This window comes from Homo sapiens, chromosome 1 (assembly GCF_000001405.40).
Source record: "Homo sapiens chromosome 1, GRCh38.p14 Primary Assembly".
Classification (NCBI taxonomy): domain Eukaryota; kingdom Metazoa; phylum Chordata; class Mammalia; order Primates; family Hominidae; genus Homo; species Homo sapiens.
Genome location: NC_000001.11, coordinates 191,677,679 through 192,254,394, shown reverse-complemented (window position 1 = coordinate 192,254,394; position 576,716 = coordinate 191,677,679). Strand labels below are relative to the sequence as shown.

Below are 576,716 nucleotides of genomic sequence, written 5' to 3'. Positions count from 1 at the left end.
ACGGGTTGATGGGTGCAATAAACTACCATGGCACGTGTATATCTATGTAACAAACCTGCATGTTCTGTACATGTATCCCAGAACTTAAAGTATAATTTAAAAAAATCTATAGACTGAATGTGGTGGCTCATGCCTGTAATCCCAGCTGTCGGGGAGGCTAAGGTAGGTGAATCACTGTGCCCAGGAGTTCAAGACCAGCCTGGCAACATGTTAAAACCAAATCTCTACAAAAATACAAAAATTAGCCTGGCATGGTGGCACGTGCCTGTGGTCCCAGCTACTCAGGAGGCTGAAGTGGGGGGACTGCTTGAGCCCATGAGGCAGAGGTTGCCGTTAGTCAAGGTTGTGCCACTGCACTGTGTGCACTCACTCTGTTGCACAGCTTGGGCAACAGAGTGAGACTTTGTCTCAAGGGGAAAAAAAAAAAAACAACTAAAGAGGAATGGGAAAACAAAAATACTTGAGACATATGGAAAGCAAAAAGTAAAAGAACTAAATATGTAGTTGCTCTTTTTCAGCTTTTAACATATACAGTAATTATGTAAAGTAATAACTATAACAATGTATTATTAGATTTGTAACATTATAAATGCAATATGTACAACAATAATGGCACAAAAAGAGGGATGAGAGAATAGAGCTACATAAAAATATTGTTTCTATATCTCACTGGAATTAAGTTAGTATAAATCTGAAGTAAAATCAGATAACATACATATTGTAAATTCTAAAGCAACCACTAAAAAGGCAACTCAAAACTATCAAGTGAATAAATAATTAGAAAACTTAAAATGTTTGACTAGAAAATATTCCCTTAATGCAAAAGAAACAAGTAAAGAGGGATGGGGAACAAAAATACATGAGACATATGGAAAACAAAAAGTAAAATGGCAGGCATAAGTCCAACTATATCATTAATGATATTAGATGTGAATAGAATAAACAATCATAAGGCAGAAGATATTAGACTGGATTTAGAAAACATTATTCATATATGCTATCTACAAGAGATGCCCTAAAGATTCAAAGATACGAATAGATTCAAAGCAAAAGGACAGAAAGCAATACATTTTGCAAACAGCAGCCCTAAGAAAGATGGAGTGGCTACAGTAATATCAGGAAAAAAAAAAAAAAAAGAAACACAACTAGACTTTAAAACAAAAAAAAAGTTACTAAAGATAAAGAGGAGTAGAAGTGCCAATTCATGAGTAAGCTATAACAGTTATAAGCATATATGCACCTAAAAACAAAGCTGCAAAATATGGACAGCAACAAGTGCAAAAAAATAGACAATTTAATAATAATAGTGGAAATTTAATGCTATACTTTCAATAATGGACAGAACAACTAGGCAGAAAATCCACCAGGAAATAGAAGACTTGAGCAACACTACACACGTACTAGATCTAACGGACATTTCTAGAACACTCCGCCCATGATGGTGAAATACACATTCTTCTCAAGTGTACATGAAAAATTCCCCACCATATGTTAGGCCATAAACAAGTTTCAATAATTAAAAGTACTAAAATCATACAAAGTATGTTCTCTCATTATAATGTAGTAAAACTGGAGAATATTAACAGAAAGAAATTTAAGAAAACTCTAATATATGGAAACTATATAACACACTATTAAATAACCAATGGGTCAAAGAAGATATCAAAAGAGGAATTAGAAAATATTTTGAGCTGAGTGAAAATGAAAACACTATGAATTAAAATTAATAAAATGCAGGCAAGGTAGTGCTTAGAGAAAAATGTATAGCTGTAAATAACTACATCAAAAAGGAAAACAGGGTGTGGGGCCAAGATGGCCAACTAGAAACAGTGGCATTCGGAGGCTCCCATCAAAAAGAACCATAATTAGCATGTGAATCCTTCACTGGCAACCAAGGTATCTGGGTTCTCTCATCAGAACTGACTAGGCGGCTGGAGTGATCCACAGAGAGGAAGGAAGAACAGAGTGGTGTTGCGGCCCACCTGAGAGCCACATGGGGCAGGGGAACCCCCACCCCTCCAGCCAAAGGAGGTGGTGAGTGAGTGTGCTACCCAGCTGAGGAAACCATGCTTTTTCCATGGATCTGTGCAACTCATGGATTGGAAGATCCCACTCATGAACCCACACCACTGGTGCCTAGGATCTCAACCCCAGAGCTGCAAAGATTCTCAACAGCCTCTTAGATGAAAGCTGCTTAAGTCTGCCTAGCTCCTGGGTGAGGGGCAACCAGCACCACAGCTGCTGCTGCCTGCTGTGGAAGCCCTTTGAGCCCCTTGTGTGAGGGCAGCAGCCAGCACTGGGACTCACAACTGCCTAACAGGCTAAGCTCCCTGGGTAGGGGAAGGGCGGCATCCATCTCTATAGCTCCAGTCTGTGCTTTTCCCCTGCTGCAGCCAGGGAGGCTGGACAGCTTGGTCCCAAGAGGTGTCCCCCACAGCCCAACACACCAGCTGTGACAGACTGCAGCCAGAGTGCCTCTCCAGAACTGACCCTGACCCATTATTCCTCACTGGGTGGGGCTTCCCAGCAGGAACTCCAACAACTTCAGCTAGGGTCTCAGGGACAGAACCTGGATTTCCCTGAGCCTGAGCCCACAGGGGGAGGGGTGGCCACAGTATCTGTGGACAGGCGGACTTAGCCTTTCCTCCTGGTAGTTCTGAGAAACCTGGGCAGCCCAGGCAAGTAGCTTTTCCCCCAGCAAACCACACCCCCTCCACCAAGGGACAATCAAAGTGCTTCATGAAACTGGTCCTGTTCCCTGTGCCACCCAACTGGGTGAGATCCTCCAACTGGGGTTGTCAGACACCCTGTACAAGAGCAATCCTACTGGCATCAGGTTGGTGCCCCTCGAGGTCAGAGATCCCAGAAGAAGGAGCAGGCATGCATCTTTGCTGTTCTCCAGTCTCTTTGAGTGAAATCTCCAGGCGAGGGAGCAAACCAGATGAATAGGGCCTGAAGTGAACCCCTAGCAAACTGTAGCAGCCCTACGGAAGAGGGACTTGACCAATGAAGAAAAACAAACAAACAGAAAGCAACAACAACAATAAAATAGTCCCCACAAAAACCACATCCACGGTTCAGCAGCCTCAAAGATCAAAACTAGACAAACTCATGAAGATGAGAAAGAATCAACAACAACAACAACAATGCTGAAAACCCAAAAGGCCAGAGTGCCCCTTCTCCTCCTAATGATCACAACACCTCTCCAGCAAGGGTGCAGAACTGGACAGAGGATGAGATGGACGAATTGACAGAAGTAGGCTTCAGAAAATGGGTAATAAAAAACACCACTGAGCTAAAGGACCATGTTCTAACCCAATGCAAAGAAGCTAAGAACCTTGATAAAAGGTTAAAGGAGCTGCTAACTAGAATAATCAGTTTAGAGAGGAACATAAATGACCTAAAGGAGCTGAAAAACACAGCACGAGAACTTTGTGAAGCATACACAATTATCAATAGCCAAATCGACCAAGCAAAAGAAAGGATATCAGAGTTTGAAGACCACCTTGCTGAAATAAGGCATGCAGATAAGATTAGAGAAAAAAGAATGAAAAGGAATGAACAAAGCCTCCAAGAAATATGGGACTTTGTAAAAAAAAACAAAAACAAATCTATAATTCACTGGAGTACCTGAAGGAGACAGGGAGAACAGAAACAAGCTGGAAAACACACTTCAGGACATTAACCAGGAGAACTTCCCCAACCTAGCAAGGCAGGCCAACATGCACATTTAGGAAATACAGAGAACACCAATAAGATACTCCATGAGAAGCTCAACCCCAAGACACATAATCGTCAGATTCTCCAAGGTTGAAATGAAGGAAAAAATATTAGGGGCAGCCAGAGAGAAAGGTCAGGTCACCTACAAAGGGAAGCTGATCAGACTCACAGTGGACCTCTCAACAGAAACTCCACAAGCCAGAAGATATTGAGGGCCAATATTCAACATTCTTTTTTTTTTTCCAGCAAAAAGAGGAGCTTTATTTTCAGGCTCATATAACTGGGGAGAAGGTCTTCTCCAGCAACTGCCCTACCCGTAGACCCCTCAGTCTTCCATTTATGGGGTTTTGGCTAAGACTTGATAAATGGTGCTATACAGGTCACTTAGAGTATAGGCATGGAACAATACATATTTGCATTGTTTTGTTTTTTAAAGGCATTCAGATTACTTGCAGACAATAGCCACCTAGCATGTGAGGACAATTATCCTGAAATCACACTGCACCAATTAACAACACAGGTCCCAGAAAAGGGCTTGAAACAGTTGGTCAGTTCTGGAACTATTGAATCCCTTAAATATCTCTCTAGAATTCTTATCTGCATGGTATTAATTTGTTTAGCAGAGCTTTCTTCACAGGCAGATAAAAAGATTTTACACATAATGTCTGAATGACTCTGGGTTCTTAGTGGGATCTGATTCAGTAAGATATTCATTGGTGTACATGTTCTTTCAGGTATTTTTCATGTAGGTTCTTTACAAACTTGCAGAATTCATTCCACGGAAGGCAGGTTCTGCATTAGGCTTAATTCTAAGAAATTTGAACTTCCTGTGTTTATAAGTAAACACTGGGAATTTGAGATGACAGGGCTCTTTGCCAGTCTCCTGATGAATGACTTTGAGAAGGTGAAAGGATCCAAATATAAGATAAGGCCAGGAGAACTGGATTGTGTTTTCAAGTTGCCTACACTTTGTCCATTTGTGACATTTAACTGTAAAGTTTATTCACAGTTAAGTAAGTAATCAACAGCTCACAGTAACTTGTTGGTCCTGGATTTGAAATGTTCAATTAAGAAAATAAAGTCTTGTCAGATTTTAATGTCTCCTCTTTCATTCTTAATGCAGTTTCAAAAGAACAGAATTTTTTCTTTGAGCTATAAACTTTATTTATTTGTATTTTTTTCAGAAACTTTAAGAGCAAATCCTTTATTTGCCATTTTATTTCATTTTTTATTATATTTTAAGTTCTAGGGTACATGTGCACAACTTGCAGCTTTGTTACATATGTATACATGTGCCATGTTGGTGTGCTGCACCCATTAACTCGTCATTTACATTAGGTATATCTCCTAGTGCTATCTCTCCCCCCTCCCCCCACCCCACGACAGGCCCCGGTGTGTGATGCTCCCCACCCTGTGTCCAAGTGTTCTCATTGTTCAATTCCTACCTATGAGTGAGAGCATGTGGTGTTTGGTTTTCTGTCCTTGCGATAGTTTGCTGAGAATGATCATTTCCAGCTTCATCCATGTCCCTACAAAGGACATGAACTCATCCTTTTCTATGGCTGCATAGTATTCCGTGGTGTATGTGTGCCACATTTTCTTAATCCAGTCCATCATTGAGGGACATTTGGGTTGGCTCCAAGTCTTTGCTATTGTGAATAGTGCTGCAATAAACATATGTGTGAATGTGTCTTTATAGCAGCATGATTTATACTCCTTTCAACATTCTTAAAGAAAAGCATTGTGAACCCAGAATTTCATATCCAGCCAAACTAAGCTTCATAAGCAAAGGAGAAATAAAATCCTTTTCATACAAGCAAATGCTGAGGGATTTTGTTACTACCAGGCCTGCCCTGCAAGAGCCTCTGAAAGAAGTACTAAATATGGAAAGGAAAACCTGGTACAGCCACTGCAAAAGCACACCAAAATATAAAGACCAATGACACCATGAAGAAACTGCATCCACTAGTGTGCAAAATAACCAGATAGCATCATGATGACAGGAAAAAATTCACAAATAACAATACTAATCTTAAATGTAAATGGGCTAAATGCTTCAATTAAAAGACACAGACTGGCAAATTGGATAAAGGGTCAAGACCCTTTGGTGTGCTATATTCAGGAGACCCATCTCATGAGCAAAGACACACATAGGCTCAAAATAAAGGGATGGAGGAAAATTTACCAAGAAAATGGAAAGCAAAAAAAAAAAAGCAGGCGTTTCAATCCTAGTCTCTGACAAAACAGACTTTAAACCAACAAAGATCAAAAAAGGCAAAGAAGGTATTAAATAATGGTAAAGAAAACAAGAAGAGCTAACTATCCTAAATATATATGCACCCAATACAGGAGCACCCAGATTCATAAAACAAGTTCTTAGAGACCTACAAAGAGACTTAGACTCTCACACAATAATAATGGGAGATTTTAACACCCCACTGTCAACATTTGACAGATCAATGAGACAGAAAATCAACAAGGATTTTCAGGACTAGAACTCAGCTCTGGAGTGGACCTAATAGACATACACAGAACTCTCCACCACAAATCAACAGAATATACATTCTTCTCAGTGCCATATGATGCTTATTCTAAAATCAATCATATGATTGGAAGTAAAACACTCCTCAGAAAATGCAAAAGAACTGAAATTGTAATAAACAGTCTATCAGGCCCCAGTGCAATCTAATTGGAACTCAGGATTAAGAAACTCACTCAACCACTTTAAAAACAAGTGATGCATCTCTGAATCTCAAGTTTTCTGTTGGAACATAGCCATCCAAAAAAATGTTTATGGCTTCTCTTACACTAAAAGGCATAGTGACAACTCCATAGGCGCTTGGTACACCATATAAACAGCAGATGAAGTCGGAGAGATAGTCTAATACACTTAGATCATGTTCCACCACAATGATATATCTATCTGGATTTATTAGAGATCGTATAGTAATAGCAGGCTTTAAACGCTGCTTGACATCTAGGTAACCAGAAGCCTCATCAAACATGAAAATATCAGCTTTCTGTATGCAAATGACAGCACAAGCAAATCTCTGCAACTCTCCTCCTGAAAGATCTTCAACATTTCGTTCTTTCAGGTGGATTAAATCAAGCTGCTGACATACAACTGCCTGTGTCTTTGTTTCATCTTTTCGGTCCAAAATAGATCCCACTGTCCCCTTGCAAATGAAGAGAAGTTAAAAAGATGTGTATGTATAAATATCCAGGAATGAAGAAAAAAATGGGAGAGTTTGAGCTAGCAATTGTAGCTAGAGAGTTTACAGATTCTGAAATTATGGTGATGCTGGGGGAAAATGGAACAGGTAAAACGACATTTATCAGAATGCTTGCTGGAAGACTTAAACCTGAGGAAGGAGGAGAAGTACCAGTTCTAAATGTCAGTTATAAGCCACAGAAAATTAGTCGCAAATCAACTGGAAGTGTTCGCCAGTTACTACATGAAAAGATAAGAGATGCTTATACTCACCCACAATTTGTGACCGATGTAATGAAGCCTCTGCAAATTGAAAACATCACTGATCAAGAGGTGCAGACATTATCTGGTGGTGAACTACAGTGAGTAGCTTTAGCCCTTTGTTTGGGCAAACCTGCTGATGTCTATTTAATTGATGAACCATCTGCATGTTTGGATTCTGAGCAAAGACTGATGGCAGCTCGAGTTGTCAAACGTTTCATACTCCAAGAAAAAAGACAGCCTTTGTTGTGGAACATGACTTCATCATGGCCACCTATCTAGCGGATCGCGTCATCGTTTTTGATGGTGTTCCATCTAAGAACACAGTTGCAAACAGTCCTCAAACCCTTTTGGCTGGCATGAATAAATTTTTATCTCAGCTTGAAATTACATTCAGAAGAGATCCAAACAACTATAGGCCACGAATAAACAAACTTAATTCAATTAAGGATGTAGAACAAAAGAAGAGTGGAAACCACTTTTTCTTGGATGATTAGACTGACTCTGAGAATATTGATAAGCCATATATTAAGAGGAGTATTTACTAGAATTTTGTGTCATATAAAACTTGAATCAGGATTTTATGCCCCACATACTCTGGAACTTGAAGTATAATTTACTTAATATAACATAAAAGCCAGTTGGGTTCTAAATTGTAGTTGAAACACAGAAAATGCCACTTTTCTGTTCCTGAAGAGGCCCTTTTGTGCATAATATTCTAAAATGAAGACATTTCAAGCCATACAAATTACCTCCAAGTTTTCATGATGTATGGGAAGATTTTCAGTAGGTGTATTATATTCACGGTACCAAATGCTGACCAGTGTTGCTCCATTTTTTAAATCTTGAAAAGGGTTTCTGTACTTACCTGGTTTGCCAAGTATGCCAGTGTGATGAAACTGCCCTTATTTTAAAAGCCAGTCAAAGATTCCACTGATTGACATTTGATAAATAAACATCAGGATTATGTTTAAAAAAAAAAAAAAGAAACTCACTCAAAACCACACAATTACATGTAAATTGAACAACCTGCTCCTGAATGACTCCTGGGTAAATAATGAAATTAAGGCAGAAATCAAGAAGTTCTTTGAAAACAATGAGAACAAGGAGAAAACATACTGGAATCTCTGGGACACAGCTAAAGCAGTGTTAAGAGGGACATTTATAGCACTACATTCCCACATCAGAAAGGTAGAAATAATTCAAATCAGCACGCTAACATCACAATTAAGAGAGCTAGAGATGCAAGAGCAAACTAATCCAAAAGCTATCGGAAGACAAGGAACCACTAAGATCAGAGTACAATGGAAGGAGATAGAGACATGAAAAACCCTCCAAAAAGTCATTGAATCCGGGAGCTGTTTTTTAGAAAAAATTAACAAAATAGATAGACTGCTAGCTAGACTAATAAAGAAGAAAAGAGAGAAAAATCAAATAGACACAATAACAAATGATAAAGGGAATATCACCTCTGACCCCACAGAAAGGCAAACTACTATCAGAAAATACTACAAATGTCTCTACACAAATAAGCTAGAAAATCTAGAAGAAATTGATAAATTCCTGCACACATACACCCTCCCAAGACTAAACAAAAGAAGTTGAATCCCTGAATACACCAATAACAAGTTCTGAAATTGAGGCAGTAATTAATAGCCTACCAACCAAAAAACGTCCAGGAGCAGATGGATTAACAGCTGAATTCTACCAGAGGTACAAAGAGGAGCTGGTACCATTCCTTCTGAAACTATTCCAAACAATTGAAAAGAGGCACTCCTCCCTAACTCATTTTATGAAGCCAGCATCATTCTGATACCAAAGCCTGGTAGAGAAACAACAAAAAAAGAAACCTTCAGGCCAATATCCCTGATGAACATCGACACAAAAATCCTCAATAAAATAATGGCAAACCAAGTCCAGCAGCACATCAAAAAACTTATCCACCATGATCAAATCGACTTCATCCCTGGGATGCAAGGCTGGTTCTACATATGCAAATCAGTAAATGTAATCCATCACATTAAACAGAACCAAAGACAAAAACCACATGATTATCTCAACAGATGCAGAAAAGGCCTTTGACAAAATTCAACATAACTTCATGTTAAAAACTCTCAATAAACTAGGTGTTGATGGAACATATCTCAAAATAATAAGATTTATGACAAACCCATAGTCAATATTATATTGAATGGGCAAAAGCTGGAAGCATTCCTTTTGAAAACCAGAACAAGACAAAGATGCCCTCTCTCACCACTCATTTTCAAATTGTATTGGAAGTTCTGGCCAGGACAATTATTGTTTTACCTAAAATATTGTTACTTTGAAAAAAAACCCACTTTAATTATTGAGAGTGGTTGTGTTAATCAGGGTCAATTGAGTTATGGGATAAGAAAACTATTGGCAATCTACTGCTATATAACTAATCACCCCAGAATTTAGTGATGTAAAACAACAATCTGTTATTTTCCTCATGAGATGCATTTTAGGTAAGAGTCACAGAGGATATTTTGTCTCTAATTCATGGGATATCATTTACAGTGGATTGAGAGTGAAAAAGTCTTTCAGGATGATTTACTTGCATGGCAGACAAATTGTTGCTGGCTTTTATTTGGGAGACTGGGTCTTAAGTTTATTTTCTTCTGTCATTTATACATTATGCTTTGTCTTCTGCTCACCATAGTTACTTAATTCAAAGAAAAAGTGTAAATTATCACAAGAGGAGAAAGCAGAAGTCCATAGCATTTTAAAAATTTAACCTCAAGAGTTACACATCATAACTTTTGTCATACTGCATTATTAAAGCAGTCACAAAATCCTATGTCTTCCTACATTCAAGGGGGGAGGATGTAAATACTACCCCTGAATAGAAGTATTGATGCCATATTGTAAGCAGAGTGTGTGGGATGGGAGATATTATTGAGGACTTTTTATTTTTTGGGGAATGCAAGAAGAATTTTCGTTTTTAATCTTTCATAATTGACCTTTAGGCACAACAATCCACATTGTTCTTACCTAAGAAATTCATGTATCTTTTCTTCTAATAACCAAGTTATATCTCATTAGGTCATCAGTTCAAAGCCTAGACTCTCTTTACAAAACTCAGGTCCATGTTTAGATTAGCATTATCAGGTATAGTTCTGTAGATACAGCTTGTTGAATATTATTATTCTCCATTTGAAGCACTGTGAACAAATGATACCAAGTTATCCTCCTACATTCCTAACATATAACGTAGACAGGCACAGGACAACCACAATAGACACTCCCACTGATAAAAGGGAAAGATGAGAAGCACATAGCAGTGACTAGTTCATAAGAGTTCTGAAATCTAGGTTGGCTTTATATTGCTACTGTGAGAATTACTTCCTATGGCTATTATCTCTAACTCTTGAGATCTTGAATTCACTACTGAGTCATTCTTTCTTTTCAATAAAAAGGGCTTCTTTTGTAACTGAGTATTCTTTTTAAACTGATATTTACTTGTAAATGTCTGGGGGTTAAAAACATTTTTTAATTTTTTTCTCTATTTCCTTTTTTTCAAGCTGGCAACAATTTTACCATTACAATTCTCTTAATAGTTTAGTATGTTTTCCATGAATCTTATTAGATTTAACCCATTAAATGAAAGCCACATCCAATATTTTTTATATTAAATATTTAATACTTAGTACATATTAAATATTATTTATTTAATATATTAAATAATATTTAATATGTACTAAGTATTAAATATTTAATATAACTTTTACATTATCTTTAACTTAGGCTCCCTGTGAGATTCTCTGAAGCCTTATTGTTTAACAGAGATAAATTTTAAGGAATATTTTTAAGGTCTTTAGGAGCCCTTTAACTATCAGGAGGGTAACATGAAGCACCAAAGATCTTTAAAACAGATATTAAAACATCTCGCCCTATAAATTTGGTCTTTTGCCAGAATTCATTTCCTAATTTTAGAATTGTTTGCTATCTGCAAAGGCTAAAAATAAGGAAGAATTTCAGTTTTTAACCCACCAAGCCTCAGTTCCACTATATTTCACAACTTATTGTTTAGCTCATCTCTTTTCTTTTACATTTTATCCTAGGCAGTGGGAATACAGTTGGCACTTTCAATGTTCTTCCTGGAAATTTATTTTCCCAATACCAAAATCTGTGCCTACTACCTATTACCTATTACTGTTTAACAAAGCACCCAAACTGAGTGGCTTAAACAATAACAAACTTTTTTTTCCCTTCTCATGATTCTTCAATTTGGGAGGGCTTAATGTAGATGGCTCTTTACGTATAATTTTTATGTGAAGTCAGCTAGGGTGACTCAATAGAGATTGTAGGACATACTTTAAAAAAGCTGGCTCACTGACCTGGCTACAAGTTAGCACTGGCTCTCAACTGGGAGCTTACATAGGGCTTTAGGCAAAGACCTTAGTTCCTCTCCATGTAGCCTTCTGCATAATATGCTTGGGCTTCATCACAGTGCAGGGCAGTTCTGGGTGACCGTGAACTGACCAAGTTCTGCCCCTTTTTTGCTTGTAGTTTTCAAGAATAGCTGTAAAATGTGATGGGAATGCAACATTCTGAGATAAGGAGGTACTGGCTATAACAACTTGAGCATTATTCCAGTGCCCCCTAGAAATAGGACATCCTTCAGTGTTTTAGCCTATTGTGTCATGTGACACCTGAGGTAGAAAATCCGGGGCAGGCTGCTTTCCAGGGTCCCTCAGCTGCAATGCAAGGGGGACATGTGCAGATATGGCCTCCCCAGGCAGCTTTCCTGAGCCTTGAAGGAATGGCTCACAATCAGTCCTAGGCTTGTGTTGTCCCTTGCTGCCTATGTGTAAAAATAATAAACCTGCTTCAGGTAACTTGTGTGTGTGGGTGTTCTGTCTCACTGAACTTAGACAAGTTGCTAACCAGTCCACAGTGAATCTGCATCATGGACTGCATAGTGTGTGCTTGAAGAGTGAGCATTCCAAAAAAGCAAGGTGGAAATATAAGGCAACCTAAAGATATGCCTCAGAAATCATATAGCATCAACACAATCACAGTCTATTGCTTGGGGCTGTCATAAATGCTTTCCCAGATTCAATAGCCTAGGAAGAGTAATAGATCCCAGAACTTTGGGAGGAGTGTCATTGTCAAAGTCATATTGGAAGAAGATCATGTAGTATGAGAAATATTTTTATGGTTATCTTTAGAAAATACAATCTGCCACAGGAAATAAGAGAAATTAAAACTTCAATAGTAGAGGAAAGAACTCAGAAGTGAAGCTCTGAAAGTGGGAATTAGATGGTCACAGTTGTCATTGACCAGTCAATCTGAGAAGCCAAGTATGTGTCTTCACGGATTTAGGACGACCTGTGGGAAGCTAATGTTGTTACACTACTGAACATTTGATGGTGGGCTTTCCTATGTTCTTGGTCAATAGGCTAGCAGTCCAGGATAAGAGCTGTCTGAAGAACAGAGGAGAGTGAGGACAAGCTGGAACATGCAGGCAGCCCTGAGTCTGTTTGTCACTCTATCTAACCATGATGACCTTCAGACAGTAATATCATCTGCTTTTCTTCCATCTCAAAAGACTTCCACAGTTTACTCTTATAAATTCTGAGAAATATAGTTTTATCTTAACAAATGTGCCACTGTACAGTGAACCACACTGACAATTCACTGGGCAGAATATAATACAAGTGAAGCTGTCAATTCCAAATAAGGCTCTGAGAAAATTTTCTTCTCATACTGCCCTAGCTAAGCAGGGTTGGGTAGGTCTGAGGATATTGAGACAGAAGAATTATTAATTGTTGATATAAATAATGTTCTGTGAGTTTTATTCAGAGATGACAGCTATAAAAAATAACCCAATACATATTTAAAAGGTAACAGATAAATACTCTTTTTAAGCCTGTATTATTTGACGTAAACATGTAGAGCACCTCTCTTTTCTTAATGTTGTTAAATGCGCTTACGTAACATTTCACATTTTTTAGATTTGAGCTTAGCTTTGGAATCCCTAAGAACATTGATGAACTCCATTAGAAAGAGATCACAAGTTAATGTTTGTGTGTAAAGATTCTCAGGTTATTATTTAGTTTAAAGATGTGTTAAATTTTTTATAAATGGATTTTTAATGCTTATTAATGAAACGTAATATTTAAAGTCATTTTTTGGCAATACAAACTAAGTTATCTAATTTATTGGGGTTACTTCTTTTGATTTTTGTTTCAATATTGAGATGTAAAATCTCAGAGTTTGAAAAAATTTAACTTAATGCATTTTGCTTGATTATTGCACAAATAAAAATTTTTGATTGTTCAGTATATCAACAAGTATTTTTGGCCCCTTATTTTGTGACCAGTATGCATCAAAGTATGCAGAGATAAAAGGCATGGAATTTGTCTTGAAATAACTAACATTATTTTCAAGGAGAAAAATTAGACACAAGTGAGAAAGAGAATCAGACAGTGACTAACAGGTTATTATTAAATGCTAATGTATATAGTACAGACATTAGTGCAATAACAATTTTAAGAATATATTTGTGTATTAATTTAGAAGGCTTTCTGCAAGAGAGATAGGTCTGGGGTTTGAAGATCAGATAAGATTTGGAGAGGTGAAAAGGTTGGAGAAATACATTCCTTGAATGATAAAAGTAATCAATGGTTTGGACAACTAAATGGTGAATATAGTCTTTTTCTTTTAAGATTCTGAAATCTATGTAGCAGTGTGCCAGTAAGGTTATGAAAGCCACCCCCATGCTTTTGAGAGGGTAACCAAAATTGTTCACGACTTCTTATAAGTCCTGAGAAACTAATACGGGAGGAGATGGCAATGCATAACACTGATAATTTTTAAACAAATTTATGGGACTTATTTCCTGTTAAAATTCTTTTTGTAAGCCTATATACACAAACCCCAATTATAATCTGTGAGTAGATAATTGAAGCTTTTGACTTCTTTTATTGAAGATAAGTTTGCTAGTTTTCAATAACATCACAATAGTCTCAGCACTGCATAATTATACTAAGCCTTAGCATTTAAAGCACTTTATGTAATATAATTTTACTACAGAACAAATTAATGTTTAAAAGTATTTTCCAACAAGTATATTAAATATATTAGGATGCAGTACTATGTAGAAAGAGCAGGGGTAATGTGACCATCAAGACTCATTTTTTGTTTAATGTTCTGGTTCTCTTCAAATTACATCTACTCACAATTTGAATTACCTTGGTTGTTTTCCTGAGCTACTTGAACTAGTAAGCCATTAAACAAATTTTCTTTTATTCAAGGAGAAGCACTTATTTCTAATATCTGTGCTGAGGTTTCCAGTTTTTAATATATTCTTCTTGGGGGTTGTCTTAAACAATACATTAAGCTAATAATCATATTAATGATTTGTTCTCCCTTCTGCTTTTCAGACATGTGGCAGGCAAGTTAATCTTCAGTGGAATATGCAAATAGGATTTCTGAATTTGGCATGCAAATGAATTTGAGAGGTAAATGTAAAAGTTAACTTTACTAAGAAAATCAGTGCCTGCAAAAGCTTTCATATTTTGGGATTTGTGTGTTGAATCCATATCAGTTGCATTTAAGAAACACTATTCAATTCAGACTTTCATTTATTTATTTATTTTTAGTGCTTAAATATCTGTCTTGAATCTGGGTCTCTAAAAAGACACAGTATTTTCAAAGAGCCTTCAAAATACTTCCAATAGTGATGAAATAAATTTACGAGTTTTACCTTTTTGCTGCCGGATTGTGAGAGAAGTGAGGAGAATTTTATGAAAAAAAAATCCTAGATTAGCATTCTTTCTTTATTAGCTAACTTTCAAGGAAAATTGCCCTTTTTAGGACCTTAGTCATAACCATTTGAATTATTAATGAAACCTCTTGTCAAATCAAAATAGACATTTAAAAAATATTTATTAATGGATTTGCTCCCATAGCAACTACAAAGAAAGAAAGCATTCTCTTTAATACTAATTATAATAGTTTTTGAAGTTTAAAACTGTCAGACAATTTTAAAGGTTAGTTTTACCGATAATAAGTTCTTAAACAGTAATTATTCATTCTACCAATGTAATGCAATTACCCACAAAACAAATAAATTTTTCTTTGACTTCTCAGAGATAAAAATGGGGATGGCATAAACCTTTGATGACATTATGCTAAATGTAGCCTGTAAAATCAATTTTATTGACTGCATACCTGGTGTTACAGAGTTGGATTTTCTGAAAAGCAAATTCTGAAATGGAGATTGATATTTAGGGATTTTATTAAGAAGAATTTTTGGGATGGAGGCTTGTGGAAGGGAGAATAAGAAGTGGAAATAGGCAGATGTTCATTCCGTGACTTTTTCCCAATAAAGACCTTCATGACCCTTCACAAGGACCACAGAACTGAGATTCAGATGTGTATTAAGTTGGGTTGAGGGGTCCAGGCCTTCTCTACTCTCATACTGATCAATCATTAAGTGTAGAATGCCTGTGGACGGAGGTGTGACCTTAGAGAGGCAATTTTTTCATTTAGGGCAATCCTCAAGGAGTTCTGACAGTGAGAACTGTGTTTTGGCAGGACTTCCAGCAGATGGGGGAATATTCACTTCATTCTGCAGGACCTGCAAGGTATATTAACTTCTCCACCACAATTTTCCTTCTTACAGCTTCTGGGAGCATCTCTTCCAAGATTCTGGTAAGCCTTTCTTCCTGGGCGAAACTTAGCAGAGGAAGGTAAGTAGGACAAACCATGACCCCCACTATTGTGGCTGGATTTGATGCTTATTCTTTCCACCTTCTACAACCATTTTGATCCCCCTCACTCAACATAATCCCTGCTAGTCACAATGATTTATTGGTGTCACAACACAGACTTTCATCTTTGAGGGATCTGAGTCCTTGGTCTCAAGGTTCCTCTCACTTGGGATTGTTCTTGTCCATTTACCATCTCATTTGGGAAAGGGAGTGATGCATAGAGGTAGAGAAGAACATTTCATAGGTGCCAAAGTATTCCTTCCTACTATTCTTGTGTATCACAGCTCTACCACCTCCTGGTCAGGGTCAAATATACATGTTAAGTTGATGACTCCCTTTCTTCCTGCTGAACGCTTGGCATAAGGAACCCCAAATGCCCAGGTGTAGCCATGAGATATAGTTCAGTGGGATTCTGATTGTGTCTCCTGGGAAAAAGAGTTTACCCCTTTTTGAACTATGGCCTTTAAACTGATGGAGTCTGTATTTGTGGGCACAGGGAACACAAATTTCCTAAATAGGTCACTGGAATTGATGACTGCTCAAACTGATTTTTCTCTTTCCCAGTTACTATAGGGTTTATGGAATTTCTCTCTCAACAAACAACATTTCTGTGTTCTCTGTTACTCAATCTGGATACACTCCTTTTAAATCTCCCTCCTTTCTTTTTCCTCTTTCTAACTTATTCTCTTCACCAGGGAAACATTTTAAATTATAATTTGCCTTCTACTTGCTACAGGCCAGTAATTCCGGCCATTTTGTGTTTCTACAAAACATCACATATGTCACTATTTTTGGTGCTTTTACTTATTGGAGTATTCTACTGTTCAGGTCACCACATGATTATTTATTCCTTCTCTAATCTAATCTTATGCCCGGAAACGTCACCTCATTGAGACTTCTTTGGACATCACATACTAAAAGAACATTCAACATCTAGTCATTATTTGTTATATATTCTTCATTTTCCTCTTAAAAGTGGTTAATGTATTTGCTTGTTTATTATAATGCCCTTTTTATTGTTGTTTTTATATTGAGGCAGTGATCCTCCTACCTCAATTTTTGACTTTTTGTAGAGGTCTCACCATGTTACCTAGGCTTGTCTCAAACTCCTGGACTCAAGCCATCCTCCTGCCTTGGCCTCCCAAAGTGCTACCATTAGAGGCATGAGCCACTACACCCATCTAATTTTCCTTTTTCTAGACTGCAAAGTCCATGAGGGAAATAAACTTTTCTGACTTGCTCATGATGGTATCTACATGATCTGGATAATTGCCTGCCACTTAGTAGGTGCCCATTCAATTTTTGTTAAAGAAATAAAAACATGACAGTCTGAGATGAAAAATTTTCTCTTTCCCAGTTATTTTAACCTAGCATAGGAATAAAAGAGAAGGAAAAACGAATAAAATGAATTTATAATATTGGGAATATTGGTAAAATTAACTGAATAAAATCAACTATCTCAATGACTAGTTAAAGATATGAAGATGGCTACATTTTAATAGACAACCTGGAAATGAACCTAAAGTCTAACACTGAGTATGTGCCTTGGTCAATAATTAGAAACATGAAGGTCAATTTTCATTTGGCAGCTTAGAGGAGCCTTGTATAGATGGCGGTGACAAATTATTACAGTGATGGAAAGAGAAAGAACAAAATGGCCCTCTAAGCCAATTTCCTCTGGTATTTTTGTCCTTGAGAAGTGATTTTAATTGATTATGGTTGTCCTGTATTACCTGTTCAGCAATTTTCCAAGTCATTTCTCCCCTAAAGTTTGTGGTACAGACACACTAATATAGTGTCTCCAACACCCAAGCCATTTGATCAAGGCATCCTATTTGCATGTAGGAGAGAAATAAGGACTATTTAATGGTAGCTGCTGCAATAATTATAGTTATTATTGTTTTTGGCTACAATCTGGTCTCTAAATGATGCATTTCTTAATTTGAGAGTTTTCTCTCCTTATTTATGAGACTGAAGTGTAGAAATCATGATTATGCTCAATGAACTTATGTCACTGGATGCATTTGCTATTTGCAGGTATAGAGAAGACCTAAGAAAGACCAAGGAGAATTTGTGTCACTAAAATTTGAAGCTTTGATTCCGAAATTTTATTCAGCCTGAGTTGGTCATTTGACTTTTACTGCTATCAACTTGGGAGTTAAGGTGGTTATGGTATGGGGGTGGGTTTTAGGGCAATATGTATGATGAAGACTGAAAATCAAGTTTGCAGAAAGAAAACAAAACAAAATGAAAATTAAATAAATTATCAGGGAAGGCGAGATGAGGGACTAAGATGTGAATAAGAGAGAAAAGACCAATGTGATTTCTAATGGTTTTGCAGTTTTTGGTTCCAGTCCTCTGGGAAGCCTAGCGGTATTTTCTGATGATAGTTTTCATAAAATATTCATCTATGTTATTTAAAAAGACTACTTTCTTTGGCCTCACAAGTATAACTACATGATTAATGTAATAGTGATGATATTAATCTTATAATAATATGCTCTTTATCTTTATAAACATGATTCCCAAATAAACTTTCTACCATTTCAGTCTTAAAGAAGAGGAACAGTGCTGTTTATTAAAAGGATCAGACAAGGAGTAAATGTGGAATGATCACTCTTCCCAGACCTAATTGACTGCAGGAGGAACAGTCTGAAATTGGGGAAAACATCACACTACACCTATACCTTAACTTCTCTCTGCAAACCTAAGCCCCAGAAATAGGATATACATTACCCTATATTGAAATAAAAGCAAAAATGAAGGTATCTTTGCCCTACTCACATTTGAGACTCTCAGAGGAGACTACCTTGAAGAATGATCCTGCTATAACCATGGGTGACCACATAAGAAAAAACAAAAACAGAAACAGAGGTGTCAAGTGTTTAGATAGAGAGATAGCCTAGAATCTCTTATATATTCCAAATGGTGTGAAATGTATTGAAGTCATTGGTTTGGGAGTTTGAGAGAGAAGTGAGCCTACTTTTATCAATGCAAAATAATTCTTAAATTGAGGATTGCAGGGAGACAACCTGGGCAATAACTAAATTGGATTCCTGCCCAGACCTTAGGAGAATCCACAGAGAGGCCTTAAGGGAAAGGGCTGAGCTCACTAGAGTTTGCTGCTCCCAAGAGATTGCTCATCTTGTGGTCCCTTGACAGCAGGAGGCACTGAACAGGCAGATATGAAATATCATCTCTGCAGGAGCTAGCAAGGATCCAGAGAGCAGATTTACTGCTGGAGTAGATTTGGGGCCCTCAATCCCTCACAACCATGATGCTAGAGGAAATTCTGCAGTCTATGAATGCACCCAAAAGAAACTAAACAAACAAACAAACAAAAAATTAGTTAAACTTAAATGAACTAGATATCATCAGGTGGCAGGGTTTTTAATTTTTTTTAACGTTTTATTTTTACTACCTAACACAGTGGGAGCTTTGAGGAAGATCAAATACATTACAGAAACTGAAGGTGTCCTCTTTGTATAACTGCAGAGTAATAGTGAGTAAAGTCATTTATTAATAGGTTTTTTTTTTGTTGTGATAACAAAGGATTCTAAGATATCCATCACCTAATAGCAAAATGGCTTATTTTTTACTTATTCAACCATGTCTACCAGGGGTCAGCAGAGGTATTTCCTTTACATAGTCACCCAGGTACACTGAGGCACCCAGCATCACAAACACTGCTGCCTTCCTGCCAGAGGGAAGAGGTTCTCATACTGACAATTAAATGCTCCTGCTCAAAAGTGACATGTATAGCTCACTACTCATTTTTCAATACTAGTTACACCATTCCATCTAATCACAAAAGGGCCGGGAGGTACAACCCACTCATGTGCTCAGAAGGAAGGGAAATCAGACATATATCAGGGACAGCACTAATGACTACCTTTCAATGAGTACTAGCGATATCAGTGAGAAGGTAAATTATCATGTTGCTACTTTCCATTTAAGACACGGATAGAAATAAGTCATAGGTGGCTGTGCTTTATCAGGGCACATTTATACAAAGGTAAGCCCTAGAGCTGAGTGGAAGGTACTGAGCTCAATTATTCTGCTTAATGAAGTAAGGGAAATACGAAGGTGAGAAAGTCTTGAGTGAGAGAAGCTGGGCCTCATGCTTGTGTGACTAAGTGACTTTTATGTGTAGAGGCATCTAATATTTATAACTGTTAGTGTTGCTGTGAAGTTAACCCCTAATGTAGCCCCAAACTTCTATAAAGTCTACCACATCATAAAATGCCTTTTATGAATGCCTGGCTTGTTTGTTTGTCTGTTTTGAGAAAATTAAAGGGGTGAAGTTAAACATCTGTGTGAGCCCTGAGGAGGGTGTGGGTGAGGGGGAGAGAGAGGAGGAGAGAAACTGTGAGTTACACTGAGAATTAAATAGATGCAAGGACATGGAGTCTGTTTAAACTTTAAAAATTCTCATATATTGGTGAGGATGTTGGATTGCCCACAGATTATGGGATACAGTACTCAGAAAAATTTTATTTAAAATTCAAAGGTTTGAGTAACTTTAGCTGGGATCTTAGTAGCAGTCCAATATATTATCTCCTTGTTTATGCCAGCCCCAAATACATGCCTGTTACTTGAAATCGAAGTAAATGTGAATAAGACAGTTTACAGCATATTTAGTAACCAAGGAAAACGGCATAGATTTTCTACATTCATAACACAAAAAGCATGACAATTATGTGAAAAAAATTAAAGTGTATTTTGCACACTTAGGTTTTCTCAGACTAATTTTGCTGCATAACCAAGGCACTGATATTTGTTATCTATGGTTTATGTGTACTTTGGATGAGAGGAAAATGGATCATTTTAGCTTCAAATGCTTTTTTTTTTTTTTATTTTGCACAGTCCTTTAAATTCACAATACTCTGTATTGTTACAAAAAAGCTACTATCAGCCTAGAGAATTATGTTCTTTAAGAAGAGAATGATATTCTCCAGCTAAATTACTTCACACATGGAGGATCTTAATCCTTCTATTTTTCAACAGTATTGCATGAAGTTTAAAGGCGGTCTTATATTTTAAAGAACATCAAGATATATTATTTAATTTTCCAGATTACTCACAATAACAAACAAACTGAAAATTACTTTAAAAGAGAATAATAAATAAATGTGGCCGTTAGAGAGATGTTTCATGAGAAATGTAATTCCTTTAGCCAGGCTTTCAGCATGTGGAAAGGCCAGATGCTTGCACAAATGAAACAGTGAGACAGCCAGCCCTTAAGGTACTCCCTCTGCCAACATCTTCACCTCAACCCTCCTGACAAGCGTATAAATCTAGGCATGGCCGCTGTGTATCACAGGCTCCTGCCTGCATGCTGTTCACCTGTTTTCTTAAGTTGTGTAGTCTATACCTTTCCTGAAAGCGCAGCATGGAGGGAGATAGCTCCTGCACCTTATGCAGCTCAGGGCACTCAGGCTACGCACTGGAGAAAGTGAAGCTTGTAATGTCTAAATAAGTATTCTAAGTGGGCAATTTCAGTAAATTGAATGGCAGTCAATGGACCTTTCTGCTACTTTCTTCCTTTCATCCATTACCATTACTTCTATGTGGGAGGTTTTAGCTCGGAGCAGATGTTACAGTAGAGCTCGTGAATAACAGAAATTTTGAACTGTTTTCCTCCTACAGCCCCGAACATTCCAGGGACCACATTCTCTGCAAGAATTTGACAAGGAAACTACATTTTGCTGTGTGCAACTTTAGTAATGAGATTCAAACTTTTAAAACATTTCTAAAGTAGCACACATATGTGGCTTTATAAAAAAATGATTTAGTGTTAGATCAAATGCTACAGTCAATCTTTTTATAAGCAGAGATGTTTAAGTCCAATGATATTTTCTTGTGAATGTGTAGGTCATATAATCATGCTAAAATTTGTAAATATGAATAAAAATATGTAAAATTACAAACATTATAAAGCTAATTATCTGTTTTTATTCTGAGCTCAATATATCTCTCTCATATATTTAAGACATGAATATTCTTAATTTTTCTAATTATTTATCAAATACCTTATATCACCAAGTTATTTCACTGCGATTATTTTATGAGCTATGTACTATCAGTTCTGAGAGAGATTCATAGGTAAATACACAAATTCCTAAAAATCAAAAGAGACCAATTTATTATATTGTTAGTAACTTTTTTCTTAAATGGGCTATAACAAGTTTCATAAACCTTTAAGAAAGATCCCTTATCCCTTTGGCCAGACACGATGGCTCACACCTGTAATCTCAACATTGGGACTCTGAGGCAGGCAAATCACTTGAGCCCAGGAGTTTGAGACCAGCCTGGGCAACATGGCGAAACCCTGTCTTTACAAAAAATTTTCAAAAAATAGCCGGCGTGGTGGCACATGCCTCAGGCTATAGCCCCAGCTACTTGGGAGACTGAGGCAGAAGGATCACCTGAGTTCAGGAGTTTGAGCTGCAGTGAGCCAAGACTGCACCACTGCACTCCAGCTGGGGTGACAAAATGGGATTCTGTATTAAAAAAAAAAAAAAAGATAACTTTATATCTTAGTTTGCAGTTGTTTTGTGTATCTATAATTTACCCTTCCTTGCAACATTTAAGACAAATGCTGTAGTTTGCTGTAGTTTAGCAATCTCAAATTCAATTAGACATTAAAATATAAAATATCAGGCTGGATGCGGTGGCTTATGCCTGTAATCCCAGCACTTTGGGAGGCTGAGGCAGGCAGATCACGAGGTCAAGAGAATGAGACCATCCTGGCAAACATGGTGAAACTCCATCTCTACTAAAAATACAAAAATTAGCTGGGCATGGTGGCGCACACGTGTAGTCCCAGCTACTCGGGAGGCTGAGGCAGGAGAATCGCTTGAACCCAGGAGGCGGAGGTTGCAGAGAGCCGAGATCATGCCACTGTACTTTAGCCTGGTGAGAGAGTGAGACTCCGTCTCAAAAAAAAAAAAAAAAAAAAAAAAAAAAATCAGCACACCTACATAATGGAACCAGACTTTTATGAGCTTCCGTGTGTGCCTCAGAACAATTTGAAAGTTTTAGTATTAATATTATACATATAAATCTATTTATAAATATAGACATAATTGAATTAAATCCAATGTGATTTGGCTTTAGCCACAGTGATGAAATAGAGAAAATATTTTATCTCTTTTACTAAAGTTTCCTCCCAATTTAATATTTTATACATGCATATATACACGTATGCATACATGTAAGCATTCTTTTTTTTTTGATTCACTGCTACTTATAATTCAATAGTTGTTTAGTTTTGCGCTGACATCTGTTATGTCATTTTTCCTGAGGATATACAAAAGAAAATAAAAAGAATGACTTTTTCTAACTTGTTTTGGTTGTGATTAAAAAATAAATAAACTGCCTTTCTTCCCTTTGCCAGGTGGCAATTAGAGGTTCTTTTCAGTTTTTGCTTACCTACTATTTCTAGTTAAGGAGATATCTGAGTTTTAAGAAAAGTGTTGGCGTTATCTCCTTTATCAACTGCAATAGACACAGCTTGAAGAAAGCAACATTTGATGGACTTGAAGAAAGGGCTTGAGAATAAAGCAGAGAAGGTCCCAAGTACCCTAGAAAAGAGGCTGTTTACATAATCCTAACTTGGAAACACTCTTTACTGGAACCAAGAGAAAAGACAGATGGGAGTTTGGTAAAACAATTTGTTTCTTTAAAAATTACCTAAGTTTAGATCTAGAATGAGACTCTTAAGGAAAACTGCTTTTCTTCCTTTGAGAAATTTAGGGTTTGCAGGTAATAGCATGTTTTGTGTCACCAATGATATTATCTGACCTAATTTTTCCAGGTCATATTAATATAGAAGCAAGTTGTATCTCAATTAAACATCATCTCTTCTGAGAAGCAAATAGTGAAACAAGTTAAGATGAAGTAGTTGAAAGTTTGAAGTGAAAAAGAATCATATCAATGTGGGAGATTAATAATTCCTATGGGTAGTGTCTTTTTCTTTCACAATCTATTGAGTCATACTTTTAGAATCCCACACTATTAAGGAGCAACGGCATTTAACATTGCTTTAGATTTTCATGAACATTTTAATCATCTTTAATTTTTTTTTTCACAGATTACTTTTAGGATTGCTTAAAAATCATGCTCAGGAAAGCAAAATAACATTTTATAGTTATTTGTCAAATGTGGATGGTTCTGGAACTCTGAAGCACCTCTACTAAAAAAAAAAAAAAGAAAGAAAGTATGTCCTACACATTAAAAATGATACCTTCTTATTCAATTAATGTTATTCCTTGCCTATTTGGAACCAGAAACTATTACTGTCTGATATGCAAACCATGATTGTTTGCTACATTTAAGGCAGTAAGGTTGGAAGGATTTGAGAAACGTCTTGTCTAGTATTAACTTTTCTGCTACTTAGTTAAGAATTGTCATTAAATGCCTCCAAAGGCAGGTTTCCTCCTTTGCAAAACAAGGAGGTGGGACAGAGTATCTCTAGGGCACTTCATTTAAGACATAATTCTTGCAAGAATTGTGTCATTTGTAGACACATTGTTTTTTATTAGTAGTGAAAATGTTTGCTTCTTTATAAAATTTAATATTCAGCAATAATTCTATACTTCTCTTCTGAGGTTGCCTAATCCCTCTCCAATATGAAACATACAGTGATATTAATAACTTGATACATTTATGGAGATGTATATTAGCCAAAACATTAACTCTGGACAGTAGCTTAAAACAAAGTCCAGATAACTTTTTTTTATAATTTCTTATTTTGCAAGTAACATAAAAGATAACTTTCTTTCTATAAAGTTTGCTTACTTGGTGCAAACTATTGGGTTTTAATAAAAATATAATAGCACTTTAAATGATTGGAAGACCACAAGTATAATGATTCTGTTATGTTTTTACTACAAGTAATTTAATCTGATTTCCGAAATTGTTATAAAATATAAATTAAATCAAAGACTAGATACAAAGAAAGGTACAGTTTTCAATATTTCTTTCATTTTCTTCCCTTTGCCTTATTACTATAGCATTTGCATCCTAATAAAGTTACTAATCTAAACCCCTTTTCTACTCCCACCTCCAGCCACCCAATATCTGCCATCAAAGGAAAGTACTTAGAGCTAAACAACAACAATAATTTTAAAAGAAACCAACTAACTTAAAAATGTAGTAGTTTTTTTTTAACATCATGGTTGTAGAAAAGGGAATCACAAGAATGAGAATCGGTGCAAAGAAAAAGACAGGTAAAATAAAATAGTTAAGTAAATTCCAAATAAAATTGGACCAAACAACTTGAAAATATCACATATTTAAATCATTTTCTTGACTTTTCTAAGCTCTTCATTTCTATCATTTTTATTTCCTCTCTATTTTAATTAACAGTACGTTTTTGACATTTGTTTTACTGCAAATTATTTTGAAATTAATTTTCAAATGTCAAAAGCATGACAACTGGAGAAGTTTTAGGCTTTTATAAAGCATGTATATAGGTAGAAAATAGCAATTTATTGGGTCTTGTGTTTCCACAAAATGTGGAAAGACTTAGTTTTTCACGCATTATTTCAGTTCACGTGCACATGTACAAGCATTTAACTTATTCCTGGTGCCTAGTAAACCATGGTACATATAAGTTAACATTTCAGAGCTTTTAAAATTTATAAACAAATTATTTTCTGCTTAAACAGAAGGAGCCAGTTTTTCACTGTTTAATTTTGTAGGTTGAATTTTCCTCTCTTAAAAGCTCTTCCAAGAACATGTTGGTGAATGTAATATTGGTCAGACTGTGCAGGCTGTTTGCCCTTTTATCTCATAACAATCCTTGCAATGCCAAGTGCTGTCTAGGATCAGTTTCTCAGCATGAATAATGTGAGCCATTTTAATTGTCTTCCATTTACAACTTAAATTCTCTGCTTGATTTGCTGATCTAATTATATCATGTCTATATTCATTATGGGTTGGAAGAGTTTTAGTATGTTTCCTATTGTGAGGATCAGAGGAAGATTCACGTATTCCTTTAATACACACTTCTGGGCAAGACCTGGCTTTGAGAAGAGGGCATATACTCAGTATCCATATGAAGTGATGTAACTGGCTTTGTTATATGTATGTATACATTCATATTACTACATGCATTTAACTTGTACTTTATGTATTTTGAGATACTCTCTGACTTATATAGGGTTTTGTCAAAAGCAAATCTTGAAACAAAGGTTTTAACACAGGTAATTCACTTAGAAAATAATCTTAAGAAGTATCTCTCCGGGGGCCGGGTGCGGTGGCTCACGCCTGTAATCCCAACACTTTGGGAGGCTGAGGCGGGCGGATCACGAGGTCAGGAGAACTAGACCATCCTGGCTAACACGGTGAAAACCCGTCTCTACTAAAAATACAAAAAAATTAGCTGGGCGTGGTGGTGCATGCCTGTAGTCCCAGCTACTTGGGAGGTTGAGGCAGGAGAATGCCGTGAACCCGGGAGGCGGAGCTTGCAGTGAGCCTAGATCGCGCCACTGCACTCCAACCTGGGCGACAGAACGAGACTCCGTCTCAAAAAAAAAAAAAAAAAAGAAAAAAAAAAGCATCTCCCCACAAAAAAAGAGGGAAAATGAAAAGAGGCTCAGGAGAGAAAAGCCAATAAAATGTGCATTAATTAATGATGTGTCACTGTTACCAACTGTAGCTCAATCTCTTTGGGGGAATTTCTGAGAAACTGTAACATGCCTCAGAATTACCTTACCAGGCAATGGGAGCTTAGGACATGCACAGACTTCCATCCGTGGTAGATTGTTCTGGGCACATCTTCTCCATCCCTGCCACTCTAGGCTGTATCACATTACTGTGAAACAAGCTCTTGTCGGTCCGAGAATGAGTGTTTCTGTGTCAGAAACCACAACTTCAGGTAAACTCGGGTATATCAAGGGAAGTGATATGAGGCATCTAAAGAACTGCTGCTGTCCAACACTCATACCTCCTAAATTTGCTCATGCCTCACAATGAACATACTTGTTGCTGGTACTCCATGCAGATGGCTAGCTACAATCTATATATTTTTTTAAAAATCTTAAACTATAAGGCTGGTAGAGACAGCTAATCATGTTGCTGCCACTAATCTAAAATATATAATTGGTATTCTTCGTATTAACCCTTTATCACCTATTCTAGATTACCTTCATCCGCAGGAGCATGTTTTCTGACCTAGATTGCTTGCCTTGTGGACTCAAACCTTTATCCCTTAGGGCTATGAATCTCAGTCACCTTGCTTTTATCTGGCTATGGTGGCTATAATTGCATTTTAACTATTGTTACTGGGCAATGCTCCAGTGTATCCCTTAAGTTCCAAGACATATCTCTCTTTGCTGTTATTATAAAGCATCAACCCGACCTATTATGACAGTAGTTCACTACTTTATCTGATGGCCTACTGGCATGAGGTGCCCAAAATGATTTAGTATCAGTTATATCATTAGGTTTAATGGAACCCTTGCTGTGTCTTTTGGTCGACGCATCCCCTGATTCCCCATTGTATGACACTGCCTTTACAGTCCAATATTTCACTTACCTTTAGAGCCTAATGTTGCGTGGAAGACAAATAAAAGTTCTCTAAGTAGATTGCTGAGAGTGAAGATAGCAGCCATTTCTATTTCTATCCTGTGGTTCTTGGTTTCACATGTTTTAGCTACTGGATGCAAAACAGCATCTAATTGTTATTGACTCAGTGTTAATACCTTATCCTGGAGGAGATTTTTCCAACCTGGCAAGATATCTCTTCCAAGTTTTCATCTTAGGTGAGTGAATCTTTGAATATTTATTCCAAAATTCAGGGTGTGAATTTTTGGGCAATATGCTATATGACAGGATTGGTGAATCCCATGAGTGCATGTTTATTGTTATAGCTCCTTTGCTATACAATTACTTCATTAGTTAAGGGCAGTATCATTTAGTATGGGACATTAGTAAATCTGTCAGAAATTAGATAGTAGTGCTGAGGCAAGGAAGAAAAACATTATTTCAGAGTGAAAAACTGTTGCACCAACAATGAATCACTGATTTGTTCATGATAGAAGAGATTTGATGTATACAACATAGCACCAAGTGGTTCTCCGCTGCTGAAAAGTTCAGACATTCAGTAATGTTTGGAACAATAAAAGCCTTGGTACAAGGGAGTCTATACCTTTTGTGGCCATATAACTTTTGTCCCTGCCACCATGATACTCCACTTTTTAGTTAATTGAGCCAGCAATAGAATGACCAAAGACAGAGGCTGGATGACATCTACTGGACAAGTCTTTTTTATCTAACTAGTTGTTCGGCATCTTCTCTGTAGCTGATGTTTTCTTGTAGGCTTTGATGCGATATACAAAATGCTTCATACTTCAGGTCCACTCACACTCAGGTCCCATTCACATTACTCTCCATCATAACTCCTTTACTATACTTTTCAATCTTGTCCATTCTAGTCTGTTAACAAACTAACTAGGCCATTCACCATTGCCCAACAATCTGTATATTCATCTCAACTACTTTTTCCTGTGTAAAAGGAAATGACTAAGCATATTGCTTAAATTCTTACTACTGGGAAGATTTCTGTTTTCTGTGTCTTTAGGACCACCCCCTATGGAGCCGTGTGTAAAAATATTCATTTCTGGCTTCCATTCAAATACCAGGATAATTCATCTGTAAACTAGGCTCAGGATTTTTTTTTCTTTATTTTCAGTTGAACAGGGAACGTCGACAAGACCATTGGTAGGGTCTGAGGGAGGGACAACTGTGTAATAGAGACAGGTAATTTGTCCATGTAAGCTACCTCTTCAAGTAACAAGTAAATTATTAGTGACTTCTGGATCTCCTTTGGTTTGATCTCAAGTATACCATTTTCATCATATGCATATCCTATCTTACGTTGTGGTGGTAGTGACAATATCTAGCTTATATTGGCAGTTCTAGTTTTAGTGCAGCTTGATGTCTGTAGCCAGGCACTCAGTCTCTACTAGGCACAAGGAGCACACCAGGATCTCCTTTTCATATGATAAGTAGTTTTCTCCTTGAGGTTTGCACTCCAACCTCTATTGAGACATATTAGAAACACCATATAACATTCCTATCTACCATGGAAATCTCTAGTTTCGGTGAGATAGTATACAAAAAGTAAAAATGATTAAATTTTTTTATAGAGAGCAGGAAAGGGAAAATAGCTCTGGGAAAGATAATGATTTGCTTCATCATTTAGAGATATATGAACATCTTTACTAATAGAAATTGAAAAGCCATATTTTCTAGATCAGGGTTTGTCACACTATGGCCAATAGGACAAACCTGACTCATCATCTATTTTTTCAGATAAAGGTTTATTGGTATACAGCCACTTGCATTCATTTACATATTGCCTATGGCTAATTTTGTGCTACAATGACAGAGTTGACACAGACCATATGGCTTGCAAAGCCTGAAATATTTACTAAGTGGCCCTTTACAGAAAAAGATTGTTGATTGCAGCTCTTGATCTAGAGCTGCATGACAAGTGCCAGAGCAGTGTGGATCTGCACCATCATTTATAGCACATCAGCTGCAACTTTTCTACTCTTCATTTAAGTTAATAATAATGTATTATCACACCATGATTCATCTGTCTTTTTCAGCAACCATATTGATATGATGAATGGGGATATTGTGGGAATCACTCATTACTCCTACCACTTTTAAGACTTTGAGGGTTGAACTAACATTTTTAATTCCACTGATGATGCATTATTGTCTCTGATTTACTAGTGGCTGGAGCTTTAGGAACTTTGACTTGACTCTTGTCCACTAACCAGAGTGGTTTTGTTAGCTGATAAGTATATCCATCTTAATTGTGTGCTCTGAATACAGGGAAGCAAACACAGCATGGGTCCACAGACTCATATGAACCCTCACCCAGTGGACAGCAGCCAGAGAACTATTTCTCAGTGGCCTCCTCAACAGAAGAACTATGCTGATATTTGCTTCAGCTCTGTCCAATACCTCTCAAAATACTAAATAATTCCCTTTTCCCATTGTTCTGTTACTCTGGTAGATAGCCAAGGTTGGGATACATTCACTATATACACTTGTAAATTTAAAATTAATGCTCTCTGCCTTAGATTTCCATAAAGTGAAGACTATTATCTCTTACAGGGGTTCACAATGGTATCTCCATTCTAATTAAGTTGGTCTTTCTAAATTTTTGTCATAGCCCTTAGTCAGACAAATATTTCCCCCACTGGCAATATTTTTTTACATTTATTTTTCTAAATCTCACATATTCGCTAAAATCCAAATAAAGAACTGTTTGTTTGTTTATTTATTTATTTTTGTTTTTGTTGTTGTTTTGGAAGCCTTTGCTTTGGAAATGCTCCCTCTGACATCAACTAGGTGACTGCCTTGAGTTGTTCTTCAACTCTTGAATTATTTAAGTCTTCATACCTCAGTTAAACAATGCAACAAGCAAGCAGGTAAACCTTAGTATGAGCTAGTAGTTTCATATATATCTATATTTAATCTTCACAAAATCACCATGAGATATGTGTAATTATTTTTGTCGTTATTATAAGGGAATAAACATTCTCTCATAGATTAAATTAATTTCCCAATGTCACACAACTGATTAAATGTTACAGAATATATGTAATTCCCAGAATTCTGAATCTAATTATAGTGTGCTCTTTTTGTATTATATGTACCATTTTTTCCCAATAGATTTTGAGTTACTAAAAAATGGGCTTGTATCTAGTATATTTTTGATTCCCCGCAATTTTGTGAGAACCTTGCACACAATAGAAACGCAATATATATTTACTGGTTGATAAATTAAACATACAAATCTTCTTCCTTGAATATCCACATTTCTGACCAACTCTTAACTAAATTCTATGCATTTTCCAGAAGAATCATTTAACCTATGTAATGAGACCACAAGCATATACTACATTTTAAGTCTCTGTTCTCTGTTGGGAACTTGATCGTGTAACACCTTATTACCTGTTTCATATTTCATATGTCAAACATGTTATGACTTTGATAGTCAACCATTATTTCCAGTTTCTCATTCAAGATAGTTAATATCTGAGAACAATCAAAGGCATTGCTATGAGATAAGAAATACATATATTTTATACACACACTACATCTATATGTGTATACAGATGTGTGTGTGTGTGTGTGTGTGTATACACACACAAACATGGATATCCGACTGAGCAGGGGAGTGTGTGTGTGTGTGTATATATATATACACACATATATATATACACATATATACACATATATACACATATATACACATATATACACACATATACATATATATACACATATATATATATACACACATATATACATATATACACATATATATACACATATATACACACATATATACACATATATATACACATATATACACATATATATACACATATATATACATATATACACATATATATACATATATACACATATATACACATATATACACACACATATATATGCAGGGGTATATGTATGCAGGATATATATATATGCAGGGTGTATATATATGTGTATATACACACACTATATATATATATACACACACATATATATACATATATGCAGGGGAATGTGTGTGTATGTATATGTGTGTGTGTGTGTATATATATATATATCTCCTGCTCAGTCAACTATCCATGTATAACTTCTGACTCCCCTAAAACTTTACTATTAAAAGCCTCTTTTGATCAGAAACCTTACCAATAATGTAAACAATTAACCTATATTTATATACTGTACTCTTATAATAAAATAATCTAGAGAAAAGAAAATGTTATTAAGAAAATCATAAAGTAGAGAAAACGTTTTTACTATTTATTAAGTGAAAGTGGATCATCACAAAGGTCTTTACCTCCATCATCTTCACCTTAAGTAAGCTAAGGAGGATGGTGAAGAAGAGAGCTTGGTCTTTCCATCTCAAGAGTGGCAGAGTTGAAAGAGGTGGAAAAGGTCGAAGGTGAGGTAGGAGAGGCAGGTACATTTGGTTTAACTTTATGAAAATACATAGTAATCTTGGTCTGACTGTTTTGCTTTTTTGTTTCTCTAAAAATGTTTCTAAACAATACCAGTTCTCCCACCATTTGCTTTAGTTTCAGTAACTTTATCATAGATAGGTCCATGTCATAAAAGAAGGCAAAAGCAGTCTTGAGTACTTAGAGTCCTTCCGCCAGATATTCGAATGTCAATTTGTTTTCTGAGCATTCATCTTCATCAAGTCATCTTCTATTAATTCCTCTGTTGTGGTGTCTATTAGCTCTTGAATTTCTCCAAGATCTATAACTTGAAACCCTTCAGCCCTCACCCTTTTTGCCATATGCATAATCTCTTTCATGGCTGCCTTGACTGGCTCTGTTGTGAATCCTGTGAAGTCAAGCAGAACATTTGAACACAGGTTTTCTCCAGCAAGAATTAATTTTTTTCAGGCTTGATGGCCTTCACAACTGCCTCTATAAAAGTGATGGCATCTTCAATGGTGTAATCTTTCCAGACTTTCATTATCTTCTCTTTATCAAGGTTCTCTTCTATAGCATTGACAATTATTTCCATAGACTACCACATATAATTATATTTAAAGGTTCCAGTGACCCAGTCATTTGGAGGCTGAATTAATCACATTGTATTTTGGGCAGGTAGATCAATGTGGTAGCTTTCATATAGAACTCATTGGGTTTTGGGTGACCATGGGAAGTTTTTGATATCAAAATAAATTTAAAAGGCAGTCCTTTATTGGCAAGGTACTTCCTGACTTCAGGGATAAAGCATCAATAGAACCAGTCTAGAAAAAGAGCTCTCATTGTCCACACCGTCTTGTTGTAAAACCAAAATATTAGCAGTTGATATTTGTCTTTTCCCTTCAAGGATTGGGGGTTAGAGGCTTTATAGACCGTTCTGATCATAAATCTGACTGCCTTTTCACAAAACAGTAGAGTTAGCCTCTATCCCTTCCTGACTTAAATCTTTGTGCTAACTTCTCTTTCTTACCAATGAATGTCTTTGTGGCATTTTTCCCCCAAAATAGGGCGCGTTTGTCTGCATTATAAACCTGTGTAGGCAGATATTATTTCTTCTTAATGGTTTTCTTTTTTTTTCTTTTTTAATGGCATCTGAGAATTCATCTGCTGCTCCTTCGTCAGCAGAAGCTGCTTCTGTCATCTTGACATTTTTAATGCCAAATCTCTTTCTAATATTATCAAACCATCCCTTGCTGGCATTAAATTCTCCAGATTTAGATTCTTCACCTTCTCTTTGCTTTGTGTCTTATAATGACTTTGCTTTATCTTGAATCATATTATAGTCTATAGGTATGCCTGTCATAGCAATTCTGCACCCACATAAAAGCTGCATTTTTAATACAAGATAAAAAGATATTTTATAAAAAGTGAAAGGTTAACACCCAAGCTGGCATAGCTGCAGCGACAGCTTCAAACATTTTCTTTTCTTTTATTACAATGGTCTTAAGCTGGATGCATTTATCTTGAAACGGCAGGCGACTGCAGCTACCGATCTCAATCTACGTCACATGTCAAGCAATTCAATTTTTTCTTGTAATGTCATGACTTTTGTCTGCTTCTTGGGAGCATGTCCAGCATCACTAGTGAGACTGCATATGGGTCCTATGGTGTTATTCAAGGTTGATGGCATAGCAATAAACATGATGAAAACTAAGAATCACAAGAGATTACCTTTTACTGCTATATGCAATTTACCGGAGAGACAAGCTGTTCATGCAGAGCTAATTAGCATCACATGGCATTTTAAGTGGATACTTGCAACACTTGAGATCACTACAAGAGCAACAGGAAGTAACTATAAAATTATTACAGTAGTACAGTATGTACTAAAGTTAATTTTATGCAATTATGGTTTAAACTGCACCTTTCTTTTTACATTTCTCTTCACTGTGAATGGTGCCATGTACAGTCTGTGTTTGTGTAAGTTTTGATAAATTTTTAACTTTTTTTTTTTAAGAAAGAGTTTTGCTCTTGTCACCCAGGCTGGAGTGCAATGGCACAGTCTTGGCTCACTGCAACCTCCGCCTCCAGGGTTCAAGTGATTCTCCTGCCTCAGCCTCCTGAGTAGCTGGGATTACAGGCACCCACCACCATGCCTAGCTAATTTTTGTATTTTTGTAATTTTAGTAGAGACAGGGTTTCATCATGTTGGCTAAGCTGGTCTTGAACTCCTAACCTCAGGTGATTCGCTTGCTTCGGCCTCTGAAAGTGCTGGGACTACAGGCCTGAGCCACCTTGACTGGCTAATTTTAACTTTTAATAATAGATTGTGTATATTTTATTATAGTAAATGATATACTGGTGTTTACATATATTTCATATATTCATGACATACCTAAGTTAAGCAAAAATTATCCCTGAGATTTAACAAATTGTTGCAAATCTCCAAAATTTTTCCCAGTATATTTATTTTTAAAAGTCTGCATACAATAGGGTCCATGCAGTTCAAACGCAGGTTGTTCAAGATTCATCTGTGTGTGTGTGTATGTTTATGACGTGACAAGGGTGTGTATATACATACATATAGATATGCAAAATGTCAGAAGGTACAACTTAGTTTTAGTTTTGAAATTTGTGAGGCTAATGTTATTTGGAAAAAATTGCTTAAATTAGTAATTCCACATGAGTCTACAGTATGTGGTCAAGTTTTTTTTTCAAGGTTTTTCATTGGGGTAAACTCTCCAGAGCGAAAGGATGCAATTCCAGTCAAGACCTAATCATCTTCTGAAATGGCTTCTTAATTAATTTCCTATAAACTGGACTACTCTAATCCTGTGGTGTTTTCCAAGTATATATTCTAAAGCAAGATGTGACCTACAAATGACTAATCTGATCTATCTCAGGAGTAAATCCTAGAAAGTTTCTCTGGACAATGATTCATATCAGATATTTGCATTTATAATTTTTGATTTAATTAATATACTTTAATAAAAATAGCTTTAGGTTTACAGAAAAATTAAGCAGCTAATACAGATAATTCCCATTTACTTTAATTTGTTCCTAATCTTAGAGAAAAACCTCTCATCTTTTCACCACTGAATATGATGTTAACTGTAGATTTGTTACGTATATTATTTATTATGATGAGGGACAGTCCTTCTATGCCTAATTTGTTGAGATTTTTTCTATCATGAAAAGATGTTGAATTTTGTCAAATACTTTTTCTATAGCTATTGAGATGATCACAATCTTTTGTCCTTCATTCTATTAATGTGGTTTATCACATCTAGTAATTTGCATATATGGAGCCATACTTGCATCCCAGGAATAAATCCCACTTGATTTTTTTAAAGGTGTTGTTGAAATCAGTTTGCTAATATTTTTTGAAGATTCTTTCATCTAAGTTCATCAGAGATATCTGTTTTTTTGTTTGTTTGTTTGTTTCTTTGTTTTTTTACTTTTAAAGTCCTTACTTGGCTTTGATATGAGGACAATCCTGGCCTTATAAAATGCAGTTTTGAGGTTTTTGAAAGAATTTGAGAAAGATTAACATTAATTCTCCTTAAATCTCCTTTAATGCTTGGTACAATTCACCAGAAAAGCAATCTGGTTTTGAGCTGTCTTTGTCGATAGGTTTTTCACTACTAATTCAATTCCCATACTTGTTTTTGATTTGTTCATATTTTCTATTTCTTTATAATTCAGTCTTAGTAGGTTGTATGTTTCTAGAAATCTATCCACTTATTCTAGGTTATACAATTTTTTGATGTACAGTTTTTTTTTTGTAATAGACTCCTATAATTTTTGCATTTCTATAGTATGCATTATAATCTCTCATTTTTCATTTCTAATTTTTATATGAGTCCTCTCTCTTTTTTTGTTGGTCTAGCTAAAGGTGTGCCAATTTTGTTTATCTTGTAAAAAAAAACAACTACTTTGCTGATCATTTCTATTGTCTTTCTAGACTCTACTTCATTTATTTTTGTTCTAATCTTTATTATTTATTTTCTTTGACTAATTTTGGGTTTAGTTTGTCCATTGTTTTCTAATTTCTATAGGTGTAAACTTATGTTGTAGACATTTATCATAAGATTCCCACCAAAACTGCTTTTGCCTCATCCCATAAATTTTGGTATGTTAGATTTGTATCTTCCTTTTTCTCCAGATACTTTTTAATTTCTCTTTTTATTTCTTCTTTTGCCCATTGGTTACTCAGGACTGTGTTGTTTAATTTCCACATATAGGTGATTTTCCAAAATTCCTCCTGTTACTGATTACTAGTTTCATACTATTGTAGTCAGAAAATATTATTTGAATTTTAAATTTGTTAAGCCTTTTTTTGTGACCCAACATATGATCGTTCCTGGAGAATGTTCAGTGTGAACTTGAGAAGAATATATTGTTCACTGCTGTTGGATGGAAAATTTCACATCTGTCTATTAGACCCATTTGTTAAATAGTGTTATTCAGTAAAGTTGCAGGGTACAAAATCAACATACAAAAATAAGTTGCATTTCTAGACACTAAATCCAACTATCCCAAATATAAATTAAGAAGACAATCCCATTTACAATTGCATTAAAAATAATACAACACTTAAGAATAAATTCAACCAAAGAGATGAAAGATCTATAAACTGAAAACTATAAGACATTCAAAAAAAATTTTTTAGAGACACAGGAAAATGGAAAGATATTTTATGTACATGCATTAGAAGAATGTTAAAATGTCTGTATACCCAAAGCGATCCACAGATTCATTGCAATGCTTACCAAAATTCCTATGCCATTCTTTAACAGAAGTAAAAGAAACCCTAAAATTATATGAAACCACACAAGACCCCAAAGAGCCACAGCAATCTTGAGAAAAGTTTAAAAGCTTAAGGCATCCTTTTTCCAATTTTTAACTATGTTACAAAACTATCATAATTAAAGTGGTATGATACTGGCATAAAAATGAATACATAGGGCAATGATACAGAATTAAGAGCCCGGAAATAAACCCATGTATATGTATAGTCAACTGATTTTTGACAAAAATACCTAGAAGATACAATGGAAAAATCAGTTTCTTCAATAAATGGTGCTGTAAATAGTGGATATTCACATGGAAGTGAATGGAGTTAGACCTTTTTTACACTACATATAAAAACTAACTCAAAATGAATTAAAGATGTAAACATGACCTAGAATTGTAAAACTTTTATAAGAAAGCAGGGAAAAACTTCCTTGACATTGGTTTTGGCAATGATTTTTTAGGTATGACACCAAAAACACAGGCAAAAAGACAAAAATAAATAAATAAGCAGCACTATATTAAACTAAAAACTTTCTGCACAGCAAAAGAAACAATCAAAATGAAAAGATAGCCTATAGAATGGGAGAACATATTTGTAAACTATATATCTGATAGGGAATTAACATCCATAATATACAAGAAATTCATATAACTCAATAGCAAAAAACAAGTAATCCAACCAAAAACTGGTTAAATGAGATATTCCTATGGTTTGAATGATGGTGTTCCCTTCGAAATTTATATTGGAATTTAATCCTCAATACAGCAGTATTAAAAGGTGCGGCCTTTGAGAGATACTTAAGTCATGAGGGCTTTGCCTTTGTGTTTGAGATTAGAACCTATACATAATGTCTTGAAGTTGAAGGATGCACTATCTATCTTGCTCTCCCATTCCTTCAACCTTGTGAGGACACAATGTTTCTCTTCCCCAGAAGATGCAGCAGCAAGACACCATCTTGGAAGCAGAAAGCAGCTCTCACCAGACACTAAACCTGCTGATACAATGATATGGGGCTTCAACGCTTCCAGAAACCTGAGAAATAAATGTATGTTGTTTATAATTCACCCAGTCTGTGGTATTGTGTTATAGTGGAACCAACAGACTAAGGAAGACAGGAGTAGCTCTTTCCTCAAAAACATAAAAATAGCCAACAGGTATATGGAAAGGTGCTCAACATCACTGATTATCAGGGAAATGCAAGTCAAAATTACAATGAGGTATTACATCACATTTGTTAGAATGGCTATTATCAAAAAGATGAAAGGTCACAAGTGTTGATGAGGGTGTGAAGAAGTAAAAGTTGTTAAACCACTATTGGTGGAAATATTACTTGGTACAGCCATCATGGAAAACAGTATGCAGGTTCCTCAAAAAATTAAAAATAAATCTACCATATGATCCTGCAATCCCACTTCTGTTTATACATTCAAAGAGAATGAAATCAGTATTCCTAAGAGAGATCTGAATCCTTACGTTCATTGCAGTATTAACAATATTCTATATATAGAAATAACCTGTTTCTTTTCATGGATGCATGTATAAAAATGCAGTACATATATACAATGGAAGCTTATTCAGCAATAATAAATAAATAAATCTTGCCATTTGCAACACCATAGGTGAACCTGTAAGATGTTATCCTAAGTGAAATAAGCCAGACGTAGAAAGACAAGTACTGCATGGTCTAATTTATAAGTGAAATCAATGAAAATCGATCTCAGAGAAGCAGAGAGTAGAGCTGGAGCTGGCAATGGCCAGGTCTGAGGCAGTAGGGTAAATGGGGAGATGTTGGTCAAAGGGTACAAACTTTCAGTTATAAGACGAACAAATGCTGGGGATCTAATGTAAAGCATGATGACTATAGTTAATGATACTGTATTGTTTACTGGAGATTTATTAAGAGTGTAGATTTTGTGTCCTCCTCCCCAACCCCAGCAATATAAACATAGATGGTGACTATGTGTGGTGATGAATGTGTTCATTAATTTGATTGTGGTAATCATTTCACAATGTATATGTATATCAAATTATGTTATACATCATATATAGGTATTTTTGTTTGTCAATTATACCTCGATAAAGCTATAACAAAATGAACTATGTTTAGCTTTAAAATAAATTGTTACACTGGTCTCCAAAGTTGGTGTACCATTTTGCATTCCCATCAGTAAGGAATGAGATTTCTTGTTGTTCTACATCCTTACTGTCCTTTGGTATTAGTGTTTTTGGATTTTAGCTATTCCAATAGACATTTAGTGGTATCTAATCATTTTATTTTGCAATTCCTAGTGACAAATGAGGTTGAGCATCTTTTTATATGCTTATTTGACATCTGCATATCTTCTTTGGTGAAGTGTCTGTTCTGGTCTTTAGCCCAATTTTTAATAATGTTGTTTGTTTTCTTGTTATTGAATTTTTTTTTTTTTTTTTTTTTTTTTTTTTTTTTTTTTTTTTTTGAGACAGAGTCTCGCTCTGTCTCCCAGACTGGAGTGCAGTGGCACGATCTGGGCTCACTGCAAGCTCCGCCTCCTGGGTTCACGCCATTCTCCTGCCTCAGCCGCCTGAGTAGCTGGGACTACAGATGCCTGCCACCACGCCCGGCTAATTTTTGTATTTTTAGTAGAGACAGGGTTTCACCGTGTTAGCCAGGATGGTCTCGATCTCCTGACCTCGTGATCCAACTGCCTCGGCCTCCCAAAGTGCTGGGATTACAGGCATGAGCCACCGCGCCTGGCCTTGTTATTGAATTTTTAGGGTTCTGTGTATATTCTGTATATAAGTTTTTTAATAGATATGTGTGTGCAAATATTTTCCCCAAGACTGACTGGTCTTTTCAGTCCCTTACCAGTGTCTTTCACAGAGCAGAAGATTTTCATTTTAAGAATGCCTGACTTACCATGTTTTACTTTCATAGGTTATGATTTTAGTGTTGTATCTAAAAACTTATAGCCAAACCTATGGTCACTTACATTTTCTTTGTTGTTTTCTAAGAGTTTCATAGTTTTGCATTTTACTTACATTTAGGTCTGCGTTCAATTATGAATTTTTTTTATGAAAACTGTAGGTTAGTTTCTACATTAACTTTTTTGCACATGGATGTCCAATTGTTTCATCATCATTTGTTGAAATGAGTATTATTTCTCAATTGGATTGGATTTACACCTTTGTCAGTTGGCTATATATATGTGGTTATAATTCTAGGCTCTCTCTTTTGTTCCACTGATTTGTCTATTCTTTCACTCATAGCAGATTGTCTTAATTACTGCATTTTTAAAATAAGACTTCAAGTTCGGTAGTTTAAGTCTTTCAACTTCGTTCTTCTTCTTCAATATTGTGTTGGCCATTCTAAGTCTTTTTCTTTTCCAAATGAACTTATAATCAGTTTTCACAAAATAACTTTTTGGAATTTTACTTGGGATTGAATTGAATATACAAACCAAGTTGGGAAGAACTGGCCCTTAATATTGTCTTTTATCTACAAACATGAAATACATCTCCATTTATTTAAATATTCTTAGATTTCTTTTATCAGGGTTTTCTAGTTTTTACTCACAGAGATCTTTTACATATTTTGTTAAATTTATACCTACATATTTATTTTTTGGTGCAATTATAAATGACGTCGTGTTCTTAGTTTCAAATTTCTATTGCTCATTTCTTCTTCTTTTTTATTTTCATTTTTATTTTATTTTATTTTTTTTGAGATGGAGTCTTGCTCTGTCACCCAGGCTGGAGTGCAGTGGCGCGATCTCGGCTCACTGCAAGCTCTGCCTCCTGGGTTCACGCCATTCTCCTGCCTCAGCCTCCCGAGTAGCTGGGACTACAGGCGCCCGCCACCATGCCCAGCTAATTTTTTTGTATTTTTAGTAGAGACGGGGTTTCACCGTGTTAGCCAGGATGGTCTCGATCTCCTCACCTTGTGATCCGCCCGCCTCGGCCACCCAAAGTGCTAGGATTATAGGCGTGAGCCACCACGCCCAGCCCTCATTTCTTCTAGCCTGCAACTTTGCTATAATAGCTTGTTACTTCTAGGAGTTCTTTAGTTGATTTTCTGAGATTTTCTACATAGACAATCATGTTACTGCAAACACGGCAGCTTTATTTCTTCCTCTCTAATCTTTATATCTTTTATTTTCTTCTCTTCTTTTATTTCATTCCTTAGGACTTTTAGTATGATATTGCATAGTAGTAGTGAGAGGGTATATCTTTGCCTTTTTCTCAAACTTAGGGGCAAAGAACCTTGTTTCTAATCATTAAGTATGATATATACCATACATTTTTTGCCGACATTCTTTATCAAGCTGAGGGAGTTCCACGGTATTTCTAGTTTGCTGAGAGTTTTTAACACGAATGTTGGATTTTGTCAAGTGCTTTTCCTGAAACTGTGAATACGATTATATCATTTTTCTTCTCTAGCCTGTTGATTGTTAACTACATTAATTGATTTTATAATGTTGAGTCCACCTTGTATACCAAAGAGAAACCCCATTTGGTCATGCTTATTGTATAACTACATGCAATACTGGATTCAAATATTTTGTTGTGGATTTTTGCATCTGTATTTATGAAAGATATTGGTCTATAGTTTCCTTTCTTGTAGTGTCTTTGTCAGTTTTTGCATTTGGGTAATGAGACCTCATAGAACAAGTTAGGAAGTGTTCCTTCTGCTTCTATTTTCTGGAACACATTGTAGAGGATTTGTGTCATTTGTTCATAAAATGTTTGGTAGAATTCACCGATAAAAATATCTAGGCCTGGTTCTTTGTATTTTGAAAAGTTATTAATTGTTGATTGAATTGCATAAATAGATATTCACCTATTTATATTACATATTTATCCTTGTGTGAATCTGTGTACATTGTATCTTCTCAGGCATTGGTCTGCTTCAGCTAGGTTATCAAATTTATGGGCATAAAATAGTTCATGATATTCTTTCATTGCTGTTTTAACATCCTAGAGATATATAGTAATTTCCTATTTAATTTCTGCTCTTAGAAATTTGAATTTTCTCTCCATACACCCTTGGTTAGCCTTGTTAGATTGCTTCCAGCAATTAACTGATTATTTTTTTTAATTTTCATTTTTTAATTTATTTTACTTTTTTTTAATTTTAGTGCTGCAATGAATATAAGTGTGCATTTGTCTTTATGGCAGAATGATTTATATTCCTTTGTGTATATAACCAAAAATGGGATTGCTAGATCAAATAGTATTTCCGTTCTAAGTTATTTGAGAAATTGCCAAGCAGCTTTCCACAATGGCTAAACTAATTCATAGTCGCATCAGCAATGTATACGTACTCTTTTCTCTGCAACCTCACCAGTATTCTGACATGTGTGAGATTATATCTTATTGTGGTTTTGATTTGCATTTATCTAATGATCAGTGATGTTTAACATTTTTCCATATGCTTGTTGACCTCATGTATGTCTTATTTTGGGAAGTGTCTGTTCATGTTCTTTGCCTACATTTTAATGGGGTTGTTTGTTGCTTGTTATATTCCTACTAATATTAGCTCTAGATGTGAGATTCTACTACTGGTTAGCTGTGATTCTCTGTGTCTATCTATCTTTCTCTGTAGTTTTTAGAGTAGCGGCTTGCCTGTAAACATCAATTATTTTCTTTCAATAGTTTTTGGGGTATAGGTGTTTTTTATTATATAGATAGGTTCTTTAGTGGTGATTTCTGAGATTTTAGTACACCTGTCACTCAAGCAGTGCCCATTGTACCCAATATGTAATCTTTTATCCCTCACTCCCATCCCAGGCTTTCACCCGGAGTCTCCAGTCTCTTATATCATTCTTATGCCTTTGCATCCTCATAGCTTAGCTCCTACTTACAAGTGAGAACATGTATTTGATTTTTTATTCTTTAGTTACTTCACTTAGAATAATGGCCTCCAGCTCCATCCAATTTTTTATTGTTGAGTTACTTCCCTTAGAATAATGGCCTCCAGCTCCATCCAAGTTGCATCCAAAAGACATCATTTTGTTCCTTTTTTATGCCTGTGTAGTATTCTATGGTATATGTATATCACATTTTCTTTATCCATTAATTGGTTGGTGGGCACTTAGTTTGGTTGCTTCCATTTCTTTGCAATTGTGAGTTGTGCTGCTATAAGCATGCACGTGCATCTGCCTCTTTCATATAATGACATCTTTTCCTTTTACATATCCAGTAGTGGGATTGCTGGATCAAATAGTAGTTCTACCTTTAGTTCTTCAAGGATTCGAGGTGGTAATTTACATTCCCACCAGCAGTGTAAATTGTTCCCTTTTTACCACCTCCACAACAACATCTATTGTTTTTTTGACTTTTTATAATAACCATTCTTGGAGGAATAAGGTAGTATCTCATTGTGGTTTTAATTGCATTTCCCTGATGATTAGTAACGTTCAGAATTTTTTCATGTGTGGATCTTTTGAGAAATGTCTATTCATGTTCTTTGCCCACTTTTTGATGGTATTGTTTCTTTCTTGCTGATTTATTTGAGTTCCGTGTAGATTCTGGATACAACAAACAAACTATGTTGGTTGCATAGTTTGAAAATATTTTCTCCCACACTGTGGGTTGTCTGTTTACTCTGCTGATTACTACTTTTGCTGTGCAGAAGCTTTTTAGTTTAATTAAGTCAGATTTATTTATTTTTGTTTTTGTTGCATTTGCTCTGTAGGTCTCAGTCATGAAATCTTTACCTAAGTCAATGTCCAGAAGAGTTTTTCCAATGCTGTCTTCTATAAATTTATGACTTCGGGTCTTAGATTTAAGTCTTTGATCTACCTTGCATGTACTTTTTGTATAAGGTGAGATAAATTAATCCAGTTTCATTTTTCTTCATGTGGCTTGCCAGTTTTTCCAGCACTGTTTATTGAATAGGGTGTCCTTTCACCAATTTATGTTTTGGAATGCTTTGATGAAGTTCAGTTGTCTGTTAAGTATTCGGCTTTAATTATGGATTCTCTATTCTGTTCCACTGGTCCACATGCTTATTTTTATACCAGTATCATGCTGTGTTGGTAACCATAGCCTTTCAGTACAATTTGAAGTTGGGTAATGCGATGCCTTCAGCTTTGTTCTTTTTGCTTAGTCTTGCTTTGGTTATTCTGGCTCTTTTTTGGTTCCATACGAATTTTAGAATTGTTTTTTCTAGTTCTGTGAAGAATGATGATGGTATTTTGTTGGGAATTGTATTGAGTCTGTAGATTGCTTTTGGCAGTGTGGTCATTTTCAAAATACTGATTTTTCCCATCCATTAGCATTGGGTGTGTTTCCATTTGTTTGTGTCATTTACGATTCTTTCAGCAGTGTTTTGTAGTTTTCCTTGGAGAGATCTTTCACCTCCTTGGATAAGTATATTTCTAAGTATTTAATTTTATTTTTTTGCAGCTGTTGTAAATGGGATTGAGTTCTTCATTTGATTCTCAGCTTAGTCATTGTTGATGTGGAACAGAACTACTGATTTGTGTATATGGATTTTATATCCTGAGACTTTACTGAATTTGTTTATCGGATCTAGGAGCTTTTTGGATGAGTCTTTAGCGTTTTCTAGGTATACAATCAGCAGAATTCTGCCAAGCCTTCAAAGAAGACTTGCTACTATTCCTGCTGAAACTATTCTAAAGCATAGAGAAAGAAGGAATCCCATGTAAATCATTGTATGAAGCCAGTATCACCCTAAAACCAAAATCAGGAAAAAAAAATAGCGAAAAGAAAAGAAAAGAAAAAGAAAACTAGCCTGTAATCCTAGCCCTTTGGGAGGCCGAGGCAGGCCGATCACATGAGGTCAAGAGTTTGAGACCAGCCTGACCAACATGGAGAAACCCCGTCTCTACTAAAAGTACAAAATTAGCCGGACATGGTGGTGCATGCCTGTAATCCCAGCTACACAGGGGAGCTGAGGCAGAAGAATCACTTGAATCCGGGAAGCGGAGGTTTCAGTGAGCCGAGATCACGCCATTGCACTCCACCCGGGGCAACAAGAGTGAAACTCCATCTCAAAACAAACAAACAACAACAAAAACAAACAAACAAAAACCCTACATACCAATATCGCTGATGAGCAGAGATGCAAAAATGCTCAACAAAATCGTAGCTAACTGAACCCAACAGCACATCAAAAAGATAATTCATCATGATCAGGTGGGTCTCACCCTAGAGATGAAGGGACGATTTAGTATATGCAAGTTAATAAATGTGATACCTAACATAAAAAGAATTAAAAACAAAAATTACAGGATAATATCAATCGATGCAGAAAAATCATTTGATAAAATCCAGCATCCCTTTATGATAAAACCTTTCAACACAATAGGCATAGAAGGGACTTACCTCAAAGTAATAAAAGCCATGTATAACAAACCCCCAGCCAACATAATACTGAATGTCAAAAAGTTGAAAGCCTTTCCCCAAGAACTGGAACAAGACAAGGATACTCACTTATATCAATTCTATTCAACATAGTACTGGAAGTCTTAGCCAGAGCAATCAGACAAGAGAAAAAAAATAAAGGGCATCCAAATTGGAAATGAAGAGGTCAAACTGTTTCTGTTTGCTGAACATCAATTTTTCTGATGGATCTAAAAAGGATTGTTGATCTTCAGTTCATTTAGATTTTTCTTGTTGTGGGTATGGAAGAGAATAATTTCCAAGATCTTTATATATCTGCCAAGAAACCAGAAATAAGATTTATACATTTTAGCCAAGTTACTGGATATTCACTGCTTTCTCATTCCTCTGCTATATGTCAAGTGACCAACAATGAAATGATACATGGAGAAAGAAGTGCTGAGAACTAAAAGAGAGGGAAGAAAAATAGGTAAAGTATTTTTAAGTTGACCTTTTCATTATTCTTCAATTGTTAAATTCTATTTTCAGGATGGTAAGCTTATAATATGACATATAAAATATTTATTCAATTTGCCAAATATACCCCAAAACTTAGAGATCACACTTCAAGAACTTTATTTAAACGTTATTTATCAGAATAGAACCATGGATATTACCCAGTGCATTGAATAAAGATATTTCACACTTTTAATATCATAATATCATATGCTTTATCTAATCACACAATAACCTTACAGTTTATTGTGTATTTTTAATATTTTTGATATTTTCTTCTAGTAACAATAACAACATGCAGATGATAAATATAATTTTTGTCTTGAGCATAAGAAAAAAATGTGTAAGTTTTCATTTTCCATTTTCTTGCTGCAATATAAAATGTCAAAACAATTGAAATTAAATAATATCCTCCTTGGCTGTAGTATTTCTCTCTCCTACATCATATTCAGGAATGACAGTCTGCTTCTGATAAATTTCCCTTTGCATCTATATATATGATCACTGCTTGTTTTTAAATTGAAAGTGGAGAGTAAAATCAGACAGAAAACTGACATATAACCTTCCACCAGGGAGAAGCTAATAGCTATATTTAAGATTTTTTTTTTCTGAAAAAAATTACACTACAAGTGATGATTTATATAACCACAAATTAGATTAGAAACAAATATTCCATAATAAAAAGAAATGTATTAAAATGTCTAAATCAAAGAAAATAAATTTATTTAGCCCAGGTTGTTTGGGGAGTTTTGTGTACCAATTGTAAAGATCCTACAAGCAGTTAAGCCTTTTTCATAACATGTGTTTTATGCCATAACACTGCTGTTCACATTTTCAAAACACACCCTGACTTTATTCTTATGTGTTAAGTCCTGCTCATTGTATTTGGAGCACTTGACACTGTGAACATTTTTCTTCTTTTAGCTTTACTTCCTTGAGGACCAGGCACATACTCCAGTATTTCTATAGATCATAATCCATTCACCTCTTTATGACACTTAAGTTTTTTGTCACATATATCCTACCAAATGGGAAGGCCAGTAATGTTATGTAATTGCAATTTTATTTTAAAGTCTATTTCTACAATGTAAAAACATCTAATTACTTATTTTTTTATTTGAGTTTTCATTTATCACATTTTTACTTGGATGGAATTTAGAGCTCTATAAATGAAATTAACAAAATGTTCTCAAAAGAATAATTATTTTAACATGTGAAAAGGAGCATATGCTGTTGTATACTTCTAACTATAAATTCCTCCAGCTAAAAAGAAATAATTGAGGATGAAATATAAGTAATAATTAAACTTACATAATAGAGTGATTAGTGTGCGTAGCTCTTATGATGAGGTCAGAACTTTAAAGAAAATGTAAGTAGTTTCTCAACAACTGGGAAAAAAATAGTATGTACAATTTTAAACGTATTTATGAGCTGGGCGCAGTGGCCCACACCTGTAATCCCAGCACTTTGGGAGGCTGAGGCGGGCTGATCACAAGGTCAGGAGATCAAGACCATGTTGGCCAACACGGCGAAACCCCGTCTCCACTGAAAATACAAACAATTAGGCGGGCGTGGTGGCGGGCGGCTAAGGCAGGAAAATGGCGTGAACCCGGGAGGCGGAGCTTGCAGTGAGCAGAGATAGTGCAACTGCACTCCAGCCTGGGTAACAGAGCGAGACTCCATCTCAAAATAAAATAAAATAAAATAAAATAAAATAAAATAAAATAGCATAAAAATAAAAATAAATAAAATAAAATAAAAAATATTTGTGAATATCCCCACCAGAGGATATCAGAATCTAGAGATTTTACCTGGCCACTTAAAGTTTCATGGATTTCAGGGGATTACGACACATAATTGTTATGAACTCCAAGTTTGTGTTTCTCTAAAATTCATATGGTGAAACCCTACCTTCTAATGGGATAAGTATTAGGAGGTGGGACCTTTGAGAGGTAATTAAGTTTAGGTGAGATCATGAGAGTACAGCCCCCAGGATGGAATGAGTATCCTTATGAGAAGGGAAGGAGACTTGAGCTTGCTCTCATGACCATATAAAATATTACAAGAGAGCAGCTGCCTAGAAAAAGTCTTGAAAAAGTTTTATATAACTCTAGTATTCAACCAATGAGTATATTGATGTCTGCATTATAATATCCAGGGACTATTCAAGACAAATTTTTAAATATTATACAAGCATCTTGTAGAAAATTTCCATGTTCGTCTTTCAAGGGAGTAGTTGTAACTACCATGGTAAAGACAGATTCAAAAAGCAAATATTGTGGAATCTAAAATAAAAAAGGCAGTCGACAATGATCTACATCTGTCCAATAATAACTTGTGTCTTTACTTTTCTATTGTTGTTTCAAAGCCTTATCTCCATAATGACTATCTAAAACCTAAAAGTAGTAACCCCTCTTTGGGAGGCTGCGGCGGGCTGATCATGAGGTCAGGAGATCCAGACCATCCTGGTTAACACGGTGAAATCCCGTCTCCACTAAAAATACAAAAACAAATTAGCCGAGCGTGGTGGCGGGCGCCTGCAGTGCCAGCTGCTCGAGAGCCTGAGGCAGGAGAATGACGTGAACCCGGGAGGTGGAGCTTGCCGTGAGCGGAGATCGTGCCACTGCACTCCAGCCTGGGCGACAGAGCGAGACACCGTCTCAAAAAAAAAAAAGTAGTAACCCGTTTTCATCAAGTTTTCTTAGTAATCCTCTGTTCTGCAGTTCTTCATCCTTGTTATTCTCTTGGTAGGTTTAATTTACAGTGGTTTTCCATTTTTACCTTGGGTTTGGAACATTGAAACTTTTGTGGCAGAAACAGAATTGCATCTGAATGCCCCTCGTAAGCAGAAAGAACAGAGAATGATACAAAATAGCCATTGGTGAAAGAAGTCGGAAACAAAACATCTACCTCCTAAATCTACCTCCTAAATTGTGAAGGTAGATATGGTTCCAACCTTTGTTATATATGCGACCCAGTACATTGAGAATGCTTAGTGAATTTTAGTAGTGGCAACAACGTCATAAGTGCACAGTGCCTATGTTTTATTTCTTCCTGGTTAATTCATTCTTATATTTTTATGGCTAAAATAACTTGCTCTTAGATTAAATCTTTCTCCTTTGAAAGAGTATTAAATCTTTATTTTTTTCAGCAGTTTGTGCCTATTAGCATATTTGAAATGAAAGAGAACTGTGTGTTGTTTCCTCTGACATTGTAAAAAGTAGTTAGATTATTTGCTACGAAATAAGAAATTACTCTTACGAATTTACTCTGTTCGTGGTTATTATTTTTCCCTTCGGCAGAACTTAACTCTTTTAATGGGCTTCCAGTACCTTTGGCAACCATAGAAAAATTCTATGGAAGAATGAGTCAATGTTTGTACAAGTAAAACTTTAGAAACTGAGGGACAGTTATATATGAATTTTTGGAAATTGAAATTCTAGGAAAAATCCTCGTCTTAAATTATCCTCATTATTTATAGGGTGCTGCAGTTCTCCTGTGGTGTGAAAGCATATAGATTTTTATTAGCTCTCTAAACTGAGAGTGAGATGCCATCTGTACAGGGGCATTGACAGAATATTATTGATTCCGTCTGTAATAAAGCCAAGTCAGGGCAACTATTGTGTGCTGAGCCACCTTGAACTTCCACTGCTGCCAATTGTTTTCCTAGAGAATTGGGATATAAAGTTGATCCTTATTAAGATTTCAAATTAGCGTAGGCTTTTTTCTTTTCATTTGTTAAAATAAACTGCCTCTGTGTCTTCCACACTTCTTGACCTGACCATCTTTTGCCCTTCTTTTTCTACTAAACATATGAAATCCTTTTAAGAGGAACCATTTTCACAATTATGAAAGAGAACGAAGTCCCTTTACGTTCATAAAAACATATACTATTCCTTGGGATAGAGTAGTGAAACTGAACCCAGGTCCTGCGCAACCCATGCCTACCACAACTGTGAGATGTTGGTGGAAGCTGTCTGAATTTTTCCTGAGCAGCTGATGTTGCAGAAGTGTCCAGTTGCTTCTAGGATTTTAAGTATAAACTTAGCTTCAGGAGTACAAGCACTGAAAAATTGATGTTAGCAGCGTGTCTTCCTCAGATGTGTCATCAGTCTTAACATTTTGGTCTTCCTAGTGTCATCTGTGGATTAACAACTTGGCTTCTAGGTAGACATGGCTTTAAAAATATAGGTGTCTTCATGCACACATTTTCCTCTGTGCTTATTTCACTCTCTAACCCTTCAGCATAATTCAAAGTATATTATGCTAGCTTATGAAAGATTTTGTGGATTTGGATGGGAGTAAATATAAAGCTTAGTGTTATTTACCTTCTCACTTTGTTACTTTTTTTTGACTGCCATGCAGAGGTGTGGGTGACATTTAAAGTACAGTTAACTGATTTGGAAGAATCTTTTTTAATATAATTCTAGAGGCTTTTAAAAGTATGAGTGGGCTTTGTATAGCAGGTGGTGAATGACAGCTGTTTGGGCAGAATACAAATGAGAATATGAGACACCTCCACATTATAAAAGTTTCAGAAACAAAATATGTTGAGTCTGATATACGACAATGCATGTAAAATTATATTTGCTTTTTTCCTTTCTTTTTTAAGTTCTGGTTATTTTTTCTTTAGTTTTAATTGTATGTAAAAATAAAAATGGTTTAAATAAAATTAACCATTTGAATTGCAAACTCTATAAGATTTTTCACCAATAATATAACTGTAGCTTTAACTATCTCAAATTTTGTACATCTCATTTGTTGATTTTGTAAGAAAATAAGTGGAAAGCATTGTAATTAGAAAACCTGAATTTAACGTTTGGATCTGACTTCTGATCTCATTTCAATTACTATCATTTTATGGGAGTTAACAGAGGTGAATATTTAAAACTGTTTTTAGTATAAAGTCTTAAAATCAATTTCTTCTTTTCAACTGATATTTATTCATTCATTGATTTTTTTCCAATTTCTGAATATATATGAGACCCCTTGTATCCAACATATGGTCTCATATAAATCACGTTAAAGTTTTCAGTGAGCCTTCCATCCTTGGAGAGTGATAGTATGTGATATGTTTGACTCTGTGTCCCCACCCAAATCTCGTTTCAAATTGTAATTCCCAAGTTCAGGGAGGAAACTGGTGGGAGGTGATTGGATCATGGGGGCAGATTTCCCCCTTTGCTCTACTCATGATAATGAGTGAGTTCTCATGATATCTGGTTGTTTTAAAATGTGTAGCATGTCCCCCACATGTAAAGACATGCTCGCTTCCTCTTTGCCTTCTGCCATGATTGTACATTTCCTGAGGCCTCCCTGAGCCATGCTTCCTACAGAGCCTATGGAACCATGAGCCAATTAAACCTCTTAAAAAAAAATTACCAAGTCTCAGGTAGTTCTGTGTAGCAATTGGAGAACAGATTCATACGGTATGTAAGGTAAATAACTATAAATATGTGTAGAGGATGATTGCATCACAATGTGGTCAATGTGTTTTTAGAATTTGGAGCATTTCTAATTGCCTATAGTTGAAATGTGGAATTGGGAAGATACCTGTACTGTATTTTGAGGAATGGCTAATATTTCTACAAAAGAAGAGTTGGGAATCTTCAAAGAATGGTTTAAGCAAAAATTTGGACAATGGAAAGTATTGAGTATGTGCAGAGCAGTAAAAGATGCTTAACTCAGCAACAGGGATTGTTTAACAAAAAAGCGGTTGATATGGTTTGGCTGCATCCCCATCAGAATCTCAACTTGAACTATAGTTCCCATAATCCTTATGTGTCAAGGGAGGGGCCCGGAGGGAGGTAATTGAATCATGGGAGCAGTTAGCCCCCCATGCTGTTCTCATGATAGTGAGTGAGCTCTCACAAGATCTGATGGTTGTTTTTTTGTTTGTTTTTGTTTGTTTTTTTTTGAGATGGAGTCTCACTCACTCAGTCACCCAAGCTGAAATGCAGTGACAAAATCTCTGCTCACTGCAACCTCCACCCCCACATTCAAGAGATTCACCTTCCTCAGACTCCCAAGTAGCTGGGACTACAGGTGCCTGCCACCATGCCCAGCTAATTTTTGTATTTTATTAGACATGTTGTTTCACCATGTTGGCCAGACTGATCCTGAACCCCTGACCTCAAGTATTCCACCCACCTTGGCCTCCCAAAGTGCTGAGATGACAGGCATGAGCCACCATGCCTGGCCAAGATCTGATGGTTTTATAAGGGGCTTTTCCCCCTTTGATCAGCACTTTTCTCTCCTGCTGCTTTGGGAAGAAGGATGTGTTTGCTTCTCCTTCTGCCATGATTGTAAGTTTCCTGAGACCATCCCAGCCATGTGTAACTGTGTGTCAATTAAAACTCTTTCCTTTATAAGTTACCCAGTCTCATGTATTTCTTCATAGCTGCAAGAGAATGTACTAACACAGTAAATAGGTACGGCAGAGTGGGACACTACTGTAAAGATACTGAAAATGTGGAAGTGACTTTGTAACTGGGTAACAAGCAGAGGCTGGACTAGTTTGGAGGGCTCAGAAGACAGGAAAATGTGGGAATGTTTGGAACAATCTAGAGACTTGGAGGGCTCAGAAGACAAGAAGATGTGGGTAAGTTTGAAACCCCCTAGAGACTTGCTGAATGGCTTTGACCAAAATGCTGATAGTGATATGGACAATGAAGTTCAGGCTGAGGTGGTCTCAGATGGAGATGAGGAACTTGTTGGGAACTGAAGTAAAAGTGACATTTGCTATGCAAAGAGACTGGTGGCATTTTGCCCCATCCTAGAGATCTGTGGAACTTTGAACTTGAGAGAGATGATTTAGGATACCTGGTGGAAGAAATGTCTAAGCAACAAATCATTCAAGAGGAAGCAGAGCATAAAAGTTTGGAAAATTTTAGCCTGATGGATGTGATAGAAAGGAAAACCCCATTTTCTCGGGAGAAATTCAAGCCAGCTGCAGAAATTTGCATAAATAATGAGGAGCCAAGAAAATATATCCAGGGCATGTCAGAGACTTTCATGGGAGCACCTCCCATCACAAGCCCAGAGGCCTAGGAGGGAAAAATGGTTTCCTGGGCTGGGCCCAGGACACCCCTCTTCTATGCAGCCTCAGGACATGGTACTCTGCCTACCAGCTGCTTCAGGTCCAGCTGTGGCTAAAAGGGGCCAATGTACAGCTCAGTCCCTTGCTTCAGAGGATGCAAGCCCCAAGCCTTGGTGGCTTGCACATAGTGTTGAGGCTGCGGGTTCATAGGAGTCAAGAATTGAGGTTTAGAAACCTCTGTCTGGATTTCCGAAGATGTATGAAAACGCTTGGATGTCCAGGCAGAAGTTTGCTGCATGGGCGGAGCCCGCATGGAGAAACTCTGCTAAGGCAGTGTAGAAGGGAAGTGCCCTAGCAGAGCCCCCACACAAAGTCCCCACTGGACCACTGCCTAGAGGAGCTGTGAGAAGAATGCCACCATCCTTCAGACCACAGAATTGTAGATCCACCAACAGCTTGCACTGTGTGTCTGGAACCACCACAGACATTCAATGCCAGACTTTGAAAACAACCAGGAGGGGGGCTATACTCTGCAAAACCACAGAGGCAGAGCTGCCCAAGGCTGTGGGAGCCCACATTTTGCATCAGTGTGACCTGGATGTGAGACATGTAGTCAAAGGAGATCGTTTTGGAACTTTAAGTTTTACTGACTGTTCTGTTGGATTTCAGACTAGCATGGGCCGCCCCTTTGTTTTGGCCAATTTCTTCAATTTGGAACAGACCTATTTACCCAATGCCTGTACCCCCATTGTATCTAGGAAGTAACTAACTTGATTTTGATTTTACAGGCTCAGAGGTGGAAGAGACTTGCCTTGTCTCAGGTGAGACTTTGGACTTAGACTTTCGGGTTAATGCTGGAATGAGCTAAGACTTTGGGGGACTGTTGGAAAGGCATGATTGTGTTTTGAAATGTGAAGACATGAGATTTGGGAGGGGCCAGGGGCAGAATGATATGGTTTGGCTATGTCCCCACCCAAATCTCATCTTGAATTGTAGTTCCCATAATCCATACATGTCATGTGAGGGACCTATTGAGAGGTAATTGAATCATGAATGTGGTTACCCCCTTGCTGTTCTAGTGATAGTGAGCAAGTTCTCCTGAGATCTGATGGCTGCATAAGGGGCTTTACCCTCGTTTTTCAGCACTTTTTTCTCCTCCTGCCTTGTGAAGAAGTTTGTGTTCACTTCCCCTTCTGCCATGATTGGAAGTTTCCTGAGGCCTCCCAGCCATGTGAAACTGTGAGTCAATTAAAACTTTTTCCTTTATAAATTTTCCAGTCTTTGGTATTTCTTCATAGTAGCGTGAGAATGGATTAATACAATAGGACTGATATAAAGGCTAGGAGAATAGGGGAGTTCAACCAGTACATGGCAAAGACAAAAAACAAGAGATGAGAGGTAGTTAAGACAATTAAAAATGATTATGATAAAATTAAAAAGCTTTCTTTTACTAAGTACTTTGAGTCTTCAACAAGGCAGATATCAAATATATATTAATTGGAGAAATGTGTTCTTATTTAATTGCCCAAACAATTACGTGTGGTAGAAATAATTTTCATTTTATAGGGAAAACCGATGAGTGAAAAACAATTAGCAACTTGAGCAAATCCTAAATTTAAAACAACAGTTAAGTTTTCAAACTGAGATTTAAAGTCATTTCATTAGACTCTAGTTTTTATGCTTATAACCAACATACAATCCTGTGTGTTCCAGGAAGGGAATTCAAATACGGGCACTCATTGGCTCTAAGATGTACTCGTCATTAAATAACTAGAGTCCAAAGCAGAGAAACGATTTGAGAGAAGTGATGTTCCAAATTCCATGTCAGATCTACCACAAGAGTGGCTTGCTGCAGAGTTGATAATTCACTGATCTGAGGTTGCCATTCCACCTATTAGTCATAGCTAAACTCTGGGGTAGGAACAATAAGCTAGATAGGCAATTGTAACAGCCACCATTATTACAAAAAAAATTCACACTATGTTCATTAAATGTGTTAATTTATATAGCAATAAAAGCTTGAGTCATTATTCCCTAGTGGATTCTTCTTACCTGGTCTGTTCAATCTACTCTTAACTGATTTGTTAGAATCCACCTAGTCTAGGTATAAACCTATTATTTCATCCTGACTCATGACTTTCAAAGCAAAACAAAAAGATAAACTGAGATAAATAGAAACCATGTTTTGAATTAAAAAACCCATGTTTTAAATAAATACTGTCTATTTAAAGTTAAATACACATAAAAACATATGTATATACCATATATAATTATTGTGCAAATGAGATATTATTTGCAAACGTATGTATAAAATCTCAATATGTACATCTCAAGCCACCACCCTCCCCATCTGAGTGTGGGTCATTTTAACTCAGTTACCAATAGCTCAATACAACATATTCATAATTCTCTTGATATTATTCAATTATATTAATGTTAAATAGAAGCATGTGTATTTTGTTTTAAATAGGCTACTCAATGAAATATATGATTGGGGAAATCTTCTTAGTTCTAAACATTGAGCACAAATGAGCTGCTAAAATTCAAACCACATAACCTGATTCTGATTCCCCACCTTCACCAATAAAACAACAACAACAGCAACAACAACAGCAAGAACAACAACAACAACAGTATTTCAGCAAATGCTTTTATTTCTATGTAAATATATTCTGTGTACTCACTCAGGTGACAGACATTTACTTTTTGTCAGTATGAGTTTTAGGCACTATGGTAAGCTTTTTATATATATTATATCATTTAATTGTCATCTATTTTAAAATTATAAATTTGAAGTCTTAGTATCCTCTGAAGCAACCTGTGGCCATATAACACAGTTTTGGCCAGCGTGGTCAAGCAGAAGTCCTTTGGGAGGAGTCTGTACAGAAAAGAGGGTGGTGCCACCTTTTGCACTTTTTCATCAACTCTCCTCTCTGTTGGGAAAGCAGACATCATGCCTATAGTTGATGAAACGTATTTCAATCATGAGAACAAAAGGCACACAGGAAAAAAATAAAGCAAAAACATTAAAGACATCCAGGCCACCGATGTCATATGATGCTACCAAAGCAACCTTGGTCTGCTTATTATTTGAGAAAAGTGATGCTGTAAATTTTTTTTTGAACTTTTCTGCTGTACTTTTATTTCATTTCATTTAAAAAAATAACAGCTTTATTTAGATATAATTCACATATCATACAATGCACCTATCTAAAATGTACAATTTTAAATCGTGATGTTTAGTAAATTCACAAAGTCATGCAATCATTATTATAACCAATTTTAGAAAGTTGTTATTATCCCAACACCACACACCCACCCTTGTACCCATTAGAAGTCACCCCCACCCCCACCCCTAGGCAGCCACTAAAGAACTTGCTGTCTCTATAAATGTGCCTATTCTGGACATTTTGTATAAATGGAATTATATAATATGTGGTCTTCTGTGACTGGCTTCTTTCACTTTGTATAACATTTTCAAGTTTCATCTATATTGTAGAATAAATTAGTATTTCATTTTTAATCATGGGATAATATTCTATTTTATGGATATGCCACCTTTTGTTTGTCCATTTATAAGTTGATGAGCATTTGGGTTGTTTTCACTTGTTGACTATTATGAATGATGTCATTGTGAACATTCATGTACAAGTCTGTGTAGGCATATATTTTCATTTTTCTTAAGTATATCCCTAGGAATTGAGTTGCTGTGTCATATGGTAACTCTGTATTTAACATTTTGATGCTGTAAATTTTTAAAGTCACTATTAATTTTTGGTTAATAAAATTACCACAGACAGGAAGTTAAGGGCTAGGATAAAACATGGGTATTAGTGACTACAAAGCCAGTATTTTTTTCTTATTTTGCCAAAACTGTCTGGGTTCATATCCTTACGGAACACATGGATTTCATGGAAAGGTGAATAAACAGCTAAAGTAATAGTAGCTTGGATATCACTACAATATTAATTATAACTTCATTAGCACTTTATTTAATGTAATTCTTCTTGACAGTGTCCTGGATTTTGGAGAGCTAACCTTGACAGAATTAATTTGCCCTTCCACCACCTTTTGATCTCTCTGTACTCATCCTCCTAGAATGTGTCTCCTAGAATGTGGGAGAAAATGTTTTTCACAAAGCAGGAAAATGTTAAAAAGAAAAACTAGAGAAAACATTGGCCATTACATGAAAGATATTTTCTTTCTAAATTAATGTTTGTTTATATTTGTTCTCAGAGGTCATAAAATTATTTAAAGTGTTAATAATTTTAATATGTATTAAATAGTTGTTCAGAAGTTTAAGTATTTAGTGTCACACAAACTGCTTATAAAACAGTTTTTACTCTGCATCAATCTGCAAATCACAGTGGCAGTAGATGTTTCTGGAAATGTCAAATGCTTTCTGGTTTAAAATCACTCCAGAACACCAACAGTAGCTCCTCATTGACATTTTACTATTCCGCTGCAAGCTAAAGACAGATGGCTCTTTATATGTTTTATATGAAAAACAATGTTCTTTTTAAAATCAAGTCATAGTAAGGTTTCACTAAACTTTTTGAAAAGGTATGTGACTTCTTGTTTGCATGTTTTCCATTCTGAATTGCCACATAACTCAAGAGTTTTGTTTCTTTCAGTCTTGAAGTATGGCAGAGTGCAATTAGAAATAAGAATTTCAATATAAACATCTTATCTTTTGGAGGCCTATTGGAATTAGTGGTAAAGCAATAATAATAATTAGGTTAAACAATACTACAGTCTGTCACCTGTCAGGGGAATTCTAAATTTTAATATTAAAGTTTGTATTTTAATGTACTGTACATACTACTTGAAAGCATAAAACTATAATTAACTCTAAGTGTGACATCTGTTGAAATTAAGGTTAAAATGATGCTTACAAAATGTCATTGTTATCCATTTTTAAGCACAAATCATTGCCTAGCATGTTTCAAAAGATGGAGGAAGCTATTTGATCTAAATAACTAAAAGTATTTAGATAAAGTATTTAGATACTTTAGGTAAAGTAACTAAAAGTTGTCAGTTTTTAAATAAATAGGACACCATGGCAGTATATTCGGAGAGGAGTGATTTTGTAAGTATGATCATTAAAGTGGCTTTGTTAATAGCAATCCTCTTTTGCATTTGCAAAGTATGCTTCCTTAGAGAGGCTTAGGGTGCTTTTTTAATATCTTTGTACTGCTTCACAGTAACTGTGAAAAATGAAACAAATCTCTCTAAAAATGTCATTGCAAAAAGAATTTTCTCTATGGGAATAAATGACCTAACATTGAATAAATAACCAAAAAAATCTATTGCTACCTTTATCTATCTCAAAGTGTGTAGTCAGATCAATGGTCCCATTGAACTTTGCATTAGTCTGAAATTATTTGATATATTTGATCAATTTGGGGTGTAACATTTTAAAAAGGAGTTGTCGATTATGTTTAATTTATCAGTTTGTGTATTCTCAGTACTTCTTATACGTGCATGATATATGAGTTGTTTAATACCTGAATTAAAATCAGATGATGACTATATACATGCAGTAAGAGATGCAGAGGTTTTGAGGTTTAAAAAATGTATTAGTTTTCTCTCTATTGTTGTGTAACAAATTAATGCAAACTGAGAGGTGGGCCAGAATTCTGGGCACGGCTCAATTTGGTTCTCTGCTCAGGGTCTCATCAGGTTGAAATCAAGTTATTGGCCAGGGCTGTGTAACTATGGGAGTCAATATCCCATCACAGTTTGCTGTGTAATATGACCTAAGCAAGCATGTGACTACCCAAATATGCACATGTTAAGCCTACACTCAAAGATATATGGTTGTAAGTCCTATAAACCAAGGAATGACAATCCTGAGAAACTTGGAGGCAATCTTGGAATTCTGCCTACCATAAGAAGGACACACACACACACACACACACACACACACACGCACTAAGGCAGCATCAAGGGAAAACCTCATTTGAATTTTTTTTTCTGTTTCTTCACTGTTATCTCTTATTAGGAATAGAGATGAGGAAGAGGATTAAAAAATCTCTGCTAGTTGTAGTTCAGCTGTCTGAAAATTGACTCGTTTGATGAAATAACATCTAACATGGATTGAATGCTTATTATGTGCCAGACACTTAAATTTTAGCTACATTAGCTCATTTAATCCTACAAAAACTGTGTAGGAAATGTAACATTATTGTAACCTTTTTCATAGTTGAAAGATGTGAGGCACAAAAAGATTAAGTTGTTTAATCAGGTTCAGAATGCTGGTGAGTGGCAACGATAGGATAATATGCCAAATATTTGTTATATGCTCAATAAATGTAGTTATTAATTTGATTATTATTTAGGATCATTAGAAAAGGAAATAGTATAGAATAACCTAAAGAACACATACATTTTGCTAACTAGCACTGTTGGTCTTTTATATTAGAACTAGTGGAGGATTGTAGTCATCCTCATTCCAGAGAAGTACAAAATCAAGTTTGAAGAACTTCTAGTTCAAAATCACTTCTGTTTAGCAGTACCCATTACTTCTGTTTAGAAGTTCCAGCACTGCCCACTTTCTCAGTGTATTGACTAAGGAAATGCAGGGAAAAAAAGACAAAATCTTATAATGATAAAAAAAAAATTAAAACAGAATGGCCAACCACCACCAGGTAGAATCTTCATTATATTTAAGAAAGAAGAATGATGATGAAAAGCATTCAGCCCAGGTTTGATTCAGTGGCATAACCTGACTTTACCTCATGGAAAAAAGCTAACAAAAATAATGCGAGATGTGTTGTTTCTCTCAAAGCTTGATTTTGGTTTTTCCAAAATAAATAGCCACAGTACTGTTTATTTTCCTTGACTTCTACCCTGCTGTCCTCTGCCCTCAAATACTGACTGTATGGACATATTATGTTCATCTAAGCAGAGATAACAAACCCCAACAAACAGCTAGGATTTGGAATCTGAATCAGGGTTGCTCTAGGGGGTGAAGAGGGCTGTAGAAGGAGAAAAGAAGCTGCAGCAGGCAGAGGTGTAAGAAATTTAATGCCCAAGACCCAATGCTACAGGAAGAAACCTGAGAGCAGAATATAACTTGCAGTGTGGTTTTTCATACATTGCAGCAATTCAGATCAGCAGAGAAACATGCTCGTGTCCCTGAATTATTATAGGACTCATCAGAAAATTTTAAGACACTCTTTTACATGCTCAATATGGTTTCAGAAAATCTGACTTTCTTTGTCAAGAAATGCAGAGAATTGCTACTTATTTTGATTTCAGGAGAGTAGGCTAGGTATCAGTTGAGACTGTAATTCTATGACAATTTTACTAAAATAATTTTATTTTAAGATAAGCAATGGATCAGCAGATGTCTGCCACACTATTATGAATAAGAATGAAATTTTAATCTTGTTCAAATAGGTAAGCATGGGACATAGTCAATAGAGAAATGTGTATTGGTTGCCAGAGTTAAAAAATATTACTTATACAATTGATGAGATGCAAAGAGATAGCAAAATTATAAAGTCGACTTGGAATTACTGGATTAGTAGAACTATTGGAACTGTGTTTGAAGTTGAAAACTTGCATTGATACATTTTCTGAAGCCAATTAACATATTAATGAGGTAATACAAAGGATTGCTAATTCTTAGAGTTTGTTATTATTCTACAGAACTGTCTCTTCATGTCTCTCAGAATGAGAGCATATTAGTTGACATCATCAAAGAAAAAGTTTGTTGTAATTGTTGAGTCATTCCTTATAATAATTGCTTTTATAGCCTTGAGGTTGGCTTTAAAAGCTTGAATTATGAATATTTCATATTATATTATTGTCATATTCCATGTGCATAGCTCATGCAAATTAATTTTCTTATAGCTTCACACTGACCTTTACTTCATTGAAGGAAATTAAATTGTAAAATGAATCTGCTTGGGAAAAATATTTTTCAGGAAATATCCCTTTCTCTATTTTTGTTGAGGTTTGAGAGAAGCCTTTAACATTCCAAGTTATCGATCTTATTATATAATGTAATGAAATAAAAATCTAGATATTTAATAAAATTATTTTTTAAAGATTAAAATGAAATACTAATGTTTAAAAAGTTGGAATAGAGCAGAAATGAAATGTAGCTGTTACAATTAGCTCTTAATATTTTCAGGATATGAGGGTAATTTCCACGTCATATACTGGCTTATTTGACATTTTTCTAGGCTGTTTAAAATTGATAAAATACACATTACGACATAGATATTCCATAAATATCTAAAAATCTTTAATTTGTATGTCCAATAATATATTTACTATGAAGAAATTAAAATATACCTTAAACACCTAGAAACAAAGCAGACATATTTTTTACATGTAGTTATACACAATAAGCTGTTTTTTGTTTTATCTGAGGATGGCTTTGAAGAACTTTTTACATCTTTGATGATTTCAGAGAGAAAGTAGACTGAGGATTGTGTATTTTCTGTTCATAAAATCTCAACTACCTACTAAAATTCACAAATGTAACCTTACAATGGCTGGTGACACTGATGTCTTGTATACAAAAGAAGGGGAAAAACTTTGAGCTTCCCGTGCATCATTTATTTTAAATTCACTTAGCACTTTATTTTCAAAACTCTAAAATCATATTACATGGACATTACCTCCTTTATCTAAACATTATGATTCAATTTTCATATTAAAGTGTTTTCAATGTAACATTATGCATGAAATCAAAAATAGAACTTTGGTGTTTATTCTTACACCAAAGAATAGTTTTTTTTTAATAAGCCAGATTTAAAGAGAATATATTTATAAAGAGAGAGTCTATGGATTTTAGAATAATCTCAATAAACAATTAGTTTAGGAAGATGAAGCCTGAGAGATAAAATAACCAAATCCGTAAAATCACGAGTATGAACACAGACTTGTTGGCTGAATCCAAAGTAAAACAAAGACCTAATTAGTTCTTTAAGAAATTTCAGTTTTAAAAGAAGTAAAATAATAATAATGTCTGAGGTAGTAAAACTGTTAAGCTTGTTAACTTGAGGAGCTGTCAAATACAAAATATAAACATCTAATAATGGTTTAATAAAGTCTATGATGTCAGTTACAGAAAATGTATTAAAACACGTACAAAATTCTTTCTTATTTGAACACATTTTCATAGGGATTATGACTTACATTCAAATACTGTGCCAATTCTCTGGTTCTCCCAAAACCTCCCATCCCTACCCCACCCCCACTGTAGTATTTCTGTTAAAGTTTAAATTTCCTTCTCTCTAATTTGTTGTTTTGCTATATTTTTATAATTCTTTTTTTATGTAGCACAATTTGAATTTTTAAAAAGAATGTTTATAAACACCTGTAAAAGTGTCATCATAATTTTAAATTTGATATCAACCTTTTTTTGTTGTTGTTGATGTCAAGTCTGGTCTAAATCATTACTTACCTTTTGAAGGAACTTGATCAAACAAACCGTTCTGTATCTTTGCCAAAGAGTCAGCCATATAATGTGGAAGGGAAAAATTAACCTCTGTGCTCAAACTTACTATATAATTTAAATGTTCACCTTTTATACTATTGATTTTAACCAGTGTTAGTAATTCTAGTATTTATTTTATAGATGAATTAGAATCTTGGAAACAAGCAAATACTAGATACTTTTCAATATTTCAGTATATGTAGCATATATAAAACATTAAAGAGAAGCAATGAGGCATTTTATAAAACAAAAAAATAGATTAGCAGTGCCCATTGTTATAAAATTATTTAACCTAATATCTAAAAATGAAGGTGGCTTATAGTTATAAATGAACATAACAGACATATGAATACATATCTTTGGCTTTTAAAGCCAAAGACAGAAATAACTTGGTATTTAATAATTGAGTATTTATTCAATTAAATATGCAATTTTAACATAAAATGTATTATTAAGTATCTAAGTTCTTATAAAACTCTGAAAGTCTGAAATTATATGCACAGGACATATGTGTACATATATGACTAAAATTTTAATATGGTTATGTGCCATGCATTATATCTTACATTCAAATACTATCCTAATAAATATAATTAATTTACTTCATTTCTTTCATGAAATAAAATTCTCTAAATGTTCACTCTCCCAAAGATTAGCATTCAGTTAAATGCTAGTGTTCTTAGTGTTTTATAAATAAAGTTTAAAAAAGTTAATTTTAATATAGCTTGCATTTCTTTCAACAATTACGTATGTGTATGTTTACGAACACATACAAGCATAACATTAGCAAAAGTAAATTTCAAGGAAATAATGTAGTTTCATGTTGAGTTTTGATTAATATTTAATTTCCATTAAAGTAAATGAGATAACTCTTGTGGCAGGATAATGAACATATCTAACATTTTGTTTTATTAGAAGAGAATCTTGATACTTTGTAGGTACTAATAAATTAATGGTTGATGAGAGGAATACATAAATGATATTGGTTGATATCTGAGTGACATTTTTACTCAAATTCTTTCTTTATTAATGTTGTAAATTAGTCTAGAAATGACTTCCTTATTCTGTTCTACAAAGTGTGAAGGTTTGTTGGGACATGAACTCTAATTTCCTTCCAGCACTAGTGTTTAAAGATGAAATAAAATTTTTAAAATCTGCAGAGTGTCTTATTCAGCTCCCAGTAATGAAGTAGATTTCCCATAACAGAACAGTGTCATGCTTTTAATAGACAATTCAAATATTGCAAACCTTTTATTATTCAAAATATATCACAATGTGCATTATTTGTAACGAAATACTGCGTTTTAGAATGATTACTACATCAATATTGTCTGTCTGTTTTTGGACTCTATTTTTTCTCATTCTTTATCTTCATATTTTTTATAATCCAATTTTTTAATATACTCTGTCTAGGATTTACCTCAAATATATAATCATTTTTCCATTTTGAGATTTGAATATATTTTATTCTTTACTTCAATCTAGTTCTAGTTCATGTTAATACCATACAGTACATTTTAAAAATTAAGATAAGTATTTTTTCACACATTAATACTATCTTTAAAACTTGATTTTTGTAATTAATATAATTCTATGAAAATTGATATTCATATCCATAATCCATTGTTTCAATGAAAAAAATTTGTAGATTTTTAAAATATTAGAAGAATATAAATGTTAAAATGTTTATTTCTAGAATGGAAAATTAGACTTCTTTTTTATTCAACTTATGCTCCTTACATTTTTTTATTTGTCTTTAAGTGATATGTACAATTAATCATGTTAACTCTTCAATATGTACACTGTATAACCCTTTATAAAAACCATGGTATGATTTTAGAGTAGAGATGGTGGTTCAGAATATTATATTTTCACTTTTCTGTAATCTTTTTTCCAGAATATATACATTGTTTTTATTACCAATATATATGTCCTTGAAATTAAAGGATTTCCCCCATGTAACCTTTTTTGTTATGTTAAAGATCATTTAGACATGTGTCAATCATTTGTTGAAAAATTAGCTTTGAAATATTATAATATGCTATAATAATTACTTAACTCTGTCTCTAGAGATGTGTTTGCTGACTCAGCCATTCAAGAAAATGGGACTTTCTATCTAAAATACTCTTAAGTTTCTAAAGGCCTCAGAGACTCTATGAAAAATGAGAAAAATGAACGTGAAATGCTGTTTTTCCTCAGAAAGATAATGGCAGTTGCTGGAGTGAACTCCATCAATAATTTGCAATATTCAGTGATCTAAATAATGCTTATTTTTACGGGATTTTAGAAGTACTACAACTACTATTTTATTGATTTCTCCAATTACTATTATCAGTTATTTATAATCCCAGTTTTCTCATAAAAGTCTTCTGAATGATTTAAGTGTTGTCTTATTTCATCACTCCAAACACTTCCCTAAAGACTTTCTTCAATGAGGAAGAAATACTGATATTCCACAGCAGAGAAAATACACTCTTACCCAATTGACTGAGAAATGATTATGATAATTATATATTCCCTTTCAAAAATCAAACTCTGAGTGTGTGTGCACGCGCGCACACACTCCTGCGTGTGTAACACGCTGAAAACTTTTTATTTACAAATTTTTGTCAAAGTATCTGCCTGGAGAAAAGATAAAACAGACAAAAAACAACAGAAGAAAATATATGGTGAGGTGATTACTAAAGAAAAAATATGTAATGGGGCCAAACTGCAAGATTAGTGTTCCCTTCATGATCATGCAAACTTTTTAGATAATGTGTTTATTATATTTTTCAATAGAAGTGTTTAAGAATAATACAAATAAATAGGATTTCATGGGTTGAATCATGATTTTCCAGTGAACTTATTTAGTTCTCTCAGTTATCATACGTGTATGATCTTTTGGTTGATACTCATTTATCAGTATCTCTTAACATTCTTTCACAATTCTATCAAAAATTTACTTCCAAAGCCTCTATGTTAAATAATTTTCTATTAATGTAACTTGAATACATTTCTGGGAGCTTGCATTCTAATGTGAGTGATGCTCATTTATGAGATCAATTCCGGTTTCTAGAGATTGAGATTTTAAAGCAGATTTCAGTATGAATATAGCAATTTAATACCTAATCCTATATTATAAAATATACTCAGACATATTGTGAAGGCACAGCAACATGACTCTGCTGTTTAGCTACGTTGCATGAAATTGTCTTGCCATTTTTTAGACACAAGGAAGTCAAGATATATTATATATCAATGTTTCACATGTCATAGTGAAATGACTGATTTTTGTGTTTGCCTACATAGGAACACCGTTCATTTAAATACTACAGTGATAGCCTTTACATTATTTTATTTGTCTTTGTATCACTACTGTTCCATATAGTGACTGGGACAGAGGTGAAGCATGGCAAACATTTGTTGAACTACAGGAGTCTATGATTAAATAACGATAAATGAAGTATAAGATATTCCAAACTATGGATTATTAAATACATTTATTCCTGCTATCATTGATACTGATTTGATCTCACTTGGATTCATGTTTCAATATTTCAGTTTCTTTACATGTAACAACAGTTCCATGTTGAAAAAATGATTGTTGGGTTTTACATGTTGATGGCAATCTTTCCAAATGTTTTTTATTCACTTTCTTGCTCTAGTAAATTGCATCCAATAAAAAGAATTTTGACACTTTTTAGTGGATCAACATTTAACAATGATTCAGTCTTCATTTTTCCCACAATTTTATGTTTTTTACAGATAGATAACACAATAAAAAATAATAAGACTGTAGACAAACTATTTAAAATTTAATACTGTTGTTTTAGCAAATGTCTGACGTTTAAAATAGTTGCTTTGCTTATTACTTCTAAAAGGTTCATTTCTACTCTATAAAATTTAGTAGGTAAGATTCCAGGTAAATGTATATGTTTACTATTAAATAATTATGTCTAAAAACACAGCTGAATCTGATTTTTAAAAAAATTTTCCAAATGTAATATTTTACTACCTGTGCTGCTAAATTTGTATTGTTTCCCAAGTGATTTAATTTTGTAAATGTTTCTTAAAACTTGTGTTTTTTCATCTTCAAAGGACCCTTCTATAATTGGTTGATTTATAGAGCAAAACCAATAAAATGACCAAAAAATTCAAACCCATAATAAAATGTATTTATATATACATATACTTTCAGTTCCTCTTTTGTTTTATAAAAGATGCACAAAGATATGCAAGTTAGTGAATCTTTTGTATTGTCCTTAAATAAATGAGGAAATTAGTTACTTAACTCCTAGCTTCAAAAGATAAATGGTAATCTGCACGATTGGTCGTAGAAGGATTTGTTATTTGGGATACATACGAAGAAAAGTTTAAAACATGGCTTTCAGCTGCGTATTGCAGAATGCAAGCTTTATCAGACAATATACTATGAAGAGAGTTTTTCTTTCTCTCTCTTTCCCTGTCACTCCCACTGTTAAATTCACTTTTGAATGCTCAGAAGCTAGCAGTAGCAATCAAATGAAAGTGTTCAATAAATACTTGTTGATTTATTCAAGTTATAGAACATGAGTTTTGATAAGTTGTACGAATTTTTATTTTTATTGTTGAAAAGGCTTCAAATGATATAGCTAAATGAACGTGGTTACATCTGTGTTGGTAATTTTTTTCTTTTTTAGACAGATGATAAAGAGCCAGGAAATTAAATATAAGACCAGCCAATGTGGCACAATGAAAATAAATTAGTCTTTTTAAATTTAGTTAATGCCATAGCTAAGGCTTAGCATCTGATGAGGTGGGGCGGGGAGAGTATACATCTTCACCATGCTTTGTCTTTTTTTTCCTCTTAAAGAAGATCTGCACTGCACATAACTAAAAAGTTAAGGGTTTTTTTTTAAAAGCTTTTTCTTTAGAAAAATGCTTATGCTTAAAATGTTCCCATATTTTAATTTAGCTAAAATATCATTTTTTATGAAGTGCAAATTATAAAAGTTTTGATGAGAGCAATAGTCATCCCCATACTTTAGTCAAGCAAAATCTCATTATTCTCAAAGATATTTTTTGATTTGTAACCAAGGCATTATTAGAAAAATTTATATTATAATTAAAATGTGGTACTTAAACACAGGGAATACTTTCTAAAATCCATCCACACACTAAAGTCAGTTAACACTGTAGCTGGCACTTTGCAAATATTTACAATTTAATCACCATAAGAACACTGTGAAAATTTTATTCCAATATTACAAATAAAAATTGAAGATAAGAATTTAGGTAGCTTTCTCAACATAGTACACTTGGTAGCTAGTAGAGATAGAATTCAAATAAAAATGCACCACATATTAAAGACTTTACTCTTTGCTGAAATACTACTCTGACTTCCTTTTGATTTCACTTGACTTTGCAATCACTTATTGAACTTTTATTATGTACATAACTTGAAGCCTAGGTATTTACTATTGCTTATGGGCTTCAAAAAGTGCCCCAAATTATCTAATTCAACCCAACTTTATTTATCATCCAGTACTTTAAAGACATTGTTATCATACATTTGACTGGTCAAAAAAAAAATCAAGCTCTATTTCCTGTGACTTCTTTCCTTTCATGTATTTCTGGGTTTTCTATAATCTTGTGCCCTATTCTTAGACAAAAATCCCATATTAATTTTTAATCTTAAGTTTTCCTTCATTAATTATACTTATTTGCCTCTTTTCCTTACTTGGATACAAGTCAAGGTTTGCTTCGGAGAATATCAAGTGAACAAATTAGAATTAATGAGTGTGGAGACCATAAAGAACACTAGAAAGTAGAAATCCTGAGTCTTTATCTTAAAACGAACGTGGATGGAAGAGTCCTTAGAAGTTATATAAACTTTTGAGGATCCCACATCCAGTTAGGGGGCTCGCACACTGAGGCTTTCAAGTCTAGTTTCAATTTGTGCGTTTTGCCATCATTCAGCCAACACTCAGTGCTTTCTGTGCATCTGTGCTTGGCTGCTTTCAGTTGTCCAATTATTTATCTTGTTTCTGTATTTGTCCATGTTGTCTCCTCCAGAGAGTGCAAACTTTTTGAAGTCAGTCATTAATTTTATGAAGAAATCCTGGTATGTTTTTGAAGCATCTCATTGAATATTTCATAATTTAATGAAGAGATTGGATGATTTTGGACAGTATTACATACGGAAAAGCTACATGATACATATTTGTGGTACCAGAACAATGCTATTAAAATCAGCCCATGATGTTTCTGATGAGATTGCAAAGTTTGTGTCGAGTCTTAAGTCTGTATATGAAACAATTAAATTCTATGGAAAGAGACTGCCACAGAAAAAGAAAATAGGAATTAACTAAGGAAAACATAAAAATCACCTTTTTAGTTGATTTTTGAAACCCAAGATACTTTGTTTTTATATTCACAACAATTTAAACAACTGATATAGCATTAAGATCAATGATACAATAACTCAATTAATACTTTCTATCCCAATATTACTCTAAAAGAAGAAAATGTTTATTCCTTATTACATAATAGGAAGGATAATCAACATTCAGTCAGAGCTTTTATTGTCAGATAAACTTAACTGTATGAATGAAGTTAAAAATATTTATTACTACAAATGATCTAAAGTTTTCACATTTTACATTTCAACTAACATTAAATTTCCAAAGCCTAATGCATGGCATTTTTAAATACAAATATTTACAGACCATGTAACACACATTAAAAATTAAATATCTCTTTAAAACAGTGACATATAGATGTATGAGTATAATCTTATTTGAATAATAATTACTTAAGGAGATTTGCTTAACAAGAATATAATCAATGAGATAACACTTTCTGAATATGAACCAATGTGGCAGATGCCCAAATCGCTAGGGCCTTAGACTCCTTGCTTCTTCCCCTCATCTCATTTCTGATTTCTACCCCAATTCTAAAGGGCCAAACATGAGACGTCCTGGGAAAAACCTTCTCTGGTTTTTATTCAAGCCATTGATGGCCTAATAGTTTAGTAGCAAGTTTTCTTAGCCGGTGATAAGGTAGTCTACTTAGTTCCCTACCTGGAGATATGCAAAATCTGGTCATGTTTCTGTGACCAACAGAAGTACTTTGTATAACTGGGTACGTCCATGTTCACTTAGGAATGAGTTCAAATGTGGATCTTATTCTCAGTCATTAATCTAGATTATATTTAATCTGAAGTTCTGTAGAGATGAATGTGTCTTCACAAAAGTTCCTGTTGCTGGCTTATAACTAGAGGTGATATTACTATTCTTGGGACAGGGTTAGTAGTAACCCAATAATAAATGTTCTTCATCTCCCATTGTAAGAACCAGATCACTTCTACACTATTACCAAAAAAAAGAGAACATTCATTATGAAAAATGCTATCTGAACATTTGGATATCTGAGTATTATTATGTTTATATAACACATATTATGCTGCTTTGGTAAAAAATCCCAACTAGACTTTTGTTTGAACTTTTGACAACTTTGCAAAAGCTTAACTTTTACTTAACTCTACAATCTTATAAAACATTATTACTTTTTTTGTACTGCCTTTTGATTAAGAAATAAGTTTTTTTTCTGATTATAAATGGAATGACATCAAATAGAAGGTTTTACAGAATATACTGGCAGATACTGTATGTATTTTGTTAGCAGAAAGTTTTGTTTTTACATTTTTAAAATAATTTCACATGACATATTTCAGTTTAAAGGATGGGACCAAATCTTAACATAAACATGCGATATGTTAGAAGCAGATGTATAAGTTTGTCATAAAAATGAGCAAAATCAATTTTCTTTATAACCAAATGGCAACATCTGATTGTACATCTTGGAATTCATTGCAGGTAAATGAGCGTGATCGTCTCCTAAGATTTGTTGGTCTCTGAGGTCTTCCTTCCATCAAGTCTAAATAGATGTCAGATTTCAGAAAACGTGTATAACTGTCTTGTTCCATGAGCTGATACACTCTGCTTTGTGCAGCATCAAAACTGTGGAGGGTAGGTTGAGTGATGCTGTTTGTAATGACTTCTTTTGTGTGAAAATCAAGGTTAACCTGGATAAACAGAAAAAAAGTGTGATTATAGTTAATATGCTTATATAAACAACTTTGAGAAACAGCACAGGACTGATGCAATGTTGGAGTGGGCATCTTGGGCTTAGAAGCAGATATAGTTTGGATGTGTGTAGCCTGCCCAAACCTCATGTTTAATTGTAATCCCCAGCATTGGAGGTGGAGCCTGGTGGGCAGTTATTGGATCATGGGGGTGGATTTCCCATGAATGGTTTAGCACCATCTCCTTAGTGCTGTCCTTGCGATAGTGAGTGGCTTCTGGCAAGATCTGGCTGTTTAAAAGTGTGTGACACCTCACTCTGTCTCTCTCTTTTGAGCCTGCTTCTGAAATGTGAGATAACTGCTCCCCCTCTGCCTTTTGCCATGATTGGAAGCTTCCTGAGTTCTTCTCAAAAGCAGATGCTATTAGGCTTCCTGTATAGCCTGCAGAACCATGAACCAATTGAAGTTATTTTCTTATAAATTACCTAGGCTCAGATATTTCTGTTTTTTTAGCATGTATCAAAAACATTATTCTTTCTGTGGCTGAATATTCCATTCTATAGGTACACCACGTTTCATTTATCCATTCATTTGTTAGTAAACAATTGGGTTGTTTCCACATTTTGGTTATTGTGAATAGTGCTGTTGTGTCTGTTGCAGTGCAAGAATGGCCTAATATAGATGCTTGGGTTTTTTCCTCTATTCTTGACTAGCATTTCATCTGTTTCTTCTCTCCTGGAATTCCTGGTCCTTCTTACTCTCTATGAATTTAGAATAATGCAATATTGAACTGCTAAGATCATAGAAATAATTAAAGCATAACTCATTTTCAAAATAGGTAACTAAACCTCACAGAGGTTAAATTATTTGAGTCATGGGAAAAAATGAGCTGGGGCATATTTGAGATTTTAATGTGGGGCTTCTCTTTATTCCAGTGCTCATTTCATTATGTTATGATGATTTCCTCCAAGCAAACATATGCTGTAGTATGAATGTCTTTTAAAGATATAAAATTCTTTAATGCCTTGTATCATAGCACTGCATATATATCTGGTTCTGATGGTGGTTGGGTTTTCAGGTAGGGGCTTTCTTTCCCCTTGTCCATAACACAATACAACTAGCTGCCTTTTTATAAAAAAAACTATGTAAAACGTTGGTTTTGGGAGAAGCACTATTTATAAAACACACATTAGAAACTTTGAAGCTCTACTTAATTAATATTTTAGGGCAGTCAAGTCATATTTGCTAGTCTTATACCCATTTTAGCAATTGTATCACACAATTACTTCACATTGAGTATGGAGTAAAAGAAAATCTCAATTGTTTTCCACTTGAAAACTTGCCTAGTTAGATTTACCTCATCTCTCTATTGTAAGATTTTTCTTTTAACCTGTCTTTAAAGTATCCCTAAAGCAAACAAAACTCCGTATAAATAGATGAGCCAAAATTAAATTGGTATATGATGCAAACTTCTTGATGTCCCTTGACTTCATCACTTATAAAAATCTTTAGTTTCTATGAGAGGTTGCTTGTGCGAAAGTGATTAATATGAATAAGTGAATGAATCTAAATGTTGCAATTTATCATATTCACTCTTAGTCTAGAATGAAAATAGCTCTGAAAAGTGACTCTAATTGTACTTTTCCTTCTGTGATAGTATCTTACAATGTCTTCCATTTGTATGGATAAATATTCATAAATAATTATCTTCCCTCCAGCAACATCATGAACATTCTGGTAGAATGTATGAGGGTACAAATTTGATAAAGACAGATTATCTAAAAAATTTAGCTCTGAATAGACATTTCTCAAAAAAAGACATAAAGTGCCATTTTGGACAAAATGTTCAACATCATTACCCATCAGGGATATGCACGTAGAAACCATAATGAGATACCAACTCACTTCGGTTAGAATGGCTTTTAATGAAAAAGACAAAAAATAACAAATGTTGGTGAGGATGTGGAGAAAGGGAAACTCATGCATTGTTGGTGGGCATGTAAGGTAGTGCAGCCATTATAGAAAATAGTATAAGGGTTCCTCAAAAATTAAAAATAAAACTATCATACGATCCAGCCATTCTACGTCTAGGTATATATCTAAAGGAATTGAAATCAGCATGTTAAAGAGATATCTACACTCCCATGTTTATTGCAGCATTATTCACAGTATCCAAGAGATGGACTCATCCTAAATGTCCATCAAAGGATGAATGTATAAAGAAAATGTGGTACATATGGAACACTATTGAGTTATTAAAAAACAAAGAAACTCAGTCATCTGTGGCAATGTGAATGAACCTGGAGGACATTATGTTAAGTGAAATAAGCCAGGCACACAAAAATAAATACTACATGATCTGACTTGTATGTGGAATCTAATAAAGTTGCTCACATAGAAGTAGAGAGCAGAATAGTGGTTACCAAGGGCTAGGTAAGGTAGGAAGGATGGGAGGATGGAGAAAGGATGGATCAACAGGTACAGAGATAGATAGGAAGAATAAGTTCTGGTGTTATATTACCTAATAGGTGATTATAGTGAATAATAATACATGGTATATTTCAAGATTGCTAGAAAAGAACATATTGAATATTATCACCACAAAGAAATGATAAATGTTTAATTTGATGAATATGCTAACTCTGATTTTATCATTATACAATGCATACATATATTAAAACATCACACTGTATGTCATTAACATGTGTAATTATTACATGTCAATTATAAATGAAATTAATAAAAATAAGTTGGAAAAATATAATTCACAATTTAAAAATAAAATTATTAAAAAATTTTGAAAGCAATTATGCATTTTTACAGTTATCTTTACTGTACCTCTTTTGGGGCATCAGTCTGTATAAATTTCTCATATATTGCTTTTGCTTTAAGGTGAATTTGTTGAGGTCCCTTGCTTTTCTTGAAATCTTCACAGGCTATCCAAAATTCAATATTTTCTTCACTGAATTCAGTTTTAAGAAATCTGGTAAAAGCCTCTAGTCCATCTATCAAGAAAATAAATAATATAACTATAAAATGGTATTAATGTTGGAAACATTTACTGATTGATAATAAAACATAATTGCAAATATTAACAGAAAACCTACATCTTCCCTCTAATGCAGCACCGCAGCACACATCTTGCACAATATACCTGAGAGACCCTCATGTCGTTTTCACAACTATAAAAGGAAAGTATTATTCCCACTGAAATAAGGCCAGTATCTCACTCAGGCTTAAGTTTGACTTTAGGCCTAAGAGTAAGAGGGACCCCCTACGGTGGACCTCACTTTATGTCTCTTTTATCCGTTCCCCTCGCAGAGTGTGAGGGGTGATTCCACAGAGTCAAGAAGCCATTACAGTTGGAACGGATCCTACTTCTACACCATGCCTTTGGTATTCAGGATCTTGAGGTTCCCTTACTAAAAGCTCTATGCTTCCAGCATTTACACAGCCTTTTCTCCAAGTCCATCTACCAAAAACACACTGACTCACTGGTATTTATACCCATAGGCCCGAGTATGAACAAGGCTTCAATTTGCAGGCTGGAGTGTGTACTCAAATGTGCAAAGAGCTGCTCACAGTGTGAAACCAAACCATGGGGGAAGAGAAAAAGGTGGTAGGTCATGTTTATAGAGTGGAAACGTTAAGTGTCTGAAAATTTTAAATTCAAACATAATCTTCCAAGTGGCTTACAAAGTATATTTGTCAAAGCAGAAGGCTAGCATATATATTTTAAAGTTATTAGTTTCTATAGCTCCTAAGCATTTAGACATACAGCATGGGACCTCTTTTTCACTTTTTGTCTTGCCCCATAAATGTTAGGGGCAGGTATTAAGTCTTGTGGAAGACTGTCTGGGCTCAAATTAGTGTTCATTTAGTTACTATGTGGCCCTGAGCATATTACCTTTTCTTTCTGTGTCTTAGTTTTTCAATATTTAAAATTAAGATAATAATGATCCCTACCTGGTAGGGCTGTTGAGAGAATTAAATGTGTTAAAATACACCAAGTGTTTGGAACAGTAACTGGGACATATTAAAAACTCCATAAGGGTTTTAGTAATGGTGGTTGTGATGATGATGGTGATCTTGATAATTTTTATTTAAGGCTCACTAAGATGACATTTACATAACTAAAAAAGTGGCAGACTTTGGATTCAACCTTAAGACAATGTGACTTCAAAACTAGACAATGTGACTTCAAAAACGCTCTTTCAACTATCTTTTTTAACTCTACTTATTTTTAAGCCTTGTAAAAGTTAAACTTTTTTATTTTGAGAAAATTATAGATTTACATGAACTCGTAGGAAGTTCCTAGGAGAGACCCCGTGTACTCTTTATCCAGTTTTCGCCAGTGTAACAACTTGGAAAACTACAGTGAAATATCACAGCTAGGATAGTGACATTAATTAATATAATCAAGATACAGAAAGTTACAAGTGTAACACATGTTGCCCTTTTACAGCCACATTTACATCTCCCCACATGTAATTTTTTTTAACTCCAGGGAACCACTAATCTGGTCTCCATTGCTATAATTTTGTCAATTCAAGAATGTTATATAAATTAAATCATGTAGTATATGTTGTTTTAGATGTTTCTATTTTCCACACAGCCTGATTCTCTGGAGATTTATTCAGGTTGATGAATGTATCAATGGTTTGTTTCTCTTTGTTGCTGTATTATATTCCATGATATGAATATACTATCATTTGTTTAACCATTCTGCCATTGAAGGAAACATGGGTTATTTCTTTTTTTTTCAGTTATTACAAATAAATCTGCTATAAACATTTGTGTATAGTTTTATAAAATGTTCACAAGTCTTTATTTATCTGGAATAAATTCCAAGGAGTGAAATTGCTTGGGTGTATGGTAGTTGCACTATAGAAATGTTGAGGGAAGGGAAATATGTTCCTAATGGATTTTTCAGATAAACTTTCTCAGAATAAATCACATTTGAGTTGGATTTAAATGAGTTTTAGCAATCTTTCTTTAGATTCACTCTCACTCTCTAGTTATAGCCCATTTCTCTTTCTGCTCTCCTTATGTAAGTTATTGCATAAGGAAATATCATGAGTCCCATCTGGACTTCCCACTTGGCAGCATCTGATAATACTGACCCCCTCCTTTTTCAAATACTCTTCCACATAGGATTGTAGGATGGCATATCTCCTAGTTCATACTGTGTGATTGTTTGTTTGTGTGTTGTCTGTTTAGGTTTAACTCCCTCTCTTCCCCATTAAATGTGCTATTTGCTAAAATTCTGTCCTTTGCTTTCTCCTTTTCCTTCTTCTTTCCTTTATCTTCCCTATTTGCCCATCTTCTCTCTTGACATTTTTCCTGAACTCCTTTTTTCTGAACTTCAACTGTACTTTATGCATATTGTTAATACCTGTAGACAAAATGAGGCATTAGAAACAATTCTGAAAAACAAAGTTTCTTTACATGTTGATATCATTAAAATATTTTAATCTTCTTACAAGAAATTATTTTTAAAATCATAACTTCAAATATTCCTGTAGCTACTGACATATCTTTTCTCCTTACAGATATAAAATCTTTGATTAAGTTTTCTACACTTAGTCTCTTAATCCCCTCTATCTCATTTACTTTCCAACACACAAAAATGTGGTTTCCATTCAACACTTTACTTAAATTATTTTTGCCAAATTGACTTAATGTTATAGTTAGTGAACATTTTTTTTCCATCCATATGTTATTTCATCTCTCCACAACAGCAGGCACGGTAGAGAATTGCCTGTAATTCTCCTCAATGGCAGCTAAACTCCAGAGTTTCCTATTACACCTCTGACTATTGCATCCCCAAATCCTTCTCAGTTTATCCTTCTTCATCTTTCCCTTAAACTCATTTCCTGAAAAATTACTTCAACACCCAAATACGATCAATATGCAGATGATTCTTAGAACTTATCTCAAGCCTTTTTCCTGAGCTCCAAGTTCATACCAACCAACATGTGAAAAACATCATTGAATTGACCACTGAATTAGTCATATGAATGGTACATTTATCATCTTTACCCAAAACCTTCCCTGCATACATTTCCCATTTAATGACGCTATCCACTCAGGGATATAAACGGGAAACCTGGCATTTATTCTCAGGGATATTTGATTTTCCTCTTATCTCACACATAGCTGATAATCAAATCTTAAAAAAAAATTCCCCTTTCATATATCCTACATCTGTCTTTTTATTTTTGTGCCATCTGTAATTACTTTTATTTAGACCGGAACTATCTCTCACACAAATTATTATAAAAACCTCCTAACTGGTGACCCTGAATTTAGGTTTTCCTTGTCTCTTTCTCCATCCTCCAAGACTATTATCCACATTCTCATCAGTAATATCTTGCTGCAGTACAAATTTTATTATGATTCTTCACCGTTTAAAATTTCCCAATAGCGTTCATCTCTTCCTACTATGTTTTTACACTGATTTAAGCTCCACTCACAGAGAAACACGTATAGTTCCATTCGTGTGCCATGTTCCTGAATCTCTTAGTTTTAGCTCCTGTTGAGAATACTTTTCCCTTCCTATTCTAAATCCATAAAGCAATTTTATTAATCTAACCCATACAGCCTATATTCATTGAGGTTGAAATTACACTTCATCTTGTCCGGAAAGACTTCACCAATCTCTAAAGAACGAGTTGGGTGTCCTTCATATATGGCCTTCTACTGTGCCGGGTAAACTTAAAATATTGTACTGCAGTTGCCTGCTAACTTTTGTTTTCCAGGCTACACTGTAACATATATAAGACGAAGACCCTTGTCTAACTTGTCACCAAATTTCCAGTACCCAACATGAGAAATAACTCAATAATTATTTAATAATACTAAAATAAATTATCAACAAATAATTGAATTAATTATAAAAATACAGAATTATATTAAAAAAACATGAAACACTTCTAGGAAATATTTTGTGTACTAAATGAAATATCAGACCTATCATATTTACAAGAGATATGGACAATCAGAGCTGGTAACATAAAAAAGCAAAAAAAAAATCCACAAAATTGTGTCCTATTGTGAATATGGACAAAAATATGTAGTTAAAAATATACTAATTTATTTAAAAAGTTAATTCTTAGCTTGATGACATTAAACATTTAATTAATATTCTAGTTTCATGCTTGGCAAGCAAAATTTTTAATACATTTTGGATGCTTCTTTGGTCATATGAAAAGGTAGAGAAATGGCTATCAGTGACAGTTTTATTTCTGAATCTGTATTATTAGTTTGGTATTTAACCCCATGAGTTTTGCCAATGTGAGCCTTCTACTGAGAGTTGGGTCCTTCCTGGCATGCTAACAAGATGACAGCATCAATTTTGAGAACGTGTGAAGCTAGAGTTTGTGGTAAATGCCAGTCTATATGACTTTGGACAAGCTCACAAACATTTCTGGAGGTACACTGCTCTCTGTTGGATATCACTATGAGTTATTGAAACATATAATGTATTCCTTACTTTGTTCAACTATTTTATTAAATACTTTTGTTTGCATCCTGAACTCCCCACTGAATAACTCATTAATTCATTGAAACAATATTGATCACATGCTGTGTTCCAGACACTGGTCTAGGTACCAGAGACCAGCAATTTTAGAAGTGGACAAAGCCCTTGATTTGATATTTAATCTATAGAGCACTACCTTAAATAAAAGAACATATTACTACTAAACTATTAAGAAGAGGAGGGTCATTACAAAGTAATGGGAACCAGGCTTGTCCTCCTACCACAAATAACTATAAAACTAGAAAAAATATTGAGGCAGTAGTTTCCAAGCAGAATACAACTGGCAACAGATGAGAAGAAAAACACATGAAGTGAGTGCTAGGTTTGCTCTGGCTTTCTACCTGGGGGCATTTTTAAGACTGGTACGCATGAAGATGGAGGCTAACCATAGTAAGAAGTCTTGCTGAATTGAGGAGGCAGAGATAAGAGTTTGGGCATTATGATGTATTTGGAATTTGTGGGTCAGGCTACTGAAAAAAGGAAACATGCAGAAGGGTGTGGGACAGTTTGAGTGACCTTGTACTAACTTGTTCTCTCTTTTTTGTCACTTGTGTTTCTCAAAAATAAATGTACAATGTGCTGACAATGCAACATCCTGAGATAAGAGAAATTGACCAGAATAACCTTGCTGTGTTCCTTTGCCACCCCAAAATAGGATCTTCTTTGACACTTTAGCCCAGGGATACCTGTATTCCCTCGGACATAAAAACCAGGACAGGCTGCTTTCTGGGATCCCTCGGCTGCCATGCAATTGGAACATCATAGACAAAATTTAATTCACTCTTAGCAGCTTTCCTGAGTGTTGAGGGGGAAGCTCATTATGAATACTAGGCTTCTATTATCCCTTGGTGCCTATTTGCAAGTACTAAAGTTGCTTTGCTTAACTAGTTGTATCAGTGTTCTATCATAGTGGATTTGTGCAAGTAATCAAAATTGTAGCCCAAGACATAGGGGGCTTAATTGGTAACCAGTGCAGAGTGAATCTGCTTTATAAGGGGACCCAGAAGCCTCCATGCAGTTTTCCTGCAGAGCCTTGACTGAGGGCTAAGCTGCACATGAGCAGGGCAAATTTTGTGAAGTCTAGAAGAAGACAGATGCTATGGGACTGAGGTTAATGGAGATAGGAGAGTTTTGATAGGTTTGGATGACTTTGGATTTCTGGCTCAGCCGTAGAAGAGATACCAAAGAAAGTTCGTGTTTCTGGTATAAACACTATGTCTTGTCCTACTACTAAGAAAGGTCTTGTCCTCATACTAAGACAATTCTGAGATATACCAGCCTTAAAGGATCAAGCTGATCAGAAAAAAAATCAAGAGGATACAACAGTGATTTAATTCACTTCCAGAAAAATGATTCAATACTCTATAAGGGAAGACCACATAATTTAGACTCCTATGTCTTCCTCCATGCTCACATACAAAAAAAAAATTAGTGATATAAGGAAATTTTCATGACTTATTATCAATATTTTGTTTGTTGATAAAATATCAATAAAAACTGATAAGTTATCTAAAATGTTGGAAATAGCAGACAAAAACTTTAAAAAAGCTCATATAAATTTTTTGAAAAACACAAAGGTTAAAAAAGACCTAAGACAAAATTTAAACTATGAAAAGTAATTAAGTTGAAATTCAGCAAATAAAATGTAAAATATTAAAAATAAAAAAATATTGGATGGTCATGGCAACAGATTAAAGACTGCAGAAGGGATGGATATGCTAGCAGACAGTTGTATAGAAGATAGATTTACTTAATCTAAATAAGGTAGGAAAGGAGGAAAAGAAAACAACAACAAAATGAGGAAACAAATAGAAAATAAATAGTAAGATGTTAGATCCAATCCCATATATATCAATGATGAGATAACATTTAAATGAGCTAAACATTCCAATTAAAAGTCAGAGATTATCTGACTGGGTTAAAAAGTAAAAACAGACTACATATTGGCAACAAGAGACACATTAAATGAAAAGTATCAGGAAGATGAAGAAAACGGATAAAAATGTTACACAGTGCAGAGGTTAAGCATAAGAAATCTGAACAAAAAAATCTTCACATGGCTTGAAAAAGTAACTTCAAAATAAAGAGTATTTCCGTTTTGTAATTTTTAAGTGACCAATTATTACTAGTACATAACAATCCTAAACATATATGAACTTCATTTAGAGCTTCAAAATACATGAAGCAAACTCATAGAACAGAAGTAGAAAAATTCACAATTTAGGTATAGATTCTAATTCTGCTTACTCATTAATTCATAGAAAAAAGTAGACCATATCAATGACAATATATAAAACTTAAACATCATTAATTCGACTGAATTGAAAAATTACAAAATGATCTACCAAACACATCTTTTCAAATGCACAGGGAATATTATCCCAGATAAACTCTGTGTTAGACTCATAATATGAGCCTAAATAAATTTCAAAAAGCTTGATACCTTACAGATATGTCCTTTGCCGGCAAGGGGTTTGAATTAATAATTGACACTAGTAACATAGATAAAAACAAAACAAAAACAAATATTTGAAAATAAGCACACAATAACCAGTGTGTGATAAATATGTAGTAAACACAATAACCTACATGTTAGAGAAATCACAAGGCAAATTAGAAAAATATTTATACTTGAATTATAGTGAAAGTACAGCAGATCAAAAATTTGTGAGATGCAGCTTAAACAGTGGTTAGAGAGAATTTTATTGCACAAAATGGTGGTCTAGTAAAAAAAAAGAAAGAAAAAAAACAGGAAGGGTATAAAAATTAAGATCTAGGTTTCCACCTTAAGAAACTTGAAGAGCAAATTAAATACATAGTCAGTAGAAGAAAAAATAAAAATAAAAACAAGAGGAAAAATATATGTAACAGAAAAACTACAGAGATTAACAAAGCCAAAGTTGGTTCTGTTAAAACATTAATAAAATAAAACCCCTAGCAAGAGTCTTTCACATTAGGAAGCAAACCATAAATATTAGTATAGATCTTACATATATTACAAACAAGTGAATATTATGAATGACTTAATGCCAGTAAATATAATTTATATGGCATAGGGAAATTGTTTAAAAAAACAATAAACCTATACCCAAACTGACACTTGAAGAAGTGGAAGATCTGGTAGCCCTAATTCAATTAATAGATTTTATAATAAAACATTTCTCTCCGCCCAAAAATACCTGGGACCAAATTTAGTAAATTCCATCAAACATTTAAGAAAAAAATGTATTTTAATCTTACATACTTGCTTTGAGAAAATTGAGAGGAGATGAACACTTTCCACCTTATTTTATGAGACGAGGATAAATTCTAATACCAAAACTTGACACTCTGCCCCATAAAAAAAACAAGTAAAGACTAAGACTAAGAAGGAAGTGAAGAAAATTACACAATATCTCTCATGATTATAGAAGCAAAGATTCTACACAAAGTATATGTTTTAAAATCCAGCTATTTATAAAGAAGGTGCAAATATTCTGGCATTATGGCTGAAAAAAGTTGAAATAAATGTTGTAGCTTTGTCTGTTCAACTCATTTTAACTTAGATTACCACATTTTTTTAAATGTTTACAGCTGTCTAGAACTATTCCTCATGGTTAGTGACTATTACTAATATAAAAAGTTCCATATAAAATGAAACAAGAATAATAAATTTCTATTGGTAGAAGTATGGTAATAACTAAGAGGTTTTGCATTTATAACATGTTTAGAGGTTTTGAAGGTTAAGTGTTACTTATATACATTACCTCATTTAATTTTTATAACAGATACATGGAATATGTCTTATATTCATTTTCTTAGATGAGAAAACTGAGATTCAGATAAGTTCAATTGCCCCAGATTTTATACATATGTGTATATATATATATTTATATATATATATATATATGCATATTTTTCTCAGGAAGGCATTGTTTCCTTTGGTAGGCAGAGAAATAACCCTCCAAAGGTGTTCATGCCCTAATCTCCAGGAACTGTGGGAAAAAAGGAACTAAATATAGTTCAGGACGTTGAGATGGGGGAGATTATCCAGGTAGAGCCAATCTAATCACGCGAGTCCTTAAAAGTAGAAGAGGCAGAAGAGTAGATCAGAGAGATGTGACCTAAGAAGGACCTGACTCTGCTGCTGGCTTTGAGTATGAAGTAGATGGTCATGACCCAGGAAATGTAGTGTATTCTGGAAGGTGGGTGTCTTAGTCTGTTTTGTGTTGCTATAAAGGAATACCTGAGGCTGGGTAGTTTATACAGAAAAAGGTTTATTTTACTCACAGTTCTGCCGGTGGTATAAGAAGCCTGCTGGCATATGCTTGGCTTCTGGTGAGGGTTTTGTGCTGGGTCAAAATATGGTGAAGACCAAAGAAGTGGGCATGTGCAGAGAGGGATCAAACCCGAGGGGCAGCCTGGCTTCATAAGAACCTACTCTCGAGGGAACGAATCCATTCCCCTGAGAACTAATCCAGTCTTTCAAGAGTGAAAACTCACTATTGCTGAAAACTGCACCAAGCCAATCCTGGGGGAACTTCTCCCATGATAGAAACAAATCCCCTAGGTGCCCCCTCCCAACATCACCACATTGAGGATCAGATTTCAACCTGAGATTTGGGGTGAGGGGAGAAACAAACTACATCCAAACCGTAGCAGTGGGAATGAACCTCAGTTTGCAGCCAGCAAGGGAAGGAAGTAGTTGGTCTATAACTGCAAACAGCTTAATTCTGCCAGCAATCCAAATGAGCAGAAACGTGATTCTTCCTTAAACCCTCCAAAAAAAGAATAGCCTGCTGACATCTTGATTTATTTTGATCAAACCCATACTGGACTTCTAACACAACTTTAAGATAATAAAATTGTGTTGTTTTAATCACCGTAGTTGTGGTAAGTTGATATAGCAGCAACAGGAAACCAATACAATCCTCAAATTATTCTTTTTGTATCACCATTTATTCCTCCTTTATATAGACCTTATCCTCTTTGTCATGAAGTGTCATTTTTTAATGTTGTAAGCAATCTTTTTAATGTATTAGAGTTCCAGGAACTTACTGTTTAGGAAATCAGTAGTTAGACAAAGATATGACAACCTATAGAAATTCCTAAGCTTTATAGTATGGAATGATTTCAGCCACTACCACAAGAAAAGGATGACATAGGTCTCTTCTGCACCACGGCCTCTTCATTGGGATGTTTTCACCTGGACAAAGGGAGATCCTGCCATTTCTTTTCCTCAGTAAATTTACCATGAGCAACGGATGTTAGCAGTTACATATTAGTTAATTAACTAGAGAGACAAGGGAAGGTTGGGCTCAAAAAGAATTTGACAAGGCATTGTAAAACTGACAAGCAACTTACAGAACTTGTCTGCAGTCCTGAAATGCTAGTAAGATAATTTCTAGTCAAACACAACTGTCTGATGAAGGCCTTACTGCTAAGTGATTCTTGAATGAGTCGGCAAACTCTGACCACTGAGAAGCAAGAGTGATCAAGTCGCTCTTCTTTCTCTAGCTCAGTTAGTGTATTCTTTTCAAGATTGATTTCTCACACTGAGCATATGCTTTTCTCAGACTGTAAAAGGGAAATATAAATGAACAATGGTTCTTTGAGGCATTTTGATACATTGTACATTTCCTCCAAATACCTACAAATATATAGGTTTTCAGAGTAAAGCTAATGGTCTAGCTACAAAATAATTGCCAAAGTGAACAACAGGGCATCAGATGTGCTGGTTGTACTGTGGCATATTAAGCACATAAGCACCCATAGGGATTATTGTTCCTTAGAACGTTCCTATTTGATTTTCTTTCCCACAATGCCTTTCACCACCTGCATTTGAGAACTTGGACTTGTATAAAAGCAGTTTGTGTCATGAATTGTCCAAGACTATATTCCCTTAATTTTTGAAAGCTAAATTGCAATATCCTCTCAAGACTTCAAGTAAACCTGGAGCCTTATGATGACTTTAGGAAATAAGCTGAATAAGTATTGTTTGGCTGCTGATTGACAGCAGCTTGATAATTTATTTCTTTTCCATTATGTAACTGGAGGGATGGTTTTATTACTTAGTCTATGGTTTTACTTGTCTTTTTTTTTTTTCTAATTTTGCCCCCTCTGTCTTCTGTAATGATCTTGGAATAAAATAAGGAGACTAAGACAAAACATGCTGACATGCTATGTTAGTTCATTTTGCATTGCTATAAAGGAATACCTGAGCCTGAGTAATTTATAAAGAACATAGATTTATTTAGCTCATGGCTCATCAGCTCTGCTTCTGATGAGGCCTCAGGAAGTTTTACTCACGGAGGAAGGCAAAGGGGAAGCCAGTGTATCACAAGATAAGAGGCAGTGAGAAAAAAGGCAGGTCTCTGGCTTTTGTAAACATTCAGCTTGCATGTTAACTAAAAGAATGATAACTCGCTTATTACTGCGAAGACAGTACAAAGCCATTCATGAGGGATTCACTCCGTGACCCAAATGTCTCCCACTAGGCTCACTTTCAGCTTCAGAGGTCACATTTCAGCATGACATTTGGATAGGTCACACAACCAAACCGTATCACATGCCTTTCAAACCCTACATTGTAATTGAAATATAATTTGAAATGTGGGGCAATGTTTAGGTCTGTAAAAGAAAACCACCACAAAAAAACAATAATCTATGCACCAACTGGCCTGAACTAAACTTTCGGCAGTTAGCCGTAGCCTCTGCCCAGAACTACTTAAAACAAATTATTCTTGAGAACTTTCCCCTTAATAAATATTTAAGATAATGGAAACCAGCTATTTACCACCTATACTTACTTAATCTTTCAAATTGCTAAAGTATTTGTCCTTTTTCTAAGTTAATATCCATTTTTTTACTAGACTTAACTCTAAAAAGCAGTCCTTAATTTATCTCTGATAACTATCTTCAGAGCTGATAGATTCTTTCTAATTTTTTAATAGAATTCTAAAATGTCTTATTTCTTATTGCAGGGTCAGTATCTTAGTATGCTTTGCTTAATAGTTGCTATAAAGTGGATTTCTGAAGAGAATTTCTTGGCTAGATATTAAGAAAAAACTGGAAGCAGGACAACAAAATAATTGTGAGAAGATTTTCAGGTAATCCTAATTAAAAAGAAAACAAAAAGTAGTCATATGGAAATGTGCCTTCTGCTGATATTAAAAAGCATACCATTGGGTGTTATTGATCTGTTTGTCTATGATATAGGTCCTGCCTTTCCCCATTTCACAAAAAGAGGCATTTTATCTTGTCCTTCCTTGTTCCTCAGTTACTATTTAAATAGAAATTAAAGCAAAGTTGGCAAAATAAAATGCCAGTTACATTACAAGGAAAGAACAACCTGTTTCAAGGTCATATTTCCAAAGAGGAAAGAAAGTATGTTTTATTTGGCTTATAAATAAAGTAGCACTGACCCAGTGAAAGCATAAACGTTTTCGATTTTAATCTACTGCACTCTAGCCACATGTTATGCATAAGCGTGGATTGATCAGTTTTTAAATATCAAATTATTCCTAAAGTGAGTTATTAAATAATTTTCATGATTTCAGAAGAATATGACCATTACTTCTATAACCAATCAGAATTATAATAAATTTTTTGTACTGTCAGCTAAAAGAAAATGCCCAGAAGCCAGATAGCTGAAATTGTTATTTATTAAAATAACTTTTTAACCTATAATTACTGATTTTAAAAATAACTTAGTCTGAACCTGAGAACTGTGTTATGTATTTAAGCAGTATTTACAGGTTAGGAGTTTTGAGTGTTCGTTAAGGTCTTAGCACATTGCTGTATGCCTTTTATTGGCACAATTCCATTTAATTTTCACATCAGCCCTACGGAGTAAGTCTTGTTATACTCATGTTTATAGATGAAGAAGTTGACGTTCAAAGAGTTAACTTGCATTAAATCTTACAGACAGTAAAAGATAGTGTAAGTGCTTGAACCCAGGTTCATCTTATTTAAAATTACAGGACCTTTACAACTAAACTGCCGTAAAGAAAAGAAAGTCCTTACTGTTGAGGAATATGGAGATTAATGGGCAGGACAGGCATGTATGAACCAAGGACTGAGGAAGCACAATTAAAAGAGTGACTTATTCTGTTCAAAGTAGCAGAGGAAAATCAACTTGCATAAAATTCAAATAGAAGTCTTCCAGAAAATAACATAAACATTATTTCAAATAGAGTCCTTCACTAATTCACAAGCATGAGTGTCGACTCTGTGCCATCTGCTGCGCTCTGAAATATTATGCAAAAGCCCTTTGTTACTATGGTTAGTCTTGTGCTTGATACAGACATTCAAAGTGAAGTCAGCGTACTAATATCAAGAAAAGTGCTATGTATGTTCTGAGTGCTCATGATGCATTAACTAAAGTGAATGGATTTTGTTGGCATAATATGAATATAATAGTAAAGCAAAAATACTAATTCAAGAAATGAATAAAGGATGAATGAGAAAGAAGTTTATTAATTAAAATTTTAAGTAAATAACTTTTTTAAAGTAATGTGCAATGCTCTACAAGATTATCCCAGCACATTAGTTACTTCCTGTTTCTCTTACTCACTTTGGGCAGCTGCATTAAGTCAGTTCACAATGGAACCATTTCTCATACAGAGGCAGTAACTTACTAAACAGTCCTTTAGAAGGCAGCAGTGGTGAATGCAGCTGCCAAAAGTGCTTGATAGAACCTGGGATTAGAATTCACACTGGAAGAAGCTGGCTCAATGTGTCATACAAATATGAAATGCATGTAATTGCATGTTTCTAAATTGAAACTCTGGCATCTGTTGGAGTATTTTTCTGATGCCAAGAAACCAAATGAAACAAAAAGTCAAGAAAATCTGAAGTTGGAAACCCAAGTACCATATAATATCCGAAGTAATAAGTTGCATTGTTTCTTCTGTAACATTTGGCTTTGTAGCTCTGATTTGCCATAGAATGTGGTTTCTTTTGCCATAATAAATGATTTATGTGATGAGTTATAATTAGGACTGGGTTTTATTTATTTTTAATCTTTAGATAAATTAAGAAATTGAGTGCTTGTTGGACAGGCATGGTGGCTCATGCCTGTAATCCCAGCACTTTGGGAGTTCGAGGCAGGTGGATCACTAGGTCAGCAGTTCAAGACCAGCCTGGCCAACATGGTGAAACCCTGTCTCTACTAAAGATACAAAAAATCAGCTGGGTGTGGTGGTGCGCTTCTGAAATCCCAGCTACTTGGGAGGCTGAGGCAGGAGAATCGCTTGAACCCAGGAGGTGGAGGTTGCAGTGAGCTGAGATTGCGTCATTGCACTCTAGCCTGGGTGACAGGGTGAGATTCAATATAAAAAAAAAAAAGTTGAGTGCTTGTGCTTGTTATGGGTTAGCTTGAGTTGGAAATTTAAATTTTTAGAGCGCTGAAATTCTTTATCTTGCAGAAAATTGGTAACCAAAAATTAGGAACTGTAACTTGAAAAGCCACAAGGTGAAAAGTATAAGAAAAAGTACTCATTTCCTCCCCCAAAAGTGAAGTATGCATTTCCTTGTAGTCTTTACTCAAACTTAGTAATAAGTATTTTCCAAAGTATAGTCAGTTTCTATTTTTAAATCCAGGAGGTGCAATGACTTACATATTCTACTTCCATCCTACATGTTACAAATTGTTTTCAGAAGTTACTTAGAACCACAATTCAGAGTGTAAAAAGTTCAAGTAAATAGGTATTAATACAAAGGTTAAGACTATTGTAGTTTTTAGCAATGACTGGATAAAAGGGTACACACGGAAAAGGAACAGTTACGTAGTAGTGGAAAGATTGTCTAATTGATAGAAATTCCCCTCATGAGATATAACATTTTCATTCAGATAAGCAATTATCAACAATGTGAGCTGGTTAGAAAATCTCTTTCTATAAGTCAGCCTTCCATATTTTAGGTGTGCACTTACAAAACCCTGCAAAACTTTTGATAAGGTTTACCATGGACAAAAAATGTTCAAACTCTACTCTGTTCTCTTTTTACAAGTCTTGTTCATCCTCCTCTATTTCGCATCTATTACAGATATCATTATCTTCCTATTATAATAAAAATGAAATCTAGAAATCTTTGGCTCATCCTTCTTTTTTGTTTCCTATTCCTTCATCTTCTCACTCAATAACATACATACACATTGATTAAGTCACTAAGTTTATCCATTTTTTTTTTCTAAGCGGGTCCTTACTTTGAATTTAGCTTTTATATAACAACTTTGTAGGTAGTCTATATTACATGCATGGAATTTTACCTTTCTAACCATCAGAGTTATCTTTTTAACACACAAAGGCTTCCAAAGTTTGTTCCCAACTTAATTATATAATGTGTTTATTATTCTTTGCCTCAGAGTAAACTTACTGCTTTTCCAGATCATGTCAAAATCTCTTAGTACTCTGTTTCCTTGCCTTTATCTCAAGAATTACCTTTTCTTTTGCCTGTTGAATTATTGCATACATCTATTTAATCTCTTATAGTGATCTTCTAATGATATACTGCAAGTTCTATATAATATTTTAAAAAACTGTTTAGCAAGTTATTTTAGAAGTTATGTGTTATGCAGCAGTATCATTTTCCTTTCAAACGTGCCTACACAGAGCCATACACATATATGTATACAAATAAAAACACATATGTGTGTATAATATATCTCTATATTTTATTGGCATCAACTGATTTTATAAGTTCAAACTGATAAAATTAACTTTTATAAAGCCAGTGAGAAGACTGATAAAACTAAATTAAAAATTTATGATTATGAATGACAGATATAGTTTGATATTTCATTTTTGATTTATTACTACTTTTTAAATTTAAATAGCCCTTAGAAATTACTGGTTTATATACATGTAGTATTAAACTACAAATTTTTATTATTCATTTTGAAACTTCAGACAAATTTGACAATAAATAGAAATAGCAGAAAAAATAGACTAATAACTCCATTGAACGAAATAAGAAACAGAATTTAAATTATTGATGGACTTCATTGTGTTAAAATTTACTATGTAACATTACTGAGATCATTTTCTAAAGTATTTTATTCTTCAATAGATTTAGATTTACAGAAATATTTTGCAGAAGGTATCAGGGGAACCAGACCCCAATATTTCAACATAGGTTCTTTTCTATTTTCCCTAAGTGTCGGCCAGTCTGAGAAATAAAGGGAAAGAGCACAAAAGAGAGAAATTTTAAAGCTGGGTGTCCAGGGGAGACATCACATCGGCAGGTTCCGTGATGCCCCCTGAGCCACAAAACCAGCAAGTTTTTATTAGCAATTTTCAAAGGGGAGGGAGTGTACGAACACAGTGTGGGTCACAGAGATCACATGCTTCAAAGGCAATAAAATATCACAAGGCAAATGGGCAGGACAAGGTCACAAGGCCAGGGCAAAACTACAATTTCTGATGAAGTTTCAAGTCCCACTGTGCAAGCATTGTCGTCGATAAACATCTTAACAGGAAACAGGGTTCAAGAGCAGAGTACCAGTCTGTCTAGAATTCACCAGGCTGGAATTTCCTAATCCTAGCAAGCCTGGGGGTGCTGCAGGAGACCAGGGCATGTTTCATCCCTACCTACAACGGCATAAAGCAGACACTCCCAGAGCGGCCATTTTAGAGGCCTCCCCGGGGAATCCATTCTTTCCCCAGGGCTGTTAATTATTAATATTCCTTACTGGGGAAATAATTCAGTGATATTTCTCTTACCCATTTTCGGCAATAAGAGAAATATGACTGTCCTGCCCGGGTCCCAGGCAGTCAGACCTAATGGTTATCTCCCTTGTTCCCTGAACATTGCTGTTATCCTGTTCTTTTTCAGGGTGCCCAGATTTCATATCGTTCAAACACACATGCTTTACGAACAATTTACACAGTTAACGCAATCATCACAGGGTCCTGAGGCAACATACATCCTCAGTTTATGAAGACAATTGGGTTAAGAGATTAAAGTAAAGTCAAGCATAGGAAATTATAAGAGTATTGATTGGGGAAGTGATAAATGTCCATGAAATCTTCACAATTTATATTCTTCTGCCATAGCTTCAGCTGGTCCCTTCTTTCGGGGTCCCTGACTTCCCACAACAAGAAGGTAGTACAGAAGGTAGTACAGATTTAGAAGAAGGTAATATGCCCCCGATTCAATTTCCCTGTTATTAATATCTTATGTTGGTATGGGACATTTGTTGCAATTACTGAAACAACACTGATGCATAATTTTGAACTGAAGTTTATATTTACTCATTTTTTTTTTAATTTTAAAAAAGTTAAACTGTGTGACTAAAATTAGAATAAAATAGAATTATCAGAACACCTCCCTGAATCATTTGATTTCTGTGGAATAGAGCAAAAATCAGTGACCTTTCTGTTTTGGTCTCATGGATATATTGTCTGTCACCCTAAGCCACCATCCCTTTTCAAATTGTATTTTTCAATAAAGAATTGTTTTGGTTTTAATTCCCTAACTAAATTATATTGTTTAACGCCCCATTCCTATACTGATTCTTTGCTTGGATGGTCTCCTTCTGTCCTTGTTCGGCTAGTGAATTTTGATTAATCCCCTAAAATCTAGGGTAAAAACCATCCATCCTGTGGTTTCATTCCTAAAACTGCTAATAATCAGTTTATGATGGTTCTAATATTAACTGTTTTTGTCAAATTGAATACCCAAATTTCCATTGTATCTGGTTTGATTTATCACTTAATTTCTCATTTGAATAAACTGAGTAAATTTTGTTTCCTTTTAATGACATAACATACAGAATTTGAGAAAAGTATGCATTTTATAAAATTTTATAAAAGGAAATTTGATAAAATTTGATAGAGCAATGTCTTTCTTGAAGTGTGTGTGTGTGTAGGATCTTTCTCTTTAAAAAAAAGAAAAAAAAAAAATATATATATATATTCACACACACACTTTTCTACTAGAGTCAAATAAATAGAAATAAACTGAATTTAACCACTGCAAACAAAAGGCTTGTTTTAGGTGATTATTTTAAGTTTGACAATTTAATATTATTATAAGCATTGTAATAAAAATAATTGGATTAGGGGAGATTGAGTAAAATAATACTGGTAATATAAATTCTGTGAATTCAATATAATATATTTAGCATTGTAATCATGACAAGTGATAATATCCAGTGGGTCAGTGCTGATTTCTTTAAATGTGTCTCTTCTTGATTTAAATTGCAGATAGTTTACTGTTCTTCAATATTACCAGTAGAGAAAAGAGAGAGTAGCAAATTCGATTTTGTCCTTTTGCTTTTTACCACTTTTAAAGAAGAAAGATTACAGAATGCTAGGTGAGGATTTTCTGTAGGACTAATCATCCTGCTAAATCTTTCTATGCTTTGAATGAGTAATGAAAGTATGATGAAATTATTATATACTAATTCATTAAGTGAAAGAAATCCTGTCTATATGTTATTGTCAATTGAAATTTTCACCCTCTAATTGATCATCATCCAGTTGTAACTAGACTGGAAACAGAAAAAAAGATTATTAAGCTGGTTAGTAAATATTATTTTTTATAATAGCAGCAATCATTGACATTTCTGTAGTGTCCAAGATTTATTGGTTTCTTATTCATCATCTCATTTAATCCTGACAGAAATCTATTTCTGTTGGAGCTAAAAACATTATCTTCATTTACAGTCGAGGAAGCTGAAAGTCAGAGTGATTAGGAAGCTTAACTAAGATTATACAACCATTTATGTTTTAGGAGAAAACTAAAACTCGAATTTCACTGGAACTCTGGACTAACTTCTAGAAACAAATTCAGTTATATTCTTTTCCAGGGGATGTGCTAAGTTTAGGAATCCACAGATGAAAAGATGTATGTTTCCTTCTAATAAATACTTATATTATAAAGAAATTAATCCCAGTCCTCTTTTTTTGTTGTTGTTGTTTTGTTTTCTTTTCTCCTTCTCTGACTGGTGAGGAGTCTAAAGGGCAGTGCAGTACCAAAATGTTGAATATAAGAGGAGATTTTAAAATAAACACATTTGGGGGACATGAATTATGGAAGCAAGTTTTACACAAGTTATTGTAATTAATCTATAAAGAGCATATCTGAAACTGAACCAAAACAATCGGAGCAAGAAAGTGAGTACGGGGCAAGTTTGACATAGATTTGGCAAGAATTTTAACAATAGTTTAGAAATTGTTGTATACTGGGGCTGGGCATGATGACTCACGCCTGTAATCCCGTCACTTTGGGAGGCCTAGATGGGTGGATCACTTGAGGTCAGGTGTTCGAGACCAATATGCTAAAAATACAAAAATTAGCCAGGTGTGGTGGCCTGTGTCTGTAATCCCAGCTACTCCAGAGGCTGAGGCAGGAGAATCCCTTGAACCCAAGAGGTGGAGGTTGCAATGAGCTGAGATTGTGCCAGTGCACTCCAGCCTAGGCTACAGAGCAAGACTCTGTCTCAAAACACAAAAACAAAACAAAACAAAACAACAAACAAACCAAAAAAACAAAAAAGAAAACAAACAAAAAACAGCAAAAAATGAATTGTCGTATACTGGAAATGAAGAAAAGTGAGTACAGTAGTTGAGGAAGGCTGTTTAAGTTACTTTTCCCAAAAACAGGAAGTGATAGTAGCTAGTCTTAGAGTGAAATATAAGGAATACAAGTTAAACTTTGTCAGCACAAACTTTCTTACCATAACTCTCCATTCTCATTGATTACATCCTTAACTAAGTTTAAGCCTTGATTTCTCTACCTATAAATATTACAGTTCAGAGGCAGCCATCTACTTTCATTGGCAGAGGGAAAGTTTTCAGGTATCATCTACAGATATAGAATTTTTATATCACTAAATTCAGAAGAACATGAAAAGGTCACCAAGACCTTATAAAGAGTTGGACAATTAAGGAAGGGAACAAAACAAAACAAAAATATGTCAGAAAAGAAAAGTTGTTGTTACATTAAATGGAGCATAGTATTTGAGGGTGAATTACAAATATTCCACTCCCAACTGTCCTGGCAACAGGAATCCTTTCTTCCAGTAGACACCTTAAAATTGTGAAAGACACGGGCAACGCTACAAGGAGTAGTTAGAGTAGTCTGGCTAACCTCATCTTGGAAGGGTCTGGGAAGAGCTGGGAAATGATTGTATTTCAAAGACTAAGGTGAGAAACTGGACAAGTTTAAAGTGCAAAAAAAAAAAGCTGTGGGCTTGAGGTGGATGTTTGGTAATGATAAAGCATTGCTTTTTTTGCAGACTCTGACAAGTTCAGGGTGGAGAATAATAAATCTGTGATTACCTAGCTGCATCACCTGCTCAGTTGAGTCTTTCTATCTGAAAGAAAGCATAAAATGAATACAGACAACAAAGTTCACTCACTTGCTACCTTATGTAAATTGACCCTAAAGAGTGGCAATCCAGGGAGCCTGCCTCCTAAGCCATGCTATATTATAACAGTGTTCCAGAGTCAAATGAGGCCTTGATGCTTGTCCTCACCCTCCATCTCACAGACAAAGCTCCACCTTAAATACATACTCGATTCTCAACATTTCTACAAAATTCTGCTTTAAAAATAGACAATTGATATGAAGTACAGAATGAAGAATTTATAAATTTTTTTTAAAACTGTGTTTATGGAGCGGGGCGCAGTGGTTCACGCCTGTAATCCCAGCACTTTGGGAGGCTGAGACGGGTGGATCACCAGGTCAGCAGATTGAGACCATCCTGGCTAACACGGTGAAACCCTGTCTCTACTAAAAATACAAAAAAATTAGCCGGGCGTGGTGGCGGGAGCCTGTAGTCCCAGCTACTCGGGAGGCTGAGGCAGGAGAATGGCCTGAACGGAGGCGGAGCTTGCAGTGAGCCGAGATGGCGCCACTGCACTCCAGCCTGGGCGACAAAGCGAGACTCCGTCTCAAAACAAAAAACAAAAACAAACAAACAAAAAAAACTGTGTTTATGTGGGTTTCCTGTATGTCCATCGAAAGAATTACTTGATATTTTTAATCCTTGAACAATGAAACTAACATGAATAGTTCGTTAATCATGAATTTGATAAAACCGAAGATTTCATTCAAAAATCGGAAAAATTTAAAAACTGAAACTAGCTACAGTATAAATAACTAATATTTCATCCACAGTAGGTAATTCTAAACAAAATGAGAACTTTTAAAAAAATTTCCATTATTTGACTTTTCTATTACTTAGTTCTGTTGATCAGAAAATTGAATTACTGAAAATTAACAATCAGACAAAAATTTTGTGACCTATTGTTTCGGATAATTACATGCATAGTTTGTGTAATTTTCCATTAAGCACACAAAGTATTTGGTGAAAGTACCACTAACCTCTATGGGAAAGCAGTTTGTCAAATGATTCACCCCATTTCACTGCCTCTTCAGGGGAGACTCTGTACAAGAAACAAAATGTTTTATAATGGAGTGTGCAGAAAGTCTGTTTATGAATCTGTTCTAACATATGCTATTTTACTGCTCTTTTCAATTATATTTCACAGTTTCTCCTTTGATTATAATATAATGAAAATTGCATTTACATTAGAAACTTTGAAAACATTGTTCAATTTTCTTTTGGAATTTGTCTGTTGAATAATGTGTTGAAATAACATTATTTTTTTTCTCATGGATATGTGAGTTTTATTTTTTAATTAAAAATTAATCCTTTTTTAGGTTAAAGGGCACAGATAACAAATATAAAGAAATCAGGTCAACTATCTGTTTAAATTCAGCAAGTAGAAAAAAACTAAACTCACAGTATCTTTCAGTTAAAAAAAAATTATACTGCAATTTCCTTGAAGCTGTAACCACACTAGGCTGCAAATTTTTTTTTTAAACGGATACAGGAAGTTTGACTAATAAAGTTTCAAAGGGATAAGAAATATAAGATATTTTAATAGAAAAAATATTCTAGAGATGTTGGTAATGTGGAGAATTGAATATATTTTCTCGGATCTTTTTTATTATACTCTAATTTGGAAGAATTTGTATGAAACTAGTATATAAGGTTTTTGCATTTTCTTTTTGAATTAAATAAATGCTAAGTATTAAAAGACATTATTTGTGCTTTACTTGCTATAATGCGTGTGTTTTTTCAAACTACTGAAGAAAGAGATGAATATCTCTCTGCTATGACAATATTGCATTGTGAAAACTCTTAAATTAATGAGCATTTTATCAGGTTATAAGGAGTAAAACATGTCATTTAAAACTGACAGGTATATAATTTTAAAAGAGCAGCTTTAAGTGTTCACGTGATTATTCAATTCAAGCGATTTAATTCAAGTGATTTAATTTTATGAAATATTTCTAGTCTCTTCAAATGAAATTTCTAACTTTCCTTATATTGCTGTGTAATTTTCAATAAATCAGAAATCCCTAACTGCATTTTTCTTAAATCTTTAATGATAGAATCAGCAAAATCTTCCTCAAAATACTGAAAATTTATTCACCTTGTTTCTTTGGCCAAGTGCCCAGATCTACTGGAGCGGGTGTCTTCATGAAACTCAGGTTTCTGCACAAGAAGACTTAGTCTATTTCTTTTTTCCTTAGCTCTGTAATAAAAAGGCCTTCATGTCAGGACAATTTAGATGACAGTTAAAATCTCTCCTGCTGACTACCAGAAAATTTTGTAGTTGGTAAAAACCCACGCCCACCCATACCCACACACTCATGAATCCCATTTAAATATTGTATTTGTGGAGGAATTAGGGTAACATACGAAAATGTTTCTCCTTTTGCTCACCGACAATCAAGTATTTGAGATTATATTTCAATAAAGATTGCACTAGTTCCTCTATGTGGCTAACATTATTACACTTTTTTTTTAATGAGAACACTTTAGATTTCAGTTTGTTGTTTAAACCTAAGAAATAAAAAGGTGTTTTTTTTTCCCAAATTATAGCAATACAAACAATATATTTTCCACCCAATAGTTCAAAAACAAGAGGTAATGAATCTTCAACCTCAATTATGCTTTTAAAAGTATAAGGCTGACTTAAAATTGTACAATTTTACCTGATTTTGGCTTCTTTGCTTGTTTCTTCTTTTCCTGAACCATGTATTAACTTGAAAAAAGTTTTTTCTTTTGATTCACACATATTTATTTGAGAAAAGAAAAGCAATGTTGTTTCCATCTTCTCTCTAAAATGAAGAGATGTCTAATTTATTACATCCTTCCCTAGTTCATTTATTAATACTATTCCATACATATACATAGTAGAATAAAAAGTTATCACAACTCTTACAGTAATGTTTACAAAAAAGAAGTCAAGAGCTGCGTTTCTTTCTGTCTCTGCAGAAATGCAGAACTGAGGAAATGAAGTACAATTTGGTCCTAAGTTGTTTAGGGAAATGATACCACAAATTTGCAAAATGACTCTTGGTCTCTAAGATAAAGACTAGTCTTACCACAGTGCAACTTCTCGTTCAAGTTTGCGCAACCAGAATGATGCTTTAATAGACTCAAATAACACTGTCATTTCCCACAGGAACTTTTCAAAAAGTTTTTAAATGTGTGGACTGTGTGTTAAAATGTGTTATGGCAAAGTATTATATCAAACATTAGGAGATATTTTCTCCAGTTCTTAAAAAAGTATTTTTCTTATTGTTATTACATGAGTTAAGTAAATCACATTTAACTGACATAAGATTATGTAATGTTAATTACATTGGCTTAACATATTGTAACAAAATAAGACAATAGATCAGAATTTTATGGTTAAAAAAAGATTGTAGAAAGCATTTAATTTAACAGTTTTGGGCTGGGCACAGTAACTCATGCCTGTAATCTGGAGGCTAAGGTGGGCAGATTACCTGAGCTCAGGAGTTCAAGACCAGCCTGGGCAACATGGTGAGACCCCATCTCTACTAAAAATACAAAAAATTACCCAGGCACGGTGGTGTGCACCTACAGTCCCAGCTACTCAGGAGGCAGAGCCAGGAGAATCCCTTGAACCTGGGAGTCGGAGGTTGCAGTGAGCTGAGATCATGCCGGCTACTTCACTTCAGCCTGGGCAACGGAGCAAGACTCTGTCTCAAATAAATAAATAAAGTTTTAAGCACATATCTATAGAATGATTTTAGACATTTTTGAAATTTTTATCAGTCTGTGATGAAATGGAAAAAAATATGAAAAGTTTTTTTTCTTAAAGCTTTATTTTAATTCCTTTGATATAAAGGACTTGCTATTTTGAATTTGCTCTCCTGACTCTTTTGTTGTTAAAATGTTCTTTATAATGTAAAAATGTTCTTTATAATGACATGGATTAAGTAGAGATGGTAGTTTTTATATTTTAATGCCTTTATTAAAAAAAATGTTGACAACTCCAATTGGTTTAGCCTCCACTTCTTTCACTGTTTTATAGAATACAAAAGTCTTACAAATGCAGTTCTAGTCCATAATTCAAATTTTATTGAAAAATAAACCAAAGTTCACAGGCATTAGGTAATTTAATCCTACAAAGTTTCAGAGACAGGCCAGTGGAAAATCTGGAATTATCAGAGCCTTTGATCACCTACTATGTGCTTTAGTCCTTCCAAGAATCTTTGATCTCCAGTAGTGAATGCTTTAATCTAAAATGGTATATATTGAAAGCTGAGTTATACAAACCTAAAAGAAAATTTTATTTTCAGTCTTTTTGAATTATTTTTTTACCAAGACAATTTATCAGGGATACCAGCTAAAAGCTCAAAACATTTATCTATATGAAATTAAAGACTTTCTAGTATATATTTATACATATACCCCCTGATTCCATGACTTGTACTTTGAACATATTTTAAATCTCTCACCTTGGCTGAGAATTGAAAAATATTATGTATGATGGCATTTTGCATTGAGCTTCTGCTGGAAATGGATACTGATAATGCAGATTATGCTTCCACCCTGCTGTCCCCTAGTAATGATTAGTATCCACTGTGTTTATATCAGTTTAATCCTATGAAGGTGAATGAGCACAAGAGAAAATCATAGGAGCATGGACATCATCCAGTCACTAGGACTATAACTTAACTGTTAACTCAGAGAAGTTAAAGACATAAAATCAATATATTATTTTTCATAAGATATGTTAAATTTATGTGTGAAGTGTGCTATACACAATGCTGATAGAACCGTGGAAAAAGAAATTGTGAAAATACGGGCACAAGTTGCCGGGCACGGTGGCTCATACCTGTAATCCCAGCACTTTGGGAGGCTGAGGCAGGTGGATCATGAGGTCAGAAGTTCAAGACCAGCCTGGCCAAGATGGTGAAACCCCATCTCTACTAAAAATACAAAAATTATCCAGGCGTGGAGGCAGGTGCCTGTAATCCCAGCTACTGGGGAGGCTGAGGCAGAGAATTGCTTCAACCCGGGAGTCAGAGGTTGCAGTGAGCCGAGATCATGCCACTGCACTCCAGCCTGGGCGACAGAGTAAGACTCCATCCCCCTCACAAAAAAATAAAAAGAAAAAGAAAAGAAAATATGGGCATAAGTGAACTACTCCACAGGTCTGTGTAAAGTTCTGAAACAGAATTGGAAAAGAGAGGTTTGGCTCTACTCTGCGTATGTGGTCAGTTAGGAGCTGGAACCAGAGAGGAAGAAAAAGGTGGATTCTGAAGGTGACATCAGTTAAATATCATTCTTTTGGGCATGGTCAGTTATTATTTAAATATGTATACTTTTAATGATAAGGATTTATATATATATGTGTGTGTGTGTGTGTATATATATATACCCACGTGTTTCCCTTTTCTAGCTCTCTTCACTCCTTTGTGCAGGCCTGGAATCCTTTTCCATTAGCATAAAGACCTGTCTTCAATATTTTCTGTAGTGCATATCTGCTAACAATAAATATATTCAAGTACTGATTTTCTGAGAAAAATTTTTTTTTGTTTATATTATGAAACGGCTAAATCAAGCAATTTAACATATGTATTATCTCACGTGCTTATTGTTTTATGGTGAGAAAACAAAATATATGATTTTATGAACAATTTTCAAATATATAACATATGAAAAAAGTGTCTTTTTCCCCATCTTCCGTTGGAGAATATTTTCACCAGAAAGAATTATAGGATGATTTTTCTTTTCTTTAGGACTTTAAAAGATTTTACACTTTTGTCTTCTGAACTCCATTATTTCTGTTGAGAAATCAGTGCCAGTTTTCTATGTTCTAATATGTCTTTCTTCTCCTGTGACTACTTTTCAAACGTTTTTATAACTAGTTTTAAAACTTTGATTAAGATATAAATGGTGTTTGTTCTACTTGAAATTTGTTGAGCTTCCTGGTCTTGTGGGCTTTAGTTTTTATCAAAGTTGAAAACTTTTAGGCACTAGTTCTCCATTTTTTTGTTTCTCTTTCTCCTATCTTCAGATATTCCAATTACAGTATGTTTGACTCCTTAACACGGTTCCACTGGTCATTAAGGAACTATTCCATTTTTTTGGCCTCTTTTCTGTCCCTTTCTCAGGTTAGACTGCTTCAATTGCTGTGTCTTCAAGTTCATTAACCTCTTCTTCTCCAATAGCTAGTCTGCTGTTAAACTTGTATAGTAAAATATTCATTTCAGCTACATAAGTTCCATTTTTATAGTTTGCATTTCCTTCCTTATTATATTCTTGTTGGTTTTATATTCAAATACTTAAAAATATTTATAATAGCTGTTTTGAAGCCTGTTCTGAAAATGCATCTCTGTAATTCTGGGTCTGCTATTATTGACTGATTTTTCTGCTAATGATGGCGTATTTTCCTGCTTCTTCAGATCTCTAGTAACTTTTTATTGGATGTTGGGCATTTTGAATTTTATGATGTAAATATTCAGGATTCTTTCATTCTCCATTTAATGATGATGAAGTTGGTCTTAGCCAACAATCAATTGTGTATCACCTCCGTCTTAAAGACCTGTGTTTAAATTTGTTATACTGGATCTAGGGTAGTTTTAATTACTAAGGTATAATGATTCTTAAATCTCTAATGCATTCCCAGGGTGTTCGATAAGGCTTTTCTGCTTTAGATGATAAGAGCTTAAAAGTACCTGAACCCGGTATAATCTCTGTAAATTAACCCACATCCCTGGTGGGAATCCTTTGTCAGTACTCATGCAGTTTTGTTTTTCATCTGAGCTGCTTGGTATTCAGCTAGACTCAAAAGTACTCTTATATAGTATTTTTAGACTTTTTCTAGTACTTTGTCTTGTAAATTTCAGTCTTCTCAATCTCCTTGAATTTAGATCACTATTTCCTCAACTCAAATTAGTGTTTTCGCTCTATTTAAGGAGTACCCCTATAAACTTCTCAATTTCTAAATTCTAAATTTGAGATTTATGTTCCTTCTCTGCACTGCAGTCTTTTTAAAGGAAGGCAGGGCTTACTTTCTCTGTCTCTCTTCTGTTATGGATCACAGTTCTCTATGCCTCTCTATGCTTATTTTCAGTGGTAAAAACCAGTGTATTTTGTATTTTTACAGTTTTCAAGCTGTTTATGGCAGGAAGTGATGTATCAGTTGATCATAATAATCATGGTCATCTTTAAACATATATATATAATATGCATATACAATTTTTGTAAATGAATATTATACCCTGTTACCTGAATTCCATTAATACTGTTATTGTTCAACAAATTTATCATAGTTTTAAAATTAATTTTCCTATATTTCTCAAAAGATAGATTCATATAAATATTATTAATTTTAACAACTCTTTTTCAGTTATCATATCTTTATTTTCTAGCCTAATATCATTGGTTTACAACTTGAGTACAGTAAATTAATAATTGGAATCCTTGTCTTCTTTTCCTTAGCATTAGGAGAAAGTAAGGCCAACTAAAATGAGGCTAGGTTTCAGATTTATATTTTGTGTATGTGTGCATTCATATAGTTATGTTCCTTATTCTCTTATTATAACATTGCATAGAATTTGACCTTTGTACATTTCTATTATTTTTCATGTGAAATTAATTTTCCTGTGCTTTTTTGAATGAGGTGGATTTCAAGAAAGTTTCTTTGGTTTAATTTATTTAATATTAGTAATCACAATGGTAATAGTACTAGTAATCTAAAAATAATTTAAAAATGAATAATTAGTGGCAGTTCTAATTTATCATATTCTGTGTCCTTGAGAAAAAAGAATTCTTAATATAGAAAAAGGGACATGCAAATGCAATAGAGAATAGTTTAGTTAAAAGCACTTTAGTCTTGGAAATTTGATAGCAAGCATCAATGTAAACAGAAAATTGCTACTGTGTTGGTCATTGTTTCTAGTCTTTTATAGTGGACAGATCTGGGATATATATAATTCCTGCCTGTAAATGTTTTCTAGTCTTTTCCACTATAAATACTTAGAAACAATGACTAATGCAGTAGCAATGAGACCTAGATTGTGGTCTTGAAATGTCACTTCTCACTCCAAGAAAACTAGGTTTGCTAAAGATATCACTGATTCCAGGTCTCAGACAGGACATAGCAAAGCTAAGCCTAGCAAATATTGTCATATCAGTTAGCAAATAAGCTGGCAAAGACTGATCAATTTAAAATTCTTCAAGAATTTGGTGGGTTTTCTACTAACCAAGATGACACCATTTGAACTTCAATAATTTTAATAAGTGCAATGGATTGAACAGATCAAACGTACTTATATCTATGAGTGCATAATGCTATTAAAAAAGAATTGCCTACTTTCAGATTATCAATAGAAACTAATCCATTGTTATTAAAATTGTTTAAGAAAGGGAAAAAATTAAGCAGGTAGCCTGCATTTTTTATTAACTCTATCATGGATAACAAAATACTGCATGAGATAAATTTTTTAATAAAAATACTCTAACAAACACATAAAAATAAAATAATTGCATTAGAATCTCACCATTTTAACCCCTAACAAATGATTAAACTTAGGTATTGTGATTCAGTGGTTGTTAAGATCATATAAAGACATGGCAAAATTATGTGCTTTTTATAGCCTTGCTATACCCTACTTATAGGTTTTTAAAAAGACCAAACTTAAGTCTGATTCATTCTCTGGACCCAGCTGCCAATGAGTAGAAATGACAGAGGACAGAAGATGGAAGAACATGTTGAACTGCACCATAAATATGCAATCACCAGAATCCAGACCCTGGGGGCAACTACAGCAAAGTTCAACAGATAAATTGTAAGAAAGAGAAGCAGATTAAAATAAGAGGGAAATAGAATTGTCTCTGTGGATCAAGGGAAAAATGTAAAATTATGAACCAAATAAATATGGCTTTACAAATAAAGGACTAATTGCCTAATGAGTTCTGCCTGAAAGTGTGAATGTTTGTTTTTAGGTAGGAAACACCCATGTTCCAATACCTATCAAGCAGTCAAAATCAACATAATATTTTACTAGCTATTTTGAGAATAAATTTCATAAACAGCACGAGGTAAGGGAATATGAAAAGAATTTATATACCAGAAACCAACCAAGTCTCCCTTTTCACAGTTATCCCCAAACTACTCTCAATCATAGTAATTTAATTTTCTTTTTTCTTTTTAACACAGCGACACTGCAAATCCTGGATCACACTTGTCTTCCTACATTTATAATACTCCAATGGGGTTTCACCATGTTGGTCAGGCTGGTCTTGAACTCCTGACCTCAAATGATCAGCCCACCTTGGCCTCCCAAAGTGCTGGGATTACAGCCATGAGCCACTGCGCCTGGCTATATCTTTTTAAAATACAAATCCGATCATGTTACAATAAAAATACTACTACTACTAAGAGTAATAGTAATGAACAAAATATAACAAAAACCAAATTCATTCTTTCTGTAAAGCAAAAGTGAAAAGGACACACACATTCCTAACATCACACAATGAAAATGTTAAATATGATTTTTTAAGGTAGCTCACAGGCAGAGAAGCAGCAAAGCACATCCTTTCTTTCACACTTGCATCATTCCACATAAAAGGCTTGTCATGGGCTCAGGTGTGCATGACATATCGTGAAAGGGCTCCAGGTGAGAGACCTCACCTCATCCATTCAAAATATTTATAAGTAAAGACGGATAGATAGCATCTGTGTAACAACGGGAGTGTCCTGGATTAAGAAAGGGAGAACTCCAGAGTTTACTATTAAGTTGGTGCGAAAGAAATTGTGGTTTTTGCCATTACTTTCTCACCAACCTAATACATTCTTCTACTGAGCTATGTCACAAAATGTTAGGCAAATTTCTTCCTAAACTACAGATAAAGAAGAGGAAATGATCATCAGGGTTATCCAGATTTGCCTCTGCTCATTCCCTAATGACAAACAAAATAAAAAGCTTCACTCAGCTTCCTGATGTAGCCCCTAACCATCTTTTCAACCTCTTTTCTCACCTCATCCCTTCTATCATTTTAACTCCAGCTGTTCTGCATTCTTGCCCTTCTTAGGATGGGTCCTGCTGTTTTGCAACACCTGGTCTTCATGCTGACGGAAAAAATTACTCAAATACTTTGAAAGGGAAAAAGATTACTGAGTGTCCTATCCAGTATGCCCTTTGAAGTTATTTTCTCTTTTCATTGTCGTTTAGGTATTTTATAGTTCTATAAATCATTGAACACTGATAATAATGAGCATGCTTCTTCACATAAATGCAGATTTGTTCAGCAGGGAAATATTTGGTTATTTTCGTATGGATACTGATTAACTTTTTATTTGTTTGTAAACTTATTTCAACATTTTTGATGACCAATATGTGTCTGTTTACAGATTCTCTTTTGAATTAGCTATAACATCTTTTTTTTTTTTTTTTTCTGAGACGCCTCCCAGGTTCAAGTGATTCTCCTGCCTCAGCCTCCCGAGTAGCTAGGACTAAAGGCACCCACCACCACGCTCAGCTAATTTTTGTATTTTTTAGTAGAGACAGGGTTTCCCCATGTTGGCCAGACTGGTATTGAACTCCTGACCTCAGGTGATCTTCCCACCTTGGCCTCCCAAAGTGCTGGGATTATAGTCGTGAGCCACCGTGCCTGGCGAATTAGCTATAACATCTTAGTGATTCTCTCATTAATTAGTGAGTTAAATAAAATTTTATTTTATGTTATTTCATTTTATTTTTTGAGACGGAGTTTCATTCTTGTTGCCCAGGCTGGAGTGCAATGGTGTGATCTTGGCTCACTGAAACCTCTGCCTCCTGGGTTCAAGAGATTCTCCAGCCTCAGCCTCCCGAGTAGCTGGGATTACAGGCGCCTGACACCACACCTGGCTAATTTTTGTATTTTTAGTAGAGGTGGGGTTTCACCATGTTGGCCAGGCTCGTCTCGAAATCCTGACCTCAGGTGATCCACCCGCCTTGGCCTCCCAAATTGCTGGGATTACAGGCATGAACCACCGCGCCCAGCCCAAATAAAATTTTAAATATTTAATATCTGCAAGAGAGTCATGATTTTGCCTGTAAAGATATACTTTGACAAAATAACCCATTCCTTCTACATTGCTCTACCTTCTTGTCTATTGGATACAGTGATTACTCTTTAAATATTAAGCTTAGGCATTGCATTATTTCTTTTTTTATTTTTATTTATTATTTATTTTTTATTATACTTTAAGTTCTAGAGTACATGTGCACAACATGCAGGTTTGTTACATATGTATACATGTGCCATGCTGGTGTGCTGCACCCATTAACTTATCATTTACATTAGGTATATCTCCTAATGCTATCCCTCCCCCCTCCCCCCACCCCACGACAGGCTCCGGTGTGTGATGTTCCCCTTCCTGTGTCCAAGTGTTCTCATTGTTCAATTCCCACCTATGAGTGAGAACATGTGGTGTTTGGTTTTCTGTCCTTGCGATAGTTTGCTCAGAATGATGGTTTCCAGCTTCATCCATGTGCCTACAAAGGACATGAACTCATCCTTTTTTTCTCAAGGATCTAGAACCAGAAATACTATTTGACCCAGCCATCCCGTTACTGGGTATGTACCTGAAGGATTATAAATCATGCTGCTATAAAGACACATGCATTATTGGGGCACTATTCACAATAGCAAAGACGTGGAACCAACCCAAATGTCCATCAATGATAGACTGGATTAAGAAAATGTGGCACATATACACCACAGAATACGATGCTGCATTATTTCTTTTCAAAACTATTTATGACTTAGCTAGGCAAAACTGACCACCCCATCCACTGGGCCTCATTTTATCCAATGTAATTTTATCATAACAATTGCCGGATTCTGTTGCAATCATTTTATCACTTATATTCTTTCCTACTTGATTCTAACCTCTGGGTATAGGAAATTTCTTCATATTTGTTTTTGTAAATGGAGTACATAGCATTCTGCAACACAGGAAGATTTTAGTACACATTGTAATACAAAAAATGTTGAAAACCACACAAATGTTTGCTATAAAAATTATTATAAAAGACTAGCACCCTTGTAACTATTACCCAGGTTAAAAAAAAAAAAAAGTACTTTGCCAGACACCCAGAAGACATGTGTCCCACTACAATGACAAATCCTCCATCTCTCCATGGGTAACTATTATCCTGAATTTTATAATGATCACTTCATTATTATAGATTGTAACCCAGATATATGTCCTTTGATATATTTCTCCTTTCCATTTTTTTAACTTGATGTGACTTTTAAGTCTTTTTGTTTTGTTTTGTTTTTTGAGATGGAGTCTCGCTCTGTTGCCCAGGCTGGAGTGCAGTGGCGTGATCTTGGCTCACTGCCAGCTCTGCCTCCTGGGTTCAGGCCATTCTCCTGCCTCAGCCTCCCGAGTAGCTGAGTAGCTGGGACTACAGGCGCCCGCCACCACGCCAGACTATTGTTTTGTATTTTTAGTAGAGACGGGGTTTCACCATGTTAGCAAGATGCTCTCAATCTCCTGACCTCGTGATCCACCCGCCTCGGCCTCCCAAAGTGCTGGGATTACAGGCGTGAGCCACCGCACCCGGCCTTAAGTCTCTTTTAATAGCGCCCTATCAATTTGTTTTTTCTTTTTTCTTTTTTCTTTTTTTTTTTTGTGACAGTCTCACTCTTGTTGCCCAGGCTAGAGTGCAATGGTACGGGGTCTTGGCTCAATGCAACTTCCACCTCCTGGGTTGAAGGGATTCTCTTGTCTCAGCCTCCTGAATATCTGGGATTATAGGTGCATGCCACCACGCCCAGCTAACTTTTGTATTTTTAGTGGAGATGGGGTTTCACCACGTTGATCAGGCTGGTCTCGAACTCCTGACCTCAGGTGATCCACCCACCTCAGCCTCCCAAAGTGCTGGGATTACAGGCGTGAGCCACTGCGTCTGGCCCAATTTCTTTCTTTTTCTTACAAATTAACTGGTGATGAACAAGGCTGTGGTTTCCTGTACAGTCTGGATCTTGGTGATTGCACATTAATGGTACAGTTCAACATATTTCTCTGAGTGACTCGTTTGAATGATACTTGTAAGTAATAGCCTATCGGTATGGTGAATATTTCAGGAATTAAAGGACTAACTGTTTGTGGTCATTGCAATTGACTATATGTACATACATTGTAGTTGTCTGATAATTTATTTCCTACCACATGCAATGACTTGCCAAAATGAGACTTTAAAGCATATGTAATACCCAAAACTATTCTTACTTCCTTTTTACAACATATTTTAATTATTTATGTAGTTGTCAAATTTGATACTTCATTGAATATATCCAAAAAGATTGAAAAACTTACCTTTGTAAATTCATAGAATTATGTAATCACCTGATGGGTTCTTCTTGCCCACTGCACAGATAATGCTGATTCAATGGAACAGTGGTATTCCAGTAGAAATAAAGTTTAACAACTGCAGGGCTAGCCAAGAAGAAGAATGGGAGTTTATTATTCAACTCAGCCTCCTGGAAAATTCAGAGGCTAGGGTTTTTCAAGGATAGTTTGGCAGGCAGGAGCCTAGGTAATGGAGAATGCTCATTTATTGCACCAGGGATGAAATCCTAGGGAGTCAAAGCTGTCTTTTTTTTCACTGAGTCAGTTCCTGGGTGGGGTCACAAGACCAGCGAAGGAAGTTTCTTAGTATGAATTACTACTCCAGGTGGTGCCACCTGGTCCAACAGAATACAGGCTCTGAAAAATACCTAAAACACAAATCTTAAGTTTTACAATAGTGATGTTATCTATAGGAGCGATAGGGGAGATTACCAATCTTGTGACCTCTGGCTTCATGATTCCAGAACCATAATTTTAACCTTGTGGCAAATTGGGTTAATTTTACAAAGGTGGTTTCAGTTCCTGAGTAAGGAGTGGGTTAGTTTTGGAAAGGGGCTGTTATCATCTTGGTTTTAAACTATAAACTAAATTCCTCCCAAAGTAAGCTTGGCCTATGCCCAGGAATAAACAAGGGCAGCTTGGACGTCAGAAGCAAGATGGAGTTATGTCAGATTTCTTTCACATTCATAATTTTCGGAAAGGCAGTTTTAATCACAGCTGTGGATGAACGTCATCCCACAATTGAGAGAGTTAAGAATGAGAAAAATTAAATGACTTGCTCACTGTCAGCATATTATTAGCATGGTTGAAACTGGAATATTTTCATAACTCCAATCCTTTCCTAAGCTTATCTGCAAGTGGCTTAAAACAACTTTTGGCTGAGAAAATGTTTTAGTGGTTTCCCATGTTCAGCATCTCTCTCTTTCCTTGTGACTTTACTAGACCTCTGTGAGGTTCCTTTTCCTCTGCCATTGAAGTTTTAATCTGCACCTGGATAAAAGATATGAATGGCCAACCTTTCTCTTGGTTTCTGACAAATCTCCCACTCTCTATGCCCTACTATCACACAGTTTCATGGTGTCCCTGCTTACGTGCAGTCCTGTGAAGGATTTCTTTTCTGATACGCAACTGTTAATTTTGTTAGAACACAAGTAATATATCTATATTTTTAAACCCATGTATTTTTAAAGCCAATCAGAAGTTTATTTTATTTTTAATAAGTTTTCTTCTTAGTCTGCTTGGGCTTGTATAACAAGATACCAAAACTGGGTAATTTATAAACCACAAACATTTGTATCTCACAGTTCTGGAGACTTTGAAGTTCAGGATCAAGGTGGCAGCAGATTCAGTGTCTGGTGAAGGCCCACTTCCTAGACAGCCGTCTTTTCATGTGTTTTCACATGGCAGAAGGGATGAGGGACTCCCGGGATTTCCTCTTATAAGGGCACTAATCCCATTCGTGAGGGTTCCACCCTCATAACCTAATCACTTATCAAAGGACCTACTTTCAAGCACCATCACATTGAGGATCAGGTTTCAGTATATGAATTTGGGGGAGAATAAACATTCAGTCTACAGTAGCTTTTTTTATTTTGTAAAAACTATGCATTTACTGAAATGTTATAAAGGGAGTATGGAGTTCCCATATGCTCTAGCCAGTTTCCACCATTATTATCTTCTTAAATAATCACGGTACATTTGTCAAAACTAAGAAACCAATATCGGTGTCTGGCTATTAATTAAACTATATGCTATTCAGATTTCATTTGTTAATGTCATCTTTCTGTTCCAGGATCCAATCCAGAATTCCACATGCATTTAGTAGTCGTGTCCCATTAGTTTCCTCTATCTGTAATAGTGTCTTAGTATTTTTTCATTTTTCATAACCTTGGCAATTTTGAGGAATTGGGTTGGGTGCTTTCTAGAATATCTCTCAGTTTGGATTTGTCTGATGTCTTTAACATGACTAGATGGATGTTATGGGTTCTGGGGAAGAATACTACAGAAGTGAAGTACCCATTGAACCATATAAATGCATATATACCATCAGCCTGACTTATCATTGGTGAAGTTGGCCTGGATCACCTGGCTGCAGTTGTGTTTGATGGGTTTTTCCCCTGAGAAGTTACTTTTATTACCCTTACATACTATATTCATGGGAAGCAAGTCACCAAGTTCAGCCCACCCTCAAAGGGGAAGAGGGCAGAATTAAGGTTCACCTTTAAAGGGGAGAGTATCTACACATGTTATTTCTAATTTTTATAAGGTAGAGTTATCTTTTTTCCTCTATTTATTTATTCAATACTTTATCAGTAGAGACTCATGTATACTTATATTTTGAGTTATAATCCAGTACCACATTATTTATTTTGGTGTTCCAGCTTTGGACATTGGTAATTCATTCAGATTGGCTCTTTGTTGCAGCAACTATTAAAGTATGGAAAGTAAAAAATTATTAGATAGCAACAGGTTCTACAAAGAAAATTTTAACTTACTGTGATGTATTTTGCTTATTTTTAAAAAATAACTTGAGAAAAAAGTAATACATTTTTTTTTCTTTTGAGGTAGCGTTTCACTCTGTTGCCCAGGCTGGAGTTCAGTGGTACCATCTGTGTTCATTGCAACCTCCCCCTCCCAGGTTCAAAAGATCCTCACACCTCAGCCTCCCAAGTAGCCAGGACCTTAGGCGCATCCCAACACACCCAGATAATTTTGGTAGTTTTATTTTTTTTATTTTTACTTTTTTTAGAGAGGGGATTTTGTTGTATTGCCTAGGCTGGTCTCAAACTCCTGGGCTCAAGTAATCAGCCTGCGTTGGCCTCCCAATGTGCTGGACTCACAGGCGTAAGCCACCATGCCCTGTCTATGATACAATTTTCACTAATTTTCACTGCATTTTGAAAGTAGATAGAATAGTATATTGAGTCTCCATACAATTAACTCCTGGTTTTAAAATTAGCAATGTTTTATTATACATTTTATACTTTTTTTGATGAAATATTTCAAATAAAAATCCAGACATTAATATGTATCTTTTAAAACTTTAGGCAGAGCACAGTGGCTCATATCTGTAATCCCAGCAGTTTGGAAGGCCGAGGCGGGTGGATCACGAGGTCAGGAAATCGAAACCATTCTGGCCAACACGGTGAAACCCCATCTCCACTAAACTACAAAAAATTAGCCAGGTGTGGTGATGCACGCCTGTAGTCTCAGCTACTCAGGAGGCTGAGGCAGGGGAATTGCTTGACCCCAGGAGGCGGAGGTTGCAGTGAAAAAAAAAAGAAAAAAAAGAAAGGAAAAGTTGCAAGAAAAAAATAACACAAAAAACAACTTTAGTATGTATTTGTGAAGGTTATTTTCTACAATGCCATTATTATACCAAAACTTTAATATTCTGATACTCAGTACATATTCAAATTTCTTTGATTACTCAAAAATGTCTTCATATAGTTTGACACAGAATCTTAAAATATGTCCAAACATTGCCATTGTTATGCTTCTTAAACCATGTAATAGAATATACTTTGTCCCCTCACTCCCCCTTTTTTTCATGGCATTTATCAGTTAAAATAACTGGGCGACATACAGATTTGTATCCATCGCCTGTGTTCATGTAAATGAAAGTTACAACTAAAGGCTTAATTGCATTGTTTATCCCTTTTTAGATAAGAATGTTTCACAGATGGTGATGTTCACCTAATAATGTATCACATCAAGAAGAACATAATGACTGGAGATCGTAAGATAGTTAATTGATTTCAGGAGGCAATAGCACGGCTCCTTCATTGTAACATAGTGCTTGTTTCCCCACTGGTCAGCATGTTAATACTTTGGTAGTATATGAATATTATTATCATTTACCAAATATATTGATGATCATTGCCCAAATCTATTATTTAGATAGCAATCACAAAATCATCTTTTCTAATTCTGTATCTTCTATTTGATTTACATGGATTTTTTTTTCTTCTTTTTTTGAGACAGAGTCTCACTCTGTCACCCAGGCTGGAGTGCAGTGGCGTGATCTAGGCTCACTGCAAGCTCCACCTCCCAGGTTCACGCCATTCTCCTGCCTCAGCCTCCCGAGTAGCTGGGACTACAGGCGCGTGCCACCACGTCTGGCTAATTTTTTGTATTTTTTTAGTAGAGACGGCGTTTCACCATGTTAGCCAGGATGGTCTCGATCTCCTGACCTCGTGATCCACCTGCCTCAGCCTCCCAAAGTGCTGGGATTACAGGCATGAGCCACTGCGCCTGGCCTACATGGATTTTTTTTAATAACTTTTCCAAGCTGGGAGTGGTGGCTTATACCTATAGTCTCAGCTACTCAGGAGGCTGAGGTGGGAGGATTCCTTGACATTAGGAGTTCTAAGTCAGTCTGGGAAATAGTAAGACCCCGTCTCAAAAGAATAAAATAAAATAAAAAGAATAACTTCCTCATTAACCAGGACTTTTTGTTTATTCTGACATACAGTTCGTACGAAGGACCAGACAAATAATTTGTCTCCTATAATTATTAATTTTCATGGTATTGAGTTGTTTCTCTAATACTCATGGTATTTTGTCTCTGTTTGTTTTTATTTTCTCTCTTGCTTTTTTACTATCATTATGACTTCCTGGGTTTTTATATAGTCAATGTGTTAGGTATCAATTTCAGTTATTTCTCCTCTTAATACTCAAATCGCCTTATCCTGGCCCAGGCGAGCAACTTCAAGGTGGCTCCTGGGTCATTAAGGAATTAACCCATTAGCTTTTTTTCATTTTTTTATAAATGAACCCATTAGTTTCATTTATTTCTGGCACACCCAGATGTTCAAGCTCATCTGTACATTTCTTGTCCCAGTCCTAAAATCAGTCACATTTCCAAGGAGCTCTAATTCATTTAACTTGGAAATAATATTCACAATCCAAAATGAGGGCACGATGGGCGTTCTTTGCTGTAGAGTTGTCATTGCTTCTAGAATAAAATATGTATTTTGAAAAGTAAAAAGATCATGCTTTGATTTTATGACTTTACATGGGAAATTATTTCCTAAAACCCTTATTATTTCATATATCCTACAATGCACATAAAATGGTTTAGCATTATCAGTAACAATGTTACCACCAAAATAAGGCTACTGAATAACATTTAAATTTTCTTTGTTTTTCCTTTTGTTCTTACAATATATTCCACCAAGGATATGTATTCAAAATATGTGGTTCTGATTTTTTCCCGATATTATTATGTGACTTGGTATTACTCAAAATATATAACAATATCAGGGAAATATTACTTCTATCCATGTCATCCTTCTCTTTTCATTCTTTTCATACATACATACTATGCATATATATGTGTATATATATATCTTCTTTATACAGATATATATGTATCACTTCATACAGATATAGATATATGTTCTTCTATATCTATAAATAAATATACATATATGTAACTCTTTGGTTTATAAAAATAAACCAAAGAATAATAAGTATGTGTATTTTTTTAGTGTTTCTTTTTATAAATATAAACATGCCCACACATATTTAAAGTTTCCTACCTTACAATACAAATGCAACATTCTATCTGTATTTCTCATCTTACCTTTCAAAAGTTTCCGTACACAAACTGTTCTGTAAACATTTTTATTTACCTTGCTGCTTTTACTTAACAAATATATGCAGGAGATTATTGCGTATCAGAAAATAGGAATCTCCATTATTTCTTTTTCTACTAACTTATATGAGCATTTTGTAGTCTAAGGTTATGTGGGTTGCTTTGAATCACTTGCCGATATAAATAGGCTGTAGTCAATAGCCCTGTGCTATGTCATTTAATTTTTGTGCCTGTGTATTTTGGGGACAGATACGAGTTTGATGAATTTAATGCTAAATAATAAATGCTGTGCTGAAAATCTCCCTCTCTAAAGGTATTCTATTTTATGTTCTCACCAATAATGAAGGAGAGTGTTTGTTACCCCAGGCCTTCACCAAAAATTGCATTATCAAGCTTTTGATAACAAATTGCGTTATCAAGATTTTTACCATGTAATAAATATGAAGTGGTTCTTCATCACTTTGTTTTGTTTTGTTTTAGTGTTTTACACTTGATTTTTGTTTAAAAGGTAACCTTTTATTTGGAAATGATTACATATATAGAGAAAGATTGAAAGCATAATAATGTGAATTTATATATACCTTTCACCTAGCTAGCTGTAAAGTTTATAGGTCAAATAATCATGGCACAATTATCAATACAAGGAAATTAACACTGGTAGAATACTATTCACTAAATTATAGGCTCTATTCAGATTTCACCAGTATTTCCAAGAACTCATGTCCTATAATGTCTCTAAATGCGTATTTAATTTCACCATCTCTTATAACCGAGGGTGACTATAGTTTCACATATTTAAAGTCCATTTTATTTTTTTTCTGTGAACTCTGTTGTATAGCTTTTGCCCATTTGTCCCTCAGGTTTTGATCTTTCTCCTTTGACTTGTAAAAACTCTTTAAATGCGGGAGATATTAGCACTTTTTATATGTTCTGTGTTCTATTTGTCTCACAGTTTGTCTTTTGGCTTTTGCTTATGGTTTTCTGGTGTATGTTTTAATAAAATTCTCTTTTTAATATAGTCAGATTTATCAAGTGTTTGAGTTTATTACTTTTGGATTTTGAGTTATATTTAGGGAGATTTCTATCTTCTATGAGGTCTGAATGAAATATGCCCAAGGGTCCTGTTAGCTCTTGTATAGTTTCATTTTTAATATTTAAATCTTTGGAGCATTTGGAATTTATTTTCTTCTAAATACAAGGTAAGAATCTAGATTAATCTTTTTTTTAGTGGTTATTCATGTGTCACACCATAATTAATTTCAAAATTCCATCTTTCCCCACTGATTTGAATTCAACTTTCTTTTCTTAGATATCAAATTTCTCTACATATTTAAATCTATTTCTAAACTTTGTATTTATCTTATTGGTCTATAAAAATGCAGGAATGGTACGTTTTAAGTTGTGGAGACTATAATATGTTACATACTTAAAAAACTCAGTCTTCTTCCTTTTGTGTCACGATTTTCATGGCTATACTTGTTTTTTTTTGTTATTGTTTAAGTCATTGTCTGGTACTGGACTCTGTGGTAGGAGTGTGGCAAAGACATTGTATCTTTACTTAGATTTTATTTATGTTGTGTCTTATTTTATTTAATATTATCATATTTAAAATTGTCCTGTGTGTATTTCAGGTGTGTTTTAAAGTTTTGACTCAGATGAATTTTACATATTTTTGTTATTTTGTTACCCTTTCAAAGAGGGGAAATCATCTCTAAATGGGAATGTTGGAAATTGTATTACTGTAGTAATGCCTGTATAAATATGGTACATAAAAAATGACTTGTGACTTCCAGTTTCAGCCCCAATAAATAAAATGCCTAGAAGTCATCATTTCCATTTTTACAGCGACAGTAAAATAACTGAACCATGATGTCTTGGACTCATCAGAGAAATGAGGTCACAGGGCAAACCACCACTTGAAAGTCTGGAGAGACAAGTGCATCTAGAGAGAGACAGAAACTGAAATCTTCTTACCTGGAACAAAAGCTGCTGGAACTATGAACTGATAGGGATACTTAAGTGGTAATTTTAATGAACTGCTGGAGGTCAAGTGAAGACTAGTGTGAGGATGAGAACCTCCTTGGGGCTACAGTCTTAGGGAGCCCCCATATTTCTGTGGGCTTTCATTCCAGGAATGCCACCAGATTTTTATGACGAAGGTCCAAGAAATATCCCTTCTTGGCTCTGGCTAGGGAAGGAGAAGACTAACCACTATGAACATGATCATAGCCTTCTCTGCAACGAATGCTTATTTTCCAAAGAAAAGGATTTTGCCAGTGCTCAAAATTCTGAAACTATCTCAGCTGAAGGAAGATAACTTCCTTCTGCCTTCCTGTCTTAAGTGGTGGAAAAACATAAACATCAGGAATCAAAGCTTCACAGAAATAGATTGAGAATGGTGCAGCCAGAGAAAGGAGTAGGGGGCTGAAGATAAAAACAAAACAAAACAAAAACAAATGAGCAAACAAAACCTCTACCACTGAAGAAACACTTGTTTTTATTTTATTTTATTTTTTGAGATAAGGTCTCACTCTGTCACCCAGGCTGGAGTGCAGTGGCACGATCATGGCTCACTGCAGCCTAGATCTCTTGGGCTCAAGCTATCCACCCTCTTCATTCTCCCATGTAGCTGGGACCATGGATGCACACTACCACTCCTGGATAATTGTTTGATTTTTTTTATTTATTTTTTATTTTTTTTTAGAAAGGGAAGGTCTCACCATGTTGCCCCATCTCATCTCAAACTCCTGGGCTCCAGCAATCCTCCTGCCTCAGCCTCCCAAAGTGTTGGGATTATGGGCATGAGCCACAGTTCCCAGTCTGAGAAACACATGTAACATTTGTGAAGGTCACAGCTCCAAGATCACCTAACTACCTCATCATCAGGGTATAAAATAATCATAAAAATGAATTATTCCTGAAAGAGCTGCAGGATCCAGACTTTTGAACAAGAGTACTTAGGGAAGCCCAAAGTCAAGTGAGGAGACAAAAACAAGGACAGTAGAATAACTTGATTTTAAAACTCTCTCATGTTGTCTCATCATGTGAGATGCCGGATATGACTTTCTCTTCTATAGAATAAAATCTCTTCATGGGCAGATACCATATTGTATCATCTTGGCATCTTCTGTTCTACAAAAGAATAGGCTGTCAGCATAGCTTTTAAAAGTGAGAATATGGGTAAATAAAACACTCATGATTTCATATTTTGAGAATTTATACATGAATGATAGAAAACCCAGAGACTTAAAATCCTGATTCTAGCGTGTTTATTATTGCATCCAAAATATCCATTTGTAAATGTTGATATTTCTTCCTGTGCACATTGTTCACATTTACTATAGATGAGTGGGTAAATCAGAGGAGGCCAGTAATGACTAAGTGTGTACTGTAGCTGGCATCTCTGTTGGAAAGTTTTTCATAATTTCATTATTTTTAATTTTACAAACATTTCACACAGAGCCCTGGAGTGTTTGATAATGAAATTCCCTCCCATCTCCACAGGCGCATGTTCATTCACACCACTCTTTTTTAAAGATAAAGATGGTTGCTGTTTTGGTGAGGTTTGTACATTTCCCTTCTGTTCTTGATTGAACTTGCTGACATTTATCAGTAATTACCTATGACTCGAAGTTTCCTTCAGTGATGAGTTACTGATTATTCTTAGGAAGTGTCTGAAAGGAATGACTTTTGAAAAAAGTTTTAGTGAAAACCTTCTTTGGTCATAGCTTTTATTCTGTTCTTGGAACCTGGCAACTTTCATGCCTATTTTCCTTAAATGATTGTCAAAAAGGTTTTGTTTATTTGCTTTAAAAAATACTAGAATATACACAGCTAAAAGGAGGTATATTTAAGTTACAGTGCTGATGCCAAAATTAAGGAAGGTAACTATCAATAATCAAAATATGTGTATGTGTGTGTGTGTGTGACAGAGAACCAGAGAGAGAGAGATTTTCTTCAGAAATGCTTTTGTTTAAAATATTGCTTATAAGTGGATTATTAATGAACACAGGAGATCCTCAAATTCCACATGACTGAGTTTTATCCTTGGACATAATAACACTAAAATTTATATATATATATATAGTTATATATATATAGTTTTATATATATACACATATATACACAAATACATATATACACATATATATGTATTTGATATATATATATATATATATCAAATACATTGCGGTTTTTCTGTATTTTAAACCTGTTTCATAATTTTGTATTAAAATGTTTCATATGAAGTTCATAGAAATGATTTAAATACTAAAATTGGACATTTTTCTTTTCATTTAGTCCAAACAATGGAGAGAAATTGTATTTCAAGTGACATTATGCTCTGCTTACTGGAAAGTTAGATTTAGATTTTGTTCAAGCATAGTTCATCACACATTTTCATAATCTGGATAAAATAAATTTTGAGGCTGCTATGGTCTGAATGTCTTCCAAAATCCATGTGTTGAATTTTTGTTTTGTTTTTTTTGAGATAGGGTCTCACTTTGTCACTCAGGCTGGAATGCAGTGGTGTGATCTCACTCACTGTAACCTCCTCCTCTCCAGCTGAAGAGATCCTCACATCTCAGCCTCTCAGGCAGCTGGGACTACAGGCATGAACTACCACACCCAGCAAATTTTTTAATTTTTTGTTTGTACTTTTAAGTTCTAGAGTACATGTGCAGGTTTGTTATGTAGATAACTGTGTGTCATTATTATATCACCCAGGTATTAAGCCTAGTACCCATTAGTTATTTTTCCTAACCTACTCCCTCCTCACACCCTCTACCCTCTGATAGGTCTCAGTGTGTGTTGTTACCTCTATGCGTCCATGTGTTCACATCACATAACTCCCACTTATAAGTGAGAACATGAAGTATTTAATTTTCTGTTCTTGCGTTAGTTTGCTAAGGATAATGCCTCCAGCTCCATCTATGTCCTTGCAAAGGACATGATCTTGTTACTTTTTATGGCTGCATAGTATTCTATGGTATATATGTATCATATTTTCTTTTTCCAGTCTACCATTGATGGACATTTAGGTTGATTCCATGTCTTTGCTATTGTGAATAGTGCTACAGTGAACATACACTTACATGTGTCTTTATAATAGAATGATTTATATTCTTTTGGGTATATACCCCAGTAATGGGATTGCTGGATTGAATGGTGTTTCTTTCTTTAGGCCTTTGAGGAATAGCCACATTGTCTTCCACAATGGTTGAAATAATTTACATCCCCACCAACAGTGTATAAGTGTTTCTTTTCCTCCACAACCTTGCCAACATGTTATTTTTTGACTTTTTGGTAATAGCCATTCTGACTGGTGTGAGGTGGTATATTTTTGTATTTTTCATAGAGATGGGGTTTCTCCATGTTGTCTAGGCTGCTCTCAAACTCTTGAGCTCAAGAGATTCTCCTAATGTGCTGAGATTGCAGGTGGGAGCCATCATTCTGGGCCCATGTGTTGAAACTTAATCCCCACGGTGGTGGTATTAGAGGTAGGTCCCTTTGAGAAGTGATTAAGTTATAAGAGCTCTGCCCTCATGAATGTCTCAATGCCTAATAGAATGGCTGGGGGAAACAGCTAAGGCGCTTTTAGCCTTTCCATTCTTTCCAACATTTAAAGACACCTAGATGGTAGGCTATTTATGAGGAATAGACTTTCACCAGACACCAAAGTTGCCAATGCTTTGATCTTGGAATTCTCAGCCTTCAGAATTGTGAGAAATCAATTTAAATTGTGTATAAATTACCTAGTCTGTGGTATTTTGTTACAGCACACAGATAGACTAAGGCAACACTCTTCTAATTCTTTTGTTCTTTTTCTTTGCCCATTGAGCAAACGCGCTTTCAAACAGTCTCAGTTGCTGTGATACTGAAAAGGATACGCTTTTAGCAGAAGACTCAGGGAAGAAGGGCATCTTGTTTTGAACACATAAATTAGATTTCTGGTTTATCTCTTTTAAGTGTGGTTGTAGAAGTCGATCCTCTAGGGCCTAATCAACTCAGAGGGTACTGTCAAAATTTGGTTCCTCACAAAATGTATATCAGACCTAGGAATGAAGTTACCCTGCCCCCTGTAGGGGCTCTGTACAAGCTACTGGCTAACCTTCCTCTATGCTAGGGGTCCCCAGGTCCCCAGTCCCCGGGTCATGCACCACTACTGTGACTGTGGCCCCTTAGGAACCAGGCCACAGCAGGAGGTGAGCGGTAATCAGTGTTATCACCTGAGCTCGGCGTCCTGTCAGATCATCTGTGACATTAGAGTCTCATAGGAGCGCGAAACCTACTGTGAACTGCACATGCGAGGGATCTAGGCTGTGCACTCCTTATGAGAATCTAATGCCTGATGAGGTGGAACAGTTTCATCCAGAAACCAGCACCCCTGCTGACATGGAAAAAATTGTTTTCCATGAAACATCCCTGGTGCCAAAAAGGTTGGGGACCATTGCTCTTTGCTGCTCTCTTCTGCTCTCTGCTCTCTTTTTAGAGAACAAGGGTTTCTTTTATATTTTTTCCCCTCTTGATTAATCATTAATCCATTAAGAGAGACAAATTTAAATGAAAATCAAATGACTAAGCCTTTTTTTACACTTGAATATATGGATCTTTTTAATAACAAAATTATAGTTACTCAGAGCTTCAACTGCCTTTCCCAGCATAATTTATAGTTTTATTTGTAACTTTACTCCTCCACCAAGGATTTCTTCTCCCTCAGAGAGTCCCAAAATCCTTCATAGATCACTCATATTTTCCTATAAGCCATGTGCTTTCATTAGTTCTGCCCACCTCTGTGCAGAATCAGGACTATAATGACCAAGTCAAAGGCCCAAGTGGTCCTAAAATGGCCATCAGTTAATCCCACTTGGTAACGTACTTTTGCTTTTCAACAACAACCTAATGCACAGTTGTACATTTCTGTCTCATTTCTACTGGCTTTTTTTTTTTTCCTGAAGAGAAGCAAGGCACCTGTGCTTATTATGTATGTGATGGTCAGTTCCAAAATAAAAGCCATTATGTTCAACAATTACGTGAGGAGGGGCTAAGATAATTTATGATTTCACTTGTATTCATTCCCTGTTCATGAAAATTTACATTTATCAAATGCATATAACTTAGCCCACTGTATTAGTTTCCTATTATAGCGAGGGCCAAGGTATAGTATATAGTGTGCTAAGATATATGCTGTAACAAATTACCATAGATTTAGTTTTTTTTTTTTTTTTTTTTTTTTGAGGCAGAGCCACGCTCTGTCACCCAGACTGGAGTGCGCCATCTTGGTTCACTGCAACCTCCACCTCCCAGGTTCAAGCAATTCTCCTGGCTCAGCCTCCCGTGTAGCTGGGACTACAGGTGTGCACCACCATGCTTGGCTAATTTTTTGTATTTTTAGTGGAGACGGGGTTTCACCATGTTGGCCAGGCTAGTCTCAAACTCCTGACCTCAAGTGATCCACCCACCTCGGTCTCCCAAAGTGCTGGGATTACAGGTGTGAGCCACTGCACCCGGCCAGATTTAGTTTCTTAAAGTAATACAAATTTCTTCTCTTACAGTTCTGGTGGTAAAAGTATGAGATATGTCTCATTGGGCTGTAATCAAAGTCTTAGCAGGGCTTCTTTTTTTTTTTCAGGATGTTCTAGGGAAGAATCTATTTTTCTTTATTTTTTCTTTATTATTATTATTATTATTATTATTATTATTATTGAGACCAAGTATCACTCTGTAACCCAGCTGGAGTGCAGTGGTACAATCACAGTTCACTGTAACTTTAACCTCCCAGGCTCAAGTGATCCACCCGCCTCAGCCTCCTGAGTAGTTGGGACAACAGGTATAAGCCACCATGCTCAGCTGATTTTTAATTTTTTTTTGTATAGATGAGGTCTCACTCTATTGCCCAGGCTGGTCTCAAACTCCTGGGCTCAAGCGAGTCTTCTGCCTCAGCCTCCCAAAATACTGGGATTACAGTGTGAGCCACTGTGCCTGGCCAAGAATGCATTTTCTTGCCTTTTCCAGCTTCTAGAGGCTGCTTGCATCCCTTGGCTCATGGCTCCCTCCCGAAGCCAACATTGGGGGTTTCAGTTTTTCTCCCATGGCATCATTTTAATATTGACTTTTCTGCCTCTATCTTCCATATTTAGAGACACCTGTGACTACATTGATTCCACATGAATAAACCATGATACTCTCTGTTTTAAGGTCAACTAACTAGCAATCTTAATTTCATCCATTACCTTAATTCCCCTTTGCCTTGTAACTTAACATACACATAAATTTTGAAGATTGAGGCCTGGATGTGTTTGAAGGTGATTCTTCTTCTTATATCCATTTATAGCAAAAAAAAAAAAATTCAGAAAACAGGGTGCGGGTAACATTAAATAATGTTGATAGTTGAGATTTTGGTTGAATGACAATGTGCCACATCCAAGGTAGAAGTGATTTGGAGTCTACATGCATTTTGTTTTTCAGACAGATTTCTGCTATGGTCTCTCTGACTGACGCTTACATTTTAGAATTCAGATCTCTAATAAAATGTGATTGTGGAAATAAGAATAATTTTTTTTTTGTCTTCACAAGTCATTTATGTCCTTTACCTCCTCACTCCTGGTACAAAGTGGTTCTTTTAATATAGTGATATATTAAAGTTATTCTCTGAGTCACAGATGAGTGATACATTCAGGAAAATATGACTAATTTGCCTGTTAGCGACAGCCTTTCAGAGCAGTTTTTCCCAACTATTTCAAACACAAATATGTTTTTATAGTATCAATATAATCTTACACCATGCTTGTTGTGGTACTTTCAGCATCTGTTGATTGAGAAATACACCATGACAAAAACTACAGTGATTTTAGTAATGCTTTTAAGTAAGTATGTACACTATTTATCATGGCATTTATGTGTTTCAGACAATGAGATATATAAGTGCATGATGTAATATTACATATTTATTTTACATCCATGACTTACATGCAAAAATATTCACCTTCACTTTGTAATCACTCTGCACTTCAGAAATCCATGGTATACCAGATTATAAACTACTTCCTAAAAGTCAAAACCACTCAATTCTATCTCTCCAATCCTCATCAATGATTATGTTTTTGTTCAAAAATGCCACTGTCTTATTTCTGACATGTAAATAGAAGAAGCAAGATCTTAAACTTACATGGAAAAAGTGTTGAAACTTCTAAAGAAGTATGCAAGTAAATTGATTTTTCATTCTTATCTCTAGTAGTTGTCTTGCATAAAAAAGATATAATTTTAAACTAATATACAAAATTAAATAAGATATTCTCATTAAATTATACTTAATAGTTTAGCCCACAGCTCTCAGAACAAATCCTTAAAAACTGTTGAGCCAAATGCATATTCAAATTTTACACCTGATTGAAGCCTTCAAGAAACAGGATGCCTACTTTTGATAAACCCAACTTCCATGAAAGCGGGAGTATTTTGTAGGCATTTATAATAATATTAAACTCTCCAGCAGAAACCTGAAACATATTATTGTTTCATTGAGTTCTCTATATTGGAGAGATTGCTTTGGTTTATGGGATCATAATTAGAAAGTAACTTTTAAAAATGATGCATTTGATTAGGTTCATAAATTCCTAATTATCAATGGACAAATAGTGCATTTTCATAGGCTTCTCATTTAATTTTTCTTTTTCTCTGCTTTTCATTTTCTGGTAAAATTACTATTTACTAGAATATTTATTAGAAAAAATACAGAGAGTTAAAATTTTAAATAATCATCATAATACAAATATTTCTTGTTTGCTTATTGAGATTTACTTAGAAGAATGTAGAGAGTAAATAATGTAACTAAAATAATTGCATAAAAGAGATTGTTAAAAATTTAGATTAGTAGAAAGTAAAGGTCAATGTTAAATTATATGATTTGGCTAGAAAAATAAATCACTTCAACTTGTTCCATTCATTTTTTTTTTAAATACTGCCTTTAGAAGTATTATCTTTCCATTGAGATTTGGCCTGAAGTTCCTAGATATGTAAATGGTTCCCCAAGTTTACTTAGATGATGCATTTAAAGTTGTTTTTACTAAAATATATCTTGGAAGTAGACTGTAGGCTTTTTTGATCAGGTGACAGTGGTATTATTTTATTTTGAAATAACCATCTGGATTTAAGATTATTGTGGGCCTACTAATGCAGATATCATGTTAAAAATTTATAACTTTATAATAGTTAAAATTTCCTGAAATCTGATGGAGAAAGACAATTATATAAGAGAAAGCTACTGGCATATTTCCATTGCTAGGGGCTAAAGGCACAGAACATTTACAGATTAAATAGTGCATAAATTTTAGTTTATGTGCCTATTATAGCCACTGTCGACAGGAAACAGGATGCACGCAGTGTGAAACATGGCTTGCAGTGCCACTGGAGGCTTGTTCTCTGAAATTCACCGAGTATACTGCCATTAACAGCATGTGTACTAGCAGCCTCACATTTTGGGTTTATTTACAAAGCTAAACAATGTATTGAAAGTTGATTATCGATCATAAATATTTTCATAAACAGTCATTGAATTTTTTTCTCAAGAGAGTATTAATCACTAAAAACCAGTAACAGGTAAACAGAGCATCTTATTTTTCAGACCGTCAAGTAAACTTTCTAAGTAAATTTCTGGTACAGCAGGAAATCTACACTAGTTACTTAAAAGTCATGTGATTTTTTAGGAATGCTGTGATGAAAGTATTTTATTACCAGTGCTTTTATAAATATCATGTGATTTGAGAGTGAATTTTAGTTTCTTCCTTTGAAAACTATGTAGAGACACAGAACAGAGTTTAGCCCAGATTAAATACCAAAATGCTAAAAAATTGTGTGTTCTACTGGTTAGATGTTATTGTTTAATATTTAACTCGAGAGAAGCAATGATAGGTAGCTTTGAAGAGCATAGATTTGAGCCTCAGCCTGTCTTGTGCTCATCAATTGCTAGTTAAGTGAACTGCAGGCCAGTTAGCTTCACTATGCTTCAGTTTCTTAATTTTTTTTTTTTACATGATGATACTAATAGTACTTACCTCAAAAAGTTGTCATGAGGATGGAATACAGGTATAGCACTTAAAACACTGCCTGACATCTTATAACTGCTTTTTGAAAAAAAGTATTAACCCGTTTATTATTTTCAGTGTCTAGTACATGACAGGTAATGTGCTACCCTGGAGTCCCAAAGCCAAAGTGTTCTGGCTCCTTTTCTCAAAGAACTTACAACGCAGTCTAAAAGAAATACCATTTGACACAGCCATCCCATTAATGGGTATATACCCAAAGGATTATAAATCATGCTGCTATAAAGACACATTCACACGTATGTTTACTGCCGCACTATTCACAATAGCAACGACTTGGAACCAACCCAAAAGTCCATCATTAATCAGACTGGATTAAGAAAATGTGGCACATATACACCATGGAATACTATGCAGCCATAAAAAAGGATGAGTTCATGTCCTTTGTAGGGACATAGATGAAGCTGGAAACCATCATTCTCAGCAAACTATCCCAAGGACAAAAAACCGAACACCACATGTTCTCACTCATAGATGGGAATTGAACAATGAGAACACTTGGACACAGGGTGGGAAACTTCACACACCGGGGCCTGTCATCGGGTAAGGAGAGCGGGGAGGGATAACATTAGGAGATATACCTAATGTAAATGACAAGTTAATGGGTGCAGCAAACCAACATGGCACATGTATACATGTGTAACAGACCTGCACGTTGTGTACATGTACCCTAGAACTTAAAAATATAATAAAAAAAAGAAAAAAAGAGAAAAGAATGCATCTTAATAGATCATCTCAATATAATGTGTTAAGGGTTCTAACATGAAATTTGTGCTGGTTGCCATGGGAGAAGCTTGGTTCTGTTTTAGGTATAAGAGAAAGCTTTCTGGAACATAATATCTGAGCTGCTTTTTTGAAGATAAGAAGTTATCTGAGTGAAGAAGCAGAGGAAGAGCATCTCAGTCAGAAAACAGCACGATAGAAGACACAGAGGCATGTAATAATCTGATGTATGCAAGGAACTTCAAGCAATTCCACATCAGAGAGATTAATCACAGAGGCCTACACCTGGGTATGACAGCACCCTCCTACCCCCCACCCTGCCTCCTCCTCTGTTTGGTATAACTCAAATGCTTTTATATTGGACATGGATGCTCCAACTCAACAGGGTGTTTACTGCTCATTTAAGGTTAAGTAAACCCAGGAACAAAGAGTTAGGAACAGGTACTTTTTGTGAGAGATGGTCCAGAAAACAAGAGTAAAAAAACACTGTAAAAGAAACAGTAAGGAGGAAAAGGAGACAACGTATGTGTTAATAAACGGGTGGCTATTTTTGGCATCGAGGTGCAGGTCTGTTGGGGCCTTATGAGGAACTATGTAGGACATACTTCCAAATTGTTCCCCAGAAAGATGGAGAGGCTAGGCTATTGAACAACTTCCACTCTCCCACCTCATTCCCCTGACAGACACACCATTGGTTGGATGTTGTGCCTTGAAGCAGTTACTCCTCTGAACTTCAGTTGCACCTGGTCTTAGCCAGCAAGCTTTCATGGGACTGGAATTTGCTCTCGTGAAGACGAGAAGAGAGATGCAGCATTTAGAGTGGAATGTTATCAGCATGGCCACAACTGTTTTCTACAGCTGAAGATGAATTCAGAGGTGGACTTAGGAGTTAAGGTTGTAAGGACCAACTGTGGGCACACATTTCAGTGAACTCTCAGTCTTCTAAATACCTTGATTCTGTGGACCCTGGAATAAGGAAGGAGGCAGGAGCTGACTGGAGAACCGAGATACAGGTGGATAAGTAAGGAGAGAAGAGATCATTGAGTATTTCACAGATCATGCAATACTTGCAATTTATCTTGTATCCTGAAGAAAGATTTTTAAAATGATTTCAACTGAATGCAAAATGTTTCGATTTGCATTTTGGATCATTTTCTTAGGTTGTAAACATCATCCTTAACTAGAAAATCATATAAATTTAGTTATTTGGTTGAATATGATATAAAAATGGGTCTTGGCCCACATATGAATATCTAGATTTAGCAAAAGAAAAAATATTTGAATTCTGTATTATAATTTCTATAGAACTAAACTTACTTTTTAACATATTTTAAATGAGTTTAAAGACTAAGTAAACCATAGTGTTTTTAAAAGCATAGAGTAACATTTACATATTATAGAATTTCATCAGTCTCAATCATAATGTCATATACTGAATAAAAATGCAAAGATGCACTGCCTATATTAACGAATGAGTGCATTTAGAGCCACGTGTTATGCATAATACCTGATGAATGCAAGCAATTTACCTTTTTAATTTTTACTATAACCATATGCTATTTTGCGTACAAGCAATAGGATAAGATAGCTTTATAACATGAATTCTAGGTGTATTCCACTTACTCTGCAGTCTGTGGAGACACTCCAGAGAAATGACTGAGAGATAAAACATAAATTACTTATTTCTATACAATCTGGCTTCAGTTATAGGATTTAATATTGATTTTATGCCAACAATATTGTAGGTTAAATGAAGGAGTAATTGCTTTAAAAATGATTTTTAAACAAAGGAATAGTCATTCATAACCAGTGTGACCAAGTTACTTGAAGTCAGTATTTTGAATTTCTGTTGACAATCCTTTTAATAACCCTGCTGTTTTCTATGTTATAAAACTTCTGTGTACTGCTTTTTAATCTTAAATGCAAATGCTTTGACAGGGGAAGAGATTGCTCTGTGCCTTTCTCATTGACATTATTTAATATGCACATTAACCACATTAAATAATTTCTTAAGGTGGAGATAGTTTAAATTGGGGAATTCATATATAAATCAATCAGAATAAGCCTGAACATATTTACTAAAATATATTCAGTTATATCAGACCAGTTATATATTTGTTTACATTATATTTAAAATTTAAAATAGTTGTTGTTGAATTCTTAGCAAAAAATGTTATTTCTCTTAAATGTTCATGAATGTATCATGTACATATATGTCTTGGAGTGTGCATTAATGTGTGTGTTATATGTGTATCTATAGAGAGATATGCACTATTATTATTTTGGAAGATAATTTACTTTTTGAGTATTTTTTATGGTATTTAAAAAATTCTAAGAAGATATTATTTTCATTGACTAATTGTTGAGAGCCATCTAAATACTAGACTTTGACTAGGAAATAAATACACTTCCTAAATTTCCATATGGTGGAGAAGGATGTAGCTCTCTGCGTCTCCAACTTGTTAGTGGCACTGCATGTTGCTAAGATGTAAAACGGAGAGCTACCAAAATGGGAGACAGGTAGCTTCTCATGGTCTTCAGTGTAGTGTCTACCAAAACAATACGTGCTTCTTTATAAAAAGTACTCTTTCAGACACTTCAGGAAAATTAACACATAAGCAAAGTTCAACTATAGGTTCTCTCGGCCTTTGCTACATAAACATTACACAAACACAAATGCACAGTGCAATGGCAGTGGGTTGCATGACATTACAAATCAATCTCGCTAAGCTATAGCACTTCTCAGGCATATAATTTATTATTTCAACTGGGCTGTTCTGATGGCAAAGTATACAGACCCGTCTTAAATTGTTCAAGTAATTTTTCAACAATATCATTGCTTATCCTTTTTTTTCATTGTTGGATGAATGAAAATTTCATATGGAACAGAATTGTTCTGTAATACTTCTCTTAGTGTTTACATGCTTAGATTCAGAGAGAAAAACTACTGCTCAACCAGTGATTCTTTACCACTGTCATTTTCTCTGATTCATTCAGGCTATCTCACTCATTTTTATAAGAGACTCTACTGCTTTTGGTCTAATATTCTAATGAAGGTAATTTGTACTTTTAGGAGAGTTTGGGACCCCATAAAGATTGACTCGTGTGAAACATGTGTCTGCTTTCACTCAGACCAATGTTTATACAGCTTGCTTTGATTTACTTACCTTTCTACAGTAAAACCATCCATGTCCCTCAGAAAAGTCAATTTCTTCATTAAATGTTCAAGATGTATCTCACCAACTAACTTGTTGTATGACATAAACTCTATTTATAAATGCATTTTTATCAATATTTTTTTGTCCAGGATTCCTGACACTAAGATTATTCTTTTCTCAGAGCAGGGCACTGTCACATTACCTGCAAGCCATGGCCTATCGAAATGGAAGTACAGAAGGGAATGTCTGGGACAGTTAATAAAGGAAAACAGGGACTCTTTTTAGCATATTAACATACCAAAGTTAATGTTGAGTGGTAGACAATCTTAGTTATAATGAGATATGTTTGCCTTGCAGTAACTGGATTTTAAGTTTGGACTGGGAAGATATATATATATATTTCTCTTCCCACCTTAACTGACCTAGGCCAGAGTATGAGAAAAAGTCAGATCCTGGGGGAGATTGGAGGTGTTCAGAGATGAAAAGTACATTGAGAGGAGCACAGAGGAGGAAGAGTGGGACTCTGGGTTCACTTTTATGCCAGTTTAGTAGACTGACATAAAGGATAGGCAAATATTTATACATGTGACAATATGTATATATTATTTTACCAAATAAAAATAAAGATCAAGGTGAGAGATAGCATCTGTTGTGCATATTCACATGCCACCTATTTTGCATATATTTTTATGCAATCTTCAAGCAACATTGAAAGAAAAGTGCTACAACCAGCCCCAGCTTGCAAATGAAGAATATGTTGCTGGGAGAGGTTATATAACCTGCTCTAAGTCGGCAAATAAGTAAAGCAGTAAGGATTCCCACACTGGTCTCTCCACTAATTGCTTGAATTCAAATCTTTCAAAAACAATTTTTTGGGGGAGATAAACTTATACAAAGTTTCTTATGTTATAAAGTGTATTTTCCTAAAGGCAATAATTTTAATTTTCTTTCTTTTCCCCAAATCCCACACCATTCAGTTCTATTTCATTTGTACCAATGAAATTACCAATATGATTTTGCTAAGCTAGCATATTTAAATGCAAGTTAAATGACTTCGAATTAAAAGATATTCATAAACATTTCCTGAGGTATTTTAAAATTGCATAAACTTTCAGTTCTTTACGGATTTGTGAGAGGGTATCATATTTACTAAGCTAGGTTCTGTTCTTATTAGCAAAACAAAGTCTTTTCTCTCTCACTTGCTTTTTATATTAAAAAAGAAAATGCTGTACTTAAAGACTACCATTGTTAGCCCACATCCTGTCTTTCCAAAGCCTTTGTAAAAAATGCTGAAGCAGCAGAAATAAATACCTGGGTAAATCTTGTATGCAATGAATAAGTGTAAAACTGTTCAATTGCTTCTTACTCCTCTCATAAGATCCTAGAGCTACCTGTAATAGCCAGTTTTTGATGCTCACAAACCCTGACATAGACAAAGTCTACTCAAATAATAATATACTGAAATAATCCAATTTTAGAAATTCTAGTTTATTTCCTGATTATGCTAACTTTAATCCTTCAAAAAATGGTCTTTTTATATCAGGGAATTATTGAACCAATCTTCAGAACACCTTGGAATTTAATCATAAATGTAAGCACAAGTTTGATATCCTGCTGTATACAAATCTTAAAGAATAATATTTACTTTACTAAGCATGTAACTTTTTAAAAACTAAATTTCTCACTATCTTTCAAAGAAATATTTGCTATAGCCAATACCCAGATAGGCACGTGGCTCTATTTCTAACACCTATATATTTGACATCAAATTAATTAATCTTTCAGTTTGACAGTGTGACCTTTCTTATCTCATCCTAGAACAATGTTGATCACAAGTTATATCATACTATAAGCAAGATCAGAAATATAATTTGTGGAGCCCAGTGCAAAATAAAAAGGCAGAACTTCTTGTTAAAAAATTATTAAAAATTTCAAGATGATGACATCAGAGTATTAAACCAAATGCTGGTATTTCTAAGCACTGGGCTCTCTACAACTGTATAAGCCCCTTGGAAGCCAGCTCTGCCTATAAAATTTCAGCTACTTGCTTTGTTATCATGTTAATTTTTGCTAATAATCTCTATTCCAGGTATTCTATAAAAAAGCTGCTTATAATAATATGTGCGTGTGTATTCGATTTTAAGAGCACCCCTGAAGTATACTCATGGTAAGTAAACTTTCTATTAGAGTTGGTAGTATAAAGAACCAAAGCAAATATTATGATCTATCAAACTTATTTTGAGCCTTAACAAGTAAAAAGATGACTGGATGCTGAATGTCTTTAGGAAAATGTCGTTTTTGTCATCACTATACTAGTGAATGTCTCTAGCATTCTCTACAAAATGAAGATGTCATTTTCTCAGATTTCAGGCTGACCATCGGGATGTTATTTTCTATTAGAGTATCCCTGACACATACTATAAGGATTATGACTCCTGATATTGATTTGCTCTTCTCATCTAGTGTGTCTCAATGTATATTTTTCATATGTGAGGATACATAGGAATCATTTTAATGATTTATTCCAGACTAGCAATTGTTGAAGTGTGATTCATTTTTCTTTTTTTTCTTTTCTTTTTCTTTTTTTTTTTTTTTTTTTTTGAGACAGCGTCTTGCTGTGTCTCCCAAGCTGGAGTGAAGTGGCATCATCATGGCTCACTGCAGCCTTGACCTCCTGGGCTCAAGCAATCTTCTCACCTCAGTGTCCTGAGTATCTGGGACCACAGACATGCACCACCAGGCCCAGCTGATTTTTAAAATATTTCTCTAGTGATGAGGCTTCACTGTGTTGCCCAGCCTGGTCTTGAACTCCTGGTCTCAAGTGGTCCTACCACCTTGGCCTCCCTAAGTACTGAGATTACAGGAATAAACCACCACACTCAGCCTGAGTACTTCTTATTACATAATTAGTATATTTAGTTTGAAGGAAAATAGAAAATTCAAGCATAAAAAAGATTAAATTGCCCCTCTGACTTACCAGGTTTGGTTTTGTTTTGTTTTGTTTGAGATGGAGTCTCGCTCTGTCACCCAAGCTGGAGTGCAGTGGCGCCATCTTGGCTCACTGCAAGCTCCCTCTCCTGGTTTCATGCCATTCTCCTGCCTCAGCCTCCCTAGTAGCTGGGACTACAGGCTCCCACCACCAAACCCGGCTAATTTTTTGTATTTTTAGTAGAGACGGGGTTTCACCGTGTTAGCCAGGATGGTCTTTATCTCGTAACCTCGTGATCCACCCGCCTCGGCCTCCCAAAGTGCTGGGATTACAGGCGTGAGCCACCGCGCCCGGCCGACTTATCAGGTTTTAATATTGGGATATGCTCCTCTATTTTTTCCCTGGTATTTAAAAAAAGGAGAGAATACTATATGTATTTCTTTAAACTTTTTCTATTAACAATATATCAGGGACATCTTTGTAAATCAATAAATGTAGTTTTATATCATTTTTAATACTTGCATTTCATTCCATTATTTGGTAGCAGTGGAATTTACACAGCTCAATTTCTGTTGCTAGAGAGTTGGGACCTTGGCTACCAACATTTTCCCGTCCTTTTTTCTCAAACTGTCTCTCTGACCGAAGTACTCTTATATCTTATCTTTCAGCTGCAGCCTTCCCTTTTCAATCATCACTTTATTTGTAAGAAAGCCATTGCACAGTTTTAAAAGTTCGTTTCTTATATAATGCTGTTTCTCTCTCAGTTACTTCTTGGGTACATTTCACTCAACTGGCCTCCTGCCCCTCTTCACCGACTGTGGGTGGCAGTTTCCAATCTGATGTATACTGACTTCAAAAAAGGGACCTTGTTCCCTAAGGGGTCACCTTGCTACACAGAATATTAGTATTTTTAGGAAAATATAAATCCCTGATGATTTTTAAAAATTTGGTGTCATCTACCCTTTTTGCCTCTGGCCCATGATTAGCCATCATTATACACTCTCTTACCCATGGATTTCTACATAGGTTGGCAATGTAGAAGAGTTAAATTCACATTGATGCTTGCAATTAGGAGAATCTCCTTCTGTGCTTTTAGATTTGGAGCTTGTACTTGAAACCGCTATTTGCTTTCTTTGTCCACAACTTCTGAATTTGTCCAGCCCATCTTTCTCAATCAGCCACTACAAAAGTATCTCTTTGTGACTCTGAGTCAGCTGCTTGAGGTGATATCTACCTCTTTCTCTTCAGTGCCCTAGTTACCCATAAAGTGACTTTCATGTATGCTACATGGCCTGTATTCCAACATACCCTCCACGTTTGATGAAAATCCATCTTCAGTGTTGTATTTGTGTGGCAGGGGTCTATCAACTTCGTATCACTTTGAGGTATTTCTCATGTCTCTGCAAAATAAATTTTGTCTGTGCTACATAAATTATACTCTTCAAAATATACTCACATTTGATGAAAATCCAAATGGAATTTTATGTGATATGAGTACAAATTTCTATGTTGGTAAGTATATTTTTCATTAAGTGAATACCTTCCATGCAATAATTTAATTTTTAAATTTTCTTGACATTATTAAGAATTTTATCATAAAGGATGTATCAATTTTGGTATGTGTAAGAAAGCTGTGACTCCTCTTATTCACCTTTTCCATTCAAATACACTTAATAATTAATTAATTCTACCACTTAATTGTAAATTAATTAATTGATTAATTATTAATTATTAACCATTTCTACAAGGTAACTTTTCTACAGATATATTAATAAGCCATATGATAATGCATTTGTTTAATAGGGATTTATTTAGTTTCCTCTTATAAGGCACCATTTTTGGCTCTTGGTATGCAGCAGTGGAAAAAAATGACAGAAAAAACTCTCCTTATTTTATAGGAGGCAAATGGAAAATAAACATATAAATAAATACTTTTAGATCACAAAAACTGTTGTTAATAAATGTAATCAGGCAAATGAGTCACTTTACCTCAGTCTGGCACGGAATGCCTTTCTTAGGAGGTGATGTCTGTGCTGAAAGAAAAACAGCCATGCACATATCTGGAAAAAAGCAAGGAGAATATCAAGTGCAAAGGCCCAGAGAGCACATAGGATCATCAGTAATGTGACAATTGGGAGGCAGTAATGCAATGTTTTAACAATCACTGAACAAAGACTTGAGAAACAAACTCATGCTAAGAATCAAGATAGGGATGTGGATGACTGGATGAGGTCAAGTAAAAAAAAAACACAGATTTTTCGAGTTGATGAGGCTAAGAAACTGAGAAGCCAGGATGTTAAGTAAATTGTCTTCACTGATAATGAAGACTCCAAGAATAATGACAAAAATATTGGTAGAGAAGTGCATCAGAATTAGATTTGGCTGCTAAACCAGAGACCTGAAGGCTTCCACTTATATATTTCACCTGCAGAATATAGTAAGGTTGCTGCAATATAGAATACAACCAAATATCTTACTAAAAGTGAGGGGAGAACAGATGTTAGGGAGGTAAGGGTAAGTCCTTGCCTCATTGTCTTTACTATAAAGTATGAAACTTCAAAAAAGCCTTCTACACATTCATCAATAAGTTTGATGAAAAAATTTAAAGTACTAATTTGTGTCTTGATATTGTTTTATCTCTACTTCAAAGTTAAATCCTGAACCATGGGTGATCTATACCTATTTATAAATAAAAGGATCAATGAAAAATGGTAGAATGATCATTACTTATCAAACTTAAGAAATCTCTACTTCAAATTTCTAGTACTCTGAAAATTCACGACAGTATTCTTATACCATCGTCATACACAGCAATTGCTCAATGCAGTAGACAGAACATAGACAAGCTAGATTAAATGCTAACTCTACTACTAATAACCAGTATGATGGAAGAGAAGTTATTTAATGTAAAAAAAAACTTGAGTTTTCTTCTCCTGTATAATCATGACCTGTGCGAAACACCTAGAAAAATTTAATGGAAGGTAAACAAAAACTCTAAAATACTGCCTTCTCATATCACTGGTTTGGAAGCTATGTTATCTATATTTGAAAGACATAGGTCCTTTAAGTTAATCGTATCTACACATTTTCTAATTGTAGGCTATGTAGGAGTCATTGACTAAACGACAAATATTCTCACAAATATGTTAGGATTGCAATTTATGACCTACTATTGTTTGGTGTAGCCATGAGAGTAGTTTGAGCCAATAGGTTGTGAGCAGAAGTCAGTTCTGGGCTAGACATTGAGTGTGAGGGCAAAAAACTTGCAAGTTCTCATGTTTCTTTTTATAATGCGTGGTAGGCAGAAATCTACAATCCATTACCCTAAGATTCCTGCTGCTTGCATAATTCCCATAGATCTTCCCCTCCCTGTGATGTAGACAAGATCTGTGAACATGGTGGCTTATCATTCCTGTGGTAGATTATATTATATGGCAAAGTTGATGGGATTTTGTAAATGTAATTAAGGTCTCTAATCAGTTGACTTTGTATTAACCAAAATTATTCTAGGTGAGCTTGACCTACTCAAGTTATCCCTTAAAAGACATATTCTCCTGCTGGCCTTACCTTAATGAAGTGAGCTATAATTTTGTCCATGAGAGAGACATGTGATAAAAACTGTGAGTGACACTTAGGACCTAAAAGCATCCTCTGTCTAGCAGTCAACAATCAAAATGGGGCCTCAGTCCTCGATCCATAAGGAATTGAATTCTTCCAACAACGATATGAGTTTGAAAGAGGCCCGTGACTCCATAAGGAATGCAGATCAGCTGACACCATGACTGATATCTTGTGAGACCCTGAGCAAAGAATGCAGTTAGACTGTGCTCAGTTCTTGACCCACAAAAACTCTGAAGCAACAGAAGTATATTGTTTTAAGTCACTGAGTTTGTGGTAGTATTTTACAAAGCATCAGAAAACTAATAAATAATCATCAGTAAACTAATAAATAAAGTATCAGTAAACTAATAAATAAGGTGAACAGCAATATTTAAGATTGTCTGCTCTGGCAGACAAATTTCCTCAATGAAGATTATGTGTACAACACTCTTGCCAAACCACAGTGTACTTATAAGAAGGGAAAAAAGACCAAACCATTCTTTTAAAATATTGAGATTTAGAATTTTTATCTTTTTCTTTTTTTCATCTATAGCCTAAAGTAGCCTATTCTAACTGATACAAATTTGGCACCACAAGCAAGAGACTATAATAACAAAATAACGTATTTTACATTGCTTCAAGTGATTTGCTTAGGTGGTGAGAAAGCTGTTGTTAGTAACTAGAAAGACATTTATTTATGTTGTGTAGTGGAGAAACACATGCTAAAACTGTCAAATGTGATAATTTGCAATGTAGATAATTTATCTTCTGACCCTGCAACTATAGGAAAAGTATTTGAGAAATAGAATGTTAGAAATGTATGTTGGTTACTGTTGGCTGCATTTGAGTAGATAACACAAGAAAGAGATGGATTCAGAAAATAATTGGGCTTGTTTGTAAGCAGGAGTGAAAGTCTAGAGAGAGTCCAACAATGTGAGAAGTCATAGGATTGGAAAAGGCAGTTACTTGTCAACGCTGACCAGTACAAATTAATATAGAGAAATTCTCTGAATAAAAAAGGTCAATTACAACAGCTATGCAGCAAGAATGCAATTAAGGGTTTTGCGATCACATTCACTGTTGTAATCTCTTTGTGGATTAAGATGATGGGAAGTATATCCATTTGAATGGACAAATGCCTTAGCAAAAAAGACTAAGGGTATGACTTTCTCACTAAGCCCAAAAAAGTCTCAAAGTACCTATAGTTAAATTGAGAGAGAGGCATATTTTGAAATTGAGTCTGACTGTAGCTCATGGCACATGGAACTGGCTGTCATCAAGTAGATCTGAAGCTAACTTATTGAGAGTGTTACACTATCAAAGAAACTCTGATCCTAGGCTAAAAACATTTGTGACTATTTAAAACTTAACTCTTGTGTCCTCAACTTTCTACAGAAGCAGGTTAAGAAAGCTGATTAGCCCCTAAAGAAGTCAGACTTCTCAATGCCCATTTCAGATGTAGTGAGATAACAAAAGAGGAAAGATATCTTTGGAGGCAGAGCCAAAGATCAAAGAGACCAAAGACCGGAACTTCCCAAGACTAGAACCAAGCCTAATTGAGAGAAATTGACCACAACAAATAAAGGGTCTTCTCATGAATTTTGCCCTCTGAATTTCAGAATTGATGTAGACTAATAACATCTGTGTATTTCCTTTCTTCCCATTTGTGAATGGGAGGCTTATTTTTGTCAATCATTGCATATTTATTTGAGGGAAGGACATAAAGTTTTGTAATGTATGTCTGGCTCAAGGTTCAGGGGTCATATCTCGACCCAAGCAAGTGACTACTGCTAATTGGAAACATGGACTTTGAGGTTTGAAATTAACTTTATGAGACTTATCTTCCTTTGAGAGAGAGTAGGTATATTTTGCCTTGGAAGGGGAAATGAGTCAAACAGATGGCCAGACAATCGACTGTCCAGCAAGTAATACTGTTCACAAAATATTTCTGTCTCTGTACTCCAGGCTTACAGCAGGATTATGTTTTATAGGTCAATGTTGTTGGGTATAATCATGTGACCTTTTATGTCCAGTGCCCTGTGGGCAGAAGTGGCATATCACTCTGTGGATGAGCAGTTGATTCACAGTGTAACAAACTTCAGAACTCATTGTATCTTACTAGATTTAGATAGAAATATAGCACATTGCTATTATTAATAATGACTGGAAACCTCCAAAAGAAAAAATAATAAATAACTCCGAAAATGATATATCATGTATGATGGAGCTATGGGGTTAGAGATAAGAAGAGAGATTGGGAGCCATAAGGAAGAAGAAAGACAATTAAACAGAAAATTAAAAAAAAAAACAATATAATGCATCTGGGGAAGAGGGAGGTTAGGTGAGCAGTGGTGCGGCATTGTTCCCAGACAGAAAGAGCAATTGTGATGAGGTGGCCCTATTGGTACAGGGCCTGAGTGGACTGCAATGATCTGAGCCTTATGTCATTCCCCTTACTACACATGTAGTGCAAACTAACACTGCAGTATTTTGGATTTAAGTCACTGAGGTTTGGGAGTTACTTGTTACTACAATATAATCTTACCCATTCTTACTAACACAAAAATAAAGTCTTAATTACTGCCCCAAACATAGCTTGTAAGAAAATATATCATCAGATAACCTAATATGGTGTTTAGAATCCTTCAAAAGTTGATGTTTGGAATGGAATTTTGACAACTAATTTTAAACTTCTTTTTACAAGAAATTATGATTATTATCCTGTTGAAAGTTCTACAATGAAATAGTTATTAAACATTATTACATTTAAATGAGAGGGGATTGATATTGCCAGAAGTAACATAGAAGCTGCTTGTTTGATGTGACTCTATTCATATTATTAAGAAAGATTTATTTAAAATTTCATTTTAACTTTGATGTAAGTTGAAGTACTGAAAGTTAAATTTACATGCTTTGAATTAATTTACCTGTGAATTAAGTCTAGTACTCATAGGAAATGTTTCAGCAATTTATTCAAAATCACATGAATATTCATTTTAAGTTTAATTCTACTAAAATCCTTAATTATGCCAACACTTTTATGATGATATGATTGTGATGAAGAACCAACATAGCATCATTTTATTTGTCACCAGAGAAAAGCTATGTTTGTCTCATCAACAAGTTTCAGGGCAAAATTTTTTTTTGAAAGTTTAAGTAAAGGAAATATTATGTGGAGTTGAAATTAAGCATTTTTGCAAAGCATAGCATCACTTTCAGTTAAATCTTTATAAATATTTTGTTGTAGTGCCTTGACTTTTCTTAAGTGTAGTATGTTTTAAAACCATAACATTTATTATATTGCAACTTAGAAGTGATGTGGTTCTCTGAGGAATGAACCATATGCTAGGCCTGTCAGTCATTTTCTGGCTTGGTGAGCTTGAGAAGGTAATTTGACCTCTTTTTCTTCTTTTAAATCTTTGTAAGTGGGAATAATAGCTTATGGGAATGTTACAAATCATAAACAATTTTTACCTACCTGTAGCATTTTATAAGGAAAAAAATAACAACTTAAATTAGAAGTTACGTTAATACAAAGAAATGGATTCAGCTATAGAGAATAGTAATGACTGGTTTTACAAGTAATGCAGAATCAGGTGAAGAAATAAATGTAGAGTGGCAGTATCAGAGGCAGATCGCCAGAATTGGGATACCTGCATTCTGAACGCCAGTTGCTCCTTCAGCTGCTGAGAGGAACACAGTGAGCTTCTCAGACACATTTGGCAGCATTTAAGTGGAGGGATACTAGAGGGGATTAAAAGCAAATAAACCCATTCTTACATTAGATATAATGGAGAAATATAGGTAGGAGTGACAGAATGGGAATTATGAAGGAAAAAAATAAAGCAGGGAAAGGGTGAGGAAGAGAATGCAATTGAGCAGGAGACAAGAGAAGTACCTCGTTAAATAATTTTGAAGACCTTTTGAGAAAAATTTATAGTGAGAACTTATGCTGCCAGATTGTTCTTTCTACTTTTTATTTCAGTTAGTGTAGAATCAATGACAATGTATTGTGTTTGAAATCACTGGAAACAAGGAGGTCTATGAGCACTTAAGGTCTACTGAAAAGATGAATCTGTTTTGGAAATTACATTAATAAAAAGGAGGACATGAATATTAAAACTATTTCATGGCATTTTGTCCCTAAAGTTGATGCTAAATGATGATTCTTACTGAATATGATCTATGGAGAGAAGGAAAGGTCATGGAATTGCTTCAAAGAATTCTGTGACTATTCATGATTTCGGTGAAAGTTAGAGACATATTTGGACAGGGAAACATGGTGATTAAATATAGTGACAAGGTAAAAATGGGAATAACCACCACAAAGGTGCTTTTTATTTAGGGAGAGAAACTATTGATGACATAGAAAATAACCAAAGATATATTATGGAAGTCTACACAAATTGAGTATAATGTGAAGTTGGGTAGAACATAATACTAAGAAAGGAGGATAAGAAATAAAAGTACTTTAGGTTTTACACTTAACGGAGGAATAATGGTGTGTAAACATTTCTGGCTGGAAGGAAGTTCTAATATCTATGCAAATCGTCAAAGACAATGCCATAAAACAGCGACAGGCATTGCTAAGAAAGTCAAGTGCCCAGAAATAAGTGCAATAAAAATCTTTAAGAGTAAATCTTACACAAATAAATGAGAAGAATAAGTTTAGTGTAAGAGAAGAGACTGAGAATGATCATAATACTAATATTTATAAATACTATACCTCCCATTTGTTGAGATGGATAGCTTAGTAGTCAGGAGAAGTTTCTCTGGAGTCATACTGCTTAGATTTGTACCTTGGCTCTACCACATACTATCTGTATTAGCCTATTTTCATACTAGTAGGAAGAAATTCTCAAGACTGGGTAATTTATAAAAACAAAGAGGTTTAATGGACTCACAGTTCCACGTGGCTGGGGAGGCATCACAATCATTGCAGAAGGTGAAGGAGGAACAAAGGCACATCTTACATGGTGGCAGGCAAGAGAGCATGTGCAAGGGAATGCCCTTTGTAAAACCATCAGATCTTGTGAGACTTATTCACTATCAAGAGAACAATATGGGAAAAACCCACCCCCATGATTCAATTACTGCCCAAGGCATCCCTCCCACAACACATGGGGATTATGGAAGCTACAATTCAAGATGAGATTTGAGTGGCAAACCATATCACTATCTGAGTATGACTCTTCCCAAATTGGTTAACACTCTCTGAGACTGTTTCCTCACCTAAAAATTGGGACACAAACATTACTTATCTATAAGATTGTTATGAGAATTAAAGTTACTCTATATGTATTTATCTTGGATTAAACATGTGCATAGCACTTAATCATCTGATATTCCCTTTATTTATATTATTTTAAAGTTGTATATTATCTATCTCCACTTGCTACAAAGTAAGCTAGATTGTGTCAGGAATATTATCTATCTTCTTTATCACTAAGTCCCTAGGAATTAGAATAGTCCTGGCTGACGACAGGTGCTCAATATATTTTTGAACAAATAAGTGAATGAAGGCTTACAGTATTGGTTACATTTGATTGGAGAACAGGGAAAAATTGAGATCAACTCACAGGAGAAAGAAACTCATGTTTTGGGCTGAGATAGGTTTAAAAGAGAGAAGGAAGATAAAAGCAAGGTAGCGAACATCACGGTAAAGGAGCATCAGAATAAGTTGTGAGACAAAATTCCTTCATTTCTACCTTAGAACCAACACCCTGAGGTACAGGGTGGCTGGAAAGATCCAAATAGGTGCGGGGGGATGTACAAAAACCAGTCTGTGAGCAGTTCCCACCTTTCTTCTCTTTCTCTTTTTCTCTCTCCTTCCTTCCTTCCTTGTTTTTCTTTCTTTCTTTGTTTCTTTGTTTCTTTCTTTCTTTCTCTTTCTTTCTTTCTTTTTCTTTCTTTCTCTTTCTTTCTTTCTTTTCTTTCTCTCTTTCTCTCTCTCTCTTTCTTTCTTTTTTTTTTTTTTTTCAGAGTCTCAATTTGTCACCCAGGCTGGAGTGCAGTGGCAAGATCACCGTTGACTGCAACCTCCGCCTCCCGGGTTCAAGCGATTCTCCTGCCTCAGTCTCCTGAGTAGCTGGGACTAGAGGCACATGCCACCATGCCTGGCTAATTTTTATATTTTTAGTAGGGACGGAGTTTCACTATGTTGGCCAGGCTGGTCTGGAGCTCCTGACCTTGTGATCTGCCCACCTCGGCCTCCCAAAGTGCTGGAATTACAGGCATGAGCCACTGCGCCCTGCTCCTTCCTTCCTTCGTTCCTTCCTTCCTCCCTCCCTCCCTCCCTCATTTTTTCTTTTCTCCTTCCCCACTCCCTCTCTTGTTTGCTTGCTTTCTTCTTTTCTTCTTTGTTTCTTAGAAAATTCTCATGTTAGGACGGTACTGGGTTCAAAATCACACAAGATTAATAGAATAGCAATTGCTGAGGAAGATAGTTGGGCGTAAGGACAACTTTACAGAATCCTTCACCCTAGTAGATAGTATAAAGAAACCAGGTGAACATTTTTGGACCTTCATGATATTCAGAAGTGGTGAGACAGTGGGATGGAAGAGTCTGGAGTTGGAGCAAGGTAGCGGCAGATAAAAAGTTTCCAGACCAGGGACAGTGAGAAGGCTTGTGATTATCAGTAAAATGTGCTGGGATTACGACAAAATATCCAACCCTGACAAAGAACAGCTAAGCAGATACCATACTAGAGAGGTTACCCAAGGAGCAGCTGGATCCCTGCACATTACAATTTCTTACAGTCAAAGCTGACTTTAGTACTTTCCTTAATTTTTTGTGTTCCTGACTTTACATAGTTTTTGGCCCCAGTAATTTTTTTTCTTTCAGATTGCACATTAGTTTGAAAATTAAAATTTTATTTGGGATTTTGTTGGGATAATTGAACCAGTATACAATCATTGTACTATTGGAGAAGGAAATGGAAGACAACTTTTTTATGATGTTTGGCTGTGAATGTAAGACTATTTCACAGAGCTGAAGAGAAAAATACATAGGTGAATATCGGGCAACAAGAAATAAAAAAAACACATGGAATAACAGACAGAAGAATTGAGCAATGCACTCAAGTGCTTACAGAGTAAAAATGCCTCTTCATCTAATGGTCTTGGTTATGAGCAACGACTTCTAAGGCTTTTGAAATAGAAGCTGTCCTGCTTATTTTAGTGATATATCGGAAGAAGACGCAATAACCAGCACAGTGATACAAGGTGTGTTAACAGTGGCATTTATGATATGAGAGGGAGGCCATCCAAACTGCAGCCTCTGACATTATTCAACATTGATTTAGAAAATTTCTATAAAAGTTCTGCTGCACAGGTTGACAAGAATATCAGAGGCCAAGATTCACCAAGCCCAGTGGTATATCACAAGTGGCCAGAAAATTGCAGACTATTTGTTGAAATTTAGGAAAATAAATAAAAGCATCAAAGTAGTTTAGAATACTTTTTCTGATGTTTATAGAAAGTTTGTGCTTTTGGTCAGACAAGTCAAGATTGTTTTCCTTCTAATTATGCAAAAATAGGCTTTTCCAGGAGGAAACTACCGGAAAAATAAAGACAAATGTATTATCCTTAGAATAGTGTTCACAGGTTTCGAGATGGGTATAAGAAAAGAACATAAAATAACCAGATAGATGAATATAGGCTGCCAATATAATTCCTTACTATATTGTATTTAGCCCAAACATCCCCTTCAAAGAGGGGCATATCACTGTTTATATGGTATTAGTTGAAGAGGATAATAAATCATCAGTGAGTTTCAGCCCGATCTAAGTAGCTCAGATATATATGTATATGTCAGATAATCTAGACGGAGAGTTAAAGAAAGAACGTTTAAATGGGAAAAAAATTAAAATTCAAAGACATTGAGGGAGCAAGCATAATTTCTAGTCATAAAAATCTTTTACACACATATTGACAAGGAATAATGTGTTTTTAAAAATCGGAAACAAATATCAAAAGATGAATATGTGAGGTTGAGTTTGAATGTTTTGACCAAAAACCTAATTTTATTTTGCATTAGTTGAAGAGCAGTTTCCACAGAAATATTGATAATTTATCTAACAAATTCCTCTGGATTAGCCTACGGATTAAAAAACAAATAAGTGTGTGGCCACATATTTCTTATAAAAAGAAAGATGAAGTATAGATTACTGAAGTATAGATCACAAAATTTTAGTTCGGCTTTTCTAAGCCCATTTTTTAAGTAAGCCTCATTCTTGGGTCTGTCTTCAACCAGATGAGGCCACTTTTAGGATAAATCCTGCTAAGTTAGTTTAGTAAGAATCCCCCCACACCTGATATCTGATCACTCTAGCCTGCTTTCAGCAAGAATTCCAGTAAATCAGTTGAGCTAGGATTCCTCTATCCCTGAAGTCTCCTTTTAATAATTTTCCATCCACTGACCACTTGAGTATGCTTGCTATCTATAAATCTTCACTTGTCCTTATGTTTTTGTAGTTGAGTCTCACCTTTCTCCCCTATTGCTATAGTCTTGACACTATTGTAACAGTCCTGAATAGTCTTCTTTAGTGTTTTAAGAAGTGTCAGTATAATTTTTCCTTCAACATTATATATAATTATTTTATCATATAATACTATTTCATTAAAATAAGACAACTAATGAAGTAAGTTGGTAAATTGACAGGGAACTTTCCAGTTCCACTGCCCACATGTAGAAAGTATGGGCAAGGGAGTATTCTACTGAAAAGAGATTTTCTATTATATCAAGAGATGACCTATGAAAAGGACATTTCAGATTGGAGGATAAAGGTCAAAAGCCTGGGAGTCATAACCTAGAAATAATATTAGACAAATGTCAGCATTCTGTTGAAATAAATGAAGTGAGGATGAAGCCAATGGATAAGGATGCAAAAAAGGTGAACTGTGACATTTCAGGCCTGTCATGGGAAGGCTTTCTCTGAAAGACTCGTAGTTAAACCCAAAAGTGAAGAACTCAACTCAGCGGTAATTCACTCATAAGGAATAAAGTAGATCCATAAATATTTTAGGGATATAGATAAAACCTCCATAGTTTGACTCAGTGCTTAAATTTGAATTGATCACTTATCACATAGTCTCAAAGTATTTTCCAAATAGATTCAGAGACCATTTTCATTAAAAAAAATCTAATATAGCATTCATTTAAAAACTTTAAGAATTATCTTTAATTAAGTTTTAACTTGATCTTTGCAACTGAGAATTCCACAACATATTTCAAGGGTCGTATTTTTTTTTATACTCTCTTCTTGCTTATAAAAATTAAATCATTTAACTCTCATCCCTCTAGTGCACAGGTTACATTGTTGAATAATTTTATAATATTCACTGCAATTCATCAAATACTTAGAGTGCCTACATAATATATTTTCATAAACTTAAAGCTTTTAAAATATAATGACAGTGAATACCTGTAACTGCTGTTGTTCCATGTAACTTCCAAGAGGTAGATACTCTGAGAAATAGATTGTGATTAAACAAAAATAAATTTACATTTACAAAACAACCACAACAGAGAAAAAGCCTTCAGAGTAAATCTGAAATTCTTCAGCTTTATATCCCAGGTCCTTGTGAATTACTTTCTCTTCCTTCCTTCTCACCTCTTGCCATCAGACTATACCTTCCCTAAACCTCTCTCATACTAAATACTGCAGTTCTTTGTATTCTGTCTGTCTCTGTGGTTATGCTTTCATAACTGTTCTTCTCTGCCTAGAACACACTCATCACTATCTTCAACTGCATATGAATTGTGCACATAAGGGCAATTGCCCCAACAGAAATTAAGTATGTAATTTTTTTTTCTTTAATGAGAGCAGATGTCAAATATCTCACAGAAATATCACCTTACAATTGTGGAATTTCCCTCTCTTTTTGAGAATTGCACTCTTTGGCATTAGAGAAGATAGAATTTCTGAGTATAGGGGCATGGGTACCAATTGTTTTAGAAGAATGTATCAGTATTACTCAAAATAGGATTATTGGTTTTGTGAAGAGCAGACCTCTGTCTCAGTTTTCTCAGACCCAGTAACTACCATAAACTGGGTGGCTTAGATACCAGGAATTTATTTCTCACAGTTCTAGAGACTGAGAAGTCCAAGCTGACTGAGAGTCCTAGTGAGGACCCTCTTTCTTAATCTGCAGATAGACACCTTTCTGTATCTTCACATGGTGGAGAAAAAGTGCTCTGGTCTCATCATCCCCTTATAAAGGTAATAATACCATTATTGGCTCCATTCCATGACCTTATCCAAATCTAGTTATATTATCTTTAATGAACTTGATGCTTGCCAATTTTCTTTTCCTTAAGAATACTGCACAATGTTCTCATTAGGGAGATGTGGCACCAGTGGAATGGAGAATTCAGTCATGACCCTTTATTATGGGTTGAACTGTGTTTCCCAAAATTCATATGTTGAAGACCTAATTGTCACCAGTACCTAACAATTTGACTTTATTTAGAGATAGGGCATTTAAAGAGGTAATTGAGGTTAAATGAGATCATACGGGTGAATCCTAATCCAATATAATTGGTGTCCATAGAAGAGGGGATTCGAGCACAGATATGCACAGAGGAAAGACCATGTGAATGTAGAGAGGGAAGATAGACATCCACAAGCCAAGGAGAGAGCCTTTGGAAGAAATGAACACTGCTGACACTTTGATCTTGGATTTCCAGCCTGTGAGACAATCAATTTCTGTTGTCTGTGCCAACCATCTGTGGTGCTTTGTTTTTGTTGTTGTTGCTGTTCTTTTTGAGATGGAGCCTCACTCACTCTGTCTCTCAGGCTGCAGTGCAGTGTCATGATGTCAGCTGATTGCGACCTCCCCCTCCTGGGTTCAAGCGATTCATGCCTCAGCCTCTTGAGTGACTGGAAATACAGACCTGCACCACCACACACGGCTAATTTTGTATTTTTAGTAGAAATGGGGTTTCACCATGTTCGGCAGGCTGGTCTTGAAATCCCGATCTCAAATGATCCACCCGCCTCAGCCTCTCAAAGTGCTGGGATTACGGGCATGAGCCACCATACCTGGCCTTGTGGTACTTTGCTATGTTAGCCCTTGAAAACTAATACATCTCTGTACCCAAGACTTAACACTTTGATAAAGCTTCACTGAAGTAGGCAGCAACTGCCTGCCCTAGGAAGTTGTCAGAGCCTTATCCTACACTTCTGAGGCACTTCACAATCAAGAAACATTCCTTTGGCACTCAATGGCCTGGAGAACATGCTACCTGAATCTTTTCAACCTCCTGCCCATACAGCAACAGAAACCTGATAGACCTTTAACTCAAAGGGCCTAATTAGGTGTGAATCTTCCCATAAGTGTTACACTGTGGAGTGAATGACTTTGTTTTCTGATTCCCTAATACAAGGGGTGAATCTGCGTTAGCACATTTGGACTTTATAGAGGCCAGGAACTTTGTCAGGGCCTCTCCTTGCCAAGCATCAGTCAGAATTTAGTTTTCTTTTTTTTTTTTCTTCATTCACCTATGTAGAAGTGAACTGGACCAGACTGACTTTCCTCCAGAGACTTGAAACTCTAGGAGAAACCCAAAATAATGGATAGAAATATTGTCACTGAACTACTGTCCTCCCTACACTTATTAGCATGTGCAGATTCAACTACACTTACAGAATGGATTGGAGCTGTACTATTTCATCCACTCAAGCTGTGCAGAAAGACAGTCTAGTTACATTCCTTAGTCTTAGTTCACCCATTAATATAAGCTCTATGAGCACAGAAGCTATGTCCTTTCATCAAGTCCTGTTCCCAAGTTCTGGAATAATGTATTCTGGCACATGGTATACTTAAATAAACATTTTAAGGGTTAAAAACTAAATATAAACCAAAATATTATAGTCTTTGTTTCAGATACAATATACTTATACTTGTAATTTTGTGTAAAATCAAGCACGAATCAAGCATGAACTGGTAAACATCTACAGAAATTCTTAGATATTTTGAGGAAGACAAAAAGATGCTTTGAACTGACAAAAAAATTGTGGGGTTTTTTTGTTTGTTTGTTTCTTTGTGTTTTCGTTGTTGTTGTGGGTTTTTTTGTTTTTTGTTTTTTGTTTTGTTTTGTTTTTTGGAAAAGAACTGTACCTGCATGACTGAAGTAAGAAGTAATGGAGAAGGGCTTTGAAAAGCATAAAGGAACATTCTCTTTAGTAGAAGGTCACTGGTTCTTGGTGGTTTCTACAGACCTTTGCTGGAGACTCTTTAAGGCCTCTCCACTACTAAGCCTCAGGCTCAGATCCCACCTTATTTTCTTCATTCCTGTTTTATATTTAAAGATACAGTCCTGGGACTCATGCTGTGTCTGTGTCCTCTTATGGTCTCCGGAGATGAAATGCAATCTTCTGTTTTCTATTGTTACAGAAATAAGCCTAAGATGGCCTCTGTTTATTGGCCACTATGTTCTCTATTCCTTCACTTGCAAGCTGAAGCCCTTAGCTCAAAATTCTGCCAGTTCTAAACTCAAATTTTTACACATCTAATTATTTAAAAATAGCCCAAGCAAGCAGATTTTTAGCCATTTAGGGCCCGCCTGCTTTACATATCCTGCCAAACCTCACCACCACCCCCATCCGCCTGCTAGCAATGGATAAGATAAACCCCAAGCTTTGTTTCTACACTTCTGGGGCTCTGTGACTGAGAGACTCCCTAGTGTGCTGCTGAGGGATATCACCTGGAGAAGTAAGTCTCCTCTCTAATTCCCACCTTCCATAGGAACTCCACTGTCCTCCTCTGCTGGATGGTGGCCTTCACACTGTATACTTCTGGACAGTCTCTTGCTGGGAGAGACATCACCTGTTATGCAACCATGTCTAAGTGCCACCTGCCTCATGGTTATATCTTTTTCCTGGATCAGCTCCTCAATCACTTGAACCCCTGTATACATACTCCATTTCAACTCCTTTTTTTTTTGACACTCTTAGCTAAATTTTTAAAAGTAAGATAGATTAGCCTCTTTACCTTTTCTAACAAGGCATTTATTACAATTGTAGAATAATATTAGATTGGAGCAACTCATGTGATAGTGGAAAGTTGTGTGCTTTGGCATCAAATTCAGTGGTCTTCAATAGTCTTTATAAATAGACTACCCATCTTTCCAGGGTTCTATTCTTCCCCTCTCTAGATATATAGCCAGTTTTAAATTTCTCAGATGCAGTCCAGGCCAGTGGTCACAGATAAACTGTTCCATGTGGCCTTGTTGGTCTGAGACTTGTGTATTGTGCAAAGAGGCCTGTGTAGCAGGGACAGTCATGAGGGCAAAATCCAGGGTGGAATTTTCCACTGATCAAATTAAATCAAAATTATTCACTAATAGTACATTTTTGGATGGGCATTGGTATGTATATGAGAAGGATGACAAGAGAGCAAGAGGTGAACATTAGCAATAGCTTGTTGCTGAAAAATACACCTTGTTTAACTGAAGAAATTCCTTTAAAAAAATAAAAAGATTTGCATGTAAACATTACAGAATTTTTAATGTTTTTCTAGCTCTTTCAATCTTGATCCATGACCTAAAATTCTGACATATTTCTATGACGTGAACCAGAGATTAGACTTCCATACATACTATTTTTCTAAAGCATATCTCTTCACAGTTCTTACTCCAACCCCATCTTTAGTGAAATATATTCTGACCATTATCAAGCAGTAGGTCTGCAGAACTCAGTTTCTTTTGGGAAGACATTTAGACTGAGGAGCATTCATTTCTCTGAGCAGAGTCTATACACAATCAATTTATTTATTTCCTCATAAGAAGGTAATGCTAATTAGAAATGACCTCTGGTAGAAAAAATATTTATGAGACAATATGGTAAGTCACATGTGTATGAGTGTATTTATTAAAAAGCAGAATGGTTGTTTTTAATAATGGTGCAGTTTGCTATGAGGTTTCTTCTCTGACTGCAGTCAGGGAATAGCTTCACAAGGTCATATATGAGTAAAATTTTAACAGCTATGGAAGAAAATACTAGAAGAAAAGAATCAAAGACATAGATAAATAAAACCAAAATGGTTCTAGAAAAATGATGAGTAGCTCAGGTCCCCTGGAACAAATGGAGTGTAGAGAAGAGTAGCTGGATATAGCAAGTGTGGCTTCAATTGAGAACACTTGTGGTTATTGACCTTAATTTTACGGTGGGAAAATACAAAGAAATATAAGGGAAGATACTTTTTTATAAAACCTGGATGAACTTTGAAAGAATTTTATGCATTTCAGCAACATAATTCAGAAGGTATATTTTTCACACAGTTTAACAATCTTTCCCAGTGCCCATCAGTGTGCACAGCTTAATGAATATTTATTGCATGCCAACAACATTTCCTTCAGACAGCCAAAGTGAAGGTTCCTATGTACCAATTTCCTATTCACTTTGCACCCTATATTTTACTAGATATAACCTGTGTGGAATATATTGGTCTTGTATATGGAGACATAACCTGTGTATTAGTCCATTATCACGCTGCTAATAAAAATATATATATGAGACTGGATAATTTATAAAGAAAAGAAGTTTAATTGACTCACAGTTTAGCATAGCTGGGGAGACCTCAGGAAACTTACAACTCTGGCAAAAAGGGAAGCAAATGTGTCCTTCTTCACATGGAAGCAGAAAGGAGAATTGCCAAGCAAAAGAGGAGAAAGCCCCATTGTCGAACCATTAGATCTTGTGAGAACTCATTCACTATCAGGATGACAGCATGAGGGTAACTGCCCCCATGATTAAATTACTTCCCACTGCGTCCCTCCCACGACATGTGGGGATTATGGGAACTACAATTCAAGATGAGATTTGGGTGGGGACACAGCCAAACCATATAAACCTGCTTGCTTCCCCACATGGCTCTAAAAGGCAGAACTATAAATCATGAGTGGAATTTGCAAAGAAGACGATTTTGCATAGAATTTTCTGATGCATAAAGCTGGCCACAATGCAATTATGAGCAGTAATACAATAAAGAGCCTTCACAATTAGTTTTCACCGAAAGGCTAAAAGATGTTCTCTCACTGCAATTTGAGAAAGCTGATGTAGATGGTTTCCAGGGCTTTTCCAAATATAATTTCTTTTGAGTCTTTTGACTGTTATAAACACAGAATCCTTGGAAACAGGACCTATTTCTACAGGTTTCTCTTTTGCTGTCTCCCTGTTATAGCCTGTTAAACTCAAGATCTGCTTTCTGACCCTGAGGAGAAAATTATTCCTTGAGATGGTTGTTAACTGGCAGAGATACAAAATAATCACTAAATTTCTCAGCATGTGCATTATTCTTCATGGTAACTGGAGATTAAAAAGTAAAAAGTCATATTCTAAACAAATTTATTTCTACTTTGGTGCCTTTCTTTTTCAAGAACTATCTTATTCTATATGAACTAAAGAACATCTACTTGTGTAAATTTATCCATATCAAGAAAAAAAAAACAAAGAATTGTTTTGTCAAGTTTACCTCCTCACTATTATGTTTGCAAAGGTGTGGTCTGGTTGTCTAGAAAAAGGAAGGCACTCTATGGAGCAAGAGTGTGCCAGTGGAAGCTGTAACATAGGGAAAAGCAACGACTGAACCAGGGATCAAATAGTTACCCACTGCTGCTTGAGTCCTGCCTTGCAGGTAATTCTACTAATTGCTGTTCATCCATCAGGCTTTCTCAGAAGCCCTGGTTCTAGTATAGATCTCCTGTTACCTCTTTCCCATGTTCACCCAGACACAATCTTGGAAGGGCAAGATCAGAAGGAACCATATTAGAGCTTTCTGCTTCACTGGGAGGCCTGAAGCCTCTGAGCGGCTTGAGGAAAAAATACCAAAGTACTTGTGCAAGCAATAACCATCCTTTGCAATGTCTGTGAAAGGAATTTAAGATGAGGACATGATTCTGCATTCTTTTTAAAGTATGCTCATTTCCTGAATGCCAGTTATTTAAGCTGTTGTATGTTTGATTAGTTTGAAATTGCATGCCTTTTATATGTGTTGGTCAATTTATCTTTAGGAAACTGATGTTTCCCCAAGGTCACAGCAATTATATGCTGTTTTGTTTGCAAGGATGTGTTGCTGAGAGCAAAATGTTAACATCAGTCAGAGATCACCCCATCAGGGTTTATTCCTGAAGGTCTGAATCTCCATGCTAGCTGCACTAAGGGCAATAACAATATGTTATTTTCTTATATAACAACAATAAAATGCTACTTAGTACAATATTATACAAGCCTACTTAGTTTCTAGTTTCTTCTGTAATGTCCCCCATAGCATTGTGTTTTTCCAAGCCTAAGTTCTGGTCTATTGCAAATATTAATGGAAAATAATTACACACAACTCTGCCAGATAGACCATTACTTTCAATTCCCTTTGACTCATTTAGACAAAATAGAATGGATCTTTCTTGATTATTTAATTATTGGGTATAATTACTATAATTACTTAAAATATGTAAGAGGTCTTCTTATGTTCACTGAAGAACAGATAATAAATCAAAAACTACATCTTTAACATTGAGTATTTTCCAAGATTAACATAAAGACAAGAAAAAATAAATCCTGTGATAAGCATATTAGTTGCAAAATTCCTTACAAAAATTTACTAGATATGAAGGTAAGATCTTTGCTTTATTAACTGCTTCATCAGCAGAAACTTGAAGACTGACATTTAAAAGGAATTCATTAAATATCTGTTGAATGAATGAATGAAATTGATTTAAACAAATGCTTAAGCCTGCCATTTAACACAATTCAGAGTTTTTAATATGAAACATAGAAGTGGAGCTTCTAGAAAGGAGTTTGTTTACTGTTTTTGCTTTTGATTTAATAGTAAAATGATAGACTAAGTTACGTTTTTAGCAGCACATTTTTTGAAATATCTTTGCCAGTTGTGTTATGTGTTCAATGGACTTATAAGATCCAGAAAGCTGAGCTGCTCAGGGTACTTGTATCACCTCATCAACAAGGAGACACTAAATATCTACTGTGAATTTATTTCTAAGAAAGAAAAAAAAAGAAATATAAACTCTTGTCTACCTTTAAGGAGAATGGAGTTCAATTGGAGAGAAGTGGACCATGAATGAAGAACTACCAAACATTACAAAATAGTATAATGTGAAAAGCTAAGCTATTTAATGAATTAATATCTTATATTAAAAATACAACACAAAATGTTTTCTTGTTCAAGGAGAGCAGAAAGGACTTTTGTAAACCAGAGGTAGCAATTGGCTGCCTGCAGGCAAGACAACAGACTTCTTTTGCTTTGCCTGCACAATGTTGTAACAGAATGAATTAATATTTAAATATGGAAGATTTTAGATTAATATATGTTTAGATTTCTTCTATGAAAATAATTTCTGAAAACCTGGTATCATTAGACCAGCCTTTTTTTTTTTTTTTGTAGATGAACAGTGGCCATCACCTTTATAAGTACTGATACCTTCACACCAAATGATACTACTTTATTCATTCTTGTTACTTTCATTGAGAACATATGAGTTTGCTAACTCTAGTGTTAACTCACAAAACGTTATCTCCAGACTCCATTGTTTCATTTTAACTTTTTAATACATAAGACATGCATGCCTACGATCTCTTATTTCAGGACAACCAGAGCAACAAGTTTTTTAGGAAGGTAGGTTCTTAAAAGTAGAGTGTGTATTGGACACCTGTGCATTCTAAGTAGTAGAATAGCATTGGGAGATATACCTAATGCTAGATGACACGTTAGTGGGTGCAGCGCACCAGCATGGCACATGTATACATATGTAACTAACCTGCACAATGTGCACATGTACCCTAAAACTTAGAGTATAATAAAAAAAAAAAAAAAAGAAAACAGAACTAGAACCATCATTATTCATCCAGTGCTTTGCATTCTGTGACTTTTCATGTTACTTCAGTTTTAGCAGTTTATCATTTTATTAACTTACAGAAAATTGATTCTCAAGGGGAAGAGTCATTTTTTACAGTGGACATTCTGTTTTGGTGGTGTTAAAATTCTAAGGGGTTGATAATTTAAGCTGGAAGAATATTTCTTTCATTTGGTCATATCAGCTTCTTTTCCAAAGACATACAAGCCTCACCAGCATTCTAGATAGCACCACAGATTTATTTCCTCTACCATTTTAATTTATATATTCTGTAATTTTTTTTGTCATGGAAAAATTTGTTGAAATAGAATTGGTTGTAAAAGATAAATTTGTAAAATAAATGTGGCGGGAAAGGAAAGGAAGGAGGGTTGGACTTTGGTGTGTCCTTTGCCAGCTTATGATTTTCTACTATATGCAACACCTAGATTTCCTTTTGGAGACTTAACTTGTCTTGTTTCCAGTAAAATATACACACGGAGAAAGAGAAAACTGAAATATGTTCTTTTTTTTCATGAGAGAGCGGTGTATTACAATTCAGGTTAGTGCGGCTTCATATCTCAACAATATCCCAAGGATAAAGTAGTACATGTTTTACCATCGGGAGGTGAGAAAACTTAAGTCAGTGGTATCTTACTGTTTGGGGAATTCTAACATTCAGAGGAAGCCATTCAAGTTCAGTCAATCGGTGTAAAAGTGCTTTCCCTCTATATCTCTTTACAGTTATAATATTGTTGAAAGTAACAAGTACTTCCAAACCTTCTAGTGGCTTTCAATTATCAAAGAAACACAGTTAATCAAAGCTACAATCACTGTGTTAGATGTTGAGCCATAAACTGTAGACTCTATTCTGAAGAGCTCACATCCTAGGGAATATACAAAAACTAAGCAGGGAAATTAAAAACCAGTTTTCTCTCTCTCTCTCTTTTTTTTTTTTTTTTTTTTTTTTTTTTTTTTTGAGACGGAGTCTTGATCTGTCACTAGGCTGGAGTGCAGTGGCACAATCTCAGCTCACTGCAACCTCTGCCTCCCGGGTTCAAGCCAATTCCCTGCCTCAACTTCCCGAGTAGCTGGGACTACAGGGGCACGCCACCATGCCCAGCTAATTTTTGTATTTTTAGTAGAGACGGGGTTTCACCTTGTTGGCCAGAATGGTCTTGATCTCTTGACCTCATGATCAGCCTGCCTTGGCCACCCAAAGTGCTGGGATTACAGGCATGAGCCTCTGCGCCTGGCCACAAACCAGTACTCTCTTTAGGTGGTAATGAGGGAATAGAAGGAAAAAAAAAAAAACCCAGTACTCTCAGTAGTAGAATAGATACTAAAAGAACAGAGGAAGCACACATTACTTGATCTTGAGGTAGACACCAAAACTTGCTGGAATTGTATAATATATACATTATAGCTCAGGATATTAAGCAAATGTCAAATGTTGCTGTGTATGCTGAAGAATATACTGTGCAGTTGATAATAAAGAAGAGTCAAACATCTTATGATATTTGAAATTTTGTTTGTAAGAAAAAATTTTCTACCTGACAGAGCAGGAGCACTGTCATCTTGGACAAACACCGCCATTTTAAGTTCCAGCTTCCTTTGTAACCTCATGCATTTCAAGGAAATCACTTCTCTTCTAACAACAAACAGCCAGAAAGAGCAGACAGCAAAACATGGATAAGGCAGCTTGGCACAGAAGGAGGAGGGAAAGTCTTTTGGGTAACTACCAAACTTCATACTTATACAATGGGCCCCAGTAAAACAGTGGGCCCTAATAAACACATTTCCTTTTCCTTTAGGTGCACTAAGATAGGGAGTGGGCCCTAATAAACACATTCCTTTCCTTTTAGGTGCACTAAGATAGGGAAGCTAAACGCAGACTTTGGTGATATGCCTGCAGGTGCAGAAAGACGTATGGGAACAGACACAAAACCTCTCCCTCCCAGATAAACAAGACAAAGAGACACAGACTAAAAGTTGGCCTATGTGGTCTGAGAATGGAGTGAGAGCTGATGAAAACTCTGCTCTATACAGACAGCACATCTGGTCCTAACTGAACCATCGGGCCCTAGGAGGATAAGGCATCCCCTCCTCATGAGCCCCTGAACCCTTAAATACCCTTAGTCTGTAACAGAGAAGGCTCATGACCTAACTCGGCCAGAAGCCTCTGTCAAGTTTATTCTGTAAAATAAACCTGTTGAGCAGCTTTTCGTGTTTCTTCCTTCCTTCTTCAACTCTTACACTACCAGTCTTGATGATTTAATGGATGTGGAATGAGATGGAGACTAAGATGACTCCTAAGTCTTTGAGTGTCTTTTGGTAAAATTATCTACAAAGGAGCTGTGGAAGAGTAAAACCTGAATTTAGTGCTTCAATAGCAGGCGTTCAGAGCAGTAAAGATCAGAATTTCATCCTTGCATGAAATGTCTATGAATTTCAAGTGGAAATGTCTATGAGAATGTTGGAAATAGGTATATAGAGCTCATGAAATGATCACAATTAAAAATGTAGACTCTAACGCAATCAGTATAGAGGTAATATCTGTAAAATCACTTACGGGTAGATTCACAGAGGGAGAAGAAGAGAAGAAGAATGAGTTTAGGTCTTGGAATCCACAAGAGCTAAATGAAATGGCTGAAAACTATGTCAAAATAGCCAAGAAATATATAATAGTCAATAAATCTAGAGAAGAGAACAATTTAAACAGAGATTTGAACATTATGTAATGAGTGTAATACTGAGTCACTCATAATCTTAAGAAGGTAATTTCAATGAAGTGGTAGGTGACAAGTTAGACTGCTCTAGTTGAAGGTGTTAGAATGAAACAAGAGCGTGGAGACCGCAAGTGCTTACTTCTTCAAAGGAACTTGGTTGGTCCTGAAGAGTGGAAGGAATAGAAAAGTAGAAGGAAGAAAATAGTGAACTAAAAAGAAAAAAGCCTCGAAGGAAGGTGGTTGTAATTAGTGTCTTTGGTGTGTAGGGAACAGGACTGTCCTTACTTCTCCTGATCTCCTTAGAGCTGTGTACTAGTTTTCTAGGTCTGTAGTACAAAGTACTACAAACTGAATAGCTTTAAAAAACAGGTATGTATTGTGTCCCAGTTCTGGAAGCTTGAAGTCTGAGATCAAGTTGTTGGGAGGGTTGGTTCTTTTTGAGAGCTGTGAGGAACCATCCCTCTCAGCAACTATGGCTCTCTCCTAGCTTCTGGCAGTTTGCTGGTGATCTTTGATATTCGTTGGCATGTAGAAGAATCACCCTTATTGTGTTTATCAGGTGTTCTCCCTGTGTGTGTTTCTGTGTCCAAATTTCCCCTTTCTATAAGGAGAATCTGTCCTATTGGATGAGGGGGCCAATCCACTCCAGTATTCCTTCATCTTAACTAATTAAATCTACAATGAAAGTATCTCCAAATAAGGTTACATTCTGAGGTACTAGTGGTTAGGACTTTAACACAGGAAATTTGGAGGGACACACAAGTGGAATGGTTACACCTGGATAATCCTAGGATTAATAGTGAAATCTGAAACTTAAGAATGAAAGTTCAAGAATATTAATGGAATTTAATAATTATTATTATTATTTAATAATGATTAAAGTGAATTTCTTAAATTATTTAATAATTAAATTATATTTCAAAAATTATTGAATTTCTCTTAATTCTCTAAGATATTTGTCTATTTTCCTAAATAATCATAACTTACTGCTCTACTCCTTTCTCCTCTCCATAGAGGTGAAGTGAATTGTTTGAACTAATCACACAAACATCTTCACTGTGGGCTATTTAGCTCTCTTTCTTTTTTCTCTTCCATCTGGGCACAGACAGGGTTAATAAGGAATTATCAGACCTGTTTGGGTTTCACTGCAATGGTACTTTTATAACCTTTTTCAGTAAATAAGCTATTGATAGCAGTTTTATTCCTCAACCTAAATTTCTAAAACTTACAGAATAGAACAGAGTGTAGACACATTGCCATTTCCTTAATGCTACAACCACTGTTTCTCTTTTTGTTCCTTCTCCTTAGCTTTCTAATAACTGCTGTTTTTTAATTTTTTTAGATTGCACAGTCAGATGCTCACTGTGGATATCTTTCTATTTAATAAAATATGATAGACTTTTTACATCTCTGTATTGCAGTATATTAATCTTTATTTCAAGTGGATTATTTTTGATGCAAGGTAACTGTGTTAACTCACTTATACCTTTATCTACTCACTTATTCAACAGCTATTATCAGTCTTTTAGCTATCTAATTCTGAGGAATTTTCTAGTTAATGAGTCTAGGAGAAAAGTCATCCATTTGCCTTCTCTGTCCCCAGGGAGCTGAGGCGTATGCACATGGCCTAAGGGTGACTGATTAGAAGTAGCCCCTGAGATTTCAAATCTAAGGAAATGGATTCCAACAATGATAGACTGGATTAAGAAAATGTGGCACATATACACCATGGAATACTATGCAGCCATAAAAAATGATGAGTTCATGTCCTTTGTAGGGACATGGATGAAATTGGAAATCATCATTCTCAGTAAACTATCGCAAGAACAAAAAACCAAACACCGCATATTCTCACTCATAGGTGGGAATTGAACAATGAGATCACATGGACACAGGAAGGGGAACATCACACTCTGCGGACTGTTGTGGGGTGGGGGGGAGGGGGGAGGGATAGCATTGGGAGATATACCTAATGCTAGATGACGAGTTAGTGGGTGCAGCACACCAGCATGGCACATGTATACGTATGTAACTAACCTGCACAATGTGCACATGTACCCTAAAACTTAGAGTATAATAATAAAAAATAAATAAATAAATAAATAAAAAAGAAATGGATTCAAAATGAATAGAGTGAAGAGTTGCTTCTGCAAGTAAGTAGAGTGGCAGCGACGTCCCTTTCCATGGGTGGCAGGGCCAGCAGTGATAGTGACAGCAGCTTGGGGCCAGTAGCACCTGTGTGGACCCAGCCTCAGGTTCCGGGGTGTGGTAATGGCAGCAGGCAGTAGCACTATCCCAGAGCTCCATATTTTGGAGTGATTTTTACTCTGATTTTGACTGCATAGCTTTCCTTTGCAGATGCTCCAATTTTCCAGCTTTCCCTGAAACCTTAGAAACTACTAAATACCCAATCCAAACTCCATTTTTGCTTAAATCACCTAAGATTTGTCTTTGTTGACTGTAATTTAGTGTTATGATTAATCTGTGATGATATGTAATAGTATTGATAATTAGTGCCAAACATTGTGTTAGCTACTAAGGAAATTTAAAAATAGAGTAAGAGTCATGATCACAAAGCATTAACAAAATCCAAAGATTCCCTCAGAAAGAGTTTATAGCTTAACATTCTCAGTCACTGTAAAGAATTTCTGTAAATTTTTGTGTATAAATTTATAAAGCCTGGAAGTTGAAACACTCGCTTAACTAGATCAAGAGATTTTAACAGAATTTTGAGAATTAGGGTTTTCTGTAGGGCTAGAGAGGAGCTGCTACATATCACTGAACAAACTGCAGCACCATAGATTCTTCAAGTGACCCCTAAGAGACCATTTCATCCAAGGGCCTACCTGACTCATGAAACTTAAGAAAATATTTGTATGCTCAAATTGTTGCAGGCTGATAATTACCAGGATTATGACATATTACTGTTTTTTGGTTGTTGCCTTTTTTTTTAATGAGCACAGACACTTTCTTCAATATGTAACATTTATAGAAAGATTCCAGGGTAGTCTTTCAGTTAGCAAGACTGGCGGTGGAGCAGTGCTTCACTGGACAGACATTTGAGCGTGGAACAGAGTGACTTAAATAGCTTAACTGCACTTTGATGCTTCATGCTGTTTTTCACATATCTGTGGTTTTGATCCTTATGAATATAATGTACATTTGTTGAAATGACGATACAAGCCAGCTCAACTTAACCACTCCTTTTCATCTCAAAGCTGACATAATAAACTTAATCAAGGTATTCTTGAATAGTCATGACATCTATATTTGTTAAAAGTTGAGGACGAAGACAAGTTCGATTACATTGACAGGTGGGAATTAATCTCTTCTGTTAATCTCAAAAATTTCTAAATTATCTTTGGGCTATTATTGCAAAAGTACCTCTGGTTTTGATCCATAAGCTGATTTTCTAGCAGTTATGGAGAAATTCTGACTATTTCAAGCATTGCGTATATGCTTCTGGAGAAAATAGTGAATTCATCAATGGTAATGTTTTGTTTCATTTGCAGGAAGAAACTTGTTGAACAAGAAAGTTATCCTCAGGTGATAACTACACACCTGGGTAACTCTTGTATTCCTTGAAATGCTCACTGCTTTACGGCTTCTAGACCATTAGTTTCAGAATATTCTTTCACATTGTAATGAACACTGTAGGAATAACCTCAGTGGCTGTGTTTTTAAGCTAATAAAGCTGCAATCGCTTGAGTGGGAGCTTATTATTGTGCCAGATTCTCTGCTAGGCACTTTTTATATATATTACTTCCTTTAAAGGTTGTCAGCTGGTTCAGGCACTTATCTTTCAAATCATTCATCTAGCTCAGGTCTAGTCAAACTCAAATTCTATCCCTTCATTATTTCTACTAGTTTTCCCATTCTTCTATTCTATGTCCATTGCCTTTATCATTGGAAATTTAAACACAAATTGTAAGAAAGAATGAAAGTCACTTTCTAAAAATTTCACAAAATAAAACCTACCTTTTCACTGACATACCTGGTATCTGAATATGTGCTTTTTAGTTTCTAGAACAGCATTACTCTACATACACCGAACAGTAGTGCAGGGCAGCATGGCACTAATATCCCCAGATGGAAATACAATACACTTATGTACCACATAACAACATTTTGATCAATGATGGATTGCATATGTGACTATATGACAGTGGTCCCACATAATTATAATACCATATTTTTACTGTAGCATTTCTATGTCTAGATATATTTAGGCACACAAATACCACTGTGTTATATTTGCCTACAGTATTCAGTACAGTAACATGCTATACAGGACAGTAAATGCAATAGGCTGTGTCCTATAACCTTGCTGTGTGGTAGGCTATACCATTAGGTTTGCGTACGTACACTCTGTGATGTTTGCACAATGATGAAATTGACCAAAGACACATTTCTCAGAATGTATCTCTGTTTTTAAGCGATGCATGACTGTATATCAACATTTGACCCCAGCTCGACTGAGACTGTCAACCGAACAAGTCACTTTAACTCGCTATTTAGATAGGTGTTTATGAAAAATGATACAATTAAAATAAATAATTTCTAATGTCCCTTCGATCTCTTACTTCTATAATTCCATGATCCCTCAAAGACGTACATCCAACCCTAACATATATTTGTATTCCAGTTGTGTTTACCCAAGTGCCTGGAAGTGTCTACTTGAGAAACTCAGAGGCATCTCAAGTTGCAACATAATCTAAAACAAACATTTTTCCATCTAGATGCAATCCACGATTCCTAAACTTATTCTTGATAGAACTACTTGCCTTATAAAAGAAGCAAGAATTGGATATATCCTAGGACTTTTCCTCCCTCACTCAGGGCATCAAGTTTGTCACCAAACCCTGCCAAATCAGTTCCAAAATCTCCCTCCAATCCACTTTAGTAACTTCTATCCATTTTCACTTCCTCTACTCAATTCAAGAATCTCCAGTTCCCGTCCTCCCCACAAGCTTTATGACAGCAGCCTCCTACTCTAATTCTCCCTGTGCCATGCCTTCTCACTTATTTTCACAATGTTATGAAGATCAAGTCTCTCCCCTCACATGTATACAGTCTCCACTAATCTACCTGTCAATATCCCACATCCTCCCAAGACTAAACCAGGAAGAAGTTGAATCTCTGAACAGACCAATAACAGGCTCTGAAATTGTGGCAATAATCAATAGCTTACCAACAAAAAAGAGTCCAGGACCAGATGGATTCACAGCTGAATTCTACCAGAGGTACAAGGAGGAACTGGTACCATTCCTTCTGAAACTATTCCAATCAATAGAAAAAAAGGGAATCCTCCCTACCCTTTTATGAGGCCAGCATCGTCCTGATACCAAAGCCGGGCAGAGACACAACCAAAAAAGAGAATTTTAGACCAATATCCTTGATGAACATTGATGCAAAAATACTCAATAAAATACTGGCAAACTGAATCCAGCAGCACATCAAAAAGCTTATCCACCATGATCAAGTGGGCTTCATCCCTGGGATGCAAGGCTGGTTCAATATACACAAATCAATTAATGTAATCCAGCATATAAACAGAACCAAAGACAAAAACCACATGATTATCTCAATAGATGCAGAAAAGGCCTTTCACAAAATTCAATAACACTTCATGCTAAAAACTCTCAATAAATTAGGTATTGAAGGGACGTATCTCAAAATAATAAGAGCTATCTATGACAAACCCACAGCCAATATCATACTGAATGGGCAAAAACTGGAAGCATTCCCTTTGAAAACTGGCACAAGACAGGGATGCCCTCTCTCACCACTCCTATTCAACATAGTGTTGGAAGTTCTGGCCAGGGCAATTAGGCAGGAGAAGGAAATAAATGGTATTCAATTAGGAAAAGAGGAAGTCAAATTGTCCCTGTTTGCAGACGACAAGATTGTATATCTAGAAAACCTCATTGTCTCAGCCCAAAATCTCATTAAGCTGATAAGCAACTGCAGCAAAGTCTCAGGATACAAAATCAATGTACAAAATTCACAAGCATTCTTATACACCAACAACAGACAAACAGAGAGCCAAATCATGAGTGAACTCCCATTCACAATTGCTTCAAAGAGAATAAAATACCTAGAAATCCAACTTACAAGGGATGTGAAGGACCTCTTCAAGGAGAACTACAAACCACTGCTCAATGAAATAAAAGAGGATACAAAGAAATGGAAGAACATTCCATGCTCATGGGTAGGAAGAATCAATATCGTGAAAATGGCCACACTGCCCAAGGTAATTTACAGATTCAATGCCATCCCCATCAAGCTACCAATGACTTTCTTCACAGAATTGGAAAAATCTACTTTAAAGTTCATATGGAACCAAAAAAGAGCCCACATTGCCAAGTCAATCCTAAGCCAAAAGAACAAAGCTGGAGGCATCACGCTACCTGACTTCAAACTATACTACAAGGCTACAGTAACCAAAACAGCATGGTACTGGTACCAAAACAGAGATATAGATCAATGGAACAGAACAGAGCCCTCAGAAATAACGCCACATATCTACAACTATCTGATCTTTGACAAACCTGAGAAAAATAAGCAATGGGGGAAGGATTCCCTATTTAATAAACGGTGCTGGGAAAACTGGCTAGCCATATGTAGAAAGCTGAAACTGGATCCATTCCTTACACCTTACACAAAAATTAATTCAAGATGGATTAAAGACTTAAACGTTAGACCTAAAACCATAAAAACCCTAGAAGAAAACCTAGGCATTACAATTCAGGACATAGGCATGGGCAAGGACTTCATGTCTAAAACACCAAAAGCAATGGGAACAAAAGCCAAAATTGACAAATGGGATCTAATTAAACTAAAGAGCTTCTGCACAGCAAAATAAACTACCATCAGAGTGAACAGGCAACCCACAAAATGGGAGAAAATTTTCACAACCTACTCATCTGACAAAGGGCTAATATCCAGAATCTACAAGGAACTCAAACAAATTTACAAGAAAAAAACAAAAACCCCATCAAAAAGTGGGCAAAGGACATGAACAGACACTTCTCAAAAGAAGACATTTATGCAGCCAAAAAACACATGAAAAAATGCTCACCATCACTGGCTATCAGAGAAGTGCAAATCAAAACCACAATGAGATACCATCTCACACCAGTTAGAATGGCAATCATTACAAAGTCGGGAAACAACAGGTGCTGGAGAGGATGTGGAGAAATAGGAACACTTTTACACTGTTGGTGGGACTGTAAACTAGTTCAACCATTGTGGAAGTCAGTGTGGCGATTCCTCAGGGATCTAGAACTAGAAATACCATTTGACCCAGCCATCCCATTGCTGGGTATATACCCAAAGGACTATAAATCATGCTGCTCTAAAGACACATGCACATGTATGTTTATTGCAGCACTATTCACAATAGCAAAGACTTGGAACCAACCTAAATGTCCAACAACGATAGATTGGATTAAGAAAATGTGGCACATATACACCATGGAATACTGTGCAGCCATAAAAAATGATGAGTTCATGTCCTTTGTAGGGACATGGATGAAATTGGAAATCATCATTCTCAGTAAACTATCACAAGGACAAAAAACCAAACACCGTATGTTCTCACTCATAGGTGGGAATTGAACAATGAGAACACATGGACACAGGAAGGGGAACATCACACTCTGCGGACTGTTGTGGGGTGGGGGGGAGGGGGGAGGGATAGCATTGGGAGATATACCTAATGCTAAATGATGAGTTAATGGTTGCAGCACACCAGCATGGCACATGTATACATATGTAACTAACCTGCACATTGTGCACATGTACCCTAAAACTTAAAGTATAGTAATAATAAAATAAAATAAAAAGAAGAAGAAAAAATATCCCACATCCTTCCTACAGTACGTTATATTGATTTATGTAATTTCACTAAATTTCTTACCACCAGCCCCAACCAGTCAAGATTATTTTTCCTTTTGTTTGCTCTATACCTTGGACTGTCTTCCTTATCCCTCACTTTTTCACCTGGGTGGTTGAAGATTTAGCTCAGAAGTAGCTTCTTCTTGGAAGAGTTAACAGGCTATCCCAAGGACTCTTCATCTGAATTCTCACAGCATCCTCTACAAGTCTCTACTGCTATCCTTATCAAAGTGTTTGTTTACTTACTAAGCTGAACTTTCTTCATTCTTGATTTCCAAACTTCTTGAAAACAGAGATTTTTCTCTTTCATCCCTGTCTTCCCAGTGCTTAGTACTTGGTAGTTTCTCAATAAAAATACAGTTTTAAAATGAAAATGCAATGAATATCTCAAAGATCTTAAAGGAGGTAGGGACAATAATAGTACATTGTTGAGTTATTCAGTATCCAGAAATCTGAATACAAAACCTGGTGGAGAGTTCCCAATTCACTGCTGTGATCAGCTTCAGCCCATCCCTGCCGCTGATTACGACTGTAAATTCTGTGACTCACAAAATCAATTACATGAGGACTTGCAAACATAAACAAAAGCAGGCAGATTGTGGAGGAGAGTAAAAAAAAGAAATCTCAAGATTGTGTTCCAACAGTAATTCCCAGTCAGGGAACCACACTCTGATAGAGGTAAAAATGTTGATAGAAATTATGTCATTCTTAGGGCCAGAGAAACCAAGGAAAGGAGCCCATGCAGATTGGAGAACAAACAGGGAAGAGTAGAGAAAAAAGGGAGAAAACAAGATAAAGAGATCCTCTACGTCTATATGTGAACACACCAGTTCCAGGCTAGCTTCTTATCCATACATGTATAGATCAGACTCAAATCAGTGTAGCAAAGACTTAAGGTCCGAACTGAGATTGGAACCAACCCACATAAAAGTGACACAGAATTGAGAGGGTAAACCCAACAGTATTCTCTGCCTTCTAAAACAACAACCTCAGTAATTTTCAGAGGTTTAAAACAGAAGCCAGAGTATACATGATATTGTATTTGATCATGAATATATAATATTATATTTGCTCAGGGAAATGTGACTTATTCTCAAGAAAAAGACAATAACAATATATCATCTACAAGATAATCCCAGATATTGAAATTACCAGATAAAAATTTTAAAGCAGATTTTATAATTATGATACATGAAAATTAATAAAACTTTAATGAAAAATCATTTGAAATATATGAAAAGATAAAAAATATCAGACTATAAAAGGCTATTTGTTGTCTCTTAAGTTCCACAGGTCTCCAAGTTGATAAGCGTGTATTTGTTCACTATGTTCCTACATTAAACTATGAATCTTCTGTTACATTTGTAATGATTTCTGTTTTACATTCAAAACTGTATTTATTATTTGTATGTTCTCATTCTTTGCAGAGATTCAGCCAACTCATTGATCTTTCCTAAAAATCAGTTTTTTTAAAAATTTGTTAATTTTCTCTATTGATTTGTTTCTGCTTGTTGTTTATATTATTGACCTCTACTCTCACAGTTATTATTTTCTTCCTTCTGTCTCCTCTGGGTTTGCTCTCTTCATTTTCCATCAACTTTTAAAATTAGAGATTTTGATAATTTTCTAGAATTCATCTTGCTTTTTGCTAAATATATGTAAACTCATTTATTTCCTTATTAGTCCTATCTTGTCTGTTGATCCTTATACTTTTGAAATTCAGTGTTACCATTTTCATTTGATTCTAAGATTTTAAAAATAATCTTTATGATTTTATTAAAAAAATAATATATATTTAATAAAAACATGTACATAATATGCATAAAAGTTCATATTTTACATTTACAGAATTATATACATTTTATATGTGCAATTTATATTTAATTATTTCCATTTTTATTCATTGTCACCATCAGAAAAAGTTGAAGTTGCTAATTTTGTCAAATTTGTTGAGATTTCCTTCTGGACAGTGTACAATTTTGTTTTTTTTCCAAATATAATCAAAATGAATTTGTGTTTCTTTGAGAAATAAAGTGTATGTATACACAACTCACCTGGATATATTTAGAGATTAATAGTACTGTTAACATTTTTATACCTTTAGTTAGTTTGATAAATTTCTCAAATAAGTATAAGAATATCTGCAAATACATGTACTATTTTTCCTGTAATTATATCTGTTGTTTTATATATTGTGAGACTCTTGTTATTTTCAATATGTATTTGATTTATTTTTCCTTTTACCTATGTGATGCAGTCCCTCTTTTTCTTTGCTTTTACATTTAATTCTTTTCTACCTGAAGCTTTCCTTCATTTATTTTTTCATCTCTTGTTGTCAACTCTTACCTAACTTTTAATTTATCTCTTCCAAGGTAAAATATTGCTGAATTATTCTGTGTAATGATCTGAGTCTGTTTTTTTTTAATATATGAGTTTAACTCAACTATTTTGAAATTACCATTATATTTGAACGTAATTTTGCAATTTACTTTTCATATTTTTATTTACCCTATTTATATCTTATATTTTTCCCTTTTCTTGGCTTTCATTAGATGGATCAACATTTTATGCTATTTTTAAAAATACATATTTTATATTTCTATGCATACACGTTTATTTTTATCTGTTTCAATCTGTTATGCTCATAACATGTGCTCTTCTCTGTTTTCTTCATTTACCCAGCTGTATTATCACGTGCACTTTAGTTCTGATTATAATACATGTATATTTTGTTTGATGGTTTTGTTTCTTTTCCACATGACAATAAACTGAATTAAACTATTAATTCATTTATACTTTTAATATATTTATATAATCCCCCTTGATTTGCTTATTTTCTTGTTGGAGTAGTTTATTTGCATTTGTAGCACCACTCTATTCGATATGAATTTTTTGCTCAATATCCAATATTCACATATAGATATTGAGCAAAAAATTCTGTACACAGTGCTGTTCTAGAGAACATAGTATTTTATTCTTCCATCGAAATACTTTGTCTGTGTACAAAATATTAGGGTTGGATTTTGTCTTAAATACTTCGAAAAGACTTTTCTTGCACCCAGTGTTGGAACATTCAATGATAGTTTCTTTGTTGAATATATAATCTTACTCACAAAGCTTTTAGAATCTCCTTTAAATTTAAAATTTTAATTTTAAAGTGGTCTTGAGATTATATTGTTTTTGGACTGTTAGTCGTAATTTCAATACTTTCTTCCTCTCTCCTTGCTGTTTTGTGCCTGGAAGTTGAGGTATGAGAATATTGATATGCCTACTACTGGACTCCACATACCTGTATTTTTCTTTTGCATTGCCAACCTTTTTTTTAAACATTTTATCTTTATTTCAGGAGTTCCTAGAGATGATTTTCCAGCTATATGCATTCTGCTCTTCCCTTAGCTACTATTTTTATGGTACTCAGACATGTTTTCTATAACAACGACTTCATTTGTTTCTACTTGTTATTATTTGCCTTTACCTGTTTTCAGGATATTTTAGACCTATTTATTATTTTTTAAAATCTCTCAGTTACATTAATTCTGTTTTGTGTAATATAAATGATTCAGTTTGTAACCTTACAGTTATATGCATTTTTGTTCCTCAGATTTCTGATTATTTCCCTTCACAAGCTCAGTTTCAGCTACCTTATGTAGCTTTCTTATATGGAGAAAAGGAGGCTAACAGTTTAGTGTTAGTTTTTGTTCTTCTTGGAACTTCAGATATGAGTTTGAGAAATATGCTCCAGGGCAAAGAGCCCTCAGCACCACCAACAGAACATAACCATCTCACCATGCAGGTGGCTGTCTCAGTCTGTTCCAGCTGTGATAACAAAATACCATAAACTGCATAGGTTATAAACCACAGAAGTGTATTTCTTATAGTCCTGGAGGCAGACAAATCCAAGGTCGTGGTGCTGGTAGATTCAGTGTCTGATGAAGTCCTGCTTTTTGGTTAAGGGATGGCACTCCCTCACTGGGTCCTCACGTGGTAGAAGGTTGAGGCAATTTTCAGGGGCACCCTTTATAAAGGCACTAATCCCATTCATGAGGACTGTGCCTTCATGAATTAGTCACCTCCCAAAGACTCCACCTCCAAATACCATTACATTGGTGATTAGATTTCAACACACAAATTTTGAGGGGTTATAACATTCAGTTCATAGCAGTGACATTGCCCTTTAGAATATCCCTGAGCTTCATGCTGGGTGCTGTTCTGTTCCAAAAGATTTTACTTCCCATATTATAATCTTCTAGCCCAAAATATGAGGTGATAGGGTTGCAAGAGTTTTAATCTTCTCTTTCTAGACATATGTTAATAGTTCCTCATTTCGCACACCCTTTTCTCAATCCCAGACAGACCTGGGTTGTAATTTGCTATTTTGATTCCAATAGTCATTCTGCAGACAATGACCCTTCCAGCATATATACAAGTGAGAAAAGAGCACAGGAGCTTTCCCTAAGCCTAAACCCTGCACAAGGAATCAGACTTCACTCAAAACTGTCCGCTGACCTTCTTCCCTGCTACCCCAACATTCACCTCAGATCACAACTGTGTTAATTGTATGTCTCAATTTGACTGTGTCAGGGGATGTCGGGAGAGCTGGTAAAGCATTATTTCTGGGTATATCTGTGAGGGTGTTTCCAGAAGAGATTGGCATTTGAATGGGTAGATTGAGTGAAGATTGACACGTGCCAATGTGGGTGCCATTATCCAATCCATTGGGGGTCCGAATGGAATGGAAAGAGGAAAGGAGGTATTATCTTCCTCTCTCCTCTTAATATGGGATTTTTGTCATTTTCTGCCCTTGAATATTAGAGCTCCTGATTTCCAGGCTTTCAGATTCTGGGACTTATACCAGTGTCTGCCTTCCCTTCCTTCTTCTCAGGCCTTCAGCCTCAGACTGTATTATACCACCAGATTTCCTGGTTCTTCAGCTTGCAGATGGTATATTGTGGGAATTCTCAGCCTCTGTAAACATGTGAAACAGTTCTTATAAAAAATCTCCATATATATATGTGTGCGTGTGTGTGTGTGTGTGTGTGTGTGTGTCTCCTACTGGTTCTGCTCCTTTAGAAAACCTTGACTAATACAACAATTTATCTGTTTCTTGTTCTCATTTTCACATTAGTTTCATGAACCCACAAGACTATAATTTTCATAATCAAGAGAGGAGAGTCACTCATACATTCGGTCTTTTCAAGAATCATCAGCAAGTTACAAAGGCAGACCTTACACAGAATATGTTTATGAAACTTTAAAACCACATTTTCATGAAAGATGAAGTTTGCTTGCTTGGGAGTTTTAGCAATAAACTTATTAAGCCTCATAACTGAGAAGAATGAGATCATTTGATATATACATTAAAATTTGTGGCAATATAAATAAAACACAGTCTGCATTTATATAATTAATTAATTTCTCCTTGTTTTATGTTTGACTGAAGGCAGATAGCATAATTTAGATAAAATCATGACTTTAGGTGCAAAGCAAATTGTGAGAGATTGCTCAGTAAACTTTTCAACTCAATGGCTCAATGACAATAGTGACAGGTTTTGCAATTAGTTTAGGCTCTTTGTTTCTTGAGGCCACTGTAAAACCTACAGTCATGTGTTCACTTTCCAACAAAATTGGTACACATCATAAAAATTGTAGTTGAGTTAATTGGTGCATTGGCTGACAGATTCAACAAAGAGGCCAAGCCCTGAGCCATCCAGTTATTGTTTAAACCGCTCTGTTGTAACTATATTGGCTAGGATCATTGAGAAGGCTCTGCTTCCCCAAGGCTTATATAAGGCAAAAATTGAAAACTTTGGTATCTAGGGAAGTCAATCTGACACTTTTCATAAGCATCAAACACAAATTACAAAAACACAGACATGTTCTATATAAAGATATTTTTAAAATATTAAGTAATGATGTTATGTTGCTCAAAAGTGTGTAGCAATAAAACTTTCTGCTAACTGATGAAAAGATGTCACAGATAACATAAAATTTATCTATTTTTAAAAATTAAACATTCCTTTATGAATTTCATAACAGTTTAATGCTTTAATGTTCAAGTAATTTGGCATTTCTTCCATATTTGACCTCCAAGTCCTTCTCATTCACTTAGTGGAAATAAACTTAGAACTCATTTCAGAAAGTTGCCTATTTTAAGTACTCTTGCAAAACAAGGATTCCTGGTGTGTTTATTTACAAAGTACTTTTCAAAGAACAACAAATGCCTTAGAATAATTATTCTTAAACCTGCATATTTCCCCTTTAGGAGAGCATAATTACAGCTAAAGAAAAATAACCTCCTCACCGATTTTCAAAATCACCTATTGTAAATGAAAGAGAATATTTCTCAACATGTACTCAGGACATTAAACATTAAAAAAATGAAAGCACCTTTGAAAAAAATATATTATTATATATCAACCCAAACTGTCAAAGTTTTCAAAAAACAGATAATTCCAAGAAACAATATATTTTTCAATTTCTAGACATTGACCATTGGTAGTAAAAAGGCATTTAAAACATTATCTTATTCCCTGAACATAGTAAAATAGTAAGCCATTGAGCATAGCATTAAACAAATTCTAATGTTACATCTAAGCTCTTGTAGAATAATTTTATTCTCTCCCTGATATATTAGATTGATTCACACCTATATATAGCTTTGTGGAGACACTAGCATTTTCAGCTTTTCTGGGAGATTTGGATCTGTCACGTATGGTAACTAGAGGTGGATTTACAGTGAAACCAATGAAGCTTAAGCTTCAGCACCTTCACCTTGCAGTATCTTTACATGGGATGTGAGTAATGTGTTCAATGGTCATATGTACTTGAAATTTTGCAAAGTCTGAATATTTTTACTGCATTGAGTCAGGGCCATTGTGTGTTTCCCCTTCAACTTTCCTTCTGCTATATATCCCTTTATGTTGGGTGGCCCTGGAGGGCCAACTTTGTGAAATCTGGTTAAAGAAAAGTTGAGGTGGAGATACATTTAATTTTACAATTATCTCTTCACTTATCTAAATAAATATATGAACTTATTCTTAAGTGTATTTCTATAATTTGCATTATTTTATTAAAGAGGTTCCCCAACTTGCCAGTGCTTTGGATCCCAAATCCTGGGCACACCCCTGACAGAAACCCTAATGGTAACCCTAAGGACGATTTAAATTCATTAGGCTCCTTGCAGTTTTTCCTGTGATCTGGTTTTATTTCCAGCCTCTATGGACTATTTATTTTCTGCTACTAGTGAACTGAATTTCATGTGACCACAGAAGTCTTCATACACTGAATACTGACCCATTCAAATACTTTCTCCATTGGACATATAGGGTGCACTTCTAAAGAAGAAAATCTTGTCTTTTATAAAACACTACTGTTCATATCCCTCGCATAAAGTTCAAATTCCTAACTATAACTTGTAAGAGAATGGATTTTTTTCTCTCTTTCCTGTGCAATCACACTTCCTCATCTACCCAACCATAACACTCTATGCTCCAGGGGTAGAGGAGATGATCTTCCCTTAGCAATTTCTTCCTACAGAAATAAGCCCTCAGGTTTGGACATAATTTTCAAACTTCATGGCATTTCTAACCCATTTAAGGTAGGGTTGGATTGGATAGGGAATCTGATGACATGGGAATCTGATGACATGGGAATCTGATACCAAATACAATTACTTGGATTTGGGGAATGGCTCCTGGTCGGATTCTGCTGGGTTTCTGAAATGAGAAGTGACATAGTGAAAAAGCAGGCCAGGCATGATGTTTCACACGTGTAATCCTAGCACTTTGGGAGGCCAAGGTAGGTGGATTGCCTGAGTCCAGGAGTTCCAGACCAGCCTGGGCAACATGGCAAAACCCTGTCTCTACAAAAAATACAAAAATTAGCTAGGCATGGTGGCACGTACCTGTAGTCTCAGCTACTCAGGAGGCTGAAGCGAGCAGATCATTTGGGGCAGGGAAGTCAAGACTACAGTAGCTGTGATTGTGCCACTGCACTCCAGCCTAGATGACAGAGCGAGACCCTCAGGGAAAAAAAAGAAAAAAAAAGCTAGGCTTGGAAAGCAATGTTTCCACACTAAAGTAAAGGAAAATAGAGCAAAAACAGACAGAATCAGCTCAAACTGGCTGGGCTATGACAGTCCCTCATGGGGTGGGGCCGGCCTCCCTCCCTACTTTGGATTATGTTAGACACTCCTGAATCCTTATCATACATCCCTCTTTCTTAGTTAGACATAAGTAGGTTTCCTTTTGCTCATGATAAAATGATCCCCTCAGAACTGAATTACACCGGGTTCCCATTACACTCTGTGATCACTTGCCTCCACACCTCTGTCTATTCCTCTACTTACAATTGGTGAATGGGATACTCCCCATCACCTTCAGTGACGATCTCCACATCTACCAAAATAACCCCTTCCTAATCATGCCTCTGGACTTGTCTTCAAGAATATCTATCCTGGCAAGCCTTTTCCAAACAGTCTAGATCGAGACAAATATGACACCCTCTATTTTCTTGTTTACTATTCTGCGTAGAGAGTAAGCAATGTGAGGATACAAACTTATTCTGTTTACAGTCTTATTTGTAACACTTACATAGTGTTTGGTCCATAGTGGATGCCCCATATTTGTTAAGAAAGAAAAGAAAAGTGAGAAGACAAAAAGGAGAAGAAAAAAAGGAAGAAAAGAAAGAAAATAAAATAAACGAAGCAGTTCAGTAACTTGTAAAAGTCATGTAAGTAAATGGCCAAGCTGAGGTTTGAATTCAGCTCTATCTGAAACCACAAATAGGTTATCTTTTATACACTAACCTGCTCCACTCTATACCGTAAGATATAGCACATAGAAGGTAATACATAAGTGTTAATTGACCTTTACCTATACTATTTTGCTAGTCTGTTTAAATAATGTAGATCTGTGTAAGAATCACCTAACTTTTATTCATTTCCTCATTCATTTACTGTAAATATACTTTGTATTAGGCACTAAAGAAGTGTAGGAAATATGAAAATATGTAGCCTATTATAGTAAAAATAAAAGAAATTACATAATAAAGCATGCACATCTTTAGTTTATTATATTATCAGATTTTTATTTGATTATTAAAAGGCAAATGTCAATTGCTTCCTGAGAGGCCTTCTTGTATCTATAATACACATATTCAGTTGTAAATATTTTCCATATATACTAAAAAGAAAAACCTACTAAACAGTCATTGTCATAGTGTCACTTGGAAAAATTATCAGTGCAGAAAATAAGCTCTAAAGAGTGTGGGATTGGCTGCCAATTCCCTATTGCAGTAGCAACAATGCAAAAGAGTATATTCATTTTTATAGATACTCTTTAATAAAACAGTAAGAAAATTATGTGAGATCTACAAGTGTTAATACTAAATCAATCAATAAATAAATGCTGAGAACCTACTTTTTTTTCAGTCCTTTGTTTGTTTTGTTATATAGCCTATCCCTTATCTCCAAAACACCTTCAAGGTATTAGAAATCCTTGGAAACAGACTCTGAGATGGAGATTTGAGTGCAAGAGTTTTACTGGGGAGAACTAGAAAATATTCTCTGTATGGGCATGAGAGAACCAAGATTCATTACAGGTACAAGTTAGGTGCAATTTGTTTTAACAAATGTATCAATTAATCCCACAGAGAGCTTTAAACCTAGAGTGGTCATGTAAATCAATATTATGTACTATAGGTGGTACGTGCAATATTGATTGAGAGAATAATAAAAACTAGGTCTTTATCTAACCTGCATCATTGGATAGAAGTTGCCCCAGTAAAACTGCATAACCTGGGGCAAGGCAACAGCCTTCCACAGAGGGCAAATCTGGAGAGGACAGAGTCCACACTTCTAGCTGCTTGAGAAAAAAGCTCCTCAGTCCAGAAGTTAAAGCTGAGCATCACAAAACAGCATACACTACAGCCAGTTATTTGGTGATCGATTTGCAGTAATAAAACAAACAACAGTTGATCTAAAAAATAATATTTTTGTACTTTTATCTTTAGGAAAGAACTGATGGTACAGAGGCACAATTTCTCACACAAAAAGAAATGAAGAATTGTTAATTAGAGTAAAATCTTTTCTGTTGAGGATAACTAAATAATTTGATGTGCAGTTATCTAAAAAATTGTATTGACTTTTTAATTCAGTCTGGTTATATGACTTATTAAAGTATCAGTGAATGCTATGTTAAAGTATACACATATCCATATATGTATTTTTGAAATACTGCAAAAGGTTTTCTGCATGTTGAAGTTTCAGGGAGAGAACATACTTGTCTGGGAGATTACAGACTTTTGTTTATTCTTTTTTTCTTGTGATCAAGGCTTACCATTCACCCCTTAACCAATGGACATCAATTCTAATGAACTAATCAGTACAATAACACATTACCCTAATTTAAAAACACTGATTTTTAATCACTTAAATTAGATGAATTTGCCTAATAAACAACTTGATTTTAAACCTGCCAGCCAGGATTGTGTAACAACAGTATCTAATTCACTCCAAATGCAAGGATAATTTTCGGCAAAAAGTCTTCGATTGTGTTACTCTCAATTAGTTGCCTCTGTCTACAGAACTGAGGAGGCATCAGTAACATCTAAGAAAGTAAATCTCAGTGTGAGAATCATTTGCCAGATCACTTTCTTCTCAAATTCCATTCAACAATTACATTTGTCTGCAAAGCCCCAAAATGTGCATGTTAACTAAATATATAAAAGAAAAAAGATGAAGGTCATGAATTACAAACATTTTATATATACATAGTGATGAGTGAACCCTGCTTTTGGTAATGTAAAATTTTGATAACTGCATCATTTCTCCTAATTGTGTGGTTTATATCTTGTCTATAAAAATATAAAAGCTGCTAACTTTCCCTTATACTCTAGTATGCAAAATATACTGCACAGATGGATTTTAGATTCTTTTTTGCCAGTGGAGCTTCAGTAAGGATCAAAGACAAAGGAAGTTGCACAGTTAAACATGAATCCATTCTTCCTGTTTGCTTCTTGGCAAATATTAAAAACCAACATGTTATTTTTGGAAAAAGGCTTCTTAATTAACATTTTTTTGCCTTAAAATTTTTGTCAAGTTTTATAATATAATATATCTTAAGGTCTAGCTCATGTGTAGAAATATGTACTTGGGGAAAAATAGGGTATTTTTAGATTTCCAAAACTTGGTGGGGTGCCTGGGTTTCAGTAGGTGTTTATTGAAGGTGATAGAAATTAGCTAAGTGATAACAGAGGCCAACTAATTGAGTTTCTGTGTACCAAGTTAATTTTAGTGTTTATACTTATGAACACTATAATGTGATACTCACCCTTGAAAAACCGTATGTGGAAGTAACTTATTTCATTAACTATGTTTATATAAAATAATACTTGTTTGAATAATTTCTATATACAGCATGGATATTTAATTGCTTAAGTAGCATTAAATGTGATGGGACATGCATATTATTAAAATGTTCTAGAGGACGTAAATTACCTTACAAACTTAAATTTCTAGCTATATTACTTGGCATATGTTTCTGGCATCTTTAAACACACTGATAACTAGCATGGCTGCTTGAATCCTGGAACAGAGCTCTAAAAATAGTTGACATTTTGCTGTTTCTATAGTAACAAAGAAAATGGCTTCATACTCTAGCACTGCTCCCACAGAGCTTAATGCTCTCTGTAGATTGCCTATACACTATACTACCAGGTTATTGTGGTAAAAACTACCATTACTCTTTTCTTCATGTCTTTGCTGTGCCTTATAACAATATGATCACTCGTGTAAAAATCTGAGTGTTTACCTGACATGGTCAAAGCATTCCAGTTATTTTTTTTTTTAACTGACTTTTACCCCAAAAAATGCTAAGACCAAGTTAAGCTTTTACATGGTATGATTTGAACTGTACTGGAAGGTTTCAAATATTTGTCTACCTCAATATCTAATATTTTACCAGTGGAAAATGATTCTTTTGGATTAAAGAATTATCCCTCTTTTGTTCAATGAATGGATCACCACTGACTGTTTGGGAACCCCTAGTAAGTCCTGTAATTTAGGATATATTTCTTTGTAACGTTAATACCAATTCCAGTGTACTTTTTTCCTCCACTGAATTATTAACTTCATCAAAGTGGGGAATTTTCTGTCTTGTCTCCTAAGGAGTCTTCAATGTTGTGGATAGAGAAAGTACCTAATAAATGTTTTGCCGATTGATTGAGAGGTTAAATACAAATATATTTGCTCTGGAAGTGGGAAATTAATTTCAATATGGCATTTGCACTTGTTAAGGTTAATTAAATTCTAATATATATCTCTTTATCCCCTGACAACTCAATGGGAGTAGTACCTCAGTTGGTGAGTGCGGTAGGGAGAATAAAGTCTCCTCAAAGAGGCCCACGCCCAAATTGTCAGAACCTGCTAACATGTTAGGTTACATGCAAAGAGGAATTAAGATACAGATAAAATTCAATTTGTTACTCAGGTGACCTGAAATTAGAGAGATTATGTTGGATTATGCTGTTGGGCTCAATATCATCACAAGAATCCTCAAAAGTGACAGAGGGAGACAGAAGAGTTTCCTTGGGAGAGCTAAGGAGAAGTGGTTGGCAGGACGGTGCTGCCTTTGAAGGTGGAAGAAGGAACCACAGGACAAGAAGAGCAGATGGTCTCTAAAAGCTGGAAAAGGCAAGGACACAGACTGTCTCCTATAGTCTTCAGAAGAGATATGGCTCTGATTTTAGCCCAGTAAAACCATTTTGAATTTCCAGCCTATAGAACTGCAAGAGAATGAATTTGTGTTGTGCTAAGCTACTGAGGTTGTGGTATTTTGTTCCAGCGACTGTAGGAAACAAAAAAGAATTTTATATGATAGAAAATGGACCTATTAATAGAGGATTAGATAACTTTGTTTATTGGAAGCCTTCGAGTAATAAAATGATTTGAGAAGAGAAAACATACTGCCTCTAGAAAAGTCAAACTCTAGTTTAAAAATAAAATGAAAGTAAATACATCTTTATAAATTTTCATTATTCCATATTTTAGATATTCATTTGTTGCATATTTTTATTGGAAAAAATCCAAGTAGAATAGTTTTTATTGCTATATTTGAATAACAAATGGATTAAACAAATGCAAGATGAATAAATGAGAAGCTAAATCACCCATTTCATTTACTGTTAGAATATGATCCAATGTATTTTGTCCTGTTGATTCACCCTTTATTTTAGGGATTATTTCTGTGTGATGATGTACCACAATTCACCTACTCTGCTGCCTTAAAAAATATGGTTTTATTTCTAACTTTGTGAATAATATTCTATAAATATATACGATATATAAAAGATTTTTAGTCTTTAAAAATTCACCGATATTTAATATCTCATCTTCCACACATCAATACTAGAATAATCACTCCATTTATATAATACAACATGTTCCACATTATTAAAACATGGGCATTTCATTTTATTTTTAAAGCTAACTTAACCTTTAATACTGTTACACTTCCTGAGATCCTTGAATAGCTTCTCACTTTGGAAAATGTGATGGTGATGCATTTGTTCAACACCATATATTAAATACTATTTGCAACTCATATGGATCAAAATTTTAAAGAGATAATGTTCTGTTTCTATGGCTTGTGCTTCATAAAATGAGCAGTTGTGTGATATCAAAATATCATTCTGGCCAAATTTTACTGATTCCAAAACTGCTGTGCTTCAGTTACATTCATTTACAATTTTCCTATCCAGATTTGCTCACTTAAAACACTTATTACATGTCTATAAGAGGACAGGTATCAGGAAAATTTTGCAGTGTAGACATTCATATAAATAGATTATTTCTAATTGAAAATAAATAGTTTGCCAAAAATCATGCACATAATACCAGGAGAATATAAAAAATAGAACCTCATCTGACCTGAGTAGAATAAGAAACATTTAATTTTACCTAATTTGAGTCTTGAATTATAATAGGTTATGTAGACAAATAGGAGTAGGGGGAAGGCAAAGGTTTTCTAAAAAAGAAAATAGCATGAACAACAACATTCAAAAGAGAAATACGTCACTTCATTGAGAATATGTAATTGGATATATATTTTTTCAACTGGAAAAATAAATAATTTGGAGAGTACATAAGACTAGTGAGTTAGGCAAATGAACCTGACAGAGAGTATTGTATGTTATGCAAAGGAATCCAGATTTGCTTTGTAAAATTGAGGGCAACATTAAAAGACTTTAAGCAGAGCATTGACATTGTCCAAATTGCATTTTAGCAAGATTATTCTGGCAGGATTGCAGAGCATGCAAATGAAGCAGAACCATGTTGGAAGTAGGAACATAGTTTAGATAATAATGCAAGAATTTGGGAAGATAATAGTCTGAAGTAAGGAAAGGTAATGGGAGTGTTGTATAATTTTTTAAAAAATGTGACTGGCCTTTTCCCTGATTTCTGGGAGGAAGCTTCCAAACCCTTGGCATTTCACATATGCTGGGAGCATCTTTGTTGTTGAGTAGTCTCCTCAGACTATACCTGAGTTTATGCTAAGGAGGAGACGCATGGTGAACCCCTAGATAATTTATGCTAATAAGATGTCTTAGGATGGCTGCTTGTCACATCAGAAAAGCCAAACTTGTGATTGGAGCATTGGAACTTTGAGCCACATGATATCTGCCTGAAAGCTTTCGGGGGGAGAGAGGAGACCTGGAGATTGAATTCAGTGCATGACCAATGATTCAATCCATCATGCCAATGTAATGAAGCCCTAATAAAAGCTCTAGACATCACAGGTTGGGTGAGCTTCCCTTGTTGACAGTACTATGTACACACTGTTACTTACTGATGTGACAAAAGAGTGATGCATGTTGACTTTCTATGGGGAACTCCTCATTTAGGACCCTCGTAGTCCTCATCCTATGTATTTCTTCTTTGGCTAGTCCTGATTTGTCATAGTAAAACTGTAATCATAAGTATAGCACTTTTCTGACTTTTATGAGTTGTTTCAAAAGAATAACGGAAACTGAGAGGCTAGTGGGAACTCCCAAATTTGTTGTCAGGTTGTTGAAAGTGACGGTGCCCTGGAAACCCCAAGGAATGAGGCTGGTATTTGAAGTGAAGGCAGTGTTATTGGAGCACTGTGTCCTTAACTCATGAAGTTTGACCCAACACTGGGTGGTTATTATCAGAATTTCATTGCAGGCAGAAAGAGAGAAGGGAGAAGAAAACTTGGGTATTTCAGATATAAAAGAAACTGAACTTGATGACTGGTAAAGTTCCAAACAAAATAAATTACAATTATACCCTACGTTAGGTTATGGTATAAATTATACCATATAAAAATGTCAGATTTTATATAAATTGGAGTTAGATTATCACCTAAAAATATTTAAGCAGATTTACTATCATGAATGTCTGGTGGAACTCTTTAAAGTTGGCCAGGCTGCATTTTCTGTTACATAGAACCATCTCACAGACCGTAGGTCATCTAGCATAATGGACTCTCCCCACTAAACCTGCTCCTAAACTCACTTGATAACCGAAAATGCCCCAACAAATTTCCAAAATGTACTGAGAACCACTGACTGACATAGAGTGAGAAAGAAATAAAACAAATAAAAAACTATGTAGACAAAGGTGAAAATGCTGAGGGAAAGCAAATTCAAGCATGCAGAGAAAAAGCAGGCAAGGCACGGGCCCAAGAATGAACAGTAAAAGTCATAGAAGAATAAAGAGAATATGATATCATGGAAGCCAAGGGATTTTGTTTAATAAATAGCAAACAATAATTCAGACTGTTTTTGAGAGATATATAAAGGACTATTGGTGTCTTTCACATAGTAAGATAGTTTTTACTAACAAGCAGCAGGAAACTTTTCTGACTATTGATCACCTTGCTCTCTGTTTTTCAGAACTGTGAAGTTTTGGCTAAATAATATCCAAATATTTGTGTTCAAGTGAGAAACTCTCTCTGGAAATTTACAAATCCAGATATCTAAAATTAAATGTTTGGTGCAGATAGTGCAAAACACCCAGTATGTCCTTATATCTACTTTGTAACTTATAGGAATAACAAAGTCCATTTTTTCCTATACTACTGTCACTTAACAATCAACACAGAAGACTTCCATAGTAAAATGCGTGGGGGTCTTTCCTCACACATCAAGGAAGCAAGCAATTCTGCAGCAGACGCCAGCTGTGTGTCCTTCAATTCAATTCCAACACTATCTATTTGGAGAGAGCATCAAATCCCACCAGTTGAGTGCTCAGTGTCACAAGATTGTTCCATACTTTCAATGCCAAACACAAGTCTCAAGTTGTTTTACCTATGCTTCTGATCCACCAGCTAGCTGTAAATCAGGGTTCCCATCACCCCATTTATGGGTTTGATTAATTTGCTAGCAGATCATATAACTCAGGGAAACATTTATATGTATTATACGATATATTTTATATATATGTATGTGCATATATATATGTGTGTGTGTATATATATATTTTTTTTGAGATGAAATCTCACTCTGTTACCCAGGCTGGAGTGCATTGGTGTGATCTCTGCTCACTGCAACCTCCTCTTCTTGGGTTCAAGCAATTCTCCTCCTTCAGCCTCCGTAGCTGCTATTACAGGTGCTCGCCACCACCTCTGGCTAATTTTTTTTTTCTTTTTGTATTTTTAGTAGAGATAGTGTTTCAGCATGTTGGACAGGCTGGTCTCGAACTCTTGACCTCAGATGATCTGCCTGCTTTGGCCTCCCAATGTGATGGGATTACAGGTGTGAGCCACCATGCCCAGCCAGGAAACACTTATATTTACTGATTTTCTACATAAGATATTACAAAGAATATTCAATGAGTAACTGATGGAAGAGATGAATAGGGCAAGTTATGTGGGAAGGGATGGGAAGCTTCCATGACCTCGCCTGGTGCACCACCTTCCAGGAATGTCTGTATATTCAGCTATCTGCAAGCTCCATGAACGCAGTCCTTTTGGGTTTTTCTGCAGGCTTCATTATGCAGGCATGATTGATTACATCATTGTCCACTGGTGATCAACTTAACCTTTAGCCTTGCCTCCCTCCTTCCATATTTGGGAGTGGGGCTGAAAGTTCTAACCCTCTGCTCCTTCCTTGGTGTTTTGAGTGATCATCATTGTGAAGCTATCTAGGGGCTGCCAGCTAGGAATCAACTAATTAGCATACAAAAAGACACCTGTGATTTGGATAGTCCAAAGATGGTAGGTGTTGTATGCCAGGAAACTTGATGAAGACCAAAAATATATTTCACAATATCAAATCATATATATATATGAATATCAGCATATATTATGATTTATGTAAATAACTAGAAAAAATGTATAATTTGGCAATAATATTTTTCACTCTGAATCCAGATGTTTGGTTTGTGTTTACATAGGACATAAAATATATTTCCAACTTATTACAAACCAAAGATAAATATTCTACATCTCTAGTAAATAAGTAAGTATAAATTTTGTGATTTAATTTTGTTACCTCTGAATTCAGAAAAGTCTGTGGTTTTTTCCCTGCTACTAATATAAGGTGATATCTCAGCATTTTTTTGTGACTTTTATCAACTTTAATTTACCTGTTTATTTTTATTTCAGTATAATTAGGTGAAGAATCAAAAGGAAGCATAAAGTTTTCCCTATTAATTGAAATTGAAGAAGATATGGCTTAGACATTAATTTGAGATGATTCTGGAAAGTCATTTACGTTTTATGACTGCTAGGCAGTGCTTACTTAGAAAACTAGATTAAAAAAATTTCAATTGTGTATTTTTAAATCATGGTGCTAAATAATATTGCTACATATGTGCACATATTGCAGAAAAATGATGCATTTCTTATAAGAATTATTGTCTATGTATTTCCTAATTGTGTTTCATTCTGTTGTATATTATTTGGAGAATAAATCACTGTTCAGATAGCATTTGCTATTTGATATGGTTTGGCTTTGTGTTCCCACCCAAGACTGACCTTGAACTGTAATCCCATAATCCCCACATGTCATGGGATGGACTTGGTGAGAGGTAATTGAATCATGGGGGCTGTTTCCCCCATGCTATTCTCATGATAGTGAGTTCTCACAAGATCTGATGGTTTTATATGTGTCTGGCATTTCCTTGCTAGCATTCATTCTCTCTCCTTCAGTCCTGTGAAGAGGTGACTTCTGCTATGATGGTGAGTTTCCTGAGACCTCCCCATCCATGAAGAAGTGTGAATCAATTAAACCTCTTTTCTTTATAAATTACCCAGTCTTGGGTATTTCTTCATAGCAGTGTGAGAATGGACTAATACACTATTGTAATTGCACAGATTTATCAATAAATCATTCTACCAAAAATAAAAAAAGAAACAATTAAATGAATTTATGAAATTAACAGATATATTAAATTGATTTACATGAACCATTACCTCATTTGAAATTAATTAAATTTAGGTATATTGATTTATTTTTGTCCTGTGGACTTTATAATGAATTAGATGATATTTATCTACTCCATATCAGTCTTCTGTATGGTTGGTTTCAATGTAACTTTAATAATTTTAATTCAACTTACTAATATCTCTTTCATTTTAAGTTTTCATGTAGTAATATGCTAATATCTTATGCTATAACTCACTCTTCAAATAGAATACATACTATACTACAGGGTGGTTTTTCTGTTTGCTTTTGTAGATATAATTTTTCAGTCTATAAATGAGTTTAAATTTTACTAAGTACATCTTTAATCTTTAATATAGTAGACCAGAAAATACATAATTGAGTACTTTTTGTACATCACGATTTTTTTTTATTAGTTATCTCTTCTTATTTTCTACCTGATACATCCTTCAAGGATTCTAGCAAGACAAAAAAAGAATGCATTCAATGAACTCCAGTGTGAGTGTAATTTACTTGTAGATTATTTTAAGAACCTTCAGATGATCATCTAAAATATGTTCCTCTGAACAGACACAACATTATTTTTTTTTGTTTTACTAGAGCTAGTAAAGTTTGCCTCCAGCCTGGGCAACATAGCGGGACCCCAGTTCCATAATTAAAACAACAATAACAACAACAAACAAGCTGGGCATGGTGGTGCCTGCCTGTAGTTCTAGATACTAAGAGGATGAGGTGCAAAGTCCTCTTGAGCCCAGGAGTTTGAGGTTACAATAAGCTATAACCCTGCCACTGCCACTGCACTCCAGGCTGGACAACAGAACAATGCCCTGTTTCTAAAAAAAATAATAATAATACAATAATAAATTAAAATATTTGCTTTATCAGCACAACAACCAAAAATGAGAACAAACACAAAAACACCAAACACATTCATACACAGACACAAGCTCAGAGAGAGGGAGAGGGAGGAGGAAAGTCAGTGGGTGTAGAACACATTGCAAAAAGAGAAGAGTGCTTCCTATTTTCTTCCTGTAAATCTGTTGAATAGTTATGGCTTAGTTCTTGCCTGGTCTTTATGCAAATAATTACGTGGCATAATTTTACTTTCCTTGATAGGTGAGTATTTCTTCTAACCCTGGATATATTTTTCCATAATGGGAAATTTTATATATATATTTTTTTTCCTTAATAGGAAATTACTGGGTTTCTAAGAGTAAAACACAGATTTTACACCATTGAAACTCAAATTTTGTATCAGGAGATATCTTTTGAAGACAAAAATGGACTTACTGCCAGAGTAGGAGCGATAATGAAAGCCCCTCACTTCATTGGTTAAAGCAAGCGGGAAGCTCAAACGCTTCATCTGTGCAACTATCCCCTTTGATACCAATTCTTTTTTTTTTAACTTATCCACAGGCATATTTGCAATATATAATGCACTGGGGACATCAAGATGAAACAGGACTGGTCCTTGTTCTCAAGGAGCTGACACTTGGAGGTGTTTCTCATTATGCCCAGCTAATGTCTTCTAGGCTTCTTAATTTCTGCCATGATTGCTATATTCAACACCAGATACTGTATTTGTTCTGAGGGACTTCTCAGACACACCCTCCTCTACCATCACCCATGGGCCTGGTTATCTTTCTAAGCTCCAGCATAGATTTCTTCTCAGATTATTTGGCATTAGCACCTTCATCACTCATTAAGTCTAACATCTGAATCCAGGCCTAATAAGGATACTACTTCCTGTGCTGGCCAGATCAAAAAATAATATACTCACTTTTTACTTAGTTTTTAAAATCAGTTTTGGATAACTATTTCTGATGGTAGAATAGAACAAAATTCTCACAGTCATTGGGTATTTGAAGAGTAAATACAGACTTTGTTGGGTCAGTCTTTAAGCTAATTTAAGACAAAAAGTTTATCTCCACAATTCTACCTGAGTTTTTTTGTAACTGACAGCTTTCTCCCATTTTTTACTTTTCAGAAAAAGGGTTCCATCAGCTTTCAAAATAATTTTCAGAGGGTTTCAGAGAGGCTAGAGGAAGTACACTTGCAATGGATCTCATCACTTCCCAACTGATGGGGTGAGAATGAAGCATTAACTGTGAGCTGAACGCCACGGTCTCAAGTGGCCAATGTGAACATCTTCCTCATAATAGTTGCCAGTTTCAGTGACCACATAAACTGTATCCTGCAGCCTTCAAAATATGCCCACTACATTTTCTGACATTCCTTTTTCACACCAAACTAAAACCACAGATCATCTCTATTCCATAACCCAAAACCTTATTTTCATTGCAGTAAATGATATGGAAGAATTTGAAGGTTATTGCATCTTAAGACTTCTGGCTTGAATGGAGAATGAAAACACTAAAAATAAGTACTGGACATAGTTCAGAACAATTGACTCAAGAATTTCAATTTGTTTTCAGGTCTCTAGACTACAATAAAATATATTATTCTAGGCAGATTTCTCAATTAGGTAAAAGTATACATTATTAATAACAAATCACATGATATGAATTCAGTTTTACTCACTTGAAATATTTAATGCAGTGGCCTTACATCTGTTTGTTTTTTTAATATAAAAAGCTAGAGGACAGAATATTTTTAAAAAATTATTCAAAATTTTAATGGATATATAGATTAGGGAAAACATAGCATAGCCCCTAAAAATAGAAATAAGTTATAATTTCAGTTCTTTCATAGAAATTAGATAATTCAAGCAGAATTATACTCATGAGTGAGAATAATACATATAATTTGTCTTATACATGGCAAAACTAAAAAGAATAAGGTTTGAGGCAGTAGATAGGTCATTGGAGAATGTCACTTGTTTTTATCCTAAGTTTCAAGCTTTATAACTAAAATTTAAGGTTTTTTTTCCGTTAGGGGAATAAGAATTTTACTTAAGATTTAAATTAAATAAATTTCAAGGCACTTTATTTCTGTTTCATTTGACCAGATACTATGTTGATCTTGAAATTTTTGCATAGTAATTTTCACACCAAAAGTTAAAAAGCTTATTAGTTTTGCCCAAATAATAGACAAGCAGTACCGATTTTAGCACCTTTCTGAAATATGTGAAAAAGAGTCATAAATGTCCTCAAGTATCAGATCTTAATTTTCTAACTCCCCCGACCTTACCATTGTAGGATAATGGGTGTGGAATATGTTATTACTTTAACAGGTTATGTCTCTATGTTATATGTTTTGGAAAATTGTTTAATGAATGTTCAGGGTAAGAACTAAGCATCTGTAGTGCTATCCAGTGACTCCTAGTCAAATGTTGCTTGAAAAAATAATAAAAATAAATCATTATCATCATCTTAGCAGAGAAGGATAACTACTATAGAAAAATAAATACACCATTTTAATGGCAAACATAATACAATTTGATTTATCATTTGATAATAGTCCATTTTCTGGTTAGGCAGGTCTTCTTCACATGTAGAATCTTTTTGCTCCTTCAGTTACTATCTGTCAAATGGTACCTTATGTACCTTCCATCTTTCGGGGTTTGTCAAGTTCTGGAACTTTTGTTTCCAGCCCCTGACAAGAAAAGAAAGAATGAATATTGCATATTTGTTTTGTTTGGTTGTCTGTGTATTTGAATCAGGTCTAGATGGTGTGTATTACTTCTACCTTTATTACACTGAAACTCAGTTCTATGGCTGCAGCTAACCACAAAGGAAACTGTGGGACACAATCTAACTGGGTTCCCTTAGAACATGGTAAAACAATTAAAATCCAGCCAATCCTTGACACTATAGATTAATCTGGTCACCAAATATCCACGTCACTTCTCCTCTATACATTGGACATATTCACTTCATTCTTAAGTGAACTAACTCAAAATTCCATCCAATAATCCCATTCAATAACTAGTTTATGTTGTCCACGTGATGAGCAGCTCTTCCTATGTAATCTAGATGTTGCTTGTGGTATGAACTGAAAAGTCATGTTATTTAGAATTAAATTCACATCTCATGCTCAATATATAACGATAAAGCACGAATGTAATTCAATACAATTTGCTCATCAAGAGCAGAATGGAAGACCCAGAGCAGTCACTGCTTCAAAGCAGTTATTAAAATCTTCTCAGCATCTCTTACAAAAACTTCTTAATCTGAAATTAGGAAAAGGTTTTGTACACCCTGATTTTGTTCTCTGATAAAACTCCCTTTGACAATATTTTTCATGGTTTCTTCCTCTGCCTTTTAGAAAGTGTGTCTTTTTCTATTATTCTCCATGGCCCTATCTAGAGTGGATGATCGGGAGTATGTCCTCTTTGGGGAAACATAGCTATGGCAGCTCTTTTGCAGTTTGTGTCAGAGGCTCATGAAATACCCTTGGGTTATTTCAGTAGAGAGTTTAAAGACTCAGCAAACAGCCATATACTCCTTTTAGACAAGGCTTGCAGTTTCTTTGGCAATACAATTTCCTCAAAAACTTAGGAAAATTTTTATCTATTTGCTTCCAGACAGTTCCATGTGCCAGTAAACACGATGTTTTACCTAAAATTATTTCCCAAGCTTGACTGTTTCCTTTATTTTCTCTACTCACCTTCTTTCTGATTAATGACAGCCATCTTGAGGCTACATAGAACAAGGGTCTTGAGTAATATTCTTAATTAGATTTTTCCTGCTAAACTGAGTCACTTGGCTTCATTTAAAAGCTTTCTTGAACTTTTGCTGCTCAAGCCTTTTATCCCCTTTTGTTAAAAAATTCTGTCTTTGTATTTTGGGTTTTATCTCTAATTATTTATGGCCCAGAAAAGTTAGCTTTTTAAAACTTCTAATGCCATTGATTGGTGAACTTTCTCTTTTCCCACCCGTCTCTCCCTAAAAGTCAGTCACTTTTTTCGTCAGCATCTCACATTTTTGTAATGACTTCCAAAAAGCAACTTTTAATAGCCAGTGGATACCACTCTGACTCTTTCAAGGCACTATCTTAAAATTATAGGCTCAGTAAGTATGCTTTCTTCATTTTAAGTAATCACAGGTGAATTTTTACTAAACGTTTTGCTAGCCAGGCTTCCAGCCTGCTTTTTCTAGTTCTTTCGCCTCCTGCCGCCCAACCACTAAACCCATGGTGCGTAATCGATTTCATTTTTGTTTTTATTACAAGTAACACCATCCTTCTAGGTAGAAACTTCTCCATTTGCAGTGGCAAGCCTCTGTTGTAACAAACAACTCCAAAATTTTAGTAGTTTAAACGAACTAATGTTCCTTGGTTATTCACACAAGAGTCTTACATATTTGTTATTTATTGGGTGACCCTCATGAAAAGTTTGCCTCCAAGTCAGTGATTGAGGGACCCAGCTGCCTTCAAATATTGTCACTGTCACACTCTGAGGTCTTAGTATCGATTGCCTCCAGCTTGGCAAATAAGGAAAGAGAGAAAGTGGAAAATCCTGCTGCTCTTTTTAATGATCCAGGTCTATAGGTGATGTTCATGACTTCTACCTCTATCTCACTGGGTTGTAAGAGAAAAGAAGTGGTCAAATGTAACTCCAAAATTCTTGGCCTGAACAATTGAGGAAACTGTGGTTACCCTTTAATAAAATAAAAACTGCTAGCTGAGATGGAGTGGGTTTGGAGAGTAAGGATTCAAGTGTTCAATTTGCACATGTTACTTGTGAGATATTTAAAAGGAATTTAAATGGAGATGTTAATTAGATAGTTGTGTGTGCAAGTTTGGATTTGAGGGGTGATTTCAGTGTTGGTGATATACATTTAGGAGACATCAAGAGATAGAAGGCATGTAAAGCTAGAGGACCGGGTGAATTCACTCTGGCATTGTTTGCAGGTGGAGAAAATATGAAGGCCAAAAACAGAACTTTTGCATCCTCTAACATTTAGAAAGATGTTGGGAGAATCCAGCAAGGAAATCTAGGAAGTTGTTAGTGAATTAGAAAAAAAAAAACTGGAAGATTAGCAAGTCCTGAATTTTAAGTGAAGAAAATGTTTCAAGAAAGAAGTCAATGCTCTATTATGTCAGATAAGAAAAGGGCCAATAAGAGACTACTGAATTTGGTTAAATGAAGACCCCTAGTAACCTTAACAGGAGTGCCTTTTGAACAATGAAGACAAAACCTGGATCTAATTTGGTTTTAGAAAAAATGCAACAGAGAAAGGGTCATTTGCTGGAAGAGGAGAGGGTGAGCTACCTTAAGGAGTGAAGTATGGTAGCATATTTGTAAATGATGCAGTAGAGAGAGAGAAACTGAAAAGACAATAGAAAAAAGGTAATAATTAGAAGGAAAAATGGAATGAAATTTTTGTACATACAAGGAGGGTTTGCTTTAGAAAAAGAGTGCATCTTTTTTTTTTTTCAGGGAAAAAGATGAGTGTGGATTTCTGGTGAGTAAAGACTTTTTTTCTGAATTTTTTTTAACAAAAAGAAGGAAGTAGGGTAACCAATTTATAGTGAGGAGTAGGAATTTGAGATGAGAAGGAAAGGAGAAAGCATTCTTCTTAGAAAAGGGTACACCGTTCACAGTAGTGACTCAGGGATTTGCAGGCTTCAGCAGACGCATGAAGGTCAATGGGGCATCAGGAAAGGTGCAGGCCTGGGTGGTGGATGAATCTCAGCTGGATGCTCCCCACAAGGTGGGAGGGTGCTTAGCCTGCAGTGCTGGTTTAAGCAAAAGCTTAGTTTTTTCTCAAGCTCGGACAGCTTCAGGGTACAAGCTGCTGCAGCTCAGTCTTGAATTTTACAGATACAATTTAAGCAAAGGCTGAACAATAGAGAAAGGAGTCTTTCTTTATACCAGGCTTTTAGAAATGAAGCTACTTTTTAACTTCAAGGCAGCTGATCCCCACATGCCCTATGGAGCAGTGCTTCCTAAACCAGCTTTGCTATAAAAGTGGTTTATAAAATTTTTATGTTTTTAACATCAAATTAATCTTGGACAAATACTTCTATAAAATAAATCAAATTACTAATTTAAAAGTTGAATAAAATGTATACAAAATACAAGTCTCAATGTTTTTGTCGTTGGATGTAATAGACATAGCCAAATATACTCAGTAAATCTAATAAGAACAAATATAAAACAATGAAAAATAATTATAAATTTAAACACATGATTCATTGAAAATATTTTATACATGAATAATATAGAGAATAACTCCTATAGTCAAAACTATGTTATTCCTCAATTGGTAGTTAGTAAAATTATACGTGAAATAGGCATTATTCATATTAAGCACCTAAAGATACTATTGGAAAAAATCTATGTATATTAATATTTAAAAGTTTTACAGTGACAAACATTTTTCTTTGGCTTGTTAACTTACATAATGTAGGATAGATGGATACTATTTACAGGAGATAATGATATATAAACTTGTTTTATGTTGTTTTTCTTTCTCTTTTCTTTTCCTTGCTTTCAACATTCAGCGCAGCCACAAGCCTCCTGTACGTATGTTAGAAGAAATGGAAGAAGAGATTTTGAAGCAATTTCAGGCTGAGAACAGTGGCTTATGCCTGTAATCCCTGTGCTTTTGGAGGCCGAGGTGGGAGGATTGCTTGAGTCTAGGAGTTGGAGACTAGCTTGAGTAATACAGTGAGACCTCATCTCAAAAAAAAAAAAAAAAAAAAAAAAATTGGCTGGGCGTGGTGGTGTGTGCTTGTAGTCCCAGCTCCTCGATAAGCTGAGGTGGGAGGATGACCTCAGCCCAAGTGTTCGAGACTACAGTGAGCCATGATTGCATCACTGCACTCCAGCCTGGTAGAAGAGTGGAAGAGTGAGTCCCTGTCTCAATTTAAAAAAAAAAAAAAAAAAAAAAAAAAAGGAGTTTCAGTAAGCTTGGGATATTCATTTTAACTTTTAATCAAAAAGAAGCAAATGATACTGAATTTTAAAATTTATCTCTAATCTTTTCCTAGTAGCCAGCTCTATCAATTTATCCTGAAAAAATATAGTTGTATTTAAATTATATTCTGGTGGAAGAATGAATACTGGATCAATTAATTTCTTATTCATGTATCTTCATTTGATAGAAAATAAAATTTAAAATATGCTATCAAATTTTCAAGGTGCTAGGTGATAGATTTTCACAGATTTGCAATATCAAAATTATCACCTACTTCATGGATAATTGTTGTTTATAGAATATGGCAATAATAATCAGTAGAAACTCTGTTCTTTCAAGCTTCTAACATGCATTTACCCTTTGTAATAAATGCTTTTGGTACCACATCCAGACCTCCTCCCTCAGATTCCCTCGCTGCTGTGTTTGCTTCAACAGCTCACAGTTTTATCCTGTGTGCCAATTCACTCCAGAGCACCTCATCAGGTCAAGCTAAGTCTAGACTTCAGCTAAATGCCTGACTTTGCCTAGCTTCCTCCCCAAATATATTCTGCTTTTCTAATTCCCTTATAGCTTTCACTAGAGAGCTATAAATCAGCAATAAATCACTGGAGAAAAAAACAAACAAACAAACAAAAAACTACATCCCAGGCTCTGCTTTTAGGGAACTTGACCTAAGAACTGGTGACAAGAGCTGTCATTATTCTATATGTTTAAACTTTACAAGAAGTCAGCAATGTTCAATAGCTTAGAAAGAAGATATGCAAAATTAGATTTTTCTCCCAGAAATAGTTATTGCATATTGGCAAAATTAAAATTCTGCTAGGAATTTTCTCCTAGTTGAATATAAGTTTATAAGTATGATAGTCTGAAAATATCCTGGAGGGGATTGATCTGATATTTTATTCTCCCAAGCCTCTTTTTCCCAGAGACTGCCGAGCCTCTGCTGCGGTCTTTGGCAATGCTAAGTATGAGATTATAGGAAGAGAATTTTGCCTGAGGAACTGCTTTTGGGAAAAGGGTTGGCTTGCTTTTAAGTTTGGTAAGTGTGAGACTGATTCTAACTTAATTTTGCATATGTTATCATTTTAGGTGTTCTTTTAAAGTTTTGTTGACAAATATAATCGTATATATTTATGCAGTAAAATATGATGCTTGGATACATGCAAAGCTGACTGATTAAAATATCCATCACTTTACATACTCGTCATTTCTTTGTGGTGAGAACATTTAAAATTCACTTCTTTAGCAATTTTGAAATATAAAATATATTATTGTTAACCATAATCATCTTGCACAATTAGATCACCAGTACTTTTTCCTCTTGTCTAACTGAAATTTGTATCCCTTGATCAACATTTCCCCTTTTCCTGCTCACCCTCCCCTTTCACCCCTCAGCCTTTGGTAATTTTTAAATTCCACATATAAGTGACATCATGTGATATTTCTCTTTCTGTGCCTGGCTCATTTCACTTAACACAATGTCCTCTAGATTCATCCATGTTATCTCAAATAACAGAATTTATTTCTTTTAAAAGGCTGAATAATACTCCTTTGTGTATACATACCATGTTTTTAATGTTCATTCACCTGTCGATAGACAGGTTGCTTCCAAATCTTGGCTATTATGAATAATGCTGCAATGAACATGAGAGTGCAGAAATCTCTTCAACATACTGATTTCAATTCCCTTGGATATATACCCAGAGGTAGGATTGCTAAATCATATGGTAATTCTGTTTCTAGCTTCTTGAGGAGCCTCCATACAGGTTTCCATGATGGCTGTACTAATTTTCAATTTCACCAACAGCACACAAGTGTTCCCTTTTCTCCACATCTTTGCCTGCACTTATCATTCATCTCTTCAATAATAACCATTCTAACAGGAGTCAGGTGATATCTCATTATGGTTTTAATTTGCATTTCCCTGATTATTAGGGATTATTAGGAATGTTGAGCATTTTTTTTTCATATTTCCATTGACCTTTCGAATGTCTTCTGCTGAGGGATTTTCATTCAAGTCCTTTGCCCATTTTTGAAATTTGGTTATTTGTTTCCTTTTTATTGAGTTGTTTGAGTTTCTTGTATATTCTGGATTTGTGCCCATTACTAGTGAGGGCATCAGAAACTTGACATGAAATTATTTCAATTTGTGAAGCCATAAAATTTTATAATAAATTTCATTCCAGTGAGAGACAAGCCTAACAAGTCCATACAAGCATTAACAGCCTTCTGGCTAAGACTGAACAAAGTATGAAGGTGAAGAGGATGTTTTCTTGCCTCAATTTCATTGGATTTTAACTAATGGGAAAAAATGATTTTCCTAATCATTTTAAACTTAAACTTACAAAGGTATTTGATCTATAGATAATTTTTTCTCTACCTCCAGAACAGAGTGAAGTCTATGGAGAAATTAGGAGTGTTAGACATAACGAAATTTGATGTTGGTGGTAGGCTTATATGTAAATTTTGGCCATCTCTATCAAGGTGATATTTTATTTTTGAAGTATTTTAATTTGTCATTTGATTTCATTACAGAATTTCTGCTAGACTATCTTGGGCTGCATAGAATATAAGAATATGAGATAAGTAATAAAACAGTAAATTGGAAATTTGTCTTTTTAAAAATAAAACAAATTCTGTTTTGACCTAGTTCAGAGACTTCTGTGGCTAAATATGATCTGTTCATCAACAGTCTTAGAAGAATCCTCAAAGAAAAAGTCCTTGGCATTGGAGGACCTGATCATAATATGGGTGCCGGACTTTCCAACGAGATGGCTTAATCTCCATCCACAGGTGCTGGGGCTATAGACTATAGGTCTAGATGGATAGATGTATTGGGTAAAGAGAACCAAAACTTGTTTTCCAGAATCTGCAACCATACTAACTTTTTATTTTGCTTTACAAAGTTTTATGGTGATATTCTTACATAGCATTAGGTAATTGTAACACTCCCATGTCAGGGGCCTGCCTGGTGATGTATCAGACATCAAATTTCAAGGATACACAACAGCAATTTAGGCTACTTTAGAAAAAATCTTTTTAAGTCATTGTGAAATATAAACAATAATGATAAACAAAATATTATTTAAAACTCTAGAGATAAGAAGCAGATATTCAAGGGAACAAAAATCAGAAGGACAACTTAAACGACAGTGTGAAATAAAATTACCTTCAATTTTTACACATTGATTCAGAATGTTTATCTCTGAGAGACTTTTTGAAAACTTATTATAGCAGAAAAACATTCCATTAAGAAGAGAAATACTTTTGGCATGAAACTATAGTATATTGACAGCAAGTAAAGTATATAATAAAATGTACTTCTTACTAACCAAATAATCCAGTTGATATACATTTATAATATAAAATATGAATCTAATATTGGATAAGAGCAACATTCTGGTAGTATATTTGAGAGAGACGTAAAAGAGAATTAAAAACATGTTAAACTAGACTGTGCAAAGATACAGGTACTGATTGATAAGAACTTAACATAATCTAGGAGACTATATAAGGAAAACTATTTATTACTATATAAAAATTCATATTAAATACAAATTAGAATATCTCACAGATTTTATGATATTGCTATAGAGTTTGGGAGACCAAAAAATCATGTTAGCTGGGAAATTCTTTTAAAACATGGATCACAATCACCTGTAAGGCTTAGTAAAACACATATGACCAAACACCAACCCCAGAGCTTCTAATTTATTAAGTTTGGAGTGGGGTTTACGTATTGCATTCCTAACCATTTTCACAATAATGTTGATACACAGGTCCAGGATTTACATGTTTAGAAGTTCTACTCTACATTATTGACCATCAGGGAAAAACAAATTAAAACCGTAATGAAATACTATTTTCACTGACTAGAATGGCTAAAATTAAAAAGACTGATAGCAGCGAATTTTGGTGGCAATAAAGAGCAACTTGGACACTTGGTAAACCCCTTTGGAAAGCTATTTGATAACTTTTTGTATAGTTAAACATTCACCCTTTATATAGTTAAATATATAAACATTTAACGAGTTAATAAACACTCACCTAGGAGTCACCTATGCTCAACAATTTCAATCCTTTTTATTTTCCCCTAGAGAATGGAAACATATGACCCCAGCCAGAATGACTTGTTGAAGACTGTTTATACAAGCTTTATAAATAATAGCCCCAAACTAGAAACTATTCAAATATTTATCTCTCATGCCAACCCCTATTATCTTCAATAGGGATAGCACCCTGTTTGAAGGCCAAGGAAGAGACCTGGAGCCAGCAAACAAAACATATGGTCTATTGAAAGGACTTACAGGTAAGGTGGTCCAGTGGTTGCAGTCTGGGCAGGAGAATCACTACTGTTTATAAAAAGCATGTAGTTCATGTAGCATTTTCACTTAGCACCCTCCCTCTAGCAACCTCCACCTGGAAAACTTTAACAGATGTTTCTCATAGATAAGGAATTAGTCTCAGGTTTGGCCACTCCCAGATTCCTTAGCTCAGAACTCCAAACGTGCATTCCTTTTAGAAGATAGAGTCATTCCCAGCGTATGCTTAAGTTATTTATGTCAGGTGCATCTGCCATACAGGGTCATTCTCAGGATATGCCTAAGTTGCTGCTGTCAGGTGTGTCTGCCATACACCATCAACAAGAGAATAAGTAAATTAATCATGGTATATCATATAATGGAACATTACTTAGTTATAGAAAAAATGAACTGATACACACAGCAATAAGGGTGGTTCTTAAAAATATGACAGCAAGTGAAAGAAGCTGGATGTCATAGAGTATACATTTCATGGTTCCTGTTACGTGGTACTCAAGAACAAGTAATATTAATCTATTATTATAAAAATAAAATAGTTTCCCATGGAGCATGTTGACTAAATGGAAGGTGGTACAGAGTGATGAAACCTGATATTTTGGAAATATGCTATATATTGGTTTAGTTGGTAGTAACCACTATATATATTTATCAAATCTCTTTGAACTGTGCAATTAAGATTTGTGCTTTCACTATATATATTTTTATTTTATAAATAAACATCAAATTTATTTGTATACCAATAGAGGATGAGTAGAGCTGAAGTACTAGAAAAAAGCCTGATGATATCCTAAGGAGCTAACAAGCTACATCACTGGTCAACAGTTCCTCATTAAGTACTCTACATTTGATAATGTGCATACTACCACACTTGTGCCTAGTTGAGAAAACTTGAAACACGTGTGGCAACCAGGAAGGAAAAAAGGATATAATTTCAGGAACTCCGCAAATTGGATTGCTAAGAAATACCCTAAAGTTCTCAGTAAGGCTTTTGGCTTTTTTTTTTTTTTTTTTTCCTGATTCAGGTTTGCTTCTTATGTATCTTCTCTGAGATAAATACTTCTTTAACCGTGGAGGCAATTTAAAATCAGCCAAGGAGCTTAAAAAGCACACAAGCAAGCCAACAAGAAAACAAACAAAATCTCACAATCCAAGACTATTCTAAGTTAATCAAAATCTATGGGGCAATGTATATGAATTTGTATCTTTTAAATGACCACCCTCTCCAGCCAAATGCACTAAACTGAAGAAAAGTTTAGCATCATGGCTTTGTATATTGATCTGGTATGAGATCTCTCTTTCCACTGCATACAGATTTGTTCTCTCTTTATGACATCTGATATTCTGCCTATTTGGAGATAATTATCTGCTTAAGTTCTTATAGCTGCTGAAGTCCTGAGCGATTCTGGCCTATTTTCCCATGGCTAATTATTGAGTCTTCTTATTTGCCAGTTTGACCCTGTGTAGGTCCAGTTCAACCTAAATCATCAGGGCTGTATTACTGACGTTTTCTTGTCTGACAACTGCTGATTCTATAGTAAACAAGCCTGAAGGTAAAGCTGACAGGAAAATCATTACTACATATTTTATCTGGACCTTTTTCTGATTATATTCACCCTTTGATTTTTTAACACCAAAATTAATGTGGAAACAAGGTGCCACGGTCCTTTTAATGAAACTGTTTGAGATATTAAAGAGAGAAATACTTTTCTGTTTCTAGCTCAAAGCATGAATCCAAATCAGCTTTAAAATCATATGCCAATGCTCATTAGGCAAAAACCATATTTGAAAGAGTCGGTTGAGTAGGAATGTGGGTTGAAGTGCCAAATCTATTCTTTTTTAATATCACTTAGGATATTTAAATGGTAACTGCTTTTAGGAGGGATATTTCATTTATAGCAGCATTGGTTCTAAGAGTTTGCCAAATCTTCCTCTTACCTGTTAGTTTTTTAAATAGGTACTTACCATTCTAGCATTCCATTACATACATAATTTTGGATATGGCCGACAAATTAATGAGAATAGCTTTCTTTGGCTGTGTTGTAACTCAGGAAGACAAATTCCGGATCACAGTGGGAAGAAAGACACCTATATTTCCTGGAAGTGGAAAGAAGCTGGCTGTCCTAAGGGAGGAGGTTTTGTTAAATACAACATATAACTGTGCCAAAGTTCAGACAGATTTCCTTTCATTCATGGCAATTCAGGCATAGGCATCTTAAAGTAATTATGTGAATTGACAAGTACTCACTCTTAATTCGATGTAAACAGTTGTTAAGATTGAATTAATACTGGGATACAATCTGCTTGGATGATTCCCCACCTGCTTAGGAATCAAAAGGCCATAAGGAGTGAAATGAAACAAGAAGTTTGTTTGGCATCTCCATGTGTCCTTTTCTTCATTGTCATTGCCACCTAACACAAATCTGATTTATTGAGGTTTTAAATCTGCATTCCCAGCACTATTTACATTGGAAAAATGTAATTTGCATGTCACCATCTGTGAAAAAAGATTATTAAACAATAAAGGATTAAGAGATAAACAGCAAAGCCTTGTAGCAATACATTGAGTCCAAAATATAAATGCTGAGACTCTAAAAGATTTGTTCAAGAGCTTCTGAATTGTTTTAGGGTGCTGACTCTGTTCTTGAAATAGAAAGAAGTATAAAAATATGCAAAATGCTTTGTTCTTAGATAACTAGCTCTAAGAGTTTAGCTTATATTTGATTAATATAATTATGTTTTAATTTTAAATATATTCTATGCAATTTTGTTTCCTCTCTCACTTTAATAGTGTAATTATTATTAAATTCAATACGTTTCATGGGAAAATTTGCATCCTCTATAATGCTTGGAAAGAAACTGTTATCTTCATTTAACATTTATCCTCAAAACTAATTTCTCTCTGGCTCATACTTATAGTTAGAATAATAATTATCAAGGTTGCCAATTGTGATTCTTTTAAATTTTTTTTCACAGTTAACAATTTGCCTGCCTAATTGTCAGTTTTTACTTTCAAGTCAACTATTTATAAAATTGAAAGAAATATTTTTGTGTTTCAGACATGTATTAGAATTTTACAGACAGTTTTAAATCATTGGTAACACCTCCAAGACATCTACCTCAGATAAACTTTCCTGAGGTCACATTTCTAGGCAAAGCAGAGTGAGGCACCTTTGAGGTACAAAAAAGTTAATTTATCACCACAGTCTGTTAGTAGAATGCTATCGGCTCTAAGCATGATCCAATTTCAGATTTTGTGAGTAAGCTTGGTAAAAGTCATTCTTTGTAATAGAAATTGATTAAAAATCAACACAAAATGAGTAAGATAAAAATACTACCACCACCACCAAACAACAAAAAGCACCTTGATAAATGATATACTTATGTAGAAAAAGTATCTTCCATTTCTCAAAAATGAGTAAAAATGTAGCTGTTGGGAGTTAGCTAGTAACTACAAAATGTCAAAACTATATTGTTGTAAGATCAGAGTTAGGCTAGAATATACAAGAAAGGAAAATGAAAGAATAAGAAGCTACCCATATATGTTATTTATCTACAGTGGGACATGCCTGCTTTTGCTAATCACACTCTACAATGTAGAATTTTTTCTGGAATACAGAAGAAAAATTAATCAAGCCAATATTCCTTTATATTTGCATTATACAACATCATGAACTCAATTCATTCTGATTTTACAGTTGCCAGAACACTTTCTGATTTGTAATATCATCTATACTAAACAAGAGGTATGCCCAGTATTAATGACAGATATAACTTTTTTCTTTCTTTTTTTTCTATTAACAACATCTTGTATTTTATAGTTTTGCTTATAAATGTTTATATTATGACTTTGGTTAATGTAAATGATTATCACCTAAGAATATAACTGAGATATTCTCTATTGTTATTTCAGAGAATTACAAGTGGAATAAAAGGCAGGCTGTTTTCAGTCCCTGATGAGTGTAAGTGTCTCAAATGCCAACTCGCAATTCTCCACCCCCAAATGTCTGTATGGGTATTAATAGCGACATAAATTGTGTTTGCCAAATGATAATCATATCAACAAATATACTAATAGGTGGCAAGTTGTTCCACCAACAGAGAGGAGAAAATATGAAGGTCATATATAATTTTCACCATAAAATATGTTAATCAAAATATACAGACTAAGACCCATCAGAGTTTGTAGGATATGATCAGAGAAGAAAGTGATTAATATGGATTTATTCCAGTAAGACCGTACTTTTTACTAGAAGAGAAATTGAAAAATATTCTAAGTGGATTATTATATAAGTTTCCTTTAAAACATGAAATAAAATTTTCAAGTAAAAAAAAGAGTCTAATAGATTAAAATAAGACAAATGTCAGCTCCCCTGGAGAAGAGAAAGATAAGCTGCAAAGTTGATCCTTTATGTGGCTATCCTTCACAGCTCGCGTTACAAATTTTGCTTTTTATATCATCTGTCTTAGGAAGACAACCAAAAATTACTAGTGTAGGCATTTTGTTTTGAGCTCTAAACTAATTTATTTTTAAAAGGTATTTGAAGTACAATCTTAATAATAACACATTTTAGCTTTTACGATATATTTTATTAAACAATATAAATAATGTCAAATGACTGTTTAAATTTAGTGTTAGGTTTGTTTTCCATAGTGATAATTTTGGACTAAAAATAATAGTCCATTCTTTTATACTTACATCATTGCAAAAAACAGCAGGCTTAACACAACACTTTTATGTTTGTGGTGTTTAATATTATTTTCAGAGGAATTGATGCATGTAACACTAATATCTGTCCAGATACTTTCATGCACATGAGCACTGAATGATGGATCATGTATAGGTTATTGCTCTCAAGATGTTAATAAAAATTATGCCTAAGTGAAGGATTAAATACACGGAACTAGAAGACAGCAACAAAAAAATTGTGTGCATAGTGGATAAATTGAGCTAGATTGCTAACTAGATTTTGAGGAGATAAGAATATAATTATGTATATGTATTAAATTGTTCTTAAGAAATGTAGCATTGAGAGATGTGGTTGGCTGAGGATAGAATATCTGGTACATCAGTGTGAGCTGGTTGACATGAGAAGGACTTGCTGTTTGAATGAAAAACCTCAAAGCTGAAGCTGAGTTTATCAACTGCCCAGAAAGAAGGTATGTATCAATGTCATACCAGTTCCTTCAAAGTGAAATCATTACCTATAATATAAAATTAACTTGGAAAGAGATTTAAAACAAGAATCTATGCCTATGTATGACTGAAAATATTACATTATCACATAAATTTTTTGTGATAGCCAGGATGTTACCACATAATATAATTAAACATATAGGTCTTTCTTTAACTACGTTTACTATTATGAGCCAAGTTAAGTATACGTTGGATATGGTAAATTCAAGTAGTATTTTAAAATATTAACCAGCAAACCATTTCTTCAAACAAAATATTTCATGGAAATACAGTATGTAAAATGAGAGAATGTAAAGGTGATCTGATTGGAGTGCTACATAAACGAGGAGTACCAACAACTCTTCTGTCTCCACCACACAACCCCTGTCATTTTAGGGAAACGTCACGTTTTCTAGTTTCTAGTTTCTAAAACTACAATGCATGTAGTTTTAAAATTATTGATTAAAAGTCAGTGACAATCTGCTATGTAAGTCTGATAACAGGTGTCTGGTCAACCAATCACATTCTAGAAATTATTGAACTTGTCATCAATAGCGAAGCAGATTTCTGACCAACAGAATTATAAAGTTCATATAATTTTAGATCAAACTCAAGTTACATAATTGATGAAGATCTTACAATCAAATATATACTTTTTCTTAGATTAGAAAAATGCTGCATACATAGTTCAATGTACTTTATACTATTTCTGCAAACTTCTAGTTGAGGGCCACTTTTCAAGTTCTAATGTTCTCAACTTACATTATTCTATAGAAAACTGATACTCAACAGCACTATTTTGGGAGGAAACACAAATATATTTTTTGAAGAATGAATTTAAGAATACATGGCACAGGGCCCGGGTGCAGTGGCTCATGCCTGTAATCCCAATAGTTTGGGAGGCTGAAGCAGGTGGATCGCCTGAGGTCAGGAGTTCGAGACCAGCCTGGCCAACATAGTGAAACCCCATCTCTACCAAAAATACAAAAAATTAGCTGGGCTTGGTGGTGGGCGCCTGTAATCCCAGCTACTCGGGAGGCTGAGGCAGGAGAATCGCTTGAAGCCGGGAGGTAGAGGTTGCAGTGAGCCGAGATGGTGCCATTGCATTCCAGCCTGGGCAATAAGAGTGAAACTCCATCTCAAACAAACACACAAACAAAAAAATTAGCAGGACATGGTGTGGGCACCTGTAATACCAGCTACTCGGGAGGCTGAGGCAGGAGAATTTCTCGATCCCGGGAGGTGGAGATTGCAGTGAACCAAGATCGCACTCCAGCCCCCACGACAGAGTTAGAGTCTGTCTCAAAAAAAAAAAAAAAAAAAAAAAAATGATGGCATGGATGTCCTCTTGGTTTTAGAATTAAGCGTTCCAATGTGATCAAAGGAAGTAATTATTCAAGGTGGAAGCTTAAAATAATATAGATAATAATAATAAAGATAAAATAATATAATATACTTGATATATAACATTATACAAGCTTGTAAATCTGTATTTATTTACATACAATAGTGAATATCTGGACATCGTAGATAATTATTTAATTAAATGTAATTTATTTATTTATCTCCAGTGTGTGCTATGCAGTATATACATGAATAAATGGAAAAATTGTTTGGCTCAATATTTTCTATGTTTGTGTAATCTAAATTACTAAGCAATTTTGGTATTTTAGGATGTCTAAGAGGCAATTCAAACTGTCTTTAAATATTTCAAAGACCTTCCAGATCCACAATGTGACTAAAAAAAAAAAAAAGAAATTTTACTTATTACCTATAGAAAGAGAGTACATCGGGGGCCGGGCATGGTGGCTCACGCCTGTAATCCCAGCATTTTGGGAGGCCGAGGCGGGTGGATCACCTGAGTTCAGCAGTCGGACACCAGCCTGGGCAACACGGTGAAACCCTGTCTCTACTAAAAACACAAAAAATTAGCCGGGCGTGGTGGCGGGCGCCTGTAGTTCCAGCTATTCGGGAGGCTGAGGCAGGGGAATCGCTTGAACCCGGGAGGCGGAGCTTGCAGTGAGCCGAGATGGCACCACTGCACTCCAGCCTGGGGACAGAGTGAGACACTAGCTCAAAAACAAACAAACAAACAAAAAAACAAAGAGGGTACATGGTACATCCTTTACATTTATTTACTAAGCTGTTTGTTTTGTTTTGTTTTCTTGGTGCATAAACTATCACTCCATGAAAACCTTGAGGTTTTTGGAGTAGAACACCATAATATTTCAAGCCACCAGTGTGTTGTTTCCTATATTGAAGCAGTAACTTACAAAACGGTGAACAAAATATTAATTTGCTAAATGATATCCAATGACCCAAAAGAATAAATATAGCTACCCAAGGATCCTAATTCCCAGGGTCTAGTTTATGCATTAATGGACTTCAACTTTTTGTACAGCTTCAGACTGGTTATCATTGCATATCCAAATTCATTTATCTCTATAAAAAGCAAGAACAACAACAACAAAAAACCCAGAAAGCAAGAATATTGAAAAGAGAAGTTTTTGTGTGTTTAAATTTGAAAACTGCTTTACTGACATTTTCATGACTATGATTATGCAAGTTTGTATTAATCTCTTAATTTTACTGTTGAATAAGCTGAGCCACAAAGAGGCTGTTACTTTTCCAAGTTTAAATAGTAAGAGTGAATTGTTAGCAAATCTGGAATTAGTTCTATGGAGTCCTCAGTCCATTACTTTGCTCACTGAATCACTTTGCATTTCTGCTTTTTGTGAGGATTGTTTTACTTTAATTAAGGAGCCTGACAATAAACACTCATTTACTCATTTTTGCTTTTTATAATGAAAAATGGTGTTGAATTGAATGCAAAAAAATCTTTACTTTGGCATTCACATTAGCTCAAAACAGCTGAACTGGATGTTTGTCAAACTTGGCAGAACTGAAGTCTGACAGAGAGTAAACTCATGCCAAGTTCCATTTGAAATTAAATGTTCTGCCAAAGTTATAAGCTACTGAAAATTGGGACTTCACATTAATCTGCCATTTCAATATACTCTACCAATGTCATAAAATTCTTATTCTAATAAGTAATGTTGATGCTGTTTTAAAATTTATACGCCAAGTTCCTTAGTACTAGACCTCCCAAGGAGAAGGACTCTCCGAAGTTTAGTCATTGGAGGCTCATTAGGTATTCAATTTATACTGCATGCTTTTTTTATTACTCTATTTGCTCATATGTAGCTTTATCTTCCCATGCATGTTTTGACACCATTCCTAAATTTAAATCTGCTTTTACTAGTGCTCTTGCTTTCATTTCATTCTCATGTGAAATGCTTTAGAAATATCTAGTTTTCACTCTTTTTAGTAACTTATATGAACTAATTTACGACATATGCCTTGCTGCCCACTAAAGGCAAAGTTTAACATAAATCTTGTACCCTTGACTACTTTCTTCTCTTTTTCTTCTCTTTACTGGAGGTAGAAACTATTTTCACCTGAAACTTCTTTTAGAAATGAAAAGGCTAATTGAAATTATGTACTGCATTGGCCAAGAACTTTAAAACCTGGATCGTGTATACTACTTCTGAATTTTTCAGAAAAGTTAGAAGTCTAACAGGTAAGGATATGTTGAAATAGTCTCACCCTAATGCCTTCACAATTAGGGTATCCTGCTGATGCTGTCAATTACTTAAGGACTTAATAGAAACTGGATGTGCTGCCCTTTTTCTGGCTTCCTCTAACCTGTGTCCTAAAGCAACTACTTGGCAGAGATCATTGATTAACCCTTTCCCTTTGACCCTCACATTCTGATCCTCCTCATTCTACTTTCTAAACATTTCTTGATTCCCTTTCCTCTTTCCTATCTCTACTGCCATTTCCATTTTCTTAATCGGAATCTCACCTTAATGACACAATAGATGGAGTCTTCCTACCTCTCCCTACACTTCCCTCCAATAAAATCTTGTCTTGCTTCCAGAGTGATCTTTTAAACAAGAAAAGTCTGATCTATATCTACCCCTTCATTAAAATCCATCCTTAGTCTCTTTCTGCCCTCAAAATAAGATCTAAACACCTAACTCTACACAGGACCTTCCACTATCTGGTTTTTGTTTTCACTCTAGATTAATCTCCTGATGCTCTTGTGTCAAGCTTTGCATTAGATCCCTGTTGCTGTTGTAGGTCCCTGCACTATGCTACAATGAAATCCCAAGCCGGAGTTATGTTGTAAACATCTTCTAAATATTCTCCTTTCTTTTTATGAATAATTCATGTACATATTTCAAGACTAAACAAAGATATGTGTCCTCAAGGATGACTCCTTATCTGTTCTTCCAGACTCTGGCAAGTGTCTTTCACCCTGTGAATATTTGTATCACTGCATTCAACACACTGTAAAAGAGTGGCTTGTACCTTGTGTGTTTCCTTCGCTAGCTGGTATAGTCTTCAGGACAGGGAGCGGCTTATCCAGCTTTGTAACTTTAGACTCCACAGTGCTTCCTACATGGCAGGTATTCAGGATGAATTTCCTAAATTCATGAATGAATGAACACATCTTTTTCCTCTGTGTGCTTCCATATGCTCATTCAGCTCTCCTTACCAGTCTTAAAAGGCAAAACTTCATATGTTTCTTCTGGATAATTAATGAAATAAATTGATTAGGAACAAATGAGCTGTATCATAGGTAATAATTATCTTAGAGCAAATTACTTGGAAGGCCCTATTCCAAGAATTTTACATACATTTTTTCACTTAATCATGGCACAGCCCCATAAAATAGGCCCCATTAATAACAACAGTTTACAAATGGGGAAAGCAAACTAGGACTTTAGAAGGTTAAGTAGCTTACCTGTGCAAAATCATATGTTTGCTAAGGAGCAGAATCCATATTTTATTCCAGTCTATTGAATTACAAAGGCTATGCTCCTAAGAACTATATTATACTGATTTTATCCTAAAATCTCCTACTGTTAGCTTCCTATGACTATGGGTGTCAACACAACTTAGCTGGAAAAATTACTAAAAATCTGTCAACAATAAACTTTTGCGATGATACAAATAACTTTTGTTTTACATATTTATAATTATTTTTACAGGGCATAGGAGAGGGGATACTGCTTAAAACCACCTCACTCACCTGACTGATTTTTGTTCATTCTTTTTTTTCCTCTGTTTTGTAGCTATAGACCTTATTTATAATCCTTTGTCCAGTTCTTTCCTAATATTTCTTTAAAGGTTAAACTCTCAAAACTCTGAAAGAGGAAACTGTTGAAAACATTAGAATGGCATCAGTTGCAGTTTTAACATTTTTTCTATTTTTATCTTTCTGAGGTTTCAGCAGCCCTTTCTTTCTCTCTTGATAGTTTGAAAGATTACTTTTTAAGCTAGTTATATCACCACAGTGCATAATAAAAAATACTGGAGGCACTTTTATGACAACAGAATCTTTTTCATTCCTTTCCAATATTAGCAGCTGAGATTGCTCCTAAGAAACGTTGGGAGAAAAGGTAAAAATGACAAAAGTGATAAACACTTGGGGAATGGGAAGATACATAGCCAATCTTGTTTACTTTTGTTGACTCACGAAGGCCTCTCAGGCTAAACTGGTTACAATAATAACATGATCCTCCTGGGATGGAATGGAGATGGGGATAAAGACGTAGGAGACTTCTTCCCCATCATGAAAATTTACAAATATAATCTCCAAAAAGGTTCCTTTTTAGCATTCTGAAAGACTGTCTGGCATGTCCTTATGGGGAGCATTCCTATAATTCAGATATGGATTTTTGATATTAATTTTCTACCCTATGCTCAGGGTACAGTTGCCAGACACCTCAAATAAAAATACAGGACATCCAGTTAAACTTTAATTTCAGATAACAGATATACTTTTTAAGTGTAAGTGTGCCCCATGTAATATTCTATGTACCATACAGTACATATACTATAAAAAGTATATCTGAAATTTCAAGTTTAACTGGATGTCCTACATTTTGTCTGGTAACCTTAGTTCGGAATCTCAGTTTATTTACATAGATTTTTCCATCAGTTTCTGTGAGAATACACAATATATAAAGAGAAAGGAAATAAAAAAGGGGCTTAAAATCTGTTCACATTTTCACAAATCAATTTGGCACGCCTGAATGAATTTGTGATAGTTGGCACGTCACCACTAGTTTTTATTTATTCATAAAATGAAAGAAAACATTAGACTTTGTATTTCTATGGTTTCCTATGAAGTTTAGTCTTTATATGTTTAAAATTCCAGACAGATAACATAGAACAGATTTCTAGTTCCACTAGAGGTACAAAATTCAACACACATACAGCATGGGCTCTACTGAGACTTCGTTTTACAAGGGGTGCTGCTAATCTCTGGTACTCCCAGCCTGGCTACCAGGAAGAAGACTTCAAAAGCTGATTGGATTTAGTCTGTTAAGGTTTTACTCGTTCAATCCTTAAAAGCTTTTTGTTTTACCTTGGGATTTTTGTATACACAACCCAGTTATCGTTTGACAATTGTACAACTAAAGATTGGCTTAGTCTCTTTGGTCATCTTAAGCAACGTTTAAGATTATGCTATGCTTTTACCTGTTGCCCATCCAATAATACGCAGTTCAATATAAAACACCACCAAGCTATAAAATAACAAAAAATATGCCCAAAATGTTTGTTTTGCCATATTTTTTGGATATATCAAATTATTTCAAATTTGTTTAAAATATTTAATTTTAGTCCCTTGATTTTGTTGGTATTTTAAGCATATACTTTGCTATCATACAATCTAGCATTGGTATTATTACACTATTAAATAACCAATAAACCACTTAGTAAGTAGTTCATAAATATAAATCAACTGCACTGGGGACAAATAATTTTTAAAAATACTCATTTATAATTAACGTAAATGGTATTAACTATCTGCAGCAATTTTAGACTATGTACTTACCTAAACTGAAAATGTATTTCCCAAAATTCCCTTCCCTTTAGGCATTGGCCACAAGATATTTTGTGCCAGATTTGAAAGGCATATTTTAAGCTCTGAAGATGTGGATGCTCATGTACCTTTGCTGATCTGCTAGCTCACTTTGACAGAATGGGACAATCATGAGACCTTCATTTCCCTCAGTTCTCATCACGTCTGCAGCTTCTTCAGGTTTTGGGCCAAGTGGAGTGTAGCTTTTTGGCAGAGTGTCACCTTTTGTAGCCATCAGGGCATCATGGTTACAGGTGGTGACAGATAGACACTGATTCCCCTCTATCCTTGTGGCTATCAGTAGCCGCCCCTTCATGGATTGTGATTTGTTTCTGCAGGTCTCAGCTACCATTTTATTTCCCAATGGCTGGTCAGGCTGACCTAGAATCACGGCAACAGACGATAACCTGCATAGATTGATCTACCTGTTCTCACCATTGCTTGAGGTCCCACTCATACAATAAATCAGTACTCTAGATTACTCCTACTGTGTTTGCTTCTCTGATGGAACACTGATACAGTCTTTATCAGATCTCTGGAGAAAATGTTTATGAGGTTTTTTAATGACATTGTCCATCCTGAGTTATCTTCTTCATACTTTGTCCTGGTCCTACATTTCTTTTTCTAAATTCCTAATCTTCCTGATGATCCATACTCTTTGTTACAGCGGCACAATCAGTAACAAATTATTGCTTTTTTTGGTCAGAATTGATAAAATAAATAACATTTTATTGTAACTTTGCTGTTTGTAGTCAGTCTGTTAAAGGAGTCACTCAGACTGCTGTTAGCTATGGCCTCTGAGGGTCTTCTGTGATCCTGCAGTTAATTTAACTTGAATTTTGTAAAGAAAACTAAAGAATGATTTGAGAATAATATAAGGCCCACATAGAATAAGCCATAAAATATTTGCTCATTAGCCAATGTATCTTCATCAAACTATAAATAATAGGTGGTCAGTCCAACAAGTAATAATTGTACCTCTTTCAGCCACTGATTTTTCCTGGAAGAACTTGTCTTCTTCTTCTTTTTCTTCTTCTTCTTCTTCTTCTTCTTCTTCTTCTTCTTCTTCTTCTTCTTCTTCTTCTTCTTCTTCTTCCTCTTCCTCTTCCTCTTCCTCTTCTTCTTCTTCTTCTCCTTCCCCTTCCCCTTCTCCTTCTCCTTCTCCTTCTCCTTCTTCTCCTCCTCCTTCTCCTTCTTCTCCTCCTCCTTCTCCTTCTCCTCCTCCTCCTCCTTCTCCTTTCTTCTTCCTCTTCTTCTTCTTCCTCTTCTTCTTCTTCTTCTTCCTCTTCCTCTTCTTCCCCTTCCCCTTCCCCTTCTCCTTCTCCTTCTTTTTTTTTTCTTACTCTCTCTGGCTATAACAATCAATAGAAAATCTGTGCTGCACCCTGTAACAGATACTGCCTGGTCAGGACATTGTTTGTGACCTGATTCTTGCCCTTGGTTAGCAGGCAACAATGACAAACGCAGAGCCCTACAAACTGTTAAGTTGTTCCCTGCTTTGACTTTGGTGTGCTTAAATCTGATTTTACTTCCTCTGCCAGTGGGAGACTCTTTTTCTGTCTAAAACTCCTCTTCAGTTTATAACAATGAGTTATTCATTACTGTTCGAATATTTATATTACAAATGTTTAATATATTTGAAATCTTAACTTTTTTTACCAGATTTTTCTTCTAAACATACACACTTCCATCCCAGACAAACTATTGTTGGCTGGCTGTGGCTTCTTATGTCACAGCAACATAAAGCAAAGAAAAGTTAGTTCTTTTACTAGCTTTGCCTATCAAAAGGAAGAGACAAGAAACTGGAGTTTCAATGGATACCAGCAAGGACAAATAAAACAAAAAAAAATGAGATGTTCCAATTTTCTCATACGTTAGAAATACTTGTTTTTTAAAATTTAGACACAACTGTGAATAAATTTGAGAACTCCAAATTAGCTCAGATGAAGTTTCTGTTATTTCTGTTAAAAGAGGATTCAAAATTTAAAGTAGACTCTTTAAACATCTGAATGATTGTCATATCACTAGTATCTTGTTGTCTTTGTTCATCACGTTCCTCCCCTTATGGATAGCTTGTTATCTGTATTCCCTGCAACTTGTGTGTCCCAATGACTCATTCTTCAATGTGCATCTTTGATTCCATCTCTGCTCCCACACCCTGTCCCTGGGCCCACCTCCCCAAAATAGGGTGACAAATTGTCTGAAATTCAGTAGAAAATTTGGGCACTTTAATTTATGGCACATGCTATAATTTTCTTTTATTTTTAGAGTCAGATGCAAGATTTTGTTTTTAATAATTAATCCAAGAGGCATTTGCTGAAACCTACTCTCTTGTCAGGAACTCCTGGCTTGTATAATCATTTCAACTGATTTAACCTGCAGAATAACATCTTTATCTACCATTTAAAACAGAAAGGATTAGAAGAAGCTTAAAAATAAAAATGGGTTAGGGAGGGTTTTAAAATGTAGAAAAAAAATAAATATTGTCTTTTTTTCATTACTAACATATAGTAAATATTTCCCAATATATTTGAAGCCCCTTGAGGGAAGAAATGTTATTTTTCATATCTTTGTGTGTCCACATTAAAAGCAGCAGTGAAGATGTAAGTGTTGTTGGGAAAGATAAATATACTTATTCTCATTCACTAATAATTGAACAGAAATTATTTCACTATTTTGCAAATGACTACAGAATTTTTGTTACTATTTAAAATAATGAGGAGATAAAATAAATATAGATTGTATAGGACGATTTCTGGCTTGAGGGCTGGGAAACCCATCCATGTTAGAGCAGCCACTCTGACAACAAGGAGCTATCATCAGGGAATTAATTACTGGCAGAGAAAAAATAAGGAGGGGATGAAGGATATGAACATGTAGTACATGCAGTCAAAAATTAACTTTTCCTATGATGAAATTTACCTGTTGTATATCAAGCTTGAATAATATAAATACCTACATTTATAGACAACTCAAAAGTAAAAATAAGCAATAAAGATAGCTGCCAGCACTTAAAGAATATATATACCTGTGGCAAATGTGTCAGATGCTTTACATACATTGCCACTGGTGCTGATACACAGTATGGTTTATGCATGCCCCACTTTATAAGTGAGGAAACTGCATTCACAGAGGTGATGTAACTCTCCTAAGGTGACATAGGTAACAACTGTCAGACCAAAGATTCTAACCAAAATTTGTCTGAGTTCAGAACACATACTTTATCTAATATCATGCTGCTGCTCAAAAACTAATTCTTCTATGTGCATATTTTACTGAATTAAAAAGGCAAAATTATTATACTCAGATTTGCTAATAAACATTTATTGAGCACCATCCTCATGTGAGGCATTGGGCTATAACCTGAGCACATAAAGATAGAAAAACAGATGTAATAACTGTCTTCAAATTTATAATTTGCTGAAAGTCATGATGCTTCTTATTAAAAACATGATTCTGTAAATTCAATTATTGTTATATTTTATGGGTTATAATCTCCTGTTCTCTAAAAGAAATTAAGTGGTTATAGAAAAATATGTAGTGAAAAGTATAGTGAATATAAAAATATCCTATATGAAATTTTAAAATGAATGTAAAATTACAGAAGGAATAACATATTTAGGCACAAAATGTATCCAAATATAAAATACAGATAATTAAACTGGCTATGGGTATTTTTATTACCTATAGATAAAGAGAACTGTTTGTACTAATACACCATATATTTTATGGAATTCTCTCCACTACCTCTTTTATTCTTTCATTGTGTTTCTCTAATAACGAATTTAAACTCTAGAGATCATTTTGTGTACTTATGTTTTTAGATATTTTTGATGCAATTACATTTCTGCAGCACTAAATTGACATATTTAACCAATCTCTCTCGGAATTAATCATGTGTATCCCACCCATTTTCTCAGTCAAAAAAAGTAAATACTTTGTTTAGCATTTTGGTAAATGCATTTAAATAAAATTGTTTACAATTTGTTTTTCTTCTTAAATGCTTATGGTGAATATCAATATTAACTAGCAGTATTTCTAATAGAGTTTTTATAATTTGGATTTAAATCCAATATTTGAATTAGTTGTATTAATTTGGAGTCACTGAAGACTGAAAATGTGATAAAATGAAAGAAATATCAAAATATTACCGAAGGAAAAAGGGAAATAATCTCCTGAGGGGATATTCTAAGGATAGAATTGTTTAAACTGTTTTATTCAATATTAACTAATCTCTTGGAATTTTTTTTTTAACAAAAGCAGTGAAGGTATTAAGAGAGTACGATGCTGAAAGTATGTTAAAATTCCTCTACAATTAGCAGAATTCTTTTTCATGTTGTCAGAGTTGAAATAATCCCTTATATGATTTCTTAAACGTTTGTCAAAATGTCAGCAGAAGCAAGGAATTTTTCCGGTAATTAGATTTCTATATAAATGTTAAACAGGGGCACAAAGCTCACTAAGACTATGCCACTGGCTGATTCCCAAGAGTATTCAGCTTGGAGAAAAACTGTAAATTATAAAAGTTACTTCAGCACTTCCATGATTTTTAACACACTCTACTGGTTGTAGGAGGAGGAAACACATGTGTCTGCCTGACAGCCCATAACGCTAAAGTGAACCAGAGCAAGAAAAGACAGGAAGACAGTTCTGATTCAGGAGTTCTTGCCTGCTATTGAGTTGTATGAGTTTCTTATAGATTTGGATATTAACTCCTTGTAAGATATATGGCTTGAAAGCATTTTCTTCCATTCCATAGGTTGCCTTTTCCTTTTATTTATTGTTTTCTTTGTTGGGTAAAAGATTTTTAGTTTAGTGTAGTCTCACTTGTCTACTTCTGCTTTTGTTGCCTGTGCTATTGGGGTCATATTCAAAAAATCATTGCATGGAGGACATTATGCTAAGTGAAATAAGCCAGACACAGAAAAATACATGCTGTATGATATCACTTATATATGGAATCTAAAAAAGTCAAACTCACAGGAGAGAGAATGGTGTTTTCCAGGAGAGGAGGCAGTGGGAGAGGTTGGGGATGGAGTTGATTGATGGGTATAAACTTTCAGTTATAAGATAAGTATGTTTTGGAGATGTAATGTACAGCATGGTCAGTATAGTTAATAATACTGTATTGTACTTGAAATTGAAATTTGCTAAGAGAGTAGATGCTAAGTGCTCTCAACACAGCAAAAAAAAAAAAGAAAAAAAGAAAGAAAACTATGTGAAGTGATGACTTTTTAAACTAACTTGATCGTAATAGTCATTTTACTATATATATACACACATATATGAAATTGTCACATCGTATACTAGCAATTAGCAATATAAACAACTTTTATTTATTATAATTCAATAACACTGGGGAAAAAAAGGTTTTTCCTGGGAGAATTACTACATAGATTTGCTGGATTCTCTGAAACAAACGACTTGATCTCTCTTTATCTTGGCTTCTTTATAGTTAAAATCATGAAAATTTGACCTTATCTTACAGAATAATTGGGAAGAATTGCTGATAGAGTAATAACAAAGTTGTCAAAAACATTGAGTGCTTAGATCACATGGAGAAATCATTTTTTACTCTCTTTATATAATAATGTTTTAACTCGCAATGTTTTGAAGCCATAATTTTAAAATTGTTGGAAAAATGACTGTTTTCTTTAGGATGCTCTCCTCTATAAGAAACTAAAAGCCAGGTGTCGTGGCTCACACCTGTAATCCCAGCACTTTGGGAGGCTGAGGTGGGTGGATCACAAGGTCAGGAGTTCAAGACCAGTCTGGCCAGCATGGCAAAACCTCATCTCTAATAAAGATACAAAGAATTAGCCGGGCATGGTGGTGTGCACCTGTAGTCTCAGCTACTTGGGAGGCTGAGGCAGAAGTATTGCTTGAACCCAGCAGGCAGAGGTTGCAGTGAGCTGAGATCATGCCACTGCCCTCCAGCTTGGGTGACAGAGTGAGACTTCGTCTCAAAATAAATAAATAGATGATAGATAGATAGATAGATAGATAGATAGATAGATAGATAGATAGATAAATAAAATGCCCAAATGGCTTAAGGCTTTATTATCTCCCTTAACAAGCTGTCTGGGGAATGCACGTTTGGTGGGTTGGTCAATTCATTGACTCAGTGATGTCCTTAAAGACGGAGTTCTTGTCATTCTTTCTTCTTTCCCAGAGCTCTGCATTCCCTCATTCCCTTTTTATCTATTTGGTCAATTCTCAGCGAATCTCTGATTAATAGAATGGGGAAACATGATTGGATTCGTGTATTTAGGATTTATTTGAGTCAAGCAGAGGTCGAGTAGTGAGACCCGGAATAACTCATATCAGCTGTAAGAAGAGAAAATGGTCATTGACTAAGCAATGAACAATGTCTGCTCCAATTTCTTTGGCTTATATTCTGTTGTTTCAGATTCAATTTAAAAAGTACTGATTTTGGTCAGGTGCGGTGGCTCATGCCTGTAATCCCAGCACTTTGGGAGGCCAAGGCAGGCGGATCACGAGGTCAGGAGATCGAGACCATCCTGGCTAACACGGTGAAACCCCATCTCTACTGAAAATAGAAAATATTGGCCGGGCGTGGTGGCAGGCGCCTGTAGTCCCAGCTACTCGGGAGGCTGAGGCAGGAGAATGGCGTGAACCCGGGAGGCGGAGCTTGCAGTGAGCCGAGATCGCGCCACTGCACTCCAGCCTGGGCGACAGAGCGAGACTCCATCTCAAAAAAAAAAAAAAAAAAAAAAAAAAAAAAAAGGACTGATTTTTACATTAACAATATTTTATACATTTTCCTGTAAGGAATACTCAGCCTGCTATGGTTTGATGCTTTTCCAAACTCTAGGAGGATGGGGTATTTTGTTGCCTGTAGACGTACTCTTTCCCTCAGAAGCTTATTATTCCATGCTCTGGTTGATTCTTCCAATGCACCCATTTTGCATCTACCATGGGGTGATGGAAATAGTTTTATGAGGAAACTCCAATCTAAACTCTCTATGCCTTACCTGACTGCCATCTTTGGTGGCTGTACAAATGTAAGAGCACATATTTTTCCCCTTTCTATCTAAAGCCTTGCCATGATTTTAAATAATTGAACATATACGCACTAATTAGTCTTACATTTGAACCTCTTAATTTTGTGACCGTTACTCAGTACAATTCTTCTGCACTCTGATTTAGCCATATATTTCCACAGTCGAACACTGCTATGAACTAAGATGTTTTCTCTATGAAATATTAAATTTAAGTGTTGTCCTCTCAAATTATAACTTCCAATTATTTTTGGTCTCTGATTTAATACCACTCCTGCATTTTCTCCAACTGTTCTCAGACTTTCTTCCCCTAAATGTTTTTTTTTTTTTTTCTGTAAATTTATCAGTCTTCTCTTGCTTTGACTTCCTACCCTATACGCTGTGGTCCCCATTCTTCAACACATTACACAATACAGTTTTCAATTGTAACATATTTCGTTTCAGAAAAGTGTGATAGAAGATCAAATGAAGTGTTTGAAACACAAAAACTGCTACATCAAACAGAAAATTCACGAAAAATGTAAAATTAAAAAGTATCTTGAAGGAGTTAAGAAAAAGAATGATGTGTAACTTCCAATAATAATAGCTTGCCCATATATTTTAAAATAGACAATCATGGATAAATCACTCTCGTATTTAGATTCCACTGGGCACTTTTAAAGAGTGATGTAACTATTTTATTTCAAAATATCACTATTTATGTACAATAAAAAATTTTATACCTTTCTAAATCGAATTAAAAGTTTTAGATGTCAATCTGAAATATATGAGATATGCATAGTTTTTCAAAATTATTTTACTGTGTACCTCAATATAAAGGTTTGAAAATGAGTAGTTTTAAAGGAATAAATTTCATAATCTTCAAATTCCAAATGTATTCTCTTCTAACAATGTAAATTTTCCTTTCCCACCTAGCTTTTCATATTTTCTCTTTCTCTACCTTATAGAGGGAAAAAGATACGTACAATTTACTCATCCAGAATCTTATTATAGTACATTTCTTAGTCATGAAAAATACTTTGGGACATCTAAAAATGGAAAATTATCTCATCAGAGGTCTTACTGCCTCTTCTTGTCTTAAACACATTGCTATTACACACAAAGCATGACTTCAGAAATAACTTGTTTTGGCACTTGTTTGGATCCTTACAGAGTATGTGGGCAGCAACAGTGATGGGAATTTTGTTTTAAGGAGCACACATCTTTCATCCACTGGCTTTCAAAAGAGGCAGAGACCTCATGGAGAAGATAGATGAGGGAAAGCAAAAGGAGTGTTTGGTTCAAAATATTAAATGAAAATAAATGGTCTTTTCTTCCACCTACTCACAGGTGTGCAATTCATTTTGTATATATTCATGCTTCTATGTTCTGTCATTAGCTGGAAAGTACTTTTTAATAGATGAAGAAGTATATGTTAGTGTAATTGACATATTTGAAGATAACTGTAATGTTTTAGGGACCACAAAAATTTTAATGTTCCAATGGAGAAAAATTGCAGATAAAAATATGAATTTTTTTGTCAGCTCAGTGTGCATTTCATAATCAGTTACTGTGTTGCATTGTGTGATGTCAACTGGGAAAAAGCAGAGAGCTAGATTTCCAAGAAATCTCTTTTCAGTTTGTTTTAAGGTTAGACACGATGCCTGGAAAGATGCCTGGAACCCCTACTTGTCCTTGCTCTCCTCTGCTCTGCCTCTTCATTGCTGTCACTGCTGACCAACAGCAGCCTGGGCCACCACAAGGAGCTTGGACTTGGCAGCTCCTGGGCAGCTACCACATGGAGGCAACTCCTGAGGTAGCTTGGGCAGAAAACCATCCCAGGTTCTTAGATTTTCTAGCAAGTCTGGACTTTATTTACGCGCATTAGTTCTTACAGAGGATTGATTAATGACAATTTCTTTGAGCTTCTGACTCTCCCCTTCTAGACCTCCACTTTCTAAGTTCGCCCCACATTCATAAAATTTTTAATTCCTATAGTAATTTCCTCATTTTGATAATACTCCTAGAACCTCTGTTTTATTTACTGAACCCTCACTGATAAATTTAACTAAGAGCCTATTTTATCAACTATGTCATGAAGACTTATTCCAGCACAAATCAATTATTTTTTTTTATATTTAATAAAATGATTAAAATTTTCTTATACTTTCTTATAGTTATCAACAAGTAAAATTATACATTAGATGTTGAATGGATTGCTTTTAGAAGTTCAAACATTTCTGCTTTATTAGTTTAGGCATAATGCATAAGAAGGTTAATAAAATTAATTAGGAATTTTATTCTTGACATTTATATTTTCTTAAAAAGTCATATACAGAAAGCAATGTTCCCAATCAAACTTTACCAAAATATTATGCCTTTTGTCATAATCTCACCATGTAAATCATTTATGATTTTAACTATATATTATATTCCTTTATTACAAATAAACAATAAGGAATAGCACATTGAATACATATTGTGATGGGGTCTTAAAATGAATTAACAATAATATAGCTATATAATTTTAATCTTGATTGATTTTAGTAAAACATCATTAAACAGGTGTTCCAATTTGTTTCTCTTCAGTTTTTATAATATTTGGTTTTAAAATAATATTCCTCCAAACATATAGTATATTGTATATTTGAAATAAATGATGAAGTTAGGCTTTTTCTAAAAAAAAAATCTGATTTAGATAATTTATTTTAAAATAGGGTTTTGTTCATATTAGACATTATACATAAAGTAAAAGAGCTGAATATGCAGCTCATAGTTGTTCAGAAAAATATATTTAAAGCACATGATAATAATAAAGCATTTTGTCAACATTTATTGTGTTGATAAAGATATATTGAAATTTAACAAAATCTTAATTCTCTCATATTATTTTGAAAGACACTAAAATATGTAAAATGCCTCTATGTGAAACTCTGTTGGTGGATTCATAGAACTAATACTGTTATATCTCATTCTAGCATTCAAAATTATTCATTTAGGGGATGTAAATTAACTGGACAAATGTCACCTTCATCATATGAAAACGAATACAATTTTACTTATTTTAAAAATTCAATATCATGTTTAGCATTTTAATAAATTTCATGATAATTAGAATACATCATCTAGAAGATTTTCATGTTTAGTCTTATAATCATAAAAACAATTTTAAAATAATTTCTATCATATTCCAATTTTGTTTCAGGAAAGTTTGATAGATCATCAATTGAAATTCATGAAGCATAAAAATTACATTAAACAGAAAATCTGTGAAAAGAGTAAAATTAAAAGTAATTTTAAGGGGTTAAAAAAAGGATGATATATAATTTCCAATAAGAATAGCGTACCCCACCAAGCGCGGTGGTAATCCCAACACTTTGAGAGGCTGAGGTGGACGGATCACTTGAGGTCAGGAGTTCGGGACCAGCCTGGCGAATATGGTGAAACCCTGTCTGTACTAAAAACACAAAAATTAGCTGGGCAAGGTGTCAGGTGCCTGTAATCCCAGCTACTCAGGAGGCTGAGGCAGGAGAATCACTTGAACCCAGGAAGTGGAGGTTGCAGTGAACTGAGACTGCACCACTGCACTGCAACCTGGGTGACAGAGCAAGAGTCCATCTCAAAAAAAAAAAAAAATAGCATATCCATGTGTTTTTAAAATAGACTATCATGAATAATTCACCCTGGTATTTAAATTTCATTAGGTACTTTTAAAAGAGTGATGCAACCATTTTATTTCAAATATCATTACTTATATACAGTGGAAATTTTTTGCTTTATTGTTTTTTAAAGTGTGATCAAAAGGTTTAAATGTTAGTATAAAAATGTATGAGATGTGCACAGCTTTTGAAAATTATTTTAGGGTATACCCAAATATAATGGTTTGAAAACAACAGAGCTATCCTTTATTTTTTCAGACTTTTCTCTCATCATTCTCCTCTTAAGTCCTCTCTAACCTAGCTATATCAAGCTTTTTGTTTTTTCAAAACAAAGTTCCTTTCCTTGTTTTGAAATACCTACTTTAGACAACTTCCTCTGTTGATTGCTCCATAAAGTTTCCATGGAGAATGTAGTGTGTACCCCACATTCGTAGTTAAGGAAGCATCATAAGCTTGTGTGAACATTGTAGAATACATGAATGCTGAGTTCTTACTGATCAGGGACCACATTTTCAGTGTCAGAACTACCTAATATCTTTTGAGTAAATCATCTTTATACTTATTTTTATATATTTCATCTTTAATATGTCTTTCAATATAGAACACAGAATGAGGGTCATGTATTCCACCTTGGCCCCTAGGATATACTTGCTAGGAGTGCATTGTTCTTCGGTGAAAAGACATTGAGGAAAACATTAAGAAACAGCCTCCTAATGGACATTAAGATGGTCTGTGTAAGGATAATGTCCTAATGGACACTCTATTAAGTGTTTCTTTTTTCCTTTTCCTTTTTTTTTCTTTTTTTTTTTTTTTGAGACGGAATCTCGCTCTGTTGCCAGGCGCCAGGCTGGAGGGCAGTGGCACAATCTCGGCTCACTGCAACCTCCGCCTCCCGGGTTCAAGAGATTCTCCTGCCTCAGCCTCCTGAGTAGCTGGGACTACAGGCGCGTGGCATCATGCCCAGCTAATTTTTGTATTTTTAGTAGAGACGCGGTTTCACCATGTTGGCGAGGATGGTCTTGATCCCTTGACCTCGTGATCTGCCCACCTTGGCCTCCCAAAGTGCTGGGATTACAGGCATGAACCACCACGCCCGGCCTCAGTGTTCTTTTTCTGTAGCATTTATTTAATAAATTGCTTTAAAGTGTTGGAATTTGGAAATAATTGTGTCTGCCCTTGGAAATGTGGTTTGAGATTTATTGCAAAGCCACTGTGAATTGTGTATCAAATCAAGATTTCCTTTTTAGCTGACAGCTGAAAATCAGAGTCCAAATTGCAGATTCCTCTAATAAACAGTATAAAGTGCTTCATAATATGCATATTTGTATATGTTGTATTTGGCTATGTTTAATCTCACTTTTTTCCTTTCTCACCTATTTTTAATTTATGCTATCTTTCTATATATTATTTCATGTTTTTAAGCTGTCTTAATTTATTTTGGGAACAAGGTGGGATTAACATTAATAGCTTAACAGTTTTATAAAATTGCTTTGATGATTTATATTTCTCATTTGCTAATATTCCCAGTGTGGGAATTTGAACCTAACTCAACTTATTTCTGCCATAAATCCTTACACTATACAGTAATGCTTATGTTATACATTAGTGCATATAAAGAACAAATAAGAGCAGAGACACATACACTCCAACTACGTATCACAATCCATAGGGATTTTACTAAGACCTTGCTGTTCAAGTTGGAATAAAACAAATATTTTTGGAGAGGAATGACATCAGAAGGCTAACATAAGGTCTCACAAAGTTTATTGTAAACATTGTCAGGAATTAATTCCCAAACTTACTCATGCACAATGGTTTCTCATTATACCCAGAAACAATTAAGTCATGAGGGCAAATTTACCTTAAAGCATATAAAAAGGTAAATGAATAAACCAAAATATTAATGAGATAAATGTATGTATTTCATACTGATTAAAAATGTACTAATTTATGAGCTTATAAAAAAGAATTTTAATAATCATGTTATATCAAAAACTATGTAAATTACATTTTCTTATATTGCCAATATCACTCTATATACATGAATTTGGCCTTTGTGCTGGGTATACTGATTTTTATTCATTTAGGCCATAACACAACCACCTGAATATTTCTGGAATATTGTTCCTTGACTAGCCTGGTTACTACCATTGACTTTACCTGTAGTGATTGAGACTGTTTAGTGACAAGTAACAGAAATCCATTGGGAACATTTGACAAAAAAAAAAAGAAGACAGGGATAGATATGTTTCTAGGTATTAAAAAGAAAATGGAACCAGGAAATACAATGCTACCTAAACCAGCTAGACTAAGATCAGAATTTCATTTCCGAATTTTGCTAAAGAAGGGGCTCATTGTCAGGGCTTGATTCAGCACAACTATGGACATAGAAGAGCCACATTGTCCAAATGATAGTTGTATGCAGGATGAAAAAAGGTAGTCATTCTTAATTAGAATGCTTAATTTAATACTGACACTAGAGTTAAAAATAGGTCTTGTTAGATTATTTATCAGAATATAATTTGAAAATCATAATCTTATTTGGGAAAACTAACCTTGTAAGAACATATGAAATTTTCATTGGAAATACATAATTATAAATATAAATAAATTCAGATGTTAACATGGTAAAACTAAGATTAACCTATAATGTCTATTAACCTATAGTGTCTAGAGTGCCTATGAGTTTACATGTGCATACACTATGCATTCTTTTAAGACTGGCACCTTTGCTCAGAACAAGCTTTTGTGATTCATCCCAGTTGTCATATGGATCAGTAGTTTGTTATTTTTATTGCTGAGTAGTAGCACAGCAGAATTTCCTTGTCCATTCTCCTATTGAGAGAGAATTTGTTTTCTTCTCATTTATTTTTATTTTTATTTAGAGGTAGAGTTTCCGTCTGTCACCCCAGCAGGAGAGCAGTGGTACAATCATAGATCACGGCTCACTGCAGCCTGGAACTCCTGGGCTCAAGCAATGCTCCTGCCTCAGCCTCCCTAATAGCTGGTACTACAGGTGTGTGCCACCACACCTGGCTTGTAGTTTTAATTTATTATAAATAAAGCTGCCATGAACATTTTTGTAAAGTCTTTATGTGGGTATATATTTTTACGTTCCTTGTGTAAATACCTAGAGATCATATGGTAATAATCTGTTTGTTAAATATATAAGAAACCTATACACATTCACAAAGTAGTTGCACTATTTTGCATTCCCACCAGCAAAGTATGAGTATTCCAGTTGGAATACATTCTCATCAACAACTCATAAGGCTTATCTTTTAAAAAAATTTTAGATAATGTGATGAGTGTCTAGTGATATCATGTCATGATTTTAATTTACATTTCTTTTACAAATAACATTCTTGAGGTTATTTTAATGCACTTACTGGCCATTCATATTTTGTTTCTGTAATATTTGAAAAATCTGTTCAAATATTTTCCCGGTTGATTTGTGAAAAGTATATATTAAGACACACTTCTGTTGACAGATATATTAGGGTGAATGTGTCTGTGACTATTATATGGCTTGTATTTTAATTTTCTAACAGCGTCTTTTAAAGACCACAGGTTTCTTATTTTGATGAAGTTCAATCAATCAATCATATTTTATATAATGATTCATGCTCCATGTGTCATATCTAAGAAATCATTATCTAAGAGTGAGGTTTTAATTTTTCCATATAGATATTTAGTTGTTCCAGCAACATTTATTGAAAAGACCATTCTTTACCATTGAATTGCCTTGGCATCTTTGCCAAAAACAACTGACTATATACATAGAGCATTTCTAGATGTCCTATCTTATTTTATTGATGCATGTATCTTTACACCAATACCATTGTCTTTATTACTATTCTTTTGTGATGAGTAGAAATCAAGTGGTAAACGGTTTCCAAATTTGTTCTTTTAAGAATTGTTTAGCTAGTCTATGAACTTTGTGTTTTCATAAAAATTTTAAAGCAAGATTGCCAATTTCTAATTCTCTCTTCCTCAAATACACTCTTGAAATTATGCTTCACATTGCATTGGATCTATATGTTAGCTTTGGGAGAGTTAACAATATTTATTCTTCTAATTCATGAACATGATGTATCTCTCCATTTATTTAAGGATTTAAAAATATTTCTCTTGACAATGTTTTATAGTTTTATTTTTATGTCTTTCACATGGTTGATTAAGTCTCTTTATGATTTGGCTATGTTTTGGGAATTAAAAAATTAATTTTTAATGTTTTATTAATAAACTATAGAAACATGAACATTTTGTATACTTTATAATTTATGACCTCTTTAAATTTAAATATTGGTTCTACTAATTTTATATGTATTCTTTAGGTTTCTTTATTAACACTGTCTTGTCATATGCAAACACTTAAAATTTTTTTTTTTCCCTTTCTGCTCTGTGTATTTGTTTTTTCTTGCTTTATTGCAATGGCTAGAACCTTTATGGCATTTATTTTTTTTTTTTAAACTCAAACCTAAGGTCCTGAATTCCAGTCTAATTGGTTTCGCTTAGACTGAAGAGAATGGTCTGGGGTGGATTTTCTAATTCTATTCCTTCACTGTGTGCAATACATCACAGCTACTTTGACATTTGAAGAGAAGTGATCAAGTTTCTCTTATCTTGCTCTTCCTTCCTTCTCATTTAAATGGCAAAACAAAATATCGTAAGAAGTATGTGGCTAATCTGTTAGGTAAGAGGGCAGGCTGATGAGGCTAATTTTTTTTAGCTGATCAAATTGCTTAGTAGTAGTACACTGAAATGTAAGGTGATATGAGGCTAGAACTTCATTTTTTCCCATTCACCATTGTTTGTCTGATGTGTTACCATTATCTATCTATTGTGTCAGAACAATGCCTAACACAAAATAGAAATTCAATATACATTTGCTGGCTAAAGTGAATGATTATAAGCGATAACTCTCAGTCTTAGCTTTGTAACGATGGAATGTCTGACAAAAATATATAGTCATTAAACATAACTTTGTAAACAAATACAAGGCACTGTTGTAGGCAAGTTAATTCTTGAAACATTTTCATAACCACATAGGTGGAAAATACTAGTTTATGTATTCTTTCTGTGCCATGCATTTTAAAGCTGAGTGAATTCTTTAAAACATGAAATGGTATGAGTATAGAAAATTGATAGAATCTCTAGACCAATTATGAAAGTTTTTCAGTGAGGCATATGCTTAGTTGATAAGATAAACTGAAAAGGCTGGGTACAAAAAGTCACACTGTTTAGGCAGAAATAGTCCCAATGATGCAGGTTCCAGGAGGCCTTTGAAGAGGAAGCCACAGAGATATGAGAAATTGAAAAGGTTAAGGATAAAAGTACTTCCCTGAGGTGGAGAATAAATAAATGTATAAAACGAAGAGCAGAAAGTCAGGAGCAATATTTCTGAACTGGGTGTTTAATCTGCTGTATTATTTGTTGTTAACATGGAGGTATGTAATAATTGTTTAATATACTCACATATAGTGTTTTATAATGACTCAAGTTATTTTGATTGTATAAATTTGTTTTAATAAGGCACTGTGTGCAAAAAAATGACATTTTTGTCAATTGTACAGACCATTTACTCATATTAAAAGATCCTGATAAAATGAACTGCCATTAAAAAATATGTACTATATTTAATGAGTCTCTTCAAAATATTGACAATTCTTTAAATCTGGTCATAGGTAAATAGGAATTGTTTACTTTTAACTTTTGTATATCTATAGACGTCTTCAAAATATTTAAAAATGGCTACCTGTAAGTCCCTCAATTGCTCATTCTACAACTATTTAGGGAAAACCTACTAAATGACAGTAATTACTCTATGAAGTTGGGATACAGCATTGTACAAAACAAAGTCCTTTCTTTCATGAAACTTAAATACTCATGAAAACAGATAATAATTACACATCAATATGAAATATAATATACATATAAGTATTAAAAAAGAGGCACGAAGCAGATAGAGCATAGAGTGATACTGGATGCTCTTTTAAATCAAATAAATTCTCTCTCATGAGATGACATCTGGCAGCAGCATAAATGATGTAAAGAAGAAAGCCATGCAAATAAAAAGCCCAGAGTATTCCAGGTAGAAGGGGTAGCAGAAGCAAAGGCCACAAAGAGAATAATGCTTCATTTGTATGAGAAATGCAAGACCAGTGCTGTTCAAGAAGAGGTAGAAAATGACAGAAGAAAGACAGCCAGGAGATGAGTTATTCAGTCTCTTTCGAATTCTGGCAATAACTTATTCTAAGTCTGACAACATACCCGGATATATTTAACCAAGTGAGTATATGATTTCAGTAGCTATCTAAAACATTAATAGACTTTATTATTTAGAGCACTACAGAATTATAAGGAAAGGAAGTGGAAAGTACAGTTCCTGTATGACCTTCACCCTACCCCATCCCCATAGATTTTCCTATTAATATCTTGCATTACTGTGGTACCTTTGATGAGTCAATGTTGATACATAATTATTAAGTCCAAAGTTTATATTAGGGCTTACTCTTTGTATTGTATATTTTATGAGTTTTGATAAATGTATTCACCATTATAGTATCATTCAGACATTATAGTTTCACTGACCTAAAAATCTCCTGTGCTCCACCTATTCATTGCTCTCAACTACTGATTCATAGTTACGCCTTGTTCAGAATGATATATAATTGGAATTATATAGCAAGTTGCTTTTTCAGACTGATTTCTTTTATTTATCAATCTGTATTTAAGATTCCTGTGTCTTTTTGTTGCTGAATAGTTTGTTTCTTTATTATTGAGTAATATTCCATCATATGAGTCTACGCAGTTTATCCAAGCACCTGCTGTAAAGCCTTATGGCTGCCTCTAAGTTTTGGCAACTGTGAATAGAGCTGCTATATTCACAAATGTATTTTATGTATACACAAGTTTACAACTCATTTGGATAAATACCAATGAGTGCAATCGCTAGATCATATAATAAGAGTTATGTTTTGTTTTTTAATAAATTGTCTTGCTATCTTCCAAAGTGGCTGTATTATTTTACATTTCCATCAGCAGTGAATGAGAGTTCTTGTTACTCCATTTTCTCACTAGCCCTTGTTGTTGTCGGAGGACTTCAACCATTGTAGTATCTCATCTTGTTTTAATTTGTAATCCTCTAATGACATATGATGTTGAACATCTTTTCCTATGTTTATCTGTATATCTTCTTTGGTGAGGTGTCTGTTCAGATATTTTGCCTGTTTCTTAAATGAGTCATTTGTTTTCTTATTGTTAAGTTTTAAAAGTTCTTTGTATATTTTGCATACAAGCAATGTATCAAATATGCATTTTGCAAATCTCCCAGACTCCTAGTATGTGGCTTGTCTTTTTATTCTCTGAAGAGTGTTTTTCACAGCAAAAGTCTATAATTTTAAGAAAATCTGACTACCAATTTTCTTTCATGGATTGTGCTTTTGGTAATATGTCTAAAAAGTCATTGCCAAGCCCAATGTCATCTACGTCTTCTCTTTTGTTATCTTCTAAGAGTTTTATTGTTTTTGCATTTTACATTTGGGCCTATGATGCATTCTGATTTAAATTTCATAAAAGATGCAATGGCTGTGTCTAAATTTACTTTTTTCTAAATAATTTTTATTAGCACTATAAGTAAAGTGTGGAAAAAGTTTATAGAGTGAGAAGAAGAGAAGCAGGGAAACCATTCTGGAGGATTTTGAGGTCATTAATTAGCAAGAAGGATAAAGCCTGAGTAGAGGGAAGTAGCGAAATTTGTAAAAACTTGTTGTATTTAAAATATTTTAAAGTTGGAGTCCATAAGCATTTAAGAGAGAATATCTATGAGATCTGGTTAGTAAAATAGGCAATAAAAACAAGATTCTAGGCCTGAGCAACTGTTTGAAATATGGGGCATTTGTCAAAATAGAGAATATTTGACAAATCATGATTTTTGTTTCTTTGGAGGAGGTGTCATAGAAATCAACATCACTTTTAATATATGATATCTGGGTTTTTATTTAGCATACAACTGGAATATCAAATACAAGATTGTTTCTATGAATTTGGAGTTCAGGAAAGGGGTGAGGGGGAAAACATAAATTTGGGAAATATCAGTATATAGGTGACAGTTAAGGCCTTCAGACTAAATGAAAATACCAAGAGAGTGATTACAGATATAAAGAAAATTATCCAAGAAATCTAGAGTATGTCAACATTTAGAGTTTAGCTGGAGTTGGTGAATCCAGTAAAAGAGGCTGAAAGGGAGCTGCTAGTTTGTTAAGGAAAAAGAGAAGGAAGAGCAAAAAGTGTGTTTTCAAGAGAAAGAGAATGCACAAGGTCGTTGAACACTGTCTGAGTGCTAATATCTGCAACTATATTTGCTTTTGTCTATTTTTATTTCTGAGAAGCTTTGCTTTGCTTTCATAGAGTTTGAAGATATATTATGAAATGCATACAAACTGATTTTTATCTTGAAGTTCTATATATAAAAAACATTGCTTTAATATTTATATATAGTTAAAAAGTACATATACTAAATATAAGGTATATAAATAATGCATATAAATAATGCATATATGTAGTATGTATATTATATAATATATAAATGAATGTATATTATATATATAGATTTTCATTTAAAATAGTATATATATTTTTTAATTTTTTTACAGGAGGAGGATACTTACAGAAATCTAATGATTTTGAGACATGCACTACCTCAAAAATTTTATTTTACGCACTATTTGGTTGATGTGTTGTGTGAAGATCTTTCATAGCATCTAATCAGGTATAATTCCTGAATGACACTGAGTTTTATAATTTTTCTCCCACCCTATTCTCACTATATATGAAATCCTTGATTCTCCATACTCCACTTGTTTTTAATATCAATACACATTTTTCTCCTAATGTATCACTCTAATTGGCAATAGCCACATGACCTAGACTAGAATATTACTTAAAATATTTTGACTGTTATAATTAAAAGGTAATTATTTTTATAATTTGTGACTGCAAGTCAATTTCACAGAGCATGTACCATGCCTTGAGATTGGGGAATAATACATTTTTGAAAATTTAAGAAAAACATCTAATTTTGTTATTAAATAAAGAATTACATTCAACCTCTTTTGGTATTGAGGTACTTCTTCATTTAGTCTCATTTTCTGATTAAATGCTTCACCTTATCTCCCCTACTTGTTGTTCTAAGTTTTCTATGTCTTCCTAAGTTTAGTTTCACTTTTTAGACTCAAACAGCTGTATTATTTGTATGAACTCTGACTTCTGGCTATCCTATGAAATCTGGGAAAAATATACTAATATTTTTGAATCTTAAGTTTCATCTTTAACTTTATTAATCAAATATTATCAAGTGTATAAATTTTATTTATCAAATTGGACACTTACTGCATGATTATCACTAATGACAATCTGGCTATACAGGTAAGTAAAATACCACAGCTATGGTTAATTATGTACAGATTACAACATGCCTAATAAAATAAGCTTGCTAAGAAAAGCAAGTAGTAACATAATAGAGGCTGATAAATACTAGTTTTTATCTTCTGACTTATTTTAGATTTATCTGTAATGAAGAGCAATTTTTAGATTCTTATATTCAAATGAAAGCATTTGAATGCTTTTATTTTTAGCATTGACTTGGTTTTCTATCTTCCCCAAATACTTAATCATCGGATTAGATCTCCAAGGTCAAAATGGAAGAAAAAATGTTATAGGTACCTAGAGATAATAGTCAAATCACCTACAAAGGGAGGCCTATCAGATTAATAGTGATCTCCTTAGGGGACAATATTCAACATTCTGAAAAAAAACAAATTCAAACCCAGAATTTTGTATATGGCCAAACTAAGCTTCATAAGTGAAGGAGAAATAAAATCATTTTCAGACAAGCAAATGTTGAGGGAATTCATTACCACCAAACCTGCCTTACAAGAGCTCCTGAAGGAAGCACTAAATATGGAAAAGAAAGATTGTTAGCAGCCACCACATAAACATACTTAAGTACATAGACCAGTGACACTATAAAGCAACCACATAAACAAGCCTGAATAATAACCAGCTAACATCATGATAACAGGATCAAATCCACAAATATCAATACTAAGCTTGACTATAAATGGGCTAAATACTCCGATTAAAAGGCACAGAATGGCAAGCTGGATAAAGAATCAAGACCCATTCGTATACTATCTTCAAGAGACCATTCTCACATGCAAGGCCCATACACATAGGCTCAAAATAAATGGATGGAGAAATAGCTACAAAGCAAATGGAAAACAGAAAGAAGCAGGGGTTGCAATCTTAATTTCAGACAAAACAGGCTGTAAACCAACGAAGCTCAAAAAAGACAAAGAAGGACATTACATAATGGTAAAAGGCTCCATTCAAGAAGACCTTACTATCCTTATTATATATGCACCCAACACAGAAGTGCCCAGATTCATAAAGCAAGTTCTCAAAGAACTTCAAAGAGACTTAGACTCCCACACAATGATAGTGGGAGACTTCAACACCCCACTGACAGTATCTAAAAAGTCATTGAGGAAGAAAGCTGACAAAAATATTCAGGACCTGAATTCAGCACTGAAATGAATGGACCTGAGAGACATCTATGGAAATTGTTTCCCCAAAACAGCATAATATGCATTCTTATCATTGTTACATGGTGCATACTCTAAAATCAACCACATAATCAGACACAAAACCATGCTCAGCAAATGCTAAAGAAAATATATCATAACAACCACTCTCTCAGACCACAGCACAATCAAGTTAGAAATAAAGACAAAGACATTCACTAAAAATTGTACAAATACATGGAAATTGAATAACCTGCTCCTGAATGACTTCTGAAAAAATAATAAAATTAAGGCAGAAATCAAGAAATCTTTGAAACTAATGAGAACAAAGTTACATCATACTAGAATTTGGGACATAGTTAAGGCAGTGTTAAGAGGGAAATTTATGGCACCTAATACCCACATCAAAAATTTAGGAAGATCTCAATATAACAACCTAACCTCACAACTAAAAGAACTAGAGAAGTAAGAGTAAACCAACATCAAAGCTATAAGAAGGCAAAACATAACCAAAATCAGAGCTTAACTGAAGGAGATTGAGACACACAAAAAATCGAAAGATCAACGACTCTAGGAGTTGTAGCTTTTTTTTTTTTTTTGAGAAATATAATGAAATAGACTGCTAGCTAGACTAATAAACAAGAAAAAAGAGAAGATCTAAATAAACACAATGAGAAACATCAAAGGGATATTACCACTGGCCCAAATAAATACAATAACTATTAGAGACTACTATGAATAGCTTTATGAACACAAACTAGAAAATATGGAAGAAATGGGTACATTCCTGCACACATCACCCTCCTAAGACTGAACCAAGTAGAAACTGAACTCCTGAACAGGCCAATAACAAGTTCCAAAATTAAATCAGTAATAAATAGCCTACAAACTAAAAAAACCCAGGACTAGACAGACTCATTGCCAAACAAAGAAGAGCTGGTAGCATTCCCACTGAAACTATTCCAAAAAATTGTGGAGAAGGGACTCCTTCCTAACTCATTCTGTGAGGCCAATATTATCCTGATTCCAAAGCCAACAGAGACCCAACAAAGAAAGAAAACTTTAGGCCAATATCCTTGACAAACATTGATGGAAAAATCCTCAAACAAAATACCTGAAAACCAAATCCAGCAGCACCTCAAAAGGTTAATCTACCATGATCAATTAGGCTTTACTCCTGAAATGCAAAGTTGGTTCGACATACGCCAATCAATAAGTGTGATTTATCACATAAACAGAACAACAGACAAAAATCACATGATTATCTCAATAGAAGCAGAAAAGGCTATCAATAAAATTCAACATCCCTTCATGTTAAAAACTCTCAATAAACTAGGTATTGAAGGAACACACCTCAAAATAATAACAGTCATCTATGACAAATCCACAGCCAACATTATACTGATTTTTGATCATACTGAAAAATCACAGTTTTCCCCTTGAAAACTAGCACAAGACAAGGATGCTTTATCTCACCTCACCTTTTTAACACGGTGTTGGAAGCCCTGGCCAGAGCAATCAAGCAAGAGAAAGAAATAAAGAGCATCCAAACAGAAGGAGAAGAAGTCAAGATATCTCTGCTTACAGATGACATGATCCTATACCTAGAAAACCCCATAGTCTTGGCCCAAAAGTTCCTTAAGCTGATAAATAACTTCAGCAATTGGGCATGGGGGCTTAAGGCTGTAATCCCAGCACTTTGGTAGGCCAAGTTCGGGAGTTCGAGACCAGCCTGGCTAACATGGCCAAATCCCATTTCTACTAAAAATAGAAAACGGAGCTGGGCATGGTAGCATGCTCCTGTAATCCCAGTTACTCAAGAAGTTGAGACAAAAGAATCGCTTGAACTCAGGAGGCGGAGGTTGCAGTGGGCTGAGATCATGCCACTGCACTCCAGCCTTGGCATCAGAGCGATTCTGCCTCAAGAAAAAAAAACAAAACAAAACAAAACAAAACAAAAAAAAACTTCAGCAAAGTCTCAGGATACAAAACCGACATACAAAAATCACTAGCATTCCTATACACCAACAATAGCCAAGCCAAGACCCAAATCAGGAATGCAATTCCATTCAAAATTGACACAAAATAATAAAATACCTAGCAATACAGCTAACAAAACAAGAGAAGTGATAGATCTCCAGAGGGAGAACTACAAAACGCTGCTCAAAATAAGCAAAGATGACACAAACAAATGGAAAAACATTCCATGCTCATGGATAAAAAGAAGTAATATTGTTAGAATGGCTACAGTACCCAAAGCAATTTACAGATTTAATGCTATTTCCATCAAACTACCAATGACATTCTGCATAGAACTGGAAAAAAACTATTTTAAAGTTCATATGGAACCAAATAGGAGCCTGAACAGCCAAGGAAACCCTAAGCAAGAAGAACAAAGCTGAGGACATCATGCTACCTTACTTCAAACTATTGTACAGGACATACAGTAACCAAAACAGCATGGTACTGGTACTTGCATGTAGAACAATAGAACAGAATAGAGTGGCAAGAAATAAGGCCACACACCTACAACCATTTGATCTTTTGACAAAGCTGAGAAAGAAAAAGTAACAGGAAAAGGACTCACTATTCAATAAATGGTGTTGGGATAATTGGCTAGCCATATGCAGAAGATTGAAACTGGACCCATTTCTTACACAATATATAAAAATCAACTCAAAATAGATTAAGACTTAAATGTAAAGCCAAAATTTATAAAAATTTTTGGAGGCAATCTAGGCAATACCATTCTGGACATATGAGCAGGTAGAGATGCAACAGGTAAATGAAAAAGATGCAAAAAGCAATTGTAACAAAAGCAAAAATTGAAAAATGGGATCTGATTAAACTAAAGAGATTCTCCATAGCAAAAGAATAAATCAATAGAGTAAACAGACAACCTACAGAATGGGAGAATATATTTGCAAACTATACATCTGACAAAGGTCTAATAGCATATATAAGGAACTTAAACAAATTTACAAGAAAAACACCCACCCATTAAAAAGTGGGCAAAGGACATAAAAAGACACTTATCAAAAGAATACATACATGTGTCCAACAAACATATGAAAAAAAGCTCAACATCACTGATCTTTACAGAAATGCAAATCAAAACCACAACAAGATATCACCTCACACCAGTCAGAATAAATATTATTAAATAGTCAACATAGCAGTTGCTGGTGAGGCTGTGCAGAAAAAGAAATGCATATACTGTTAGTGGGAGTGTAAGTTAGCTCAACCATTGTGGAAAACAGTGTGGCAATTCCTCAAAGACCTATAAACGTAACAACCACTCCACCCAGAAATCTCATTACTGGGTATATACCCCAAGGAATATAAATTGTTATATCACAGAGACATACGCATATGTATGTTCATTGCAGGGCTACTCATAATAGCAAAAGATAAAACATCATTGTAAGTTGCCCATCAATGGTAGACTGGATAAAGAAAATTGGGTACATATACACCATGGAATACTATGCAGCCATCAAAAATAATGAAATTGTGTCATTTGCATAAACATGGATGGAGCTGACCACCATTATTCTTAGCAAACTATTTTAGGAACAGGAAACCACATACTGTATATTTCACTCACAGGTGGGAGCTAAATGATAAAAACACATGGACACACAGAGGGGAACAGCAGACACAGCGGCCTGCTTGAGGGTGGAGAGAGGAAGGAGGGTAAAGATCAGGAAAAATAATTAATGGGTACTGGGCTTAATACCTGGGTGATGAAATAATCTGTACAACAATCCCCACAATAACACAAGTCTACCTATATAACAAATCTGCACATATACCCCTGAACTCAAAATAAAACTTAAAAAAAAAATGACTCCCTAAAAAGAGAGTATGTTCATTTCTATTTCACCAACTTTCTTCTACTAAATTTTGGTGAATTGTTAAGATGAATGACATCACATAAAGCATATATTTTGTTTTATGAAAACTTGGGCTGGAGTTCATAATTATTAAATATATGAACCAGCCAGGCATGGTAACTTATGCCTGTAATCCCAGCACTTTGAGAGGCTGAGGTGGGTGGATCACGAGGTCAAAAGATCGAGACCATCCTGGCCAATATGAGATCCTGGCCATCTCTACTAAAAAAATACAAAAATCAGCTGGGCATGGTGGTGCATGCCTGTAGTCCCAGCTACTCAGGAGGTTGAGGCAGGAGAATCGCTTGAACCTGGGAGGTGGAGGTTGCAGTGAGCTGAGATCATGCCACTGCACTCCAGCCTGGTGACAAGAGTTGGACTCCGTCTCAAATAAATAAATAAGTAAATAAATCTAAAAAATTTATGTGCATTTCTGAGCAACGATTTATTCAATGATAAAATAGTAATGATGATGATAATCACAATATGAAAAACAGTCACACCTGTTTGAGAAGGTTCCTGTGTGAATCACTTGAATGAATACACTTGAAAAGTGTTTTGCAAACACTTGAGAACAAGATGTATATTGTTGTTTGTGAACCAATGATAATTTATAGCACTAAAATATTTCTAGCATTATGTTTCAGACATATTATTTAAGCACAAATATCATAACTCAGATTTCCTTACATTTCATTCAATTCTTCCATTATAAAAGATTTATGAAATTATGCAGAATTCAAATATAGAAAACTATTATCTGGTGACTACCAACTTACTGAACCAGACAAGGTCACCTTATATTTAAGCCGAGACATGTTTTTAAACTTACTTTCTTGCTTTCTAGATGTCCATATTATTTCCATTTCCAGTTGTCTTTTTGTTAAAATGAATTATGCTGCATTTTATTATTTTTATTACTATTTATTAGAATTACTTCAGTTTGATACCACTGGAAATAAGCAATATAGCCTTCATATAATGACCTTTTTAATCATTTTCAGAACATACCCTACTTCTTAGACCTAAGTACTTTTGCTGAGGCTATTCCTTCAGGAGTAGCCAGGAATTCCTTTTTCTATTTCTTTCCTAATCAATTCCTGTGTAGCTTTTGCAGATCAATTTATACTTTACCTTTTCTTAAATGCTTTCTGTAATCCTTCTAGTTAACCGTGATGTCTTTGTCTTCTGAAATCTGTGACATTTATTTAGATACTTTTCTGTAGTATTTCTTGTATTGCTATGTAAACCTTGGATCAGTTTTTCTCATCTCTTCTCTTCAATTAAACTAAAACATTGAAAATTGTTCACAGGCTTTTCAGCATGTGTGTGTGTGTGTGTGTGTGTGTGTACGGTATGTGTGTGTGCCCAATTAAATGTAAATATATAGTACTGACTTGAATAAAATTTGCTAAAAGATAAAAACATTGAAAGTTTTTCTTTCGACAGTCATTTGGACATAACCTGGAGTCTTAGCCATACTGAGTTTAATTTTCTTTTATGACTCTCAGCTTCAGAAAAACAAAGTGGAAAAGATATACATTAATCATAATGGTGACCTTTCAACTGAGATAATGTATTAATGTTTACCCAGTAAAAACTCAGCAGAGAGTACTGTCATTTGCCAGTAATGCACACTGCTTGTTTCTACATATGTCACCAAAAGGATGTGAAAGTTGTGAATATCTGTCAGCAACTATCACTATAGGTTTTGAATTGTGTAGAATACTTTCTTTTGCTGTCATTTGATGCGCTAGTTCTATGAAGCTTTTAAAAAACAGTGTAAAAGAGGCCAATCTTGGAATGCATTTCTCAAACAAAAATGCCGGATGTTTCGTTGACTAGGGAAAAATATGAAATAGGCTCTAGGTATGTTAGGGACAAAAATTGACTAAGATAGTCATTCATTTTAGAATCAGTGATATAATGTTATATATTAATACTTAATATTTGAATGTGAAAAGTTAGGTATTAATTGATATCACAGTCATATAATTCATTGTATTTTGCTGCTTTTTTATCTTTAGTGGATGGAAAAAAGAACAATTCATAGATAAATCAACTAGACCCTACTATTAGGACATATAAAATGAGATAAAATATATAGCTTTCGACACAATCTAATGATGCAGTACATCTATTCCTTGTTAAAAGTAAATAAATCTATCAGTTATTTGAGTAACTTCTTTTGCATCATTTTCTCTATTACTGCCTTAGAGAGAGCTCTAAGCATCTTTCATATTCTTTCCTAAAATAGTCTTATAGGTGGCTTTTTACTTCCAGTCACTCACTCGAACAATCTACCTAGCATATTACTCCAGAATACTCTTTTAAATACTGAAATATGATCATTTTATTCCTTTGATAAGTATTTTTAATCATAGCCTTAATCCTAGAGAATATAGTTGAAGCTCAAAATATGCTTTATGATACAACCCTTTTCTCCTCTTCAGGCTTCTTGTCTTCATTTTCTTTTTTTCTTTCCTCCCCTCTAAGTTCAACCCATGGTAAATCACAGGCATCTGCTAAATGTGAGACACGGTTTTATATTTCTATGTCTTTGCTAAGCTTCCTTTTTTTGCCTGCCGAATCTCTCTCCCCTCACCAACCGGTGAGTACGTAGTTATAGTTCAATATTTAGTTCAAGAACCACACCTATCAAGCCTTTTTTAGTCCATCATTGTTCCCAGGTGAAAATGACTGCTTACCACTTCATGCCTCCATTGTACTAGGTACACATTTCTATCCACATAATAGTGAAATATATTTATTTACTTGTCTGTTTGTTAACCAGTTCTGCACAAGTGACCTGTTCAGAACAGGAACTATATATTATCTTTCTTGAGTGCTTAGCTCTTAACAGTCATTTCTCAATTGATAAACCTAATGGTACCAATAAAAATGAAAAACAAATTCAGCCTAAAATAATTTAAACCTGGAGCTCTCATTGGCAGGAATGAAATTCAGACAAAGGTATGATTTGGCTCACAACTCATAGTCTTTAGAAATTCTCACATGTAAGTTTAGTACCTGAAAATACTAACAGTTTTGAAAGAGAAAATAATTGTGTGCCAAGAGAATTGAAGCGATTTTTATTTTTGCTTTTTTCCTTTTCCTCCCTCACTATTATAGGACATAGAAAGTATATCAACGCATACTGTTCTAATCAGACAAAATTGTGTTCCAAGTGTTCAGGACTCTGTTAAGAATATCAGTGTAAAATGCCAGGGAAAATGTAGTTCCTGCAGTCCGTCCACACCATATAAACTGACACATTTTGAAAAGAACAATGACTAAAGAGATGATACGTACACTTTACAAAATGATTTCCATCTCATTTTTTGCTGTCAAACTCCCAAGACTTACACAGTGAAACGTTGCTCATCTGCCTACCAGCTTTGTAAAATTTATGCTGGGAATCCCTAGAAAGCCATGCCTATCTCTCATCTTCCACTTATGCTTTATTACTTTGATAAATTGTCTCTAAAACAATACTCTAACATTCTTTTGCAACATGACTTTGCTTCTAACAGAGGTAGAATCTATTCCTCTCCCTTAAACCTACACTAGTCTTGTGACTAGTTTTGATCAACAGAATGCAAATGTAACAATGCATTGATTAGAGGGTTAGGTCTTAAGAGATTTTGCAACTTCCAATTTTGGGCTACTGAAACTGTCCTAAGAACATCACGTATGAAAGTTGGTTCAGTCTACTGGTGGGAAAGAGATCATATGAAGAAAAATGAAGGCATCCTAACAGCCAGTACTAACTGCCAGACATGCAGTTGAGGCCACTGAAAACCTCTAGCCCAAGAGAACCCTTAGCTGAATGCAGGGCATGAGTAAGCCTATGTGAAACAAAAAGAAAAACCTCCTAGCCAGATACAGAATTATGATAAATAATATATTCCTGCTTTGAGATATCCTGTTACTCAGCAAATGATAGCTGAAACAGGTAACCTTGATTTCAATGCCTAAGGTAAATCAATAATTCTTCCCGTAATTTATTAATAGGAGAAGATTGTCTTTCTACTGTCTCAATGATGATTTTCAAACATTAATTTGCTGCTTCACATTACTTTTCCATGTTTTCTTCAGGCAATCAAGCCCCTTCTTTTTCCATTCTCTATTGTTATAGTAAGAAGAACTATTTTATATTTCAGTACAAAGGTATTTTTTAGCTCAGGACAAAAAAGTACATATTAAAGGGAGTATAGATGGAGAGCAGGGATGGGTATGACTTCTCTGAGACTTACTCTTAGGATGTAGAACCTTTCTTGCCTATGCTTAGACCTCCCAATTATCTCCTGTCTTTGTTTTTAACGTAAGCCTCTTTGATGCCAGAAATCCAAGTACTGCTAACCAAATTATTTATAAGTCAGATGCCATTGCCGCTCAACTTGTTCCTCTTTGCTTCCTTTTTATTATCCACTCCCTCTCCAGAAATATGGAGGTCAGGATTTGTTGGCTAGCTACAGAGCTATACTTCACAGTGTAAGTCCTGCAGTCCTCAAGACCGGGCTAATGCTCAGTAGTCAGCAGGAATCAGGCTTACTCAAGAGGCGAAGGTGGAGGATGGTGAAAGAGAATGACATTTGTTTGACTTTTCACATACATCGCCACAACACTATTTTTAAAAATTTTACAGCTGAAAACATGGAAGCAGAATAGTAACTTTCCTAGAGGTTCACTAGTAATCCTTAAATTTGAGAATCAGAACAAATGTTCTAAAGAATTATTGGGACTTTGGGCAGCACAGCAATAACTCAAGCCCTAAGTTATGTGTGACAAAGGAATTCCTTCTCTTTAACAATTATATCAGGGCTTCTGCCCGTTAGTATTTCTTTTCTGTCCATTAGTGAATATGTAATTATAGTAGATGCAATTGCATGTCTGTAATTCTTTCAGAACCAAACAATTCATTTCCAAATCTACAAACAGTGTTAACTGTAGATGACTTACAAATGACTTCCTCTGTGGACTTTGTCTTTGACCATGATAAGGGGTATCACCCAGGATCATGCCCCTTCCGCTAGGGCAGCCTCTACTTAATAAATGATCAATGATTAAGTAGAAAGGCCCAATGCCTTGCCTTCAATCAGTACAACTCTAATCGATCATCCCAACTAAAAAGTTCCCAGGACATTAGTTTCAAACTCTTCCTCTGCCCAATTGGATTGGTGCCTCTCATCTATTTTGGACAATTATCAACTTTTCCCTCCTACCATGCTGACTTTGTCCTTCTTTAGAATTCATTATCTTAGGTTGTACTCTGGCCTTTAAGTACGTGTGTGTGTGTGTGTGTGTGTGTGTGTGTGTATGTGTGTATGTGTGTGTGTTTGTGTTTTCCTCCTTTATTTTCTTATATTTCTTTGCACTGCTTTGAAAAAAAATTTTTTTTTTCAAATTTTTTTCAGTTTGATAGTTTCTTTTAGATTGTTTGTTATGGGTTTTGTTTCTTGATATTTTAATTTAAAATAGTGATTTTTTTTCCAATTTCATAAATTTTTTAATGTTTATTTTTTATTATACTTTAAGTTTTAGGGTACATGTGCACAACGTACAGGTTTGTTACATATGTATACGTGTGCCATGTTGGTGTGCTGCACCCATTAACTCGTCATTTACATTAGGTGTATCTCCTAATGCTATCCCTTCCCCCTCCCCCCACCCCACAGCAGGCCCTGGTGTGTGATGTTCCCCTTCCTGTGTCCAAGTGTTCTCATTGTTCGATTCCCACCTATGAGTGAGAACATACGGTGTTTGGTGTTTTGTCCTTGCCATAGTTTGCTGAGAATGATGGTTTCCAGCTTCATCCATATCCCTACAAAGAACGTGAACTCATCATTTTTTATGGCTGCATAGTATTCCATGGTGTATATGTGTCACATTTTCGTAATCCAGTCTATCATTATTGGACATTTGGGTTGGTTCCAAGTCTTTGCTATTGTGAGTAGTGCCGCAATAAACACACGTGTGCATGTGTCTTTATAGGAGCATGGTTTATAATCCTTTGGGTGTATACCCAGTAATGGGATGGCTGGGTCAAATGGAATTTCTAGTTCTAGATCCCTAAGGAATTGCCACACTGACTTCCACAATGGTTGAACTAGTTTACAGTCCCACCAACAGTGTAAAAGTGTTCCTATTTCTCCACATCCTCCCCAGCACCTGTTGTTTCCTGACTTTTTAACGATTGCCATTCTAACTGGTGTGAGATGATATCTCATTGTGAATTTGATTTGCATTTCTCTGATGGCCAGTGATGATGAGCATTTTTTCATGTGTCTGTTGGCTGCATAAATGTCTTCTTTTGAGAAGTGTCTGTTCTTATCCTTTGCCCACTTGTTGATGGGGTTCTTTGTTTTTTTCTTGTAAATTTGAGTTCTTTGTAGATTTTGGATATTAGCCCTTTGTCAGATGAGTAGATTACAAAAATTTTCTCCCATTTTGTAGGTTGCCTGTTCAGTCTGATGGTAGTTTCTTTTGCTGTGCAGAGGCTTTTTAGTTTAATGAGATCCCATTTGTCAATTTTGGCTTGTGTTGCCATTTCTTTTGGTGTTTTAGACATGAAGTCCTTGCCCATGCCTATGTCCTGAATGGTATTGCCTAGGTTTTCTTCTAGGGTTTTTACAGTTTTAGGTCTAACATTTAAGTCTTTAATCCATCTTGAATTAATTTTAGTATAAGGTGTAAGGAAGGGATCCAGTTTCAGCTTTCTACATATGGATAGCCAGTTTTCCCAGCACCATTTGTTAAATAGGGAATCCTTTCCCCATTTCTTGTTTTTGTCAGGTTCATCAAAGATCAGATAGTTGTAGATATGTGGCATTATTTCTGAGGGATCTGTTCTGTTCCGTTCGTCTGTATCTCTGTTTTGGTACCAATACCATGTTGTTTTGGTTACTGTAGCCTTGTAGTATAGTTTGAAGTCAGGTAGCATGATGCCTCAAGCTTTGTTCTTTTGGCTTAGTATTGACTTGGCACTGTGGGCTATTTTTTGGTTACATATGAACTTTAAAGTAGTTTTTTCCAATTCTGTGAAGAAAGTCATTGGTAGCTTGATGGGGATGGCATTGAATCTATAAATTACCTTGGGCAGTATGGCTATTTTCATGATATTGATTCTTCCTGTCCATGAGCATGGAATGTTCTTCCATTTGTTTGTGTCCCCTTTTATTTCGTTGAGCAGTGGTTTGTAGTTCTCCTTGAAGAGTTCCTTCACATCCCATGTAAGCTGGATTCCTAGGTATTTTATTCTCTTTGAAGCAATTGTGAATGGGAGTTCACTCATGATTTGGCTCTCTGTCTGTTGTTGGTGTATAAGAATGCTTGTCATTTTTGCACAATGATTTTGTATCCTGAGACTTTGCTGAAGTTGCTTATCAGCTTAAGGAGATTTTGGGCTGAGATGATGTACCTACTCCATCATACTTTTATTAACACTCTTTATTTTTAAACATGCTCCATATGTGTTGCTTCTAATGATCATATTATTTGCAGAACAGAGTGTGTAGATTTACCTTCGATTTTTTCTCCCTAACTCTGCTTTATAGTTGTTAGTTTCTTTATCGGTTGCATTTCTCATTTGTAATTTCATTTGTAATTTGTATTATTATTTTCTGTAACTATTCCTTGAGATATTATTAGTGGTCTTTAAGACCTGAAACCGAAGAGCATTTTCTTTGATTATATCAGTTGCCAAAGAAAAACTATAACTTGGGATCACTTTAAAATAAAGTGTTGGCTTTAAGTGCTAATGAACCACATTTTTAGAGTAATTTCTTGCTTCCAATTAAGTTAGTACAATTTGTGGTAAAGAATTCTCAGAAAAGATATCTGTTTTTTGTTTGTTTGTTTGTTTGTTTGTTTGTTTTGGTTTTAGTCTTGTTTTTTCCTATCTCTCCCAGAGCCAGGGTTGGGCAGGGAATTTCCCTCAGCATACTTCTGTAGATTCTGTGGAGTGGAGAGAGAGACGTTTTAATTCCTCCATTGAATGACATGTCCTTTAGGGTCTCTGTGTGCTGGACACGAACCCCAGCTCAGCTCCGTGCATTGTTTCCTGTCATTCACAGGGGAGATTTATAAATACATTTTAAATGCACGTCTTATAAGTACATTTTGCATGTTTGTTTGTTATGCCTTTTCCTCACCTAGATTACAAACTCCATGAGAAAAACGGGCCAAGTATGTTTTATATTTTAGGTAATAGGGGTCCAATATCATGGTATTCACTGAATTAAAGCAGATTTTATTTTGATACAGCTGAACTTCTCAGTGAAGACCTCTGACTTTCACCAGAACATATTTTGTTATTCTTCTTTTTGTTCCTGCAATCTTGTAAGAAACTTCTACTTAGCTATTTCAATGTAGTAAGATAAGTAGATAAGGTAATAAATATTTGACTTTTTATCACTCATAATTTTACTTACAAGAGCCAAACACCTAATTTGTCAGCCAGCCAAATATTCCATGCTCTAATTATCTATAATAATAGTTTAAATTTTCTAAGTACATCTCCTTCATTTAAAAATGAAAACCAATGCGTGTCACGTTTATTTATTTTTATTTATTTAAATTAAATTAAATTAATTTTAATTTTACTTTAAGTTCTGGGATATCTGTGCAGAATGTGCAGGTTTGTTACACAGGTAAACAATGTGCCATGGTCGTTCACTGCACCTATCAACCCATTTTTAAATGACCAAGTCATGAGGTGGAAGGGTCCTGTGCTTCCTGAAACACTGCCTTAAAGGAAAGGAGCCTACTCATTGGAAACAGGTCAATTGGATGACTGGAAAAACATACTTCTTTTTGTGCTTGGGCAATTTTTAAATTGTGATTTGTTTGTTAATCAATTTTTGAAAACTAAAGTGTATGTCTTCCATTTACAGAAATTCTTCATGCATGCTAAAATGGCAATAATAAAAATGAAGTACATTTTAATGGATAAAAGAAAACCTGTGACTATAACAAAAAACATATTCAAATAGATGTTTTATATCCCTTTCAAATCTCTAAAGTTTACCTTTTGAAATATTAATTTTATTGAAGTAATTATCCCTACAAGAGTGATCTGTGTAAAGTCTATAAAAGATGACAAAATTAATATTTAAACAACATAAGTCCATGTCCCCTGGCTCCTGAATAGGACCCAAGAAAAATGTTAGTCTTGAGGTTAATACTTTCACTTAAGATTGATGCTCTTTTTAAGAAAAATAATAAAATAATTACTAACTAGGCTGATATACTTTTCCTGTTGCTTAAGATTAATTATACACTATGTGTGGCAGTTTGAAATAGTGGTTTCTTGTAAAGTTATTTAATGTAGGAAACTGTTAAACAAGAACTATATTTTAATTGCTTTTGTGTTGTTGCTTAATTTTATTCTGGAGATAAAAACTAAAATGTTAGATAATGAATGTGTTACTGGCATCTAATTCTCAGGTGAGTTCAGCTAAGAGATTGATGTTAACAACTTCCTCTGAAGAGTAATTGTTTCAGGATGGATAGATGAGTATTCTCAAAATCTCTTTCTCACTTTCTTATTGCCATTTATGATTGCACTATGCTCACATTAAATTTTGTTACATGCTTGAGGATGCCACTTACTAATTAAAGCCTCAACAAAAATGAGACTATAATGAGTTTACTTACTTAAACTAATGTGGAAATATTTTTTCCTGTGCTAGCCTGGTCCACGCCTGCATTTAAACTAGGATCCAACACTTTGGGAATTGTTCTAGTACTGACACCTAAACTACAAGCCATAATTATGTTGTTCTTATTTACAGTCAGCAATTCTATTGTAACGCCATCAAAGGGGATTCTGGAAGCATAGTGTTGTCTTTAACAAGGGCAGTATTGCATTATTCAAATTGTTTCTCAAGCTGCTGCTGTCTACAGCTATATCATCCTGAATATGCCCTGATCTCAAATTGTTTCTCAAGACAGCATTCATTTTTATTTGACTGTGTTACAATTATTATCTGAGTTTATCCTTTAATATTAAATAACTATAATAGCTATATATATAGTACTTTGAATACATTAACAGATCCTGTATTAGATAACCAAATTGTATTTTCTATTAGGCAGAAGTGTAGAATGAACTGGCAACATCACTAGCAATTGGCCACATATTAAATTAGTGTCAAGAGATGAAAAATTGATTACTAACCATTTTTTGTACTAAAGTCATTCCTTTTACTCATTAACATATAATGATCACTACATGGATCTTTTCTGGGTTGGGCTGGTATAAAAGAGACTCATGTATATTTAAATTTTACACATAATTATATTTTAATTATATTTACATATATAACATATTGGTAAGCTATCAAAATGGCCATAATAATTAAAGCGTTATTAAAAATTTATCCATGCATTTGCATTTTAAAGTAGAGTCCGAAAAAAATTACTATTTAACATGATGCCTAACAGAAAATAATAGGACAGAATGAAACCTGCTAATTAAATATATAATTTTTAGCAATGGTAATACTAAGCACTTCTTCTGGAAGTTAAATTGATAAAGATTTTTAAAAATCTTAATTATAAGTTAAGCTATATAACAACAAATTGAACATTATTATTATACATATTTAAAATTACATGAAATAAAACAATTCCTGAAATTATAATATTATTTTCTATAAGGTTTATGAGTGACTGTTAAGGATAAATGCCATCCCATAGTATTCTATTCCGAATCCATATTACAGGGCAAAAAATTATTTCCATCATCAACAATATTGATATTATTGGCCCACCCATGTTGTCTTAGGAGCGGTTTAAGTCATTTCTTTGTCACCTACAACTTGGAAGTAGGATTTACAGCTCAGCTTTAGAGATTAACATGATTATATTAATATGAGAAGCTTTAAAAAGCCACTAGAAATCTGTTTATTTTCTAATCAGTAAAAACCAAAATAGTTCATTTTAAAGTTTTTCTTTGTCTATTTCTATAAACATTCTGAATAGCCAAATTAGAAACTTTAAAAATATGTGCTCATCTCATTAAAAAAATCAGTAGTGTAGTCTCTTATACAAAGGGTCTTTCTTCAAAAAAATTTATAAATAAAGTTAAAATGTTGATTTCTTAACACGTTAAAATTTCATACATTAGGAAGTTTTAAAAAATATATATATCTAAATAATCCCTTTTGCTCTAATTTAATCTACCTGATTTTCTGATTACAAAAAAAGATAATAAAAAGTCTTTTAAAAAATTAAACATTAAGTTTTGAAAAAGAAACATATGTTTATGTTAAAACATTCACAATGTATCCAGAACAAAAAGAGGAGAAGCCTAGCTCCCCTTCTTTATTCCAAAAGGCAACCACACCTGCCAAGTTATTTTTACTCTTTCAGAAATAAAAGTATATTAACATATGCTCAACGTGTTGATAATGTATTGAAGACCATTGAATATAGGTTTCAGGAGTGTAGAAACTGTGGGGTCTGACATAGTGTTACATGGACCATTTATTTTGTATATATGTAAAGGATACTTTCACTCCTATTGACATAAAATGTAATTGGAAAACGTCTCTTCACAATCCTAAGCACATATATCAATATTTATCTATCATTCAACTGTTAGACAAATTACTTCTCTTACACAAAGATATTTTAAAGAAAAAGGAAAGCAAATAAAAAAGTGGCAATTTACTAGTGACAATTAATATAAACTTGTAAAATACATATAATATATATGTTATACATATGTGTGTGTGTAATTTTTGAAAGAATATAAACAAGAACTCAATGGGAAAGATTAAAATGCAAATACATGCCCAAATACACAAGTCGAGTTTTATAATTTAGTGAATAATTATTTTTAGACTATAAATTAATGAACATCCACCATTATGTTTTGTGGGATGGTCACTGGTTTTAAGAGGTCACCCAGTGAAAACTGGGATAATGAGATTTGTAAAAGTAGAAGCAGCAGACATGCAATTAATTCCTGCATGAAAAGTCAGAGGTTGAAATTAAGGAGTTTAAATAATATATTTATTTTCCCTTACAAAGCCTACACACACAGTTAAGTATAAAACATTTAAGAAATAATTATATTTTGTTTAGTTAAGAAAAAATAATGAATAAATTTACTAGAGGTTGTGTTATCCTATTACTAGCCATTGTTACATTTATTTTGAACATTACAATCTTAAAATTTTTCCATCATACAAATATTTTATCAAAGTAGAATCAAAGCTGTGTATTATGCCCATGAAATTATTCTAAAATTTAAATATATTGACTGAGTATCTCTATAGGCTGATTTATTTTCCTCTTTTTAAAAATACCAATAATAGATGCAATGGAAGAAATTCCCAGAATACATTCAAATTAAAAATATCTCTTTTTTTTGCAATTGCAAATACCCTATATTTCTGAAAAATACCTAAGAATCCAATTTGTGAGGCAATAATATGTACCTATAGACATCAGGATTTCCAAATTTTTTGGCATTCTAACATTGACTATAGCAATATGTAATCCACCAATCCCCTAAATAATGTTAAAATAATTTGATTTTCATGTAGTATATTATAAATATAATATTTTGAATATATTTCTAAAATTTGGGGTTACCATTTTATTAAACTATATATAATGTATTTAATTGTATAACATGCATAAACTATAATATTCATACAATCTTCAACTTTTTCCATTTAATAACAGAGATGTGTAATAATTAAATGTTTACATAAGGAAATAATAATTTGTTAATAAATCAATTTTAAATTGACAGTTTATATTACATTTGGTTTTGAAACCAAAGGGATATCGAAAGGCAAAATAAAAGTTATTATATTTTATAATACAGACACTCTTTTTATTCCTTATTTATAATTATTGCATTTTTATTGAAAAATCAAACCAGCCGGGCAAGATGGCTCACGCCTGTAAACCCAGGCAAGGCCGGCGGGGGCGGGAGGATCACGAGTTAGGAGATCGAGACCATCCCGGCCAACATGGTGAAATCCCGTCTGTACTAAAAATACAAAAATTAGCTAGGCGTGATGGCATGTGCCTGTAATCCCAGAAAAAAAAAGAAAAAAAGAAAAAGAAAAAAAAGAAAGAAAGAAAAAAGAAAAAGAAAAAGAAAAATCAAATCATTTAAGTTAATATTTTGTGTTACAAATGAAAAGATGAAAAGTTTCAGTTTGCTATGATTTTTAAATGCCAAACTTCTCTTAATCACAACTATATTTACTCTTTTAAGCGTTTGTGTATTAAATTATTGAAAATCTTGAACTTTTTAAATGTCAGATTCCAATGGATATAAGCATTTCAAGAATATCTAGGGGGAAGTTGCAGAATTATTAGAATTGTGCCTTATGCTTCCTAATTGTTTATCAACTATCAATTATAAAAGTTAACAAGAATTTCAAGAATAAATGTAATATTTAAAGATCTTTTTCACAACCTTTATTTAGGTTTATCTTCCAGTCAGAAAAGTAAAACAAGTATAAGCATGCATCTTAACACAGTTTAAAAATTTAAGGATACTCATATAAAAACACTGAAATAAACAAACAGAATATATTAAGAATAAACAAACTCCTTTAATCCTCCCTGCTTTTTAAAGTGTTTCTAATGTTAAATCAACTTTCATTTTCTAGGATAAATACAACTTCGTTCTGATGTATTTTTATTATTTTTACATAATGCTAGATTTACTTAACTTCTTAAGATTACTGGATCTTTTGTTCATAAGTGAGACTGGCTTTAATAGTTCTTTCATACTCTTTGTTCACTTCCAGGGCTAAGATTTTCTACTCTCAGACTGGGTTGGGGAATAGATCCTTTTCTGTCTTTTGGAAGTGTTTAAGATTAGAATTATGTCTGCAAACTTTATTCAAATTTTTCCAGTGAAACATTTGTCCTGGGTGTTTTCATTATTTTTCGTTGTATTATGGATAACTTAAAAATATACAAATGTCATGTCTCTACAAATACATGCAATATTCTATGTTATTTATACTGGAGCAGTGATTCAGAAACATTAGCTTGGATCAAAATTACCTAAAGGGCTTGTGAAACCACAGGCTAATGGGCCTCATGTGCAGAGTTTTGGTTACAAAATATGTGGTTTCCTCAGAGTTTGCTTTTCAAACAAGATCTCAAATGATCCTGTTGCTGCCAGTGCAGGGATCATCTTTGAGAACCACTATGCACAAAGGTTGGGACAAAGATTATTTACCACTTAGCTTCAAACATTATTAACCCATGGTCAATCTTACTTCATATATGTTCTTACCATATCCTCTTATCCAGATTCCTTTGAAACAAACGTCAGATATTATTTTATTTGTAAACGTATCAGTGCTTAACTCTAAAATACAAACACTCAGTTTTTCTTAGTATTAGTACAGTTATGCACTACATAATGACATTTGGGTCAACGACAGGCCGCATAGACAGCAGTGGTTCCATAAGATTAAAATGGAACTGAAAAATTTTTATCACATATTGATAGAATAGGTGACAAGCTATCTTAATGTCCTAGCCCAATGCATTACTTATGTGTTTGTGGTGATGCTGGTGTAAACAAACCTACTGTGTTAGTAGTAGTATAAAAGTATAGCAGTACAATTTTATACAGTACATAATACTTAATACTGATAATAAATGACCATGTTTCTGGTTTATGCATTTACTACACCATACTTTTGTCATTATTTTAGAGTCTGCTTCTACATATATATTAAAAATAAAAAAAGTTAACCATTTTAAACAGCCTCAAGCAGGTTCTTCAGGAGGTATTCCAGCAGGAGGTGGTGTTATTATAGGAGATGACACAGCTGCATGGACATATTGTCCACGAAGACCTTCCTGTGGGACAAAATGTAAAGGTCCAAGTCAGTGCTATTGATGATCCTGACCCTAAGTATACAGTGTTTCTGTTTGTGTCTCAGTTTTTAACAAAAATGTTTAAGAAGTAAAAAAAAGAAAATAGCTTATAGAATAAGGATATAAAGAAAGAAAATATTTTGTACAGCTGAACAATGTGCTTGTTTTAACTGATATTATAAGAGAGTAAAAAAGTTAAAAATTTAAAATTTATAAAGTTGTAAAGTAAAAATGTTACAGTAAGCTAAGGTTAATTTTGTATTAAATATTTGTTTTCTAAATTTAGTGTAGCCTAAATGTAGAGTTTATAAAATCTACAACAGCGTACAGTAATTTCCCAGTTTTCACATTCACTTACCAGGTCATTCGTGGTCAGTGCCCCATACAGATATATCATTTTTCAAAATTTTTATACCATATTTTTACTGTACCTTTTCTATGTTTAGATACACAAATGCTTAGCATTATGCCTACAATACTCAGTACAGTAACAAACTGCATGGGTTTGTTGCCTAGGAGCAGGAGGCTATATCGTATTGCCTAGATATGTAGTAGGCCATACTATCTAGGTTTGTGTAAGTATACTCTATGGTCACATGACAGCAAAACGCATGTCTCAGAACATATCCCTGACATCACATGACACATAAATATATAGAAAAATGCAATTGTGATTGATTTTTGTGTGCCCATCTGTATCCTGTGACTCTGATGAGCTCACTTAGTTCTAGGAGAGTTTATTTTTCTTTTGTGAATTTCTTGGGATTTTCTTCATAAATAATAATGGATATCTGTAACGAGAGAGAGAAAGAGTTTTATTTATTCCTTTGCAATCTCTATGTCATTTACGTCTTTTTCTTGCTTATTGTAACAGCTAGAACTTCCAGTACTGTGGTGAGTAAGAGAGTGAACACACACATACTTGTCTAGTTTCCAATTTTAGAAGGAAAGTTTTTATTTTTTCACCATTGAGTATGATGTTAGCTTTTTAGGTTTTTTATAGATGTTCTTCATCAAGTTGAGATAATTCCTCTCAACTCTTAACTTGCTGAGAGTTTTTATCTTACTGAGTGGCAGATCTTGCCAAAATGCTTTTCTTCTTTAGCATGTTTGTATTGTGGATTACATTTATTGATTTTCAAATGTTAAGTCAGCTTAGCATGCTTGAAATAAGTCCTTCTTTGCAATGGTATTTAATTATTTGTTTATACATTGCTGTATTTAGTAGACTAATGTATTCTTATCGGGGTTTTTGAGCTCATAAGAGATGATCTTCCTTCCTTCCTTCCTTCCTTTCTTCCTTCCTTCCTTCCCTCCTTCCTTCCTTCCTTCCTTCCTTCCTTCCTTCCTTCCTTCCTTCTTGTACTGTTTCTGGCTGGTTTTGTTCTCAGGGTAATTGTGGACTCATAAAATGAGTTGGTAGGTATTCCAGTCTCTTCTGTTTTTTTGAAAGATGTTGTATAATATTGATGTTAATTCTTTTTAAGTTTTTAGTAGAATTCTTTAGTGAAATCATCTTGGCCTGAATATTACTTTTTTGAGAGTTTTTAAGTTATAAATTCATTTTCATTAATGGTTTTAGGACTATTCAGATTGTCTATTTCATTTGCTTCAATTTTGATATTTATTGGTTTAGGAGGAATTAGGTTATTTCTTCTAAGTTGTTGAATTTATAAGCATAAAGTTCTTTTATAATTTTCCCTTTCAATTTTTTTAATGACTGCAAGGTCAGTAGTAATATCCCTGATTTAATATCGGTGATATGTTTCTACTATCTTTTTATTTTTTAAGTCTTGCTAGAGGTTTATAAATTTTATTGATCATTTTTCAAAGAACCAGTTTTCAGTTTCACTGATTTTTTTCACTGTTGTTTTTCTATATTCAATTTTGTTGATTTCTGTTTCTTATTAATTCCCTATATATGTTGCTATGTTGCCAGTTTCTTGAGGTAGGAATTTATGTTATTGATGTAAAGCTTTTCCTTTTTTTCTAATGTAAGCATTTAGAAGTTGAACACAATATAAAGATTGAAAATTGTTAAAATTTTGAGATTGGTTAGAAGTATTTTTCTATAGTGGGCAAACTATTTCTATAAAGTGACAGAGAGTACATATTTTAGGCTTTGTAGGCTAGTAGATTCTGTTTAAACTACTCGACTATTCCTATAGTAAGAACACTGTTATAAACAATACGTAAATAAATGAGCATGGCTGTCTTGCAATAGTACTTTATGTATACAAACGAGGAGAGGATTGAATTTGGCTGATGGAAAGGCAGTTGTGGACCCATGATCTAAAGGATGAACAAACTGAGACATTATCGTGCAAATCTGTCTACCAAATTGGGTCATGCTCATATAGCTTTGGAGAATTTCTATTTGTTCGATTTAAAAGGTAAACTACTTAAATAATTACTCTATTAATTTCTTTTAAAGACAGGAAATGACAGTCTTCAATTACTACTTTCAATGCTATAAATCTTCTAGAACATAATCCTTATGGGTTCATTTATCACCATATGAGAAAAGTCTAGAACACAATATAATTTTAATGAGTACAGGAACCCAAAGAAATTCACCACTATATCCTCAGCAACTAGCAGATGCTCAATGAATATTGACTTAATAAATGAATTAACGCAATGCTTTTATTATTTATGTTTCAGGCTATAATTTCATGTTATGGTGGCTTTTGGATTAAGAGACTATAAATGGGTTTGGGACAATAGATTATTAATTATATTTTCAAATAACAAAAAGAGAAATTACCTTCTGAAATAACTAAATTATTCAGTCTTTAAAACAAGGGGTAAAATGTAACATTTATCTGAATGTATATTTTACATTAGTGTGCATACATTCAACTTCCAATTTTTTTGCTTCTAAAACAATTTAATAAAGAATATTTTATGACTAGAACTGGTTATTTATTTTTAAATGAGTTTCCCAATATAAATTGGCAATTAATCTTCATTTTAGAAGACTGTAGATGGTTTTATTAGCTTCATTTTACAGTGAGTATTTGAGAACCATAAAGTTTAAATATCTTTTTCAGAATGATAATTAGTGTATATGCATAAAGAGAAGAAACCACATATTCTGGTTGCTATTACATCTCACTTCCACTAACAGTTAATGTTTAGAAATCAAGAATGAGACATTAGAGATGTACCTTGAGAACAAGGAAATTGAGATCAGGAGAATGACAGACTTCTAACATCAAACTTTTTTTATATTTGCTTTTGGAAATGTCAATGCAAAGAAAGGTTAATAGAATAAATTCTAAAAAGTAATGTTCAGATTAAGCAATGGATTTTTTTATTAATGATCCTTCTGAGAGCAGTGTAAACAACATTATTATGACAAAACTTTCACTGAATTGAGGAATTAGGATGAGATTGAGCCCTGGCAACATCAATATTATGAAAACTGTTTTCATTAAAATGGGACTGGGCTAGAATAAATGCGAATTTTAGTTGTTGTAAGTGAGCTTATACTGAAGGGAAGGAGCCAGTGAAGATGGAGACAGGGAAGAAATGGGGATGAAAAGACAATACCTGGGAGTGGAAAGTGAAAGCAAATTGAATTTATAGATAGAGAGATGCTTGTGGTCTTTTGGTGGTGTGTTGGAGCTAGTTCACCATGGCTCTGGAAAGCTCAGTCAACATATCTGGAAATTTGCCAGACAGCTGATTTCACATTTGCAGCTTAAAAGTGGCCAGGGTAGGAATATTTACACCATGGTAATTAGAAAATAGCACAAATCGGAATTTTTGTTCCACTTCACTGCCAGAGGGCTAGTTTTAAGCATTTATCGGCACACCATTGATTATAAGATTTAGTTTATGGAAACATTATAAAATTAAGCAAATAATTTAGTATGTATTTAGCAGTTATACCCGAGAACAACCACTTTACAATGTCAAATCTATTTTATTATAAACAAGGTTGTAAAATGTTACCTTTAAAAGCAATACACCAATAGATTTTTATGTACCAAATATTCTGTCATAAGTCCTAAGGGTGGGAGACTATCCCAATATTACTCACACTGATACATATGACTTGAGAAAATTTTTCTTATTAAAGCATCAGGAGGAAACCGTAAAGAGGATGCCCTCTGAAAAACTGTTAGATGATATAAAAATTGGCTCTGTGATGATTAATTGAAGCCAATACTACAAGTCAAAAACCGACATAATATGATTTAATACAAGGTTAGAAAGGAAAGCAAATGCTATATTTATAAATAAAAATTATTTATATAATATGTTATTTAAAATAGTTACATGTAATTATACTAATAAACTACTATCAGTAGGTATTTTGTTGTTTTACCCCTAAGTTGTCATATATTCAAAATGGCCAGGTATCTTTTAAAATATCTTTATGTTTGAAAAATAAAGTATCATATTATTTTCAGGTTTCTTTTATTTTTAGGAATGCATTATAAATTTTACAGGCAGGATCAAGAATAAGTTGTATTCTACATCTGATAATTTTTCCATAAAATTGTAATATAGATCTTTGCCAGTTAACAAATAAAGTTAACTTCTCAAACTTCCTGTAAGTATTAATGTGAAAATAAATTGACAGTAAACATAAGTATTAATTCTTATTAATAAGTATTGATATGAAAATAAATTTATAGTAAGCCTAAATGTATTTGAACAATTGTTTATTTTGCTTGTAAGAATTTGGCAACTTGATTATTTGACAGACTATTTGAAAGAAGTAAAATGTGAAAGATAAAAAACTACTGGCCTAGTTTACATTTCTATTTGTATCTTTAAATCTTAGAAGAACAGAAATACGTAAGTGAATTTTTTATACTAATAATGCTAGTGTAAATATATAGAGTTGTAGGAATTATCTGCATGTAGCATTCACTGGATATTGACTTAACCAGTCACATATTTCTCCACAAATTGTTTCAATCACAAAGAATTTAAAATAAAATTCCATTTTGGGTTAGCTTGATTCAATCAATATTGATAATATCAAATCTATGGGCAATATAATGAAGTCACCTGGCCAATAGTTATTGTGTTTTCTAAATGAGTACTGTCAATTTCTTTTCTTCAATTCAATGACCTGACTTGATTTTGACATTATTCTGTATATTTTTCTAATATTATAAACTGCAATTTAAAATAGACTGAGATATAATCAGTCAGGTATAAATACCTGTTCCTTCAGCTTCCAGGTCTCTCTCTCTCCATATCCTCCAGGCAATGTGCAAATGCTCAGCTGGCAAAAGGTTGTCATTTTATTATTAACAATGCTTTATGGCATTTCAACCACTCAAGAGATGATTAAAATTACACTTCAGCTGGAATATTGTTTTTCAGCTAACACTATAAAAAAATATGTCACAGGAGGAGCAAATTTAGTAATGGAAGGTAGAAGTAGGGGTAAATTTTAAATGAGTTTTCTTATATGGTTAGCAGTTGACATTGACCCACAGAATTCTTCATCCATCTGCAATGAATTTTCTCACGTTCAGGGTCTGCAGCAGGATGGTTCAAAGGCTATTATAGCTTCCCACATTTTTTTCATACTGATAAATTAACTGAATTCATCAAAACCTACAAAACATTTTGTTCTCTCTCCTTTCATTCTATAAATACATTCTAAATATCTATCTAGTAGAGAATTTATTCCTACCTCTATCTTGGTCACATTCGTTTTTTTTTTTTTTTTAATCCTTCTAAAAGATAATCCCTAATCAGTCTAAATGAAGAAGAGTGGTGTTAAGAAAAATCTCCCTACCCAAAATGTTTAAGAACCCCAAATTATTAAGAACCTATAATACTTAAGAAGACAAAATCTCTAGGCTAAATTAGTGTTAACAGTATCAAGCAAATCAAGCAAAAAACTTCACACATGGTGATCAAACACTAAGAAGAAGTCCCCATGATCACCCTCAAACCTCATACCTGCTGCACATCTCAGTTGTGTAGTCCTTGAATTTTCTTCCCACCTGTCACCTTTAACATCGGGTGTCTTGAGATGTGGGTTCCTCAAAGGGAATTTGGATCTCTTCTTTTTGACCCCAAAGTGAAATACAATTTCCGACTCCCTGTAATTTTTTTTTTTCCTATTTGGTTTTTTACTTTTCCCGTTGTTGATAACTGAAACTAAAATTTAGAATTTCAATGACCTCTTAGCCCTCCTATCTTTACTTTCATTTTGATGACACCAGTACTAAGATTATAGAGTGGGACAGGCTGTGGATTCAATATAGATCATCCTCTATCATATCCTCCTTTAATAAAAATATATTTTATTAATTAGAAAATAATTGATTTAAAATATTGGAAGTAAAATCACAGAAAAAATGAAATTTTAAAAATTAATTTAAAATCACATCCATGTTCTTGAAATACATTTATATTGTTTCTTAGAAGAAGAATTTATGGATCAAAGGATATGAATAATTTAAGTCGTTAACAATATTGCAAACTTGAACTCCAGAAAGTTTATGCAATTTTAGAATTTTGGACTCCCATAATTTCTGTCGAAGAATGTGTGTCTGTTTATTTTTGTATCATAAATCACACATTGTGATGCCATGTTTGCATTTATATATATATTTATATATATTTATATATATATTTATATATATTTATATATATATTTATATATATTTATATATATATTTATATATATTTATATATATTTATATATATATTTATATATATTTATATATATTTATATATATATATATATATTTATATATATTTATATATATATTTATATATATTTATATATATATATATTTATATATATTTATATATATATTTATATATATTTATATATATTTATATATTTATATATATTTTTATATATTTATATATTTATATATATTTATATATTTATATATATTTTTATATATTTATATATTTATATATATTTATATATATTTATATATATTTATATATTTATATATATTTATATATATTTATATATTTATATATATTTATATATATTTATATTTTTATATATATTTATATATATTTATATTTTTATATATATTTATATTTTTATATATATTTATATATATTTATATATATTTTATATATATTTATATATTTTATATATATTTATATATATTTATATATTTTTATATATATTTATATATATTTATATATTTTTATATATATTTATATATTTTTATATATTTTTATATATATTTATATATTTTTATATATATTTATATATATTTTTATATATTTTTATACATATATATATATCTTATAGAATGTGTCTATGGTAGTCCGAATAATGCCCTCCCCATCAAATGTTCACATTCCAGTTCCCAGAACTTGTGAATATGTTGCCTTACATAGTAAACAAGACTCTGTGGTGATTAAATTAAAAATCTTTTTATATAGAGAATGTCATGGATTATTCTGGTAAGTCTAACATTATCATAAGCATTCTTATAGGAAGGAGGCTGGAGAATCATAGACACAGAAGGCAATATGATAATAGAAGCAGAGGTTATAGGAAAGAAGATACTATGCTACTGGTTTTGAAGATAAAGGAAGGAAACACAAGCCAAGTAATATAGGCATTTGCATTGTCTTAGGCCACTAGGATTGTGGTAATTTACCTCCGTTCACTGCAACCTCCACCTCCCTGGTTCAAGCGATTCTTGTTCCTCAGCCTCCTGAGTAGCTGGGACTACGGGCACCCACCACCATGCCCAGCTGATTTTGTATGTTTTTAGTAGAGATGGGGTTTCACCATGTTGGCCAGCAATAGAAATCTAATACTGTATCATGCCCACAAAAGTATACTTATATATATAACCACATACACATACACAGTCTGAGGAAAAACAATACTGTTTACCCATCACCTGATTACAAAATAGTACATCACCAATATTCAATTTGAAATTTTTATTAGTTCCTCTCCACCCAGAAATTAACACTTCTCTGAATTTTATCATTTATTTTTTCTTATTATTTGAATATTTATGCTTGTATACTGTGTTATGTTATTTAATTTTACCTATTTTGATATTCAGGTAAATAGAAACATAGTTTATTATTCTGAATACCCCGTTTCCCAATATTATGTGTACAAGATTTCTCAAAATGCACCTGTGGAAGTGTGTTATTTCATTTTCATTGCTGTATAGTATTGCATGTGGTATGAATGTATCATAATTTTATTCGATCATGATAATGTTTATGGGCATGCAGGATGTTGCCATGTTGCCAGGTTTGTTTGTTTCTTTTCAAATGTAAACAGTGCTGCTATGACCATTCATTAACGTATCTTTCTGTGCACATGTTTAGGAATTTCTTTAGAATATATTTGAAAGTGGAATTCTTGTGCCATAGGATATGATATACTCCTTGTCAAAGTAGTCACATTAACACACCAACAGTAGTGTATAAGGAGATTCTTAGCCTTTTAAATTTACGCCAATCTAGGGATCATAAAATCCTGTTTTATTGTGGCTATAATTTGCATTTGACTGATTAATAATACAGTTTAACATATTTTCACATGCTTATTGACTATTTAGCTTGCCCCACTGTGAAATGGCTAATCATTTCTTTTGCTCATTTTTAATTATTTTTATTTTTCTTATGGGTTTGATGTTTTTCAAAATTGTTCAATAAATCAAGCAAGCTCTATTCATATATATTTATAAATACATATTCTTTCAATTTGTATCATTTGCTGAACCAAATTTGTTATTTTAACATGAAGTTTTAAATCTTCATTTTTAATCTTGGAGTAAATTTTTGGAGTTTGATGATCCAATTTGATTTATTTTTCAAGTTAAAAAAAAATGTAAACCATGAAGCTAATTGTTTCTGCATCATTTACTGAATATTCAATTTTTACCCAGTTATCTGTAAACACATCTGACAATTCCAAATATGTTTTGAACATTTTTTTCTTGGCACTCTGTTCTACTTCACTGAGTTCTATGTTTATCCTTGCACCACCGATTTCTTCAGTCTTAAATATTAAAGCTTCATATTAGTCTTGATCTTCTCTCTCTCTCTCTTTCTCTCCTTCCTTCCCTTCCTTCCTTCTTTTTTTTTCTTTCTTCGTTTTTTTCTTTCTTTCTTTTCTTCTTTTTTTCTTTCCTTCTTTCAGGGTGTCTATGACACCAGGCTGGAGTGCAGTGGCGCGATCTCCGTTCACTGCAACCTCCGCCTCCCGGGTTCAAGGGATTCTTGTTCCTCAGCCTCCTGAATAGCTGGGACTACAGGCGCCCGCCACCATGGCTGGCTGATTTTTATGTTTTTAGTAGAGACGGGGTTTCACCATGTTGGCCAGACTGGTCTAGAACTCTTGGCCTCATGTGATCCGCCCGCCTGGGCCTCTCAAAGTGCTGGCATTACAGGCGTGAGCCACCGTGCCCAGGCAAAAACTCTTCTTTAAAGAGAAAATTTACTGTTTTATATTTTTGCCTTAGATTTATTTTAGTATGTTATGTATTTTAGCTACTAATATATTAATATGTTTTAAAAAATACAATTTCCTAAATGATTGCCACTAGTGTACAGAAATTCAGTCAACTTTTAAAATTATATATGTAACAACCTTGAAAAACTTACTACTAAGTTTATTAGTTTCTGGTAGTATCCCTCTGATCTTTTAGTGGTAACCTTACATTTAAAGTACTTATATGAATAACTGTAATTTTGCTTTTACCTTTGCAATGGCAAGTGCTCTATTTTTGCATGTAGATGCTCTTATTTCTTTGAGAAGTTTCTCCAGAATTAATAACAATATACATTCTGGGTTTCAACTTGATTGTAAAGGGTATGCTTCCAATACCTTTCCATCTAGGATAATTTTCTGAATATATTTTTATAGAAATAATTTTTCCATGTAAACAATGTTTTCTTCTCTTAGTTACTGAGATATTTTTATAATGCATAAATTAAGAATTTAATCATTTTTCCTGCAACTTTTATAATCATTTGTTTTTCTTTCAGCTGTTAGTATGGTAAATTTAGATTTTCTAATATTGAGCAATTCTTTAAAAAAACAAATATTTTCATACACACAAATTGACTCATTTTATTAATATTTTGTTAAATTCATCTAATGTGATGTGTGTGATTAGCCTTTGATTTTTACTTCTGATAATATTCTTATCTATTCTTACAGCCAAAAATGTATCAGCTTCATAAATGTTGCTATATGTTTCTTTTTTCCTGGAAGAATTTTTCAAATATTGAAATTATTATCTTCATCAAATATTTTGCAGATGATTAAAATCATTTAGGTTTTCTACTTTCTTTGTGGAAAATATCTCAAATGTTGAAAAAAATAAGTAATAGTTAATTGTAGAGTGCAGTCTTTTCTAAATCCATTAAATCAAGTGTATCAATTTTGTTGTAAAGTTTTCTCTTTTCTGATTTTTTGCATGCTTCTATTATTGAAAGAGAGATATATTAATTTATCTCACATGATATTTAATCCCTCAATCTCTTCTTGTGGTTTTGAACATTATTTGCCTTATATACAAGCAAACTGTTAGATATATGTGTATTTTAAATCCTTATATTTTCCTGGTAAATTATTTCTTTTAATATAATAAGGACTCTTAATTATTAGTAATAAAGAGAGTCAACATTAGTGAATTATTAATAACTTTTTTAATAGCATAAAGTCTATTTGGGGTAATTGTATTCTTATTTTCACTTTAAATAATCTGAATTTATTAATTTTTTTAATTTCTTAATTTTTTCTTTCCAGTCTAATATTCTTTTTCGTGTTTTAATTGAAATGTTTCATCCATTTACATTTCTTATGACATTTTAGAAATAGAACTATTTCTCTCAACTTATGTTTCTGGATGGGTATCTTTTTTTTTTTTTCAGGGTCTACTCTTACTCTTTCATCTGGGCTGGGGCACAGTGGCGTGATCAATGCTCACTGCAGACTCAGCCTTCTGGACTAAAGTGATTCTCCTGCCTCGACTCCACACCCTTTTAGCATTTGAGATATGGCTACTGTGCCTGAGAAAATTAATTACTAATTCTATTTAATTTAACTAATTTAAATTTAAATGGCTGCATGTTGTTACTGACTACCATATTGGGCAGAGACAGTCTATATAGACTCTGATTGCACTTTGTTTTATTGTTCAGTCTTTTTTATTGCCATCTTTTACTTTCCCTAACATTTTTAATGAATATATTCAAATATACAATAACATTTCAAAACCTTCACAGGGAAAACTATGTATCCTCTCCTATATTCTATTATTAACGTTTTATCTTATTTGCATATGCAGCTATCCATCTATTAATCCTTAATTTTAACACACGTCAAAAGAAATTGGAGATATCCATATATTTAGCCATACTCTGTTTTAAATCGGCATCACAAGACTATTCTGTCAGATTCTCTAATGTGCTTTACACTGTTACAAATAACATATTTGAAATCAATGACACATATATTTTCCTGAATCTAACCAAGCATTGATATTATGAGTATAATATTCTTGAGTTTGATGATTTTCATCATCATTACATTTATTTCTAAAATTCCCAAATAAATGTATTTATCCACTAAGGAGAAGTATAATCATCCCAGGAGAGGTGGGGCTTTGTCTCAATAAAGATGACCTGTTATGTTCCTTGAGAAAAGCATAACACCCAGATGGACCTTCTGGCACTGACTTCTACATCCCCTCCCCGATTAGAGATAACTTCCTTCGGGACGTCCTGCACCACCCGAATGACACATTAATATTAATATTGCTTTTTTTCTTTTTTTTTTTGCTGGGCCACAATTCTTGCTGACATTTAAATGAAATCTAATTGTATCTGTATTTCTGTGATATTCGTAGTCTGTACTTAAAACATTAAATTCACATAAATGACACTAAACAAATATTAAATCTAGTATTTTGTTATTTTAACTTTTACACACTAATTTTTCCAGAAATTACTTTTGTGTATGTAAATTTTTAAAGTATCCAGCCATTTCTTCTTTTTCAATCCTTTATTCACTAAAAAAAATTTTTTTAAAGTTGTACTTATTTTTATTACTTCTATGTTTGTTAGTTTTGCTTATTTTTTTCATTTCAGTGTTAATTCTGTTCACATCTACTTGAAAGTGATTTTCATGTATTAAGGCAGCATTTACCAAACCGTTTTTAAAAAACTATTTCTAGTAGAGCCCATTAGGTGCTCCTAGAGAAGCCTATTCCATTAAAAAGTGTTTTGAAAATTTTTGTCTATTAAATTTCCTTTGGAAACATAACAACATATTAATTTTGAAAACATACTTTAACAGGCCACTAACATGAAATCATAGTATTAAGGACATTCATCTTTTTTGTCCGTAAAAATTATTTCAGGTTATTTAATAAACCCAAACAAAAAACTGGTGTTATTTTTATTGAACGCTGTTGTCTCCTGTAATCAGACATCTATTCCTTCCTATGTATTGTAGTATTTTAATTATTGTAGCTTTGAAGCGTATTTTTAATTTTTTATTTAGCAATAATGAAATAGAAATTTCCAAAAATAATACACAAAATCCTGTGTAGCTTTTACCCAGCTTGCCCCAATGTTGACATCTTACATAACTATAGTACAATATCAAACTTTCAGCCATTATTTCTTCAAATATATTTTTCAGCTCTTGAACTCTTTCTCCTCTCCTTCTTGACTCATATGACAATACAAGTTAAATATTTTTAATTGTCCTATAGATAACTGAGTTCATAGATTTTGTTAGTTTTTCCTTTTTTGTTCAAATTCAGTAATTTCTATTGATTTCTCATCAAGTTCACTAATTCTTTCCTCTGTTATCTCTAATCTACTTTTTTTTTTTTTTTGAGACAGGGTTTCCCTCTGTTGCCCACTCTGGAGTCCACTGGCACAATCTCGGCTCACTGCAACCTCCATCTCCTGGGTTCAAGTGATTCTCCCGCCTCAGCCTCCTTAGTAGCTGGGATTATAGGCGCCGGCCACTGCAGCTCAGCTAATTCTAATCTAATTTTGAGCCGAGTCAGTTGAAGTGTTTTTTTTTTTAATTCAGTTATTTTATTTTTTAGTTTTATGAGTTCCCTTTGATTCTTTTTCATATCTTCCATTCACCCTAAAATCCTTATCAGATAATTTCATCTCAGTTATCTCAGTACTGGAATATTTTGAGTATATTTTTTATTCAAATTGTTCTCCAGGTTCTTTGTATGATGAGTAGTTTTTTATGGCATCCTGGACATTTTTGGAATTAAGCTGTGAGACTCAGAATACTATTTATTCTTGTTTAGCCAACATCACAGTGTTTAGGTGTAATAAAAAGCCTGCTTTGGGATTTATGTTAAGCTCACTTTGGGCCCATTTACACCACCCATTGAAATTGAAGTACTGATTGGCACAGAATCATTGTCCCTGAGAAGAAGCCAAAGTTTGGCTCCCAACATCTTTTTCTACATGACCTAAACATACACCCAGGTATTCGTTTCAGTTAAAGCTCCCAGACCTCAGTTTTTTGTTGCTGTTGTTTGTTTTTGTTTGTTTGTTTGTTTTTACTTTACTTAGTCAATAACTTCCATGAAAAAAATCTGGTCACAATAATACATCCCTGAGAAATCAAACTAATTATTTTCAAATAATATGAAAAGGGAATTAGCCTGATAATTTGATGGCCATACAGAAACTTCACTTTCTTTTCTACCTTAACTCTCTCTTTTCTGGAACACAATAATATTCTCACTTATAATTTAGGAAGTTGTATTCTCTCAATGTAATGAAAAGATGGAAAGCTAGTTAAGTTAGAGAAATACAATTACATATATACTTCTAAACTTCAATTTACTTGTAAACATTTCATTATTATATATAGTATATTAAACAAGATAAAGAGAAAAATGTGATTATCAATACCTACTGTTTTATGTATTTGATATCCATTGTATGTAAACATTAAGAGCAAAACAAAAGCAAAGCAAATGCAGGGCATATATTACCTATTTTAACTGTGAAGGAATTGATGCTTAGAAAATTAATTTGTCCAAAATCATACAATTAGTGATATACTTCCAGTGTGTTTTAATTTAAGACAATAGAAGGATTTTTCAGAACAACTTTACTTATTTTTAAGGAAGTATTTCCTTGATCTTTCCAAGTAAATAGCAATTGACAAAGCCATTTTGGAATATAACATATTTGAATTTTCAAAAGAAAAAAAACCTAAATTAAGTATTTCTAATGAGAGAACTTCGGATTTAATTCGTGTTTAAAAATAAAAATTAACAAAATATAGTTCCTACTTGGAAAAATAAATATATTTACCCAGGAAAGTGAACTTATATTTTCATTTTTCTTCATATCAACGTGTCCTAAGAAATTAAGCCACTTGCTACACATTATATGTCTTCAACATTAAAAAATTAGAACCATTCATGTTCTAGAAGTAGCAATATTATATTCTATTATTAAATTATTGTAAACAGCTCCCTAGTTTATAAGGGCTTAATCACCAATGCAACAGATATTTGAAGAGCTACATTGCCAGATTTACTTTATAATTTTAATTAACTGCTTTTTTGCCTTTCTAATTAAATTTGCTCTTGTTATTTTTGATGTTTTAGCATTGGTAGAGAACAAACTTTGCTGGCAAGACTCAGGAATATTTTCAACAGTAATGATCATTTTCAATATGAAAGAACAAGAAAAGAAGAAACAGAGTGTTCTAAATACTAAGACTATGTTAAACAAATTTGGGGTATTTTAAAAAATTATGTCCAGGTTATAAAAATAAATCTTGGAAAGCAGTTATCAACATTTGCCACCTAAGTATGTCAGTTTTATTTCATATTTTTAGCAAGATTATATGCCATGAAATTTAAGTAGTTCAATGTGGTATTTGATTAAAATGTGATTTCATAAGGAAACTTTGTATATGGGTCAACTATTGATCATTGTTATAAATGGACTCATGATTTAAAAAAAGTTAAGATGCTAATTACTGAGAACATAAATTTATGTAATTTTCTATTTCCTTTTCCTAAAAAACCAGTGTTCTTCAGCTATTTAACCAGTTGTATCCCTTTTGTTCATGTCAAAATTCTCTATCTTTTTCAAAATAAAATTCATTATTTTTCTTTTAATATTTTCTACCTATTATCACCATAAAGATCACTATTCAATACATTATAGCTGTTTTAATGTTTGTTTAGTAGCTTTGTCTAATACCTTCTTGATCGAGAATTATTTGAATTATTCTATATAGGTTGCTGAAGGCATTTAATTTAGTGAGTAATTTTCTAAAGTCAAATTTACTTCCTTCTCAGCCCGATCAGCTTCTATATGTATTCTAACAACTTGGGACTTAAACTCATACTCACAAGTTATTTTTCTTATGTTGGAGAATCATCATTTACACAAATTTGGTTTTCTTTTAATTCTATCAATGAACATACAAATCCTTTGTTACACTAAATAGCTATCATAGAAAGATTAATGTTTGACATAGGTTAAAATTAATCATTGTCCCTTTCATTCCCAACAGAAATGACCTTTTCCCATGTACCACTTTCCCAGTTACTTAGGTGGTAACTAGAGACTATTTTTCAGGAACTTCTGAATTTCACTTGTTTTATGGACATAAACATATCCCAGATATTATAGAATAAATCTTTACAGACGTAGGCTTCCAGGCGCCATTATGTGACACTGCTATCTATCCCCACGCTCCCAATGAAGCTGACATTGTGTTGTTTCTTTTTATGTCCAATTCCAGCCAGTTGTGGCACAAGAAAGATACATTCTTTTTTTTTTTATTCTGGGTATTAGAGCAATTAGAGAACAATGATAAAAGCCACACTGCCCAGTAATGTCCTGCAATTATTTAAGATTACTACCATTTTCCAACAAACTCTTTCCATAGCGAATATGCAAATATGAACAATCATTCTTGAGTGAGGGCACAAGCCCTCTGGTAGCATTACTGGTGGGTATAGTTCTTTATTAGTGTCAGTATTCAATTTCTCTATTCATTTGACACTGTTGTCTCTCCAGGCTTCTTTCCAGTTACAGCTTCTTTCCTGGAAGATAGCTCTCTCTAGTGTCCCTTTTTGGGTTAACAAGTATTGTGCTTCATGATGGCGAGTTTCTAGGTTGTCCTGATTTATTAGCCATAGATGAACTCCTATCACTTTTACAGTCTGTTTACCAAAGTGGAGCTAGTGCTTACCATGCCACTACCTGTATTGTTCCCATTGCACATTGATGAAACATGGGCAGTTTGGGAAAATGGTCTGAACCTCCAAGTATCAGTGTTCCTTGAGACTGCCAATTGATACATTAAACCCTCAAATGTAGTTCCATCTGAGTGTAGCATAACACTTCCCAGAGAATAAGTTGGTGTACCTTTGGATGGGAGCTGTCTGTAATAACAGGCATCAAATATCAGTGAACCAGAGTGGCTGTTTTGCCTATCATACTGCTTAGAACACACAGTGGTCCATGTGCAAAGGACACCTTCATTGGCCCTATGTGAGTACAGTGAACTTCTCCCTTTAATATATTCTTTTTCTTTTTTTAAAAAAAGGCAAAGCAAATTTTTTTTTATTTCAGTTGTAGGCATTAATTATTTAATAGACATAGTATTACTTAATCTTTAGAGCAACTTGTTTAATCCTTATAAAAATAGTAGGTACTATTTCTATCCCAACTTAATAAATAAACTTGGCCTGGATAACCAGGCCCATCAAAACCTATGACCAATATTATCTTAATTCCAAAGTCATTTATTTATGTATTCATTCATAATGGATATACATATTTTGGAAGTATCTGTGATAACAATACATTCATAAAATACATGAAGATCAAATAAGAGTAATCGGGCTATCAATCACCTTAAATATGTATCTTTTCTTCTTGCTAGAAACATTTGAATTACTTCCTTCTAGCTATTTTTAAATGTACTATTGTAAATTATAGACACCCTGCTGATCTATTGAACAGTGGATCATATTTCTTCTACCTAACTGAATATTTGTACCCAATAATCCCTTCATTCTCTTCTCCCCTGTACCCTTAAACAGACCCTTAAGCATATAAATATTTATTAGTAAACTTCGCTGTACTATCCTCTTCCCAGTTGTCTTCTGGCATTAGCTAAGGAATAATCAATAACTCAGGCATCAGAATGATATGATGTCCCATGATGGTGGGAGCAGTTTTGATCCAGGAGAACCCTCAAATTGGGGCTCAACCCAGGAGGGTTCTTGGCTTTGACTGACAGAGTAAATTGAAAGCAAAGCAAGTTTATTAGAATAACAGAGTATAGAAAAATGGCTGTTTGATAGACAGAGCAGGGCTACCCTCTAGGCAGAGTAACACCTGTGGATTGCTGACCAGCTATATTTATAGCTACTCCTTAATTATATGCTAAGTAAGAAATGAGTTATTCACAAAGTTTCTAGAAAAGGGATGGGGAGTTCCTGGAACTAAGGGCTCCTCTCATTTAAAACCATAAAAGGTAACTTCCAGGCATTACCATGGCATTTATAAACTGTCATGGCACTGTTGGGAGTGTATTTTAGCATGGAAATGCATTATAATTAGCATATCATGAGCAATGAGAGCAATGAGAGATTGCTTTCATCACCATGATCATTTATTTTTAATTTTGGGGGGTACATAGTAGGTCTATATATTTATGGGGTACATGAGATTTTTTCATACAGGAATGCAATGTGAAATAAGCACATCATGAGGAACGGGGTATTCATCCCTTCAAACTTTGATTCTTTGAGTTACAAACAATCCAATTACCCTCTCTAAATTATTTTAAATATACAATGCAGTTATTATTGCCTTTAGTCACCTTATTGTACTATCAAATGGTAGGTCTTATTCATTCTTTCTAATTTTGTTTTGTAACCATTAACCATCACCATCTCCCTCCCCAACCTCCCGTTACCCTTTCCAGCCTCTGGTAACCATCTTCTACTCTTTATGTCCATGAATTAAATTGTTTTCATTTTTAGAACCCACAAGTAAGTGAAAACTTGTGATGTTTGTCTTTCTGTGCCTGGCCTATTTCACTTAACATAATGATCGTCAATTCCATCTATGTTGTTGAAAATGACTACATCTCATTCTTGTTTATTGCTGAATAGAACTTCATTGTGTAATAGGTACCACATTTTCTTTATCTCTCATCTGTGGATGGACACTTAGGTTGCTTCCAAATCTGAGCTATTATGAACAATGTTGCAACAAACATAGACGTGCAGATATTTCTTTGATATACTGATTTGTTTTCTCTGGGGTATATACATAGCAATGGGATTGCTGGGTCCTATGGCAGCTCAACTTTTAGTTTTTTGAGGAACCTCCAAACTGCTCTCCACGGTGATTGTACTAACTTACATTCCAACCAACAGCCAATGAGGTTCCCTATTCTCTACATCCTCATCTACATTTGTTATTTTTGCCTCTCTTTGGGATATAAGACTTTTTAACTGGGGTGAGATGATATTGCATTGTAGTCTTGATATGCGTTTCTCTAATGATCAATGATGTTGAGCACCTTTTCATATGCCTGTTTGCCATTTGTATGTCTTCTTTTGAGAAATGTCTATTCAAATTATTTGCCTATCTTTAGATTAGATTATTAGATTTGTTTTCCTGTGGAGTTGTTGGAGTTCCTTATATATTTTGGTTATAAGGTTGTCACTTCACTTTGTTGATTGTTTCCTTTGCTGTGCAGATTTTTAACTTGATGTCATCTCAATTGTCCATTTTTGCTTTCGTTGCCTGTGCTTATGAGGATTGCTCAATACATTTTTGCCCAGACCAATGCCCTGGAAATTTTTCCCAATGTTTTCTTGTAACAGTTTCATAGTTTGAAGTCTTAAATTTAAGTATTTAGTCCATTTTGATTTGATGTTTGTATGTGGCAAGATAGAGGGGTCTAGTTTCATATATATTTTAGATATGGGTCTAATTCCATATACGTCTTAGGATTTTATTTTTTATTTTTGTGTAGAATGTCATTGGTATTTTGATAGAGATTACATTGAATCTGTGGATTGCTTTGGGAACTATGAATATTTTAACAATATTGATTCTTCTAATCCATGAATATAGAATATTTTTCCATTTTTTGTGTCTTCTGTAATTTCTTTTATCAGTGTTTTATAGTTTTCATTATAGAGATCTTTCACTTGTTTGGTTAATTTTTTGTTATTTAATTTTTTGTGTCACTATTGTAAATGGGTTTACTTTTTTGTTTCTTTTTCACATTGTTCACTTTTGACATATAAAAATGCTGCTAATTTTTGTATGTTGATATTGTATCCTGCAACTTTACTGAATTTGCTTATCACTACTAGTAGTTTTCTCGTGGAGTCTTTAGGTTTTGCCAAATATAAAATTATATTATCTGTGAACAAGAACAATTTGACTTCTTACTTTCCAATTTGAATGCCATTTTATATCTTTCTCTTGTCTCATTGCTCTAGCTAGGACATCCAGTACTATGCTGAATAGCAGTGGTAACAGGGGACATCCTTGTTGTGTACCAGACCTTAGGGAAAAGGCTGTTAGTTTTTCCCCATTCCTTGTATGTTACTAGCTGTGGGTCTATTGTATATGGCTTTTACTATGTTGAGATGTATTACTTCCATGCCTACTTTTCTGAGGGTATTTATCATGAAAAGATGTTGAATTATATCAAATGCTTTTTCAGCATTAATTGAAATGATCATATGGGTTTATCCTTTATTCTGTAGATATGATGTATCACATTGACATATTTGCATATGTTGAACCATACTTGCATCCCAGGGATTAATCCCATTTGGCCATGATAAATAATCTTTCTAATGTATTGTTGAATTTGGTTTGCTAGTATTTTGTTGAAAATTTTTGTGTCAATATTCACCAGTGATATTGGCTTGTAGTTTTGTTTTTCTAATTTGTCTTTGTCTGGTTTTGGTATCACGGTAAGACTGATCTCATAGAATGAGTTTTGAACTATTCCCACCTCCTATATATTTTGGAATACTTTGAGTAGGATTGGTAATAATTCTTTAAATGTTTGGAAGAATTCAGCAGTAAAGCCATCGGGTCCCAGGCTTTTCTTTACTGGAAGACTTTTTATTAAGACTTCAATCTCATTACTTGTAATTGGTCTGTTCGGTTTTTTGGGTTTCTTTCTGATAAAATCTTGGTAGGTTGTATGTAGGTAGAAATTTGTCCATTTATCCTAGTTTTTCCAATGTTTTGGCATATAATTGCTCATAGCAGCCAGTAATGACCCTTGGATTTCTGCAGTATCAGTTGTAATGTCTCTTTCTTCGTTTCTAATTTTATTTATTTGAATCTTCTCTCTTTTTTTCTTAGTCTGGATAAATGTTTGTGAAATTTGTTTACATTTTTAAAAACTCACATTTTTATTTCATTCATATTTTGTATGTTGTTTTCATTTCAATTTCATGTATTTTTGTTCTTATTTTTATTATTTCTTTTCTTCTACTAATTTGGAGTTTGGTTTGCTCTTTCTTTTCTTGTTCTTTAAGACGCACTGTTAGATTCTTCATTTGAAGATTTTCCTCTTTTATACAAGACTTATAGCTGTAAACTTCCCTCTTAGTACTGCTTTTGCTGGATCCTCTAGGCTTTGATATGTTGTGTTTCCATTATCATTTGCTTCAAAAAAAATTTAAATGTCTTAAATGTCTTTGTTACATTATTCATTGACCCACTGGTCATTCAGGAGCATATTGTTTATTTGTATATGTATAGTTTCCAAAAATTTCTCTTGTTATTAATTTCTAGTTTTATTCCTTTGTGATCAGAGAAGATGCTTGATATTATTTCATTTTTTTAATGTTTTAAGACCTGTCTTATGACCTAACATATTGGTCTATCCTTGAGAATAATTTATTTTCTGAGGAAAGAATGTGTGTTCTGGAGCCCTTGGATAAAACGTTCTTTAAATATCTATTAGGTCCCTTTGGTCTATAGTGCAGATTAAATCTGATGTTCTTTTGTTAATTGTCTGGACGATCTGGCCAACGCTGAATGTGATGTCTTTGGGATTAGTTGAGCCTTCGGACTCATCTAAAAGTTTCAGTCTTTAGGGCCTAAACTGCTTTTAAAGTTTACTTACAGACACAGAATACTGTATCCCTCAGTGGCAAGGTTTGCAGGCACTCAATTTCAGGCTGTTGGGATTGGTGAATCTCCTCTGCCTAGGGCTGGTTTAAATGTTCCCTCCATGGGCGGGCATCAGCTGAGTTTAATCTGGTTTTCCTTTCTGCTCTAACAGAGCGGCACTGAGTTCAGTGTCCCCCAGTTGCTGTGTTCTCCCTTCCTCAGTGCCCAGAGAGGCTCTCCATCCCGAGTTGCAGCTGCTGAGGTTGGAAGGGGCGGAGGGTGGAGCGTGGCAGTAATTCAGGACTGTTTTCTCTATCTTTTCAGTGCCTTTTTCAGATCTACTGCACTGAAGAAGGTGTTTTTTTCTGTGTAGATAGTTGCTAACTTGGTGTCCTTGGCAGGGAGACTACTGGTGGAGCTTCCTATTCCACCATCTTGCTCCACCTCTTTCACCATCTTGGTTTTAGCTGATTTGGGCCAGTTTCTTTACTGCATCCTGTTTTGACCAGATCCTGTTTTTGACCAGCAGGATCATGACTGGTGCTCAGAAAACAAGTCCTGCTGATCTCATACCTCAGTTCAACCCAAATCCAGTTACAAGCCACTGACTGTTTTGGGCTATAACAAACATAAGACAGTCTTCTACTTAAGATATGTGCTGACAATATCAGTAGTGTTATTAAAATCTGATGTTTTATATTGTATAATAAAATGTGTTAATATTTAGAAGATTAGCATGAATAGTAAACTTGATTTTCCAAATGGCCTATGATATTACAAAAACATTTATGATGAAAGATCCATTAGAAGTGCAAAATAAATCAGTGGGTTTTAAAGAGAATGAGAAATCATAGCTGTGTTTGCAGATTCCACATTGCAATTAATTATTAAGAAGTAGCTACTTTTTGGTTATGTTGAGGATCAAAGAAAATCTACAATTATTTGAAAAGATTGTTTAAAAACTCTCCTATTTTCCAATGACATTTATGCATGAGACAAAATTTTGTTCTTATAGTTCAACTGAAGCAACATAGCACAATAGCCTTAATGCAGAATCTGATGTAAAAATCAAATTGCCTTTTATTAAACCACACGTTAGAGATCACTACAAATAAACTAATTCTACTCCCTAACAAATTTATTGTTCTTGAAAATAATTCTTCATTAAATATGTTATTTATGTAACCTCATATTGAGATTGTTATTTTATCTTTTATTATTATTATTATTTTTTTTGAGATGGAGTCTTGTTCTGTTGCCCAGGCTGGAGTGCAGTGGCGCGATCTCGGCTCACTGCCAGCTCCGCCTCCCAGGTTCACGCCATTCTCCTGCCTCGGCCTCCTGAGTAGTTGGGACTACAGGCGTCCGCCAGCAGGCCCGGCTAATTTTTTGTATTTTTAGTAGAGACGGGGTTTCCCTGTGTTAGCCAGGACGGTCTCGATCTCCTGACCTCATGATCCGCCCTCCTCAGCCTCCCAAAGTGCTGGGATTACAGGCGTGACCCACCGCGCCCGACCAATTGTTATATTTTTAATGACATAATAAACAAATATTTTTAAATTTATATGTTTTAATTTTGGATATGGTATATATCAATGAACATAATCCACATAATCAAAGCTCTCTGGGGTCCGCAATAACTTCAAAAGAGCAAAGAGATGCTGAAGCCAAAATGGTTGACTCATTGGCCTGAACATATTAAACTAATGAAAAGAAAGGGAGTAGGAATCCAAACTCACCTGTCAGAGATTTACCTAATCAGAATAATGATCCTTTGTTAGATTTTGGACTTTAGTTTTGCTTAATTCTTAACATCAGGAAGACTGAGGCAATTCTAAAGGTTCTCATTTATCCTAGACAATTAAAACAAGGTACAAGCAATATGTTCATAAAAATGCAAAGGCAACAAGCCCTAGTTACGTGTAATATTTGTAATGATATTCTTACCAATTATAAATTCAGGTAAAAGCTACTTGATCATTAAATAATCTTTCCAGTCATACTTCCAATATTTAACATAACTCCTTTGCTTTTTTTCTCTCCACCATAGCACCTCCAAATCCAAAAAGGTTGATGTTAAAGCATTTTCAGACCCAATCTTTATTCTCTTTCAAGTAAATTACTGTACTTTGGGCTTCTGTTTTTAGTAGTGACTTAACTGAGACACATCATTTGCACAGAAATAATCGGCCTCCTGCTTATTTTTTTGGCTTTCCAAGACCAAAGTTAGTTAAGTCATCCAAGTCTGGGGATCACTCCCATCAAGGGACCTATCATTACTGTGTCAATGACATTGAATTCAGTGTTTCTCCCTGACATTCATACACCTAGATTAAAGTGACTTTGAATCCAGCCACATTCTCACTGTGGAATGCAGTATTCCATTTGTGGCTGGGGAAGGGGTGGGGAAGCTATCCCTCCCAAGGCAGGTCTGACAAGTCTTAAACTTTACTCAATGCCACAAATTAGATGTTACACTCTCAGAAGCATCTACTTACAGAAAATTGCATCCACATGGGGATTGGTTGTCCACACAAATAATCAGTGCCTTCCGTGATATCTTAAATGCATGTCTTAAGCCCCTGATCTTTAATTCTAATAGTCCATTTTAATTATGATTTACCAGGCTTCACTGAAATTATTCTATGAAATGTCCAAGTTTCTTACCCTCAAATGATTATTAAATGTACTTACCATTTAATAATCACTTGTTTTGACAACAGATACCTATATAGTCTTTCAGTAATCAGTAGTCTTTATTATGTTACTTGAGTGAATATGATACCTGTTCAGATAGTCCGGAGAAGACGGTCTTCAGATGATAGAAAAAGGCTTATCTTTTCCACTTTTCTCCTGCTACTATTTTCTATCTTAAGGTCTCATTTTAACCAGTACTATAACAACAGACAGAAAAGGGAATTTTTCACTTCTTTCCCTCTTGAATTCTATGAGCAATTAATACGCTTAGCCAATTCTCTGATTCTAAATCATTTTAGTCTATATTCCATTGAGAAGCTATTCATTACAATTAGCATGAAAGTTTTGCCACTTCATATGAAGTATGAACAGGCAGCCATCCTGACATCAATTCTTCAATATATTTTTCCATCTCCTACTTTATCTCACTAAAAAGTACCTTAGTCATTAATATTTGTGAACATGATAAATAAGACTTATCACTGCACCAATCTAAGCTAACGCAAATGACTGGATTATTATGTCAGATTCACATAAGGAAAGTTGCACCTTTTCAGTTACTCAAGCCACAAACTTTGACATCATCTTTGACTTAAACTCTTAACCTCAAACCCTCTTATCTCTATCTTTAAAATATTTATGATCCAGAGTCTGAAAAGTCTGACATCTCTTACATTGTATACTATTACTATGCCAATCTAAGTCACCAAAATATTTATTGAAATAATACCCTCTATATCTATTTCTACCTTATCTATTTTGAACACAGCAACCAACGGTGTATTTTACAGACAGTTCATGTTAATTATTTAATCAAACTTTCCAACTGCCTCAAAGTAAAAGCCAAAGTTCTTACCATAAATATAACTCTATTTTTTTTTTCGCTCATAACAGCTGGTTTCCACTCTGCTGTAGTCTGGCTGGTATCCATGTATCATGAAGAAACCCCCTCCAATAAACGCAACAATGCACACATGCACACTCAGCTTAGAGCTTACGTATGTGTTCTTTCTCCTCCTGGAATGGTCTTTCCTCACGTACACATACGGCTCCTTTCCTCTCTACCTTCATGTCTCTGTTTATTTGCTTCTCTATTAGAAACCTCCAGCTGAATGAGTAGCCACTGCCTCACCTCTAATCCAGCTGCTTTATTGTTTTCCACAGCACTTATCATCATCTGACCATTGTGGACTTGTAGATTCATTTGTTTATTGCCTATTGTGTCTCACCAAAATGCAAAATCTCTGAGATCAAAGACTTTGTTTTGCCTCTAATACTTTACTGCAAATATTAAGCACAAGACGACATTTTGACAAATCAAATATTTGTTGAGTAAATGAATGAATGCTTGCATGAATGCATGGATAAAAAATAAATAAATATTTTTTGAGGTAGCTTCAAATACTAATATCCTCAAACATTTTCCCACACGGTTAACCGAAAAACAAATAAGGTAAACCTGACAACTTTAAGTATGTTTTCTTCCTGTTTTCCCAAACACAAACACAGAAAATAAATATTTTTTAAAAATCTGTGATATAGGCTTTAATTTTATATTTATTTTAAAAGACTTAGGGCCTTTCAACCTAGAAGGATGAATATATGTATATAAGTTATCTATTTTTCATAATAAGCTTTTATCATAAAAATAGATTGCACTTTATTCCCTGAAGTACATAAAGAAAAACACCTACAATGCTTGAAGTTAGTAAAAGGAGAAACCATTAATAATGGATCAACAAATGTACCAATATTAAATTTAAAGCCCTGGGGAAGAGCTTCAATATGGCCAACTAGAGACATTTCATTAACATCAGGGTTTTACTTTTTTATACTAGGTAGGAACATTATCACAGATATTACATATAACTAAGTCATGTTGTCTTTGCATTTTTTAATGAGCACATTGACTTTACTTTGTGTTAACTGGCTATGATAAATCAGAACCTTTAGAATTGGCCCAGCTTTTCTGATATGGACTTATCTCTTCCACAAGGAACCCAAATAGTGAGTAGATAATCATACGTCAAATAGATCATCCAAGAAAGAACACTGGAATTCGACAGAGAAGTGACTGGAAACACCTAAGGCAAGGAAGGCAAGACAGCCTGCTTGGCTGGGATCATCTGGGACGTGGAGAGACTCCCCAGTGCAGAGTAAAGGTAAGAGACAGACCCCCAGCAGTCCACGTTTCCACCCTGGATGCCTGCAATCTTAGCCACAGGAGTCCCTTGACCCTCATGGATCCTGAGACTAACATAGGGAGAAGCCTAGAGAACACGTGATTGCACCAAAGAGAAAACATATGCTGAGTCCATGACACCTCCTGAGTCCTATGCAACTACACAAAGTTGACGTTTTGAGCCAGCTCCCAACAGAATGCACCTTGCCCTAAGACTCAACAGTACCTGTATCTTCATGTCGCTGGAGCCCCACGACAACCCACAACTGCAGCCACTACTGTAGCTAGCTGCTGCCACCAGAGATGAAGCAGAGGCCACCAGCAGTGACCCACTACCTCCAGCAGAAGCGCCACTCTGAATTTTTCCCACACCAAGACAGAGCCTCCCCTCCCCCTCCCCAGACTGCCATCACTGCAGGCTGCTGCCACTGGGCTGAAGCATGACTGAAATATGTGTTCCTCACCCACCTACATACAGCTGCTACCACCGAAAGCAACTCTACTCTCCTTAGTAGCAGAGTCACAATACAACTCCTGCCACCCTCCACTGAAGCAGTCTACTGGGGGCCTGAGGCTGACCCCACCCCATCCCTGCCTATCACAGCCAGTGCCTGAATGCACTATTGGGGGACCCCTGGCCAAGCATCACCACCTGCCCTGCCTAGAACATGCAGTTCAGGGTCCTGGGGGTTGCCCAGCCCAGTGCACAAACTATTGGCATCTGAGCACTTATCCTAGGGGCCTGAAGTTGGATTCACCCATCCTACCACTACTATCACAGCTGACACCTACCTGCACTCACCACTCGTGAGCCTGAAGACTGGCCAGCCCAGCCAATGGTAGCTACAACCAACACTAGCACATACCTCTCAGGACCTATAGGGTTGTCTTGCCACTACTACCACTATTGCCCATGCCACTTCTGCTGCCTAGGCACAGCAGAACATGCCCACACATTCAGCTTACCACTGCCACTACCAGCATCTGAGAAAATCACCTGGAGGCCCCAAAATTGGCCCACCTGGACCTGCTAACACTGGTGCCATGGTATGCTACCCTTGAGTCCAAGGACAGACATGCTTACCCCACTGCTGCCACCAATGGAGCCTGAAGACTAGGCCACCTGGTTTCTCTGTCCCCAGCAAAACTTCACCAAACCCTCCAATAACTGTACCATAAGCCACTGAGGAAATCACAGATACAATTGATGTTGTTTATAGCTGAAGAAATCACACACTAATGACATTAATGCATGCACTCAGGATCAAATCCAAAGTGTCCAACCCAACAAACATCATAGATATAACTTTAGGAAAATGTCTTCCCTTAGGAAAGTTACTTTAAAAATAGGAAAGAGTGACTGTAACACATGCACAGATATCAACCTAAGAATACAAGCAACATAAAAAAGTAAGGAAATATGGCTTATGAAATCATAGAAAAAGATTTTAAAATATAATATTGAAGAAGCTCAGAAAGTACATAATAATAAACCATATAATTAAATCAGAAAAGCAATCCAGGGTAGAGTAAGAAATTTGACAAAGAGATAAACATTATGAACCAAATGGAAATCTGGAACTGAAGAATTCATTGAATGAAATACAAAATATATTCAAAAGCCTCAAAAACTGACTAAATCCAGCAGAAGTATCTCAGGATTTGAAGGCCAGTCCTTTGAGATAACCAAGACAAAAATTTGAAATAAGGAGTTTTAAAAAAATGAACACAGCATATGTAACATATGGAACACCATAAAGCAACACAATCTTTGAACTTTTGGTGTCCCAGAAGGCAAAGAGAAAATGAAAATGATAGAAAACTTAGTGAGAGAAATAATACTGACAACTTTCCAGGACTAGCAAGAAATACAGATATCCAAATATAGGAAAAGTCTCAAAAGTTACCACTACAGAAGACCACCAAATCACAATAATAAATGATAAGAGAAAAAGAAAAAGGCTATCCAAAACAACCAGAAATCAATTAATACAATGCTAACAATAAGCTCCTGCATATCAATAATAACCTTGAATGTAAACTACATTAAACTTTTGATTTAAAGATATAGACTAGCTGAATGGATTAAAAAAGGACCCAACTATATGCTGCCTACAAGAAACCTCGTCATATTTGTAGACATATATAACCTAAAGTAATAAGATGAAAAAAGAAATATTTTAAAATGGAAATCAAAATTGAGCATGAGTAGTCATACTTAAGTTAGATAAAATAGACTTTAAGTCAAAAACAGTAAAAAGAGACAAAAAATTATAAAATGATAAAAGGATCAATTCGGCAAGAGGATGTAACAATTCTAAACATATTTACCCAACACAGAACACTCAAATATATAAAGCAAATATTACTAGATTTAAAGGGAGAGATAGGCTCAAATACAGTAATATTTGGGGACTTCAACACCATACTGTCAGCATTAGACAGAACACATAGACAGAAAATTAGAACCCTCACCCGCCAAAACATAGAAGAGATAGTAAAACAAAAATGCATTTTTAAAGGTAAACAAAATGGATAACCTACTTTCTAGATGACCAAGAAAATTACTTCTCCTCAATTATTTCAAAAAACTCAAGAGGAGGGAATTCTCTCTAACTTAGTCTACCAGGCCAGCATTAATCTGATACCAAAACCACACTAAGATGCAAGAACAAAAAAAAAAAAAAAGAAAAGAAAAGAAAACTGAAAGCTCATATTCTTGACAAACATATATGCAAAAGTCCTCAAGAAAATACTAAAAAATTGAATCTAACAGCACATCAAAACTATAATACATCATGATCAAGTAGGATTTATCCCAGGATGCAAGGATGTTTCAACATACACAAATCAATAAATGTGATAAACCACATCAACAGAATCAAGGGCAAAATCAGTATGATCTTCTCAATAGATACAGAAAAGCACTTGATAAGATTTAACATCTCTTTATAATTAAAAGTCTCAACAAACTAGACATAGAAGGAACATATTCAACATAAGAAAGGCCACATATAACAAACCCACAGTCAATATCATACTAAATGGGGAAAAACTGAAAGTCAAATTGTCCTTCTTTGCTAATTATATAATCTTGTATCTAGAAAAACCTATAGACTTTCCCAGTAAACCTTTTAGATTTGATAAACAAATTCAGTAAAGTTGCAGGATACAAAATCAACATAGAAAAATCAGTAGCATTTGTATACACCAATAATTAATTAGCTGAGAAAAAAAAGCAATTGCATTTACAATATCTATTAAAAAATAAAATATCTGGGGATAAATGTAATAAAGACGGTGAAAGATCTCCATGAGGAAAACTATAAAACACCAATAAAAGAAACTGAAGAGGATATAAATGGATTAGAGAACTAATATTGATAAAATGATCATATATCCCAAAGCAATCTACAGATTCAATTCAAAATCCATTAAAATGCCAACATCATTTTTTACAGAATTATAAAAAAAATCCTAAAGTTCATTGGAACCAAAAAATACCCCACATAGCCAAAGCAATTCTGAGCAAAAGGAACAAAGCTGGAGATATAACACTACCTGACTTCAAAATATATTACAAGGCTATAAAGAAAAGCAGTTTGGTATTGGTATAAAAACAGACATGGAACAATTTAACAGACTAGAGTTAAATAAAAAAACATGTATTTACAGCCAACTGATTTTTGACTGAGGCATAAAGAACATTCAGTGGGAAAGATATTTTCTTCAACACATGGTTCTGGGAAAACTGGATATTCACATGTAGAAGAAGGAAACAGCACCCTTATCTTTCACCATACACAAAAATCAACCAAAGATAAATTAAAGACTTAAAACTATAAAACTACAAGAGGAAGCCTACACAAATATTAATATTTCTGGATATTCATCTAGGCGAAGGTTTTATGGTTAGTACCTAAAAAAATACAAAAAACAACCAAAAATAGACAAGTACATCTCTATTAAGCTAAAATTTTTCTGTATAACAAAGGAAAATGTCAATAGAGTAAAGAGAAAACCTGTTGAATTGGATAAAACATTTGCAAACTATTAATCTAATGAGAGACTAGTGCTCGGAATATAAAAGGTAGTTAAAGAATCCAACAGGAAAAAAACAAATCACATTAAAAAGTGGACAAACAACATAAATAGACATTTCTCAAAAAAAGAAATACAAACAACCAACAGGTGTATTTAAAAATACATTATTTTTATTTATTAGTGATCAACATCACTAATAACCAGGGAAATGCAAATCAAAACCACACTGGGGTTTTATCTTAGCCCAGTTAGAATGGGTATTATGAAAAGACAAAAAATAGCAAAAGCTAGTGAGAATGGAGGAAAAAACCTCCATTTTCCAAGAAAGAAAGGAACTCTTATGCTCTTGGTGGAACTGTCAGTTAGTACAGCCACTATGGAAAATTGAATGAAGATTTTTCAAAAAACTAAAACTAGAACTACTATACAATTCAGCAATTCCACTACTGGGCATTTATCCAGTGGAAACCAAATCAGTATATCAAAGTGATACCTGCATTCACATGTTTATTGCAGCACTATTCACAATAGCCAAGATATGGAATCAACCTAAGTGTTCATCAATGGATGAATGGATAAAGAATATATGGTATGCGTACAAAATAAAGTACTGTTTGTCCATAAAAACAAATGAAATAATGTCATTCATAGCAAATGGATAGAACTGAAGGTCAATATGTTAAGTTAAAGAAGGCAAGTTGAAAAAGACAAATATCGCATGCTCTTACTCATATTTGGAAACTAAAAAGTGTTTATCCTGTGCAGGTAGGAAATAGAATGATAGGTATCAGAGGCTGGGAAGAGTGTGTGGGTGAGAAGTGGGGGATGAATAGAGGTTAGTTGGTACAAACACGAAGTCAAATATAAAATATAAATTATAAGGTTTGCTAGCAGAGTAGGGTGACTATAGTTAGCAACAATGTATTTTATATTTCAAAATAGGTAGAAGAGAAAATTTGAAACGTTCCCAACACATATAAATAATAAATATTCAGGTGATAGACACCCCAAATACTCTGACTCAATCATTACATATTCTATGCTAGTAACAAATACTCACATGTATCCCATAAAAATGTTAAATATATCTCAATTAAGAAAGAAAGAAATAAAATTAAAATCTCCTGTATGTCAGATGTCAACTAATAAGGAAAAAAAAAAAACATTCAAGCCACACTCTGGGAAAAGTTTTTTTTTTAAACTTTATGTAATGCTGCAACAATGCTTATAATAGGGGAAAAATCAAAACAACCTGTTTCTCAGTAGAGGAGTGGGTAAACTGTGCCTTATACAACACTGCTGTTAAAATGAAATTCAGCAAGATGTAAGAATGTATATGAATCTCAAAATAACATTATCCAAAAAAAGTTACAAAAGTATACGCATGTATGATACCACTTATGTAATTTAAAACACAGAACAACAGCCATAGATTATATAAGCTTGTGTGGAAATCATACATAATTGTTACCTCAGAGAAGGAAAAATAGGGAACTCAGAATGGAGCTTTAAATGTATCTGTAATTTATTTAAAAGAACCAACTAGCAGAAATTTTAACAAAATTTAACTTTCTTGATGAGTATGTGGTTGTTTCTATTATCTTTGTATCTCTCCTCCTCACCTTTTAAACAATTCCAAGCTTACAGAAAAATACAATTTAAATAACATTTTTTCTTAATCCTTTTGAAAATAATGCTGCATCAACAATAAATATTTTAGAATTTCTTCCAAACATATTCTTCAGTATAAACATCAAAAGAAGAAAATTAATATTAGTACCTGACTACTGTCTAATACTTAGGCTCCAATAAAATTTTTACAATTTTCAACTTTTTTTTTTAATTTGGAAAGATCCAGTCCAGAATCTCACATTGCATTTAGGTGTTATCATTTTAATCTTCTTGAATCTATATCATTTATTCATCCTTTCTTTTACTTTCGTGATTTTGACACTTTCGATGATTACAGGTTAGTTATTTTGTAGAGGTTTTTGGAGAGTGTTTGTTTTTAATATAATTAAAAACAAAATCTCCTCCCAACCCAGAAAACTTCTCCATAAAGCTACATGGGGAAAAATAATTTTAGTTTTATTACTAAGTAAGTATTAAACAAGAGTGTGATTCTCATCACAGGCAATCTGCTAAGACATTGCAGAGGCAGAAGGAAATCTCACCCTTTTACACAGCAAGCAGCAACAATCTATTACATATATATTCTCCTATAAACAATAACTAGTTCTCAAGTAAGAGACCTTGACAGCACATTTGTCACACATAGTTCATCACAAATACACTTGGTAGTTAGGATAACCATCTGTGTTTGTTAATTGGCATTATCTAAAGGAAAAATGAACTTCTCCTATAATTATGACAGGAGGTGGTTTTACAACTTGGATTGAGATGCCTACTCACCAAAGTTAGGCTGCTACCCTCCCACAGAAACTGAGAGGTAGGTAGGTGCCATCTCCATTGATGATGACATTTCGGATATGGTCCCCAGGTCGTTGAGAAACACATTCGCGGGTCTGTAAGGCTAGAAGGGGACTTTTTTTAGTTTTTCATAAATCTTATGTATATTTCAGAGATAGGGAAAAGACTTACAAGCTTTCTAAAGTAAATGTTTTAAGAAAAGGGAGTAGTCTCTTTGCTTATTTTCCGTGGGGAGCTTTTTCTTTTCTTTTGATTTTTACTTACTTTCATAAATGTTACTCAATTTGGATGTGTTTAATGTTTCCTTATTACTAGACTCAGATTCTGCACCTTTGGCAGGAGTAACATGGAAGTAATTTCATTTTCTCATTTAATCCTATTAGTTGGTACCTGATTTCATTGTGTCTCACTACTGGTGATGTTAATTTTGATCGTTTGATTAGAGCGATTTGTGATAGGCTTTTTCATTTTAGAATTATTTCTGCACTGCCTTTAAAATGAATAATAATTTTGTGGAAAATGTACCTTAAGAGAAGACTTATTCCTTATCACATTTTCAGTGTATATACATATTTATTTTAGTCAGTAGGGGCTTATAGTTTTCTGTTTTTATTCAGTGGGCTATAATTCATTAATACAACTATTTATTTTGATCCTCAATTATTTCTGGTTTGACCAGAGGAAGTCCCTTCAAATTGGCTTATGTTTCCTTCTAACATATCCCTATGTTGTTGGATGAATTCCTTACTTTCTAGCAAAAAATAATGTTCGAAAGTCATGTTGTACTTTTTCTGTTCCAACCCTGGAATCAGCAATTTCTCCAAGATGGTCTGGTTCTTTTTAGTGAAGAATTGTTCATAGAAACCAGTATCTGGATGCTAAACATGCTTGATACCATTTGTCTCTCACTGTTTCCTGTCTATTCAGTAGACACACCTAGGAAGGTGGTATGTGTGCAGCTATATATTTATATATCTATATTGAAATTATGAATTCACACTATTGTCTCCAGTTCAAATCCAATAACAGAAGGTACATTTTTGTTTTTAACATTTCTGTATTTTGTAATTATTTTTCTGATAGTGAGAAATCTATACACCACATGCTTCATAAACCTAATTTTGTGATGGGACTTCTTGTATTTAACAAATTCCTTATCACCACACGACTTCCTGTCCCCACTACTCCACCACGTAGAATCCCTGCTCAAGCTGGGCCACGGCTGCCAACTCCCCATTTGTATACCTTCATACTTACATGAAGTTCAGAATCATGTGTTAGGCAATCCTCTTCCATGGGACCCCCTCATCCAGCTAAGGCTGCTAGGCCCACTCCTGGAGTGCCCTCTATATTAGACATCCTCTCACCAAACTCGGGTTATTATTTTCCAAGGGAAGGTAAGTGAAATCCAAATAGAAAGGAGAGAGAGTTATTACATTTTTAAAATATTAAAATCCAACCACATAAAAAATACAACAGAAATTAATTTACTGGCATCATCCCATTACCCAACTACTCTCAGGTCACTAGGAAGACTCATAGGACTCAATATATGTGTAGCATACATGTAGTTCATGATTGTAATTTATTATAGGGAAATATTGTCTACCAAGGAAGCTAATTAAAGTTTCAGCACCCAGGATTTTTACTGGGAACTGGTCATATAGGCAGCCTCTGTCTAGCAAGTACTGAAATTCTAGACTTCCAGAAGGAAAGCAGATATTCTCCATAAACCATGTTGTATAAACAATTTAGTTCCAGTAAGCCACTCTTCATTTCTGGGACTTATGAGAACACTCCTAAATGTAAGTTCCAAGATTTTAGCCAATTTTGTACACAGGTTTTTGAATAATAGCAGTTAGACCTGCATGTTATGTTAACATTTTTTTTTGCACAATCATTGACCTTTGTTTGTCTTTAGTTGTAAATTATAACTTAATTGGCCTCTTTCATAAATTGTACATTTATTTTCCAAATGTCACCCCCATTAGATCAAGATATGGAACATTTCTAGCATGCCCAAATGTAGTGATTATTGAAACTTCTATTATTCGAATGAGCTGTAACTGTTTTTTATCTTTATGCAAATGAAATTATACAATATGTACTTGATATGGTTAGGCTGTGTTTCCACCCAAATCTCATCTTGAACTGTAGTTTCTATAATCCCCATGTGTTGGGGGGAGAGACCAGGTAGAGATAATTGAATCATGGAGGCACTTTCCCCCATCATGTTCTTGTGAAAGTGAGTGAGTTCTCAAGAGACCTGATGGTTTTATAAGGGGCTTTTCCCCTTTTGCTCTGCACTTCTTTTTGCTGCCACCATGTGAAGAAGGACATGTTTGCTTCCTTTTCTGCTGTGAGTATAAGTTTACTGAGCCCTCTCCAGCCATGCAGAACTGTGAGTCAATTAAACTTCTTTCCTTTATAAATTACCCAGTCTTGGTATATCTTTATTAGCAGCACGAGAATGGACAAATATAGTAAATTGGTACTGGTAGAGTGGGGTGCTGCTATGAGGATACCTGAAAAAGTGGAAGTGACTTTGGAACTAGGTAACAGGCAGAGGTTGGAACTGTTTGGAGGGCTCAGAAGAAGATAGAAAAATATAGGAAAGTTTAGAACTTCCTAGGGACTTGTTGAATGGCTTTGACCAAAATGTTGATAGTGATATGGACAATAAAGTCCAGGCTTGGGTGATCTCAGATGGAGATGAGGAACTTGTTGGGAACTGGAGCAAAGGTGACTCTTATTTATGCTTTAGCAAAGAGACAGGCAAGATTTTGCTCCTGTCTTGGAGATCTATGGAAGTTGAACTTGAGAGAGATGATTTAGGGTATCTGGCAGAAGAAATGTCTAAGCAGCAAAGCATTCAAGAGGAAGCTGAGCATAAAAGTTCAGAAAATTTGCAGGCTGAAGATGCAGTAGAAAAGCAAAAAAAAAAAAAAAAAAAAAAAAACATTATCTGGGGAGAAATTCCAGTATGCTGCAGAAATCTGCATAAGTAACAACGAGCCAAATGTTAATCACCAAGACAATGGGGAAAATGTCTCCAGGGTATGTCAGAGAACTTCACAGCAGCCCCTCCTACCACAGGTCCAGAGGCCTAGGAGGAAATAATGGTTTCATGGGCTGGGCCCAGGTCCCCCCTGCTGTGTGCATCCTTGGCTTAAAGAGCCGAGGTACAGCTCAGGACATTGCTTCAAAGGGTGCAAACCCCAAGCCTTGGCAGCTTAAACATGGTGTTGAGCCTGAAGGTACACAGAAGTCAAGAATTGAGGTTTGGGGACCTCCACCTGGATTTCAGGGTATGTATGGAAATATCTTCATGTCCAGGCAAAAGTTTGCTGCAGGAGCAGGGCCCTCATGTAGAATCTCTGCTAGGGCAGTACAGAACGGAAATCTGGGGTCAGAGCCCCCATATACAGTCCTCACTGGAGCACTGTCTAGTGGAGCTGTGAGAAGAGGGCCACTGTCCTCCAGACCCCAGAATGGTAGATCCACTGACAGCTTGTACTGTGTGCCTGGAAAAGTCACAGACATTCAATGCCAGCCCATGAAAGCAACTGGGAGGGTGGCTGTACTCTGTAAAGCCACATGGATGGTACTGACCAAGGTGCGGATACCCACCTCTTGCATCAGTGTGCCCTGAATGTGAGACATGGAGTCAAAAGAGATCATTTTGGAACATTAAGCTTTAATGACTGCCCTGTTGGATTTCAGACTTGCATGGGGCCTGTAGCCCCTTGGTTTTGGCTAATCTCTCCCATTTGGAAAGGATGTATTTACCCAATGTCTGTACTCCAGGTGTATCTAAGGAGTAACTAACTAGCTTTTGACTTTACAGGCTCCTAGGCATAAGGGACACACCTTGTCTCAGATGAAACTTTGGACTGTAGACTTTTGAGTTGATTCTGGAATGAGCTAAGGCTTTGGGAGACTGTTGGAAGGGCATGATTGTGCTTTGAAACGTGAGGACATGCGATTTGGGAGAGGCCAGGGGAGAGTGATGTGGTTTGGCTGTGTTCCCCACCAAATCTCATCTTGAATTGTGCTCCCATAATTCTCACATGTTGTGGGAGGAACCTGGTGGGAGCTAATTGAATAGTGGGGATGGTTTCCCCTATACTATTCTCATGGTAGTGAATAAGTCTCATGAGATCTGATGATTTTATCAGAGGTTTCTGCTTTTGCATCTTCCTCATTCTCTCTTTGCCTGCTGCCATCCATGTAAGACGAGACTTGCTCCTCCTTGCCTTCTGCCATGAATGTGAGGCTTCCCCAGCCACCTGGAACTGCAAGTCCAATTAAACCTCTTCCTTTTGTAAATTGCCCAGTCTCAGGTATGTCTTTATCAGCAGCATGAAAACGGACTAATACATGACCTTTACTTCTATGACATGATTCCTGTCCCTAAGACTTGGACTTTCTGGGAAGTCAAGTGAACTGTGTTGTCCACTATAGTGTCTTCACACTGGCATGATTTGTACTTCATCTTTCAGCACTGAGTGGACTCTGAAATCTTGGCTCAGATATTTGGGTTTTCATTCTGTAGCTCCCTCCTCACAGAACTTGGCACCAAATCCCATCTCTCTTGGTAGTCCCTTTTTCTTCAACCATGTGACATTGATGCTGTCTGTTGTTTTCTAAATCCCTGGACAGCACTTTAAAAGAAATGCCTTTAGGAATAAATCCTTGGTGAAATGGGGCTCACCTCTTGTGTTCTCTTTTTCAAGGATCACAGCCATGTTAGTTTCATTCCAGTACTGCCTACACAGCACTGTAATTTCACAGATTTTTATCAGCTTTTAGAGTTATTATTGGTGGGAAAGCAGGTCCTATATTAGCTTTTCTATCATAACCAGGAATGCAAAAATAAAAATAATTCCTGTTATTATAACAAACTATTACAGTTTTTAAATTATAATCAGGATTTGGATGTATGTCAACAATTTTTTGTTGGTTCTAAGAAGGGAGTTTAATGTTGTTGTTTTTGTTTTTATATCTCCTACCATCTCACCTTATACAATTTCTTACTTGTAACACAAGACAAGAAATTAAATGATGGAGATAATGTCCAAGAAATAGTAGGTTACAGTAATGTTTGATATCAGTTAGCAGACCTACATTCATCACATGTATTAAATTTGGAAAAACAGTAGCAAAGGGACTAAAAATTTTAAATAAACACTTTCAGACCTTGCATTTTTAGAAAACACTTTTTAAACAGAAACTTGATGTCAGACGTGTTAAATTAAATTTATCATTTAATTTAGAGATATGGAAATATCTCATGTAAATCTTAAGTGAAAAATTATATTATTTCTGTGAAAAATATTCACTTGAACTTTGCAATTATTAATGTTGGAGATATGCTGATGATTAAAAGATTTTATTGGCATCCTTTAATGTTAGGATAATAAAAGTCATAGAAGTAGTCTTGGTGATATAAAGGGAACAGGGAAGTCACCTACTGATAACATTTCATTCAGTAAGTGATTCCGAGCATTCAGCTTTTAGATTTGCACCTTGCAGTCACTTGAGGAATCCTCTTCAATTTTTATATTGCTTCATGCTTTTCAAGATGCTGACTTGAATCTGATTTCCCCATATAATGCACTCAATAGTACTTATTTTAACTTCCGGTGTCACGCAAAGTGAATCTAACCTTCTTGTACTCAACAATTGCTCAAGAATTTAGAAGATACCTATCATTGTCACTAAACTTCCTTCCTGCCTGATAAGCAGGCCCATATCATTAAATCAGTCATAATTTGCTGGTTTAGATGCTACTATCTTCCTGGCCTGTCTTTTTTGAATATGCCACCTGGTTTTGGTATTTCTTTTAAATTTTATACACAAGTACAGTCTGTATAGCATAGAGAACTTTAGAATATTTGCTTATATATTCTTGAAGACTATTTCTATTAATGAAACTAATATAATACATTCCAGAGTAGTTTTACAGTATTGTTTACTCTTATTGTACTTATATTTAACTAGACAATTCAATAATTTTACATTTACTGCTGCTATATTATAGGGCCCAAGTGCCTTTTACAACTTTTTGTATGTTCTATCTAGTTATTTTTGGTTCACTATTCCAACTTCTGATTGCATTTTAAATCTATTATTAACAAATTCATCATCTCCTCTTTACTTCTGCCAACTTCCTGTTGACTGGCAAGGTTTTGCCAGCAATGTTTATCTAAAAATCACCAGTAAACTATTGCATAACGTGTTCAAAAGAAGAACCCATGGCAACCCACCAGCCTTGTTGATCAGTATTATTAATGATTTTAATTAAAATAATAACATGATTAGAGCTACTATTTATTCTGCTCCCACTCTGTCAGGCATTATGTGTGCCTACATTTTTTAATTCATGTTCAATAAAAATTATTATTGAATTACTTTTATGTACAATCTTGTAGCAACACCACAAAATATGTATTGTATTTTGTCCATGATTTACTTGAAACGTAAAGTTGCTCAGCTATCAAGTGTAGGAGCCAGAATTTGGACCCTGTTAATATTCTCTAAAATTCAAGCTTACATTATTATTTTGAACTGCTTCCCACAAATCATAGACTTTTGATTCTGATTCCTACCATGTAGTCTAACACGTTTCTGACTCTCAATTGGCAATGGACATTCTATGGAGCATATTTTCAAAGGCACTGATATGTGCAGTATTACTTCACAGACTCCTAAGTCATTTTTCCTTAATGTGTTTTCCATGGAACACTAGTCTCCATAATAATTTGTTAAAAATGAATTTATTTTTTTAATTCAAACACTAAATGAATGGGCAGTCAACAAAACATATCTCTTCCCTGTGGATTCTGAAACAATTGGGCAGGAGACTTGTGTCAAATAGAGAGCAAATATCTGACTTGTAATTGGTAAATCTTGATTGGAAAACACATCTTGGATCCAAGGCAAAAATTATGCCTTCTACACTTTAATTTTCAGCAGCTGCAAAAATTGTAGGCCTCTTCCCTTACTAGAACAGAGCATGGTGTGGAAAGCTTATTGAGTTTATGAGCGTGAATGCCAATAAAAAGCTTGGCTGTGTTCATTCATTTTTTTCTCCCTATAGCATCAGTTAAAGAAATCACTTATTTTTAGCAAAGGACAGGAACAAGTAAGAGTAGGAAGGGCCTGAAAGTATTACTCTTTTCTCTTGAAATGTTATTCTCTCTCTAGAGTAAGTGGGGAGTGGCATAAATGACATCCTTTTCTAAAAAGTCATTAATGTTTGCTTTCTTAAAAAAAGTTAAAAAGAAGAATTTAGTACATCTGTTTTTAAATTTTAAACCTAAAGCCTAATTGAATGAAAAGGTTGAAATAATACGCAGATAGACTGAACCATAGATGATGTCATGTAGTCTATCTTCCTGTGAGATATGTAAGAAATGCTGAAGGATGGAAAAAGTTCCACTGTGGCTTTCTCATGTCCATGGGTTTCTCATCCAGTCATTCCTCTCTACCCTTCTTCCACATAACCTTAGGTCCTAACTCTGTGTCTCAACTCCTTTTACTAAAATGCCCAACTAATATTTAAGAATAAATTTCTTAGAACTATTTATAACCAATTATCCACAGAGCTAGCTGAGTTTCATCTGAACCCTCTTGCTGAATCTCCATAAAACACTGGCTCCCTTCTCTCTCAAGCGAGAATCCTTCTTCAGCAGCTTTCAGTTCGTGATGGTGCTGTGGTTGATTTTCTTCCACAGATGCTGGAATCCATCCTACAATAATCCTGCCACACCATTTTGTGGCTGTAATCATCTATACATGTTAATGCAAATGAATATGCACATATGTATGTGATGAATATGCACGGATATATGTGATGAATATGCACATATATACGTGATGAATATGCACATATATACAAGTGTCAAGTGTTGCACCAGCTGTTCCTTCTGCAGCTCATTGCCTGGCTGACTTCTACTTAGGCTTTGTGTTTCAGTGTAAGTATCATTTCTTTGCTGGACAACTTTCCTACCATGGCCTCACGCCTTTTTGTATAGAAACAGGGACTAATTCCATTGAAATAGGAACTTACTTTCTTCGTATGAATTAACCAACCATCAAAAAACAACTATGCCAGGCACAGTATTAGACTTTGGAGCCACAGTGTTGTTTAAGGAGGTTCCTGTGTTGAGTTTACAGTGTATTAGCAAATTCACCATTTTTGGAAGCTAATATGTCAATTCATTTAACACTGTGTAACAATTATCATGCGCCAGAAAATACTTTTAGTATTTTAAAAAATACTAAAAATAAGCCAGGTGCCGTGGCTCACGCCTGTAATCCCAGCACTTTGGGAATCCGAGTGGGTGGATCACGAGGTCAGGAGTTCAAGACCAGCCTGGCCAAGAAGGTGAAACCATGTCTCTACTAAAAATACAAAAAATTAGCCGGGTGCAGTGGCAGGCGCCTGTAATCCCAGCTACTCGGGAGGCTGAGGCAGGAGAATCGCTTGAACTCAGAGGGCAGAGGTTGCAGAGAGCTGAGATTGTGCCACTGCACTCCAGCCTCCAGCCTGATGACAGAGTGAAACTCTGTCTCAAAAAAAAAAAAAAGAAAAAAACCTAGCTAATAATAACCCTGTGAGGTAGGTACTACTGGATATACCTAAGGGTAAGTATATTCCTATTTTACAGATTAGGAATCTGAGATGAGATACGCAGAGGTCAAGTGTCTCCTCTCGACCAGTAAGTGGTGGAGCCAAGATACAACAAAGGACTTCTGGCCTGAATTTGAACTTTAAAACACTATATTCTGTAGCCTGCTATGATCTAGAAACAAAAGATTCTTTATTTTTACTTATATGAGATCTAGGGCTTCTTCTACAAACACTATTTTAATAAATCTGGGATCTTAATTATCCATAAAAAGAACCTTGCAAATAAAACAGACCAATAGATCTTAATCTTATGACTGTTAAAACTATCCCTAGGAAATGCTGCTATCAAACATATGATAATTTTATATTTAAAACACAGACATGAAAGATTGTTCTTGTTTGTATTTAGTAGTGAACATTTAAAAATTCAATTTAACCAGAAAATATTTATAAGGTAATAAGTCAGCTTTAAATTTTAAAGAAAAACAATCCAATGGCTAGCTAATGAGCAAACCAAATGAAAATAATAAAACTATATTTGAAGGAAGAGTAAAAGCCAGTCTCTATGCAAAAATGTCCAGATATGCAAATTATGCTGTGAAGTGTGCTCGGCATGCTAGCACATGCTTACAAACCTGGATTTCCAAGATGAGTACCAAATGAAACTGTGATTGACTTTGAGCATAAGAGCCACACATAGTCTAATTTTCCTCTGTAAACACAACTCAAACTACACGATGGAGGTAACATAAATGAATTTAAATAACACTACTTTACAATATACAATGCCATGTATTCTAATGCAATTTCTGAAGAGAGAAATATTTATCACTTAAAATTGTCGGTTATTATTTATTTTCAGCCCGAACCAATAGTCAGTAGAACCCATCCTGCCTTAATAGAAAAGCTGTATTAATACACTAAAAAAACAACATTCGTTTTCCTAGCAATGCTTATTTCTCCTTGTGCCTCTCTCTTCTTTATGTATTTATTTATTCATTTATTTTGGACATATCTGAATGTGTTTGGTCTGTGGCTCTGTGAAGAGAGGTGTTCTAAGTTATTCATCCCTGATTCTTTCAGAGCTTGTTTAGGCAACTAAATACAAATTAGGTAAATGTTAAAGTCAATTTAAATCTTCTCCCTTTTTGTATCTGCCTTCTCTAATAAAACGTTTTTTAATCCAGGCATTCATACCTTTAGGAGACTAAAGAAAAGTACGTACATTAATTCATGCAGATTTGATAAATAATTATGGACTGATGCCTACTTCTTCCAAAGAACATTACGGCTTTCAAATGTCAATTGAATGCTTTAATGCAAAGCAAAAAGTTAGGGCTAATCAAACATGAATGTACAAAAACACCATCTAAGAAATGGTTTTAAAATGTGGACTCCAGAGCACCATCACTAGATAATTTGACTCCATAGATCCAGTATGTGGCTTAAGGAAATACATTTTAATATGTCCCCAAATGATTCTAATACAAATGACCCAATAGCTACACTGTAAAAACAGCTACAATAAATAAGGTGGATATTTCTGGCACTATGCAGAGGAAGGAGGTTGCAGATACAGTTTTAAATGAAACATCTTCTTTATCAAACTGATATATGATAATAACTTTTAACATTGTTACTAAAAGGTAAATTTAATGTTTATATCATATTTGTAATATAATTATGTAACAGCAGCAATATTCAGTTAGACATATTTCTGTCTATGATATTGGCATCAAATTTCAACTGTTGGATACAAAATAGATGTTAAAATGAAATAGTCTTTAAAAATCATTCATCACTTTGCACTCATTTACAAAAAATACTTTCGATATTTTTACAAAAAATATCAAAAAGCATTTTTGATATTGCTAAATCTTTAATTCTATAAATTATTTTAAAATGAAACCACTGAAATTTATTTTCTATGACAGTTTTCTACAACAAATAAGGGTAAGAGCAAATGTTATAAAATACTCCCAAGTAGATATATAAACATTTAGTAACAGCTGATTTGCCCATGCAGTTCATTTTCTCAAACGATGGTTTCCCTACATAGTTGAGGTACACCTTCTCAAGGTGTTGCCATGATAGGAGCACTGCCCTTGTCAGTGTCCCAATCTTCTGCTTATTGTCGCATCACATTTAAGGTGAATATTGTATGCCCCTACTTTGCACATAAATGAAAACGCAATGTTCAGAGCCCTGCTTGGAGGTCAGTAGAAAATAATAGACTTTATCTGCTCTACTTTTCAGATAGAGCACTGTCTTTGACATATTGGAAAAACTTAATGCCTCATATTTTATTTTTAAAAAATAGATTTTGTGTTTATGTTGTTAAAAAGCAAACATATCAAATATTTTAAGTAGTTTTTTGTAACACATTGTAATTCACATAAAAATGAATTTTGAAATCCTTGAAAAAATATAGCTAGCTTTAGCTTAGTTGTATCACTCATCTTTTTTTCTATTTAAGGACTTGGTTCTCTTGAATATAACTATCACAGAAGGTAAGCTAGCTGTGCCTAATTGGATGTTTTGCTTACTAAATGCTCCTTTTAAGTTAAGTTACATGTGTAAGATGGTGCATCAAGAGTATTCCAAAAATAATTTCTGTGTACAGTAATCAGTTATATAACTGGAACAATGACAATTTCTGTAAGTTTGATATCTTTTGAATGTAGTATCAGAAGCAAAGATTCTATGTCTCAAGAACACAGTACACACCTTAAGTAAAATAAATCTTTTTTTCTTAAGTTGAATTGGATTAAACCTATGAAATAAGCTTCTTAAATCTGTCACAAAATTAAGATCAAAGGTCTACTCAAAAAGATTTTGACATAGCATATACCTCTATAAAAATATTTAATGTGTATTAAACTTTAAATTTTGATAATTTTGAACTTAATCCGGTTAAGAGCATATTGAATTTTGAGAAAGTAGAAACTGAAGCATAATTTTAGCAGCTTATGTGAGGTAATAGTCCCTATTTATGTTTAAATTTGCCAAAAACTCCAATATTCATACTCTTGGGGCAATTAAAACAAGTTTAAATTGAATCTACCAATATTTTAAGACTTATAAATTATTGTGGATTAAAGAGAAGTGTTTTATAATGCTCATCAATTTTTAAATTTTTTGATAATTTAATATTTAGGAAGTAGTGTGTAATCTAGCAAAAAAATATGTACTTATACAAATAAAAATTAATGCCTGTCAGATTGTTGTAGTATACATGATTTATGCTTAAAGTAAGATAATAAATAGAATATGTGAGAAAACCATGGTACCTGAAACTCAGCTGAACTCTCTGTCAATCATCCACTTCTTCATCATTTCTCATGTCTTTCTCTAAAATTTTGAGCGCAATGAACAGATTTTCCTACACAGGGGAGAACAAGTCTTGGTAAAGCATATATGATTAAAATAATTAACAGTAAATATAAACAAACTTTAATTACTTCTCATTTTTCTGAGAGACATATCTAACATGAACTTTAAAAATGTAATATGGAATTCATCAAAGACAAATGTTTGCATTCAATGTTTCCTGGGATAAATTTTCATACAGATAAAATAAAATAAAAAATAAAACTTCAAATGCTATTTACAATATAAGTGACAATACATAATAAACCTATGGATTGAATAAAATGGCCCTGTGCACATAGTAGATCCAATATCTGCCCCGGAGGGGAACTGGAAGTACTTTTAGAAAGGCTAAAAACACACACGAGTAAGTTTACTTAATACATATTCATCTTGCTGGATGACCTAGAATATTATAACATTTCTTGTTAGATTATTCATGAAATATGAATATCTATGCATTTTGGATGAAAGTTCAATCTTAGAAGATATCAACAAAATAGCTAATTTTATTAAAGAGACAGAAAGGCTAGAGTGTGGAGAAATAAAATGTTAGAACCACAACAGCTATTTGGTATTTCATGATTGGAAAAATCTTATCAGAGTATCATGTTTTTTGATAGGTTTCTTTTAGCTATCCTGGATTTTAATTTGAGAAGTAATTAAAAAAGAAAAATTCAAATAGTCCCCCTCAACTACACTCCTAATTTAATTATCTGCTGGCTCAAATTCATATTGAAGTCAAAGAGATGAAAATGAAAAATTCTCTTTCTTGAGATTAAAGTTTTCAACATGAAAGGAAATGCCAAATTGGAAAATCTTGTACCTAAAAACTATTACTATACCTTTGCATCAATTTAATGAAGTATGTAGCAACTGGAAAACAGTTATCAAGAAACAAATGACTCTCAAATGAAGTGAATTTTCAAGATATATCACTCCTGAAAAATAAACATGTAAGAAGTTCAGAGCATTGTAATAAAATACTATGTAAGAGATTTATAGATACAGTCTGTTAAAAAGGAAGGAAACAGAGAAAACACAGCTGGAGATGGATCATAATAAGTCATATGATATTTACTCTGTGCTGGTCACTGTTCTAAGTGTGTTACATTGTAAAAGTTGAAAGTAAAATGTGAGTAGCCAGAATTATTATTAATTCTATTATATAGATAATGAAATGAAGGCACAGCCAGGCTAGGTAACTTGCCAGATTTCACAGCTGCTAAGTGGCTGAGCCATGACACAAACCCAAGGAGTCTGGCCGCAGACACTGTGATGTTAATCACTATGATATACTATTTATAATGACGAGAAAGAATCTGAACAATGTCATCAGTAATAGCAACCCTTATAATTGTGAATTAGTAGATGAGTAAACCGAGATACATCAGCTTAGTTGAATATTGCAAGTGGCTCATAGACTCAGTCTCATACTGCTGCCCACTGTTTCTCTTGAACTAGGCCAAACAAAATTTGAGTTTCCAGCTTAAGATAAAGTTGCATCTGTGAGTGTTGCATAACTTTTATTTTTAATTATACTTTTGATTCAATCTGCTTCAGACACAGTCAAGCAGAAGTAGAAACGGTAGGAAAAAAAAAGAGAAGGAAGAAGAAAAATAAATGTCATTCTAAATGCCTACGGTGTGCCAAATTGATTTTTGGAGATAATGATTTACTGTCCTTGATATTAAAATTTGACTAGAAAGGTCTAGCTTATGCTAAATTTAACTAGGGAACCAGGCTTCCTTATTGATGTAGAGCACAAGGGTAAATAGAAAGGGAAAGGGCTGTGGAGCGGGGGAAAGAAAGAAGAACTGGGGTTCACTGTGGTATGATTCATTCAGTAAGCATTTAGTGAGGAACCTCTACATGCTAGGCCCCTTACCACATGCTACTCATAGCATAATGGTGATGTCACTCATCACAATACTGAAAATTGGAATTTAAAATAGACAAGCCCGATGGATGGCAGATGTAGGACATTGTTCTCTTAGAGCATAAATGGAACTTATTAGTGAAAGCAGGGAAGTTGTGTGAAGGCAATGGAAAGGGAGAGGGGCAAAGTGGGGGAAATACAGATAAATAAATATTGGTGTGCTATTAAAATGTAAAGATGGCTTTCCTGGAGTGTGGCTTGGGTGACTGGGTGGTTACACCTGCCATACACTGAGATAAGGGACAGTGGGATAAGATAGGGTTTTTTGTTGGTTTGTTTTTTTTTTGTTTTTATTATTTTAAACATGTTAAATTTGGGGTGAATGTGTTGATTTATCTTTGGGGAGACTAAGCAGATGAACATAAAAGTCTGAAAATATAGATGTGCATGTCTTAAGCTTATGGCTGAAAAAGTTGAAGTATGTATATAGGTGGGATTACTAAAAAGTGGTCATGGAGGCAAACAGGAGATGATCCCCGTGCCTTGCGAAACCTAATATTTAATAATTTGGTGATAAACCAGCAAGTGATACTGGAAAGTTGATAATCAAAAGTGTAGAAAGAAAATCACATGTAATTCATTTAGCAGAAGCTGATAAGGGAGTGTTTCAAACAGGAAGTAACACTAAATATTATATAATCCATATAACAGTATGTAATTCCAAGGGTTAAGAAAAATGTCAATGCAGCATGCCTACTGAATATGACATCAAGGAAAATTAATAAACATAGTAATAGTTGTTTGAGATGATTGATGATGAATCAGGTCTAATTTGGGAATGCTAAAGGCTTTGAGGTGAAGACATGAAGGCATCTCTCATGAGTTTGCTTATGATAAAGAGGAAAAGAATAGAATAATGGGCAAAAAGTGAAATTAGGTTGAGGGGGGTGTCCTTGAAACATGAGGAGAGCTCCACTTTGTTATAAATCCAGTGGATTTATTTTTGACACTCTGGCAGGCCAAAAATATTTGTAAAACAAGCCCACTTAAAAATATAAAAACCCCTAAATGCATATTTTCTATATAAAGATGGTGATCTATACATACTTAAGTTTTATAACATATAAATATACTATATATATTTTATAATATATATTTATTACATACATTTGGTAACATAGAAACATACGTGTGTGAGGGTGTATATGCACACTGTTACCTTACAGGAAAAGGAGGGAACCCTCAGAAGAAAAAGCAGAGCAGCACCAACAGGAATAAACTTAAGGAATTACAATGAAATGGAACAATGGAAAATATACCCTGCTGAAAGCAATGCAAATTTTTGCAACTATTTTGCAAAAAATAAGGATTATTTAGTAAAGCAGATGAGGCACAGACCCTAGGATCTAGAATTTCCACCTGTAATAATACATGCTAAGAGACAGGTATCAGATGTCTCTTGACACCACCAAGTCCTTTGAGTTTTAAGCTGTTGCTTGTAGTATTCTGGTGAATAACTTCGCTTATGAAGTTATTTAAGCTTATATCCAAGAATAGCGGGGTATCTAATCCCAGTTTGGGCCTTAGCTATTGTGTTATGAGAACATTAAAGTCATTTTCATAGCTTATTTTAATTTAGGGGCAGGTTTTTACAGCGTAAAGTTAAGCTAGATTAAGATAAGAATCTTAAAATTGCTTTACACCGAGTTTTATTAATTTGGTTTAATTTTAAGACGCAGTGGCTGGCATGAAATTTACCAACCTTATGTAATTTTCCAACCTGGCAGCATTGTTTGTAATAGCAACAAAATGAAACAAACAAAAAAACTCTGGTATTAACTTTTATAGATAAATAATGATATACACACATATATTTTATATATGCATATATAATGTGAATATATATACAATGCAGTATTAATAGTATGGAGCAATAGAGAATGAATCAACTGCAGCTACTTAAATTAACAATGTTGACTTTAATAAACGTATCATTAAAAAGTAATATTGCAGAAGTTTACAGTATGACATATTTTAATAAATGATAGACATGCAAAACTGAACAATTTATATTATATATTGATATATACAAATATATTTCTGTTTAAGTATAAATAAAAGCAAATTATCTAAAAATAGTATAGTTGCCACCTTTAAAGAGTAGTATTTAGAGATTAATTTGATCAAGAAGAGATCCTCAGGGCTTTAAAGATATTAATAATATTCTATTTCTTACAGCATTAAAGTCATCTGTGGGTGTTTGGCTTTTTATTATTACTCTTTGTCTCGTATATATGCAAGTGTTTGTGTATGTGTATGTTTGTGTTTGTGTTTATATATTTCACATATTCACTTCTGGGAAAAGTTGAAGATTCTTTTTATGAAAGTGTTTGAAACATGCCTATCGATTAAATATTCCATAGAGATAATACTGGAGAAATTCCTAAATGGAAATAAAATATGTTTTATGAACTCCAGTGTGACTTTGATTTCTATGGGATTATGTACTTATAGAAACCATCATTCTCAGCAAACTATTGCAAGGACAAAAAACCAAACACCGCATGTTCTCACTCATAGGTGGGAATTGAACAATGAGAACACTTGGACACAGGAAGGGGAACATCACACACCAGGGCCTGTTGTGGGGTGGGGGAAGGGAGGAGGGATAGCATTAGGAGAATACCTAATGTAAATGATGAATTAATGGGTGCAGCACAGCAACATGGCACATGTATACGTATGTAACAAACCTGCACGTTGTGCACATGTACCCTAGAACTTTAAGTATAATAAAAACTAAAATTTAAAAAAAGACTAGCAAATCAGGACTCTGACTAGCGTTAAAAAAATGATGCTTTTTTCTTATGAAGAACTTATCACTGTAATTGGTCTTACTGTTAAAATAGCCTAATTAGTTGATGTGGGGGGATACTAACTTACCATGACAAATCTATAAATTTCCTGGTGTTGCTTTTTAAATAAACAGAATCAAATAAAAAAAAGAGAAATGATCATAATTGTGTTTTCCCTAGTTTGTAACTATAATAAATTGAGGTTTTATTTTGGGGAAAGCATTTAAATTACTTCATCTTTTTGCTTGGTATATTTCACTTGCCAAAAATGGAAAACAGACATTTTGAACAGAGATTAAACATACACATACACAACTCATATACACATATACATACACTCAACTACAGGAAGATGTTAGACTTAAATATATTTTACTTTGAGCAAACCATCTTCTAGTTTCTGTCTGCTGTTTAAAACATAGCAATGTCTTGAGAATCAAAGATTGTTTTATTCCTCCCTTTGGATAAAAGCCAAGCTTATGCTTTCATTTATAAGTAGAGAGCAGTAAATAATTTTTAAAATGAAATACTTTAAAAGAAAGCCATTATCAACCTGCTGAATAAGGAAGCAATTCATATTTTCCTGGACCACGAAGGTCTTTAGAAACAATGAATAATAAGCCTAATTGTTGCCGAAGTCATTAGAAAACACACTGAAATGTTTACTCGGGCTTTCTATACAAGAAAATAGAATAACGGTGAGATTTATATATAATAAGGAATTCCAGTTAATATACAATATGCCTCTCAGTTCCAAATCCCTTATACCCTTTATGTTCTTTAAAGGTGAGCCTGATAGCTGCTGTTTCCAAATTCTAAACTATAAGCCAGTTTTCTTACCACCATTGTACATTTGCAAAGACGATACATAGAGAGACATTGAACATTGTAAACAAATTCCTACTTTCAATAAGTGGTTGAGAAAACTCACAAATGTTTTTCTGCCTTGGTGAGCTGGGTAAAATAACAAGAATGCAATTATTATTACTTATAAATATTGTTTTTGCCAGTATTTACTGAGCATTTTCCTTATGATTGAATTGCGCTAAATGATTTACATGGACTAATTCACTCAATCCCTTTTCAACAAATAATAACCATTATTATCATCCTTATTTTATAATTGAGGAAACAGGCTAAGAAGGCTTAAATAACTTGGCAAGTGCACATAGTAACCATGTTACAAGGCTGAGCCATGAGTACAGTTCTCTAAACTCAGCACACTCTTAATCTCTATATTGTCCTTTTTTATCAATAAGATCTCTCCTTCAAAGGGATGCCTTCTATCACCATTCCATCTGAACGGAGCTACTGTGAGTCGAGTCACTATCAACAATACAATGTAACCTTGTCGCATATTCTTCACAGCATTAACCATTACCTGCAACTACCTTGCACACTTGTTTTGTTGTTTATAATTCATCTTTCTTTCTCTGGTAGCATGACCTTGTCTATCAGGTTTAGTACTGTATTTGCAAGATAATAGTTCTTGTACATAGTAAGTACTCTGTAAGTAATTGTGGAGCTAATGAATGAACCACTTGGTTTCTAGTCATGCCACATAACATATCCCACATGTCCAACTGCCTATGTATATCTTAAACTAATAATTTTTGAAATATTTAATGTAATATGTCTAAATGTGAACTCATTTTTATCAACTCAGTAAATTAAAAAGAAAAAGCCTTTATTTCTTAAGTCTTAACCCTAAGAGTCATTTTTGTCTTTCTTTTATTTTTTAATCCAAAATACTAATTTATGTAGGATCAGCCTTCTAAATATCTCATGGTTCTTTTTACTTCTTTCATTCATTGCAATATCTATAGCTAAAGCTGCCATTGTCTCTGGATTGAATCTGTTCAACCGCTTTCTGATGTCTTTGCCTTCTGGTGTAATCTTCCTATAATCTGTTTTCCACTCTAGAAATCAAAAGGTGCATGTTTAGCACAACAGACTTGGAATTTCTGTATTTATAACAGTTTGTTGTGCCTGTCCTGTCTTTGGAATAAAATCCAAATTATTTTAACATGATTCAATATATTTTTCAATATTGAAATTGTACTTTTCCCTCTTCACTAGCTATCTTTCAGAATTCTCCATCTTACGTGAACTAGGAAATATAGGGTAGGGCCTTAGAGCACAGATTTCTGATTCAACTTCCCTAGTTCTACAAAGAGACTCCATCCACTTCTTAGTTCTGTGATATGGACAGACTACGTAATCCATGTTGCCCCAGATAACTTGACTGTAAAATGGGAGTGTGTGTATGTGATGGTAATAATAATTGCACCTACCAGGTAAGGTTGATGTATTAAATGAGTAAATAATGCAAAACACTGAAAGAAGTTATTTGCTTAGTAAATATCAGCTCTTTCTTTATAGTTCTAGGGTCCTATTTTTAGTTCTATGAGTATGTCATGTTTTCATATATCTCTGTAATTTTGCAATGATAACCATTCAGCTTTTGAATTCTATATATACACTCCACTTAATCATGTTTCTTTCCATGTTTCTTTCAAGTTTCAGTACAGACATTACCAATTCTAGTGAGCCTTTCCTTACCTCTCAAGAGACAATTGGATGGTTCTTCCAAGTGGTCTCTTGTAACCCCCTGTATATAAATGACTCTATCTATAAGCAACTGTCACAATGTCTTATTATTGCCTCTTTCTTTTTTTGTGCCTCCCAGTATATAAATTCCTTGAAACTGGAGACTATGCCTTGCCCAGAGTAATATTTAGTTATAACTCAATTCCTTGTAGCAAGAATACACTCAATCAAATGTCTGTTAAACCCAGTCCAAAAGAGAGCTCACATAAAAGTCCAATTGCTAAAAGAGAAAATTCCGTATAGAAGCAAGATCTTTTGATATTGCTCCTCATTGTCTTTGAATATTATGAGGCTCTACGTGGGGGGGGGAAGTGGGGCCTCACAGATGATGTCAATCCTTATTCCATCATTTTCACTCCAGAATTTTATGCAAACAGAAGCAATAGTGGGTACTAATTCTCTGGAGAAAAATTGAAATATTGGCAATGCTTGATTTGGCTTTTTCCCTAGGAGAACATGTGCCACTCTGACATTGAATTTAGATTAGGAAATAAGAGTCTGCTGATTAAAATCTTGTCCTAAGTGAAAATAGTGTTTGTAAACAAAGTATTTTCTGAACCTTAATAAGACCAAAGGAAGCAGTGCTGAGATATGGGTCATCTGCTTTTGTCTTTTTTTTTTTTTTCGTAAAAGTAAGCTGAGGAATTAATACAACCTGACATTTTAATATTATGTCTGTTTCTGTATGTTGGTGTGTGTGTATGTGTCTTTGTGAGAGTGAGAGAGAAATCATCTTTTCCCATGATTTGTAATGCATGCAAAATGATACAAATTAATCATTACTGAGTGTCATAAAAGTCCTCAACAGGACAATGTGCTAGGCCCTGTGAAATAATTTATCAATCAGAAGGGCAATCGTGGCTAAACAAGGTAATGTTAGTTTTGTTGAAATAGTTTGAGCTTAATGACCTTGTTAGGTTATATAATCAATGAGTATCCAACAATTTTCCAGGTAAAAATCTTTATTGTTTGCTTAATAAGTACTATGCTCATACTCTACACATTTATTCATTATTAAAATTAGATTTTATAAAAACTCATTGATATAGATAACTAAATCCATTTTATAGATGAATAGACTAATATGCCCATTTGTAAGATTATTCACTCCTTCCTTCATTCCCTCTTTCCTCCTCCTTTTAAAGGAAAATCAGTACTAGTAATTGAAAGCCCACTAGTTTTCTATTTCAATACATTTAATATTAATCTTGACCCTTTTAGCCTCTAATTTTACTATAATTTTTCATAATTCAAACATTACATCCATTCAGCCAATCAAAAATTCATTAGCTTGAGCTAAATTCATTGGTTTGAGCTCTAATGGTTAGAGCTGTGGATAAAACAAGATGTATTCTGGGGCCTCATGTAATATACACCCTGGATGGGAAAATGAACATTAGATGAATTATTAAACATAAGAATTCATAATGACAAATTGAATACAATAATAATTTTGTCTTTCAAAGATAAAATACAACATTTCTTGCAGTATTTCAAACCTCCTCTCTAGACAAAGTAAATGCAATTTATTGCAACTAGAGAACTCTAATGTGAAAATGTCCACAAGAATAATAAATGGAGGGCTCTTACTACTTTTTCTCATTTTTATCTCACCTTTAATTTTTATAATAATATGACTTATCATCCTAATTGTAAAAAATAGTACCAATAAGTTTAGATAGAACTTCATTAAAAGACTGCAAACAAATAAAAACCATGACTTTGTAAAATACCCTCTTTATTCAATGCCTATTTAATTCAATAGTTTATTTCCCAGTGTGTTCTGAACACTGTACAAATCTTGATTGGCTTTTAGCAACAGAATTAATTTAAATATAGAATGCCTCTTGAACCCATAAACCATTTTCATTAATGACTTCTAAATAATGGTTAGATTAACAGGCAAACACTTAATTACTGTCTCCTTTTTTAATCAGGCAAGCAATTCTAATGTAAACTGACAAGGCATTTATTTAGGAAGCTACTTATTTTAAATAGTCTCTGACAATTTCAAAGGTTTCCTTTTAAGCCTATGAAATGTATATTAGAGATGAAAAATAAACAATAAATTTGAGTAACATTTTTAACTTGCTTTTATTAATTTCTGTTTCCAAAATTTATGTTCTCTTGTAGATTGTGGATGTCTGAGGAAATGATATGAATCACGGCAGACGGATCTGCCTAAGGAAATCTAACTTTCCAATAGGTATCAAAAAGTGAGAGTTAATTCAGGAATTTATCACAACTCAGGATCTAGCCTTTAGCTTTTTCCTCTCTGAAAGTTGAACCTTTAGTACATTGATATATTGCCTCAAGTCTCAAGGCAGGATTCACAATATCCAAGCACACTGAGATGTTGCAAAAAGTTGGAATGCCAATAACAGATTTTAATGCTATGAAGCTAACATTTGAACATGATACTAATGTTTTTTGGCCAGTGATTTTTATTTCTGTAAGTAAGCCTTATGGGATGTGAAATTATATTTGGAATAATATGCACAAGTTATATAATTTTAATTTTTACTAGCATCAGGTTAAGTATCTGGCTATAATAATTTTATCAACAGAAATATCAGTATTTGACCAACTATATATTACATATGTTTAAAGATTCCATAAATACAAAAGTTTTTACAAATTAATAAAAAGCTCCATGTTTTGAATATTTAATATTTTCTAGCCATGGTAATAAGAGAGTTCCAGGTAATATTTTCAAAGACATATTACCAAGTAATACCAAGCAAAATCAATGTACATAAAGTGAGCTAACAAGTACAATGGACGGTTTTTATGTTCACAGTCGCCTATCATTTCTTGAGCATTCTTTCACTTTTTGAACAAATTCCCATATTATGAGATTTGCCTCCCAATGCAGACGTCAAAATTTACTAGTCCAGGCTTTCTTGCTACTAGGGCTGAACTATGTCCTATTTTTCTCCAACAAGATATTCCAACATGATACTTCATTTAGAGGGGACTACGTGAGGAATCTAATAAGTATGAAATCTATCACTGGAAACATGCATGTTAAAGAACATAAGTATTGGTGTTCCCGGAGTCTAGCTCCATGCTTATTAGTGCCACTGATGATTTCTATCTGTGCTACAGATCTCAGAGTATACGGTTGGCCCTTAAACAACACAGGGTAGGAAAGACTCCCTGTACAGTCAAAACTTCTGCCTATAACTATTGACTCTTCCAAAACTTAACTACCAATAGCCTGAGTTGACCAGAGGCCTTATCGATAACATAACCAGCTAATTAACACATATTTTGTATGTCGTATGTATTATTAATGTATACTATATTCTTACAATAAAGCTAGCTATAGAAAATAAAATGTTATTAAGAAAATCATAAGGCAGAGAAACTATATTTACTATTCATTACATGGAAGTGGATTATAATAAAAGTCTTTATCCTTTTTGTCTTCACATTGAGTAGGCTGAGCAGGAGGAGGAAGAGGAAGGGTTGATCTTGCTGTCTCATGGGTGGCAGTGGTGAATGAGGTGGAGAAGGTAGAATGGGAGGCAGGAGACTCAGGCATAGTTGGTATAATTTTTATTGAAAAAAATTCCACATATAAGTGAACCTATGTAGTTCAAATTTGTGTTGTTCAGGAGTCAACTGTAGTTGCATTCTGTTTCTGGGTACATATCTTTTAGTTTCACATGCTTATTTCCCTGAAGATTTTGTGAGCTGTCTAAAAATATTCTTTAATATGTTGTTTTCTCCCTATACCATTCATAGCAAATCCTATTCTTTGTAATTAAGAATGCTCACTGACATATCAAAGTTACCCAGATCCTAAGACTATAATTTATGTTTTTCCAAGATTTCAATCTGCATTGTCAGATTCTGAAATGACTGTGTATGTGCTTATTGTATTAACAATCAACCCATAGAAGTAAACAATTGTCCACTGTCTTCAATAATCTGATTTGTTTAACAAGGTTTTTTTGGAAAATTGCCAAACTATACTGGGAAAATATCAGTGGTAGTGAACTTATTGGAATCAATGGCTTTTCTTAACAAACTACTTTCATCGTTCTCAGGCTGCTCAGGCTGATTTTCCATAAGCAGTGCTTGCAATAAGTATATATATATATATATATATATGAATATATATATGTGTGTGTGTGTGTGTATATATATCTACACTCTTTCCCTCTTTTCATTTCATTTTCATTTCCTATCTGAAATAAATATGGCTCCTGTTGTGTAAGGATATTTCTAGTCATGCAAATACTATATTTATAAAAGCCATATGTGTTGAAATTCCATTTAGATATGACGAAATGACAGTTCTGTAAAGATTTCAGTTGCTAGAAAACTTAAATTCACAAAAGACTACTTAAGGATTTCCACAGGGACTTTTATCTATTGTTTTCTTCTCAAACTTTTTTTTATTTTAGAGTAGCTGCCTTCATAATAACAATTTTAGAAAACCTTCAACAATAATGTCACAAATATTTAACAGTATTATTATTGTAAGAATTTTTATTACACATTGAATTTTCAACAATATTTGAGATTTAATCATTTCTGTAAACTCACTTTTAATTTGAACACCAAGAGACTTTATGTGAAAAAAAATTGTGCATTTCAGCGAACTTACAAATGACTTTCTGCAACAAATTGTTTGTAAGCATCTTTAATTCTTGGTAGTCTCTTAGTTTTACATTGTTTATTAAATAAATATATAGTGCTTCCCCCAAAGATATGTATATCTTTCAATATGAAGCTCAATAAATAACAGCCGTAAATGTTGACCAGGTAGATTTTGTATTTAAAAATAATTTCAAGAACTTCAGAAAATATTTTCCAGTTGAAAAAAAAAGAGATTTGCTCTAGACATAAGTGAAGAACAAGGACATAGAGTGTAACTTTTGAAAAGTAAGTTGTTATTCTAGAATATTCTAGAATAGATTTAGATTTACAAAAAATTTATGGAGCTAGAACAAAGAATTCATATATGCTCTGTACCTAATTTTCCCTACTGCTATTTATTATGTTATTATGATGCATTTGTCAAAGTTAACAAATATTGCTATATTATTATTAAAGAAATTCCTAGTTTATTTAGATTTTATTAGTTTTTATGTAATGTTCTTTTTTTCTGTTTCATATAATTATTACCATATTACATTTAAAACATTAAATTTCTCATCATTATGTATGATGCTCAATAGGTTTTTCATGCATCTTGTTTATCATGTTGTGGTAGTTCCCTGTTATTCTATTCTGTTTGCTCAGGGATTTTGTCATGAATTAACGTTTAATTTTATCAAATGATTTTTCTGTATCAAATGATTTTTCTGTGTCTAGTGATAATATCACATATTTTTTTCTTTAGCTTGTTGGTGTGTTGAATTACATCGATTGACTTAAAAATATAAACCAGCCTTGCATACTTGGAATAAAATCCATTTAGTCTTGTGTAACTTTTGTTACTCATTGTTAAATTCTATTAGCTACTGTTTTGTTGAGGAATTTTGCATCTGTGTTTATGAAAAATATTGGTCCTCAGGTTTTCCTTTTTAGTGACGGTTTTATCTGGTTTTGGTATAAGGGTAATGCTGTTCTCAGGCAATGAGTTAGGAAGTTTCTCTGTGCTTTAATTTTCTGGAAGAGACAGAAAAATGAGTATCTTTTCTTTCTTCAATGTTTGTTAGAATTTACCAGTGAAATCATTTGGGCTTGTTGCTTTGTTTTTTTTTTTTTTTTTTTGCAATATTATTATTGATATAATTTTTAACATAAATATGAAGCTATTCAGGTTATCTGTATCTCCTTGTGTGAATTTTGGTAGTGTCTTTCAAGAAATTGTTTCATTACATTTAAATTTGTAGGTATAGAGTTTTCATTGTGTTTCTTTATTATCCTTTTAATGTGCATGGGATAGTGACAATCTTTCTTTCGTTTCTGTTATTGATATAGTGTGTCTTCTCTGTTTTATGAAATTTGTCTGATAGAAGATTATGATGTTATTAATCTTTCAAAAAATATCTACTCATGTTATTGATTTTCTCTATTGTTTTCATTTCTATTGATTTCCATTAATTTTTATAATTTTTTTCTTCTATTTGCTGTAGGCTTAAGTTGCTTTTCTTTCTCTGGCTAAAGTTTAAGCTTAGATTCTTGATTCTCCATCTTTCCTTTGTTCTAATATATGGATTTAATGTTATATTTCTCTTGAAGCATTGCTTTCACTACAACCTGAAGATACTGTAAACTGTATTTTTACTTTATTTCAAAATATTTTTAATTCATATGTCTATTTCTTGGAAATTTACTCATCTACTATTATGTACTGCCCCTTTTATATATGTGATATATATTTTTTGTTCTGAAGTCTGATTTACATGAAATTCATATTACAAAATTTAAAAATTATTGGTAGGATGGCATATTGTTTTTATCCTTTTATTTTTACCCTATCAGTCATTATATTTGAAGTGGGTTTCTTATTGACCATATACAATTGTGCTCTTTTTTTTTAAATCTACTGTAACAATCTCTGTATTTTAAATAGTAACTTTATATGTGATATTTAATGTGATTATTAATGTAATATGATTAATATCTACCATTTTGGTGACTATTTTCTATTAGTTGCATTTGCCATTATCCTTTCCTTTGTCATTTTGTTTTAATTGAACATGTTATAAAATTACATGTTGCCTCATCTCTTACAATATCAATTGTATCTCTTTTACAAATTTTAGAGTGGTTGACCTAGAGTTTCCAGAATACATTTTTAGACTAACCTAAGTCCATTTTGAATTAACATTTTTAGGGTAGCGATCTTATAACAGTTATCCCAATGTTTCCCTCCATCCTTTATGATATAGATGTACCAATGTCATTCACTCTACTTATCCATATGTTAAAATCATCCAGTCTATTTCTATTATTATTTTAAATGCCTATCTTTTAAATCAATTAAAACTAGGGGCTGCGCACGGTGGGTCACGCCTGTAATCCCAGCACTTTTGGAGGCCGAGGCGGGCGTATCACAAGGTCAAGAGATCGAGACCATCCTGGCTAACACGATAAACCCCGTCTTGACTAAAAATACAAAAAATTAGCTGGGCGTGGTGGCAGGCTCCTGTAATCCCAGCTACTCTGGAGGCTGAGGCAGGAGAATGGCCTGAACCCGCGAGGCGGAGCTTGCAGTAAGCCAAGATCGCCCCACTGCACTCCAGCCTGGGGGACAAAGCGAGACTCTGCAACAACAACAACAAAAAAAAGAATAGGAAAGATAAAATTGTTTATTTTACCTTCATTTCTTCCTTCCCCAATGTTCTTTTCTTTATGTAGACCCAATTTTCTCACCTGTATAATTTCTTTCCCCCTGCAAAAGTTTATTTTTATTTTAATTTTTTTGACATAACTTGCAGGGAGGTATTCTGGAGATGAATTTTCTCACTTTTTTTGTTTGGTTTAATAAAGTTTTTATATCTTCTTCACTTTTGACTGCTAATTTTGCTGAATATATGGTTCTAGGGCCTTCTCCCCCAACACTTTCAATATTTTACTACACTCTATCCCTGTTTTCATTGTTTGTGACAAAAAGCCCAGTTTAATTCTAATCCCTGTTGCTCTGCAAGAAAGATGTCTCTATACCACCCCCTGTATTCCTCTAAGAATTTCTCTCTGACTTTGCTGTTGGCTTTCTGCAGTTTGGTGCCTATATACCCAGGTGTGGATTCTGTAGGGCGGGTGTGTGTTTCTGTGTGTGACAGATGGGGGAAGGTATTATTCTCTTTGGTATTCTCTGAGTTTCCTGGATCAGTGTCTTTTTTTTCATTATTAATTTAAAAAAGGGATTGGTGATTATTGCTTCAAATTTTTTTTTAACTCTGAAATCTCCTGGTATTCCAATGACGCCTATATTACATCTTTTGAAATGGTCACAGTTCTTGGATGTTCTTCTCTGTTTTTTCTTTTTTTCCATATTTTTTCCTTCTTTTTTTTTCTCTTTACATTTTAGTTTAGGAAGTCTCAATTGACCTATCTTCAAGCTTGCTGGTCTTTCCTTGGCCATGAGCAGTCTCCACTGAAGAGCCTTTCAAAAGCATTCTTCGCTTCTATTAAAATGTCTTTGATGTCTAGCATTTCCTATTAATTTCTTCATAGAACTTCTATCTCTCTGCTTGCCTTACCCTTCTGTTCTTGCATATTTTCTACTTTTTGTCTTAGAGCATTTAAAATATTAATCATAATTATTTAAAATTCCTTATCTGACAATTACAAAATCTGTGCCACTTATGAGTCTGGTTCTGATGCTTTGTCTATTTAGACCGTGTGGGGTGCTTGTTTTTGTTTTGGTTTGGTTTGACTTTTTGCCTTATAACTTCTTGATAAAAGCCAAGCATATCATACTGAGTAATAGGAACCCAGGTAAGCAGGACTTAAGTGTGGGATTTTATGTTAATTTGGCTAAATGTTAGGTTATGTCAAATGTTTGCTATAGTGATAGGTACCAAAAAGTTTCGAATTCCTCTAGTTTTCTTGTTTTTGTCTCCCTTCCTGACTTTGAACTCTAACTTTCACCTAAGAACTCATCTTCAGTTATCATCTGCTTCACCCAGGTCCTTTGCAGGGACCTGGGTGAAGCAGATGATAACTGAAGATGAGTTCTTAGGTGAACACATGTATACCTATGCAACAAACCTGCACCTTCTGCACATGTATCCCAGAACTTAAAGTAAAATTTAAAAAGGGAGAAAGAGAGAGATCATCTGTATCTTGTAGCTTTTCCCACTGTAATCTATTGTGATTAAATTGAAACCCTGTTGGTGTGATGGTCAGTTGTGGAGAATGGAACATTCAATAATCACAGAATTAGATCTCAGTTTCTAAGTGTACTATGACTCAGGGATGTGACCTTCGTGTTTCTCTAGTGATGTGGGGTTCTTCCCACTCAGGTGAGACAGGAAGGCTAGAGGGGCCTGGATTGGGAGGAATGTCTTCCTCTCACTGGGATAAGGCACTAGTAAAGTATTTCGTCCAGGAAAAGAGGTCTTCATTAGGAGAATGCTGGGTGTATTTCACAATGATTATTCTTACCCCATCACATAAAATGGGATCTTCTGATCTTTACAGTGAAAAACTTGTAGGGTTCCTGGAGATAAAACTCATAAAAGTATGGGGGCCTTTCTATGACTGTGGCCCCCAGGAAGTTCTCACTCTCATCCTTGTGTTCTATATTTACCTGCAAGCAATTTGTCAACATTTCCATTTAAGTGTTTCCACTGGTTTGTAACTATAGCATCTCTGCTCTAGATAAGCTTATTCCAGCTGTGACTCTGAATTCACCTGTCTCTCCAAATTTCCAGACGGGAGTTTCCTAGGACCTCAGTTCTCTGATGAGTTCAAGAGAAGTCATTGATTTTGTTGTTCAGCAATTTCCTATTTTAAGGATGAAATGTCCAAGCCTTTTACTTGTTAAAACTAGGAAAGTCTACACATATTAAATTTTAAAACACAAAAGTAGTAAATAAAGCTTATTATTTCTTTGCCCATCCTGTGCCCATATAACGATGAGCAGATTTTTTAAAATCATCATGAACTTTTATCAATACAGATATTTTGCCATTAAAAATAAATATTAATTGACTAGTTTAAATTTTAAAAGGAACTTTTCCCAAAATTAATAACTAAGGTACTCTAAAATTTACCTAATACAGAGAGATTTATAATTGCCAGTAGAGTTATATAATGATTCTTATGGCATTTGTAGCCTATATTTTATTTAAACAAATGTTCGTTCATTCATTAATGTTTTCAGATATTTATCACTTAAATATCTTTTATGTGGAACTCCTCTAGGCACTTAAAATACAGAGGTGAACAAATTATTTCTCTAGCAAGAAAAAAAAGAATCTATAGCTTTCTTTATAAAACACATAGAAATATAAATATGTGTTCCACGTCTTCTCATTTCACAAGGACCTTTTAACAACATTTTGCATAAATGCTTGAGAGCTGGCTGCCTAGTTTGTAGATTCTAGTGTAAAATGAAAATGCAGTTTTGAAATGCAAATCAAAGGCAAAAGAAGATACATGATAAATATCTGAATGAATGAATGGACATTTGTTTAAATAAAATACAGGCTACGAATGCCATAAGAATCATTATATAGCTCTATTGGCAATTATCCACAATGAGATACCATCTCACACCAGTTAGAATGGCGATCATTAAAAAGTCAGGAAACAACAGGTGCTGGAGAGGATGTGGAGAAACAGGAACACTTTTACACTGTTGGTGGGACTGTAAACTGGTTCAACCATTGTGGAAGACAGTGTGGCGATTCCTCAGGGATCTAGAACTAGAAATACCATTTGACCCAGCCATCTCATTACTGGGTATATACCCAAAGGATTATAAATCATGCTGCTATAAAGACACATGCATACGTATGTTTATTGTGGCACTATTCACAATAGCAAAGACCTGGAACCAACCCAAATGTCCAACAATGATAGACTGGATTAAGAAAATGTGGCACAATATAAACCACGGAATACTATGCATCCATAAAAAAGGATGAGTTCAGGTCCTTTGTAGGGATATGGATGAAGCTGGAAACCATCATTCTCAGCAAACTATCGCAAGGACAAAAAGCCAAACATCGCATGTTCTCACTCACAGGTGGGGATTGAACAATGAGAATACTTGGACACAAGAAGGAGGACATCACACACAGGGGTGTGTTGTGGGGTGGGGGGAGGGGGGAGGGATAGCATTAGGAGATATACCTAATGTAAATGACGAGTTAATGGGTACAGCACACCAACATGGCACATGTATACATATGTAACAAACCTGCACGTTGTGCACATGTACCCTAGAACTTAAAGTATAATAATAAAAAATAAATAAATAAATAAATAAATAAAAAGAAAATGTAGGACTCTTCATTTAAAAAGCAGGAAAAAAAAACCTTTTAAAGTTACTACGATATAAGGCTTTATCCTTTTTTCTGCTGTCTCTCTCTTGACTCACCATGTTTGATCATTATTTAATGCCTTTCCTGGTAAAATAAAATAAAATAAAATTATTTATATGAATTTTACATCTTATCTTTACATGTTCCCATGGCAGTTTTAAAGAACATTTAACTTGTATGTGGAATCCCCAAATTTACGTAATACATACAATATATATGTATGTTATTACTAGAATAGTGAAAACAGTATAAAATCTAACTACACTTTTTTATTTCAATTTTTGATACAAATTCTACCAATACTTTCTACCTTTGCTTTAATGATACGTAAAGAAGGGCTGAAAGAAAAATAAATTATCTTCCATTTCTTTCTGTGTCATCATTTTCAGCATTACTGGTTCACTAACTCTGGAAAGAAACAAAAGCAAGAAAGAATATGATAGGGTTTCCTTGTTTATTCATGTTTTATTTTAAGAAAGCTGTTGCCTTCAGCTGTGAATGAACTTTTCATCTGAATAGAGATCTTGGCTTCCTGAGTTGTCAGCACCCCCATTTATTCAGTCATAGATGTAACATGCTTCCCTTGTATTTACTTTGAGTTTTGGGCAGCTCCACACATTGTGGGGTTGCTAGAGTCTTGTGCTCACTGAGCATGTTAAAAGTTGTAGACGGCTGGGTGCAGTGGCTCCCACCTGGAATCCCAGCACTTTTGGAGGCCGAGGTGGGTGGATCACCTGAGATCAGAGCTCAAGACCAGCCTGGTCAACATGGTGAAACTCCATCTTTACTAAAAATACAAAAGTTGGCCAGGCGTGGTGGTGGGTGCCTGTAGTCCCAGCTAATGGGGAGGCTGAGGCAGGAGAATCGCTTGAACCTGGGAAGCGGGGGTTGTAGAGGCCAAGATCCCACCACTGCACTTCAGGCTGGGTGACAGAGCAAGACTCTCTCGAAAAAAAAATTATAGACAACTGGGAAATGGTAGACACGCACATTTCATATATCTCCTGTGTTCACATGCATACCCTGTTCTCCCACTGTACTTCATCTATGAAACACTAGTTCAAAATTAAAATTATTAGGTATTTCATGATGGTGACAGCAGAGTATTAAACCAAGCATAGGATTCTTCTGAGCATATGCCTTGTGTGGCAGCACAAGTGGCATGTCCATGAAGCCAGCCATGCATGGTCGGTCAAATGCACTTGAAACATTTTCTTCTCTTGGCTTTTGGACTCCCTGGCCTTCGTGCATTTCTTCAGCTTCCTGATACCAACCTATTGGTATGTTCCAGGATTAGGCTTCATATATCTTCTCTTCTCCATCTATATCCATGCTTTAGTTACATAACCGATTTCTGAAGCTTTGACATAGCTGATGACATCTAATTCTGTCTATATAGCCCTGAATTATCTGCTAAACTCCAAATTCATGTATCCAACCACATGTTCAAACCCTTCTTCATTTATTCAATAGGCATCCCAAAATCACATGGCCAAAACCAAAATATTTATTCTTTCCAAAGTCAGAACTTCTCAGTCTTAGTAATCTTGAGAATGGCACGCCCATTTACTCTCACCAAAGGTGTTGATGTCCTGCTTGACTTTCTTCTTTCTTTGGCATCACTAATAAATCTATCAATAAGCTCTACCTTCACAATATTGCACCAATGTAGGCACTTTTTACCACTACCACTATTACTGATGATACTTTAAGCCAAATATCTCACACCCCCGAACTACTGCGACAGCTTCCTAACTGCTCTCCAAGATTCCTCCCTTATTTCTTAAAGTCTATTTTTCAATCAGTAGCCAAAGCAATTCTGTTTATAAATAAATCAGATAAGATTGCTCCCCTTGCCTGAACCTCCACTGGCTACCTTTGTGACAAATTCATAATCCTTAGCAGGTTACAGAATCCTTCTGGCTCTTTCTCCAAATCCATCTTTACACTCTCATTCAGCTCTAATTTCGCTGGTGTCAAGTATTGCACCAGACAGCTAATGAAGCTAAAGTTTCAGAGCCCCTCGCTTGCACAGGCCCTTTCTGAAACCCTGGGTGGTGCCCTGAAAATACATCCACCTGACAAAAAGGAAGATACTTTAACTACAATTGGTTAGGACCTTTTTTCACATTACCTTATCCTTTTACATATTTGCTCCTGCCAGGTGACAATGGAGAACTCAGGACATATTTTTTCTTTTTTCTTCCTTTTTTTTTTTTTGGCAGAGTTTCACTTTATCCAAGCTGGAGTGCAGTGGCACGGTCTCGGCTCACTGCAATCTCTGCCTCCTGGGTTCAAGCAATTCTCATGCCTCAGCCTCCTGCGTAGCTGGGATTGCAGGTGCCCGCCACCATGCCTGGGTAATTTTTTTTTTTAATTATTTTAGTAGAGATGAGGTTTTACCATGTTGCCCAGGCTGGTCTTGAACTCCTGAGCTCAAGAAATAAGCCAATCTCGGCCTCCCAAAGTACTAAGAAAAACCCTTTTTCTTTACAATCATTAAAAATGCCAGCAATGTCAATGTGGTCTCCAATAGGAAGGTTCTTGGAAGGCTTTTTTTATTTTGGAACAGCTAATAACCTGACTACACATAGAAGTAACTATGAATACATATGTACGGGGGCAGCGGTAGAGGGGTTGGGGGGACAATTATGCCAGTCAAGCTTTGCAACACAAGAATAATAATAGTTCACAAACTCAATACAAATAAATTGAACACAAATAAATTGAAACAAAACTTAAACAAAATCAAAATGCTTTAAATACAATCAAAAGATGGTTTTGAAATATTTCACCAAAACAAGTGTGAAATTATAGATCTCTGATTTGATGTATATAAAGTACTTTTGCATTTTGTTCAAATTCATTACAATAGAACTGAGAAATATTAAGATACAATTTTACAGTCTCTGAAAGAAAAATGATAGGGATGAGTAAAGAAATCAATTACAATTATTTTGATATCAAGGAGCAAAATGAAAAATTAAAAAATCATATCCTATCAGAGCAGTAATTAACTGAAAGAAATTGACACATTTTGAAAAGAAGTAATGAATACAATCCTTAGTTGTTTGATAATCCAGTTATCTAAGATGAGATAATAGTTTGAGCAGAATATAGAAAAAATTTAATTTTCTGCTGATTTGACATGAAATACTGATATTAACAAAGACAACATGAAGCTGATAATATAGCACTATAGGAAGTACACATCTATGAAAAAATGATTAATTATCGTTGTCAGTTCAAAGAGTTTTTAAAATCAGTTACTCTACAAAAATGATTAAAATGCTGTGAAGTTTTATAGCTTGTACATGTAAAGAACTTGATAGAAGGTCTCAAACATGTGACAATAATCCTAAAACTTCATATGATATTTACAATAGAGTGAAACAAACTTTTCTAATCCATCAATAAAGAAAAACAACCATGATCAGTTATGCTAGAGGGAAGAATTAATAATTTTTCCGTTCTCTCTTTAGAAAATCATGACCATATGGGAAGGGTTCAAGAGCATGCAATTAAAAATTGTGGAACAAAATAACACAAAAAGCGTCATACAGTTATTTATTTAATGACATATTATGGATTTCTTGAATTTTATAGTGTTTGTGTTATTTATCAGCTATTTTATATTTCTAATTTATTGTAATTTATTTTCTCATTTCAAAGAACTACTCATTTATAGCTAACTTTGTTTCAACTGGCATTCTTCACTTTAAAAATAACAAAGTCAAAGCCTCAGGCTCACAGAGCCTAGGTTTATCCCAGGTAGCCCCTAGCTTTGCTACATAGATATGATACTTATAGTACCTTCAGACTGGAGGCCTCTACAACTCATCAATGAAGATTTCCATGATGACAGAATCAAAATGTGAAGTCTTCCTTCTGTCACCTTCCAGTCACCCTCTATCCTTGTCTGTATTAATACTTTTTTTTTCCTGGCACTTACCATTTTCTATTGAATGCAAGGTCAGTAAGAGAAGTCCATTGATTGTTTTATTTTATTTTTTAGAGAGGGTCTTGCTCTTTTTCCCAGACTGGAGTGCAGTGGCTTTGTCATGGCTAAGTACAGCTTCAATATCCCGGGCTCAAGCAATCCTCCCACCTCAGTCTCTGAGTTGCTGGGACTATGGGTATGTGCCACCAATACCCCACTAATTTTTTTATTATTATTATTATTTATAGAGACAGGGTCTCCCTATGTCACTCAGGTTGATCTTGAACTCCTGGCCTCAAGCCATCTTCCCACCTCAGCCTCCCAAAGTGCTGGGATTACAGGTGGTAGCCACTACACCTGGCATAATTGAATGTTATAATGACAGCTGTAACTCCCAATTCCAGATCAGGGCCTGGCTTGTGAGCCATTAGAAAATGTGAATCTGGAACATAAGATATTCTACATTATACTCTTAAATACATTCTGTATTTATGTGTACAGATATTAATATACAGACAGTCCCTGATTTATGATGGCTACGATTTTCAATTTAACCATGTGTGAATGCAAAAGATATACACATTCAGTAGTACTTCAAGTGTCTATACAACCATTCAGTTTTTCACTCCATACAGTATTCAATTAATTACCTGAAATATTCAATAGCTTATTATAAAATAGGCTTTGGGTTAGATGATTTTGCCCAACTGTAGGCTCATCTAAATGTTCTGAGCACATTTAAATTATGTTAAGCTAAGCTTTGATGTTTGATAGGTTAGTTGTATTCAATACATTTTTTATCATGAGTTTCTTGGGATATAATGCCATCATAAGTTGAGTAGCATCCATTATCTTTTTTTTTAACTCTTACACTACCACATGTAAAATTAAGATTATGTTAGAACTATAACGTGGCAAATTAGTGTTTGGCAAAAGTTTTAGAATAACATTAAGCAACTACGTAACAGCTATTGTACATGAAGCACTGCATTAAGGCTTTGTTTAAATGTGAAAAAAATGTAGAATTTTAAATGGCCTGTACCCTAAATACTTATAGTGTATGATGGGAGACAAAATCATACGCATCAATCAATTATGCATTGCAGTAAAGTTAATAAAATGAAAAGTATAATAATTTTTTATAATGACTTGGAAAAAAATGAGAACAGAGTTTCAGCCACTTTAATTGCTTTATTTCACTAATGTGATTGGAATTTGTTTTTTTCAGCCAGATGTTATTAATAAAATTAAATTTTATATAATATAGCTTATTTGTTACCGCCAATTCCTGGATGAAGAAGAGTAAGAACATGACCATTTTATCAGGGTCAGTACAAGACCTAAGTCTTGTAGGAAAAAAATATACAAGACTCACATTACTTTAAATATGGAATGAGCAAATAAGTATTTTCCCCCAATATTCTAAGTGATATATCTTGAAGTTATAGAACATTAAGAAAAATATTTCTACTATTTTGATAGTGAGATCTAAGGAAGAATCTTGATTACGTATTTATTTGTTTTTTTGTTATTGTCAGTGTTGGTTTATTAAAGCAGGGATTGGAGTAACTGTCCTCTCAAGATGACTTTCTTGTGGCTGAAGGTGGGGGCACTTTCTTTTCAGAATGGAGCATTTTTCAGATACTCAAAAGTGTGGCATTGTAGAACTCAATGTTTAATATTTAGTAATAATAAAAGCTAATATGTAATTATACTTTTAGTTCGCTTATTAAGGTGAAATAATGCAAGTTTGAATGGCAGTTTTATATGAATTACAGAATAGTTTTTAAAAAAATTCTGTGAAGAATGATGTTGGTAGTTTGACAGGAATAACATTCAATCTGTAAATTGCTTTGGGCAGTGTGGCCATTATAACAATATTGATTCTTCCAATCCATGAGCATGAGATGTTTTTCCATTTATTTGTTTCATCTCTGATTTATTTCAGCAGTGTTTTGTCATTCTCCTTGTAGAGATCTTTCATCATCTTGGTTAGCTGTATTTCTAGGTATTTCATTTTCTTTGTGGCTGTTGTAAATGGGATTGTGTTCTTGATCTGACTCTCAGCCTGGACATTATTGGTGTATAGAAAGGCTACTGATTCTTTATTATTATTATTATTATTATTATTATACTTTAATTTCTGGAGTACTTGTGCAGAATGTGCAGGTTTGTTGCATAGGTATACACTTGCCATGGTGGTTTGCTGCACCCATCAACCCGTCACCTACATTAGGTATTTTTCCTAATGTTATCCCTGCCCTAGCCCTCCACCCCCTGACAGGACCCAGTGTGTGATGTTCCCCTCCCTATGTCCATTTGTTCTCATTGTTCAGCTCTCACTTATGAATGAGAACATGTGGTGCTTGGTTTTCTCTTCTTATGATAGTTTGCTGAGAATGGTGGTTTCCACCTTCATCCATGTCCCTGCAGAGGACATGAACTCATCCCTTTTTATGGCTGCATAGTATTCCATGGTGTATATGTGCCACCTTTTCTTTATCCAGCCTATTATTGATGGACATTTGGGTTGGTTCCAAGTCTTTGCTATTGTGAATAGTGCCACAATAAACATACGTGTGCATGTGTCTTTATAATAGCATGATTTATAATCTTTTGGGTATATACCCAGTAATGGGATTACTGGGTCAAATGGTATTTATATTCTAGATCCTTGAGGAATCGCCACACTGTCTTCCACAGTGGCTGAACTGGTTTACACTCCCACCAACAGTGTAAAAGTGTCCCTATTTCTCCACATCCTCTCTGGCATCTGTTGTTTCCTGACTTTTTAATGATCGCCATTCTAACTGGCATGAGATGATATCTCATTGTGGCATTTCTCTAATGACCAGTGATGATGAGCTTTTTTCATATGTCTGTTGGCTGCATAAATGTCTTCTTTTGAGAAGTGTCTGTTCATATCCTTTGCCCACTTTTCGATGGGGTTGTTTGTTGTTCTCTTGTAAATTTGTTTAAGTTCTTTGTAGAATCTGGATATTAGCCCTTTGTCAGATGGATAGATTGCAAAAATTTTCTCCCATTCTGTAGTTTGCCTCTTCAATCTGATGATAGTTTATTTGGCTGTGCAGAAGCTCTTTAGTTTAATTAGATCCCATTTGTCAATTTTGGCTTTTGTTGCCACCCCTTCTCCCAAGTGCTGGGATTACAGGCAGGAGCCACCACTCCCGGCCTCATTAGTGTTTTCTAGGTATACAATCATATTATCAATAAAGAGATATACTTTGGGTTCTTCTTTCTCCTATTTGGATGACTTTTATTTCTTTCTCTTGCCTGATTGCTCTGGCTAGGACTTCCTGTACTATGTTTAATAGGATGATGAGAGTGGACATTTTTTCTTGTTCCAGTTCTCAAGGGGAAAGCTTCAGGTTTTGCCTATTTAGCATGATGTTGGCTGTGGGTTTTTCTTGGGTGACTCCTATTATTTTGAAATATGTTCCTTTGATGCCTAGTTTGTTGAGGGATTTTATCATGAAAGATATTGAATTTTATCAAAAGCTTTTTCTGCATCCATTGAGATGATCATGTGGTTTTTGTTTTTAATTATGTTTACGTGGTGAGACACATTTATTGATTAGCATACGTCAAAACCAAAACATAGCCTAAAGAGTCAAAGCAATTTTAAGCAAAGAAAACAAAGCCACAGGCATCACACTACCTGACCTCAAAATATACTATAAGGCTGTAGTATCCAAAACCGCATAGTACTGGTCCAAAAACAGACACATAGACCAATGGAACAGAATAGAAAACCCGGAAATAAAGACTCACACCTACCACCATCTGATCTTTGACAAGGCCAACAAAAACAAGCAATGGGGGAAAAAAACTCCTTATTTGCTAAACAGTGCTGGAATAACTGGTTAGCCATGTGCAGAAGAATAAAAGTGCACCCTTAGCTTTTACCATATACAAAAATTAACTCAAGGAGGATTAAATATTTAACTATAGGACCTCAAACTATGAAAATCCTACAAAAACCTAGGAAATACCTTTATTGACATTGCCCTTGAAAAGAATTTTTGTCTAAGTCCCCAAAAGCAATTACAACAACAAAAAAATTGACAAGTGAGAACTAATTAAAGTAAAGGGCTTCTGCACAGCAAAAGAAACTATTGACAGAGTAAACAGACAATGTACAAAATGGGAGACAATATTCACAAACTCTGCATCTGATAAAAGTCAATATTTAGAATCTACAAGGAACCTAAATCAACAAGCAAAACACAAATAACCCCATTAAAAATGGACAAAGGACATAAATGGACACTTCTCAAAAGAGGATATATAGGAGCCAGCAAATATATGAAAAAAATGCTCACCATCACTAATCATACGAGAAATGCAAACAAAAGCCCCACAATGAGACATCATGTCACACTTGTCAAAATGGCTATTTAAAAGTCAAAACACAAGAGATGCTGGTAAGGCTGCAGAGAAAAGGAAACACTTATACACCGTTGGTGAGAATGTAAATTAATTTCGTTACTGTGGAAAGAACTTTGGAGATTTCTCAAAAAATTTACAATAGAGATACCATTTGACCCAGCAATCCTATATATATATATATATATACATATCCAAAGGAAAATAAATTATTATACCAAAAAAAACACATGCACTCGTATGTTCATTGCTGTGCTATTTACAATAGCAAAGACATGGAATCATCCCAGGCGCTCATCAAAGGTGGATTGCATGAAGAAAATGTAGCGCATACACACCATGGAATACTACTTAGCCATATAAAGAATGAAATCACATCTTTTGCAGCAACATGGCTGGAGTTGGAGGCCATAATCTTAAGTGAATTAAAGCAGGAACAGAAAACCAAATACCACATCTTCTCTCTTATAAGTGGGGGCTAAACATTGAGCATCCATGGACATAAACATGGGAACAATAGGCATGGCAAAGTACTAGAATGGGGAGGAAAGGAGGAAAGCATGGGTTAAAAACTACCTATTGGGTACTATGCTCACTACCTGAGTGAAATATACACATGTAACAAAACTTCACATGTACCCTCTGTACCTAAAATAAAAGTTAAGGAAAATAATGAATAACAGTTCCATCACTTGGCCAGCTCTGTGAACTTGGGTAGTTTCTGTTACATCTCCAAAGTTTACCTTCTTCTTTGTAAATTGAGAATAACAATTATTTATTTCTTGAAGGACTGTTGTAAGGAAGACAGGACATCATCAATTTCAAGCATTCAACATAGAATTTTACATATGGTAAAATTCAACTTCGTAAGACTTTTCTGTCTTTAAAAATTTTTGTGGGTACATAGCTGTATATATTTATTGGGTACATGAGATGTTTTGATATAGGCATTCAATGTGAAATAAACACATTATGAAGAATGGGGTATTCACCCCCTCAAGCACTTATCATTTGAGTTGCAAACAATTCAATTATACTCTTTAAATTATTATAAAACGTACAATTTAGTTATTATTAACTATAGTCACCCTGTTGTGCTATGAAACAGTAGGTCTTATTCATTCTTTCTAACCATTTTGTTTTGTACCCATTAACAAGCCCACCTCCCCCATAACCCCCCACTACACTTACCAGCCTCTGGTAAAAATCCTTATACTCTCTATGTCCGTGAGTTCAATTGTTTTCATTTCTAGATCCCACAAATAAGCGAGAAAATGCAATGTTGGTCTTTCTGGGCCTGGTTTATTTAACTCAAAATAATGATCCTCAGTTCCATCCACGTTGTTGTAAATGACAAGATCTCATTCGTTATGGCTAAATAATACTCATTTTTGTATATGTACCACATTTTCTTTATCCATTCATCTGTGGATGGACACTTAGGTTGCTTTCAAATATTTGCTATTGTGAACAATGCTGCAACAAACAAAGGAGTGCAGAGATTGCAGACATTTCTCTGATATAGTGATTTTTTTTTTCTTTTGGGTATATACTCAGTAATAGGATTGCTAAAACATATGGTAGCTCAATTTTTAGTTTTCTGAGGAATCTCCAAACTGTTCTCAATAGCGATTGTACTAATTCACATTCCCACCAACAGTGATACAAGAGTTTCCTTTTCTCCACATCCTCACCAACACTTGTTATTGCCTATCCTTTGGATATAAGCCATTTCACCTGGGAAGAGATGATCTCATTGTAGTTTTGATTTGCATTTCTCTGATGAGCAATGGTGTTGAGCACCTTTTCATATGCCTGTTTGCCATTTGTACGTCTTCTTTTGAGAAATGTCAGTTCAAATCTTTTGTCTATATTTTGATCAGATTATTACGTTTTTTTCCATAGAGTTGTTTGAGCTCCTTATATATGTTGGTTACGAATTCCTTGTCAGATGAGTACTTTGAAAATGTTTTCTCCCATTATGTGGGTTGTCTTTTCACTTTGTTAATCATATCATTTGCTATGCAGAAGCTCTTTAACTTGATGTCATCCCATTTGTCCATTTTTTCTTCGATTGCCTGTGCTTGTGCTTGCTCAAGAAACTTTTGCCCAGACCTGTGTCCCAGAGATTTTCCCCAAAGTTTTCCTGCAGTAGTTGCATAGTTTGAGATTTTGGATTTAAATCTTTAATCCATTTTGATTTGGTTTTTGTATGTGGTGAGAAATACAGGTCTAGTTTCATTCTTCTGTTTATGGATATCTAGTTTTCCCAGCACCATTTACTGAAGAGACTGTCTTTTCTCCAGTGTAGGTTCTTGGCACCTAGGCCAAAAATAAGTTCACTGTATGTGCGTGGGTTTGTTTCTGGGTTTTTTATTCTGTTCCCTTGGTCTATGTGTCTATTTTAATGCCAGCACCATGTTGTTTTGTTTACTACAGCACTAGTAAAATGGGCTTCTGGGTCAGGTGGGGACTTGGAGAACTTTTCTGTCTAGCTAAAGGATTGTAAACACACCAATCAGTGCTCTGTGTCTAGCTAAAGGTTTGTAAATGCACCAATCAGCACTCTGTTAAAATGCACCAATTGGCCCTCTGTAAAATGGACCAGTCAGCACTCTGTAAAATGGACCAATCAGCAGGACGTGGGCAGGGCCAAATAAGGGAATAAAAGCTGGCCAACCAAGCCAACAGTGGCAACCCGCTCGGGCCCCTTCCATGCTGTGGAAGCTTTGTTCTTTTGCTCTTCACAATAAATTTTGCTGCTGCTCACTCTTTGGGTCCGCACTACCTTTATGAGCTGTAACAATCACCACGAGGGTCTGTGGCTTCATTCCTGAAGTCAGTGAGACCACAAACCCACCATGAGGAAAAAACAAATCTGGACGTGCCAACTTTAAGAGCTGTAATACTCACTGCAAAGGTCTGTGGCTTCACTCCTAAAGTCAGCAAGACCACAAACCCACCAGAAGGAAGAAACTCTGGACACATCTGAACATCTGAAGGAAAAAACTCCGGACACACCATCTTTAAGAACTGTGACACTCACCGCTTGGGTCTGCAGCTTCATTCTTGAAGTCAGAGAGACCAAGAACCCACCGGAATGAACCAATTCTGGACACAGTGTGATTCATTCAGTTCTGTTCTTTTTGCTTAGGATGGCTTTGGCTAGTCTGGGTATTTTGTGGTTCCATATGAATTTTAGAATTGTTTTTTCTATTTCTATGAAGAACGTCATTGGTATGTTGATAGGGATTGCATTGAATCTGTGGATTGTGTGGGGGAGTTTAGTAATATTTATTCTTCCAATTCATGAACATGGAATATTTTTCCATTTTTTGGTGTCTTCTTCGATTTCTTTTTATCAGTGTATTATAGTTTTTTGTTTTTTTTTTTTTTTTTTTGAGATGAAGTCTTCCTTTGTCACCCAAGCTGGAGTGCAGTTGTGCAATCTCAGCTCACTGCAACATCTGCCTCCCGGGTTCAAGAAATACTCCTGCTTCAGCCTCCTGAGTAGCTGGGACTACAGCGATGTGCCATCATGCCTGGCTAATTTTTATATTTTAAGTAGAGACTGGGTTTCACTATGTTGGCCAGGCTGGTCTCGAACTCCTGACCTCATGATCTGGCCGCCTAAGCCTCCCAAAGTGCTGGGATTACAGGTCTGAGCCACCATGCCTGGTCAATAATTTTTTATCATTGAGATATTTTACTTCCTTAATTAATCCTAGATATTTAATTTTATGGGTGATTATTGTGAATGGAATTACTTTTTTAAAATTTTTTTCACATTATTTACTGTTGGCATATAAAAATCCTATTGTTTTTTGTGTGTTTATTTTGTACTGCAACTTAACTTGATTTGTTTATCAGTTGTAAATTTTTTCTTGTGGAGTCTTTAGTATTTTCCAAACCTAGGATTATGTCAACTTCAAACAAAGATAATCTGACTTCTTTCTTCCCAATTTTGATGCCTTTTACTTTTTCTCTTGTCTGATTGCTCTGGATATGAAATCCAGCACTATGTTTAATAATAAGGGTGACGGTGGGTATCCTTGTCATGCTCCAGATCTTAGGGGAAAGGCCCTCAGTTTTTCCTCATTCAGTATGATACTAGCTGTGAATTTCTTATATATGGCTTTTATTATGTTGAAGTATGTTCCTTTTATCCCCAGTTATTTCAGAATTTTTATCATAAACAGATGCTGAATTTTTCAATTGCTTTTCAGCATCAATTGACATGATCATATGGTTTCTAGCTTTCATTCTGTTGATATGGTATATCACATTGATTGGTTTGCATATGTTGAACCATCCTTACATCCCAGAGATAAATCTCAGTCAGTCATGACTTTCTAATGTATTGTTGAATTTGATTTGCTAGTATTTTGTTGAGAACATTTGCATCGATATTCACTAGACACAGTGGCCTGTAGTTCTTTGTTTGTTTGTTTGTTTTGCTTTTTTGTTTTGTTTTGCTTTGTTTTGTTTTAATGTGTCTTTGTCTGATTTTGATATCAGGTTAATATTGATCTTGTAGAATGAGTTTGGAAGTGTTTCCTTCTCTATTTTTTCAGAACAATTTGCATAGGATTATTTGTTCTCCTTTAAATGTTTGGTAGGATTCAACAGTGAAGCCACCAGGTCCCGAGATTTTCTATACTGGGCTTCAGTCTCATTATTCATTATTGGTCTGTTCAGGTTTTGGATTTCTTCCTGGTTCAATCTTGGCAGGTTGTGTGTATCTAGAAATTTGTCCATTTCTTCTAGATTTTCCAATTTATTGGCATGTAGTTGTTCATAGTAGTCACTAATGATCCCTTGCATTTCTACAGTATCAGTTGTAATCTCTCCTTTTAATTTCTTATTTTAATTATTTGGATTTTCTTTCTTATTTCCTTAGTCTGGCCTAAGGTTTCTCAATTTTGTTTAACTTTTGGAAAAAATCAACTTTTTCTTTTATTGATTTTTTTGTATCGTTTTATTCAATTTCCTTTATTTCTGCTGTGATCTTCATTATTTCTTTTCTTCTACAAATTTTGTGTTTGGAATGCTCTTTCTTTTCTAGTACTTTAGAATGCATTGTTAGATTGTTCATTTGCAGTTTTTCCTCTTTTTTTATGTACATACCTCTAACTAAAAAGTTCCCTCTTAGTATTGCTTTTACTGTATCCCACAGGTTTCGTTATCTTTTGTTTCTGTCTTTATTTGTTTCAAGAAAGTTTTTCAATTTCCCTCTTAATTTCTTTATTGATCCACTGGTCATTGAGGAGCTCATTGTTTAATTTCCATTTATTTGTATGGTTTCCTAAATTTCTCTTGTTATTAATTTCTAGTTTAATCCTATTGCGGTCAGAGAAGATGCTTGATATCATTTCAATTTTTTGAATGTTTTAAGAGTTGTTTTTTGACCTAACATATAACCTATCCTTGAGAATAACATGTGCTGAAGAAAAGAATGTGCATTCTCCTGCTCTTGGATGAGATATTCTGCAAATATCTCAGATCCATTCGGTCCATATTGCAGATTAAGTCTGATATTTCTTTGTTAATTTTCTGTCTGGAATATCTGTCCAATGCTGAAAGTGAGGTGTTGATGTCTCCAGTTATTATTGTATTGGAGTCTATCTATCTCTTTAGTTCTAATAATATTTTCTTCATATGTCTGGGTACTCCAATGTTAGGTGTGTATATATTTAAACATGCTATATCCTACTGCTGAATTATCCCCTTTATCATTATATAGTGACCTTCTTTGTCTCTTCTCATAGTTTTTGTCTTAAAATTTTTTTTTGGTCAAAAATAATTGTAGCAGCTTCTGCTATTTTTTGGTTTCCATTGGCATGGAATATCTTTTTCCATTCCTTTATTTTCAGTTTCTGTGTGTCTTTATAGTGAGGTGTGTTTCTTGTAGGCAACAGATCATTGGGTCTTGTTTTTTCCTTCATTCACTGTTATTGTTGGTAAGTGTGAGCTTACTCCTGGCATTTTGTTGTTTGCTTTCTGGTTGATTTGTGGTCTTCTCTCCTTCTTTCTTTCATTCTTGTCTTCCTCTAATGAAAATGATTTTCTCTGGTGATATAATTTAGTTTCTCGCTTTTTATTTTTTGTGTATCCATTGTATGTTTTTTTGGCTTCCAGTTACCATGAGGCTTGGAAATACTCTTATAACCCTTTATTTTAACCTGATAACAACTTAATGCTATAAGCATAAACCAGCAAACAATCAAGCAAAAATAAAACAAATAAAAACTTGCCTTAACTTCATCTTCTGCTTTTTAACTTTTTATTGTTTCTATTTGCATCTTTTTGTACTATGTCTTGGAAAGTGGTTGTAGTTATTATTTCTGATAAGTTCATCATTTATTCTTTCCACTTAGGATAAAAATAGTTTACACACCACAGTTGCAGTGTTATAATATTATGTGTTTTTCTGTGTATTTACTATTACCAGTAAGTATTTTACCTTCAAGTGGTATTAATTGCTCATTAATTTCCTCTTCTTTTTAATTGAAGTACTCCCTTTAGCATTTCTTGGAGGATAGGTCTGGTGTTAATAACATCCCTCAACTTTTTTTAAAAATTTTTTTTATTATACTTTAAGTTCTAGGGTACATGTGCACAACGTGCAGGATTGTTACATAGGTATACATGTGCCATGTTGGTGTGCTGCACCCATTAACTCGTCTTTTACAATAGGTATATCTCCTAATGCTATCCCTCCCCCCTCCCCCCACCCCATAACAGGCCCCAGTGTGTAATGTTCCCCTTCCTGTGTCCAAGTGTTCTCATTGTTCAATTCCCACCTATGAGTGAGAACATGCGGTGTTTGGTTTTTTGTCCTTGCGATAGTTTGCTGAGAATGATGTTTTCCAGTTTCATCCGTGTCCCTACAAAGGACATGAACTAATCCTTTTTTATGGCTGCATAATATTCCATGGTGTATATGTGCCACATTTTCTTAAACCAGGATATCATTAATGGACATTTGGGTTGGTTCCAGTGAACAGGCAACCTACAGAATGGGAGAAAAATTTTGCAATCTATCCATCTGACAAAGGGCTAATATCTAGAATCTACAAAGAACTCAAACAAATTTACAAGAAAAAAAAGCCCATCAAAAAGTAGGCGAAGGATATGAACAGATACTTCTCAAAAGAAGACATTTATGCAGCCAACAGACACATGAAAAAATGTTCATCATCACTGGCCATCAGAGAAATGCAAATCAAAACTACAATGAGATACCATCTCACACCAGTTAGAATAGCAATCATTAAAAAGTCTGGAAACAACAGGTGCTGGAGAGGATGTGGAGAAATAGGAACACTTTTACACTGTTGGTGGGACTGTAAACTAGTACAACCATTGTGGAAGACAGTGTGGTGATTTCTCAAGAATCTAGAACTAGAAATACCATTTGACCCAGCCATCCCATTACTGGGTATATACCCAAAGGATTATAAATCATGCTGCTATAAAGACACATGCACATGTACGTTTACTGCAGCACTATTCACAATAACATCCCTCAACTTTTTTTGGTTTGGAAAAGTGTTTATTTCTCCTTTATTTTTAAAGGATATTTTCACCAGTTGTTCTATTCTTGGGTAAAAGATTTTTCCCTTGAACACTTTAAATATGTCCTGCCACTTTCTCTTGGCCTGTAAGGTTTCTACTGAAAAGTCTGACTGAAAAGTCTGCTGCCAGACATATTACAGCTCCATTGTATATTAATTGTTTCTTTTCTCTTGCAGCTTTTAGAATCCTTTCTTTATCCTTAACCTTTGTGAGTTTGATTACATGCTTTGAGATGGTCTTCTTTGGGTTAAATCTGCTTGGTGTTCTATAACCTTCTTGTACTTGGATATGAATATCTTTCTGTAGGTTTGGGAAGTTCTCTGTTATTATCCCTTTGAATCAACTTTATAACCCATATATTACTCTCCATCCTCTTTAAGACAAATATCTCTTCGATTTACACTTTTGAGGTTATTTTCCAGAACATGTAGGCATGCTTCCTTGTTTTTTATTCTTTTTTCTTTTGTCTACTCTTACTGTATATTTTCAAATAGCCTGTATTCAAGCTCACTAATTCTTTCTTCTGCTTGATTCATTCTGCTCTTAAAGGACTCAAAAGCATTAGTCAGTATGGCAGTTGTATCTTTCAAATCCAGAATTTCCCCTTGGTTGTTTTTAATTGTTTCCTTCTCTGTTACATTTATCTTGTAGAATTCTGAATTCCTTCTGTATGTTTTCTTGAATGTATTTGAGTTTCCTCAACACAGTTATTTCAAATTTCAATCTCTGTTTCTCCACGATTGGTCCCTGATGCCTTATTTAGTTCATTTGTTGAGGTTATGGTTTTCGGGATGGTGTTGATGCTAGTGGATGTTCTTTGGTGTCTGGGCATTGAAGGGTTAGGTATTTATTGTTATCTTCACTGTCTGTGCTTATTTGCAGCCATCCTTTGGAGGAAATATTTCTAGATATTTAAAAGGACTTGGGTGTTGTGACCTAAGCAGTACCTGCTTTAACAGGCATCCCAAGTCCAGTAATGCTGTGTTGTAGAGGTACAGCCTTCATGGTCTTGGGCAAGATGTGAGAAAATTACCTGGATTGCCAGGCAGAGAGTCCTGCTCTCTTCCTTTACTTTCTCTCAAATATACAGTCTCTCTGTTCTCAGTCACTTAAATCTGGGTGTAGAGTAACACAAGTACCTCTGTGGCCACCACCACTATGACTGTGCTGGGTGAGACCTGAAGCCAGCACAGTGCTGGGTCTTGCCCAAGGTCTGCTATAACACCTCCCTGGCTTCTGCATATGTTTTCTCAAGAGCCTGGGGCTCTACAGTGAGCCGGTGGCAAAGCCTGCTAGGCCTGTGTCTATCCCTTTAGTGTGGCGAGGTCTTCAAGGTCTCAGGTGGGCCCAGAAGTGCCATCTGGAAATCAAGGACTAGAGTAAAAAACCATGGCATTCTGCCTGGTGTTCTCCTGTACCGTGGCTGAGCTGGCACTCAAACCATAAGATTCAGTCCTTCCCACTCTTCCCTCCCCTTTCCAAAGGCAGAAGAGCCTCACTCAGTAGCCACTGCCAACCCTGGCCACAAGGGGTACTTCCAGATAACCAGTGATATTTCCTTAAGGCCCAAGATCTCTTAAGTCAGCTTGTGGTGAATGTTGCCTGGCTTGGGGCTCACTCTTCCTGGCAGTGGGCTCCCCTGTGGCCCATGGAAGGCCCAGAAATGCTGTCCAAGAATCAAGTCCTTGAGTTGGGGACCCCAAGACATTACTTGGTCCTCTACCCCCCGTTATGGTGTTGGTACCTTAGGTGCAAGACAAAGTCCCCTTTACTTTTCCCTCTGCTGTCCTCAGGCAAAAGGAATTTTGCCCCATAGCTCTCACAGCTGGTAATGTGGTGAATCTCACCTGAAGCCAGCAAGTCTCAGAGGCTTATCTAGGCCCTGGACATAGTACCTGCTCCTGGAATAATGCACTGCTGGTTATTCAGGGGTCAAGGGCTCTTCAGTTAGCAGGTGATCAATGCTGGCAGAACTGAGCCCTTTCCTTCAAGACAGCAGATTCCCTTCTGGCCCAGTATGTGTCTCAAAATGTTTTCTGGGAGCAACGGCCTGGCACAGGGGGCCTCAAGACTCTGACGAGTGTCCTATCCTGCTGTGGCTGAGCTGGTATCTAAGATGCAAGACAACGTCTCCCCCACTCTTCTTTTTCCTCTCCTCAAGTGGAAGGAAGGGGTCTCTTTTAAAGCTGGGAGCTGTGCAGCCTGTGGTTAGGGGAGCGGTGATGCTAACACTCCCTTGGTTACTCCAGCTGGTATCCCATAAATCCAAATGCCCTTCCAGTCTACTGTCTCTGGGCCTAGTTCAGCCCTTGGACTCACCTAAGTTTCAGTCCTCGTGGCCTAGACTTCCCTTTTTTCTGTTTTTGAGACAGAGTCTCGCTCTGTCACCCAGGCTGGAGTACAGTGGCAGAAATTCGGCTTATGACAACTTCCACCTCCTGGGTTCAAGCGATTCTCATGTCTCAGCCTTCCGAGTAGCTGGGATTACAGGCGTGTGCCACTACACCCGGCTAATTATTTTATGTTTTCAGTAGAGGCGGGGTTTCACCATGTTGGCCAGGCTGGTCTCCAACTTCTGACCTCAGGAGATCCACCAGCCTTGACCTCCCAAGGTGTTGAGATTACAAGGGTGAGCAGCCACACCCAGCCTAGACGTCTTTTTAAGTTTATTTAGAGACTGAGAGCACTTGGCCCTTGATGGCGAGGTTTGCAAACATTCAAGTTCAGTCTGCTGAGATTCTCCTCTGGCTAGGGCTGGTTTAAATGCTCCCTCTGTGGGCAGGTGTCAGCTGAGTTTGGTCTGGTTTTCCCTTCTGCTCTAATAAAGCAGCACTGAGTTTAGCTCAGTGCTGAATTCCTGTGTTCTCCCTTCCCTCAGGGCTCAGAGATGCCCTCTACACCAGGCTTCTGTCTGCTCCTGGGGGTGAGGGAAAGGATGGTGTCAGTGATACGGGAATTTTTTTTTACCTCTACAGTGTCTCTTTCAGTGATATGAATTTAAAACAAGGTGCTATGAGTTCTCACCTAATTTTTGGTTCTTATAAAGGTGACTTTTTTTTTTCTGTGTAGATAGTTGTTAACTTGATGTCCTTGCTGGGGGGATAATCAGTGGAGCTTTATATTCTGTCATCTTGCTCCTCAACTTGGTAAAATTTAACTTTGATATTCCAAGGAGAGGAATTTATTTGCCGTCTCTCCCTATACGTCTATATGCGTATCTGATAATAAGGTGGTGTGAAACTTTACTGCCCCAGGAAGCAACTGAAGCAAGACTGCCTGCAGAGAAATCAAGGCATTTTGTGGATTCTGGATGATCTGTATTACATTTAGAGAGGCAGTGGGAAGTGTGCTACTTGGGGTGAAAAACCCTCAATATTTGGGCTGTATTTTGTTTCTTGAATAAAACAATGTTAGGCATGTATCACTTGATGGAGAATGGAAAGTTACCAGTACATTATGGCTCCTCATAAATCTTAGAAATCGCCGCCCACACACCCCACTGCCAACAACATGAACACATATGCATATACAAACACAACTCACATCTTATTTTGGATGGGAATGTTTAAAAACTACATGTAGGAGAAGATAAAGGTGACAGTGTTATGTGAGATATTTACCATCTATTTCATATTATACTTTTTTATTCCGCCTAGATAAATGGAGATGAGCACCATCCTGTACATCTGGGAAGGCTGGATGCTAGATGCATTGTGATGATACCACCTTCTATGCAGTCCTCTCAAGGGGCAATGACTTTCTCTCCTATATCACTCATCCTTGAATACAGCAACAGTACATCTTTCTTTTCATTGCCATGTTCATATATGGCAACACATTCTCTTTTAAAACATACAGCATAGGAAAAGCTTGTGCCATGACCTTATACCACTAATTACTATCCTTGTTGCAGGTATTTCTGGGAATACTTGGGTAACTCACCCTCCATTTTAGATTGTAAACCCAGCTACTGTAATTTTCTCCACCACTAATCTTCTCTTTGAGTGTTTTCGATATCTTCAAGATACCCAATTTCCTGGATACACTAAGAGTAGAGTAATAAGAGCATTCTACCCCAGGTACAGGTAATAAAGGTAAAATTGTCTTTGGAGGATTTTAAAACAATAAAAAAACTGAGCGAATTTGGTCTGCTTGTTATTATCACTATGTGGCAGCATTTCTAAGCAATGTCAATGTTCAAAAATCTTTTAATGGGCTACATTCTAATCAATTGTGCTTATTATTAGTTTTAAAATTTAATCTATAGTTAGCTTTAAACTAACATAGTTTTATTAATGTTTAATAAACATTTTAATGCACACAGAAGCTAATTAATAGAACTCCTACTTATATATATAGTTGGCCCCCACACATTTAAAGTTGACTACATGTGTTCATTTTGAGAAAAAGTTCATCATGGTTTGAAATTGTTGGGAATTGTTTGTGTTCTTCCAGTGTTATAATAGTTAATGATTGTACATGAAACTTTAATAAAAGACAAATTTAAGCAATTTTTGTGTGTACATGTGTTGATCATTTCTATGGATTTTTATGGTTATCACTCAAAATAATTTTGGTATATAGAAGAGGGGGTGTTAAAAATTCTCTGGCTGGTGTTAAATATGCGACGTATACCATGACTCAGACACCCTCTTCTGAACCTTCTCAGCAAAGTAACACAAGAAGAGAAAACCAAACACAGCATGTTCTCACTCATAAATGGGAGTTGAACAATGAGAACACATGGACACAGGGAGGGGAACATCACACACTAGGGCCTGTCAGCAGGTGGGGGGCAAGGGGAGGAATAGCATTAGGAGAAATACCTAATGTAAATGACGAGTTGATGGGTGCAGCAAACCAACATGGAACATATATACATATGTAACAAACTTGCACGTTGTGCACATGTACCCTAGAACTTAAAGTATAATTTAAAAAAATAAAAACTTTCTCTTCTCAAGATATTTTTTTCTTCCATCCTAATTCAGTACCCTATGCAAGGCATAGGCTGCCCATTTTTACTTCCAATAACAGCTGCCCTCCACAATCACACTTTCAAGCATTTACTTCTTAAGAACACCTCTTATATTGCAGGGCCAGTCCTGCTAGTCCAATTACCCTACACTTTTCTGTTCGCTTAAATATGTATAATCTATTCAATATATCACTTTTTTTTCAGGGTTCTTCCCTGACTTTTAAAACTTCCTTCTTTATCCAGGTTTGATTCAAAGGTCTGTCATTCTAGTGATTCCCCTGCATGTACATTCACTTCTTTGTATCTCTCTTTCTTTATTTTATTCTCCTGTTAAAAGTAAATGCTAGTAAAATTCAACTCTTCACCTACTCTGTGCATCCCCTTGGGCACCTTAACTTACTGGAGAAACACATTGTGATGCCAACAGTTCTCATTTTAGTTAATGACTATTGTTTCTGCTTTACTACTTGTCCCTAGGTTATTCAATATACCCACTCTCCTAGGACTCTTTCTTATTTTTATGTTCCCTTTCCACCAACCTACAAAATTGTCTCCCCATTCTTCCTTCTGAACTGAACACCTTCCTTCCTTATTTCGTTGAGAACATTGTTGCAATCACATTCCATAAATTACTGTCTTAATATATCTCCACTTACCTGCATCTGCATCTGTTGTCATATACTTTGCCTCCCCTTCTGTTACCGTAGAAGTATTGTGTATATTCCAAGCAATGTCAGACCTTCTGCTCATGCACCGGATCCTGTCCACTTCCACCTGTCTCAGGAAAGTCAATCCAACAATTCTCTGTCCTATATCATATATTGACCCTTCTGCTGATTCATGACCACTACGACCACTACCATAACTTTTGGTGAAGTATTTTTTTAGCTTCTGTGTAGGGAATATATATCTCCCTTGAACCTATGTTTCCTTAAAACTAGTATCCCATTTCTCTTCCCATCTAACAGAAAATCACCTCAAAATTTCTGTCTACCTTCATATTTTCTAATTTTTCTATTCTTATATTTTCTTGAACTCATTCAATTAGTCTTTAATATCTACTACATACCAATGAGGCAACTTTTTTGGTGGCCACCAGTGACTTCCATATTTCTTTATTCAATGGTCAATTCCCAGTTAGTGTCTTACTTGATCTTTCATATAATTATTCATTACCTCCTCTTCTAAACATGTTGTTCATTTGGTCCCAGGACATCACTCTTTCTCACACTCTACATTGTTCTTTCTAAGTCTTCTTTGTGGATCTTAGTACTCTCACAGATATCCAAAGGTCAAACTTAGACCAAGTGTTTAGACCTAGTAACTCTTCTTTGTTTCTTCTATAATGTCATTACCCCTTCTCTCTATAACATCATTCAATCTCATGATTTTATATATAATCACCTTACTGAGGACTCTTTAATGTATATCTCCAGTCTAGAGAGTTACCTTGATCTCAAGACTTAGTAACCTATTTGATATCTCCATACAGTTATCTAGTAGACATATGAACTATACCTAGCCACAAATGTTATAATATTTTTATATTAAAATCAGCAGATTTTGCAATATTCTTCATCTCAGTAAATGACAATCTTATCCTTTGAGTTGTTGAAACTAAAAATCTGTAGTGAACTCATTTTTTTTGTTTACAGCCCATATCTAACCCATTAGAAAGCCGTATTAGTTGTTCCTTAAAATCCATCCCCCCAAAAAAACCTCCACGTTTACTAATCTGATTCACCGAATTTTCTTCAAGTCCTTTTAACCCATCTCTGCTTTTGTTTTTAGTTCCATCCATATCCCTGTCTACTCTAAATACAGAAGTCAAAGTTATCTTTTTAAAATGTAAAACAAATCACATCACCTCCATACTCAAAGCTCTCAATGATTTCACATTGTATTTTCAGTCATAGCCACAGTCCATTCAGTGGCCAACATAGCCAGACAGTTCAGACCCACTGCCATCTCCATGATCAACTTTTCTCTCACTCTTCTACCTATGCACACTGACACAGGCACACCTTGCTTCTATATTATTTTCCTAAACACCAAAATGTTCTCCAACTCAGTGACTTTGTACCTAATATTCCCTCTAGCTTAATAGCTCTTCCAATAAACATCTGCATAATTCCTGCACGCATTTACATTGGAGAAATATCAATGTGCCTGATCACAGTGTTCTGGGAGAAACCCATGTAAAGCATTACTTGAAAAGTTATATCGCACCTATTCATTTTGTAAAATACAAACTATTCTGAATTCTGAAACACATCTTGCCCTAAGAGATAAATATTGTGGAGCTGTGTAAGGATTGCATCACCAAAACCATAATTTTCTTCTTTATGGAAAATTTAAGGTTTGTTTGAATCTTAAATTTAGGGTTTGTTTAAAGGGTAGTTTTTTACTAAAGATTTTTATTTTTCTTTAAGGACTGATGCTAGAACCTAACATCTATGTAAGATACAATTCTCCTGGATTTTATCAAGATCCTTAACATAATCCTTCAGATAGTGGTTATTGTCCTCATTTTCAGAAGATAAAACTGAGACTCAAATTATATAATTAAAGATGACAGAGTTTAGGGAAAAAATTAGAATACAAAACAAGACAAAACTAAGATAATGGAAGCAATTATGGAGATATTAAAATAATTATAAACTTCTTAGTAGGTAAATTTTAGTCTAAAATATGTTCGTAAATCATTTTTAATACAATTAAGGTCAATATAACTAACAAAAATTTTATTAACTAAAATATTTTATTTTTAAAAGTTGTGGTAAATCTACAGTAAGAACAATGGGAAGCCTTTGATAACAGACACAGGTTGTTTTATATCTATACAGTCAGCACACAGGGATTCAATAAAAGGTTTATCTGGCCAACTGAAAGGGATTTTTTTTTTTTTTTTTTTTTTGAGACTAGTCTCGCCTTGTCGCCTAGGCTGGAGTGCAGTGGCGCGATCTCGGCTCACTACAAGCTCTGCCTCCCGGGTTCACACCATTCTTCTGCCTCAGCCCTCCGAGTAGCTGGGACTACAGGCGCCTGGCTAATTTTTTGTATTTTTAGTAGAGACGGGATTTCACTGTGTTAGCCAGGATGGTCTCGAACTCCTGACCTCGTGATCTGCCCGCCTCAGCCTCCCGAAGTGCTGGGATTACAGGCGTGAGCCGCTGTGCCTGGCCAGAAAGGGATTTTCAAAGAACTACATAAGATATTGCCATTATTCTCAAGGAACACAAAAGTTTTATTAATAGAGATAAGAGAAAAATAAGTCAATCTGTTGTTTCACTTTATGCAATTAGTTTTCCTACGATGTGACTTCTGGCCTTGTCTTAATTTGCATGTCATATTATGAACATCTAAAGACTGATGCAATAAATGGGCTTTATTTTGACTACTCTTTTGAAAGACTACATGAGAGAATTATTTATAGGAATATATCATATACCAAATTTTATTCTGATATGGCTAGTGACTAAATTAAATATTTTTACATCCTAGTTTACCTTTTCTTTTTAAATCCAGGTCATGTAGGATTAATTTATATTTACATGGTAATTGCTTATTACTTTAACTTTCTGGCTATGTTTATAAAAGATATTTAGCATAATACTATTCATATCAATTTATTTGTGATAAATTGAATCAAGGTTTAGTTTTAAATCACATTATTTTTCTATTCTTTGGGTTAAAACAAATAAGTGAAATTAGTTTCCTTTGTTCAAGTTTCACCTTGATATCTATCGTATAAGTTCATTTTTCCACTTAACCTGTCTATTTCCATTTCTTCTGGTGAAGCTCTCAGTGGAACTGAGAATATTTTAGTACAGTTGTACAACAAGGTAATGCATGCCAGCCTTTCTTGAAGTTTCTAGTTATACCTTCAGAGGAAGTAATATTATAACAAGCAAATTAAAGAGCCATGAAAATGTAATGAAAACAAGTTTATGTCAAAGGAATAAATGGTAGCAATTGAAAATAAGCCACCTGTTTCTCATTAAGCAAACAAGTGATGTGGCACATAATTAAGGGGCTGAAAAATGTATTTTGCACCCCAGGATCTTTTATAATACTAGAATTTTAGGCTGCTGAAAGTGATAGCAAGGGAACCATGCACCATTAACAGTCTCTTACAGGATCTTCATTATAGTGAAGAGGAATTCTCAAAAACAAAAGGCATTCATCAGGTGACTGTAGAAAATGCTTCCATTATTTTGGTCCTAGAGATAGCAGAGAAGGAAACCAGTAACAGACACAATTAATAGAGGTTATGTCTTTTCACCAGCAGTCCCCAACCGTTTTGACACCAGGGTCTGGTTTCATGGAAGACAATTTTTCTATGGATGGGGGATGAGGGGAGCGGTGGGGGTGAGATTGGATGTAGAATGGTTTCCGGAGAAAATTGTTCCACTTCAGATCATCAGGCATTAGATTCTCATAAGGAGCATTGCAATTTAGGTCCCTTGCATGTGCAGTTCACCATAGGGTTTGAGCTCTTGTGAGAATGTAATGCCTCTGCTGATCTGATCTGACAGGAGGTGGAGCTCAGGCAGTAATGCTTTGCTACCCAGTGGCTCAGCCCCTGCTGTGCAGCCCAGTTCCTAACAGGCCAAGGACTCTTACCAGTCTGCAGCCTGGGGGCTGGCTACCCCTGTTTTACACCTTTTCTATAGTAGTGGTTCTAACACTTTTGCATGTAATAGAATTACAGGGAAGCCTTGCTCAAATGAATATATCAGTTCCATCCTGATTTCTGGCTCAGTGTGTTTGGTGTAGGGCCACAGATTGCATTTGTAGCACATTCCCAGGGGGTGCTGCGGCTGTTCGTCCAGGAATCACAATGTGGTCACCACTAGCTAGAGAATCCCTAAGGGCAGTGAAAAAAAGTTTTCAGAGATTTTAAAAAACTTTAATGAAAAATAGATATATGAGCATGCATAATCATGCACCTTAAATAATTTCACATAATTAGAAAATTTGATTTGTCTCAAATTTTATGTAGGAGGTACAGAACTTAAGTGAATGTATACCCAACCTGCACATCAGATTGTTGAATTCATTCTTTTAGCCCACAGTGATTTTCATGCAAATACACACATACACAGGCATGCATGCTCTCACACACAGCTATTTGTTGATGTGTATTTAGATAATTCTTTGCAAAAGTTACTTTTCTTTCTAATAAAGTCTATCTGGTATTTTAAGAATGTTGTGAAAGTAAATAACATAATAAAATAATGCATGTGAATATGGAGCACACATGCCCTTATACATCACACAGAAATAAACAGCAACAACAAAAGCCACTGGTGGAAAGATTGGGAGATAATAGCAAGAGAAAAAAGCCGGTGGTTCCTCCTCAATCTTTTGTTCTCCTAAAAAGCAAGAGCAGTGTTTATCATTCACGTAGAACCGTGTCTTCTATTCAAAACACAGTGAAGGAAAACTGCTTCATTTTTACACAGAAAAAAAGTGCCATGGTTTTCATATTTCTGTCCAGTGATGAAGCTAAATGTAATTCACCCAGTCTATAATCTATGCTTCAAAAAATCACTGAGTCTAAAATGACCACCCAATTGCTGGCACTTTAATAAAATAATGGCAGGACATATCCTATGTTGAAAGATAGACAAAGCAGTGCCTTAAAGAGAAGTCATACCTTTGGTAAAAATTAATTCAAACAAAAATTTTCCTAGCAACACACTATTTTCTGGATATTAGTGTGAATAGACGTTAAAGGTACCATAAACTGGTAAAATGATCTGTGAACAGATGCATGAACAAAGAGGAACTATTTTATGCAAATAATAATAAAGGTATTATATCAAAGACATGACCAGAGAGCCACACATGGCAATAGGACAATAAGAGTAAGGCACTAAGAAGATCAGCAGAACTAGAAAAATAAAGTCTGAAATGAATTAAGCAATTTTGTCACATTAGAAACTGTTTCTTCAGGTATTCATATTATCGTTACATGTCTGAAATAGGAGGTACTTGCCAATGTGTTGGAGTTGATATTCTGGTGCCTCAGTGTAGTTGAGCAAGTAGCTCCCCCAAATAACATTGACTGTCCTAAGTGTATGTTTTCTATTATTTATATAAGTAAGTGTGGTTATACAATAATTTATTTAAGGCTTATAGCCCATGCTGTGGATATTACATATAAAAAGTGAAACATAATTCCTGAAAGCTCATGAAAAATAAGATACAATTGTTTCAAGCTAAAGGAAATCATAGTCTAAAGCAGGTGTTGCCAAATTCCTGCAAAGCACAGATGATATTTGATTTCTGGTCTGTTCTTATAGGCCTAAGAGCCAAGAATGTTTCTTATATTTTAATTGGTTGTGGCACAAAAAATTTTAAATGCAACAGAGATATAAGGTAGCTTGCAAAGTTTAATATCTTGATTGCATGGCACATTAATTAAAAAGTTTGCAAACACTTGGCCTGTAGTTATGATTTTTATATTGATTCATTTTTAAATTGACTTATCAGAGTGCAAGGAGAAAACATTTGAACTTTCTATGTATGTGTACATGCACATAATCTTTTCAATATTTTGTACATGTTGTATTATGTGCTTATAATATTTATACCAGCAGACACCATTAAATAAATAAATGTTCACATATTGAATGTGCTGCTTCAACTTCTCTTTTACTAAAGTGGCAGGTGATCTAAAACATTAGTCATATACTGGTCTAGATAAGTTGAACAAAAAAGATTAAATACAAAATTATTTGAAATGGGTGAAGAAATAAATTATGTGCTGATGATAAAATTTAATAAGAGTACAGAGAAGGAGAAGTTATTGAAGCTTTGAGTTGTCATTTGGTGAAGATAGCCATAAAAGTTACAAAGGAAGTTATGGCTTGTGCTGTAAAATACACTTTTTCCATCAACATTGAAGTCTGAAACTGTGTTTTTACTCTTTTGTTTCACTTAGGTGAGTTTAATTAGGAGTTTCAAGAAGAAAAATAAAAAATAAATACAATCTCTTAGATTACCGTTAACATGATTAATATTAATTAATCACTAATTAATGTCTATTGTATCACTTTGTTTTTTGAGATAACATTTTTATATGACTGACATAATCTCTCAGGAGTAATTTTAACTCAGGGACAGTATCTATAAACAGTATTTGCTGGTAAAAATTGATATAAATATTACAGAGAACAATTTAAATCTAAAATCTAAAAAGTGTGCCTATAAATGTTCTTCAATTTACAATGGGATTATGTCTGGATAAATGTACTTTCAACTTGACAATAGTTTCAACAACCCATGGGTTTAGCCAGATATAATCCCATTGTCAGTTGAGGGATATACTGATTGAGTATCACTTTTGCACTATGGTACAGTAAAAAAAATTGTAAGTCAAATCACTGTAAGTCAAGGAGTGCCTATATTTTCAAGATTAAGTAGTTTTCATTTTAGAAATTTGCCCCCCAAAATAAACTCACATATGCACATTACCTTAATTACATTCAAAATTAAGTCTCCTATACCACTAGAGTTCTCACTTTATAGTTTGCTGAGTTCTTCCCTTTCTTTACTATGTACTAATATCAACATCTTAATGCTTACATACTCCATTTTCAATAACTGTTATGTCCTAACACTGCAAAACATGAAAGTTTTTGGAACTCCATTCATTAATAATTTAGTGGAATATTGCAGTTGTTTGAAACAAAGTGCAACAAAAATTTAAATGTATTTCAAGCAGAATAAAACCAAATTGATGACAGAAACAAAGAAATAAATAGTTCTGGTGAATTACTTTTCTTGAATATTCAATATTAGCTCTTCATAAAAAATTGTATTTTGATCACTCTTCCTGGGTATATATCAAGTTTTTTCATTAAAGACTAATAACCCAATTTAAAAATGGGCTATAGACTTGAATAGACATTATAAAAAATACAAATAGCCAATAGGCACATGAAAAAACACAGGAAATAGGTACATGAAAAACCAATCAACATGACTAATCATTAGGGAAATGCAAATGAAAACCACTATGAGATGTCACTTTACACCTGTCAAAGTGGTTATTATTTTTTTAAAAAGAGATACAATTATTGCCAGTGTGACATGGAGAAATCAAAATTCTTGTACAGTGTTGATGGGAATGCAAAATGGTTTAACCACTATGGGAAACAGTTTGGAGTTTCCTTAAAAAATTGAAAATAAAACTACCATATGACCCAGCAACCTCACTCTGACTATTCATCCAAAATTATTGAAATCAGGATCTGGAAGAAATATTAGCACTCCTATGTTCATTGCAGTACTATTCACAATAGCCAAGATGTGAAAACAACCTAAATGTCCCTTCACAGATGAATGAATAAATAAACTGTGGTCTGCATAAATGACGAAATACTGTTCAGCCTTAAAAAAGAAGAAAATTCTACAGGATGAAACAATATGGATAAACCTGGAGGAAATTAAATGAGGTGAGACAGTCACAGAAAAATACTGCATGATTCCACTTATGTGAAATACATAAAATAGTCAAATTCCGAGAGTCAAAGAGTGGAATGGTGGTTACCAGAGGATGGGATGTGGGGGAAAAGAGAGAGTTTCTAATCAGGGGGCATAATATTGAGTCATACAAGATGCATAAGTTCCAAAGATCTGCTATACAACAGTGTACCTATAATAAATAATAATGTACTGTAAGCTTCAAAAATTTTAAGATGGTAAATCTCATGCTAATTGTTCTTACCACAATAAAATAAAATACATATTTTTTTAAATATGCAGTCTTGAAAACAGATTGCATTTTTTGTTGTTGAAATGTTTAAACAATGAATTGAAAAAAGTATTCTTTGTAAAAATTGTTTAAAGAACATGACTATATATACAAATATTTTATTTATGTTAATTTTCAATATTTAGATAATAGATAAGTTATTATTTTAATGGACATGTGGACATGGGCATAAATTATATTAAATTTTCATAAAATTTATTTTTGCAAATGAGTTTTCAAATAGAAATATTTTGTCCAAATTTTTTATCAGAAATTAATATTTCAAAGCATTTAAAGATTAAATTGCATTGCCATTTAAGGTTCTGGAAAATTAAGAAAAAAAAAGATTATTAACAAAATGTATCAACAGAAATGATGGAGACAAGCCATCGGATATACGTTTTGCTCCTAATGTTTTTAAGTGCCTTTTAAAATGTACACATGCACATACGTACACGTGAACATACCAAAATCTATATATGAGGCTGGTGGAACATCAAAATGACAATATAATTTAACTATGAGTGCCAGGAGTATACCTGCTTTTATTTTCTCCCTTGAACTTTTCTATATTTGACATTTTTAAAAATAGTCAATATCTATTACCTTTCATAGCTGACAAAAAATTGATTAATATATGTGAGTCTTTTAACAGTTTGAGAGGTGGTACATTGGTTTGAAGATTCTGGAGCCAGACTGTGTGGATTTAAACTCCAGTTGTCCCTCTTAACACCTAAGTGACCTTACACTAGTTACCCAAACTCTCTAGACCCTAGTATTCTGACCTGTAAAAATGGAGATAGCGTTAATAGTTATCTCACAGTAATGTTATATGAAAATTAAAGTTAGTGTTTATGGTATGTTTAGAATTGTATCTTATATAAAGAAAACAATGAAATTAGCTATATATTATTACTCTTGTTATTACCCCAAATCAGAAACTAATTATTTAACATGTTTTAATCTTATTAAATTTCAAATTTTCTTATTAAATTTTTCATTTTATTTTAAGTAATTTATATTCTTTATGCCAGTGAATGTTACTTTTACTTTATATTGAAATAATTTAAAAAACTATTCATATTTACTAACACAAAATTTTGGAGAAAATGTACAGCTTTGATTTGTCCTAAGTATGCATCATTAATACCAGTATTTTATTTTCATATGGTTCTTTCTGTATTTATTAAGATTGAGTGATTAGTTTTACAGATATATAGCAATATTTCTAACTAGATTATTTCTAACCCTTTGCCTTAGAGTCTTTCCTTTTATGTGTACTTCATGATTGTATATATTTTCTAGGAGTAGCAATTAGAATAAAACAAAGTATTCAGGTTTAGATGAGCGATTTTTTTGTTTATTAATAAAGTATTAAAATAGTCTCCTTAACCTCAATATCTTTTTGGTTGTTGTGACATAATAAGTCTAATTTCAGATATAAATTTTTTCTTTATATCCACATCTATGTTTAGATCCTGGTGCATTAGATTGGACAATGCATATATTCACAGTTAGCCAATATCTTTTGAGAATGATCCTATAACATTTTCATAGTTTCTCAACTTGTATTTCTTGCCTTTCCAAGGTAAGACTGAATTAAAATAGCACCAAATCAAACCAACCAGCAAAGAAAATGAATTCCAATTTCTTGAAATCCTTGCAGTTATATGCAAGGACACAGGCCACCAAACTATGGCCTGAGGCCTGTTTTCGCATGGCCAGTATATTAGTTTCCTAGGGCTGCTATAATGTACCAAAAGCTGAGTACCTTAAAAGAAAAGAAATTTACTGTCTTTTAGAGGCTACAGATCAAAGTGTTGTCAGGGCCATGCACCTCCTGAAACCTAGAGGGCCAGTCTTCTTTGCCTCTTCCTAGCTTCCATTAGTTTACCAGAAATCTTTGTCTATCCAGCTTGCAGCTGTTGAACTCCAGTCTCTGCTTTTTTCTTCACATGATGTTCTTCCCGTGTGTTTCTGTCTTTAGAAAGCCATCTTCTTAAAGGGACACCAGTCATAATGGACTAGGAGCTAAACGTACTCTACTATGACCTTATTTTAACTTAGATAATCACATCTAAAATGACCCTATTTTCAAATAAGCTCTCAATCTGAAGTACTGGGGTTTAGGACTTCACTTTTGTTTTTTAAATTTTTTGAGACACAATTCAACCCATAACAACCAGCAATGAAAGAAGAGTTTTTACATTGTTAAGGTTGTAAACATATTTATTTCCCTATGTCATATCATATACACTTTGCACTGAATTCTATCTGCTTACTAAACACACTCTACACCAGAATTAATCATCAGCAGCTTGCATTCTTGTTTCTACGTACATTTGCAGTAATTGGTGCTGTTGGTGCCATATACAAACTGATCACCTCTGATCATGCTTTCTCCTCAGTGTGCTTTGATTCTCTTTGTTCAGTCTATCTGAAATGTCATCCCCTCATTGCCATTTCTCAGAATTATAACATATTCACTGTTAATACCTAGTTTATTCAGTTTGCACTTTCCTAATTGCCACTAGAATAAAATAATTATTCCCTAAAAATTACATGCATTGATTATTTGCATTGCTTATTGTATATATTTAATGTTTTATACTGTTATTACTTGAACAGGACTTACTATACATCCACATTTACATTCTAAAGTGCCTAACACAATAGTATAACAATTTTCCAAAAATATTTTATTGATGATTTATTGAATGACTTAAGCAAAATACTGAATTGAATTATCCAAATAATTGTTTCCTTTCACTATATCGCTTGACATGAGTACATAGTAGGTAGGTAAATATAAAACAAATAATTAGTGCAAAGGTTCAGATGTTAGAAACCACTAAGTGTTTATAGGCCAACAAAAATCTGTTTGAAAAACTGATGATAACAGCTATTTAACCTTATTGTATCTTTTTCAAAAACATATTTATTTCTATAATTTATAGTTATTGCAATTTGCTAATGTAAGACTTTCTATATGATGCTGGAATTGATTTATTTAAGGGCTAAATGGACAATACTTTAAAAAATTCATTTTCTGTAAGAAATATAAAATTCTACATATATAAAAAACAATAGTAATAAAAAGGATAGGTATTAAAATTATACCCAAATTCTATCATGGCAAAACCACAGTTTCAAATAATTATTAATTCCATAAGCAGAAAATATGACTTCTAACCTCTTTTTGAAAATAAAAACAATTAGTAATTTATTATTTATTGCAGTTATAACTGTACTGCTGAATAGAATTTAAGATAAAATTTGTAACAGTGCTCATAAGGATTAACAATTTAGTTTTCCTTGAACACCATTGTGTCCTCTTCCTATCTGTACTTGCAATGTTAGCCAATCTAAACCATTCTTTATTAAATCTAAGGTAGCTAAACCCATAGAATCTCTCTAAAGGAAGCTACTTACATTTCACAAGCAAAGAAATCCATTTTCAGGATGTTTCTGTATTATGACAGCAAGATTAGTTCAAAAATGAAAAATTCAGACAATCAAGCAGCTGTTTCATATACAAAATGCCAAACATCTGCTTCTCCTGAATTTTTTTCTCACTGATTTGATTGAAACAGCAGGGTTGATTGTGTTGTGCAAATATAGCCTCAGAACAGGAAAATTAAGGAGTAAAAATCTTGACTTTATTGTAGACTTCTTAAAAATCCTGAATTCAGAGACTCTGAGGTTATAGTGTCAGCTACTTGAACAGCCTGCCTTCTATTATATTCTTAGCCAATTCAGTAAGATGTTTACCAAAGAACTCTGGAACTGAAACATAATTTTAATTAGCATAGTCATTAGCATTTTTGTTCCCCAGTGACCTTCAATACATGATTTCCCAAGTCTAGACAAATGTACTAAGGACTGCTCAGATGTTCATTACAATCCCAGTTCCACATATAAACCAGTTATATGCCTCAAGAGATGACCATTTACTAGATAAATATTTGCACATTATAGTGAATGGCATAGAACCCTATCTCATATCTTTCATATGAATGTGAAATATAATCTGAGTTCCAGTCAAATGAGTTGTGCTTATTCACATTTCTGAAAACATGCTGTTTTTACCACCTGCTATGCTTTGCTTCCATAGCTTACCACAACATTTGAAAGAAGTTGGAAATCATTAAAATAATAATTGGTATGTTCATAACAAATATCAGTAGCCAGTCAGCTATCAACAAGAAGGCTGTCATGGGATGATAGAGTGGAAAAACATCAAACAGAAAGGAAAAGAATAGAAGAATGTCAGAGGCAAATGAGAAGTAATACAGAGAATAATCTCATACCAAAATCAAGACCAAGCTTCAGTGGAAATAGCAGAATGATGTCCTATGAAAAAATGAGAGTTATTGATATGGTTTGGCTCTTTGTTCAGCATGGGGGCAGTTTTCCCCCATGCTGTTCTTGGAATGGTGAGCAAGTTCTCATGAGATCTCATGATTTAAAAATGGCAACCCCCACCCCCCATACACTCTCTCTCTCCTGCCACCATGTAAGACCTGTCTTGCTTCCCCTTTGCATTCTACCATGATTGTAAGTGTCCTGAGGTTTCCCCAGCCCTGTGGAACTATGAGTCGATTAAGCCTTTTTGTTTATAAATTACCCAGTTTCAGGTAGTTATTTATAGCAGTGTGAAAATGGGCTAATACAGAAAATTGGTATGGGTGTGGCTGGCCAGGTTTCATTAGTGCAGGCCCCCATTACTACTGTTTCAGTACTGACTAAGTAGCTAGGTTAAATATTAAAAGCTGATAGAGCCAGTGCCCTCATACAAAGGTTGGAATGTAACAAAAGTCCACCAAGAGTTTTGCCTAGGCCTTTCCTTGACCTTGAAGCATGACAAAATAAAGAAGAAATTCTTAACAAGACCCATTTAGGATTGAACAAGTTTTATTGGGGGTATGAAGAAACTCTCCAAAACTCCATGATTTAGCAGGAGACAAGATAAGGGTAATCATCTGAGCACCTGGACCCATTTTGATTAAATAAATTTACTGAGGTCCAGAGGAAGGTGTTGGTACTCAGATCTTAGTTATAGATTTGAAGAAGTTAACCACTTATGTCTTCAGATGAATGCACACTTACACATAGACATTGAACTTAGAAGGTATATAAGCTTTGGAAAACTATGTAATTTGAGTTGGTCCGGCAAGAGTTTCTAGGCCTTCTCCCTGTAACAGATTACAAAAATAAAAACGCTCTTCTCTCCCAGTTCATCTGCATCTTGTTATTAGGCCAGGAGAATAAGCAGCCCAAACCTCAGTTTGGTCCCAGAACACCGGTAGAGTGGGGCACTGCTATAAAGATACCTAGAAAAGTGGAAGTGACTTTGTAAACGGGTAACAGGCAGAGGTTGGAAAAGTTTAGAGGGCTCAGAAAAATGACAGGAAGATGTGGGAAAAGTTAGAACTTCCTAAAGATTTGTTGAGTGGTTTTGACCAAAATGCTGATAGTGATATGGACAATGAAGTCTAGGCTGAAGTGGTCTCAGATGTAGATGAGGAACTTATTGGGGACTTGAGCAAAGGTCACTCTTGCTATGCTTTAACAGAGATACGGGCAGCATTTTGCCACTGCTGTAGAGATCTGTGGGACTTTAAACTTAAGAGAGATGATTTAGGGTATCCGGCAGAGGAAATATCTAAGCAGCAAAGCATTCAAGATGTGGCCTGGCTTTTTCTAAAAGTGTACAGTCAAATGCATTCATAAACAGAAGATCTGAAATTGGAACTTATGTTTCAAAGGAAAGCAGAACATACATTTTGGAAAATTTGCAGCGTGACCATGCAGTAGAAAAGATAAACCCATTTTCTGGGGAGGAATTAAAGCAGGCTGCAGAAATTTTCATAAGCATCAAGGAGTCGAATGTTAATAGCCAAGACAATGGAGACAACGTCTCCATGGCATTTCAGAAATCTTCACTGTAGCCTATCTGATATGGTGTGGCTGTGTCCCCACCCAAATCTCATCTCCAATTGTTATCTTCATAATTCCCACAAGTTGAGGGAGGGACCTGGTGGGAGGTGACTGGATCCTGGGGGGTGGTTTCCCTCATGCTATTTTCATGATAGTGAGTGAGTTCTCACAAGATCTGATGGTTTTATAAATGGCAGTTTCCCCTGGGCTTTTTGCTCTCTCTCACCTACTGCCATGTAATACATGCATGCTTCCCCTTCCACCATACTTCTAAGTTTCCTGAGGCCTCCCCAGGCATGCAGAACTGTAAGTCAATTAAACCTCTTTTCTTTATAAATTACCTAGTTTCAGGCAGTTCTTTATAGCAGTGTGAGAATGGACTAACACATGGTAAATTAGTACCAGTAGAGTGGAGTACTGCTATATAAATATCCAAAAATGTGGAAGCAACTTGGGAACTGGGTAACAAGCAGAGGTTGGAAGAATCTGGAGTTTGGAGGACCCAAAAGAAGATAGGAAGATGTGGGAAAGTTTGGAACTTCCTAGAGACTTGCTGAATGGTTTTGACCAAAATGCTGACAGTGATATGGACAATGAAGTCCAGGCTAAGGTGGTCTCAGATGGAAATGAGGAGATTATTTGGAACTGGAGAAAAGGTCACTTTTGCTATGTTTTAGCAAAGAGACTGGCAGCATTTTGCCCCTGCCCTAGAGATCTGTGAAACTTTGAACTTGAAAGAGATGATCTGAAATTGGAACTTATGTTTAAAAGGGAAGCAGAGCATAGACGTTTGAAAAATTTGCAGCCTGATGATGTGATAGAAAAGGAAAACCCATTTTCTGGACAGAAATTCAGGCTGGCTACAGAAATTTGCATAAGTAATGAAGAGCTAAATGTTAATCACCACGACAATAAGGAAAATGTCTCCAGGGCATGTCAGAGATCTTGGCAGCTGCCCCTCCCATGACAGACTCAGAGGTTAGGAGGGAAAAATGGTTTCCTGGGCCAGGCCCAGAACACTAGTGCTCTGTATTGCCTTGGAATAGGGTGCACTGTGTCTCAGCCATGGCTAAAAGGGGCCAAGGTACAGCTTGTACAGAAGTCAAGAATTGAGGTTTGGGAACCTCCACCTAGATTTCAGAGGATGTATGGAAATGCCTGAATTTTCAGGCAGAAGTCTGCTGCAGAGGCTGTGCCCTCATGGAGAACCTCTTCTAGAGCAGTATGGAAGGAAAATGTGGGGTGTTACCCCACACAGAGTCCCCACTGGACACTGGCTAGTGGAGCTGCGAGAAGAGGGCCACCATTCTCCAGACCCCAGAATGGTAGATCCACTGACAGCTTGCACCATGTACCTGAAAAGTTGCAGATGGTCAAGGTCAGCCCATGAAAGCAGCTGGGAGGGAAGTTGTACCCTGCAAAGGCACAAGGGCAGAGCAGCCCAAGGCCTTGGGAGCCCCCCATTTGCATCAGAATGTCCTGAATGTGAGACATGGAGTTAAAGATGATAATTTTGGAGCTTTAAGATGTAATGACTGCCTGTTGGATTTTGAACTTGAATGGGGGCTGTAGCCCCTTTGTTTTGGCCAATTTCTCCCATTGTAATGGGGACATTTATCCAATACCTGCACTTCCATTGTATCTTGGAAGTATCTAAATTGCCTTTGATTTGACAGGCTCATAGGCAGAAGGGACTTGCCTTGTCTCAGATGAAACTTTGGATTTGGATTTTAGGTTAATTCTGATATGACTTAAGACTGGGGGACTGTTGGGAAGGCATGATTGGTTTTGAAAAGTGAGGACATAAGATTTGGGAGAGCTTGGGGAGGAATAATATGGTTTGGCTGAATCCCCACCCAAATCCCAATTTGTAATTGTAATGCCCTTAATCCCCATGTTTCGAGTGAGGGACCTGGTGGGAGGTGATTGAATGATGGCAGCAGTTTTCCCCATGCTGTTCTTGTGATAGTGAGGGAGTTCTCACAAGATCTGATGGTTTTATAAATGGCAGTTCCCCCTGGGCTTTTTGTTCTCTCTCACCTGCCACCATGTGAGAAGTATCTGCTTCTCCTTCTGCCATAATTGCAAATTTCCTGAGGACTCCCCAGTCATGCAGAACTCTGTGTCAATTAAACCTCTTTTTTAAAAAATAAATTATCTAGTCTCAATAGTTCTTTATAGTACTGTAAGACTGAACTAATACACTGTTCCATCACAGGCCCAAAGACCTAGGAGGGAAAAATGTTTTCATGGGCTGGGCTCAGGGCCCTGCTGCTCTGTGCAGCTTGGGGACAGGGTGCCCTTTGTCTTAGCCACTCCAGCTCCAGCTGTGGCTATAAAGAGCCAAGGTACAGCTTTAGCCATTGCTTCAGAGGTTGCAAGCCCCAAGCCTTGGTAGCTTCCATGTGGTGTTGGGCCTGCAGGTGTGCAGAACACAAGAGATGAGCTTTGGGAGCCTCCACCTAAATTGCAGAGGATGTATGGAAAGGCCTGGATGTCCAGGCAGAAGTCTGTTGCAGGGATGAAGCCGTTATGGAGAACCTAGTGCAATGCAGAAGAGAAAAGTTGGGTTGGAGCTCCCAACACAGAGCATCCACTGGGCCACTGCCTAGTGGATCTGTGAGAAGAGGGCCACCATCCTGCAGACCCCAGAATGGTAGATCCACCATGGCTTGCACAGTGATACTGGAAAAGTCACAAACATTCAACAACAGCCCATGAAAGCAGGTGCAGGGATTGTACCCTGTAGAACCACAAAAGCAGAGCTGCCCCAGGCCTTGGGAGCCCACCTCTTGCATCAGCAAGTCCTGGGTTTTAGACATGAGGTCAAAGGAGATTTTTTTGATGTTTTGGATTTAATAACTGCCCTGTAGGTTTTCCGACTTGTATGGGGCCTGTAGCCCATTTGTTTTGACCAATTTCTCCCTTTTGGAACAGGAGCATTACTCAATGCCTGTACACCCATTGTACCTTAGAAGTAACTAACATACTTTTGATTTTAGAGGCTCACAGGTGGAAGGGCCTTCCCTTGTTTCAAGTGAGACTTTCGACTTGGACTTTTGGTTTAATGCTGAAATTAGTTAAGACTTTGCGGGACTGTTGGGAAGGCATAATTGTGTTTTGAAATGTGAGCATTATATCTGATTTGGGAGGAGCTGGGGCAGAATAACATGGTTTGGCTCTGTGTCCTCAACCAAATCTCATCTTGAATTGTAAACTCCATGTGTCCTGGGAGGAAACTGGTGGGAGGTGATTAGATTATGGGGGTGGTTTCCCCCATGCTGTTCTCACAATAGTGAGTGAGTTTTCATGTGATCTGATGGTTAAAAAGTGTTTTTCAGTTCCCCCCTTGCTCTCTCTCTCCTGCTGCCATGTAAGACATGCCTTGTTTCCCCTTCTCCTTCCACCATGATTGTTAGTTTCCCGAGGCCTCCTCAGCCATGCAGAACTGTGAGTCAGTTAATCCTCTTTTGTTTACAAATCTCCTAGTCTCAGGTAGTTTTTTCAGCAATGCAAAAACAGACTAATGTAGTTATTCAAACATTTTGTCTACACAGTAAAGATTCTAAACTGTTTATTTCTCACAAGTCTTATGCGTATGTGTGTGTGTGTATTTCTCTACTAAACCTGCACTGAAAGAGGAAAACATTATTAAAGTCATATAGCAATTGAAGACATGACCTTCAGCAAGTAATATTCATAATTAACAAATATTACAATTATATTTTGTTAATCAAGATGGAGAAAAACTAAAAAAAAAACCTTAAACTATAAATATGGAAAGAAGAAACAAAGAAAGAAGAAAGAAAGAGAGAGAAAGAGAGAAAGAAAGAAAGGAAGGAAGGAAGGAAAGAAAGAAAGAAAGAGAAAGAAAGAAAGAAAGAAAGAAAGAAAGAAAGAAAGAAAGAAAGAAAGAAAGAAAGAAAGAAAAGAAAGAAGCAGAAAAGGAAATTTAATTACAGGTGCCTTTTCAGTGCTTCCCATACTTTAGAATAAATTTCTTCTAGTTTTCCAGCTGTGAAGGCAGCCATTGTTCTCAGGGGAGCTAATTATACTAAGAAGCTCGCCTTCCTGGTGGGCTCTAATAAGCACAGTTCATTGCAGAACTTTACCAGTGTGTGTCAAAGACCCACAACTGTGTGAGGCTGATGCTAGGGGCATGCCATACGAAGCTCTGTAATTTAGTTGCAGTAAACACACACTCCATTACTAGGACACTGGTGGAATAGTACAGGAGCCTCAAGAATGAGAAGTTATGATTTCATTAATGCTGAACTGTAGGGGTCAAAGAACTAATGAAAGGGCTAAAGGGATAACGATCCCACCTATGATAAACACTATTTACCATGTAGTCTTGAGCAGACTTCTATGTTAGCAGGAGTCACATGGAGGGGACTGTGTTAGCCATCTGCTCACTGTGCTAGTTGCCATTTTTTCCTGCTTGCTTAGATACCATAAACAGTGACCTAAAGGCAATGAAAAGGCAAACAGTAGTGTGCTGGGTGGGACTTACAAAAAAAACTTAAACATAGGAACATATAAACAAGTCTGCCTATAATTTTGCAATCAGAGCTTTATAAAAACAATGCTTATTTTATTTTACCCATCAATTTCTAAATGTTTGCCTGATAAGTTTATTTCTCAAACATGTAGTTATGGAACATAGGTTTAGACTTCATGGAATATAATTTTGAACATAACTAAAACAATAACTAATAAAGATATTTATGTGAATGTTATGAGAGAATTTCAAATATCTCCAATGAAACACAACTGCTATCAGTGGACATACCCAAATTGGCAACCTATGATTTTGCTATAACCTTATAAACTCTTTTTTTATATTGTGAAGTTATATTTTGATTATTTTAGTATTTAAAACAAAGTATTTTAGTATTTAAAACTAACGAGTGTTAGTGAGTATGGAAAAATGGTACTTATTTTACTGTTACCATAATAAGAAAACTTTTAAAGAATTCCTGAATATCTAATTCTTTTTTCATAGTGCCTCATGCTTCCTTCTTTCTTGACTCCCTCTGAAAGACTGTAAAAAAACAACCTATCTGCAGACAAATTTGATGCCCTATAATGTAATATTATTAAAAAATACAGTTCTCTCTATATTACTTTAATGTCAAATAATGGAATTAGAAGATAACTATCCAAAACTTTATAACCATTATAATTTATGTCTAAGTCCCTGAAATTTCTTTTAGATAACAAGTTTTGCTGTGCTTAGCTGTGGATATATAGAAGATTGCTACCTTGGTTGTACTGAAACATCCATGCTCCATGGGATGATTCTCTGAAATTTTCCACTGGCAATTCCATGAGTGAGCTTCATAATGACCTGTGGAAACAGCCTGGTTTTCAACACATCCCTGTTGCTTCAATTGAACAAAGTTGGCCAGCTGTAACAAATAGCACAGCAGTTTTCTTTTTCAGTGTCCAATTCAAATCCATTTCATCCCACTTGGGAGGAAATTGCGATTTAGTCTTAAGATTTATGACATGAAAGCAGATGTACTACTCAAAGTTTATGGAATTAACAACAACAAAAATATCTGCACTATGTTTATAGAATAAAATTAACCCTTTATGAAATGAAAGCAATTTTCTTATGGAATACCCTGGTATAAAAGCAACAATAACAAATACATGAAAGTTACTGTTTTAGGGAAATAAAAACAAATTCATAGTGGAATATAGTTTAAAAAACACAGATGCACACGCTTGTGTAAAAAACAAGCAACCAATAAATAAATTCGGTTTCCTGATATTGAAATGCTATTATCAAAAGACAAAATTACAACAAATTTAATTTAAAGATCCTAATTAGCTTTATTTGCGATTCTAGAATCAGGCAACACTTTATTCTACAAAGCAGAATGAGCTTTCCAATGTTCTGAGCAGAGGAGTTTGGTTTTATAGATAAAGGTGGGCTGGAGAAAGCAGAAACAAAGAACAAAAAGTGAATTGTTCATTTTAGAGTTACTTTCTTTGTAAGATGGGAACAGGGAGACAGAACAATAGAGAAATAATTGGTTGTTGGCACCAGGTTACTTCCTGTTACTTTTTTATAAGAATTAAAAACAGAGGAAACTCTATTTAAACAGGTCAACTGAAACTAGACTGGGAATTTGACTATTGTCTCTCATTCTGATTACCTGGAAGGTCAGATAAACAGCTCAGTTTTGGCTTGATGATGTGGAACTTTAGCAAGAATGACTCCATTTTAGTTTGGTCAGTTTGGCCTAGTGCAGGAGATTTGACCAAACCAATGGCTTCCTATAAATATTGTTTAACCTGTAAAAATTCTGACTATGTAGAACTACTTATAATACACAAATATCATGAACAGTTATACTACAAAATGTCATCAGTATTTTCAAAAATGTCAAAATAAATGTAAAGCTTTGAAATTAACTGGTATTTATTAGTACAGTGACTATAGTCACATAATTTTATTATCTATTGATATTCATCCTGTAGAAGTTTTATAAAACACACAAACATACAAGCATACATCTTATTTTATATTATGTTCAGCCATTTATGGTTTTTTTTTTCCAGTTCAAACGACTCAAATGAATTATTGGGAAGTGAACTGAACAAGGCATATGTAAATTTAAGTTCTAAACATGACCTGCATTCTTTCATTACTATTGCCATGACTGTGATAGTTTTCATATTTACATAAACTGTCTTTGGTAATTACATAGATAAAAGTCTACCAAGACAAGTTAATATTTTAAGTATATATGTGTGTGTGTGTGTGTATACATACATAATACATGTATACATGTTTGTGTCTATTTATTAGAACTGTGAAGAAACACCATAAAAGTATTTGAAGACCATAAAGTCAAATGTGAGAAAACACAGGAAAGAATTTTCTTATTCTTACAATGTTTTGCAGACCTCATTTACCTATGCTGAAAAATTCCACCTGACCCAAAATATAATGCCAACTTACAGAGAAAAAAAATATTGAAATCTTTTTCTAGGAGACAGTTGAAGTCCCTTCAGTTATGACTCATGTCAACTAGTATTGTGTTTTTCTGATTTCTGCATCCCAAAATGACTGACATTTGTGGTTTTATTCCCCAAATCATTGTTCCCTGTCCTCAGAGTAGCTCTGTGCCCTAAAACCCCAGAAAACTGTTTCCCTTCTTAGGGTTCAAAGTCCATTTTTCCTGCTGCACATCAGTTAAGAAAGAGAAAATCTCTGTTTCTTTTAATCATTGGATTTAGTTCAACAGACGTGAGGAGAAAGGAAATGAAGAGGCTGTAGGGCAGGAGAGAAAGAGGTGATGCGATCTATCATAATAATTTCTCATGGCCCTGAGCATGAAAATTAGAAAAATGTTAAGTATTTTTGAAAATAAGACAAAAATAAAGGAAAGGAACATAACTTGTCATGGATTAGCTTCAGTGCTAGGTACTTTATATGTTTATCTTTAATCTTCACACTGTGGAATAACTAATGTCTATATACATTTTTTTTTTTTGAGACGGAGTCTCGTTCTGTCACCCAGGCTGGTGTGCAGTGGCGCAATCTTGGCTCACTGCAAGCTCCGCCTCCCGGGTTCAAGTAATTCTCCTGATTCAGCCTCCCGAGTAGCTGGGACCACAGGTGCCCGCAACCATGCCTGGCTACTTTTTTTTTGTATTTTTAGTAGCGACGGGGTTTCACCGTGTTAGCCAGGATGGTCTCCATCTCCAGCCCTCGTGATCCTCCCGTCTCAACTTCCCAAAGTGCTGGGATTACAGGCGTGAGCCACTGCACCCGGCCTATATGCATTTTACAAATAAGAAAACTATAGTATACATTGTAATCAGTATTTATACCCTTGAATAGCATAATATAAGGTTTTGTTTGTTTGGTTGGTTGGATTTTGAGACAGGATCTCACTCTGTTGCTGAGATCTCCCCAGTAGCTAGGATGACAAGCATGTGGCACCACATCTGGCTAATGTTTGTTTGTTAAAAAATATTTTATACAGATGGGGCCTCACTATGTTGCCCAGGCTGGACTTAAATTCCTGGTCTCAAATGATCCTCCTGCCTCATCTTCATAAACTGTTGGGACTACAGGCATGAAGTCCCATGATCAGCCTAGTATGAGATATTTAAAGTAATCTGAGGTGGCAAAATGACACCAACTAAGTGGAGATTGGTGCCATTCCCAATACACCTATAAAAATGCTCAATATATACAGATTGGTAGTATGTCTACCAACATTCTAAGGTTCGATAAACATATAACATTTAATGATTTCAATTAGACATATTGTATTAGCTAAGAATGAGTTGAGTAAAATCTTATTGGAGAATTTATTTCTTTGTATTTTTAAACAGTATTTCTATCGGGGATATCATAGCAGGAAAGGGTTTGTGTTTAAATTTTCATCATTTTTTCTTTTTCAGTTTTAAATAATTGTGTAAGTTTTGATGAGTGTTATTAGATAATCTGGCAGAAAACAGAAGATATTTTCTTTTTTGCTTCAGTTGCAGTATAAAGTTCCCTAACATCCTGTTCTATTTCAGAGGCTTCTGAAAGCTAAAGCAAAATGCTCTTCTTACTGCTCCCAGAAGAAAAAAAATAAAGAAACAATGATGGTTATTTTTAAATTCATCTTACGAAGTGGGCAGACCATGATTAGTTCTATAACCTGCCAGCCTCTTCCTCTGGGAGGGAACTATACACTGGTTGACCTTAAGATTGATTGTTAAGATCATTGGATTAAAAGAGAACTAGGCCGGGCATGATGGCTCACAACTGTAATCCCAGCACTTGGGGAGGCTGAGGTGGGTGGATCACGAGGTCAAGAAATCGAGACCATTCTGGCCTACATGGTGAAACCCTGTGTCTCCTAAAAATACAAAAATTAGCTGGATGTGTGGTGGCGTGCCCCTGTAGTCCCAGCTACTCAGGAGGTTGAAGCAGGAGAATTGCTTGAATCTGGGAGGCGCAAGTTGCAGTGAGTCAAGATCACACCACTGAAACAAAGAAAAGAGAACTAAAATGTGAGGAATATTGTATTTATTTGAGCAGGGACAGGCACTTTCTCTCCTCTAACTTGTATATTGTCCTAATTTGTAAAGGATCATGAAGAACATCTTTTAGCCTTTCTTTCCACTCTCTTTACATACCTCATGGAAGATGTTAAAGCTACAAGTTTATTAAGCTGTGTATTGCTGGAGGGTCGCCTTGCTTCCTTGAGAGATACTGTTCATCCATGGTGTACACTCTGCTTGGACTGAAGCTGACAGAGAGAGAGGGACTGACCATTCTTTTGGTCCTACTAACACAGGATTGTTTGTTCCTTAGCTCAGCTAATCCAGGTTCTTGTCTCACAACTATGGAGAATTAGGCACCCAGACACATTGGAGGGTGAGGAAGGTGGAATTAATTAAGCAAAAGGAGAACTCTCAATAAAGAAAGGGGGTCCTACAAGCAGGTTTCCACCTCACGAATTGAATACCAGGGCCACTACACATGAGCTGGAGCCCAGGCTCCCCTGCTACATAAGGCACGAATTCCAGGTGGCTCCACCCCATTCCCCAAATGCGTACATGGGCATGCCCAGGCAAGCCGTAGGTAGTTTCGGAAAATGCAACATTCCTTTGGTTAAAAGGTATTATTCAGAAAGAATCCATTGGGAAAGGTGGGCAAACAGGGGTAGAAGTTTTCCCTCTGGGTTGTGGGTTTCATCTGGGACCAGCAGCGCGGTCTTTCAGCCTTCAAGCTGTTTTAGGGTTGAAGGTGAGGTTTCACTGGGGACTCTTTCCTATCTGCTGAGGGCATTTGTCTGCCTCCTGCCTTTATCATTATCTCTGATGGCCATGCTTGGGAAAAGTGTGACAAATTTAGAGAAAAAAAATAAAATAAAGAGGCAAATCTTATAGTGGCCTCCATACACCACATATCATCTTATTTCCTAGGAGAATTTCTAATTCCAAATTGCATTCTTGTTCAGTATCCAGTACAAAATATTTACCTATAATTATTTCTCCACTTGACTGGAGGTGTTTATGTGTCGTATCTCATCAGCAAGGAATTCAAGATGGGTGTGAGCTGATCAGGACCAATTAACATGGGAATTGTCCAAGGTTTCCATCTGGATACCTTGGAGAATAGCATTATAAAAGAGAAACAGTGATGACAAGAAGACAACCTCATTTGGCAGTAAGAAGAGGAGTAAACGTAGATAAGTTATATTTTGGATCTGCATAACTTTCAGATCTTCTTGCCACACTGACGGATTTATTGCACAAGTATTGGGTATAAGAAATTGGGCAAGTAAGGAACATTACACTTCAAAATTCTGATGGAAGGGGTTATAGAAAGTCTGGCGTAAAAGAGAATTAAGGGAAGCCTTTCATCTTCTATTCCTTTCCATTAATATTTAAGAGTATACTTTCACAAACATGGCTAGCAAAGCTGAATATATAACATTGAAAAAATAATTTAATTACAAGACACTCATATGCTAGTGAGGAGAGGCAGATGAAGAAATAAAATTTACTAATTAGTGATAATGAGTAATACAACAATAATAGAGCCGGTTAAAGCAGGGAAAGAGAGATGAAGAATGGTATTTTATGTGGGGATACAATGGTCTCTTATGCTAAGGAGAATTTGGAAAAGTTTGGGGCCAGGTGTGGTGGCCCATGCCTGTAATCCCAGCACTTTGGGAGGCAGAGGCAGGCAGATTACTTGAGGCCAGGAGTTCAAGACCAGCCTGGCCAACATGGTGAAACCCTCATCTCTACTAAAAATACAAAAAAATTAGCCGAGCATGGTGGTGCACACCTGTAATCCCAGCTACTTGGGTGGCTGAGGCATGAGAGTTGCTTGAAGTGAGGAGGCAGAGGTTGCAGTGAGACGCGATTGCACCATTGCACTTCAACCTGGTGACAAAGCCAGGTTCTGTCTCAAAAAAAAAAAAAGTTTGGAAGGAAGTGAATGCGGGAGTTATGAGGATATATGGGGAAAAATTCATGCAGAAGGGATGATAAGAACACAGAACTGGAGGTGAGAATTACTGAAGAATATTCCTTTAAGGCAATTGAAAATATGAATTTTGAATTTAGAAGAGTAAACAAAGAATAACACATATATTTAACATCAGGACACCCCAGAAAGTATATCGTTAATTCATATTAATTAATTAAACATATCCTGTTTGCTGGATCTATGAGAGTCATCACTTTGTATAGGAGAATACAAGAATTAATAAGACTCAGTCTATAGTTTCAACATGGGAGAGAGATTACTGAATAGATCAATGTTATGCTCTACAATAGAGAGTACTAATAACAATGTTAGATATATTGATGGCAGAAGTTTTGAGACAATTGAGGGGTAACTGACTGGAACAGGCACGGGCCAGGGAGGCCTCCTGGTGAAGATCTTAAAGAATAAGTACAAATAGATTTAATAGAGGCTAGGACATGAGAGGCAAATGGCAGGGCATTTTCACAAATCTTATCCCAATTTAGTTCTACTAGAGAGATAACTGGGAAACAGAATGTCATAACATGAAACTTGAGGAACAGATACTGTCTAGATGATGGGCAATCTTGTAGGACGAAAACATCTATTTCACCCAGCAGGTAAACTGGGATCCTTTAAGAAGTTTTAAAGAAGTTGGAACACCATCTGGTTTGCAATTTTACAGGAGCAGTGCAGTTAAATGGAATATTGTTTTAAAAGAAATAGATTGGAATCAAAGGGATTACTAATGATGCTATTGTGTGGGCGTGGGCTAGAAATTATGAGGGCATTCATTTGTGTAGTCAAAGTAGACTTAGAAAGGGGGACAGCATTACCTGAAAAAGAGAATATGAGATCTTAGTTATTCATTTACTTTATATAAGTACAATGCCTCCTGGTGGTCCAAGAACTAAACAAGGAACTTGAGTAAATATTGGTAAATAAAATAGAAATTTCCTACTTGTGTGGAGAATAAAAACAAATGGGAGAAATAGAAAAAGTATATGCTCTTCTGTAGGAAATGTAGTTTTATTTTTAAATGCTTTTAGTTAATGTGTGATTGGCATACAATTAAATAATAACAATATAATTAATATGTAGTCTTATTGGTCCATACATAGCCCATCCCCCACTGCCATACCAATGTTTAGAGGTGAGCAAGGTGAGCTTTCTCACCATCTAAGGGAAAGCCTGAAGAAAAAGCTTAAGCTACTGTAGAAGCTCTTTTCCTAGATGCAAATGGTTGATTGTTTTGTTGCTGGTTTACAGTCCAGAAAAAAACCTATAAAGCTATTTTCCTCTGTTTAAAAAAATATTGATGGAGATGTTTTTTTTCTGGATTGGAATTTTAATTTTTGATAAAACTGATACGTATTGAAAACAAAAGCCATCAGTTAGCTATCTCGAAGGAGAAAAATTAACATCACATGTCTTAAGGCTGAAAATAATCAGCTGATTATGATGCTGTGTCCACATGCTAGTGTAGACTTAAATATGCTACTCTTTTTATTTGTTTTCACTTGTTTATTTGTTTTAGTGCTCTGGTTACAAATGCTCGTGTTTAACTACAAGACGATTTACAGGGTGCAATTTTGTCTCACATAAAAGGCTTTTCATGAGCATATATGTAGTATGGGAAGAGAAACATGTGCATAATATATATTTTGATCAAGTCTGTGAAGTATATATACAACTCAGTAATAGGGAGTCAGATGGGGACATTAGAAAAGAGGACATGTTTCTTTGAGGACAGGAAATTTAAGCCAAGGAGTGAAATATGAGACTTAGGATCATGCAATTGAATAAAGAAATAATGATTATAGGAGAGATTTTTGACTAGAAATAAACATGGGAATCATTTGGATAAGTGATTCGACATGAATAAAATTATGAGAATAAATGAAGCCACCTAAGAGTATAAAGTATATATATGCAAAGTAAGAAAGACAGAGAGCAAAGGCATAGTACTGAGGCATCAAAATCCTGAAGAAGTATGTGGGAAAAAAGTAAGATTTTGAAGAAATGTTCATAGAGTAAAAAAAGCAAAAGGAATCAGTGAAGAAACTGGGAGGAAGTGTGTTTAAAGCAGATGGTTGTCAGTCAATTCCAACCAATATTGCTAAAAGATCAAATGTTATAAAGACTGAGAAATGTTCCTTGTTTTTACAAATGATCATTGGTAACACTAAGAGAAATAGTTTGAGCAGGGTGAGAGGGTAGAGCCATCTGGTAGTAAATTTAGAAATAAAGAATGCTATTGACAAGTAATTCAGAGATTAAAGTTTGGACACTAATTTGCTAGGGTCTATGAACTAAAAATAAAATCCTAAATCCCCAACAGACTGAACAGACCCCAGTTGGCCATGGGGGCCCCAGAGAAACCTTAGAAACTGAGTTCCTGTCCATGATGGGATAGGAGGTTGGACACACTTCATTATACACTCCCCACCTTTTGTGAATTAAACACAACTGACTAGCATTAATGTTAAAATAGAGGTCATAAGACTGACAGAACGGACTCTTTGTGGCAAGAAGATATCTAGTTATAAACAAGACCTCAGGTGATACCAGGCAAGGATTAAGTCATTCACCTCTACGCTTAAAGAATAAACTATGTTCTAACTGCCACAAGGTTTTATTGCTGCTGCTGTTTTGTTGTTGTTGTTTTCTCCTCTAATAGCTAAACAAGCACTGGCTTTGAGATAAGCAATATTAAAACAATTGCTGCTCACCACCAGACACTCGCTAACTGACCCCTGTTTCATAAACCACTAACTACAGCTTTGGTTGAACAGGACACTGATTTCTGCAACTTTCTCCTGGTAAGAGAACACCGCCTATAGACTGGTTCTAGCCAGTTTTACAGAGGCTGTGCATGTGAATGCCTTCATGTCCCTGCTTTACCTTTCGATATATAGGGCCTAATTTTAATACCTTTAAATGGTTTCTCCACTGACAGGTGAACATGGGTCATGTGTAACATACATGTCTATTTACTATGCATGTATTATGACTACCTTCATAGACAGTCGTGTTTCCTCCTGTAACCTGTTAAATATTTATACTTGACCAACCCGTTTAACATAAATTACTGTTCCACCCTCCCCTCCCTTGAAGGGCTTACTTTTGGATTCTCAGCCTGTGGCTATGCTTCTTGCCTGCAGGCTGTAATCCCCTTCTTAAAAAGTCAAGCTCTCCTTTCCAAATTTGTAAGTTTTGTGATTTTTTAGTTAACAGGTCTGAATGTTTGCATCCTCCAAAATTCATATATTGAAACCTAGCCCCCAAAATTATGATGTTGGAAGGTATGGCTTTTGGGAGGTAATTGGGTTATGAGGGCAGACCCATGATGAATGGAATTGGTATTGTTATAAGGGGGGCCCAAGGAAACTTGTTTGCCTCTTCGACCATATGAGGACAAAGGTGGAAGGTGTCATCTATGAGAAAGCAGCCTCTCACCAAATGGCAAATCTGTTGACACCTTGATCTTGGAATACTCAGCTTCCAGAGCTGTGAGAAATAAATTTCTGTTGTTTATAAGTTTCCAAAATTATACCATTTTGTAATAAAAGCCTGAATGGGCTAAACATAAGATTGTCTATCCCTTCCTATTTTTAAAGAATTTTCTCATGATCTTCAATATTAAAAAGAATTAGTTTTGCGGCACAGCTCTAACTACAGTATCCTAAAAAGAGAGATTTCTTTTTTCAATGCCTCACCAGCCAAGGCACAGGTACACAGGACAGGTTAGGTAATCGAGGCAAATGACACAAAAGAAAAAGATGTTTTTAAAATGCATTTCCACCAGGAGGAATGAAGCATGTAACCACGGCCGAGAGAGGGGTATAGTCACATGTTCACAAGGAGCAGAACTGATGTCCTGAATAAATTATTCCTGCTACTTATTTTACAGGGCATCCACCTCTTCTCAATTGTGAAAGCTCTCTAGTTTTTTGTGGTTTTTTTTTTTTTAATTTTTTTAAAAATAGGATTTCTTAGTTTTGCATGAAATAGCCAGAATTTGTTTATGTTGGTTACAATAAAAAACTCTGGGGAAGATGTTGGTCAAAGGGCACAAAATTTCAGTTATGCAGGATGAATAAATTCTGGAGATCTAAGCTACAGCATGGTAACTCTAGTTAATAATACCGTAATGTGTACTAGAAATTTACTAAGACTGTAGATCTTAAATGTTTTCTCTCTTTCTCTCTCTCACACACACATACACACACACACTATGTGAGATGGTATATGTGTTAACTATCTTGATTGTGATAATCATTTCACAATGTGTATGTCACTGAGAAGCTTAATTTCAAAATAGATTTTAAGACTTTTTTTTTCTTTTTCTTGAGTTTTAAGACATAACATTGAAACAAACAGCAGAAGCCTTTTCCCTTAGCCTTAAAATAGACTCCACATCCATGTCTTTCTCACTATCTATACTACCTTCACATTTATCTAACTGTATGCTAGTATGCAATTATGTGCCTTCTTAGAAGTTTGAGGGGCTAATCTTGAGAGAGACAGACCAAGCCTGCAGACCCAGCTGAAAAATTCCAGAGATACTTCAAGGGGACTAGTTAACAACCAGGCCATTGTTGAGATGACACTGGCCTGCCCTCCAGGTGGAGTGGGGCCCAAGATAGTCACTGGAATAAGACACACAGACATTGTACTCAGCAAAATTCTTGCATGATTTCCACATTAAGATTTACCTTTTTAAACCCTTTCCTTCCCCCTGAAACTCAGTTGCTTTGGATAGGAATCCATCCACTTCCTCATTACTAGATTTGGTTAATAAAATCACTTTCTTTCTACCAGACCTCAATCTTGTTAATTAGACTCTGCAAGTGGTGAGTATCCAGACCTTCCTTTGGTTACATATTCAAATATCAAAATATGTTGCACACCTTAAATATATACAGTGTTTATACAATGTTTATTTGTCAATTATACTTCAATAAAACTGGAGTGAAGGAGCTCTGACTTTCAGAAGCAAGTCTTTCAGGAAGCCTAAGAGAAGGAAAGAGAGAAGATAACAGTATGCTGACAAAGCAGGGTCATGGAACATTTTATTTACATTGTTTTTAATTGTGAAAGGAAATTATATTTTTATATAACAAGATTTTGAAGAATCATACTCTCTATGGTGATGCAATAGGGTCTGTGCTAAGCACTCTTAGAATTAAGCCCTAAGTGGAGAAGATTTGTAACATTGAGGTTTTAGACTTGACAACAAAAGCCAACTACAGGCTATGATGGTTAATGCTTAGGTTTTCCAAGGGGGGAAACTGGGGGAGATGCCATTAGGTATTCTCGTTTTCTGTGTGACTAGGTGAGAGGTGGGGTTTAGGGTGAAGAACGATTGAAAGTTTTGAAGATTCTATGTGGAGAATCAACTAGGAAACTATTAGATTAGTACCCAGATTGCCAAAAATTTTGCAAGGCTCCAAAAGTTATAGATACTGACCTGTTCTTGGCACTAGTGCACACAATTATGTCTTTCTTTATCTTCATAGACATTTAACAATACACAGACAAAAGTAAGCTTTAAGTACTGGCATCTGAATTTCTTTTCTGGCAGTTTACTAACTTTCACCTCACTTAAAAATGTTATTTACTTAAATACAATCTGGATTTTAAAGATATCTTTCCCTATTGCTATGACAAAGTTATAGGTATGTTAATTACATCTCTGCCTATAATTATAAATATTTCAAATACTTTTATTTACTACAAATTCCAAATTGCAATCCTTAAGTGGATATGTTAACTTGCTGTACCAAAGATTCTGTTGGGATTTTAGTCTGGGCGTTGCTTTTTATGTGCTTTCTGTTCTGTAATTTGGAGTAGGACAGCTTCTCCTCACACCCTATGTGTTTTTTAAAAAGAAGAAATTAAGATTTATTGAATCCTATTCCTTGATAACTATTTCAATGCAGTGATTTATTTATTCATTCTTTAAATAAATTAGTGTTTATTCTGACAGTGAATATTTCCTTAAACTAATATGTATCTAATAGGTTACACTATTTAAATTTATTCCATGAAAACTGTAAGCAAAAGGAGATTTTGTTGAATAATGAAATAAGCAATCCCTGAGGGTTTGAGTTTAGTAGCTTATTCTGCCATTGAACCAATATGTAACTTAAGGCAACTCATTTTCCAGCTTTTGGTAAATTTTCTAATCCATAAAATAGAGTAATAAGTCTGACGTGCTTTGGGGTTTTTCTGAATAACTCCTAATGCATTTTTTATAAAACAATTTTAAATGATAAGGGTGACTATCAAGTTGAAGGTGTTTACAGGCTAATTTAACTAAAACTTTCAATCATCTATAATATAAACAATACTTAGGAAAATATATAACTGATATGTTTCCCTTTTTAACGTTTAGTGTCTTCAGTTTATTGTGCTGTTTGGAATTAATAGCTTAAGATAGTGGGCCAAACATTTAACATTTTGAAATAAGAATTAATAAATGTCCCCAAATCCTCTTGGAAGAACCATTTCAGTTTAGTCAATTTGCTAGAAAATATGCATATTGGTCTTTTTAAGCCCCAACTTAAGCTGAACCTGAAGAATGAGAAAAAAAATAGAAAATATTTGTGAGGCATTAAGAAATAGAGCCTTATATTTTCATAAATTTAAAGAGGAAATATAGTATGACATATTCCTACTTTATTGTAAATACTTATAAGCAGGTTTATAATAAATTAAAAAATTTTTACAAATATGTTGAAAACATGTTAAAAATCTGTCTGATTCTTAAATGATAAAATATCTAGGTTTCCGAATAAATAAATTTTAACTCCCCAACACAAGTGTTTCCATGAAAAAGTTTTATTTATAAATGGGGATACATTTGGACAAAAGTTAAGATCTCGTTTTGATTTTGGAGTTACTTGTTCTACTACCTAATATTTATATAATTAGTTATTTCAAAATATTAGAAAGCTCACAAGTTTTGTATGATTTTTACAAAACAATCTTAAAGCCAGATTTATTGAGACAATATGTACAGAAATGTAAAATTCAACCTTTTTAGGTTCACGTTAATTCTGATAAATGCATAAGTTATGTAACCACCACTGCAATCAACATACAGAATACTTCCACCTTTCCAAAAAGTTCCCCTTGCCCCCTTTATAGTCACTCCCTTTCCTACTTTCTTGACACTCAGCTCGTGGAAACCACTAATTTGTTCTCTATTTCTAAACCTTTACCTTTTTCCAGAATTTTATATACATGAACTATTTGGGTTTCTGAGCTGTGCCATTTTTTCTTCTCTCTAAAGAACTTTTAACATTCCTTTCAAGGCAGGGCTACTGGTGACAAATTTCAGTTTTTGTTTGTCTGAGAAATTGTTTGTTTTTCACTTTTGAAGGTTAATTTTGTGAAATACAGAATTTCAGGTTTTTTTATTCAATATTTTAAACACATCACTCCACTCTATTCTTGCTTGCATAGTTTCTCATGAGAAATCTGATGTAATTCTTATCTTTGTTCCTCTATGAGTAAGGTGTTTTTTCCAAGATCACTCCCCACCTACTTCCTCACACCCCTGGCTTTTTTTAAAATTTTCCCTTTATCTTTGGTTTTCTGCAGCTTGAATATAAGAGGCCTACATCTAGATTTGTGTTATTGTTGTTATTTATTCTTCTAGGTGTTTCCTGAGTTTTCCAGCTCTGTGTTTTGATGCCATTATTAGTTTTAAAATATTCTCAGCCACTATTTCGTACATTCCTGCTGCTTTTCACATTATGCATATTACACTTTTTATAATTGTCATAGAGTTTACAGTTCTTGGAATTTTGTTTCATATTTTTTATTTTCTCGCTCTCTATTTTTTTTTTTTTTTTTTTTTTGGTCTTTGCTTTTTGTTTTGGGGAGTTTTTATTGACCTATCTCCAAGTTCTCTGATTCTTTTCTTGGTCATGTCCACACTACTGATGAACCCAATTAAATGCACTCTTTATTTATATTACAGTGTCTTTAATTTTGAACACTTACTTGTAGTTCTTTTTTGGAATTCCCATCTTCCTATTACATTTACTATCTGTTCTTGCATATTGTCTAATTTTTGCATTGGAACCTTTACTATCTAGTATTAGTTATTTTAAATTCCCTATTTTACAGTTGCAAAATCTGTGTAACATATGAGTCTCGTTCTGATACTTTGTCTCTTAAGAATGTGATGGGTTTTATTGTTTTTTTAATTTCTTATTTTATGTAGTAACCCTTGTAAATTTTTATTGAAAACAGAATGTGAATTATTTGACAATAGAAACTGAGGAATCCTGAATATATCTCTGATCTATCTACTTTTCTTAGTCCCTTTTCCATAACTTTGGACCATATCTTAATTTTCTTTATTAAATCCAGTGCCCTTTTACTCATTTCCTCACACTGTGGACGGTATTAACTAAAAATAAAAGTCTTAGCACTACATTCTTCTGATTAAAATAATTAAATGTGTACTTATGTTTATTGTTAAGATACAGAAAGTTGTAGATGATAATTTTTCCAACTCTAGACAAAAGAAATGGGACAAACAGAGAGACAGTAAAAGAAAAAGAAAAAGTATAGTTTTATCAGAAAAAAAAAAGAGATCTATTATAACTTCCATTGGCAGAATGGGAGAGTAAGAGTGATTCACACTAGATGGGGGTAAGGAGAAACTAAGAGTAAATAAGTTTATGATAGATTCATGTGACTTGGTATGATGTATTAGAATTCTAAAGTCTTCCATCCTCAGTGTGTCTACAATGCACATCTACTCTTTCCCACAGCTTCACTGACTGGAGAGGCACAGTAAACCAGAAGGTGAAGTTGGTTCAGCAGAGATAAGAGAACTCTCTGTAAGGCACACTTGGTTTTCAGCAAATGCACTGCAATGACCCTCCATAGTCTAGAACTCTCCATAGTCTAAAGAAATGGAGAGGCCAGGCGCGGTGGCTCACGCCTGTAATCCCAGCACTTTGGGAGGCCGAGGCAGGCGGATCACAAGGTCAGGAGATTGAGACCATCCTGGCTAATGCGGTGAAACCCCATGTCTACTAAAAATAGAAAAAATTAGCTGGGCGTGGTGGCGGGCGCCTGTAGTCCCAGCTAATCCGGAGGCTGAGGCAGGAGAATGGCGTGAACCCGGGAGGTGGAGCTTGCAGTGAGCCGAGATCCGGCCACTGCACTCCAGCCTGGGTGACACAGCGAGACTCCAGGTCAAAAAAAAAAAAAAAAGAAAAGAAAAGAAATGGAGAGCCAGGAGAACTCCCCCAACAACCCGAAAAGCTGCAGTTAAGCTATGAAGAACAGAAAATATCCCATAGGTTGAAAAGCTACAGGGGGCAGAAACACATAAGTTTCTGAAATCTTACTAATGCTAAAATTCCAGATACCGTAAGAAAAAATTCTGATCCCATCTTCAAATTATTTGAAATCATTAATATATTAAAGCTGACAAGTTACAGCAAAATCAAGTTCCAATTCAAATACATGTTGAATTCACTCAGCTCCACCCTAGCAGCCTGAGGCAAAAAAAAAAAAAGAGCATGCTTTCTTATATGGGTAAAAATTACTTCCATTAAACCAAGCTTGTTCAACCTATGGCCCAATGTGGCCCAGGACAGCTTTGAATGTGGCCCAACACAAATTCACATACTTTCTTAAAACATGATGAGATTCTTTTGTTTTAGCTCCTTGGCTATTGTTAATGTTAGTGTATTTTATATGTGGCCCAAGACAAATCTTCTTCCAGTGTGGCCCAGGGAAGCCAAAAGATGGCACACCCTGCACTGAAATATGTCAGGGGTCAACAAACTATGACTCATGAATGAAGTTTTGGTAAAGCCTGTTGGCTAGAAATTATTTTTACGTAATTATACGCTTTAAAATTAAAAGGAATTTTCATGAGACATCAAAATTTCATCAAATTCAAATGTTAGTGTCTACAAATAGGGTTTTATTGGAACACAGACACCAATTCCTTTGCATATTATCCATAGCTGCTTTTGTGCTACAATAGCAGTGTTGACTAGTACCAATCAAGGCTATATGGACTGCAAAACCTGAAGTATTTACCATTTAGTCCTTTATAAAATTATACTCCAACTACTGATCTATACTGTGTGTATGGCATTTTTATATATATTCTGTCTTAAATAAATTCTTTTATTCTTTTTTAAAAAATCAGAAGACAAGCTAAGATGCAAGAAAATGTGACCCTTGATAAAGATGGAAAACAGGAAATGAAAGTGTACCAGGAGAGCCACAAAAGTTCCAGGAGTTCCAGATGTTCTTTTTCTTTCCCCCGGCCAGGGATCTGAAACTAACTCGGACTTACTTGAAAAGGTGAACAGCCATTATCACATAGGAAATTTAATCAGAGAGAGATGATAATTATAAGAAAGAAATATGAGGAAATGCTAAAAGTGAAAAATGCAATATCAGAAATGAAAAATTTGTTATATACACTAAGAGTAGGCTGAAAAGAATCAATGAATTTGCTAAAAAGGTCAACATAAATTATCGAAACTGAATTACAATTAGGAGAAAAAACAGAAATGAAACAGGGCATTTGGCATCTGTAGGGTAGTATCAACTAACCTAATATGCACGTAGTTTGAGGCCCAGAAGGAGAGGAGACTATGAGTAGGGCAGAAAAACATATCTGAAATGACACTAGCTGAGAATTTTCCAAAATTTATGAAAACATCAACCTACTTATCCAAGAAACTCAGTGACTAAAGCAAAATACATACAAAAACAAAACAAAACCCAACTATACCCGGACACATTGGTTTCACACTGGTGAGAGCACAGAGAAAAAAGAAATATTAAAAGCAGCCAGAGGAAAGAGGCATATTACATGCAGACAGTGACAAGACCAATGGATGACTTCTTGGCAGAAACGAAGGAGGCCAGAAAACAAAGGAAAAATGTCTTTAAAGTGTTAAAGGGGGAGAAAAAACAAAAACAAAAACCCTGCCAATCTAAAAGTCTGCACCCAGCTAGATAGGCAGCCAGCAAAAGCAGCATAGAGTCACCTGTCTTTCATCACTTTCCACCAATGCCTCCCACTCACGAAACAACCAGAAAACAGCTGGCCAGGGAGCTTTTGAAATACACTTTTGGGATAACAGCCTCCCTAAAGCAAAACAGACCACAGAGAAACAGATATGAGTTCTGAGAAGACATATCTCATGTGAGTTCTGAGAAGCAAATAGCTTGAGTTGTTACCAGTTTGAGGCAGCTAAGTGAGGAATGAGCCATTTACTTACTCTCTTAATGGGTTTGCTCAATGCCCAGTGGATGGCAGCCAAATGACTCTTTATTTCGTTGCGCTGTTATCCTAGCTGATTTCTGTTTACAATTTTCCTTTTATGGAAGAGGTGCCCTGCTCTAGTTTTTAGTAGTTAATGTGGATGTCTGTCTGTGTCTTACCTTACTTATTTCCAGACTCAGTTAGCCAGGCTTGCAGGCAAAAGTAGAGAGGTCATTAGACATCAAACTCCACTTCATTACAAGTTGGTTATTTGTCAGCTGAGTGTGATCATCATAGAAGTAGCTCATGAATAGAGGAAAAGTTAGTTTATTTCAGCTAATAATATGCTAAATAAACATTCGTACACAGTGTATAATTACTATATTTTTATCATACGTAGGACGTTAGGACATAAATTTTGCTCAAGGCCAATGAAATAAATGGCTCTACTTTTGTAAATGAAGTGGACAAAAACCTTTTGATATTATTTGTTGGAGTCTGTAAATACATTAACTCCTTTTATTTTTCTAATTAAAATATACTCCATTTCAAAAGCTGAAATTAAATATTTAAATATAGAATAATTGGCCTGTACTATTAATAGGTATGTGCGAGGATGAGTGAAAAAGCCTGCAAGTGAAATCAAATCAAAGAAAAAATTGTGTGGAATAGCCTGAGCTCATATATAGTCTGCAGCACGTTCAATGAATCTATGTAATTTTTTCTTGAAGAAAAGTGGCCATCAGAGTTTAGAATTTAGGGTTTGAAAAACTGATCTGGCAATTGCAAATCCTATATCTAAAGTGGTATCTATGTAATAGCATTTTGAACAGGTATTATATCTGGCAAATGCTACAAGTATATGCCAGATGTAAGACTATTTTAACCCTATGCTCAACATATCCTTGGTGTTACATAATTACTTGTTTTGAAAACCATTCTTACTGCAACCACTTTTTTGCAGTTACATAACTTAATTTGTTTCAGATCCTGCTCTAAAAACTTTGTGCAAGGTAAACTATTTAGTCACATCACGATGTAATAATAATCCCTATGTTATAAATGAATAGAGTGAGATTTACAAAGATTTTGCTTTACTTGAATCCATAATCCATATATGTAGTTGATCTTAATTCAATGTGGATTACATAAAATACCAGGAAAAATGTGAGAATTAGGTATTAAGAAACACAGTTCATTTGAAAATTGAGCCAATTTCTATGTTTAGTATTTGTATTAGGTGTATTTTAAAATAAAAATGGTGAATTTAACAGAGCACAAGGAAAGATAGAATACATCAATTTAGGTCTTTATCTGACGTTTTCCAGGCTTTTGACCTTGGGAGACACATTTTATTTGAAAACTCATGATAATAAAACTGTTCTGTTTTCCTCCGAGGGTTATTTTTGAAGATCAAGTTTCATATTAAATGGAAAAATACAAAGAAAACTATAATTGTTGTAAAGTAAAATTATCAATGTTATTGCTATTAATTTAAGGTTAACCCAGACATATTTTTTATTTCTTTAATTAGACTAAATTTTGACTTTGCAAAATGTGATTTTTTTCTCAATAATTAGAAATAATCCAATTAAAGCAATTTTTTTCTATGTTTGTTACTGTTTTGGAGACAAAGACCCAAATATGCTCCTGGCCACAAAATTGACACCTATTAGATACATTTAATGTCCATTAATTTCATGAACAGTTATACTATTCATTATGTAAAGACTTAATTCACACAAAGTAGCAGATCAAAATTTTATATTTAATATTGTTTGATTCACAGTTTTGAATAAAAGCTGTATATTTTTCTTTATGTAGTTGAATATAATTTTGTTGCTGAGCATTTGTTGGGCTTTTAAAATTATTTTTTATTAATCTTCCCCAGTTAGGGGGCTTGCTTACTGGGGCTTATAGTCCAAGTTTGTATAAAATGTTACCAGTATAGACATGTGAGAACAATACAAGGATGTTTATAACCACTTTCACTTTCAAAAACAGTAGTTTGAGACTTTCAACTGACTACTAAATAGCCTTAAAAATAAAACAGAAAAATCAGATGGTCATCATCTCTAACAAGAAAATAGGACTATTTGAATGAAATAGAAATCATTATACATCTGACATAAAAAGTAAGAGGGCTAAATTCTGAATTTAAACAAAAAATATAGTACTTCAGCTTTCTATCCCTATAAAATAGAAAATTGAGATGAAACAATCTACTATTCATCTGGTGTGTTTTGGTATCTGATATCTGTAATGCATGATAAAATATTGAATTATTTTCATACTGATCTCCCTGAATGTTTCCCTTTCCCCATCAGCGGCCACTCTAGCCATACAGTTTTTGAGGCCCTCCCTAGTATCATACAATGAGGAATTGAGACACGCCATAGCAGTGGTTCCCCAACACTCTTCTTCTAGTCACTGGCATTCACCTTGACTGATTACTGCTTATTAAATATCATGAATATCACGCTGTATGCAAAGGCTGTTAAGACAGATCATTTTGTAAAAGTACATTTACAGGCATCAACCGTGAACTAAAATAACTTAAAACAGAGAGCAAAACACTATTGGCTGAAACAAAGTAAGTGCTCATATTTTCTGAGGAACATTATTCACAGTTTGCCCACTTGTAGTTGTACTGTACAAATCTACTTTATTGTTATTTTGTAAAAGTAAGTCTTAGTTCATTTTAATATGTAAATATAGAAAATGAAATAATTTATTTAAATGGCAAATTAATCATTTTGATTATATGTATATTTAAAAATTATATAAAATGTATAATAATTAAAGTTTTGATTAAACACAAATGTTACAATTGTATAAGAATTTGATAAATATTTGCATGACACATTGAAGACTTGGAAAATATTTACCTATGACAAAAGAAGAAGTACACAAAATAAAATATTGCATAAAATAAAGGATTTTGAAACAAAAAATGGGAAAAAGCTTTAAGCATTTACATTAAAATAGCATTTATGTTAAAAATATACATGATATGATTGTTAAATTCATGGAAACATATACTATGTAAATTTCATAGCATACTTAATGAAATTAATCTATAGTTTTTATGTTTTGAATTGTTGAATAATTCAAGTAATTTTGAGGTTAATATTAGCCAACTTTTAAAAAGAGAGTGAAGAAATATTTCATTCAGTGTTGCTGGGAGTGCAAGTTAATACAAGTATTATAGTTGATCCAAGTATTTACCCATTCATTGTGGGTAAATGTGTATCATAACTAAAAGTAGTTATTTTTGACCAAACAAAATAACTACTGGGAACTTACCACAATGATATTTGAAATATAATATGTACACATAGTTTAATCACCACAATCATAGTTTATTCATATTATAAAAGACTTAAGAAAATTTATTCATACTTAGAATGCTGGTTAAATCAATCATTATAAATATAAGAGATTTTTAAGCACCTGTTAAAATGATTATGGCACTCTACGTATAACAATTCTGAAAGATACCCATTATATATATGTTGATAAAAGTAACCCGTGCATAGGATGCTTTAATGTTACGAATGTAGTTATGAATTTCATAACAATAGGATCCATTCTGAAAAGTATGTCCTTAGTTAAATTTGTCATTTGAACTTTAAAGAGTGTACTTCTGCAAACCTAGATAGTATAGCCTACTAATTCACCCAGGCTATATGGTATAGCCTATTGTTCTTAGGCTACAAACTTATACAGCATGTTACCGTATTGGATACTGTGGCCAATTGTAACACAGTGGTAAGTATTTGTGTGTCTAAACATATCTAAACATAGAAAAGGTACCATAAAACTATAGCATTATAATCTTATGAGACCACCATAGTATATGTGGCCCATTGTTCACCAAAACATAATTATGTGATGCACGACTATATACACACAACTACACACACAAACAGTGGTAACTGTGTTACTACATTATAATGTGATTCGGGGTGATGTTTACTTTCTTTCTTGTAGTTCTGTATATTGCTTGAACTTCCTTTTATGTTGTAATAACTCACTTGTACTACCAAGGAAAGGAGTACGTTCAATAATAAAAAATACTGAAAGAATAAATTACTGGATTTACATGACAGATGAAATGATAGGTTTCCATCATATTTCAGTTAGTACTTCCAAATAAAGTGTGATGGAACAATATGAATTATATGGTATTTCCTAGAAAAAATAATAAAAGATAAAGCTTGTTAGAGAAATTCAATATTTGAAGTGGTAGAACTCAATTAGAAGTGTAAAGAGAAAATTTAATCAAAAAAATTGAAAGAATGTTGTTAATATCTGAGTGTAACCTATATGTATTCTCAGAAGAATATTGTAAGTTCACACAAAAACTTGAAAATCAGGCAAAGAGCTTGGTAAATTGCTCAAATGAAGGGAATAATCAGATAATTAGATTTTTTTAATGGAAACAACTATAGGACAAGTTTTAATAGAAATGCAAGTCTCATTTGACTGGAAAGAAAGTCGTATATATGTATATCTTGAAAAATAATTTTCCCTCTTTTTAAATCTCATTAATACGGTAACAACGGCAACGCACGGGGCTCTGGCCATTGCCATTCTCCCTACTTTCATCTGACTGAGATCTGACTGTCCTCCTTTCTGGTACTTGAGCGGGTGGACTATTCTAGTATTTCAGCAATGATCTCCCCTTATCCAGGAGCACTTCTGACAAAACCTATATGTCTGGTTCTTTCATGTTTTGGGGGTATCAAGCAAACTGTAACTTGCTCATATATGTATATATACATATATATATATATGAACAAATCTTTAAAATTATTACAAGATGATTCAGGAGAATATCTAAATGAATTAGGGTTAGGTTAGATTTATTAAATAAAACAGAAAAAGTGCAAAACCAAAAACATGAGAAAGTTAAATTCAAACATAATAATCAATCCCTTTTCATCAAAAGACACTGAAAGAAAATGAGATAGAAGGTGAAATTTGAGGATAGACTTCTGTAATCTCTATAGATGATGAAGTTTCTACCCAAACTATATAAAACAATACACATCAGTAAGAAAAAAAAATCAAATATCAAGTGGGAAGGGTGAAACTATTTCTAACCATTATAAATGTATCAAATGTGAAAATAAGACAAGTAATACTCAATGTAAAATCATTTCTGCAACCACAATTTTACAAAAATTAAGGATTCTTACAATAACAATTGTTGGCAAGGATAAGGGAACAACGAATGCTCATATGTTGTTGAAGTGTATAGTTATACAACCAATTTAGAAAATAGTTTGGGACTATTATAAAAAAACTACTTGCATATTCTACTATTAAGCATTATAATCCTATTACAACAGGTAAAGTTTTGATATATGCAAACAAATTATCAACAGCATTGTTTGTAATAGTAAGTAAACTGGAAACAGATATCCATCAATAGAAGAATACATTTTGGCATGTCCACAGAAGAGAATATCTTACAGGAGGAAAAATGAATTAACCACAGTTGCATGCTGCATGAATAAATCACAGGAGCAAAATATTGAATGTGAAAGTCAGGGTTCTCAAAATTATATATATTATGAAACTATTTTGGTAACATTCAATTGCAAACAGAAGACATAAATAATACAAGTATTTTCCAGACGTAACAGAAAAATAAACATGAAAGTCAGGATAGTGTTGGCCTCAGAGGAAGGAGAGTAGGTAGATTAAACGTAGATTGATTGCATATTGGTAGATGCAAATATATTATGAATGTTCTACTTTTTACGCTGCATGTTTGGATGCAATAATGTCCATGATAGTATTATGCTGTATTATTTTGATATTATACATATATATGTAATACATGTATATATATATACACACACACAAACACTAAAGTATAATTAGTATTCTTTCTCTTTATCATTTCAATTGTTTATATTTTCTCCCCTAGTTGGGATGGGGAATTTTGGGATTATTATTAGATATGAAGTTGCTTATAATAATAAAATTACAACTGTCAAAGGGTATATCCTTGAATTAGAACCTACTTATTGGCATGCTAGTTGTTGCTGATTCAGTCCCTGTGGGATGGTGGGTTGTGGTATGATCTATTTATATAGCTTAATCTCATATCCTTTGAGAGATCTAGGCTCCATTTTCCTAGAGCTGATAATTCTGCATCAGAAAAGCTGTTAACACTGAATAAATAATTGTCAAGTGCTGGTAATACAAATGTCATTTAGCAGTTATGAAACGTTGTTTTTAACCCATAAAATTCACATTTATGAGTTTCCTCTTGAGATTCTAAAGATAATGCCTTTTACATCATTCATTTCATTAGAAGTTCGTTAGCTTATCTAGAGCAGATCTGATCTTCCCTTATAAATGGATCTTTATCTACTTGAGTCCACAGAAAATGGGACCCCGCTGGATATAATTTTGACCTTTATTTGTAGACTAGGGATCACGAACATAAAAAGCAATCAAAAAACACCCAACTCCACCAACAACCAAAGAAAACGGAATTAATACACACTGAGGAAAAACATTGTTTTAGCTTTTGCAGCACTTTATTCCTGTGTTCTCCAGAAATCAGCACAACCATGTTATTGTACCCATGCAAAGTTTCTCAGTAAAATTTAATAAGCAATGGAGTAATCAAGCAAAGAATAGAGATAAAGCAGATGTATGCATGTCAAATTAGAAAACCAGAATGCAAACCGAGAGTTAGAAGCCTTTTTCTCTCACTTACTTTTTACTTAAGTGTATGTATGTGTGTGTGTATGTGTATATTATCTATATATCTGCATCTCTATAGTGACATAAAATGCAAGTGATTACATGTATATAGGCATTTTATATCATACATATTTTTCAAGGTTTGAACCTTTCAGGGATAAACTAAATTCTAAAATTGTGAGACTAAGTCTTTATCTTGTGAGCTATGATGCCTACTTATCCATTTCCAGAATGTTCTGGAGTCTGGCACTTTGAAGGAGACAAGTGTCCCTATAGATTCATCATATATCTGTTGGATATATCTGATTGTTTCAGGCAATATGAGATTTTGACTATGACATAATGACAAAGATAGGTTCCTGCTTTGGAGGACATTAGAGTTTCATCAGCTCTCTTCAGAGTGCTTTTAAATTCATTACATTTTCTTCTGTACTTGGTACTCCTAACTAATTTCATCTTCCTAGTATGGTGAAACCTAGAATTAACCCCAATTATTGTGCTATTATCATTTAGTATAATAGTGCCCTTTTACATAGTATGCAACTTGGTGATATTCTACCTCCTGTCTCTCTTCTTCAAAAACTAAATATCAGCTGGGTGCCGTGGCTCATGCCTGTAATCCCAGCACTTTGGGAGGCCGAGACGGCAGGATCACGAGGTCAGGATATCGAGACCATCCTGGTTAACATGGTGAAACCCCGGGTCTCTACTAAAAACACAAAAATTTAGCTGGGCATGGTGGCGGGCGCCTGTAGCCCCAGCTACTCGGGAGGCTGAGGCAGGAGAATGACGTGAGCTCGGGAGGCAGAGCTTGCAGTGAGCTGAGATGGCGCCACTGCACTCCAGCCTGGGCGACAGAGCGAGACTCCGTCTCCAAAAAAAGAAAAAAAAAATCAATATCAACTCTTCTCCATTTTATACCTTATCTTCCACATGGAGACCAAAGTAAATTTTCAATTACAAGCCTTTTCACTGCTACAGAACCTGTATTTATTTTTTAGTAAAATGTAAACTTACTCTCATCACTTAAAAAAAAAAAAAAAACAGGAAAAAGAAAAGTTTAAATCAAATCTGACTCCACTGCCCCATCTAGATAATTTGTTTTCTTGAAGTTAAAACCATTACCCATTTCCAAAAATTTTGCAATAATATCTTCCTTATTTGAATTTTCTCTGATTAGCTTCACTGTTTTTATTATCCATCTTTCTAGCCATTATGCATTCATTTAAATTCTACTATTGTTAATTTATTTGCTTGTGTTCTGGCTACTTTATATATTTGATTCAAAAAGAAAATAAATTATTTTCTGTCTGTGTATTATGAAATATATCCCAGAAGGAAAGACTATCTCTCTCAGTTTGTATCTTACCTTTATAGGCAGGCTATCTAATCTGTGTCCCAATAATAGTTCATCTGGAGGTTCAGTGAAGTGAGACAACTTTATAATATGCCTGTATCTCAGGATTTGGAATTAGGCCAGTATGATGTAAAGAATAGCCTCCATAATCCCCACTTTTTGGTGTTCACACCCTTGTGTAATCTCTTCCCTTTGAATGTAGACAGGCCCTGTGACTTGCTTCTATCCAATAGAATATCGTAAAGAAGTTTACGTGTGTACATAATTATTTTACATGCAATTGTAACCCACTTAGCTAGGAAATTATCTTTTATTAGCTGCTATAAAGAAGCAATCTGTCATGTAGTATGCTGCCACATGAAGGAGAGACCTCCAACCAACAGCCAGCAAGAAACTAAAGCCCTCACTCAAGTAGCCCACAAGAAGCCGAATGCTGTCTATAACCACATGAGTTTGGAAGCAGATCCTTTTCCCAATCAAGCCACAGATGAGACCAAAACTCCAGTCAACACTTGGCTTACAGCTTTGTCAACCTGGATACAAAAAATGTATCTAAATTGTGCCCAGACTTGTGACCCAGAACAACTGTGAGATAAATATGTGTTGTTTAGGACATTAAGTTTGTAGTAATATTGCTTTGCAGCACTGGAAAGCTAATACTGCCTGTTACGAATTTCAGCTTGGCTACTAAGTACCATGACTTTTATGATGTAATTGTGTCCCTATATAAGGTATATATGAATTCTAACCGCATTTGCTGCATAGAATAAATGAGGCTAGGCATATATAATTTTCTTACACATTGCATGGAAAATGGTAGATGCTAAATAAATGTTAACAAATTTTTCACTTTACCTCTTTCTCATTTAACTCCTCATAAACAGGTGTGACTTAAGAATTAATAGTGTGTGTACCCCAGCTAAGTCACATGTGAGAAACCCATGTGGCTAATGACAATAAAACAACACAGTAGAATTGGTGTTGAAAGTTACCTATAGAATCCTTTGCAATCTCCATGTTTTTTTTTTTTTTTTTGTTATAAAGCAGTGACAACAAAATCATATAGGGCTCGTATCCAAATAGACATATTTCTATAATTATATTTGTATAATATTTAATTTATACTAAATAACATTTCAAAGGTCTCAATTTTGTATTTTGTCCAAGGCTGAAATATGTTTTCTTAAAATAATTTAGATCTTTTCAATTTAGTGTCACATTTTAGAAAGTTAGCAAATATGAATACAAGTGACCAAAGGACCTAATTTATTTGTTTTAAGAGGACACTATGAATTTTTGAAACTTAACATACTGATGAGGAAGGTTATTGGGAATTATAGAAACATATGATACACATTTATTCAGAACTCATTCCTCATTAAGTTGGGGAACAGTTTAGCAACACTCTAGTTGAGTCACTTGGCATTCTTTCTTATGCCCATAGGATATAATCTACTTCAGGTATTATGTGAATATCATTGCAATTTCTTGGCAAGAAGTAATTATAGAAAGATGAATTTTTAATATTGAAGATCAAATAATAGAAGAATATTTTACATGTGACATTAGATGGTTCATAAATGAATTTTCCTTTATAGCAAACTATGAGATAAGATTTAAGCCATATTTTTTTCAAAGTTTGCATGTTGAACTGAAGTTTAACTCAACTGCAATTTAGTGTCATGTAACAGTGAACTTCAAAGAAAAGTATTTGATCATAAGATTATTTTATCTTAATTTGTACACATAAAAATTTCTTTTTTTCTGATGATATTTCTATTTGGGAACTGAATCAGGAAGTAGATTTAACATAAAATTTCAATGTGGAAACTAATAAATAAAATTACTAATTTCCCCATCTCAGTTCTAACCTTTGCTGACTAAACTATATTATAGGTTGACAAAATATTCTATTTGTTTAGTCATTTGAAAAATAGCTTGACTGCTTAGTTGTGGCAGTTGAGGAACACAACTATAAATCCTAGCATAATACTCACTCCTCTAAATTAGAAAGACAAAAAAATTATTTTATAAATCTATAAAGATAAATATAAGGCTTAGTCATAACATATACTAAAACTATTTTCTAATGGCATTTGAATTATATCTTTTTTTAGCTTGGTTCAGTAAAGGCAAATAATAATTAAAGTGTATTTTTCTTAGACTTTTTATCATATAAAAACACAAGGTATTATGATAATAGTTATTTTTCTTTATATTTTATAAACTTCTTTATGTTAGATCATTATAATTATATATTTATTAACTATAAGCTCAAAGTTCCTAAATGTTATAAGATTGCATGTAATTATATTATACATCATCAATATACTTAAATAATAATTTTAGCTGGGCATGGTGGCTCGTGCCTGTAATCCTAGCTCTTTGGGAAGCTGAGGCAGGGGGATCACTTGATCCCAGGAGTTTGAGAAAAGCCTGAGTTGGTGAGATCCTGTCTCTTCTAAAAAATAAAAAATAAAAAATTAGCCAAGCCAGGTGGGCACCTCAGCTTCGGGAGGCTGAGGAGGGGAGGCCTCCCCAGGAGGCAGAGGCTATAGTGAGCCATGATTGCTCCACTGCACTCCAGCCTGGGTGACAGAGGGACACCCATCCCAAAAAACAAAGAAAAACCATTAATTTTACACACTGAATAATTTTTTTAATAACATAAGCATTTTTAACCTAAATTCCTTGTTTATTATAATACTAAGGAAAAATCAAATTAAGCATGTATACATCCCACACACACATACACATATAAATGTGTGTATAAATATATACATATAAATATATACATATATAGAGAGAGAGAAAGAAAGAGTTTATTTTCATGATGAAAATATGAAATCTGGAAGAGCAGTATTGGGTTTGTTGTAGAAAAATGAGTTCATTCTTGTAGAACAATCAAGGTTTAGTGAAATAAAAAGTTTGCAAAAATTGCTCTTGAAAACATGGGAGTATTTATATGGATGTTTTAAAAAATACTGGTAATATACTAATTTTTATGGTAAAAATATGTAGTAAAAATATGTGCTCATTTTAATATACTCCTTTTTAAAAATGTTGTCAATGTAGACTTTTTATCTTTGTTACCAATTGATATCTAATACATCATTGATTTGATTCATAGACACCTATTTAATAGAAATAATAGAAAACAGAAAGCTTTTAATAGAAATAATTGTCCACTTTAACTGCTTTCTATTAAACAGCACAAGCAGTTTTTTATTAAACAGTTAAATGAACAATTATTTAAAATATCAGCTTAATATGGTTTCTTAATAAAGACAAAAAATGGTATATTTATAAGAAAGTAACTATCAACTTAAGAAGATATACTACTATGACAAGGAGCTAAAATAACATTATTTAGCTCATGAGGTGACAGAAGCTAAATCATGTAAAATCACTAGCTATCAGTGCTGTCAATCGTTTCACACATTTTCTTTGTCAAATTTATTTATGTGACAGGTACATAATTTCAGGAAAAAAATGCTATAAACCTTTGTATCTAGCATGCTATAAAAACAACATAAATTTGCCTCCCACTATTTTTAGTATTCAATATAGTAACAGTGACTTGAATACAGGTATAAATTCTATACATCACTAAAGCAGTGAAGCACTCAATAAATTCAAAATGCAAGATATCAGCTGACACCTAGTCTGTCTTTGGTTGGTGTTCTTGTCCTTTCTAGAGCACTTTCACATTTCATAATAATAAATATGGAATATCACAATATTATTAGGCAGAACAGTGTTTATTTTAAAAAAATATTTCAGAAGGAGCATTCTCCCATGAAATTTTATCCCGAACACCTGTGTTTCTGTAAATTGCTATGCTGTTGGATTTCATTTATCAATTTCCATAAATATATCTGTATCTAGTCAGATTGTTTACCTTTTTGTGATTAACCCATTATAGTCACCTATAATTAAATGGGTTTCCTCTATAAATTACTCTTCATTATTCAATATATGCTTGTTAAGAACAAGGGTCTATGTCTGACTCTGGCAAAGATGACCAGTGACTTCTAGGAGCTTATATTTCCATATAGAAACAAAACATGCCACTCAAAAAATTTACAGTAAAAGAAATGATATCATATCTGCCATAAGATTAATAAATGTTATGTGTAACAGTAAGTGTAACAGCATTTAAGAACACGGAAAGGAGGGAGTTAATGTATATATGATGTAATCAAACAGAAACTGAGTAGACTAAGGAGGCAAACACACTATCTCTCTAGGAATACTCTAGAAATAGGCATGTGACTTGATCTTAGGGCAGGTCAATATTTTTTGTCTTTTGTTGAGGGTTGTGAGAAGACAAAGGAGAAAATATCTAGCAGTCAATAAAGAAGCCATATTTATTACACATAAAGATTTTTTTCTCCCTCAAGTGAATACATCTCATTGTTACATACTACATGGAGAGGTTATTACATAGTATTTTAAAAATGGCTAGAACAGTTTTGTGAAGTTAACATTAAAGGGCACAAATTGAAAAGGGCACAGAATTAAATGATGAGTTAATGCAGTTTCACCATGACAGATGGCATGCGGAATCAGTACAGACTGTAATTGTATCTAATAGCAGACCACTACAACTAAAGTTGAACTTGTCAGATCCTCACAGGAAAAAACAGATGTTTTGTTGGTTTCATAATCCCAGTCTATTATACATTTGGAAAAGCTATAGCTAATGGCTTTTTATTCATGTTATTTCTCTGACATCCAAAGAGGGTATTTTTTGCTTATACAGTAAGGCACATAGATGGAATGAAGAAAAATAGCATGAGTCAATCTGCTTACTCTTGTAACCAAAAAATATTTTGCTCTTAGATCTGTAATAACTGTAAATTATAAAATACTAAATGTTGGCAAAATGCCCAATTAAATATTAGCATTTATCTACAGTTGTAAGTAAATGATTTACATATTTTTTCTGCTATTCATAATTTGTTCAAATAAATCATGATGTGAATTGACATCATTTTTTTGACAGTATTTTTATATTTCACAAAATTTAGTAATTTCTATGTATCTCATTCTGCTACGTGCTTTAGAATATATACAACAATCTGTGATTTTCAATATTACAATTTAGTTGGAGTAAATAATGAGTTCAGATATTTAAATTTTTTAAAGTTTTGTATAAATAGAAAATTTATCATTATCTATATTAATAGAGAGCAAAATATAATGTAGGAGGCAATAAAGTGACACAATTATATGTAAAGGCAGTAAGCATAGCAGATTAAGAAGAAAGGAAATTGTAAATTTGAAGAGTATGCTTGAGAATGAAGACATAAAGAAAGAGGTAAGATTTTGACAGGTTGCGAGTAGAGAAAAAGGTACTTACTGGGATGGAGGATTTCAATGGTTTGAATGATGATGTTCCCTTCAACATTTTTGTTGAAACTTAATCCCCAATTCAACAGCATTAAAAGGTGTGACCTTTGGGAGGTGATTTAATTATGAAGTCTCCACCCTTCTCTCATGAATGAGATTAACACTCATTCATGAGAAGGGCTTGAGGTTGAAAGGACACTCTCTTGCTCTTTATAGACTTTCTTATGGTGAAGACGTAGGCTTCCCCTGTGGAAGATGCAGCAACAAGGCAACAACTTGGAAGCTCAGACTGGACCCTCACCAAACACTAATCCTGCCAGCAATTTATCTTGGGTTTTCAGTCTCCAGAACTGTGAGAACTAAATTTCTGTTATTTGTAAGTTTCAGTCTGTGGAATTTTGTTATAGCACAAATTGATTAATATAAAAATAGTTTTCATTTGACAGTTACCATTTATTGGAGGCAGAATGTATAAAGAATATGGAACAAGCTCTAGACTTTCATTGCCTCAGTTGAAATGCCAGCTTAACAACCTATTTATAGTACATCAAGAAAATTACTTATTTCTTCTAAATCACCTTATGTATTAGGCTGAAAAATAATCATTGGATGTATTTATACATATATGTATATACACATTATATATATATATGTATATTTGGCAATTATCTTTCAGAAAAGATACATTTTATTTGTATTTTTTTTTTTTTATTTTTGAGATGGAATCTCGCTCTGTTACCCAGGCTGGAGTGCAGCAGCACAATCTTGGCTCACTGCAACCCCCGCCTCCTGGGTTCAAGCAATTCTCATGCCTCAGCCTCCCAAGTAGCTGGGATTACAGGTACTCACCACCATGCTTGGCTAATTTTTGTAGTTTTAATAGAGACAGGGTTTCACCATTTTGGCCAGGCTGGTCTCAAAACCCTGACCTCAAGTGATGCACCCTCCTCAGCCTCCCAAAGTGCTGAGATTACAGGTGTGAGCCATTGCACCTATCCAGAAAAGATACAGTTTAAATTTCCCTCAAGGTTGTAAAATAACTGGAGTAATATTATAAATGAATGCTTGCAAATTGTGCCATTGCGGGTATGGGAAATACATTCTCTATTCAAAATACCAATACTCACAGACTGGTAACATAGCCAATGTAATTAATTACCAAATGTAATTAATCTGGGCAGAAATTATCTTTGTAATTGAAATAAAATTTCTTGCAATAAAATATTCAGAACTCAAGGTACAATTCAATTAATTTCAACACATGCATTATCCATGTAATCAACACCCCAATAAAAGATACAGCAGTTTCATCTCCTCAATAAATATCTATAATCATTTTCCAGAAAATATACATTGATCATAGGCAACCACTTTGTGACTGTCTATGACTACAGATCAGTTTTATCTACCCTTGAACTTCAGCTAAATGGAATTATAAAACGTGCTGTTTATATCTGGCTTCTTTCACTCAGAATAATGTTTTTGAGATTCATCCATGTTGTTGCGTATACTATAGTTTGTTAGCACATTTTCATGTGCTTATTGGCAATTTGTATATCTTTTTTGGTGATATTATTAAAAATATTTTCAAGTCTATTGTCCAACTTTTTACTAAGTTGTTATTTATGTGTGGGAATTATTTATGTATTCTAGATACAAGTTGTTGTCAGATAATAGACAGAAAAGCGTTTTCTCTAAGTCTCTGATGGTTTTTAAAATTTCTTTTATGTTTTGACAAACATAAGGGTTTAAGTTGGTGAAGTGAAACTTAAGTGTTTTCTTCCATTTGTTTACTATTTTTCTATTCTCCCTAAGAAAATTTGCATATTTCAAAGCAAAAAAAAAAACACTTCATAAGTTTTACATTTTTCTATTTATATCTATAATTTATTCTAATATCTGTTCATGGTGTGAGGTCAAGAATTGTTGCCCCTATGTGTTTGTCCTATTTTATTACCACCATTTATTGAAAAAGAAAGAGAAAAAATTTACATCCACCAATAAATAGACTTGATGGCTTTTCAAAAAATCACCTGGATCTATTTCTGCACTCTATATCCTGTCCCATAGACCTGTTATTTTTTTTCTTGAATACCACTCTCTTAATGACTGCAACTTCATGTTAAGCTTTGAAATGGAGACAAATATGTTCCTTAACTGTTCATTTTAAAGACTGTTTTGGCTATTCTATATGCTTAAAATATTTGCCTAAATTTAAAATCAGCTTGTCAATTTCTTAAAAAGTACTTTTGGGAATATTTTTTAAGTTAAGCTGAATCTATAGACCAATTTTGGGGAGAATTTATATTTTAGTTTTATTGAGTCTTTTCAAGCATGAAAGAAAAAATATCTCTTTAATTATTTATGTCAACTATATTTTTCAGCAAGCTATTATGGTTAAGTTTAATCATCTTTGTCAAATGTGGGTCATTACATATATTATTATCGCTAATTTTATTGTAAATGATACCTCTATTTATTTTCAACTGTTTTAGGGCTGGAGTATAGTGCTAGAGTGTTTGTATGTTGAACTTGTATACTGTAGCTTTTTCTAAATGCAGTTATTAGAGCTTACTGAGACTTTCTTCATACACAGTTGTGTCTTTCATGAGTAATAATGGTTTCACATCTTTCTTTCTAATATGTTGCTTTTAATTATTTATTGTCTTATCATTTTTGCTAAGATATTCAATATAATGATATAAATCCTGAGAGAGGACGTTCTTGCCTTCTAATCTTAAGGCAGAATATATTTAATATATTATTATGATGATATTAACTCTAAATTTTTATAGGTGGCATCATTAAAATTAAGAAAGTTCCCTTTTATAGCAAATTTTCTTACAATTTTATTTTCATTTTTCCTCATAAATGATTATGAATATTGAATTTTAACATTTCATCTTTTTTCTGCTTCTTAAAATAATCATAATTTTCTCCTTTATTCAATTCCATTAACTGATAAATATTGATTGATGTTTGATTGTTACACTACATTCTTGACATTATCCCCAGTTGGTTATATAGTATTACACTTTTATATTTTGCTGGATTTGTTTTGCTAATATTGATAGCGCCAGGAGGAAGTCAAATGCCTAGGCAGATAAGGGCAGGTCCCCAGTGAAACCCCACCTCTAAGTGGAAGACAGTTTAAAACCTGAAAGCCAAGCTACAAGTACAATGCATGGACCAGATTGAAAACCTGCCTCCCTGTTTGGCATACTTTCCTCTGACTGATCCCCATCCTTCATCTATTTTACACATACCTACCCTTCCCTAAATGTTTTTCTACACTTTGAGTGGTGTCTTTGCTTTAATCTTTTTTGCATACTCACAAACCAATCAGCCTCACTCCCTTATTCTGAGCCAATAAAAGCCCCGAACTCAGCCACACTGGGAAATAAATCACCTGACTGTGGGGGTGGGAGAGCAACCCCCACATGCTCTCTCTGCTGAGACCTGTTCTGTGGCTCAATAAAATTCTTCTCCACCCCTTTTCACCCTTTGAATTGTCACCGTATCCTCATTCTTCCTGGATGTGGGTACAAGCTATAGCTCCGGCTGGCCGAGTGGGTGGGGCACCTCCAGCAGCAGGCCTAGGGCCAAGCAAGGCTCTGACAGGGGTAGGGGGCATTACCAGCCACGGAGATCTCCACTTGGCAATGTGGCCAAGAAAAATCCTGTTTATTTTCTGGGGGCTTGTCCAGGATATAAGAAATGATGAGCAAATGTGGCATCTTTCTTCTTTCTTTCATGGTCATGATGGCACCTATCTATTCTTTTACAATATTGGGGGTGTTGTTGCAAACTACAGCAATATTACTGGGTAGAATGAGCATTTGGCCCAGCCATCAGATATGCAATTAAGAATGATGCAATTTCCATGTATTAGAAGCAGAAAGGAGGCAGCAAATAAAAGTTATTTGTTGCTGTTATTGTTGAAGGAACCCATTTACATAAAGTAAGAGGCTTTTTCGCCCAGGCCCCTCTCCATCCCCTGCTCTTAAGCTGTTTTTTTTCTTTTCTCCACCATGTCAGGTGTTAGTACAGCCCTGCAAATACAGGGAGCTTTTCTATGGGAGGGGTATTTTTTTCATTTTGGAAGGCCTCTTACTAGGCCAGGACGCCAATTCATGGGACTCCTTTTCCTCTCCCTTTTTTGAGGAGATCCCAGTTCCACAGCTTCAACTTAGCATTTGGCTTATGATAAGGAGGGCCACCTGGGACTTAATTTCAGGAGTCTATGCACCCTGCTGAGCACCTCTTTGTCCCAAACTCAATTCCAAGCTTCTAGGGCTTTATCCCTAATAAGGAAAACTGGATCTGAGGGATCCAGAGGCAGACAACAATGGAAGTCAAGGGGTACAGCACAGGTGAGCATGACTAATTCTTGCCGATTAGGCCCCCCCTTCCGTCATTTCATGGGTGGAGGTTATGCCTGTGTCCATGGCATAAATAAGGTTACTGACAGCAGGGGGTATATACCAGAGCATAGGTGAGTGCAGATAATTCCTACCCCTTAGGCCTCCCTGTTAACATGGGTGAAACCTGCATTGGCACCCATGTATGGCCCCTGCTGAGGTTGCCAGAACTTGGGGATATAAAGGCAGAAGAAAGGGGACGCCTTTTCTTTCTCTCCCTCACACACCCTGGGTATTCACTGCAAAGAGAAAATAACTAAGGGATGCCTTTTTACCCTCTTTGCAGATGGGTAACCAACCACCTTCAGTCTGTACTTTTCTTGAATGCATCCTGAATCACTGGGACTCCTTTAAAAAAAAAAGTCTTATTTTTTTCTGTTTTCTCCTCTATCTTCTCTTCACGGATGGATAATTGCATCTCTGTACCACAGGACACTACCCTCTGGGAAAAGTTCAATTTCCGCAAACTTGAAACTGCTTGACTTAAAAAAAAAAAAAAAAAAAAAGTCCTGGGAAGAAATTACGGATCTAACTGAGCAAATCTCTTTAGGAAGGACAACTTTTACAGTATGCAAATATCCTCTTTGTCCACTTCCCCTTTAAAGAACCCCAGGGTCAAAAGGGAAACCAGAAACCTGACATGGCAGCAAAAGGGTAAAAGGGTAAAAGTTTTTTGTTTTTTTTTTTTCTTTTAACCAGTCTGTCTTTTGGCATCTCTCTCTCTCTCTCTCTCTGTGAAAAGTGGTTGTAGGAATGGTAAAAATCAGTTTATATTCTCTGTAAAGTTTTGATTCATGGACAGAGGATTTGTGAGGCTAGTCTTCCTAAGCTGTAGCCAATCTGGTGTGCTTTGTGTGCCTTTTTCTATGGTTCTGTCATAAGAAGAAATACCTTAGGATAGAACACAGGCCTAGGACCCCATAAGCCTGCTGTTCAAGCCAGCCTCATAAACTGGTCAATAACAAACTTTGCTACAGGTCTCTGAAAAACAAAAACAAAAACAAACAAACAAAAAAACTGGATGAGGTCTCCATCTTGTTTTATGTCCTTCAAAGCTTGACCTTGTAACCACGTGGCAGTACTTTCTTTTGGTCTCTACCATTTGACAATGGCAGCCCGGGTTCCATCCTGGCTCAGGGAATGAGTGTTTCTGGTTATTATCTGTGTGACTTTTACAATTTGCTGATTCTCTTCCCCTCCATAAATGACTTCTAGTTTCCTCTCTTAAATCTTCCTTTCTCTAAGCTACCTTTAAAGATTCTAGATTTTGTGAAAACTGGTTACCACATCTTTAAAAATACCTCATACACTCATGGTTAAGTCATAACCATAGTTGAGGCTTGCTAGTTTTACCTGTGAGGTTATTTTTGGTAAAGTTCAAAAGCCAGAAATATTGGCTTTTTTTAAAGAGTGCTATGGTTGAAAGTCAGCTTAATTAAAAGCGGATATCCAGGCTATAGGTATATTTAAAAGGTCTCTATATCTTTTCTCTTCTTGGATCTTGTTTTGCTGGAAAAATATTTTTCTTCTCAGTTGACTGAATTATTTTTCTCCATTTTTGTCTTGCAACTATTAATGCATGCATGAAAGGCCCTAAGATAACTTCTGATAGCCTAGGACTCCTTGGGAAAAACAGAAGAGGCACTACAGACCCCATTTGGGAAAAATAAACTCCTCTGTTTTCCTCATGGAACCCCAGGAATTAAAAGCGAAAGATCCTTGAAATCTGTTTTTGTCTTCCAGACATATTTGGTTTTTAGACCCTAGAAACTGCATATTTTTCTAGCTCTGTTTCTTGAAGTGTTCCAACCTGAGACCAATAATCCACTTAGGAGATTGGCAGATGAAAAACCTTAAAACTACTGAATCTTTTGTCTGTCTGTGTAGATATATATGTGTTATGTTTGTGATGTTTATATAAAAAAGAGCTCTAGTTGATTGGCTTAAAGATAATAAGTACTTACATCAAATATTTTTAAGGAAAATGAAGCTGTAATATCTTTTAGTTCACATACTTTGATCTTTGAAAGATAAAAACAGTTTTAAAGATTATTGGTAACATCCAAATGTCTTCAAAATGTAAACATGTGGTCGAAATTATGTTCAAATATTAGGTTTGCTAAATGCTTTAAGGTCATACACTGCTTCTTTGGCTTTTGAAATTTTTTCATATTTGAGTAAAATCTACCATATTATTATCCAAATTTTTTTAAATTTTAGTTTTTCCTCTTCTTGGTTAAATTTGCCATAGGATGATTTCTCCCAAAATCATTTCTAGAGAGTAGAAATTGTTAGTAGTTTATGTGGGAAGCAATACAGGAAAACCAGTAGGATAACAAAGACGTGACACAGGAAGAGAAGAAAGTCAACATAGGTGAGGTACTACTACTGTGCATACTGCTGCTGAGGATAACCAGAACTCCGTTATGCTCCAGACCTTTTGGAAATGCTGTTAAAAAGAAAATGCCTCTAAGTTTTGTCACTCAAAAGACAAGATAACTGGTTTATTTATTGACTGTTCCATTTGTCATTGATAAGTGAGAAGGATTGTTTGGCCAATGAAAACCTCAGGCAGAGATTTAAAGTAAAAACACTAACAACAGCAACAGCAAAAAGAAACACGAGTGTGAAATTATAAAATTATAAAAATCTATAAAATTAAAGAGATATAATTTACTAGAACCCAGCGTTAATCACTCTACTTACATCCTTCTCTAGTATATAAAATGGCTCTACACACTTTAACTCCAGACTCTATGTTCCAAATTATTTTATTATTATCATGTATTTCAGCTCTATCTCATTTTAATACCCAAAGGCATTATTATTATTACTCTCTATAGTTAATATCAATGGATATTTGTCCCATATTTACTACTTTTTAAATTCTTTAATCTTTATTTTTATTTAGTTTACCATATCAGTTCAATTCCTTTCAACTTAGTGTATTCTTTATAATTTTCTTTTGGTATAATCTTCTGGTAATAAAATTGTTCACTTTGGATTTCTTTCATAAAAGTGTCATTATTTCCCTGTCATTCTTAAAAGATATTTTCACTAATAATTTAATTCTAGATTCACAGTTATTTTCTTTCAGCACATTGAAAATGTCTCTAATTTATTTGGCTTTTCATTGTTGAGATAGATAATGTATTGTTAGAATATTTAGCCCTCCTCCATTTTTCCTCTAGATAATTTTATAATTTTCTCTTCCCTTTTATTGTTGGAAAATTTCATTATGATGTCATAGAAGTTTTTATCCTAGTTTTTTTAATGGTGTTGTTCTGCCCTGCTAGGGATAATTTGAGCTTTATGAGTCTAAGAATTGCATTTTAGCATTGCTTAAAACAGTTTTTCACATTTTCTTTTCTAATATTTTCTCTTTCCAATTCTCTCATTTTAAAAGGGCATGGAAGCTGTAGGGTCTCAAAATACTTTCAAAGTTGTATTCCTATTATTAATCTGTGCAACACAGATAACCAAGCTAACCATGATTTATTTATTTATTTATTTTTGTTTTATTATATTTATTTATTTATTTATTTTTGAGATGTAGTCTCGCTCTGTCGCCCAGGCGCAATCTTGGCTCACTGCAAGCTCTGCCTCCCGGGTTCACACCATTCTCCTGCCTCAGCCTCCAGAGTAGCTGGGACTACAGGCGCCCGCCACCATGCCTGGCTAGTTTTTTGTATTTTTTGTACAGACGGGGTTTCCCCATGTTAGCCAGGATGGTCTCGATCTCCTGACCTCATGATCCTCCCACCTCGGCCTCCCAAAGTGCTGGGATTACAGGCATGAGCCACCGCGCCTGGCCAACCATGATTTATTTAAATTGTTACCTTCTTGTGACTATAATATTGACAGTGCTAGCTGTTTTTTTTTTTTTTGTATAACTTGCTTTCTCTATCAGCAATAATAAAATACGATTCTTTCTTTATAATAAATAAAAGACCAACATAGATATGGAGTTTGTTCAATTCCTCCCTTCTACACTCCTATTTCATCTTGTTTATATGTCTATTATAGTATTACTAATCATTATTTTTATGATAAAAATTAGAACCTATGTAAAAATTATCTTTAAGGCATATGCTAAATAATATTAGGATAAATATCTCTCTGCCTTAACCTCAGTTACTTCAAAATAACTTTACATTAGCAGATAATTAATAATCATTGTGGGAAACAATTGATGTGAGCTTGCAGCAAGCAGGCAGTGCAATTTAATGTTCTTGTAGCTCCAACTTATATGTGTACATTGAGAGTGTGTATTTTCAATGCCTCTTAGTCCTTTTTTTTCTTTATTTCTCCATGTTCAATCCAATTTCCAGATTCAAGTACAAAATCAACAAACCAAAGTATAGGTGGAAAATATACCACGTGAGTTTCTCAGACACCGTTTGAATGGAGACTGGCATCTCTTTAAGAACTACTTCCCTTTCTCCACAGCTTAACATCAGAAACTTGAAGGTACAGAATGATGTTGGCTCTGTACACATTTATAATCTATGGAGAATGTCAGTTTCTTAAGGGTGAAAAATGTATGGTAGAAAAATATATGGTAATATCCACTTTAAAGTATAATAATCCATCTGGTTTACTGCCTCCTTAGACCTCCTCTACTGAAGTCTGCAGTAACATGATTCCTCCACACCCTCAGACCAAGTGCAGTTCTATCACAGGATTTATGCAACCTGCAGGAGACACGTGTCTAGAATTTACAAGGAACTCAATGCAATTAAATAAAAGAAAAACTAAGCATCTCATTAAAAAATGAGAAAGAGACATGAAAAGGCACATTCAAAAGAAGACATTCAAATGGCTAGCAAGCATATGAAAAATGTTCATCACTAATCACCAGAGAAACACAAATTAAAACCACAATGAGATATTATATAACACTAGTCAGAATGGCTATTATTAACAAGTAAAAAATAGCAGATGTCAGCAAAGATGCTGAGAAAATCCTTATACATCGTTGATAGGAATGCAAATTACTACGACCTTGTGGAACAGAGTATATAGATTTCTCCAAGAACTAAAAACATAACTACTATTTGAATTGCCATTCCTCTACTGGATATGTACCCAAAGAAAAATAAATCATTACATCAAAAATATACCTGCAGTCATGTGTTTACAGTAGCACTATTCACAATAGCAGAGATATGGAATTGACCTTTGTTACTGCTTGCCTTTTGGATATAAGCAATTTCAACAGGGGTGAGATGATATTTCATTGTAGTTTTGATTTGCATTTCTCTGATGATCAGCAATGTCAAGCACCTGTTCATATGCCATTTGCGTGTCTTCTTTTGAGAAATGTCATTCAAATCTTTAGCCCATTTTAAAAATGGGATCATTAGGTTTTTTTTTCTGTGGAGTTGTTTGAGCTTCTTATATATTCTAGTTATGAATCCCTTTTCAGAGAGGTAGTTTGAAAATATTTTATCTCAATCTGTGGGTTGTCTCTTCACTTTGCTTATTGTATACGTTGCTGTACAGTAGCCTTTGAACTCGATGTGATCCCATTTGTCTATTTTTGTTTTGGTTGCCTGTGCTCGTGAGGTATTGCTCAATAAATTTTTGCCCAGACCAATTTCCTGAAGTGTCAGCAATTTTTTCTTGTAGTAGTTTCACAGTTTGAGGTCTTCGATTTAAATCTTTAATTCATTTTGATTTGATTTTTGTATATGGTGAGAGATAGGGTGTCTAGTTTCCTGCTTCTGTATGTGGATACCCAGGCTTCTCAGATTATTTATTGAAGAGTCTGTCGTTTTCTCAGACTATGTTCTTGGCACGTTTGTCTAAAATGTGTTTAATGTAGGTGCGTGGATTTGTTTCTGGGTCCTTTATTCTGTTCCATTCATCTATGTATCTGTTTTTATGCCTGTACTATGCTGCTTTGGTTACTACAGCTCTGTATTATAATTTGAAGCCAGGTAACGTGATTCCTCCAATTTTGCTTTTTTTTGCTTAGGATAGTGATATGGTTTGGCTGTGTCCTCACCCAAATCTCATCTTGAATTGTAGCTCCCATAATTCCCACTTATGGTGGGAGGGACCTGGTGAAAGATAATCGAATCATGGGGGCAAATTTTCCCATACAGTTTTCACAGTAGTGAATATGTCTCATGAGATCTGATGGTTTTATTAGGTGTTTCCCCTTTCACTTGGCTCTCATTCTGTCTTGCCTGCTGCCATGTAAGATGTGCCTTTCACATTGTTCACTGTTGGAATATAGAAATGCTACTGAAATTTGTATGTTGATTTGGTATCCTTTAAGTTTACCGAATTTGTTTATCAGCTCTAATAGTTTTCTGTGCAGTCTTTTTACCATTTTTGAGAAGATTATATTATCTGAAAACAAGAATAATTTGACTTCTTTCTTTTCAATTGGTATGTTTTTTTACTTCTTTCTCTTGTCTGGCTGCTCTAGCTAATAATTCCAGTACTATGTTGAATAACAATGGTGAAGGTGGGCAACCTTGTCATGTTCTTTATCTTAGAGGAAAGGCTTTCAGTTTTTCCCCATTCAGTATGACACTGGCTATGGGTCTGTCATATACAGTTTTTATTATATTGAAGTATGTCCTTCCTCTCCCCAGTTTTTTGAGGGTTTTTATCCAAAAGGATGTTGAGCTTTGTCAAATGCTTTTTCAGGATCAATTTAAATGATTATATGATCTTTATCCTTCATTTGTAGATATAATGTATCACATTAATCAATTTGCATACGTTGAACAACCTTGCATCTCTGGGGTAAACCCCCCTTGGTCAGATGAATGATCTCTTTAATGTGTTGTTGAATTTGGTTTGCTACTATTTGTACACTATATTTTGCTCAGGATTTTTGCATCAATATTCATCAGATATATTGGTATATATATTTTTTTATGGTGTGTCTTTGTCTTGTTTCAGTATCAGGGTAATACTGGCCTTGTAGAATGAGTTTGGAAGTATTCCATCCTTCTCTGTTTTTTGGAATAGTTTGAGCAAGATTGATATTAGTTCTTTTTTAAATGTTTGATGGAATTTAGCAGTGAAGCCATTGAGTACTGGGCTTCTTTTCTTTACTGGGAAACTGTTTATTACAGCTTCAATCTTACTACTTCTTATTGGTCTGTTGAGTTTTTGGATTTCTTTCTGATTCACTCTTGGTAGGTTTTATGTGTCTGGAAAGTTGAACATTTCTTCTAGATTTTCCAATTTATTGGCATATAGTTGCTTGTAGTAGTCACTAATGATCCTTTCAATTTCTGAAGTATCAATTGTAATGTCTCTTTTCATTTCTAATTTTATTTATTTAGATTTTCTCTCTTTTTTCCTTAGTCTAGCTAAAGATATGTCAATTTTGTTTAACTTTTCAAAAAGCCAACTATTTATTTCAGTGATAATTTGTATTTTTAAATATTCATTTCCATTTCATTTATTTCTGTTCTAATCTTTATTACTTCTTCTCTTTTACAAATTTTGGATTTTTTTTCTTGCTTTTCTAATTCTTTAAGTTGCACTATTAGATTCTTCTTTTGATTTTTTTCCCCTTTTTTTAATGTGATGTAGGCACACATAGCTGTAAAATTCTCTCTTAGTACTACTTTTGCTGGATCCCATAGGTTTTGGTATCTTGTGTTTCCATTATTATTTGTTTCAATAAATGTTTCAACTTCCTTTTAAATTTCTTAATTGCCCCACTTGTCATTCAGAAGCATATTGTTTAATTTCCATGTCTTCACGTAGGTTACACATTTCTCTACTATTTCTTTCTAGTTTAATTTCATTGTGGTCAGAGGAGATGCTTGATATTATTTCAATTTTTTGAATGCTTTAAGAGTTATTTTGTGATACAATGTATGGTCTATCCTTGAGAATGATCTATGGGCTGAGAAAAATTATGTGTATTCTGCTGCCATTAGATGAAGTGTTCTGTAAATATCTACAAGATCCATTTCATCTATAGCATAGATTAAGTCTATTTCTTCATTGCTCTTCTGTCTGGAAGATCTATCCAATGCTGAAACTGAAGTGCTGAAGTCTTCAACTATTATTGTCTTGGGGGTCTGTCTCTCCTTTAAACATCTGGGGGTTCCAATGTTTGGTGCATATATATTTAAAATTGCTATATCCTCTTGCTGAATTGACCCTTTATCATTATATAGTTACCTTCTTGGTGTCTTCTTATAGTTTTCATCTTGAAATCTATTTTTTTCCGATATAAGTGTGATGACTGTAGCTGTTCCTTGGTTTCCATTGGCATGGAATATCTTTTCCAACCCTTAATTTTCCTTCTATGTGTGTCTTTATAGGTGAAGTATGTTTCTTGTAGGCAGCAGATCAATGGGTCTTGTTCTTTCTTTCATTTCAGCCAGTTTGTTTTTTGATTGCAGAGTTCAGTTCATTTACATTCAATGTTATTATTGATAAGTAAGAACTCACTCCTGACATTTTATTTGTTTTTTTGGTTGTTTTGTGGTCTTCTCTTCCTTTTTTTTCTTCTAGTCTTCCTCTAGTAAAGGTGATTTTCTCTGGGGTTTAATTTAGTTTCTTGCTTTGTGTGTGTGTGTGTGTGTGTGTGTGTATTTATTGTACGTTTTTTCATTTGAGATTACCATGAAGCTTCCATATACTCTCTTATAACTCATTAGTTTATAACCAGATAATGAGTTAACACTGTTCACATAAACCAACAAACAATCAAAAAGAAAACTAATAAAAACTCTAAGCTTTAACTTCATGCCACTGCTTTTAAACTTTTGGTTGCTTGTATTTATATCTTATTGTACTGTGTCTTGAAAAGTTGTTGTATGATAGTTATTATTTTTGATTCGTTCATCATTTCATTTTGCTACTTAGGATAAGAGTATTTTACACACCACAGTTGCAGTGTTAAACTATTCTGTGTTTTTCTGTGTGCTTTTGTATCTTCAGATGATTATTTATTGCTCATTAGTGTTCTTTTCTTTCTGATTGAAGTACTCCTTTTAGCATTTGTTGTAGGATGGGTCTGATGTTGATAAAAGCCCTCAGCTTTTGTTTGTCAGGGAATATATTTATTTCTCCTTCATCTTTGAAGAATATGTTCACTGGATATTTTACTCTAGCATGAAATATTTTTTCGTCCAGCACTTCAAATATGTCATGCCACTCTCTCCTGGCCTGTAAGATTTCCACTGAAATGTCTGTTGCTAGATGTATTGGAGCTCCATTGTATGTTATTTGTTTCTTTTCTGTTGCTGCTTTTAGGGTCATTTCTTTATCCTTGACTTTTGGCTATTTGAATTTAAATGCCTTGAGGTAGTCACCTTTGGGTTAATTCTACTTAGTGTTCTGTAACTTTCTTCTACTTGAATATTAATATATTTCTCTAGGTTTGTTCTCTGCTATTATTCCTTTAAATAAACTTTCTACCCCTATCTCTTTCTCCACCTCCTCTTTAACACCAATACCTCCTAGATTTGCCCTTTTGAAGCTATTTTCTAGATCCTATGTTTTTTTTCTTTTGTCTCCTCTAACTGAAGACAAGAAATAACGTGTCTTCAAGCTCACTAGTTATTTCTTCAGTTTAATCCATTCTGATACTTAAGAACTCTGATGTATTTTTTATTATGCCAATTGCATTTTAGCTTCAAAATTTATGCTACATTGTTTTTAATTATTTCAGTCTCTTTGTTAAATTTATCTGATACAATTCTGAATTTCTTAGCTGTGTTTTCTTGAATTTTGTTCAGTTTTCTCAACACAGCTATTTTGAATTTTCTATTTGAAAGGTTACACATCTCTGTTTCTCCAGTATTGGTCCCTGGTGCCTTATTTAGTTCATTTGTTGAGGTCATATTTTCCTGGCTGGTGGTGATGCCAGTTTATGTTCTTCAGTGTCTGGGCATTGAAGAGTTTGGTGTTTCTTGTCTTTGCTGTCTGTGCGTATTTGTACTCATCCTTCTTGTGAAGTTTTTTCAGATATTTCATAGAAGTTGATATTGTGATCTAAGCCCTATCTGCTTTAGGGGGCACCCTAGGACCAGTATTTCTACAATTCTTGTAGAGTCATAGAGGCACCACCTTGATGGTCTTGCACAAGATCCAAGAAAATTCTCTGGATTACCAAGCAGAGACTCTTGTTTTCTTCCCTTATTTTCTCCCAAACAAACATAGTCTCTCTCTCTCTCTGTTCTGGGTGAACTAATGATGTGGGTGGAGTGACACAAGCACCCCTGTGGCTACCACCACTATGACTACACTGTGAATCCAGCACAGCATTGGGTCTTGCCCAAGGCCTGATGTCAAAACTCCCTGGCTACTGCCTATGTTTTCTCAAGGCCCTGGGGCTCTATCAGCTGATGGCAAAGCCAGGCAGGCCTGTGTCCTTCCCTTCAAGGTGGTGAGGTCCCCCAGGTCTTGGGTGAGTCCAGAGGTACCATCTGAGAATCAGGGACTACAGTCAACAACCTTTGAAGTCTAGCAGGTGTTCTCTTGTACTGTGGCTGAGCTGGCACTCAATCCACAAGATGCAGTTCTTCCCACTTTTCTCTCCCCTTTCCAAAGGAAGAGAAGCCTCACCTAATCCACCCCAGGACATGAGGAGAACTGCCAAACTACTATTGATATTCCCTTAAGGCCCAAGGTCTCTTAAGTCAGCTTGTGGTGATAGCTGCCTGACCTTAGACTCACCCTTCACGGCAGTGGGCTCCCCTTTGTTCCAGTGCAGGTCAAGAAATGCCATCCAGGACTCAAGTTCTGAAACTGGGGACCCCAAGGGCCCACTTGGTGCTTTATCTTCCTGTGGCCCTTCTGGTATCTAAGGTGCAAGACAAAGTCCTCTTTACTATTCCTTCTACTGTTCTCAAGCAGAAAGCAGAAGGAGTTTTGCTCCATAGCTACCACAGTTGATAATGTGCTGAGTCTCACCTGAAGCCAGCAAGTCTCAGAGGCTCACCCAAGGCCCTCGACGTAGTACTGGTATTACAGCTGGTTATTCAGGGCCCAAGGGCTCTTCAGATAGTAGGTGATGAATGCTTCCAGGACCGTGTCTTTTCATTCAAAGCAGTGGGTTTCTTTCTATCCCAGGGTGTATCTAGAAATGTTATCTGAGACCTAGGGCCTAGCATGGGAGTCTCATGAATATGACCAGTGGCCAATTCTGCTGCAGCTAAGCTGATAACCAAGATGCAAGAAAAAGCCTTCCCCACTCTTCTCTCTCCCCTCCTCAAGTGGAAGGAAGGGGTCTCTTTTGGAGCAGTGAGCTATGCAGCCTGAGGTTAGGGGATGGGTGGTGCTAGCACTTCCTTAGCCTCCCCAACTTGTGTCTCAGTATGGCATGTGCCATATCAAGTTTACTGTCTCTGGGCCTAGGACTTGCCTACAAGTTGCAGTCCTTATGGGCCTTTCAATTTCAGAATGATTTCACAGTCATTTATGTTAAAATGTTTATAGTGCTTAAAACTATTGCAGTATTATTTCTGAGAACATTATTTTACCTTTTTATTGATTTAAATATAACTTTTTTGTTTTATGATAGAGGTTAAATTTGTCACATAATTCTAAGTGAATACGCAAGAGGCTATGTCTAGGTTTTAAAACTATTGTAGGTATTTATAAACATACACACGCAATTTAAATTGATGCCAATGACATGATGACATTCACCCAAAAACAGAAGGAGAGAGAGGAAGGAAGGAGGAAAGAAGGAAGGTAAGAAGAAAGAAAAGCGAGAAGGAAGGAAAAAAGTTTAACACAAACTGTAAGATCTTTGAAACATTTGGAACTGACCTCAACTGACTTATTTGTAACTGTTTACTTTGTTACTCTTCTAAAATTTTGCTCACAGACTCAATATTTATTATGCAACTTCACAATTTCAGAGTCACGTCAATTAAGTTATAGTGAATTGGAAGTAGAGATTTCAAAACTTCTAATTTGTTGATTGATGGTGGCTTCTTACATGCTTAAACTTTGTAGGACTAGGAATTAGATTTCACTGATCTATTTAGAATATGACACTAACCTACTACTAAATTATTCTTTTTAATTAATGTCCAGTAATTTAGGTAGTAAATATTTTCAAAGAAGTTTTATACTGAAAGACAATGATTCAAGTGTTCTCTTTCCACAGGTCACTCCCAAGGGTGAACACTCTGGAGAGAAAGATTTGCTCTCAGTGCTGATTTATGAACTGCAGCGTCACAAACCAGCATTAATTTGTAGTTAATTTTTCCCCAAAGCTTTTCGTTTACTTACAGTCATCTCTTATCCCTGAAAAAACAAAACACGTATATTATTGTGCTTTATACTTTCCTAAAGAAGAAAAAAATTCTAAGAAAATTATATTTAGTAACTTATTGTCTTAAGAAAATAACTGCAAAATATCTGTCTAGTGTGATAAATTATACGTGTAAGTTTATTTTTTTTCAGAAGCAGAAAACATCATTTCTCTAGTAAGTTCACAAAGATAATTAAGATACCCAGATGAAATTCTACAAATGGCTTTAAAAGTTGATGGGGAACTGAATGTTTAGTATTAATGTATCATAATTGAAATAAAATAAAGATAATAGAGAAATAAAATAAAGATGCTATAACCCTCAAACTTTCACCATAAATCTTTTTCTTTTTAGCAACAATATCTGAAACACTTCTGTACACTTGATTTTTAAGTGTACAATGACATACACATTGGAATAAAATGAATGAGAAATCCCCATACAAATGATTTTGCTTCCATGCCTATTCTTGCATTTCTCTATGAGCCTCCCTTGAATACTACTTTCCTGATAAATTTTAGGAGTGTGGCCATGAAAAAAATATTGTATATAATGTGACTGTAAGTGATGTGTACTATCCAGAGGTCCTTGCAAGTTTCAGATGGGTTTGGGGACCTTAAAGAAAGGGTATCCAATCTGTTGGCTTTCCTGGGTCACACTGGAAGAAGAATTGTCTTCGGCCACACATAAAATACATTAACACTAATGATAGCTGATGAGCTTAAAAAAATAAAAAATGCAAAAATTTTTCATAATGTTTTGAGAAAGTTTACGAGTTTGTTTTGGGCCACATTCAAAGCTGTCCTGGGCCACATGCAGCTTGCAATTTGCAGGTTGGATAAGCTTGCCATAAAGCATCAGTATTTTATATAGTGAATATCCCTGGCAATACTTTTAATCAAGCTAGGGTAGAATAAACCTCCATATCACCACAATTCCTGATGGGAATTATTCTGTGATGAACTCTGAAGGCCAACATTCCTGTTCCATAGGGACAAAAGAGCCAAGTATGTCTGAATTCCATTTGTTCTTGTTGCATTTAGTCCCATTGTGCCTCAATGGGACCCATCAATATCTCACTCCCTAAAGAAATTTAGAAGTTGTCTCTAGTCCCAGAAATAATAGGAATCTTATTCATCCATTCCATGAGCATTCCTTAAAATGCTATAAACATTTTCTGTAGGGATATTACACTGGTAAATCAGCAAATTCTTTGTATACCACTCATCTGGATTTTTGCAAGGTATTTGACAGTCACTCTTGACCTCTCTGGGGTAACGACAGGATGATAATAGAGTTGGGTGCCTGTGTAACTGAACTGCTATTCCCAACATATGTAGTTTAGTAATGTGTAATTCTGGTAGAAAATATCTATCTGTAAGTTGTTAAATTTTAATAAATTCATTTATTTAAAACAATAGGTTGAAAATAAAGATTGAAATGCTAATGAAATTATTTGAAGACATAACAAACACTTCAGAAGGTCAAGTCAACTTTTGAGATCATCTGAATGGTAGAAAATGCAGTTCTGTTCAATTAAGTATTAAATAGAAGATTGATAAATGAAAACAGCACTTAGGCATAAAGAAAGACTAAAACAAAAATATCAACTGAGGAAATACAAGCTAAAGAATTAAAAACTTTAAGGATTATATGCAATTTTCTAAATAGAGTACAATCTGGAAGTTTTTGAAGTTGGGGAAAGATTTGTTGTTGATGAGTACCTGACTGGTTTGCGTGACCCCACAATTTGTAGAACTTTATGTTTCTTAGCTTCCTCTTCAAAGCTTATTAATTTGTATCTTCACCGGAAACCCACTTTTATAAGTTCCCCTTGAATAATATCTGAGTTTTCATATATTTAATTTTCTACATTTTTTAGATCTTAAGGCCCTAGCGATATTTCTCTGTGGCTGGGATTTTTTTTATTGAAAGATTTTTGTTGGTAATGTTTTATATATTCCTTATATATACATACTGAGTACATATAAGATTACATTTGTTTTACTTTTCTACATTTTTTATTTCACTTTTAAAGTTTAGGATACATACAGTAAATAAAAAAGAACATATGAGAAAGCCCAAGTTTTTTAAACTTTCATTAACTCCTAAGATAAACAAATTATATTTTGATAAATTTCTTTATTCTAAACTCATTAATCCCATGTAAGTATGGAGTTTCTGCCATATACAGATTGAGTATCCCTAATATGACATGTAAAATGCTCTAAAATCTGACATGTTTTGAGTATTGACATGATGCCACAAATGAAAAATTCCACACCTGACCTCATGTGATAGGTCGCACTCAAAACTTTGTTTCATGCACAAAATTATTTAAAACATTATTTAAAATTACCATTAGGCTATGAGTTTACAAAAAAAAAGAATTTCATGTTTAGTCTTGGGTTGCATTCCCAAACTATCTCATTATGTATATGCAAATATTTCAAACTTTAAACAAATCCAAAATGGTTCTGTTTCCAAGCATTTTGGATAAGATACATTCAACCTGTATGAGACCCTATGTAAAGGAGAAAGAAACATTGACTCCAGGCTAAAATGACTCATATTAATAGATGCATGACTAAATATCACAACACATTTGCAAGATGATAAGATTTTACCTAAGTATATGCTCAGTACAATTTAACAGTGGTGTGATGAGTCTGCCAAACTGACTAGCATAATTGTTGTCCACGTAAGTAAATGTATGGTATTCATCACAAAGCAAGTTGTTCTTACATGTGCTGCTCAGACAGCACCTAGAGCATTGAGCCAAAACTGGAATCTGTACTTCAAAAAAACAAGTTGGTAAATACTTGTTTACCCCGTTTTGCAAGGCATTATTCAGATTAAATTATACTACCATTCCTCCTATTTAGCAATTTGTAATCTAGTGTCATATAGTGAAGAGTGAAGAGATAAGCAGTTAAGCAGTTAGGACCTAGGAAGTAGAGTTTGATTCAATAAAGTGAAAAAAGAAAACAAATTTAAAAAACCAACTTAATAACTGTTAAATAAAGGAAATCCCTTATGTATTGTGGTCCACGTCATGATTATCCATGTAGGATGTTTATTAATGGTGTTACAAAGGACAATGAATATATGTTAATGATAAGTTAAATAACTTTTAAGGCCTCTTCTCATTCCAGGTTTTTTTTTTTTTTTTTTAAATGTATAAAGAGAGCAAGGTGCTATACTTACTGAGGAAGGAAAAGTCAATAAGAAATAGAAAGCTTCATAGAGATAACTGGACTTCTGCTTGACATAAGGATAGGAAGAATTGGGATAGTCAGGGAGAAGAAAGACATTCTTTGAAGGCAGGGCATCTGCACACCAGAGTACAGGGATGGAGGTGGAGGTGAACAGTAAGAAAGAGAAGAAATAAATAACAATGATTGATTTTTGAAACACATTTAAATATTTACTATTAACTCTAGCTGATAATTTTGTTTGAATATAGCAAAACAGAAACACAGTGATTGAATAATTTTTTGTGCAGTCTAATTGACATGTTTTTAATTTACTTTTGTCTTCCAATATGTCTATCACATTTTTTCCTAATTATATAGTTTTGTGATTTTTTTGGCTTACATTCTAGGAACTTGTTAGTTTTCTTTTTTTCTCATTGTAAATTCAAATGGGAATTCACTTGTATAATATAATAAACAATGTCAGATCAGCCTGTTTGATCAAAATAGTAAAAGTGAATAATTTAATATAACAGAGCTGCCTTTGCCACTTTGCTAACCTGTTACAACCTCTAAAAAAAGTTAATATCCACACCGGTCTTAAAATATTCCAATAAAACCGTATATTATTTCAAGCAACAATGTATCATAGAAAACACCCAATATGTGTACATAGGTTCATAATGACAGTTCTGTTTCTCCAATTTCCTCTGATTTTGTCCTACTTTTTTTTATGTTCTGACCATAGGATGATAGGATGATGTTAAGTAAGTTAGAAAGCCCTTCTCAAAACATCTGCAAATCTAAAAATGCAAGGCCCATGATATCAGAAGCTGATAAATAGCTCTTTGACAGAGCTATTATTTGTTTATTTGACAATTTTCAATGAATAAGTACCTAATCTGAAGGGGGGTAGGAAGTAATATTATGCATCTCACAATATTTGATGAAGTCCAGTTAGGTTCAATAATATGTTAAGAAATGAAAATGCCTATTGGTTTTATTTAAAGTCTCTCCAGTTTGCAGTGCTCTGAATACTAAGATAGATGAGGTTAGAAGATATGTGTTATTCTTGTCTCCAGGGAAATTGCTTCACTTTACTTATAAGATGTATTGGTGTTTCCTACTTTTTTTCTTTTACTTTATTCCAACTCTCACAATAAAATATAATTGGATTTTAGACCCTGAAGCAGAATAGAAGTTTTGTGTTGTGTTTTTGTTATTTATACTAAACTTTTATTATATTTAAAAGAGTAAAAGCACTGAGAAAAAAACATCTAAGAGAAAAACAAATACTTGTCTTGAAAGGAAACTCAAAGAAGGTATGGTCTTTGATTTTTAAAGGTTTAAAGCTAGCATTAATTAACATAATTTCAGAGCTTGCAAATGATGTGCTTTCAAACAAGAGGAGTTTAGGCTGGATTAGCATTATTTTGTCACATGTTCAGAACAATGTAGTTGTCAGTCATTTCAAAAAATTGAGAAAACTAAGGATTTGGATTTTAATCACTGTATTACCAACAGTTAAGAAAAAATTGGAAACATTGGAAATCTATAAATATTTTAAAGAGTAGAAATTACAAATAGAGATAAGATTTTCTGCATACAAAATTGGAGGACGGAGAAACAGTGTTCGATTCAACACATATTTATCGATCTTCAGCTATGTGCAAGGCACTGATCTAGTCCATGGAAATAAAGTAACAAATAAGATTGCCAGCAGGTACAGTTCAATATTCATCTCACTTCCAGATGCCTGTAATTGCCCACTTTACATCTCCACTAGGATGTTTAATAGGTATTTCAAACATAATGTATACTAAACATCATTCTTGATTTTCCCTAAGGGGCATATTAAAATTTAGAAGTTGCTCAGGCCTAAAAATTGAAGGTTATTATTTATTTACCTTCTTTCTTTATTCCCATACAATCCATCAGCAAGTACTGTGGACTTTACTTCCAATGTCTCTCAAATACATGCATTTCTCTTAATTTCCACTGCTACTACCTTAATCCTTAAAACTAGCCTTGAGCATAACAGCCTTGAATAAAACAGTTGCTTCCTAGTCACCACCTGGCTCCCACTTTTGCTCCACTGTAACTCCTTCTCCACAGAACACCCAGCATTATCTTTCAAAAATACTAGTTAAATTTTTTTCACTTTTCTGTCTATTTATCGGTGTCCCCCTTGGTTGCATGGTCCTTCCACAATGAGCTCCTTTGCTTCTTAAAAATACTGTGCTGCTCTGCCATAAGAAAGGATGAGTTCCTGTCCTTTGTAATGACATGGATGAAGCTGGAAACCATCATTCTGAGCAAACTATCACAAGGATAGAAAACCAAACACCGCATGTTCTCACTCATAGGTGGGAACTGAACAATGAAAACACCTGGACACAGGGCGGGAAACATTACACCCCAGGGCCTGTCATGGGTTGGGGGAGGGGGGAGGGATAGCATTAGGAGAAATACCTAATGTAAATGACGAGCTAATGGGTGCAGCACACCAACATGGCACATGTATACATATGTAACAAACCTGCACGTTGTGCACATGTACCCTAGAACTTAAAGTATAATAATAAAAAAATACTGTGCTGCTCTGTCCTGTTCTATTTTGTTCTTGCTTTATCCTCAGTAGAAAACAGTATTCTCATATATCTTTACCTTGCTGTCTCATTTACATCTTTGAGGCCTCAGTTTAAATAGCACTTATATAACAAAGGGGCTGCCTCTAACCTTGCTGTGTAGCTAGCACAGCATCTGATAGCACAGTCACACTTTAACACAGCACCCCATTTAGGTTTCCTTCACTATAATTAGTACCATTGGAACATGTTTAAAAAAATTGCTGGTTGGTTTTTTGCCCATTTACCCTGACTAGATAGTAAACCTACAGAAAATAAGGCTTTTGTATCTCCTGAATTACTATTTTCCTGTACAACAAAATATATTTATCATGGCATAGGTGTTCAATAAATATTTAATGAATGAATAAATATACAGTTGTGAGCAATATAACAATGTTTTGTTCAACGACACACTGCATATAAGATGGTGGTCCCATAAGATTATAATGGAGCTGAAAAATTTACACCACCTAGTGACATCATAACTGCCATAACAACATAGCACAACACATTACCCATGAATTTGTGGTGATGCTGGTATAAACAAATTTACTTGCTGAAAGTTGTACAGAAGTATAGCACATACAATTATGTACAGTAGATAGTACTTGATAATGACAATAACTATGTTACTGATTTATGTATTTAATATTGTATGCTTTTTATCCTTATTTTAGAATATGCTCCTTGTATGCATTTTTTTTAAAGTTAACTATGAACAGCCTCAGGCAGCTATTCTCAGAAGAAGAGATTGTTATCAAAGAAGATGACAGTCTCATGGGTGTTATTGCCCCTGAAGATCTACTGGAACAAGACTTGAAGGTGGAATACAATGATATTGATTATCTTGACCTTGTGTAGGCCTAGGCTAACATGTGAGGTTGTGTTTTAGCTCATGATAACATTTTTAAAAGTAAAAAGAAAAAGAACAAAAATAGGAAAAAGTCTTATTACATAAGGATATAAACAAAAAATATTTTTATACAGGTATACAACGTATTTGTGTTTAAATTGTTATTGAAAAATAGTTAAAAAGTTTTAAAAACTTTAAAAATTTATGAAGTAAAAAAGTTATAGTAAGCTAATGCTAATTTACTTTTGAAGAAATTTTTAAATAAATCTACTATATCCTAAGTGTGCAGTATTTATAAAGTCTACATAAGGGTACAATGTCTTAGGCTTTCACATTCACTCACCACCCACTCAGTGACTCATCCAGAGGACCTGCCAGGCCTGCAAATTCCATTTATGGTAAGTGCCCTACACAGACACATTATATCTTTTATAGCATATTTTTGTTATACCTTTCCTATGTTTGGGTATGCTTAAACACACAAATACTTACCACTGCATTATAATTGCCCAGAGTATTTAGTATGGGTTTGTAGCCTAGGAGCAATAGCCATATCATGTATCCTAGGTGTGTAGTAGGCTATACCATCTAGGTTTAAGTACACTCTGTGATGTTTGCACAAAGACAAAATCACCTAACAACGCATTTCTTAGAACGTGTCCTTATTGTTTAGAGATGAATAGAAAAATCGTAAAGAATGAGAGAGAAATTCTTTTTTGTGTTGTTCTTTTCTGTTTTTTTCTCAACAAATGTACATTGATTAAATACTATAGTTTTTGTTTCAGTTGCTGTGATTAAACAGTAAAAAAATGAGACAAACATGCTGGCACCAATGTAAATCATTTTCTAGTAAATAAAGACAGAACAAACGATAAATAAGCAAAATATATACAGTTGTCCCTTGGTATCTGTCAGAGATTGGTTCCAGGACCCCTTTCAACATAGCAAAATCTGTGGATGCTTAAGTCCCTTAGAGTCTGCTCTCTAGTATCCTCAGGTTCTACATCTGTGGATATGGAGGGCTGACTGTGCTACATTCGATGTTAATATGTGTTATGGAAAAAAATCAAAGGGAGAGAGAAGGTTAAAGAGTATTAATGTGGGGTAGTATTTTAAGCAAAGTGGTCTGGGAAGACTGGAATATTTGAGCACAGACTTGAAAGAAGTGAGACAGCGAGATGAGAAAGGTGCATTTCAGGCAAAGGTAAAAACAAGTGACAAGGTCCTAGGGAGGAGTGTGACCATAGAGGTCTTCTTCATATCTTCCTTTTTAGAAGTTTAGTCATGGCCATGCTACATACTAAAGGATACCTAGGAAGAACCCTGTAAAACTTTTTTAAAAATTATGATTGAAACAATATAAAATGCTTAAAAATTGTCCCAAAATGTGATCTAAATCTAAAAAATAAAAGTTTTAAAAAATTAAATTCTCACAAACTGCTTTTACCAAAGGTTATTTTGTGATTTTAGATTTTTTAGGGATTCTTACATTACACAGTACCAAAAATGTAAGAATTGTGTGACAACATTATATGATGATTAATGGCTCATAGTTTAGAATCAAAGCAAAACAGGCTGACATCTCACAATTATCTCTTGCTACTTCCATGATTTAAGTACTTAGCCTCTTACAATTACTTCTAAATCTAGAGAATACCTACCTCATAGGATAGTTTTTAGGTAGAAATGAAACATCAGTGGTAAAACACCACAGTGCCAAGTACTCTTTAAATGCTAGACAAACATTAGCTAAAATATTTTACAATGAATCTATACCCTCCTTCAACTTATTCGTTGTTGCTTTTAGAACCAGAATTCTACTCTGTATGTCTTAAAGTGTTAATATTTTGTCATATTAAAATTTCATATATTTTATCTTTCATAGCAGAGATTAACAAAACTAAATTATTTATGTAACCATTAAGATGTATATACAAAACACATCATTAATACTGGTTATTCATCATAAGATAAGCACAAAGTCAATATAGGGCATTTTGCTACATATTATACTTTGGTTATTATTATTCACTTATTTTGTCATAAAATATGTATGTCTGGAGAAATCTAAACCAGAAAACAAGACAATAAAAGTTTATACACAAGCTCAGAGACTACCAAACCACTACAAGTTGTGTGAGATTTTCAGTATGCTGTGATTTTAACTGGGTCAACAATATGACAATATGACTTTCATAGGGCTTCATAACATGTTCTTCTCTGGTAATTCTATTAAAATTGCCTTACACTGCAAATCTTAAGGGCATTATTAAACTAGATTGTAAATTAATGCTAAGCTTGTACAAGACAGTTACACACTCTAATTTGCATGAATGGAGCGCATTGCCTATGCTTACAAAATTGTGTATACTTGCCAGACTAAGGAAAAAGAAAGGGGTGATACAGGCCTTCACCCCTGGATGTAAAAGACAAATAGCCTGGGGAAAGCTTTGAAATGGTTCAAGGAATTTGAGCTTCTGTAAATCAATATATGAACCAATATTGGACTATAATCTTCTAGCATAATATTAGTACCAAAAATAGTAACAACTTATGTTGTATAAACATTATAAAAAAGATTATATGTTTAAAATATAACTTATTTTTATTTTCTATATTTGTTAAGAATAATTTGTTATAAATTTATTATGAATTTTTTATTTCAATCATATTTGTGGAACAGATGATGTTTATTTACATGGACACGTGCTTTAGTCGTGATTTCTGAGATTTTGGTGCATCTGTCACCTGAGGATTGTACACTGTACCCAATGTGTAGTCTTTTATCCCTCACCCCCTCCTACGCTTCCCTCCTAGTCCCCAAAGTACATTATTTCATTCTTATGCCTTTGCATCCTCATAGCTTAGCTCCTACTTGTAAATGTATCAAGTGTTGATAATCTGCTATATTATTTATTATATACCACTATTACATATTAATACATTTATTATTCATTTTTAAAGTCTAAATGTACACTGATAATGATAAATTATTTAAAAGTTTTGCTTGCATCCATCCCTCCTTCATAGTCTTTATTGTTTGAGAGCCCATCATATGTTTACTTTGAAAATCCAACTTTGTGTGTGTGTTTTGGAAGATCAGGGAACACTTTTATACTCAGAGAGGTTTTAAAAGTTTTATGTGAAAGCCCTTACCAATTCTCTTACTTATATATCCTTGATTTAATTTAATTAACACCACCGTATTCAGCTCATCCTGAATTTCTTCTCAGAGCTGAAGTCATATATCAAGGCAAAAAAGGACATTCTCAATATCCAATGAATATTTCCCCCAAAAAAAATTAGTATGGTAGGCAGAATTTTAAATGGCTCCCAAAATTTCTGCTCCATGATATACAATGCCTATATAATTCATTTTCCTTTAACATATGTGTAACTTATTGAATATGATGGATTTAACTCCCTTGCTTCTATTTCATTACATGACAAACAAGAAGGAATTTTTCAGATGTAATTAAGGTCATTAATCTATTTACTTGGTGTTAATAAAATAGGAGATCACCCTGAGTGTCCCTGAACTAATTAGGTGACTCTTTCAAAGGAGGTCTTTAAGTCACAAACTTTGAAGATGCAATCTGCCATGTTTTAAAGAGCCCCACATTTCAAGAAAGAGTGGGAGCTACTAGGACATGAGGAGTCTGTAAGAAGCTGAGTTTTGCTGATAACTACTTGAGTTTAGAAGAGCACCTCAAGCTCCTGAAAGGGGCGCAGCATGGCCAACTCATAGATTTCACCCTCATGAGATTATGAGCAGAGGGTCCAGTTATTCCTGCTGGAACTCCTAACCTAGGAAAACTGGAAGATATTAAATGCATCCTATTTTAAGCTGCCAAGTTTTTGATAATTTTTTTAGTACTCAACTAATGTGTTTATTGACTGTAAAGTTGTAGTCAGAAGACAAACTAGGCTAACTCTACCTGCTAAAGGAAACAAATAAATATGTTAAGTTCATAAACCTGAAACCATTTAAGAACTCATGGTTCTTATATGTGTAGCTCTTATAATTTATATTTGGAGTGATGTGAATGTGATATTTTATATATATGTATGTGTGTGTATGTATGTACATATATAGGTTTTTATCTGTGTGTGTATGTGTGTATGTACATACACAGGTTTTTGTCCATGGTTCCTGGCTTACAACTCCCATAGCGCTTGTGATAATGTTGAGGGACTTTAGGCCTCAGAAGAAGGCTTCAGAAAACAGAATCTTTCTATTTGATTTTCTGCTGCTCTCTTTTCACCTGCCTAAAACAGAACTCTAATCTGATTGTGGGGCATACAACTCTCATTCCAGAGAGGTTCCTGCCCCATACCCTGGAGGACAGAATGCTGCACAGAGAGGCAGAAGAATACAAACAGGCCTTGCTGGGTTTCCCACTCAGTCCATTATCATTAGATCATGTCATTTTTTTTTCAATCACATTTCTACATGGTTGTCAGTCACGCCTATCAAGTTTTCTCCACAAAAAAAACAAGAGGACAAGACTCAAAGATCTTCCAGATAATGGAACACGTGGAGGTTCCTAAAGGGTGGCACACCTGAGGAGGGCATGGAAGCCCAACAAACTTTCTCGTGTGCCTTGCTCTATGTGTCTGTTCATCTGTATCCTTTGTAATAGCCTTTATAATAAACCAGTATATGTAAATAAGTGTTTGTGTAAGTTTTGTGTGCTGCTCTAGCAAATTAATCAAAGAGGGCGTTGTGGAACCCCAACTTTTGGCTGGTTAGACAGAAGTTCTGGAAGCCTGGACTTACAACTGGTGCCTGAAGTGGAAGCAGTTTTGGGGACTGAGCCCTCAGCCTGTGGGATCTAAGGCTATCTCTGGGAAGATAGCATCAGAATTGAATTGAGTTAAAGAACACTCAGCTCATCTCTATTGTTTGTGTGGAAACAAAACCACACACATTTGGTCACAGAAGTCTTCTGATGATGATTGTTGTTGAAGTGTGAGCTCAGAGGAAAAATGCTTATTTCTGACAGGTGTTGAAGGGCATTTTTTTTTTTTTTTGAGACAGAGTCTCGCTCTGTCACCCAAGCTGGAGTGCAGTGGCGTGATCTCGGCTCACTGCAAGCTCCGCCTCCTGGGTTCACGCCGTTCTCCTGCCTCAGCCTCCCAAACAGCTGGGGCCACAGGTGCCCGCCACCATGCCCGGCTAATTTTTTGTATTTTTTATTTATGTAGAGACAGGGTTTCACCGTGTGGGCCAGGATGGTCTCAAGCTCCTGACCTTGTGATCCACCTGCCTCGGCCTCTCCCAAAGTGCTGGGATTACAGGCGTGAGCCACCGCACCTGGCCAAAGGGCATTTTTATATATTCCTAAAATATGTAATCTAAAGGTTTTACATACCTTATAATTTTATTGTAATTTGATACCTAAAATTACTAACACAAATTAATGTTATAATTGAAATACAATCCATGAAACATTTGTATCAATCCTGATATATGTTTTGATGTTTCATAGTTTAGAAAATTGGAGGGATGATTTTTTTTGAATTTTTTGAAAATATGATCATATCTTCCTTTTCCCCTTGTGAAAAAATAGCACAATTCATACTAGCTTAGAGGTACAGGATTTTGTTGAAATCTCTGTCTATATATATACATACATATATATATATATGTATATATTTGCTTCACTAGGAAAAAAGGGTATTTTTTCCAGATTCACTTAACAAAAAGTTGAAATTTTCTTAGATTAGTCCCACTCTGACAATTTCACTCCTGCAGTGTTCAAGATACAAGATATATTACACATTTGTGCTATTGCAAACGTCTCATGGAAAGGTGAAAAATCAGTTCAACATCTCGTACAGAGCATATTGCTTCCACAGAACTGTGTTAAGAAAGGTTCTGAGGCTGCAGACAAGCCCAGAAAGATAGAGGGCTGGCATCTTTCAGAGCATCTGCCTTCATATATGAGCAACAGTATTTGCCATCAACAACCTAATTACTTTTCCCTTGTATACTCTATATTTTAGTTTTCTATTGCTACATAACAACCAAAAATTATCACAAACTTAATGACTAAAAGTGGAGAGGTTGTTGCAATAAAAACCTATATTTCTCAGGAATCCAGAGCTACCTAAGCCTTATTAAAGATTAAACATAATCTTATTTCTTGTGTGTTACTGATTTGTCTTCTTTATTACCGTTTTCTTTTCAGGTTTGCATGTATGGTTCACCTTAAAGCAACAGTTCTTAATCAATGATGTATATTATAATTACCTCCTATGGATGTTAAAATTCAGCTGCCTAGCCGGACGCGGTGGCTCACGCCTGTAATCCCAGCACTTTGGGAGGCCGAGGTGGTCGGATCACGAGGTCAGGAGATCAAGACCATCCTGGCTAACACGGTGAAACCCCGTCTCTACCAAAAAACACAAAAAATTAGCCGGGCACAGTGGCAGGCGCCTGTAGTCCCAGCTACTCAGGAGGCTGAAGCAGGATAATGGCGTGAACCCGGGAGGCGGAGCTTGCAGTGAGCCGAGATCGCGCCACTGCACTCCAGCCTGGGCGACAGAGCGAGACTCCGTCTCAAAAAAAAAAAAAAAAAAAAAAAAAAATTAGCTGCCTGAGCAACAACTCCAGAGGTTATAAGTTCAGAAATTCTGTAGTGGAGCCCAGGAAACTTTCTGTCTAGTGTAACCCTGGGGATTGCGATTTATAATAGACCAAACATTAATAAGCAAAAGAATATTTTGGACATTTTCAAGGGTTAAATATTTTTACTTTGATAACTTTTTAAAAAATTGTATTGTCTTATTTTATTATTATATTTATAATTTAAGTATCTCTTTCCCTAAACGACAAGTTTTCTGCTTTTAGTGGTCTTTAATCCATTTTACAAAATGTTTACACATTTTTCAGACATTAATTCTTGTGATCAATCTACAATTGCATTGACTTTTATATTGAGAACTTTCATAACTTTTAGTACCATTCTATGTATTTAGTTGTAACCAACCCTTTTGTTGTTGTGTTTAATATCTTTTCCAATTGGCTTCTGCTATTTTATTGTTTTATTCTTCAATATAATTTATTTTGTCTCTTAAAATTTTGCCATTAAATTTTTAATTTTATATAGTTGGTCTTTTAAATTATTTTTAAGTTTAAACTTCATTTTAATTTTAAAATTTTAATTTATTGTATAGCTTTATTTTTGGTATCTCTTTATTTTATTCTTATGTAATATCTTTGCTGTATCTTTTTCTTTATTTTATGCTAAAATTCAGCTGCCTGAGCAATAACTTCAGGGGTTATAAGTTCAGAAGTTCTGTGGTAAAGCCCAGGGATTTTTAACATTTTTAATATTTAATAGTTTTTCTCTTTTATAATAACTATCCCTTAGTAAGTTTAGCTATAAAGCTATGAGTATAGGTAGGAGAAAATTAGAGCCTTGCTACTGCAAATGTTTCTGTGTTCCATAAACATAGTGTTCCTCCAATGAATTAATCATACAAATACTAATACTGTCCTCTTGAAGACTCTAGGAGAGTCAGATGATCAGATCAACAAGTTAACTACACTTGGCTAATACGTATATTAAATATCCAAATAATTACTGAAAGGGGATTGCCTCCTGACATTTCACACCATTATTACTGAGATGAAGACTTTCCTTTCTTGAAATATATGGTGTTCAGCAAACACAAACATTGGTGTTTGAAAATTATACCAAATGGCCAAAAAGGTAAGAAATCAAACAGGGTCATTATTCCCAGGGAGTGATATACCAGGCAATAACCCCTGTATGAACTCTGAGAAGCCAAATGGTGTTAAATCCAATAACTGTTTATGGAACAAGGTACACTAGGAAGTCCATGGTTAGATTCTTGAATTGATTGCAAATCAATGCCACTTACCTAGTGCTCTCATTTCTGATTTATTTTCCTTCTTTGCAGAGCCAGGGACATTGTTTGGTTTGAGGCATATGTTGCCATTATATTTCTCACTATGGTTGTAAAACAAAAGCCTTACAACACATTTGATATTTCCTATTAATATACAAATGAACTTTATTTCTACTATCATAACATTTTAAAAGATCCCTACTTACACTCACTTATCCCTGGAGCTACTGTCTATCCTTCTCTCCTTTTTTGATAACAAAATCCCTTGAAATACTTGTATATAATTACTGGCTGCTATTTTTCTACTTTTCTCCAACTCTTTTGTGTTGAACTCACTCCAGTTAAGTACTTGATCCCAGCACTCCATTGGAACTGTTTTGTCAATGACCTCCAGGTTGCAAAAAACAATGGCCACTATTCAATTCTCTTCTGACTTCACTTCTCAGTGATATTTGATGCAAGTGATCATTATCTCCTTTTGCAAACTCTTCCAGCTCCTTTTTGTATATTGATTTCTAAAACATTGTGTTCTGTTAATTTTCTTTTTCTCTCACTTTTCCTCATTCTTTTTACTGGCACCTCTTCATCTCACTGACTGTTAAAGTTATAGTATTATGTGGTCAGTCTTCAGACCTAGGCTTGTTTTCTATCTAAGATTACTCCTTTGATGAATTAATCCAGTTTCATATTGATAAGTCTACATGCAAAACATAGTCAGTCTTCTCTCCATTTATTTATAGACAACTGTCCATGAAACATCACCATTTACATATCAAATGGGCATTTCAAATTTAATGTATCCAAATGTCAGAATCAAATTCCTTCAAACTGTTCCCCTGCAATATCGACCTAAATATTAAATAACAACTCCCTTTCTTGGCGCTCAGTTCAAGAAAATTAGACCCATTCTTCAATTTTCCTGTTTTCTCACAACCTACATATTATCCACGAAAAGATCTTTTTCTTTCTGCCTGAAAATTATTTCCAGATTTTGACAGTTATTCACCTTATCTACTGCTGCAACTGTAGTTCAAGCCACTGTAATCTCTGGCTTACAGTTGCTTGGACCAATAGCTTTCCATTTAGTCTTCCTACTTCCCATTTTCCCCTTTAGTATATTCTCAATATTGCCATCAGAGTGGCCTTATTAAAACTTAGTCACAACTTGTTTCTTATGTGCTACCAAGTCTTCCCATCTCACTCATAATTAAAATCAATATCTTTATAATAGTTTAATAGCCGAATGTAATCTAACCTTCCTGTTTCCTCTTTATCTCATTTCCTGCTACTCTTTTCTTCACCCATTTCCGTTGTCCAGCATGTTCCCACCTCAGGATCTTGACTCTTACACTCTCTTCTTCCTGGAATTATCCTGCCCAACATAATCCTCTAGTAATTCCTCTAGATACTTACATATTCCCTTAAATGGTTCTTTTACTCCTTGCTATGGACTGAATGTATCCCCCGCAGAATTCATAAGTTGAAGACCTAACACCCCACGTGACTGTATTGAAGACAGGGTCTTTAGGAAAATGACTAAGGTTCGCTGAGGTATACCGGCGGCTTCCATCCTGATGGAACTACTGCCCTTAAAAGAAGAAGAGGAGACAGCAGAGCTCGCTCTCCACCACGTGTAGACGCAGTGAGAAGGCAGAAGCCTGCAAGCCAGGAAGAGAGCACTCACCAGAAACTGACTATTTTGGCACCTTGATTTTGGACTTCCAGCTCCCATAACTCTGAGAAAATTAATTTCTGTTGTTTAAGCCCCCTAGTCTGTGGTATTTTGTTATGACAGCCTGAGCGGACTAATACACTTCCCTAACTCATTTAAAATTATAATTTCTTCCATCATTTTCTAACTATTCATCTCCTTTATTTTATTCCATAGCATTCATCATAATCTAATATACTACCTATTTTACTAATTTCATTCTTTTTCTCCCCAGTAAAATATAAAATAAATAAAAACATTTTTTGTGTGTGTAGGATTCACTGTTATATCCCCTACATACAGACCCGTAGCTGAAACAATAGGTGCTCAATAAATATCGATCAACTAAATAAAGAACATGTGGATACATAAATAATTTCTATTTCTTGAGCATATAATCTTATAAAAATCATTGTATGAAACATTTTGTGTGTATTAGCTTATTCAATTTCACAACACTCCTATGAAGTAAATGCTTCTGTTAGCCCCTATTTTGAGAAAAATATTGATGCAAAGAGATGTTAAATAACTTGGCCAAAGTTACTCATAAGGTGTGTGAGCTGAGATTGTATAAAGGCCATTGTTTAATAGCCTCCGTGCTTGCATTCACTGTGAGACTGATTCAATACTCATAAATATTTACTACTAGTTTAAAGTAGCTCTCTGCCATTACATTTCTGCCTTTCAGGACTCAACCATATAGGCAAAAGCTACCCTTCAATGAACCAGTGTGACTTGAGCCATAGTAACCCCCAACCAGGCTTATTAGTTCATACTTAATTTCACTTTACGAAGAATCCTCAGAATCTCCTCATCACTTGAGTAATCTATCTCTCAGCCATTTTCTATAAGATTACTTATTTTCTATATGATACACTTGAGAATGACACATCAATGCTAGAGACAGGATCCATATGGAAGAAACTTTCCTTTTTTTATGGAGAAAAAGATGAACCCTTCTTGTGTGAGACAAACCTACCCCATTTTTCCCAAGACCCAGAGTGAAATTATTTTGTCAGGCTGGACTCTCTAATAGGTAACAAACTCTACACAGCTCAATGGGCAGGTATATTATACACTAATTCCATTATTGTTTGACATTATCTATTTATTACCTTTATTCTTATGAACATTAACTTGTTCATAATGGAATGGATACTGCTCCTTTATTTACTTAAGGCACAATCTTCATGAAATAATTATGTTTGGTAAAGAGTAAGACAATTTAAAACAAATTTTACATGAAAGATTTTTTTTTAATCTACCTCAAGTGTATCAAGGGAGAGTTTATCCTCTCTTGAACTGTTCATACTCGAAAAGCTTCTTTTATCCAAGTTTTGTTTCAAAAAATGTGAGGAAAGGATTTGCAGTTTGTAAAACATTCAGACACTAAAACAAATAAATGAACAGACACTAAAAATGTTAATGTAGAGATATGAAGCAAAAATTAGAAGAGGTCATCAGTATGGTACTATTAAATCTTACTCTAAAATGTATTTTGTTTCAACATCTCAGACAAAAAGAACACAGCTCCTTCATCAGTGTGAGGACCTAGGTTTGGCTAATAGAGTCATAGTGAAGAGTGATCCTGGAACTGACATTCTAGAGCATGTATTTAGGAAATACCATTGCAGGAATTTAGATTTTTCAGCTATGCTTATTTTTCTCAGCTTTGCAAGTCAAGGTTAACTGCACTACAAAAGTTTTTGGGCAGTTCTAGAAATGTCTCCCTTATTCAATACAATTTACTTGAAAAATAAAATATTAAATATATTTTTTCTAGTCCACATAGCTTTTCAAACAACTTAAAATGACAGGCTTCAAATACTAAAATTTTAAAAATATTTTATAACTTTTTCTGGTATAATTTTGTCTGATTTGACACTAATATTTTCAGGGTGAACAACATTAAGTGCTATACCAAAGAAAAATTTTAATGGTCTAAAAAATGAAAGTTTATTTATCAAACATATCATTGTCCAGTGCAAATTTCTGAGAGGACTCTGCTTCATGTAATCAATCAGGAACCTTCTATCTTCAACTGTGTCACTCTTCCTTATTCAATACGTGACTCTCAGGGTCATCTTCGGTTGAAATTTAGTTACCAGATAGGGGCCAAGGGAATACATAAAAGATTGTATGAGTTGTTTTTAAAGGTAGGCTTGGAATTTACTTATGTCATTTCTGCCAACATTCCATTGTCCAGAACCAAGTGTTTTTGCTCTGCTTAATAAAAGCAGACTGAAAAATAACGTATTTTTGCTCTGCATAAATGAAAGAAAATAAGATAGAGAATGATAAGAACAACTTTTTTTGCCACAGACTACCCTTCTTTCACAACTATTCATTTGTTCTCTTCTCAAATATATATTACATTCTCTCTCTCACCAAAGCAGGCAAATCAAAGTTCCACCCAATTTTTGCATTTTGTCCAAAGGCCAGAAGTTCTAGATGTTGTGCTATATTCTATATTAGGGTTAGATCTGACTGTTATGAATTAATAACAAGTTTTTTCTAGCCGATCTCAATCCTCCACACACAGACATGTACAGACACACACATGCACACATACATACACACACACACACACACACAGAAAGAGAGAGAAAGACAGAGAGACAGAGAGTAAACTAAAGTGGAATGTTCCAAAAATAGAAATACAGCATGCACAGAAGAGTTATTCATCCAAAATTCTTGTGAAATCTCTCTGGGAAAACAAGGTAAAGGTCTCAACCTTGGTGGAGCAGAAATTCCTCCAATAGGCTATGATTCTTGTCTTTAAGAGGAAGTACTTTATTTTTTCTCCTTGGTCCCCGATTATACTCTCTCTTTTCCCTCCACTTCCCTTACCCTGGTTTGGAGAGGTAACTAGAAGTTTTTCTTGCTTCAGAGATGAGAAATGATTGCTGCATACTTTCAGCTTGAGGAAGCATGGGAGCCTGAAGATGGTTTAATATCCAGAATAAGCAAATGGCTTTTTAAAATGTAGTCAATAAATTTGAAAAGATGAAATAAAATGCACTTATTTTAAGGTAAATGAAAAATTCTATCAAATTTTACACCCATGTGGCCAACACCATAATCTAGATATAGAATAGTCTCTTCACATCCCTAAAATATTTTTGTACTTATTTTGTGCAGTCAGAATTTCACCACTCAAAACACAAGTATTCCCTGATAGATTTTTTGTCACTATATATGAATAATCTTCTAGAATTTACTCTAAGTGGAATCATACATAATGTACTCTTTTGTGTCTGGCATTGTAACAGCATAATGTGTTTCAGGTTCATCTATGTAGTTGCGTTTATCAGTACTTTGCTCCTTTTTATTACTAAGTAGTATTCCTTTGTATAGTTATACCAAAATTAGTTGGTAGAAATAAAGATTGCTTCAGATTTTTAACTACAACAAATATAACTTTTTTTGGCCAGTCTCATATTCTATATTAACAAAGCTAACTTTTTTCTACAAATTTCTCAATTATTTTTTACTTTTATAATTGTGCCTTTCTCTTTTCTCTCTCTTTTCTTCTGCTCACCTGACCATCCCCACCATCGCTCTCCTCTCCCTTCGCCCTCTTTTCCTTTTGCCTCTCAATGATATTTATTTTAAAGGATCATAAGGCATTAGATGAGGAAATCACCGAATTTAAACTTCACAAGGAATTGTTCAATTGAAACATTTTCTGTGTGTTGGTCAATCAAAATCTTATTCAGACCTCTCAATAGTGCTTTGGAATGTAAAAGCAGCTGGTTTTCCATTTTCTCCAGGCCACAGATTTACAGAATCATCCTATTTCTTGCCATTTCTGCTTGTTAGTGAGCAAACATTTTTCTTATATCTTGCCAACATAAAAAATAAATAAAAGTATATATCAATGACATTCTGTTTTCCTACCTCTTTACTTAGATTTAAATGCCCAGGGGAGATGTGTTGCACCTTTCAAGTTATCTCAGTATCTTATTCTATCTGGATGCTATAACAAAAATACAGTTGTTCCTCAGTATCCATGGGGGATTGGTTCTAGGGTCTTCTATGAATACCAAAATTCATGGATGCTCATGCTACTTATATAAAATGGCAGAGTATTTTATATGGCTTCTGTACATCCTCCTATATACATCAAATCATCTCTAGATTGCTTGTAATACCTAATACAATGTAAATGCCATGTAAATAGTTATTATACTCTATTGTTTAGTGAATAATGACCAAAAACATTTCTGCAGGTTCAGTACAAGCACATTCAAAAAAATATTTTCAATTTGAGGTTGGTTGAATTTAGCTATGCAGAAGCCACAGATATGGAGGGTCTGCTGTACCATAAACTGAGTGGCTTATAAACAAGAGAATTTTATTTCTCAGGGTTCTGGAGGCTAGAATGTCCAAAATCAAGGCACCATCAGATTTAGTGTCTGGGGAAAGCCTGCTTTCCGGTTCACAGATGGTGCCTTCTCACTGTGTCTTCACATGGTGGAAAGGCTAGAGGTCTCTCTAGGGTCTCTTTTATAAGGGCACTAGTCCCATTCATGAGGGCTACACCCTCATGACCTTATCATTTCCCAAAAGCCTCACTTCCTAATAACATCACCTCGAAACTGAGGATTTCAACATGTGAATTTGGGGGAGAAACAAGTATTCAGACCACAGTACTTGGGTAACCATTTTAACATAGGGTCCTCCAGTTCAGCCAGGCAGCCTGTTTTCCCCCTTTCATGCTTCCTATCTGTCAAAACACTAAAATAACAATGCAACTATCTTAGATTTTAGTTTTAGTCACAACTCAAATCCAAATATTCCTTTCTTTTTTCTTCAATCAAACAAATCTTCACAGTAGTTTTTATGTAAGATACTATATGCCACTTAATTACTTATTAGATTGCAAAAGTTATCAAGCAAAATTCTAAAAGCAGTGTTTACAGGCAGCAACTCTGTGGAGAGCTCTATTATGAGAAATGCAATTGTTTTGAGAGTTTATAAAACTTTGACTTATTTTCAGGAATCAATCACAAACTAAATTGTAGCGAGCTTCTTACACATCAGGCTTCTCCCTCACAATGGTATTTTGTTTAGAGTCAGCATTACTGGGACAAATCTCTTACCATATACTATGACATAGGAATGGATTCTGGCCCTGATTCTTTGAATTTACTTATTAATTATCTGATATCATTTGGGTTAGCTGAAATACACAAATAACATGATTTAACTGTCTTCAGCCATGCCAATGTTCAGGTAAACAATTGCAAACAGATATCAATTTTCCCAGAGTCACTCTAATGAGAATGTACCTAACTACCTATTTATTTATTTTTGGTTTCAAGTCTTCTTTAAACACAGCCATTTAGACTGAGGACATTTTTATGACATGAATCCCTGTATCTCTAAAGTAGAAGCTTTTCCAGTTTTTCTCTAAAGTAGAATTCTCTTTCCCAACCCCAGTGCCTCTTAAGCCCAGACAGCTAACCTAGCCTTTACCTAAAGCTACAATATAGAATCTAGAGATATGGACTGAAGAAGGCACTGCACAGAATCTCTTCTGGAGGGTTACAGCTTTTGGGGTCATCCAGTTTTCCGAGGCTTAAGTGTCACAGTGAGAGATTACACCTATTGGGGGCTTATTGTTGTCACCAACGACCAGTCCTGAAATACACTAGGTTCTGATGAAGTAATCTGGAACTCCAGCTTCTGGAGATACCTCTGGTACTTCTGGAAACTTAACAAGCAACAATTAATGATTTTTTTTGCTCTCATTAAGAGGGTAGGTTTCTGTTGTTTGCAGTCAGATGCTGATTAATTGAGAATACTAAATATTGTTTTAACTTTTGGTGTATACCACTAACATTTTGCAAAAATGTAATTCATTCAGTGACATAAAAATATATTTTGGAAACAAATATTCTTTGATTTTTTTTTTTGTTTTTGGTCTGACATAATGCATGCAAATTTTCAAGCAATTAATACCCAGAATAGTCAAGAAACTCAAACAGCTCAATAGCAAAAACAAAAAGCAAAGAACAACAAATAATCCAACTGGAAATGGACAAATGAACTGAATAGAAATCTCTCAAAAGAAGACATACAAATAGAAAATAAATATACATAAAAATGTTCAGCATCACTAAGCATCAGAAAATTGTAAATCAGAACCACAATGAGATAGTATCTTCTATTTCAAATGACTCTTATAAAAAATGTAGAAGTTAACAAGTTCTTGCAAGGATGTGTAGAAAGAAGTACTCGTATACATTGTTGGTATGAATGTAATTAGTAGAGCCATTACAAAAAACAGAAAGAAGTTTCCTCAAAAAACTAAAAAAAACTAATATATAATCCAGCAATGCCAGTACTGGATCCAATCTCACACTCTTTCCAAAAAAAGGAAATTAGAATGTCAAAAAAATTAGTATGTGAAATCTGCATTTTCACATTTATTGCAACACTATTCACAAGAGCCAACATATGGAAATAAACCTAAGTGTTCATCAGCAGATGAATGGATAAAGGAAATGTGGTGTATACACACTATGGAACACTATTTCACCATACAAAATAAGAAAATTCTGTCATTCATGGAAACATGGATGAGCTTGGAGAACATTAGGTTAAGTGAAATAAGCCAGGTACAGAAAGATAAGTACCACATTTTCTTATTCAGATGTGGAAGCTAAAAAATTTGATCTCATAGAAGTAGAGAGTAAAAGAGTGGTTATTAGAGACAAGGAAAAGTAGGAGGAAGAGGAAGATAGATAAAGGTTGGTTAACAGATACAAAAATACAGCTAAGTGGGAGAGAAAAGTTCTGGTCTTCTACAGGACTGTAGAATCACTACCTAACAACAATATTTTATATATTTTGAAACAATTAGAAGAGCAGATTTTGAATGTCCCCAACACAAAGAACTGATAAATGTGTGAAGTGATGAATATGCTAATTACTCTGATTTGATCATTATACATCATATACATAAATCAAAATATCACACTGTACCCCATAAATATGTACATTAGTTATGTGTCAATTAATAATAGCAAAAAATAAGCATAACCACACCATTAGAAATGTACTGAAACCAGTATTACCATAACTATTTAAAGGTAAAGAAAGTATGCAATTGAGAGAAATATATTTAATACTCATTTAAGTATAACTAGGGTTTTGTTTTGTTATTGCTGTTGACTCCAGGTGCACTGATTTATAATAATCTTGTTTATAGTGTTCTTTCATTGTAGCTCCATGCATAACCTCTTTTATTAATTGATATCAATATGTATAATGTGTGTTTTTATTAAATGATAACATCCAGTTACAAGAAAACTAAAAACTGCTTCTATACAAGTGTCTTCCCTCCTCTGTATTGGAAGCCTGCATCCTTCCATCAGAGATAAACACTATCATAATTTTGGGAATATAATTATCCTGATATTTGTGAATTTATTTTTTCATATATGTTTAAAGTATATTTTTTGACTTTTAGATATTTTTGAACTTTGTAAAAATTGTTTTCTTATTTTCCCATAGGAGTATATTTCATATATTCTGTTGAGGGTAGCTGTCATCTAGTCATCTATTTTTCACTGCTTCATACAATATTTTTTATAAGATCTACTAAAATATATTTACCTATTTTTCTTATTAAGAACATTTTAATCTTTACGCTAACTTTTAAATTTTAGAACAGTTTTATATTTACAGAAAAATTGCAAATATGGTACACAGTCTCATATTACCTGCTCCCACCAACCCCCCACCATAGGCACACATAGTTTCCCTTATTATTAACATCTTGCATTAGTATGGCATATTTGTTACTATTAATATGTATTAGTCCGTTCTCACATTGCTAATAAAGACATACCTGAGACTGGGTAATCTATAAAAAGAGAGGCTTAATTGACTTGCAGTTTTACAGGGCTGGGGAGGCTTCAGGAAACTTATAATCAAGGCAGAGAGGGAAGCAAACACATCCGTCTTCATATGGTAGCAGCAAGGAGGAGTGCCAAGCAAAAGGGGAAAAGACCCTTATAAAACCATCATGTCTTGTGAGAATTCACTCACTATCATGAGCAGCATGGAGATAACTGTCCCCATGATTCAATTACCTTACACTGGGTCCCTCCCATGACATGTGGGGATTATGGGAACTACAATTCAAGATGAGATTTGGGTGTGGACACAGCCAAACCATATCATAATGTGACCAATATTGATGCATTGTTATAAACTAAGGTTCATTTCTATTTAGATTCTATTAATTTTATTTAATTACTTTTTCTGTTCCAGAATCTCATCCAATATACCATATTACATTTAGTTGCCATGCTTCTCAGGCTCTTCTCAGCTTTGATTGTTTCTCAGACTTTCCCCTTGTATTCGATGACCTTGACAGTTTTAAGGAACACTGGCCAGGTATTTTGTAGAGTTTCTCTCAAGTGGAATGTGTCCATTTTTTTGGTTTTGGTTTGTTTGTTTGTTTTATAATGAGGTTTATAGTTTTTAGTGAGGAGGACCACAGAGTTCTGTGTCATTTTCATCACATCATATTAAGGGTACAGAACATCGACATGACTGTATTAGTTCTTTTTGTGCTGCTATAAGAAAATACCTGAGACTAGGTATTTTACAAATAACAGAAATGTATATACTTAACAGTTATTGAGGCTGGGAAGTGCAAGGTAAGACACTGGCATCTGGTGAGGGCCTTCTTGCTACAACATCACATGAGAGAAAAAGAAAGAATGAAGCACCAGAGAACAAACCCTTTCCTGTGAGCCTTTTTTATGACAATCTATTCATGAGCCCTCATGACCTAAATACTTTCCATTAGGCCCTTCCTCCCAACATTGTCTCATTGGAGATTAAGTTTTCAGCACTTGATTTCTGGGTGACAGATTCAAACCATACAATCACGTATTGCTTTGTATGTCTTTGTTTTGTTTTGTTTTGTTTTGATAAACTAAATAAGATTTAAGTTCTAACACCTTAATAGGGTTTTTCCACTGTAAAGTTATTTGTTTATCTCCTTTCCATACTACTTTTGAAAGGAAGTCACTATATGCAACCTACTCTTAAAAAGTGACACTTTATGCTCCACTTCCTTGAAAGCAGAGTGTTTACATAAATTATTTGGAAATCTCTGCCTGGGAGATTCTTTTCCCATTGCTATGGTTTGAATATGTCCCCTCCAAAGTTCAGGTGTTAGAACTTTTTTTTTGTTATTATTTTTTATTATTATACTTTAAGTTTTAGGGTACATGTGCATAACGTGCAGGTTTGTTACATATGTATACATGTGCCATGTTGGTGAGCTGCACCCATTAACTCGTCATTTAACATTAGGCCTATCTCCTAATGCTATCCCTCCCCCCTCCCCCCACCCCACAACAGTCCCCAGAGTGTGATGTTCCCCTTCCTGTGTCCATGTATTCTCACTGTTCAATTCCCACCTATGAGTGAGAATATGCGGTGTTTGGTTTTTTGTCCTTACGAAAGTTTGCTGAGAATGATGGTTTCCAGCTTCATCCATGTCCCTACAAAGGACATGAACTCATCATTTTTTATGGCTGCATAGTATTCCATGGTGTATATGTGCCACATTTTCTTAATCCAGTCTATCACTGATGGACATTTGGGTTGGTTCCAAGTCTTTGCTATTGTGAATAGTGCCACAATAAACATACATGTGCACGTGTCTTTATAGCAGCATGATTTATAATCCTTTGGGTATATACCCAATAATGGGATGGCTGGGTCAAATGGTATTTCTAGTTCTAGATCCCTGAGGAATCGCCACACTGACTTCCACAATGGTTGAACTAGTTTACAGTCCCACCAACAGTGTAAAAGTGTTCCTATTTCTCCATATCCTTTCCAGCATCTGTTGTTTCCTGACTTTTTAATGATCGCCATTCTAACTGTTGTGAGATGGTATCTCATTGTGGTTTTGATAAAAGAGGATACAAACAAATGGAAGAACATTCCATGCTCATGGATAGGAAGATTCAATATCGTGAAAATGGCCATACTGCCCAAGGTAATTTGTAGATTCAATGCCATCCCCATCAAGCTACCAATAACTTTCTTCACAGAATTGGAAAAAACTGAACTTCATATGGAATGAAAAAAGAGCCCGCATTGCCAAGTCAATCCTAAGCCTAAAGAACAAAGCTGGAGGCATCACACTACCTGACTTCAAACTACTACAAGCCTACAGTAACCAAAACAGCATGGTACTGGTACCAAAACAGAGATATAGACCAATGGAACAGAACAGAGCCCTTAGAAATAATGCCACGTATCTACAACCATCTGATCTTTGACAAACCTGACAAAAACAAGAAATGGGGAAAGGATTCCCTGTTTAATAAATGGTGCTGGGAAAACTGGCTAGCCATATGTAGAAAGCTGAAACTGGATCCCTTCCTTACACCTTATACTAAAATTAATTCAAGATGGATTAAAGACTTAAATGTTAGACCTAAAACCATAAAAACCCTAGAAGAAAACCTAGGCAATACCATTCAGGACATAGGCATGGGCAAAGACTTCATGTCTAAAACACCAAAAGCAATGGCAACGAAAGCCAAAATTGACAAATGGGATCTCATTAAACTAAAGAGCTTCTGCACAGCAAAAGAAACTACCATCAGAGTGAACAGGCAACTTATAGAATGGGAGAAAATTTTTACAATCTACTCATCTGACAAAGGGCTAATATCCAGAATCTACAATGAACTCAAACAAATTTACAAGAAAAAAAAAACAAACAAACAACCCCATCAACAAGTGGGCGAAGGATATGAACAGACACTTCTCAAAAGAAGACATTTATGCAGCCAAAAGACACATGAAAAAATGCTCATCATCACTGGCCATCAGGTGTCAGAACTTAATGGGCAATGTGTTAAGATATTTAAGAAGGGATTTGGTCATGAGGGCTCCTCTTCTGGTGCAAATTTAGGTGATAAAACCTTCCACCTTCTGCCACTTGAGGGCATATTATTCCTCCCCTTAAGAGGATGCAGTAAGAAGGCATCATCTTGGAAGGAGAGACTGGGCTCTTACTAGACAGTGATCATGCTGGTGCCTTTTGACCTGGGATTTTCTAACCTCCAGAAGAGTGACAAAATGTATTTCTGTTCTTTACAAATTATCTCGTGTGCTGTAGTCGGCTTTAGCGGCACAAATGGACTAAGACATCTACAATATTTATTTATCCAATCATTTATTTACAATAATATGAACTCATAGATATTTATTTTACAATCTGGGTTACAATCCAATACTATTTGATTTTCTTTTTGAGAAAATTTTTCCACTTTTGGTTAATGGAAGTTCTTTCAGTTCCTTTTAGCATACTTCCATCATTTTTTATGTGTGTTCACTTTTACTTCTTATTTTTGAGTTTTCTCATACTTTTTTGGTGCTACTATAAACACCCAATTCATTTATTATTACTATGATTACTTTTAAATATTTACTTATATTTCGATCAATTTAAAAAAGAAGATATTTTGTTTTACCTCCATTTATTCTTTCTTCAATGCTCTTGATTTAAGTAGATCTGAATTATTAATATATATCATGTTCTTTTTTCCTGAAGATATTTTAAAATTTCCTACAGGGAAAATCAGTTGGTAATATATTTGCTCAGATTTCTGCTTTGTCAAAGTAAGTTTTTTTAAAAAAAAAAATTTTAATGATAATTTAACTACATGTAGAATTCTAGATTTGTGGTTGCTTTTTCTTTTCAACGTTTTAGTATTAAAGTGTACTTGTTTCTTCGCATAGTTTCTGATAAGAAGTCACCATATTTAGAATCTAAGTTTCACTATAAGATGCTTTATCTCACACCTCATTTTCCAACTTCTTTCAAGAATGTTTCTGTCTTTGCTTTTCTATAGTTTTGTTAAGGCAACCCAGCAATCATGGGATGAATTTACACCCAAAATTTGGTTTAGATACTAAGACCGGTGAAGCCACACACTCACTAAGAAAGCATGAAAAAGTTCATTATTAACATAAGGAAATCTCTTGGAAGAAGATAGTGGACCACCGAAGCTGGTCCTAAAACGGCTTGAGAAATTGGAGAAAAGAGAATGATTTAGGCTTTTTATGGTGCTTAGTGGGTGGGGCTGATTTGAACATTCTGGGGCATGAGAAGGGACTTGGGGAATTTGAATCACACACTGGCACTAAAGAAAGGAGAACTAAGGCTTTCTTGGCTTACCCAGATATAAGACAGTAGATGAAGAAGAAAGACAAAGCAGAAAAGTTGTCCCCAGTTAAACATCAAAGAATTATGGAATCAGAAGCTTTATTATACAGTTGAATATGTGTAGTTGTATTTTTTGTTTGTATGTTTGTTTTTAAATTTTTCTTACTTGATGTTCCCTGAGAGCTTCATGCTTCATGGATCCAGACTATAATGTCTGTCCTTAATTTTGGAAAGTTTTTAGTAATTACTTTAAATTTATTTCTCCATTTTCTCTCCTTCTGGTAATCCGCCTATTTGTATGTGACACTTTTTGAAATTGCCTACAGTTCTAACCTGCTTTTTTTTCCTCATTGTTTTTTTTTTTGAAATTCAGTATGACATTTTCTATTGATCTATCTTCAGCAACTTAAAGTTTAGATTGCTTCCATAAAGATAAAGATTTTAAAAAATATTATTTATTGACTAGGCTGCCCTGTCCTCTCTGATCTTTCTTTACACTTCTGTCATGATTCAAATTTCCACATGGGCATTGCACTGTTCCTGAACCCTCTGTTCAGCTCATTGTAAGTACCGATGGCTGGTATAAATTTATTTCCCTTTTTATTTCACTTTTTCAGAAATCTATTCTCTTTGCTCCTTATGATTTAATATACATTTAAAAATCTGTCTGGCATATGAAATATTGAAGTGTCTATTGAAAATTGAAGTGGAGATATTGAACAAGCAATAGCTATGCCTTTTGCATTTGAAAAGAGGTCCCAGAGATGTTCAAGAATTACTAGTGAAAAAAAACATTTTAAGTCAGAAGAAGCACTAGACCCCACAGCCAGAAAGTAACATTCTACAGATCAATGTTTTTGAAGGTATTTGGCTAATTGATGTTCAAATAAAATATTAACATGGGATAGTTATCCCACTGTTAGGAGGAGAGTGTTAAGAGCACATAGCTCAGAATTTTTCATTTCAAAAAACATCATATGTAAATTTTGTCTCATGACATGTTCAGAGTATCTTTCCTTGACCATCTGCCACTAGTGTCTACTTCCTCATATTTTCCAAGAGAACATGACTATGATTTTTCATTGCACTTTTAAAGTGATTATCAGAAATACTATATTTGCAACTATTTGATAACTTACTTGTTGCAATAAAAATCTCCAGGCCAGGCGCGGTGTCTCACACCTGTAATCCCAGCACTTTGGGAGGCCGAGGCGGGTGGATCATGAGGTCAGGAGTTTGAGACCAGCCTGACCAACATGGTGAAACCCAGTCTCTACTAAAAATATAAAAATTAGCCGGACATGGTGGCACGTGCCTGTAATCCCAGCTACTCAAGAGGCTGAGGCAAGAGAATCGCCTGAACCTGGGAGGCGGAGGTTGCAGTGAGCTGAAATCGTGCCACTTCACTCCAGCCTGGGCAAGAGAGTGAGACTCCATCTAAATAAATAAATAAATAAATAAAATCTCTGTAAAGCATTAATCTACTTTCCTTATTCATACACACCTTTATTCCCTAACTAGGGTATGATGCCAAGTAGAGTTTCAGCAGGTATCTGTGATGGTTAATACTGAGTGTCAACTTGATTGGGTTGAAGGATACAAACTATTGATCTTGGGTGTGTCTGTAAGGGTGTTGCCAAAGGAGATTAACATTTGAGTCAGTGGACTGAGCAAGGCAGACCCACCCTTAACTGAGTGGACACAATCAAGTCAGCTGCCAGTTTGGCTAGAATATAAGCAGACAGAAAAATATGAAAAGAGAGACTGGCCTAGCCTCCCAGCCTGCATCATTCTCCCAGGCTGGATGCTTCCTGCCCTGGAACTTCGGACTCCAAGTTCTTCAGCTTCGGAACTAGGACTGGCTTTCCTTGCTCCCTAGCCTTCAGACAGCCTATCGTGGGACCTTGTGATCATGTGAGTTAATATTTACTAAACTCTCCCATATATATATATATATGCACATATATATACATATATATATACACACACACACATATATACATATATATATAATTCCATTCCAATTTATATATATATACACATATATATATATATATATATATATATATATATATATATATATATATATATATATATTCCATTAGTTCTGTCCCTCTAGCGAATGCTGACTAATACAGATTTGGTATCAGGAGTGGTTCTACAGGAACAGAATATTAAGGATGGAGTTCCTTCATTGGTTTTGGGGTTTCTGGAGTTGGCTGCTTAATATGATTAGACCCAAAAATGCTAAGTACTCAAATTCTAGTAGTATGGAGAACACTGATAGTACTTGGTGTGAACTGTTAAGTGAGTATGCAAAATAAATGCATTTGACACTCCTGATTCATTGATCATGAGAGGCAAGGAGTTTAGTGACTGTATACATAACACATTTGACCATATGTGGAGGACTAAGGAACATAATGAAGCTGGTTGGTTGCTAAGTTCACTCCATTGGGAGTAATATCATCCTCTTCCTCCCTGAATATTAAGAACAGTATCACAGGAGTGTTTCTACTCCCTGCGATATTGGGTGTCATATCCGTGGTATTGTTCCTAATATCCAGGTGGGAAGAGGGTGATATTGCTGACAATATTGAAGGGGGTGTACACCTCTTCTGTGATATAGTTTCTGATATCCAGGGAGTGAGTGGATGATATTACTCCCAATAACGTAAGAGCTGTACACTCACCCTGTGATTTTGTCCTCAATAACGACATAGGGAGAGGTGATATTACTCCCAATATTGCAAGGGGTGTACACCCCGCCTGTGATGTTGTTTCTCATATCCAGGAAAGGAGAAGATGCTATTACTACCAATATTGAAGAGATGTACAGCCCACATGGAATATTGTTCTAAATATATAGCTTGAAAGAGGATGAGATTTCTCCCAATAAGACAAGGGGTGTACACCCCACCTGTGATACGAATCATAAAATCTAGAAGAAGAGAGAATGACATTGCTTCCAAAAATACACGGTGTGTACATCCCCGCCCCGTGATATTGCTCCTATCATCTAAAGGAACAGATGATGACATTACTCCCAATACCGCAGAAGATATACACCCCCCTGTGATATTGCTCCTCATAACTAGTCTGTGAGAGCATGATATTACTTCAAATATGACAGTGGCTTTACATCCCATCTGTGATATTGCTCCTAATTTCCAGTAGGTAAAGTATGACGTTCCTCCCAATAGAGTAGTGGGTGTACACCTGCCCTGTGATATTTCTCCGAATATTCAGGGAAACACAGGATGACATTACCCCAAATCTCGCAAAAAGTGTACACCCAATGTGTGATATGGTTCCTACTACCTGGAGGTGCAGAGGATGATATTAGTTTTCATATCCCAGTCTGTGTACACGCACCCTGTGAAATTGTTCCTAATATCCAGGAAAAAAGAGAACGCTAATAATGGACATACATAGGCACCCCCCACGATAAGGGTGGCTCACCCCCCTTCCATGTGGATGGTAATAGCCAGGGCGGGTGAGGAGTGTGCCATGGTGGCAGAGATGGAGGTTACACATGGTCTCAGCAACATGGACTTCCACTCATGAAGGCTGATCTGACTGTGGCCACTGCTGAGTGTCCAATTTGCCAGTGGCATACAACAACACTGAGCCCTTGATATGGTACCATTCATTTGGGTGATCAGCCAGCTACTTGTTGGCAGGTTGATTATACTGGACCTCTTCCATCATGGAAAGGGCAGAGGTTTGTCCTCACTGGAATAGACACTTACTCTGGATATGTGTTTGCCCATCCTGCACACAATGCTTCTGCCAAGACTACCATCTGTGGACTCATGGAATATATTATCCACCATCATGGTATTCCACAAAGCATTGCCTCTGACTAAAGCACTCACTTTATGGCTAAAGCAGTGTGGCAATGGGCTCGTGATTATGGAATTCACTGGTCTTACCATGTTCCCTCTCATCCTGAAGCAGCTGGATTGATAGAATGGTGAAATGGCCTTTTAAAGTCACAATTACAACGTCAACTAGGTGACAGTACTTTTCAGGGCTGGGACAAAATTTTCCAGAAGGCCATGTAAGCTCTGAATCAGCATCCAATATATGGTACTGTTTCTCCCATAGCCAGGATTCATGGGTCCAGGAATCAAGGGGTGGAAGTGGAAGTGGCACCACTCATCATCACCCCTAGTGATCCACCAGTGAAATTTTTGCTTCCTGTTCCCACAACATTACATTCTGCTGGCCTAGAGGTCTTAGATCCAGAGGGAGGAACACTGCCACCAGGAGACACAACATCAATTCCATTAAACTGGAAGTTAAGATTGACACCTGGATACTTTGGGCTTCTACCTTTAAGTCAATAGGCAAAGAGGGGATGTACCATGTTGGCTGGGGTGACTGACCCAGACTATCAAGATGAAATCAGTTTACTACTTCACAATGGAAGTAAGGATGAGCACGCATGGAATACAGGAGATGCATTAGGGCATCTCTTAGTATTGCCATGCCCTGTGAGTTACCTCAATGGGAAACTACAACAGCCCAATTCAGGCAGGAATACAAATGACCCACACCCTTCAGGAATGAAGGTTTGGGTCACTCCACTGGAAAAAAAAACAAAAAACAAAACAAAAGAGCAACAACAAAATGATGACCTGCTGGGATGCTTGCTGAAGGCAATGGGAACACAGAATGGGTAGTAGAGAAAGTAGTCATCAATACCAGCTACAAACACATGACCAGCTGAAGAAACGAGGACTGTAATTGTCATGAATATTTCCTCCTTCTTTTGTTAAAAACATGTTTGTGCATGTGTACATTTGTGCTAAGAAAATATCTTCATCATGTGACATAAGATTTATTGATGTCACATCAGCATTTAAGTATTGTTAACTTTATGTAATAGTATTTGGTTTGGGGATTTGTACATTTCTGTTTGTATGAAGGATAGTTGTATTATGTTAGGGGTAATTATGACCTTATTATTGTCTTTATTTTAAGATTATGTATGATTTCAGGAGATGTGTATAGGTTCAAGTTGACAAGGGGTGGACTTGTGATGGTTAATACTGAGTGTCAACTTGATTGGATTGAAGGATACAAAGCATTAATCCTGAGTGTATCTGAGGGTGTTGACAAAGGAGATTAACATTTGAGTCTGTGGGCTGGGAAAGGCAGACCCTTCCTTAATCTGAGTGGACACAATCTAATTAGCTGCCATCACAGCTAGAATATAAGCAGGTGGAAAAATGTGAAAAAGGAGCCTGGCCCAGCCTCCTAGACTATGTCTTTCTCCCGTGCTGGATGCTTCTTGCCCTGGAATATCAGACTCCAAGTTCTTCAGTTTGGGAATTAGGATTGGCTCTCTCTGATCCTCAGCCTGCAGATGACCTATTGTGGGACCTTGTGATCATGTGAGTTAATACTTAATAAACTCATATATATATATATATATATATATATATATATATATATATATGTATATAATTTTCAAGTAATTGTCATGAGTATTTCCTCCTTTTGTTAAAACATGTTTGTGCATATATAAACTTGTAGAAAGAAAATATCTTCATCATGTGAAATAAGATTTATTGACTTCACATCAGCATTTAAGTATTGTTAACTTTATGTAATAGTATATATATTCCATTAGTTTAGAATATGTAATATGTAATAGTATGTAAAGTATGTCATATGTAATAGTATGTAAAAGTATATATATATATTCCATTAGTGTGTGTATATATATATATATATACACTATATAGTATATATATAAAGTATATATGTATTTCATTAGTGTATATATATATTCCATTTCTGTGTGTGTGTGTGTGTATATATATATATATATATACTAATGGAATATATATATATACTTTTACATACTATTACATATGACATACTTTACATACTATTACATATTACATATTCTAAACTAATGGAATATATATACTATTACATAAAGTTAACAATACTTAAACGCCGATGTGAAGTATATATATATACTAATGGAATATATATATATTTCCATATATATATATTCCTATATATATGTATTCCATTAGTTCGTTCCCTCTAGAGAACCCTAATACAGTATCTTTTAATAAACTAATTATTATACCATAATAATTTACTCATGTGGAAGGAGAGAAAGTGTCTTATTCTAGGTTCAGTTCCTGGCTCTGCCATAAACTGCCTCCATGATTTTACATTGCTTATTTGACCACTCAAGGTTTCAGGGATGTTTTTTATAGATTAGAACATTAGACTACAAGATTCTTAAGATCATGTATTTAAAAGCATACTATAATTCTTACAGTTTCCCCTTCTTGTACATTCTCTGGTGAAAGACAACTTTATAAATACACATCTACATTATTAAGCATATTTATCAGGGAAGAAGGGCATGAGGCACTTAAAGTTTACCTGTCATACAAGTGTATCCAGCAAGTGCAAGAAGTTAAAATAAGCTGGTGATAAACTAAAGCCACATACAGGAAATTTATCATTTCCTAGCAGTCCCCTTGCCTAAGCTGATAAATGGCATTGTTTTTGCATTGCAGTTCCTTCTCAAAATGATAAACTTTTTGAAATGAACCCAATTCCATGATAAAGAGATTTGGGCAGAAATGAGGAGCAGTTGCCTAGTTAAGAGTGCTGTGCTGCAGTGTTTGATAAATGAAAAGCTACTCAGTTGTGGCAGGGTGCCAGAAAGTAGAAGCATAAATGCACTTGGCTGAAGGAAAGTGTAGTTGATCTGACATTCTGAGAAGACTGTGTGTTCTAATATGGCAAGCCGACCTTATGAAACCTTAACAACATGGTAGACTTCTTTGTTTTATATTTGTAAGAGCACTTACCTTATACTGATGTCATTTGGAATAGCTTCTTTGGAAAAGCAATCAGCAGAGATGCAGAGGTGAAATAAGAGTGAAATTAACACCTTCTTCTCTTTCCTCCCTTCAGTCTGCAAAGTTTCGTAGAGCTCAGTGAATAAAGCTGATAAACTGGAAAGCGGTCTGGAGGGGATTGCACTACTGAAGCACAGAGCAGTGCTTGGGAAGGGAGTTGGGGTGGAGGGGCACTTATTCAGGGAAAGGGACTAGCTCAGTTTCTCTCTCTCTGTCTCTGTCTCACTCTCTCTCTCTCTCTCTCTCTCACACACACACACACACACACACACACACACCCCTCTGGAAAAAGTCAAAAATATCTTACATTTAATTACATTCCCACAATCCCATAATGAACTCCATGATTACTCTCCCTTATCTTACTGTGTTTTGTGTTGCTATAAAAGAATACTCGAACCTGGGTAATTTATAAAGAAAAGAGGTTTATGTGGTTTAGAAGAAGTATGGAACCAGCATCTTCCTCTGATGAGGGCTTCAGGAAGCTTCTATTCACAACTGAAAGTGAAGGGGTACAGGCATCACATGGCAAAAGAGGAAAGAAGAGAGCAGAGAAGAAGGTGCCAGGCTCTTTTTAACAATTCTATCTCATGGAAATTAATGGAGTAAAGACTCACTCTTACATGGCTATAAGAATGACACCAAGTCTTTTTATGAGTAATCTGTCTCTGTGACAAACACCTCCCACCAAGACCCACCTCCCACATAAGGGATTAAATTTCAACATGAGATTTGGAGGTGACGAGTACCCAAATATATCACCTTCCCTCATTTTTAGATGCTGTATCTATATGCTTCATAATCAGACCTATGCTAAAACAGACATGTGAGTTTATATTTATTTTATTTCCGAGGTTGGAAATTGTGCCAGTCCAGTCCTCTGTAAGTAGGGCCTTGAGTGTCATAACTCACTGGGCATACCTTGCTTAAAGCTAGAAGTGAAAAGAAATGGTTGGTTGTAGAGTTGTTTCCCTGCCGTTGATTTGGTATCATTTTATTTCTAACTAGTGGTCCTATCTAAGCACTCCCTGACATGTATCTGGGAAAGGTTTTGGGGGATTATACTTTTGTATTTTCCTGGATAGAAAGCTAATGCTTAACCATGTGCTTTGCCACACATTGAGTTCTGAGATTATTGTCAATATATTTTATGGCAGGAGGCCTCTAAAAAATAATGACTTTTGAAAGCCACATTTCAGGGATAATTTTTTGAAACAGGAAACTCAACCAATTTTGTTAACATGTAATTTTCCTGGAATATTGGAATTGTGTACTGCATCAGAAAGCATATGCTAATGAAAGGTAATACGTCTAGTCATGAAATAACATTTTTAAAATAACAATTTATTAACAATCAATACTTTAACTATAACCATGACTTTCCAAACCTGGATAAATAGAAATGTGCTTATTTTTTTAAAGACCCATTTTCTTATTTTCATTTTGAAATAATAGTTATTGATGATTAGAATAAATGAATTGATGAATATCATAAAAATAGAAAGCAAAAAATGACAAAAAATAAGTGCACAAGGAACAAGTACACAAGAACAAGTGTAGCACAGAAAAAAAATGTATCTAATAACTATTTGTATCGTATTCAAATAATTGTTCTTTAAAAAATAAATGTTGACATCCATAGCAAAAATTTTCATTTACCAAAAGCACCCCTTTTAAAGCATATATTTTTCCTAAAGCTGAATGTCACAGCTACTAAAATAATTTAAATTAATAACACTTTGAATGTGCCTTCTATATTGCTGCTGTGTCTAATTTATTGAAGGAAGAACCACTCAAATCTAGATTATCATTCCACTTCATATTTACTTACTTATTTATCTAAATTTAATTATGTGGCAGTTTTCATGTTAAATCACTTAATAAGAAAAGACTTAAAGCGAAGTAACATTTTAACATTGCTATTATTTCATCATGCCAGAGGCATTTAATCTTTTGTTCATGCTGTTTTCTTATCTATCAGTACCCTTTCTATTTTGGCAGTTAAGTGCCTAATTTATTTCAAAGTTTATATTGAAATACTCTTCTTTATGAAATGACTCAACGTTCTTCAATAAAATGAAATCTCTCTTTCTCTTAATATTCTAACACATAATTTTGTGTCCTTCGTTTATTGTATTTTTCATCCAACAAAAAAAGCATGTATTATGGATATATAAATTGATGCATACAAATACTTATCTATCTGTTATTCTATATAATTTTTTAATTTTTATTTTTATGGATACACAAATGCTGCACATATTTATGGAGTCCATATGATATTTTGATGCAAGCATACAATGTGTAATAATCAAATCAAGGTGACTGGGATATCCATTACTGTACACATTTATCATTTCTTTGTGTTAGAAACATTCCAATTTCATTCTTCTAGTTATTCTAAAATGTAAACTAAATTATTGTTATTTACAATTATCCTATTATGCTATCAAACACTAGATCTTACTCTATCTAACTATACTTTTGTACGCATTAGTTAAACCCTCTTTATTCCCCCACCCTCCCCACAACGCTTGCCATTGTCTGGTAACAATCATTCTATTGTCTGTCTCCATGAGGTCAACATTTTTAGCTCCTGCATATGAGTGAGAGCATACAATATTTGTCTTTCTGGGCCTGGCTTATTTCACTTTACATAATATTCTTCATTTCCATCCATGTTGTTGCAACTGACAGGATTTCATTGTTTTTTATGATTGAATAATATTCCGTTGTGTTTATGTACCACGCTTTTTTTATCCATTCATCCATTGATGGACACTTAGGTTGATCCCATATCTTAGCTATCATCAATAGTGCTGCAGTAAACCTGGACTGCAGACATCTCTTCAATATACTGATTTCCTTTCTACCTATCTAAATATTGATAATAAGTTATTGGCACAAAGTATATTACATTACTCATTCATCTCTGTATAGTTCTATTAATTAGAAATTATTATCCTCATTGAATAAATAAAAATTAAGAGAAAAGATAAACATCCTTCCCCCAATATATGTATGTGTATATATATGTCTGAATATATATGTATATAAATAATACATGTATACATATACACATGTTATATATATGAATATGTAACACACATACATATATATACATATAAATATGTGTTTTTTTATATATAACCTTATGGATAGACATGTATATGTGTGTATCAATTTATATGCCTATAGTGCATGGTATTTTCTTGTTGGATGAAAAATACAATAAACGGGTGACACAAAATTATGTTTTACAATATTAAGAGAGAAAGAGAGTTCATTTCATTGAAGGATTTGAAGCAATGTTATAAAGAAGGGTATTTTAATATAAATGGTATATATATACATATACCTACTCTCTGTGTATATGTGTATGTGTGTGTATATATATACATATATACACACACACACAGAGCACACTTTAGAAGGTACCACTTTCAATTAATACAAATGCCTTCCAAACTTTACTGAGTTTGAAACTTTACAAAGAAACTCAGTCAAGTTTCTTTGCCTCTTGAATGAAAAGCTATTCACACTTGTTACTACAATGGGAACGGGGTAACTTAGGTCTATTTATAGCTGTTATTTCTCCTTAGGTAATTTGTTTTATTATTCTAGAACACAAACCTATCCTCTACCTTAAACTTTTGACTTAATGATGTCCCAGCTTGTAATGACCATTTATCTTTACCTGATAAGAACTTCTAATATTTTTATAATTAAATTATTGCTTTTAAAGTTCACAACAATAAAATTGGCTTGAACAGTTAAAAATACTAAAGCAAGAACAGAATACTCTTGAATAGTTAAAATACTAGAGCAAGGACAGAATACTCTGGAATAGTCTAAACTATGCTTCTCTTTCCACTGAACTCAACAGACCATTCATTTAATAATTTTTATCTTATATACCTATATATCTGTATTTTGATATATATTATATATCTCAATACATATCTATATTTCTATCTTATTTCTATCTCTAAATATCTGTAAATAGATACAGATAGAGTAAGATATATCAATGAAAATACATCAGTAAATAGTCATATGGATATAAACCTATTTATTTATGATATATATCTATTCTGATATACGTATATATCAATATATCTATAGATATATAAGATAGATAGATCTATATGTATATATTAGAAGAGAGATATATATGTCAGAAATGAATAGGTTCTAATTTTTATGCCTACCTAAACAATTGGTATTGCAGAATAAAGAACTGTTTGAAAGGGTTTTGAGACTTATCCAAAACCAACATGAAGTGATTATAAAAATATGCTATGTATCAAGAGCTGAGGTGGCCTGGAGAAAGTAGAGCCTCCAGGTTTTGGAGTAGTGAATTAAGGCAATATGTAAATATTTTTTTCCATACTATATGTAGAAGGAGAAAGCACGAGCTTCCTCAATGTTTTGTCTCATTCACATGGGATGCATGAGATGAGATTCAGATGTATTCGTGCAGATGTGGGGAATGTCTCACTGCTGAGAGAGCACCAAACATTTGATAAACTTGTGTCTCCTGACATTTGATAGACTTGGGAGACTGGAGAAGAGAAAGGGGGAAGTCTAGGAGCATAAGAGTACTGAGTACTGAATCAGGATGGAGAAAATTTTCTTCAAAATTCAATATGAGAATTTCCATAAGGATTCCCATCAGAGGGGTCTGGGGAAGGACTAGGCCAAGGCACCTTGATGAAGAAGCTTCTGAATGAAGGTAGTTGGGTTAGGAATACAGATAAGCATCAGAACATGGCTGGCCAAGGAGGTCTGAGTCTTTGATTACAATTCCTTTCAGAGACTGTAATGAACTGGCTGTGCAGCAAGTCTAGTGTGAAGAGGCAGCTTTCCACATTACTTCCAACAGGCAGAGTTTTTGTAATTACTAGAATGGTTAATTTATGCATCAACTTGACTATGCTAAGAAATGCCCATATAGCTGGTAAAAATATTTCTGTGTATATCTGTGAGTATGTTTCAGTAAGACATTAGCATTTGAATCAGTAAACTGAATAGAGATGATTGTCACTATCATTGTGGGTGAGCTCTATCCAATTTGTTGACGGCCTAAATATAACAAAAAAGTGGAGAAAGAGCAAGTGTGCTTCCTGTTTGAGTCAGAATATCCATCTTCTCCTGCACTTGGACATCAGCACTTCTGGTTCTCACACTTTCAGACTTGGACTGGGATTTATATCATTGGCTCTGTTGATTGACAGGCCTTTGGGCTTGGGCTGGAACTACACCACTGACTTTGTGGATCTCCAGTTTACAGGCAGCAGACTGTGGGCCTTTTCTATCTCCATGATCATGTAAGTCAGTCCCTCATAATCAATCTCTCTCTTTCTCTGTATTAGTTATCCCTTTACTATAGGTTTTATTTCTCTGAAAAACTCTGCCTCATACAATTACCTATGCTCAGGGCTGAAGGATTATGCATAGAATTTTTGACAGAAAATGAACTGGGGGATTCAGTAAATGGCTCCTCTTGTGGCCATATATCACACTTCTGTCTAACACCACTTGGGGAGGGCATAGCATTTGTTTTCATATCTTCCACTGAAATACCCATTCTCAACTGTGACTTCAGCTCTAAACTTTCTTGCTAACCCAAGAACTTTATTTGCAACTGCTTATTTTACTGACCATATATAATTGGCACTTCAGAGTTAACACCCTTACATTTTTCTGGTTGTCTCCCGTGCTAGAAAGTGAGAAGTCTATAAATTCAGGGAACATTTCCGCCACATTTAGCAACACTCTTGGCTTTCAGGAATTTAGTAGATCTTTAATGAAAGAAAACAGAAGGGAAGCTATTTGTTTAGTGGAGAACTTCTCAAATTCAATCCTATGTCAGTGTTGAACATAAGAAATTCAGTCTCAAATTCAGCTGACCTGAAATGTGTGGTCTCTATAAAAGTTAGAAGTATTGTTTTCATTAATCTACATGTAAATTACATTTTAGATAGTTAATTTTAATATATTATTAGTGTTATGCTTATTTTACTGACCATATATAATTGGCACTTCAGAGTTAACACCCTTACATTTTTCTGGTTGTCTCCCGTGCTAGAAAGTGAGAAGTCTATAAATTCAGGGAACATTTCCGCCACATTTAACAACACTCTTGGCTCTTCAGGAATTTAGTAGATCTTTAATGAAAGAAAACAGAAGGGAAGCTATTTGTTTAGTGGAGAACTTCTCAAAATCAATCCTATGTCAGTGTTGAACGTAAGAAATTCAGTCTCAAATTCAGCTGACCTGAAATGAGTGGTCTCTATAAAAGTTAGAAGTATTGTTTTCACTAATCTACATGTAAATTTCATTTTAGGTAGTTATTTGAATATATTATTAGTGTTATTTATTTCATAATGTCTTATCCCAGGTTGAGAATTAATTTGCTTTATTAATTCTTCTGGTTACCTCCTATCTATCCTTTAGTTTTCAGTTTAACTACCACTCCCTTAAAGAGATCTTTCCTTTTCACCAATCTAAATAAAATTTTATTATTATTGTTTGTCATGACAGCCAATTTTTTCTGTACATAACACTTCTTCAGTTACAGTTGACCTTTGAACAATGACAGAGTTAGAGGCACTAACCCCCTGTGTGGTTGAAAATCAACATTTTTGAGCCCCCTAAAATGTAATTACTAATAGCCCACTCTTGACCAGAAGACTTACTAATATCATAAACAGTCAATACATATTTTGTATATGTGTTAAATACTGTCTTCTTACAAAACAGAATGCTAAAGAAAAGAAAATATTATTAAGAAATTCATAGAAAAGCTAAAATATATTTACTATTCATGAAGTGGAAATAGATCATCATAAGGACTTCATGTTCATCATCCTCACACTGAGTATGCTGAGGAGGAGAAGGAAGAGGAAGGGTTGGTTTTGCTGTCTCAGGAGTGATGAAGGCAGAAGAAAATCCATGCCTAAGTGGACCCATATATTTCAAACCAGTGTTGCTCAAGGGGCAACTGGGTTTTAAATTTAAGCATATTGATCATTTGGTTGTATCTCCAACTTAATTTTCAAAGGCAGGGACTCTGCTGTTTTTGCTCACACTCTAGATCATGTGCATGAAAAGAAATACTTGGTGAAGGCTTGAGTATACTAGTGATTATTTGAAAATAGCATAGTCAGTAATATTCCTTTATTTTTCCATAGCATGTATATATACTCTTCAGTATCCTCATATGTGTTTATATTTACATATGATTTTGAGTATTTTAAGTTATGCTCTCTGTTACTTTAATGTTGTTGAAATTCTCTAGGCCAAGACATAATTGAGTTGAGGATCACTTGACTCTCAAGATGCTATGCAGAAAAAGCAATCCTGAATATTGAATTCTGTGTATAGTACATGGAACCCTTGAAATCATCTTTCTGCCTAAAATCTCTCAGCACTCTTCTCTTTATTTCTAGCAGCTATGCTGCCCTCCTGCTGAGGTAATTATGGATCAATGCCACTGGGACTTCTTTTTACCCTGTATTCCCATGTGAAGGCATCATTTCCCATATATACACACTATAAAATTCATTTACATGCTTTTGCATGTATTTGTTTTTATACAAGCCATCTTGATTAGAGAGTAAGGACATTTGTGATAAAATATCTTATCATCTACACCAATATAAGACATTTTTATCACCAATATTTAATGCAATCCTGAGCATATAATAAGGTATTGTCAACCGAAGAATCTCAAGGTTTATAAATTTGGGAAAATACTTTATTTCTCAAAAAGGGTTGCAGCCCACAGGCTGGCCATCCTGAAGGCTAGGTGTTATAGCCTCCAGCAGAAGCTAAGAACATGCATTTTGAGAGAGGGGTAAGAGGAACAGGAATTTATGTTGAAGTAGTTGGCTAAATATCCAAGTTCAGTAAGCTATATGAGTCATGAATATTTATGAAAGGAGAAATATGTGCACGTGCAATTGAACTTCATGCAACTTCATGGGTCACATTTTCAAAAACTGGCAATGTTTGCATGATTGAACGGGGGAGTTTTCAGTCTTCTGATGTCAACAGGTGAAGCAGAAGACACATAAACCCTCCTTGTGCATCCCTTGAGAGTTTTGACCAAAACTGGAGATAGTGGCTAGTTTTTAGGAAGGGATGCATCCTGAAACTGGTAAGCTGTCCTATCAAAACTGTAAAAGGAAGGGGGAGCCCCTTGGCAGTCTCAGATGATTGGCTAAAGGTGATAAAGGAATAGCTTGTCTGTTTCCTCTTCTCCAGAGCTTGTTTCTGCTTACTCTTTAAGAAAGAATTCTGGTTGAAGGTTAGTAAAAAAGGGGCATACTGAAGCATATCCAATCTCTTGTTCCATCATGGCCAGGAACTCAGTTTTTAATGTTGCTTTTGGATTCTCCTTGGCCAGGAGACTGTCTATTCAGTCTTTTGGGGTTTAGGAGCTTATTTTTATTTCTGACTTTCAATGAGCATCTTATGAAATGAATAAATAAATGAATGAAAAAATAGGCTCTCAATAACATTTTGTAAAATGAATAAATGAATGAATACAATATTTCTAAATTTAAACAGTATATATAATTTTTCATCCAAAGTTCAATACATTTGTGACTATGTGGGCCCAGTTTAGGCTAATATTAAGCTATTTTCAAGCCAATATTTAAAAAATATATAAGTTGTATATGAAAATAAATTACCTGCAGTTAATTTGATTTTGTTTTATTTTTAAAAATAATTTACCAGTGGAAGAAATTCTGCATTGTCTAATATTAGGAAAACCTGATTAAAAGCACTTAAATTTAGTGTTTAACATTTAAATTTAGTGACTAGAGTTATAGATCCATCGAGGGATGCTATCAAAAGCAGGGACGTCTTTTACCACATGCTAAAATGTTTAGGCATTAAGCAATTATAAAAGCATTGGTTCTTCCAGACCCAGGTGGAGTAGCCACGGGTGGTGAGTGCAAAATTCAAGTAATAATCATAATAGTTTTAGCTTGACCATGATAATGATTTTATTACATAACCTACCACTATACTCAGCTCTCTTAAAGTTTTATGCTGTTGCACAAACTATATTTTGAATTCTAATGGAGCTTTTATCTATTTTCCTAGTGTACTTCTAGCTGTATGATTTCAGCAGAAGTGAATATGAGTGGGATATCTTCATTTATTTAACATCCATGAAGATTGCTAGGAACAGTTGTGTACTCTTTTTTTCAAAGGCTTATCCACTGGTGTTGCAGGAAGTCAGGGACCCCCAACGGAGGGACCGGCTGAAGCCGTGGCAGAACATAAATTGTGAAGATTTCATGGACATTTATTAGTTACCCAAATTAATACTTTTATAATTTCTTATGCCTGTCTTTACTGCAATCTCTGAACATAAATTGTGAAGATTTCCTGGACATTTATCACTTCCCTAATCAATACTTTTATAATTTCCTATGCGTCTTTACTTTAATCTCTTAATCCCATCATCTTCATAAGCTGAGGATGTACATCAACACAGGACCTTGTGATGATTGTGTTAACTGCACAAATTGTTTGTAAAACATGTGTGTTTGAACAATATGAAATCTGGGCATCCTAAAAAAGGAACAGGATAACAGCAATTTTCAGGGAACAAGGTAGATAACCATAAGGTCTGACTGCCTGCGGGGCCAGGCAGAACAGAGTCATATTTCTCTTCTTGCAGAAAGCAAACAGGAGAAATATCACTGAATTCTTTTCCCACCGAGGAATAACCCTGGGAAAGAATGCATTCCCAGGGGAAGGCCTCTAAACGGCCACTCTGGGAGTGTCTGTCTTATGAGGTTGATGATAAGGGATGAAATATGCCCTGGTCTCCTGCAGCACCCTCAGGCTCCCTAGGATTAGGAAATTCCAGCCTGGCAAATTCTAGTCAGACCAGTTGTCTGTTCTCAAACCCTGTTTCCTGTTAAGATGTTTATCAATGACAATGTGTACCCAGTGGGACATGGAACCGCATCAGTAATTCTAATTTCGCCCTGGCCTTGTGATCTTGCTCTGCCTCTCTTCCCTTGTGATCTTTTATTGCCCTTTCAAGCATGTGATCTTTTTGACTCACTCCCTGTTCGTACTCCCTCCCCTTTTGAAATCCCTAATAAAAACTTTCTGGTTTTGCGGTTCGGGGGCATCACGGAACCTGCCAATATGTGATGTCACCCCCGGAGGCCCAGCTGTAAAATTTCTCTCTCTGTACTCTTTCTCTTTATTTCTCAGACACTTAGAGAAAATAGAAAAGAATCTACGTTGACATACTGGGGGCTGGTTCCCCCAATACACTCATCTGTGATACAGAATTAATCAAGAGTTGCTCCCCACCACATGTTTATACACCCAGTACCAATACAAATGACAAAGTGAAAATGCCCTAGACTGGATAACCGAAAGCCATTGGTATCTTTTCGAAAGACCTATGAAAATGGAAATGAAATTACTATGTTCTTAAAGACAACAAACATAATTCTCTGTATTCTAAATTCATTGTATTTTAAATTATCTACTCAAAAAAATTTCTTAGCAAGCATCTTGGGTTAATGGTGCTTTTGTTTTGTGTTGTTGTTTTACAGAACAGTCCTTGTAGAGACCAGAGTTCTATATTGACACAGTGCTCTTATGTAAAAATCAGCAACTGATTGCTAATTACAGTTTGCTATCCAATTTGTCAAGAAAGAGCAGTGAATAATAAAATTGCACCAATCACTTACATTGTTTTGAGTCCTTTTATATGATCTACTCATAAGGAATTCTTTTGGAGACAGTTTGTTTTCAAACAAATTTGTACTTGACTTTATAGTTTTATTAAAAGTTAATTCAATTGAATATTATTATAAAACATAATTACCTAACTGATAAAAACCACCAACACACATATTTTAAGTTTTCAAAATTCCCACTCTATGTATTTAATCATTTTGTAAATATCATTTCCTATTATAATACACTATAATTTAATATTTGCAGTGCCTTATTGTGGTGAAAGAAATCACGTACATATATATACACTATAAGATAAGGTCTCTCCACTGATAGTTTAGCCAATAATATAGACATTTAATGGAAGCGAGATAGCCACGCTAAGCAAGAAGAGATGTGGCATGTCCTGGTAGGGATTCTCCACATTCCCAGAGTTCTGAATGAGGACACAGTGCTGCTAGTGACAGTGAAGGTAAGGATCAGCTCAATATTTACTGTGTTAATACCATCATTTAAGAATTTACCAAAAACAATCTATGTGCTTTCATTGCAGAAATGCTTATAGTCACTTGATGCTTGTGTTTCCCCAAACAACGTCAACATTAGCAAAGATGTATCTTCAGCATAAATTAGAAACTCAAGTCAAATCAGTGGCCAAGGAACCTTAAACATTATTTAACAATGAGCTTTGATTTACAAACATTACTATCATTTTATTATATCAGCAATCCAAAAGGCAGATTTTATTTATACCAAAGGAAAAAAAGATATAAAATCTTAGAAAAATTTTAAAAATATCAGACTTTAGGAACTCCAAAATTTATTTTCTGTACCTGCAATATGGCACCAAAATCTATCCTTTCATCCCCTATAATGTTGGGTATCCATGTTTGGCTTTTAAAATATCTTACATCAAACTTTACCATTTTCCACAAAGAAGAATTGCATATCTTTTATAAAACGTATTTCTAGGTACTTGCTTTTTTATATTATCGCAAATTGAATTTTTAAAATTATATTTTCTAGTGTTTTGTTGTGATATTAAAATGCCCTTGTTGTTTTTAGGCAAATATTACAAGTTTTGTTTTTCTGCATTCCAATGAAAAATACTTTAGTTTCTTAATCTTGCCTTATTAGGCTCACTCCAACAACAGTATATGCTTATAGTAGTATTCCTGTCTTGTTTCTTATTTTAAGGAATGTTTTCTACTCAACTAAGATGGTGTGTGTAGTTTTTTTCTAATATATACAATTTCCCAGGAGATAGCTATCTTTTATTTCCAATTTATTTAATTATTATCATAAATATATAATAAGCTCTATATTTTTCTCTATTGAGAGGCACAAATTAATATTGTATTTCAACATTATCATGAATTAGATTTAGATGTTTTCTCATATTCTCATATTCTAAGTGAGTAATCCAATGTATATTTTATTACCTTTTGTACAGTTGCATTTCACTGCTAATATTTTGTTTTGGATTTTTACATGTTTATTAATAAATGAAATGGACTTATAGGGTTTCTCTACTATATTGACCTTATCAGAACTATGCTGACATTAAGAATGAACTAGGACATAGGACTTTTTTTCATTCTTTCTATTATCTAGAAGAGCTTAATATGATTGAGATGGTTTGTTGCTTGAAGCTAGTAACACCATCTTTGTGGAAACATCTTTAATTCTTTCTATTTGCTTGGTTTAATGTTTGTTTCTTTTTTTAGTAAATTATAGAATTATATAGGCATTTTTATTTTCCCCAAGCTAGAAACATTATGGTGTTTCTACTGGTGTCACTGCTGCCATCTGGCATGTTCCAGCCAACTGCTGGTAAGCCCATGCTTGAAAGATGCAAAAACAACATAAAATACAAACAAAAACAACAACAACAAAAAACCCCAGAGGCTAGTTATCTTCTCTTTCTCTGTGTATATTCCCAACAAGTCTGCATGTTTCTGTTCACTCTCCAATAAAAGCTCCTCATTTGCTTATTATTTTTGGTATAATGTAGAGGTTTATTCAAATTAGTTAGATTATTTAAATATTAGTGTTGTTTTAAAAACACACTTTATAAATCAATTTCTACTACATTGTTCTATATTTTCTTCTTTTTTGCTTTTAATTAACTTTTTTTCTTCTTTTAGGATAGTTTTATGTTTAGGAAAGTTTTAAAAATAGTAGTTTTCCCATATACCCCACTCTCAGTTTTCCCTAATATTAATATCTTACATTAGTGTGATACATTGGTCATAATTAATAAACTAATATTGTTTCATTATTATATACTAAAGCTCTAACTTTATTAAGATCTCCTTTATTTATTTATTTATTTATTTGACACCGAGTCTCACTCTGTTGCCCAGGCTGGAGTGCAGTGGTGCCATCTCGGCTCACTGCAACCTCCCCATCCCGGGTTCAAGCAGTTCTCCTGCCTCAGCCTCTCCAGTAGCTGGGATTACAGGCGTGGGCCGCCCTGCCTGGATAATTTTTTTATTTTTATTTTTTAGTAGACACGGGGTTTCACCATATTGGCCAGGCTGGCCTTGAGCTCCCGATGTTGTGATCCACCCGCCTCAGCCTCCCAGAGTGTTGGGATTACAGGCATGAGCCACCGCGCCCGGCCAAGATCTCTTAGTTTTTACCTATTTTTGTTGTTGTTGTTCTGTTCTAGGATTCTATCCAAGATACCATATTACATTTAGTCTCCTTAGGTTTCTCCTAATTGTGATAGTTTCTTTGTATTTGATGACCTTGACAGTGTTGAATAGTACTCGTCAGAAATTTTGGAGAATGCCCTTCAATTGGAATAAATCTGATGTTTTTCTCATAATTAGACTGGGATTATGTGTTGTTAGAAAAAAGCCCACAGTAAGCTTGCAGTGAGCCAAGATCGCGCCACTGCACTCCAGCCTCGGTGACACAGCGAGACTCTGTCTCAAAAAAAAAAAAAAAAAAAAAAGAAAAAGAAAAGTCTACAGTAGCCATGAGCCATGTATCGTTTTCATCATCATTTTGTATGAAATGTACATATTATCAACATGACTTATAAGTCTTGATATTGATATTGGCCTTGAACTTTTTGCTGAGATGGTGTTTGTAAGATTTCTCCATTTGAAAGATACTCTTTTATAACGCTTTCCATACTGTACTCTTTGGAACAAAGTCACTGTGTGTAGCCCACACTTAAGAAATGGAAAGTATGTTCCATCTACACTTCTAATTAGTGTGATTTTACCTCAGCAGCAATGACAAAAAAAAAATGGATGTCCAGTATTTTCCTCCTATTGGTATAAGAAATTTAGGCCAGGCTGATGTTCTTCCATCTCACTCATATAACCACACATAATGTCGATATTTTATAGAATTTCCCTTGGTCTTAGTTGTTTGTTTGATTTCCTGCTTAATAATGATAAATATTTTTTCTAAGACAAAATAATATTTGGAATATTTATTATAGCTTTTAAAGGAAATGACACTATCCCACCTTGCAATATTAGTCAGCATGTAATTCCTTTTAAGGATAAATTAAATAGGTGAAATTTTGGATTTGTAGGAGGACTGGAAACTGAGAGTTGATATCTACCAAGCCACATATTTTAGACCCAACAGAGTAGCAATCTCAATAAATTATTATTCCATAAGGTATTAGGTTAATTTATATTTTTTCCATTCTAGAAATATAACAATAGTCTGCTTTCATAAATAATGGATATGTTATTACTTTTTTAGCACATACGTGATGCATTCATTACACAGATAAAAATATGTCTAGGTTTATTTTGCTCTCATTTGTTTTCTTTTGCTTTTATTGTCACAGAACAAGCAATAGCTAGACAAAGATTTTGCTTTCTTTGTTGTTATTATTGTGTTTATTTTAAATATATCAAATACTAGTTGTCATCCGATAGCTTCTTAGTCTGTTTAGTTTCTAAAACATAAATGTGTTAGAAATCAAACATTATGGAAGGGTATAGATTATCTATTTGTGAGGATTTTTCTGCTCTATGTATACTTTAACTTGATTTAAATTGTTTTTTTAAGGCCTTGTTTGTTAACAGAAAGAAAGTGTGTCACACAGTAATACCATATGAATTAAACTGCCAGTCCAATACATCTATAGACATGTGAGCTATATGCTAGTTTAAAATATATTAAAAGTAGAAATGCTTCATAAAAATACTTTAAAGTAATTCGTGCCTTTGCCATTGGAGAATATACTGTAAAATATTTAATGCATCAAATTAGATGCTAGAGTAAAACATTTTGAATAATTACGTAAAATCAGCTTCTCCTTTACGTTCCATATTGAATACTGGATGCTTTGAATTATCACTTAGTATACAATAATTTTATGGAGAGTGGACATTTAGCATTATATAAATACGTAAAAAGTTTATATATAAGTTTCTGAGAAAATGACATTATAAAACAAGATTATTTTCTTCCCACTTTTTTTTGAGTTTATAGCCAATAGACTGGTTGTTACGTTGATGTAGAACAGCATTAGAAGAGTCAGGTAAACAATAAAAGTAAGTACAAAATAGAAGTCAAGTACCAGTAAGAGAATGCTAACACAGGTTAACATGAACTGGAAATCTCTAAGAAACTAGTATAAATTGGGAACATAAAAAATTTAAAAAATTGATTTATGGTCTTTGGCATATTTTCCATCTTCTAATTTTTGTTTCTTCCTCCCTTTCTGCCTCTCATCTTCCCCTTCCCTCTTTATTTCTCCCTTTCCTTCTGCCAACCGTTGTTCTAAGTAGTTTATATGCATTTGTCACTTAATACAACAAGAACTCATATGGTGGTTCTGAGAATTTAGTAAGATACAACATGTAAGTATCTAGAACAGTGTTTCATGCACAGTCAGCCTTATAGTAACATGTGCTGAATTGTTATTATTATTATTATGCCATATTTACTGGCCATGAAAACATAATTTAAAAATATACAGCTGAGATGACGTGTTTAGGAACTAGTGTATACAGATAAAACATTATCTTTCAAAGGCAACAGTAATAACTACTTTGAAAAAAAATTCCAGTCAAACTTAATCTTTTAATTAAATAAAATACACACCAAAGGCTCATCCCAAATTTGTCATGCTGCAGTTACTTTGTATCTTATGGCATAATTTTTATTTTTTGTTCAGATCTCCATTTGCTGAAGCTTAACTTATTTTCATGTTCATGATCCATTTGAATGGCAAATTGAGATTAAAAAACTACAAGTTATTTAAAACTCATTCTTTAAAATATAGTATCATAAGGGATCTTGAAATGTTAAAAATATTAAGCAGTTATTCTATTATAATTTCAAGAAGTCTGAGTTCTATACATTAACTGTAGTCCAGAATGAAAAATGAATGATAATAGTCATCTTCAGCTTTGTGTCCTTGTAACAAATTTAAGGGCAACAAAAAAAGTTTAGCTTAACAAATTTATGAAGAAGCTTGACACATGAAGAGCACTTTTTATTTTTATTTAGTTATTCATTTATTTACTTTAGACACAGAATCTCACTCTGTCACCCATGCTGGGATACAGTGGCACAATCATAACACAATGCAACTTAGAAATCCTGGGCCCAATGGATCCTGCTGCCTCAGCTTCCTGAGTAGCTAGGGCTACAGGTATACATCACTAGGCATGTCTAATTTAAAAAAAAAATTTTTGGTAGAGATAGGACCTCATTATGTTTACTAATATGGTCTCAAACTCCCATCCTCCAAGGATCTTCCCACGTTGGCATCCCAAAGCACTCTGGGATTACAGGCATGAGCTACCATGCCTAACTCCATAAAGATTAATTTTTGGTGATGAGAAGGGTAAAGTTACTATCAAACATATATTAATTTCAGGCATTTTTGTCAATTATTTTTATTGTTAATTGTTTTATCTCAAGCAGTCTGTAAATCTGAACCACTGTAATTTCTTGCACCACAAACACCTTGAGATGAGCTTATAATAAAGGTTGACTTGTTTCTTACTTTTTATTTTGTTTTGTTTTGTTTTAGATTTTGGTTTGAAAATTTGTTTTCAATCTTGTATGCTCCTGAGCTTGATTCAAGTATTTCAAATCTACTTGATCCCTAATTCAAATCAAATTTTTTCTCACCATCTTGGAAAACTAATTCTGACTCCTGATTGCTTCTGTTGTGTAATGATTAATTACCTTGAACTAATTTTGACTGATTGAGTCTCCTAATTATTCAGTAGAATGAACTAATGTTAAGCTTATAATAAGTCATAAGGGAAATATTAACACTATTAAACTTTATTTCTCAATTTTAAGATACAAAATTATGGGATAATTTTAGCATAGTGATAGAAGTTCGAAATTAAAATTAACTAGGAAAAACTGGTTCCAACTGTCTAAACATCAGAGGGTTCATTTATACTATTCAAATCATACATATATACATAAAAATGAAATTATCCTTTGATTATCAAAATGAAGTAGACTTCCTAGATTTTGGTGAGATAATAGCGTCATTAATTATGGATAGGAGAGTACAATTAGTTGTGATTTTTGTATTTATTGAATCGTTTTCTGAACTAAGTATGTTTACTTTTAAATCTGCCTTATTTATGTCAGACTAATGTAATTTAATGCTTCCTTTGGGATTCAGGTCTGGCATAAAGAAATATGCTGTAAAAATTAAGTACAATTTTATATCTTAAAATATCATCAAGGCCCAATTAAATTATTCTAATATTGTATACATGGTGCAATTATTTCCCTCAGATGTATTCAAATCCCTCAGATGTATTATTCAAATCCATCAGATGTATTATTTCCCTCAGATGTATTCAAAGTAATTCACCCACACTACTACAAAGTAATTTGTTTCCTGGTTTTCAGGTTTGTTTTCATTACAAACTGAGTAATGGAACTTCTCTATTAAAAAAAAAAAACAATAAAATAGTCACATGAACAAAAAGAACAAATTGATTTCCCCTTATTGTTTTAAAAATACACTTTTATTAAATTAAGCTTGCCTAAATTTTTAGCCCCATATTCACTATAAAAATATTTCTGACTAACTGATTCTCCAGGAAATGTGTGGATACTGAACACACTGGAGTGCATTGTTCCCTCACTTTAAATTTATCCTCAAAACTTGAAATGCATGTTTTAGAACTCTACTTTCTAAAATTGTAGTTAATATTTTAGAACCTACCCAAATCTATAACCATATCAGAGAATAAATGTATAAATGTTTCTTAAATATTTTGTTTTGCTAATATGAAATATCCCCCAGTATAAACAAAGAGAAATGTTATATAAACTGCAGCAAAATTATTTTAAAAGCATTACTGAACCAATAAGTGAAGAAAAGAGAGCAATCAATTTCGTTAAGCACAAAGAGTATTCAACACAAAAAACACTCTCCCTGAGGGCGATATCAAATTGAAAATAAACTATTGCAAAACACATAAGAAATATAATTTTTAGTGAGTGAAACATAGCCAACACTAACAACACTAGAAATAGACCTTTATATATTTAGATGCGAGATTTTTTTAAAGTGTGTTTAATTAATAAAATTTTCAAATACTGATTTAATCTCTAAAAAGAACATGATAGTTAAAAAGGAGATTTAAAAATAAAATATACTTACCAGAAGAGAAAAAATACATAATCATGGAAGTTAAGATTTGCAGTTAAACTAAATTGGATCAAATATAACCCCCAAAATAATTATAAAAGAAGTTTAAATTAAAATAAATATCTGAGAAAATTATCCAAAAATGGCAAATAGAATGGTAAAGTGATGAAGGGTTGTGAAAATTAAGAACACTTCTTTTTAAAATATGATGAACTCAACATCTGTTTAATAAGAGATGCAGAAATAAAGAAATTTTTAAAGCCATGAATCCTTATATATAAGAAGTATGAAATCTGATAAAGATAAATGGCTTTACATAAAGCAAAACTTGGTAAAATTGAAAAAGAAATGGATGAATTTTAAATCATACTTGCAAATTTAAACACCTTCTCTGAGTAAGGATAGAAGATTTGAATGCTATCAAATAATAGGGCAATCTTGTAAATATTAGCAGAATATTAGTTTTTTCAAGTGTTTATGAAATATTCATCAAGGTAGACCATGTGATGCATCATATATATCATATATAAAATCTCAATAAATTAAACAATAACAAAATATGCAAAGTATTTTGCTTATCACAACAAAATTTTTTCTGTTAATTAAATAACAGAAAAAAGTACATTTAAAAAAATATGCTAGAGTCTTTAAGAGGCCGAACTAGAGGCATTCAGCACTTGCCTCCTCCACAAAGAAGGATAAAAACAGTCAGGAGATAAACACATGTTAAGTGGAATGTCTAAGAGAGTTCACTTGAATTCAGCAGGAAAGTCACCGGGAAACTCTGAAGCACAGAATTAGAGGAAAGAGAAACAGCTGGCTTGGCTGGAATCAGCTTGGAGTCAAGGGAAACTCCTTATTACAGGGAAATGTGAAGAGAGATCCCCAGTAGTCCACATTCACACATTTCCACCACAGACTACTGCAATCCTAGCTACAAGAGAGGCCCGTGGACCCTGTGGGCCCTGAGACTAGTAAAGGAGCTGCCTGGAATCCACACAATGGCTGGATAACACCTACCAGGCCTCCCCATCTCTACAACCCAAAAGCCCCACTGACAAAAATACACATTTCTCAAAGGAAGACACACGAATGGCTAATAGGTGTATCAAAAATAGATTCAACATCACTAATCATCAGGGAAGTGCAAATCAAACTACAATGAGATATCTTACCCTGTTAGAATAGCTATTACCAAAAAGACAAAAAAATAACAAATGTGGTAAGGATGTGGAGAAAAGAGAACCCTTACATACTGTTGATGGAAATGTAAAATTAGTACAGCCATTATGGAAAATAGTACAGAAATTTCTCAAAAAACTAAAAATAGAATAATGCAACAATTACGCTACCAGGTATTTATCCAAAAGTAAAGAAATCAGTATATCAAAGAGATTCCTGCACTTCCATGTTTAGTGCAACACTATTCACAGTAGGAAAGATATAGATCAGCATAAGTGTCCATCTATGAATAAATAGATGAAAGAGTAAATGGATAAAAAATGTACAATTGAATACTATTTGGCCATTTAAAAGAAGGAAATCTTGTCATTTGCAGCAACATGGATGAAACTGGAGGTTATTAAGTGAAATAAGCCAGAAACAAAAAAATATTGTGTGTTCTCACTCATATAGGAGAACCAAAAAAATTGACCTCAGGGAGATAGAGTAGAATGGTAGTTACCAGAGGTTGGGAAGCAGAGGAATGAAGAGAGGTTGGTTAATGAGTGCAAACATAAAGTTGAGTACAAACATAAAGTTAGATGGAAGAAATAAGTTCTAGTGTTCAGTAGCACAATAGGGTGACTGCAGTTAAAAATGATACATTGTATATTTCAAAATAAAAAAGTAGATTTGTAATGTTCTCAGCACAAAGAAATGATAAATGTTTGAAGTGATAGATGTCCTAAATACCCAGATTTGATCATTACACATTGTATACATGTATTGAAATATCACATATATGCCATAAATTTATACAAATATTATATATTAATATTAAATACATTTTAAAAATCTACAAATATTTAGAAAGTAGAAAAGAGATAAGAACAATTACAAAATATTTTGAACTCAAAGAAAATGAATACACAATACATCAACATGTGATGATGTAGTTAAACAAACATTTTGAAGGAAATTTATAGCATCAAATCGCATTAGACAAGAAGAAAAAATATATAACAGTATATACTAAATTAATTCAAACCAAATTGTAGAATATGGAGAAATTATTTGTGACCTTGAGTTGGGCAATGATTCTTAGGGTACAAAAACTTGAATCATAAAATCTTTGTAATTTAATATTCATCAAAATTAAAATTTCTCTTCAAGAGTCACCATTAAGGAAAGAACAAGGTACAACCCAAAAGAGGAAACATTACAATGCATATGGCTAACAATGGGCTTCTGTCCAGAATGTATAAGTAACTTTACAACTCAGTAATAAGCCAAACATCACAATAGTAAATGGGCAAAACATTTGAACAGATATTTCACTAAATGAACTATGTAAAATTCTCATGAACATATTAAAAATGCTCAAAATATTGTTTGTTATGGAAGTGCAAAATCTGATCCACATTGAAGGACTGCTAACATCTACAAGAGTGAATAAAATTAAAATGAATTGACAATTATAAGAGGTGGTGTAGATGTGGAGAAAATTTGGCAATATTTTTCTTGCTGCTTTTTCGTAGTTGATTGCAAAGACTAGGAATAATTTTCTCCACACATTAATAATCATCTCTCATGTGATAATACAATCTCTACAGGTTATAGATATATTTTTGTTATATTGGGGGGCACTGTGTGTAAAATGCCATTTCAAATCTATTACTTATTGTTTAGAATTGTATGGTTTCTCAATGTCATATATTAAATAGAAGTTAATCCATACATTAATTATCAAAAGGGAAACAAAAAATTTCACACATTTTTGGCCACAAAATATTATTAAGCAAAGGAAATTAACTATTGTCTCCTGGTATTAGAGACTACTGATTAGGCTGGATTATAAAGAGATGCCCTTGATCTTCCTCTTTTACATCTTACTTCGGAAAATATTCAAGAGCTATTCTATGTAGATCATAAGCCTTTCCAAATAGCTTTTGGGAATTCTGGATGCCAAATATCTTTGTAATCTTATTTGGGTATTATTCAAAATAGTAATTGTCAGATATGCTTGGTGGGGTTGTTCTTTGTGGTTCTTGCCACATTCTATTCTCTTTAGCAAAGTTTATTTTTATCTACTGAATACCTCTTCTTTCCTTAATTTTTACTTAAAAAAATCTACGTAAGCAGGTCTTAGTGTGTCTTCTCAAAAATAAGAGCTTTGTTTCTAACTATAGGATAAATGGCAATAGGGTAAAAATTTACCATCGTTTTATATATAGCTTTTAGCTTTTGGACAATGGTTATGCTAAATAATTATTTTACTTTATTTATTTCAGTCAAACAATTAGGTTAATTGATTTCTAGGATCTGAAATGTTGTGCAATTAACCAGGAGTTTGGTCATATGTGCAATACATGCCATATTTTTCTACATATCTTCTGAGTAATTAATGTCATGCTAGAATTTTTAAGTGCTATATAATTAAAATTTCACAAGCCAATTTTGATTATCATGAGGATTCTTCAAAAGCAGTTGTTTTTTCGGATTCCCTATTTAATAACTGGTGCTGGGAAAACTGGCTAGCCATATGTAGAAAGCTGAAACTGGATCCCTTCCTTATACCTTATACAAAAATGAATTCAAGATGGATTAAAGACTTAAATTTTAGACCTAAAACCATAAAAACCCTAGAAGAAAACCTAGGCAATACCATTCAGGACATAGGCATGGGCAAGGACTTCATGTCTAAAACACCAAAAACAACGGCAACAAATGCCAAAATTGACAAATCATGACAGGCAACCTACAGAATGGGAGAAAATTTTTGCGATCTACTCATCTGACAAAGGGCTAATATCCAGAATCTACAATGAACTCAAACAAATTTACAAGAAAAAAACAAACAACCCCATCAAAAAGTGGGCGAAGGATATGAACAGAAACTTCTCAACAGAAGACATTTAGGCAGCCAAAAGACACATGAAAAAATGCTCACCATCACTGGCCATCAGAGAAATGCAAATCAAAACCACAATGAGATACCATCTCACACCAGTTAGAATGGGGATCATTAAAAAGTCAGAAAACAGCAGGTGCTGGAGAGGATGTGAAGAAATAGGAACACTTTTACACTGTTGGTGGGACTGTAAACTAGTTCAACCATTGTGGAAGTCAGTGTGGCGATTCCTCAGGGATCTAGAACTAGAAATACCATTTGACCCAGCCATCCCATTACTGGGTATATACCCAAAGGATTATAAATCATGCTGCTATAAAGACACATGCACACCTATGTTTATTGCGGCACTATTCACAATAGCAAAGACTTGGAACCAACCCAAATGTCCAACAATGATAGACTGGGTTAAGAAAATGTGGCACATATACACACACCATGGATTACTATGCAGCCATAAAAAGTGATGAGTTCATGTCCTTTGTAGGGACATGGATGAAGCTGGAAACCATCATTCTCAGCAAACTATCACAAGGACAAAAAACCAAACACCGCATGTTCTCACTCATAGGTGGGAATTGAACAATGAGAACACATAGACACAGGAAGGGGAACATCACACACTGGGGCCTGTTGTGGGGTGGGGAGAGGGGGGAGGGATAGCCTTAGGAGATATACCTAATGTAAATGACGAGTTAATGGGTGCAGAACACCAACATGTCACATGTATACATATGTAACAAACCTGCACGTTGTGCACATGTACCCTAAAACTTAAAGTATAATAAAAAATAAATAAATAAAAATTAAAAATTAAAAAAAAAAGAATACCATATTTGTGGTACCCAAAATACTCTCAAATATTTGGGTTAGATTTACATGTTTACGCATTTATACAACGCAATAACACAATTTTTCTTCCCTATTTTTCTCCCTTTACCTTGTGCCCCATATGTCTCTTAGGACTGACCTGCCTAAAACCATATGAAGCCTTCACTTCTGATTCTTTGTAATATAATATAATATGGAGAATTAGATGCTTTGTGTTACAAGTCACTAGTGATTTTGTTTTAAATGGATCTCATTTTTATCTCTTTTTAAAAGATGCCATTCTGGATTTTGTGACCATTTTTGTCAAAATGATCCTTTGTTTTGTTTTTTAAAAAAACAAAAAAACATGCCTTTCAGAGGTTAAATCCCAGTCTGATGTTTATTTACCTGATATTTCAGGTGATATGCAACCTCATCAGGTAAAATCCAAGAAGAAGAAACATATATTTCTTATCTCTGTGCTGAAAATATTATTAATCAATCATAAGACTGTCACAAATAACATGCCCAAGGTCACATAGATAGTTACTGATACCCAAAATGATAACCCAAGATTCTCTGTATCATGGACATCTAATTTCATATCTGTCGGATGTTACTTTTTAAATTTTAACTCCTGACATGAGAATTAACTAATTCAATATTTAATTCACATGCTCCTACTTTAGAGAATATTATAATTAGTTTTCTACTAACAAAAGATAAGCATGTACAAAATTGTCTTTATATAATTAATTACATTACATATTTTCAGGTCCAATACTAAATTATTTTTTGCTGTTAAATACTAAACAAAAAATCTTTTTATAAAAAATGTGCATTTTTTCTTTTAGTAACAAAAATATAAGCCATTTTGATTTAAATATGTTGATTGAAAATGTTGCCTGCAGTTATTCTATGGCATTATTTGAAGTGTTTTCCAAAGCTCAAGCATACCATATCTAAAGAGATGGACACAAAAAAGGAAAGGAGTAGTCTACTTTAGCCCATCCTATGGAAGAACAATTACTTTGTAATTTAATGAGTTTAAAATATGTTCATTGGTATGAAAATACTCACTGATAGTAGCAATGTGTCTGGCACTATGCTACTTCCTGGAACAATGATGAATTAGGTAGACAGAGCTTTGGTCTTATGAAGCTCCTGACTGGAATAGACCCTTCACTGTAGTCAAAGTAGTCAAGATAAACTATGTGTACAGATACTTCCACATTAAGAACCCATGTGCTCATTTTGTCATAGAAGAATAAGTTATAAAAATCCAAAATCCCTTATTAGGCGTTAACAGCACAAAATCACCAAATACACGACTGTATGTGTTCATCCTACCACATTTATGAGATCTGTGCAAATGCTTCGAAAACTCAAGAATATAAATTACTCATCACTGTAAGACTGTAGAAAGAAATAATGTATTCAAGCTACTGACTTATGTTAACAACTATTTTACTTCTCTCTTATATGACTTTAAATTTAAAAAATGAAAATGAGAGACAGTAAATCTGTATAATAATGACTGCTTTATTTTGTACAAAAGAAAAATATGATATATGTTGCTCCTATAGAAGAAATGTATAAAAATATATGATTTTTAAAATATACATGTTAAACTCCATAATTTAAGTAAAGAAGAAAATCACAAAGTATACACACAAATATAATTGTAAAATATGCACATGAATATATCTACTAACTGCAAATACAATTGCAAAATATACACACAAATACATCTACTGAAGTATTTTTTTCTTCATTTATTTGATTGTTTTTTAGTGCCAATACTTATCTGGCACATTTTTAAGCTAGTGGTTTTCCAAAAGTTATCAAGAGTCCCTTGTTGGTTCCCAAGCTATTTAAGTGGTTTGTAATGTCACAATTATGTTCATAGCAATGCAAATATGTTATTTTTCTTTTCTTCTCTCTATAATAAGTATACAGAATATTTTTTTCAGAGGCTACATGATCTGTAATGATGTCACTGCTCTGACTGCTAATGGACTGTATTTTTGTTTTTTTTGTTTCTGTAATTTTCTAAGGTAGTGGCTTTAGAATATAAATATGTACATATTATGGAATTAACTCAGTTGATTCTTAGAACATTATGTTCTTTCTTTTTATTGTAACTACTATGATCTTTGTAAACTCATTATCTTCCCATGAATTATTTTGAGTTTGTTGTCTTTATGCCTACGTGAAAATACAAGAAAGTAAATTTTGTTGATTTATTTTACAAGATTATTGATTTAAAAAGTAGAAAACTTTTCTAAATTTGAAGAATGTATCCACATATGTTATTATTTTGGAATTTAATTACCTACTAAAATAATTTTATTTATACATTTTGCATATTTAAGATTTAGTTGATGACTAAAATTAGGACTAGAAGACTTGACTTCTTCAATCCACAGTTACACTATTCCTAAAGACACGGAAATACAAAGAAACTGACATATCAGAGTATTCTCTGACATATGTAAAACAATCTATTCTTTGGAATTAATTCTAAAGATACTGGGCAAAATTTTAAGTAAGAAAGTGAACTGATGAAAGCTATCTTTTTAAGCTTTAGAATGTTAAAAATTTAGTATATTGTGTTTTATTCAAAAGAACAGTTTTGAATAATATTATATTGCCAGTTAATTTGTGGATCATTTTGAGGCAAATCTAGTCAATTCATAAATTAAAAGAATTGAGTATTTTAAATGTAGAGATGATAAGCTATTTAAAAACAAAAATTATTCATTATAGCTTTTCAAACTAAAAATGAAAAATTCACTGAAGCATCTTACAGGGAAAATTATCTTTCATTGGCTGGAGAAACACTTAGAATAGCTGTAGGACAAAGCCTTGAATGCCTGCTAGATGAAAAGTCATTAACAAAATCATGGCACTTCTACTTTCTAATAATACTGTAACTCATGGAATTGAAGACCTACTATAAACATCAAGATTGAGTTAGTACCCAATCTGTAGATTAGTATTTTTGTCTTACAAATGCTTACAAATGAATAACCTACAGGCATGGCTGGACTTGCTGTATTTACATTAATCTAATATTAACACCAATTAATAAATTAGACCATTCATTTTTAATGAATGCTTGGAAATAAACACAAATGAAAATTTTGAATAAATTTTTTGAATCTCATAAGTTATCCTGGAACAATTGTGTGGACTTCTGCACTGATGGTAGGTACAATTGATGGGGGTCGGTGGTTGACATCATTCAATGGTACCAAACTATAATAGGAGTCAATATATTCTTTGCTATGTGAACATACACAGAAAAGAAAAGAAAAGAAAGAAAACAAACAGAAGAAGACAGCTTTTAAAAAGAATGTGTTTGATTAATCACAAATAAATAATTTTATTAAAGCTCCAACCATAAATACATATCTTTTTATATTCTGAGTGATGAAATGGAAAAAGACATAATGAACTTATGCTACACACCAAAGTAGGATGATTATCTTGAGGGAGGACTTTTGTGTGATTGCTATTGTGAGGAGATTAACTAGCCACTTGTTCATGAAACACCATTCCTTCCTAAAAGAACAGGTAACCAAAAACTATAGTTTTTAAACGCTGGGTATTTGGCAGACATCTTCTCAAATATAAACAATCTGACCCTGTTACCGACAAATAAAACAACCTACCATATTTGTTGTCAATAATGAAATTTGCATTTTAAGACAAAATTTAAGTATTAGAAAATTTGCATCTGCCTAAATAAGCATGACATCTTCCTAATGCAGACTTTTCTAATAAGATTGAGGTTGATATTAGCACATGTGATTTTTTTCATATTACATCATGAAAACGATGTCAACATTTGAAATATCTTCATAATCCACTGAATCAATTTCTAAAAGATGAATGTATGGTGTTTCAAAATTATGTATGAATAAAAGTTTGAGATATACTAACAGTTTTAAATGTAACATAGTGAGGAAAATTAGTCAGAATGGTTTCACCTCTTAAATTTTAACTTTTAAGAACTATTACTTGGGGCCAGGTGGGGTGGCTCACACCTGTAATCCCAGCACTTTGGGAGGCCAAGGTGGGAGGATCACGAGGTCAGGAGATGGAGACCATCCTGGCTAATACAGTGAAATCCAGTCTCTACTAAAAATACAAAAAATTAGCTGGGCATGATGGCACGTGCCTGTAGTCCCAGCTACTCGGGAGGCTGAGGCAGGAGAATCGCTTGAACCCAGGAGGCAGGGGTTGCAGTGAGGCAAGATAGTGCCACTGCACTCCAGCCTGGGGGACAGAGAGATACTCCATCTCAAAAAAAAAAATAAATAAAAGCAACAAAGAAAGCCAAACCAAAAAAAAAAAAAAAAAACTATTACTTGCTAATTTTGCTGTAGATTCAAATTGATAATTATCAAGGTTACTATAAAGTTTATTAGGGACTCCTGCCTTTTCCAATTACATATCTGTATGAGTATATATTAACTGCATATTTCTACCAAAGTAATATACCAGGGCTGATTGAATTCAGAATCAGCAAAACATATGGAAACACTTTTCATTTTCATCTTTTATTTAGTCCTACATTAAGATACTTAAGAATATATGAAACAATGTCACTATTCGCATTAGTTTTTGGCTTTGTAAGCTACAATGTATTTCATTAAAATGTTGTTTACATTAGCATGTAGTAGGTTTATTGTTGTTATTTACAATGAATTAATAAATTGATATTTTTAAATGCCTAAATTTTACTTGTAGTACTATAAATGCATATATTTATATATACTACATAAGCAAAAGTATTTTGGCATTCTCAACATAGTTTAAGAATTTAATCAGAACCAGAAACAAAAACTAAATGTAAGAACCACGGCTCTAGGCCATGAGATACACCAGTGATCAAAATAAGTTGAAGCCTCTGCCCTGTAGAGCTAATTATGTTCTCCTGGAATAGTTTTATTCCAGCAGATGGTTTTATTCTTCTATTTCAGACTTTCTGTCTGATTCTTTCTAGGTCATGTTGAAATTAAAATGAGAGAAAGAAAAAACAATGACAGATTGTTGCATTCCCTTTGTCATACTTTACTTTTTCTTACATTTTAAATTGCTATTTTATTTATTTATTTTTACCATTCTGAGGTTGTCTAAAGTTCCACTTCCTGAATCACTATATAAAACTCTTTGTAATTACTACTAACTAATATGATAGTATCGCAAATTTTCCACCTTATAAATTTTGTGACACATCTTTAAATTTCTTGTTGTAAAAATATTTCAAAGCAAATTTTTTTTCTTAACCAACTGACATATGGCATTTAATTTCCAAATGTTATTTTTGAATAAACATTAGTGAAGTATATTTATTAGTTTAGAGATTTTATTTTCACAATGTGCTAATTTTGACAAATTAAGGTCTTAGAGCAGATTTTTTGCAGGAAATTTCTAGCAAAAATTGATTCTACTAAGCTTTATTATAATTATTATTCATCTGAAATATTGATAAATTTGCTTTTTCTTCCTAAATTTATTTTGTAAGCAATCATTAGTTTCACTGTACATCACCATGTAGTATAAAATTTTGGAAAGAATCTCAAAGAGGAACAAAATCAGAAAATTTCTGTTCCAACTTATGTGTTAATGTCTTGAATTTATCTAAGTTATTGCAAAATATTATGCTTTTAGTTGGTTTGTTATGCTTTTAAAACTGCATGTGATTTTTCATTGTGTTCATATATTTAAAGCCCAATTAACTTTTCATGACTTGTCTACTTGGAGGCTACTCTGCCCCCACTATCTTTATGTATCTTCTGAAGAAAATAGATAGCACCTTTATTTGCTAATAAATTGAAGTCCCTGTGTGTTTTCATGCTGCTTTTTTTTTTTTTTTTTTTTTTTTTGAGACAGAGTCTCGCTCTTTCACCCAGGCTGCAGTGCAGTGGCGCCATCTCGGCTCACTGCAGGCTCCGCCCCCCGGGGTTCACGCCATTCTCCTGCCTCAGCCTCCCTAGTAGCTGGGACTACAGGCGCCCGCCACCTCGCCCGGCTAATTTTTTGTATGTTTAGTAGAGACAGGGTTTCACCATGTTAGCCAGAATGGTCTCGATCTCCTGACCTCGTTATCCGCCCGCTTCGGCCTCCCAAAGTGCTGGGATTACAGGCGTGAGCCACGGCGCCCGGCCTTCATGATTCTTAAATGCCACCCTCTGCACACATTCAGAGGGAATCATAATGAAATATTATGGAGTACTGCAAAATGCGAGAATATCTATCTTATATCAAAAAGCAAGAGCCAAAATGCGGAGTTGGGAGCATATCCTTAATTTTTTTTTAGAAAAGTAGAAGTTTCCATTGTCACTTTGGAGAGTTAAAACAAACAAACAAAAAAATTAAAAAGTAAGGCCGGGCGCGTTGGCTCACGCCTGTAATCCCAGCACTATGGGAGGCCAATGCGGGCAGATCACGATGTCAGGAGATCCAGACTATCCTGGCTAACATGGTGAAACCCCATCTCTACTAAAAATACAAAAAGAATTAGCTGGGTGTAGTGGCGGGCGCCTGCAGTCCCAGCTGCAATTAATATAGCTACCTCAATTTTTTTTATTAATGTTAGCATAGTGTATGTTTTTCTGTCCCTTCACTTTTAATCCGAGTTTTTATACTTAAAGTAGAATTTTTATAAACAACATATATTTTTGTCTTGTTTATGTTTAAGCCACTCTGACAACATGTGTCTTTTAACTGTTACTTTTAAATTGTTCTAATTTAAAATCATTATGAATATGGTTGAATTAATTCCTACCATATTCTTTAAAATTTATAAAAATATTTTAATTATTTTAAAAATTATGACAAAATGCACATAACAGAAACATTGATCATCTTAACTATTTTTAAGTGTACAGTTCAGTAGAGTTACATATACTCACATTGTTCTGCAACCAATCTCCAGAACTGTTTCATATTACAAAACTGAAATCTATGCCTTTTAAACACTAACTTCTCATGTCCCCTTTTCCTCAGCCCCTGGCAACTACTATTCTACTTTCGTTTCTGTGATATTGACTACTCTAGACATTTTATGTAAGTGAATTACATAGCATTTTTCTTTTGTAATTGACTTATTTCACTTAATATAATGTCCTCAAGTTCATCTATGTTGTAGCAGGTGTCAGAACTTTATTTATTTTTAAGGCAAATAGTATTACATTGTATGTATATATGAATTTTTTAACACATTCATCTGTTTATGGACATGGGCTGCTTCCACCTCTTGGCTATGGTGAATATGCTGTTATGAGCATGGTTGTACAAATATCACTTCAGGACTGCTTTCAAATCATTTGGATATATACTCAGAAGAGGATTGCTGAATCAGATGGTAATTCCATTTTTAATTTTTAGAGAAACGACTAAACTGTTTTAGCATTTTACATTCCCACCAACAATGTACAGGGATTTCAATATCTCCACATCCTGACCAGCATTTGCTGCTCTCTCTTGTTTTTTAATAGTAGCCATTCTAATGGGTATAAGATGGTATCTTATTGTGGTTTTGATTTGCATTGCTTGTGTTTTTTATTTGCATTTTCCTAATGATTAGTAATGTTGAACATCTTTTTGTATGTTTGCTAAACAAAAGGCCTGCGCCCGTTTTTGAACTGGGTTGTAAATAAATACATAATTGAAAGTAAAAGATAAAAAAAGTTTAAATAAAAATTTAATGAATTAATATAATCACAATAATATAAAATCTACTTAAAATAATGTAAATCAAAGCCTTAGAATAAGGGATGCTAAATCCACAAAGAAACTAGGAGAAAAATAAATTTTGTTTAAAGAAGCATATGAAAGATATAAAAATAGGTAATTAGGACATCAAATATTTTATGCCTATCCAGTCTGAACAAAAATAAAAATAAATGAAATACAAAAAAAGATAAAATGTTGGAAAGAGAATCAAAATTTTTAAATATTTAATAATAATATAAAAACATAAACTAGAAATACTTTAAGAAATTAAGCAGGTTAAAATGTTTCTCTAAGAAAAAATAATCTTGTAGAATAATTAAAATGTTCATTATCAGCTCAGAATTTTAGTGGAAAGAGGAGGGGTAGAAAATGATAATCACAGGCAGCTGTTCAAAATCTAAAAGTGGCTAAACTAAGAGACAAAACAGAACTTGATAATCCATGCTTGTTGTTCTCAATGGGTTGAAATTCAGTACAACAAAGTCCTAAGAAGTGAATTCACTAGTAAGGAACCAGGAAAAATTCTGAAAAGAACTGCCATTGGAAATCTTCCTATACCTGCTTACCCAGAGTACTCATAGACTCTAAGGCTTCCAATAAAATGTAGTATTGTATAAGTGTATGAAGTATTTGTTTGTCACACATTGTGGATAATCTGTTCATGAATCAATGCAGATTTCATATATTTAATAGTTGTAGATTTTCATTTCTGTTCAAATTTAATGTTTGTCTTAACAAAGCAAATAGAAAATAAAAATTATAAAAATATGATTAAAATAATTTGTAAGAGCTAAGAAAATATGTTTATATAGAGACAATATCTTCCTTTTAATTAAATAAATTTTCTTTCAAAAATTATTTTTATTTCACAATTGACAAATATATATTTTTAAAGTAGAGTAAGATATTTTTTATTAGTGCTATGGTTTGGATGTGATTTATTCCCACCAAAACTATGTTGAAATTTGATCTACCATGTAGTGGTGTTGAGTGGGACTTAGTGAGAAGTGTTTGAGTCATGGGGGCAGATCCTTTATGAATAAATTAATACCCACATATAGAGGTGAGTGAGTGCTCTTCTTGCAAGAATGAATTAGTTCCCATGAGAGTAGGTTATTAAGAGTCTGGCTTCCTCAGTTTCTCTCTCTTATTTCCTCTCTTGGCACGTAATCTCTTTGCATACACCTGCTCCCTTTCCACTTTCTATCATAAGTTGAAGCAGCCTGAGGATTTTGCCAAATGCAACTGCCAAATCTTGAACTTTCCAGTCACCAGAATCATTACCCAAATAAACTTCTTTATAAAAATAAATTATCCAGCCTCAGGTATTCTGTTATAGCAACACTAAATGAACTAAGACAACTATTTCTTTCCAGTGCATTCCCTCTTGGTTTTTTTGGAACACTAGGATCCTATTTAGTGAACTGTTAATGCTCATGCATAAAATGGCCATGATGGCCAAAGAGTTAATGCCACTCCAGAAGTGCTGACTTATTTCCAGTGATCAGTGACTGCCTTGAAGGAATTGAGCTGAATGTGGTTGCAATTATAGACTAAATGGTTCTTAAAGGAACAACTCTTCCATGACAGATGTGTGACAAATAACTATTCCCATAGCACATTATGAACCCACAAACTTCAGCTCAATTTTTTCTACTAGTTCATCTATGGGAGAATAAAGGGCCAGATTGTACCATTTAATAGTCTTTCCTTGCTGGCCTTATTGCTAATGAGGGGATGTGGGACAAGACATTCTAGAGAAAGCTGAAGGCCTCTTATGCTTATATTGCTATTTTATGATGTCTTACTTGAACGATTCATGTGGTTATACTCTCTGTTGAAGTAGTTGTTCAAGAGATTACAGTTTCTATGCTTTTAATGACCAAGTGAGCTAAGAAAGAAGTCAGAATAAGAACTTTGGTGTCAAAGTATCTCCGTTTCCAAAGCATTTGCACATTAGTGCACCAGTCATCAGGTTATTCTCCCATTGAACAGTTTTCTCTTCTACTCTTTCTCAATTTGACAATCATTCTATCCTGTAGTGAAACACACGGTTCCATAGAAAAAGGTAGAAAATGCTTTCAGTTTTCTCAATAAAAATTGAACTCCAGTTTTTATTAGAGGAATTCCAAATGCTGGAATTTGTGGGAAGGACTTGTAAGAAATCATGGCAAAGACATATAAATGTCATTTCCTGCCCGCTTTTTCCCATTCCCTTATACTTAAATTAACTTGAGGAATAGCAGGTTAAACATAAAGGACTATTGCATCAATGTTACCAAGTTTAGTATCACTTTAAAATGTATTTATCTCAATAAAAATCAGGTTTTTTTATATAGCTGAGCAAATATTCATCATAATTATTTAGAACTTTTTATTACTTTCACACAAAAAGTAACATATTTTGATAAAATATACAAATTATATTTTTAATATATAAAACTATAATTTAAAATACTGTTTTTATTGGGTGATTTTCCATTTCCTAAACAATTATGGAAAAGTAAATAAATGACATCCTTCTAAACTCATAAAATCCCAACATGCTATTATTATGTATGTGTAAATGGTCAATTGTATAATTTTTCTCTCCTTTCATTCCACTTTCAATTAATATGTCTCTATTCTCAACAAAGACAACTGTTATCTGTGATTTCCATCTCTTATCCAAATATTTTCTATTTTATACACATTTATGATGCCTTTTTTCTTTATTTCTTGTATATAGCTTGTTTCTTCTCACAGCATATTATTCTTACCAGTATACTCTTACTATGTTCTACCTCTGTATTGTCTATCTCTTGCCTAAGTAACTTAGTCTATTTTTCTGTAGCAGTTAATATGAAAAAGAATCAAAATCATGACTGAATTTAATATACACTTTAGAAAATGTTTTCATTTAAGTATATATGACATATGAATTGGTTCAATTTTAGTAGAAGCTGTCAGTTATTAAAATGGTGGTAATGTCCATATGAAAGGGTTTCTGTTACTGTGCATTCTCACCAGCACTTAGTATTGTCAGTTCTTTTAAATTTTTTAAGTGTTTATTAAAGTTTATTACTCCTTCAGAAAACTGCAAAAATCTTTTAATAACATGTGTAACATTAGCTGAATATATGAATAAGGGCATAGAAATCCAGCTCCTGATTAAAAACCTATGTGTGATCTTTCAGGCCCAATCATAATCAATTACAAAGCTTTACCTGGCAAGCCTCAAGGGGAAAGCTGCACTCTCTGCAACAGACCTATTGCACAGCTAATGCATTCTGGTCTCTGAAGGAAGTTGGAATCAAAGATTCAGGCCCATTGGCCAAACTCTTCCCATATTTGCATTCCTAGCCTGGTGCCTTCATTTCTAAGCCTTTTTATCTGAGGCTTTAAGCAGAGGTCTCTTCAGGCTCCTCTGCCAGGGCTTCCTTATGGAAAAGAAAAAGGATACCTTGAAGACACCTTTCCCCACTCTGACTCAGTGACTCAGTACCCAATACTTTTCCACTCACAGGCCTTCCTCCATTACACTCATCATCCACCCCCAACCTCATGGTCCAAAAAGTGATTGGAACCTTTTGTTTCAAGCTTCTTCAACAGTCAGATGACCGCAAACTCTGCACTAATCTACCTGACCCCTCCACCCTCCAGGTAGCAGCAGTTACATGGCAAGAGATGGAACATGGGGAGTTAGTGCTTTCTCCAGATTGGACTCTTGCTTATACCATTACAGAAAGTGATTACAGGCTTAAATGTTTCATTTAGGGCTTGCTGTTTTAATTGGATAACTCCAACACCTGGCAGCCCAGATCTTTCTCCCAGCACAGCCAACCTCCTGACAGAGCATTTTACCAAGAGGATAAAGGGTGTGTTTATATTTGAAAAGTTACATATGACTAAAATTCACTAAACATATAAATTGCATGTCAGGTTCAATGAAAGTCTAATAATATAAATATGAATACAAATCTATCCGTTCTCTTAGAGAAAAGCATAATAAACTACCCACCATTTAGGAAGCTTAGAGCTACACTAGCAGAATTAACAAAACAAAGCCTATATAGAAAAGAACAGTGAAGAATTTTCTAATGAAGGATTGGAACTCCTGGTATGTATACATGGCATCTGAAGTAGGTTTTGTAAAGGATAAGTATAATTTTTTCAGATTATAAAGAGGCAGGGTATTTTAATCATATCAAAGTGTATGTACCAAAAAAGGCATAGAAGTAGATAAACATGACATGTTGGAATCAGCAGTAATCTAAATGAATGATAGTTTTATTAAGTAAAGGGTGTGAAAAATGACGATACATATGTAATGTTAGAAGCCAGATGATGGCAGGGATTCTAATAAAGGGATCAATTTTTTCTATAGAAAATATTAAGGCTAGAAATTGGTTAGATTATTAATACTATTTGATTAATTTTTAAGTAAGCTAATAGCTAACATTTGAGTGTAAAGTCATATCTTTAAAACTTAGAATTCATAATATATAATTACAAATGCATCCATGCATCCCTTTGTGCCATTTGTTTTAAGTTGTATAGAAACACCTTTTTCTGTGTTTTCCATTATTAATGAAAAAATATTCTGTTTAATTTATAAATAATATCAAAATATTAAATACCATTAACAGGATTCTTTCACAGACTGTTTTTGTTACAAATATGAACTCTAAAAGATTTTCCAGAACACTCACTATGTTAAAGCTTAAAACAGTAGTATTGTATAACTTGGAATATTGTTGAGAATAATAATATTTCTGTATAGATTTACATCTCTTTTGGACACTGGTTTCTCTCTGCAGGTGGAAACGTTTCTCTGCCTTCTGTTGTAGCTCTTTGTGAACACGTTTTATGTTTTAAACTAAATTATTAAGCCAGTGATTGTGACACTACATGGTTTTCATTGTGGTGCTTCTTTACTGCAGCTTCTAATACAAAGTCATGAACTTTGGAGATGCTCAGGAGGCTCATTAAGTACAGATTAGATAGCAGGATAATATGGAAATGTACAGAAGGGCTGCACTATTCAGTTAAGTCACCGTATCTCTCCTGTTACCAGTTTACCATTCCACGTTTTTCACACAACACTAGATGATTTCATCTACGAATAAACTGTACCATTCTCAACTACTCAGTAAAATAATTTTATCCTGACTCATATTCAAACTCCTTTCCACAAATATCTAATTGGACATATCTCCTGAACCTGTATTTTCAAGTTATAACTGAATGCTAATTTTTGACTAGAAAGAAATATATCAAATGTCATCGTCTCCTCTTATTCATGTTGATTCTGTTTGATTCTCCTGCAGCTTCCAATAATAGAGATTGTGATCTCATTTGTGAAACATCTATTTCTCATTAATCATTTGTTAATATACTATTGATTACCAATTTGGCAATGCTCTGTCTAATGAGGAGAAGACGAGGAGGAGAAATAAAAAAAAAGAGAAATTTCCTCCTGGAGTTTACATAGTATAGAGAGCTTAACATTCCCTTTCCTTGACTTTTTTCAAAGAAATCCTACCTGGATCAATCGCTTAGCTTTGAAATGTTTTATTTTACTTCATTGAGAGAAACATGCTTTGGATCATAATTTATCAAATATATTTTACCCTTCATTTATACGTACAAACCTATAGTGCCAAGTTGTTTTATTTCTGATACTGTTGTTGAGTCACGTAGGGTTAATTTAGTGGGAAGAATAGTTTCAAAACAGTAAATAAACATTAGTCTCTGTCCTAAGTCAATAATTACTTTTTTAAAAAGTTCTAAGTAGAGAGCTTTTTCCCTTTTTACTGAAAAATAAAAACATCTTCAAAATCGCTTATATGAATCACTTTTCAAATGTAAAATCTTAATGTTTCTCATAAAACACCAAGTACAGATGCTGACAGGTATGAAATTCAAAAGTTATTTGGGATTTGATGCTCAGAAGGTAATTGCATGCTGTGTATGTTGAACTCTAAATTGGGTTGGGCTCATCTGTATAGATTCACAGACAAGAATTAAAGTCTTGAAGGTAAACTCATTGTCCTCTATCAATAACCAGAAATATGCCTTCTTTGAATCTGATATTCCCTGACATTCTCCTGCATTAATGTGTTGAAGTCAGATAAATCTTTAGGTTACTTATTTTGAACTGTTGGATTCTAGAGTACTGCTTCAGATTTCATTTTTTTTAACCATAGTTCTTTTTTTATCAGAAGGTTATTTTCTTAGAAAAATATATGCAAGCATTGTCCTTTGAAATTTTTCTCGGGTGTTGAATGTTAAGTACATATTTTTAAACTAATAAAGCTGTTACTAATAAAAGTATAGCAGAAGATGTTATTCCAATTAAAAGGAATAAAATTGATTTGGAGAAAAGTCAAAGTTTAAGGAAGGTTTGATTTTGTTGGAATTAGAAACAAACAAAGTACTTCATATCTGTAAATGTGTTATATAGTGCATGTCTAAAAGAGTTATTATTTCGGTTTGGTAAGATTATGAGTTTTTATTTGGTGGAGGAGAATATTAAAGTGTGTGACTCCATTTTTATTATTGCCAATGGCTTTCAAGCCCTAGTATTTACCCTTCCTTGCTGCCCCACATCCGGGAGAACTGAGAAGAAAACTCAATTGGTTTCCTTTGGTGCTGGCAGGGAATTCAAACCATGTGATCTTCCTTAACACTAATGTTTCTTGGTGTATTTTTTGGTGTATTTATTGTCTTATTTCATGAGGTAATGTTTACTTAATTTTGATCACAATATTTTGTGGGGATTTTTAGGCAAGTGGATTTCTTAGATGAACTTTAATATAGTTTTCAAAAAATAGTATGAATTAAAGACATTTGTAGAGAGACAAAAATGTTTAAAGTTATATGTTGTGGAATATTATTTAAAAATTTAAGAAAGCAAAATGGACATGCTAATTAGTTTGACTTAGTCTTTCCACAATGCATACATATATCAGAACACCATGAGGTAGACCATAAAAATGTATAATTTTTTATTTATCAATAAAAATTAAATACAGTAAAAAGCAAAATGCTTTCTAAAACATACTCTCTTTGGTGGATCCTGTATTAAAAAGAGGTGGCCACCTCAAGACCTAAAGTACATCATATTGTAACTAAATGGTGCTACTGTATTTTCCAAACTCTTTCATAAGCATCCTACATAGGAAGCATGTAACAGATGAACAGTAACAACCTCAGAGCCAATAATTAGTAGTGCCTTTACTAGTACTCAGTATTTAAGAGAGAGTTAATATTAACTCAGCATTAGGAGATTTATTTTCAAGTAACAGGCAATCTGAAATCTAACCATTTTATTTTTATACCAAATACTGAGTTTCTTGTTTATTTAATGTATGTCATTACGTATAGACTCCTTGTCCTCAAAAATACAGCATTTGATGTTTGCAATGAGTAAGGTAAAAACTTGTAAAGGGCTTCTATGGTGTTTTCTTTTCATTTTCTAGTTTTCCTTTTTTTAAAGTTCAGAGAATGTCTGTGACAAAACATCATTGTGTAATAATTTTTGGTTTTTCAGGTGCTTTTTTGGATATTTACATTAATCAATTTGGGGATTCTGTGACAAAATGTAATTTGCAAAGACTTGACCTAAATTGATTTTCTATGAAGCCAACTTTGAAACAGAAATCAACATGCAGAAATTATATCGTGGATTGCTTTGAGGATACACATTGTATAGATTAAAAGAATCAACATTAGGCTGAGGGAGGTGTTTGGTGGCAATTCAGTCACAGCAAAAAGTGCAGCCAACCCAGCGAGGGAAACTGTAGCTGTGATAAACCACCAGTGTTGTCCCAAATTTGGCAAAGGGGGCTGGACCTTAATAAGTCTCATCAACAGTCACTGGACATGAGCTGCTCTTGAGAATAAGACATGACATTGCATGAGGTGGCTTCTTCAATTGAAGGAAATCTCCAAAGGAATACTCAGCAATGATATGTCAATTATTAACACTCTTGTCAGCTGGGGAAATGAATGCTTTAGTCCTGAAGGAGGGGAAGGGGATGAGTAACCATAGTATCCCCTACAATCCAACCACTGGACCTCTTAGTTGCACTTGGCTCACATAATTTCAGGGAACAGTTCTTTTAGGATTCTGAGGGGTGGTGTCTAATATAATGATGATTAATGAAAAAATATAGCCAATGCCTAACTTTGCAACTAGGTCTCATAATCGCAACTGATATTCACCATTTTTTTTACTCCGTATTCCTGTTTCTTCTCACCATTGGATAGTATTGCTGCTTGATCAGTGGGGTAACCCAAACAGACCCTCATCCCTGAAGGGTCAGAAACTTTGTGTTTCAATTATCAGTGTATTGCCTTTCATCCCTAATACACTCTTTAATGTATACTGTATGATAAACCAATTAATTATTTTAAGTATTTCTTCCTTAAAGAAAGAACAATGTTAAGCTTTCTTAGGAGAGTGATCCAAAGGGATTTGCAGAAGGAAGGGGCTCTCCTACTGTGCCCAGTGCTGGCTAGGGATAGATGGTAGGGATATAAGGGCAGCCATTCTTTCTGACCAAAGCAATTCACATAGAATATTTTCCCTCTTCAACCTTGCAGCCTTGGCCTGGCAGTAAATTATCTGTAGCTCTTTTGACACAGAAACCAAAGTCCCTGTGTGATCCATGCGATCTGAAGGCCTCCTGCCCTGGCCAGCACCTGAAGTCTATCTGCAAGCCCCTACATGACCTGCATGCTCTAAAGGCTTCCTCTCTCCACCAGCACCCAGACTTCTACTGCACACGCATGCCACCAGGTGTTAATCACCTACTCTTCCATTTGCATTGTGGAGGGTGGCCTATTACTTATACAACTCATGACTAGCTCTGATCTGGTCAAATCAGAGAAACATTCTGCTATCTGGTGCACTATCCAATAAGATCAGAGGCCCTACTATGATTGTTCTTTTTTGATTATTCTCTCTGAACTCTGGGATATCATAGTTTCCTTATACCTTGTAGTTAATCTTTTATCAAAGTTAATAATACATATTAAAATTATTCTGCTTAACGTACTATGTAGCTTCTATCTCCTGATTAGACCCAGACAACTATACCCTACTCATGATAAGATTCAGGTCTTTCCTGTCTGCATTATATAATGGTATCTATACATCATATTGACAATAAAAATCCACTGTTTCACCTACTACAAGACAAGACTTCTAAATAGAGTTCAAAGTTACAAAAATGAGCAGTAGAAATCCTTTAAATTGGTCACTGAGACTGATAGTAAGTTAGGCCACTCTTCCTTATATTGCTTAGGTTCTAAGCTCCATGTATTCTACTTTTGTGGAAAAAAGAGCATAGTATTGTCATTGATGTAAAATGTGTGCTACATCCTAAATGATGGGGGCCCATTCATGAAGCCTAAAACCTCTGACTTGGCACATCAACTGTTTCTGCTATAGGCATGCAGTTTAAATAGAAATAAAATGAATAGCCTAAGTGCTACTATTTAGTCACATCCCTCTCTCTACCTGACATAGGTAACAAAAATCCTGAAATTTGTGTTAATCATGCCTTTGATTTCTTTATAATTGATCACCTATACAACTATTGCAAAAATAGTAAGTTACTTTGATTTGATTTTTTTTAAGTTTCATATAAATTAAGTGATGCAGTGCATTTTTAAGATGATGCTAGCTGCCATAACAAGCAAATCCTAACATATCTAATGGATGAAAGCTATAACATTAATTCCTTACTCATGAGCTACAAGTGTTTCTGGCTGGTGATGACTCTTCTCCAAGCAATTATATATGAAACCCAGAAACTTTCAATTTTGTTATTCTGCTATCTTCAAAAATTTATTTTCAATGTCAACATACTTGTTCACACCAGGCGAAGTAAGGGGAAGACCAAGGAGAATCAAATGTGACAAGTTTTTAAGGGCTAACCCTGGAAGTAGTATATATCAATTTACTCGAGTTGCATTTGCTACAACCCATTTACACATTTACTCATTTAAGGAAATCTGAAAAACACAAGGGGAAGAGGAGGAGAATGAGGCATAAAATGGATCAGCAATCAAAAACCAAGAAATTTATTAAGATGCCTTATTACTATTCTCTCCTAATGCTGGCTGATGACTAAAGTAAGCCATAATTTATTTAATTAAATTTAAACTTATTTAAATAAGCAAATATATGCTCTATGAAGCCTGCAACCTCTAGCCTATAATGAAGACGAAAGTTCTGTTGAATGGCTTGTTCAGGAGCCCAGCGTTGCATATTTTGATAAGTGAAATGAGTGACATGGCCACTATCAATAATGTCTGGAATGATAAAGTATATAAGGGGTGTCCTGGTGATGGCTTGTATTGTGTTCTCAGTATATGCAAAGACATGTTACTTTGATTTATTATTTGAGTATCTATGGGGCAAGAAATTTCCAGAATTCTTTACTCTTTTACTCTGTAACAATGTACAAATGAAGCTGATTTGTACATTGGCCAGGACATCCAGTACTAAGACTTCCGTCTGAAGTTTGGCGAATTGTGCTGAGCCTTGGGTGCTGTCTTTTATCAGGGACATCCCTGTTAAGGAATGAAAAGCAATAGCTATCTAGCAAGCCCCATCATGATGGCACTTCCGTCCTTAAAGTATGCAAATTCCTATTGTTGTACAGGCAGTTAATCCCAAACAGTTACCTACGTAGCTAAGTAAACTGGGAAAGAGATGTCCTTTTCTAGAACCACAGCATCTAACAAGAGACTCAGAATAGGGGAGGCCACCCCTTCTTACAGGTGAGAAATGCTGGAAGGCTCAGGATTAGGTATAACTGGTAGCAAGGAGGTGTCAGGAGCCATGCTGAGCTTGTAGGGTGCTGCTTCCATGAATCCAAACATAATGGACAACTCAGTATGAAGGGGCATTGTCTCAGAACCTGTAATATCCTCTTATGCCAGGAGAGAGCTCAGTGTGTGGCCAGGGATTGCCACTCCAATGCTGTACAATGCAGAATCAATGAGGGTAGTTTATTGAATAAGAAATATATGGACAACTTATGGCCATAAATGTGTGTTTGCAATCCATAACAGCAGACGCTATGCCTCTGTGGCAAGGAGTCTCTGGGGGGCACTAGAGGGATGGTCTGTTATATCACAATTTAGATAGATTCTAGAGCCCTTTGTTGGAAGGAGTCCATTCAAGTTTCAAGGTGGGACAATTTGCAAGCAACAGTGTAAATGGGGAACATGTTGCCTCTAGAACCCAAAAAACCTTAAAAATTCAGGGCCCTGTTTTACCACTGTGGGTGCTAAGAGGATCAGTAACTGTTTCCTGACACTGTTAGCATGGAGTCACTCTTGGTTTACCAAACAACTTTCAGAAATTTACCCTAGGCGGAGGTCTTGCACTATGTGTGGGACAATGGCTCATCCCCATTTTACATACTTCTTTATAAGTATATATGTATCCTGAATGAAAATGCCAAATGAATGTTTTTGGAGGAAGATGTCTTCAGTGTAATGTCATACCTGTGCTCCTGGAGAGAACTCCATGAAGTTAAATTCTTACCTGAAAAGACTGTGTGCAGTTGAGCAAGGTTGTTCAGGTACCTCAGACGTAAATGTATGCTGCGTCCCTTCAGAGGTGAAAGCAATCTGCTGCTGAGAGGCTGTTGACACAGACATTGAACAGAGCATATTAGCCAAATCAATAATAGCAACATATTTAACAGGTAGATTGAGTTAGTAATTTACACAATATTGAATATGAGGGCCTTAATAGGTAGAAGACTAGTATTAAGATTTCAGTAATCCACAACGAAGTATCATTGATTATTTCCAAGATTAAGAATAAGCCAATTGGATTGTTAAATATAGCAGCAGTAGGGGGAACAATTACTCCTTCTTTATCTGGGCTTTATATAATAAAATTCAATTCTTGAAAGCCCTGTTTTAATTTACTTTGGGCATATTAACTTTTTTAATTTAGGGAATTATCCCTGGATCCCATTTTGTCATGCCAATTTATAAGATCCAAAGACTTAATTTATTTTCACTTTATTACTCATTGGATCACAGTGTTTATATCCACTATGGGATATTTAAGGGCAATAGGTGATATGACCATGGAGAACTCAGGCAAGGGAGTAGTTCAGGTAAGGCATAGCTATTTTTCCTCTATTTTATATGCTGCAACTCCGCTAAGATTAATAGGCATTACGTTGTTTAAGTTTATGGAGTCCCTAGGTATAACTGTAATTCTAGCCCCAGTGTATTGATTAAGTCCATGAAGGTTTGCAAGTTGATGCACTTCAACAGATTTTGACATTAAATCTACAACCTACATTATAAGGGAGAAAAAGCCTGCAACCAACAGTGATCTTTTATCTTTTTGTTGTATAAAATTTTTTAAGATTTATTTTATTGCTGATTGACACATAAAAATTATACATATTTATGGGGTCTAATATGATGTTTCAATACATGTATTCATTGTGTAATAATTAAATTAGAGTAATTCATATACCCATTACATATTTATTTAACATTTATGATTTCTTCATGATGAGAACATTCAAAAGCCTCTCTTCTAGTTATTTTGAAATACACATTATTGGTAAATATATTCACCCAACTGTGCAATAAAAATCCAGAACTTATTTCCCCTATCTAATTGTAGATTGTACCCATTGACCGACTTCTCCCTATCCCCTCTATCCCATATCCAGCCTCTGGTAACCATTATTCTACTCTCAACTTCTATGAGATCAACTTTTTAGATTCCATATATGAGGGAGTGGTATGGTTTGGCTGTGTCCCCACCCAAATCTCACCTTGAATGGTAACTCCCACAGCTTCCGCATGTCATGGGAGGAATCCAGTGGGAGGTGATTGAATTATGGGGGTGGGTCTTTCCTGCACAGTTCTGGTGATAGTGAATGAGTCTCATGAGATCTGATGGTTTTAAAAATGGGAGTGTCTCTGCACAAGCTCTCTCTTGGCCTGCTGCCACCCACGTAAGGTGTAAGTTGCTCCTCCTTGCCTTCTGCCATGATTGTGAGGCCTCCTCAGACATGTGGAACTGTAAGTCCAATTAGACCTCTTTTTTTTTGTAAATTGCCCAGTCTCGGGTATGACTTTATCAGCAGCATAAAAAAGGACTTATACAGGGAGATCATGTACTATTTGTCTTTCTGTGCTGGCTAATTTCACTAATTTAAATTCCCACCAACAAGGTACCAAGGATCCCTTTTTTCCACATCCTCCTTTTCTCCACATCTTCAAAACATTTGTTATCTTTTGTCATTTTTGATAACCAACATTTTAACTGGAGTGAGACAGTTTCTCATTGTGGGTTTGATTTGCACTTCACTGATAACTAGTGCTCTTAAGCACTTTCTCATACTCCTTTTGGCCATTATGTCTCTTTTTGAGAAATGCTTACTTAGGTCTTTGGTCCATTTTAAAATCAGGTTATTTATTTGTTTTTGTTAGTGAGTTGAATCCCTTATATATTTTTGATATGAACTCCTTATCAGATGTATAGCTTGTAAATATTAATATATTCTATCATATGTTAATTTTTACTCTGTTAGTTATTTTCTCTTTTTTTGGTCTATTTTTGCTTATTTTTGCTTTTGTTTCCTATGTTTTTGAGGTGTCATAAAAAAAAAAATTCTTGCTCAGACTAAGGTCATGAAGTTTTTTTCCTGAGGTTTTCTGGTAGTTTTATAGTTTCAATCTTACATTTAGGTCTTTGATATATTTAGAGTTGATTTTTTATATGTTGAAAGATATGTATCTAATTTCATTCTTCTGCAAGTGGATATTTAGTTTTTCCAACACCATTTATTGAAGAGCTTGGTTTTCTCTAATGTGTGTTATTGGCACTTTTGTTGAAAATCAGTGGGATGTAAATGCTTGGGTTTATTTATTGATGTTTCATTCTGTTCTATTTGTCTGTGTGTCTTTTTTATGCCAGTATCATGCTGATTTGGTTACTTACAACTTTGTAGGATATTTTAAGGTCAGGTAGTGTGATATCTCCACCTTTGCTCTTTTTGCTCAAGATTGCTGACTCCTTGAGGTATTTTGTGTTTCCATACAAATTTTAGAATTTTCTTTGTATTTCTGTGATGAATGTTATTGATATTTTGATAGGGACTGCATTAAATTTGTAGACTGCTTTGGATAGTATATATATTTTAGCAATAGTAATTCTGCCAATACATGAACACAGGATATGTTTACCTTTATTTGTGTCTACTTCAGTTTCTTTCATCAATGTTTTCTAGTTTTTACTGCAGAGATCTTTCACCTCCTTGCTTAAATTCATTTTAAGTGTTGTATTTTTGTATCTATTTGAAATGGAATTGTTTTCATTGTTTTCTTGATTTTTTTTCAGATAGTTCACTATTAGCATATAAAAACACTACAGATTCTTTTTTTTTTTCTATCCTGCAACCTTTCTGAATTTGTTTATTAGTTCTAACAGTGTTCTTTTGTGGTCTTTAGGGTTTCCTATATATAAAATCAGATCGTTTGCAAACAGGAAGAGTTTAATTATTTTTTTCCAATTTGAATGCCTTCTATTTCTTTCTGTTGCTTAATTGCTCTGGCTAGAACTTCCAGTAGCAGGTTGAACAGAAATAGTGAAAATGGGCATGCTTACCTTGTTCCAGACCATGAAGGGAAAGCTTTCAGCTTTTCCTCATTCAGTATGATGTTAACCATTGGGTTGTCACATATGGAGTTTATTGTGTTGACATACATTTCTTCTATACCTAATTTTTTGGGAGGTTTTCAATTAAAAAGTGATAATGGATTTTGTCAAATTCTTTTTCTGCATCTATTGAAATGATCACACCATTTTTGTTTTTCATTCTGTTAAGGTGATACACCAATTTATTAATTTGCGTATGTCAAAACATACTTACGACCCTCGGATGAATACCACTTGTTCATGGTGAATTATCTTTGGATGTGCTATTGAGTTAGATTTGCTAGTATTTTGTTGAGAATTTTTGCATCTCTGTTTATTAGGGATATTGAACTGTAGTTTTCTTGTTTTTGTTGTCTCATTGTCTGGCTTTTGGATCAGGATAATAGTGGCCTTGTAGAAAGAGTTTGGAAGTATTCTCTCCTACTCTATTTTTTGGATTACTTTGATCAGGATTCATATCAGTTCTTCTTTAAATGTTTGATAGAATTTAGCAGTGAACCCATTAGAGCTTGAGATTTTCTTTGATGGGATATTTATTTATTTATTTATTTTTACTACTGATTCAATCTCCTTACTTGTTATTGGTGTGTTCAGATTTTCTGTTTCCTCATAGTTTAATGTTGGTAAGTTGTATGTGTCCAAAAATGTATCCATTCCTCTAGGTTATCTAATTTGTTTGCATATAATTGTTCAGAATAGTTTCTTATGATCCTTTGTATTTCTGTCGTACTAGCTGTAATGTCTACTTTATTATTTCTGATTTTATATATTTGATTTTACTCTTTTTTTTCTTAGTCTAGGCCAAGATTTGTCTTTAAATAAATAATATTTATTTAGTTGATCTTTGAGTTGTTTTTCTAGTCTCTATTTTGTTTATTTCTGCTGGGATCTTTATTGTTTCCTTCCTTCTACCAATTTTGGGTTTAGTTTGTCTTGTTTCTTATTAATTTCCTGAGATGCAACAATAGGTTATTTATTTGAAATCTTCCTTTTTGACATAAGTGTTTATTGCTATAAACTTCTCCCTTAGAGTTTACTTTTGAAGTATTCCATAGGGTTTGGTATGCTGAGCTCCCTTTTTTATTATTTCAAGAAATATTTAATTTTCCCCTTAATTTCCTTAATAACCCATTTGGCCATTAAGAACAATGTTGTTTACTTTCCAGGTATTTGTGAAGTTTCCAAAATTATTCCTGTTGTTGATTTTTAATTTATTTTTAGTTTTATATTAATGTGGTCAGAAAAGATGTTTGAAATTATTTCAATCTTCTTAAATCTTTTAAAACTTGTTTTGTGGCCTACCATATAATCTATCCTAGAGAATGTTCCTTGTGCTCGTTAGAAGGAAGGGTATTCAGCAGTTGTTTGGAGAAATATTCTGTAACTGTCTGTTAGGTTTACTTAGTCTAGAGTACAGTTTAAATCCTATGTGTTTTTGTTGATTTCCTGTCTAAATAATCTGTTTATTGCTGAAAGTGGGATGTTGAAGTCTCCTACTATTATTTCGTTGCAGTCTATCTCTCCTTCATATTTGCTTTATATAGTTAGATTCACTGATGTTGGGTGCATATATATTTACAACATGCTCTTACTGATATTATAAATCTTGAAGATTTTACTCCTTTCTTATTATATAATGACCTTCTTTGTCTTTTTTATTACAGCTTTTACATTAACATCTATTTGATTTGATATAGGTATAGCTACTCCTGCTCTTTTGGTTTTGGTTTATTTGAAATATCTTTTTCTATCCTTCACTTTCATTCTATGTGTGTTTATACAGGTGAAATGAGTCTCTGGAAGGTAGAACAAAGTGTTTATTTATCATTTATTTAGCCACTCCACGTGTCTTTTTTTTTTTTTTTTTTTTTTTTTTTTTTTTAAGGCAGAGTCTCACTTTGTTGCCCAGGCTGAAGTGCAGTGGTGCACTTTCAGCTCACTGCAACCTCCACCTCCTTGGTGCAAACAATACACCTGCCTCAGCCTCCCGAGTAGCTAGGATTACAGGTGCCACCATCATGCCTGGCTATTTTTTGTATTTTTAGTAGAGACAAGGTTTCACCACGTTGGCCAGGCTGGTGTCAGACTCCTGACCTCAAGTGATCCACCCGCCTCAGGCTCCCAAAGTTCTGGGATTTGATGTGTGAGCCACCGTGGCTGGCCCACTCCAGGTCTTTTAATTGGATAATTTAATGCATTTACATTGAAGGTAATTACTTCTAGGTATGAGTTTATTGCTGCTATTTTGTTATTTTCTAGTTGTTGTGTATATTTTTCTTTCTTCCTCTATTATTGTCTTCTTTTAAAGTTAAGTGATTTTCTCTAGTAGTTTGTACAAATTCCTTGCTTTTAAATTCTTATTATATCAATTGTAGGTTTCTCTTTTGCGGTTAATTTGAGGCTTACATAAAACATCTTATAACAGGTTACATTAAGCAGATAACCACTTAATATTGATTGCATAAAACAATTCATACAAAAAATCCTCCATGTGTTAACTATACTCCCTACCTATTTTGAATTATTGATATCACAATTTTCATCTTTTTATATTGCATATCTCTTACCTATTTATCCTTATTATTTTTATAGTTTATTTTTTTACCCATCATACTAAGAATCTAAGTGATTTATGCTCCAACATCATATCATTAGTGTATTCTGAATTTCACTGTGTATTTACTTTTCTTTAAGAGACAGAGCTTCACTCTGTCACCCAAGCTGGAGTGCAGTGATATAATCATAGCTCATTATAACCTCAAACTCCTGGTTCAAGTGACCTTCCCACCTCAGCCTCCTGAGTAACTAGGAATACAGGTGCAAGTCATCATGCCAGGCTAGCTTTTTTTTTTTTTTTTAAGATGGAGTCTCTCTTTTTCACAGACTGGTCTCCAACTCCTGGCCTTAACCAATTCTTCTACCTTGGCCTCCCAAAGTGCTGGAATTATAGGTGTGGGCCACCATGCTCCACTAGTATATTTACTTTTACTAGTGAGTTTTATGCCTATAGGTGTTTTCATGTTACTCATTAGCATCATTTTCTTTCAGCTTAAATAGTTCCCTTTAGCATTTCTCATAAGTCAGTACTAGTGCTAACACATTCCCTCAGTTTTTGTTTTACTGGGAAAGTATCTCTTTCTATTTCTAAAGGGCTGTTCTTCTGGGTATAGTATTTTTGGTTGGCAGGGTTTTCTTTTTATCACCCTTAGCACTTTAAATATATTATTCACTCTTTCCTGCCCTGTATGTTTTCTGTTGAGAAGTCTACTATTATACATATTGGAAGTCTGTTATTAGTTATTTGCTTCCTTTCTCATGATGCCTTTAGGATCCTCTTTGTCTTTGACAATTTGATTATATGTCTTAGGGTATTTTTCTGGATTGAATCTGATTGGTGACTGTTGGCCTTCCTGTACCTGAATATTCCTATTTCTCTCCTAATCTGTAAAGATTTCTTCTATTAAGAAAAACAAAGAGAAAAACGAACTTCTTTCTACTCTTTTTTCTTTCTCTATTCCCTCTAATAGGAAAGTGTTATAGGAAAGGGTCTTAAACTCCAATAACACATTCATTTGCTCTTTTGACATCTTACTAATCTCATAAGCTTTCCTCATTTCTTTATTCCTTTTTCCCCTCTCTTGAGTTCACAGATATTTTCCTCTGCTTAATTCTGCTGTTGTTCTCACTTGCATTTCTTCATTTCATTCATTGTATTTTTCAGTTCTAGGATTGCTATTTTTATTATCATTTCAACTTTTCTGATTAATTTATCTGATAACCTTTCTTCAATTGTTTATTAGTGTTTTTGTGAAGTTCACTGAGCTTCTTTAAAAGAAATATTTTGAATTCTTTGTCTGGCAAATTACACATCTCCATCCCTTTAGGGTCAGTCACTGATATCTTATATTTTTCTTCTGTTGAGTCATATTTTCCTGTTTGTTTTTGATGCCTGTGGACATATGTCAATGTCTTCACGTTAAATAATTGAGCTTTTATTCCAATCTTCTCAGTCTAGCCTTGTTTGTGCCTGTCTTTCCTCTGCAGGCCTGCCCAGAAATTCTCAGCAGAATATGCTCCTTAAGCTATGACTGCTGCAGCTGTTTTAGTACTCGAGGGTGTCATAAGCCCAGGTTTGCCATGAGTCTTGCAAGAGTTGTTAAGTTGTCAGGATGCCTAATCCATGATGGAGTTGCAGAAGACCCAGGGGGAGGGGGTACCCAGGCTATGTGGGAAAGCTAGGCAGGGATCAGTGGCCCTGATGGTCATGCCTCCTGTCAGTTCCCTGCACAGGTGGGACAGTTTCTAGAGTTCATTGAGAGGAGCTGGAGACTGAACTGGGAACTTCAGGATCTTCTGTGGGATGAAGACTGGTGAGTCTGCCCTGGTAGCCCTGATAGGGACACATCTCCCAGAAGTTTTCTGCATAGTTTTCTGACTGCAGCAAAAAGGTCCTGAGCTGAAATTGGGTCCCCTTAGGATTTACTATGAAATGGAGTTTGGCAAGCCCATCGTCAAAGCTCAGACAAATAGGAAACACCCAGGTTGCAAGATACAGGAAGGTCTTACTCTGGGTTTTTGTGTAAGCAGTACTAGCCTGGTACAATAGCTAAGGGTACTTAAGCAAGCCACAGGGTGACTTCCAGATTCACTGCCAAGACAAATGTCAGTAGGCAGACAATCCTCTCTACCAAGGCACTAGTGTGCATGATTTCTCCTTAGTCCCTTGACAGATGGTTTTAGTTGCAGGTTCAAGGTCATAAAGGTCTGAAGGCAGCCTTTTGGGGACTCTGGTTATTTCTAGGCTTGAGCTAGTAGCACAATTTGCAGGTCTGCCACCTGGGTGCAGGTCTTCACTCTCAAAATGACCCTTTTAGGTCATGGGCTACACCTGGGTTCCACAGGTTCCTCCCTGAGTCCTGAGGCTTCTAGAAAGAGATTCTTTTTTTGTGGATAGGTAAAGAATTCTTGTTATGAGGGGATATAAACAGATGACTTCTATCCCATCATTTCTGTTGTATAAATTCTTGTAATAAATGTTGGATTTCTAATTAGATCATATTGTGGAACTTCATTCAGTTTTTTTTTTTAGTTTTGTTTCTTTCCTTTATATCTGTTTCCTTTTTGTCTTTCTTTTTAAATATTTATTTATTTTTAGTCACTGGTTGTATTTCTGTGTGGAAGGGCACTCCACCATGCTCATACTTATAAATTTCTTCCTCCTGAAAGTATCAAATTCATATCATCAGTTTAACAAACTCCTCCATGAAAATGATTGCTTTATAGAGTTTAATGATCCTGGATTATAATTGGGATTGGATCATCTCCTTTGCTGTGCCATGGGGATGCTATGCATGTTTTTTTTCTGTAACTGAGAGAGTCAGGGTGTTTGTCACAGCAGAAGCATGGCAACATCAGCAGATATGTAAGAATCCTGGTGAGTCCCTTGCTCTTAGAAGTGGGGACTTTAGCACACCACGTAATAGCTGTTTTATTTTCCTTTTCTTTTGTTCCTTTTTTTTTTTCATTAACTTCCTAATGAGTTCTCTTTCAGAAGCGACAACCTGATGGGTCCATATCTCCCACTGTGTGTCTTTCCTTTCAGTGCTATATAGATCAAGGGTCAATGCTTGGTTAAGATATATAATCAGTTGATCACAATCATTCTCCTGAGCATAGTATCAGTCATGACCTCATTTTAAATTATAGAGATAGGTCCAGACTGAGACACATGACCCAAAGCCACTTTAAGAAGGGCTCTAATCCTATTTGTCTTTAAATACCAAATATAGAAATTTCTGACTTAGGTCAGCTAAATCTATAACAGAGGCTCAGTAGGACTCAACAACAAAACACAAAGCTGCACAGCTCAAAGGACAAGCTAGCCAGCAGGTAGTAGCTCCAAGTACATGCTTGCCATCAGGTAAGATCAAGCTAACAACCATCAAGAAGAGGCAGTTAGCAAGTCAAAGCAAGAAAATAACATCCTCAGTGATGGTGACCATTATCTAGGAATCCTGTTCATAGTGCCACTTCTTGTGACAACTTTGCCAAGTCAAGATAAACCCCGAGCCAAAAATTTGGTTTAGAATTTGAGACTGATAATACCACATATATAACAAGAGGATATAAAAATATCTGACTTGCACAACGAGGTTTGTGGGAAGAACAAGAAAGGTATCCCAAAGAGGTCTGAAATGACTTCAGAAAGTAGGAAAAAAAACTGGCTTGGAGTTTTTTCTGTGGTCGGGGTGGAGCTGGAGTAAGATTTTTCACACATGGGCCAGTCTTTTATGGTTTGAATTCCTGCCAGTAACAAAGGAGGAAGCACCTAGGTTTTCTTATTAGCTTTTCCAGGTAAGAGACACAAGAGAAAGAGAGAAGTGAGGCTTAAGTCTTTCAGCTGTCAAATTTCAGAAAAACGCAGTCAGGTTCTGGATTTGGGAAAGGGTTTAATTAGGAGCCTTTTTACAGAAGTGTGAATAGAGTTAAAGAAAGAAATAAGAAAGATATTGGCATGCAGATTTCAGCAGTTTGTGTGAAGTCATTGCCACCTGTAATCTGAAAGAGATGGGTATTCACGAGAGTAAAACAAAAGGGGACAGGGAGCAGACATTGTGCTCTCAGAGATGTGACATTGCTGAGGCAATAAAGCCATTGCTGCTCAGGAAAATACATTTAGGTCTTTGTCTCTTACCTTTTGATCTTTTACTGGTCTTTGTCATTAGCTGAACCTAATCAGAAGCCAAAGGCCAAGGAAGTTTATGTAAGAGAGTTCATAAAGTTAGCTTTCCCAGGCGACCAAAAGATAGAGAAGGCCAGAGAACTGTTATGAGGGTATAAATAGAAAAATAACCAAAATGGTCAATTTTTAAAAATGCAGAAGCCAGTTGTCATAGCAATCTTAATGTTTCTCATAATAACCTGCAATTGTTCTCATTTATCTCGTGTTGATACATGCATGGCTGTTTGGGGGTTCTCCATCCTGTTTCCTTGTTCTATGTATCTTCTGGAAATACAATGATATATTAAATTCTGTAATTTTCAACTCTATATTTTTATATAATATAGCAATTCCTCCCTCTTGGTTCTTCAAATGTGTCATGCCTATTCTTGAAATTTTGTACTTTTATATACAATCTATAACAAGCCTGTCAAGTTTCCAAATCAAATAAAATTAAAAAAAAGAGAATAAGTAGTAGGTGAAATTTGATCAGTTTGGGGAAAATTTGCATATTTATGATTTAGTCTTTCATATCATGAACATTGAATATTTCTTCTTTTACATTTGCCTTCATTAATATGCTTAAAAACAATTTATCTTTTTTTAAGAAAAACATTTTCATTGAATTTATTCCTATATGCTTTTTATATTTTGATGTTACATAAATGTTCTTTCTAAAGTTTCAATTTTGAAATGTTTGCGATTGTTGTGAAGAAATACAATTGGTATCTATACATTGAGTTTACAATTAACAACTTTGCTAACCTCATATATTTTAATTATTTATAGATTTTATGTAGACTGTAGAACATTTTTTTCTATAAATAACCATATTTTTTCCCTCAATACTGAGCAAGCTTTTTGTTTTATTTTAAAACTTGCCTTACTATTGTAACATTTTACTATTCTAAAACATTCAAGAAAAGTGGGCACTCATATATGGTTCCTGTTCTTATATACAATACTTAACATTTTTTACCATTAAGAGTCCCATTTGTAGTATTTTATGGGATGATAGATATACTTTATTAGGTAAAATAAGTATTATTCTCTAGTTCTTTATTCATTTTTCAATATATTTTCTGTATGAATTTGAAAAATATTTGCATTCTGAAGCTTTTGATGCAGTCTTTTAAATAAGGCCCACATAAAAAGTTTAATGATTTTGTGGCTTATCTTCAAATTTACTTGTTTTATTTTTTTAATCTATCATTTACTGACAGAAATATGTGAAATTTCTCACTGTAATTGTGGTTTTACCTTTTTACATTATTTTTATCATTTTCTGAGGCTCTATTATTAAATGTACACATATTTCTAATGATCAATCTTAATTATAATTTGACTTTTTAAAATCAATACATAGTAACTCTCTTTATTTTTAGGGTTTTTTTTGCTTTAACTTTGGGAATCTTTATTTTTTTTTGGAAATTCGGATACATAGCTAAATTCATTTTACTTTCACTACTTGATTATTTATGTAAGCAAGTTAACCTTTGATTGCATAATATCTATTTAGGATAATTTGAGATTTAGATAACTCATCTACTACCGGATTCACTATTTAATTCAGAAATTTCTATGTTAAAAAAGCATGGATAATCTGAAGTATCATTAAAATGTCACAGATGAGTCTGGATGCAGTGGCTCATGTCTGTAATCCCAGCATGTTGGAAGGCCCTGGCAGTAGGATAGCTAGAGGCCAAGAGTATGAGACTGGCCTGGAAAACAAAGTGAGACCCCCAACTTAAAAAAAAAAAAAAGCACAGTATTAGTATGTATAGATACATATATGTATATATGTGCACACCTGTATTTTCTTACCATGTATGACCATGTATTTTATGTGTATGTGTGCATACATACACAAACACTCACACAGTCCACCCTCCATATGCATGGATTCTCTGTCTGCAAATTCAACCTACTACAGACTAAAAATATTTCAAAAAAGATAGCTAGGAATACACAAAAATAATAATTTAAATAAAAAATAATATAACACGGCCAGGCTCAGTGGCTCACGCCTGTAATCCCAGCACTTTGGGAGGTTGAGGCGGGCGGGTCACAAAGTCAGGAGATAGACACCATCCTGGCTAACAAGGTGAAACCCCGTCTCTACTAAAAATACAAAAAAAAAAAAAAATTAGCCAGGCATGGTGGCGGGCGCCTGTAGTTCCAGCTACTCGGGAGGCTGAGGCAGGAGAATGGCGTGAACTCGGGAGGTGGAGCTTGCAGTGAGCTGAGATTGCACCACTGCACTCCAGCCTGGGTGACAGAGCGAGACTCCGTCTCAAAAAAAATAAATAAATAAAAGTAATAATAATGATGTGACACTTATTTACATAGCATTTAAAAGTATGAGGTATTATAAGTAATCTAGAGATTATTTTAAATATATGGAAGGATGTGCATAGGTTATATGCAAATATTATGCCATTTTATTATATAAGAAACTTCAGCATCTTCAGATTTTGGTATCCAAGGGAGATCCTAGAACCACCAATCTTCCATGGATACCAAGGGATAATTTCATATATATCTCCTCCTTATAGATATAAAAATCTATATATTGATCTATATTTCTAGTAGAAAAATTTCACAAGATATAAATACAGAGAGATTCTACTATGTTTTTCTTAAATAATTTTGGAAATGCAAATTTGCTTAAGATTGAAATGGCAAATAGATTTATTTAAATACTACATAGACAAAAATCATATTATCTTAGGATTACAATTTCCCATACATCTTCAATCAACATATTTACCTATTACAGTGAAAAAATCTTGTATAGTACCTGTTTTGGTTAATTTTAGGTGTCAACATGACTGGATTGAGGAATACCTAGAGAACAAGTAAAACATTATTCATGAGGATGTTTCCAGAGAAGATTGGAGTGTGACTTTGAGTACACTAAGTGAGAGAGATCCACCTTGAATGCAGACAAGCAACATCCAAGTGGTTGGAGGCTTGGATAGAACAAAAATAGAGGAAAGGCAAACTGGTCTCTCTTCTGGAGCTAAGATACAGTCTCCTTCACTTGCCCTTGGAAATCAGAACTCCATGTGCTGTCTGGCCTTTGGAGTCCAGGACTTACTCCAGCAGCCACTTGGGTTCTCAAGCATTTGGGTTTGGAAAGAGTCACACTACCAGCTTTTCTAAGTCATCTCCTGCTTGTACACAGCCTCCATAATCACATATGAGCCAATTGCTCTCATAAATCCCCTCTCATATCTATCTTTCTATTCATCTATATCTATCTATCTATATCTATCTTCTATCATCCATCTATATCCTATAGTTTATGTGTCTCTAAAGAACTCTATCTAATACAGTGTTTATGCACCATCGACACTTTGTTTGAGGTTTTCAGTCTTATGCTGTTTTAGGGCACTAAGCCATTAAATAAGAGACAGGATAAATACATTTTCTCATTAAATAAAAAATGTAAAGAACATGTCTGTCAGTATAAGATAAGATTTTTACAAGGAAAGAACAAACACAATTTATAAGAAGAGCTGTTGATTGTTCAACAGAGGCACAGCTCTAGTAAACATAATGATAAAATTATAGCCCCATGACCTCTATTATTTCAGCAGCACTATCAACACAGCTGATTTGACTACCATAACAGTATTGTACAGTACTGAGGGGAAATTATCACTTTGTCTTAAATTTGAGGTTATTTATGATCTGAACAAATGTATCTGTTTTAAAAGACATACCGTCACTTTTTCCAAATTAACTTCCATGATCTCAAAAATTCATTTCTTACTATTTTAAAACGGCTTAATATTACTACCTATGGTTGAAAACAATGGTCAAATTCTATCTACTTTCTCACACACCCACAAATTATCTGTAGCATGGACATAACCTAGAAAAGAAAGCAATTGTACTTCATTTGATATTGTATTAATTTTTTTAAAAAAACTCTGTCATTAGAAAACACTAACATTTGGTGTCTCATCTACTGACATTTAATTACCTTTTTTTAGATTTTTATATTTCACAGAAAAAATACCTTAGGTTACTGTGAATTCATGAGATTTCAACAGAATAGCTCCTTTTTGGAAATTCAGTTACATAGCCAAATTCATTTTACTTTCACCACTTGATTATTCTGTAAGCAAGTTAACCTTTAATTGCATAATATCTATTTATGATAATTTGGGATTTAGATGATTCATCTACTATAGGATTCACTATTTTATTCAGAAATTTATATGTTAAAAAAGCATGGATAATCTGAAGTATCATTAAAATGTCACAGATGACATTTAGATGCAGAGTCCAGATGTAGTGGCTCGCGTCTGTAATTCCAGCACACTGGAAGGCCCTGGCAGTAGGATAGCTAGAGGCTGACCTTGTATGACCATATATTTTGTGTGTGTACATACATATACAAGTACACATGTATATGCTGTATGTTACTACATATGGTTGAAAGCAATGGTCAAATTCTATCTACTTTCTCTTACACAAAAAATTATCTGTGGCATGACCATAGCCTAGAAAATAAAGCAATTGTACTTCATTCGATACTCTATTAAAATAAAGAAAAACTCTATCATTAGAAAACACTAACACTTGTGTCTCATCTATTGACATTTAAATACCTTTTTTTTAGATTTTTATATTTCACATAAGAATACCTTAGGTTACTGTGAATTCCTAAGATTTCAACAGAATAGCTCAAATTTTGAGACAGCAAATTCAGACAGTAGATTATCATATTTTTTAAATGAGCTCTCAACTATCACGTAAGTGTTCAGAAAAAGAAATTAAATACAACAATTATTTGAGTATCCATACCTATATTCTTCTACTATTTAAATATATAAAAAGTATACACATATATGTAAATAATGATTATATCAATTTTACCTTTTTGTGTATGGAAATTAAGTCAATTTTATCACTAATCCATTTGTGAGTTTTTAGTAGCATCGTCAGCATGACAAAACATATATACAATTTTTTATTTTAGATTATAACTTAACCAAAGGTAAATATGAACAAAATAACATTTTACCAATCAATTATATAAGGAGAAAATCAGTAAGAGAGAAATATTTTTTAAACATTGAACAAACTGTATGTAATGCAGTGTATAAGATAGCAAATTTCTAATCTCTCCTTCTGGACAAGGTGCTATATTCTGAAGAATGATATTTAGCTATAACTTTTAGTGTATATGGTGAAAAAGGAAAATCAGGCATGTTAATGAAATAGTTTGTTAAATAAAACTTTACTTTTTTAAAGCTTTGAGGCACCAAAAGTGGGGATAATAGTTGCCAACAACTGCATCCTACATTCCAGATGATCGATTCAGGACTTGTAAATTGGGTTTCACAAATCTATTTCTGTTAACAGTAGCCTATCACTTAAACCATTCTGTGTGTAAGATAAGTAGGGGACCAAAATAATAAATCTTTGATAGAGAATTCCTTTGAAGCAAGTTGTTAGAATTCTCTGTGTTTCTTCATAGTGGGTGTTCTTCTGCCTAACTCGGGCTGACTGATGGTGAGTTGACTTTCAAAGAATCACTTGGAGGACTTAACATGTGTCTCTGGAGCTGGGTGTGCACAGCGTTTTGTGCTATCTTTCATTAAAAAAAGTCAGGCTGACTAGGTATAGCTACTTCTATTAACAAACACAGGAAGAGAGAGTTTTAGCACATGGACAACTATTTCCAATGTCTTGTAGAAAAAAATGAATTTTCCCCATGTTGCAAAGCAAACAATAGATAACTGACCTTAAATCAACATGAAAGGACACTACTCATAAAGCAGCATGCCATGAAAATTTGGCCCTCACAGAGATGATCTGTGTCAGATGTACTGTCTGAAGAAAAGTACCTGGGGAGTAAATCTCTGAAATAAAAAAAAAAATTCAAGTTGTAGACTTCAGCTTGGAAATTTTCTGAAGAATTTGAGTTTCCTCTACCCTGAGGAAACCCAGCGTTTGCCCTGCAGAATATACAAAAGCAGATTATAAAGAATATGTGACCTGTAAGAATGTGTCCTTCAATCTCTATTATCCCCTCTTTAATTGCCACCACCCAGGATTCCTGGCTCCTAAGTGAAAGAGGAACCGGAGCTACAAAGTCAATGCAAATTGACTGTAGCACCTTCTCACTGTAAGTTTCTGCTTCCAGATTGGACCTGAGCTACGGGACAAGAATTTTTAAATTGGGTAAAGGCTTAAAATTTTTTGGTATTTATAATAGCTTTATTCTTAACAGCATCAAACTGGAAACAACCCAAATGTTCTCCAACAGGTGAATGGCTAAACCAACTAGTACATCTATACCATGGAATACTACTCCACAACAAAAAGAATGATGACTGATACACACAACAACCTAAATAGATCTCAAGGGCATTATGCTGAATGAAATAAGTCAGTCTCAAAAGGCTACATGCTATATGAATCTATATACATTAACATTCTTGAAATTATGAAATAATAGAATAAATAATAGATTCATAGTTGTGAGGGGTTAAGGAGGTGGTAGGCATGGGAGAGGAGTGGGCGTGGCTCTAACAGGGCAGGTGACATCCTTAAAAATACCATAGAAAGAACTTCCATCTAATCTCACTTAAGACAAAATTTCCTAACCTTTAACAATCTATAAATAATACTTATGATGCAAATGTTTTGTATTTTGGTTAATAAATGTCAATATCCTGGTTGTAATATAGAACTACAGTTTTAAAAGATTACCATTAGAAAAAAAACTGAGTAGGAGATGCATAGAATCTTGGTTATTTCTGACAACAGCTTGTGAATTTTAAATTATCTAACAGTTTAATTAAAATGTTTTTCTGGGCTGGGTGATACGGCTCAGTCCTGTAATACCAGCACTTTGGGAGGCTGAGGCAGGAGGATCGCTTGGGTCCAGGAGTTTGAGGTCAGACCAGCCTGGACAACATAATGAGACCCCGTCTTTATAAGGAAAGAGAGATAACCATGAGACAAACAAGCCTCTTTAAAATTGTTTTTCTGTTTTATCAGCATTTATAGTACAATAATTTCATACACACACTGCCCCACTCCCTACAGCCTCACCCATTATCAAAATTTCATACCAGAGTGGTACACTTGTTGCAACTGATAAACCTACATTGAAACATCCTTATTATCCAAAGTTCATAGTTTACATTAGGGTTCACTCTTGGTGGTGTACATTCTGTGGGTTTCACAAACATACAATGATACATATTCACCATTCTAGTGTCAGAGTAGCATAGCCCCCCCTTATTCACACGAGGTACATTCCAAGACCACAAGTGAATGCCTAAAACCACAGTTATGTGTACTATGTATAAACCTATGTATGCTGTGTTTTATTATGCACATATATATCCATGATAAAGTTTAATTTATAAAGAAGGAACAGTGCTGCTGTGCTTTGGGGCCATTATTAAGTAAAATAGGGTTACTTGAACCCAAACCTGGTGATAACATGACAGTCCATCTGATAACTGAGAAGGCTACGAAGAGTTCCACAGGCAAGCAGCATACACAGTGTGGATACTCTGGACAAAGGGAGGACTCATGTTCTGGGCAGGATGAAGTGCGAGGACATGAGATTTCATCATGCTACTCTGAACTGATACGTCATTTAAAATTCATGAATTGCTTATTACTGGAATTTCTTTTGATAATTTTGGACTGTAGTTGATCATGAGTATCTGAAACAGTAGAAAGCAAAATCATAGATAAAGAAGGACTACTGTAATTTCATTGCTCTAATAATCCTCTGCGCCTATTCATCCCTTCATATCCCTAGTCCCTAGCAAACACTGATCTTTTTACTCTCCCATAGCTTTGCTTAAGAATGTCATACAGTTCGAATCACACAGTGTATAGCTCATTCAAATGGACTTATTTCACTGAATCATAGCATTTAAGTTTTCTTCATGTCTTTTCGTGGCTTGATAGCTCATTAATTTTTAGTGCTGAATAATATTCTATTGTCCGGATGCACCAGAGTTTATTCATCCATTCACTTACCAAAGGACTGCCTCTGTAATTTGACAAGTATGAATAAAAGCTGCTAAAAACAGATTTTTGTGTAAACATAAGTTTTCCATTTATTTGAGTAAATACCAAGGATTACAACTTGTGCATTGTATGATAAGAGTATGTTTAGTTTTGTGAGAAACTTCCAGCTGTCTCCCAAAGAGGGTACGTACTATTTTGCATTCCCACCAGCAGTAAGAGCTCCTGTTGGCCAGCATTTGGTGTTGTCAGTAAGGCTTGAAATTTTATTAAGCTGGATTTGAATTCTTAATCCTTGAAAAATAAGATGCTTTTAATAAGAAAACTCATGGCATCTTCCAAAATGTCAAACAAAGACAGGAAAATAAGACTCAGTGAACAGCAAAAATAAAACGTGTTCATGTATTATGCTTTTATTTTCCTACGTGTTCACTTTCAAGACTATCCCAACAAATATCTCTAGGAAGTATGTTATACATCAGAGAGATGTCCGGGTTCAGGTTGCTATGTGGAGGAGGATGATACAGAAAGAAGTTTAGTTGCAGAAGATAAACACTATGGACCACAAAAGGAATTGATGGGTAAAAGATGAAACAAGTGTCTGCATTGAGTTCAAATATCCAGGAACTTTTTTTTTTTTTTTTTTTTTGAGATAGTGTCTCACTGTGTCACCCAGGCTGGAGTGCAGTGGTGCATTTGCTCACTGCATCCTCGACCTCCCATGCACAGTTGATCCGTTCACCTCCGCCTCTGGAGTAGCTGGGACTATGCGTGCAGGCCACCGTACCCAGCTGATTTTTGTTTTGTTTTGTTTTTCTTTGTAGAGATTGAGTTTCACCATGTTGCCCAGGCTGGTCTTGAACTCCTGAGCTCAAGTGATCCACCCTGCTCAGCCTCCAGTTTTTAAAAGAATTGTTGGACTCTCTAGCAAGCATTGTGATCATATTTTAACTGATAAACTACACACAGGAAGAGAAACTTTAAACGAGGCAACAGAGGTACTTGAGACTTTCGAAACCAAGAAAAACACCAACAACAAAGAAATTGTGACTACAAATTCATGCACCTTTCCTTAAAATTTCCCAAAGGAATAATTTTCTTGTGATTCATTTTAAAAAATTAGCAAAATAATAAATAATGACATCCTTCCGGAATAAGTATGCTGGAATTCATCACATCTAGATTACCAAGTAGCATATAAAGAACACAAAGTACAATGAAAGGAGTGTAGTTTATTACAAATTTTCCCTAAATTTTTGATGAAGTTATTAGTGGATTAGCTGCAGAGCCATCTATCCAGACCACGCTAGTCGTAGGTCTTTGTGCTGGTTTTCAATAGCAAGACTTCGCTCCTGAGACCTAATGGTCTAAGTCCATGCTATTCCAATTGAACCTAGTTATTTTTTTTGCACCAAAGCTAGGACCATTTGTATAAGTGTTATAATTATCTTTACAGAATATCATCCACATTTATATGGCTCTAAAATATTTTCTAATAAGAGGGCTTTGCTTCTGTGTTTATTAATTCTCTCACTCTTTTTTTTAATACCATAAGTTGTCCTCTTTGGACTTGGAACATTCTTGTTAGCACAGAAACCTACTTTCATATCTTATATCTAAATAATGTTCAATTTATCTCAAATTACCCTTCAGCCATTGTCGTTTTTTTCTACAGTCCTTCAAAGCAACTGACTTCTAATGAGTTTAGTGCAGCTACGGTCTCAATTTTTTTACTAACCTTTCTCTCTTCATCTCATTCCTGTTTGGCTTCAGTACTCATAACTCTGCAAAGTTTCTTCTTGTCAAGCCACCACCATTGTATGTTCAAATGCAAGATTCTGTTATTTTGTCCTTACCATAAATCTTAGCAGTTAACAAATTTAACTGTCTTCTTTATTAAAGCCTTTTCATGTCTTTATTTCCTTATAGTTATATTCTTTTCTACTTTATTCTGTGTCTTTTGCTGGCTCTTCCTCCACTTCCTAACAAATGATGGAATATCCCTGAGCTCATCCCTCAGCCACAATTTTCTTATCTGTTCTTATCGTATCTATTCTTTGACTCTACTAGAAAATGGAGTCCAGTCTCATAGCTTTTGATTCCAGGTACCTAGTGTTAAGTCCCACACAGGTGCCTTCAAACCTGACCCCTCCTCAGAGCTCTATAGTTTAAATCCATCAGCCTATTACAGGTCTTCTATTTCATGTTTAAAGGGCAATCAGATGTAACATGTTTAAAACAAAATATTCATGCCCCTCAAACCTGCTCCAAAACCTGTTTCTCTCCCAAAACTTCTGATCTCAACAAACAGTGCTATCAATTTGCTTAAGTTAATATCTAGATATTGTAGTGTTTAAAAGATTTTTCCAAATAATAGTTTGTTTTTTTGATATCTATAACATCTATTTTTCACCAAAGTTCAATAATTACAGGCACTGAGAAAAAAAGTCTTTGCTTTTTACATTTATGGATTTTGCTGTAAGTTATGCTTATTTATATATGAATTACATAGTCATTTTCTTATTTTTAGAAAATTTAACCTTTATATAGAATGATTTTAGGAGTTTTTGAATCTAGAAAATTTAAAATAGAAGAGCTATTTATTGCTGTTTTTGAGGTTTTTCAAAACTTGTTTATATCTTCTCCACACATATAACACAATTATATCATTTTTATTAAACCAGATATATAATTTTGTTAAAAAATTATACATGGATATGTTTTTCATTTTTTTATATTACATTAAGTAGATTTTCAGTAATTTTTTCAAGTTGAACTATACAAGCTAGGCACTATTATTTTTCAATTTTCCTAAAAACATCCTGATCTACCCTTCAAAGGCAAAGGTAATAGCATTTTTCTAAAACTATTTTATTGTTATTTTATTACTTTATTTTTTAGTTGCCACATTTTAATGAGTTTCAATGGAACTCCTGATCAAGGCCCTTCCTGTTACCTCCCCTTTTTAACACAGAATCACGTGCTAATGCATTTTCTCAGTGTCTTTAGACTCAAGTTCATGACTCACTGCCACCTTACACAATTCTAATTAGAACAAAGGGTGGATTTGCTGCTGAATTCTTTCTTGGTTGGACAGCTAATTTCTATAGCTTGACTAATATTTTTTCCTCCTAACCAGATATAACTCCGCACAGTTGAAGAATACTCTAATATTTTAATTTATAAAAATAGACTTATTAGAACCAAGACATTCTTTTATTAAAAAAAGTGATGAATTGAAGTACATTTCCATTTTTATATTAAACAGGTTTTAATTGGTATTCAGGCAGAAGAAACCAATTGAAATTCTGAGAGTGCTTTCCTTTTAATAACGAACAGTAAAGCCACAGGCAGTGCTTTAAAAAAGACATATAAATGATGGGAAAATTTAACAGCTTGGTGTCCCAAATACAATCCCTTGGACTGATGTTCTGAGGTGATTGCTGTGAAAAGAATCAGTCCTCATTAAAAACTGCAGGTAGAGCACATGTATTTATAAGGTGTTATGAGGATGTTGGCACAAATAAAAACTCAAATAAAATTAACTGCTTCCAAATTGTAAAAAAAAATGTAAAATAAACATGCTTACTGTGTTGGTATTGGTATCATTAAAATATCATTTCAAAATAAATGGTATTTGTATTAGTCTGTTCTCACACTGCTGTAAAGAACTGCCTGAGACTGGGTAATTAATGAAAGAAAGAGGTTTAATTGACTCACAGTTCCACATGTCTGGGAAGGCCTCAGGAAACGTACAGTCATGGAAAAAGGGGCGGCAAACATGTCCTTCTTCACATCACAGCAGGAAAGAGAAGTGCAGAGTAAAGTGGGGAAAAGCCCCTTATAAAACCACCAGATCTCATGAGAACTCACTTACTATCATAAGAACAGCATAGGGGAACTATGCTGTTCTCACTAACTAATCACCTCCCATGAGGTTCCTCCCACAACACAGGGGATTATGGGAACTACAATTCAAGATGAGATTTGGGTAGGGACACAGACAAACTGTATCAGTATTTAATTGCAATAATTCCTCACAATGAATATGTATATACACAAATTATATTCTATTCCATTTCATTTCAATACACTGAGAAAGTTTGATTACCCCAACCATGTAACCCTTCTGTCAGATTTATACATAATATGGAATTACATATTAATGTGTAACTGGTTGATTGATATCAGAGCTGATTAATTGCATGAAAATCCAACAGAAAAATCAAAACATGCACAATTAATAAAAATAAATAAAATTTTAAAAAAGGGATATGGACAAGGCTGGACAAAAAGTTTAAGAAAAGGAATAAAAAGTCATACTTAAAAATGAATAACAAATATTGGAGCCTTTCTACTATGCACGAAATTATACATAAGAAGCTGAACTTTGTAAAATATATGTGTAATGAGTAGCGTCTACTCAAGCTTACTGAAATTGTCTCATCTCTTACAGTGAAGTTACACAACCATTTTGAAAATTCTTATAACTTTCTAGAAAGTAGTAAGTATCCTAGTAGTATAATTATAGTTAAAGGGGCTTTCTTTGAACAAGAATATTCTGGGGAAAATAGACACAAATCTATTTTCCTCTTTTGACAGTATTTTATTCTGTTTCTCACTTTTAGGTTCCACCCACTCTCCTTCACCTCCTACTCAACATGTTCACATTTGTCCTCCCTCCTTCTCCACTTCTGGTTTGTGCTTGCCTCCAACCAATACCTAAACCTATCCAGGTTCTTTAAAATACTAGTTTAAATTTCCAGAGGATAAATGTATATAATTATTTACATTCTTTTTCGATGTATAAATTTTACTGAAAATAATGCCTCCTTAGTTGTAATCTGGATTAATTAATCCATTGTTCAATGGTTTAATTCCAATTAATTCCACATACATTGTATATATACAAATATCCTGAATATTATTACCAGCTAATTATTACCCACTTTTACTGAAAACCTGAAAAGAAAGGTAGGAATTATTAATGGTGACTGGACTTAAAAACCACAAAATACATGTTTGTTTATGTCATTTGAGATGATGCCGAGTTTTTGAAATTTTGACGTATCTGGGCATTAATTGAAAAAGTATTCTCTAAAATTATGCTGTCATTTTTTGACAGCATAGAAAAAGAATGATCCAATATAACATTTTTTCTCCTTTAGAACGGGATCCCAAGAGAAAACTGTATTGTATATTATTCATGCAAAAATTCCTTTATTCATTTAGCAATAATTTATGATATCCTATGAGACTGACATAGTGCTAAAAGTTGTATAGGAAGAAGGACAGGCAAATAAAATAAATCACTTTCTCTTTATATTAAAGAATTATCAACCTTACAGAAAAGTTTTAAGATTATACAATACCCATATCGCGTTTGGTTAACTTCATCAAGCTTCTTTCTTCTTTCTTTCTCTCTCTTTCTCTCACTCTAAACTTTCTAACAGGATGCAACCATCAAAGTTTATTTATTGCATTTGGTTATTTAATCTGTTGTTCATCCATCTAAAACAGTTCCCCAACATGATATTTTTCAAAAGCCCAAATTAGTTTTCTTCCCGAATATTTCAGTTCTGGATTTGTCTGACAGTTTCCTCAGCAGGTTAGCCAGAGTAGTACAAAAGCAACAGTGTTTCTGTGTGTGTGTGTGTGTGTGTGTGTGTGTGTGTGCGCGCGCGTGGGTGGGTGGGTGTGTTTGTGATTTCTTTTTCTATTTGTATTTCAGTTTGGTCAACTTCTATGAACATATCTTCAAATTCACAGATTCTTTACCTTTTGCAAGGCCTTTGGTGTGAGGGATTTTGTTAGCCAGAAGTTGTTCTGTGTTTAAAGATTTTATAGCTGTGGTTTTTCTAAGAGGCCTCTATTCCCCTGATTACACTTTGGGTTTACAGTATTACTAATTTTTCAGGAGTTTGTCCCAGAGTCTAATCCCAGTTGGCCTGGAGCCTTCTCACTTTTCTTGTGGTCTTCACTTTACACTGTTTCCAAGGATATGTATTTTGCAGCCCTGCCAGATGTATTCCACATGATGCTTATCAGTGTGGTAGTGAGGGGGTGGGTCTGAGTGTTCTCTGGTGATCTGATTAAGTCTTAGTTTTTGGCTGGCTGTGAGCCTAGATCTCAGGGCCATGCCCTTCACAACCTTTCCACCTCTCCTCCAGATGCAATGCTGGCCTTGTTCTTTTCCTGGAGATGGAGATTCTGCTCCTCTCATAGAGCAGAGAACAAGTTTATTTGTTTACTTACTTATTTTGCAGTTTTTCTCCATCAGATACAATGAATTTCTACAAGAGCTTATGAAGTACATTTTTTTTATTGTCCTTCTCCCTTCAAATTATTTCAGAGGAATCACAGAGATAGGTCTGGGGGGATTTAGTCAGTGGCTAACGTTCCTTTCCCGTGGCTAGCACCTTGGGAAAGCATTCCCAGAAATCTGTGTCATCTTTCATGTAAGCACCTAGAAGAGGTCCTGAAGTAAGCCCCTGCCAGATAGTGTGAAAGCCCCTCCCGCAATCTACAGCCCCTGATGCTTCACATTTGTACACTAGTCCATAATATGTCTTTGGCAGCACTTGTTGGCTTTTATAGCATTTCACGATGTATTATCCAGGTAAGTAAATGCTCTGATCCTATTACTACCTACAGTTATAAGCATCACTCCATATTTTGGGTCAGCAGTTTGTCCTGTGACCTCAGTTCTCTAATAGGCTTAAGAAAAGTTGTTTCCAGTTCTTCCAGGTTTTCTTTTGTTATATAAATGGGAGCAGCACTCTTTCCTACTTGATGTATTCTAAGCCAGAATTGATTTTTAAAGCATCCTTTTCTTAATTATGATAGCATAAAATGTGCTCATCACAGCATCTGGCACATAGCAGGGGCTCAATAATTATAAATTCCTTTCCTATTTACTGAATTTTGAAGTATTCTTGTCATTACAAGCTATTATTTCTAGAAGTGAGACTACTTTTAACTAGGTTTTTCGCCGTGATGATATCATGATATATAACCTTCAGCAAGACGTTAATCGGTAACCTGCGGCAGTGGAGGAGATGGAGGTGGAGTGTTTCATGATTAAATATTTTGAAAAAATTGATTAAGCAAATTAAATGGGATTCCTTAATGAAATAATTCTCAGAGGTGTTATGCATTATATATTCCAGATAGAGGTGTCACATATACACACATTGGGTTCTTTACCATAAAACACCCACCAATACTTAAAAATACTATTCTCCTATAATCTATTTTCAGTTACTTATATAAATTAGTGAGATAAAAGAAATGAAATCTCTAAGACAAAATTTTGCTAAATGACAGCAATGAAAGTATATGAAAATACCAGGCACTAAAAATGTAATAAAACAAAGCAATTAGGAAATTATAATGATTTTGAGAAGCATCACCCCTATGGGAACAGACATATTAAAAGAGAGTGCTTCCTGAAATTTCTAATACCCCAGCTTCCTTTAAAGAAATAAACAAAATTTTACATTGCATAATAACTATATGAGATTAATAAGCAGAAGAATCCAGTGATTATTGTTAAAGAAAACTTTGTAATACATACACTTTAATTTCTTTTTGAACATTGTTTTCTTATTTCATTATTTAATATTTGTATTTGTTATGCAATACTCTATGCTTTGCTTTTGGCCCAAAATATTTTCTCTGAAAATCAATCACTTTCTATTTCCACATTAAAACAAGACTAAAAAATTCTATACTCATATTTTTGATAAATCTATTAATTACATATTTATTTTTCTATTCAAAGTAATGTTTCCTACAAAGTAAAGTTTGCATTAATTTTTTTATTATTCTACTTTAAGTTCTGAGGTACATGTATAGAATTCGATACCCATTTTGCCCTACACAATTGCATTTGAGAAGGAGTGAGTGAATGATACATAATGTTGCCTAACCTACAGCCTCTTTTTGGCCTTTCAGCTAGTCTCATTATTAAGATAAACAACAACTGCTCTTGCACATTAAGGGTGCACAACGTGTACTCTTTTTTACTTTATGAATAAGGTTCATGACCTAACTTATGTCTCTGGAGGAGGAGTTGAATAAACTTATTCTAACTATTCAATCACTCGGAACCCTTTCCTTAATCATAGTTGTCTTTTCTCTCTCCTGAGATTTTCTGAATAAAATGCAAATAGAAGGAAAACATCAGTGTCATCTTCTCCCTAGTCTGAAGTGTCACTTCACCCCTAATCAGGGTGGCAGTCTCATGCAAAGTTTTGGTTCTGTCAGCTAAATACAATGAGAGCTAAAATCTCTCATGACAGAAAAGAAAAGAAAGGCATTTCCAATATGTACAGCTTTGAAAAGTTAATTGAGAAAATGTTGTAAGTTGTTGTAAGTTAGGCAAAGAAATTCAATTTTAAATTGAGTTGGAATTAAATATGAATAACCATATTCCCACTGAATGTAAGTATAATTACTATTACAAACATACATAAACTTCAACATATATTTCATTAATGTTATTCAGACCCGCTGCATGTTAAAATTATGGACATTCACTTAAAATTGTTTCTTATAATATGAAAAAAATGTTGAGAAGTAACATTGATTAGTGAACTCAATTCTGGAACTCCTCGGTTTTAGTAAAAACTTTATAATAACAAGCATTGGTGATATACCTCTTGGATAGAAATAGATTACAGTTTCAAACTTGCCAATGAATTTTGAGTAAGAGGAACTCTACATGTTGTTATCCTAGCTTTTGCTTAGTTGTACAAACTTTGAAAAGATAACTGACATAATTGGGTCTCAATTTCCTCATCTTGTTAAGAGGATTAAGTGAGTACCTGTTTCATAATATTTGCACAAGGATTTGTTAACTGATTTATCCCATGACCTAGTTATTCTGCTCTGAATCATGATTTTGTTTTTTAATTATTGATAACTATATGAATATTTTAAGTCATCTACCTTTCTCCCTTTCTTTAAGCTAAGATCTCCCTCTGCACCCATTCTTTGTGAATAACTTCTCCTTTCATCTTGCACTTGCAGGTTATATTTTCATTAATCAGCTAAATAAAACTACATTTCTCTCATCCAAACTAGCATCTGCCATCCATCAATAGGGGTAGTTCTAGAGTCTCTGCAAACAGCTTAGAGTGAACTCTTTTTTTTTTTTTTTTTTGCGATGGAGTCTCACTCTGTGGCCCAGGCTGGAGTGCAGTGGCGTGATCTCAGCTCACTACAAGCTCCAGGTTCACGCCATTCTCCTGCCTCAGCCTCCCGAGTAGCTGGTACTACAGGCGCCCACCACCACGCCTGGCTAATCTTTTGTATTTTTTAGTAGAGATGGGGTTTCACCGTGTTAGCCAGGATGGTCTTGATCTCCTGACCTCATGTTCCGCCCGCTTTGGCCTCCCAAAGTGCTGGGATGACAGGTGTGAGCCACCGCGCCTGGCAGAGTGAACTCTTATTGCTGGGAAATCCTTCCTAAATCTCCACTGATTCAAGTTTTTTTTCCTAAAGAATGCTTCAAAAGCCCTGGCTTTGTCCTATATTCATTTATCCAACCCCCATTTTCATCCCAATCTATTACAGTCTGACTTCCATTTATATAACTGTAATTAAATGATAATGAATAACATTACATTTTTCTCACACCACATTCTCCTTATAGATTTTCTCATCCACATCCGTGCTTTTGCAAAACACCTATAAGCAGATATCACCAGAGCTATCCTGCAGGTTCTAGAACATATATCACACTTCATATTTGACATTTTCATTTGGATGTTACTCAGGTATGTGGAAAAAGCTGAAATTTACAGAAGTAATCTCTTCTTTGTTAGCAGGAGTATATTCTTTTTGTATGTTAGCAAAAATACCAAAAAATATATTTTAAATGGCCAGTTTTCTTTCTCATCATCCTGAAGCTCAATAAAATACAATATTGTATCTGTTACCGAAGGCAGAGAAGCAATTATTTATTACTTCTCACACATTTTCATGTCAACTGGATGGTTCTTCTTGTTTATGATTAATCCAAACATTCATTTACAAATATTTATGGTCAGTTACAACTTAGAATCTCTCAAATATTTGGAGTTGGGTTGGTTGGGCTTGTTCTTATGGTGGAGGCAAAAGAGAAGGAAGGAAGGAAAGGAGCGCAGCTTCTTGAAGTCTGGTCTTAGAAATGTCATGGTGTTGTTTTCTCTGTATTCTATTAGTCAAGCAAGTCACAAATTTAGCTCACGTTCAAGGAATGAAAGAAAATAATCCACCCCTTGATGGGAGAAGCTGCAAAAATTATATGGGAAAGGATTCTGGATCCAAAAAGGGGAATAATTGCAGACATTTTTGCAAACAATCTATCACAATGACACAATTGACTGTTTTCTTGGAACTTTCCTTTCTTGGATTTAAAAGCATCACTAATTCTTTTTCTACTTTAAACTCTAAAGCTATTTAGCTTTTCTCATTTACAGGGTTTCTGTTAATTTTCTCTCTGTTAGTTGTGCTGTTTTTCTTTTTCTTTCTTTTTTTCTTTGAGCCCCATATATTTCTCCTTTGTTCTCACACTACATTCCCCTTATGGGTTTTCTCATACACATCCATGCTTTTGAAAAACACCTATAAGCAGATATCACCAGAACTTGCTATCATGGCTGAAGGTGAAGGGGGAAACAAGGACCTTCTCCACATGGTGGCAGGAGAGACAAAAGTGAAAAGCGAAGCGTGAAGAGCCCTTTATAAAACCATCAGATCTCATGAGAACTCACTCACTACCACAAGAACAGCATAGAGGAAACCGCCCCCATGATCCAATCACCTCCTGCTGGGCTCCTCCTTCGACTCATGGGGATTATGAAAATTATAATTTGAGATGAGATTTGGGTGAGGACACAGAGCAAAACCGTATCACCAATCTATCCAAACCACGAATCTACCAATACTACTTCCTATGTCTTGATACTTTTGATTTCTCCAAGATATTATCAATTCCCTGGATTACTAAAAAATCAATGTATTCTAGCTGGTCTTGGCCGTCTTCCTTTTACCCTAGTTCCTATACCACAGAGATCTAGAGATTAAACATAAATCTTACTATCGGCTGGGTGCGGTGGCTCACACCTGTAATCCTTGCACTTTGGGAGGCCAAGGCAGGTGGATCACGAGGTCAGGAGTTCAAGATCTCCCTGGCCAACATGGTGAAACCCCGTCTCTACTAAAAATACAAAAATTCGCTGGGCGTGGTGGCACGTGCCTGTAGTCCCAGCTACTCGAGAGGCTGAGACAGGAGAATCGCTGGAACCCAGAAGGCGAGGGTTGCAGTGAGCCAAGATCCCAACACAGCAGTCCAGCCTGGGCGACAGAGCAGGATTTCATCTCAAAAAAAAAAAAAAAAAAAAAAAAAAAAAAAAAAAAAAAAAAGGCCGGGAGCGGTGGCTCACGCCTGTAATCCCAGCATTTTGGGAGGTGGAAGCGGGTGGATCACGAATTCAGGAAATTGACACCTTCCTGGCTAACACGGTGAAACTCCGTCTCTACTAAAAATACAAAAAATTAGCTGGGCGTTGTAGCAGGCGCCTGTAGTCCCAGCTACTCGGGAGGCTGAGGCAGGAGAATGGCGTGAACCTGGGAGGCGGAGCTTGTAGTGAGCGGAGATTGCGCCATTTCACTGCAGCCTGGGTGACAGAGCGAGACTCCATCTCAAAAAAAGAAAAAAAAAATCTTACTCTCATGATCTGCTAAAATCTTCTTCAGTGACTTGTCATGAACCTCAGAATGAAAAAAACAAGCAACCTAAAACAACCACCAAACTTTAGCAAGTTCTATATGATCTGAATACAATTTAAGTCTGCAACTTCCTCCTGTACAGCATTTTTTCTTTTCTTATGCTTCAATCATACAGATTACATTTCAGTTCCTGAAAATAACTGTCTTATTTTTTTCTCAAAAATCTTTACATTTATTCATTGCTCCTTCATGTCTCACTTGCAAACCAGTTTAGGTACTTCCATTATCCCAAAGTTTTATTTCATTGCAAGTATAATTAGCTTAAGTTTCTCTTTTCTGTTCTTTTTAAATTCTGTGAGTTTCTTGCTCATCAATTTATCTCCAGTGTTTGTCACAACCCCTGAAATATCTGCGGTACTAAATTAACTTGATTGTTAATGAATGCAGGTATTAGAAATTAATATCTTAAAATAATTTTACATATAATTTTCTAGATAACCTAGGAAAGCAAAATTTTGTCAGTGTCCAGTTTCTCCATAGCTCACAGACATAATTTCTAGAACATAATTTCTAACAGTGGCAGTCATGTTTAAAATTAGTTTTGAGGACTTAAAATATAGAACACCCTACTTTCTCGTATGACGTTAAAAGGATTTGTATTTTTAATAGTCTTTATGTCTATTTTTATTTCAGAAGTCCTTTGGGTATGACTTTTTTATAGTTCTAGATGATTTCAATACTGTAAAATTTAACTTAATTTTACCTTCTGTAGAATTCTAAGTTGATGTTATATAATAGAAATATCTTTTGAGTGGTCAGGAATATTTTACCTGTTGCTTTTGAAATTACTGTAGAAAAAGTAAGGAATAAGAAATCTACATTCAAATTTTACATACTTCAAGAAAATTTCAGAAGCTTGTTACCTTCAAATATTCTACTGCCAAGTATTTCAAAGTGGGTTCTGGATAACTTTAAGTGATGATGTTTCTAATCTGATGGTGTTATAGATATTTTCAGCTTGCTTTATTCTCCTCATTTCTCTCTCTCTCTTTTCTTTACAATGAAGGGCAAGCAACCTTCCTTAAGGCATCACTGCATTAAATAAATTCATCTGTTTAGTGTGAATATTAATACAAAGGACAAAGTTAGCTTTGCCCCAGTAGTGGCCTGAAAACACCTACCTAATGCCTGTTGTTAGGCTAAATGTTTCACAGACAACCGAACTCAACTAACCACGATTGAATTAAATGGATGAAAGATGGAGAGAAGGACAATTTACCTAAGAAAATAATTAAAATGAGTTCTTAGAGCTTACCTGAGGTAGACTTTTATCTTTTTAAATGCCAAGGAAAGTCAAAATTATAAATGAGTAAATATATGATGTTTGCTAAAAAAAAGAAGTTTGCTTTTTATATTTTAGATTAAAAAATATATGTGCATATATAATTACCACAAAAAGTAATTAACATGAGATGCATGATCAAATGGTGTTACATTTGTTACATTGGTGTTATCAAAATGCTTAAACATTTTGATATTTGTTTTGTTATTGCTTTTAGATTTTGACGTCTGTTAAAAATCATATTTAATTATTTATACTCATAACATATTTGATGTGGCTGGTGTGTAACTATGAATAGGTAAGGGTTTTTATATTTGTATAAAAATGTGATTGAGACAATTGAGAAAGGGATTTTAAGATTATATTGTTTTGTTACTCACCATCTTAAGTTTATGTGACTTTGCAAAAAATTTAAATTATTTCCAATAACTAGATATTTGCTATCCCTTAAAATGTCAAAAGAGGTGTCAAAGATCTCAAGTATTTCAAAAATATAGTTTCAAAACAGAAAATTTGGAAAGATAATTTCATCTTTTCCATGTCAATGGTAAATATAGGCAAAATATGTAAAATTATTTAGCACAACTCAGGTGACCTTGGGGAAGTTAATATTCAATAAGCTTTTTATTTATGTATTTATTTTTGTTTTTTTTTGATAAGAGTTTCACTCTGTCGCCCAGGCTGAAGTGCCGTGGCGCGATCTCGGCTACTGCAAACTCCGCCTCCCGGGTTCATGCAATTCTCTTGCCTCAGCTGGGACTACAGGAGCCCGCCACCATGCCTGGCTAATTTTTTTGTATTTTTAGTAGAGACGAGGTTTCACCTTGTTAGCCAGGATGGTCTGGATCCCCTGACCTCGTGATCGGCCTGCCTTGGCCTCCCAAAGTGCTGGTATTACAGGCGTGAGCCACTGAGCAGAGCCAATTAAGCTTTTAAAAAATAATTTACGTGGCCTTTTTGCTTCTTTTTGTAAAAATTATTTTACAATATGAATGAACTAAAAAAGTACAAACTAAAACAAGAAAATCTACATAGATAAAAAAGTGAAAATTAGTAGTAAATTACATGATTAAAATTAAAGTTCAAACTGATTAGCAATATGGAGAAGGTAGAATAGCAAGAGGATTCAGTACATTTTCCAAGATTTATAATTCACCAAACAGAGTCAACATTACCATGAAATTATATGTAGAGCAATGGTCAATATATTGGAATATGAACTAGGATTTTCTATATCAACTCTTCAAACACTCAGAGTCAGTTTTTCATTAGTTGTATCTTAATATGAATCATTTTTTCACAAAATATATATGTATATACCCCCACCCACATATATAAACAGATATGTATACACATATACTTTTTAAAATTTATTTCAAGTAGATTTGCAGTCCTTCTAGCCTATTTTTTTAATTGAATCATATTTTAAAAATATTATTTGACCTTTATGTAGCCCAGTGTGAAAATGGCACATGTAAATTTTCATTATCATAAGTGAAGATAGTGGAACTTATTGCTCTTCAATAGTTGATTTTTTTACCCAATAAAATGTGAGTAATCTAGTCTCTTTGTGTGTAAAACTTAATAAAGCTTTTAAAAGTATCTAGATTATCCTAACCTTTTAAAAAATTTCGTTTTATAAGCTTTATAAGAAATCTTAGTTCTGAAGTTAGCTAACAGTATTAGATAGACTGGTTTCACTCGCCATTATCCTGCTGTTGCTTTAGTCTTGGACTTTCTAGTCATTTATTCATTGTGTCATTTATTCATTCGGTATAAAACTAGGCATTGTTGATATGCACATTAACAAAGCATACAGGACTCCATCCTTTATAGCGTTTACAGTCTAGTGTTCAAGACACAGTACTAAAACACAACAGAAAGCAGGATGTTAAAATGTTAAGTAATCACTGCTATGTTAAGGGATTGTCCAGTGCTCTGCAACACAGAAGGGATTTGAGGGCTCGAAAAAGGCAATACTATCCAAATTGGAAGCATAAGGATAAATTGAGGTTTTCTAACTTGAAAAGTGGAATATTTGGGGAGTTTTAGCATAATGAGAGATCAGGAAAATAGGCTCAGAAAAGGAAATGACATGTTTCAAGAACATTATGCAGAAATATTTCTTCTTGTAGCAGATCAAAGAAGCTTTGCAAGTCTGAATTCCCCAAAGCAGCCTTACTGCATCATTCCTATATTGGTGAACTGCATCTTTGCATGTGTGTGTGTGTGTGTGTGTGTGTGTGTGTGTGTGTGTGTGTGTGTATGTGTCTGTCTCTGTGTGTGGACATGAAGCTTTCTTGAATTTTCTAAAGGTAGGTGTTCTTCAAGAATGAGGATCATGATTTTCTGTTATATTATCAATTCTATTTGTGTGTAGCTTAATGACAATCAATTTGATGCTTCTTGTGGTCATATGCACCTTCCTAAAAATCAAACTGTGGCATTTACATTTCAACAGAAATGTGAAAATTGTGCCATTTAGTGTATAGTGTATTTTCCGATGTGATCAAGTTACTGAATTATTTGTGATGCTGAACATTTAGCAATAGAATCTCACTAATCCCAACTTACTATTCAAGATGCATGGTTGGAGCTTATTTTAAAAGCAGAAGCACATTTGCTGCTACAAAACAGTCTGGCCTGGCAAGGCCAAGGAAAGAGAGGGAGAAGCTATCTTTAGTGCCTTTCTCTGCTTTGACCTAGAATGGAGTATTGAGAACACCTTGAAAGAAATGAGAATGGATTTCAGAAATTTCATAATCATCAGAAATTGGTAGCTATTTTACTCTTTGTCTTTAAATTTGCCAATACTTTTATTTTTCTTGAATTTAGAAATCTATGATTTATTTCAGTAATTTGATGTTCTTTCTCCAGAATAAGATAACATGTGATCTGGTCAAGTCAGCCAGAAATCTCCAGTTTTATTCCTATCTTCTTTATACTACATTATATTGACTGCAAAGTTCAGAAAATTCTATTTTTTTGTAGCAATCATTAAAAACTTCAAATGCTTTTAGCTAGTACTTAAACACAGCTGCTATTATATTTAGATATGCTTTTTGTTATTCATAGGTATGAATTTTTTTTTAAGAGATGGGATCCTGTTTTGTTACCCAGGCTAGAGTGCAGTGGCATGATCAGGGTTCATTACAGCTTCAACATCCCAGGCTCAAATGATCTTTTCATCTCAGCCTCGTGAGTAGCTAAGACTACAGGTACAAGCCACCACACATGGTTAATTTTTTTTTTTTTTTTTTTTGTATTTTTAGTAGAGATGAGGTCTCACTATGTTGACCAGGCTGGTTTCAAACTCTTGGGCTCAAGCAATCCTCCTGCCTTGGCCTCCCAAAGTACTAGGATTACAGGCATGAGCCACCACTCCAAATATCTTATTAAAGCTAAATTAAATGCATCATTGGAAACTTTAATTTAAACCTTATTTTTATACTGCATTTAAATTCAAAAAGTGCCAAACTATAAAGTACTACTTCTATATCCACTAAAGTGTTTACTATTTTGATTTGAATCACTAAATCAAAAATTACTTTTAAAAGAGATACTGTTTTTGGGGAAAAGTCACTAATGACTTTTAAAAAGTTAAAAATATCATTTGGGTTAGTTGTTTACTTTCTAGGGAAATTAATTTTGTCATGTAGAAATACTTTGAAAGGTTTCTTCAGAAAAAATGTGACTATATGTGATTGCATCAAATCCTATTGTGATGAAAACAAAACAGTTGTAAGAATTGACCAGTTTAAACTATGGAATCCTAATAATATTGCATTACCAATAGTTTTCATTGAAAGATACTGTGTAACTTATAAAGTATTATATTTATGCAAGTAAATTTATAAAGAAATATATATAAGCAACAATTAGAACAAATAGTATTTCAATATAGTATAGCTATAAGTGGCTTTTCTTCTAAAGTGCATAATAAATAAAATTTTAAGTTATTTATTAACTATGTCACTGAGCTTTCACATTTTTGATCCACAATAAATTATGTTTAATGAATATATTTGTAAAGTTGGGTAAATAAAAAGAGATCACAGGCTTTTATATGAAGGAAACAAAACATTATATTTTTTCTAAATATAGTGATTTTATTGGCAGAAATTCATACAGAATTTAATGTTTGGATTGTGGTGTGTGGATGCAGGAAGATTATGCTCTATGCTTTTTTTCCCAAACTTAATTGACCATGAAACACTTTATTTGCCGACCATTTTATAATGATAATGGGAATCTCTCTTTGAGAAATCTTGGCAACGTATTAAATGGAAATAAAGTAATTCTTAAAATTTGTACGAGATAAATAAGTATCAATTTTCTTTCTGATTCAAATTCATTACCTATTCTGCTATTCTTGTTTTGAGAAAAATGTACAATATTTTAAAAGGGTAAATCTATTTGATGTGCATTTTGGGTGACCTCCATCCAAGTCCTCTGTCTAGAATTAGTACCCAATTCAAATACCAACTACAACCAGTTTTTTTCTCTCGAATGATATATGCTCAGTTCATTTTTATTAACTGGAGTTTTGAAACAAGCATCTAATTTATTACATAATGAATAGAGCTAGAAAAAAATAGCAGAGAAAAGAAAAGCCTCCGTTAATTTTCTCTTCTATCCCCTACAGCAGAAAGGCCATAAATGAACTATTTTAACCTGCATTCAAGACTAGAGCACTAACTCTGCCTGGTCCCCGTTCGACCTTGCATGGCCTATTAAAGTCAAGGATATCTTTCAGAAATGATGTTACACTAAACAGGTCTACTATGTGATCTCATGGTGAAAAAGTATGTACTCTTACGCCCCAAGACCCAGTCTTAAGCAAAATCCTTCATCATGTCCTCTTTCCCAGGGACCCTATTTCAACGTTACTACTCAGGAATAATGCAAGAAAAAAAGAGGTTTCATGACAGAACTAAGTGACAGTCCTTTCCAAGCAATTTTTGTCCTTAAGGATGTCAATTTGTCTCTGACTTTTTATTAGTAATTTTGCTTCTGGTGGTAAATTGAAAGGTTGGAGCATGAAGTCTGCTGTAATTTTAGAGTTCAAGAAATCAGAATGTGCTCAAAATTATGGCTGTCTACACTGGGGCAAATTATAAATGGATATTTGTACATTAAGGATCTAGATTTTAATTGTATTAAATGAGTTTACTGATTTCTTTAAATTCATAAAACAGATGATTTTTTCTATTAAATGACCTTGGAAATAATTGTATTTTAAAATTTGACATTTTGGAATCATTATGAAAATTTTGAGTTGATTTAAATATGCTATATATCCTTCATGTTTAAACATGCAGATAATGGCCCAAAAATATTCCCTTTCTGTACTGCTGATGTTGTCATAATTTATGTCAATATGTCAGTTCTTTGTGTCTTATTCTGTGCTCTTAAGCCATATGCAGAAACATCTGATATTGTTTTGTATATATAATATATGCAGTTTTATTTTGAAAAGGTTTTATTTATTTATTCAACTAATACATATTTCTTTGTATATTTACTTCAGGTCAAGCACTGAGATAATGAAGTATGCCTTTATTATTCTTGCCTACAATTTTGTTTACCATTCATTCACTGGTGACCCCCACCCAACTCCAACACACACACACAAAAAGAGATAAAAAGAGCATGCTTTTCCTTAGGCTATAAGTTTTCCTCAATAGCAGTCCATATGTTTGGGTAAAGATGCACATGTGCAACTCACAATTGTCCTAAATCTCTTAATACCCTCTAAACAACTCAATATTTCTTTTAAACATTCATTCTACCTTCTCGGTTTATAACTGCTATGATTTGAATTTTTTTCCTCCCATACTCACATTAAAATTTAGTTGCCATTGTAACAATATTAAAAGGTGGGACCTTTAATAGGACTCTACTCTCATGAGTGGAATTGGTGACATTTGAAAAGAGTAAGTTTGGCTCTCTCTTGCTCTCTTGACTTTTTGCCTTCCACCATGTGAAGACAAGGCAAGAAGGTCTTCAAAAGATACTGGCCCTTTGATGTTGAACTTCTTAGCCTCCAAAACTGTGAACCAATAGATTTCTGTTAATTATAAGTTACCCTGTCTCAGATGTTCATTTTAATAGCACAGACTAAGATAATAACCAAACAGCTATTTTTATAATCACCCCTATATGCTCATAGGAAGACATGCAATTTAATTGCCATCAGTCAAATGTACCTGCTTGAGATTGATATTTAGAAACTGGCCAAGTGAGGAGATAGCAGTGTGCATGACACCCATTGTATTGAGTGGAGGTAGCAGCAGAGAAGATGCAGTTCTGGGATGGATGGGAGGTGGCAGCTCCTGACTGAAGCAGAGGGAACTTAGTTTCAGTATTGCCAGCAGTGTCAGCACTCTTGCTAGAATGCTGTTGTAGTAAAATTCTTGAATCATTCTGGGAAGCTCACCCTAGAGCTTTATCAAAATTTTATAATCTTCTCACTAATGTCAAATAAACTCCTAACTGCTTAATGTAGCAGGAATAGATTATTTGAACCACAATTAAGAAGTCTAATAGAGCTCAAGTGACTCAACTAGATGTTCCAAGAGAGATCATTGGAACTGTGCTAAAAACCATTCAGTGTCTCTCATGGCCTTGGCCACACTGAGTGCTCATTATAAGCTTTTGTCCACATTAAAGACAAACTATAAGAATTTTGTTTAAATAACTGAGATGGGAGATTTTTATTGCCTCTAGGTGAGCCCAAGCAAGTCAGAGTTAAACCCGGGGAAATGTAAACCTCAGGACCATGCTTGCTTCAGAATAAAATGGGGTGGGGGGGGATAGATAAAAATAATAATTTAAGAAAATCATTCTGCACACTTGATCCCAGTGTGCAACTCAAATCATACATACCCCTGGAACTTTCACTTATGAAAATCAATACACTACCCTTTTTGTTTAAATAATTTTGCTCTGGTACTCTGCCATTTTCCATAACATTTCTTAAAATTACATACATGACCCAATGCTATATAGGTGAATATAAAGAGTTCTTGCTTTTGAGCTATAGGGAGGGCAGATTTTAAAGAAAGGAACAATGTAATGTCTGCTAGAGTAAAGGTATTTCCCTAAAGGTCCATGGGGGGATAATAAGCTTTTGCAGGGAACCTATAGCCCCTGGAAAGATTATTGAGAAGAATAATTAATTGCTCTGAAATGAACTGTCAAAAATTAGTACAATAACTATGTTGACAAGATGAGAAAAAATGATCTGGAAAGACTCAAAGCAGATTACAAAATTTGTAGAGATAGATATTATGTAACAAAAAATAATAGTTGAATCATGTAACCCAAATCCTCCTAAGAGGCTCCTACTCCCTCTACTTAACTGCTTTAGAGTAATAATGCATGTTACAATGCCTATTTATAATTTCCCTGAAGTTCAGTCGGCACTCTCATTGATTATTCACAGTTTATAATTAGACACAAAAGCTCAGAATCATAATGCACAGAAGTAAATGCTTGGTCATCTTATGAACAAGCAAATCAAACAAATCTCGTACATTTTCCCTTGAAATCTCAACAATTATAGTTTCTTTATTAAGGTAAAACAAAGTGTCAAATAAACTTTCAAGACCCACATTTCTTCTTAAAAGCTGCAATCATATAATTAATCACCTGAATCATCACAAAAGATTGTACCACAGTGTTACAACTAGCTTAAACATCTTAACTTGCAGATGGAGTTTTTCCTTTATCAAAAGGAAGTGCCCTCTTGAAAAATGTTGATTGGAAGAGAAAATCCATTAAAAAGTATGTGGCTTCCCAACGTGTCTTGGTAATAAGTAATATTCAAGGCATTCTTTTAAGAAAGAATCCTCTCAGAATGAATAGAGAATTATTTTTTTTTACAGTGGTAATGATAGTTGATATTAGAATACATTCCTCCTAGCATTAAAAGATAATGAAAGAGGACAGCAGTAGGCAGACTGATACGTATCTATGCCATTAAAAAAGGATGTGTATTTTTTTATGAAAGAACAAAGTATGTAGTAGGAAACTATTCAGTTCTATTTTTATAATATGAGATGAAATTTAATATAAGAATTTAGGTGAAAATACTGAAATATGAATAAGCTATAGTCTTGATAAAATTGAAGACACAGAATAAAAGGCAGAAAGCTAAAGGGAGAATAAATAGATGAATAAAATAACTTATTTCCTAAGAACTTTACTCAAGACAGAAATCAACAGAAATATTGAAATGTCGAACATGGATAAATAGGACACTAGCATTAGGGATGATGGGATGATTCAGATAGGTAACATTTAGCAATATTTTTCATTAGGATATGAATTTTAGTGAGGAAATGTGAGTTCAGAGAGGAGCAGATTCCTTTTCAAAAAGCTACCAATCAACCAATAACAGCAAAAGAAGAAAAAAAATTAAAAACTTGGATTTATAAGCCCTCTTTCTTCCAAGAGACTCAAAATGCTTTAAATATTGCTGCCCTTCTCTTTTCAGACAATAGATAATAAACTGCTTACTTTTACAGGTAAATTCATTCTTCCCAGGTATTTTGGATTACTCATTAGTGTCTCATATTATGAGCACTAACATCTGAGATCCCTCACAGATCTTCCTACCGATGAATAATATACATAATATTCAATGAAGTAAATTAAGTTGCACCAATAAACACCAAATTAGAGAGTATATCTATATAATAAAATATATAATTCTCAGCACTCACTACATTCTAAACAGTTTATATATTGACTCATTGAATCTTCATTATAATATTATGAGATAGCTTCTATTGTCACTATTAGTTTACAGATGAGGAAAATCATGCACAGATAGGTTAAGCAAGTTTTTTGAGTCGTAGTACATGGCAAAACAGGATCTGAACCAAATTTCTAGATCTCTTGTCCTTAAACATGATGCCACACCCACTCTCATACATTCTAGATTTGGTCCAATATAGCATTCAAAAATAAAGACAGAATAGTATAGGTACTTCTTGGTCACAGTTCCTTTCAAATGAAAACGAAAAAAATTTTCAGAACACTCCTAACAGAGTCTTACAAAAGAAGATGGCTTGTTTAATCCTAACCCAATCACCAGCAAATGTTAAGGGAACTATTACAAATGACTTACCCCAACCCTAATTTAGCCATGGACCATTTACTGGGGTTTGACACAATGTCACAGTATCGAAAAAACCCTCTGCACTTTCTCAGATTCCCTCATCCACCTTCTTTCTTTCTCTTGGTCAGTGCCCTATTCCCTTCCTGTCACACTTCCACTTTCAGATTATGAGGAAATATGAGGTCTGGCTTCCAGAGCAGCTGCTGGGAAGCCTCTAGACAAACCCAGAGACATGGAGGATTTAGCGCTCCATGAGGTAAACTTTAGCCAGTAAAAGATAAGAAAAGGAAGTTAGGAGAGAATCAAAAAGACAAATCCTCCTTCTTCTGCCTACAGTGAACTGCTCTGAGGTTATTTCTTCTTGTCAATTTACTGAAGAAATCCTCAAATGCATTTTACACCTGTTGTATCCCTCCATAGCTTCTTGTGAAGCGGTAATCACTGCTGGCAAAATGTTGAATAGCTTTTGAACTTTTGATCTTTCCTTGCCTCACTTCCTTTTTGTCCTCATACTTACTTCCCTGACTAGCATGTCTCCAGTAATTATAATTTAACTTTGTCTCAGGCTCTGCTTTTAGAGGACTGGGGCTGATATGGCATCCAACTGTATTGAAAGAATTGAGATTCGCTTATCAAGAAAGGAACGGGATGTTTGATCAGTGGGTAAACAAATGTCCATTACATTGCACAAAGTTTAGTGGTGGACCCTAGATCAAAACTTTGGTTTACCAAACTCCAAAATCTTATTCATAAATTCTAAGCTAAATTGTATTAACAGAAGTACACACGTAGCCATTGAACTTTTTGCTACACAGATTCCAGGTAAAACAGTAAGACCAGGTATGACTTTTCCTCTGGCTCCTGTCTATGACGAGGGAAAAAAAAAAGATTCTACAACACCTTTTCTCTTTGAGTTCATACCTGCCAATCCTGGTAATTATTCTCATCTGAGAGTTTGATGGACATTTGTCTTTCTCTCCTTAGTAGCTGTAGTTAATGTTCTGTGCTGTACAACAATCTCCTGAGATGAAAATCATCTCGGTTTTAGTGATTTATTGCTTCAGTTCACCAGGTGTTCCCTCATTAAGAGTGGGGGACTGAGTTATATAAAAAGCATGCACCTTAATTTATAGTCTGAAACAATATTATCAATCAGCCTGCTCATATGCAATACAGAAATATTAATAGTGACAGAATTTTACCTCTAACTTTTGATTTTGGATTTGTCAATGTATGTTATTACTTATTTCTACCAACTGCCACTTAATATTCTCAGACCTCGATGACATCATAAATTTTATTAATTATTACCATTCCTGTGACTGACAAATCATTCATCATGGGAGTCAAGTGAGGACAGGCAGGATTTTCAGTATCAGAGGTAAGTGAAATTAGTGTAACTCAGATTGTCATTTTATTGAAAACAGTGGCTTTCTGTTCCTAAAAATAAAGAAAATATATGCGTCAATTTGTAGGGTGTGAGACCCAGTTCTGTGTGGAACAGAAGAGGTGAATGGGGATACATAAAGGTCAGTGGGCAGTGACAGACTGGCCAGACAGTGACTGATTGACATTTGTAACTGGAGTGGGTTTCAGGGCTGACCAGTATTACCTAAAAGCAGGGACTACCAGAGACCTTTCCTTCCCTTACAACCAGAACTTCACTGAGTGTCATGGAACCTACACACTTTTACAAGGCTGAGAGACCACTGAGAAGAGAATTTCCACTTGGAGAAGTTCACTTAATCTCAGCTAAGTCTCCAGGCATGAGTAGATTTCACCTCTGCAGGACAATTCCTCTGATGATACTTAGGAACAACATAGAAATGTCTCATCAAACAGTAGTGAACATAGTTAATGTTAGCACAGGTAATGTGTGATGGTCATTGGAATGGTGATAGTGACTGCCATCATCAGCTTGTCTCCCACGTAGGTGCCTTGACCTGGTGGTACATAGTACCTGGTTCTGGGCCCTGCCTTTATACTGACTTTGATACACGAATGCTGCATATAGTTGGACAGATTTTGCTGTGCACAGTTTTTCACATCAATTTCCTCAAATTTTCTCTATTATGATCTCCTGTCCCAGTTTCCTTGTCTTAGCCCCTTCCTACTTTTTATATATTCACACCCCATTCAGTTTCCCCCTCTCCTCCTGATCACATAAACTTTGTCCAGAGAGGGTGGGTCTGCGTCAGTTTTCCTCTCATTTCTTTGTAATATTTTGTTAAACATTTAAATTCTGCCCTTTTATAAAGAATCTTATGCTCTAAAGCATATCTTATTTTTACCAAACAAAACAAAAATGGACTCACAATTTTTTATTTTTATAGAGGATTCAAGAGTCTGTTTTGGAAGTCAAAAGTAAAATATTACCTTTCTTTTACATTAAATTCCTGCTCTCACAAGTCTAATTCTCTGCATAAGTGAATGTGAAAAAAACAAAGATTAATATCTCAAAATTCTTTCTTTGAACTGTGTAAGTGTGGAGACTTCCCAGTGTACTTTTGCGCGGAGAGAAAATGTGCAAGTGGTGGTCCCATGAGAGCTTTCATGACTAAAACATTAAGCCAAATTTCTGTATGCATTTCATTTCTCCTAACCTACTCCCCACCTTTATCCCTTGCATAATGTACTATTAATATTCCTCTACTTCTCCCAGTAATATACCTTCACTGTAGACTAGCCATCCTCTTCAAAACCTCTGAAGCTGCTCTAAATGACCACTATTGCTGTCCTCATTTAATGTTCTTTCTCTTGCCTGAACCTATACTTCTACTCAATTTGTTACACTCTTGCTTGTTTTGTATAAATGAATAGGAGGAGAAGAGAACTCTTGCCAACCTTCCCTCTAGTATATACATCAAGTTTCTGGAATGAAGCCTGTCCAATTAAAGCTCTTGGTAAGTATTTGTTAAATGAATAACTTGATCTTGCAGGGTAAAGATTTTTTCCTGTTTCCTTTCCTAGGCATTCATATGACCTGCCTGATTTCTACCAAAGGTAAATATTTGAGCTACTCCTAGTGGTATTTAGTCATATATAACATAGTATAGTTGTATATATAATTGCATATGCAAATATAAACATGTATGTATATATGTGTATATAATAAGACTGTCAAGCATTACCTCGTAAGATAGCATGATACAGGTGAAATACTATGGATTTTGGAATCACATACCAGGGTCATATTCCAAGTTCATACTTTACTAGATCTCAGTACTTGGGGAAAATATCTTTACTGATTTTTCATTTTATATATTATAAATATGATATAATACCCTCTTAAGATTTCACTTTAATAGAACAAACGTTATGACACAGTTAATATCATGCCTGACATATTAATGACAATTAGTTCTTTTCACTCTACATAATATACATACTCACTGCCACATGCATATTCACACATTGGATAATAAGGTCTTTGGAGAAAGAGATCACCACATTCTTTGCTCTCTCATAGTGTGATAGTGCCATACACAATAGTTGGAATATTTTTCAAATTCAACAGTGTGAATGTTTAATCAGGTGGAAGTCAAGATTAAAATATTTGAGATTAAATTTACAACTAATACTTGAGGATTCTTTTATAGCATGCATTATAAAATGATTCTTTATTAAATATATAGATTTTATAGTCAAAGTATTATGCTAATAGAAAAAACTAAATGAGTATCATGTGACTCTAGGGATGGTAATGAGGTTGTATCTTGTTTAATGTTGAGTACTAGCTGAAGCACACATATTTTATCTACATTTTTAATTTAAATATGTTAAAGCTAAATCACCAGTTTAGAAATTTGGGATAAGATTTTGCTATTGCTGTGGTTATTATTGTTGACATCTACAATACCTGATTACCCATGAAGCCAACTAGATAAGTATTGTTTCTCTTTCTCAAGGCTCAGAAATTCATTATGTGGCGAGTACTGAGTGTCTTTTAGGGTGATGAATTGAACGGAATTTTATAACATTGTTATAAATATTATTTTTATAAATATTACTTTTCTGAATCCCATCAAGCCTTTAGATCTGTGAGTCATAGCAGTTTTTGAAAAATATTATAGATAGAAGAATCTGTTTGGCAAACACTATGAAGATATAGTCAGTCAAATCTAGAATGTGGAAAATCCTATAGGGAAGTTCCTGCAAAATATAAATGTCTTTAAAAGAGAATGCTATTAGAAATCTATGCATTCCCCATCAAAATTCTAACAGCAATTTTACAGAAATAGAAAGGGCAATTCTAAAATTCATGTGGAAATATGCAAGATCCCAAATAGCCAAAGCAATCTTAAGCAAGAACAGGTCTGGAGGCACCACATTCCCTGATTTCAAATTATGTTACAACATTGTAGTATTCAAAACAGTATGGTAGTAGTATAAAAGCAAATATATCAACCAACAGAACAGAATAGAGAGCCCGGAAATACAGTCAACACATTCTTGACAATGCACCAAGAATACACGACTGGAAAAGAATAGTCTTTTCAAAAATGGTGTTAGGAAAACTGAATAGCCCCAAGCAAAAGAATTAAATTGGACCCTTATTATATGTCATACACAAAAATCGGCTCAAAAGAATTAAAGAATTATTTTAAAACTTGAAACAATAAAACTTCCAAAAGGCAATGTAGGAAGTAAGCTCCTTGACAATGGCATTGGCAATGATTTTTTTTGGATATGAAACCAAAAGCATAGGCAACAAAAGCAGGAATAAACACATGGGACTACATTAAACTAAAAACAAACAAACTAACAAACAAAAAATTCTCCATAGCAAAGAAAACAATCAACAAAATAAAAAGGCAACTTATGGAATAGGAGAACATATTTGCAAACCATATATCTGATAAGGGGTTAATATCTAAAATGTATAAGAAACTCCTACAACTCAATAGTTAAGTATGCAAATCAAATAAACCAATTAAAATTTGGGCGAAGAACCTAATAGACATTTCTCCAAAAAAAGACATATAAGTTTCAATAGGTATATTAAACGTTGCTCAAAATTTTAATCATTTGAGATACTCAAATTAAAACCAGAATTAGATATTACCTCACACTTGATTGGGTGGCTATTCCTACAAAAACAAAAGATAACAAGTATTAGGGAGGGTGTGGGCAAAAGGAAACGCTTGAACACTGTTGGTAGGAATGTAAAATGGTGTAGAAGCTATGGAAAACAGTATGGAAGGTCATCAAAAAACTAAAAGTAGAATGACCACATGATCCAGTAACCCCACTGCCAGGTATATACCCAAAGGAATCAAAATCAGAATCAAAGATATATCTGCACTACTATGTTCATTGCAGCATTATTCCCAACAGCCAAGTCATAGAAACAATCGAAGTGTCCACCAAAGAATTAATGAATAAATAGTTGCAGTATATGCCTAGAGTGGAATATTATTCAGCCTTTAAAAATAGAAGGAAATCCAGCCATTTGTGACAACATGGGTGTACCCAGAGGGCAGTATGTTATGTGAAATAAGCCAGACACAGAAAGACAAATAAATATCTCATTTATATGTAGAATCTAAAATAGTCCAATTCATAGATGTAGAGAGTAGAATGGTGGTTGCTAGATGAGGCAGGAAGAAATTGGGGAGTGATGGCTAAAGTGTAAACAGTTTCAGCTATGCCAGATTAGTTCTGGACAACTAGTATACTGCAAACTGCATATTGCCAGCAATAGTGTATTGTATACTTAATAATTGCTGAGAGTGTAGATCTTATGTTAAGTGTTCCTAATACACACACATTCATGCACACATACAAAATAATGAAATAATAATAATAGTAATAAGTAGGGTTGGACGAAACACTGGGAGATGATGGATATATTTGTGGCCTTGATAGTTCTGATGGATTCACAGAGGTATACCTATCCCCAAATTTGTGGACATATATAAATTAAATACATACAGCTTTTTCTCACTGAAGGAATTTCAAACGATAAAAAATAAAAATAACAACAAAGGTTTTTAGGTACTGCAGTGCAGTGATTTTAGATATTTTTTATATTATTAAAGCAAGGGTCTGAACCCCTGCACCCCACCAAATGTGAACACTGTTAGAGATTAAAAGTGACTTTGAAAAAAATCAACAAATGCCATAAATCGACTTTATTTTATTAAAGAACTGAAAATAGTATTTTAATACATAATTAGAGAAATATCAGATTATATTAAAAATTGTTTATTTTTGCAAGGTGTGAAAATGGTACTGTGGTTTCTATTTTGAAAAAATATATATATCTACTAGAAACACACACTAAAATGTTGTAGGTGGAATTGTACAATATATAGGGTATGCTATTAAATACTCCAGAAAAAATGATGTACATATATAAAAAGGTAGATAGATAAATAAGTTGATCAATAGATAGGTAGATAGATAGGAATGAGTTGAATTAAGATCATTCTGTGGCTAGGTACTTCCAAATGTTATATAAAGATTCTTTGTTCCTAATAGTAAGTGATCCCAAGATGGCATTCTTGTAGAAAGGAAGGCTCTTTGTACTCCTTGTGACTGATAGTATTTATAACTGCTGTTTCTAACTTAGGGCTATATGTAAAAGCCATTTAGCACAGAGAATTTTCTCAGGAAGATAAATAGAATAAAACTTACAGCTCTGAATACTAAAACAGTGCAACTCAGTCAGTACAATGGATATAAAATGCTTACAAAATTGGTGCTGTGAGAACACTACCCTTAAAAAGCTTCTATTTATACTTTACCTTTTAAAGTAGTTTCAATCTAGGATATAATAAAATATATAGAACCTCCTGCTATAACATATTTGAAAATAGCTGTGATGTCTATTCCTTTAGTTGAATATTTGTTATTATTTTTATAATTAAAATTATTTTACTATAAAATAAACATCCATATGATAGATATTCCATCAGTACAAAATTCATTTAGCCTGTTTATTAAGTCTCTAATTGTATATTTTAATAGATTTACAGAAATATTTAAAATTCAGAAATTGTGTAGTCTAGTTAAAGCATTTGGATGGCTTTCAGTATAGCCTTACCCGATAAGTTCAGCTTTAACATGGGCTTTCCTCATTACTCAATGAATAGCATCTCTAGAGAATATCATTCTCTAGAACTTTGAGACTAAATTATCTCTCAAAAGTGGTCTCTTAAATCCATGACAACCTAAATAAAAGGCTAATGTACCTTTGTCATGGTTCTTGACTCCCCAACCTTAATTTCTTAAAACTTAATGAAATTTCTGCTTTGGCCCATGAAGCATTAACTGTTATAGAAATTGAACTCCTACTGTAAACTAGAAAAGCAGAGAAAATATTTCAAAACAACACTCTTTCAGACATTGTACAATAGGCTCCATAAGGGCTGTGATCTCTGAGGAAAGAAAAATCAGCTAGGGTAAGTCCCTAATAGCTCTAGTGCTCTGGCTGGAAGTAGGTTCCAAGACATAGTGGAAGGAGGAAGAACTTAAAGGGAAGTCTCAAAGTCCTGCTGAGTTATGGAGTCAGAGATTGCAAGTCTAGTTTGAGTAGAAGGAAGCAGTAAAGAGAATTTTACAGATCTGTAGAGGTACCCTTCACATTTCTGGCTAAGCATGCACCTGAACATCCATGGTGGGAACCTCCACAGGGCTAGGAAAAGAATCATCAAAAACCAGCAGACCAAACAATTACCAAAGCTCACACGTGGCTTAGAGATACTATGTACTCATCAGCCAGGAAGAAGAGATACCTTAATACATGGGACATCAGGTACAATACTCAGAAAGATATTTTTGTTTACTGGGAGAGTTTTTGTGGAATTGGTGTTAGGCTTTAAGTGTGACAAAATTAATCAGTGAAGCCATCTGCAATCTGTACAAGGAATTTTTTTAGGGAAAGTTTTTGTTGTTTATTATAATTGCAATTCCCTTAATAGAGATAGTGTTACTCAGGGAATATATTTATTCAGGAGAGAGCTTTGATGATTTTTATTTTTTAAGGAATTGATTCATTTCATCTGAGTTGAATTTATGGGGATAAATTTGTTCATAATATTCCCTTTTATTCACTTAATATCAGTATATTCTGTAGTAATTAGCAATGTTACTGTGTCCGTAATTGGTGGGTTCTTGGTTTCACTGACCTCAAGAATGAAGCCGCGGACCCTCGCAGTGAGTGTTACAGTTCTTAAAGGCGGCGTGTCCAGAGTTTGTTCCTTCTGATGTTTGGATGTGTTCGGAGTTTCTTCCTTCTGGTGGGTTCGTGGTCTCGCTGGCTCAGGAGTGAAGCTGGGGACCTTCGCGGGGAGTGTTACAGCTCTTAACGCGGCGCATCTGGAGTTGTTGCTCCTCCCGGTGGGTTCGTGGTCTCGCTGGCGTCAGGAGTGAAGTTGCAGACCTTCGCGGTGAGTGTTACAGCTCATAAAGGCAGTGTGGACCCAAAGAGTGAGCAGCAGCAAGATTTATTGCAAAGAGAGAAAGAACAAAGCTTCCACAGTGTGTAAGGGGATCCCAGCGGGTTGCCACTGCTGGGGCAGCCTGCTTTTATTCTCTTATCTGGCTCCACCCACATCCTGCTGATTAGTAGAGCCGAGTGGTCTGTTTTGACAGGGCGCTGATTGGTGCGTTTACAATCCCTGAGCTAGACACAAAGGTTCTCCAAGTCCCCATCAGATTAGCTAGATACAGAGTATCGATTTGTGCATTCACAAACCCTGAGCTAGACACAGGGTGCTGATTGGTGTGTTTACAAACCTTGAGCTAGACACATTTATAACCCCTTAGCTAGACATAAAGGCTCTCCAAATCCCCACCAGACTCAGGAGCCCAGCTGGCTTCACCTGGTGGATCCCCACACCGGGCCGCAGGTGGAGCTGCCTGCCAGTCCCGTGCTGTGCGCCGGCACTCCTCAGCCCTTGGGTGGTCGATGGGACTGCGCGCCGTTGAGCAGGGGGCGGCGCTCCTCAGGGAGGCTCGGGCTGCACAGGAGCCCACGGAGGCTGGGGGAGGCTCAGGCATGGCGGGCTGTAGGTCCCGAGCCCTGCCCCGCGGGAAGGCAGCTAAGGCCCGGCAAGAAATTGAGCACAGCAGCTGCTGGCCCAGGTGCTAAGCCCCTCACGGCCCGGGCCGGCAGTGCCGGCCGGCCGCTCCGAGTGCGGGGCCCGCCGAGCCCACGCCCACCCGGAACTCGCGCTGGCCTGCAAGCACCGCGCGCAGCCCGGGTTCCCGCCCGCGCCTCTCCCTCCACACCTCCCCGCAAGCTGAGGGAGCCGGCTCCGGCCTTGGCCAGCCCAGAAAGGGGCTCCCACGGTGCAGTGGCGGGCTGAAGGGCTCTTCAAGTGCCGCCAAAGTGGGAGCCCAGGCAGAGGAGGCGCCGAGAGCGAGCAAGGGCTGTGAGGACTGCCAGCACGCTGTCACCTCTCATTACCTCTGTCACTTCTAATATTGGTAAGTTGTGTCTTATAACTTCCTTTTTTTTATTTTTTTGCTGATCAGTCTTGCTAGAGTTTTATGAATTTCAACTGATCTCAAGAAGCCAGCTTTGATTTCACTAATTTTCTGTTGGTTGGTTTTCTCTTGATAGATATCTAGTTTGTTCTGGATTTTTCTTAAACACTCAATAAGATAAGTTTTGCTTTTGAATCTTTAAGATTTTGGATTATGTATTAATTTCCTATTTAGGCTGTAACAGATTATCACAAATTTAGTAGTTTAAAAAAAAAAAAACAAAAAACAGTAATTTATTCTCTTAAAGTTCTGGAGCCCAGAATCTTGAACAAAGTTTTATGGGGCTGGAATTAAGATACCAGCAGAACTTTGGCAGGGGACTCCATTGTTTGCTTATTTCAGATTCTGGAAGTCCCCACACTCCTTAACTCATGGCTGCATCACTCCAATCTCTACCTCCATAATCACATCTCCTTCTCCACTTCTTTGGCCAAATCTCCTTCTGCCTGCATGTTAAATTCTGAGTAAATTTAGGACCCATCCAGATATTCCATGATAATCTCCCATCTCAAGATCCTTTAATTTAATTGTATTTGCAAAGTCCCTTTTACTAAATAAATTAATATTCACAGTTTCCAGGGATTAGGCTGTGGATATCTCGGGAGGACATTTTTCAGCATACCATCGGTGACTATAGCAGTAGTGTCAATTGCAAGCAGTGAAACTGGTAATTCAAATACTGGCAAACTGTCCTCCGAAAAGTTGCAGCCACTTATTATAACACAATAAAATATGGGTTCCTTTTTCCCTGTGCTCTCATAAGTAGAATTTAATTTCAAACATTTGAATCTTTGCTCACCAGAGATGTGAATAATTTCATTATATTCTTATAAAATGTAAACTTCTTTCATTAGTAGATTAAATATATTCTTTGGTCTTCTGGTTTTAGAATCATGCTTAAAAAGTACATTTTACATTCTAAGCAACAAAATATTCTGTACATTTTCTTCCATTATTTTTAGAAACTCAATCTGAAATCTATCTGCAGTTTATAAATATTGATATAATTTTGTGTGTCTTAACTTTACCAAAATATTGACTTCATGATTTTTTAAAACATCTTTATCATTTTTAATTTTATTATTTATTTTGCTATTAGCCTTGGTTTCCTAGTACCTACTAATATCCTAATTTTGTTTTTATTTTGAATAAATTTATTTGAAGTGTTCTATGCCCATCTTTTTGCTTTCAGGCTTGTTGTGTTACTTTCATTTACACATTTGTATTATGTAACTTGAAGCTAGATTGTTGCTGTTTCATTTATTTATAAGTGAGTGATATTGTTTGTCTCTTGTCCCTACCCCAATCTCCTGTTGAATTATGATCTCCAGTGTTGGAGGAAAAGCCTGGTGGGAGGTGATTGGATCATGGAGGCAGATTTCCCCATTTTTCTCTTGTGATAGTGAGTGAGTTCTCATCAGATCCATGAGATCCGGTTGTTTAAAAGTGTATAGCACTTCCCCTTCACTTTCTGTCTCCTGCTGCCATGGGAAGATGTAGTTGCCTCTCCTTTGCCCTTCTACGATGATTGTAAGTTTCCTGAGGCCTACTCAGCCATGCCTCCCGTACAGCTTGTGGAACTATGAGTCATTTAAACCACTTTTTAAAATAAATTACCCAATCTCAGGTAGTTATTTATAGTAGTGTGAGAATGGATGAATACAGAAACTTGATACCAGGGAAGTGGGACATTGTTATAAAGATAACTGAAAATGTGGAAATGACTTTGGAACTGGGTAACAGGCAGAGGTTGGAATAGTTTGGAGGGCTCAGAAGAAGACAGGAAGATGAGGTAAAGTTTGGAACTTCTTAGATACTTGTCGAATGGTTTTGACCAAAATGCTGGTAGTGATATGGACAGTGAAGTCCAGGTTGAGGTGGTGTCTCAGAGGGAGATGAGGAACTTACTGGGAACTGGAGTAAAGGTCACTCTTGCTATGCTGTAGCAAAGAGAGTGGTGGCATTTTGCCCCTGCTCTAGAGATCTGTTGCATTTTGAACTTGAAAGAGACGATGTAGGGTATCTAGAAGAAGACATTTATAAGGAGAAAAGCATTCAAGAGGTGGCTTGGCTGCTTCTAAAACCCTGTGATTATTTGCATAAACAAAGAAATGACCTGAAACTAGAACTCACATATAAAAGGGAAGCAGAGCACGGAAAAATGCCTCCAAGGCATTTCAGAGACCTTTGCAGCAGTCCCTTCTATCACAGGTCAGAAGGCCTAGGAGGGAATAATGGTTTCATGGGCCAGGCCCAGGGCCTTGTTGCTCTGTGCAGCCTCAGGACATGGGGCCCTGCATCCCAGCCACTCCACCCTTAGCTGTGGCTAAAAGGCACCAAGGTATAGCTCAGACCATTGCTTCAGAGGGTGCAAGCCCCAAGCCCTGATGACTTCTATGTGGTGCTGGGCCTGTGGGTATGCAGATGGCAGGAGTTGAAGTTTGGAAGCCTTTACCTAGATTTCAGAGGATGTTTGGTAATGCCTGAATGTCCAGTTAGAAGTCTTCTGGAGAGACAGAGCCCACATGGAGAACCTCTACTAGGGCAGTGAGGAAGAAAAATGTGGGTTTGGAGTCCCCACACAGACTCCTTACTGGGACACTGACTAGTGCAGCTGTGAGGAGAGGGCCACTGGCCATCGTCTTTCAGACCCCAGAATGGTATATCCACTGACAGCTTGCACCGTGCACCTGGAAAAGCTACAGACACTCAATGCCAGCTCATGAAAGCAGCTGCAAGGATGGTATCCTGTAGAGCCATGGGGTGGAGGTGCCTAAGCCTTGGGAGCCCACCTTTTGCATCAGCACGCCCTGGATGTAAAACAGGGAGTCAAGGGAAATTATTTTGGAGTTTTAAGACTTAATGACTGTCCCGCTGGGTTTTGGAATTGCATGGGGCCTGTAGCCCCTTTGTTTTGGCCAATATCCTCCATTTGGAATGGGAGCATTTACCCAATGCCTGTATTCCCATCATATTGTTTTTGGTTTTACAGGTTCATAGGTGGAAGAAACTTGCCTTGTCTCAGATGAGACTTTGGACTTCGACTTTTGAGTTAATGCTAGAATAAGAGTTTGGGGGACTGTTGGGAAGGTATGATTGTGTTTTGAAATGGGAGAAGGACATGAGATTTGGGAGGGGCTGGGGGAAGAATGATATGGTTTGACTGTCCTCATACAAATCTCATTTTGGATTATGATCTTCAGTGTTGGAGGAGTGGCCTGGTGGGAGGTCACTGGATCATGGGGGTGGATATTCCCCTTGCTGTTCTTGTGATAGTGAGAGAGTTTTCATGAGATCTGGTTGTTTAAAAGTGTGTAGCACTGCTGCCTTCTCTCTCTCTCCTGCCACCATGTGAACATGTGCTTCCTTCCCCTTCACCCATCTGCCATGATTGTAAGTTTCCTGAGGCTTCCCCAGCCATGCCTCCTGTACACCCTGTGGAACTGCGAATCAATTAAACATCTTTCCATTGCAAATTACCCATTCTCAGGTAGTTGTTATCACAATGTGAGAATGGACTAATACAGTGAGTTTTTCAAATACATCTTTGACTTGATTCTGTCATCTTATTTTATGCTTTTCTTTCATTAGCATTCTATTTTCTTATATTTTTTCTTTTTCTTCTGTCACATTAAAGCATATCATTTAATTTTATTTCTTCTGGCAGTTATGTTTATTACTTTAAATGACATATTTAATACTTTTTAAAACAACTATTAGTGTCAGAACAGAAAGAGTATCTTATTGCTGTCCTGAGGATGAAACATGAAAAATATTAGTGATCTTTGAGGTCCCCCTACTACATTTATCATGCTGTGGTCATCCGACAACAACTTCACTGATTTTCTTAGTTTATTATATCTATTCTGTTATATGTATATTAAAATTATACATAGTTGCATTATAATTACAGTATTGTTTAGATTACTGTCAGAGTGCAGTTCCACCCAGCCTTCAGTTCTTTCATAAATAATGGGGCCTACATAGATTACCTCTACTTCTCTGAAGTCCATTTTATCTTTTTCTGCATATGGAAAGAGCATGGATCAGAGAAAGGGCAAACTTCATTCTCATTTAAGGGGGAATGATGATGACATTTGGAATTTAGTCTCTGGTGATTGGCTCATGTATTTTTAGTGTGGGGATCAGGGTCTATGCCTTTTCCTTGGGTTCAACTGCAGGTCCCTTTTCTTCCTCAACCTGGCTGCTTCCTTTCTGTCTGTAGATTATCACTTAAATTTTTAGAATTTAACCTCTTCACATCTTTCTCTACATTACTTTTCAATTATACTCTATTTATGGAAATTTAACTACCTGTATTGATTTTATTATTGTGTTACTTATAGAGGAAATTCTAGCATTATTAATTTGAATAAAAAATAAAATCCTATAAAATAAATGTCTTTTTAGTATTTATGTATCAGTTCTTTGAGAATTTTAGAGACAGACGTTAATAAGAAAGCCATGTTACATATATTTCCCTTTCTAATTTCCATAGTTCATTCAGAGTTTAAAGGCTATTCCTTGAAATTCAAACAACAGGAAAATAAAAATTCAACCTAGAAGATATTTTTGTCACATATAAACCAATATACTAAATGTATAAGAAAGCTGCATATGCAAAATCTATTTTACTTGTGTAGATGCTTTTGTAAGGGGCCAGAGATCCCCTTCAAACCCCCTTAAGTTTTTATGTGTGCTCTTTAGCTAGATCAAGAAATCAAATTGACACCAGGCAGATGAACAAGAAAAAAGCATGCAAATTTTTATTAATTTTGCATGTACACAGGAATCTTTACAAGAGAATGAACTCCAAAGAAGTAGCCAAAGGAAGATGCTATTATATTTTTTAGGCAAGGAACAATAAATTTGAAAAAAATGGCAGGACAAAGGGAATCTATCTAGAGACAGCAAATTTTGAGAGGAATCACTAAGAGATATATGGGGTGGGGGAGGTGTAAAACCAGTGGAAGACAAGGTTTACTTCAATAAGTATGTTTATTCGGGTCCGTGGCAGTGCTCAATTCAAGTCTCTGGTGAAAAGGGCTATTTTCTCACCCTGGTATAGGAAGGGTATCCCTGCCAGAGGAATCTTTTTTTTTTTTTTTTTTGAGATGGAGTCTTGCTCTGTTGCCCAAACTGGAGTGCAGTGGCATGATCTCGGCTTACTACAACCTCCACCTCCAGGGTTCATGCCATCCTCCTGCCTCAGCCTCCTGAGTGGCTGGGATAACAGTTACCTGCCACCATGCCCGGCTAATTTTTGAATTTCAGTAGACATGGGGTTTCACTATGTTGGCCAGGCTCGTCTCGAACTCCTGATCTCAGGTGATCTTCCCACCTCGGCTTCCCAAAGTGCTGGGATTACAGGCATGAGCCACCATGCCTGGCCCCAGAGGAATCTTTACAGCTTGCTGCATGCAGGAAGAGATAGGTCGGCTAGCCATTTCTGCAATTACAATTTCTCCAATGTTTTCAGCTTGAGATAATCAATATACCAATTCAGCATATTTGGGGATGGCACATCCTTCATTCATTCAGAACTTAACATTCATATCTTAGATAGGTATTTGAATAAATGCAGAGTCCTTAAAAAGTAACTAGGTAGATTGATATCAATTATTTCATTAATTGAGTCTTTGCATAGTAGAGAAATATAGAAAGTTATTTCTATTCTATTTTCTGCATTATTTAAAAATTTTAAAGTATGTGTAACATGTAATGCTGGATCTTTTCAAGAAGTTTATAACTTTGAATAACAGTCATCCCTCGGTATTTCCCCTGGACAAATGTGAAAATCTGCTGGATGCTCAAGTTCCTTACATAACATGGTGTAGTACAATTTTGATTTGCAGTTGGTTGAATCTGCAGATGTATAATTCATAGCTCTGGAGGGGTGACTGTATTTTTCTCTCTTCTTCTCTACCTCTCTCTTTCTCTTTTTTCTCCTTCTTTGCCTTTCTGTTCCTCTTGTCATTCTTTTTGACAATACTCCCATTTCATTTGAAGTTCTTATAGTCCTTAATATCTATACCAGTTTATGCTGCATTAAAACTGTAGATGAGGCAAAATAGAACAATAATATAATAGTGGCTGTCAGCAATAAAAATATGCATTCCATTAGAAAATATGTATATGTGTTTTCTCAGGTGGAAAGTAAATATCTCCTTCTGTAGTAACTTCTTTGTCCACACAGTTAATTACCTGCTAGATTATTAGAATAAGAACTTGTTCTCATCCAAAATATTGGTATATTCACCAAGAGCCGCATTATAGAAATATATGTTGGAACTGTGTCTAGTTGGGGCAATGTCAGAGTTTCAAAGAAATTCATAAATAGGGAACTAGAGAGGGAAGTGATTCTTAAATGCTTGTTCTGAAAAAATGATGATTTTTCTCAGCTTGAACCCTTATGAAACCATCCCTCCCATCAATGTCAGAGAATGACTTGCCTTCTTCTCAGTTGTTTTCTTTTTCCAAATCGATTAACTGGAATAGAATGATGTCTCACAGTTTGATTCCTACTTTCTTAAATTTTAGAAGAAAGTAATCAGAAATTTTCAGTTCTGTTAAGTTGTGGTATGATGTGAGTGTACGTGGAGTATGCATGTTTGTGTGTTCTGTTCAGACAGAAATAGAGAAAAAGAGTAAAACAAACAATGATGGAAAAACTAGTCAAATTTAAGTTCCTAGAGTATTATAGGCATCAAAGATTTGGCTGTTGTATTTTGAGAAATTAAATTAGGCTCTTACTAATATACAATCAACTTTTCATTTTTGTTCCTTTGAATATCATCTAAAGTTTCTTACTTTCTGTCTTGCCAGGTTGGGGTTTATAGACTAGATACTTGCCATTCAGTAAATACCTATTTCTTTCTGTCTTTAATTTCGATATATGGATAGTAGATAGGTATAAATTAGCTATAGATAAATAGATATAGACATACATATTTCCCTTATATAGTTTATACATACATACAGATACATACATATACCTTTTATATTTCACAGAAAAAAATACATAGACAAGGATGTAAATGATTTTGAATCTTTGTTCCACAGAGATTTTAATTACGAATTACCTTCATTTTTAGAGACAACCTCAGGCTTAATGCTTATTTCTTTTTGTTCCATCCAAATAGAGAATGTCAGATATTGTGTCATTGGAAATGGGGTTGAGATAAAGTGGAATTTTTGGTAAGTAGGGTAGGGAAGGAGGAGCTTGAGGAGGGAGGCACTATGACATATATTAATATATATTAAGTAGTTACCGTGGGCCAAGCACTGTATGGTATACCATTAAAATTATTTCTCAGAATGCTGATTGACTTCAAGCATTTTATGTCTTCCCTCACTGATGCGGTATCATAAACCTTGATAATTATGCCCTGATTATCACAATATTTGGATTGTCCTAAAGCAATAGTATGGAAAATTGAGACTCAATCTGGAATAAACAGAAGTATGGGTTTGGTAGCCCCCAGAGATCCCTATCTCCTGATATTTACACTAATGTTGTGTCTCCTCACCCAATGTACCAGTGACAAATGTTGGCCAGAGTAACCATAGAATATCTCAAAACTGATGCCAAGTCCTGAGATTGGGGTATAAAAGGCAAAGATGACTTCCTTCTTGGTCTCTCTCTTTCTTTCTCTCTGGAAATATTAATACTGTCTCTGGGTGCAACTGGCTGCCATGTTATAAGCAGCCCTTTGGAGAAACCTACCTTGTGAGAAAATGTACCTTCCTTCCAGTTATGTGTGCCAGCTTGAAAGCCCATCTCCAGCTGTGCTCAAACTGTCAGTTGATTGCAGTCTTAGCTGAAAGCTTTATTGAAGCTCACGAGAGACCAGAATTACCTAGCAAAGACACATATCAATTCCTGGTCCTCAGAAACTATATGAACAATGTGGTGGGTAGAATAGTGGCCTCAAAAGATACATTCCTAGAACTGATTAATATGACATTATTTGGAAAAAGTATCTTTTGCATATGTAATTGAGTTAAGAATCTTGAGATGAGATTACCGTAAATTAGGGTAGCCCTTAAATCCCATGAGTCCTTATAAGATGAGAGAGGAAAGAAGAAAAAAGACAAGTATAGAAAAAGGCAATGTGAAGATGGAGGCAGAGATTAAAGTGATGAGGCTATAAGTAAAGGAACATCAAGTATTGCCAGAGACACTAGAAGCTAGGAGTGAGGCATGGAATTGATTATCTATCAGAATTTACACAAGAAATCAACCCTGCTCATAACTTGATTTTAGACTACTAGCCACTGGCACTGTGAGGGATTAAATCGCTGTTGTCATAATCCACTTAGTTTGTAGTAATTTGTTATGGAAGCCCTAGGAAACAAATATAGATAAAAATAATTTTTGTCTTCAGCTGCTAAAATTTGGTGTAATCTGTTATTCAGCAATAGCTAAGTAATAACAGGTTTTGATACCTGGAATTATCATGCTTTGTAACAAATGCCTTAATGCGAGAGAAAGTCTAAATTGCATTGAACAAGCATTAGAAAAATTTTGGTCTTTTATCAGGCTACCACTGAGAATTTAAAGAATGTGAGGCAAATCTTCTTGGGAAATGGAAGAAAATAATTTCCTTTTATGTGTTGACAGAAAAGCTAGCAACATTCTTGCCTACAGTTGGCAGGAAATTAAAATGTATCAAATGAACTGGGTGATTTGGCTAAGGACACTCCTAGGTAGAGTGTAGAATGTACTTGCTACTATCTCCTTGGTGTGGTTAGTAATTGTGAGAGTGGAGAGCTAAACTAAAGGAGGAGGTCTTTCGAACATGACAGATAGAAATGATAACTTTGAAAACTATCAGTTTCACCCAATGACAGATAATGCTAAAATTTAAAAATGCCTTTTGAGCAAAGATGAATTCTAGAGCTCTATATGAAAAAGTATGAACTAAATATAAAGCCAAGAGTATGATTATAACATTTTTATTAATACTTAAGTCTAACCAATAGTGATATTTTAGAGTATTGTTCAGTTAGACAAAACTCCTTCTAAAGAATTTAAGGGAACAACTCACAGATACTCTCAACAAAACAGTAGGACTTGTGAAAAGCTCAGGGGTGTTCTCTCTCAGCAGAAGCTCAAATTAGTTAGAGAAGGGCTTAACTAGAAGAGGTTTGTGGGTGTGGTTTTTGTCTAGATCCACTTCTATTTGTCTATAGATCAAGGGAACCTAACACAGATTACAGAAGCTTAAGCCTTGAGCTGATATTGTAACATGATGAGACTTTTAGGTCTTTTGAGAGATGAGTGCATTTGCATGGGGTACAGGCATAAATCATCGATGTACAAAGGGCACAATGTGGTAGTCAGCCTCCAAAATGACCCCATTTGTCTCCCCTGCCACACTATACCAGTGTTTTCTGTGTGACCAATAGGATACAGTGGAAATGATGAAATGCCATTTCTGAGATTAGTTTATAAAAGACACTGAGCTTCTTTATTGGTCAATATCTCTCTTATAATATCTCTCTTTAATTGCTCACTTTGGAGGAAGCCGGTCACCATGTTGTGAGAAGGTGTATGGAAAGATTCACATAGAGAGGAACTGTCTCCTATAAACAGCCACAGATGTGAGGCTGGAAGCAGGGATCTCCAGACCCAAGCAAGCCTTCAGTTGACCTCAGTCCTGGTCAACAGCTTGATTACCACCTAATGAGAGACCCTACACCTAACCACTTAGCTAAGTCACATCCGATATCCTGACTTCCAGAAACTATGAGATAATACATATTCGTTGTCTTTAGATACAAAGTTTTGAGGCACTGTCTTATACAAAAATAGATAGTGCATTAGAAAAGCATTCAATGATGAGATTAGCAATAGGTAAAAGGAAAAGGAAAGCTTCCTTGATACCAAGAAAAAGGGATATTTCTTTTAGCCTGCAAGGCTAATTGTCCTGTTAAGGTCAAAAATCATTTCTTTTTTTTTTTTTTTTTTTTTTTTTTGAGATAAGAGTCTTGCTCTGTCACCCAGGCTGGAGCACAGTGGCATGATCTCGGCTCACTGCAACCTCTGCCTCCCGGATTCAAGCAATTCTCCTGCCTCAGCTTACTGAGTAGCTGGGATTACAGGCACACACCACCACGCCCAGCTAATTTTTGTATTTTTAGTAGAGACGGGGTTTCACCATGTTGGTCAGGTTGGTCTGGAACTCCTGACCTCATGATCCGCCTGCCTCAGCCTCCCAAAGTGCTGGGATTACAAGCGTGAGCCACCGCGCCAAGCCCAACAATCATTTCTTTAGTGTCTATCAGTTCTTGTCAAGTTGCTAGAAACCTAAATGCTAAAATATAAACACTGCATAGTTAATACCTTTGCAAGTTATAATCTAGAAACACAGGCCTGTTTGCTGACTTGTTTCTCTCTATCCTTTGTTTCCTTTCTATCTGTCTCCTTTCCTCCCTCTCTTCCTTTGTCCTTTTGTCCTTCTTTCCAAGCTTTGTTTCTCCCGTGTTTTTTCTCTGTCATGATCAAGTGCTAAATAGAAAGTATTCTGTCATCAGGATCTTTATTTCTACTTTTGGAAGGAAGTCAGTCCTTTATTGAATGCTATGAGGCATGCTCACTTCCAGATAATAAATCATTTATTCGGCCGGGCACGGTGGCTCACGCCTGTAATCCCAGCACTTTGGGAGGCCAAGATGGGTGGATCACAAGGTCAGGAGATTGAGACCATCCTGGCTAACATGGTGAAACCCCGTCTCTACTAAAAATACAAAAAAAAAAAAAAAAAAAAATCAGCAGGGCTTGGTGGCGGGCACCTGTAGTCCCAGCTACTCGGGAGGTTGAGGCAGGAGAATGGCTTGGACCCGGGAGGCAGAGCTTACAGTGAGCTGACATCACGCCACTGCACTCCAGCCTGGGCGACAGAGACTCAGTCTCAAAAATAAATAAATAATAAATAAATCATTAATTCGAAACCCAAAGCAAACCAAATATCAAAATACCATTAAGAGCAATCGACCTATACTGACAACGAAGAATAATAGAAGTTTTGGCATTTTTTTTAACAAACATAACCAATTTTGTATTAATTTTCATTAAAATTGCAGTGGCAAAATTAAAACACATATTTAAGATTTATGTGTGTCCTTTTAATTGAGCAGTCATTTAGCCATATTTCATTTTGGCTTAGTTGTTTCAAATACATTTGGTGATGTGACATGAGGTCTGTTATATGTTTATAAACATAAACTGATTAACTGATAAGAAACTGCAGAATGCTGTAGGGTATTGCAGTTGACTATGCATACTTGCTTAGAATCCAAAAGGCAAAGAGCAGATGGGTTGAAAATATGATATGGAATGACAATGTAGCACCTTCAAAAGGTGCTGGAGGATTGTTCTCTTAAAAAATCAGAAATACCATATTGCTCAGAATGGACTTCTTTAAAAGAAAATCTAGAATAAATATTCACAAAATTTTTTTCACTATCAAGCCTTCTTTCAAAATAAATCATGTAACACTGGTTATTAAGAATAAATAACGTGACCCAGGCATGTCTCTAAATATCTGCTGATTATACACACACACATATTTGTATGTGTATATGTTCAAATATACATACACACACGCAGATATATATACATTTATACAAACTTATCTATATATAAAAGCAATTTGGTATCTGCAACATAAAAGATACTTAAAGTTTATACTTTTCTACTGAAATTATGATTTCAAATTATTTATACTAGAAAAAATTGTTTATGAATCTTTTCCTCAGTTTGGGGATGAATTCAATTTTCTCTTTGTTTTTGAAAATTTTAAGCAACATCTGTTCTTAATTTTTTGAGACATTCTGTAGTTCAAAAGTATCATTGTGTACTATTTTAAATAGCATTTAGATTCAGAAACTATTTCTGTACAAACACATGTGGCAAAATTTTACTGCTGCTTGAAAAGATAGTGATATATTTTAAAAGCAAAAATACAGAAAAGTGTGATACTATTATAATATTACTGATAAACTTTAAAAAAAAGTAAGGTGGCATTTTTTATTCAGCTTTGGCCCACTTTCTATCCTCATGCTTTTTCTCTTCAGTTTTGGAATATATTCTTTTAATGAATCTGTAAAGAACACAGAAGAGAAAATATGTATTAAATACATGTTATATATATGAAATATATAAAGTTATGTACTAGCATAACTTGGGAGATATTGTGGGTTTGGTTCCAGACCACCACAATAATGCAAATATCTCAGTGAAATGAGTCACACAAATATTTTGATTTCCCACTGCAAATATAAGTTATGTTTACCCTATACTGTATTCCGTTAAGTGTGCAATAGCCTTATGTCTAAAATGTAATGTGTGTATCTTAACTTAAAAATGCTTTATTGCTAAAGATTGCTGATACAGAGATACAAAGTAAGCATATGCTGTTGGAAAAATGGCACTGATAAGTGGCTCCAGGTAGGGTTCCCACAAACCTTCAATTTGTTAAAAATGTAATATCTGCGAAGAGGAGTAAAATGAGGTATACTTGTATTGTGTAATTCACATGTATGAGATACAAAATAAATTATATAATATATAAGTGTTTTAGATATGTATATATCTGTGTGTGTGTTATTTGAAAAGTAATGCTGATTATTCATTGTAACTCAATTGAAGATTGCTAATTATTTCTCATTTTCTTACAAGCTGAAGCCCTTTGGTTTGGAAAATATAATAACAAACTTATATGCTAGGCAAGAATATTCCTGAGAAGTTATATATTGGTATATATGTTATGTATATATGTATACACATAAAAACAGAATATATATAAATATTCAAGTATATATATACTGCATATATAAATATTCAAGTATATATATACATATATACTGTATATGTATATATACATATATATGTATGTATATGTATATATATGTATATATGTATGTATATGTGTATATATATATATATACACACAGTAGGTATGTATATGTGTATATATATACACACAGTATATATGTATATAATTCAAGTCAGCTAGCGCCCATTAATGCCCATGCATATCAAATACATTTGATAATGTTGGTATCTAAAATAACAAGAGTACCAGATTCACTATCAGGGCATAGAGTTGGTATTACATATTAATGATGGCTTGTGTTCACCCAACAGATATTTATTAGCTGCTATGCACCAGGCAATATAATAAGCATTAGAGACAAAATGCTGGGTACAAATGAAACTGGTCCTCTACTTATGCAATTTATAATCTAGTGTTGGGATGGTCATTGATGGTATAATTTCATAAAATATATATGTTTAAACCTTTATATGTGATTTTAGTAAATAATCATTGGGTTCAGGGTCCTGATTTATGTTTACTACTACTAAGATCAATTTTCTCAACATTTCTGACACCACAGGTGTATGTGCTTTTTTCTCACACTACTCAATTTTCCAAGTCTCCCAACATCAAACGGGTGTCCTACAATTTAATTCAATTCTGACACTAACTCTCTGGATTATTGCAGACCCTACAGGTTAAGAGCTTAGTCACACAAGACAGTGCCAACTATGGATGCTGAAAACAAGTCTGGGCCACTTGTAATACTTACTGACTAGCTATAAAGTCATTGGTGAAGGAGGAGTTTTCCTATAACCCCCTCCTCAAATTTGATAATTCCCTAGAAAATCTTACAAAACTCAAGAAAATACTTTGTTTACATTTAATATTTTATTATTAAAAACGCAACTCAGGTACAGCCAAAAATTAAAAGATGCATAGGATAAAGTATGAGGGTCAGGGGTGTTGATTGTCTATGGCCTCTCTGGTCACACCATCCTTCCAGTACTTCAGTTTCTTCATTAACCCGAGAGTGCTTAGAGCCTTCTCCTACAGGGTTTTCATGAAATCTTTGTTACATAGGCACTAATAATTAAATCATTGGCCATTGGTGATTGGCTCAATTTCTAGTCCCTCTCCCAGCCTTAGCCAACTGGGATGGGACTGAAAGTTCCAACTCTCTAATAATGGTTCAGAAGGCAACCAGCTCCCATCCTAAAGCTATCTAGAGGCCCACCAAGAGTCATCTCATTAGCATAAATTCAGGTAAGATTGAAAAGAGCTTTTTTGTTGTTGTTGTTTGAGAGGGGGTTTCGCACTTGTAGCGCGATCTTGGCTCACCGCAACCTCCGCCTCCCTGGTTCAAGCGATTCTCCTGCCTCAGCCTCCCGAGTAGCCGGGATTATAAGCATGCGCCACCACGCCCGGCTAATTTTGTATTTTTAGTAGAGATGGGGTTTCTCCATGTTGGTCAGGCTAGTCTCAAGCTCTCGACCTCAGGTGATCCACCCACCTCAGCCTCCCAAAAAAGGGCTTTTTATGAATAAAAAAAGATGGTTCTCTCATCCTGATCACATGGGAAATTCCAATAGTTTTAAAATTTCTTGTGCCAGGAACCAGGTACAAAGATCAAATATATATATTTTATTATATCACAGTATCACAGTGTTCAAGGTCCCAGATGTTTTCTTTGAAGCAGTCAAGGTGTATCTGAGAACCAAGTGAGTGGTGATTAGGTTAAGAGAGAAACGATTTGTGTTCCTGAAGAAGAAAACATCGTTAAGGCCTTGAGCAACGTAGACTGTTTGAGGAACTAGGAATTTCTAGGTGGCTGGAATACTGAGATAGCAAGATGAAGAAAAGGATGATATGCCATTCATTTGAAGAGATCAAAATATTTAGAGCCTTAAAGGTATATGTAAATGTTTTTGTCTTTAATAGCAATGAAGAATAACTGAGGCATTTTCCCAAGATGGGAATAGGAGGAGGGCAGGATAAAGTTATTAGTTTATTTCTGTTTTGTTTGCAATGGAAAATGGATGAGAGAAAGCTGGTTAAGTTGATATTGAAGTAATCTAGTCAAAAGTTAATGCAAGTTTGGATTAAAACTGTGATGATAGAAGGTAAATAAAGAGAAGAGAATGAGTTTGAGCTTTACTTGGAACATTGTGATGGAGTTTCACTATGGATTAGATGTGAGGTTTGATCAACAAATGGATAGCGGCACAATTTATCCACAAAAATGTATCAACTTATTTTCCCCATTTTTCTTACAGTTCAAAAGCCAAATTCGATTAAATCATAATGAACAAATTTATCAGTGCCTACAAGCAGCCAGATATTGGAGGAAAAAAAAATCATGTAACTGTGACAACTTGTTTAATTTTAATGACCACACACTCAAATAAGCACTGAGTACGCAGTTCAACAATGTTACTTAGTTTCCCATGCGCTATCTTGAGAATGCTGTTCTATGACGCAAGCTTTCCCTCTAGAACTCAACCCACCTTGAAAATCTCAGCTGAATAAATCATCTTAAAATTCATTGAGAAATGAGAATGTATGTAAAAGCTATGCACTCACGTTCCAACCACCAAATTCTCAGGTTTCTGCATCTGTAAAGGTTTTCTGTCTTCCCTGCTGCTTTTATGGATGAAAGAAGTGAAGTGTCTCTGATCTTTAAAAATTAACCTGTCCAATTACCCAATTATTCCCTTGATCCTTTCTTTTTCCTTCTCATGGCTGTCACTTTTGCAATTATTTATTCCTCTTGCATATCACAAAACATTTCATCTTTATTAGATCATCTGTATTTACATGCAAAAAACATCTAGTAACTTCATCTTTAAAACAGGTTTTCCTTTAACTCCACCTCTTCTTCCAATTTCTGTTTCTCTATTCCCTTCCCTAACCAAACTTCTTAAAATAAATTTCTGTACTCATTATCTTTACTTTCTTACTTCTCAATTATTCTTTAATCCAGGTCAATCTAGTGCTAAAAACGTAGCTGTCAAAAGTTAAAAAATACTCTCAGTTGCCAAATCCAATAGTCACTTCTCTGTCTTTATTGCACTCAACATCTCTGCAATATTTAACATAGTTGACCAGTTTCTCTGTATGATACACTTGAATGTCTGCTACTGTGGTAGGCTGAGTAATGCCTCCCTCAACCAAAGATGTCCATGTCTAATCTTAGGATTTTTAAAATATGTTAATTTCCATGATAAAAATGACTTTGCAGATGTGACTCAAATCAGTTTTGAGAAGTGGAGATTATCCTGGACTATATGGGTAGGACTAATGTAATCACATGAGTCCTTTCGAGAGGGATGCAGGAGGGTCAGAGTCAAAGGTGTGACAATGGTAGTAGAGGCCAGGGTGATGCAGGGCCATGAGCCAATTAATTCAGAAAGCCTCTAGAAACTGAAAAAGATCAAGAAACAGATTTTCCCCTAGAACCTTCAGATGGAATGCAGCCTTGCTAAACTATTTTCGACTTCTGACCTCCAGAAATGTAATAAAATACACTTCTTTAAGCCACTGACTTCTTGAAGCCAGTGACTTTAAGCCGCTACATTGGTAGCAATATGTTACAACACCAGTAGGAAACTAATGCAGCTACTATGTCATCCAATATTCTGATTTTTCTTCTTATCACAATGGCTAATCTTTTTAGCCCTTCTTAACCAGCTGTTTCCTCCCCAGGGCTTGGTCTTGAGCCTTCATCTATTCACCATCTGTGTACTCTCCATGTGATCTCATTGTGTTTCAGTTGTTTTAAATGCTTTCTGTATGCTGATAACACTCCCTCCCCACTCTCTCACTTGATCTTTACACTGAATTCAAACTGCCCACTTTAAAGTTCTATGTCTAATAGGCACCTCAAACTCCAATGTAAAAGTCTTTCTCTCTTTAAATAGCACTGTGATCTTTCCAGAAGCTCAGAGCAATTCTCTAGTTATCATCCTGTATTCAATCTAAAATCAAATTGTGTGACAAGAACTTTACTAAAATATATCTTAAATCTATCCACATTATTTACTTCTTCTACCACTATCTTATTGCAAACCATAAAAACCCTGAATTATTAAATTGGTTCTACCTTTCCCTATTTTTTAAATTTATGTCTCTGTATTCCAATCGTCACACAGCAGTGAGAGGGACTTTTAAAATAAAACCGAGAATGATTTTACTCCCAGACTTAAAACTGCCAATTTCTTATCATCAATCTTAGAATTAAAGTAAACTTTTTTTACTATGGTCTTTAAGACTCTACAAAATGTTACCTCAAATGCTAAGGTTAGAAACTTGTAGTAGATGGTACTAGAAATGCATGCATAATATGGAGAGCTCTTAATGCTCTACTAAAAAATTCAAACTTTCCTCTGTGGTAAAAAATTTACTTGTAAAACAGAAGAGAACTTGTATTGCCACATTTGCCTTTTTGAATGATTCTGACACTCACAAGGGGGAATTACTGAAGTGAGAAAAGGTTGAGATATAGTTTAGTGTGAAGCCTGGGGGGAGCAGTTGGACCAGCAATGAGAAGCTTGTAGAAACACAGTGAACCAAACCACTCTTTCACCCTAATGTTTCTGCTCAAAGTTATATGGTCCTCTTATTTGTATACCTGGAAAGTTAGAGTTCAAAATAGCATTAATGGTAATCTAGATGATACATTTATTTTACAAATGAGAAAACTAGATTCTAAATGGTTAAAAGTCTTTCTTCAAGTCTCCTTAGAGAGATATATAATCTTGTAATTTTATTTCTATGTGTATATAATTATAAGCTTATTAAAGTATATAAGACTCTTTTACATCTTATAGAAGATTTTCAGCCTCTTAGGATACAGGAAAACAGTTATAATTCACCCATTTTTCAAAAAGGTAAGTAAAGTCAAGCATCTTACCTAAATAACTTCAGGCAAATAGCAAAAATAAAACCAGAATTTAGGTTTCCAGATTATTATTCTTCCTCACTTTATACTATATTGCATTACAAGTTCAGGGGATGCATTGTGCCACCAAACTCTACATATTGAATTTAGTGGTTCCTTCTCAGTCTCTGTGTCAGACTAAGAAGAATTCCATATTATCTGAAGATAGACTCTCTGAGAGTAGGATAGAATGAGCTAGGCTCATTAACATACATTTTATTTGATGTGGAAGCATATTTTGCATTAAAATTAAACTCAAATATTACTAGTTCATTTAACATTTTTTCTTCAAGCAGGAAATTTAAATGCCTATTAATGATATAATAAAAAAGAACAATTGTCTTTATGTTCAGTAAAGTACTATCTATAATATTTTATTTATATAGTATTATGCTTTCCATTTTAAGCTGGAAGATATAAAATAATTCTCATTTATATTAGTATTCCTTAGACAGTCTTTTAGAGAAGAATCCTAGGGAGATTGGAATAAGTCCTCAAATCATGAATACTAAGTAGATTCTGTGCAGCAGTGCTCAGATTAGCTTCTTAAAACTAGGTTGTCAGTAAAATACCTGATTAGCGTTGTGGGTTTTAAGAGCATTTGTTTCTAGCTTCTAAGGGAAAAATACTTGTTATTTATTTTTTTCAATAATTATTTATTGAGGAGCAGTTAATTTTGGTGAGTAAGAGCATAGGTTCTCTCACAGTCTGGTTCTGCAGTTCTGCAACTTTTTAGATATATAACCCTGGACAGGTTAATTAACCTCTCCATGACTCAGTCTTCTCATCTATAACCCTCCTAATGGGGTGGTTGTATTAAATGATCAGATTTTATAAACCACTTAGCACAATAAGGAAATGATTTTGTAAAGCACTCAGAAAAATGTGAATAATTATCATTTGTAAAATAAATCAGAAATGGTAGATGCATGTCTTCTCTCCCTCTTCTTCCCCCTTCCTTATTCCCTTCCTTTACTTTCTTTCTTGCCTACCTCTTCCTCACCTGATCCCTACAAAGCTTACAAAAACATCTCTGGAAGGAACTATTTTGAGATTGCACCAATAATCTCAAAGAAAGGGCAGAAAACTGGAACAATCAAAAAGTTTCCAGCACTTTTAGATGAGCAAAACTGCAAGCTGAGCCAGAGCACAATGACGCACTCACTTTCTCTCTTCTTTGCCCTATAAAATTTGAGGCATGCTTTGGCTCGGGAAATTACTTAGTCTTCAGCTGCTCCTTTAATTCATATCAGGTGAATAAAGCCTTTAACCTCAATTTGAGTCACATGAATTACATTTTTTCTTGCTACCCTCTACTAGAATTCAAGCTCATTGAAAGCATGAATACTGATAATTTTGTTCACCTTTGTATCTCTAGTGCTTAGCATACTGGCTGACACATGAAAGATACTCCATTTATACTTATTGAATAAAGGAATTAGTATCTACAATGTGCCAGGAACTGCAGTAGGCAGTGGTGATATCCCGACGAATGGGGCTGATAAAGCTTTCGCATCCATAGTCTTACTGTCTAGTAAGGAATACAGATAAGTAAACAGGCAATGGCAGGTTATGGTGGCAAGGACTATGATACAGACCATATGCCATCAGTGGCGTGTGCGTATGTGTATGTGTGACTGTGAAAGGTATTTACTGTCTAGGGATGCTGTCCAGTCCCCAAGATATGTGCCCAAGTGAGTTGAATAAACAAATTACTTTTTTTTAAGCTTAAGTAGGCATAATGTGAGCTTGTAAAGAGTTCTGGATGCATCAAACCCTAGAAGGTAAACAGATTTTTTTTTTTTTTGAGACGGTCTTGCTCTGTCACCAGGCTGGAGAGCAGTGGCACGATCTGCAACCTCTGCCTTCCAGGTTCAAGCAATTCTCCTGCCTCAGCCTCCCGAGTAGCTGGAATTACAGGCACCCGCCACTATGCCCGGCTGATCTGCCCACCTCGGCCTCCCAAAGGGCTGATATTACAGGTGTGAGCCACCGCACCCAGACAGATGAACAGTTTTTTAAAATGCACAAGAAAGTCTTACAGGAAGAAGCAATGTGAAGTACTTTAAGTAGTAATTAGTCAAAGAAGGAAGAGATGATAAACAGAGAGATTGTTCTAGGTGGATGAAATAATCACATAGCAAATAAAGCTCAGCAGCTATTTCTTACCACTTAGCAGAATTGTCTTGAAAAATTAGAGGTTGAAGAGCATGTTTGGTCAGTTTACAGTTGACCAATAGTTCACTTGACTTTTATACATTTGTATACTTCTTACCTTGCCAGTCTCATCTCTCATCTGTTCTAGATTATATATAATGAGGGGATGAGAGATGAGACTGTGAGATTGAAGAAGTAAGAAGTTTCTAGAACTTAAAAGGACATTATATACCATGTTAAATACTTTAGACTTAAACTTAAGGCCAGTGTAAAAAAAAATGCTGAGTATTCTTAAGCAGAGGGGTAATATTGTTTGATTTTTGCCTTTGAAAACTAATCAGGACCGCAGTACAAAAAATAGATAGCAAGTAGAAAGACCAGAAGTGGTAAGAACAATTAAGAAGTCTGTCAAAAATTTAGGAGGTCCTAAAATAGGAGAGTAGAAATGCAAATAAATGAAAGGAAATGGGTGGATTTAAGAGTTATTTAGGAGATACCATTGACGAAAGTCTGATAAATATTTTTTTGCCACAACCTAAAGTATTTAGAAAATGTATTTAATATCACTTCTCACTACATACACACATACACACACACACACACACACACACTTATAGGTGTATCTGTAAAAAGAAAGTTTCAGACAATATTATGTTATTCTAACATTTTCTATTGTATTTTTAAAATATTCACTATGATCCACTCAACTGATTTTACTACCTTTTATGTAATCATATTAAAAGACAAAAATCATTAATCTATGTGACTTTATGATTGATTGGATATGAGGAATCTATAAGCAGGAATATAAGATGGAAGAAACATTTTTTGTTCAGACAAATGTGTAAAGGTTAGAACTCAATTTATTTCAAAATGGATGCTTAGTTTTGGGGTTATATATATTTCTTTTACATCATTTGAAATTATTATTGGAAGTGTCTAGTACACAGCTACACATTGTTCTAGAATTTATAGAATAAGCTTGGGCTAGATAAGGATACGGAAGTTCTTAGTGATTAAGAGTACAGCCTGTGAATCCAAAATATCTATGTTTAATTTCTAACTACAGCACTTAACAGCTGTCAAACTATGGGAAAGCTAATTTTACTCTTTCCAAGCTTTCATTCCTATATGTCTATAATGGAGAAAATAAAATGAATGGTTGTCAGAATTAGATGGAAATAATGCATATGAAGTGTTTAGTGTGTAACTGGTATATAAGTGCTTGATAAATATTGGATATTATATTATTATTACTAATTCTACTATTCTTAAGAATCCCTGAATGCAGGGTAGATTCACAATTAGGAGGCTGCTTCAGTTCCTACTACCGAATATCAAGGGCCATATATGTTTGCAACATGTCTCTGCATGTGTAAGCTGATGACAACTGATTGTTACTTTCCTGCATGCAGTACTGTTAAAGGATGGAATCTCCTTACATAGGGAATTCCCAGTTTACACCAACTAATATGAGAAGAGCCAAATAATGATTCTTCAAAGCTGTAAATAATGCAACTCATGATTAATGGTGGCTTAAAGAAAGGAGTTTCTTTTTCTTACCCAAGAAGTTTATAGGTAGAGAGTTGGTTCAGTTGCTTAACAATGCAATTAAAGACACAGGCTTTTCCCATCTTCTGCTCTGCCGTTCTTAATGTGCTGACTTTCATCATTATCTTCATTGCCTGATGGTTTTAAAATGAACGCTTCAGTTCCAAACATATCTGGCTTGAAAGGACACAGAGAGACTAAAGGAAAAGACCATATGAGCAGTTTGCACTCCATTTTTAATCAAGAAAGCAACAGTTTTTTTAGAACATCACCCAGACGGCTATTTTACAGACTTTTTGGTCCAGATTGGTCACTCCTAGCTATTCAAAGTCTAGGAAGCTGGGGAATGATATCATCACACTTAATTTTGACAGTATTTCTTAAATTTAGCAGGCATTAGAATCATCCAAAGAGCTTTAAAAATACTGATTTATGGGTTCAGTTGTTTAAGCCTTGAGCTAGGTTTATTGCTGCCTTAAATAAAATAGGGATCATGTTCCAGGGTTACCTTGTTGCACATGAGGTGCCCTGGAGATGTGCATTATAGAAACTGCATAATCACTCAGAAGTCCCTACTGTTAGTAAGGAGAAAAGGGAAAAGAAGACTGTGTAAGCAATTAAATGTGTCTGCCACAAGTGGCTAATACAAAGCCTGGCAAACAGAATCTGATTAATCAGATGTCTGGACGAGATCCCAGAAATGGACAGGGACCAATTCCTGTGGCGGTTGTCTACTAGATTTGGCTGGGGAATGTCTGATCTTAAGATAGATTTAAAAAAAGTAAATAAGGGTATGCCCTTTTACCAAATAGCTTCCTAATAAATGTTTTTAGCACATGAGAAATTTAGGTTAGTTACATTTTTTAAAATCAATCAAGGTATGTTCATCTACATGGCAACATCTTATCCATGGACAGCAAAGAATAGCCTGTCAATCTATTGAGGCATTAAGTGGGCTTAAACAAAGTACTATGCCAAGTCAACATTTAGGGGATGAACAGAGAAAGAGATCCCTGAGAAGAGATTTGAGAGATGGGAGAGAAACAAAACAATCTCAAGGGAACGCAAAGTCAACAGTTTACCTACTGCTGGCAGATTAAAATGATCAAAGTTTTGGGTTTATCTAGCAATGAGAACATCACTCATCAGTGATTGATTTATCAGTGGGTGATTTATAGTAAAGCAATTACAATGAGATATTTATGGATAGAGTGTGACAGTGGTTGGGTGAATAAGAGTTAAGTGCAAGTTGCAAGGTTGAGGATTCTTTCAATATTTTTATGTGTAAAGATGAACATAGTAATAGCTCATGAAAAACATGAGTTGATGGAATTTTTAGTCTCATCTCCTAAGGTGTGAAAGACCTGAGATTGCTTGAATGCTGTTTGGAATACAAAAAGAGAGGAACAGAGTGTAGTAGCAGAGAAGTATAGGAAATAAAGAAGCTAATAGATAAAGGGCAAGCCTCCTGAGGAAAGAAAGGAAGACCACACATTCAGAAAAGGAAAGGCATGAAATGACAGTCCTACAAAGTTCTACAAAGTTTACAAGTTTGGCCCTCGGCTGGCATCAGGGAATATGGATATCAGGAGGGTTCCCACCATTCTCAGGAATAATCAGCTTGGCTCACAATGCCTAAGACCTTTGTTCAAACAATATGGTTTATGATGAAGACCTACTTTTCTTCTAGTAGTCTGAAATTTCGACACGTTAGGAAAGGAGTGCCTGTGTGTCACCAGCCCCCAACAAAAAATACTTAGCACTGAGTTCCTAATGAGTTTCTCTGGTACACAGACATTTCTCACATGTCATCAGAACTCATTGCTAGAGGAATTAAGGGTGTCTGGTGTAACTTCACTGAAAAGGGACTCTTAGAAGCTTGTGCCTGGTTTCCTCTGAACTTTACCCCCTTCCCTTTTTCTTTTGCTAATGTTCCTGTGTATCCTATCTTCTGTAGTAAATCATAACCATGAGTTTAATTATATACTGAGTCTTAGGAGCCCTTCTAGTGAATTGCTGAAACTTGATGTGGTCCTGAGGCTCCCGGAAACACTGTGAATGAAAAGCACAGGTTGCAGTAAAAGGTAAAGGATGCCCGTTCCACTGCAACTGGAAGGTAGGGGTCAGGTTAGCATAACAGATTTTACTGAAGGAAATTGAGTTTGAAAGGGCACCAGAAGATCTTAGGTAATTGAAAAAAAATGAAGGTTAAAAATAATGACTATAGATTAAGAGCATTAATTAGAAAAATATAAATGGATTGCCATAAAGCACTGATAGCGTGGTTGCATTGGAAATCATGAGTTCCTAAGAATGCAGTGGGGTGTGTATGTGCATGTGTATGTGTGTGTATGCACACACTTTAATTCAGCAGCTCTGAGAATCCTGTGTGCAGTCAGAACAGTTGGTTAAATTGTTTTAAGGTCAGAGATTTACTAAGTATTTGCAATATAATGATGAAAGAAACATTTATTGGAAAAGAATTTATGTGATGAGTCATAGAATTTTAGCTTGGTAGAAAAAAGATAAATGCTGTCTCAAAAAAAAAAAAAAAAGAATTACGCAGTTTCAAGCCAATGAATTCCTGGAGCCACTAGAATGTGGATGGGGCAAGAAAGGATTCTCTCCTTCAGACTTCAGAGGAGTGTAGCACTGCAATATCTTGATTTTGGATTTCTGACCTCTAGAACGGTGAGGATAAACTTTCTGTTGTTTTAAGCCAGAAAAACTGTGGTAATTTATTACAGCATCCCTAAGGAACTAATACAATAATTATGAGAAAATATGGCTAAATTAGAGTGATATGAAAATATTAAATATGAAGAAATCAAAGCCATGTGACAGAATGATATGGATTCTATTATACATGTGGAGTTTTGTGTCTCCCAGAATGAACAGGGAATCTGGAGAGTAGAAAAAAAGGCAATTAAGGGCCAGGAATGGTGGCTCACACCTATAATCCCAGCACTTTGGGAGGCTGAGGACTGCAGACCATCGGAACTCATCTGAGTTCAAAAGCAGACTGGGCAACAGGGTGAAACCCTGTCTCTACAAAAAAAACACACAAACACACACACACACTAGGTGTGGTGTGCACGCCTGTAGTCCCAGCTACTCAGGAGGCTGAGAAGGGAGGATCACTTATGCCTGGCAGGCAGAAGCTACAGTGAGCCGAGCACTCCAGCACAGGTGACAGAGCAAGAACAAGACCTTGTCTCAAAAAAAAAAAAAAAAATTAGGGATAATCCAAAAATCCAAAAGTAATCTATAGCACAATATATGAATGGATTTATAAATTATAAAATGTTATGCAAGTAAAATATTTATATTGGAAAATTTTTAATGTGATGAGAACATAATTATGTTTATTAAAAATAATTGCTATTGTTTTATTTCAAATATATTATTTCACTTCATTAATGACAAATATCTGAATGCATTAAGTTTTACTTTTAGATGCCTAAAAATGAAAGTCTGAGAATTCCAAAATTGGCATAACTGATTCCTAAAATAAAACAAACCAAACCCAACAAAAAGCCAAACCCAAAAAGCCACTTTCCATGCAGTATACAGTGCCACCACACTCAATTACAACCACTAAAATATTCCAATTTTTATATTGCAGTCCTGGGAGCTTTGAAAAAATATTTGTTGTGTGCCTGATATCATACATTAAATCTTCATCTCCACCTGTATATTCATTTTCAAATAACTTAATTGACCTCCAGGAAATTTTATAAGTCAATTCTGGGCAGTATACAATTTGGCCAAGTTTGTTGGACCTACAAGACTGTTCTCCTTCACATTCAATAGATCTTCTTGAGTCAAGAGAGGAATGTGCAAGGAATTTGATAATTTTTCTTCCCATAAAAATGAGATTTGCCCCTGGGTTTTGTGTAAAATGTCAAACAAGTGATTTAAATTATGAGGGGCTGCTTTTTTAAACCTAACAAATGCTTTATGGGGTCATTTTGTCTAATTGTTGTGGCATCTTTCAAATATCATATAAAATACCATATCATTTAACACTTTCTTAATCTATAAAATGGTGTGATACATTTTAACAGCTCTGCTTTATACTTGGCCTTTCAAAAGCATCATGCTTTATGGTCCATCAGCTACATAGTGGCAATAATCGCAGATGTTTTGTGCATGGTAGAAGCTGTGCTCAGAGCCTTTCATTTCACTTGCATAAGCTCTGGACAAAAAATAAGTAAAATCTAATGAATGCCAAGTCTAGGAAAATATAATATTAATGTGCAGTAGAAATAGATGAAGCCACATACATACACTTTTTAATTAAGACTGGCTAATTTTCTTCACTGTATCATAGTAATTATACCAACTTATTCTTATAACTATACAAATATCTACCTATTTGAAATACATATACCTACATTAGGAAACACAAAATTTTGCCCTAAAATAGCTATAGATTTTTATTATTACAATTGATGTCTGTTATTTACACCTGAAAGATAGTCATGTATATGGTGCTTTTCAAAAACTAAAACAATGTTGATGATCATTCGATGAATTAAAAATTATTTGGAAGACACAGTAGTATCTAGAATAACGTCATGGAAATGACAATGTCAATTACAATACTCTAAAATGACCAAGAATGTAGATTACAGACCTATGCAACTAGAAACTGTTCATATCTATATAACAATAGATAATTGTGATAGAAAAATAGATGACCATCAGTTCCACTATTTTCTTATACTTTTATTATATCTCATTATTTTAATATATGTAATCTACTATATGCAAATAGAAGAATAACCTACTTTTTCCTTTTTTATTCATTATATTGTTTGAATTGTCATAGGCAAATCAATCACATAATGTTATTTTCTTCCTTTCTCCCTTTCTTTCATTCATGATTTTGCACTAATTAATTTATTTGTGGTATCTAATATTTTTAAGGATGTTTCTAAACTAAATACAGTAAGTCCTTACTTAATGTTGTTGATATGTTCTTGGTAACTGTGACTTCAAGTGAAATGAAGTATAATAAAACCAGTTTCACCATATGCTAATGGATATTAACAAGAGTTAAGTTCTTATAGCATATTTCTGATCACAAAAACTCATCAAACTTCTAAATAAAATCTGAAATGCTTATAACATTAAACATTGAAATGAATGTAAGCTATGCATATATTTAGAAAAGATGAATAAAAACAACTCAGATGACTTTTTACCCAATTATTACAGTTCAGGGTCATGGGGGCCACAGTCTGTTCCCGCAGCTCATCTTTGGGATGTGGGAGGAAGCTAGAGGACCAGAAGAAAACCCAAACAGACATAGGAAGAGCATGCAAATGAGTTATTTGAAGACCTCCTATTGTCCCGTCCACAGCCCCAGCTGATGAAAGCAGAATAGTATATCCCATGAGAATGGGTGGCACTAGCCAGGCGTGGTGGCACATGTCTGTAGTCCCAGCTATTTGGGAGGCTGAGGCAGAAGAATCTCTTGAACCCAGGATGGGGAGGTTGCAGTGAGCAGAGATTTTGCCACTGCACTCCAGCCTAGGAGCCTGGGCAACAGAGCGAGACTCTGTCTCAAAAAAAAAAAAAAAAAAAAAAGGAGAGAGAGAGAGAGTGGGTGGCATATTCTGAACCATGTGACCAATCAAATCAAACTGAATGAACTGAGGACATACAACTGACCTCACAACAGCCAATTTACGTTTTTCCACCAACTTCCAAGATAGCTTGTTTTGAAATGTTCTAGTCAAATTAAGATATATTTAATTGGATAATCATGTTTTACTGAAGTCTACCAGAATGAAAAATCTTCAGAGGGTAAATAAAGAACAGACACAAATAAAGGAATCAGTAACCAAGACATAGATTGGAGTTCATATTTATGAAGTGCTACTGCCGTGGTCTGTACAGTTTATGTGAATCTGTAAATACCTGTCTTTGTCTGAGGCCAACTGTATTTCAATTCCTTTTTGTTTTTGCAGAGTGTTAATATGTTTGCCTAGCTATGTGCATAAGATTATTTTCCAAAATGCCAGATGTTTCCTTATAATCACCTCTTAATTATTTTATGCAACTATGAAGCATTTAAAAATATTAAGAAACCATTTATTATCTACTGTGTTGAGCACTATCATGGCACAGATGCCGTGCATGTGATACATAAAAAAATGGAGGAAATCGGCCGGGCGCGGTGGCTCACGCCTGTAATCCCAGCACTTTGGGAGGCCGAGGCGGGCGGATCACGAGGTCAGGAGATCGAGACCATCCCGGCTAAAACGGTGAAACCCCGTCTCTACTAAAAATACAAAAAATTAGCCGGGCGTAGTGGCGGGCGCCTGTAGTCCCAGCTACTTGGGAGGCTGAGGCAGGAGAATGGCGTGAACCCGGGAGGCGGAGCTTGCAGTGAGCCGAGATCCCGCCGCTGCATTCCAGCCTGGGCGACAGAGCGAGACTCCGTCTCAAAAAAAAAAAAAAAAAAAAAAAAAATGGAGGAAATCACGTGATGTAAGAATGCAAAGAGAATCATGTATCCAGCCTGTGTAAATCAAGCAATGATTCCCATAGAAGGTCACATGTAGCTGAACTTGAAGGAAAAAAAAGTTGCAGACTTAATTTTTTTAATCAGTTTTAATAAAGTATAATTCACATACAATAACATGTACACATTTTAAGTGTACAATTCAGTAGGTTTTGATGAATATATACACATGTATTTATGTATATCAATTACTTCTGTTATGACTACAACCACAGTCACATTATGGAACATCTGCGTTGTCCCAAAAGCTTTTCTCACGCCACTTCCCAGTCAATCACTACCTTTCTCACCCAGCCGCAGACAAAACTGATTTACTAGCTGCCACTATAAATTAGATTTCTCTTTTCTGAGTTTCTTATAAATGTAATTATATAGGATATACTCTTTTGTGTCTATATTCACTTTGCATACAGTCTTTGAACATTGGAAAGGCCAAGAGAAAACTTCCCCTTTGCCCTCTCAAGGTTCACTGAAAAATCAACTAATAAAAGGTGGATTAAAAGGAGAAAAAGCACACAAATTTATTAATGAGCATGGAGGAAAACTACAGGGCTACGAAACCAATGGAATACAGAGGCTTACATACCATCTTGAGGTTACAGAAAGAATAGAGGCTTGGAACTTGGCAAAACAGGCTATGAGAGCGGGGAAAAGAGGAGGCCTGGCTAGTAAAAGTGGTTTTGTTATGTAGGCGAAACCTAATAGGTAGCAGTGCTCAGAAATAACAGATGACAAATATGTTTTTTTTTTTTCCAGAACTTTTACAGTGTCAGACCCTCAGTTAATATTTTCTAGATCTGAACAAGGGAAGGTCTCAGGGAAAGCCTGGCTGCTTCACTGTAGATTTTTCTCTATAGACACAAACAAACTCCCCAACAAAAAGCGGATTTTCATCAATTACTGTATTTCCAGGCCTTCTAAACAGCAAATCTTAAAATATGTTAAATAAGTCTATTTTGGGGTGAAATATTTTGGTTTCCTTCAACAGCCGCTCCTATTGTTACATAATTAATATATAGTAGTGTTCAGTTGTATAAACAAACCATAATTTGTTTAGCAATTTGCTAGCTGATGGACATTTGAGTTATTTCTAGTTTCGAGTTTTTACTAGTTTGGAACTATTATACATTAAGCTGCTTTAAATTTTTGTGTAAAAGATTATGTGTAGAAATATGTTTCTATTTTACCTGTGTAAATAGCCAGGAGAGAAATTGCTGAGTCATATGGTAAATGTATCTTTAATCTTATAAACAATCAAAATACTTTGTGATGGTACACGTTGACATTCTTGCTTGCAATGCATTAGAGTTTTACTTACTCCAGTTATCTTTAAAGTTTGGAGTTTTCAATCTTTTTATTTTTTATTTTTTATTTTTTATTTTTCTGAGACCAGGTCTTGCTCTGTTGCCCAGGCTGAATTACGGTAGCGCAATCGCTACTCACTGCAGCCTCAACCTCCAGGATTAAGTGATCCTCCTGCCTCAGCCACCTGAAGCTGGGAACACAGGTGCAAGCCACCAGAGCCGGCTATTTTCATAAATTATTTGTGGAGACAGGGTCTCCCTATGTTGCTTAAGCTGGTCTGGAACACCTGGGCTCAAGCAATTTCTTCTTTCCTTGGCATCTCAAAGTGCTGAGATTGCAAGAGTGAGTCATCACACCTAGCCATTAGTCTTTTTAATGTTTGACAATCTAGTATATTTGCAGTGGTATCTTTTTGATTTTGATGTTGTTGGCATTTCCCTAATGACTGATGATTTTGAGCATTTTGTTTCATGTGTGCAGTAGGAATTTATTTATCTTTTCTGAACTCTGCTTAAATATTCTGTCCATGAGTTATTTTGTCTCATTATTATTTAGGTGCAAAGTTGTATATATATCCTATACAAAAATACTTTATCAGAAATGTATAGATTAGATAGATAGATGACAGTAAGAAAGAAGAAAAGAAGAAGGCAGGAAGAAAAGGAAGGAAGGAAAGAAGGAAGGAAGGAAAGAAGGAAGGAAAGAAGGGTGAAAGAAAGAAAGGTTGATTGATTTATTTTCAGTCTGTCAAACTAAAATAATCAAAAGGGTCAGAATCTAGTTTAAAGAGAGTTTATTCAAGTGCAAAGTTTGAGGACAGCTGTCTAGGAAGAACAGATCCAAAAAATGGAAGTCTGTGTGTTACCCCCAAAATACCAGCGTTCGTTAACCTACCAAGTAACAAAAGACTCTCCAAGATAGCATAGGTTATGATCAATAGGATTTTTATTACTTGGCAGGAGGGGAACACTGGGAAAATTCTTCAAAACAGTGTCTCCCCTTGGGAAAGGTAAAAGGAGGGCATTATAGGGCAAAGGAGAGGGAAGAGGGGCATCATCACAAGTAGAGGAGAGGTTTCAGTTGCGCAGACACAGTGAGTCATCATGTCAGCACATAAACTACGTGTTATGGTAACGAAGGTATACCTCCTCCTGAGGTGAAGACTGTAGCATGCTCAAGAGGAAAGCTCAGGTTTATCTGTAAATTGCTTGGGGTCTTCCAGGAGCTGGTTTAAACCAACAAGGTGACCATGGTTTAAACCATTCCATCCAGGATTTGGGGAAGAATAGGCTGCAGGGTAGAAGGCTGTATAACAGGCTGATTGCTCTAATTGACTAAATTCCTATAATCCCTCCCTGTCTGTTTACAAGTGCTCCAAAAAGTAGAAGTTTGGGATCGTTTATATAGACAAAGTTTAGGGAAGCCAAAGAGAATTTCAAAATTTGTCTGTATAAGGATTAACGCATAGTACAATGATTTGATTTGTTTAGGTGGTCTTTTTGTTTTAGGAAAGGTATATTTAACATTTCATACTAAAGATATAACAACCCTGGGGTCTTTTGTGCCATCTTGTCTAAGTTAGGTACAGGCCAATAAGGGAGGCAGTTAATCTATAACAAACATCAGAGTTTAGAATGGGAGTAGGTCTGGTTTCTAATCTTTTCCAGTCATTTACAGAATAAGAACAATGAAGGAGAAAGTTAATCTATAGCCTAAGAAGCAGAAATTTCAAACATGCTAGTGACTCAATCCCCTGGGCTTAACTTCCCTCTTGGCATAATAAATTTAGAGGGTTCTGAAATTTTATTTTCTTTTGCAAGTCTATAACTTGCCTTTTCATTTTCTTAATAGTGTGAAATTAACTTAAACTTAAAATAATTCAAACTTAAAGCTGTTGAAACTTTATATTATCTCAAGCCTTGAGAGGAATGTGGCTATGTGACCTAAGTCAGGTGGCTTTGCACAGAAGTCAGGTAACTTCTGCCTTATCTTTTCCTTTTGTCTCTAAAAAATTAAGACCAAATGGTACCAGAGATAGGACCCTGTCAGATCAGGACTCCTCCTCAAGGAGTAATAAAGTAATCCTCCTTGGAATACAACAATCAGTAACCAATTAAATAGCTGTGACACTGTGACATCTGCACCTGGTCTTGTATGGAAAATGTTGCAATCCTGCAGGAACATCTCTGTCTCTATCTTGAGAAAGGAAAATAAATCTTGGGGCCCCCAAATCACTAAGTTGAAGGGAAAAGTCAAGTAGGGAACTGCTTAGGGCTATCCTGCCTACCATTCTATTCAAAGTCATCCCTCTGCTCACTGACATAAATGTGTATCTGATTGCCTTTTTTGAAAAGGCTAATCAGAAACTCAAAAGAATGAAACAATTTGTGTCTTATCTACCTATGACCTGGAAGTCCCCTCCCCACTTTTGCTTCAAGTCCCCTCCCTACTTTTGTCCTGCTTTTCTGGACCAAACCAGTGTTCATCTTACATATGTTGATTGATATCTTATGTCTCCCTAAAATGTACAAAACCAATCTGTGCTCTGACCACCTTGGGCACCAGTCGTCAAGACCTCCTGAGGCTGTGTCAGGGGCACACATCCTTAACTTTGGCAAAATAAGCTTTCTACACTGACTGAGACCTGTCTTAGATTTTGGGAGTTTACAACCTATGTAATTGAAACTTTAACTTCTCCACTTTGGAAATGTTGACTCAATTTGTTTGAGTTGGTGCTTTCCCCAGTGGCCATACTCAAGCTTTAAGTTTCAATAAGTTCTGTACTTAATCATATACACACACACACACACACAGACATATATTTATTTATTTACTTTAGATGGAGCCTCCTTTGTTGCCCAGGCTAGAGTGCAGTGGTGCTATCTCAGCTCATTGCAACCTCTGCCTCCCTAGTTCAGGTGATTCTTGTACCTCAGCCTCCTGAGTAGCTGGGATTACAAGTGTGTACCACCACGCCTGGCTAATTTTTGTATTTTAAGTAGAGACAGGGTTTCACCACGTTGGCCAGGCTGGTCTGGAACTCCTGACCTCAAGTGATCTGCCTGCCTTGGGCTCCCAAAGTGCTGGGATTACAGGCATGAGCCACCAAGCCTGACTTTAATCATATTTTCTAAATCTCATTATTTAAGGTTGACAATGGTAAATTTATGAGAAGTCTTTAATTTTAATAAAAATTTTATTATATCATTGTTTTAATTTAATTTTTGTGTTTATTGTATAAGAAATCTTTGCTTATCCAAATTTTGCAAAAAAATTATCCTATATTTAATTTTTTCCTTTTATATATTTATAGTTTTGTTGCTTATATTTAGGTCCATGATAGATTGTTAATCAATGTTTGTATGTATGGTGTAAGATAAAGACTGAGCTTTATTTTTTCCTGTAGGAATATCTAGTTCTTCCAACCACATTTATTAAGTTTCATGTGATTCAGTATGATTCTTTTAGGTCTAGTTAATCAGTTTGTTTGTGTATGTGTAAGTCTAGAGTAACATCTACCCTGACAATTATTTAGCCCTACAACTAAAGGTCTTTCCTTTTTACTTTTCTATTAAATGCCATAAGTAATCAAAAAATTGTGTGACTATGGCTGTTAGGATCTTAAATACTTCCCAGTCCTATGTCTCACAATTCTTTCTTCCCCCTATGCTTAGCATTACAAATTTTGCCCATATATTTATGTATTAGTATTCAGCAGAGAGCAGCACCTCATTATGCTGATTTCTGGGCCGTTTTTTACTATTTATGTCCAGACTTTTCACAAGCTTGGAAATTTCTAGCCCCTTCAGACTTCCTGATCTTTGATGTCTGTCTCAACTCAGGCAGAAAAACTACCATCATCTTCTTGGGATTTATTTTTTACCCTGCTCCTTTATCTGCATCTGGAATGTGCCTGGAAGCAGAAAGTGTCACTAATTGTTTCCCTTTTAACATGGCAGCTAATTATTAGAAGTAGATGGAAAAAATTAAGGCAGAATAAAACATTATTCTAACTGTGGACCAGTAAAAGAGTGATTCAATTTTTAAATAAGTTCAGCTTATTATAACATAAAAATCTAAAATAAAAATTTTTGAACAAGAGAATGGTATATTTTTCTAACACAACAAATAAATTAGGAGGTAGGCAGTCCAAAACTGATATGGCAGTTCTATAGTATCATAAGCAAACTAGAGTTTTCATCTTTCTATTCCACCATCTTAGTATAATGCTTCCATCTTTAAGCATCTGCTTCATAGTTCAAGGAGATGATTCAAGAATTTCATTTATAGCATCTCCATTGCTATAAATGAAGCAGTAGCAGGAATGCAGACTGAGTTGGTTCACTTCAAGCAGGCTGGTCCATATTACACTGTTGCTTACATCTAATTCACTAAAATTGACTTACACTGCCAAGCTAGCTGAAAAAAAAGCCTAGGAAAATGTAAACTTTTACTGAGAACAAGAATGAGCTCTGCTTAAATCTGGGTTCTGGTTTTAAAGGGGATCAGGAGAATAGATGTTGGAATAGAAGACCAGAATGTTTTATATCAATGGCCATTTCATTTACAAAGAGAGTAGGTTTAGAAGGAAGATTATGAACTGAATGTGATTATGTTGAGTGTTTATGTGCTGTGAGGACATTCATGCAGTAATTTCAAGTGTGAAACTATAAATGTGGATATGAAGCAGGTTGTATATTAGAATTATATATTGGGAATATACATTTGGAAATCTAATTAGTTATTTTGCAGAAAGAGACTATAAGAAAAAAAACAAACCAGTTTTCCTCCACTCTCACACTGAAACCACCTTTGCAAAAATTATAACAGTGAGAAAATTATGGCAGTAGGGGAGGTCTGGTCCAGCCAATCCTCATCTTGCCTCTAGCCTTCAACCTGCCCTTAATTATTCCTGGGCTTGGGCCAAGCTAACTTTGAGAGACATTTAGTTTGTAGTTTAAGTGATAATAGCCCTTCTCCAAAACACAACCACCTTTGTAAAGATAATAAGAAACCATCAGGCTAGGGGGATGAGAGAGGCCTGAATTCTGCTAAGGTGTAGACATAAATAATTGCCAGCCATTATTCTGGAGGTCACAACATATGGAACTTCCCAATTACTCCTGCAGATAACATCACTATTGAAAAACCTAAGATTGGGCTTTTGACATATATATTCAGGTTTTTTTGTATGCATGTCTGACCTGGACCCAATGTCTCTACCTGGACCCATGAACCACTCCTGTGGCCCCACCTAGAAGCAGCTCAGTGCACTTGAGGACCATTTGCCACACCCCTGTGATTTCACCCCCAAACAATCAGCCACAAGCATCCATTGCCTAGCCACCCCCAACATCCCCCCAACTATCCTTGAAAAATCTTAGCATCTGAATTTTCCAAAAGGCTAATTTGAGGAATAATAAAACTCTGGTTTTCCATTTAACAGACTCTGTATGTGTAAAACTCTTTCTCTATTGCAAATTTTAACCACCCAGTGGTTTTACCTTGCCCACTTCATAAACAGAGTTGATTTACGAAGACAGGGGAATTGCAATAGATAGAGTAATTCCATGCAGAGCTGACTGTGTGGGAGACCGGAGTGTAAGTATTACTCAAATCAAAGTATTCGGGGAGCAGAGCTTTGAAGGACAGCTTGGTGGGTGGGAGTAAGCCAGTGAGCCAGGAATGCTGATTGGTTGGGTTGAAGATGAAATTGTAGGAAATTGAAGCTCTCTTCTTGTGCTGAGTCAGTTCCTGGGTGGGGGCCACAAGATCAGATGAGCCAGTTTATCAATCTGGGTGGTGCCAGCTGATCTCAAGTGCAGGGTCTGAAAAATGTCCCAAGCACTGATCTTAAGAGCAATTTAGGGAGGGTGAGAATCTTGTAGCATCCAGCTGCATGACTCCTAAACTATAATTTCTAGTCTTATGGCTAATTTGTTAGTCCTACAAAGGCAGTCTAGTCCCCAGACAAGAAGGTTTGTTTAGGGAAAGGTTTGCCAGTGTCTTTGTTTTAAACTATAAACTAAGTCTCTCCCACAGCTGGGTCAGCCCATGCTCGGGAATGAACAAGGATAGCTTGGAAGGTAGAAGCAAGATGGAGATGGTTAGGTCAGATCTCTTTCACTGTCTCAGTTATAGTTTTGCAATGGTGCTTTCAGTTTCTCTGCCTTGATAAATTGGCTCTCTATGGGCAGCAGGCAGGAAGCACTCATTGGGCGGTTACAGAACCACAACAATCAACACAGAAGACTTATTGTGACCAGATGTTTGAGGAGTATTTCTGTATGCACCAAGCAGGCAAGCAATTCTGCAGAGGACACCAGCTGGGTGTCCTCTAATGCAGTCCAATTCTGACACTATCTTCCTAGAAATGGCATCAGATCCCACAGGTTGAGGGCTCAAACTCAGTCCCACAAGACTGTCTCTTCTTCCTTAAATGCCAATCTCAAGCTCTTGGTTATTTTATCTGTGCTTCTTACTGAATGGTCACAAATGGAGGATCCCAAGACCCCTCTTTGGGTTGGGTTTATTTGCTAGTGCAGCTCACAGAACTCAGGAAAAACTTACTTATGTTTACTGGTTTATTATAAAAGATATGGCAAAAGATACAAATGAAGAAATGCATATGTCAAGGGGTGGGGTAGGGACAAAGAGCTTCCATGTTTCCTTTCTGGAAATACCACCCTCCAGGAACCTCTACAAGTTCAGCCATCTGGAAGCTCTCCAAACCGTGTCCTTTTTGGTTTTAATGGAGATTTTATTACAAAATCATGACTGATTAAATTATTGGCTATTGGTGATCAACTAAACCTTCATCCTGTCTTTTTTCCTCAGAGGTTGGGAGATAGGCACTTGGCTTTATAGGGAAAGCAGAGCATAAAAGTTCAGAAAATTTGCAGCCTGACAATGCAATAGAAAAGAGAATCTCATTTTCTGAGGAGAAATACAAGCAGGCTGCAGAAATTTGCATAAGTAGTAAGGAGCTGAATGTTAACCCCCAAGACAATGGGGAAAATGTACATGTCCCCAGGGCATGTCAGAGGTCTTCATGGAAGCTGTTCCCATCACAGGCCTAGAAACCTAGGAGGAAAAAATAGTTTTGTAGGCTGGGCCCATGGTCCCCATGCTGTGTGCAGTCTAGGGACTTGGTGCCCTGAATCCCAGCCACTCCAGCCATGCTTAAAAGGGGCCATGGTACAGCTCAGGTCATGGCTTCCGAGGGTGCAAGCTCCATGCCTGGGCTGCTTCCACATTGTGTTGAGCCTGCAGGTGCACAGGAGTCAAGAATTGAGGTTTGGGAACCTCCGCCTTGATTTCAGCAGATGTATGGAAATGCCTGCATGTCCAGGCAGAAGTTTGCTGCAGGGGCAGGGCTTTCATGAAGAACCTTTGCTAGAGCAGTGCAGAAGGGACATGTGGGGTCAGAGTTCCTACACAGAGACTCTACTGGGGCAATGCCTAGTGGAGCTGTGAGAAGAGGGCCACCATTTTCCAGAACCCAGAATGGTAGATCCACTGACAGCTTGCACTGTGTGCCTGGAAAAGCCACAGACACTCAATTCCAGTCAGTGAAAGCAGCTGGGAGGGAGGCTGTACCCTGCAAAGCCACAGAGGTGGAGCTGCCCAAGACCATGGGAACCCACTGCTTTGCATCAGCGTGACCTGGATGCAAGACATGGAGTAAAAGGATATCATTTTGGAGCTTTAAGATTTGACTGCCCTTTTGGATTTCAGACTTGCGTGTGGCCTGTAGCCGCTTCGTTTTGATCAATTTCCCCCATTTGAAATGGCTGTATTTACCCACTGCCTGTACCCCCATTGTATCTAGGAAGTAACTATCTGGCTTTTGATTTTATAGTCTCATAGGTGGAAGAGACTTGTCTTGTCTTGAAGGAGACTTTGGACTGTGGACTGTGGACTTTTGAGTTAATGCTGGAATGAGTTAAGACTTTGGAGGACTGTTGAGAAGGCATGATTGGTTTTGAAATGTGAGGACATGAGATTTGGGAGGGGCCAGGGGTGGAATGATATGGTTTGGCCGTGTTCCTACCCAAATCACATCTTGAAGTGTAACTCCTTCAATGCCCATGTGTCGTGGGAGGAACTTGGTGGGAGGTGATTTAATTATAGTGGCAGGTTCTTCCTGCACTGTTCTCATGATAGTGAATGAGTCTCACAAGATCTAATGGTTTTATAAACAGGAGTTTCCCTGCACAAGTTCTCTCTTCCTGCCGCCATCCATGTAAGACATGACTAGCTCCTCTTTGCTTTCCGCCATGATTGTGAGGCCTCCCCAGCCCTGTAAAACTATAAGTTCATTAAACCTCTTTTTCTTCCCAGTTTCAAGTATGTCTTTATCAGCAGCATGAAAATGGACTAATACACTAGTGAATAGAAGCAGTAATCAAACCATTAAAATACAGAGGGTCCCCCAAATTTATGTTCTAAAACAGCTGCCTGGAAAGGCTTCAGAATTTAAATGCAACAGAGTAGTTGATGACACAACCATCAGTTTTGCTTTCACATTAGGGAAAATGTCCCAGGATAATAATCAAATATGTTGTCTATTTTAGGAAGGGATGAGATGGCACTTACAGGCAGAGATATTTTTAAACATTTAATGCCATAAAATGAAAATGATTTTACACAATCAAAACTGTACCACAGTTGGAACATTTTAATTAGAAAGTTATACTAGACATTGAAATATCCTAAAAGCAAGCAAGTTAAGATTACATTCAAAGAAAAGACCTGAAGCAGATTGGCATTTTTATTCTCCTGATTTAAGCTAGAAAAATTTCAGCCCAGATTTCTGACCTTAACATAAACCTCAATATAGAATACAATTCAAATGCTGTCATTTCTTGAATATTTTCAATTATTTTTAGGTGAGGAGAGGTTAAAGGTTTTCTTCTTGTTACCCTGTACCCAAATAGCTCATACTCTTCCTCCCTTGAAAAGTAGGAAAGGAAATGTAACTTTTTAAAAGTAGAAGAGAGAAAAAAATAAATGGTTAAGGAGGAAACATATAAGAGTGAGAAAGGAAGGGAAGAAGATGGGAGAGAAGACATATGGAGATAATAGACACAGGATGAAATTACAGGTAGTAGGAAGAGAGACAGGTAAGTTCCCTTGACCCCTTCATGGGACTTGTGAGAGGGGTGTGGCTCATTTACTTGGCTGCAGTGCTCATACCCCTTGCAGGATGGGAAGCATGCAGGTCAGTGGGTGCCGTGGCCTGGTGAGCACTTTTGGGTTCCAGCCTCATGGCAGTGTCTAGGGGTGTGTTACAATTAATGCTTTGTTTAGCTTTGCTGTCTGTGGATGCCTAAGTGTTAAACAGCTCAGTGAAGAGTCAATGTGACAGGCTTTTTGGGTTCCCACACCCAGTGTGTCCCAAATTCTTGTCTGGCATCCAGGAAGAATCAGCTCACGTGAACAATCTGAAAAGTGATGAATGCAGAGGATTTTATTAAGCAGCAGAAGTGGCTCTCAGAAGAGGGGAGCTGGAAGGGGGATGGTGTGGGAAGAAGGTAACCTTTCCCTGAAGGCTGGCTGTCTCTGACAAGGCTCCTCTCCGAATTTGTGCCATCTGAAGTTAAGCTGTATCTATTCATAGACTCCAATGCTCAGCTGCTTCTTTTCCTCTCAACTTTCAGCTGCTTGTGCCTCTGCCAGCTGAGGTCTGGGGTTTATATGGGCACAGGATAGGAGGGCAGGGTAGACGAAAATGGTAACATTTGGGCAGGAAAACAGGGATAACTGTTCTCATTTAGGGCCATGGTTCCAGGCTTGAGGGCGAGGCCTTTGCCAGGGAACCACCTTCTTCTATCCAGTATTTCCCTGCCTCTTGTCTGTATCAAAATTTGGGTTAATACTGCATTTTTAATTTTCTTGGCTTGATAGTTGCATTGTTTTCCAATGGGTAGTTACGTCTTTTGGCCTACTGGACTCTTATTATCTTCTTAATTTACAACAATTGTTTGTTAGTAAATGCTTTATGAAGGAAAAAATATGCTTTCATATCGAGTTGGAGGTGTGACAACAAACCTTATTTATCACTCATCACTGAAACATACATGACTAAGGTAGTCAGGACTAGACACTCCTAAGTTGCCTATAATTATTAAAAATTCAAATGGAAAGGCTATGCCAATAAATTAATGTGCTTCATTTTACCAGCGGCCTGTGAGGTTTGCCTGGTGGGCTAGTTTGATTCATAAATAAGTTAACTTTCCTGATTACTTAAACACAAGCAGGCCTAAAATACCTAAAATACCTATCCCAGATAACATGTTTTGGGCCCACCTGATATATAGTTGTTTTTAAAGGTAATGGAAGAGCTGCTTTCTTCCATAAGGAGTGCTGGGCCCTCTCCAATCTTTTTGACAGTTTGAGAGATTCAAAGGAAAGAAGAAAAAACCCACATAGAAAAATTAAACTAAGAGATGCCCTCCCTCCAAAGACCTGCAAAGGCAGCTTGAGAGAAATCCACTACAAGAAGCATTCATTTCAATTCTTTCATCTAGCACGTGGTCCAGGGAATCTGATTAACACTGCCCCTCATCTTGAAGAAACAGAAGAAAGGAGAGATTTGAGCTCCTCTGGAGTTCACACATTTTGTAATTGGTCTTAGTTAATAGTTTTTTTTTTAAGCCATGGTTACTATCAACTTGACTTTAATAGACAGGTAAGTTCTATCTACATAAATTAAAACAAATGAAATCTTGACCTCTAGATTTATAGCCACAACAAAGATGTTCACTGAAAATACATGAACTATCATTCTGAATTGATAACTATATATATCTAACCTGTAATGTAAATTGAGAAGAAATATGAGTGTATTCTCCATTTATTTATTTATTCAACATGTTTTTATTGAATGCTTTCTCTGTGGAAAACACTGTCTACATAAAAGGGTATTTAGACATAGTAAATATATTAGGGAGATATATAGATATAGATATATAGACAGATAGATAGATTATAGTGGTTATCTATCCAATATGTGTAGAATTTGTAACCTCCCTAGAAACTTTAAGCCAAGCATCAGCAGGGTCATAAAATCCAAGTGGCAGTCTTGTGAATCCTCTAGCCTGGACTAACAAGTAAAACTTGTTTTGCTTTGTACCTCAATCAAAGCAGGCAGTGTGTGAGTTGAGTTCCCCTGGTTGTGGGTTGAAGCAGAAACCCAAATGTCATATATATTTTCTCCAAAGTCTAGAGATCTGATAATTAAAATTCATTTGATTTGTAGAGGTAAAAGGGAAAATAACTTTCTCTTTCTCTTGGAGCAAATATCCTGACATTCTTTAGATCACTATAACTGACACATTAATTAAATGGACCTTTTATTTTCTCAAAACTTAATTTATATTCTATCCAAATATGTATATTATAAAGCAATCTGAGATATTTACACTTCCTACACTATACACAAATATGAAATAATCATTGTAATAAATAAAAAAATGTGCCATAGACACTTCAGTCTGAATGTTGTCCATTACAGCAGAATTGAAGTTTTTGACAGGACCCCCAAAATATGCTATTCTTCTTGCCACATAAAAGCAAACATTTATTTTCAGGTATAAGAAATACTTATCCAGATAACTATCCTACATATGAGGTAAAAGTACCACATGAAATTGCTCCAGAAAAAAGATCATATATGGAACAATGTATATGATCACAGACATCAAGACACTGAGCTCAAGAAATTCCTCTTTTTTTCCCCCAAGAAGTATCTGAGTTCCATGAATCCAATCAGAGATCTAGGAATTAAGGTTAGAATCATTGTTCAATAATATATAAATTATTTGAATTTTTACCCTGTGAGTTTACTGTTATCTTTTTAACAATTTTTAATTAATATTTTAATTGAGAAATCATAATTGTATACATTTATGGGGTACAAATGTGAGGTTTTGTTATATGTATGCAATGGGAAGTGATGAAATCAGGCTAGTTAACATATTTATCACCTTGCCTTTATTGTTTCTTATGTAAGACATTTGAAATTTACTCAGTTATTTTTAAATATATAAACTTTATTATTAACCATAGTTACTCCTGGCAATATATCTCAAAATGTATTCTTAATGTCTATCTGACACTTTGCACATTTTGTTCAACAACTCCCCATTACTTCTCTCCCTCTCCTACCACCCCAGCCTCTGGTAACTGCCTTTCTACTCTCTACTGTGAGTTCAACTCTTTTAGATTTCACATATAAATGAGATCAGGCAATATTTGTCTTTCTGTGACTGGCTTTTTTCACTAAGCATAATGTCCTCCTGGTTCATCCATGTTGTTGCAAATGAGAGTATTTCTTTCTGTTATCAGAATAATAGTATTCCATTGCATGCGTGCATATCTCTTGATTTACAGCCACAACAAAGATGTTCACTGAGAATAAATGAACTATCGTTCGGAATTGATAACTATATATATCTAACCTGTAATGTAAATTGAGAAGAAATATGAATGTATTCTCCATTTATTTATTTATTCAACATGTTTTTATTGAATGCTTTCTCTGTGGAAAACTATCTACATACAAAGAGTATATAGACATAGTAAATATATTAGGGAGATATACAGATATAGATATGTAGATAGATTATAGTGATTATGGTAATATAGTTTCTTTATACTCATTCACTTTATGATGGAAACTTAGGTTGATTCTCTATCTTGGATATTGTAAATAATGCTGTAATAAACATAGAAGTGTAGATATTCCTTTGACACATTGATTTCAATATGTGATATGTACCCAGAAGAGGTATTACTGAATCATGATAGTTATATTTTTTAGTTTTTTGAGGATATTTCATACTGTTTTCCATAATGTCTACACTAACTTACATTTCCATCAACAATCTGCTAATGACAAACAATGGGAAAAGGACAGTCTCTTTAACATATGATGTGGAGAAAATTGGTTATCCACATGCAGAAGTATGAAATTGAATCTCGCACCATCTACAAAAGTCAACTCGAAATGGTTTAAAGTCTTAAATATAGACCTGAAACTGTAAAACAACTTGGAAAAAAAAATAAGATAAAAGCTCCATGACATTGGTCTGGGCAATGATTTTCTGGCTATGACTCCAAAAGCACAGACATCAAAGCAAAAATAGATGACAGCAAACTAAAAAGCTTCTGCACATCAAAGGAAACAAAGTGAAGAAAGGACCCACAAAATAGAAGAAAATATTTGCAAACCATACATCAAATAAGGAGTTAATATCAAAAATATGTAAATAACTCAAACAACTCAATAGCAAGAAATCAAACAATGCGATTAAAAAATGGGCAAAGGGCCTCAACAGACATTTCTCAAAAGAAGATATACAAATAGCCGACATAAACATGAATAAATGCTCAGTATCAGTAATCATTAGGGAAATGCAAAATGAATCCACAATTAGATATTACATCATACCTGTTAGAATGGCTTTAATTTTAAAAAATGCCCATGAAGATACAGAGAAAATAAAACTATGGTACTGTTTTCTTCGTAAATGGTGTGATGTCTCTTAATAGAAGGCCAGGAGTGAGATTCACAGAGGCTACTCGTCAAATAACTATAAATTTATTCATAAAGAATGCTCAACCTCCATGTTATTACAGGGGATCAGGGTGTGTGAACTGACTTGGAAACTGGATTTGGATGAGGAATTCTAACTATTATATTTTCTCCAATCGTGATCCTGTTCTATTGTACCTGAATGTTTTCCTCCTTACATGACTCTAATGGAAACTTACTAGGCTGCCTCTTGATTTTTTGTTCTAGAAATACTATGGTCAGTTATTTACAACCAGGAGAAGCAAAGTGTCTGCTTTTACTTACGTTTTTTTTTACTAAAAAATGTATATGTGTAACTTCATATTCAAAACTATCTTCACTGTTTAAATATGTTTATATTCTTTCAGGGGCATATTTCCACCACTGCCATATCTATGACATTTACCTTTACTACATCTGGAAGGAACGATCACTTTCCCATTAGAAATATCCAGATAACAAAGAATTCCCCATGGAATTCTTTAATGTTTAGAAACATTAAATATTCTACTCTGATTGCAGGTACTTAGGGTACGTTCTGTTTTGACCATTTTATGTCAGAAATTGTGATAGTTTTATGTTGTCTTGGTGAAAGTCTCATAAAATCCTAATTTTTTATAAAACTCACATCCAGCAGAAAGCCAAGTTATAGGGAAACTCCATAGAAGTTACATTACTTCTTTTGTTCTCTGCTGAGCTAGCATGGGTTCCCTAGTGACAGAATTTATTATTTAGCACGTGGGAGTTACCGGCTTAATTGCTCTGAACTCCCTCGATCCACCTGCAATAATCTTTACTCCCTTTCCTTCATACTTCTGATATTTTGCATTTTTTATCTTATTCTTCCTTATACCACTGTTAAAGTAGCTAGCATCTTATTTGTATTAGTGTTGCCCAAAATTTGCCTAGTAATCTTGTTTGTGAAAATGCAATGAGTTCTCTTCAAAGATATAAGTTGGAGGCATAAAGGTATGCAATGGTAGAGAAAGGTGCTTTAGACATTTAATTAATAGTCTAAACTCAGGTTCCAGCTTTACTTTCTGTTAGTGTTATCTCATATGCATAATTTAATCACTGTGATTCTCAGTTTTCTCATTCATAAATATGAATAGCAGTGTCTCTTTTACTGGAATTTTATAAGAAATAAAAATGAGGCCCTATTTATGAATGTGCTGTGTAAATTATAAATCAGTGTAAAAACATTAATATTTTGTTAGCACAGATTGATTTTTTTGGGGGGAGTGCTTCAGAGTTTATTCGGAAAGTTTATTTTCCACAAAATAACTATTTAATAATAACTTACCTTTGCTACTAACGCAACAAACAAACTTACTTGGCAGAGAAATTACCAAAACATCTCAGATAAAAACACAATTTAATGTATGTTATTGATCTAATCTTTATACTGTTTGGCTTTTGGATTTTTAACACTTTTATTTTCAGATAAAGTATAAAAAGAATCCTATCATTACTGTTTGAGAGAGAAAAATGTAGAAATAAAAGAAAAATAGTAAACCTTAATTTACTTGTATTAATTTATATGCAATAAATAATCAAACTTTTGCAATAATCAGTCATCCAAAGCAAGCACATGTCTTGCTTTGTTGCCACTTTCTTCTCAATGTTAGTTCATTGCCAAATTTACATTGATAATGTGTTAACTATTTACACCAAACTGGAGAATGTATTTGTTCAAATTAGATATTTTGTGTGAAAAAAAGATGTTTGTATGTTACTAAAATGAATTTTGAATATTAATCATCTATGTGATAAAACCACATACGATTAAATTCTTTTTCTACGTTTAGTAAATATCATTTTTCTTTGATGGTAACCTCAGAAAGAAATAACAAGCATCAATTGTGTTCAAAGTAGCATTGTTTTTAACAACCCAGACACATAATAATCTTTGATAAGTTTTAAGTATGTGTTTAAAAACCCAAATACACATGCCCTAATGTATACTTTTAAGTATTTAGATGTAAGTAAAGAGTCACAGGTGCTGTAAACATTGTTTTACCTCTTTAATAACATCCTCAACTTCTCCCATTGGTTTAAAATAAAGGAATTACCTTAGAACCATCAGGGATCAGAATTCAGGTGCAAAGTTTGTCACTCATGATTGTAAGCCAATCTCCCTTTTAAGCCCTTTGTTGATAAACCAGGCCTAAGCCAATTATCGCTTTATATGGCTCCTGGAAACAAGGACTGAAATGTGACTCAATTCAAATCAATGAAACCTTACAAAAATATTGGCTAATATATTTTATCTTGAATAATTACATCCAATAACACTAATGCACATTACTTTTCAGAATTCTACATTTTTTTTTCAGTTGATTCTCCTTATTGTTTAAAGCTACTTAATGTGGGATTTCTCTAACTTCAACCAAATGTTTCCAAAGTGATGTAATTTGCAAGTGCATTGAAATGCTATAAGAAAGCAGAAATACTTTTAAGGGTTGATTAAAACAAATATAGACTCAAGAATAACTGTAAGAAATGATTTCAACTGAGACCAATTTGACATTTAAATGCAATGAATGTACCTAGTTTTAACTTTGTATAACTAAAAAGGGCATTGAAGAGGATAGGAAAGAGTCTTGAATTACCAATGCCACCCCTGCCCCATACCCCAGCAGTGGCCATGTGGCACAGAGACAGAAATGAGCACTTGGGAGAGGGTGAATATAGACTTATGAGTCGTTGCATTGCCCTCAGTGCTGCCTTGCCATAGCAGAAAGCAAAACTAGGCTGAACTCAGCAGATGATTGCCCATTGAGGGAGTATTTAAACCAGCCCTAGACAGAGGGGAATCACCTATTTCAGCAGCAGAAACTTGAATTCACTGTCACTGCAAGAAAAAGTGCTCTGGGGCTCCAAAATAAACTTGAAAGGCAGTGTAGGCCACTAAGATTGCAATTCCTAGGTGAGCCCTAGAGCTGAACTGCACTCAGAGCCAGTGGACTGGGGGAGGGCATGTGACCTACTGAAATACCTGCCATGGTGGCTAAGGGAGTACTTGTGCCTCCTGTCTCCCAACCTCAGGCTGCACAGATGGAGGCTCCAACCGAGACTCCTTCCTTCTGCTTGAGAAGAGGAGATAAAAGAATAAAGAAGACATTGTCTTGCATCTTGGATACCAGCTCAGCCACAGTGGGATAGGGCACCAGTCAGTTGTGAGGCCCCCTTCCAGGACCTAGCTCCCAGACAACATTTCTAGACATGCTGTGGGCCAGAAGGAACCCCATTGCTTTGAAGGAAAGGACTGAGTCCTGGAAGGACTCATTACCTTCTGACTAAAGAGGACTTGGGTCCTGAATAACCAGGAGCAATATTCAGGTAGTATACCGTAAACCTTAGGTGAGATTCTGAGACTTGCTGGCTTCACGTTAGTCTCAGAACATTCTCAGTTGTGGTGGCTATTGGGAGAGACTCCTTCTGCTTGAGAAAAGAAAAGGGGTCTTTGTCTTGCACCTAGGTACCAGCTCAGCCACAGGGGATAGGGCTCTAAGTAGACTCTTAGAGTCCCTGATTCCAGACATTTGCTCTTGGATGGTATTTGTGAATCTGCCCTGGGCCAGAGGGGAGCCCACTGCCCGGAAGGAAGAGTTCCAGGCTAGGCAGCATTCACTACAAGCTGACTGAAGAGCCCCTGGGCCTTAAGGAAACATAGGTGGTAGCTTAGCCGTACTCCCTGTGGGCCTGTGGGGGTGATGGCCATGAGATAAGGCACCTCTGCCCGTAGAAACGGGACAGAAGAGTGGGAAGGACTGCATCTCATGGTTTGAGTGCCAACTCAGCTGCAGAGCAATAGAGTACCAAATAGACTTTCAAGATTTCTGACTCCAGTCCATGACTCCAGGATGGTACCTCTAGACCTGCTTACGGACTGGGTGAACTCACATCCCTGAAGGGAAGGACACAAGCCTGGTTGCCTTTATCATTTGCCGATTGTAGAGCCCCAGAACCTTGAGCGAACATAGGCAGTAGCCAGGTAGTGTTTATAGCAGGCCTTAGGCAAAACCCAGTGCAGTTCTGGTTTCAGGTCTGACCCAGTGTATTCCCAGTGATGGTGGCCACAGGGGTGTTTGTGTCACCCCACCCCCAGTCCAGGTTGCTCAGCACAGAGAAACACTATTTATTTAGGAGAAGGTAAGGGAAGAGAACAAGAGCCTCTACCTGGTAATCTAGAGAATTCGTCCAGATCTTATCCAAGACCACCAAGACATTATCTCTACAAGTCTGTAAGAACCAGAGTGTTACTGGGCTTGGGGTTCCCCCCAGTCCAGACAGAGCTGCAGTGATCACAAATTTTGATCACCTCACCCAAGTCTTTTCAAATACCTAGAAAGCCTTTCCAAGAAGAATGGGGAAAAACAAGCACAGAGTGTGAAGACTAGAGCAAATGCCTAACTCTTTAATGCTCAGACATAGAAGAACATCCGTAAGCATCAAGATTACCCCAAGAAAATATGACCTCACCAAATGAACTAAATAAGTCACCAGGTCTCAATTCTGGAGACATAGAGATATGTGACCTTTCAGACAGATAATTCAGAATAGCTGTTTGAGAAAAACTCAAATAAATTAAATAGAAGGAATTCAGAATTCTATCTGATAAATGTAATGAAGAGAGATTGAAATAATTATTAAAAAGCATGAATTCTGGAGTTGAAAAAATGGAATTGACATTCTGAAGAATATATCAGAGTCTTTTAATATAATTGATCAAGCAGAAGGATGGATTCGCGAGCTTGAAGACAGGCTATTTGAAAACACACAGTTAAAGGAGACAAAAGAAAAAAAATAAAAAAGAATGAAGCACATATACAAGATACAGAAAACAGCCTCAAAAGGGCAAATCTAAGAGTTGTGGGCCTTAAAGATGAGAAAAAGAAAGATAAAACGGTAGGAAGTTTATTCAAAGGGATAATAACGAGAACTTCCCAAACCCAGATAAAGTTATCAATATCCAAACACAAGAAGGTTACAGAACACTAAGCAGATTTAACCCAAAGAAGCCTAATATGTCTGACAGCAGATTTTTCAGTGGAAACCTTACAGACCAGGAGTGTCAAGACATAGTTAAAGTACTGAAAGAAAAAAAACAAAACACTTTTATCCTAGAATAGTACATCTGGTGAAACTATCCTTCAAGAATGAAGAGGAAATAAAGTGTTATTTCCAGACAAACAAAAGCTGAGGGATTTCATCAACCCCAGACCTATCCTACAAGAAATGCTAAAGGGAGCATTATGGCCATTTTCATGATATTGATTCTTTCTATCCATGAGGATGGAATGTTTTTCCATTTGTCTGTGTCCTCTCTTGTTTCTTTGAGCAGTGGTTTGTAGTTCTCTTTGAAGAGGTCCTTCACGTCCCTTGTTAGCTATATTCCTAGGTATTTTGTTTCCTTTGTAGCAATTGTGAATGGGAGTTCATGATTTGACTCTCTGCTTGCCTATTGTTAGTGTAAAGGAATGCTTGTGATTTTTGCACATTGATTTTGTATCCTGAGACTTTGCTGAAGTTGTCTCTCAGTTCAAGAAATTTTGGAACCGAGATGATGGGGTTTTCTAAATATGAAATCATGTCGTCTGCAAATAGAGATAACTTGACTTCCTCTCTTCCTATTTGAATACACTTTATTTCTTTCTCTTGCCTGATTGCCCTGGCCAGAACTTCCAATACTATGTCAAACAGGAGTGGTAAGAGAGAGCATCCTTGTCTTGTACTGATTTTCAAAGGGAATGCTTGTAACTTTTCCCCATTCAATGTGATATTGGCTGTGGGTTTCTTATAAATAGCTCTTATTATTTTGAGCTATGTTCCATCAATACCTAGTTTATTGAGAGTTTTTAGCATGAAGGGATTTTGAATTTTATCAAAGGCCTTTCCTGCATCTATTGAGATAATCATGTGGTTTTTCTCTTTGATTCTGTTTATGTGATGAATTATGTATATTGATTGCCATATGTTGAACCAGCTTTGCATCTCAGGGATGCAGAAAACTTGATTGTTGTGGATAAGTTTTTTGATGTGCTGCTGGATTTGGTTTGACAGTATTTTATTGAGGATTTTTGCATCGATGTTTATCAGGGATATTGGCCTGAAGTTTTCTTTTTTTGTTGTGTTTATTCCCGGTTTTGGTATCAGGATGATGCTGGCTACATAAAATGAGTTAGGGAGGAGTCCCTCTTTTTCAATTGTTTGGAATAGTTTCAGAAGGATTGGTACCAGCTCTTCCTTGTATTTCTGGTAGAATTCAGCTGTAAATCCTTTTGGTCCTGGGCTATTCCCATCAAACTTTCATTGACATTCTTCATAGAATTAGAAACAACTATTTTAAATTTCATATGGAATCAAAGAAGACCCCATATAGCCAAGGCAGTCCTACATAAAAAGAACAAACCTGGAAGCATCATGCTACCTTACTTAAAACTATACCACAAGACTACAGTAACCAAAACAGCATGGTACTGGCACCAAAACAGACATATAGACCAATGTAGCAGAACAGAGACCTCAAAAATAACACCACACATCTACAACCATCTGATCTTCGACAAACCTGTCAAAAACAAGCAATGGGAAAAGGATCTCCTATTCAGTAAATGGTGCTAGAAAAAACTGGCTAGCCATATGCAGGAAACTGAAACTGGACTCCTTCCTTACACCTTATACAAAAATTAACTTAAGATGGATTAAAAACGTAAATGTAAAACCCAAAACTATGAATATCCTAGAAGGAAACCTAGGCAATACCATTCAGGACATAGGCATGGGCAGACTTCATGACTAAAATGCCAAAAGCAATTGCAACAGTAGCCAAAATTGACAAATGGGATCTAATTAAACTAAAGAGCTTCTGCACAGCAAAGGAAACTATTATCAGAGTGAACAGGCAACCTAAAGAATGGGAGGAAATTTCTGCAATCTACCCATCTGACAAAGGTCTGATATCCACAACTTACAAGGAACCTAAACATATTTACAATTAAAAAAAAAAAACCCATCAACAAGTGGGGAAAGGATATGAACAGACACTTCTCAAAAGGACATTTACACGTCCAACAAACATATCAGAAAAAGCTCAACATCACTGATCATCAGAGAAATGCAAATCAAATCCACAATGAGATACCATCTCATGCCAGTCAGAATGGCAATTATTAAAAAGTCAGGAAACAATAGATGCTGACGTGGCTGTGGAGCAATAAGAATACTTTTACATTGTGGGGGAATGTAAATTAGTTCAACCATTGTGGAAGACAGTGTGGTGATGCCTCAAGGATCTAGAATCAGAAATACCATTTGACCCAACAATCCCATTACTGGGTACATACCCAAAGGAATAGAAATCATTTTATTATAAAGACACATGCACATGTATGTTTATTACAGCACTGTTTCCAATACCAAAGACATGGAACCAACCTAAATGCCCATCAATAATAGAATGGATAAAGAAAATGTGGTAAGGAATGAGATTATGTCCTTTGCAGGGACATGGATGAACATGGATGCCATCATCCTCAGCAAACTAACACAAGAACAGAAAACCAAACACTGCATGTTCTCACTCATAAGTGGGAGTTGAACACTGAGAACACATGGACACATAGAGGGGAACAACACACACCAGGGCCTGTTGGGGGTCAGCAAACCACCATGGCACGCTTATACCTATGTAACAAACCTGCACATTCTGCCCATGTATCCCATTTTTTTTTCTTAGAATAAATACAGAAAAAAAAAAGAAATGCTAAAGTGGGTACTTCAATTAGAAAGAAAAGGATGTAAATGAGTAATAAATCATTTATAGGTACAAAACTCGTCATGGTAGTTACAAAGAAAAACACAGATTATTGTAATACTGTAACTGTGATTTGTAAATCCCTCAGCTTTTGTTTGTCTGGGAAAATGCTTATTTCCTCTTCATTCTTGAAGGATATTTTTACCAGATATACTATTCTAAGGTAAAAGTTATTTTTTTCTTTCAGCCCTTGAAATATGCCATGCCACTCTCACTTAGCCTGTTGAAAAACTAAACAATGAACTAATCAAAAATAGTAACTACAACAACTTTTCAAGACATAGACAGTACAATAAAATATAAATAGAAACAACCAAAAGTTTAAAAGCTAGGGGACAAAGTTAAGGTGTAGAGTTTTGAGTTTTCCTTTTGCGAGTTTGTGTGTTTATGCCAACAGTGTTAAGATGTTATCAGCTTCAGCTTAAATAATTGGGTTATAATACAGAATTTGCAAGCCTCATGGTAACCTCAAATCAAAAAATCATATAACAAAACATGCATACACAAAAGCAGAAAAATACATCTTTCCACAAGAGAAAATCACCTTCAATAAAAGACAGGAAGGAAGCATAAAAGGAGCAGCAAACAACAATAAAACCAGAAAACAAATACCAAAATAGCAGGAGTAAGTCCTTACTCATGAATAATAACATGGAATGTAAATGAACTGAAATTACCAATTGAAAGACATAGAGTGGCTGAAAGGATAAAACAATAAAACCCAATAAATGATCTGTTGCCTATAAGAAAAACACTTCCACTAGAAAGGTACACATAATCTAAAAACAAAAAGATGAAAAAAGATATTTTATGCCAATGGAAATCAAAAAAGAGCAGAGCTAGATGTAACAAAAAGCATCCTAGTAAAGGAAACTTGGGACACAATGGCTTTGATGCTGAATTCTATCAAACATTTAAAGAAAAACTAATACCACTCCTGCTCAAACTATTTTGAAAAGTAGAGGAGGAAAGAATGTTTACAAACTCATTCTACGAGGTGAGTGTTACCCTGACATGAAAATCAGACAAAGACACTTCGAAAAAAGAAAACTATAGACAAATATTAATGATAAATATTGGTGCAAAAATCCTCAGCAACATTCTAGCAAACTGAATTCAACAACACATTAAAAAGATCATCAAGACCAAGCAGAATTTATCCCAGGGATGCAAGGATGGTTCAACATAAGCAAATCAATTAATATGATACATCATATTTACAAAATGAAGGATAAAGACCATATGATCATTTTAATTGATGCTGAAAAAGCATTTGATAAAGTTCAAAACCCATTAATAATAATAACTCAAAAAACTGGGGATCAAAGGGACATACATCAACAAAATAAAAGCCATATATTACAGACTCATAGCCAGTATCATACTGAATGGGGAAAAACTGAAAGCTTTTCCTCTAAGATCTGGAACTCCTGAAGGATACCCACTGTCACTGCTGTTATACAACGTATTATTGGAAGTCTTAGCTAGAGCAATCAGACAAGAGAAAGAAGTAAAGGGCACCCAAATAGGAAGAGAAGAAGAAGCCACATTTTCCTTGTTTGTAGATATAATCTTATATTTGGAAAAAGCTAAAGACTCCACCAAAAAGCTATTAGAAATGATCAACAAATTCAATAAAGTTGCAGGATACAAAATCAACATACAAAAATCAGTAGCATTTTTATATGCCAACATTGTACAATCTAAAAAAAAATCGAAGAAGCAATTCCATCTATAATAGCTACAAATAAAATAAAATTCCTAGGAATTAACCAAAATGGTGAAAGATATCTATAATTCAAACCATAAAACATTGATGCAAGAAATTAAAGACATACACAATAAATGGAATGATATTTCATTTTCATGAATTGGAAGAATTAATATTGTTAAAGTGTTTATAATACCCAAAGCAATCTACAGATTTAATGCATTCTCTGTCAAAATTCAAATGACGTTCTTCATAGAAATGTTTTAAAAAATCTAAAATTTATATGGAACCACAAAAGACCCAGAATACCCAAAGCTACCCTAAGCTAAAAGAACAAAAGTGGAGGAATCACATTACCTGACTTTAAATTATACTACAGAGTTGTAGTAACCAAACTGGCTTGATACTGACATACAAACAGATGCATAGCTCAGTGGAGCATAATAGAGTATGCAGGGATAAATCCATGCATCTACAGTGAACTCACTTTTGACAAAGGTACAAAGAACATGCATTGGGAGAAAAAAACTTTTTAATAGATGGTGTTGGAAAAACTGGATATCTATATGAAAAAAATGAAACTAGATGTTTATCTCTCACAATATACAAAAATAAAATCAAAATGGATTAAAGTCTTAAATCTAGGACCTATGAAACTACTATAACAAAACATTGGGAAAACTCTTCAGAACATTGAACTGGCCACAGATTTCTTGAGTAATATCTCACAAGCACAGGCAACCAAAGCAAAAATGGACAAATTGGATCACAAGTTAAAAAGCTTCTGCACAGCAAAAGAAACAATAAAAGTGAAGAGACAACCCACAGAATGGGAGAAAATATTTGAAAACTATTCATCTTATAAGGGATTAATAACCAGAATATATAAGAATCTCATACAACTCTATAAAAAATCTATATTCCAATTTTAAAAATGAGCAAAAGATCTGAGTAGACTTTTCTCAAAAAAAGACATACAGATGGTAAACAGGTGTATAAAAGGATGCTCAACATCATAGATTATCAAAGAAATACAAATCAAAACTACAATGAGATATCATCTCACCTCAGTTAAAATGGCTTGTATTCAAAATACAGGCAAAATACAAACGCTGGTGAGTATATGGAGAAAAAGGAATCTTCATACACTGTTGATGGGAATGTAAATTAGCACAACCACTTTAGAAAACAGTTTGGAGATTCCTCAGAAAACAGAAATTAAAGCTACCTTACAATTCAGCAATTCCACTCCTAGGTATATACCCAAAGTAAAGGAAATCAGTATATGGAAGATATTTCTGCACTCCCATGTTTATTGCATCACTATTCACAATAGCCAATATTTGGAAACAACCTAAGTGTCAATTAACAGATGAATGTATAAAGAAAATGTGGCACATATACATAATGGAGTACTCTTCAGCCATAAAAAACAAAGAGATTTTGTCA

At 34.8% G+C, this 576,716-nt stretch overlaps 1 protein-coding gene, 3 long non-coding RNA genes and 1 pseudogene across 4 annotated transcripts, besides 8 other annotated features; 2 read left to right on the top strand and 3 right to left on the bottom strand.

Annotated features, from left to right (window-relative positions):
* Positions 2,593–3,094: an enhancer, noted in NCBI's record as "H3K27ac hESC enhancer chr1:192220431-192220932 (GRCh37/hg19 assembly coordinates)". NCBI's record gives its function as "activates a minimal SCP1, AML or CMV promoter by ChIP-STARR-seq in primed H9 embryonic stem cells {active_cell/tissue: H9 hESC(primed)}" and the evidence as "EXISTENCE:reporter gene assay evidence [ECO:0000049][PMID:30033119]".
* ABCE1P2 (ABCE1 pseudogene 2) lies at positions 6,900–7,886 on the top strand (annotated as a pseudogene).
* A 6,717-nt stretch (positions 7,887–14,603) lies between these two features.
* Positions 14,604–18,182, top strand: LOC105371662 (uncharacterized). Its single transcript, XR_001738346.1, has 3 exons — positions 14,604–14,682; positions 15,849–15,915; positions 17,974–18,182. It is a non-coding gene; the product is annotated as an uncharacterized LOC105371662 (long non-coding RNA).
* Positions 49,409–49,609: a silencer, noted in NCBI's record as "peak605 fragment used in MPRA reporter construct". NCBI's record gives its function as "represses an SCP1 promoter by STARR-seq MPRAs in K562 erythroleukemia cells {active_cell/tissue: K562}" and the evidence as "EXISTENCE:reporter gene assay evidence [ECO:0000049][PMID:32103011]".
* Positions 52,790–52,990: a silencer, noted in NCBI's record as "peak604 fragment used in MPRA reporter construct". NCBI's record gives its function as "represses an SCP1 promoter by STARR-seq MPRAs in K562 erythroleukemia cells {active_cell/tissue: K562}" and the evidence as "EXISTENCE:reporter gene assay evidence [ECO:0000049][PMID:32103011]".
* Positions 68,580–95,933, bottom strand: RGS18 (regulator of G protein signaling 18). The gene is made up of 5 exons (NM_130782.3): positions 95,639–95,933; positions 95,074–95,175; positions 93,956–94,017; positions 72,937–73,103; positions 68,580–70,098 (listed from the first exon to the last, which is right to left on the bottom strand). Exons 1-5 carry the CDS (start codon positions 95,755–95,757, stop codon positions 69,841–69,843), a joined length of 708 nt encoding a protein of 235 aa, NP_570138.1. The 5' UTR covers positions 95,758–95,933; the 3' UTR covers positions 68,580–69,840.
* Positions 89,090–89,290: a silencer, noted in NCBI's record as "peak603 fragment used in MPRA reporter construct". NCBI's record gives its function as "represses an SCP1 promoter by STARR-seq MPRAs in K562 erythroleukemia cells {active_cell/tissue: K562}" and the evidence as "EXISTENCE:reporter gene assay evidence [ECO:0000049][PMID:32103011]".
* Positions 100,882–101,176: a silencer, noted in NCBI's record as "tiled region #5305; K562 Repressive DNase matched - State 9:DNaseU". NCBI's record gives its function as "represses a minimal TATA promoter and a strong SV40 promoter by Sharpr-MPRA in K562 cells {active_cell/tissue: K562}" and the evidence as "EXISTENCE:reporter gene assay evidence [ECO:0000049][PMID:27701403]".
* On the bottom strand, positions 131,131–148,146 carry LOC105371661 (uncharacterized). Its single transcript, XR_001737813.2, has 3 exons — positions 147,977–148,146; positions 131,806–131,876; positions 131,131–131,216 (listed from the first exon to the last, which is right to left on the bottom strand). It is a non-coding gene; the product is annotated as an uncharacterized LOC105371661 (long non-coding RNA).
* Positions 148,147–243,134: 94,988 nt separating this feature from the next.
* Positions 243,135–521,709, bottom strand: LINC02770 (long intergenic non-protein coding RNA 2770). The gene is made up of 10 exons (NR_186758.1): positions 521,485–521,709; positions 488,914–489,031; positions 485,953–485,999; positions 483,126–483,254; positions 473,279–473,378; positions 289,906–290,001; positions 288,982–289,073; positions 278,311–278,424; positions 277,036–277,156; positions 243,135–244,556 (listed from the first exon to the last, which is right to left on the bottom strand). It is a non-coding gene; the product is annotated as a long intergenic non-protein coding RNA 2770 (long non-coding RNA).
* Positions 292,489–292,689: a silencer, noted in NCBI's record as "peak601 fragment used in MPRA reporter construct". NCBI's record gives its function as "represses an SCP1 promoter by STARR-seq MPRAs in K562 erythroleukemia cells {active_cell/tissue: K562}" and the evidence as "EXISTENCE:reporter gene assay evidence [ECO:0000049][PMID:32103011]".
* Positions 440,569–440,769: a silencer, noted in NCBI's record as "peak600 fragment used in MPRA reporter construct". NCBI's record gives its function as "represses an SCP1 promoter by STARR-seq MPRAs in K562 erythroleukemia cells {active_cell/tissue: K562}" and the evidence as "EXISTENCE:reporter gene assay evidence [ECO:0000049][PMID:32103011]".
* Positions 558,422–558,471: a silencer, noted in NCBI's record as "silent region_1650". NCBI's record gives its function as "represses an Ori minimal core promoter by ATAC-STARR-seq in GM12878 lymphoblastoid cells {active_cell/tissue: GM12878}" and the evidence as "EXISTENCE:reporter gene assay evidence [ECO:0000049][PMID:35858748]".

Bases quoted from the DNA above. Each gene is read 5' to 3' on its own strand.
- RGS18 (NM_130782.3), bottom strand. From the start codon at position 95,757: ATGGAAACAACATTGCTTTTCTTTTCTCAAATAAATATGTGTGAATCA. The intron at 95,176-95,638 runs GTAAAATTGTAC...TTTTTATTACAG, and splicing joins AGCAAAGAAGCCAAAATCAG to AGCTAAGGAAAAAAGAAATA. The intron at 94,018-95,073 runs GTGAATAAATTT...TTTCTTGTACAG, and splicing joins CACTTGGCCAAAGAAACAAG to AGTCTCCCCTGAAGAGGCAG.